The sequence below is a fragment of the Sarcophilus harrisii genome, chromosome 5, assembly GCF_902635505.1.
Source record: "Sarcophilus harrisii chromosome 5, mSarHar1.11, whole genome shotgun sequence".
Classification (NCBI taxonomy): Eukaryota; Metazoa; Chordata; class Mammalia; order Dasyuromorphia; family Dasyuridae; genus Sarcophilus; species Sarcophilus harrisii.
The window spans coordinates 138223215-138758076 of record NC_045430.1 but is presented as its reverse complement, the minus strand read 5'-3'; the positions used below and the strand labels follow the sequence as shown (position 1 = coordinate 138758076).

At 32.5% G+C, this 534862-nt stretch overlaps 1 protein-coding gene across 1 annotated transcript; it reads right to left on the bottom strand.

Moving 5' to 3' along the window:
* Positions 1 to 49255: 49255 nt before the first annotated feature.
* On the bottom strand, positions 49256 to 388930 carry SEMA3E (semaphorin 3E). Its single transcript, XM_031938651.1, has 17 exons — positions 388500 to 388930; positions 194250 to 194410; positions 171278 to 171337; positions 168124 to 168243; positions 125847 to 125940; positions 107629 to 107748; positions 105655 to 105797; positions 100759 to 100873; positions 100212 to 100281; positions 97231 to 97375; positions 94003 to 94225; positions 85771 to 85862; positions 84082 to 84123; positions 83161 to 83327; positions 75342 to 75409; positions 73930 to 74069; positions 49256 to 55477 (listed from the first exon to the last, which is right to left on the bottom strand). Exons 1-17 carry the CDS (start codon positions 388612 to 388614, stop codon positions 55028 to 55030), a joined length of 2325 nt encoding a protein of 774 aa, XP_031794511.1. The 5' UTR covers positions 388615 to 388930; the 3' UTR covers positions 49256 to 55027.
* Positions 388931 to 534862: the final 145932 nt, after the last annotated feature.

Genomic DNA, 534862 nt, shown 5'->3' with positions numbered 1-534862 from the left:
AAGTGAACTTTAATACAAGAGGCAAACTGTTTTAATTAAGGAATCTTTCAAAAAAAAAAACAAAAAACAAAAAAGTTATAAAGATTGGGGCTAAACTAAGCCAAAAAGGAATGACCTATTTCATCCCCTACACTGTCCCGTTCTTTTTCTTTCAACACTTTGTGATACCATACAGGATTGACAGTGACAAATAAAGGAAAGTTTTAGGAACTTCAGTTTGCATCCTATCTCAGGCTGCTTTTGAACTTGGTTCTCATTACTAAGTTGCTTCACCTTCTAAAATCCTATGGGGGATGTCTCCTCCTTAGAGAATAGAAAAGTCTTATGATAAAAATTCTAGAGACCCAGGGAGAACCAATTCCCTTGGTGGGAGAGAAAGGATATTGTATTTGAAATCAATGAATATGTGCAAATACTGCCTCTGATGCCACCTACATGACATTAGGCAACTACTTAAAGTCAGGCTTCAGGAGGATCTGTAATGGACTGGGTGACCTTAAAGGCCATTTCTAATTCTAATGTTAGTGGAATAAAGGCAGAAAAAGGAAAGTATGCTAAAAACAGCAAAGTTGATGTATTGGATTCTACCAACCAATTTAGAGTTTACATTTATACGTGCAGAAGATGGAACCAACAATATAAAGGAAAAGATACATATAAAATGTGCTAAGAAAATAATGCTAGGAGTACCAAAGTTCAGAATAAGCTAAAGTTAGCCAAGGGAAATTAAAATATAAAATAAAATTCCTTCATAAGGAAGGAGGAAGTGGAAAGGGAAAACATTTTAAGTGGTATTAAAAATCAATAAAAAAATAAGTAATTGTTGTGATTGATGATAATGCAGGTACAGAAACAAATATGCTCAACTCTTTTTTTAAGTTCTATATTCTCAACTAAAGAGAATAATCCTCAGAAAAGAAAGTCTATGACAATCATGACTAATAAGGAGCTGATATTCAAAATAATAAAATATAATATTTTAAAAGCATAGGGTGTTGGTAATTTCAAGTCACTGATCTTAAATTACATCTTAAATGAGTTGGTATTGTGCATTTTATTATTGAAATGTCATAGGACTGAAGGTGAGAAAAATGTCCCAAATGTTGAAAACCTTAGATTCAAAAAGGCCAAGATCTCCAGAGCTGTCTCCGGCCATGCTGATCTATATCTGGCCACTGAACATAGATGGCTCTGGAGGAGAAAGTGAGACAGGTGACCTTGCGCAACTTTCCTATACTTGAAACTAATCATTTGCATATCATCCCATTATTTCCCTGATGTCAAGATCTTTTTTGAGAAAGGAGGGCAAAGAACAACAAAATATAAACAGAAAGAGGTATGGAAAACATTGAGAAAAGGAAGCAGGGAACAAGTGCCATTATAGCTTCATATAAAAACAATCAGGATAAATAAATTAGTTTTTTGTTTATTTTTAAGATATGTGACTTCATACATATAAGGGACTCCTAGCTGTTTCAGCTTTCTGTAGACTGGTATTCTATCCATAATTTACAATAATTGAAAGTTGCTGGAGTGCATGGAAATGATAAATGATTTGTCCACAGCCCAATGGTTTGTATATGTCAGTACGAAGACTTGAACCTAGATGTCCTTAAGTTCACAAATAGTCCTCTATCCATTATATCATACAACTTTTAAATAAAAAAAATTACTTTTTAATTTAAAAGTTATTAGGTTGTTTGATCAGGAAAATTTAGTTATCAAGTTCATCTTGATTTTGGTAATGCATTTGGTAATCTTTCAAGCTATTTTTATAGAAAAGAATTGAAGTTATGAGCCAGACAGTTTTAGCCCATCTCCTTTACCAAATAATTTCCTGGAAGATATCATTTAGACCGTCTTTTGTATAAGTAGGCATTGATTACATGCAGCTTCCTGCTTATGTTCACTATAAGTATCTTATTCCCTGAGTCACTAAACTGATTCATTATTTCTTTTTGATTATTGTATCCCATCATTCACAGTTGTATAATGTATAATAATAATAATTGGAAAGTAAAACATTTTTAAAAGGTTAGAATATGTGGGAAAGAAGGGATTTGTCTATGCATTTCCCAATATCTTGTAAAATGCCTAGCATATGATTTTATTTATTTTTTGTGGGGGATATTTTTGTTTTTGTTTATGTGGGTGAAGAAGAGTACAGATTTATGATTCATCACTATAGAAATTAGAGGTATGGAAGCCATTTCCACCATGGAATATTAGCAATGCCTATGTAACTTAGAGCATGAGAATAATTGAAATAAATTCAGTACCTTGTCCATGGTCACACAGTCAGTCTCCATTATACTATGCTTCCTGTCACCTGTCATATAATAGTACATAATAGATATGTATTGATTGTATAGGTAGATTGTATAAATATATAGATATAGTATCATGAGAAGAATATTCCTATTTTTAAAATGGAGTTATTGGTGCTGTATTTTGTTCAGTAAAAATCTCCATTTTTTTTGCTGTTTATGAACTGATAATGCACATAATCTTCCATTTTGCTCCTTTGTAATATTCTGCAAATGTTTGGAAGTCAGAATTATTCTTGATGTCTTAGAGAAAAGACCAAGTCTTTGATGACAGAGACAATTTCTGAGTGCTTTTGTTCTTTTCCTAATAAATGCACATTTGTTGATTGATTCACATATTTTTCTAAGTTGTGGGAATAATTAGTCAATGTCTTTATCTTTGCCTATTTACCATTTTTCATATTCAATTTTCTGAACAGACCTGGTTAGATTTATTATAAATGAAATGTGTTTTTTCATTTTTATTTGATACTGATTTTTTGCTTCTACTTAGTAGTCTGATGCTAATGCTCTGATTTCACAAAGGAATCTCTGTTCAAATGGGATTTTATATATTATCTTAGTTGAGCTTCAAAACAACCTTGTAAGGTAGATTCTCCACATATTATTGCCATTCTACAAGTCAGAAAACTTATTCTCAGAGAAGTCTATTCTCAAAGAGATCAAATGATTTTCTCATGGTCACAAAGTCAGCAAGTTTTGGAAATAAGATATTAGCTGAAATCTTGTTGACCTCAAGTACAGTATTCTGTTTATCATTACAAGAGATCTCAAAACAGTCAACCATAACTCTCCCTTAATATAGCATTCTAGAATTGGTGATAGTATCTTCATGTTATATTGGAATTCTGTTACAACATTTTTTGCAGCATTACTATAGCTATATAATGAAATTTTGGGAAAGATCAAGAGTTAAGTGATTTAAAAATTATGAATGAATATCTACCTATGCACTAACTATCAAATTAACTGTATGATTATTTGTCTTTTTACACATTTTACTGCTAGGAATTCCCTCTTGGCCAGGCTAGACATACAAGAATTATTCAAAGGCTTTATCCCATTACTCATAGGCATGAGAGCTTTAATATGTGGTATTTCTATCTGGGGTTGATTAATAATTCCTTAGTAAACTTGGCAACTTCCCTCCCCCAAAATCAAAGGCTCACTACATTGATACCAAACATAGTATGGACATCTAATCAGCATAATACACTGCAGCTCACAAATCCTAAGCTCAAGAGCTCTGCCAATAGTTGCAATTATAGGCTTGATTCATAAATATCTAGCAAATATAAAATATGTTGATGTCTCTTCAAACAAATTTATATCATATATCATTAAGTATGTTTATTAATCTATTTTAGTTTCATAATCAGTTGGCATGAAAAACAAAACAAAATAGATATTCCTATCTCTCCAAAAGAAATCTTTCTTTATGACAAAGACAAGTAACAAAAAAGCAAATACATCTACTATGATGACATGTAACAATCTACACAGCATTTTGTCCTTTCTCACATAAGGAAGGGAATGTGTTTATCTATTTTCCGGAACTTAGATACTCTTTCAGCCACTTGGACATCTACTTCTTTTTAGTGATCACTCACCTAATTTGTTGTAGTCATTTTGCATATTACTCTTTTGATTTTGTCCTGTGGGCTTTTTCTTTTGAACAGCCTCAGTTCGAACAAAATTTTTCTTGCTTTTCAGAATTCCTTATAAATGAAGTGAATTGACCCAGTAAAATTCTTATATCCTGCCAATAATGTGTGAACAAATTCCTCAGTCTAAATGAAATCATCAGGTCCTGGTGATTGAATGAAGTTTATTGAATGAGAAACAATCACACTTTTTGTGGTCTTTAAAAAGAAAGCTAGTTTATTATGGAGCCAGTTAACCACAAGGGAAAATTTTCTGTGAACCCTAAACTTCTCACCCCTTGAAGAGTGTTGCAATAAGGAGAAGGGATTTTGCTTTCCTCCCTCTCCTTTTCTGTCAAGGGCATCTTCTAGCAGAAGTCTATGACAGCGTCTAGCAGAGCTAAAGTCTGGAATCAGAGACCAAATTAAAGTCAGCAAGAATAGTCAAGTATCCAGCATCCTGGAGATGGAAAACTACATGACAGACTTCTAATCTTCATAAGACTCTAATTCTTTCTGAAAGTGAATCCTTAGACCAGGATTTAATCTGAGTCTGAATCCAGAGAGGTTAAAACCGTGGCCAAACATTAGAAGTACACATCCAAACCCAAGAGCAGTCTCAGGAGGACCCAATGGAAAATATCTCCCAAATGTTATATCCTATAAGGGACATTTTTGAGACATTATGAGAGAACACAAGGTGGAATTATACTTTAATATTTGTAAGTTGTGTTTTGACTGCATGTGATCCTCATGACTGTGCCTCATTGCTTAGAGACTCTATGTAATCACTCTTCTCATTAATACATAATCATGTGAGATGAATTTTTTGCTATGAAAAAAATTTCTTCATTCTTTATTTTCTTCCTTCATTCCCTTTTTCTCATTTCCTTATTTCCTTCTTTCATTCCTTTTTTCTCTTTTTCTTCTTTCCTTTCTTCCTTCCTTCCCTCCTTCTTTCTTTTCTTCCTTCCTTTTTCTCCTTTTGACTTGATCTCTTCATCTTTCCAGAATGAAAGCACAGAAACTATTTATATACCTATTCTAATAACTGATTAGCCTGGCATGGGAGCTTTGACCCACACCATTTCTGATTTGGTTAGATTCAATTTTCTTAACCTGGCCATCTTCCATTACTGGTGATTTCCCATATTGGACCCAGACTTCATTTGGACACCCAAATGGCTTAGCCCACTGCCACTCAGCATTTTGAGATCAAATCTACTATCTTCAATGTCCTTGGCAGCTGCATTTAGAACTTCTCTTGGTTTGCTAATGTTCTAACTATACCATTTCAGTTAACATCTTTGCCATTATATAATAGTGTCATTTGGCTGACTTGAGATCAACAAAAACACAATGGGAGCTTTAAAACCATAATTTTAGGAACCTATACCTTCACAATCCATTAAATTTGAAATAGATTTCCTCTGAGAAACCAAGCTTGAAAATTCAAGTTATAAGAGTAATTCCCAAAAGAAGCACTAAATTAGAATCTGCTGTTTCTCATCCTATATTAATGTTCATTACATCTAATATATTATAAGTTTTTTCAAATATCATTCTTATAATGATCTTGACATATATAGCCAACATGAATGTTTCAAAATAAAAAGAACAGAAAAAAAACTAAATTAAAATTCAGTTTTTTTCAGTCATTCCCCAGTTGATGTATAACCACTTATTATATTTTTCTTTACCTCTCAATATTTCCCTTAATTCTCCCATGCTGGTTTTAAAATTCTACCTCTATATTCTTTAGAGTTTTTCTTCATAAAACAGACAGTTACTAAAATGTGCCATTTTTAGTGGTATTTTGGCTTATTTAACCAGAAATGACAACTTTTCAAAAAGCTAATTTTAAAACAAAAATGTATTTCTAAATGGTGATGACATGAGATTATTCATGACTTGATTTTTCTGCCTATCTTATAAAAGCAAATTAGAGAGACAAAAAAAGTTTTGATTTTTTTTCTTTTTTTTGAGGCTTTGGATATTGGTCCTGGCTAGATTATGGATTGCTGCAAATATTGCTCACTCAGCTTTTGACTTAAATTGAAGTGATGGGGAAATTTCAGAGTCAGCTTTAATGTCAATATTTGAGAATAATGGGACCATATCATGCCACCTGCTATTAGATGTTTTTTCAGTATATCCTTCCTCTGAAAAATAATTGCCATTTGAAAAACTATTTATCATTTGAAAGTAGTGATAGATAAAAAATATAAAAGCTTGAAATAAATTGTCTTTCATTTATCTTGAGAATTAATTTGACTATATTTCATTCATGGCTTATAAGCCTAATTCACAAAATAAAAAATGATTTACAAAAAAAGAAAAAAAAAACTTGTCATTTAAGAGAGGCATTGCTTCCTAAAAGAATAGGGATCTGGCCTCAGAGCCCAGAAGGTTCAGGATTAAGCCTCTAAGTGATACATACTGGCAATATAACCCTCTGCAAATCATTTAACCTCACATTGCTTTGGATGACTCTCCAAAATAAAGTTGTGGAGAAGAAGCCAACTTGCACTGATAGGAGTTTCTGCAATCAGGAGTTCCAACAAAAGCACACATGCAATCCTTAAGCCTTATCCTTATTGCTATTTCACAAAATACCACCTACCCAAAATTCAACTACTCTGAAATGACATCTCCTTGAGAAAGTAAAGCTGTAGAAAGTTAAAGATGCTGTAAATAATCTTAACTGATCATTTCCAAGCACACACATTACTGTAATTAGCTTTAATAGACATGCAAGAGACTAAAAGTCCATGAATTACCTTAAAAGAATAAGTATTTTCCTGTATTTCTTAAGAGACATAGAGAAGAAATTTCACAAGGAAAGCAGAAAGAGAATTAGAGTAAAAGCAAGGCAGAATTGATATTTGAGCTATTGCATCTTGTGTACTTTTGATACAACTGCTATTGGCATTGCACTTTGCCTAGCTCTAGATCACCTCCTACAGTTCTGTGATCTTCATGAAGACATTCTCTTAAATTACAAAATGATAGATCTGAACATACATGTAGCCAGTAGCAGATAAGGAGAGATTAAAAATTAGAGAGAGAGGATGAGTACAAAGTCAATCATGAAAGTAGGAGTAGGGGAGAAAAAGAGAGAGAAGAAATAAGGAAAATGTATACTTTATGTAGCACCTACTCACAGGCCAGCAACTTTTTAAATTTTCATTTTATTTTTATTATCATCTCATTTGATCTGCAGAGCAACTCTGCAAGGCAGGTGCTATTGTTTCTTCATTTTGCAGATTGAGAAACTGAGATAAACAGTATAAGTGATTTGCCCAAGGTCATATAATTGGTAATGTGTCTGAGGGGTATTTGAACCCAGACCTTCTTGATTTTAAACTCGGTGTTTTGTTTTCTGAGTTTTAATAGGGAGGTTGAAAAAGGAAAAGGAAAGAAGGGGAGAGGGAGAAAAGAGAGAGATGCAAAGATAGACACACACAGGAAGTGTGTGTGTGTGTGAGAGAGAGAGAGAGAGAGAGAGAGAGAGAGAGAGAGAGAGAGAGAGAGAGAGAGAGAGAGAGAGAGAGAGAGAGAGAGAGAGAGAGAGACTGATATTATTAATTTCTACTCCACAGACTGGTGGGTCATTTCATTCATATTGCAATTCCTGAAGTGAGTTATTTAGTTTTCCATAATTTTACCTACTAATAACATACCACTAGGACTCAACAGGAAAACAAAAGGAGGTAGGATTGGTACAGAAGAGAATAATTATACAACAAAAGAATCTCCTTTAATTCAGTGCAATATATACCCTCAGATTTTTTTTAATAATAATATATTACTTATACATAATTTAGTATGTTCATCTATACCTACAATTGCTTTCAGGAGAGCCAATTAGTATAAGGATGGATGTTATTTAACTGTTTTCTGAATGTTCTCCAAGTTCCGTAGAAAGTTCTTTCATTTAAGTTGCTTTTTCAGCATATTTTTTGCTGTTAAAAAAAAACAGTGGAAAATGATTTTTTTTCACTGACTTACAGACTATTGGGCACAGCAGCAAGACTAGAATATCAATCAGTATTTCTACAACACTTAAAACAGAACACTTTTAAAACAAGACTACTGGTCTGTTAATGCCACATTAACACTGAACATCCTTTTTGCTAATGTTGCTACTTCATGACCAATTAATGACATGTCATCATGAAATGTAGTTTCCATCTTAGTTACTATATAAGCCATTACTTTGGGTGATGATACCGATATCATGCTATTTACTCTTACCTTCCATAGATTCCTGTATATTGGAGTATAAAGAAAAAGTCTTGCCATGAATGACTTTTTTTTTGTTACAATAGCTGCTGCCCACATTCTTTGTGAATCACAGAATTATGTTTATAGGAGTCACAGGAGAAGTCTGGCAATCATAAGATACATAATGCAAGCAATCTCAACACAAAATCACCTTCCTTCATGTACATTTATGATCATCTATGTAAAAAAGTGAAGTTCTGCTTTATTTTAGGGGGCAGGCCACCAAGAGAATATTTCCTATCCCAGCCCCTTCTTTGAACTCCAGTTTTATACTTATTATTCTTTGTTAGACACCTCAGTATGGAAACTCTTAAAATTTTAGCATGTCTAAAACTGAACCAATGATGCATCCCCCCAAAAAAACTATTTCCCCCAATTTCCTTGTTATTATTGATGGTGATACTGTCTTCCCAATTATCTAGACTTGTCTATGGGTTTTCTTTGCCCTCCACAAATGCCCTCCAAATGTTGTTTTCTCTCTTTCTGAAACATCAGTCATCTCCCTCAGAATCAGAGGATTGTAGACTTGGAACTGGAATTGCCCAAGGATATTAAACACAGGGCCATTATTTGGGGGGAGAAAGAAGGTAATAATATATCACACTTCTACTCCTCTTCATCCACCAAAACCAATTTAACTCAACTCATTAAACTCCTGTTTACAAGGTATTTTTTTAACTTCATTACAAATTATACTTTCAGAACAACGAGGCAATAAGCATTTATTAATCTTGGAGACAGAGTCAAGATGGCAAAGAGTAGACAGAAATTTGTCTTGAGCTCTTCCCCCAAAATCAATACTATAACAAGTCTCTAAACAGATTTTGGAGATATAGAACCCACAAATATTTTGAGTGTAACAAATTTCCAGCATAGGATCTCTTGGAAGGACTTCAGGAAAGTTCTGTCTCAATTGGAGGGAGGAGGGGAATTTGACACAGCACAGGGAGGCCCAGGGCAGAGAGGCCTTGCTCAAGGAAACCAAGGGGGGACTCTTTAGCCAAAATACAGCAGCATTGACTACTCTGCCCTAGTTCATAAGGTTAGCAGATGTGAGACCTCCAACACAACTACAGAAGGAAAATAGTGAGCCCTTGAACCCTAACATAACAAGTGGGACTTGACCAGGCCCTCCACTGCTGTGGGAAAACCTATAGCACCACTGGCCCCAGGCAGTCAGTGAGAAATCCCCCTTATAGAGGAAGCTCTGGACAATCTCACCTGTTCCTAGAAGCAGACCTCAACCTTTAAAATGAGCAAAAACAAAAACAAAAAGAGCTATTATGGAGAAAGGGAAGAACAGAACCCAAACCCTAAGGACACTGAAGGCAAAACAGTTCCAGATGAACCCTCAAAAGGGGATATGAATTGGTCTCTAATTCAAAAGGCAGTCTTTGAAGAATTTTTTAAAAAAAGATTTTTTTAAAAATGGGGAAAAATGAGTTTTACAGGAGAGTTCAGAAAAGGAAATAGAAATTGACTGAAGAAAACAACTTCTTAAAAAATACATTTTGTGAAAATGAAAAAATATATACTAAAGAAAACAACTTTTAAAAAATAGATTTGGAGAAATGTAAAAAGAAAACAGCTCTTTGAAAAATAGAATTGGTGAAATTGAAAAAGAGAATAACTCCTTAAAAATAAAGCTGATGAAATGGGAAAAAAACAACAATGAAGAAAACAACTCCTTTAAAAGTACAATTGACCAAATGCAAAAGAAGGTTTAAAAAGCTAACTGAAGAAAATAATTCATTAAAAATTAGAATTGGACAAACGAAAGTGGATGGCTCAATGAGACATCAAGAATCAGTGAAAGAAAACAAAAAACAAATTGTTTGTTATGATGCAGACAATTTGTTAAGAACTGTGGACCCAAATGTAATTATTTTTTAAAAAATTAAAGTCCGATTCTTCTTGTGCAACAAAATAACTGTATGGATATGTATACATATATTGTATTTAACATATACTTTAACATATTTAACATGTATTGGTATACCTGCCATCTAGGGGAGGGGGGAGGGGAAAGGAGGGGAAAAATTGGAACAAAAGATTTTGCAGGGGTCAATGCTGAAAAATTACTTATGCATATATCTTGTAAATAAAAAGCTATAATACAAAAATAAAGAAAAGAAAGGAAGAAAGAAAGAAAGGAAAGGGAGGAAGGAAGGAAGGAGAGGGAAGAAGGAAGAAAGGAAAGAAGGCAGGCAGGAAGGATGAAATATTTTTTGCCTCTACTGAGCATACACTAAAGGGAAAGACAACATAGAAAAGAAAATTTAAGAAAGAGTTGGTAGAGAGATTACTTCCTGGAAATACAATATCAAAATTCAGTAGATCAGAACACAAGCCAGGAGGTAGATGAAGGATCATCAGCCTGGACCAGGCTTTGGGAGGATATTTTGAAATGAGGAAGTTCCCAGGCACTACTCACATATGATATGGAACATGTAGAGAAACTAATAGAAGGGAATTGATTGAAAACTAAATTGCTTTCAGAAGTGATGAGTTATGATAAATATAATTCTGTAGAATACAAAACACAATGCATGTTTGGATCATTAGTGTATTAAAGATAGCTTACATTACTGACAGAATGTATATTGCTATCCTATGATAAGAGTTATCAAAATAGAAATGAATGTAGTAGAGTTGAAAGAATGCCAGCTTTGTATTTGCATATCTACTTAGTTACCTGTGTGACTTTGGTCTAGACATTTCCTTAGCCTGAATTGAACTAGATGAATTTCATCCGTTCTTGCTGTCAATCTCAAGATCCCCAAAGAGAAATTTAACAAGAAAACAAGGCAATGAGAAAGGCAGAATTGGGTTAGTGTGATTGCATGAGATGTACCTTTGATGCTACTGACAATGAACCTTGTGTGTTACTACCTGACAAGGAGTCACTCAAGTTACATGATTTACATGGGAGAAACCCTCTTATGTAAGAAATGGAGAGATCTGATCATAGTTATAGATAAGGAGAGACTGAAAATTATAGTGAAAGAATGATTGCAAAGGCAATCTCTGGCAAGGAATGGATTAAGGGTACAAGTAAAGGAGCTGATCTTAATGAGAAAGTCTGTCCCTTTGTCAGAAAATGGATTAAAAGAAGAAAGATTAGAGAAAGATGACAAGAGTTTTTGAAATATAGACTAAGAAAAGAAAGGTCAAAGCAAATGGGTCCTAGAAAAAGACCCTCTTCTAGAAAGTGGGAGGAAGGAATGCTGTAGAAAGATTGAGGAAAGAAAGAAATATGAGAAAGCTTCAGTCAGGAATGTGATAGAGTCCACTGGAGGAAGAGTAAAAAGGTTGCCTTGTTTCTGTTTGGCTTAATTAAGATTGTTGCTCAGTCATTTCAGTCATGTGTGATGTTTTATAACACCATTTTGGATTTTCTTGCCAAAGATACTGGAGTGGCTTGCCATTTCCCTTCTCCAACTCGTTTTACAGATGAGGAGACCAAGGCAAAAAGACTTAAGTTACTTGCCTAATTTCATATAGCTAGAAAGTGTTTGAAGTCATATTGGAATTCAGGAAAATGAACTTGTCCGATTCCAGCTCCACACTGCCCTTATTAGTTAATTTAAATTTGTTGTGGCCTAAGGCCACATGTTTCTGTGATTTCTTCCAGGAAGCTGTAGGAGATAGGTTGTACAGTGAATAAAGCCTTGGACTTGGAGTCAGGAAGTCTGCAATCTGGCCTATTTATATTAACTAAATGTGTGACTCAAGGCAAATCAGTTAACCTCTCTAAGCCTCAATTTTTTTATCTATAAAATAGGGGTAAAATAGTACCTACCTTCCAGTGTAGTGGTGAGGATAAAATTAAATACTTATGAAGCACTTTGCAAATATAAGAACATTAGTTATTTCATTAGTAGTATGAGGAAAAGAATAGGAAGTAGATGGTAAAAGAAATTCTAGGGCAGGTTTATCCCTGAATTTATAGCAGAGCATTGGTGGTTAAAAAAAAAAAAGGGACAAGATTTTAGTGCAAAAGACAATAATTGCTAGATGAAATAGGTTCTTAGGCTCTTTAACTTTCCTTGTTATACTGATGCACGTTTTAAACTTCATTGGGAAAGGGTTAAGCAAGAAATAACATTAACCAGCCCCTGAAAAAAACTGAAGTCTTTACATACCAGAAACAGTTGTCCATATTCATTGTTCATAGTTGTCCAATGTTCATAGACAATATAAAACCATATATTCTGAGCATCTTTTTTCCCCATTTTAAAATACCCCACCATTCCTCTGGTACAAGCTAATGTGAGTTATATAGAACTCAGAGCTTCTTTGTAATTTTCTGTTTTATGGGCTGCTACAACTAAAGAATTCATCATCTTTTGTCCAGCCTACAGCTAATGAGCCTCTCTATATTTAGCCAGGCTAATTACTTAGAAAATTGGCCTAATGTGTCACTCAAAAGTGAAAAATTAAATAAACAATTGCATATAGATAGATATATTTACATTAATCCGAGCTTTCAAATTTGGAGTAATAGCTATATTATAAGCTGAATTTTTTTTAGAGGCCTGATATTTAGTATCCAAAGTAATGTTTATAAGATAACTATATAACAAAGTATAGGCAAGCTGATTGTATTTTGAAAATTCAGTTCCTTTATAAGCCAGTTGTTTAGGACTAAACACATTTTCATGTAGAAATAATATTATAAATTTTGAATCAGGTCACCAAGATAACTTACAAATGGCAATTTAACCCACCTTCAACTTAACCATGGTGCTAATAACACTATGCAATCTAAACATCATTATTATGATTGCTTTTATGGAAAAAAATAATTAAAAATTCCACCTTACTTTACAAGAAATACACCTATCTACATTGAAAGGTTATTGTCAAGAAAGTACTTTCTAAGTTTTAAGCATATTATTATTTTCTTTCCCATATATTTCTTTTCCCATACCTCATTAGCCATTAAAGTGAACACTGTTCTTACTTTCCCCTAAATGGATTAACTAGACTTCACCTGATATTAGGAAACTAAGTGGAAGAGTACTCCCCATTAATTGTTTTGATGACCTAGAAAGGATGACATTCCCCAAAAGCACATAAAAGAGAGCATAATAGTGGTGTAATGAGCTGGGTTTTTCAATTCTCTAATTTGAAAATGTGCCACTTTTCTACATTGGCAAATGTCCAGGATGTGAGGGTCACATTTTTTAAGCAAGGCATGTTTATGACAGGATGTCTTCAAGTCAATGACTGCCTGTAGTATCCAGATCATTCTTCTAAACTATTTTATTATCCAATCTGATCTATCCAATAGATCCAATTAATCTATCCAATATTTACTATGTCATGATTTTATCAAAAAAATTAAAAAAATATATTTTTAACATGATATTATTTTTTTCAAGAAATGTTAAAGCTTTACTATAGCCATTTTTCTTTATTTTTAAAATTCTTTTTTATCATACAAAGATCTATGATTCAATCATTTATGATATCTTGGTTTCCCCACCTGAAACATGAAAGAATTACTTAGTTGATTTCTGTCCTTTCTAACTTTGTATTTAAAAATGTAGATTTTATGAATTGTCTGTTAATTAGACCATAGTAGTAAGAATTGTTAAGTGATGCTGTACTAATTCAGTACTGTCATCAAGGTCAAAGATGGAATGGAATAATATAAATATATTTATATTGCCTTGATATTCTCCTACATTGTATCATAACTTTGTAATTAACTGTAAACATTGAATTTTCACCTAGAACTCTAAGTGACATTAAACCTTATTACCTGTGAGACCTGGACAAATCACTTAACACTTATTTTCAGTTTCTTTAATCTAAAAATCAGGAATAATAATGGTGCTTATCTGAAAGATTTGTGAGGATCAAATAAGAAAATATATGTAAAATGGTTTGCAAACATCAAAGAAATATAAAAATATATGCATATTTATGTCAATTATTATTAAAATGTTATCTTAAAACAAGTCAATGAATATTTGTGATATATTTTTCAGTGAATCTGTCATCTCATAAAAAATGAAAACCCTCTAATGATACAAACTCAACCCAACACATTGATCATACTTTTAGGTGTTTAGCCATGTGATTTCACAAGCCAGCTACAAAAATCTTCCCAAAGTTCTAGGGGTCTCCCCCTAGATCTCTTTACTTTATGTGGATGTAAATGGACCATATGTGCTTTTAAATCTGTTGTCTCTCACTCTTGCTACACAATCAGACCATTGCCTTTCATTGTTGACTTCATCTATCTCTATTTTTTTTAATGTTGCTTCTTTTGAGCAATTCTTCCTTGATAATATTTTGTAATCTAAGTGCACCCTCCATTCTTTCTCTGCCTCTTTTTTCCCATGTGACTGACCATAAACTAATCTCTTCATCTCTCTAGGTGTCAATCCCTACAGCTATATAATGAGGAAATTGAAAGAATACCTTCTAAGGTTCTTCCTTTTCTATGATCTTGAATGAATTATTAAGGTTTTTTTGGACAACATTCCTAAAATGATTTGTGGTGGAATAAAAGTTATTTTGCAAAATCTATTGATGAAAGCTATATTATATTTTGGACTCCACCATAGAGCAAAATAAAATATAATTTGATCCATAATCTTAACATGTAACCTTCTATAAGACTGAATGTAATCACTATAACTGCTTAAATTCTACTCTATATTTCACTTAGACCCTTAGTAATTATAATGATATCCTAAATTCCATCTTCCAGGCCTCAAGAACATTTGGGTCTGCAATTTGATGGTCCTTTTAATGATGCTTATTGGGTACAATTTCTTTCTGTTCACTGCTACAATTAGGAAGTAATCTTTTTGAAATGATTTCTGAGCCAGGAGAGCCAATTGGAAAGAAGCACAAAATGCAATACAAATATAGAATAGGAGGCTAACTAGAGAGCAAAGAGCTGCCCTACTTATTAGAACAGTTTGTCAATCTGCAAATTGCTTTCCTCACCAGGAATAGCACTTCTGGCAGGTATCCAGCCTGCTATTTCCTTTTTCAAAAGCTCTTAGAGGAGAACAAATCCATCAATTGAGAGATAGGGATAGAGATATTTAGATTTTGCAAGGGTTAACCCAGAAAATATGTAGTTAATATGACCCCTTTCTACTTATAGCCAGGAGTAACTAAGCATTGATGCCTCTGTGCTTTGAGACAATAAAGTCTTTCACCTCTCACCTATTGAGCAGAAGCACCAAAGATTCACTAGACCTTGAAAATGGAATTACTTACCCTATATTGACCATTACCCTCCTAGCTGAGGAACTCCTAGTCCATTTGCAAGTTAACTACTCCTAAGAGGCAGTTAAACCTAGACAACTAAACTTATCTGGAATACTTGCACTTGGGTCCCTAGATGAGTTTGATTCTTAGTGTTTCCTTTTCTGAACTGTTAAACAAACATTTATTTTAGGATGGGAATCTCCAGGCTTGAAATTCAAGAGAACTAGAGCTCTTGAGTCCATCAGATGGAGTTAACAGGTAGCAGGGGAAATTTATTCATCAGAGAAAATAATCCATTGACAACAAGATGAGCCCCAAGCCTTGGCCTGGATTCAGAGAAAAGAATTTGGGCAGTGTAAGGAGACGATAAAGTGTGAAGTATCTATTCAATAGTCCCACAAACTGCTATGTATTCTGATGGATTCATTTGTTTGTTTTCCTAAATGCAAGTTAAAAGATTCTGGCTTGTGATTCCCAAAGTAATCTAATTACAATTTTTATATAAGAGATGCCAATTTGTTGTCATTTATTTTATTCAAGAATTGTTATCATCCTTTATTAAAAGTAAGTGTAGAATATCATATAGAATATTTTTAAGGATATGTAATATTAAATTTGGAGTCAAGAGCTCCAAGATTTTATTTTTGTTCAAATAATTAACCTAAAACACTAGCTATATGACTTTGAGTAAGTCCCTTCATTTTTTAATTGCATAAAATTCTACCTTCTGCAGGAGGCCTTCTGGTCTCTCTTGCTACTAATATTTTTCCCTTTGACATTATTTCTCTGGCTTTCATCCCAATGATTTTCATGTCTTTTGACATCATGTGTCTCAAATCTTGCTGATCTGCCTGTCACAGTATGAGTAGCAATGAAATTATTTCCCCAGAAAGAACATACTTCCCCATGTTGGTGAGAAACTTAAAGATTTCTTAACAGTTGTCTGGAATCTACCATCCCAAACTATTTAGCCTGATTATAAAACAGGAAGGAGGATAGTTGGTAAATAATATTCACGTTATAATCTGAAAATCCTGACTGCCATCTCTCAAGAATTCCTGCTCTAAAGAATAATTTAAATCAAACATATGAGATGGAAGATGCAAGATAAACAGCCTATTATAATCATGACTATTATAAAGATGTTCAATATTCTAAATTTTCCTCAGATAACTTTTTATGTTTTAAATATCCTAATTTTTTAAATTGTGAGTTTTTTCTATTCTTTCTAAAGATTACTGTATTCTTGGTTCAGGTGAATAAGCCCAGAAAATCTTAAAGGACTGAAAAAAACATGTCTTTTTAGTGACAAGCACTTCCCACTGGGATCCCATGAGCTGTGACAAAATTTGGTCTTTATATTTTTAAGTGTATTTCTCATGATCCCAGGACTTTTTGTGTTGTACACAAAACTTCCAGCAGTGAAGTCCTCTTTCAAATAAAAGTTTTTTTTAGACTTTATGGAAAACTCAGAGAAAATGTCCTACTGTTTAAAACACAGAGCTTGGAACCCATTAAGACTAATGTTGCTTGTGACCAGCTTGCTTTGTCATTCAAAAATCAAATAAATGGCTGAAGAAGTTCAAGTTAAATAAAAGAAATGAACACTTTGTCAATCTTTCCATTTCATTACTCTCATTTTGTGCTTGTATCACCCACACTTAAAGTGGATTTTCAAGACCAAGACTTCTCCTTGTTCAAGATTGAGGAAATGTGTCCTCTCAAAACCACAGCTTACAATTTGGCACTGATGTATTCAGTTTTCTCTTCCTTGATGGAACAGAACTAATTCAAAGCACAGACATTTAATAAAGTTGAATTGTAAGAAAGATGTTGTCCCTCCATTTTATTGGTGGGATGTGTCATCATGGATATTTTCTTTTTCTATTCTGCCAATTATTTTTGCTGTGTGGGCTATAAAATCTGGTTTAACAAATAGCATATCTTGGAGGCAGAGCCAAGATGGGAGAGTAAAGAAAGAAACTCTCCTGAGCAACCCACCCCCCAAGAAAAAATTCTTCACATACCTTTAAATAGTGACTGAATATATTTTAGAGCATCAGGACCCACAAAAAGACAAAATGAAATGGTTTTTAGCCTAAGAAAACTTGGAAAATTGGCAGGAAAAATCTGTCTCTCCAGGATAAGAGTGAATGGCAATCAGGCACAGGCTGTGCCAGTACTGTTACAGGAAACCATGAGCTGGCCTCAGGGTGACTAAATCATTGGTGGCTTACATATATTCCAGGCCACAGATACCAAAGACAACTTAAAAGCTTAACAGGAAAGATTTATTGCACTGGAAAGAGTGGGGCACAATATAGCTCAGTCCAAGCCAAACCAGCCCTGACCCCAAATCAGGAGCAGGCTTTGGGAGCCATTGAAGTAGTAGCACCAATGACTGCTTCCAGAGATCTTATTCCACAGAGTGTGAGAGGCTCAAACAACTGGTGAGAAGGAGATTACAATGGTCTTTTTTTTTGCAAGTGCTGAGGCTCTATTGCTTCACATTTCCCTGATCCAGGTCACAGTCCTGGGTGGCAATCCCAGGGTAAAGAAGAGCATTAGTACACCACAGCATCCAATCACAGTGGAGGCAGGAATGCTTTTCACAGTTCCAGGGCAGCAAAGAGTGCTTGTGATCACTCACAAACCAGAATAGAGACTAGGATAGTAGTAAACAACTTTCCTTAGATCATACCATCTTGGAAGAACTGAAAAATTACATGTCCCTAGAAATATCACTAAAAACAGTTGCACAAAAAACCCTTGAAGCTTAGGGCAGTGCACACTCCACCCTGGAAGTAGAGCCCTACTTTAACACAGAATCAAAAGTCAAATAATTTGTGGTGAAAATGAGCAAACAACAGAAAAAATTTCTGACCACAAGAAATTTGTATGGGACAAGGAAAATCAAAACACCTACTCAAAAAAAGATAACAAAGTCAAAGATCTTATGTCCAAAGCCTCCAAGTAAAATACGAACTGGTATCAGACAATGGAAGAGTCCAAAAAGATTTTGAAAATTAAGTGAGAGGCAAAGGGAAAATTGGGAAGAGAAATGATACAATAAAATAATGAAAAATCATGAAAAACACAATGGTGGAGATATACAAAATAAAACCACTGAAGGAAATAACATCTTTAAAACAACAGACTAGGTCAAATGGTAAAGGAGTCATAAAAAGTCAATAAGGATAAGAATGCCCTAAAAACCAGAAGTGACCAATTGGAAAAGAACATACAAGAGGTCACTGAAGAAAATATTACCTTAAAAGTTAAATTAAGCAAATGGAAATTAATGACTTTATGAGAAATAAAAAAACCAGTCAAACAAAATCAAAATAAAGAAAAAACAATAGAATAACTGACTTAGAAAATAGATCCAGGAGAAATAATTTTAAAATTATTGGATTGCCTGCAAGCCAAGATTTTAAAAAAGAATCTAGACGTTATCTTTCAATAAATCATCAAGGAAAACTGTTCTGATATTCTAGAGCCAGAGGATAACATAGAAATTGAAAGAATCCACTCATCACCTCTTGAAAGAGATCTCAAAATAAAAAAAAATAAAATAAAAATTAAAAAAAATACTTGCTGGAAGATTACAGCCAAATTCAAGAGCTTCCAAATAATATTGCAAGCAGCCAGAAAAAAAAAAAAGCATTTCAATTAAAAGATCAGAGGGCTTGTAATATGCTATTGCAGAAGAAAAAGTCATTAGAATTACAACCAAGAATTATTTATACAGCAAAACTGAATATAATCCTTGGGGGTTAGGGAATGGAAATTCAGTGAAATAGAGGACTTTCAAACATTTTTGATAAAAAGATGAGAGCTGAATAGAAAATTTGACTTTCAAATACAAAACTCAAGAGATGCATAGAAAAGCAAGCTGTAAAGAGAAATTATGAGATTTAATAAAATTAAACTGTTTTCATTCCAACATGGGAAGAAGATACTTGTAATTCACAAGAACTTTCTCATAATTAAGGAAGTTAGAAGGAATATGTATAGACAGAAGGCATAAATGTGAATTGAATGTGAAGGGATGCAATCTTAAAAAAAATAAAATAAAGAAGTGAGAAAGGAATGTACTGAGAGAAAAGGAAAGGAAGAAGTAGAATGGGATAAATGATGTAATTTAGAAGAGGCAAGAAAAAGCTTTTAGAGTGACGGGAAACTGGGGAGGATAGGAGTGAGTGAATCTTATTCTCATCAGAATTGGCTCAATTGGATATAGAAATCTATCTTATCCTATAGGTGATAAGAAGGAAATGGAATAGAAGGGGAAACCAATGATAAAAGAGAGGGCAAATTGTGGAAAGGGTAGTCAAAATGATATCTAAATACAGATTGAAGGATATATATTTTTTGCTTTCTTTATTTTTATTTTTTGAAGGTTTTTTTTTTTTTCTTTTTGGTCTATATCTTCCTTCACAACATGACTACTGTGGAAATGTTTTATATGACTAAAGATGTAACTTGTATCAAATTGAAAGTGGGGGGAGAGCAGAGAAGAAGGAAGGAGAAAATTTGGAATTCACAGTTTTGAAAACAAATGTTAAAAGTTATTTTTGCACGTAATTGGGAGAAAATTTTAAATAAAGAAAAAAAAAACAAATTAAGAAAAAAATCTTTCTTGAACTATTGGATAATATCTTACTATAGTTACATGTTTATGAGAAATTATAGATTCCTCTGCCTCATCAGTTGCTGATTCATTCTTTTATATATTTATTCATCAATGTCAAGATTGTCTACATAATCTGGTGCTTCCATTCTCTTCTTTTATTAATATTTTCCTTGTTGGTTTATCTGGTTGCCTTTGAGGTCTTTAATGGACTTCTTTTCTCTCCTCTATTCCCTTTTCCTTTCCTCCTCCTTCTTCTCTCTCCTGAGAATTTTGGTAAATATAGTCTTTTTTTTCTTATGTGATAAGAGTTTAATGCATACAAAGACTACCTAAAATGGAGCACACAAATGGAAAATACCAGGAATCTGCTTTAATGAAACAAGAACAGGGGCACATAAAGAATTTCTGAATTGGCTTACCACATAGCTGAGATCAATATCTTTTCATTGGCTGCATAGTTAGAACAGTTGACATCTTTAAATTTAATTTATTGTCAAAGTTATGCTTTATTTCATACAAAGTCCAAAGGTGAAAATCTGATTTACTAATAGCAAGAACGTCCTTCAGTAAATTGGGGAGGATCTGAGAACCTGTACATGCAGGCAGTAAAATTTCCAAATCTAGAGCTTGAACCATGTGGATAATAAAACCTATGATTCTAGCCTGGGTGTTGTAATCAGCAGGGAAAACCTTAAGAAACCAGGCTGCAAGCTTAGTAGGGGTTTTGGTCTTGAGATTTAATAAGACTAATGCTACATAGACACCAAGCCCTCCTTTTCCTATAGATTGAGTGGTGCAGAGTGATGTTGGGATGAAAATGTATGTTCTGGTTATACTTTTGAAGAAAAATTACTTCATAAAACTACATATTTAGAAATGTATAAGAAAAAAATTTCTCCCATGAAATTGAGACTCATTTTATCACAAATATAGACTTCATCAACTGGCAAAGTAAATTCTCATAGGTAACAAGTATAAAGTCATTCACATAGTCTGTAAAGTACTATCTTTGCATTCTGGTTGTATAAAATGAGAGACCATATTTAGACTAAATATTTGAAGACTTAGCTACTCTGACCAACATAATGAGCAGTTCCAAAGAAATAATGAAAACTGCTATCCATCACCAAAAAGACAACTGAGTATATATATACTTTTTAAAAGTCTTTTTTCCCCAACATGGCAAGTAAAGACATATATTTTACATGAGTTCACATATAAAGTTGAGATCATATTGCTTGTTTTTCAGTGGATGAAAGGAAGGGAGAAAATTGGACCTCAAAAATTTTAACAAGTTAATGTTAAATATAAATTTTATTTGAAAAGATTCTTAGTGGATTAAAATAAAGAATCCTACAATATGTTGTTTACAAGAAACACATTTGAAAGAGAGAGATACAAAGTAAGGGTAAAAAGCTGGGCAGACTCTGTTAGGCTTCAGCTGAAGCAAAAAAAGGAAGAATGGCAATTCTGATCTCAAAGCAAAAGTAAAAATAGCTCTAATTAAAGGAGTTAAGAAAGGAAACTACATCTTGTTAAAAGATATCATAAACAAGGAAGTACTAACAATTCTAAATGCATATAATGTATATAAATATATGTGTATACATATATATGTATATACATATATATGTATACACATATACATGCAAATATATATATATAAGTATATACTTGTATGTATTTATATATATACAAAAACAATCATTAATTTAATCCAAGAGAATGACAATAATGAGACAACATATCAAAATCTCTGGGATGCAGCCAAAGAAGTTCTTAGAGGAAATTTTAACTATTTAAATATTACCTGACTAAAATAGAGAAAGAAGAGATCAATGAATTGTGCATGCAACTAAAAAAAAGCTTAAAAAATAAATTAAAAAACCCAAATTAAATACCACTTAACAATTCTGAAACTTAAAGGAGAGATTAATAAAATTGAAACTAAGAAAAGTATTCAACTAATTAATAAGTTGTTTGGTTTTATGAAAAATCCAACAAAATAGATAAACCTTTGGTTAATTTGATTAGAGAAAGGAAAGGGAAAAAAAATTACCTGCATAGAAAATGAAAAGAGTGAATTTAGCACCAGTGAGAAAGAAATTAAAGCAAAAAGGAGCTGTTTTGCCCAACTGTATGCCAGCAAGTGTAACAATTTAATTAAAAAAAGGATGAATATTTACAAAATACCAATTACCCAGATAAACAGAAGAGGAAATAAATTACCTAAATAGTCCCATTTTAGAAAAAGAAACTGAACAAGCCATCAATGAATTTCCCAAGAAGAAATCTCCAGGGCCAGATAGAACAAGTGAATTTTATCAAACATTTAAAGAACAATACTATGTAAACTATGTGGAAAAATAGGTAAACAAGGAGTCCTGCCAAATTTCTTCTATGACACAAATGTGGTACTGATACCAAAACTAGGAAGAACCAAAACAGAGAAAGAAAATTACAGACCAATCTCCTTAATGAATATTGATACAAAAATTATAAACAAAATATTAGGAAAATCCTAAATAATTGGTATTATAGCAACTCATCAGCAGAATAATACACTATGAGCAAGTGGAATTTATTCTAGGAATGCAAGGTTTGTTCAATATCAGGAAAAACTATTATCATAATCAACCAAATCAACAAAACTATTTTATAAAGCAGCAGTCATCAAAAGCATTTGGTATTGACTAAGAAAAAGTGGTAGAGCAGTGAAATAGGTTAGATACACATGATACAATAATCAATGACTATTGTAATCTAGTATTTAATAAACCCCAAACTCCAGTTTCTGTGATGAGAAATCACTATTTAACAAAACTTTTTTGGGAACCTGGAAAATAATACATCAGAAATTCAGGATTGACCTACATCTCAAACTAAAATAAGGTTAAAATGGATACATGATTTGGGCATAAAGGATGACATCATTAGAAGAGCAAGGGATTGTTTACCTATAAGATCTTTGGAAAAGAGAGGAATTTGTGACCAAAGAAGAACTAGAGAATATTATGCAATGCAAAATGGATAACCTTCATTACATTTCATTAAAAAGTTTCTGCAAAACAAAACCAATCATGTTTGTACAAGATTAAAAGAGAAGTACAAAGGTGGGAAAATTTGTTAAATTTATTAGAATACAAGTCATTCCCCAATTGATAAATGGTCAAAGGATATAAACAAGCAATTTTCTTTTTTATTATTATAATAGCTTTTTATTGACAAAACATATGCATGGGTAATTTTTCAGCATTGATCCTTGCAAAAACTTCTGTTCCAACTTTCCCCCTCCTTCCCTGCTAGATGGCAGGTAGTCCCATACATGTTAAATATGTTAAAAGTATAGAACAAACAATTTTCAAATGATGACATTAAAGTCATCTCTAGTCATTTGAAAAAATGCTCTAAATTACTCTTGATTAGATAAATGGAAATTAAAACAACTCTGAAGTACCATCTCACAGACTGGCTAAAATAAGAAGAAAAGATAATGATAAATGTTGGAAAGGTTGTGGGAAAACTGGGACACTAATGCATTGTTGGGGGAGTTGTGAAACGATACAATCAATCTAGAGAGCAACTTGGAACTATTCCCAAAGGGCTATAAAACTGTGCATCACTTTGATCCAGTAGTGCTATTACTGGGTCTGTATTCCAAAAAAAAAAAAAAATCATAAATAAAAGGACCCACATGTGCAAAAAATGTTTGTAGCAGCTCTTTTTGTAGTAGCAAAGAATTGAAAAACGAGTAGATGCCTATCAGTTGGGAAATAGCTGAATAAGTTGAGGTATAAAAGTAATGGAATAAATATTATTGTTCTATAAAAGTGGTGAACAAGATGATTTTAGAAAGGCCTGGAAAGATGTACATGAGCTGTTGTTGAGTGAGACAAGCAGAACCAGTAATACGTTGTACACAATAACAGCCAGATTGTGCCATGATCAATTATGAAAGAGTTGGTTCTTCTCAGTGGGTCAATGAACCAAGGTCATCTCCATAAACTTTGGATATTTATATCCATCAATGTAAAGGTAAATCAACACATGCTGCATTCACTTTTTTTTCTTTCATGGTTTTTCCTTTTTGTTCTGATTTTTCTCTCCCAACATGATTCATTAAGAAATGTGTGATTATATATATGTGTGTGTGTGTGTGTGTGTGTATATATATATATATATATATATATATATATATATATGGGGCATATAACCAGAAAAAAATAAAATAATAAAAAATAATAGAAACATAAAAAACAAAAAAGATTTTTGACCCAAATGATAGTAATAAAGTGATTGTACTCTTCCATGTCTACCTATAGATCTTAGTAACTCTGATCCCTGCATGTTTCCCTCTTCCTCCCCAGCACTATCTTCAGTTTCCCATTTGAAGGGCTACCTTCTAATAATAGCTTTCCTGATCATCGTAATTGTTAACATCTTTTCCATCTCCTTTTTTTCCCTTCCCTTTCCCTAAACTTAGACACACACACACATATATTGTAGAAACACAGACACACACACACACATGCGCACGCACACACATACACATGCACACCCCCCACACAGGTAAAATCAAAATCATTCCATAAAGTATTATTTATTGGTTCTTTGGATGCAGAAACTATTTTCCTTCATACTGAACTAATTTGGTTATTTTTAATAATCAAAATGACTCAATTGTTCAGTTATTCTTATACTATACACTTTTCTTTTGCTTCTCTTTTTACTCTTCATTATTTTGTGCATATATATCCCATATTTTTTCCTAAGATTATCAAGCTCATCATTTCTTATAACACAATAGTGTTACATCACAATAATATATTCATACTTATTCAGCCATTACTCAATTGATGAGCATTCCCACAATTTCCAATTCTTTGCCAATACAAAAAGATATTGCCATATATTTTAGAACATCTTGTTTCTTTTCCTTTTTTCTCTAATCATCTTTGGAAATAGACCTAGTAATGCTATTGCTCAGTCAAACAGTATAAATATGTTAATAACTCTTTGGACAAAAATCTATATTTAATGGTTGGATGGTTGGATAAGCTCACAGTTCCACCACTAATAAAGTGTGCCAATTTTTCCACATTCCTTCTGACATTTGTCATTTCCCCCTTCAATCCTTTTACTCAATTCATTAAATGTAAGATGATATCTCAAGGTTGTCTTAATTTGAATTCCTTTAATAAATAATGATTTAAAGCATTTTATATGACTAGATATAGTTTTGATATTTTTATTGGAAAACTCCATATTCATATCTCTAACCACTTATCAATTGAGGAATTATTTGTATTCTTATATTTTTAATAAAGTTTTTTCTGTATTTGAGATGAGACCTTTATTTGATCTCCCTATAAAAAATTTGCCCTACCCCCATTTTTTTGCTTTCCTTTTAATCTTGGATATATATTTGTTCTACTTACACAAAAAATTTTTAATTTACTGCAATTAAAATTATCCACTTTACACATCACTCTGCTATCTTTTGTTTTTTTCTTGAATTGATTGTCCAATTATCTATAAATCTGGTAAATAATGTCTTCTATGTTCTTCAACTTCTTTTGCAGCATCTCTCTTTATATCTAGTTCTGGTAAATGGTGTTAGATATTAGTCTATGCTTATTTCCTGCCATATTATTTTCCAGTTTTCCCAACAAATTTTACCAAATGATGAATTGTTATTCCCAAAGTCCTTATACTTGTCAAATATTTATTTGCTGATATAAATGTTATATCTCTTCATTCCATTGATTTTCCTTTCTATTTCTTAGCCAGTACCAGATAGTTTTGATAATGACTGCCTTCTAATGCAATTTAACATCTAATATTACTAAATTGCCTTCTTTTACACTGTTCCAATATTTCCTTTGGTATTCTTGATATTTTGTTCTATCAAATGAATTTTTATTTTTCTAATTCATTTAAATAATTTTTAGTAATTTAATTAGGATAGCATTAAATTGTGATTTTTATTATAATGGCCCTGCCAACATAACAATCATTAACAATTAACATTTCTCCAATGACCTGAATCTATTTTGGTTTGCATTTTTTTGTTTTTGTTTTTTGGGGTTTTTTATTTATTTTTATAATTTGTTTATATAATTACTGGGTTTCTTTTGGAAGGTATACCCCCACTCTGGTATTTTATGTTGTCTAAAATAATTTTGAATGATATACCTCTTATTATCTCTTCTTGAAGAATTTAGGTTGAAAGGAATGCTGATTCATGTTGATTTAATTTATATCCTACTACTTTGTTCAAACTAATAGTTGCTTCAACCAATTTTTTAGTTTAATCTTTGGTATTTTCCAAATATATTGTCAATTTTCCTTAAAGATAGTCTTCTCCTCACTCGTTTTTTGTGCTTTTTTCTTTACTATTTGGCTTATTTTGTTTTTTAAGATGTTATTTTCTTCAATACTTTTTGTAACTTCTTTACCTAGTTATTGATTCTTTCCCCACAATTTTCTTACCTCACTGTAATTTCCTTCCCAAATTGTAACTCTAACTCTTTTATTTGATATTTAAAATCCCTTTTTTCAGCTCTTCTAGGAATTCTTTTTGAGCTGTTCACCAAATTCACTTTTTTTTCCTTTAGAAGCTTTGAATGGAGCAGCTTTAAATTTGTTGAGTTCAGAATTTGTGTTTTTATTTCTCGTCACCACAGCAACTTTCAATGCCAGGTCCTTTTGATGTTGTTTTCCTACTCATTTTTCTAGCCCACTTTTTGACTTTTAACTTCACTTTAAAATAGGACCCTGACCTTTGGGTACTGTCCCAAGCTTTAAGTTTTTTTTTTGTTTTTTTTTGTACAGCTATTTTCAGAGGTGGTTCTGGGTAAGTTTTCGGTTCTTCTGAAGGAATATTATATAAAGAAAGGTGTGGTCTGTAAGGAACTACAAGCATTCTTTTCTATTTTGGACCTGTGACCAGGATCCACAGTGTGACTACAGGGTGCTAGTGCCCCTTTTTATCCTTAAATTGCAACACAGAGCTGCAATCCAGATCTATATATTGACATTACAATGCCACAGTGCCATCAATTGGACCCTTGTAATCTCCCCCTTACTACAACTTACTTACAACTTACTACAACTTACTACAACTTACTACAACTGAGAGTTGCAGAAAACCTTTTGCCACTGCAGAAAACTTTTTGCCAGTGCTCACTGTTGCTGGTTTTTCTGAGGCAAAGTCTGTGCTGCCTTAGGTTGTGCTGGAGCAGTCTATTCAGAATTGAGCTACACTCTCATTCTGGTACAGTGGACCTTTTCTGTCAACTTCCTAAGTTGTTTTGGGCTGGAAATCACCTTATTTGGGGAGGTTTGTGCCACTCCAGTTTTATTTTGGAGTTTTATTTAGTGTTATTGGAAGGGGGTGAATTTGGGAGAACTCAGAAGAATCCCTCCCTTTTCTCCAACATCTTGGCTCTACAGATTTCTTTCTTTCTTTTATTATTACTTTTACATATATAGTGCTTTCAATAATTTGTTTTAGAGGAGCAAAGAGTACCTTACTCTGACCATGAGGATACTAACCTTAAAAAATACCTACCTTATCTGTTAAGGCCAGACATGAGGTCTAGAATTTAAATTTAAATGATCCTAGTTTCATTAATTGATTAAATGAGTTTTAACTGCTATTTGCCAGTGAGGATTAAATGAACTTCTCATTTCAGCAGAAATGAGCTCCCTCAGAACATTTTCCACTGCTCACAGTTTGTATTATGTAATGATCAGGCAAGCTTTCTGAAGGACCTTGGGATCAGCCCGAGTCCTTGTTCTTAGTGGAGGAGTGAAGGCCTCTTCAATCCTTATATAACTTAATACAATTACATCATTACAGCATACTGAATATGTGTGAAATAGAGAACCATTACAGCACCATGCTAAGTACTAAGTACATATGTGAACTACAGAACCATTATCTCATCAATTCCATTGAGTTAATACCTTGTTTCAAGTATACTTCTCCAGAGTTCCAGCCCTCTACAGTATTACCCAGTTGTCTGAGCTGTATCTAAGGCATACAAAGCAACTATATTCCCTATAATTTGCAAAACTGATGCCAGTCTAAAAGTTCTCTCCTTTTCTAGAATAGTAATCAACATACATCCTTAACTAGTATAAAGGATATAGGGAGAACATTGACATGCTGTCATTTAGGAATGGTATCATTCCACTTCTAGGAATGGATACAGTTAAAAAGAAATAAAAATAAATTTCTTCATCGTGTGTCCTCCCTCCGCATCCATCACCCTTAGTGAAAATGAGGTCCTACTGTTTTTCTCCAGTCTAAATGTTATGATTCAGAAACTACCAATGGAGATAAAAAAGTAGGTCAGGAATTAGTGCCACTAGCAACAGCTGTAACTAGGGAAGGGTATTTCTGCTATTTGCTTGAGTAAAATCTTATATTGTTTTGGCGTTACTCCAGTATTCCAATGTTGGCAGCTGTAAAAGGACTAGAAGTAAACAGAATAACAACTAGTGGAAAAATAAAGTTGTATCTCAAAAATGACATATTTGTCCCTTATAGGAAAAAAATCTAGGAGGCTATTTAGAGAAATAGCACTATTCCTTGAGTTGAGACATGTGTTCCAGTTTTGACTCTGTCACTTTAGACAAGTCATTACCTCTTTGAACATCATTTTCTTGCCTGTTAAATAGACATCATAATGTTTTAGATATCTATTGCAGAGGATTGCTTAAGTAAAAGCACTTGTAGAATATAAAATGATACACAGATATAAAATCTTATGCAGTTGGGAGGACTTCAATAGCTTCCCCTTCCCTCTAAAGGAAGAAGCTGCAAGAAAAATTCAAATCTTTAGTCACCTAACCAAAGTAAAATCTACAGTAAGATGACAGCTGAGTCTGGCGCTGCATCAAACCCTTGTTAATAACATGTGGCAGGGTAAGAAGGAAAATTGCTTGTGTTTCTTCATCTTCTGAGTTACTGCCTGCCTAAGTTAAGAGTATGAGTGGCTGGACCTGTTCATGGGAGGATTTTGGTACCAGCTCAAATCCTGATCATGGGTGAGGTGTGATGAGGCAGAACTCACAAGGGTGATCAAACAGGAGTCTATTTATTCAAAAAATCCTCAGCCTTATATATCCTATGCTTAAGTGATACACTTACATAACTAAAGGATGCTGTGCATGCAGGACCACACAAACAACTTGCTATTGTGTACGGATGTTTCTCTGACACATCAACATAACTCTGCTTCAAGTACAAGGCAGGTTGTCATGCCCCCTGACTTCTCAGGAAGGCCAAGACACCCTTGAGGGGATGGGGAACCAAACCAGACACTGTCAGCAGGGTTCCTTTTACTGGACTAAGGAGTCTTATACCTTGCCCAGGGTTTCCCACTTTCTGTGGCTCTCTACATATAAGGAAGATTTTATTGAGTCCATGAAGGAAATTGAGGCATACAAGTGAGCTGTTTCTGTTAAAAAAGCTTTGAGAGGCCCTGAAAAGTGATCTACCTTTTTGCTACACTTCCAAGCAGTATTGAAAAGGTAAGGGTATTCCCAGAATTCAGGGTCTCTTCATAGTACAGGGACTGACTACTTCCCACTACTTCTTGCCTGAATAACTAAAAGCCCAGGAGACTGATGAGATACAACTGCTAACTTTGGGGAGCTAGAGAGGGAACTGGGTCAGTCTCAACTTTGGGTCTGTAAAGGCAATTTACTTCACAGATAATATTGCTACCATTATAGGTAATGGAATCAAATGGCCTTTGATGAACTTTCTGCCCTATGACAAGTACTGCCTTACTTCTGAGAGGGAAAGCATGGCTCAGGGCATTTTTTGAATTTATAGTTTGACACCTCTGCAATAAGCAGTAAGTGATATGACTTCAGCTCAGAAGAAAAACCAGATATGAGTATACAGATCTGATACCCATTGGCACAGAAACAATGGACAGAACCAAATCAAATCAGCTTACTTAGTATGATGTGTATGATTTTAAAAAATCTTCTCATAAAATAGACTTAGAAGATAATCATGTTACATAAAAATATCACATTGGAAACATACAGTTATCTAGTAGTATACTAGATTCACTACTTACGTCAAAAGGTCAATAATCTTTTGATTTAAACATTCATTAAGAATTTTCTATCTGTCAGGCTCTGTGTTAATATTAAATATTAAATACAATATTATTAAATACAATCAGAAAGCTAATCCTTGACCTCAAGGAACTTATGTTCTAATGGAACAGAGAATTTCTCATTGTGAGAAGTAGTTCAGGGATACTGTGAGTTCCTAGAGTGAGGAGGCTTGGTAGAGAAAGTCTTGTGGAGACTAGTCAGCAGGGCAACCTAGAAAGGGATAAAAACTCTTTTGGCTTGGGCTTCTTCCTTCATTTGGAGATTCTTGGAAGAACCAAAATATTTATTGAAGATTTTCAAAAATTGATATAAGTAGGCAAAAATACTAATGATTGCCATATTCTAAAATAGTATGGTTTCCAAGAGTACTTAATAATGATAATGAGTACTTTTACTAGCTATTTTAACACTTTAAGTTTTGCAAAGAACTTTATATGTGATATTTCCTTTGATAATAATAACAATTCTCTGAGGTTGGTGCTGTTGTTATCCTTATTTTGTATATGAAGAAACTGAGGCTGAAAAAGGTTGTGATTTTTCCAGGATCATACAGTTATGAAATGTCCGAGGCAGGATTCTACGTGAGGTCTTTCTATCTTCAACTCTCATATTTTTTCCCACTGACCCTCCTGCAAGTACAGTCACCTACCATCTAAAAAGTAGCCTAGTTTTCAACAATGAGATGATTGAGGCCATTTCCAATGATCTTGGGAAGAAGAGAGATATCTACACCCAAAGAGAGGACCATGGGAACTGAATGTGGATCACAACATAGTATTTTCACTTTTTTGTGGTTGTTTGCTTGCATTTTGTTTTCTTTCTCATTTTTTTCATCTTTGATCTGATTTTTCTTGTGCAGCAAGACAATAGTATAAATTTATATACATAATATTGGATTTAACATACATTTTTAACATGTTTAACATATATTGAATTACTTGCCATCTATGGAGGAGGTAGGGGGAAGGGGGAGAATTTGGAACACATGTTTTTGCATGGGTCAACGTTGAAAAATTATCCATGCATGTTTTAAAAATGAAAAAGCTTTATTAAAATAAATAAATAAATATAAGTAGCCTAGTAAACAATGAAGAAATTAATTATCAGAAATTTGTCCAGTAAGTCCTAAATTCGTTTTACCCAAGCAACTTGTAAATATCTATCTTATTAGGTATGAAAAGGTTGTAATTACTTTGGTGGATTGCCCAGTTTCAAACCCTATAACTTCATTATGCTTTGCACAGTGAATACACATTATGTCCTGATACACACAGAGAACCCGGATTCAAATCCCATTTCTGATACATACTGCCAATGTGACTGTGGACACATTAGTCTCCCCCAGTCTTGTTTTAACTACTCAACGACAAAATTGACTAGAAGGCCTATGGGGTCCCTTTGTTCTAGGTATATGATCCACTGAGGTAGGTATCCACAATGATAGTTATCACTGATGTTTTGAAGTAATTCAAAGCACAGTATCTTAAAAAGAAGAAAGCAAAGGTACTCATATTTAAAAAGAAATAGACATATTTCAGTGATTCACATTGTCCAAAATAGAAAATAAAGCAGACTTTAACCAAGATAGCATGTCATAATTTTAGAACTACATGTGTTAATCTTAACTGTGGGTGTTAAGAATGCTTTATTTTCTGAACTGTGTAGCCAAGATTCCATGTTAGGAAGAATATGATTATTTTTCTGACTGTGAATGGATAATCCATTCTGCTAGAGTCTATTACCATAGCACTTTGGTATTCCGAAAGACACATCAAAATATTAATAACGTCTAACTAGAATTCTCTATACCCTTAAGCAGTCCCTTTTTTCCAGTTCTGAATGGCTAAATACATTGAATTGAATTTTAAACTATGTCTAATTAATGAGAAGTGTATAGGAGAAGTTAGAAAATACTCTTGTTTGGCAACAGGGAATCTTAAAAAACAAAGTCACTCTTACAATTAGTCTTTGGCTTATTCATGTAGCTTTGGCTTAGAATTCAATGCTAATGTAATTGCAGGTAATTGTCAAGACAACTTATCTGATTTGGCCCCTATTCTTTTGTTTGATTTTCATGCATATTTTCTTTTTTTTTTTCAAACTATAAGCAATAAAATATTTCTTAAATACTTAGTACATGAAACTCAGTACAGATGCAGAGCAGAGACAAAAATACAGCCAACCCTTCTATTGGTAAGATTCTATTCTATAGGAAAAGACAACATGTACAAATATAAATATTTATGAAAAGCATAAAAAAAATATGATTTTTGGTAACAGGCCTCAAGCAGAAGGTGGTATTGAAGATGACTTTTGAAGAAAATTAGTGATTCTAAGCAGTAACTTTAGAAAGGAGTGCATTTCAATCTTGGGGATCAACTTCTGTAAAAGCATAGAGACAGAAGGTCAAGTGGCAAGACCACTAAGAAGGTAAGAGTATGAATGAATGAATGAGTGAGTGAATGAATGTATTAAAAAAATTATTAAGTGCTTCCTATGTGCAAGACACTAGTAAGATGGAGAAGAGCATTGCTATTTCACATGTCTATAAAGATCTTAAGGTAAAGAACAACCAAGTCTTGCTTTATCTTATATTGATAATCCATGACTGTAATGGACTGAGGTTTGAGTTGATGCACTGAGGTTCCAAGTACGAGAGGCTAAATAGTAATTGGGCTATACTCTATTAATATACATGATTGGATAAAGAATGGTCCCTGCCCCCTCTCCATGCAAGTCCTGATGTGTTGTATAGGAAATGACGATTTTGATGGGTGGAAGCAGAGAGAGAGAGAGGAAGAGAAGCTGGGAGAGATTGGGCCTGGGTTCGAGACTCCGACCTGCTGGTTGTGTGGCTGCTGGTCGAGCTAGCTTCTTGACTCAGCTGCACACGATGCTATTGCCAATTCTCTTCCACCTCCTATCCTTCTTCACTGAGAATAAAGACTGACGATTTTCCCCTAACCTGAATTCCTGACTCCTGTCGATTTAAAAATACACGATCTTCACATCTGGCGCCCAACGGTGGGAACCAAGGACTGAAGAAGTCTCCGGTGACCAGGAACTTGGGTGAGTATTGTTAATAGACAAATAAGGAACTTATTTTCTTAAAAACTAAACCAGTAATCTTTTTTTGGCTAAAATGGGACAAATGCTAGCTAAAGACTCTCCATCCCCGCCCCCAACCCCACCCAAGAGAAGTGCTATAGAAAGCATGATTAAGTTGATAGAAATACATGGGTTACTTATAACTTGGGAACAGATAGCGAGATTTGTGGGTATATTAAACTGCATCTCCCCTTGGTTCGTAGAGGAGGAGCAGATCTCTCCAGATAACTGGTCCCGGGTTGGACAAGAAATGTCCATGCATTTCAGAGAATGTGGTCCTCACTCAATTTCCATCGAGTCATTTTATTTATACAATATATTTCAGTTAGCACTAAGAAACCCTATCCCTAGAAGAAAGAAAAAGCCCATTGCTCCAGCTCCCAGTAGCCAAGTAGGGAGGCCTGATATTAAGGAGGAAGACAATGAAGAGATTAATGACCATATCCCCACAGGGCATGGAGACTTAAGTGAGCAAGGGTGTGGTGACCTTCCCCCTCAGGAGGCAGCTTCAGCCCCACCCCAGGAGCAAGTGATTGACTCTCCTCCACCAACTCCATCCTCCGGGATGGAGGGAGGAGGGGCAGTGGGGGGGGCAGTGACAGCACCAGCACCTCCCCCCCAGCATCCAATCATGAGCAGACTGCAAGAGGGCTTAATGAAGGCCAAAGAAAAGAGTGTGGACATCCAGGGAGCTTCAGCCACTTATCTGTCCTGTAATTTCCCAGTCTAATGCCTCAGGTCAACAAAGTCGAAGATATGCCCCTTTTAACATAGAAATCATTAAAGATCTTAAAAAGGCCTGCACTCTCTATGGGGCTACATCAGCTTATGTTAAGATGCTGTTACAGAATTTGGCTTTTGAAATCTTGACTCTGATGACTGGAAATCTATAGCAAGGGTATGTCTGAACCTGGACAAAATTACATGTGGCTTTCTGAATACAGTGAGTTCTGTAGGATACAAGCCCAACAAAATAGTCAAATGTTGTTCATGCTGCGATCACCTATGGCCTACTACAAGGTATAGACGTCACAGCACAGATTAATTATTCAGTAGCAGCATATGAGCAAATTGTTGCTAATGCTATCAAAGCGTGGGCTTCGATTCACAATAAAAATGACAAAGGTGAAGGCCTTCACAAAAATAATGCAAGGGCCAGATGAGCCCTTTGCTGACTTTTGGGACGTTTGCAGACTGCTATCACAAGAACTAATGGAAAATCCATAACAGATGTTTTAAAAGGCAACTTCAGGAAAATGCTAATGAGGTGTGCAGAAGGATTATTCTTGTATCGTGGGATGCTCCTTTAGAGGAGTTCATAAGACCCGGCCACAGTGGGCACAAATGCCTTTTATAGCCAGACTATGATGCAGACTTCCCAAGATCCCAACATGGTAGACAGGGTCCCTTCCGGCAAGGGACTGCTAGAGAGACACGTCAATGCTTTCAGTGTGGTAAAGTAGGGCATCTGAAAGCTCAATGTTGGTATAGAGGCAGAGTGAGAAAACAGGGTGGAGGAACAAGACCCTGTACCCATGTCCAAAATGCAACAGAGGCTTCATGGCCCCTCAGAATGTAGACAGGTTCAGGGAAAGGATGAGGGGCCAGCCCCAGGGCCCAGCAAAACACTTGGGGCATGTTGGCAGCCAATGGTGCACCCAGAGAGTGCCTAGAAGTCCAATACCCAGACATGACCAACAGCCAGGAAGCCATATGATGGCAGAAAGGATTACACAATCGGTCAGCCAAGAAGCAACCTGATGGAAGAAAGGATTACAATTAGGAGAATAGGTTGATGCAGCTGGGACAACTGGAGATACCCCTGGAGAGGTGAAATCTGTTCTTCTCCAGCCTATGGATCCTTGCCTCCAGGCACAGTAGCTTGACCATTTTACCTCCTGAGAGTACGTACAAAACAGTGTCCATCCACATACTGATGTGGGAACTGGGGAATGTGTAGAATTATCCCAGTCACCAATACGGGCAGAACAATGTGTGACTTATCACCCAGGAGAAATAGGTAGCATCAGGTTTACTCATACAGAATCTAATAAGCAGCCTGGTAATAGTTACCCAGATTTTGATTCCAGATCACAAATCCAGCAATTTACTGGACAGCAGTGTAAAACTGACCGACCTATGGCTCACAATCTATATAAATGGCTTTCCATTGAAGGATTGGTGACACTGGTGCAGATCAGACGGTCATTAGAGGGTACCAGCTGGCCCAGTCACTCAAAGATTAAAGCAGACACCTACATGTCTGGTGTAGGAGGATCAATAGCAGCTGAAGTTAGTGCTGCCCCTATGAGATGGACTTTTGAAGGCAAAACAGGAGTTTTTTACTCCTTTTATAGTTGAAAAAACCCCATCAATCTGTGGGGAAGAAGACGTTTTACAGCAATTAGGGTTAAAATGGTACTTTCGGTTTTTTAAGCAGGGTTGCTGTTGAAGGCCTGCCAACACTTTACCTGTTCCTATCCAATGGAAAACTGATACACCAGTGTGGATAGAGCAGTGGCCCTTAAGTAAAGATAAAATTCAGGCCTTATTAGATATAGTCGGGCAGCTTGACCAAGGACACTTAAAACCTTCTCTAAGTCCTTGGAATTCCCCAGTGTTTGTTGTGAAAAAGAAATCTGGAAAATGGAGGATGTTAAAGGATTTAAGAAAAGTGAATGAACAGATGGAAACTATGGGAACTCTTCAGCCTGGACTTCCATCTCCTACTCAGTTGCCTAGAGAATGGCCTCTTTGGGTCATAAGAATTGGATTGTTTCTATTCTATCCCTCTGGATAAGAAGGATATGAAAAGATTTTGTTTTCAGTGCCCAGCTTTAACTTAGCTGAGCCTTATAAAAGATATGAATGGACAGTTTTGCCACAGGGAATGAAAAACAGCCCTACTATGTGTCAAATGTATGTTGCTGCTGCTCTTGCTCCAGTAAGAAAAGCATTCCCAAAAGTTATGCTATTACATTACATGGATGTGTGCACCTGAGGAACAAATGCATTTATGCATACATACATATTTAAAATATAGACAAATATGACTATTTGATAAGTTGATTAACAAGCTTTATAAGGTTATCTATATAACTTAATATTATTCATTATTCAGCCACCTTGTTTCTCCTCTGTGGATGGTTAAACCAAAGACTTCTCAATGCTTATGGTTTTCATATAATACATACTACCAAGTTGTGAATTTGGATAAAACCAACCCCGTATCACCTATAGAAAAAAATACAATAAAACAAAACAATTTGACAACCTCATTATTTATCAATAATCTCACTTTTACTTGGAATCTACTAGAACTCTTCCATGAGAGTCATAAACTCACATTACTTGTAAAATGTTTTTCATTTTATATTTTGGTCACCTCCTTCCCTCTACTTTCCCCCTCTTCAAGATATGTCTTAAATGCCATTTTTTTCCATTAAACTTTTCTTATTTATACCAAGTCAAAGTGATCTTTGAATTCCCTTGAAACATGTATCTTATTGACAAATCACTTAATACATAGATCTTTATATTGTGAATATAATAGCTCACATCTCTATAGCAACTGTGAAGTATTCAAATTATTTTCTTCAAAACACATATGTGACAAAGATAATACAACAAGGTTCAGAGAGTTAAAGGTCACATAAATTGTAAATGTTGCAATGGGATTTGAACCAATGTCTTCTGACCTTACCAATTCACAGGACTCATTTAGCTATTTAGATATGTTTAATCTCAACCAGATTAGAAGTACCTAAAAAATAGGCAATATGTCTTGTTTACCTCTATATCCAAAGGACCTCAGGAAAGTGGCAAGTACATAGTATAAGTTCAATAAAAATGTTTGTGAATGAATAAAATGTTTTTATTGAATGAAAAAAGTTTTATGAATGAATAATATTAGAATAAGATCTATTTAAAAAGTGTGAAAATTTTATCTATGTGTTCATTCTTTATAGTGTTATAATGTGTTTCGAATGAAATTTTTATAAAATACTTTTCAAACATTAAAATACTAAAAATTCCACTTACCATTAGTAGCAATATTGCCATAATCATAGATCAGTTCTCTTCATAGAAAGCAAGGTTTATCTCATGGATTTACTGAGTTACATAGAGGTGAAAAAGTGAATACAACTTTATTATTTCTACATATTAGTATATTAAGGAATTCCTTGAGTGATTATATGTGCATATCTGTAGACAGATATGGAAAACAAAAATAAATAAACTCACCAGTTTTACAGGAATGTCCCTTCTTTAAATATAATTAATTGGAAAAGAAGTAAGGCTTTCACATATTTAAAAACTGTTACACTTTGGTTTACCAGCACATTTTAAGAATTTGGGGACTGACATAAGAAATATGAAGAAGAGGAATATGTCATCATTACATAAAACTTTCAGTGACAGATACTGTAAATGGTGGAAAGGAAGATTTAAGGAAAAGAGAAGCTTAGCTTAGTGGTGATATATTCAATTTGAAATGCTGTAGTCTTAAGGGTTTGAGATGTGAAGAGACAGATTTAAGTGATTTACAAATCTGTCTGTCTCTCTGTCTGTCTCTCTCTCTCTCTCTCTTGTATGTGTGTGTGTGTGTGTTTGTAGTGCGAGAAATAGATCTTGAACTCAGAGACTGGCCTACTATTCACAATGCCATGCCAGTTTACAACAATAAAAGAATAATCTCTGATTAAAGTTTTTCTTCTTATATCTGTCTCATTAGAGGTTACTGAACATGTAAACATTAAAACTAGTTATTTGAAAATTTTAGAACATTATATTAGTAAAAGAGTTTAGATAAGTTTAATGTGACTTCACTTTGTTTTAAAGAAAACTTTGATAAACTTTGACCACATTTGTGAAGTATTGAAGTCCAAGCAAGGAGAACTTTAGATGGAGACATTTAAGGACATCATTTGATGTCTTTAGTTCAAATGATAATTTACCACATACTTTCTAAATCTGCTTTTAACTGCATTTGGAAGAAAAGATTTTCCAATAATGGGGAGGGGAGAACATGTTTGATTTGAAAACTTTCAATTAAGTTGCACAGCTCTGTCATAATGTATCATAAGTAATTAAACCTCAGTAGATATAAGTTAAAATGTAGCTCCAGTTTAATCAACTTTTTTCTATGATAGGTTCTGTACTAATCTTTTTCCTTCACAGAGTGCTTTGCTGGTGAGCTCTAAGATGGTTTTCATCTCTAATTATCATGATCTATCCACACTTGCATTAAAATTGACTATGTTTTGGTAGAGGCATGTTTATTGCATAAACATTTCATTAAAGGGAACTTAAATAATGCACTTGGTTTATTGTATTTATGGATGTTCTGTGATTCTTAGACAGATGTTGTGATCATATTTTCTGCTATAATGATTACTTGATATTTCAAGTTGTAAGATCTGAAAAAAATGTAGCTCATTTAAAATTAAGTAAGGTAGTCAGATGGCATGCAATTTGTTCTACCACATGTGCCTCTTATGTAGAGAAACTGTTGTTTGATCTCATTAGTTTAGCAGCTTTAGTATTGGTTAATAATGGAATGAGAGAATCTGAGGAAATACTTAACATTTGAATCTCTAGTAATTCATAAACCACTTTTATGCTTAGCTTCCTATTGGGAATGAAATGTTGATAAAAAGACACCGTTAATATATTGCAATCTCTCTATATCTTGGCAAGATTGTTTCTATGCATGAACTCTGAACATTTCTTGATCAACTGGATGAGCTCTTCAATGTCTTGGGATTTTGCTCTTTTGTAAGGGGAAAAAAAAACAAAATCATGGAATTATGTATCAATGTGGCCAAAATTAGAAGGAAATCAGAAAATTAAGGGGAAAATATAGATATTTTCTAAGATTAGGGTTTCATATCTTAAGTATATTGAGAACTTTGTCAAAATTCTTAGAGTATGAATCAGCTTTAATTATAACTTCTATACAGTTTCAGAAGTATATATTCAGTCCCAATTTCTCTCTTGAACCCAAATCAGTTTCATCAACTATCTATATGGTATTCAAATTAGATATCTCAGAGGCATCTCAAACTGTACATATACAAAAGAAAACTCATGTTTTTACCCTGAAATCTACCATTATTTCAAATTTCCTCTCTTCTGTTTCACCATTTTCTCATTTTTATGGATTTTCAAAGTCAGGGCCATGCTTTATTCCTGATTCTTATTCACCTTGCATATCCCATTAGTTTCCACATTTTGCCTTTCTATAGTCACATCTATCAAATCTGGACTCTTCTTTCTACTCATATAGTCACCACATTAATTGAAAGTCTGCTTTTCACTTCCTTCAATCATTGTAATGAACTAATTGGTCTCATCTCAAGTCTCTTCCTACTTAAACTCATTTCTCAACTTGGCTATCAACATGATTTTCCTCAAACTAAGACCTGACCATTTACTATCTATTCAATAAATTCTAGTGGCTTCTTATTATTTCTAGGATAAAATATAACATTTTTTGTTTAGTTTTTAAAACCTTTCAGAAAATGCTTACTTCCTATCTTTTCAGCTTCTTTACGCCTTATTCTTCTTTATTCTACTATCGAACCAAACTGATCTCTGTCATCTACTGCACTAGCAATACCCTTTACTTGTGATATACTTGTGAATTCTTTACCTATGCCTCAAAAATAATCCATTTCCTTCAACATAGCAGTTAAATAATGCAACAAGAAGAAACATGAGTTCTTCTTCAAAATCCAATTTTTCCAGTATTGAGGGAAAAAGTTCCATTAAAATGAGAGGGGGGGGGCAGGGGGGAGTGAGGACTAAATATGGAAAGAAAAAAAAAGTCAAAAGTCCTGAAAATGCACAGACATTTTGACATTTTCCAAGATTTTTGAGAGTGAAAAGATTTTAAACAAAGGAGGAAAGATAGAAGAAATGAACACACAGAATTGTTTCATCTGAAAAGACAAAACTGGATGATCTGAGGAAGCAGGTGTTCATTCCTTCACAGATTTATAAAGCAGATCTTGCAGATCTTGTAAAGTGAAAGAGCCACAAGCAAGAGTCAGAGGAAGAAAAGAGTGATGGTCATTGAGGTTTACCAGTTTTGGAATACTAAGAGCATTGTTTGTCAACATGATAGTAAAAAAAAAGAATATTATATTCTTTCCAAGCATAAATTCAAAATATGAAAGAAAACTTGTCAAAGAGTATGAAAATTAATGACTACTACTTGTTTCTAACGATACATTTGGGCCCAAATGATATTGCCAAAAAGAAATTAGAAGGTATTGCCAAAGAGTACAAAGACTTGGGCAAAAAACATTAGGTCATAAAAGCAGAGGTCACAGGGTAATGATTGCTGTCCAGCAAAAGCTAAGGAGGCAGAGGATAAAAGCAGATTTGAGAAGTGATTATTTTCTGAGAATGGGACTTGGATTTCTGGGTCATAGTACTGGAGTATTTCTAAAAAGACTGTTAATAATATGAAAGAGACTTGTAAATATAATAAAAAAAAGACAAAAACATTTTGATGCAAAGATATTTCTTTTCTCATTTGACCACTTTCTTAAGAGTTGTGTTGATTTTGTTTCTGCACAATTTTCAATTTCATGTAATTAAAATTAAAATGAAAATATGTAAAAAATACATGTAATGTAAAATAAAATTAAAATTATGTGATTGCCTTTATCTCTTATTTGGCTAAGCGTTCCCCCCATTCCTATTAGTAATGGTATTTGATCCTATTCTCTTCTAATTTTTAAAAATTGTGTGACATTTAAAATCCACCTTACATGTACATTTTGATCATACTTAACGCCGCACACCAAGATAAGGTCAAAATGGGTTCATGACCTAGGCATAAAGAATGAAATTATTAATAAATTAGAGGAACACAGGATAGTTTACCTCTCAGACCTGTGGAAGGGGAAGGTCTTTATGACCAAAGCAGAACTAGAGATCATTACTGATCACAAAATAGAAAATTTCGATTATACCAAACTGAAAAGTTTTTGTACAAACAAAACTAATGCAGACAAGATTAGAAGGGAAGCAATAAACTGGGAAAATATTTTTACAGTCAAAGGTTCTGATAAAGGCCTCATTTCCAAAATATATAGAGAATTAACTCTAATTTATAAAAAATCAAGCCATTCTCCAATTGAAAAATGGTCAAAGGATATGAAGACAATTCTCAGATGAAGAAATTGAAACTATTTCTAGTCATATGAAAAGATGCTCCAAGTCATTATTAATCAGAGAAATGCAAATTAAGACAACTCTAAGATACCACTACACACCTGTCAGATTGGCTAAGATGACAGGAAAAAATAATGATGATTGTTGGAGGGGATGTGGGAAATCTGGGACATTGATGCATTGTTGGTGGAGTTGTGAACAAATCCAACCATTTTTATGCTCAAAAAATTATCAAACTGTGCATACCCTTTGATCCAGCAGTGTTACTACTGAGATTATATCCCAAAGAGATTATAAAGAAGGGAAAGGGACCTGTATGTGCACGAATGTTTGTGGCAGCCCTTTTTGTAGTGGCTAAAAACTGGAAACTGAATGGATGTCCATCAGTTGGAGAATGGCTGAATAAATTGTGGTATATGAATATTATGGAATATTACTGTTCTGTAAGAAATGACCAACAGTACAATTTGATCTTATTATGGTACATCATAGAAAAGGTTAATCTAGGGGCAGCTAGGTGGCACAGTGGATAGAGTACCAGCTCTGAAGCCAGGAGGACCTAAGTTCAAATCTGATCTTAGACCCTTAACACTTATTGGCTGTATGACCCTGGGCAAGTCACTTAGCCCCAATTGCCTCAGCAAAAAAGAAAAAAGAAAATGTTAATCTAACCTAATTTCTGCCAACCTATTTTCCAGTTTTCCCAATTCAGTCAAATAAGGAGATCTTCACCAAGGAAAATATGTTTAAAATTCATGGATACTTGATTGCTGAATTCAATTATTTATAAATTTTTCCGTATCTAGTATGTTTTACTGAAATACTTTTCCCCCCTATTTTCTAACCTATTTTGATAATTATGATGATTACTATTTTGCAGGTTATTTTGAAAACTAGAAGTGATATTCCACTTTAATTATTACTATTTTTGTTCCACACAGTGTTTGACATGTATTAAGTGCTTAATAAATGTATTATCTATTATTTTCTTTGAGATTCTATATCTTTCCCTTCCCAAATAGATTTTATTATTTTTGTCTAGCTCTAGAAAGTAATTTTCTGATAATTTTATTCATGCAGTACTAAAAATGTAAATTTGCATAAAATAAATTCATCTATATAATGTATACACAAACACACACACACACACCACACACACACACACACACAATATAATTCCAGCCTAGCCATGATCACTGCATGTCCTTCTAATTATTTAATTCCTTTTTTGTTTGTTTTTGTTGTGTTTTGTTTCATTTTGATACTGGGTCTTCCTTTTTTATCCAGAAGAAGTGCAATAATCACTTATAGGAACAGTGCTAATACTAATTTCCATGAAAGTTTCTGATCCAGTCCACCTTTGTCCTGAACCCTGAACCAATTCATTTTTAGGCATAATGTACCCTCAGACCCTCCTCATAGGTATATTATATTGGTGTTAAGGTATTTGATTAGCTTAATTCATTGAAGCTCAGAACTTTTGAACTCAAGTAATATACCAATCTTGACTTCCTTTGAAAATAAGATTACAAATAAGTGTTGCAAGTCTGTCAGAACCATTCATTTTTTAAAGATGAGTTTCATAATTTCATCAATGCTTTATTTGAGTGTACTTTGATTCCTTGACTCCAAGACATTTTACATTTGTATTTTTTTTTTTTTGCCTGTGGTACTCCCCTATTATTTCCTTCTGAATTTGAGTCAGTTAGTTTTGTGATTTTATTTTTTGTCCTGTTATTTTACTAAAAATATAAATTAATGTTTTTCCTGAATAGTAAAGATTTTCTGTGTAATCTCTCATGTGCTTCACAAATAGGGATAATTTTGTCTCTTCTTTACTTATCGTTATGTTGTTCTTTTTTTCCTTTTTTCTAATCGCTATTAGTTTTTTGAGAACTATGTCAAATAACAGCACACAGAGATATCCTAGATTAACACTTGTATTTACTGGGAAATTTTCAAGTGTTTCTCTCCAGCACTTGAGATAAGGGTCTACCTAATGTCTAGTTTAATAACCTGATACACCTCCCCAATGAATATGTTAGGAAATTGCTTTTGGTCTGGGACAATTATCATGACAATTAGAAAAGTATCATAGAAAGATACTGTGTAGAATATGTGGCTTTTCTATAACTGATGCTCCTTGATTACCTGTTTGGTTAAGAGGAATCTTTTTCAAACTGGATACATATCCATAACTATTGAGACTTTCAAAATGGTTTCAGGAAGCTTTGGCTGTCTCAGCTTCAATTTTGCCTAGAAGAACTCTGTGATTCTTATACTTGTGGGCATCTAGTAATACATAATGTGTAAAGGAATCTAGCCTTAGATTCTTTTTCCCACCTTCATGTTTTCTAATGTATTTTATTTAAAAGTAAACAGAATAAGAGAAAAAGAAAACCAGAAAAGGAATATAAAATAAAATAAAACAAAAATGTCATGTGCCCAGCAGAGCATCAGGGAGGATTCAAAATATAACCACAAAATACCAGTTCAAGAAAATGTATATATGTGTGTATGAGTGTATGTGTGAGTGTGTGTGTAATTAGAAAAAAATATATTCATGTGTTCATCTTTTCTTTACTTACTTATACATTGTTATTTTGTTATCTGCTATGTACCTTTTAACTTTATTTTTTTTCCTCCCTTTTATCCCTCCCACCCCAAATAGGCTATAGTTAAGAAAGGATATATTTATGTATGGATATGTAGATATATTCATACAAACATACATATCCTACACACACACCACACACACACACACACACACACACACACACACACACACAGAGACTTTTCTTATCCCTGCTTACTCTGTGTTAATTTTGCTCCTTAACTTATCTTGCTATTACTTAACCTCTCCCTTCTCAGGTATATCTTCCATGTCTTCTTCCTTCACCTTTTTCCTCCTCATCCACTCATTCCTCCCCCCCAATGTCTATAGATTTTGGAGGATGCTATATGCTTCGTGGTATATATGTAGTGTTGCCTATTTAATCCATTCCCAATGTGAGTAGAAGTTCAGAATTATGAGTCCTCCTCCTCCTCCTAATTCCTCTGTCTATTCCTCCTCTGCACTTCATATGTTTAACATAATTATTATTTTTACCTTAATTCTGCCCCAATATTTTTGTGAGCTACCATCTTGGTCATATCAATATTAAACATATGATATACATTTCCTGTATTAAAAAGAACCATAATCAACTTATAGATGTTGAGCTCTTTGAAACTGATTTTTGATATTAATATGTTAAATTTTCTACTAAGTTCATGTTGGGTTGATAGAAATTTTGGGAAATCTGAAAGTTTGTTAAATGTTCATTTTTTCTCATTCAATATTATAATTTTGCTGCATAATATATCTTTTGATTTAGGCCTAGTTCTTTTGATTGTCTATAAATATGATTCCAGAACCTGCAGCCTTTTATTTTAACTGCTGAGAAGTCCTGTACAATTCTAATTGTAGCTCCAGTGTATTTGAATTATTTTTTCCTTCTTTCTTGCAAAATTTTCTCTTTGGTCTGGGGGTTTCAAAATTTGGCAATAATATTCCTATGTGTTATCAATAAAGCATTTTGTTGGAGTGGTAATAAGTAAATTTGTTTTGTTTTGTTTTGTTTTTTGTATTTCTACTTTCCTCTTTTGTTCTATCATCCAGGACAATTTTCTTGGATTATTCCTAGCATTATTGTGTTAAGGTTTCAGCCAGTCCAATTTTTCTTATATTTTCTTTTCTTGATCAGTTTTTTTTTCTTATAAGATATTTCACATTCTGGTTTTTTTTAAATTTTTTATAGTCTGTTTTGTGATTTCTTGATTTCTCATAGCTTCACTGACTTCCCCTGGCCCAATTTGAATTTTCCAAGAGTTGTTTTCATGTCTGAGGCTCTGTATTTTCTTTTTGAGTGGATCATTTTTTTCATAATTTTGTTTTTCTTGGATGTTTTTTAAAGAATTTACTTAATGTCTCTTAGTTGATTTTTAAATTCTTTTTTTGTGTGTTCTCTAAATTCTCTCTGGGCAGGTAGCTATTTCACATTTCTCTTTGGAGAATTTTCTCTTTTTTTTTTATTTCAGGGTCCTCCTCTGAAGATGAACATTGGTCTTCCTTGTTCCCATAGTTAGTTTCTATGGTGTTTCTATTGTCCTGGTTCATTTTTTTTTTTTTAAATAAGAGGCATCTCTATATGCATCTCTACTGGTGGGGGGTGCCTCTAGTTTCACTTCAGGATTCCTCTCTGAACTGGAACCCCAAATCATGAGCTCCACCCTCTAGCAAATGCATCCAGTAGCATTCCTGCCCCACTGCTTCTGCACTCACCAGGTACTGGTTTTTTCTTGCCTAGGGCCATTTCCCTGCAGTACATGTGGGCCTGGTATTCCTAATTAGCTCAGGCAACTTCAGTCTTCCTGGACTCAGACCTTGATTCCATAAACAATTCAGGAAGTGCAAGTTTGTGGAATCCATGTAATCTTTAAGAAACAGGGTTGGATCCTGAAATTATAATTGAGTTTTTCCCCTGTTCTATATTATGATATAGTCTCCCAAGTTCAGAGTATGAAAACCTGAGTGAACTACAGGTTTCTGGGAGTTGGAATCCAGGCAGAGTTTGTAGTCAGCCTGGCACTGCTGCATTGAGGAACAAAGAATGATCTTCACAAGTGACTTTTAGGATCCAATTCAGCAGAAAATCTCATCTGGAAGTCATGCTGCATCTGGACTTGGATTTGCTGAGACTGAGGCTTTGTAGGAACTCAGCAAGCTTTTAATCTACTCTGCCAGGAATTGAAGTCTTGCAAGAGTAAGGGGATTGGATAAACTGCTTAGATATTTGTTCTTTGTATATTTTTGGAGTTATTGTTCCTTTGTAGAAACAACTCAACTAATTAAATGCAAATAAGAGTACTAGTTACTGTTTGTAACAAAGAATAGGGATTCATCTGGTGAGGGCTTGAATCACTAGCAGTAGAAAAGAGACATCACAAACTCCTCTTGGCCAATGGAAATGCTCAAGGAAAATATAGCCTAGCATGGCTATGAGAAAAACAGGGTAGTCACTTAATAAATGCTATTCTGGTATTCATGTGAACTCTGAATTGGAAACTAAGGAGGCCAAATGAATTATTGAGCTATTCCAGTAGTCAAGGTGAATGGTAAAGAAGGTCCATTCCAGAATCGTGGTAATGGCACAAATAAAAGGAAATGAATGCAAGAGAGGTTATGGGATAGTCTCATTCAGTCTTAGTAATATAATGGATAGGAAATGTGAGGGAGAGGAGAGCAAAGATAAGCGTGATATTTTAACATGTGAGATTTTCTAAGTAGTAGTGACACAGACATAAATAGGGAAAGCCACCAGTTTTTTTGTTTGTTTCGTTTTACCTTTGGGTGTAAGAGGGGTTATGCTTGATTCTAACACAGAACCAGTGTTTGAGACTGAATCCGAGTGAATGAAAATGCTATCTTGGTTACCTTCTTCAGTGCTATTTCCTTACTTCTGAGTAAGTATTAGAGGTAAAGGAGTTCCCCTTCTAAATTTCTTGACTTCATCTCCCTTTCTCTTTTCATGTAGACTACAATTTTTCTTCCCCTATCTCCTGCAATGTCACCCTGTATGTTGGATGCATATGTCTGGCTTGGAAGATGGAGTCAAAGATGAGGGTCAACCACCATTTCTTCCCTCGAACTTTTAAAAACTCCATCTGGAAGTAACAGTGGTGAAAATGTCTTATAATCTATAGGGCAAACATTCTATGCCTTTGAGTGTCATTCAAAGATAATTATTTCTAGGGACTTTAGGAAGCCTCCCTCCCTGATAAACTCCAATCCCTTGAGTCACTCTATAAAAATAAGACAACCAGTAATGGCTGAAATTCCCTGTTTAATTGGTAAGGATTTTGAATAACAGTTAGTAGCTAATGTCCCAAAATCATTCTCTCCTCCTCTACCCAACTGACATGAATCAGCCCCAGTCCCCAGATTCAGCTTCTTTGCTCCTTTCCTTTTTGCTCCACACATTTAAGAACAATATTAAAAACAATATTAATTTTTTTTAATTACCGAATTTTACTGAGTTTGAATACCATTTCCTACTGGGGCTACGTCAGACTTGACTTATTTCCAACTTCCCTGAATGTCCTCCTCTACTTCAAATATGTTTCCTCAATAACACTGGCTTGTTGTATTGTCTTATGTACTCCATGTATCTTGATACTGAACTCTGATTTCCAAAACTTATTAACACTATAGTAAGAAGATACTTAAAGAAGTCATTAAATATTCTATTATATTTTATTCCCCAAATTAAATAAGTTTACATTTGACTACAAAACTTTAGCTTAGCGTCATGGATATTATGATCAATTTCATGGATAGTATCATGTAAAATACTCTTAGTTTTGTTAACATAATTGAGGGAGAAAAATCTCCTTACAAATTTGAGTTATTGAGAAAAATTAGCTTTATATTTGCATCATTCATACTTTATACAGCATGGATACATTCATGGATACAACACACTTTTGTTGAACTGTTGATTGTAACTGGGCGGCTGTGTATTTTCTTATGCTTAGCATTTTATTCTGTCATAACTGAAAGGGCTGAATATTTACTTAAATTGTGATGATGAATTCATCAAGTGCCAAGAAGCATTGCCTTCCAAATTCTTGGAAGGAAAAAGCCCAGGTGAATTTGTTGTAAAATAGCAGTGACAAAACCTCTTAACAACCAGAAACCTTTTGACTACACTATCCCACAGAATGCTTCAGCCAATTTTTTAACTCTTTAAAATTATTTAATCTCCACAACAATTCTGAGAGGTAGATGCTACTATTAAAGCTAAAGAAATTGAGGGAAAATGATGTTAAATAACTTCTCTAGAGTCACATAGCTACTAAATATCTGAGATCCAATTCAAATACAAGTCTCCTGATTCCAGGTCCTGCATTCAATCTACTGCACTATCTAGCCAAGTAGCCTTTGATTTGGAATGATTTACATTCAAATTCTGGCATAGCCATGTAACTATGGATAAATTATTATTTAACTCCTATATGTCCCAGTGAACTCTCCAAACCTTTAAGTTAATAGAAAGTTGTTCTTTTTTTTTTTTTAATAGTGGTGAGAGTATTCATTTCAATTCTCTATATTAGGGAAATAACAGAAAGGAACCAAAAATGAAATTTAGTTTGAAAATACTAAAAACTTGTAACAAATGTATATAAACTTTCTCTTTGACCTTTAGAAAAAAATTTTTTTAAAAAAGAAAAGGGCCATTTTAATGACTATAGTTGTATATAAATAAGACTGAGAGGAATTAAAAATGCATGACTAGGTTACCATTTGTTTTAAAGCTCATTTTCATCATTTCTTATCTGGATGATGCAGCTTTTAAAAGCATCTGTAACTACTGGGCCTAGAGTCATGGTGTGGCATAAATAACTCCAACTTCATTTTTTTAAGGTAGAGTGAAGAGATTAATGGATTTTTTTTTTCAAGGAAGTTACCTCACAATTTTTCTTGGAAAGAAAATTGATTTCTCTCCCAACATCTTGACAGAAAATTAACTCCAGTCTAGTGTCACATGTTGTTATTCAGTCCACAGGTTATATTAAAAGTGATTTTGATTGGCAATATGAAGACCTACTTAAATATTAAATTTGCACATGACAAATCAGGGTTCAGCAAACATTTATTTATTTTTTTCATCTACTGTGAGCTAAATTAAAACATGGCACTTCAATGCAATGGACAAAGTATGTAGACTCTAATAATAGATCTATGTCATATTTATTCTATGAAAAGATTTATATCAGTGATCTCTGCAGCTTGTCACCAAATGATAATAAGCCTCATGGCTTTTCCTAATCAGGAAAAATAAATACTAGGTCACATGCTGTTACAGATGCAGCCAAGCAAATAAAAAGATGCTATACAGAATAAAATATATCAATGAAGTAGTCTGTCAAATAACTAGGTCACAAAGCACAAATATAAGAATCCAAGTCATAATGTAATAAAAATATAAAACTATGCACCCAAGAGGGAAAACAAAGCAAAACAAAACATTATAAATAATACTACAACAAAAGTGTCAGTGTGGAAAATATATTATTCATAGCTGACACAAATGAAATAGCTATAGACCTGAAAAATGAGCATTAATTGTTTTTTTTTTTAATATCACATCATGGTACCCCGTTGTAGGAAAGAGGAAAAAACTGAATTCTTATTGCTATTTTAATTATAGCATTTTCCCTAGAAAACAGTAATTGAGAACAATTAAGTACATGTTTTCTGATTTATTTACTGAGCCACATACAGAGTTGGAACAATTAATTCAGTTTTTCTTTTCCCAGACAACAACTGTGTTCCTGTATTTGTTCCATGCCTAACACTGACATTCAAAACAATTTATTGTGTTGTGTTTTTTCTCCTGGTTTCACAAATGTGCATAATCACCATTAAGATTTACAAACCCACACACTGAAACAACAAACACTGAACACTCAGAAATAGAATCTTGGATATTTACTGAAATTAAAAAAAGAAAAATCTCACATAATATGTATATATAAACAGATATAAGTGTGTATATATACATATATATCATGTAATTCTTATTAATAAGCTGTAAAGAAGTTTCTTCATTTCTAAATGAATTTATTAATACTGAGACCTATGTATTGTATAATCCTGTTTCCCAAAGTAGATATCATTTATCAATAAGCCACCAGATATTCAGTTAAAAATAGAAAAAAAAGAGGAATTCTTATAATTGGAAAAGTAGAATGGAAAGAGTTATCTAATTTAATCTCCATGTTTTACAGATGAAGGAACTAAGACCCAGATAAACTACAATATTTGCCTAAAGTTATAAAGGAAGTTAGCGATCTGGCTGAGCCTGTGAGGTCTCAGACTTTCCAAGTGAATGTCTATTCTACAACCCTGAAGAGTTACATAACAAAGCTGATTGTCCTTGGAGATTTTGTTTTTCTTCTTCTTGTTGTCAATGATAAAGGATGGATTCCTTCTCTTGAAATTTTATATAGGCACTCTATCTGCTCTTCCATTCTACCCAGCCATGCTCTTAGAAGATGCATAGCCCAAAGTATAGAAAAGATTCAGAGAGGTGTCTAGCTGGCTTTCTGTCCTTTTAGTAAAGCAATGGTTACGTTGGCTTTGAAATAACTCTTTCTCAGTAACTCTTCTGACTCTCTTATGTCTGTGGACTATAGTCTCCTAATCTTTGTCCAAGGAATAAAAATGTATGAAGGATCATTAACTTCCAACCTTACAAGGTGTTAAGTACTCTCTTGAGTACAAGGAGAGAACTGACTTTTAAGTCATTTCTACTTTTCCTAGCTTGAACATTTCACAGGTGATTTTTCTGAACTATTAATTCAAAGAATGCTGACCAATTCTTATATTTGCAATATTAAAAGATGAATGACAGGAAAAAAGATTTTTTTTTGTTAGCACACAGACTTATTTGTCTCTTGGTGAATCACCATTCAAAGATTCCTTTTATTCTCTTTACTTTTTTCTTTTACTTCATTTAACCATCTGTTCCTACATTCCCCTATACCTACATACTATCCTTTTGCAGATATTAAATATACATGTTACAAGAACCTATTGGCTAAGGAGATTTGTTTGGGTTATTAGCATGGTATTCTTCCATAATGTTTTTGGGTGGTCAATCTATTCCATAATGTTTTTGGATGTACTGTGCCATATTGAGAGAAAAAAAAAGAGTTTTCTATATACATGGATTTATAAATATCCTCCTTTAGAGGGGCACAATGCAGGATGGTGGATTGTGACCTGGTCTTAAATGCAGGTAGATCTGGATGCAAATCTTCCCTCAGACATATCATAGCTTGGGGACATTGAGTAAATCTCCTAACCTCTCTGTACATAACCTATACAATTTTTAAAGATGATAGGAGAAGGTGCTGACCAGACTTGGAGAAGTTTTTCCTTTTGGAGTATCCTACATTAATGAAATCAAAATACAGTCTCTATATACCTAACTCTATCAACCTAAAATTCTGTAGTTGAAGTCTCTAATTTTCTTTCCCAGTTGTTTCCTGTTGGTGTTCTTATCATTAATATATCGACTTTGGATACATTAATTTATTCTGAATATATTTTACAATTTTATATAAAATTATTTTCTGATTCTATATTTTTGTGTACTTGCTAGTTAAAATATTGTTAACATTATCCATCTTCTTTTTTTTTTTCCTCTTGGTTCTTGCAACAAAAATGAAGATGAGACTTGTCATTTATAATGAAATTAATGAATGACGATGTAATAAGTACTTAACACTATATTAGAAAGTGTACTACTCACTAGGGATACAAAAAGAAAAGTTAAATAGGCCCTATCCTCAAGGAGCTTCCATTCTGAAGGGGGCAACACAACAACAAAGGAGCAGTCATCTGGAAAGAAAGTGTATGAAGAGCTATCAGGGACACTGAATTAATGCATTGGGCATTCTACTGAAATACTTTTTCTAACAACAATAATACAAATGATTTGTATTATTTCACCCAGAGATATGGGTGAAAAGGGAGAGGAAGATTAATTGAAAGAATGGAGGACACCTTGTAAGCGAGCTATGGAGAACAGATGGAAGAGATATGAAATATGGCTTGGTCTAAGATATATAAAAGGGCAACTAGCTACTAAACAAGTTAACTCTGCAAAAGGAAGGAGTTCCAAAATGGAATGTATTAATTTTCTCAACTCTTGGAATTTATATGGTAACTTTGATAAATATATTTCATTATTTTAACAAAATCTGCTTTGGAACTCGAGCTATCTAGATAATTAACTAACTTACTGTTACCATCTATATTTGATGTGATTCTTTAAAATTGTTGGCATTCCAACCCTAAATCTGGAAATGTATATTTTTCTCCATGTTCTCCCTATAGTTACATAAAAATGATTATAATTCAAAAATAACATCTTTGAGGTACTTATAAACAGAGGCATCCAGAGTTGATGATACATACTTCTAAAACTCAAATAATGAGAAATTACTTATGTTATTTTCCTTATTAATTTATAGCAATATAAGAGAAATGTTTATGTTCTTTTTTTTTTTTAATAATATTCTTTTGAACTGATTGGATTTTTTCCCTATATTTTACAAATTCATCATATGTGTGCTAAAAATCTTAATCTTTATTGAACTCCTAATACTTTTGAGCACTTACTCTTTTTTTCCCCCCAGACGAGCAGCTTCTCCTCCCTTGTTTCCCTCTCTTTGGTAAAGTTAACTTTTTTATTTTCAAACTATAGAGTGCTTTCAGTTGCATCTTAGTGAACAGCAATGACCCCCAGTGGATTCTTAGGTAAATAACAAGTTTAATTTTGAAAAACATTAATTACATTAGGTCCTTTTTAAAAATTATTTCATTGTTGGGGGAAAAGACACATTAGGATGAATAAAAAGCCTGACCTTATGTTTCATTTTAACCACATATTACAATTTAAACTATGTGAATATTTAACTACTATGGTTAATCTGTAATTAAACTTCTTTAGAATGTTAAACTATGTTTGAGGAATAATACAAGGTTGGAAGGCGGTTTGGAAAGGGAATTGCTTTTGTTTCATATGAGATTTAGAATTTCATTAACTTAGGGAAGCATCTGCTTTGGAATTTCCCTTTACCAATGCAGATCACTATCTCTTATGCAATTTAATCTTAGAAGTTTCTTGGAGTACAGATAGCTTAAATGATTTGCCTATGATCTCATAGCCATGATAAATGTGCAGAAGGATGTGAACCCAGATCTTCTTGTATTTCAGCCCAGCTCTCTATCACCTGTGCTTTTGTGATTCTATGAGATAGGTTTTAGGTGAAGTTAAAATGTTAAAACAAAATGATAATGTTTCTTTTTCAATGTTTACACTTTCTGCTTTATCACTGCAGATTTGTTTTTTTTTGTTTTTTTGCTTTATTTAAAATATTTAAATTAATCACTGCAAATTAAAATATTACATTTTAGAATAGAGGATGCTCCAAGCAAAAATACAGGATTATAAAATGCAAAATGCAGAAGTCAAAGATACAGAAATAAATTGAATATTATCAAAAATCAAAGACTGGCATATTTTATGAGAGAAAAATAAAAATGTTCTAAAAGCAATTTTCTCTCTACCTCTTTATAGCAATCTATTCAGGTGTAGAGTACTATAATGATTTTTTTCATAAAATAGGTTTTTATGTTTCTATAATGACTTTAGTTTTAATTAGAAGCTTTAAAAGAGTGAAAATTTAATAAGTTTTCATTTGTGCATATCTTTGTCTTTTCTTATTCAGAGGACTAATAAACTACTTTTAACAGAATTATCCACAAATTAAACTACAATTTGGGGTCTTTTACAAGTTTTTCTGAATTACTTACTTTTGATGACAAATATAATACACATCAACTGACCAAACTTTCTTTAGGCAGTTACAGACTAAAGGTTTCTGCAGGGAAAATATGCACACATACACACACACACACACACACAAATATACATGCATATACACACAGAAGCATAAACATACATACAAACACATATACAAACATATGCATATATATATATATATACACACATGGACAACCATATGCTGGTATAAGCATATGCTCTTTTGTTTTTGTTTTTTACCTTAAGAAGTCAGCCATAGAAATCTTCCAACTGTTAAAGCAAACATTTGTTCCAACCATAACTTATAGTCTAACTAAACTATTTTGCTTCAGCATCTAAAAGAGAAGTTCTATTAGCCTCTTTCTTTACACACCTGAGTGTAACTGGAAGGGTTAGTGTCAGCTATAATAATAGAAATATGAAGCTGGTCCCATAAATGTTTTATAAAGGGGAGTTCCCCTGGGGCTGAATACATTTCTCTTCTCATTTACAAAAATCACAGTGGTCCTCAGAGCAAACTCATTGGCTTAACTTATCATAACAAAAATTACCAACTGTCCACATGAAAAAAGGAATGACTCTGATCATTTGTCAGTTTTAAAAGCAAAGTTGAAAAAGCAGAGGGATTAACTATATTGCCTTCCCATTTCCTGCCTCCTAATTCTCAATTACTTTGTATTTTCTTAAATATTGTACTAATATGCAAGGAACAAAGAGTAGTTGGCATGAATATTCAGCCAAATAATTACAAAGATTACAACAAGGTAACTTTTTGATAAATATAGTTGAAAACCATGTAAGCAATAAAATGAATTTAGAAACATCTAGTTAGCTTTATGCAACTTCTAACCAGTCAAAAAGAGTTAAGTATAATTTACCATAATACTTTTTTTTTCAGTCACTTATTTCTTATTGTACTTATTTCTACTTCCACAAAGAAATCAGATGTCGGCTTTTAAATCTCAGAAGTCCAAATAAAAATTCTTCAAAAAGTCAGCCGATGGTTTCAGCCCATCAGAAGTCCAGTGCATGCCTAGGTAGGCGATAGTGGTCAGATTTGGCTCGATGCTTCCTTTCCTGTGGGGTAGAATACTTCCATTTAGAAGGGGACATTTTTAGCTTTTTCCTTTTCTTATCAGTACACCATACTTTTTCACAGTACTCTTCCACTCTCTGGAAGTTGCTATAGCCAATCAACTGCAAGAACTCTTTGTACCATGGCTTTGACCCTTGTGGGATGTTGCTCTGGACAGGACAAGGCATTTTATGGGGAACTTCTTCATAGTCTTTATTAAACATCTCTTCGACACGCTCCTCTTCTACTACTTCCAAGGTGATTTTGCGGACTGTATGGACAAAACTGTGCTCCACTGTCTGACAAAAATAGGTTCCTGCATCCATTTTGTGTAGTCTTAGGAAGAGCAAACCGAGGTCCATTTTGACAACTCTGTCATCTGTCTTCACCTAAAATATTGAAGAAGTAAACAGTGTTATCAGGGATAACAAGCTTAAAAATAGTTGCCACTGTAGCTTTATAAATTACCTATCTTAAGGATTCACTTTTCAGATTTCTTTATGTAATACTGCTTAGCATATGCACACATACATATCAACCGCCGAATTATTAAATTAGCTTGAAAATAGAGCTAGATCCTCTAGTGTCCTACGACTTCTCAAAACATCTTCACTATACTGAAAGCTGGAAAGATTATGAGAAGAGGTTAATAATAGACAATATAGATTTGTATTCTTGAAAGCAGCCTAGTTATGACAGAGAAGATGACTATCTCTAGATCTCAAAGATAATTTGTAAAGGCCACAATTCCAGAAAACTAGTAAACTACAAAGGGGTAGTTAGGTGGTGTAGTGGATAGAGTGGTAGGCCTGGAAGCAGAAAGATGAGTCTTTATGAGTTCAACTCTGGTCTTGGCCACTTGCTCAAGGTGTAACCCATGGCAAATCAATTGACTTTGTTTTCTTCAGTGTTCTCATCTATAAAATTACCTGGAGAAGGAAATGGCAAATCACTCCTATTTCTTCACCAAGAAGACCTCAAATAAGGTCATGAATACTCAGATGTGATTGAAATAATGAAAGTATTTGTATTTTTCTTATTTTATGTCTTTCTTCCCTCACTCACAATGCAACCAATACAATATTTGAGCTCTAATACAATATACTTTCTAAAATAGAAGAAGTGACACCACAGTAAACAAAGATGTTAAAAGATAATGGGCTAGGATAAATGCACTGAAAAGAAGTCTGTCACTAAGGTGATATAATTTTTGAGGTATTGAAGAATTAGTTCTCAAGATATCAGAAAAGGGGTATGGCACCAAATGTTTAGGGGAAAAATCATGGCTGTTATCATGACTTACATCAAGAAAGTAACCAAAAATTTATTACTAGCCATGCCCCCATATGCTTACTTTCTCAATTTCACAAAATTTTAAAGAAACTACATGAATAGTAAGGGCTTCTTTGTGAAGGCATAAAAGAGAAATAGGAAAGCTTTTGTATAAAAAAAAAAATCTACCTCAGACCAAATCTTTTTCACAGATACATAAGGATGGTGACTAGACCTAAAATTTCATTGGTATAAGAAATTCTTGGTGAGAAAATTCCTTCTAGCAATGGAAGTCAACACTTTGTCTACCAATTACAATCTATTTAAAAATACATACATATATATATGTATATAATTTTCCCCAGTTACATGTAAAGGCAATTTTAACATTCAATGCAAAAAAACTTAAGTTCCACATTGTCTCCCTGCCATCCTCTTTGTGCCCCTCCCTGGGAGAATAAGCAATTTGATGTAAGTTTTATATATACAATCATGCAAAACATACTTCTATATTAGTTGTTATAAAAGACACTGACCAAGTAAAAGAAGAAAGACAATCACACACATAAAAAAGTGAAAAACAGCATGTTTCAATGTATATTCAAATTACATCGGTACTTTCTTTGGATGTGGATAGCATTTTTTCATTAAAAGTCCTTTGGAAATGTCTTGGATCACTGTATTGCTGAGAGTAGCTAAGTAATTCACAGTTGATCAATGTACAATGTCCTCTTGATTTTGCTTACTTCATTTTTCATAGTTTGTGTAAGTCTTTCTAGTTTTTTTCTGAAATCATTCTCATTTCTTACAGCACAGTAATATTTTATTATAATCATACATTTGTTTATTTATTACAATTATGCATTCACATAGTACAATTTATTTAGCTTTTTCCCTTTTAATGGACATCCCCTCATTATTTCCTAGCAAATGTATTTATTTTTAATACACATTGCTTTATGAATCATTTTAGGAAAGAAAAATCAGTGCAACAGAGAAAAGCCATGGGAGAGAGAAAAAAATCTGAAAAAAGAAGTGGACATGGCATGTATTGATTTACAGTCAGTCTCCTTAGTTCTTTTTCTGTATGCAGATGGAATTTTCTGTCCAAAGTCTGTTGAGAGTGTTTTGGATCACTGAACCACTGAGAAGAATCAAGCCTTTCATAACTGATCATCACACATTCTTACTGTTATTGTGTACAATGTATTCCTGGTTCTACTTGTTTCACTCAGCATCAATTTGTATAAATCTTTCCAGACCTTTCAAAAATCAGCTTATTCAGCATTTTTATATAACTATAATATTCCATTACCTTCATATACCATAACTTGTTTAGCCATTCCACAATTGATGGACATTTACTCATTTTCCAATTCTTTGCTACACAAAAAGAACTGCTGCAAACATTTTTGCACATATAAGTCTGACAGAATTTTCCTCTTCATTTTACAATTGCTTGTTAATATTCTTTGAGCACTTATCAATTTGGGAATGACTTATATTCTTAAAAATTTGACTTGGTTCTCTATATATGTGAAAAATTAGGTCTTCATCAAATACTTGCTATAAAAATTTTCTGAGCTTTCTGCTTTTCTTCTGATTTTGGTGGTATAAATTTTACTTGTATAAAAACTTTTTAAAAAATGTTGCAGCTTATAGCCTTAAAAAGTTACCTAGAGTACTAATAAATTGAGTCATCTGCCCAGGTCTCATCTGTGACACATTAGTGTCAGAAGAAGGACTTGAACCCAGGTCATTGTAATCTCAACACCATTTCTCTATATATTGTGACAATAGAGTTTCCGTAGCCATTCATACAAGAAGAAAATCAAAGAACTTAATAAAGTAAGGGTATCTTTTTTATGAAGACTACAAAGTATTGAGTTCTAGTTTCCCCAGTAGCATTCTAAATGGAAGCTAGCCAGGATACTGAGAGTACTTCAAAATGACAAGAAAATCATTCCTGTTGATGACAGCAATAGTTCCATGCATACTTTGATCTCCATCTACTGAACACTTACTATTATATATGTGTAGGTACATATATGATTATTGGATTCAAGTAAGTATTGTAGCTTATTTTCTAGTATTCCTTCATCCCACTCCCAATCACATTTACCAGTGCAGAAAAGGCAATGATTATAGACATATCTATCGAGTACAGATTTATTTTAATTATGGGCACACTGATCATCAACTGATTTTGCCTTTGGGCTTCCTTTCCCAAAGCAATGTGCCTTTGTGGCTATGACAAACTTCACAGTCTTATTCCTGAAAGGAAAAAGGCTTGGTGATAAGGGTAAAGAAGTTCCAGATAAAATTTGAAAGAAATTGCATATATTCCTAGCTCACATAATCCTTGATTTATTTTTTTTACTTCTTTATCACTGACCTTCTGTTATTGAACTTAATATTCTACATCTGCTAAGTAGCATCATTTAAATAACTGATAGAGAAATAATATACACTTAGTATGATAACAACAGCATAAATTTTTCTGTAACATCTGTATAGAGAGAGGAATCATGGCTTTCTCAATCCTTTGTATCTCTATTGGTTGTTACATATAAGTTGCAAGACTGGGAATTAGAACTCTGTTTTATCTCAGTCTGGAGTAGCATATAGTAGTATATATTAAATGACTTTGAAAATTAAATGTATTTCTTATGAACTATAAATGCCTATAAGAAAATGACAAGGAAATTGGTATTTCAAGTCCACACATGATTTAGTCTTTTTACCTCAGTTAACATGGGTAACTCTAGCAATTCATGATTACATAATTGTTTTCTCATTGTCTGTATTAGAATGGTTTTTCAAAATCTGCATGCCAGATTTCTTTGGGAAGGAATATAATACATAAAAGTTGACTTTTACATTATTTCTACCAATTGTTTCTATATTCATTCTTCATAAGTAGTTTTTTTTTTTTTTTTGTTGGTTTGTTTTTACTGGAAAATGTCTTTAATATTCTTGGATATAAAAAAACCAAACAAACCTCGATTCAGTATGCTTACATTGTCAAAGAAACAAACTTGAACAATTGAACAAAGAATTCTGCACATCTGGTTAGCTTGCTCCTCAGAAGGACAGAGTGATTTCCATATGCTGCAAACAACTGGTCCAGTATTTTTTTTTTTCCCATTGGAAAGAGGCAGACAAAGCCCTTCACTATGACATGGAAAATCAATGAAATTATGTGGAAAGGAAAAAAAGCACTAATTTATATTTAAACATGATGTAGCAGTGTACAAATATATTAATCCCATATATATTTATGGAAAATCAAACAATTTTTTATCAAATATTTAATATGTATCAGGCACTATATCAAAGATTAAAGTTAAAAGAGAAAATAAAAAGCTTAAAAAACTAAAAACAAAAAAACAACAAACAGTTCCTGGCCTCAAGAAGTTAACATTCTAATAGAGGAAACAATATGAACATAAATGTCTACAAACATGTTATGAACAAAGTAGATAGAAAACTTGGAGGGGACATCAGTATTGAGGCAGAGACTAGAATTTGGGAAGCACAGAACCATAAAAAATATTCTACAAAAAATTTCCATTTGAGCTGAAGGAAGTTCTAGATGAGAAGGGAGAACACTCTGTAGTCATGAGAGTGGGAGGTGGGGGCAGTCAGAGAATAGGCATTGAGATATTCAATGTGGTATCATGTATCCTTATTTGTGTGGAAGGGAATAATACATGAGAAGCCTAGAAAGGCCATGTTGTAAAGAGTCCTACAAGCAAAAAGTTTTGTCCCAGATGTAAATGGGTATGATATGAGATATTAAAATGGGACAGTTGGAACTTTTTAAAAATCACATTGGTGATTAGAATGGATTAGAATGGGGAAAGAAAGCAGAGAGACCAATTTGAAGACTATTTCAATAGTAAGATCAAAGGACATGAGGGACTAAAACTAAGGGAGATATGAGAATTGGAAGGGAAAATATCTATATCATCCATTGTTTAAAGATCTGTATAAATCTACACAGATATATCTAAATCTATATTTATGTGTATGTAAGTAGATCCACATGTATACTTTTTGACTATCTTTTGTGATTGTGTTTAATTCTCTGACTCACTTCTTTTTTGCATCAGATCCATCTTCTCTACTTCACTGTAACAATTATATTAACATCTTCACTGACTCCTTGGATCTAGTTTTAGTTAGATATGTCTGTATACACAAACACACAAAGAGGAAGTAGAAACGTCCTTCCACACATGTAGCAGTAGAAACAGGAAAAAAAAAAAAGACAATTGTTTGTCTATATTAAATGAATGAGAGTGAGGGAATTGAAAAATGGCATTAAGATTATGAATCTAAATGAGTGAAATACCTTTAGGAATAATAGGTGATTTTAGAATAGAGGCATATTTAGGGAAAAAGAAGTTCTTGTTAGTGTATGTCAGGGGTCCTCAAACTTTTTAAATAGGGGGCCAGTTCACTGTCCCTCAGACTGTTGGAAGGCCGAACTATAGTAAAAACAAAAACTTTGTTTTGTGGGCCTTTAAATAAAAAACTTCATAGCCGGTGAGGGGGATAATAGTCCTCAGCTGCCGCATCTGGCCCACGGCCGTAGTTTGAGGACCCCTGTAATAGTATGTTGTGTTTGAGATGCTTATGAAATATAAGTGTCTTAGAAGAATTGGAGCTCAGGGGAGAAACTAGGACTGGATATACAGATCTGGATATCAACATTGATGTGACAAACTCCCAGAGGCCAAAATCAAAAAATGAGAGCTACAAAAAAAAAAAAAAAAAAAAAAAAAAAAGATAGAAACTTGTGAGACATCCGCAGTTTTAGAGTTTATGACACTAATAAATATCCGGGGGGGGGGGGGGAAGGATTAAGGAGTTTCAAGAACAATGAGAAAAAATTGACACATGGAGATAAACTTCTAAGATATCATTTATAATCTCATCACCATATTAATTTAAGACTATTATACTCAACATTTTCCCAGCTCCCTCAGCCTCTTCTCCCTTTTGAATGAAGGGTTGGAAGGGAAGAGTAGTTAATTCCTACAAGCTTTCCTTTATAGAAGACAAGAATTGGACTTTCAGTTCACTGGACTCTTCAGTGGAGATCTGCTCAGTTTTAACTCTATGGAATGAGATGTCCCATTCACTGTTCCCTCTATTTTTTCTCTAGCCCTACTTTCTAACCACCTTTTTTTGTGATATATTCCTCCATTAGACTGTGCACACCTTGAAGGCAGGAGCTGTCTTTTTCTTATCTTTTTAGTTGTATGTGGCTTAAGACATGTTTATTGAACTGAAATGAATTGACATTTAAAATGTTTTGTGAAATAAATTTGATAAACAAGGTGATATACTCTATTATCATATGGAGTCTAGACAAAGATGAAAAGAACTGGGTTGTATTTCTATTTTTTATTCCCATTTTTATTCTTGTGAACTCACAATACTCTCTGTTCCTTTTTTTTTACATCTGTAAAATGGGAATGAATTTTTAAGCTAAAGGAAGCTAAATGACTATTGGTGAATAATATTACTTAGTAAAAAGGGCAATTGGGAGCATGAGAACATGCAATGATACTGATCAAAGGTACACATACAAACTCAAGAACATCTATAATTAGAGTTATAAACAGTCATTTCTAGTTTAGTAAAAAAAATGGGTGTTTTTATTCTGGAAAAAGCTTGAAAGGAGTTTAAAAGTTCAAAACTGTGAAGCGGCTGTTTCAAATTATTCTAGCCACTCACATGTTATACTTAATGTTATGAAAACACAACAAAGAAAAAGGAATACAAAAATAAAAGCTTCTGATTTCAATCCATGAATCCAACGATTCAGAAAGCCATGGCTGTCATTTGATCCTTTAAGCACCCTGTGGAGCTTGGTATCAATAGAAGTCTTTGAACAGTAGTCATAGAAAATGAGAGGCTAAGATAAAGACGGGGTTTCCCTTCTCTGAATTAATATGGATCCACATAACTTTTATGTGTTTTATAATATTTAATTTTCCAAGATAATTTTTAAACAAGGAGAACTATCTTAATAAAGTATGATATATGTCAGGAATTATCACTGAAATTATCCCATGTGTACAAATAAGGTATAGTGCATGACACTAATAAGTAGACAGAAATATTAACAAGAATGAGAAAAAATTGACACATGGAGTTAAATTTCCAAGATATCACTTCTTATCTCATCACCATATTAACTTAATACTATGATACTCAACTCTATGTAACTAACACTAAGTTATATGAAAGGAGGCTACTCATATCTCAACTTTTCTTACGAGAAGTAAACTGACATCCATCAGTTAACCTGTCTATTACATGAAGACTATTTCATGTCTGGAAGGAAGAAAAAGTGACAACTTTTCTTGGAGAATAAATAAGAGGATAGAGAAATTTGATGAAGTAACAAAACATATTTGTGATTCATGATATATAACATTATTTTTATCTTTTAAATAATGTTCAAGGAGCAGCTAATTGGTGCAGTAGATAGAGCACCAGCCCTGAAATCAGGAGGACCCAAGTTCAAATCTGACCTCAGACACTTAACACTTCTTAGATGTGTGACCCTGGCTGGGCAAGTCACTTAATCCCAATTGCCTCAGACAAACAATAATAATAATAATGTTAAAGATGCCATCTTAAAAAGTTTCATGATTTTATTTTATACTCGGGATGAGTCCCAAATGGACATATATTGAAACTTCTATAAGCCTGGTAAATGGTTTAATAGAGTGTTGTTGCCCCCAAATCAATAAACTCATGGTAAACCTTCTCTTAATGAGAGGTTTTTCTCTCTTTATTTCCCTAGACTTGTCTTTAACAGACAGAAACATATTTTGTTTCTGAGCCCATCCTGGAAGCCTTTCCATGATGCCAGGAATAGCCTTTGAAAACATAAAGTTACATCTAAATAACGATAAGGATCAGAGGAGGAGTTTGATGACCTATATGCTACTCTAATGGACAGCTAGGTGATACAGTGAATAGAATAGTTAGTTAGTGGGCTTGGAATCAAGAAACCTCATCTTCATGACTTCAAATTCAGCCTCAGATATTACCAGTGTGACCCTGGAAAAGTTGCTTAACCCTGTTTACCTCAGTTTCTCATCTGTAAAATCAGTAGGAGAAGTATCTTTATCAAGAAAGTCTCAAAAAGGTGTCAAGAAGAGACCCAAACATGGCCCAAACAACTCAATAATGTTATCTCTCCCTCTTTCCCTCCTCCCCCTCCACGTGTATATAATTTAAAGAGACATATTTTTAAAAGTTATGCATTAACACATTTTCTCCTAATTACATCCAAATGTAAATAGGATAAAGGGGATCCAGGACTGAGAAACTGCCAATTAAATTTGCTTGCCAAAAAAAACTTATGAAGATTACTAATCATAAGAAAAGAAAGACTATGAAGCCATTGATATGTCCCTGTTCAGTGGAATCTAGGAAAGAAGGGAAAAAGTTGAGAGGGTTGAAGAAAGACCTCACACTGGTTCTGTTTTTTCCAGTGTTTCAATGTTGCTCCAGGAACCTTGAAGAATAGAGAAAATCTCCTCTGATTATACTTACTACACACCTGGGAAATCTGATTACAGGGTAGCATTCCCTCTCAATATACTAGGAGAATAGTTCAATGATGACAAAGGACAATGAAAACAAAGTACAAGTAAGAAATTTTTATTTGCATTACTATAGGAACCATCATTGCATCTTTATCTTCCATGCTCAACAATTAGATTAAATAAATGGACAGATGGATGGAGGAAAGAATGGATTTTTTGTTTGTTTTGGAGGTTGAAGATCAGAGAGTGAAGGCATCCATTTCCAAATCTATACTTGTATCCTTAGAATATATTCCAAACTCTCGCCTTTGATATATCCACTGGCATCTCAAAAATCAACAGATCCAACATAAAATGTATACTTCTCCTGAATTTCTGTGCTTTCCTTTATTATGGCCCCCACCCAGATCTATACTTCCTTTTAACTTTATTATTTCTATTACTGGAACAAACCAAATTGTGATAAGCAAAACCCTGGTATTCTCCTGTAACTGCTTTTAATACTCTGACCCACCTCCTTTTTGCAGCAGTTTCATCTTCTCTACTTCACTGCAACAATTATATTAACATCTTCACTGACTTCTTGGATTTGTGCAATAGTTACCTAGAACTGTTTATCTGAACTCCAATATATCTCAAGCTACCACCAGAAAAGTCAGGGTCTAGTGCATCCCTCTTACAAGTTCTTATTCACATTCTATCATGCGTTATATTAATCAAATATTTTAGGGTCACAGAGCTAGAGTTGCAAGCAATTTCAGAGGCCATCAAGTCCAACTCTTTGATTTTACAGAGGAGAAAACTGAGGTCCAAAGATTGAAATGACTTTACCATAGTTTACCATTTCACCATAATCAAAACAGAGTTGGGATTTGAACTCTGGCTCTGAGTCTCTAGTTTCATCATTCTATTATACAATGCTTCATGATTCATTTTTTTTTTTAACATCTTATACAACTCTCCTACTCCTAATGCTTCACTAGCTCCCTAGTATCATATAACAAAGGGGACACATTTCAATATATGAACTTCAAAATGGCACAGAAAATTCTTTGATTCTGCTATCTTCATTATATTTAAATATTTTTTAGCAGTTGGAGCTTAGAAATGTTTCTATTATATGGAGATTTCCACCATGATAGAACTCATTTAATGAGATTTTTGACTTGACCCTTTAAAATATGGAAGTGTATAGTACTCATTATTCCTAGGACAGGAGTATCAAAATTGATTCACAAATATCTCTCTGTAAAAGTCTCCATACTATCTATACTGTTGCTATAAATATAGTATGTCTATAAAAATTCATTTTATAATTAAGATATCCTTTTTTCAACATGTGAATTATTACCCATTATTTTAAAAGGCTGTCTTACTAAATATATTTTGACTTTATTTTTTATTTGACATGTTAAATGGAAAATACATTGTTTAAAACAATAATGGATGTTTAAACCTGAAGAAAATAAAATGCATATTTTTTTTGCAAATTTCTCCAATTTCACAAAATTTAGTGTTTGGACATTTAAGAGCAATACAACAAGGTTATTATTCATGTACAGCAAAGGAAGAAACAGCCCAATAAGTGTTTAGATAATGTTAACCAATCTGAAAAAAAAAAAAAGTTCTATCTGTGAGTACTTCAGAAGGCAGATAGTGATCAGTAAGATTTAGAAGAACTTCACCTAGAAAGGTAATTCAATAAAAAGTTTGTTTCTTTTTTAAAAAATACACATGGTAAATGGTAAAATAAACATGATAAGGAATGTTACAATGTATTATCAATGAAATTTTTGCAAAGCATTTTACAAAGTCTCTCAAGCTTTGCTTGTGGAAAGACAGATTTATATGGCTATATTATCATATAGTTATATAGGCAGCTCATTATTGCTCAATAGACAACAAAGCTAACTTTAAATTGCTTTGAGAGGCCCAGCACATAAAATGTAGATGGTATATACTTGTCTTCGGTAAGATCACATATGGACTAACACATATGGACTTGATACCACATGATAAAAAGCATCATGAGAAATTAGAGCACAACCAGAGGTAAGCAATGATGAGTTATGAGGGTACTAGAGATTGAAAATCCTCTGTATAGTAAATGATTGTATGTTAGAACTGATCCAGATAATATCTTTACAATAAATCAAATTTCTCATGAAGTCTCATCTATAAAAATTTTTTTCCTATTCTGTTTTCTAATGTATTATGCTTTACCCACAAAATACACATAGAAAGAATATGATGAAGTTAAATGTCTTTGGATAGGTGAATAGTACTAATAGTCTGAATCCCAATCTCTAGCAATAAAAGCAATGATAGGACACATACAGAATCACTTATGTTTATTAAAATAATGAATCTATAGAGATAGTGCATTGTAATAGAAAGAGAGATGATCTCAGAGGTAAAAAATCTCTGCTTCAATTCTCTGATACTCTGGATCCAAACTGGATGTTTCACATTCAGCAACTCACTTAAACTATTTTTGTTGTTGTGACCATGATATTCTGATCCAAACTGGATGTTTCACATTCAGCAACTCACTTAAACTATTTTTGTTGTTGTGACCATGATCTTCTGATCCAAACTGGATGCTTCACATTCAGCAATTCACTGAAACTATTTTTGTTGTTGTGACCATGATCTTCCTTTTCTTCTTCCTCTTCTCTTCCCCCCTTCTTCCTCCTCTATCATCTTCCTTTTCATTCTCTTTCCCTTTTCTCTCCTTCCCCTTCTCCTTTTTCTCCATTTTCCCCTTATCTTTCTTCTCTTCCTTCTCATTATTATTGTTTTTGTCATTAATTAGACTGTAATCTCCTTGAAGGCAAGGGCAGTCTTTTGTCTCTGTATTCTCAGAGTTTACCACAGCATCTTATATTTAGTAGTCACCTAATAAATTTTATTTATTGAATTATAGATACCTTTTCAAGAGATAAATTACAAAAAAAATGATAATGATCTGCATTGTTAGTGAGAGTTTCCTCTTCTAGGCGTTATCTACATTAATTAAACCACAGATTTAGTTCCTAATCCAGGCCCTATTCCAAAGTATCAATTAAATGGCCCCTACACAAAGAACAAAAGATAAAAATAGAAGGCAGGATAGAAGTTTTAATATAGCAATATGAAAGGAGCATCAAATTACAGCAGAAAATGAGAATAAAAGCTGCTGCTGAATGTTGATAGATGCAGTATGTCAGAAAGACTGACAAGGTAAAATTTTTCCACACAAGACAAGATTAGAATGAGATTCTAATCTGAAACAGGCCAGATGAAGTGAAGAAAGCCATTAATAATACAATGATTTCTGTATTGGAGACATTCACCTCAGAATATCAGGCATTTCATGCCTTCTATTGCTAAGTTTATGATGATTAGATAAAAAGGAGTTCTCATTCATTTCTGATGAAATAAAAGTGAGAAAAAATTCAGTGCTATAATGGGTCATGCCTGTTATGTATAAGTCAATTTAGTCTCTCCAATCCAGATCATTTTTATATTCTTATTAAATTGTAATTCTTTGTGAATTTTTTTCTTAACACACACACACACACACACACACACACACACACACACACACACACACTTATCCTAAATAGTTAGGATTTCCAAATCTTGTGTTCTGGGACTCATTCATGAATATAAATTAAATATTTATTCTATGAAAAATATTCTAGGTAGACCAGGAGATATAAGTAATAGTCTACACTTAAATGTAGTTTCTCTACTTAAACACTTCTCTACACTTAAGAAACATAAAATATAGTAGGTGAGATAATACATGCATACATAAGTATATAATAAAAAGGATTGGGATTAGAGCACAAAAAGTAAAAAAGTTTTATGCATGTTACGAAAAGAGAATTATCATTTTTAGCAGTAGAATTTCAGTGAAAACTTCATGGAGATATTACTACTTGAACAGAAAGTCCTATAAATGAATATAGTTTAACCAGGAAGAAGTAGAAATGAAAGGGAGAAAAGGATATTCAAACAATAATGATTAGATAATAAGGAACATGAAAGAGAGGCAGTGAGTTTTGCTTTGCTTTGCTTTTGACCAAATAATATAGGGAAAGAAGTAGAATATGATAATTCAGTAAAGGTGTATCTGAACTAAATTTATTGCCCTTGAACAAAAGAAAATGGGTTAGAATTATATTTAGCAATGAATGGGGTAGGCACAAGAAGTTTTTGTAATGAGTTATATGATCAAATGTATACACATTTGAACTTTAAAAAATGAGTAAATGAACCCTTATTTATTCATCAAATATTTATTAAATGCCATCTGTGTGCAGAAAACAGTAGGCTCTATAATGAATACAAAATTTAGATAAGTCTCAGTCCCCCATTGAACCATCTATGTTATTGATAAGGCACCATCATAGATAACTATAAATTATACTATTGTATGATAAATAATGATAGCAAATAGTGAGTTTTAAAAAGTTAAAACATATATCAATGATAACATTCAAAAAAGTGATATACATCTCATAACTCTTAGATTGTCTAAGATGACAAGAAATGATAATGATAAATGTTGGAAGGGATATAGGAAACTGGGACACTAATGCATTGTTGGTGGAGTTGTGAAATAATCCAACTATTCTGGGGAGCAATCCAAAGAGCTATCAAATTGTGCATACCTTTTGACCCAGAAGTCTCATATCTGGGTCTATATCCCAAGGAAATCTTAAAGGAGGGAAAAGGACTTACATGTGCAAAAATGTCTGCAGCAACTCTTTTTATGGTAGCAAAGAATTGGAAAATGAGTAGATGCCCATCAATTGGGGAATGGCTGAATAAGTTGTGGCATATGAAGGTAATACCAACATTATTGTTCTATAAAAATGATGAGCAAGCTGATTTTAGAAAGGCCTGGAAAGATTTACATGAACTGATGCTAAGTGAAACAAGAAGAAACAGGAATATAGTGTACACAATAACACCAAAAATATATAATAATCAACTATGAAAGACTTAGTTCTTCTCAGTGGTTCAGTGACCCAACAATCCAATAGACTTTGGACAGAAAATGTCAATTTGCATTTAGAAAAAGAATTAAGGAGAATGAATGTAAATCAACACATGCTATGTTCACTTCTTTTTTCTGTTTTTTTTTTATCTGTCCCATGATTTTTCCCTTTTGCTCTAATTTTTCTCTCCCAACATGATTCATAAAGTAATGCATATTAAAAATAAATAAATTTACTAGAAAGAAGTGAAAAATGGTACATTTGAAAATAAACATTAAAAAATAAAAAGTGGTATAAAGAACATAATTTTGGACATTTATGACCAGAAAAGGAGGCCATTTAATGAAAGGGAAGAGTAAGGTATGAACAGCTTGATTTATGCATTAGGATTTTTTTTTTAAAGAACCAAAGAAAGAGCTCCAGCATACTGGGTAGTACCTTAGTGGAGGATTTGTGGAACAACTAGAGAAGAACTGCACAGGAAGAGTAGGCAAAAATGAGTAATCAACTGTGCTGTTAGAGGAAGGATTCACATTGGATAAGGAAAGAAATCCACTTAAGTATATAATAAAGTTGCAAAGCCATATAATATATGAACCCCATGTGAAGAAAATGTTCAGACACTGAGTGTGGACTATTTAAAAAAAATTGTTAGTGCAAGAGATAAGAGTTAAAATAGCTCAAACAAGTTACAGGATTAAAGGAGAAAAAATCTTTCAATTAAATCAGAAAACTGGACATGTTTATAGGCTGAGTGAAAGTAGCAAGTGAAAGAGACTGAAGACTTGGGAGATAGAACTAACTAATAGAAAATGGCTTAAAAGGAGATTGGGAGTAAGGCTTGCTTTTTTCTCTAAGATGAGAAAAGATAGATGAAACTGCAGAAGTTACAAAGGATTAGAGGCAAGCTGCTTCTAGGATAGAGTTTGGAGTTTGGAGCCAAGAACACTCATTTTCCTGAGTTCAAATCTGGCCTCACACCTTTACAAGCTTTACTCTGGACACTTAAACCTATTTACCTCAGTTTACTCATCTGTAAAATGAGCTGGAGAAGGAAATGACAAATTACTCCAGTATCTTTACCAAGAAAGACTCAATTGAGGGAGGAAGAGTTGGGCACAACTATACAACAACAAAGTGAGAGAATTAATATTGAACCAGATTTCAGTACAAAAGGAGGTTAGACCATTTGCAATGAAGGAGGTAGATGTGAAGTCAAAGTTTTAAGAAAGGAAGAAAAGAAATTTGCTTCCTAATTACTTGTTTCCCTTCTAATTTTAACAATATTTTTATTATACAAAAGATTCACAATTTTATGTAATCAAAAAGTTCATCTTTTTGATAGACTAGGATTAATTCTCTCATATGAAGCAGAAAAATTTGTCAATTAATAACAAAATATTCAGATCATATATACACTTAGAGTTATTATGGTATGTTGGTATATACCTAAATTCTTAGTTTAAACCTAATTTATACCAGACTGCCTTCTAGGTTTTTTATTTTATTTTATTTTTAGCAGATCATATAAAATAGGAAGTTCTTATGTTGAGTTAGATTATTTGATTTATTCTACAAATTCTACTAGGTTCAATTATTTATGGGTATTGTTTACCAAATGTTCAACTTTTTAAACCACTTCCAAATGGTTTTGATAAAAATTGCATTTGTGGTATAGTTTGAGGTGTGAGACTGCTAAATTTCCCCCTTCATTTTCATCATTTCCCCCCCATCATTTTTCTTGAGAAATCTGACCTTTTACTTTTCCAGATGAGTTTTATTATAATTTATTCTAGTTTTATAAAGTAACCAAAGTGTTTTATACAGTGCTTTAGATAGTGTGCAATTTTTACTATATTTGCAAAAACCAGTAATGAAGAATTAATATTTTTATTGTTTTTATTTCTGTAAAGACTGTTGAGAAATATAATCCCATAAATCCTATGTCTTAGGAGAGACAGATATTTCAGATATTTTGAACATTCTAAAGATATTCTGACTAGACTTTTTTTTTTCTTTTGAATTAGATTTTGTTAGTGGTACAAAGAAATACTTATACTTTTGTGGATTTATTTAATATCTTGATACTAATTGTTTCAATTAATTTCTAGTTGAATTTCTAGCATTCTCTATCATGTCTTCTGATACATGATGCTAATTAATGGTCTCTTTTCCTGTTTATACTGCTGATTTCTTTTAACTTCATTGCATTTGCTAAAATTTTAAAATTGTAAAAGAATAATAGTGAAAATGGATATACTTACTTTAAAATTAGAAAACAATGATTCTCATTTAAATAGACTTTCTTCTCTCTCATACTAGATTTTGTTAATAGTACAAAGAAATACTTCTACTTTTGTAGCTTTATTTCATATCCTGATACCTTGTTGAAATAATTGTTTCCATTAATTTTTAGTTGAATTTCTAGTATTCTCTATCATGTCTCCTGATGCAGGTCTCTTTTTCCTTGTTATCCTATTGATTTCTTTTAATTTCATTGCAATTGCTAGAAATCCTAAAACTTTGTAACAGAATAATAGTAAAAATGTTTATCCTTACTTTAACATTACTGAAAAGTAATTATTCTCATTTACAGATAACTGTTTTTGTTTTAAATTATTAACAAAAGAGCCACTATTATGGTTTTTAATGTTTTTAATATAAATTGATGTGGTATTTTTAAAGCTTTTTATGTATATGCAAATATAATCATGTGATTTTAGTTGTTTTGCATAGGGATATAGTCTAGTTTGAAAATATTCCTGTTTTGGTAATATATTATGTAATATTTTTATATCAATGTTCCTTCTTTCTCTGATTTCTCTTAGCTATTAATTATTTATAGAACACTATTATCAACCATATGAAAAATACTCTAAGTTGATAATAGAGAAACAAATATTTAAAATATTTTCAGGTTCTTTTTATAATAATCAAATAGGTAAAAAGATCAAAAAGGGAGTTAACAATTATTGGAAGAGTTACAGAAAAAGGTACAATAACTTATTGTTATTGATGAAGATATACATTGTGTCAAATATTCTGAAAACATGATTTGAAACTATACCCTGACACTTAACTATGAATACCCTATCATCTTGCAAAATTACTATTAGATAATTATACAAAACAGTTCAAGGTTAGATGGGAAAGATCCAATGTGCAAGAATATTGATAGCAGAAATTTTTGAAATAGCAAGGAACTAGAAAGAAAGTGCATATTCATTAATTAGGGGAAAGACTAAACAGATAATAAGTACATGTGTACTCTTGTACCATAAAAATGAAGAATATGAATGATTCAGAGAAGCATGAAATATGTGATTAAATTGATGCAAAATGAAATAAGCATAACCAGGAAAAACTGAATTATCACAAACAAAAATAATATGAACAAAGTCTATTTGAAAAGATTGGTACTCTAATGAAAACAGTGACCAATAGAAGCTTCAAAAGACCAGTATTAAAACATCTCAAATGTCTTACTTGAGAGACATACATCCTTAGCCATAATCAATGTATTGAATTATTTTGTGAGACTGTATTAGGTGGCATAGGAAATAAAGTAAAAAAGACAGAAAAAGAATAAAAATAGAAGAATTAAGTAGACTTACAGGACTGCAGAAACCTAAGAAAGTCTGCAGAAAATAAGATAATGGAGAAATTAAAAATTGGAGATGCCTGGGTTTTTTGCTTTCTGATGGAGAAAGAAATTCTCTATCTTCCCAGTTACTTGTCCATTGTTGGTCTTGATCTTTAGAAGGCACTTATCTTTGATCTATATCTATACTTTAAGAATGTATTTTATTTACCAAATTAATTTTTTTCATTTTATCTATGTCTGTAGAAGTGCTATTGTATAACAGAATAGGCCGTGACTTGACATCCGCAGAATGTCCCTTAAGGAGTTTTCTTTCAATGTGACCAAATATGAGTCACTTTATCTCTTGAAGGAGCCATCTCCTCATCAATTAAAAGCACACCTTCCTCACAGGATTGTTGTGAGTTTCACATGACAGCAATAAAATAAAGTGCTCTATAAACGTTGAAGTATTAAATAAATGCCAACTATTAATATTATATTCTATATTCTCTACATGCCCTACATAAATTTACAGCTTGCTAGAGGGCAGAAACTGTGTCATTGTAATGCATCAGTAATGGTCCCTATGGCCAAAACCATTTAATTAGGCATTTAATAAATTCCTTTTGATGATGATGATGTTAATCTTTTACTTAGGAAAGTAATTTACTTCATTGGCAAATCATTTTTACAAGAAAATAATAAATTAAAACTATCTAGTTGAACATAGGAGTTATATTAAAAATATTATTCTTTTACTAGAACTTTTGTTTAACTAGTCACGATCAACAATTTTATTAGCATGATTATTTCTTCTAACCAAGAAACATCACCATCTGTGTTTGGCTCGTGTTAGAATATAAACTTCTTGAGGTCGGAGACTGTTTTATGTTTCTTTTTATATCACTTATTGTTAAGTAAGTGCTTAATGCTGATTGGTTGATTGGTTAGTTTGTAGATTTCAACTGTGGCTGAAAAAAAATCCCTAAATTGATCAACCTTATTTTTTTTAATACTTAACTAGTTATGGCTTTGAATTTCAGAGATTTATGACCCAATACCAGACTTCCGCCTGAGTCTAATTTTTTCTTTTGTTGGAATAGTCTTTGAGAACCTAGTGTAATAGCCAAGCCAGACTGCGATATCAGAGTTATGCATTAGTAGAAATCAGCATTACAATTTTGGAATATCATTATGGCATCCAATGTTCTGTAAAGATCATTCTTCTGGATCAAATTTCTGTTTCTAGAAGCCTTGTTTAATGACCTTGAATATGATAAAGGATCAACAACTATTGAAAAGTTTGATTTAAAAAAATAAAAGTTTTAAGAAAAAATCATTTCAGATCAGTAAATATCTATTATGCCCAATTTTAAAAACACTTTTCTGTAAACATATAGAATCAAATGAGAAATTACCTCTTCCTTTCTTGTTTCACGTGCTTTCTGCACAAACCAGATGACTTTGGCTTGCAGTGATCGTGGAGTACATTCCAGCAAAGTACTGTTATACTCTATGCCATAAGCCAAACGTTCTTCAGTCTTATCTAACACTTCTCCTGTAAAAGAAATTGTGGGGTTAGTACATAGTTTTTCTTTCTTTCTTTCTTTTTCTCTCACTGATTTGTCTCTGTTACAAACTAAGAAGTTTTGTTCCCTTAAGGCCAAATATTGCTTTTTCAAGATCAAAGTTGGTCAGCTTCTCAGGGTTGAATCATTTAGGTTTAGGTCCATTAAAAAAGTTTTTGAAGTTAGTATTATGCAAGACATAAATAGAAAAGTCATAGAAAAGTTTAGAGACAGTCAGGAATAGGAGTTTAGCTGAATAACAGTAGGGATGAATAGCTCAGTGATCATAATCAAGAATTTTAACAAAGGTGGTGGTAAATAAACACACTACATGTCCCTACAGAAAATGAAGCAATTCTAGGCATTTCAACTAAATTAGTTATAAAAAACTCAGATGAGAAAGAACTTAAACTTTAGCCTAATTTAAGTTAAGGCTTAAACTTGAAGCCTTAAACTAGGCTTCGGCAACCTAAGGTGACCCTTCATGTAAAGAGTCTGAGTAATTGTTATGGAGAAGCAGAAAGAAAAAGGCTTACTTCCAAGCCTAGGACTTTATGTAGCAAGGACATTTAAGGTACTACATTCCTAGTGCTGGAATCAGTCTCAGAGTATTGGTAAGCCCATTTCCTGGCATAAAGAAAAGTAGACATACTTAGTTATAGTAGAGGAATGAAGGATCAGGGAATAAAGCACTCTTGAAAGGTAAAAAAAAAAAAAAAAAAAAAGTAGAATGAGGAATTTTCAAAGGGACATTTACCATGTGATATAGTAGAAAAAAATACTCTATTGAGAGTCAAGAAGGTGAGACTTTGAATACTGCTTCTGACACTTCTGCTTGACTCTAGACAAGTCACAGTTTTTATGAGCCTCAGTTTCTTCAACTATAACAATTGAGTTACTAATGTCTATATTGTTACAAGGAATAGTTGACAATGCACATAAAATGTTCTGCAAATGTTAATGTGTTATATAAATGTTAGACATATATGGTTCTGGAGGTATCTATACAAAAAATTTACATTAAGGGAAGAGTGATATATTGATTTGAAATATCTATAGAATTTGGTTGTGAGTTGTTAATGTTTAGTAATATGATTTTTCCCATTTAAAAATAATTTCTATTTAAAGAAACAAGCACTCTTGTGAAGGTCAACTGCAAAGAGAACTATGATCCTTCATATTACATGTTTAATACTTTTCATTTTGGTTATTTGTAAAGTATGTTTAAAGAAACCAATAGCAATTTATTATGTTCAGATTACCAACAAACTGCTGTCCAAAACATTGCTGAGCTGCATTTCCATGCCGAACATCTTGTCTCCGGAAACGTCTAGGAGGAAAAATTGCAGTGCTTAAAAGACATACAGTTTTCAATTTTCCAGAGTTTAAGATACAACCATCTGCATTACCAGCTCATGGAGAATTTTGCTCCTGAAAAATTGATCAGTCATACTAAACAAGGAGAAAATCTGAGTTATGTTGTTTTCTTTACTTCTGTCAAATGCTACTAAAGGGAATAATTATATTCTTCAGGGACTAAGAACCATAGAAAAATATATTCGAAACAGCCCCATACAGTTAAATCTGAATCCCAAAGTAAATTTGTAAAAAAGGACTAACTTACACTTTGTCAAAACAGTCTTATGTAATCAGATATTGAAAAGCTCTTCAGTTTGAAATTAACATAAAGAGTGATAATAGATATATGTGGGTTGCCCAGATGATAGGAGTAGAAGAATTATATTAATTTGAAATAACAACATTCATAAAGTTCCTAAATATAATAAAGTCCATTTCATAAAAATGTATTTGTATCTGAACATTTTGTCTCCATCAGGATAGATTAGCATAAAGTTGTTAAGACAGAGCAATATTAACATAACTTATTTTATCTCATTCAGTAGTTGAGAATTGATTATATATGTTAAGAATTCCTATTTCCAGATTTTATCACAGATATCATAGACTATTCATTAATATTAAAGCTGTATTAGGAAGAAATTTAAAAATTATTAACCAATATTTTCTTTCATATATACTCTCCTGACACAATAGCAGTGTGGTATAGTGGAAGTCAGTAAAATGAGATTAAGATTTGCCTCTGACAAATTAGCTATATGTTTCTGAATCAGAAACTTAAGCTTGAAGTGACACAGGCAGCTTTCTAAGAAAAGCTACAAATTTCTTGCTGTTCTGTATTTGTGGGAAGAATTTTTATTTGGAAAAAAGGGGCACAAAGGTCTAGACCAAGAAGGTCAGAACTTTCTGAAAAACAAACCTCCTTGGCAAATTATCATGTACAGTAAAACTATAAAATACATATACAGTGACATATACTAGGATAAAAATGCAAAAGGGGAGCATATTTTCTATGCAATTTAGAGATCTGTTATCTCATTTACATAGGTTCTCCCTTCATTTTTTCAGGTGATGATATTTGTTGTATTGTCTTCTCTATGCCTTATCACAAATTCTGTACAATGTGCTAGTATAGATATACAGACAAAATATCAATATCAATGGAGCCTGCACAATATGTACTGGTTATTTATTTAACTCTTTCTAAATGACAAGTCCATCCCCTCTATTATTATCCTTTATTGATTACTACACAAATTTTCAGTAATAATTAGTTTATTCACATCCACCTGTTAGTCTACTCACACCTATCTTTCTGTTGCCCCTATGGTAAAACAATTTTAATCATTTAAAAGAGAATAGTCTAACTTTGAAGTATCAAAAGAAGGAGGAGTACACTATTTCACAAACAATAATTACAACAAACTTCACATTTACATATGATGTTAAGTTCTGTGAAAGGTTTAACATCTTATAATTGAATGTTGCCCTTCCAAATAGATTTCAGAGAGAAGATAGAAGAATTTTAAGGGGGCCCAGAATTGATTAGGAGGAAGACAGAATTCTGGGTTGCCTTTTGGGAAATAGTGAAAAATGAATGAATTGTTTTTAATGAACCTAACCATCTCCATTTTTCTGCTAATTTCTAATGGAAATACAGGCACAAAGGTCACATGAGACTGGCAGGCTTGGTGAGTTACAATCTTTATCATTAAAGGGAGTGCTCAAATTGTGTCACTGATCCATTAGAGAATTGGAATTTCAAAGTATTTTCTTGTAGATATTATAAGTTTAAGAGTCACAATATTGTAGTCTACAAAGAATTAAAATTTGCTTCTATAACGTAAATGCAATATTTCAACAAAGAAAAAAATAAAATCATTAAAAGAAACTTTTAAATTGAAGAATACTATAAATGTAAAATTCTAAAATTAAAAATAAAAGTGAGCTACTGTTGATAATTGGTCTGAAAACTGTATTCATTTTGAAATATTAGCAAACAAATTTTATATCTCCTTTTAAATGTAAGTACCCTGAGAGCAAGGACTGAATGCTCATTAATTTAGACATTCCACAGAAAGCATTTTTGCACATAAGTAAATATAATATGTTTCTGAATCAAACAAAAATTATATACCACAGTTGGGAAAACATGAGAATTAAAACCAATGTAACAGAAAAATTATTCCTCAAGGTGTGTTTGTTTCAGTCACTAGATGTATGATTGTGCCTATGTGATTGTGCCTATGTGAAGCTAGACTAGATGGGTATTTATAAGTATGTTTACATAAGATTGTTGAATAGTCTCATATCTCAATTGCTATATCCTTTCACTAAAGTACTGAATAACTCAGTTGGGATCTTGGTACAAGGAAGAATAGAAAAATAATATTTTAGGATCCCCAAGACTAAGGTAAGTATTAAAGTATTAAACCAAGCTAAGTATTCTGGAACTAAGATATAACCAAACAAATATAAAGCACTATGAGGCAGTTTTGGGTATTTTTCCCCTTAATGATTTGTTGTTTAGGTATCAAGAAAGAAATCCTGAGGGCAATAGTAAGAGAAATGAAAAAGTCAAAGAAATTGACATTACAGGAGATGAAAGCGTATAAAACATTACAAGAGATGAGGGCCTCCTCATTTCTTGTCTAACTTTGAAGCTTCCTTAGAAATTAATCAGTCCTCAAAAGTTATCATAATGGAACATAAGTTCTGGCAGGTTCTACCAATAGGAAAATGTTTTGTATATAGGACATTTGATAGACTATATGTCTTTTAAAATTTGGAGAGATTCATCACTAGATGACAAGTAATTGATAACTATTTCAGCCATATTGACTGGAAGGGATCAGCAATTAAGTCATAGAGGATTTGTAAAATTGAAAATATGTATTATGGGAGAGAAGGTCCATAGCAATCAAATTATGGATCACTTTAAAACAAAAACAAAAAGTATAAAGCAAGAATTGGAGAAGGAAAACAAGTTATGGTCAAGAAATTGACAACTCTAAAGACAGATAACAGGAATAAAAATAAATGATAAAGATATTTTGTTTTAATAGTATTGAGAAGACTAAAATAAAGGTATCTCTCACAGACTTGCAATGTATTATGTGATTTCATAAATAATTCATTACAATAATTTTAAATAATGCTTTGGTATTGGGGGCTTAGATAAATTTAAAAAATTTTCCATTTAGAAACATTATCAAAGAGAGCTACAGATAAAAAACAGAAAAGCAAGAGAGTTGGTATATTTTGAAAGAATATAGTGATTTTTTTGCTGTATATTAATTTTTCCTCTTTGGGGTCATTTTCACTCGGAGAACAGAGAACTATTTATTTTAATAGCCAGTTTTCAATTTATGCTTCTAGCCAGGTCTTTAGTAAAAATGATCTGTTATAAAAGCAAACAATTTTCTCTTCATGTATTGGAACTTATCCACAAAGACCCCTCTAGGGGTAGGTGATGGCTCACAAAATCTGAAGCCATTTGACAGATCTCTATTGCTACTTTATGAAACTAAAATTAGTAAAGTTAATGAGTAAAACTTTTGCTCACATCCCTTAACTTCTCACATTTCCTCATATTCCTCATCCTACCCACTTAACTTTCTCTAAGAAAATCTTCACTGACTTCTTTGTTCCTTTTTTCTCAGTCCCTTTCTGTACTTTCTTCCATGATGGACCATGTCCCAAAAACTATTTCCTTGAACTAATCAGTTATTTAACCTAACTATTCCACCAAAGCAGATAATTATCAACAATCCTCATAGGCATACTAGATGAATATATTACAATATACACAGTGTATGTGTTTGTCTAAGTATACACTATATACTACTATACTACAATCAAGCAGTGATTATTAAGACCACTTGGGGGAAGGAGGTAGTGTTGCAGAGTGAATAAAGCAATGTCTGGCCCTTGGTCTATAGGATCTATGTTTACTTTCCTGTTGCTGATGATTACTCCCTCTGTGAGCATGGGCAATTCTTAACCATATTCAGCATCATATTCTAAGGATCAGGTGGCATTTGAGGTCCTTGCTGGCTCTTGAGCTATGATGTTAAAGTCTGTCCGAATTTACAGAGTCAGGGGTACACCATTATGTAATATTACATATGTTGTCAGATATTTTAATGCATTTATTAATTTTGTTTATTTTCTCTTTTTCCTTAAAAAAAAAAAAAAGGCACTTTGTAATATGGGATAGCTTTCTCATAGGAAGTGAGAAGAGGACTACAGAGAAAATGCAGGCAATGTAAAAGTTAAAGATATCTAAATACTTAGTAAAAAAAAAATCAAACAAGTAAAAGTAAACCTACAATCCACTGTTTCTCACTTTATACCTTTGCTTTATCTTGTTTTGGATCGTTTTATTTAGAAAACTAATCATTTTCTATTTTTAAAAAAATGTTCATATAACTTCATAGGAATTAAGAAATACCTTGGCTCCTTGAGAAACCCCAGAGTTCAAAAAGATTCCTGTTGAAGAAACTTAGGGAATCTTCTTCTGTTACCCAAATGGCAAAGACCTATACAGAACTATAGTCACTGGAGTTCAGGTGGGGGCAGGGAAGGGAGATCCCTCTGTCTTTCATGTGAACTGAATTAAGTCACACGTTTCATTAATTACATAGGTCATGCATTTGCCTAGGAGTTAAAATATTCACTTTCAAATGAAACAGATTAGAAGCAGCTGGCATAGAGGACATGGGGCAAATGCAGGATTTATTTTAGTTTTTTTTTTCTTTTAAATCTTTGAATCCCTCATGTGTAGTAGCTTGCCATTTCCCCATTTCATGTTTATCTAAACACTTTTTATGCCTTCCAGGCATGGATTTCTAAGGCAAGCAGCAGTTGATCCAAGGCTGGGTGGAAAAAAGTGGACACATCTGTTTCTGCTGGAATTTCTGTATAGGCCATTTAGGACTATCGATTTCCAGGTAAAGGGTAAATTCCGAAAACTTTCGCAAACACAGCACATTTGATTAAATTGTTTTGCAGCTACTTTCCACACAAGGTTATTCTGTGAGGATTTAAATAATCGATGTCAGACTTCTTTACTCATTCAAAATATCACTCACTCAGCAATGAGGGACACAGTGTGATATAATAGATTTCTGGGTCTGGAATCAGGAAGATTAGTCTTACATCTGCACTTCCAGCACATGGCTTTCTTATGGTTACACTATTAAGTGCTCAAGTTCAAATATGAAAATAAGTTTCTTAACACCATTTTCCTCCAAATACACTCATATGTGTCTCCTTAAATCTAGAATGTTTATAATTTCTAAACTGGCCTGGATAAAATGCCTGTTTGAGGTAATGACTAATATATGAAGTAGGTGATTTCCTACATGTTTTATACCTAGCCATTATTTTTATAGATAACTTATATAACTTTATTATTTTCATAGGTAATGTGTATAATTAAATTAGAATGCAAACTGTTTGCTGCTATCACCATCCATTTCACTGCTTTTGAAAGACATCATCCATAAATTGGTTTCATAAGTTCTCGACACGGTTTATCTTGATTCTCCCTGCCCCCAGTACAAAATGTTCTTTTGGAATCTTGAAGGATTTTCCCCCCTTAAAAAATCATTTATTTTCCTGCTTGTGCATAACATTCACTTCATGTCTTATCTAAACGACTTTTAAATTTTATTCATTTCCTTGCCTCCCCAATGTCATCTCATAAATTAAAGATTTAATTTCTTCTGGATGCAATTAGGACTAAGTTTGAGGCTCTCCAGCTTCACTGCTACAAAAAGATGGGGATAAATAATAAGAAGAAAGGTTGGGGGTAGAGATGGAATGGAGATGAATGCTATCTTATTTAACACAGAGATGTGTACTGGGAGTTCATGAACTTATACATAATTAATCTACATAGATAAGGATGTAATTATCAAGCTATATCTTTATATATATATATGTAACTATATAAAATTACTGATCATTATTGTTTTCCATATGCTTTTTAGAATAAGAAAAACATTTTCTTCCAATAATTTTGTAAACTCATTTTGTAATTTTAATATGTAAATGCAACTTTGGATCATGCAATGAATAGTCAACCTTTCTGTCCTTACTGCAGGACCATATTTTAAGTAACTTGTCACATTTTTTTATTATTTTAGAGAAGTTCTGATTTCATCACCATGGAGTTCTCCTATTATGTATGCATATCCTTATTCTTTCATGATTTCATTAAGTCTAGCAGGTTGCTGGAAGCACTGAGAGGATGTGTTATCCCATGATCATACAGCTATTTAGAATTACTAAGGAACCCTGAAAGAAGACCTAGATTTCTAGGCTTCCAAAAGTTAGTAATGATAGATTGTATAATGTCATTATGGTTCTTGTTCTTAGTCATATTTAACTCTATATAGTTATATAGACTTTGTAATATAGACTGTATAGTTATATGGACTTTACTAAAACTGGGATCATTTACCATTTTCTTTTCTAGCAAGTCACCACTTTACAAATGAGGAACTGAGATAAATAGGGGTTATGTGACTTGCCCAGGGTCACATAGCAAGTAAATGTCCGATGTCTTATTTGAATTCGGAGTTTCCTGACTCCAGGCCCAGAAATCTAAACACTATGCCATCTAGATGCCTCCATATAATGTCATATTGACTCTCTTTTTTAGACTTACAAAATCTTTTGTATTGCATATTCTCTAGTGATACAAATGTCTGTTTTTCTTAATTATCTTTTTTTCTAAGTAAATTTTAAAAATAATTTAATAGATTCCTATAGACGGGAAAATAAGAATATAATTAACGAAGGGGGCAAAATAGTTTATGAAAAGCCAGGGTATAAAACATAAAAAGAATGGTTTTAGAGTCAGGAAGACTTGGTATCAAGTGTTTCATCTAACATATGAAACTTCTCAGAGACTAGGAAGCTCTGTAAGTCTACATCTAAATTAGATTGGCATCTGGAGATAGTTTCTATATCAAGAGTTTATCACATCAAGGAAATTATAGGTTTACACATTACACATACACATTATATAAATATATATGCATATATATATCTTTAATCTTTACACACATTTATTTATATGCATAAACATGTGCTGTATAGGGTTTTTCATGTCCTTTCTGTTTAATATATTAAAAGGCCAATAGAAGTCCATTAGGAATATAAGATTTAGTCCAGCCTCTTAATTTTAACAATTAAGGAAAATGAAACCTATGGGAGAGATTTGACTTACTCCAAATCACATGAGCATTAAGCGACAGAAATGAATTTCAAATCCAGATCTTCTAATTCTAGATCCAGAGCTCCATAAAACTGTCTCTCTTTCTCTCTGTCTCTGTATATATATATATAATATATACATCACACAAAATACATACAGAGATGTAATATTTTATGTATGTTATATAATATTTATGTCTATAACATATTTGTACACATATAAATAGCAATTAATTTCAACATCTCAATGACAATATTTAACTAGATATAAGTTAACACATCCAAGGGTAATTTACAGAAAATAAATCCAATCTTTTTTTTTATCTACATAGTTCTAGATGCTTTCATTGAGCTTCACTTAAATTGGTTGATTTTAATATCTTTTAACTTCAGAAGACAAGCCTTTGGTAACCATTCTCTAGAGAAGGAAAGTTTTATATATCAAATAATTATGGTATATGTCAAAATATGTCATTGAGAAGCCACCATTTTTACCTTTTTGCATGTGTTCCAGTTGGGTAATAGCGGGAACAGGATATACCATCCCATGCACAGTATGGGTCTCTTGCTAAGCAGCAATCAGCACAAGCTGTACCATACATATCACACTGATGGAATCGGATTTGGGCCACTGCAGATTCAGATCCAATGTACAACTGTTGCTATAGAAATCAAAAGGAAGAACCTCCAGTGACAAAAATGAACAGTTTCCATTAACCTATAACACAGAGACCCACATCTGAATATCCTTGACAGCATGGATTTCCACTGGAACAGTTTCCAACCACTAATGATACTGCACTCCCTCTCCCCTCCTAAACCTTTTAATCTGAAATGGATATTGACGTCCTAATTCTAAAGAGAGTAGGAAGAGACAGTAATGCTTACTTCAGCGAAAAATGAAGGATAGCAACATTTCACTTCACAAAGTTATAAAATTGCTCCCTAAACTTAAAAAAAATGGGAATCAAAACACTTAAGAATTAGAGAAATAGATGAAAATGAAATAAATGATCCTTTTACCATCCAATGTCTAGACAGAATTTTGCTATGATCTAAGAAAATTACAAATGTCCTTTTAAAGATCACAAGGAGGAAAAAAAAGCAATATAGACAAATTATGTAGACTGTAGACAGCAAGTTGATTTCCATTGTCCTTTATTCTTTTTCTCATATTGTATCTGTAATTTCATCGATGTAAAAAACTCCCCATGAAGAGATTTCTCTGCTGGACAAAGAGATTTGTCTACCAGACAAAAAATATTCATTAAGAACTAAATTATATGCTATTTAAAAAAATCAAACAGCTATTTTTTCCATTGGAAAGTAGCTGTATTATCACACACATGTACTTTCAATCTCATTAATTATCATACATCAACTTATAGTAACTAGTCCACAGTGAAAAATACTTACTCTTTTTGAAGAAATTTCCATGGAAATAATAGGAACTGGAAGCTGAAAGGGAAAAGTTGATCACAATTTATTTTTTTAATATATAACTTTTAAATAAATGATTTTAAGGAAAGAATAGTGGTAAAAAAAAAATTGTCCCAAGGCAATATATAAATATCAGCTTTGCTAAACAAAGCAGTATATAATTTAACCAGCCTGGCTGGTTATAAATCTAGAGCTGAAAAGAAACTTGAAGTTAACTTAATTCAATCCTCTCAATTCACAATTAAAGAAACTGATATGAAGTTAGATCAAAATAAGTTGCCCAAGATCAAATAAGCAGTACTGTAGACAGAATGTGATCCTATACCCTCTGACTCCAGAGGCTTTATACAGACTATATAGTACAGGCTACCTTCTTGTTTGAGTACAGTACTGCTTGGCCACTTTTCTTATTACTAGTGGAATTCTGGCTGATCTTTTGTGCAATTCTGGGGAAGAAATCTTTGGATAAACTAATTTGATTTCTTAATTATTATTTTCTTATTATTTATTTATATGTCATTTTTAAGGTTTTGTTGATGTAGAAGTGAAGCAACTAAACTCCTTGCCTCAGGCAATCATTCTAGGTGTACACCACCACATTTATATTTTCTGAATGAATAATATGGAAAATATTTCTATATGGTTGACCAAAATCTGCCATTTTATAACTGCCCCCCCCAACTAATATTATCTATGGAAAGAAGTTAGAAAAGGTATTGCCTCATTAGAATTCAAATTTTTGCCCTGAATTATTTTAAGGAAAAGCATTTGAAGCAAGGTTTAAAAAAAAAAAAAGAATAAACCTGATGCTAGGGACTATCCATTTACACTCACATATACAGCTCATTTTCTTATAAAATAGTTTTCTAATATAAGAAAAAAAAAAGATATTTTAGAATTTAGAATTAGAAAGGAAATAAATAGAATTTTATAATAAAAGGAAAAAAAATAGAAGATATATTATTCTATAATCAATGAAATTAGAGGATAATCTAAAAATCTAAGAAAAGTTTTAAGGTTTAATAGTTTTTTAAATCTAGCTTCAAATAAGCATTAAGACTTCTGGTACCCCATATTTTCACGCATTTCTACCATCAAAAGGATCTAGTCATGTATTTTTAAAAATGCAGAAACACTTTGAAAGTACTAAGCAGCCTAGAATGTAGCCTTCAGAAAGAATGTTCTATGAAGCATTCTGGAGTGGAGGAAAAGAAAAAGCAGAGGAATGAGAGAGTAGAATGACCAAATGATAAATATATTTTAAGGGAAATTAATAAATTTTTACTTTTGGTATTTATTAATTTTTTTGAGGTAAGATATTTGTTTCCAAAATGCTCCTTCAAATTTATATTATCTTTATAAAAATTACAACTAGAAAATATTGGGATTAATTTCCATATGTATCAGGAAATAAGTATCATTATTTTATTTTTGTTATAAAATACGTTAAAAATACTGATGTTGGTAAAATGCTACTCTCCTTTTTTGCATAATATATTACAAGAAAAAAAGATCACATATGAATTTTTAACATTTTCTATTTTCAAATTCTTTTGAAATATAATATATAATTTAGGATAAATTGATGTTGTGACTAGATTTCTAGGAAGATATGAGTGTTTAATTATTTGTTGATTTAAAAAAGTTACTGTCATCCATACATACTTTGAATACTTGTAGTTCTTCTAGAATTACTTCTTCCATTGATTCTGTTTCCTGGTTGTAAATTGTGATTACTTTTAAGACAATGCCATTATCTAGAAAAGAAAGAGAAAGCAAGACAATTGTTTTTTCAAATAAAAATGCAAAGTGATTATTAGAGAAAAATATCTCAAGATCAAAAAAAGGAATTTTGCTTATTTCATTTTAGAATCCCTTTACAATCCCTCTTTTGTAGCACATTTCCCCCCAAATCATGCCTAATATTACCCAAAAAAAAGTTAAAACAAAACAAATAAAAAAATCCCCACATACCTACAGAGCTCAGTTGTTATTCTATGTATATATTCACGTAAATATATGTATATATGTATATATACATATAAATGGATACAAATACATTTTAATGTCATTTACTAGGATATAGTCAAATAAATTAATTTGGCATGAATTGTCTGGCTGTATCCCAGTCTATTATCAGTGCATAATAATAAAGATAACAGATTCCAAAGTAGCTTAATTTTCACTTGGACTTTCTCTTTGTATATTATTCATATATTCCATAGGTCACTAATACAATATATGTCAATACATTATCACTTATATATAGTATAAAATTGAACATGAACTAGAGTTTCTGATATGGGCTATTAAATAATAAAAAAGGATGATGATGATAATGGTAATATATTTACTTGATAATCTGCCTTATTTCACTTCTTTGATATAAGTGCATCCCTGGAAATATGCTTTTTTTTGGGGGGGGGGGGTGAACTGAACCAGCCAAATAATTTACATAATAAAAAAACTGTAAAAAAAAAATAGCAATTATGAAAGATTTGAGAATTTTGATCAATGATCAACCATAATGCAACAGACCATTTGAAATATGTTATCCAGCTCCTGACGGGGAAGTCCATAGCGATAGACTCAATATGTAGAATATAATAGCTACTTTTGAACATGATCAAAATGGGACTTTATTTCATATTTTTAAATGTTTTCTTTTTCTCCTTTTTTCTTTTTCATTGGTGGGGAAAGCAAAGAAATAATCATTTTCTTTAAAAAGACAATTTAAATTTTAAAAGGTAATATATTACAGATTATTTGCTTTCACTATATGAGTTTAGTGACAATAAAAGAAGTTTGTTGGTCTATGGTATCACAGATATACTAAAGCAATAATAATGATACAGATAGCAAAAATTTGTTATTTTAAATGATAGCAACATCTTATAGCAATAACCTACACCTATATCATGCTTTATACTTTGCCAAATGTATTGCTTAAAATATCCTTATGAAGTACTAGTTGAAATATTATTTTCTACATTTATAGATGAATAAATTAAGATCTGTATAATTTCCTGCAAATTCACAGGAAGTGATCAGTGGCTATCTCCTCTAACCTATATACAAAAATAATTCATACTGGGAACATTGGAAAAGTGAGATCCAGACTCTTTTGAAAGGTTTCTAATGAGGGGGAAACTTTCCATCTCCAAGGGTAGGTCTTTTAGATGGTTTTAATTATTAGGAAATTTTTTCATGACATCAAAATAAATTAGCCTTACAGATATAACCTCTTTCCTATGAAGACAGATTTCATGACTCTTCTTCCTTCAATCATATCATAGATGACATGGATTCAAGATGTTTATTACCCTACTTCCCTTTCTCTGCATGCTCTCCAGTTTAACAATATCCTTTTTTTTTTCTCTTTTTAAAAATTTAATTAATTAGCTTTTAATATGCATTGCTCTATGAATCATGTTAGGAGAGAAAAATCAGAACAAAAGGGAAAAACCAGGAAGGGAAAATAATAACAGAAAAAAGAAGTGAACATGACATGTGTTTATTTATATTTAATCTCCATAGTTCTTTTTCTGGATGCAGATGATATTTTTTTTAATCCAAAGTCTATTGAAATTGCCTTGGATCACTGAACCATTAAGAAGAACCAAGTCTTTCATAGTTGATCATCATACATTATTGCTGTTATTGTGTACATTGTATTCCTGGTTCTGCTTGTTTTGCTCAACATCAGTTTATGTAATCTTTCTAGCCATTTCTAATCAGCTTGTTCATTACTTTATATAGAACAATAATATTTTATTATCTTTATATACCACAACTTGTTCAACCATTCCCCAATTGATAGGTATTTACTCATTTTTCAATTCTTTGATACCACAGTAAGAACTGCTAAAAACATTTCTACACATGTGGGTCTTTTTCTCTTCTTTATAATTTCCTTGGGATACAAGCCCAGTAGTGGCACTACTGGGTCAAGGGTATGACAGTTTTATAGTCCTTTGGGAATAGTTTCGGAGTGCTCTCCAGAATGGTTGGATCATTTCACAACTCCACCAACAATATATTAGTGCCCCAGTTTTCTCATATTCTCTCCAACATTTATCATTATTTTTCCTTTCTTAGCCAATATGAGAAGTATGAGGTGGTATCTCAGAATTGTTTTAGTTTGTAATTATTTTGTGATAATTCTTTAGTGAATAGTGAATTAGAGTATTTTTTCATATAACTATAGATAGCTTGAATTTCATCATCTGAAAATTTTCTGTTCATTTCCTTTTACCATTTATTAATTGGATTCTTATAAATTTGTTCTTATAAATTTGACACTGTTCTTTATGTATTTTAGAAGTAAGGCCTTTATCAGAAATACTGAATATAAAAAAAAAAAAAAATTCCCAGCTCTGTACTTCCCTTTTAATCTTGTTTATGTTGGGTTTATTTATGTAAAACCTTTTTAATTAAATGTAATTAAAGTTATCCATTTGTCTTTTCTTTATGTTCTCTAATTCTTCTTTGGTCATAAATCCTTCCCTTCTCCAAACATCTGAGAGGTAAATTATCCATTGCTCTCCTAACATCCTTTATTCCCAAATCATGGACCCATTTTGACCTTATTTTAGTATAGGATGTGAGATGTAGGTCTATGCCGAGGTTCTGATATATCATTTTCCAGTTTTTCCAAAATAGCCTTTTTAAATTGTGCCTCAGTTTCCTCATCTGTGTTGTGAGGATCAAATGAAATAATAATTATAAAGTGCTTAGCACAGTGCCTAAAACAAAGTTAAGTGCTACATAAACATTATTATACTGTATAAAATAAATTGATTTGTTGAATGCAAATGTATGCCTTTACATTTATTACCAATGAATATAATCCTGTTAAGTTCAGCATGTCATGATATTTTGAAATTCTATCCTTCTCAGTTTTATGTCTTTTGCAAACTTGGCAAGGATGTCTTCAATGCTTTTATCTAAGTTATTAAGAAAATTTTTAATAAGAGGGCCAAGAACATATTGCTAGTATATTCCACAAAAGAACTCCTGATGGTTGAAGCAACACCAACACTCTTCAAAACTAGTCATTAAATTATATCTTAATCTAACTAAAAGTATTATTTTTTTAATCTAGTTTACATTTCTCCTCAAAATCACTTTAAAAGGCTTCATGAAATTCTTAGCCAAAATTTAGTCAAACTATAACTAAACATTTCTATGACTTATTGGTTTTGTAATTCTATTTTTAAAAAGAACAAAAAGAATGATAGTCTAGCATGATCAATTATTGTTAAAGTCTTTAATTCTTTAAAATTACTATTTCTTTTGCTACATGATCATTAACCATCTTTCTGACAACCCATTAGTATATCCCCAGTAATTGAAACTAAATTCACTTGCCTAAAATTTGTCATCACATCTATTTTTTTTGATCTTCCATAATTCTGAGATAGCTCTCTGATTTTTCATGACCATTAGAAAATCCATGACCATTCAAATAGCACTAATTGACTAAACAACTGTAGGTGCTAGTCCACGTTCTTAAGATGTTAAATCATCTTGGTCAGGTAATTCAAATTTACAAAGGATGTCTTGGTGATCTCATTACTATCTTCTTAGAATATTGGCTCTGAACTCCCTGTTAGACATTTTTGTTCTGTCATTTCCAGTGCAAAAGTCCTTCTCCTTGTTAGAAAAAACAGAAGCAAAACAAGAAATGAGCAGCTCTGTTTTTTCTTGTTTGTCATATCATATTCATCTCTAGAATTGAAGATGATTCGCTTCCTTCCAATCTAATTTAAAACACACACACACACACACACACACACACACACACACACACACTTATCTCTCCTATCCCTTTATTTTATCTGAGCATTAGCATTTTTGATACCATCTTTACTCTAACGTATCACACTCCAATTTTGCCCATTGTTACTTTCTCATGTTTATATCTTTTCAAAAAATCAAGTTGGTCAGTTCATTGTTAATTGGAATCAGTCCCTTCAAACTACTTCGTAGTGAATAAGTATTAGAGTTGGTGTCATAATTCCTGTCCCTTAAAATCCAGCACTCTTTCCATTATACTCAAAAATACAAAAATGATCTCTTGAATTGTAAAGATCTGGGATGCTATCACTCAGAGAGGGTTTCCTTGGTTGTTTTTACATCTCAATGATATCAATGGAGGACACAGATCACTCATAATAATCCTTTACTTGCCTAATAAGACTAGACCATCTCCTTGCTGCAAATGCATTTCTTGGATCACACTTAGCTCTGCTTCTCTTTTATAATTCCTTTTTAAAAATGTATTGTGGGTTTTCCATATCCATCTTGCTCCACTTCATTGCCTTTAAGTTAATTTCCAATCTTAATTCTTTGAACATTATTGTGTTCCATGACTCACAGTCACAATATAAAAGCTAAAATACTTTACTTTTCCAGTTTTTCCTATATACTTTTACTTTGTTGTCATCTAAAGTTTTTTTTTTTTTTCCATTAAAATCCTTCAAAACTGCTATAAAGGTTGGAGGGGGGGAATTCTATGTAGAGTTTTTTAAAGGTAATATCATAAACACAGAGAGGAAATGGGTTGAATATATAATGGCTGAAATGGTTGAAAATATAATCTCAAAATGTTAGAAACCATTTAAGAGTATTTCTAAAAGAGTTACATCGCCCTTTCTGAAGTCTGGGTTCTTATAATGAATTCTCTCTTAGAAATACACTTTCAGAGTGCCTATTCCCAATTTTATTTTTGTTCTTTGAACTTTTTTCTTAACATTCTTCTAAAATTCATATTGAATTTTGATGTACTCAAACTGTAACTTTCCTTTATTTCTAGTTTAGATAGGAATTATACTTCATTGAAATATTGACAAAATTGCTTTGTGTAAAATGTTCATATTTGAAATGTTTTACTATTATGAAAAATTACCTGAAGATTATATAAGAAACAATTATTTTTAAAATTTTCACATATGCCAAAGCCAAATAAATACAAGTTCATTCAAAATATAAGCATTGAATAAAATAATATAAACAATATGACTCAAAAAGAAAGTAAATCACATTTCAATACAAATTATATGATGGATTTTCCAGATAGTAGTTTAAAAACAAAGAATAAACAAGAATTGGAATTCAGACCTAATGCAGCTCTCTAGTTGATAAAAAGGCATTTCTTCTTAACTCATAAGTTAAAACCTATTTTATATCAACTCTTTTCCCTAATAGTTAACTTGAAGAAATTCTCAATATTAAATTTAAGAGGATGAATGAATCTCTTTAAATACTAAAGTAAAATATAAATATTTATTTAATATTAGCTTACTAAATATTTTCTCTACACATGATATTGTGGTAGGTCTGGGGGGCACACAGTATGTATAACCTAATGGGAAGGAAAGGATATGTACTGAGTTCTTTGGTAAAATAATATTATTGGGCTGTTCTATTGCTAATGTACTCAGATTCTATTATTTATCAACATAGTGTCTATTCCACATTTTTTCACTATTATACATTTATTATATAATATTTCCTAGAATTATATACTATGTTACATTATATTATACAATATGTAATATTGTATAATAATTATTATTGTTATATAATACTTTGTCAAATATTTCACTTGTTAGTATACAACATTCATATGTTATTAGAAGCCTAATAAGATGCTACTGGCCAACTACATTTTTGAGTGTTATAGAAATCTAATATATTTCTTTTGGTACTCCATACACAAAACTAAACATATCAACATTTACTGTATACAATGAATAAAAGAGAAAGATACCAACAGAATTGTCAGATGCCAATTTCTAGAAACCCAATGGAGTGTTTTCCCATTTTTTTTTTAAATAAAATATTACTGTGACAGCATGGCCTTCATTTGAAATGATAAACTATATTTTGGTTACATACCAATGTCTTCATACATTCAACTCTCTCTCTGAGTGATTAAAGATATAACAGGGAAGATATTGACTCTAATAAAGAGCATCTGCTATGATAATTTATTTTCCTACAGAGCTTGAGAAGTAACATGTACTAGTGTATTGAGATGTAAAAGTGTTTGTATATATGATCATATTAACTGGATACTTGATGAATTCCTTAATATATGTCATTTTCAATTTAAACATGTCTTTATGTTTTTCCTAAAAATCATAAGATACTTTTTTTAAGTAGACTTTTAATATTTTTGTATTCATATATTTTTATTTACTTTGTAGTTTGCTCTAAATAAGAATCAGTAGCATGGACTATAACTTGTTTTTAAAGTGTAAATAAATATATATATATGTATATATATATATTAAATATACTTTTGCAATTCATTACATTGATTTTTACCATAATTATTATCAATAATCAATTATTATCAGAGCCATAACCACCATGTATGTCACCCTTAACAGTCAACACAAAGACTATTAGTATTAACTAGAGAAATTATTACCTTAATTTATACTAGATACAGATATGAACACCTTTCTTCATTATCATTTTTATAAGAGTATATGAATAAATTCTGGGAGAAACAAATTAATTTTGTACCATATCAAATAAATTTATTTATAACAGAGCAATTTTAAATGCAAGTCATTTTTGTTCTAGACAGGGGAAAAGTTGAGATTTATAAATCTGTCTGTAAGAACTTTAATTCAATTCTACAAAATAATAATATATTCCAAGTATCTTCAAATCACACTCTGGAAGATAAAGGAGGAGCAGCAGACCATGTGCATGGCTCAGCGAGGAAAATGTCTAGGGGCTGTTCTAGAGACAGTGCATTTGCAATATAAGCATTTATACCTCATAAATCACCAGTGCTACAACTTAAGGCATGATTTATTGTTTGCTGATTGTCGAAACTTAAGAAGTTGATGGAAAATGTGAATAATGAAGATTAAATTTAAAAGTGTATCATGCAGATACTTTTTCCCCCTTTTGAAGAGCTAGTTATTAAAGGTTTCTCTGAGTATTTTTAAAATATATTTTAAAACACTTCAGTGTTTTTATTTTCTATAAGATCATCCATTTAATTCAGTAAATACTTGCAAGATACTTGATTAGCAGGGGGGGGACACAAATAAAACCTGTTCATTAACTTCTCTTTCTGGCCTACCCTTCTTTAAAATTATGAACATTGATTTGGAAAGATCCTGAGTAGCACATGACAAAATTGGTTCTAGAGGCTCACTTTCCTTTAACAAGGGTCTTGGTGGTTTTAAATTCAAATCAATCTTTTTCCCTTAATGGAATTTGTTAAAGAATCTGAAAATTCACCAACCAGTCAAAAGCCTCAGCCATCTTGTGGGATCTGACCGAAGATGCCATCTTCCTGATTTATATACCACATTTCAATTTCTCCTGAACTGTTATTTGGAACTGACATTGTTTTCCCATTTTCTTTCTTAAGAATTGTTCATCTAAGGCTGATAGGTACCCCCTTCCTCCTTCCCATTCCCAGTTCTATGCTCTATTGCAGAAAACTTCATCTTCCCCTTGTTTTCCATTCACTGAGGCAGGTAGAGTGGTATGGGGGATAGTCTTGGAGTCAGGAATACCTGTCTTCAAATCAGATCTCAGACACTGGTTAACAGGACTCAAATAACCTCAATCAGCCTCAGCTTTCTCAACAATAAAAATGAGGATAATAATAACAATGGGGTTGTTGTAAGATTCAAATGAAAGTGCTTAAGTAATACAGTGCCTAGCACATATTAAGTACTCTATAAATCATTATTATTATATTACATATAATAATTATAGAATTATATTATTCCAGTATTAGGAAACTGATGAAATGAGTATGCAAAGAGAGTGTCAAGGGATGTTCCCTCATCATTTTAATTATTACATTATCTTTAAAATAACAATTTAAAGACCTCCATTGCATGCATTTTTTTTTACCTGTGCCAATAAATAAGACATCATATTGTCCATCTTCAGCTTCAACTCGATCAACTGCTATTTGTTTCAGGTTATATTTTCCATCTGTTTTTACCAGGATTGGCCTCTTATGAACAGGTTTCACAGGCTGATGCATTAGTGGATGACTTCTTGCAAACCGGATTGCCTCATCAGGATAATCCTTAGTGGTACCATATTTTCCCCCATTCACCTTGCTGGCACACTATGAAGACATAAAGTTTAGAGTTAAATTTTGTTGTTGTTTGTTTGTTTTACCATGGTAACATTCTCCTATGTTTCCATTAAATCTCTATAGGACCAATTTGAGATTATAGGCTGTGCTCAGTCACTTTAACACACATTTTAGAGATGCTTTTAAATAAATAAAGATCCTCTTCAGCAAAAGTGAGACAAGCTTTAGGAGGTGGTGATGATAATCATGTAAAGCTCACAATTAGAGATGTACATAAAACATTATAAGGTTCAAAAAATTAAATGCAGTAATTTCCTGTTTGGATAGAGTTTGCTTTTTAATGGAAGAAACAACACAAAATAAAAATTTCTCATATTAGTTTAAATTGAAAAAAAATTAATATTGTAAATTTACTTGCAAATGCATATATCCCAGTCTTGATTCTAAGACTTCCTCTGCTTCCCCCCTCCCAAAAGAAAGTTTAATATTTTTAGAAATTCCTCCTCAAATAGCAGTCACATCACTATGACAATGATTGTGCTAGAAAGCATGAAAATGTGATTTCATACTCAGAGACACCCCTTTTTAATATAATGACCATCATTGTGATGACCCCAATTATGTTATACAGAATAGCGTTTCAGACATGCAAAAAGCAATGATATCTAAAATCCAGCATTGTTAAGTGTTTTTTTTTCCTTTTAAGAAAGACTCTAATTAATTGCTAGAATTTGCAAGAAATGTCATTTTTGAATGAGCCAAATAAAATGAGAAAACAGGAAACTTTTAGCGCTAAAATTAGTCTTAATTCACTAATTCTAAGATGAAGTAAGAAAATTAAACATATTTTAAAATGAAATGTGCAGCACTACCCATGAATTATTGGATGGAATTTTCAACAGCATTAAATTTCATTGTAATTTCTACCTTATCATTAAAGTGTCCCTATGTTTGCCCATTTCTTTGAAGGACCAGCAACTTGGTAAATTTCTCTTGATGAATTTTTCTAATTCTCATGTAATCAGGAGTCTACTGATTACAAAAGCTTGCAAAAAGTTCTATTTCATAAACCGATTATTTTTCAATTATTTGCTAAGAAATCAGATAATGCTTCTTAATTTAGCATGAATTTTTCACTTTAGCATATTTTTATGATTTATAATTGAAACCATTTATATCCATCTTGGAAGCATTTCAGGAACCAGTCACTTCCTCCAAATCTCTTTTAAGACCATGTGGTTTTAGGAAGCATTTCTAGCAAACCCACAGGAGTAAGTTCCCTTAGTTTAAACTGTAATTTCAATCAATAGAGTGAAACAAAATACACTTTATGTCTTACTGGAAATAATAATTTTAAGCTAGTAGGAGACAGTGATTGAAATAGTAAAGTCTTACACTTGTTAAGAAGAAGTAACGTTTGTTTCCACTTTTGGTTTGGCTCTGCAAAAATGGTTTCTACTTGGACTTCCAAGTAATTGTGTAATCAACAGAGTGATGGAATTTCACCAGGCCCTCATAAAAGAGTGGAGTTTGAATTGTATGACAAGTTAAATGTTTGCTTTCCATGGACCACATAACACATACAATGATCCTGCATTTTTCCAACTTAGTTGTCCTCAAGGCACATAATACAAAACATAACCATTTTGTAGACTCTCGTTCCAACTGAAGCCATAAAAGTTAGAATGGACAGGCAAAAACGTTCTCAGTAGCACCAATTCAAAAACAAATAGTGGAGCTTCCTGTCCTTGTAGATTTGCTTTCCCACTTCTATAAGGACTTATAAGATGCAGAACTCATTTTGAATCACAGGTTTGCCATACAACAAGAATGATCTTATTAGCAAGTCTCTACCTTTCTATGCTACAGTTTCCTCACTGGTGGATGAGGCCTAAGATTTCTTCTACCTATAAATCCTGCAATGCTATTACAAGAGATGATAATTCTCTCAAAGAGACTCAGAGAAAGCTTACTTAAATTGTGCTTGATTCAGCCACAACATGTGTAGGCTGTTGTGTAGAAAGGTATATGAAATTTTTAAAAGTTAATTATTACATTTCAGTCTTTCTTAAAATTTCTCAAACATATTTATTTGAGATGATCTAGTTAGCTAAAATTTAATGGTAAATTCAAAACAGAATCAGGGATTTCATCAGCATGGTTAACTTTTTAACCTTAAAACAAAACCCAAAACATTTCCCTCTATAGTCATTACCAGATTGTATGGCTAAAAAAATTACTTAGTAGTCATTTATCAGATGATGAGAACTATAAATAATATCCATTAAGCCAAAATTCCTCTGTTTTACTATAATTCATTTTCATATAACCAAAATTCTGAAAATAAAATACCCCCTTTCCATAATAGGTATCAACTACTGATCAAAGGAACTTTTTAATATTTTCTTTTATAATTGTCCTCTTTTATAGTGCATCTTTATCACTGAGCACAGATAGCAGGTACTTAACAAATCCTTGTGGACTAATTTCATCCTGGGATGCATTCTGTGAAAGTAGGCACTGTGTTATATATTTTTAAATGTATCTCCAGCACCAAACACATTTCTTGGCAAATAATAAATGTTCAATAAATATGTGCGTATCGATCATTTGCATTTACTAAGTGCCTACTTTGTATCAGGCACTGGGAAAATAAAAGCAAAAATAAAATAAAATAATAACAGTAGTTCCTACCCTGAAGTAGTTAATTAGATGACTCTTCTCAAAAAGGCTTATATATTGTGTCAAAGGTAGAACTTAATTTTGTTTGACTCTGTTCTTTGTTTTGAACAGATATAAAAGCACATAGAGAATAAATAAAAAAAATAAAATATTGTGGAGGGGATAAATTGAGATTATGAAAGATATTTCATACAGAAGAAAGACTTGGCTCTTTATTTTTCAAATATGATTTTTAGCATATGCTGTTTTAAACAATTAAATAAATAATAATACAAAGAAATGTTTACTATAGAAAGAAATATATTTTAAAAACTAAAAAATACTTTTCTCCAAAACTAGATAATTAAACTTACAGAACCAGGTCTTGGGTAGGGGACTTTTCCTTCATAAAGTGACCAGTGGTACTCAGGTCCTTCCTTATGTGCATAGGGTCCATTAAAAGCTGCTCGGATACTTGACATATGATAGACACATATGGCATATCCCCGGAATATGTTACTAGAAAATAAAAAGAAAATGCTAAATAAATAACTCTCTTAGAAAAAAAAAAAACTTCAAGAGACTATATAGTCAACCTTTTTGATTCTAGAAGAATTAAATACAAGGTATTATCAAAATAAATTGAGTATTCATTCAATTTGTAAGGACCTCTTCAAATTCCTTGATTTTTCATGTTTCCTATTTTTTAGGTCTGATGTAAGCTATCAAAGTGAAATTTCAAAGTAAAATAATTTTTCAAGTTCTAAACAAACTTTCCCCCTTAAATGTAGCTATTTTAAGTGTAAATTATTTTAATTGACTTGAATTTGCCAAATGATTTTATTTCTTCACCTTCTGAGATTCTTTATTTTGATTTGTGTGACTTCTAAAACACACACACACAGACACACACAGAGACACACACACAACCCAAACTATTGAATGTCATGAATACACACATATGAAAAAAAAAAAAAACAACACTTTTTTTATTTAAAATGTTTCAAGAATGTTAAAATGTCTCTTGACAGAGACAGAAACATCCAAGCTGCCAAAAAACTGACTGGAAATTAATTTTATTGATTGATATTAAAATTTTGCTCAGACTTCTTTGACTATGTTCAAACTAAGATAACAGCAGAAAAAAATGTACTCCCTTTCAATCAATTTGCTAAACATTTATTAAGCACTTATTATGGACCAAGTACTGTGCTAGAAACTGGAAACATAAAGACAAAACAATAAAAAAGTTCTTTCCCTCAAAAAGCTTATGTTCTATAGAAAAAGTGAAATGATAAAGTCAGCTCTGCTTTTTTGATATATTCACTAATTCACTCAATCTTTTAAGGAAAACAAAAATATTAGACTAACCTCAAATTAATCATAAAGTCAGCCAGAAACTAACCATCTGAAAATAATATGACATGCAAATATTATGCTATTAAACATAATGTATTAAAAATGTTTCAGAAAGAGAACAGAGAAAAAATAGGTTATTAATGTAACAGAACATGTTTATACTGTAAGTTGAATAAAATTTTTGTATACATTACAAATTTTATGAGAGAAGTCAGAGAAATTATTGATTGCTGAAAAGAATCTTTAAAAAATATCTATTTAGACTCATTTTTATGGATAAGAAAACTAAGATAAAAATAAAAAGTAACTTTCCTAAAGTCCCTCAGCTCACAAGAAGATGGAAGCAGGATAAAAATCTAGCTCTCACTTCAAAGTTGGTGTACTTTCCCATGAATATCCACCAAAATCTTCTCTTCTGTACTCAAGAAGTCTTTAAAATGTCCTCAATGATCCCAAGTAAAGGAAAGATGACAAATTATGCTTCACTGATCATGGATTTCTAGTTTTTCTTATTCTCTCCATCACTATTTCTATCTATTGCCATCTCTGAGGGCATGTTGTTTCAACTCTCCTATGGCCACATGTTCCCTTAAGCCAATTATTTGCTGGAAAAGCCGACAGGAATTAAGAGTCAGCATGGCTTCTTTATCTCAATTATACTTCTGGTTCTATCATCTCTAATTGAGCTTTCTCTCCAATTCTCCTTTTAAAAGCCTAGCCCAAGGTTATACTCAAGTATTAATTGCATTAGCAATACAATGGCCCACCAAATCTGACCTTGATCCAAACTAGTGAAATTCATCAAATGATGATTTTTAACTTTGATACCCAGGTCAAAGTACATTTGTATCTTATCAGAGATGCCAAAATAAAGACTTAACATAGTTAACAAAGAGTTATCTTGGAAAAGGAGTAGATACTTAAGAGAATTTCACTTCTGTTAAGGAGACAAAAGTAAATTTTTCGAGATCCTTATCATTATCTTTTGGGCACATCCACTTGCTTCTATTGAATTTATTATTTATTAGGTTTCATCTATACAAGATGGAAGTCAGGAAAATTAAATTAAATTGTTTGTTGTAGTTTTCAACTGGAACATTTCTTTAACTGACTCTGTCCTATCAGTTAAATGTAGTGCCTTTGGGCAATATATGCTATTTGGTAATTTGCAAGAATAGAGAACACAGTCCCAACCCTGAAGGGACTAAATGTTCATAAGCAGATGAAACATGCACTTAAGAAATCTAGGGAAATATCATAAGGGAAATTAGAAAGAACTACAAGGTAAGGAAATACAAGCTTTTATATTTGTAAATGACAAAAGAGAAAAATGGAAAAACAGAATATAAGTATGCTCATAATGGGAAATCAATTTGATAAGTCATTCTAGGGATAGTGATTTTTAAAAGTATTCATGGGTATATAGAAAAATACTTTAGCTTATGCAAAGGATTAAGAGAAAGCAACACCAGGAAAAAGGAACAAAAGATGAAAACTACACACTTAGTAGGAGCAAATAAATGTTGGAAACAATTACGAAATTAATAAAATTAAATTACAGAGAGTATTGGAGCATAAGTAGATATGAGATTGGAATGATGGACATGAAGGGTTTGAATGTAAGAATGGAGAGTATCTGATATGAAAGGTAAAACAGAATCAATCTTAAACAAGATTATGTTCAAGGAGCATTATTCTGAAATTTCTACAAAATTATGAATTTAAGGGTAGAATATGGAAGCTTAAGAAGCAAAGTAGTCATTAATAAGCTTCTTTATTGGGATTGGGATTTTGGAAGCAAAAAGGAATCAGTGTGTGTAATATGCATACATATATACATATTCGTATGTGTGTGTATTTATAACTGTGAAGGAATAAAGACTTAATGTTTGGTAAGATGTAGGGTATAAAACAGAAAAAGTTACAAAGAACTCAAGGTAGAAACCTTGGTGATAAGAGTCATGAAAATTCATATACCTTTTTTTTTATTACTCACCTTGTTGTATTAAAGAGTCCAAATATCACTGGATTCTTATTATCTCTTGTTTGTAGCAAAAAAATATCCTCTACAAAATTAAAACAGAATAAATATATTTCCAAGTACTAATAATCATTCTATTTTAAATAATATTATATTATTCAATGTCATGTGAATTTATTGATGTAAGATAGTTTATAAATTTTATAAACTTTTAAAATGCTTTGCTTTGTCTTAGGAAATTATACAATCATATGCAAATCATATCAAACTAAAAATATACTTAATCTGATGTTTTATAGCTTGTCTATATGGTGGAATCACATGGAAAGAAACCAGAAATATTGGCCCCAGGCTAATTGAATGGACCAGATTTTTGGTTCCATACCAAAAATTACTGATAGTGGATAAATATATCTGGATTACAGCAACTAGAAAATCCTTCTAAAACAAGTATATATTACATTTACACAAAACCAATTGTTTTTAAATGTTGCTTCCAAATGGATGGCACAATTGTAACACATGTCTTAGAGTAACTTTTAATTCCACCTAAGGTACTTACCTAATTCATCAAAGTGAGTATCAATTCCATTCATTCCAGGCACTGAGCAAACCAATCTAGCCTTAAGGAAAGTGCTCCATTTATTTACTAAAATTCTCTGCCCTCCCATGTCATTCTTTAAAAAAAAAAAAAAGAAAGAAAATATTTATTAGTGCTTAACAATGTGTTTAAAATGGGCTATTATAAAGAACATTTTTCCATTATGATTGTAGTTTTTAATGTGCAAGTATGTCATTTATAGAAAAAAAATATACTGAAATTATGCTGGAGATTGACCAACTCTTCTCTAAAAACATGGTTCAGACAATGAAAAGTTCCTCAATGTCAGTATATTTCCAATGAAATCTATAAACAGTTATTTGTAATATATCCAAGCAAATATTGACAATCAACAATTTCCAATAAAATCATTGTAATCTTATTGTAATCTTCTCACCTATGGCATATAATACTATCTACTTCACTATGTTAAGCATGTGTCTGTTTTTATCTTATCTTTAAATGTCATATTATTTTGGATATGATATAAAAAAGAAATATACATATAAAACTAGTTTACTTCAGTGATATAGCGATCAGAGGTCCTTCCTGTCCTCACCCTACATTTCTAGACATGTCACTAGAAAATTCACTTTGTGAACATAATCATTTGCATTGGCCATTTCCTTTAACTAGCTAAAATAAAACAGATAATATATCAGCAGAGATATGGTCTGAATTTATATCTATCCCATCTTATACCCTCTTCTTTTTGCCACTAATTCTCTTTTTAATTCCTATATGCTATCTAATGAAAAATATTACAATATTACAAATATTTTAGTGCAAATTACAATTTAATGTGCACTGAACTGACAGGTCTCAGTGAAATCTGATTTTGTATCATATATATGTATATATGTATATACATATTTATATATAGGTATTTTGTATATATATTTCACACATATGTTGTATATACATATATTTATCAACATATGACTTTATCAATATTACTAACAACCTTTGAGGAACTGTGGTATGGGTCACACATATATAGTAGTGATCGCTCTCATTTGTATAACACTTTTACATTTTTAAAGTAGTTTATATACATTGTCCCATGTGCTCCTCATAATTATCCTCAATGGGCAGTACTACAGATGTTATTATACCCATTACACAAGAGGGAAAATCAAAATTCAAGTGTTCCAGGAACTTGGTCATGGTCATATATATAATAATAATGGCAATTGACCTTATCCAAGGTGTCTTCTCTAAGCCCAGCATATATTCTGTTGTTCATTTATGTCCTACTCTTCTCAACCCTGTGAACCACTGTCCATTGTGGTTTTCTTGGCAAATTTGGTGGAGTGGTCTGCCATTCCCTTCTCCAGTGGACTGTATATTTAATTATTTAGACAGAGGTTAAGTTTCTTGCTCAGAGTCATACAGGAAGTAAGTGTCTGAGGCTAGACTTAAATTCAAGTCTTCATGATGCCAGACCCAGTACTCTATCCATTGAATACCTAACTGACTCCTAGCACATATTCTACTACACTGCATTGCTGCTTTATAAGACAAGTTAAGAGTCTTCTATAATTGGAAAGAATATATATATTTTTTCTGATTCCTTGTTCAAATGATATGCATTGAAATAAAAGAAAGAAATAGACTATGACCTTTGATTTTTTTTTTTAATTTAAAGTGATGGACACTCACCACTACAGTTTGAATTTCTTAAATTAAGGATAACCAAAATCCCCTATTCTAGGTGTTTTTTGGATGCAGCCAAGTAGGCATACAGAAATACAAATATATAATCACTAGAGACTGCTCTTTGAGAGAGATGCTACATAAAGAGAAATTGTTTATGTCTAGATGTAACAATTAATACTGGCAGATGAGGGAGATTTACTCAAGTCACTCACCATTTATGAGGCTTATAAAAATATACTGATGAGCATACAGGAGAATATGACCTTATTTGTCTTGAATTGACTTTACTTAAAGAGTTTGAGGATGATTACAGAAATTCTAAGGAGTTATTTAAGATAAATAGTATAATAATACTAAAAAGCAGAAAAAAATTAGAGCTGTTGAACACAATTTGCTTGTATTTTATATGAAAAAGAATAGTTTTTGGACAAAGAGAACAAAAAAAATGGTTATTAAGGAGTTGAAGCCAAAGTTAAATACAAATATAGTAAGAGAACATGAAGTTCTACTTGTAATTGATGAATATAATTTCAGAATAATAAAATAACTTTTGGAAACAATCATGGATCCACTGCTAGTGACATTATTAGAAAATTGCTCAGTATATATCTAGAAAAAATGGTGATCTCTGAGAATAGGTAATGCCCAAGTTTGATAATTTCCATAAAAAAAAAAAACAGGGTTAGTAATGTTCTCAATCAGAAAAATGCTATACAATAGTAACCTAGATTTTTGCAAAGTATTTGAAAAGTTTTAGTATGTAGAAAAGAGAGAAATATATTGGTTAGATTATATAATATTTAGACTAAAGAAGTGCAAATTAAAATAACTCTGAGGAACCACCTCACACCTCTCAGATTAGCTAAAGTGACAGGAAAAAAACAATGACAAATATTAGAGGGGATATGGTAAAATTGAAACATTAATGCATTGTAGGTGGAGTTGTGAAATGATCCAAACACTCTGTATATACCCTTTGACCCAATAGTGTTACTACTGGGTTTGTGTCCCAAGGAAATTACAAAGGAGGGGAAAGGACCCATAAGTGCAAAAATATTTGTAGCAGCTCTTTATGTGACAGCAAAGAATAGGAAAATGAGGAGATTCCCATTAATTGGGGAATGGCTGAGCAAGTTGTAGTGTATGAAGGTAATAAAATATTATTGTTCTATAAAAAATTATGAACAAGCTGATTTTTGAAAGGCCTGAAAAGATTTACATGAACAGATACTGAGTGAAACAAGCAGAACCAGGAATACATTGTACCCAATAACAGCAAGAATGTGTGATGATCAACTATGAAAGACTTGGTTCTTCTCAGTGGTTCAGTGATCAAGGGCAATTCCCATAAACTTTGGATAGAAAATGTCATCTATATATCTATATCCAGAAAAAGAACTATGTGAATTGAATGTAAATCAGCACATCCTATGTTCACTTTTTTTCTGTCTTTTTCCTCTCTCCCACAGTTTTTCCTTTTGTTCTGATTTTTCTTTAAGTCAACATGATTCATAAAGCAATGTATATTAAAAATTAATTAATTAAAATATAATATTTGGACATATTTAGAACTGGTAAAATGGCTGTACACAAGGAGGAATCACTTTTTAAATCTAATAACCTGTTTTTCTCTCATTTAACTTTTTTATTTTTTACACAGATTTATTTTCTCTCCCTCCCACTCCCTCTGTGAATAATAAAAAGGAAAACTTCCATCATTAATATGCATAGTCCATGAATCAAATTCTGTTAGCCATGTTCAAAAATCTATATGTCATTCTGCTTTTTACATTGGTCATCTACTTAAAGCAGAATATTGATGTTCTGATGTTGAGTTGAAAGGAAGTCTCTAAATGATGTTGTGATTCATTCATTTGGTCATGTCCAACAAAAGTTGGATCACATGTACCATAGCATGCCAGGTTCTTCTATCCTCCACTATCTCCTAAAATCCATCCAAATTTATGTTCATGCTTTTATGACACTGTCTGTACCTTTTTCTTTTGTCTTAAACTTTTTTTTTCAATATTTGAGTCTTTTATAGTGAGTCCTGTCTTCTCAGTACACCGCCAAATATTTAAGTTTGATCATTGCCTTGACGTGGTGGAAGCATTTGCATAATTCAATGAAAGTATGAACTATGTCATTCATGACAATTGACTGAAACCACTTCAGTATCTTTGACAATAAAACTTTGTGGTCTCTAGTTAGGTGTCCAAAAAATCTGTTAGCATTTTTAATTTTGACTTAGATGAAGGAATGATGGAATATTTATTAAATTCTCAAATAACACAACATTAGAAAGATTAGATAAAACACTAAATAACAGAATCAGGATCCCAGGAGATCACTATAGCCAAATAAGATGGAATTCAATGAGAATAAATGAAAAGACTAAGCACCATAGTTTAAGAGATGGAAGGAATTTAAAAAGTTGTTTTTTTTTCATTGATGTTGTTCAAGTAATTTTATGTGTTGAAGAAACTAAGATCCTCATTGATTTTAACTTGACCAGGTCTGGAATAAGTATACACAGAGAACTTCTTTGAATATGCTAATATTGAGAGATCAGTTCTCAATATATTGTGAAGATAGAATTTTTCTTGCTTAGTAAAAATCAAGTTTGTTATTTCCCACAATGACAATTTATAAAAATGAACAGGCATATGACTTTATGCAAACATTACTATCACTATGAAAATGAGGAGAATAATAAAACATTCACTGAGTGCATAAGTATGAGAAGGAAACAGACTTTTTTCAAATGATATTCTTTAACAGTCCACATCTTTACTATGACAAATTTACTAAAAGATTAAGAAAGCACACAATCTCATTGGGTTTATTATTTGTCAACTTAAAAAAAAAAGTTCAATGAGCAAAATATGACAAATATGTATATATACATATATATACATATATATATATATATAAAATGATATATATTCCTTGCATTTTTAAAAATAATGCAAGATTTCTTTGAAAGATAGAACAATAGTGAGAATTTTGAAGACTCACTGATTAAATTATTTAACACTCATAGAATATGTCTAGGAAAAAATATAAATGGACAAAAATACTTTTCAAAAATATTTTTGAAAGTTTTTTTTAAAGATGACAAGAATCCATTTTAGCAAGTATTTTTATATAAATATTGTGGCAATATTAAGCTTAAAATGCAACAAAGGAAAGTCTTACCGCACATACTCTTCCCACTCTTGTATAAATTGTGTGTGCATTGTTTTCTGACTCTAGTGCCTTTTCAGTAAAGAAGAAATATACTTTGTTGTCATCCCGGTCTTCATTGTCAGGAATCATATAAGAACCTACAAACTTAGGTTCTTTAGAAAAGTAAAAAAGAGTGATTTCATTAAATCTTTAAAAATATACTTTGAAATCTCCTTTACCAACAAATAAGCAAAAATGAATGCTAATGATAGACTCATCATTTCATTGAGAAAGAAAGTGTTTGGAGTATGTGGCTTTTTTACAGTCCATTAAAAATATATATGAAGGGAATTCTAACCCTCAGAAGGAAGTCATTCAGAAATATTAAGGAAAGAAAAAAGAGCTAAAGTTAGCAAGTGGAGGCAAGTCAAGAATTTATGATCAAGAATTAGGAATATATACCAGACATGGGAATAATAAGAAATACTGACCATGAAACAACTTGTATTATTCCTCCTATTTAATAAAAATTGACTTTAATGAAGTGAATGCATTTTTATCTATAGTATAACATCACCTTCCATAGATGCTCATAATTTGCCAGGAAATACATGCAGAAATAGTTTTCTTTCAAAGTGAAATGATGTGTACTGTCCTGAAGCGTTTATAATCTAGAAAATTTTTGTGAGGTTTTTTTTCCCCCTTTCGATAAGTGTTTAATTAATCTTATAACTGAACCTTATGATATAGTATTTTTATGGAAACAATCCCCAGAAATTGACTTTTTTCCCTATTAAATATAAAATACAATTTAATTTGATAATACATAAATATATTAATGATTTAAATTTAAATGCCATGTATAAAAATTATTGAAGATATTTCCTATAGTATTACTTCTTTATAAAATGTTACCAGATAAAATTATACAGCCAATTCGGTAGGGGGAAAACACACTGATTATTAAATGTGGACAGCACAAATCATTGAGTACCTGTGTATATGTGTATATTTATATGTGTACATGATAACATGAATGCTTTAGTGAATTGCTTTGGTATCCTTTGAATATAGCTTCAGAGTTTGCATATCTAAGAAAAAAATAATCAGCTATGATATTTATAACTTATTTGAAAGAATCCAGACATACAGATATTAAATATGACATAATATGCAAATGAATATGTGTGTAGATATAACATAGATATATGTCATATTTACTTTAAACTTATTTAATTTATTTTAAAGGCTCAAGATATACACATATATTATTCATGGCATAATGTCTAATATGCTTTAGATTTCTAGAATCTGTGTGTGTGTGTGTGTGTATTATTTAATCATTTCAGTAACATCTGAATCTTTGTGACCCCTTTTTGATAAAGATACTTCTCCAACTCATTTTATATATAAGGAAACTGGCAAAAAGTGACTGGTCCATGGTCACGTTGGAATTGATTTCAGCCCTAGTTCTTTATCTATTGTGACATCAAGCTGTGTGAATGCATGTATGTGTGTATATATCCATACATATACATATTTGTAGATATAGCTACAGTTAAAGATATGGATGACATAGAGATGAATATGTATATAGATTTGGTTATATATGAATATTACATAGAGTAGCTTTAGGCTTGATGTAAACAAAAATTTTCTAATAATTGGCTAAGTAGAATAAGCTGTCATTGTAGGTAATAGAAATCACTGACTATACATTTCAATCACATATTGGATGAATGTCTGACTGAACTTTTATTGAAGGGATTACTTTTCAGATATAAGGATAAACAAGATAACTTCTGGGGGGTCTCTTACTTTGAGATTTTGAGATTCTGGGATATTCAAAAAATACTAAAGAATATGTGACAGTATATGGAGAATTTGAAATGCCATACTCTAATACAAAGAATCACCATATCAAAAAACCTATTTCTGAGCTCTGTAGTTATTAATCGAGGTATCATCCTTTTTACTCCAATAGAGTACTTTCTTTAGCTGTACCTTTTAGCAGACGTTCGTCATCATGTTCAGTCCTAATATGAGTCATACGGCCTAGGCTGCGAAAGACAGCAGCATCTCTTCCCCAGTAGTCACTGTAGAGTGCAGAAAACAGCTCACTACCTATATAATAAGAAAAAGTAAAGACAAATCAATATTTTCCCATTGCTTAGTAGAGAGTGTACTATGAGTTTTGAAAATAATTTTATGATACCATAATTCTTTATTCACATATATAGCTTTGCAAAGAAGATATTAGCTGTGTGTATAATTTATATATATATGCATGCATATATATATATATATATATATATATATATATATATATATAATGTGAGAAAGTCAAGATTGTGCTGTATATGTGTGTCCCTATCAATCTGTGGATTGTGTATAATCAAGTGCTGTGGATACAAAGAAGCAAAAAGATTGTCTCTGACCTCCTAAAGATTACAGCCTAATGGTGAAAACAACAAAGAAACAAACATGATAAACTGTATGTAGGATAAATAGGAAACAATTAAAAGTAGGAAGGTATTTGGATTAAGTGGGTTTGGGAAAGGATTTCTATAAAAGATAAGATTTTAGTTGAGCCTTAAAATGAAGCTAGGGAAGCCAGGAGATAGAGAACCAGAAGAGGAACAGCAAGTAGGCCACTATTGATCATAAAATATGAAGAAATGGATAAAATATAAGACTGGAAAGTTAAGAATAAGATTGTTAAGAGATTTAAATTTTAAGTAGTTGTTATAAAATACTTCATACTTCAAAATTTTGGAACAAGTTTACATTTTTAAAGTCCATGATTAATATTAGTCGATTTAATTTTGAATATCTTACAAAAGTTGTCTTTTAGAAACTTTTACTATGAAAAGTTAGATCTAGTATACTTTTAAAGTATAAAAATACATTTTTATAGACTTCATATCATAGAAAATACAATGGCTTTCATTTGTAAATAACACTTAAAATGTAATTTAGCAATTGATTATATAATCTGTTGATTGAACAAAATACTTAATTCCAAACTATACCATGTAAACTAAAATGCTATTTCTAAACCACTAGATGGCACCGCTAGGATATCAAATATATACAAGTCAATAAAAAAGGGAAAAATTTCCAGACCAACATTCACTTCATTTGTCTTTCCTTTCATACATCAGAAAACCAAAGGATTTATGAACAATTCATATAAACCAGAGTTTGCATTTTACATCAAAGTATCTATACAGGTGTTAAAAACCCATTTGCCATTTAAACTATACCAAATGGGCTTCTTTTAAAAATTTTGCTTTCTTCCAGAAGGGAAAAATTCTCCTTTCACATCATGTTATAAGGAACAAAACATTGATGTAATGTACAATCCAGGTTTAGAAGAGTGTTAGCTAAAATGGGGGTGGAGACAGAGAGAGAGAGAGAGAGAGAGAGAGAGAGAGAGAGAGAGAGAGAGAGAAACATTAGAACAAAAATTAATGAAAATGAGACAAATTAGAAGAGTAGCGTTACTTAATAATTTTTAACTGAAGGTAAATATACTCTGGTTAACTTCTTATACTGATCAAGGTTCATAAATATTTAATTAGGAGACATTAATTACATGAAATAAGCACTTACAAATAATTTTTGTTCCCAAGGTTTTCTTTAGAAAAAATATTTACAGACAGAGAGGACTAGAGGTTTCACTATGAGACAAATTGTGAAGAGTATTGTTGGTACTATACTAAATGCCAAAAATTCTTACATGTGGATGAGGTATGTTCCCAAAGATTGTTTTTTAAGATAAAACAATTAAATGTGGTTCCAACATATTTTTTTTGGTAAACTTACTAAATAAAATATATGCAATTAGCAAATTCAATATTAGTGATGTGAATGACCAACCTAATCTTTGTAGTATATGTTATTTTTGATAATTATAGAGTTGGCTTATTTTTTATCTCAGTTTTAGGTAACCTTTAGGAGTTTTATAATACAATAACTTCAGATAAAAGGAAAATACTATGACACTTTTTTGATGGTCAAATGTCATTTGGGTGATATTTACTGTAATTAAGGAATCAGTGACAATATATATAAATATATTTTTCTGAGGTAATAACTGAAGTGGGAATTGACTCATGCCTGCCATTGTCACCATATTATCTTAAGAAAATCACTAAAACTCTGGATATCAATTTTCAAATAGAAATTAAGTGTTTTGGACTAGATTTTTACTATTATATATATGCATATATATGTATGTATATACGAAATATGATATGAAATTTTAAAAATAAACAAGTGGCTAGAAAATAGATACATCAGCATATTGTTACTAAAGCTGTAAAAATTAATGTAGCCATTCTTATAAGAAATTTTAAACTGTGCTCCCAAATTTTCTGAATAGTACAGATCCGTTCACCAAAAATATATATACCACAAAGAGGTGAAAGAAAGAGGAACAGGAATTGTATGTATAAAAATATTTATAACAGTTTCTTGGTAGTGGCAAAGAACTAGACAGTAAGGGAATGCCTATAAACTGAGGTATGGCCAAACATGAACATAATGGAAAATTATTGGCCACAAGAAATGATAATTTAGAGAAAATTTTGAAGATTTATAAGAACTGATTCAGAGTAAAGTGAGCAGAACCAAGAGAACAATTTATATAATACACAGAACATTGTAGAAACAAATAACTTTGAAAGACATAATACTCATCATTGCAATTGCCATATTTCCAAAGAATTGATGATGAAGCATGAAGCTGGATACCCATGTCCTGATAGAAACCTATTTTTTAAATATAAGTAATGTGTTTGTTTGCATAATTATACATAACTAGTACAAAGATTTTTTTTCTCATAATGTCTGGAGTAGAAAAGGAAAAGAAAGGATAGGAATAGGATTGCCAGTTTTTTAGAAGAAAAATAGGATTTTTGGAACATACTTTTTGAATTAACGAATTAAATTTTTACTAGAGGCTTAATATATGTAAAGCATCATGCTAAGTACAGGGACTACAAATAGAAAGAGAAGATAAGTCTCTTTTCTCGAGGATTCCACATGGTGTAACAACACATATGGAAGATTTCAGCTGCAAATCATATGGATAAATTCCATGGTCCTTAGGGTGCAGAAGCAAAGCATATGTAAATGCTTCTTCTTTAATGTTATTTCCACTGATAAAATCATACATTTTCTGAGGTTGATCCACTTGATAGTGTCAAGGACTTTGATGGGGAGAAATTTTCTTTTTAAGATTTTATACATAGGGTTGTAACACTTGTAGGAACAATTGTCAGTTTGCATTTCCATAAGTGCCAATTCCCATAATGATGGCAAAGGACACTGGATCTAGTCTTCAAGCTCTTACATTCAAGGTCATGAACTATCTTCATCAGGGTGTGAGAGGATATACTGGTCAAGGTAGTAATGGTGGTTAGATTTACCTATCTTTTGTCTCTCTATCATATACCTTGCTGTTGAAGTAGATGGATTTGCCTGTCTTGTGTATGACAGTTGACTGTCAGTCAGGAATGTCTGGTTTCATCAACATACAAGTTGCTTCCCTGGAAATGACTCTAAGGAATAGACTTATGATTTGAGAAGTACTGCTGATTCCTGTACCTGTATACCTTTTGTTGGCAATTGTGATGCTTGTGATGAAGAAGGTGAGTTACTTCTCCATGACGACTTCTATATTAATGTTGGACTTGGTGGTTGGGTAGAAACTAGGGTCATTATTCTTTCTAAGTCTCTTTTGTTTAGGATTTGAAGAGAGGTAATGGTCAAGTTATTGATAGTTTGATTTGCATTACAAATGATTAGTTGTGTATCTCTCTTAAAGGTGCCTAGTTATTTTATTTTAGTGAAACTGGGTTATAATGCACAGAAAAAGAGAGAAGGCCAGAAGGAATCACAAGGCATTTTTTAAAGAAACATGTTGAATATATTAAACACTCAAAAAAAAAAAAAGCCACATATGATAGAATTTCACAGTTTTATATAAAATCCTTTATTCTAGTGTGTTTATGAAAGTGTTCATTTCAGTTAATATTTAAGTTCAGAACTTTTTAAAAGAAGTAGGATAAAAGTCTTTATCCACAAAAATTCAATGCTCACTTTTCCATGTAGAAAGTATATATTAAACTGGCAAAATGGTATTAATTGTACTATATCTTCCAATTAAATTTCTTCATCAGAATGGAATTCTTGAAAGCAAGAAAGCTTTTTTTTAACTTACAAGCACTTATATTCATGTCAATCAATCAATCATCATCATCATCATCATTATAGAGATAGGTCTCTTTTGGAAATATCCAGGCATCTCTGCTGGCACATAATTGGCCTGCATTTTTCTCAATGACAGACAAAGACATTGCTATCATGCTTCTCTCATTTTCTAAAACACAAATTTTGGGGCCCTATAGATAACATCTTTGTTTCTAGTAAATTTATTTATTTATAATACATATTACTTTATGAATCATGTTGGGAGAGGAAAAAAAATTGCATCAGCTGAAAATTGTCAGTTCATAACATTTGACCATTTATCCTTTGGGGAATGATTTGTATTCTTAGAAATTTAACACAGTTCTTTATGTGTTTTAGAAGTTAGACCTTCTACAGCCAATTTACATTGGCTGTAAAAAAATATTTTCCCCCAGGTTTGTACTTCCCTTTTAATTTTGTTTCTGTTGCTTTTGTTTGTAGAAAACCTTTTGCATTTAACATAATCAAAGTTGTCCATTTTGCCTTTCATAATATTCTTTAGTTCTTTGGTCATAAATTCCTCCCTTCTCCAAAGATCTGAAAGGTAAATTAATCCTTGCTCTCCTAATTTGTTTATGGTATCATACTTTATGCCCAAATCATGTACCCATTTGGACTTTATTTTGGTATGGGGTATGAGATGTAGGTCTATGCTATGTTTCTGACATATTATTTTCCAGTTTTCCCAGCAATTTTTTGTCAAAAAGTGAGTTCTTATTCCAGAAGCTGCAGTTTGGGGATTTAGCAAATATTAGATTTTCTATAGGCCTTATATATTGTGTCATGTGTATCTTATTTATTCCACTCATCCAACACTCTATTTCTTAGTCAATACTAAATAGTTTTGTTGACTACTGCTTTATAATATATAGTTTTAGGTTTGGTACTGTTAAGTTACCATTCTTTGTATTTTTTCATTATTTCCCTTGATATTCTTAACCTTTTCTTCTTTCATATGAATTTGGTTATTACTTTTTCTAGTTCTATAAATTAATTTTTTGGCAGTTGATTGGTATGGCACTGAAAAAGCATATCAATTTAGGCAGGATTGTCAGTTTTATTATATTATCTAGGTCTAATGATGAGCAATTGATGTTTTCCCAACTGTTTAGATCTGACTTCATTTGTGTGAGAAGTATTTTGTAATTGTGTTCATACAGTTATTAGATTCTCTTGGCAGGTAGACCCTTAAATATTTTATTTTGTCTACAGTAATTTTATATGAAATTTATCTTTCTATCTCTTACTTATGTGCTTTGTCACTAACATATAGAAATGTTGATGGTTTCTGTGGGTTTATTTTACATCCTGCAATGTTGTTAAAGGTGTGAATTGTTTCGAGTAAGATTTTGGATGATTTTCTCTATGTCTCTCTATGTCATCATGTCATCTGCAAAGAGTAATACTTTTATTTCTGCATTGCCTATTCTAATTCCTTTAATTTCTTCTTCTTTTCTTATTGCTAAAGCTAATATTTTTAGTACAATTGTGAAGATTTTATGGTGATGATGGACATTCTTGTTTCATTATTGGGAAGATAACATTTTAAATAAAAGAATCAGTATGTCAGGTTGGAGTGATGAACAAATTTAATAGGAAAAATAATGATAGAAATTAAAAACCTTAACTTGCAATTTTCAAATATACAAACACAAAATGGGAAAAGAAAACCAGGTAAAAGGGAGTATTTTTTTAAAATCTAAAAAAAAAAAAAAGATCTGTAGCTAAGCAGTCTTCAATCAATTCTCATCTCAAATACTTGCAAATAGGTTTTGTGAATAAATAAAGAAGATAATTATTTAAGTTCATAGAACTGTGAAATTCAGATAACAATATTTGAAATCTTATATAGGATAGGTATTGAATTTCCTTGGCATAAAACTTCAAGATGAATAAATTCTTTCTGCTAATAGAGGTAGGTATCTTCTTTGAAATTTAGTCTTAGAGATGTACCTAAAAAGGCATGGAGAAGTTGTGATTTGTCTAGAATAATATAGTCAGTATATATATTAAAAGAATGACTTCAAATAACTTCTACCTGTCTTAAAGACTTGCTGTCTATCCATCTCTGCTATATAATCTATAACATTATATTTGATTTATGTTTTATAAAATTTACTTTATAAAAAATAAAATGTGTCTGTAGATTAAATTGTGGAATTTTCCAATATGGTTAGGTGAAGGGAAAACAGTAGTTATTTTGGATATTTAATGGATGATAATTATATAGTCATCATTTCAATATAAGATGTTTTCATAATGGTGAGATTTAAGAAAAAAAACAAAATATGTTGTTATATCATTTTGAGGTCTGAAAAAATTTTCTTTGGAGTAAATAAAATATAGAAAATTCAAAAAAAGGTTTTCTAAATAATTGCTTTTAAAATATAAACTGTATCTTAATGCATACATTAAAAATTCCTTGACAGTTGACAGAACCTATCAGCTTATTAATGGAATGTATAACATCTAATCAAACTCGTCTTCTCAGGTTGATTTTGTAGTTTTTAATTGCTGTGGGAGAAAAGTATACTGTAGTTTTTCACTGACATCTTATCTTCCTGAGTTTTACTCAAGTATTTTTTTAGTAATGCTATAAGTGTTTCTATTTTTAACCCTAGCAGTTTTAAAAAACAGCAAATACTTTCATATCTTGGAATAAAAGAAGATGCAGGCTAACTATTGTATAACATTGAGCTTGTGTCCTTTATGGTTAAAACAGTATGACATTTAAATTACTTCTATTTAAATGGACTAGCATGGAGAACATCTCTTATACAAATTATATTATACACACACACACACACACACACACACACATACATACACACACAAAAAAGAAATGAGTTTGAGGGGGTGGAGATGGATAATCAAGTAACAATATTGATTCCAACATCCTTGTTCACACTCTCACTCTATTCATAATTTGTGGCAAAGAATAGTGGGAAAGTTTGTAGTTTTTCTCCTTTGGCAGATGACTAGTGGTTGCTATCAGCATAAGGAGGGTGGTTTCTGAGGTATGAAAGAGAAAGACATATTTGTAAATCTTGCCATCTTGCATTCACTGGCACTGTCCGATCTCATATGGTTTTCTTTGTGGCTCATAACCAACACTCCAACTGTCATGGTCAACACCAGGTTCTTTTGGGAATGAAAATCTATGAGGGATTAAAGACTATAACACTTTTAAAGATCTTTGAGAAACCTGTAAGTCAAAACTTTAAAAAAAACTCTCTGGGGGTCAGGGACCTAGTCCAAAAGCTAAGACAGCCTATAGACTACAAAAATTGTGCAAAGTGCCAAAAAGAAACAGAAGTCAGTAAGCATCAATTTTCTTAGAGACAGGAATTCAGTCTTCTTTAAGTCAAAGATTCCTTTAAAGTTTGCAGTAATATAAATTAAAAAAAATACACTCAGACTAAAATATTTATATTTCTGATGCCATGGAGGTCAACACTGACAATTAGGGGGAAAGTTATATATTAGCTGCAAAGGATATGAAGTGTTTTCAATGGAATAAAAAACATATTTGATTTAGAAGGCTGGAGGCAATGTAGACAGAAAACCACTTCAGCTTCCTGCTATCCTAAGGAGTCTCAGATGATACACACTGGCTTTGTCACTGAGGTAAGCTACTTCAAGTCACTCATCTTATTGTCTAGGTCAGAGCTTTCTAAACTTTTTTTCATTTGAAACCTTTTTTTTTTTTTTTTTGCCCAAGAAATGTTTTCCATGACTCTGTATACATAAGTTTATAAAATAAGTAAAAATCAAACATTTGCTGATAATAAATCATAATAATCCACATTCTGTTATAATAACTTAATGGAATCTTGAGCCACAATTTAAGAAACAGTCTATATGACCCGCTAAATGTCTGACTGTACTTGCATTGGGAGAGGGGATCTGCTCATATTGGAGTTCCCTATACCAGTAAATGCAGAAAAATGATTTTTAAATTATTGACTAACTCCCTTAATTCTAAACATATTCCTCTAAGCACTCCTAATCTGTGATACAATATGTCAAAGAAAGATCTCCTGTGGTCAGTTATTTGAATATGAAAGAGCAGTCAGACATCTAACTAGACTTAAGAGTCAGATTATTTGGATTTAAATCCTGTGGTTTATTCCTTGTATGCCCCTTCTAAACCTTTTTGACTTTGATAAAGAGATATCAACTATCCATAAGGTCCTGTTCAGTTTTAAAATCTATGAATTTACCTCCTTTATAACTGTGCAGTCAATATTATAAAACCTTAGTTAAAAATGAAGACTTTTTTAAAGCTAAGGCTGGAGAAAATCACAGGGAAAAAATAAACCCAAAAAATGTAACATCAAAAAACAGTTGGCAATTTATGTACAAAATGTCAAAATACATGTGAGAACATTTTCACTTCCCCCAAAGGAATGACATAATGCACATTGGCACACTACTTGTACTACTGGAGAACGGTAACAGTTAAGTTACAACTGGAACCAAATCAAACAGAAATGGGGTCCCTGTGAGCAAATGTCTAAAAGAACATTTCCTTTTTGCAAAATACTTGTGACTATTTCCCAATATAAGTCAAAATTTTATTTAGGCAAGAAAATAATTAAAGTAATAGTAAAAGGAAAACAGACAAACAAACATTGTTAATTGACAGAGCAGAGATGGTTTTTCTTACTAACAATAATGTTAACACTTCAAAACTTATAAAATATTAACACTTTAAAGTTTACAAAATACTTTCAGATCGTCTAAGGTCTTTCTCACCTTCTAAGGGAGATAAAACAAAAATTTTTTAAATTATAAAATCCAATATAACCCAAACACTTTTTTTCTTAGACTGTGACTCAGAAAAATAATAAGGTTATTAGCAAAATATTCTTAAACTTATTTAGCTTAGTGTCAGGCCTTATAGCATAGAGCTGAAATTTTTGAAATCTCTATTACATTCATTAATTCATATGACAATTTATCCAATTTCATCCTATGAAATTCTTGTACATTCCATACTACAAATTCTTTATAGTGGAATTATCCAACATGTAAGAAGCCTTTCTCTAGTTGTTTTAGCTTAAGTATGAAGTATAGTTTGCTGTAGGTAACCCTTACTTCTGCTACTTTAAATATTCCATCTTATTTATACATTTCCTCAAAGAATTCTTTCATGTGACTTTTTACATAGAATTCATATTTTGTTGTATGTGCAGGCTCCCTAAAATCATCACGCATCTTTCTTTTTGTACTTCTGATCACTTATGATTCTTTGAAAATCATGATACTCCATGAGTCACAGTCATATGCTGTCCCCAAAAGAATGGTTATTTTAAGTGGATGTCTTTGTGCTATTTATTGAGTGTTTGGGGACATTCAGAGTTCGGTGCCTTCTTTTCTCTTACTGAGATGGTCATTCAGTTTCTAATTCATTCCCAGAATTACCACTTTAAAGGACTGCTGTATGCCTCTACATATATGGACATATGTCTATGGCTTATTTTGATGAACTACACATCCAAAAGGCACTCAATGTAGCCTCTGAGACTGAGATGCAGCTGAGTATGATCAATTTTCTGTTTATGAACTAATTTCAGCTGAAAAATTAATACCAGAAAATCCAGAGATTTTCTACCAGTCAGAGCTGCATATTCTATGTGGAACCATTAGTTATAACAAATGGAGAAATTATGAATTCTGTGGATAAATTCACTTATCATGGTATTATATTTTCCATGGTTTGTACATATAGATGATAAGGTTATTCATGCACTTCCAAAGCTAACTCAGTGCTTGGAAGGCTCTGAAGGAAAATGTGGGAGAGAAGAGTAGTATTAGGGTGCCTAGCCATTTTGCTGACTTCATTGTTGTATGCCTGTGAAACCTGGACAGTATGCTCACATCATGACAGGAAATTGAATTGCTTCCATTTAAATTGCATTAGGAAGATTCTGAATATCACTTGGCAAGATTAGACACAAGTATTAGATACAGATCCTTTCTCAAAATGATCTGCTAAGAATTTAAACCCTACTGCAGAGAATGCAATTCTGATGAGGTGGCCATATTGTTCAAATTCTAAACCTACATTTGTCTAAAAGACTATTTTATGGAGAACTCAAACAAGGCATATGCTCACATGGAGATTAAAATAAGTGACATAAGGAATGATCTCAAAGTATTCATGAAAAACTTCGGAATCAAGTGTGAGACATGAAAGACACTTTCAGAGGATTACTTAGAACGGTCTTCCTGGATCAAAGAACATGTTGTGCTCTTTAAACAAAGTAGAATTGCAGAAGCTCAAAAGAAATAATGTCCAAATTTAGAAACATCTCCATTTCAAATGTTGATATAGACTATTTGTGCCTGAGCTATAGTGGAGCCTTCTGAGCTCATAATGTTTTCAATAATTACATTATACACTGACCCTGATATAATCTATATCTTTAATTCATTCAGATTTTCCTATAGGGTTGATAATGTGGAGTAACATTGGTAGAGCACCAAATGAATCTATTTTCTAAGTGGGTCACCTGTACTAAAGTCTTCCATGTCCCTTCTTATGTTTTCAACAGAGATACTATCAACACATGTAAATTTGCATGTTTATGGGGGGTATATAAGATTTCACAGAGATGAAAAAGTAGGTGTTGCTGACTGTTATCATCTATAAATTACTATTAGCTTTTTCTCATCACTGGATTGTGATTATAAGAATGCAGGCCAAGAGGAAGGTTAAATACAGAGAAGATTACAGATATTGATCATAATAAAACTAGTGATACTACAAAACCACTTAGTAGCTCTTTAAACCTAAAAAAGCACTTTATATAAATTATCACAATTCAATCTCAAAACTATGAGTTAGGACCTCCAGGTATTCTTAGATTTACTTTACAGATAAGAAAACAGTTTCACAAAATTTAAGTGCTTTGCCTATGGCCACTCAGCTTAGTAGGTAGGATTTGAACAAAAGTTGTCCTGACTTCATTTCTATCATTCTACTATGCAGATTCTATTTCCCAATGTCTAGGATACTTTTGGAAATATGGATGCAGCAATTGGGGCAGGAAGGTTAAAGATAGACATATACATTTGGAGATGATGATCTGTTAGACAGATATTACCTAACAGATGATAATCTGTTAGAAGGGCAAAAGTTGTTCAGAAGCAAAAAAATCATGCTTATCATAAACAGCTTCCTCATAAAAGAAAGTGAAAGGGATTCTACTAGTTATCACTCTAAAATAGTAAGATTTTTTGTGTAAGGTAAAAAGATCAGGAATGGATAGGGAATGTGACTTCATTCCAACAGGATGAAATTCTCTCTCTCCAAGCAGGTCAGTTCCTTTTATACTATGAATTTTAGAGTTGCCAAAATGCTTAAGAGGTTAAAGTCATTTGCCTAGAGTTACAGATACATTATATTTAGGAAATTATGAAATTTTTTATGAAAAAAAACAATCTCCTAATTAGAGTTATCCCAAAATGTAATCAGCTGCCTGAAGAGACACTGAATTATGCCTTCACTGCTTTTCAAGGATAGATGGTAAATCTACTGTAGGAGAAGCCAGAAAGAATATTACTATTTTGCTATAGGTTTAACCAAAGTTAATATTTAATTTAAAAAAGGGCTGGGAAGTCATCTATCTATTATGCCACACTGCCTTCCAGACTCAAAAGAACTCATATTGTTTTCAAAATGTATGTGATGTATGCACCTATCATTTAAGTTGTTATTACTAAAATTTAAGAAAAAAATCTATCTTACACTTGTAATGAATATACTTTTGTGTCTTCATAAAAGCACTATTGATATTTATTTATTTTGATACAGAGGTGATTTTTTTTTTTGTTTTAAAAGAATATGCTAGACTTACATGAACTGATGCTAAGTGAAATGAGCAGAACCAGGAGATCATTATACACTTCAACAACAATACTGTGTGAGGATCAATTCTGATGGAAGTGGCTATCTTCGGCAATGAGAAGATCCAATTCAATTCCAATTGATCAGTGATGAACAGAACCAGCTACACCCAGAGAAAGAACACTGGGAAATGATTATGGACTGTTTCCATTTTTGTTTTTCTTCCTGGTTTATTTTTACCTTTCTAAATCGGATTTTTCCTTTGAAACAAGAGAAATGTATAAATATGTAGACATATATTGTATTTAAGATATACTTTAACATGTTTAACATGCATGAGACTGCCTGCCATCTAGGGGCGGGGGTGGAGGAAAAGAAGGGAAAAGTTGGAACAGAAGTGAGTGCAAAGGACAATGATGAAAAATTACCCATGCATATGTTCTGTCAATAAAAAACTATTAAAAAAAAAAGAATATGCTAGAAAGTGTAAGATTTGGCAGGTTCTATAGATTGTAAACGCTTAAGGGGACCTTGAGGCCAACTACATGTATCTTCATTTGAAGAATATTGAAGCTGAACTTGGAAAAATTCCTTACCAAAAATCTATCAACTGAGCAAAGAAAATTTTGGCCACAACTGGCCTCTACTGTCATGGAGACACTGGAATCTGTATTAGTTGGTACCCTAATGAAATCAAAGATATGAAATAGCAAAGAAACATTAAAGTATGCAGCCATAGTACTTGACTTTCATTTAGTACCAAGTCTATGTTTTATCCACTTTTTTGCCGCACTTTCACTTCATATTTTAAAGAAACAATTGAAATAAATTGAAATGAAATTCAAATGAGAAATTATATCATAATTTTATTAAATTACAAGTATAATATTAATTTTATATAATTGACTATTCTGATAGTTATCAAGGAATTTATATTATGAAACTCAATCTTCAATCAATATAGATTGTTCCAAATGTTTTCTGTGTAGTTTTAAGTTTTAAGAACTTTAGGAGTAAAAATGCTCCTAAACAAGTTATAGAAAAATTTTGAAAGGTTAATTGTATAAAATGTAGTATGATAATGTTTATTTAAAATTCCACATAACCACTGTCTTTTGTTATACATTATTCTAGGCAATTTTTGAATTTGGTAAATATATCATCAGCTGTTGCTCAGTGAATGAAAAGATGGCAGCTATAATCCTAGCTTTTAAAAAAGACTTAATTTTTGAAAAAAAAATACTTTTTTTTTCAAAAATTCCAAAAACTAAAAAAAAAATTAAATAAGTTTTCAAATTTTTAAAAAAAATTTGTAGTATTTATATTTCTAAAGGCTTAAAATTACATCAAGACTTTTGAGATACTTTGTAAAACATAAGTCTAAAATCAAAGTCCCTCAAGGTCATAAGGAAGCTAAAATAGTTATATCTAACCCATAATAAAACAGTAATCTTCATTTATCCTCTTCAGTTGCTCTACTATCCTATGCTTGGAAAACAGTGAGGGGTAACCTAGTTTCTCCTCAGGCAGCTACTACCTTTTGGGTTAGCTCTAGTTAGGAAGAGGCTCTTTTTACTAAACTTTAAACATTACACTTTCCTCTCTGCAACTTCCATTAAGTACTGAGTACACCAAGTTTAATCCATATTCCTCATGGCAGCCTTTCAACTATTTGAAAACAGTTACCTTAAGACCTAGACTGGATACATCTAAAATGTAAACTCTATATAGACTTTTCTTTTATTAAGAAGTAAAAAGTCAAAGAGATGATATTGATATCATCTCTATTAATTAAGGTATAGGAATCTATTGTTTCTTCATTTAGAAGATGGAGATCATATTACCTGCTCTTGCTATCTCACAAGGTTGTTGAGATGATCCAATGAGATAATGATAGAAAAACATGTTATAAGTTATATGATTAAATGCATATAAAATATCATCACCATCATTCCATTCCAGTTCAACTTTTACACATCAATTGGGAAAGTATGTCCATAAAACATAATATAGGACATTCTTTCACTGCTGGGGTTAGTTTCACTGTGCTTGCCAAATTCCAACTCAGGTAGCTACATTTTTCCTGCCCACATTCCTGCTGTTTTTTCAATTGGGTGAATTATTCTTCACATCCTCTCTTTGAAAGTGCTGCTGGCTCACACTGGTTACTGTTTCCACTCCAGCCACTGCAGCATTTCAACAGTGAATGAATGATCTCTTGAAAGTGCTTTGGGATAAAAGGGAATGGATAAATGTGAAGAACTATATTTTTATTTCTTTTCTTTGGAGAGATTATTCTACAACTTTGGTGTTTGTCTTGGAGAGCTCTTATAATTTGATTTCTATTCTGAGTAAGAGGAAAAACCACACAGACAGCAACCACTTTACATTTCAATGTAATGTAATTCTTTTTGGAATTACAATGGAAACATTTGAAATTGTCCCTTCTTGTAACATTCCCCCTCTCTTTCAATGGTCACTTTTAAAATTCTATACTACAGGGATGCTATGTAGTGATTGGTAAAGTAGTTTAAGAAAAAAGAAGAAAATTTTTGCTTGTTAAAAAGCCATGTTAAAAAAATCTTCTACCTTCTGGATTATCTTGCTATGGTTTTAGCATGGGGCATAATATAATTTACACCTTTCTTCTGATATTTTTATTTTGAATTCTTATCTTCTGTTTATATTACTTAAATTGTTACTTACTAGTACTTACATTTAAATAGCTATTAAATCAGAATAACTATTAAATTAAACATATATTAAAGTCTTCAAATTTTTATGCTTAGAAAAACTGAAGAGTACATTCACAGTCTTAGAATACTACAGCTATAAAGAAGCTAAGATCATTGAAAAAGAAAAAGGAAATATAAGATATAATGATGACATATTATATATTTACATATTATATGGATATGTAATATATACACATTATATATTTTGTGACATTTGAAAAATGTCACACAGAGACATTTCTCTCTGCTTCTTTACAATGGAAGCTGATAAAAATTGTCTTATTCTGCCTGTGGTTCCTCTATATTTGAATTGTTTCTTTGTGTGACTGCTTGTAGCACTTTCTCCTTGATCTAGGGAGTTCTGAAATTTGGCTATAATATTCCTGGTAGCTTTCTTTTAGTGATCTCTTTCTCTCAGGAGATAATCAGTGGATTCTTTTGATTTCTAGTTTACCCTCTGGATCTAAGATATCAGGGGAGTTTTCCTTGACAATTTCTTGAAATATTATGACTAGTTTTTTAAAAATGATTTTCAGAGAATACAATAATTCTTAAATTATCTCCCCTTGATCTATTTTTGCAGGTGTTTTTATGCTGCTGTTTTCAGAGCTCTTTCTGGGTAATCTGCAAGCTTTGCTACTTCCAAGGTGGTGTGATCCTATGGGAGTCAAGGTCACTATTCTTCGGCTCTGGGTTCTCTGATCATTCCCAAGAAGAGCCTTTGCTCCCTTACAGCCACAAATGTTGCTGCTTCTCTTGGTCCTCCAACTGTGACCACAGCCTCTCCCCCTGGGACTGACCACAAACTTTCCTTTCTGATGGGGAACTGAGACCCCAAACTGCATATGGGAAATTGAGTTGCCAATCAGTACCAGCTATACCCAGTAGTAGCAAAGGGTTGACTATTTTCTTTCTGACCAGTTATCTGACCTCTATCATTTCAAAGTTGACATCTCTCAAAGCTGTACCTCTTGATACCGTTGCTGTTGCTACCATCTCCCAGGACTGTTGCTATTACTGAATGCTTCCATATGGATTTCCACCGAGGTGTTACAGACCTTTCCCTTGGAGTCTTTAAGTTTTTTCAAGCCATAAAAATGTCTCATCCTCACATTTTGTTGGCTCTGCCACTCCAAAATTTGATTGGAGGAATTATTTAAAAGTTGTTTAGAAGGAAATATTGAAAGGGTTCAGTGGGGTTGCTGCCTCTAATTTCTACTCCATAGTCTTTTTACAATATATTTTAATCCTCTAACTCTTCCCTTGACCGAAAAACCCTTTCCATAATTTACATTTGATAACTCATATTTTTATAATACTTAAAGATTTATAATATCTTTTGTTCATAACCCTAAGATAAATGGTATAATTGTCATTATGTATTTTACAGATAAGAAAGCTAAATTTCAGAAAGGTAGAATGTTTTTCTGATATCATAATGCTAATTAGTATAAAAGCAAAATTTAAAACCATTTTCTTTCTTACTTTAAATTTAATGGTATTATAATGGTTCTCCATGGTAAGTGTATGGCTGCTGTATAAGCTACTAATACTATTTATAGCTTTTATTTATGAAATTCCATCCATCAAGTAAAAAAAATTAAATAGAAAATCATGTGGAATTTTACATAATTGTAGTAAGTTGTTAAATCATCTTGGTTTTATATTCTTCTCTTTTTTATAATCACACTCACATATTTCATATACAATAATTCTAAACCCTGCCAATTCAATAATATACTTATATTTACTCAGAACCACATACACAAGGCTATGGGGGGAAAAAATTTAGACTAAAATTGATACTTCTGATAAGTCAGTGAAAACTGCTGCTGCCTTCAATTATCATTGATAATTCATTCATTTCTCCTTATCACACACAAATGTGACATTATAGTCCCAAATAATACTGAAGATAGAGAAAAAAATTATTATATGCTTTAATATGTTTGAAGGAAGAAAGTATGGGTGTTATAGAAGGCCATAACTCTGGAAAGGTATACTTGAATCAAGGACAGCAAAATACTTATAGTTAAGCACCTACTCAGTGTGATTGATGGGCTAACAGTTCTCTAGTTAAACATATACTTAATGTGATGTAATGATGTAATCACTCTAGTTGGCATATACTTAGTGTAATATAGATGTAATGCTCTATAGTTGGCACATGCTCAGTTGCTGTAATGATGTAATTGTACTGAGATATTTAAGATCTGAGAGGACTGGGAACTGGGAGTCTCAGCACAGAGGAGAAACAGAGAGTCACAGACACAGACACAGAGAAGATTCCAGACTCCAGACTCCATCTTTGACCAGCTTTGTAATGGCCTTCCTGCCTTCATCACTTCTCCATCTAAAGACCAAGGCCCATCCAGAAATCCTCCAGAAAGCTAGCCTGGACATCACAGGTAGAACTGTTTCTGAGAACTGTGTAAAGGATTATAACTCAGATACTATTTAGATTCAATGATCTTTGAGGTCCTTAATAAATCAAGGATTCTGTGACTTGGTTATTCCAAGTATGGCCTTAGATTTTCCCTAAGTAGGGAGATAATATTAAAACAGAACTGAAATATCCAGTGAGAAATAGAAAGGTATACTTGATACTGAACTTTCCTGGTTCCTAGGAAGGCCTAGGGTCTATTTCAATTTTCAATATATATTAGGTATGCAATCTATGTCACTTCACCTCTCATTGTCCCCAGACAATTCTCTAATATTATCAGGTGCACAACAGATTATGATCTGCTTTGGGAGAGGGAATCTTCTTGCCAAGAGATCCCTACATTTAGGAAACCACAGGCCTCAAAGGAAAATAACAAAAACCATAGTGACTACATTAAAGCTTTCAGAGTATATATGTAAATCTAGAAATAAAGTAAGAAACTTTAAATATAATACATATGCATATGAATACATACACACACACACACACATATATAGCAAGAAAAATAACATTTGAATGATCTATCACAAAGCACCATAAATATAAAGAACAGGATATAACAAAAGTGAACAATTATTTTCAGAAAATATTTTAGGAAGTATTCAAAATTAAAAGGGTTTCTTTCCCACATGAAAACTGGATTTACTAATAAAGTAAAGAAAAATCATTTTTTGTAGTTAAGAAATTACTATATCATCTATCAGGTGACAAATAATTAAATTTTCAGAATGACACAAACAATGCACCATTGGATCTTGTTTACATTAGCACTGGCTGAAATTGAATGTGAATGCCAGAGATATTCTTGGATGTAAGTGTAACTGTGTAAAAATTATAAAGAAATACTGACAGCATTTTAGGGAATTGGCAAAAGTAGTTTCCAAAGAAAAAATGAAAGCATCCTGCACATTTCGACAGAGATAATTACCAATTAAAGTAGAGGTGAAGGAGGAGTTGGGATCAAAAGGACATCTGCCTCTTCCTCTCTCAAATCTGTGTAATTCCAATTGAAATAGATGATCCTGGAAAGAAAACCACAAAATCCATTACATTCAATTATATAAAAATTAATGATGATTTAGTTTCTCCAATAATTCATCACTTTGTAGCTCAAACAAGAATTCTCTTTCTTATTACACAATGTTTAATTTCTTATGAAGAGATCACAGTTAAAGAGTATAAAATGATTAGGTGTACAGAGGGATTTGTAAATAAGCCCAAGTCTTTTACTGGCCCATACATGCTTTACCACATGTTCAGACATACCACAACTTAGAAAACTAGGCAACTAATTATATAGAACTAAGAACTCAAGTTCTTTTGTTCATTTACCAAATAGAAGAAAAATGCTTGGTGGTAGTTTAGAATGTCAGAAGATATTAAGTCTTTCTGAGATATGTTCGTGCCTATCATCTAAAAAAGGAGTTCCTAACCTAATTGTGTCATGGACCACTGGGCAGTCTATATGCCCCCTTTCAGAATGTTTTTAGACGCATAAAATAAATGGAAGTAAATGCTAAATTTTAATTAGAGATTAGTGAGAAAGAAGATCAATTTTTCCTATTCGACTTGATTGACCCAATAAAATCTCTCCATGGACATGTTAGGGATTCCCAGACTCCAGGTTTAAAACTTCTGGACAAAAAATTGATGAATCAAAGATGCTGAGAATAAGCTTCAGTAAATCAAGTGTAGAATTTTTGTTTTTAAATTATATTGAATAGTTTTAGAAAAGGAAGTTTGCATTTCAGGCATTCTGTTGAAGTTGAGTGGCAACCACAAATTCTGACCCATAAAGGTACTCTATCAAATTCAAATATATTGGTTAATTTACAGTAATGGGTTAGTTGCATAAACATCAAATATTTTTAGTATTTTGTAGAAATAAGTGACTAGGTTTTCATTATTTTGAATAAGAAAAAAAATGAGGTGGAAAGACCACAGAGAATACATAAGAGACTCATTACTGTCTAAAAATAATGTTAATGATTTACCTTGAAATGGAATCTTGCTAGCAAATATTTCAGTATTAATGTCTGGCTTCAGAGCAAATATACGATTAAAAATGAAGACATCCATGAAAATGTTTCACCATGTAAGTTCCTATTTGATGCATGTAACCACAGAAATGTCCCTTCTCTTCATGCCATTCAAAGGTCTTCTTTAATAGTTATTTTTTCAAGGAATTCTCATCAAGGGTGTCAACCACATTATAGATTAAATAAATAATTTAGAGAACCAGTTATGAAAATGAATACTGTTGAAACTAACGGGGGATGTCAATCAATTGAGGAAAAGCTGAACAAATTATGGTATATGAATTACAGGAAAATTACCATGATATAAAAAATTATGAAAAAAATAAATTCAGTGAAACATAGGAAATCTTGTATGAACTGATACAGTGAAATGATGAGAACAGGAACAATTTATACAGTTAAAAAAGAATTGCAAAAAAAAAAGGCACTCTAAAACTCTTAAAAACTCTGATGGATATAATGACAAACCACAATTCCAGAAGACCAATGGTGAAATATCCCACTTCCTCAGAAAAAGGTGATGAACTCAGGGATTCAGATGTGGAGTTTTGGACATGATCAAGATAGGAGTTTCTTTTGCTTGACTACACATACTTGTTACAAGCAATTTGTTTTTTCTTTTAAAAATTATTGAATAGGAGTAGAAATTTTCTCTACTACTATTAATTAGTAACAGTTTTGCAACTTGTAAGCATATAGCATTACTGAAAGGGTACTTCAACAACAAGAAAAATTAAAAAAATAAATGACTTGCCCATAGTCACAAGTCAGTATTGACAGCTCAACAATTTTAAGAAATATAAGTTAAATTATCTTTTGTGTGCAAGGTACTGTTTTAAGTGCTGGGCCTTGGCATGTGATGTTCCCAGTCACATTTAGAATTCAAAGATTTCTATGTGCTACAGTCTTAATTTTCTAAGCTCATTTCCTTAGAATATGGACAAATTATAAAGAATAGGAATAATGAATTCTACCTCATTGCTTATTAAAATGAAAAAGTCTGCAAGTCTACCGGGTCATTTTAACAATTAGACTATGTGAATTAGAAAATATTCAATATTTCAACTTAATAAAGTGTTGTCTGTTCTCAAAAGAGTGACTTAAAAGCCTGAGCATGACAATTAAAGGTAACTTTCACTTTAACTAATTATTTTGCGACTAGTCTAATTTGGTAATAATCAAATGATTATCTAAGGGTAATTGTTGAATAAATGTTGAAAAATCAATAGGAGGCCTCAATTTGCTGTAAAAACATTAAGTCTAGCCCATCAGAGAACTTATTTATTCAACATTTCATGGAAATTTAAAAAAAAATAAGTCAAACACCAATTGGGTATGAAGATAAAACTTTTCTTTGCAATTTCATAGAGACTCAAGAGAACACTGATGTGGATACAGGATGGGTTCTGTTAATTTGAGGTTGGAAATATTATTAAAGTTTTAAAAGCCATGTTTTTTTTTTTTTACCAATTACTTAAATAGATCATGTTTTTCTTGAAGAGAAATAATATTTCTAAAACTTGTCATGGTTATAAGAGATTCAAGTGAGAAGCAGACAAAATAAGTGGGTCATAGTGTTTTATATAAACATGATTTTATTTGAAATTTCAAATATATGGGAAAACAAAGCAATTAAAATGAAAAACAAGCAGCAATAATAATGACATGAAAAACTTTCATATAAATACATTGATGATTCATGCTGTAATGGGTCTGTGAATCACTTGTACATATGGAAATATATCCATGCCTTTATTTTCATGTACTATTCTTGTACTTATATAATAAATTCTCTAAAGGAGACTCACTCAATATAAGGAAAGTCTTTCTTTTCTTTTTTCTTTTAATATCTCAATAGCACAGAAGCTACCATTATGTCACTTTTTGCTTTGCTTATATGCTATGCACCTATTTTTCATAAATTTCTGCATGAAAGTCATCACTGGCAATGTGTTGTAGCCAATTGTAGTCACCATTTTTATTTTCAATTTCCTTTGGGTCAAATATATTTTGGTTGTTGAGATGTATTACATGATCCATAAATATGAGTCATCACCATTAGAATATTAGTGTTAAAGTGTTTTTTTTCCTTTGTTTTTTATAAAGTACTTTACCAAAAATACTTTTACCCTTTTTCTTTCTTCTGTTTCACACATTGAGGCCCAAGTCCTTATCTATTTTCAGCATTTCTATAATACACATATCATAGATGTACATCAATATAAAGGGTGTTCTGTGAAACTACATCAGGACCAGGAGTCAGCAGCTACGGAGCATGGATCAAATCAGACCCACTGGCTATTTGTATAAGACCCCTGATTACAAATAGTGCCAGGGCAATGCCTAAGAATGGTTACCACAGTGGTGTCAGTATCAAAAATAAGTAAGGAAGAAAGAAAGGTGTAGAAGAGGTGTTATCAAGATAAAATGAGAGGATTTGACAACTGATTAGATATGGAGTTGAGAGAAAGTGAAGAGGTAAGGATGATACCTAAGATAAAAATATAAACAAGGACATAACATAAAATCTTAGTTTTAGATTCACAGAACCTGGACTTCAATTTACTTATCTGCACAATAGAAGTTGAACTAATGTCTTTTAAGGTTCCCTTTCCATTTTGAGTCAATTAAAATAGTCTCTTGACTTTAAAGAGTCTATAATCCAATGTAAGGAGGGACAAATAAGTATCGAACACAACGGAATGAAATTTTTAAGAAAAATCAAAAGGGAGTGGGGTTATTTCTACCATAGGAGAAAAACATGAAAGACATTTTTATGAACTACACAGTATTGTTTGAGTGTTACCTGAAAGAAATTATCCTCATATTACTCTCTGTCTTTGTTCAAATTCAAAATGTCTTTAATGTTTAGCTAATTACCAATTCAATAATAAATGTGCATTAAGCTGATTCCCTCGAAATTTTAAACAATATGCCTAATTCCTTGAATGCTCTCATGAAATGATTAATGGGAAATGATATAATTGTCTTCCACACAGAGGGATTTGACAATCAAGCAAACCAAAAAAGTGAACCATTATGGCTTTGTCAGTGACCCCAAAGCAATCGTCTTTTATGGTTCATGTAATAGGTGAGGGTGTGGTTTAACTACATGGAGAACATTGGGTACTATTTATGCTGTCTTTTTATTATCTGTATTTTAACAGCTGGAATTTTGGCCAAAACAATATGGTTTAAATTTACAAGGCATTACTAGCAGTCAAGGTAGACTACAATCTGGGTTTCACTGTTACATGGAGGGGACTTTCAGTGGGCGTTACTGGGTTTGATAGAAAGCAGGGCATCTAACTCATAAATGTTAACAGATGCATATGCTCATAAGAAAAAGATTTGCAAGTTTTAAGTGGTGATTCTTTCTAAAGGAGCTTTTCCATCTTAAGCTTTGAGGGGAACCCCCAGAGCTTAGGGAGATTGCTGTAAGCTATTTCCACTAGGGATGAGTCACTACATATCAGGTGTTAGACATATCATTGTACATGATGCCAACTTAAATGAAATAACAAGTTACACATTAATAAATCAGCTTCACGTACTAACATTATACTAGCCCTTCCTTGTGCTAGTGACACTGGAATTCCTTAAAAAATGTCAGAAGAACACTGAAGCATTACAGACAATTCAACTTGTCATTTGTTTTACTGGCAATTTCCAGTGCTTAGAGTAAAAATCTTGTCCAAAAATACCCTGGGGGGGAGGACATTATTAATATTTCCATCCCTCCTGAAAAATAAGCAATGAGCTCATTTGATTTATGACTCTCTTGAATAAATAATCACAATATGTACTTTAACCCTTACTCTAATAGTTGGTTAATAACACAATCCCAAACTTTTCAGAGCTATCATTTATGATGGTTTTCATTGTTTTGTTTTTTTTTCTCTATATTCCTGAGTAATGAAGAATATGATTAATGTATGTTTGGAAATTTAACAGCAAATAAAATGTAAAGAAAGAGCAGAAAAGAATAAAATTCATTACAAGAAACTAATTTTGAAATCTAAGAAATTTTTTCTCTGTCCAAAATGAGTCACTTGTTTTCTACTACTTCTATCTATAGAAATCAAATGCCATACATTCATAAGATCACGGATTTGTTTAAAATTGGAAGATATCTTAGAGATCAATATCAATCCCCTCATGTTTACATCTGAGGAAGGTGAGGAAAAGAAAGGTTAAATAACTGGCCCAAGATCATATAGTTAATAAGTATCTCAGTCAGGATTTGAATCCAGATTTTCCTGAATCTCAGAACATTCTATTCATTATGTAATTATTCCTCCTCTATTCCTCCATCATTCTTTAAAGAACTTCATTATATACTCTCTAAAAATGAATAACTGAAAAATTTCCTCAATCATATAATACCTTATTTTATTTAATGAGAATTATAAATATTCATTTGACTTCCAAGATCATGCAAAACAATAAAAGCTGTTTAAAAAAAAAAAAACCAAGGAAAAACATCCAATTATCTTTGACTCACTACTGAAAGGGATTTTAATATTTATTTTAAAAATAATGCTGAAGCAAATATAGCTCTACCACCTTATATTAATTTGTATTGTTTTAGTGTATAATAAAGTCCAGTAAATTGTTTACTAAAATTAGTAATGACAAAAATAAAAATTAAAATTCTTTTGGTTCTGTGAGTCTGATTTCTCAGCTATAAGTATAAATGAGTTGGTTACTATAGATGATGCCTAACAGGTTTTACAGTACTAATACTCTTTAGTTCTATGAATTTGTGGTAAATGAAGCAAAATAATATTGAATCAAATAATGAGATTCCTTATTCAGCAAAAAAATCATTCATCTTTTAATAGTCACTACATATTTTTAAATCCTTGCATGGAAGAGATCTGATTTTAGTTGTATCACATGAGACAATATTTGTAATTGTGCAAATTTCTAAGCACTAAATGAGTATCAGATAATAATTATAATATTATTTACATTAAATGTTCATTTGTAATTTTGGCTAAATCAGAAAGTCCCTTTCAAGTTTAAGATTTTATTCCCTGAAAGAGAAATTCAAATAAAATATTATGGAACATGTAATAATAACTTACATTCCTACAATATAGTGTTTTAAGATTTATAAATGAATTCAACAAATGTGTACTAAAACAATAACTATCAAAGCACTGTAAGAGACTCTGGGCACAAAAAAAGAGGGCTAGAGACAACATTTCTTTTAAAAACCCAGTAAGAAAGGTGGCATAAGCACAATTTGCCTCATCTTCCCCTTGAAAAATCTGAGTTACAAAGAAATTAGCTAATTTCAATAGAATCAAATATTTAGTAAGCACTAGAACAAAGATTTGGATGTAGGTTTTTTCCTGATTCTGGGCTTAGTGTTCTTTTCATTATATATTGACAAATATATCTGACAAATACAGTTCTATGCAATAGCAAGAAAAAGTATACTAAAAGGATTCTACTGTACCCTTAGGAGGTAATTACAATTCTAGTTTAATTAATTCAGTTCAACACAAGAAATTTTCATTTAGTGTCTTATTTTGTATCAGTTGGGTAAGTGTTGGTATGTAGTGTACAGAGAGTAGACTTGGAGTTAGGAAGACTTAATGTGATAGGAGAAATATATTAACCTTTCCCTCCCTGTCATATAGAATAGGTTAATTTTTCATTTAAAAATTTTGAGATTAAGTAGGGATTCTGGGAAGATGGCAGAGTAAGTTGGAAAATATCAGACTCTCCAGAATTTTTCCACAAACAAAACAAATTTGTGCCTCAGCATTAATATAAATCAGTGAAAAACAAAGATAGGGCAGAACAGTGGTTCTTTTGGGACTCTCCGAGAAGACCATTCAAAAGGCCCTAGGACCCAGTTTTAACGATGTGAACTATAAACACCTTGAGGATAACTCCACAGAAATACCAGCCAATCTTGGAATTATTTGGGCTAGGAGGGAACCTTAGCCCAAACCACAGAAACTTTCACCTCCCAGACACCTCAGGGAGTTGCAGGCACTGAGGGAACCAATGCTGAATACTAGGCCCAACTGTGCTGCTGAGATGCTGGTCTGAGCAAGAAGGAATCAGTACATCCATTGAGTACAAAAATAGTTTTTGGTTTGGGTTTGGGTCAAAAGGAAGAGCTGAAGTCACAAGCACCATCCCCCATCTCTACCTCCCACCCCATGATTAGAGATGTTTACAGTGATAGTTCTCATTAAAAAAAAAATACACAGGCAAAGAAAAAAGAACTCAGCTTACTATGGGAATAGGGAAGACTGGAATTCATCTTCAGAGGACAGTGAAGTAAAAAGAATAACAACAAAAAATCTTTTCTACTCCAAAGAGTAACATTAAATGGCTACCTACCAAGAAAGAATTTACAGAACTCAAAAAGCACTTTATGATTAAAGCCATCAATTGGGGAATGGCTGAACAAGCTGTAATACATGAAGATAATGGAATATTATTTATTGTTCTATAAAAATGATCAACAAGTTGATTATAGAAAGGTCTGGAAAGATTTAAACAAACTGATGTTGAGTGATACAAGTAGAACCAAGGAAGAAATACATTGTACACAATAACAGCAAGAATGTGTGATTATCAGCTATGAAAGACTTGGTTCTTCAGAGGTTCAGGGATCCAAAACACTCCCAACAGACTTTGGACAAAAACATGTCATCTCCATTTAAGATTTAAGAGAAATTTAAAAGATTTAAGGAGACTGAATATAAATCAACAAATGCTATGTTCACATCTTTTTTCTGTTGTTTTTTTTTTTTTATCTCTCAATGGTTTTTCCCTTCTACTTTGATTTTTCTCTCCCAACATGATTCATAAAGCAATATATGTTAAAAAAAAAAAATTCAAACTGTTAAAAAAAAAAGAGGAGAGACAAGAGTGGTTGTACCTCCCTTAAATAGTGGAAAGGCAGTTAGGTGACACAGTATATAGATTGTTTGGGCCTGAAGTCAGAGACACTTATTTTCCTGTGTTTAAATATGGCCTCGGATGCTTATTAGCTGTGTGATCCTAGACAAGTTATCTAACTCTGTTAGCCTCCGTTTCCTTAGCTATTAAATGAGAGGGAGAAGGAAATGGCAAAGCATGCCAATAGATTCACAATGGGATCACAAATAGTCAAATGCATCGAAGTGACTAAAAAACAACAATCTTATAGAGTGGAAGTTCTAGGAAGAGCTTTCAATGTGCAGCATCTAACCTCTCACAATAGAGGGAAAGAGGGTCCCCAAGGACAGAGGGTGCCACAGAAGTGTTAGAAAAAGTCATTTAATTTAAAAGTTTTATATTTGAAATTTAAAAAAATGAAGTGTTGGAAAAAAAATTTCCTTCATCTCTTCCATTTTAAAGATAAGCAAATGAGGACCAACAAGATTAAATGACTTACAGAAACCAGATAAAATTATAATCACAACCAGAGGTAAGGTTTGAACCTAAGTCCTGACTTTTTTTTTTATTAAAGCTTTTTATTTACAAAACATATGCATGGGTAATTTTTCAACATTGGCCCTTGCAAAACTTTCTGTTCCAAATTTTTTCCTCCTTCCCTTGACCTCCTCCCCTAGATGGTAGGTAGTCTTATACATGTTAAATATTTTAAAATGTATGTTAAATCCAATATATTTATACATATTTATACAGTTATCTTGCTGCATAAGAAAAATCAGATCTAGAAAGAAAAAAACAACCTGAGAAGGAAAACAAAATGCAAACAAATATCAATAGAAAGCATGAAAATGCTATGTTGTTGTCCACATTCAGTTCTCACAGACCTTTCTCTGAGTGTATATGGCTTTCTTCATCACTGAACAATTGGAACTGGTTTGAATCATCTCATTGTTGAAGAGAGCCATGTCCTTCAAAAATGATTATCATAAATTCTTGTTATTACCGTGTATAATCTCCTGGTTCTGCTCATTTCACTTAGCATCAGTTCATGTAAGTCTCTCCAGGCCTTTCTGAAATCATTCTACTAGTCGTTTCTTACAGAACAATAATATTCCATAACATTCGTATACCATAATTTATTCAGCCATTTTCCAATTGATAGGCAACCACTCAGTTTCCAGATTCTAGCCACTACAAGAAGGGTTGACACAAATATTTTTACACATGTGAATCCCTTTCCCTCCTTTAAGATCCTTTTGGGGTAACTTTTTGAGCATAATTAAATTGCTCTCCAGAATGGTTGGATCCATTCACAGTTCCACCAACAATGTATCAGTGTCCCAGTTTTTCTACATCCCCTCCAACATTTGACATTATCTTTTCCTGTCATCTTAGCCAATCAGACAGGTGTGTAGTATCTCAGAATTGTCTTAATTTTCATTTCTCTGATCAATAGTGATTTGAAGCACCTTTTCATTTGACTACAAATAGTTTTAATTTCTTCATCTGAAAATTGTTTGTTCATATCCTTTTACCATTTATCAATTGGAGAATAGCTTGAATTCTTATAAATTTGAATTTATTCTCTATATATTTTATAAATGAGGCCTTTATCAAAAACTTTGAATGTAAAAATGTTTTCCCAGTTTATTGTTTCCCTTCTAATCTTGTCTGCATAAGTTTTGTTTGTACAAAAACTTTTTAATATAATCAAAACTATCTATTTTGTGATCAATAATGATCTCTTGTTCTTTGGTCACAAATTCCTTCCTCCTCCACAAATCTGAGAAGTAAACTATCCTATGTTCCTCTAATTTGTTTATAATATTCTTTATATCTAGATCATGAACCCATTTTGACCTTATCTTGGTATATGGTGTTAGGTGTGGGTCAATGCCTAGTTTCTGCCACACTAGTATCCAATTTTCCCAGCAGTTTTTTGTCAAATAGTGAGTTCTTATACCAAAAGCTGGAGTCTTTGGGTTTGTAAAACACTAGATTGCCATCGTTATTTACTATTTTGTCCTGTGAACCTAAGTTATTCCACTGATAACTGCTCTATTTCTTAGCCAGTACCAAATTTTTTTGATAATTGATGCTTTATAATATAGTTTTAGATCTGGTACAGCAAGGTCACCTTCATTTGCTTTTTTTTTTTCCAATAATTCTCTTGGAATTCTTGACCTTTTGTTCTTCCAGATGAATTTTGTTGTTATTTTTTCTAGGTCAGTAAAATAGTTTCTTGGGAATTTGATTGGTATAGCACTAAATAAATAGATTAGTTTAGGTAATATTGTCATCTTTATTATATTAGCTTGACCTATGCAAGAGCACTTGATATTTTTCAAATTGTTTAGACCTGACTTTATTTGTGTGGAAAGTCTTTTCTAGTTTTGCTTATGTAGTTCTTGACTTTCCCTTGGCAGAGGGATTCCCAAATATTTTATACTATTGACAGTCATTTTAAATGGAATTTCTCTTTGTATGTCTTGCTGTTGGATTTTATTAGTGATTTATAAAACTGCTGATGATTTATTTGAATTTATTTTGTATCCTACAACTTTGCTAAAGTTATGGATTATTTCTAATAGGTAACTCTAGAGAATCAACTAATAAAAACTAAATATACCATCATATCTGCAAAGAGTGATGATTTGGTTTCCTCATTATCTACTCTAATTCCTTTAATCTTTTTTTCTTCTCATATTGCCAAAGCTAGAATTTTTTAATACAATATTAAATAGTAATGGTGATAATGGGCAACCTTGTTTCACCCCTGATCTTATTGGAAATGGTTCCAGTTTATCACCATTACATATGATGCTTGCTGATGGTTTTAAACAGATGCTACTGGTTATTTTAAGAAAAAGTCAATTTGTTCCTATACTCTCTAGTGCATTTAATAGGAATGGATGTTGGATTTTACCAAATGCTTTTTCTGCATCTATTGAGATAATCTTGTTTTTTTTGTTATTCTGGTTATTGATATAATCAATTATGCTAATAGTTTTCCTAATATTGAACCAATCCTGCATTCCTGGTATAAATCCTACTTGGTCACTGATGTATTATGGGGATGATTTTCTGTAATCTCTTTGCTAATATTTTATTTAAGATTTTTGCATCAATATTCCATAGGGAGATTATTCTATAATTTTCTTTCTCTGTTTTCATTCTACCTGGTTTAGGTATCAGTACCATGTCTGTGTCATAAAATGAATTTGGTAGACGTCCTTCATTTTCTATTTTTTCAAATAGTTAATATAATATTGGAGTTAATTGTTCTTTAAATGTTTGGTAGAATTCACATATAAATCAATCTGATCTGGGGATTTTTTCTTTGGGAGTAGATTAATAGCAAATTCTATTTTTTTTTAAAATGTGACTATTTAAGTAATTTATTTCTTCTTCTGTTAATCTGGGCAATCTATATTTTTGTAGGTATTACTCCATTTCACTTAGGTTATCAAATTTAATGGTATAAAGCTGGGCAAAGTAACTCCTACTTATTGCTCTAATTTCCTCTTCATTGGTGGAAAATTCTCAAGTTTCATTTTTGAGATTATTTGCTTTTCCTCTTTCCTTTTTCCAATCAAATTAAGAAAAGGTTTATCTCTTTTGTTGGTTATTTTCATAAAATCAATTTTAGTTTTATTTATTAATTCAATAGTTTTTTATTTCCAATTTTATTAATCTCTCCTTTTATTTTTAGAATTTCAAGTTTGGTATTTGATTGGGAGCTTTTAATTTGCTCTTTTTCTAGCTTTTTAGTTGCAAGCCCAGTTCATTGATTTCTCTCTTTCTCTATTTTTTGCAAGTTAGCATCTAGAGATATAAAATTTCCCCTTCTTATTGCTTTGATTGCATCCCACAAATTTTGGTATGTTGTCTCATTATTGTCATTCTCTTGGATGAAATTTTTAATTGTTCTTATGCTTTGCTGTTTCACCCATTCATTCTTTAGGATGACATTATTTAGTTTCCAATTACTTTTTGGTCTATTTTCTTCTGGCCTAGTATTGCATGTGATTTTCATTGCATCATCTTCTGAAAAAAAAACATACATTTACTATTACTGCCTTTCAGCATCTGATTTTGAAATTTTTATGCCCTAACACAAGTCATTTTGTACAAGTTTCATAAACTGCTGAGAAAAAAGTCAACTCCTTTCTGTCTTCATTTAATTTTCTCCAAAGATCTATCATACTTAACTTTTCTAACATTTTGTTTACTTCCTTAACTTCTTTCTGATTTATTTTGTGGTTCGATTTATCTAGTTCTGGGAGAACACTGTTGAGATCTCCCACTAGTATAGTTTTGCTGTCTATTTCTTCTTGTATCTCTCTTAACTTCTCCTCTAGGAATGTCCATGCTGTATCACTTGGTGCATATATGTTTAGTATTGATATGTTTCATTATCTATGGTACCCTTTAGTAAGATATAGTTTCCTTCCTTATCTCTGTTAAGGAGATCTATCTTTGCTTTTACTTGATCTGAGAACAGCATTGCTAGCCTTGCTTACCTGAAGCATAATATATTCTGCTCCAGCCCTTTACTTTCACTCTGTATCAGTATGCTTTAAATGTGTTTCTTGCAAATAACATATTGTAGGATTCTGGAGAGGCTTTTAATCTAGTCTGCTATCCACTTCTGTTTTATGGGGGAGGGGGTTATCCCATTCACATTCACTAAAAATTCACAAAATAACTAATTCTGTATTTGCTGCCATCTTATTTACCCCTAGGTTATGCTTTTCTCTTTTTATTCCCTCTTCCTTCCTCCTCAGACTTCAAGCCTTTAAAAAATGAACAAAAAACAAAAAAGAACTCTCACCATAGACATCTTTTATAGAGAGAGAAAAAGAACAGACCTCAAATCCTGAGGTTCCTAAATGCAAAGAACTCCAGAAGAAGCCCCAGAGAGGGACATAAGCTGCTCTTCATTTCACAAGGCTTTCCTTGAAGATTGCAGAAGAAAAAATGGTGAAATAAAATGAGATAATTGCAAGAAGGAATGGGAAAATGGAAAAAGAATGCAATGAACAAAAAAAATTAATTGGACAATTGCAAAAAAGGCTAAAAAAGGTAAGTGAAGAAAATAATATATTAAAAATGAGAATCGAACAAATGGAAGTGAATGACTCAATAAGATTTCAAGAATCAGTCAAACAGAAACAACAGAAAAAAGGAAAAATAAAAGAAAATATAAAATATCTCCTAAGAAAAACAACAGAACTGGAAAATAGATCTAGGAGAGACAATCTAAAGATTACTGGGTTTCCTGAAAGCCATGATGAAAAAAAAAAAGAGCTTAGACATTATCTTACAGGAAATTATAAAAGAAAATTGCCCTGATATTTAAGAATGAGAAGGTCAAATAGCCATCAAAGCAATCCACCAATCACCTCCTGAAAGAGACTCTCAAATTAAAACCCTAAGAAGTATTGTGACTAAATTTCAGAACTATGTACCAAGGAAAAGATATTACAAGCAGCCAGAAAAAAACAATTTAAATACTGAGGAGCCACAATTAGGATTACCCAGCTTCCATATTAAAGAATAGAAGGGACTGGTATCTGATATTCCGAAAAGCAAAGGAAATGGGATTGCAACCAAGAACAAGCTATTCAGCTAAAATGAGTGTTATCTTTCAGGAAAGAAAATATGCATTCAATGATATAAGTGACTTTCACCTATTTCTAAAGAAAAGACCAAAACTGAACTAAAAAATTTGATCTCCAAACACAGAACTCAAGGGAAGCATAAAAAGGTAAAATGGAAAGAAATCTTCAATTACATTTCTGCTATGGGTATACTTAGAGAATGCAGGTATAATTTGATTTTATTATAATAATATGAAAAAGAAACTAAAAGGGGAAAGGGGAGAAGAGGAAATGTTATATTATTGGGAGCATGTTGAATTATAAAAAATACAACCACAAATGTGTACATTTGTACTTAATATAGCTGTAATTCTTTTACAATACATTTTCAGCCACATGGAAAATATTTTCATCCTTACTCCATTCTATGTCACATAGCATTTACTTTAGATATAAGAAAATTTAAATTAGTTACTACATATATCATTTGGACCAATCTGTTTTTAGAATAATATTTTCATAGAGAGAGGTAATAAGATGTTTCTTCCATATATCTGGGAAGCACTTTTCTACAAATATATATCTATCAATGTGAAAAGTAAATATATACCCTGGGCAAATCACTTAACCCCAATTGCCTCAGGGGAAAAATATATATATATATATATATATATATATATATATATAGAGAGAGAGAGAGAGAGAGAGAGAGAATGAATGCATGCATGCGATGATTAGGGACCAAGTATGGTCAGGATATACTTTTGGGGATACACAAATCAGAAACATACATGAAACTATGATAATGTAATATATTTAGAGACAAATCACAAATCAAACCCTTCAGAGTCACTAAAATCATAAGAACTCCTCTCCTTGTTAGCCTTCTTCCCTGTTGTTCTTTACCAAGTGATTAGACTCTATCTAGTTTTCACCAGATAAACAGGCTCTGTTTCAAGAGAACACAGTTTTATTGTTCCTATAGTTGCTAAATTTATTGCCAGGAATTGCTCCATTTGGTTTGTGACCTTTTACTCTCCTATCAGGTTATCCCAGGGTCCTCAGTTAGAGTGTTATCTATTCTCATGGTAAGGATAGGCTCTGTTTTGGATAAATTAGTCTTTTCTTCTCCAGTAGGACATCTGGTCCTCAGGTTTAAGCTATTTTGGAGCATATTTAGATGCTTCTCCTAAATGAGTTTTGCAATTCACTGTGATTCATACACAATTCTTTTTTATTTCATTTTAATGGGAACATTTTGAATGAGTTTAATTTTCAAATAAGAAATATAAAAGCAAGCACATTTTAAGGAAGTTGTTTGTGCCTCAGGTAAGAGCTGACTGCCTCAAGTTCCATCTCTATGATTCTTGAGTGTATTTCAGCAATGAAAATAGTTAGAAAAGACACTGAAAACCTAATACATTAAATTTTTGATGCCGTTTTTACTTTTTACTAAATTTTTAATATAATGGAGCTTTTATTCCCCCTCCATGCCATACCTTCTCTACTCAGACCATAAAAGCTATCTTCCTCTCACTGATATTGTGTCCCATATCTCTGACAGATGAGATTTTACTTTATATGCCCTGGACCAAATCCTATCACATCCTATACTCAGTTTTTTAGCATTGGCTTTTGTGTTTAAAACCCTCAGACAATCTTAAAGTAATTATTGTACTATAATACTTCTATTTCAGACAGGAGGCATTTTAAAGAATTTTTACAATTGCAGTTTATAATTAATTCTCTTTTAAAACTTAATTTGGCATTAAAGATATCATTTAGAAACTGAATTTAATGTTGTGGTTTTGCTATATGACTACACAACATAGTGTAATATTCAAAGTATTAGTCACACAGTAGGTCACATAAATGGCAATAGAGAGATGAATAGAGAATATGAAAAAGCTGCCCCACATTAACAGGAAGAACTGATATAAGGTATATTATCAAAGAAATGGATGCAAAATTAGATATATCATTCATGGTATTTTATTGCTACCTACTCAAAGTCAAGAAGGACCCCAGTATGTAGGTTAAAACAGAAGGGTTTTTATGAAGGTTTCATAGTGATTTTATGAGATTTAATTAATCTTTGGAGGATTTATGAATTTATAAGAAAAAGAAACATGGAGTAAAAAAGCATGGGCTTGTTGCCATCTACTCTGTTGGCAGGAATATCCATTCCAATAAGAAAAATCCAGCAAAATATTATAATTCTTCATTATAAAAAAATAGCATTCCACTTGTTACTACTTTACTTTCCATGCTTCAACTCAACTATAAAATACTTCAAAATATGCATGATTCCAACCTGGTACTCCTGCCAGGGATAGAAATTCCAGCCCATTCATGGCTTCTTGTCTTGTGTAATGCTTATGATCTATTAAAGAACCCATGAAAGGTCTATCAAAAAAAAGTTATATTCTTTAGGTTTTGTTTTGTTTTTTAAATTGTACATTAACTGTTGAAGCACTCAATGTCTTCACTACTCTCTTTCAACCATTCCCCCCCCCGCCCCCAATCATGCCTTGTTCATATAATATATTTAATCTTTTTCTTGACCTCTTATTATGATGAACTAATGAGGCATTAGCCATAACCCTCTCATACATCAGACTACTTCATCTCTTTATTCTCCAGAGGGCACTAGCAAAATATGTTCTGGAAATGAAGAGAGATAAATTGCCTTTTTCCTCATCATTGTATATCCTGATGTTGACCCAAGATGATTCCAGACTAAATACTTAAATTACTCAAAGCAATTGGCAGTCTTGTCATTTCTTGAAAAGAAAGAATCCCCCTGGGTGAGGGGAGAAGTCCTCTTTTTCTTTATCTTTACTGTGTGTTTAGGAATATAATTCACATTTTTTTGGCAATGATCTTTGGAAAGATTTCCTCATGAACTGATCTTTCATTATCAATAATATCCAGAATTTTCCCTTTTTCTTCAGAAATGTGTATCCAAACTCATTTTTTAATTCAATGTTAGAAATTATCTCAAAAGAATGAAAATTGCAGATGATCCTAAGAGAAATGAAAACACATAGAGGCATAAATCTGATGCATCAATGATAATGGGAGCAAGAAGGTCTACAAAACACATTTTTGATGAATGAAAAAGGAACTAGGATAGTAAGTAAAATGAAGTGGTAAGATGAAGGGATAGTAGATGATTTGCCCTAATATTCCACTGATATTAATAAAATATTAAAAGGACCAGAACAAGACTATTGACTCAGAAATGGAGTTAGTACTTGAGGACTTATGCAAAGGCAAGATCTAAAATGGCACAGAATGAATTGACATCAATGAACTAAAATCCTATACCAGAGCAGAGCATGTTGATGAGAACGTGAAAGGCAGTTTCATTTAAGAACAGATTCAAAAAGCATCACACTGTTAGTAATACAAAACAAACAAACAAAAGAAAGCATGACAATCTGTATTATTAAGGAACTTGCATTCTAATTAGGAGAGAATAAATTTCAACTGTAACTTGATTAGGAAAAAAATACCCAGACATTTGGGCAACACAGTGGATAGAATGTGGGGCCTGAAGTTAGGAAGGTTTATCTTCCTGAGTTAAAATCTGGCCTCAGAATTTTACTAGTTATATATAGTTATATGGCAAAGTTACTTAACTCCATTTGCCTGAGTTTCTCATCTATAAAATGAGCTGGAAAAGGAAATGTGCAAATCACTTTAGTAACTTTTGCCAAGTAAACCCCCCAAAAAAGATCACAAAGAGTTGGACGCAAATGAATCATAACAGAAGAAAATGCCCAGTCTTTCCTAGCATGGTAAAACATCTTCTTTTTTATGATTTCCATTAAAGAAACCAAAATCAGTTTTGTGAGAGACAGATCCATTACTATTACAATTGTTGTTCTTGCTGTTAGTGAACATAATGCTGGCTTAATAAAGATATCGCATCAGTTCAAATAATGAGATTTGATGAGAGAATTAAAAAGACCTCTACAGTGAACATCAAGCCATTTATGACATTTATTTGTCATTCTTTTAATTGATATAGATATATATATATATGTTAATTAGAAATGTCAATTCATGAAAAATGGCCCCATTATTTATGGGTGTCAAATGATATATGTGGAACAATTGAGACTGGAAGGCAAAAGAATCTATAGAAAAGCATTTTCAGATCATTTTTATTACTGAAAATTCTCTCCTTGTTACTGAAGCATAGAGTATTCAAATATATATCTTTTTTGAAGTCTATTCATATATAGAATTTTTTTAAAATAGAAGCTAAAGAAAGGGCTGAAATAAAAAATTATATTTTTCAATTATAATGATAATTAAATGGCAATTTAAAGTTAAAGAATACAAAAGACTGAAGGTTGTTGACATTTGTTATGAGCTTCCATTACCTTCATATCACAGTCAAAGAGGGAACTTGCCATTTTATTTAGTCCAAGATTCAGCACAGGAAGACTTTCTGCCCTACTATTTCTGATAATGACATTAAAATTCTGAGTTTAGATTCTTACAATCATCTGTGTTTAATTTAGACAAAAGGTAAATCTAATGTGATATGAAATTCATCACATATGGCCATTCAATCCCTGTCTGCATCTAACCAAATTGGCCTTACACATTTAGCAGCTAGATATATGCGACATTCCATAATGGGTTATTAAAGGAATTACTTTAGCTATATGATCTAAAGGAAGTCCAAAAGAAACAAACATTTTTCATAAGTAGTTTCTTATGAAAGATATCATAAAAAGGACCAAGGAAAATAGTTTTATAATAAATTATTATTAAAATTTTAATTTTATAACTTGGCTTTCAACATAAGCCCATAAGCAACAATGGCTATTCAGACAGTTTATGTCCTTGGTATAGATCTTTTCAAGACAAACATTTATCATACCTATTATCAGTTAAGAAATGAGAACCCTTTGGTCAATGAAACCATATGTTCTACTTCTGTATATCCCTGTGTATTCTGAGATTTTATATATAGCATATATATATATAATATATAGTATATAATCATATATGATATGCAATTATTAATTTTAAATTATATAATCATATGCATGTAGCTGCATATATATATATATATATATATATATATATATATATATATACACACACATATATATGTTAAAGAAAATATATAACATCCCAAGAATGGAACAGTTATATGAACTTCTGTTATAACATAGTCATTTGAAGATAAAAATGAAAAATGATGTAATTCCTTTTTGTTTAAAAATTAACAGTATTGCAATAAGATAACTAGTCACCCAGGGAAATTTAACTCATTAAAATGAAATATTCAAATTCTTCAAACAATTATGTAAGTCCTACTGTTCTAGGTATATTAGGAGTATAAAAATTAGAAAAGTCAAACTTTGACTTCATTAATCTTATAATCTTGTAGAGAAATGGGAATAGTTTAAATACAGAATGGTGCCTGACAAATTCAAAGGAGTTGTATAGGCTAAATAGCACCTGAGATCAAAGAAGGGAAATACCAGTTTTGATTTAAAGAGAATATAATATTTGAATTAGGCTTTAAAAGGTTTTAGGCTGGAATTCAATGGAGAGGAGAGTGTTCCAGCCATACATTATAGCATGAGCAAATATTTGGAGATAAAAAGCTTGGAATATATTTGAAAGACAGTTCATAGTACAGTTTAGTTTAGTGAGTCTATAGAATCCATGGAATGGAATAATTTGAGATGAGACTAAAGAGATACCAGATTCAGAGGGTCTTGAAAGTCACAGTAAGGACTGTGAGCATGACTGAGTAGGGAAGAGGAGGCAAAGAATTGATATAATCTATACATGAGGATAATTAAAAATGAAGAGCTACAATGGGCATACTAGAATGAAAGAAGAATGGAAGTGGAAAGCTCTCTTAGGAAGTTACTTTAATAGTCTAGAGAAGTCAAAGTAAAAATATGACTAGGGTAGTGACAATATCAGTAAATAGAAGGGTGATAGAAGATAAAAGAATAATGTAGAGAGGAAGAATCATACAAAGCACCAGGACTTCAAACATGGAAGAATTAATTTTTGCCAGCAATACTGGCAGAAGAAGTAAAGTCAGAAAAGGGAGTAGATTTTAAAGAAATATAATAAGCTTAGCTTTTGAAATAATGATTTTAAAATGTCTGTAGGCAGTAAGAGATATTCCTAAGCAGTGGAAATGCAAAGAAAAATGGAAAAATACAGTCATGCTTAACAATATCAAGTGATGACATGAAAGAAGATGAGGACTGAAAAATGTCTCTGGCTCTAGGGATTGATTAGCAGCCATTTGTGATCTCTGAAAAAAGGAGTTTCAGTAGAATAGTGAAGGCCAGATTCCAAGAGAAAAATGAGGAAAAAAAGTCAGAAAGTAGTGGCTTTGAATCCCATCTAACTGCTTAAGAAATTTAGATATAAATGAAATGAAAAGGGGGATAAGCTGAATGGATCAGGAGGTAAAAGGGAAGCCTTTTAATTTTTTCTTTAGATCTGGAGAATTTAAATAGATTGGTAAATGAATGATAATGAGACAGTAGTAGCAGAAAGACTAATAAGCAATTTAGGAGTAAAGATGTTAAACAAAAGTAAGATACTAAAGGAGGTAGAGTTAGATAGCATCAAAGACACAGGTAGCAGGATTAATATATAAAATAGTTAAGATAACTTTGTCTGAGATTAAAGAGAAGTTACAAAGAATGAGTTATGATTCTGAAAAACTTCCTAGATTGGAGGGGAAAAATTAAAAGAATGCTTGGATTTTCAAGGAAAGAAGTTCCATTATCTTATGTAACTTTTCCTAGTGGAAGCATAATTATGGGCTTCAGGATAGACAAAAAAAAGAAAAAAAATATTTTCTATGGAAAATTTTGTGGAGAGATTTAAATAGAATAGACAAGATGATGATTAGTAACACTGTTACAGCTAAAATAAAATAAGTATACTAACTAGTGAAATCCAGCAGCCAAGTTTAAAGAGAAAAACTGAAAATCACTTTATTGCTGAAGATTAAGAAATAAATAGGTCAGTAATTGCAGATGGTCAGGGTCTATGCTAATAGATTCTATGATAATGAGTTCGTGAATCATTAAACTAGCATATTGTAGGATCAAGGTGACTTATGTTGGCAAATGAAAAGAGAATTAGGGAGTGTGACTGGAGTAAAAATCAAGAAACCTAAGGTAATGATAAGGATGAAGACTAGACTTGATTTGAGCAAGAAGGGGAAAGAAAGGTACCAAAAAAATCAAGATAATTTATATTCCAAAGATTTTTTAAAAATGAGGGTCATCATATTAATTTAAATATGTCAAGAATTAGTCTTCTTTCCATTTTTGTCAAAAACAATTTGATAGAAACTTGAGAATTTGTTCTTCACCTTTTCTGACTGAATTCTGTCACTTGTTTTGATTAAGGAGAACTAGATAAGAGGGAAGCATATTAAAAAAACAAAGATTCTTTTTATTAAACTCATGAATACTACTTTTAACAGAAAATAAGTCAAGCCAGTCACTTCATTAATATGCATGTACCACTGAGAACAACATCCCTGCTAAGAAACTATTTCCTAAAGAAATGGTCATATTTAAAAGGATTAGCAGATATATATGGATTGAGGACTGAATCATATAAGATCAGAAAGGAAAACAGTCCTTAAGGGGAGGGGAAAGAGAAGAAAAGAACTGTTTGAAAAAAGGAGAAAAAAAATCAATGCACCATCTGTATACTAAGAACTGGACAGCTGCATGAGGAAAGAAATTTTATGTAACAGTTGATTTGTCATTATGCTCTGGCTAGATCCATACAACCCTTGTAGTTATAACAGCTTTCTGAAAAAGACAAGATAGATCAGTGTTCATTTGGAAAATAGGTTTATAGCACAAAGGCTCATTCACTTGTCAAAGGAAGAAATGCTGTGTATTAAATGAGGTGCTGTCTAATTTTTTAATGAAAATCATAGGTTCAATGGAGTTTTGGAGAATTAAAGGGGATAGGATGGGGTTCCGGGCAATGTCTATGACAGAATTAGTTTCATATGCTTTCAGTTGAGGTCAGTCTGAATGATTTTCAAATCTTATGAAAATTAGGCAATATTGCTTTGTTCTCTGATTATCTTTCTCCCCTTTCCTACCAAGTCTCTAGTTAGGCCCTAATTAGTGGAAATTCCTCTGTTAAGTGTACATGTGCATAAGATAATAAATTCTCTACCATCTTTCTTAATACCCCATCTTAATTCACTTCATTCTTACCACAACTTTAACAATATATATAAGATGGCATTCTATAAGGACAAAAGGAGGACAATTGAGTGCCTGATGATACTTAAAGGATAGTCTTTCCTTTTAAAAGGAACGTAAAAATATTTTTAAAAACATCTCATTAGCTTATGGGATGTATACATAAATATATGTAAAGTTTCATTTGGAAACATAACTGCTCAACATCTTGAAATTATCAAATCATTTCAGCTTAGCCAGTATTATAATTACATCAGCAAGTTTAACACCAGTTACATCTGTTCTATATCTAATCCCAGAATTAGGAGCTCAGCATATCACTGAATTTGCATATCACTAGATTTGAAAATAAATACATTTGATTTGGCTGCATTAGAGGAAACAAAGTTGGGGGCAAATAGCTAAGGGATTACTAAATTCCCTAATGTTATGTAATTCATTTAATGAAATTCTTGTTAAAAACAAAAGAATGATACAGACTTGGAATTCTTTGTCCTGTTCTTGTAATGCTTTACTGAATTACCAGTGTGTCAATAAAAGTGTATATATTAGTAATATTGCTGGTTGTTTGAAATATTTACCATTGCTAAATTTCTTTAGGTACCTTCTAGTTATTACATACACACTTTTTTTTTTTTTAAATTTTTTTTATTTAATAGCCTTTTATTTACAGGATATATACATAGGTAACTTTACAGCATTAACAATTGCCAAACCTCTTGTTCCAATTTTTCACCTCTTACCCCCCACCCCTCCCTAAATGTCAGGATGACCAGTAGATGTTAAAATATATTAAAATATAACTTAGATACACAATAAGTATACATGACCAAAACATTATTTTGCTGTACAAAAAGAAGTCAGACTCTGAATTATTGTACAATTAGCTTGTGAAGAAATCAAAAAATGCAGGTGTGCATAACTATAGGGATTAGGGAATTCAATGTAATGGTTTTAGTCATCTCCAGAGTTCTTTTTCTGGATATAGCTAGTTCAGTTCATTACTGCTCCATTAGAAATGATTTGGTTGATCTCGTTGCTGAGGATGGCCTGATCCATCAGAACTGGTCATCATCTAGTATTGTTGTAGAGGTATATAATGATCTCCTGGTCCTGCTCATTTCACTCAGCATCAGTTCATGTAAGTCTCTCCAGGCCTTTCTGAAATCATCCTGTTGGTCATTTCTTAAAGAACAGTAATATTCCATAATTTTCATATACCACAATTTATTCAGCCATTCTCCAACTGATGGACATCCATTCAGTTTCAGTTTCTACCACTACAAAAGGGCTGCCACAAACATTCGTGCACATACAGGTCCCTTTCCTTCTTTATAATCTCTTTGGGATATAATCCCAGTAGTAACACTGCTGGATCAAAGGGTATGCACAGTTTGATAACTTTTGAGCATAGATCCAAACTACTCTCCAAAATGGTTGGATTCGTTCACAACTCCACCAACAATGAATCAATGTCCCAGTTTTCCCACATCCCTCAACAATCATCATTATTTTTCCTGTCATCTTAGCCAATCTGACAGGTGTGTAGTAGTGGTATCTTAGAGTTGTCTTAATTTGCATTTCTCTGATTAATAATGACTTGGAGCATCTTTTCATATGACTAGAATAGTTTCATTTCTTCATCTGAGAATTGTCTGTTCATATCCTTTGACCATTTTTCAATTGGAGAATAGCTTGATTTTTTATAAATTAGGTTAATTCTCTATATATTTTGGAAATGAAGGGCCTTTATCAGAACCTTTGACTGTAAAAATATTTTCCCAGTTTATTGCTTCCCTTCTAATCTTGTCTGCATTAGTTTTGTTTGTACAAAAACTTTTCAGTTTAGTATAATCGAAATTTTCTATTTTGTGATCAGTAATGATCTCTAGTTCTGCTTTGGTCATTAAGACCTTCCCCTTCCACAGGTCTGAGAGGTAAACTATCCTATGTTCCTCTAATTTATTAATAATTTCATTCTTTATGCCTAGGTCATGAACCCATTTTGACCTTATCTTGGTGTACGGTGTTAAGTATGGATCAATGCCTAGTTTCTGCCATATTAGTTTCCAATTTTCCCAGCTATTTTATCAAACAGTAAGTTCTTATCCCAAAAGCTGGGATCTTTGGGTTTATCAAAGACTAGGTTGCTATATTTGTTGACTGTTTTATCCCTTGAACCTAATCTATTCCACTGATCAACTAATCTATTCCTTAGCCAATACCAAATAGTTTTGGTAACTGCTGCTCTATAATATAATTTTAGATCTGGTACAGCTAAGCCACCATCATTTGATTTTTTCCATTAATTCATGAAATTCTTGACCTTTTGTTTTCCATATGAACTTTGTTGTTATTTTTCTAGGTCATTAAAATAGTTTTTGGGAGTCTGATTGGTATAGCGCTAAATAAATAGATTAGTTTAGGTAATATTGTCATCTTTATTATATTTGCTCGCCCTATCCAAGAGCATTCAATATTTTCAATTGGTTAGATCAGACTTAATTTGTGTGAAAAGTGGTCTGTAATTTTGCTCATAAAGTTTCTGAATTTCCCTTGGCAGATAGATTCCTAAATATTTTATATTATCAGTAGTTACTTTAAATGGAATTTCTCTTTGTAACTCTGACTGTTGGATTTTGTTAGTGATATATAAGAATGCTGATGACTTATGTGGGTTTATTTATAACCAACAACTTTGCTAAAGTTGTGGATTATTTCTAATAACTTTTTAGCAGAATCTCTGGGGTTCTCTAAGTATACCATCATGTCATCGCAAGAGTGATAATTTGGCTTCCTCATTGCCTATTCTTATTCCTTTAATCTCTTTCTCAGCTCTTATTGCTATAGCTAGCGTTTCTAATACAATATTAAATAGTAACGGTGATAGTGGGCAACCTTGTTTCCTCAGATCTTATTGGGAATGGTTGCAGTTTGTCTCCATTACATATGATGCTTACTGTGGTTTTAAATAGATGCTGCTGATTATTTTAAGGAAAAGTCCATTTATTCCTATACTCTCAAGTGTTTTTAATAGGAATGGATGTTGGATTTTATCAAATGCTTTTCTGCATCTATTGAGATGATCATATGGTTTTGTTAATTTGGTTATTGACATGGCCAATTATATTGATAGTTTTCCTAATATTGAACCAGCCCTGCATTCCTGGTATAAATCCTACTTGATCATAGTGTATTATCTTGGAGATGATTTTCTGTAGTCTTTTTGCTAATATCTTATTTAAGATTTTAGCATCAATATTCGATTAGGGAGATTGGTCTATAATTTTCTTTCTCTGTTTTCAGCCTACCTGGTTTAGGTATCAGTACCATGTCTGTGTCATAGAAGGAATTTGGTAGGACTCCTTCATTCCCTATTTTATCAACATACACACTTGATATACACTCCCATGGACAAGGCATAACAATAATATTCAGAAATGCATATTAATTACAATGGTCAATTAGTGGGGCTAAATTCAATCTAATGTTATAGTACTAAAACTGTAAAAAGTAATAACAAAGGAGAGTTGGAGATCTCTGATATATGCAAAATGAGCAGTTTTCTTCAAATCTAAACCTTTCATAAAATATGAGCAAGTTGGATGACCATTCCTAATTTTGTTTTTGTTAAAAATCTGAAGCTCTATCTAATTTAAAGTGGCAGCCAAATTCCATCTGTTAGAATGACTTTCACTTCCAATAATCTACATAGTGGTGAGGTCCAGGTGCACTGGTCCCAGTATCCATCTAATTTAGTTGTCAACTGAACAATTACCAACTTTTAATGGCTCATTTTTCATTGTATGGAATTTGGTGAAATCTTTTATTCTCAAAAAGCTTTTAACATGTATGCCAGTATCTTCCCATTTGTACTAAAAACAGGTGTTTTCCTCACATTTCTTTGCATTCAGTCCTTTCCACAAAGTTTTATGAAGAATGAGTGTTCAATAAACATTATTGTGGTTTCTTCTTAATATTATACTTGTCTATTGAAAATTAGCATAAGTGTTACTACTGGGCTTATATCCCAAAGAGATACTAAAGAAGGGAAAGGGACCTGTATGTGCACGAATGTTTGTGGCAGCCCTTTTTGTAGTGGCTAGAAACTGGAAACTGAATGGATGCCCATCAGTTGGAGAATGGCTGAATAAATTGTGGTATATGAATATTATGGAATATTATTGTTCTGTAAGAAATGACCAACAGGATGATTTCAGAAAGGCCTGGAGAGACTTACATGAACTGATGCTGAGTGAAATGAGCAGGACCAGGAGATCATTATACTTCAACAACAATACTATATGATAATCAGTTCTGATGGACCTGGCCATCCTCAGCAACGAGATCAACCAAATCATTTCCAATGGAGCAGTAATGAACTGAACCAGCTATGCCCAGAGAAAGAACTCTGGGTGATGACTAAAAACCATTACATTGAACTCCCAATCTCTATATTGATGCCCACCTGCATTTTTTATTTCCTTCACAAGCTAATTGTACAATATTTCAGAGTCTGATTCTTTTTGTACAGCAAAATAACGGTTTGGTCATGTATATTTATTGTGTATCTAATTTATATTTTAATATATTTAACATCTACTGGTCATCCTGCCATCTGGGGGAGGGGGTGGGGGAGGTAAGAGGTGAAAAATTGGAACAAGAGGTTTGGCAATTGTTAATGCTGTAAAGTTACCCATGCATATAATCTGTAAATAAAAGGCTATTAAATAAATAAATTAATTAATTAAAAAATAAAAAAAAAGAAAATTAGCATAGAGCCATGAAAGAAAATAGTATTAGAGCCAGAAGCCAAGAGCTGGGTCCTAGCTTTGTGCCTTCTTCATCATATTCCCACTGGCTGGGAGCTTCTTTGGGTAAGTCACCATTCTATTAACCTCTATTTTCTACACTGTGAAATGAGAATAGCAATATTTGTGTTCCTTATCCCATAGACCTTGTTGTATCAAGTGAGATATTATATGGAAAGTACTATGAGTGCAATATGAACTCAAATTATAATGATTTTAAAGATGCCAAAATTCCCCAATGCAAATTGTTCTCACATGTATTAAAAAATAAAAATGAAGAAATTTATAATTCATTTTTAAACTACTATTTGACTCTGCCAGAAGTTTAATGGACTTAGACCATATCTAAATGCATCTCCAAAAAGACATGAAAAATGGAAAATGTCATTCAACTTGTTCTGTCTGCAAAAGAACAAAAATTAATTAGACTGTTGTTTTTTAACTAAATTGTCTAGCTTTATTTATATTGTATATTTCTAGCCTTTGATGTTTTTATCCCATTTTTAAAAAGTAACATAAATAAGAAATGAAAATTATGTAATCTATAAATAGAAAGATGAGCTATTTTACTAGGTAAAAAGCACCAAATCTTTTTACCTTTGGTACACTGATGGATAATGCATATTAAATTTAGGACCTGGAATCAGAATAGTAAAGAATATTGATTTTGACGCTTTACTTTTTTTTCTGGCTCAAAATAATTTAAAAAATCAGAGAGGATCTTGAGAATGAGATAGCTATGAGCATCTAAACTTGATAGCTGTCTATGACAAAATACTTTGATCTCCAATTTAAAATAAAGATTTCTAAATAAAAGTCCAAATCTAAGGGTAGGTTCACCCTGCCTGGCTTCTTTTAGCAGAGTATAATGACTATGAGTAAAGAATTGTAAGGTGAAGTTTTAGCCACTGTACTATAACAGAGTGAAGTAAAAAGGGATTATACTGAAGAAATAACTATGCCAGCAGACTGTGAGACCAGTGGAGTCCTTTGGAGCAAAGTACCTAGTAAGCAGCAGAACCAGTGACATAGAAAGTGACAGCACCAAAGACATAGAGGGTCCTGATTTATTGGAGATGTAGCATATTCCCCAGATGTGGCCTTTTTATGTATGATTCCTATGCATTCTTACCTTCTCGCTGCTTATATGTCTCATTTGTGGGCCAGATGTCCTAACTGAAGAGAGGAAATAGCTTATTTGAAATTTCTTACTCTGTTATTTCATTGAAAGCTTATACTTTGACTAGAAGGAAAAGTAAGCACATTTGTGGGAACTTTTGAGTAGAGGTGTACTCCTAGAATACCTTGAATTTTGGTAGTTTTCCAGGGGTTCTTACATAAAAAAAAATGTAGCATCACAAATGCCATTGATACTAGTGCTATTTTAAAAGATAATGAATGCTGTTCTAGTAAAAATGTCTTTTTTTGGTCTTGATATAATCTCTCATAGGTTACTTTTTTTTTTAAACATGTCTATTTATTATTCCTAGGACATGATTATTTAAGAAGCAATTTTAAACTTATCCTCTTACTGATATTAAGGTAGTTTATTATTCTTTATAATTATATTGTGGTTTAAAAGTTAGTCATTTCACAACTCCACCAACAATGCATCAATGTCCCAGTTTTCCCGCATCCCCTCCAACAATCATCATTATTTTTTCCTGTCATCTTAGCCAATCTGACAGGTGTGTGGTGGTATCTTAGAGTTGGTTTTTAATTTGATTTCTCTGATTAATAATGACTTGGAGCATCTTTTAAGACTAAAATAGTTTCAATTTCTTATCTAGAATTTCTGTTCAATCCTTTGACCATTTTTCAATTGAGAATGGTTGATTTTTATAAATTAGAGTTAATTTCTATATTTTTGAAATGAGGCCTTTATCAGAACCTTTCCATCCTCAGCAACGATCAACCAAATCATTTCAATGGAGCAGAATGAACTGAACTGGGCTATGCCCAGAAAAAGAACCTGGAGAGACTAAAACCATTACATTGAATTCCCAACCCTATATTTATACACCTGCATTTTTGATTTTTCCAAGAATTGTACAATATTTTGAGTCTGATTTTTTTTACAGAAAATAAGTTTTTAGTATACTATTGTGTACTAATTTATATTTTAATATATTTAATATCTATGGTCATCCCCATCTAGGGAGGGGTGGGGGGATAAAGGGTGAAAAATTAACAAAGGTTTGGCAATTTTAATGCTGTAAAGTTAATGTATATATCCTTAAATAAAATATTAAATAAAAAATAAAAAGTTTAAAAAAAAAGTTATATTTAAACATAATATATGGAAACATGCCAAAATCCCATCTTTAATTCATCTCATTTTTGGTGGAGGATAGGGTTAGAGATGAGAATTTTCAGAAGCAACTAGGTAGATTCTTAAATGAGTTCTTTACTTATGAACCAAATGGGAAGTTTAATTTATATAATTCCAATTCAATTCAACAAATATTTATTAAATATTTAGCAGTAGGAAGAAAAAGAAACTCAAAAGAGTCTCTGAATTTAAGGATTAATATTTTGTTGAATGGATACAAAAAATGATTGGTAATTCAATATAAAGTAATTTCAAGGAGGAGAGAGTCCAATAACCAGAGGAGACAGGGAAAGGCTTTGTATAGGAGGTGAAAATTGAATTGTACATTGAAGAGTGGACATTCTAATTGGAGAGAAGAGAATGTACATACTAGACAGAGACCACTTGTGAAAACTCATGTAGACAGCAAATGAAAGGTCATATACAAGGAGCAAACAGCAACTGAGCCACGTTAACTGGAATGGAAAATTCATGAAAAGGAGTAATATGAAGCTTTGGGTTTGGAATGTCAGGTTAAATATAAAGTTCATGCTAGAATTTTTTAAGGTATGGAATTTCTCTTAGGCATTCAATTCTAATTATCAAAAATACTTTTCAGTGATGAAATTAATCAAATTTTCTTTACTGTAATCCAATTCAGGGAAAAACAACAAATACAATTTTTCTTTTTAATTGTCTTTACTTTTTACTCTGTTTATCTGGTAGAATAATATATAGTTAGTCTAGACATTATAGATCTCAGAGAGTTAGGCCCAAAGAAACACTCAACTGTATCTATCATCTATTCCAAAACACATTTTTGTTGTTGTTCATCTGGGGTGAGGAAGAAAAAAATTCTCTATTTCTTAATCTACTAAATCATTTTTATATGTTATTTGAATTTAAAATGGAATAGAAAATTATTAACTTATATAGAAAATACTATTTGTGTTAAGTATGCAAAATGTTCAAGTAGTTAATTATTTAAACATAAGGTCTGTGTTACTTAAACTGCATAGCAACCTAATTTTAAATAATCTGTAAAGAACTACCTCTTTTATATTCTAATCTAAGCTTTATTTAGTATAGTGATATGCATTTACAATATTGAGGGTACGATTTAGAGGGAAATAGGAAGAAATCTATGTGGCTTAATTCATGTGTTTAGTTACCCTATTAAAATGAACCAACTGCAAGTTTTGTTTGGACAAGTAAAGTCTTTTTTCTTAACAATTTTATCATCAATTTAATAGAATTAAATTTGTAATTAAATAATTATTACATATATACCAATAATTAAATAACACAATGAATAATATATTTTAATATAATTATAGTAATATAATAGAAGGGGATAAGCAGATATAAAGATATCTCTAGTTCTGCCATCAGAACAGAACCTTTCTAGGGGTAGAAAATTGTGCTCAGTCACTAATGGAGATTTAATTCCAGGTTGTGTTGACTTAACTTTTATTACATAGCTATTTCTTTCTTTTTATTTCATGTCAAGGTTCTGGAGAAGTTTATAACCTGGCCCAGTCAATAGTCTCTCAGGCAACACAGACACCGGGAATGAGATATAAGAAAACTGAAAAGCTAGGTTATGAAGGGCTTTTAATGCCAGACAGAGATTTTCTTTTTTTTTTTTTTTTTCTTTTTGTATTTGATTCTAGAAGCTTTGAAAAAACAAAAGAGTACATTAAATAGGGGAATGATGTGATGGGATCTAAACTTTAGAAAAATCACCAGGGACAAATGGAGGAAGAACTGGAATGGGAGGATCTGTACTAGAGAGATGCAGTGTCAGAGGACACAAGGGTCATATTCAAGAAACACTAAACAAGTAAAATCAATAGGCCTTGGCAATAGATTAGAAATGGAAAGGATGAGACATCAAAATCTAGGATGATTTTTTGTGATTCTGAGGGACTGATATTACCCACTATCTCTTCCCAAATATCAAAAGCTATAGTCATATAGAGGAAAGATGAGAATGGAAAAAAAAAAGATGAGATACTCAAAAGTTCCCCATAATCCTATCGATCCAATAGGGAATATCATTAAGGAATAGTTTGTTGGTTAACTATCCATCAGTGCTGAGCTAGTTTAATCATTTAGTGTCAGTGTGCTAACACAGCTGTGTGCTTCCTTCCTTTGGTGAAGGATGCCCAGTAACAATCATCAATGACCTGGAAGGACCTCTGAACTCCTCATTGCATATGTTCGAGTCAGACATAATCTCTTGACTCCAGCAGGGTGATGTCCATTTTGACTCAGCTCACCCACCAAAAAGTCAGCTGCTTTGATCACAATTTGATTTGGGGCCAGCGGTTATCCCACCTTCAGAACTATTCCCATATGCCAAAACAGGCAGTTGACACACCACTGAAACATTTACTAGGACTTCTCATCAAAATGGCTTTATGAATGGAAGCCTACCTCCCCAGGCCTAGTAAAGTAGATAGCTAAATATAGCACCATTTAAAATAATACTGAAGAAATTTAATGAGAAACTTTAAGTGACTTCATCTACCTCAAAACTGTCCAAGAAAGTTAGCCAGATTCCCATGGGAAAGAAAGCTTGCCAGCAAATACAAACAGAGAATGGTTAGAGACACTTGTGCCCCATAAGGCTCAATATTGTATAACCAGAGGGTTTTCATGATAATGTCTTGAGGTAGTCAAAAAATACAATAGGAGCTGGAAAACTCCCAGGAGTAGCAACAACCTCTGGGTGCTTCAATGCTCAGAACTGGACAGTCAAGTCCCAGATCCTTTGCTTAGCATCTTGTCCTGAAATACCAAAGAAAGCCCTGACATTCCAACATTTTGGAACCCAAAAATCCACAGGGTCTGATATCTGGAGGTAGTCAAGACAAGGATACAGGGGGGGAAAAGAAAAAAAAAAGATAAAATGCACTGAAAGTTTTTATTTTTTAAAAACATAGGAGTACAGAAAAATCTCAGAAGGAAACACAGACAAACAGGGTAATCTTGAAAGTAACTGGCTTGATTATTATATACATTTTTAAAAAGAAATTCACAATTTCATATATAATCACATTTTGTTCCAATGTGCATATGTTAGTACTTATAATTTACTTGGTTTTAAAATTTTACAGATAGGAGAGATAAATATGAAATTGTAACCAACTAGCAGTAATATGGAAAAAATAGTCTCAGGTGGCCAGTATATGGGTGTGTGTATACATGCACACACACATGTGAGAATACACACACATATTCACATGTGCACACAAACATGTATATGTACATATATTATTATATGTATATATATATATATATAGTATACATATGTGTATATATATTGTATGTATATGTTGTACAGCACAGCTTCAGATTAACTCATAATTGATACATGTCACTATAAAGGCCCAAGCAAAATTCGGGTATATTCCAAAGTGCCCTCTAAAATTGTGTCATAAACTACACTCATACGCATACATAGTGAAAGGGCAATATGTACTTCCACACCCTAAAATATCCATTCCTCACTCTATACATATTTACATCTCTAAGCATATCTAATATTATCTGTACTAGACAACATCAGTATTTGATTATATTTGTGAAGCACATAAAGTTTTTTTTTCTTTTCTTTTTTTTAAGATATAGTGGACAATCCCTAATATAGGTCAGGCCGTTAAAGGCAATCTTCAGTAATTAGAATGGATTTACTCTTTCAAATGACAACTTCATAATGAAATTTTTCTTTGAAAAAAATAAAAGGCAGTCAACCATAATATAAAAGCACACACTACGTGTTAGGCAATGGGGATGAAAAGACAATAATGAATCCATTTCTCCCCTCAAGGAGTTTATACTTACCATATTTGGCCAGTATGTGTTGAACCGGATAGAGAGCTGGACTTGGAGTCAGGAAGACCTGAGCATGAATTCTATCTTAGATACTTACTATGAAAACTTAGGTAAATCACTTAACTTCAATTTACTCACTTATAAAATGGAAATAATAATAGTACCTATCTTATGAGATTACAGTGAGGGTTAAATAAGAAAAATACTTTATCAGTCTTAAAGTTCTATAAAGTATTAGTTATTAATGACCTCCTTACCATCATCATTCAAATAAACACTATGGGGGATCATAAACCATTGTAGAAATACCCTTTTATGAGGCTCCTCTTGCAGGCAGCTTATTCTTATGCTTTTAGGACTGGTAAATCAATTATTTTGTCTCTTTCTGCTTCAGTGACAGGGCAGTTTGCAGGGTCCTTTTCTTGGAACCACGAGAATATAATTTACCTGTGAAAATACTATAGTTTTCATCATGGCTACCTAAAATTCCAGTGTCAATAATCTTTCTGTTCTTCCCTTCACAGGCTCCTCTAAGTTCATGTTCTCAAATAAAGTTTCTTCAAGATAATATTTGATTCCTAGCTCATGACTTACTCAAAATAAAAGGCCAGAACTATTGAACCATCAGAGAGGTGAACACTACGTCCAATATCCATAACTGCTTTTCCAGTGGTTTATCATATACACTTTCCTCTTCCAAGCAGAATAGGTCAACAAGAGATGGCATCATGATATCTAATGCATCTGTCATGTCCAGAGGCCTGCCGACAGCAATCTTTTCAGCAGACACAGAGGAATTAGTTCAGCTCAATATAATTAGCTATAAGTATCTAACTTGACACTTTGGGGACACATTAGAATAGTTCAACTTCCCTATTTAATATCATCTGTGTTCAGACTTTGTTACTGCACATTTCATGACAGACTAACACATAAGAATCAAAGGAGTCATAGATCCTACAAAAACTTCTGCCTATTACTGTTGTTTAACAGATAAAACCACAAAGAACAAATGCATGAAGACATCAAGGAAGCTAAATTGGTAAAAATGTTGCTGGAGAGTTATCTTTACTATGCACCCCCATGCTCTTATATGCACTGCTCTATGAATCTCTTAAAGCATTAGCTGGCTTGACATCTGCATACCAGTACAAATTATAACTGACCTAAATAGCAATTCCATGTTGTAGAATGGAAGAGTTCTGAACTATGGTGTCAACAGAAAGTTTGAATGCAAATTGTCTTTGGCACTTTCTAGTTGGATGATCACAACTGAAGTATTCAATTTTACTTCTTATCCTCACAGAGTTGTTGCAAAGCTCAAAATGAGATAGTGTATGCAAAATGTATTGTAAACCTTAAAACCCTACAATGATGTGCTGTTATAATTGAAATTAAGCAATCTCTTCTTCTGAAATCTGAACACTCCAATTCTGTGTCATTTTCTCTGAATTTTATACAAATAATTAAGCAGAAGAAGTTAAGGAAAAATTCTAGATTGCAAGATAGAAGACTTTGCTTCTTGAACTCACTAGTGTTGACTGGTTGCTCACCCTGTCTTTTAATCAGTTTCTTCATAAATAAAATGAGCCTAATAATTCCCATCCTACCTTAAAGAATTGTCCTAAAAATCACTTATTATAGCATGTGTTTAGAAACATTTTGGAAATCATAAAGCATGAAATAAATGCAAGTTATTATTATGGAAGAACATAAACTACCAAATAAGACATTGCTTCTAGACTTTGCACTTACTAAATGGGATGTGAGACATCTGGACTGTCTGGATTGTCTGGATAGTTGCGCTAAGGAATCTGCATTAAATGTCACTAATAAATGATCAAAAATTCTAAGGACAATGGGAATCCCTCCCTCACCATATTTTTTGTTATGGATATAAGAATTCACTTTTATACTGTATAAATTCTGGGCACTCTGTTCGTGCATAGAGCATTTTTTCTCTACTAAAACATGTGCACTACTTTACTGTAAACAATTTATGGAATCAGGTCATCAAATCATAAATGATGCATACTTGGAAATTTCATGCTTAGCACACACAAAAAAATATTAGTTGCACAGCTGTGATGGCTGTACTTCATTTAAAGCTCTAACGCAATAGTGTAAAGCAAAAAGTGCTATTGCCAATATTTGGGATGAGTTCCCGTCAGTGAAAGTTTTCAAGTACCATCCAAATGACCACTTGGGTATTGCAGGAATGGGCTTTATTCTTTGGGTTGGGGTTAGACCATATGATCTGGGTTTCCATCTGGCTCTCAAATTCTGAGTTTATAATTTACAAAATTATAACTCATGGATAACCATAAAAATTATAATAAAATTATAAAATTTACAAAACTTTACACAAATTTGAAGCACCTAGTTGGCATGATAGAGTTTTAAACTTGGAAGTCAAGAATACCTTAGTTTATTGCCTGCCTAGTTACTTACTAATAACCATATGACACAATACCTCAGACAAACCTCAAAGAATGTTACAGAATAATTGCAGATCTTCAGTGACAGAACCCATTTCAATAGCTATTTAGAAGTTATAAGTATGCTCTGTACTATGATAATAAGGATAATGGTGATGGTGATAATAATGATGAAAGCTGGCATTTTTATGGTGCCTAATATGTTCCAGGTACTTTAGTAAATGCCTTATAAGTATTTTAATTGATCCTTTGGAGATTGGTGCTACTCCCATTTTACACTTGAGGTTAAACAAAATGACTTGGTATTAAGTATCTGAAGTCATATTTGGATACAGGTTTCCTCAAAGCCCAACTTTAGTCAAAATACAAAAACCTTGTAATAGATGAAATTACTGAATGACCTTAATAACTGTCATGTATACTTTGTACTACCCTTAGTGGGCTAAAGATACACAAAATTGCATGAATTGTCAGATGCACTCACTGTAACACTTTGTTTTCTATAACTGTGCTTCTTTGTTATAATAAAAATATAAAAATATTTTTAAATGTCATAACTAACACGAAACAACTTGTTGCTATTTAATTTTGTGGACAAAAGAAGGGATTTATGTTTGGAATACAGTTTTGAATCAATAATTCAGACTTTATTCAAAGAAAATAACAACAACAAAATTCCACAAAAGAATGTACTAGTTTCATCTAATACCCATAGTATACTATTGCCCCCATATTTCTATAAGACAAGGATTGTTAGGATGCACATTCTGTTTTTTTGTTTGTTTTGTTTTCATTTATTTATTGCTGAGGCAATTGGGGATAAATGACTTTTCCAGGGTCACACAGCTAGAAAATGTTGAATATCCAAGGCTAGATTTGAACTCAGCTCCTCCTGACTTAAAGGCTAGCATTCTATCCTCTGTACCATCTAGCTGCTCTGGAACTGTACATTCTGGAAAAAATAATCTGTTCTTTTAATAGTTTTTAAACCTTCTCTTCTTACTATTTTTCATCTTTTCCTGAGAAGCCTTGGTTATAAATATTTTTCTTTTAGAATTTCTAGTAAGATTTTATTTTGAATATATTTCTCTTTTTCTTGACATTATGTTATTTTCCAATTACATGTAAAAAGTTTTCAACATTCATTTTTCTAAGATTTTTGAGCTCCAAAATTTTCCTTCCCTCTTTTATCACCTTCCCCTTAAAAAACAAGCAATCTGATATAGGTTGTATATATATAATCATTTTAATTACCATATGAATTCCATATTAATATTTCTGTTTTAGTCATGTTGTGAAATAAAATTCAGAACAAAAAGGAAAACCATAAGAAAGAAAAAGGTGAAAGCAGTATACTTCAATCTGTACTTAGTTTATATAGTTTCTCTCTAGATGCAGACAACATTTTCTATTCCAAGTTTTTTGGAATGGTTTTATATCACTGTATTGCTGATAAGAGTTAAGTTGATCATACATGACTATCACATAATCTTGATCTACTGTGTATGATATTCTCTTGGCTCTGATCACTTCACTCAGCATCAGTTCATGAAAGTCTTTTCAAGCTTTTTGGAAATCAGACTGCCCATCATTTCTTATAGAATAATAATATTTTATTACATTCATATAAAATTTATTTAGCCATTCCCCAATTGATGGACATTCACTCAGTTTCCAATTTCTTGCCACCACAAAAAAGCTACTACAAACATTCTTGCACATGTGTATCATTTCCCAACTTTTAAGATCTCTTTGGGATACAGACCTAGTAGTGATACTGGGTCACTATTTTTATACTTCTTTGGCATAGTTCCAAATGACTCTCCAGAAGGGCTGGATCAGTTGAACATATGTTTCTGATGCTTTTCTCTTTTATATTTCATGTTACAGTTATTACTTTATGAGCCATATGTAAGCCCGATGAGGGCAAGGGTAAAGCCTTATGTTAGCCTAACTGTATAGAGAAGATATTTAATTAAAATTTATAATATGGATTTAATTCTGTCTGCTTCTGTTAACATACAATCATAGGTTTAGAGCTGAGAATGACCTAAGACACACAATGTCTAACCATTTCATTTCACAGAGGAAAACAATTAAGATTTTGAGATGTTAAGTAACTTTTTTCCATGTCATACAGATAGTCAGCATCAAAAGCACTTTCTGAATTTATGTTCACCAATTCTGAAATAAGCATTCTTTCTACTTGCATGATGTTGGGCTTATAGTCCTGATGAAAATGGTGGAAGCAAAATTATATTAAAGAGTATTCAGTTCCCAATCCCTATATTTATGCCCACCTGCATTTTTGATTTCCTTCACAAGCTAATTGTATAATATTTCAGAGTCTGATTCTTTTTGTACAGCAAAATAACGTTTTGGTCATGTATACTTATTGTGTATCTAATTTATATTTTAATATATTTAACATCTACTGGTCATCCTGCCATCTAGGGGAGGGGGTAGGGGGGGTAAGAGGTGAAAAATTGGAACAAGAGGTTTGGCAATTGTTAATGCTGTAAAGTTACCCATGCATATATCCTGTAAATAAAAGGCTATTAAATAAAAAAAAAAATAAACTTCAAAAAAAAAAAGAGTATTCAGGGTTTTTTAATTACTTCATCTTAGAAAAATCATTATATTACAGTTCATTGATAATTAGAAATCTTTTTAATTATTAATGCTTTTGTTTCTTTTTTGTTATGATAGAGAAGCAATCATAGGGAATGAATCAGATGTTTCCATGCTATAGAATCCAAAATTGAGCAGTAACAAGTTTCATAATTTTGTCTCATATGACATGACTGACAGTAAAGAATTTACAAGCTTTATTTAGACCCTTTTCCGTAAGGATAGAGAGGATGGAGTCCTTTGTGCTGAAGTTCAAAGGTATGTAACTATTTGTTACATAAACTTTACAGGGCAATATTATTCTATATTTTATGGGAAGTTCTATGACTTGACTAGATAGCTTCTGAGGTCCCTTCTATCTATTAGATTCTGTCAGCCAGTGATAAATAAAACAAAGAATTAGAGTTTGTAAAAGTGAGTTATGCAAATAAAACAATGTAGCAAAGGTATGTTTTTGTAAGTCCATGGAAAGTGGAACCCATATATTTAAGACTGACAAAATTCCAGGTGCAGTTCCAAATTTTGTGAAGAGGATGAGATTTTTGCAAGTTTTCATTTGATGAAAATAAACAAAATCAAACACATTTGAATAATAAATTTGAGAACAAATTTTATGAAACTACATTCATACATCTTTAAAATTACAGACTTCTTTAATAACAATATAAATATGAGGGCTCAAATTTGCATTATTTATTATATGCGCATATACACATATATTTGATTGTTTTTTAAAACAAAAATCTATTTTATCAAATCACCTTATTACTTCTCCACTGGATATAAAAAGAGGAACCTTGAAGACATTGAGAGAGGGAAAGCACATTAATGCACTGTTGGTAGAGTAGTGAAATTAGTCTAGATATTCTGAAAAATGATTTGCAATTACGTTCCTAAAGTTACTGAACTACTCATATCATTTGACCCAGAGAAAAGCAAAATAGAAAAAATACTGCTATATATGAAAACATTTATATATAGCCCTTTAAAGTGTTCAAAGTACATATACTATCTCATGGACCCTTAAAACGCCCTTTAAGATAGATATTATTATTTCCATTTTAGAGATGAGAAAACTGAGATAAGAAAGAATAAATGAATTGTCTGGGATTCACATAACTAATAAACTTTCTGAGGCAGAATTCAAACTTGCAGCTCCTTGACTCCTAGCCACTAGATCATCTACCTTTCTTTGACTCCAGTATCTTCAATAAAGAAGATAATTACAATACTAAAATAAAAACCCAATAATTCACTGTATGTCTGCCAAGCAAGGAACATAATAACTCTGTTGGAAAGGGAGTCTCAAGGGAATATATTCTTTGGTTATAGCAACTCACAAAAACAACTTGCTCACTGTCAGAAAATAACTGCAATCTGAATTAGTGAAAGGAACACTCGAACTGATGAAACAAGAAATCCTAACACTAAGTAATAAAAATTTAGTTGTAATAATTTGCCAACAACTATCTTGTCTACAAGATAACTAGTCATCTGTACAAGATTACAAAATACTATATGTAGTAAAAACTTCAACCCAATTCTTTGGATACTGATTTCCTGCCCAACCCATGCTTTAAAAAATCATAATTTCAGGCATCTTATATTTATCGCCATAAATCTTTAGGAACAAAAGTCCAGAAGTCATTATCTTTATTAACATCTCAAATTACATATCTCACAACTTATAAAGACTATTAAACAGAAAAAATCCTAATTAAAGCTCTTAGACATGATTAAGGAATGTTTCATGCTATTTAATCAAATGTCTCAAACTGATAGCATATATACATATTTGTTTTTAAAAAGAATAGTATAAATCAGACAAAGACATTAGTGTTCTCAGTTGCATGTCATTCTATGACTAAAAATCATATAGTTTTTCTTAGATAATTAAAATTGTTCTAAGTCTTGCAAAAGTCCACAATCAACATCATAAATGTGACGTTTCCTCTTATTACAAATATGTATAAGAAAATTTGTCTCTTTCCTTCCAATTCCATGCAGTCAGCTCTTTTTGTGAGAAAAGTATTGACGCTACTTAGGAAAATCATGCTTTTTAAATAAAATCCTTGAATTTTGCTAATATTTTAGTTCAAAGACTATATTTTGATCAATTTGTAAATGTTTCAAATAAATAGTTTCTGGGGAAAATAATTTAACCTATTATAATCCAACTATCTTATCAAGTTTCATGAAAAAGTGTGATTATTAATCCCTACTTTATTAAAACTTCTGATAAATAATGGGTCTAGTTTTTTTTTTTTTTCCAAATGAAACATCAGATCTTTGGATAAGGGAAGAATTTATGATCACACAAGAAATAAAGATCATCACAGGATATAAAATAGATAATTCTGATTATGTTAAATTTGAATGATTTTTGCACAAACAAATCCAATGTAGAAAGATTAGAAGGAAAGCAGAAAATAGGATTGGGGGGGGAGGTGAGAGAAAATTTTTACAGCAAGTTTCTCTGATAAAGGTCTTATTTCTCAAATATATAGATAATGGAGTCAAATGTATATGACCACAAATCATTCCCCAATTGATAAATAGTCAAAGGATATGAGCAAGCATTTTTCAAATTTGAAATTTGATTTCAAAGAGCCAAAATTATCTATAGTCATATAAAAAACCTCTAAATCACTTCAAAAAAAAAGAAAATAAAACTCTTGGATACTACCTAATCCCCTATCTTATTGACTAATATCTCAGAAAATGAAATTGACAAATATTGGAGGGACTGTGGGAAAACTGAGATACTAATGAACTGTTGGGGAAGTTGTGCACAAATCCAATAATCCTAGTAAACAATCTGGTTCTGTGCAAAATGTTTGATCCAGCAATGTAATTACTAGGTGTGTATCCCAAAGACATAAAAAGGGGAATAGGACCTATATGTTCAAAATTATTTATAGCATCTGTTTTTGCATTGGCAATGTATTGGATATTGAGGGAGGGAGGTAGAGGTGGAAGGGCAGCTCATAAGTTGGGGAATGGATGAACGAGTTGTGGTATGTAATTGTGACGGAATGCCTTTGTTCTATAAAAATTAAGGATGCTTTCAGAAAAAAAAATCTTGGAAAAACTTTGATGAATCAATACAAAGTGAAGTGAACAAAACTAAGAGAATATAGTACATAATAACAGCAATATTATTTGATGATCAACTGTGAATTATTTAACAATTCCAAAAGTATTTTGATCAAAAATGCTATCTACTTCCAGAGAAGAAAGTGGCAGTCTAAGTGCAGCATTTTGTTTTCTTTTTTCTTTTTTTGTTATTGTTGTATTTTCTTTTACTACATGACTAATATGGAAATGTGTTTACCTGACTGCATATGTATAACCTATATTAAACTTCTTGCATTCTCAGTGATGGAAAAGAGTAAGAAATGATGAGAAAATCTGGAACTCAAAAAAATTAAAATGAATGCTTAATTTTTAACTGTAATTAGAAAAATATTTTAAAAAACAGGTCAGAATAAAAGAAAAATAAAAATACAATAAAATACAGATAACATTATATATTTTAAATAAGCAAAGCAACATGCAGCCTGAAGAGCCCTTTATGCACAGATTAGTAGCCCCAACTTCTTTTTGAGTTTGACATTGTTGATTTGTACCATCCAAACATACCCAGGATTCTATCTTTAACTTTTGAATCAATGAAATATTTTTGTTCTCTGTATCCCTGACAGATTAAAAAATCATGGGTGGAAATAACAGAGTAAAGTAAATATTTCATATTTATATATTGTTTTAAAGTTTACATTTCTACTACAATACTGTAAAACATAGTATTATTCCCCATTTTACAGATGAAGAAGCTGATAGTCAAAGATGCTAGGTAATATACTCAGAGATACACAGTCAATCAGCAACAAAGACCAAATTTGAGGTCATCTTCTGATCAAGGCCCAGTATTTTTTCCTTTGATGGAATACCAGGATTATGGCTGACCAAGAAACCTGTAAAACAATTGTTTTTGGAAAACTGCTGCTATCCATTAGGTTTTACTAACATTGATAGCTGAGCTACTCATCAACAAAATGAAAATATGACACTTCTTAGAATAAATATCATTCCTATAGAATCTTTATTTGCCAATGTGAATATTCTTAAAATCCAGGAAAAGTAAAGGAAGGCAATTTGTATTCTCTTTTATAACCTTTTTTATTTGTATCATGCCATTATGATATCAAAAAGCAGTATATGTATAAGAACAAGAAATTTAATATCTCTGCTTCAGAGCCACCTAGTCATTTCCAAACACAAAAGAACATTTCAAATCTTTCAGAAAAAATTCTATTGTTTTTAAGCAAAACATTTTTTAAGTACTACCTTCACTGTAGGCAATATATAAAGATATCTTACCTCCAACTGGTGTCCAACTCTGATGAAGGCACAGAGAGGGTCAAAAGCTCCAGTCCCACAGGCCAGGAGATGTGTTCTGTTATAATGATGCAGCACGCGAACAAAATTTGCACATTCACTCTATGACAAGGAGAAAACACACACAAACACACATACATACACACACACACACACACACACAGAGAGAGAGAGAGAGAGAGAGAGAGAGAGAGAGAGAGAGAGAGAGAGAGAGGAGAAAAGTTAACATGATGCCAAACAAATCCTTGAGCCTTTTTTTTACTTATAACAAAAAAATTATACAATGTTAGAACTGGGAGTTACTTTATGTATCATCTAAGCACATTTGCCTTATTTCAGAGATGAGGAAACTGAGGTCCAATGAGTTCATGTCATTTGCCCAAGTTCACAAGGTAAGTTTGTTCACATAAATTTTCTTTATCTATGTTACCTTTGTTCTCTGACTTGAGGGACAGAGAAATTAATGGGTTGACAATAGAACAAAAAAAAGGGGTTTGGACTAACATAAACATAAATTATTATGACCAAGCGAATGCTTCTATGGAAAAAAACCAAAGAATGTCACAAGTATTAAACTTAAATATGAAGGATGGTAGTATATATATAATTAAAGAATATGTATAGTTCATTCATTTGACAAATATTTGTTGTACAATCAAATAAAATAAATATAGCTAATGTCTCCAAATTATTCAAGTGTAGAGATTCCTTTGCCAAGAGATTATACTAAGTAACCAAACAACTCCTGGAGCTACACTTTAAGTGGCGTATTATTGAACGTAACTATAAACAGTGAGTCAGCATGAAGTCAGAAAAATATAATTCAGAAAGGTTTCTATGACTCATAGGAAACATGTATACAAACTTCTGGGATATGGAACATTATTGTGATTTAGAAAAAAAATCATGCAATATGAAACTCACAAATCTATTTGTGCCACTTGAAAGAAATTTGCTGATGTTCTATGTTTCTGAGTTAGTAGAGACAAATTAATCCACTAAAAAACTTGCTTTAGTATGTCACTGTACATTGTATTTCATCAGATAACTAAGGTGCATTTATTCCTATGAATATAGTTTAATTTGTTTGTAAAGGGGATCTGACTGATTTTGAATATAAAAATGTGGCCAATTAATATTATAAATTGTTTTCAACTACCTAATTCAAGAGAGGCTCTATGGCATAGAGGATAGAAAGCTAGCCTCAGAGGCAAGAAGACTTGGAGATTTGAGTCCTATCCCTGATTGAAAGAATAACTTCTATTAAAGAATATATATTGTCTCTTCATAGCTAATACTATAGTTTGTACATACAGACCAATGGGCAGTGGTAGCCAACGAGTTAATCTTTGGCAAAATTCTGGAGACACAAAGGGAGTACAGGGTTACTCTGTTTAACTCCCTCTTCATTTTATGTCTACTGAATTTAGAGTAAGAGAGCATTCTTGTATTATTTCTCCCAATCATGTGTAGCAGAATGGGAAAGGAGAAAAGGATGACTCATTCCTTGATGGAGCTGAACCTAGAAAAAAATATACAAATATCTGTCTTCTTGATACCTCCTTTGTGTAAGGCTCACAAAATCTGTTCCCCCTGAATTGTAAAAATTTGCTTCTTCAACTCATGATTGTTATTAATACATTAAGAAAAAAGCTATTCAAATATATCAATTACACCATTATTTATAAAGAAAGAAATTGGATACCTGAGTTTTAAGCCTTTGGACATTATCTCATTTGACATACACATTAAGTATATCAAGGAATATTGATATAATTGGTATTTTACAGATGAAGAAATAGAGTATTTAAAGAGATTAATTGATCTGGCTGTGGCTAGATCACAGGCTCAGGTTTAAAACCCAGGTCTTGCCGATTACTTCAAGTCCAGCACCTTTTCAGCTTTATTACAAACATAAATATCCAATGATTGAAAAGGATTGGATGAATTATGGTCTGCTCACTGCAACAGAACACTAAGGTAGGATTAAGATCAAGTATGAATATGACAAGAACTCTAGAAAAGCTTTATGAAATAACTTGGAATGAAAAAAAGTAGAACCAGAGGAAAAATTATTGAATTGATTATTGAATTATAATTATTAAAGGAAAAACATTTACACAAAAATGAGGGATAAATAGGAAAAAAATGGAAGTGAGAATTTTGTGGGGATTTTTTATATAGAAATTCATTTATTCAAAATAATTAATCATAAAGTATATTTAATTTTGTAGATGTTAAAGATAATTTCATAATTCAAATAGTACATTGATATGATAAAATAGTATCATAGTTGACCAAACAGGAAAGCTTTAGTATTCGGAGTTAGGAAAGTTCTGGGTTTGAATCTCACCTCAAACCTTTATTAGCTAAGTGACCTTGGATGAGGCTTAACCTTCTTGAGCCTCAATTTTTTCCGCCATAAAATAGAAATAATAACACAATGACTACTTCCTTGGGTTTTTGTGAGCATCATGTGATACATGTAAAAATAACTTTGTATATTTTAAAAGGTTATATAAAGTTCCACTGCATCTTAGCTAAAACTACATAAAGTGGTGATGTAGGTAGTGCAAGCATTATCTTCTCCATTTTGCAGATGAGAAAACTGAGGTTCAAAAGTTAAGTGATTTGCCTAACTTTATACCATTTATTAATGGCAAAGACTTAGAGCAGACAATGTTTAAGTATAGCATTCTTTCTATAACACAATTTCTTCTTTCTACCTCATCCTATTAGTCTTCAATGCTGTCCCCTTTCTTTGAACTCTCATAAACAATTTAATGCTTCAATTAGTTTTCATTAGTTTATTTCTACTTAATCAACCAAAATGATATCATGCTTGAATACTGTTTAGTTTTTCCTAAAATCAAAAGATTCTTTTTGATTGTCTCCCTCCACTTAACTGAATAAGAAATTGGTTGAGATTTTAACATGGGAAATTATATATATATATATATATAACATGGGATTAGATGGCTTTATAATTTATTTCATTTATTTTTTATTATTTCTTTTTTTTGTAGTTGAATTATGTACATTCTTTTAAAATATGGTTTGCAATTCAGTCCTTTGTGGATTTTAAAATAAATTTTATAATTGATCATTGTTTTGACTTACAATAAAGGATACTTACTTCATCTTTTCCTTTCATCATGCATTCTTCCTTTTGAAGGACTGTGCTAGGCCAGTGTATCTGAAAAAAAAAAAAAACATGGTAATTGGATATTATAGAAACTGCATAAATAGTTGAAGCATATTGAAAATAATTTTAAAATTGTCTTTTCTTCTATTTTCTGTGTTGATGGGAAATAGTTATTTTCCTAATAGTCATCATTTATGTAATAAAAGAATTTTATTTTATTTGTAAATCTTCTCAGAACAAATAAACCAGTTTCCCCCCATCTTTCTATATTCCTAAACTCTCTGGTCTGAAGCCCTTATTCATCAGATCTTCAATATCTAGTTTAATACAAAGGATTCCCAAATATTCTTTTTCAATCTCTTCCCCATAATCTTGTACCACTAGTGCTATCTAGTAGATCTCTACATCTGTATGTCTTGTGATTTCCATTTGCAAGTCATGGATTCTCAGCATGTCGAAAATCAAATTCATTGTTTCCCCCTCCCCCGCAAAAATGTCTCATAGCATGATCTTTTTTTCAAATGATGTCATTCATAACATTTTTTCTTTGCCTCATCACTTTTACCTAGCAGTTGCCCTATCCTATTGGGGGCAGCTAGGTGGTACAGTGAATAGACTACCAAGCCTGGAGTCAGAAAGCTTTCTTTGGTTTGTAAATCAAGCTTCATGTCTTCTACCCTACAATATGGTAATGTTTTCTCTGAGATAGTTGTTGTTGAGTAGTTTTATTCATATCCAACTCTTTGTGACCCCATTTTGTGTATTCTAGGTAAAAATATTAGAGTGGTTTGCCATTCCCTTCTCCAAATCATTTTACGATGAGGAAACCGAGGTAAATGGAGTTAAATGACTTGCCCAGATAACAGGTATCTTTGACCAGTTGTGAATTCAGGAAGATGATTTCTTCTGATTCTAAACTCAGTTTAAGAGGAGATTATATCCCATTATATGTGTGTGTGTACAAATGATTCCCAAACTCCTCCTTCAGTCTCTTCCCCATACCCCTGCTACCACTAGTGCTACCTATTAGATATCTATATCTGCATGTTTTATGGACATTCTCAGCATATTCAAAATCAAATATTCCCCTACCCCTTTCCTTCCCTTTCCTTCTCTTCCCCTTCCTTCCTTCCTTCCTTCCTTCCTTCCTTCCTTCCTTCCTTCCTTCCTTCCTTCCTTCCTTCCTTCCTTCCTTCCTTCCTTCTTTTTCTTTCAGATATTTGCTGGATCTACTAAGGAATTAAGGTAAGATATGGCAAGAAACATGTAAAATAAAATGGTACTACAATAGACACCAGTAGAGGGTGCACCCATACCAATGAAATCACATAGTCTTAAAAATATTCAAATATTCCTGTCTTTCAAATCTTTAAACAATGCGGGTACATATTGAACACGGTGACCTAGTAAAGGCAATATACTAAGCTCCATCTATCTGCAAGTTAGGCTGAATAACTTTAAAAGTTATTGAAACCACCCTAAAAAACATGTGTGCCTCATGAAATTAAAGGCTCAGGCTATGACATCACTTCCTGGTTCTCTGACCATAAAAACAGCTATATGGGGCAGTAGGAACTCTCTCTCATGTCTGACAATGATGGGCAACTCTGGTAAGGTACAGCTGTGAAGGATGCTTCTGCTACAGCTAAGTAAATGTCCTTTATTTAATTGTTGAATGAACTACAAATTTTCATTTTATTCCATTACCAAACATTAACTACCATGAGATTGGCCTGAATCAGACTCAGCCCAAGATGGCATGTTACTGGAATTAACCCAGATATTATAATGGAAATTTAACTATGGCATGACTATAGTGATGTGCAAAGGACATACAAAACTGAAAAACTATACTTTAATCACTTAATTTTCTCACAGCTCTTTTAAACAATACCACTGGCCTAGAAAATTATTAAAAAGTATAGGATCTTTTCAATAAGGAATTATTTACATTAAATTTTGCTTGATATATTGAACCTGAGCAGGCAATGGAGTCCTTTCTTTGTTGATATTCTTTTCCCATATTCTTTTGATGTTTTTACCCAATGGGTGAACTTTCATATTTATATATATATAGATTACACATACATATTTAACATATACCAATTCAATTTCATAATTTTATATATAGAGATACATAGATATATATATATACACACTAGAGGGAACAAAAAACCTGGATGATTTGAAAGAAGAAAAGGAAATTAACTGATCAGATTGGCAAACTATTATTCAAAAAGGAAAAGCTATAAATGTTTAAGTTGAAGAATAAAGCACAAATTTCAAAATTATTTATTTTCCTGATAGGAATATGCCATACTGATAAAGCCATCATATATTAGCAAATTTTTTTTTGCATTACTGTGGACCAAAAAAAATCATTACTCAGTGGTCAGCCTTTTGTTCATAGTAGTTTCTCTTAATTTAGATAGATGTATTCTTAGACAATACCTATTGTCCTTGATCTAGATTGAGTCTATTTTATTTAAAATAATTCACTATATTTATGACTCATATATACATTACACTTAAAGTCTACATTTTTTTGATGTAAAAATCCTTACTCATTCTCTCATTCTTTTAATTGTCCACATTTTTGGCTCTCTAGGCTGCCTCTTCATGAAGCCAAAAGCAAATACATTCAACAACTCTGAAAATATCAGTCAAGATGACTGAGGGTTTCATTTTTCAATTGGTTGTTCTGATGTCATTTAAACAACTTTAGTGCATCTTAAACTTCAAGCAAATCACTACTTCATAATGATTATTCCAGGGCAGAAATTTAAAATGTAGACAAGTTATTTTCATATGAAACCTAATATGATTTGGATATTATTAGAACTGACAAACCTAAGATCTTAAGAATCCACATTCAGCACTTAGCCAAACCACCACCTATGGCTGCCTTTAAGAAGAATCTGTCAATCAATCAACAAAAATTTACTGAGCACTTACTATTTGATGTAAGGGCTATCCCCTTTAATGAGTTTATAATTTATTTGAATTATTCATGCACACATTAAAGATAGCAAGTAATACAAGGCAAAAAAAAATTAAGTAGTTTGCTAAAGAGGAAAGAATGTTGAATTAAAAGTCAGAGGATCTTGGGTTCACATGATACCTACATTAGATGTGTGACTTTGCTCCCTAGAATTCAGCTCTCTATTCTATAAAGTAATGTAGTTAGCTAGCTGAATGATTTCTAAGATTCCTTTCAATTCAAAATCTTATGCTCCTATGATTCTATTATAAGCTCCATTTTTTAAAAAAAAGAAATAATGGTGTTGAACTAAATGTCTCCCCTAAGCTTTCTTCCAATCTGAAACTATGTGTTCATGATCCTATATGCTAAATGCTCCTATTTTCTAGATAAGTATTCTCTGAGCTCAGAGAAGAAAAAGGAATACTTCAACCTTTTAGGTTCTAGAGAACATATCATGAAAAGAATCCTGAAGAGAAAGAAGAAAGTGAAAGAATGATGTGATCAAAAGTAAGAAACCCATCCACAGAGACTCCTAGCACTTATGGAATAACCAAAGAAAGAAAAGCCACAATGAAGTTCAATACAAGTCTTGGGCTTTATTATGAATGAAAAGTAGATCAGGTTTGGCTAAGGGAATTTTAAAAATGTCGAGAAGGCTAAAGATTGCACCCTTCATTTCATCACCCATGTGAAAAAAAAAAAAAAGACATTAAAACAAGACCACAATGGAAACAGAGGGGTATATTTTTCAGCCAAAATGTGTACATGTTCTGCCAAGTTAGTAAGGAAGATGATTTTTCTCATTTCTTTTGGCAGTCAGAATAAGCCTTTTTTGGTTCTGCTCCACAGTTTAATAACAATAAAACCTCATAAAATGAAATTGTTTGTTCCACATAAAACATTGTTAAAATCTAACAAAAGGGTATAGTGGTACTTCAAAACTCTCTACTCAACAAAGGAATAAAAAGTAAAAGATCAAATGCATTCAATTACATCTTCAATATTTCTGTAATCATCCTTGTACTGATTAACAGACCATGCCTTAGCCTTCTATAACCTATATCTAGGACTAAAGAATAAAAACAAAATAAAAAAAAAAAAAACAGCCATTTCATCTAGGCACCCTATTGGGTCTCATAATAATAACAAAATTAAGATTATTACAGCTTATTATTATGTTATTATGACACCTAACAGAAGTGTAAGCAGGCAGGAACAAAATGACAACAATGAACAGATTTTATTGCCTGAATGAAAAAGATCATCTTAATAATTTCTCTCATAAAGTGGCATATTTAATTTCAACCAAGATTAATGCAATATATTTAAGTGAGCCATTCCACAGTATAATTCTAGCCAAGATACATCTCTTCATTTTACTATTTAATTCTACTTTTTTATTTCATTTTGTTTATATGTTTCTCTGTATGGAAGGATGACACACATGTGTCAAGTACTGCCTCCCACAATGTGTATTTTACTCGCCTGCCTCGTGGGCAAGTATTGTTTAAAAGCAATAAAATGGACTCTGTTTGCAAAACATTAAAAGTCAGGTACTAATTGGCTATAAATAGTAGCCTTTAACCTGCCACATGGTGTTTAGGCTTTTAAACTTATTTATAATGATTATAGTCATAATGTTTCAAACTGGTCATGTGCCAGAACTACAGTCTTTTGGCACTTTGGCAAGACTTATAGTTTGATGAGTAATTCTCCAGAGCATTTGTACTAGAACAACATTATAACTACACAAACTGTATCAGCCCATATGTATGACCTTCCATATAAACAATTACTGTTGTCATTAATGTAATTTGCCATCTGATATTTATATGCAAATTATATCCTTAATGCTTTTTCCTCTATTCAACATAAAACTAATCTCACTTCTAAAATATGTGGGGTTGTATTACCTTTATGAGATCATTAAGCTGAATAATTAAGGAAATTATAAAATAAAATTATCAACAAAAGATTTCTACAATGTATGCCCTGATCTGAATGTGAACTTTATAGACATGACAGATAAGTTTTTTAAATGGAACTGGATTACTTTTATAGAATCAGAATTTCAGAGAGCAAATAGAGATAAAGTTTGAGGATATTAAATAGAAACATTGTTATGAAAATATATACAAATGAGAATAAATAAATATATGTGTCCTCTTTCTACTTGATCCAATAAAATATAATTTTACAACCTTTATCCAATGTGAATATTCAGAAAAAGCAAAGATTTCATAGATTTGGGGCTGTATAGAACATTAAAAATATTATTCTATGAGATCTAAAGTATTATTAATTATGAGTTATCATTATACTGTGGGTACCAATCAGGGCCAGTTTATCAGTGGGACACTTGAAATACTCTCCATAAATCAATACATATGACTTCGGGCAAAATTTGTCTATGACTATCAATTTCACTAATACCCAATATCACTGTGCATTTCCCTCTCCTTTATGATAGAAGAAAGTGAGATTCTCAATAGTGAGCAAGTGCCATGGGCAGCTAATAATTCAAGTTACATTACTGAGGACTTGCTTAGTATCAAATGGGGACCCAATAGTGACATGGCAATTCAATTCAACTTAACAAATGATCAAGCAGCTTACTAGGTACTGCATGGTATTTGTTGCTGGCTTTAAGTATGCAGCTAGCAATGTAAGAGAAATCACACTTCTCAATGAAAGGAAGATTCAACATTTTATGGTGCCTTTGACAGGAAAAGAGAGCAATGTGATACCTGGCACCAAGGCTGTACAAGCTTTTGGCGGGGATATATGAATATACCCAAACATTTGGGAAGCATGTTCCTGAAGCTCAGGGTCTGTCTTTTTATATCGTCTTGAATGAAGTAATCAAAATGGGCATCTACATCTAGAGTCAGAAGGGAGTCAAGAAGTCAAATAGGCCAATGGATCCCAGCTTAAGAAGAGAGGTTCTAAATATTCCAATAGATCTGCAAGTGTGAGGACATTTTCTGAAGTACCTTTCATCACAATGTTCCAGTTAGTTTAACTTAAAAATAGAAATTTTCCTAAAGTACTGTGGAATGCTGTTGGGATTCCACCTCTGATCTATTATACCAACAAATGTAAAGTAGGGGAAAGGAAATAAAAGGGGGAAGGGGACAAATTGAACATCACAATATAATTCCCTTGCATTTTAAATGTATGACAAATGAGAATAAGGTCAGCACGTAGTTGTTCTTTTTTCTAGTTCTCCAGTCCTCCTTTGTTATTCCTGATAGCAGGAAAATTAAGAGGCTGGTTGCATGTTGTCAATTTTTTTTGGTAAGAATTACATAAAGGTCACACATGAAATTAAATTTATTAGGGGAAAAATATGTGTAGTAGTTTCCCCTCCCCACCTCCTTATCTAAGGTTTCATTTTCCAGTGATTAGAGAAAACCACAAACCACTGGTTTTCTCTATCACTGGGGAGTGAGGGAAGTAGGAAGGTAGCCAAGCACCCAAGAATAGAGAATGCTGGCACAGGTTGAAGGATACATGGGGCAAAAGGGACAGATAGGAGATCTCCAAAAGGGACAGGGACATTCACAGGGTAGTGTAGGCAGAGAAAAAGAAAGGTTTCCTCTCTTTGTGCAAGAGATCACAAATCAAGCTAAGATGATAACAGTGCATTCATTCTTTTGTTTTCACATCAAGGGTTTTTTTTTTTGGGGGGGGAGGAGGAGAGGGCATGTTAGGGGAGGCAGATTGAGAAGTGAGAGAGGAGGGGCAGGAGCTGAGAGAGAAAGAAAAGTACTATACAGTAAAGTTAACATCTTTTGTTTTTTGAAATGATGATTTCTTTCAGAATTTTGCAGAATATGACTTTACATGAAACAAGAATTAACTGCATAGGGTTCCATACTATCTTTAGTTTCAGACCTCCACTTGTTACTCTTGAAACATATCCCTGCAGATAAGGGAGAACTATTAGAATAAGACCAATTATGCACAATATTTAAATCATATTAAAAAACCTAGAACATTGTCAAAAGGGATTATAAATCTCTCCCTGATGTGTGGCCCTTCAGTCACAACAACACAAACTGGCAACAAAGAGATAAGTAAAGAAATAAAATAGAAGCAATTACTTGTGCTTATGCATTCTCTATTGTTATTTACTACACATTTTTTGAGGCTTCCCCTCTCCTAAAGAACTTCAAAGTATTGTGCATTTGATCTTTTCTTCTTCCTCCTCCTCCTCTTTTTTCTTTTCCTCCTCCTCCTCTTCCTCCTCCTTCTCTTCTTGTTCTTCCTTCTTTTTCTTTTTCCTTGTTCCTTCTTTTTCTTCTTCCTCTTCTTTGCTCTGTCTCTGTCTCTCTCTGTGTCTGTTTCTCTGTGTGTCTCTCTGTCTTTGTCCCTGTCTCTCTCTCTCCCCCTTCCCTCCCTCCATTCTTCTCTCCCCTTCCCTCCCTCCTTTCCTTCTCTCCATCTCTTGGAGGTTCTTTTCAGCTGGATTCAAAGATGTCTAGGTCTTCCAACTTCTTAAGCAAATCTTACCTGATCATGCTGTTCTCTTAGGCTACTAACATATTTTCTTTCTATTTCATAGTCAAACCACTCAGGAAAAACAATTGTAAAATCCTCATTGCCACCCATTTGTGCCCATTTCAGATTTCTGGCTCCTTTGCTAATCAGCTTCCTATACTGTCACTCAACTGAAATAGATATTTCTATTTCAAATTTAGCAATGTTGTTTCTTGATTCAATTTCTGTACCCTAAAAATATTTTTGCTTCTTGTCCTATTTTTGTAGTGTTTGTATGTATACAAATATGTACTTATATGTATATACATATGGGCCTTGTATACATATATGTGTGTATGCATACACACACACTCTATATGTACCTATTATCAATAGTCTTACTGATTCTAATTAGCAAGTCATAAAAGCAATAGTGAATCTACCAAATCTTCAAAGATTTTATAAACATACATTAATATTGGTGTGTGCAAAGCAAAAAAAATAAATAAATAAACATCATAGGCTATGGTATAGATATTTGTATCTAAAATACTATGACAAAGTTGATCCTCTTCCCCAAAATGGTTTTTTTAATTGAGAGGATTTTTTATATATTAAAATGCAAGCCCATCATATTCCAGTAATCAAAACATGAATCATAATCTGTCAGTCACCATATGAATACAATCCCTAATTTAACAATAAAAGGAAAACAATTTTGAAGATTCTATTTACATCCTGAAAAGTGGCAGCAAAGAGTGGTAAAATTTATGAGTTGTCTCAGTTATTCTGATAAAGAGTTTAAAATTAATCTAGAGAAGTGTCTAACTTCTTTGTCATCCTAACTTGTTTGTAATCAATCAAGTTATTTACTCATTTGCAAACAGATATTCTTCAAATGAATAGTTCTAGTGTTCCCTTTGAGGAGATGTCTAAAGAATATGATGTAATGAAATGAGAACTGATTCAAAAATTTAAAAAAACATTCTGAACTTAACTACAAATAATGACTATTCTTAACTGTGCAATTGGAGAAGTCTTTTAAGCTCTCAGAACCTCAGTTTCCTTATCTATATACTTATAGGCAGGTAGATGGTGAAGTCATGAAGACTCATTTCGTTGAGTTAAAACCCATCTTTAGAAACTTACCTAATGTGTGATCCTGAGCAAGTCACTTAACCCTATTTATCTCAGTTTCATGTAAAATGAGCTGGATGAGGAAATGGCAAACCACTCTGGTAATCTTCGTCAAGAAAACACTAAATGAGGTCACAAAGAAACAGACACAACTGAAAATGACTGAACAATTGTAACAACAAATTAATACTTATAATGCCTTTATAATAGGTTGTTGTGAATATCAAAGGAGTTTTGTAGCTATAACCAATTATTATTAAACTATTAAGATGTGTCTCATTTTTAAATAGTTGCCATTAATGCCATATGGTTAAGATCTGCCCTCATATTATAGCTTCAATGAATTTTTAGATACACAATGAATTTTAGATATATGTTAGATGAACATTTTACAAATCTATTTTTATAGTCCACACACTAGTATTAAAAAGGAATTCCAGAGTGGATAAAATTTAAGTGGGACTATTCTGTTTCCAAGAAATAAAATCTGGGTGCTGAAACCAGGCAGCTCCTGAAAACAGGTGTGACAAAAAAAAAGTTTATAGTCAGAAACTATGAAAAAGAAGATGAAACTGGCTATTTTCCATCTTTAAAATATATACCTGCTATGCCCATTAACTTCATTCTGGAATTAGATTGTAATATAGAAGATATAAGCACCAGTCTTGGTTCATAGAGAAAGTACATTATGGAGGCCTTAAAAGTTGCTTGTTTGTTTGTTGTTACTGATTTTTTCATCACATTCTATATAATATTTTTATGAGGTAAATAATGCTAACACTCATTATTCCCATTTTATAGATGAGGAAATTTAGGTTTAGTGGATGAACTGCTCAAGATCCCAAACTAGAAAAAAGATAGTTAGATTGGAAATGCAGATCCTTGATTTTACATCTAGTGTTAATTGTATTACATCACATTATAAACATATTTCTAGCTTTAGTTTAGATTGGGAGGAAATGAGGTGAGTCATGAATGAAATTACTTTTTTCAGATTAAAAAAAGGGCACATTGCAGGCATTAAGAAGTAGTAATTTCTCTGCCTATACTTCATTCCCTTCCATCTGGAAAGGTAACTAGTATGGCTATTTCCATGGTATCAGGATCCACTGAGTGTGAGAGGCCCTGAGTATACAGGGCTGGGACCTATAGGTCTGTCCTGAAGCCTGTGCCACCAAGACTGAAACCACTCAGGTTATGTGGAGGAGGAAAACAGAAAAACTGTGTCCACACAACACTGTGCCTATGCATATCACATGATCTTTTGTATTTGTATTTCAATTCTTTAATAGATATTAATGATCCCCTCAATATGTTTACTCCATATCAAAACTTATTCATGTCTTCTTCTATGTGATTTTTAATCACATCCTTAAAATTCCTCCATTAAGGGAAGTGTATATCTTCCCTTAGAAGGTCTAATTCAGATCCAATTGATCAATGATGGACAGAATCAGCTACACCCAGAGAAGGAACACTGGGAAATGAATGTGAACTGTTTGCATTTTTGTTTTTCTTCCTGGGTTATTTATACCTTCTGAATCCAATTCTTCCTGTGCAACAAGAGAACTGTTCGGTTCTGCACACATATATTGTATCTAGGATATACTATAATACATTTAACATGTATAAGACTGCCTGCCATCTAGGGGAGGGGGTGGAGGGAGGGAAGGGAAAAGTCGGAAGAGAAGTGAATGCAAGGGATAATGTAAAAAATTTCCTATGCATATGTACTGTCAATAAAAAGTTATAATAATAAAAAAAATCCCTCCATTAAGTAAGGACATACCTACTTGGAGGATTTTCTCCAGGTATTTTCTTATACCATGGTTGTAAATGTTTTACTTTTTACCTCTGATTTGGAAGGATATATTAAAATAATATCTTTCCTAACAAAACAACCAAAACTACACATTCATTGCCTTTCACGGTAAAACTGAACAAGGCATGAATGTCACAAGGCAGCTTTAAAAGAGAAGATGATAAAAACAATCCAAAAAAGAATGGGATCAAAAATTTCAGGAAAACTTTTCAAATGGATCTGATAGTTCACTGTGATTCTTATTCAATTCAATTCAACTAAAAAAATAATTTACTAAGTGCCTTCCATGTGTGTTATTTTACTAGGTCTTAGAAATACAAAGACAATAATTAAACATTATCTGCCCTCAAGAAGCTTACATTTTTTGAACTAATTAACTAATTAAAAATTATATGCAGAGTCATATCTGTAGTAAGCACTATTAGCAATTGGGAGAAGCAGAATAAATTTCCAGTAGGAAATTGTATGAATCAAGCTCTGAAGGAAGAGAAGATATTCTGAGGCAGAGCTAGGGAAGGAATGCAATCCATGAATGGGTGAGGATGTCAGAGGGCACAGAAACAGGAAGAATAGCACCATGTAATCTGATCACCTTTAAAAAATTATTTTATTTTTAATTTTTTTTTTTTGCTTTTTTGAAAGAGTGCCTCTGATAACATCCTAGAAGTATTACTGTCATGAGCAAGACACTTAATGTCTTAATGCCACACGCTATGCTTTATGGATATGAGCCCATGTCTTTATTAATGGAAGGGTTTCCACAATAGGAGTTTCATAACCTGATGAAATCACAGGTTCATGTATCATATATAGATAGATAGATATAAATAAATAGATACAATATATATATATATATATATACATACATTTACTATTTAAAATACATCAATTCATCCTCCCATTGTCCATCTCATTTATTAATTATAATCCTTCTTAGTAAATGACCTTTGAAAAGGTCATCTATGCAGTTATTTTAAGAAAAAAAGTTAAACTTTCAATTTAGTAGGCAGTCATGTCCCATTATTTAAATTTATTGAAAGCCAAGATCAGTCCTCTATTTAAATTTTGTTTTGTTTTAAGTATTACTTGAAAAAAATACATTTCTTACAAAAAAGGTTCATAATAAAAACCCTTCCAAACAATTATTAGGTGAATTAGGCATACTTCCTTTTCAATCATATATAACCTTTGAAATCTAAATATATTTTAAAGTAATTCAAGCTCTTTTACTATGTTTCTCAAGAGTTTGCTTGCCATGCTCAATTTACTTACATTTTCTATAAATCACTCAATTTACCATATAAACACATTTATGATTAATTTTATGCATGTACACAGGTTAACTTCATGTTGTTCAGATTTAATGCCAAAACAAATTCTTCCAGTTATGAAATAGAAAGGAATTTGCTTAAACAGTATAAAGAAAACTGCTTCCCAAATTGGGAACTTGCTGACCTTTTAGGAAATCTGATCTTGCTCCAATAACTTAATGCAATTTCACAGCCCTTTGTGAAAACCTTTTGAAATAATGAAAAGTATAAAAACAGTTACAATAAAAGAAGCATATGGAAAAATGTTTTCTGCTCACAATCATTTTTAAGCATCATTTTGTTTGTTACTTGAAAGTTATGATTCATCATTAAAAGGGGTTTGCATAATGACAGATATAGAACATGTTAAAAAATGAAAGTGAAGGTAGCTCAAGAGCTATTCTGATATTCAAGACAACAGGAAAATATCTAGAGATGGGATTTTAACACACTGCTAGTACATTCTCAGGAAGCTCTATGAAAAAACATGAAGGGAAATCATGCAGGATGAGGAACCAATGGAATGCTATTTGCACAAATTATATAAAAATTATTTCTACTTATGAAATCACAGGTCCATTTCAGCAATGAAACTGAAGTATCATTTTCGTGTATATTCTGCTGATGAAATTGTATCTATAATCAGATTAAAACCAAGATAGGGAAGAAAGTAAAAGGAAGGATTAACAAGAGTTCTCCCTCAAATTCCTCTGCTTCGGAACCCACAAAAAATGGAGTCAAATAATTTTCCAGCCAAAGACAACTTAAAAGATTAGCACAAAACAGTTCTGATAATAGATCCAGGAGAGATAATTTTAAATTTTTTGTTCTACCTAAAAACCATGATTAAAAAAAGAGCACTATCAAAAATTTTTCAAGAAATTATCAAGGAAAACTGTCCTGATATTCTGGACCTAGAGGTTAAAGTAGAAATTGAAAGAATTAATCAATCATCTCCTACAAGAAATCCCAAAATGAAGACTTACGATTATAGCTAAATTCTGGACCTCCCAGATCAAGGAGAAAATATTGTAAGCATCCAGAAAGAAACAATTCAAGTGCAGTGGAGCACAGTCAAGACAGCACAAGGTTTAGCAGCTTCTCTATATTAAAGGTTCAGAGGGCTTGGAATAAGACCAATGGATCTAGTATCATAACCAAAAGTCACCTATCCAGTCAATCTGAATTTAATCCTTCAGGGGGAAATGTAGACATTCAATGAAATAGAGGATTATCAAGCATTTGTGATGCAAAGACCAGAGTGGAATAGAAAATTTGACTTTCAAATATAGGACACAGCAGAAGCATAAGGAAATAATAGAAAAGGGAAATAACAAAGTACTTAATAAGGTTAATTTCTTTACTATTGCTACATGGGAGGATATAACTTGTAACTCATAAGAATATTCTCATTATTAGGGCAATTACAAGGAGTATATATAGACAGAGAGCACAGGTGTGATATGATGAGATTAAATATGAAGGGATGATATCTAAAAAAAACTAAATAAAGATATGAGAGAGGAATGTGCAGGAAAAAGTGAAAGGAAGAGATGGAATGACATAAATTAGAAAGCTCTAGAAGTAGAGTCAAAATGACTAGAGTAAAGCCAGGAAACTTCATGAGCTTTCCCAGTTTCCCTAGAAAAAACCACATAAAACCAAGCCTCTGAACAGAGTCTAGAAATAGAGAGCCTACAAAGTGATGGAATGAAACAATTTTCATCTGCCATGAAAAAGCTTTTATAGTGGAGGGGAAGAAGGTGAAGGAAGGGGGAGTAATTAAACCTTACTCTCATCAGAACTGGCTCAAAGAGCAAATAACACTCACACTGAACAGGATATAGAAATCTATCTTACACTTCAGCAAAGTAGGAGACAAGGGTGATAGAAAAGAGGGCACATTTGAAGGGAGGGATGGGTCAGAGCAAAAGAATTTTGAAGAAGGACAGGTTGAAAGGTAGAGAAAACAAAATAAAAGGGGAAAATACAGTTAAGATTTGGGAATAAGTACAGTAATTGGGAAAAGAATTGCAAATCAAGTTTCTCTGATTAAAGCCTCATTTCTCTTTTTTATGTCAATATATATCTTAAATCCAACATATATATGTATACATACATATATATATATATAATATATATATATATATATAAACACATATTATATAGTTATCTTGCTGCATTAAAAAAAATTAGATCAAGAAGGAAAAAAACTGAGAAAGAAAACAAAATGCAAGCAAACAACAGAAGGAGTGAAAATGCTATATTGTAGTACACACTCAGTTCCCACACTCCTCTCTCTGGGTGTAGATGGCTCTCTTTATCACAAATTTTTTGGAACTGATCTGAAACATCTTTTTGTTGGAAAGAGCCATGTCCATCAAAATTGATTGTTGTATAATGTTGTGGCTGTGCATAATGATCTCCTAGTTCTACAAATTTCACTTAGCATCAGTTCATGTAAGTCTCCAAGGCCTCTCTAAAATCATCCTGATGATTATTTCTTACAGAACAATAATATTCCATAATATTCCATAACTTATTCAGCCATTCTCCAACTGATGGGAATCCACTCAGTTTCTACTTTCTTGCCACTACAAAAATGGCTGCCACAGACATTTTTGCACATGTGGATCCCTTTCCTGTGAAGTCCAGGTTAGCTCCCTGGAGGCCTCAGAATCAGCCAGAGTCAGAATAAGCAAAAGTCCTTGGTCTTTAGAGGGAAATGTGAAGGGGATTAACAAAACTGCCACATGCTTTCCCCAGATCAACCTCCATTCTCCTTGTCCTTCTCCAAAGTGACTCTGGCTTGTCTTACTCCACCCCCTAATCCCTCCTACGATTATATGTATACACCAAAAGATCTAGCCAGCACAGAATAGTGGGAAGGGCCATTTTTCCAAGCACATGCTAATAGAGTATTGTCCAATAGGTAATTAGCTTTAAGTGCTCGGTTGTCTGATTCCAGTGCACCTATTCAGAGTTTCAGCCCTTTACATTTTCCCACCTTTAAGATCTCTTTGGGATATAAGCCCAGTAGTAACATTGTTGAATCAAAGCATATGTACAGTTTGATAACTTTTTGAACATAGTTGCAAATTGCTCTCCAGAATGGCAGGATCCATTCACAGTTCCACCACCAATGTATTAATGTCCCAGTTTTCCCACATCCCCTCCAACATGCATCAATATCTTTCCCTGTCATTCTGGCTAATCTGAGAGTTGTGTAATGGTATCTCAGAGTTGTCCTAACTTGCATTTCTCTGATCAATAATGATTTAGAGCATCTTTTCATGTGACCAGAAATGGTTTTAATTTCAACTGAAAATTATCTGTTTGTATCCTTTAACCATTTATCAATTGGAGAATGGTTTGAATTCTTAGAAATTTGAGTCAGTGTTCTATATACTTTAGAAATGAATTCTCATTTCTCAAATGTATAAGTAATTAAGTCAAATTTCTAAGAGCCATTACTCAAATTGATACACGATCAAAAGATATGGTTTTCAGATGAACAAATCGAGCTTTTATAGCCATTTTAAAAAGAATACTGGGGCAGCTAGGTGGTGCATTGGATAAAGCACCAGCCCTGAAGTCAGGAGGACCTGAGTTCAAATCTGACCTCAGACACTTAACACTTCCTGGCTGTGTGTCCCTGGGCAAATCACTTAACTCCAATTGCCTCAGAAAAAAAAAAAATAATGTAATTTACTATTGATTGGAATGAGACAATTTGGAGAATACTACCTCATTTCTACTAGATTGGCTGATGAGTCAGAAGATGATAAATGATAAATGTTGGAGAAAATGTGGAAAAAAAATGAGTGTTGGTGGAATTGTAAACTGATTCAGCCATTATATAGGGCAGTTTGAAATTATGTCTAAAGGTCCATAAAATTACACATGTCCACTGCTAGGCATATATCCCAAAAGAGATTTTTTTTTAAAGAAAAAGGAAAAGGAATAGTGTACAAAATAGCAACTCTTAGGACAAAGAGATGGAAATTGAGGGGATACCCATCTGTTGGGAAATGGATGAATAAGCTACAATATGCTATTGAGATGGAAGACTATTATTGTATGGGAAATAATGAGCAGGATATTCTCAGAAAAATATCAAATGTTCTCCATGAGTTCATACAAAGTGAAATATATTGTGTACAAAATAATATCAGTGTGTGGGATGATCCGTTATTAATGACTTTCCTATTCCCAGTAATATAATGATCCAGGACTACTATGAAGGACTTATGATGAAAAATGCTATTTATACACAGTGAAAGAACTGCTGGTGTTTGAATACAGATGAAGGTATCCTTTTTTTTATTATTATAGCTTTTTATTGACAAAACATATGCATGGATAATTTTTCAACACTGATCCTTGCAAAAACTTCTATTCTAACTTTTCCCCTCCTTCCCTTCACCCCTCCCCCCCCTTCCCTAGATGGCAGGTTAAAAATAACAAGGAGAAAACAAAAATGTAAGCAAACAACAAAAGAAAGAGTGCAAATGCTATGTTGTGGTCCACACTCATTTTGCAGTGTTCTTTCACTGGGTGTAGCTGGTTCTCTTCATTACTGAACAATTGGAACTGATTTGGATCATCTCGTTGAAGAGAGTCACTTCCATCAGAATTGATACTCATACAGTATTGTTGTTGAAGTGTATAATGATCTCCTGGTTCTGCTCATTTTGTTCAGCATCAGTTCATGTAAGTCTCTCCAAGCCTATCATAGTTTTGCTGTCTATTTCTTCTTGCAGATCTTTTAACTTTTCCTTTAGGAATTTAGATGCTATAGCAGCTGGTGCATATATGTTTAGTATTGATATTGCTTCCTTATCTATGCTACCCTTTAGCAAGGTATAGGGCCCTGCTTATCTCTTTTAATTAGATCAATTTTTGCTTTTGCTTGATCTGAGAACAAGATAACTACCCCTGCTTTTCTGAGTTCACCTGAGGGATAGTATATTCTATTCCAGCCTTTTTCCTTTATTCTGTATGTATCACCTTAGTTCAAGTGTGTTTCTTGTAAACAACATATTGTAGGATCCTGGCTTTTAATCCAGTCTCCTATCCACCTCTGCTTTATGGGGGAATTTACCCCATTCACATTTATGGTTAAAATTACTAATTCTGTATTTCCTGCCATCTTATTAACCCCAGATTATGCTTTTCTCTTTCCTTTCCCTCTTATCCCTTCCCCTGTATTAAACTTATGACCACCACTTGCCTGATGCAGCCCTTCCTCTTTAGGATCCCTCTTCTCCCCTTACAGTCTCTCCCCTCTTCTTAAACTTTTCCCTTAAAATTTCTGTATTCCCTTCTATTTAGCCTACTCCTTCCCTTTTTGCTTTTTCTCTCCCACTTTTCAATGAGGTGGGAGAAGTTTCTCTGTAAACCGAATATGTCTAATATTTTTCTTTGAACCAGTTCTGATGAGAGTATGATTCACACTGTGTTCATCCCCCTCTCTTCTTTCCCTCAGATATAATAGGTTTCCTTTGCCTCTTCGTGAGAAATAGTACTTCCACTTTTCCCTTTTTCTGGTACAATTTTTTTTCCACCTCTAGATTCTTTTTTTATATTATAACAATAACACCAAATTACACATGTACTTTTTATGTATACTCATAACAGAAATATAGTTCTCAAGAGTTCGTTTTACCTTTTTATGCTTCTCTTGAGTCCTATATTTGGAGGTCAAACTTTTTGTTTAATTCTAGTTTTTTTGTCAGAAATAAATGGAATTCACCTATTTCATTGAATGAATGTCCATCTTCTTCCCTGGAAGAAAAATGCTCAGTTTGGCTAGGTAAATTATTCTTGGCTGCATACCATGTTCCTTTGTCTTTTGGAATATCAAATTTCAGGCCCTTTGATCCTTTAATGTGGATGCTGCTAGATCCTGAGTAATCCTTATTGTGGCTCTTCTCTATTTGAATTGTTTTGGTTTTTTTTTTTCCTGGCTGCTTGTAGTATTTTTTCCTTGGTCTGATAGTTCTGGAATTTAGTCACAATATTTCTTGGAATTTTAATTTTGAGATCTCTTTCAGTAGGTGAATGATGAATTCTTTCAATGGCTATTTTGTATTCTGTTTCTGACATCTGGGCAGTTCTCTTTGACGATTTACTGAAAAACAGTGTCTATTTTTATCATAATTTTCAGGGAGTTCAATAATTCTTAGATTATCTCTCCTAGATCTATTTTCAAGTTCTGTTGTTTTCCCAAATAGGTATTTAACATTTTTTCTGTTTTTTCTTTTTTTTTTGGTTTTGCTTGACTGATTCTTGGTGTCTCTTTGAGTCATTCATTCCCATTTGTTCATTTCTGATTTTTAATGGATTATTCTCTTCATTTACTTTTTAAATTTCTTTTTTGTAATTGTCCAAATGAGTTTTTAAATGAGTTGTTTTGTTCTATGGAATTTTTTTCCATTTCGCCAATTTTATTTTTTTAAGGAATTATTTTCTTTTTTCAACTCACTAATTCTGTTTTTCAGAAAGCTGATTTCTTTATCCACTCTATCTTTTAATGGGTTACATGTCTTATCTAGACTCTCTTGCAAAGATTCCCTTTTCCTTTCCACAATTTTCTTCTAGCTCTTTTTAAAGAGCCTTTTAAATTTCTTCTATGAGAGCCTTATGTGGTGGCTCTCCCTTTGGATCTGGAGACAAACTGTTTTTAGTCTCTTCAAGTTTGAAATCAGCTCTTTTCCAGTAGAGAAGCTCTCTATAATTATTGCCTGCTTTGCCTTTTTACTCATTTTAACAACAACAACAAAAAATGTTTCAGTATGCTTTTGGTGCAATGTGGGGTTACAGAGCTTCAACAGACAACAGGAAGTAGCAGTGAGCAGCAGTGGGACAGCAATGGTTATACTGGGATAAGTGTTTGTGCTGGGTTCAGCAGTTGCACACTGCAATCATGCTGAATCGGTGGGTATGGTCAGGTCCTTAAAGACTCTAGGATTTGGAGGTTATAGTCTTTACCCTTTGTGCAGGGCAGAGTAATCAACACTGTGGTAGAATTCGCCTCACAGATTTTCTGCAGGTGAAGAATATACCCTGCTCCCCTCCAGTTTGCTCAGTGTGAGCTGTTTTCCATGCTCTCTCTGCCTATCTGCCTGAGTTTGCTTGGCCTAGCCCTGTTTTGTCTCCACTCGACCAAAAACAGACCTTTTCTGGTGAATTCTGAGATTATCTTCTGTTGGTAATGTGTTGTATTCCCAATATTCGTGGGTTTTGACAGTCCAGCACTAATTCCAAAGTTGAGTTTTGTAAAAATAGATTGAGGATAAAGGAGAGCTCAGAAAGACACATGTGTCCTCTTCACCATCTTGGGTCTACCCCCTCAAGATATCCTTTTAAATTTTTTATTTTTTCTTGAGGGTTTTTTGGGGGGAAGACTAGGGATGATTTATATTTCCTTTAACAATACAATTTTTATGGAGATGTTTTGCATAATTTCACATATGCCTTCTTAATGGGAGTGTAAGGAAGGCTGATGGGATAGAAATTTGAACTCCATATTTTAAAAACAAATGTTAAACATTGTTTTATGTGTTTTGCATGAATAAAATAAAATATTAAATAGCACTGAATAAAAGAAATTATATTCATAATTCAAAGAATTCTCACATAATACTCTGGGAACTTAGGCAATTTTGCCTCAAAGCTACTTACAGAAGTCATGTTTAATGTTGTCTAAGTAAAGAGAAGTGCAAGTTATTGTGACATTCCTAATTTACAAATGAAGAAAAGAATCCATCAGCTAGAAATTCTAGAAATGAGTCAACTTACCAAGAAGTCAAAAATTTGACAAATGTCAACATTTTCTTATTTAAGCAAACAAATTAAATTCTCTTAACAGCATCTAATGCTTTGCAATTCTATTCAACATCTGTCTTATATGGGAGATGCAAATGTTAAAAAATTATACAATCTGTGTCCCCCCCCAAAAAGTTTACATTCTATTAGGTGAAGGGTGGAAGTAAGAAGTTCTGACATGAGGTAATGTTTTCTGATTAGTAGTATCTATGGAAATTATTGATGACTATCATATATGTTGCAAAGAGAATTTCTCAACAGTATTCAATACCTCAGAGATATCAAAGAAAAAAAGGATGGTGGAAAAGCAATTGAATTAGTTTCCATGAGGGTTTATGAATATGCTTTAAAATCAGTTTAATTTGAGAAGTGGAAGTGTGGAAATGGAAGTACATTTCAAGAAATGAAAAAAAAAAAAAAAAGAATAGGTAGAAAGAAATGGAAACCACAAAAATCCATAGAACATTGAAGCAGCTTGGTGGGAAAAAAAATGAAGAGCCTATGTTTTACATACAATAAATAGTGAGTTTCTTTCCTTCCTTCCTTCCTTCCTTCCTTCCTTCCTCTTTTCTTCCTTCTTTCTTTCTTTCTTTCTTTCTTTCTTTCTTTCTTTCTTTCTTTCTTTCTTTCTTTCTTTCTTTCTTTCTTTCCTTTCTTCCTTCCTTCCTTCCTTCCTTCCTTCCTTCCTTCCTTCCTTCCTTCCTTCCTTCCTTCCTTCCTTCCTTCTTTTTTTCTTTCTTAACAACAGAAGAGAACTGGGCATGTTTGAGGGAAGAAGTAATGTTTTAAATTTAAAAAGTAATAATAAATACTAACTTTACATTAGGCATTATGCTAGGCATATAAAAGTATAGAAAGTATAAAAATAAAGCAGCCCCACACCATTCAAGAAGTTTGCATTCTAATAGGAAGATACAACACACATAAAGGAGTAGGGCCAAGAAAGTGGGGCCAAGTTAGTCACAGGAAGTATAAATGGAGTCATAGAGCTAATTATTTGTAATATCTTTTTTTTTTAATTCCCCCAATGGTATCATTAAAATGGTTACTCTTTCTAGAGCAAGAGAGAAAAAATAGTTGGGGAAGAAGAAGAGATAGTAGGAAAGATAGTAACATGGCTACAGTGGATAGATAAAAGTTTCCTGGAAAATGACTGACTGGGATATGAAGTTTAATCTATAGCCAAATAGATATGCTAGGTTAGATGAATTTTTACTCATCTCAGAAATCAATATAGCTAGTGAGAGAAGCTACTGTGAAGGAGCAACTGGAGATGCTTTTAAAATAGGAATGGGATAATTATATGATGACACAACATATAACAAGGGAAAAAAAATCCGTCTCAATTTATCTCCATATTGTATAAGAAAGTGAATCCGTGGAATAAAATTTCAAGATTGTCAGTTTAATTCTACACACTGTAAATGTACATATAATCTATTAGTTATGATATATGATTGTGATGGAATACTACTGTGCTATAAGAAATGATGAGCTCAACAATCTTACAAAAATATGGATAGGCTTGCATGAAATAATGAAAAGTGAAGTGAGCAAAACTAAGAAAATAATACCAATATTATTTCAAGAATGAATGTGAGAAAATAATTCATTTTTGACTATTATAGATACCCAAATTAACTTTAATGGACATATGAAGGAAGATACTATCTACATCCAGAAGAAGAATTGATAAATAGAAGTATATATAAAATAATTTTACATTTATATTTGTGTCTAATGGTAGGACAGGGAAGGGGTGAGAAGAAAAAAATGGAAAAAAAAGAAATTTACATAACTATATTACACATTTAAGAGAAATAATTTGTACACAAAAGATTTGCAATTTTAAATGTCAAAGATTTGCAATTTTAAATGTCAATCATTTTTTCATATACTATTACAGAAATATTTAGTTTATTCCATATAAATTAAAATTAAATTAAATTTTAAAAATTAACATTTCTCTTAACGTTAAAGAGTTTTTCTCATAAAACTTGCAATTTGTTATGTCAGTTTCTTGAGTCTTTCACCAATTTTGATTTAGCATTCAAATCTTCCAGGTCCATCAAAAGCTATCTAATATCAGTCAGGCATTTTTTACAAGATTAGTATTAAGTTCATATGTTCATATTTATTTAGATGTCATTAATCCACTATTGAAATTGAAAACATCCAGTGAGATTGCTAATAACTCAATGTATTCTACACATAGGTCTCAGGACAGAGGGTGTGGTAATCCGGAGGGATGTCATACAAGGAGAATGCCAAATGCATGAATTAGAAGTTTCTGGGGATACAGATGGGACAAGGATTTGCTGAAAATGCATTTGAGATGCTTTCCAAAATCATCTTAGATACAATTGTTGGCTAACAACATTTCATTAAATAATTATTTCCCAAATTGCTAAAAGATGACAAAAGAATAATAAGTTAGCATAATAAAATGAATGGAATGTTTTAAGGTTTGCTTTAGAAATAAATCATTTGGATCATAAAAAAGGGAGAAAAGCTCTCATATGTACAAAAAAAAATTATTGCAGCTTTTTGTAGTGGCAAAGAATTGGAAATTGAGGGAATGCCCATCAATTGGGGAGTAGTAAGTTGTATTATATGAATATAATAGGATAATGTAGTGCTCTAAGAAATGATGAGCAGGTAGATTTCAGAAAAAAGCCTGGAAATTAATACATGAACTGATACTGAGTGAAATGAGAAGAACCAGGAAAACTCTGTACATCATAACAGCAACATTGTGTGATCATCAATTATGATAAACTTAGCTCTTCTCAGCAATATAGTGATCCAAAACAATTCCAAAAGACTCATGATAGAAAATGGTATCCATATCCAGAGAAAGAACTGATAGAGTTTGAACATAGATCAAAGTATAATATTTTCACTTTTTTCTTGTTCTTTTTTTCTTTCTTGTTTTTCCCTTAAGTTTTGATTTCTCTTTCACAATATACATGTGGAAATATGTTTAATATGACTGTATGTTTAACCTGTATCAGATTGTATGCTGTTTTGGGGAGGGAAGGAGAAAAATCCAAAACAATATAAAAACGAACATTGAAAACTATCGTACATGGAATTGGAAAAAAATAAAATATTACTTATCTATTTTTAAAAAAAGAGAATCATTGCATTTGATTCTTACAACAATACTGGAAGGTAGGTGTTATTATGTTTATTATCAGATGAGGAAACTGAGGCATACTGGGTTGTGACTTACTCATGGCCATATAGCTAATAAGAGTCTGAGGCTGGATCTGAACTCAGTTCTTCCTGGCTCCAAATCCAACATTCCATACCCTGTACCCCCTGACTACCTGAATAGAACACAATAAAGATTTATACATTTTTTTTCTCTAAAAACAGATCTTGATATTGCCATACCTCTCTATAGCCTTCACTGACTCGATCCAGGTTGAGGGAATACACCAGATCCCTGCCTCCCACAAACAGTCGTTCTTGATATTCATCCAGCAACATCACACGGAGGTCGAGAAATCCAAAAGGACTATGAAAGATTGATGTTCTATTTAAATCCCAGAGTTCTGAAATACAACCAGGATGTTTATGATAAATACAAAAGAAAAAAAAGCAAGTCTCATGTTTATTCATTTCTTTTAAAACTTTTGGCTTCTTTTTTTTGGCATTTAAGGAACTTGATAGGTAAAAGTTGCTTTTTTTTTATTATAGCTTTTTATTGACAAAACATATGCATGAGTAATTTTTTAACATTGACCCTTGCAAAAACTTCTGTTCCAACTTTTCCCCTCCTTCCTTCCACCCCCTCTCCTGGATGGCAGGATGTTAAATATGTTAAAGCATATGTTAAATACAATATATGTATATATATATTTATACAGTTATCTTGCTGCACAAGAAAAATCAGATTTAGAAAGAAGGTAAAAATAACCTGGGAAGAAAAACAAAAATGCAAGCAAACAAAAGAGTGTAAATGCTATGTTGTTTGGGGAGGGAAGGAGAAAAATCCAAAGCAATATAAAAGCTCATTTTCAGGTGTTCTTTCACTGGGTATAGCTGGTTCTGTTCATTACAGAGCAATTGAAACTGATTTGGATCCTCTTATTGCGCAAGAGAGCCATGTCCATCAGAATTGATCCTCATACAATATTCTGCTCATTTCACTTAGCATCAGTTCATGTAAGTCTCTCTTAGTCTCTCTGTATTCATCCCGCTGGTCATTTCTTACAGAACAATAATATTCCATAACATTCATATATCACAATTTACTCAGCCATTCTCCAATTGATGGTCATCCATTCGATTTCCAGTTTCTACCCACTACGAAAAGGGCTGCCACAAACATTTTTGCACTATAAGTTGCTTTTGACAAAGAGATATAGATATAGGTGAAGATATCTATCCTTTAAATTATAAACTAAAAATATTTATCCATCCATCAATCGACATACAAATTATTTATTTAAGTACATGGTACATCCAGGAATACTTTTCAAACATATACAATAAAAAAAAAGAAGAGAACAAAATTTATACATTTAAATTTTAAGGTAAGAAAAATGGTCTCTGTTTACAAACAGAGAAAGGTAGGGGAGTCATTTGTTACAGTAAAGAGAAAGGAGAACATGAATCAATAGAAAAATCATTTGGTAGCTCTCCATTTGCCAGCCAGAAACTCTAGCTCATGGCAAACCTCTCCAAAGAGGTACCCATAGTTCCAGATGAAAAAAAAAAAATTGTGAAAAGCCCTGTGAATTGTGGTTCTGAAAGCCAAATTTATATTCGGATTGTACTATGTCTGGAAACTATCAGAATTGCTAATACAATGAGGTAAAGTTCAGCATGTTAATCACCAGTGAAAAAGGAGATGGATATCTATTTTCTACCCCCTTAGTGACTGTGTTCAATTCTGGTTAGTGTTAGTAATGGATTGGGTACCTGGAACAGTGCCTACAAAACAATTATGAATATAACACATATTAACATAGGGTGACTCTAGACACCTGGGTAAAGGGACCTTTAACCATTTTTGAAATGTTATCAAAAAGCAATTCATTTCTAAAGCCAAAGCCTTTTGTTGTTTTTGTCACAGCTACTTTTTTTTTTTTTTTTAAGTTTCTTGTTTCTATTGTACTACCTCAGCATTTAAAAAGGCTGAGGAATGAGACCTAAGAGCTTATGCACTTTTTGAGAAAGGATACAAAAGATTTTTTTTTCATCCCCAGAACAAAGAAGCCTTAACACATTAGTGGTTTTTCCAAGCTATCAAATAGGAAGGTGATGATTACTTATGCTGACAAACTGTATAAGTCATTTTTGTTTAACATTTTTCCTGAGATTCATCAGATTAAGTGGAGATTTAGTTTTCATCTTGCCCAGTTTCTTTATTTTATAGAAAATTAAACTGAGGCACAGGGAAATTCATGAATTGCTCAAGATCACCCACATATTCAGTAGAAGCAGCAAAATTTGAACACAGGTCTGTTGACTCCAAATTAAGTAATTTTTACAATATATCATATCCCTTATGAAGTACTTATTGAGACAATAGAATTAAGCTAAAATAACCAATTAAAACATTTGTTCTTAGCATGATATAAAATAAATGCTTTTATAGTTTCAGGTCACAGCTAAGAATGTAAAAGTGCATACTCTGAGAGGTATGGAATGAGAAAGATCTGCCTGAATTCAAATTCTGTTTCACAGGCTTACTTAGTTAGCTATGTGACCCTGGATATGTCATTTAATTGCCCTGGGCCCTGGTTTCTTTATCTGTAAAATAGGTATAATAAAAGAACTTCTTTCCCACGATTGTTATGAAGATCAAATGGGGTAACTGATGTAAAATATTCTATGGATTTTAAAACATTATATAAGTGCTGACTGTAATGATAATTATTAAAAGATGACACTTTTTGCTTTTTCCTTTATCCTTAAAATTTAGTTTTCCCTTAATTTTATGCTTTTTCCTCCTGATTTCCCTCTCTATTTATACTTCTGTATAGTCTTCTAAAAGAATATGTAGTCTGAATATGTCTGCATATTCTCCTAAAATTAACCAAAAGTAAATATATTAAAACAAAAGGAATCTAAGATAAATGAAGAAAATAAATTAAGAAGAGAAAATAAAATTGATTCACTGATGAGAAGGAAACTGAGATACCAAAACTAAAAAAAAAAAAAAAAAAAAAAATAGAGCGACTTCCCAGACTCTTTCTCTTGATTTCGTTTTTCCCTTCTATCTTGATTTGTCAATGACTTCAGATTTTGGAACAACAACAACAGTAATAATCAATAATCAATAAACATCTATTAAGCAACTACTATGTGCTAGGCATTCTTCTAAGCTCTGGAAATAAAAATAAAAAGACAAAAGATAGTTCCTGTCCACAATCTAATGTGGTTTACAATCTAATAAGGAAAGTTTATACAATTAAAACCAAGCAATGTAGCTGGTAGAAAATGAAGAATTTCTGGAATTCTGAATTCTATAGAGAAGGCAAGCTTAGGGAGGAATTTATTATTTTTTTTTGATCAGCCCTTCAATTATGCATCATAGGGGAGAGGCAACAGAGGGCACAGAACAGGATTGAATTAACAAAGAAGAAACAATAGCCATGACAATAAGAATTCTGGTGAGGAGCTTATTCTGGGAAAAATATGATGTTCCAGGAGTCAGATTAAGCAAAACAGCTAGCAGGAAGCAGTAAAGGTAATAACAAGTGGTTCAGTGGATAAAGCACTAGGCATAGAATAATAAGGACCTGAATTCAATCCCCATCTGGATAGTTACTGGCTATGTGGTCCTTGGCAAATCAATAGCTTGCTCAGTTTCTTCATCACTAAAATGAGAATAATAGCATCTGTCTTACAGGATTGTTTTAAGGATAAAATTAGATAATATTTGTAAAGTGTTTTTTAAAACATAAAGATACATATATATGTACTAGGTATTTTCATCACTTTATATATCAATTCAGATTATTCTCACAAAAACCTTGGAAGATGTTTTTATGATCATTTTAAAGATGAAGAAACTGAGACTTAGAAAAGTCTAAGGGATGTTTCTAGAATTACACAGGTAACAAATGTCTGCAAAGAAATTTGAACTCAGATTTTTCAGTCAACAAATCTATCCTCAATATATTACCAGATTCTTCTCAAGAATGTCAATCTTCTTGGCCAAGATGACAAGAAAAAATAATGATGAATGTTGGAGGGGATGCGGGAAAACTGGGACATTGATGCATTGTTGGTAGAGTTGTGAACAAATCGAACCATTCTGGAGAGCAATCTGGAATTATGCCCTAAAAGTTATCAAACTGTTCATACCCTTTGATCCAGCAGTGTTACTCCTGGGCTCATATCCCAAAGAGACACTAAGAAGGGAAAGGGACCTGCATGTGCCAAAATGTTTGTGGCAGCCCTCTTTGTAGTGGCCAGAAACTGGAAAATGAATGGATGCCCATCAATTGGAGAATGGTTGGGTAAATTGTGGTATATGAATGTTATGGAATATTATTGTTCTGTAAGAAATTACCAGCAGGATGAATACAGAGAGGCTTGGAGATTCTTACATGAACTGATGCTGAGTGAAATGAGCAGAACCAGGAGATCATTATACACTTCAACAACAATACTGTTTGAAGATGTATTCTGATGGAAGTGGATTTCTTTGACAAAGAGATCTAATTCAGTTCCAATTGATCAATGATAGACAGAATCAGCTACACCCCAAGAAGGAACACTGCGAAATGAATGTGGACTATTTGGATTTTTGTTTTTCTTCCCAGGTTACTTTTACCTTTTGAATCCAATTCTTCCTGTGCAGAAAGAGAACTGGACAGTTCTGTATACATATATTGTATCTAGGATATACTATAACATATTTAACATGCCTGCCATCTAGGGGAGGGGGTGGAGGGAGGGAAGGGAAAAGTGGGAACAGAAGTGAGTGCAAGGGATAATGTTGTAAAAAAATTACCCATGCATATGTTCTGTCAATAAAAAAAGTTATAATAAAAAAAGAATGTCAATCTTCAACCTAATAGTAAGGCAATTTTGTAAATATAGTTATCCTTCTCCTATAATTTCTCTAACCTTCTAAATGATATCTAAAACTCCGCTGCTATAAGGCTTCAATCAATATCTAATGAGATAAATATAACACTAAATTATCAACCATTTAATACATTAGTATGAATGAAAACTTTGAGAATACATTTTGATGAGGAGAAGGAAGGCAAGAAGCCACTGAATGTCATATTGAGGAAAAAAAATAGAAGAATATTGCAAAGAACAGGACTAAGAATGAGGAAACTCAGCTTCTAGTTATAGTTTTGCCATTTCTTAGCTATGTGAATTTAAGAAAATCATTAAACTTCTTTGAGCCTCTCTGAAAGTAGGGCAACTTTTATTTATTAATGTGATACTTTGTTTACCTATATGTTAATCTGCTCATTCATTATTTTTTTCATTTATTTCTTTATCATTTGTTGGTTTATTCATTTATTTGTGGAGAAAGAACATTAATAATTTAGGGCAATAATAAATGTTTCATGTAGGGAAGAGACTTTGGTTGAATCTTAAAGTAAGCTAATGATGCCAAGAGGTCAAGGTGAGGAGAAATACAGACCATTCCAGCAAGGGGATATAGCAGTAGCCAAAAGTAAAATGTTCACAAAAAAGCAGACTAGAAAGGTAGGTTGAAAACAGATTGTAAAGGGCTTTAAAGACTAACTAAAGAAGCAATGATGTGGTGGGAATTATGAACAATTTGGGCTCATAAGACATTGGTTCATATCCCAGTTCTTATCATTTTGGCCACACTGTTTCACCCTTCTGGATATCTGTTTCTATATTTGTAAAATGAGGTGATTGGATTAAGATGACCTTTGATATTCTTTACAACTACAATTTTGTGATCCTTTTTAAAAAAATCATATTGCTGGTAGAGAACCTCTCAAGCCTCTTGAATAGTCAAGTAACATGGTCAGAGGTATGCTTTAGAAATATCAATATGTCAGCTTTGTGAAGAATGATTTCCAAATTCCCTCCCATTTCAATGTTCCAAGATTTAATGAATAAGAACTTAAAAAGAAAACAAAGTTAAAAAAAAAAAAATGTGCTATACAATTTTGCCTGGGACTGGCCCAGACTTTTGCCAGATAAATAATTAAATTATAGGTTTCCAGTAACACCTACAATTAAGGAAAAGTTTTCTTCATTCAACATCACACATACATATATAAATGATATGTACTCACTACCTCTTCTTATCTCTACATAACATTTTCCATAAGCATCTTTGGTTTGATAGAAGTGTCAGGATTCCCTATACCATCTCAAGAGGTTGGTTAAGATGTTTAATAGGAATAGGGATTAAGAAGCAAACTTCCTTAATGCTTAACTTAAAAGAAGATAGTTGGTTTTTCATAATTGCTTTTAAATGTTGTTTTAAATGAATTATGTTAAGAAAATCCAGCCTCACACAAATATGCAGTTGGAGAAGGAGATATTTTGAAAGGGAAATGACATATTAATGTTATTATGAAAATAGTTTTGACTGCAAAGACCTTCCCCCAAAGGATCCTTGGGGACAATTATCTGTGTGCTACATTTTGAGAACATTTACTCTATTGAGAAGTTATGTGAATTGTACAAAGTATTTGAGGTAGAACCTGAATACAATCTTACTAAATTTTTTTTTGGGGGGGCAGCTCTCTATTACACTACTCTGATTTGCTAACATAAACAGTTCTGTACAGTCAGCTCTAATGCAGGCCAGGCCTTTACAATAAATGCTTGTGGGAATGAATCTTGCAAATTCTCTGAATTAAAATTTTTTCATATATAAAAAAATTAGTAAAAATAAATGATCTGTAAGGTGCTATACAATGGTAAAACTTGTTTGATTAATTTATTATAATGTAGACATATGGTATACTGTACATAATAAATTCTATGAGATATTTAAACCCAATTGAAATACAGAATACACATATACATGTATGTGACGTGGGTACTTATATTTCTTTCTCTATCTACAAATATATATCTGAATTTCCAAGGTGTCAGAAAAATCTTAGGAAATATTTAATCTATTAAAATGTGAAATTCACCAAAATTTGGGGGAAACCGCTTTTAAGTGTCAAACACAGATAACTGAAGCTAATCTTTTCCCCATTCTCAGACCCATGAATTGCCTGAGGCTGACCATATATTATCACTCCCAGACTATGACAATTTTTTAAATGTCCTAAACTCTCCCCTCCCTAATCCTAAACTGTTCACTGTGAACTTTCAGTACTTATACAAAATAATTTACCATTGAAAACCATAGAAGGTCCCAACCCCCCAATACCTTCTGTCCCTTTTCCTCAGCTCAAATGCTTTATAACAACTCCATGTCCAGGCCCCTCTGCTAGCTCCTCAGTATTTGCTTATCTATGGAATCCCATTTGCAACTCCTTAGCTATACTAATGATTGTAATTTTTCTCTGCTGCTATAAAAGAAATGCAGGATGGGATTAAGAACTAAATGACAGTACTACAAGACAGGTGATAGCATTAGTTATGAAGAAATTCCAGGTATAAGAATTTGTTCTACCAAAGTAGAACACAAGCTTAGATCACAAGATTAGATTTAGAAGTTAGTTCAAATATTGCCTGAAGGCCATAGAGAGTATATAATTCTCCCAAAGTTATAAAACTAATAATTTGAAAACAGGTTTTTTAAGTTTATAATTAAATTATCTCTAAGATCACTTGTAAAGTTTCACTTTAAATGAGATGAACATACTTCTGCTTCCTGGTCCAATATTCTTTCTGCTATTAAAAAAACAAATCATTTTCTCTCCTACCATAGCTATTTAAACACATACATACATTCACATGTCTATTGTATATCTATATCTATATATGTAGATTTATGCACATGATCACTATGTAAAGAGGATTTAAACATATCTTCAAAAAATATTTTATTGCAAAAACATGAAAAAATACTGAGAATTTTATATTGCCAAAAAAGAGATATAAAAAGAGACAAAATTTACTCAGTTCTGTGAACATTTTTAAGCAATGAAATAGTGATTTTAGTTTCATATTTGATTCATTACTTCTGAGAAGTTCCCAAAATCTTTTATATTAACTTTATACTAAAAATTCAAATATTAGATTATGGGTTGCTTTTAAATTTTACTATGAGGAAGAAGTTAAGCATTGTTGATAATTCATTAATTCTATGTCATGTTGTTCAACAGCAACTGCTAAGATGAATTGTCAATGTATAGTCATGTTATTAGTCAAATATCCTCACTAATTTTTCAGTTTTTTTTCCTGTGCGTTCTTAATCTTCAAATGAATTCAATAAATATTTATTAAATGGTGGCCTTGTGTCCAGTATTGTGGAAAGAAAAAATAATATTACTCACTTCAAAGAATTTACAATTAAATATTCAGGAACCATGGCATGAAAATAATTAAAATTAAAGAATAGGCCAAGGCAGCTATAATTAAGTGCCTAAATGAATATACAGACATTAATTGAATTTAGAAAAGGAAAAAAAAAAAAAACAGTGTGCTCAAAAAACCTTGACTAAAGAGTTGACTTAAATTTGCTTTGAAGGATGACTAATGTTGAGTGGAAGTTGAAAAGTAACTAGTTTAAAAAAATAGAATAATATAAAAAATAAGTGCCTTGTGGGAAAAAAAGGTTTTTTTACCTCTGCACAATTCAGGTAGGCTGCCCACCATTCATGGAAGGAAACACCTTTTTTCACATTTCTATATGTTAAAAACTCCCTCTTCTTGCAAGGTATGTTCATTCTTGCTCGTAGGCCTCCTTTACCTTGAAGCTTTCTTTGTTTCCTCTAAACTAAGAAAGTGATCTCTACCTTAAAATTTCTCTTAATACTGGCCAGACCTTGAACAAGATGAGGTGAGATCTATCAAAATAGTTGTGAAAACCAGTAAGTCTTCATCTACTTCAGAGTTGGAGTAGGCCTGAAGGTCCTTGAGCATTCACTCAAGAGCATACCTAAATCCCCTTCCTGTTATTCTCCCATGACATCATTTCTCCCTACTTCAATCAAATATGGGCAACTATGTACTTATTGGTCAAGTTCAATTTCATGGGTAGTTTCTGCATTTAGAATGTAAGATCCTCAGACAATGAGGATTGATGGTCAATGGTAGGAAGAATATTTGTGTTAGGGACTATTTAAAGTGTAAAATCTGTCCCAAAAGGTGCCTCTTCTTTTCAATTGCTTGCTGGACAGGGGGACACATGATTCTCGTGAGAAGAAAGTACAATACACTTTTGCTTTGCTCCCAGAGATTTCTCCAGCTTTTTTATTAAATGGTGACCACTCACCCTTCTGAGCAAGACAACCTTATATGCATTTATTGATAGGGGGACCCCTGAAGCTATCCTCTGACTTTGGGGGTAACACTTGATAAACTGTCCTTGAAAATCTCCTGGGAAAGGCCTGAGGGAAATCCCTGAGGGAGAAATCTTCCCTGAGATTATCTTCCCCAAGATAAAGTGGTTTCATTCTGCTATCTTGGTGGGACTAGTTGAGTTCAGGACCACTCCCTACTTAGTTTAAGTAATCTCATTTAGCTGGAGATCTAGATTTCTATTGACCCCTATTGAGCTGAAGATTGGTTCAGGAACACTCACAGTAAATGATCCCATTGTACTGGAAATCTAGGCCCGGGCAGTAATCTCATTCAATTGAAACTTCAATCTCAAATCTCTTTTAAAAGGGAGATTTGGGGGCTCATTTCTTTTGCAGAGGCCAAAGCAGGAATCATGCTAGAGCAAGGAACCTTTCCTTGGCATAGCTGCCTGTGAGGATTCCTTGCTCACTGAGAAGATAGATACTCTCTTTTCAGCATTAACCCATCTTTATCCTTCTCACCTATTTCCCCTAACAGTAATACACTTCTCTTTATCTTTCTGCCAGGATTTCTCTTCTAAGAACTTTATTTCTCTCTCTGTTGGGATTTCTCTGCTAGGAACTTTCTCTCTCTGTGTGTCGGGACCCTGCCACTGAGGAAGTCAGTCTTCCTCCTTTTAACAAAGGCTGACTTCTCAACAATAAACAATAAACTTCTTTTTTCCAATCTAACTTTTCCGGTTTGTAAATTCCTTTAGGAAGGACATGCACTGACCAGAAGGGGTTCCCACAACTCTCTCTACAATGCCGAACCTCATCATTTGGTTCCCTGACTGGCAATCAAGGGATCTGAATCTCATCATTATCACTTTCAATCTCACAAAATACTTCTTTGTGTCTGATGTTTTCTTTTAGAGTATAGGTTTCTTAAAGGCCAGGACTCTGTGTAGTCTGTTATGGTATTTTCAGTATATAGAACCTACATACATATATGCAGTTGGCATTATATAAATGTTTGCAGAATTGAATTTACTTTTTTCTTTTTCAAAATCAGTGGCAATAGCAGTTTCAAGAAAAGACAGGAGAATTGTATTTTAAGCAATCAAAATATAAAATTGAAAATGTAGGTTTTCTATCCTGACCTGATCTAAAGAGTTAAAGAAATTTAATCAGTTAAATGTTTGCTCAACAAAACAGAATGTTTCAGATTGAAATGGATTTTTTAAAATAAAAAGATCAAAATAGACTTTCTAGATTGATTCAAGTAATTGGAGAACTTTTTATTTTGCTTAGGCTTGGAAAGCAGTTTTTTTCTGTTTTTTTAAATAATCTTCTTATATAATTTATGTATTAAACTATATAGAAATTTAAGAAGTTTTCATTTCACTAGATGCAAAATAACTACCTAATTCTTATCCAAAAGACAAAGAAAGAGAATTTTCTTTTTCATAGCCTATGCAGCTACCTTCATTCATCCTCACACCATTCAGTCTCAGAATAGCAATTTAAATCACCCCTAATGCTTTTAACTCCAAATCACAAGTCTCAGAATCTCTTGGAGCCTGGTGTCTGCTGCAATACATTCTGAGCAAAGTCACTTACTTCCTTTTTCCTTTTCAGGGCTTCAGGCTGACTGGATGAAAGGGACCAGGAAATAGACAGGAACAATAAAACAAAAGAAAATCTAATCCCAGGTAATCTCCAGAAAATACAATTTTAATAATGAACCTTGCTGACTCTATTTAAAACAAGCTTGCTCATCACTTCTTCCTTGGTTGGAAGGGGTGGAGGGGAAGTGGGGGGGGGGGGGGGAAGATATTTAGGAAGAATAGGTAAGGAAAGGAAAGTTGGTAAGAATAAATTAATTACATTAACAAAAAGTTGGTCCACAATTTTCCTAAAGAAGGAATTTGTTATTATTATTATAATGCAAACTAATTATTTGCAGCCAATGAAAAAATATATTTACTCTTGTAGTCACTTTTTTCCTAACTTGTAAGGGAAATACTTGTTCAAATTACCTTCATCAATATATTAAAGAAGTACCATCTTCCCTCAATTTAATATTTTATATTTTAATTTCAATCCTTTTTCAAATAAAAAACAAAAATGTAAGAAGCACACTTAATCCTTTGCTAAAGGCAACATTAATGGATCACTAAAGGAAAGGATAACCATTCCCCTACTTCCTCACTAAACTCCCCAACCATCATTCCATTGTAAAGTAGGAGATTTCTAAAGTTGATGCCTCAAATCTGTGTTTTTCTTTCATTTCTAAACCCAATTCTATTTTAGTATTAAATAAAAGTTTTTTAAAAGTAAATCTATCAGTAAAAGTTTTATTTTTAAAAAGTACTGAAATCAACATTAACAGTTCAGTACTAATCCCTTATAGAATTATGTTATTTAAAACAATCTTTATCTAGGATGTGTTTTAATGAGTTTGACAAAACTGATTGATGGTCTCTAATGGATTGTAATCCAGGCAAAAGAAAATGGGTTTAGAAACAAGCAATTAACTTGTTTGTTTGGAATGTAAACAAAGAATAACTCCTGAATTTGCTATTTGTTCTTTCTTGTTATGGACAATTGTGACATTCCTGCATTCTTGGGCATCTACTTTTTTTTTTTTTTGCCTTTCTCAAAGCACAAAAAATAGGCTAGTTGTTTTGAATACTTTGGTGCTCAAAACTTTTTCAATTGCAAAATGTTTATGTGGATACTAAAACACATCAAAGATGTCAATCGACAATTTGAAAAAAAAGTTTTGATTTGATTAGCTGACAAGACTAAAATAGCATCATTGAAAATTTTCCCTCCTCCCTCTGTGATTAGCCACACTAAGGGTAACAGGAGAGCATCTTTTTTTTTTTTTACCCACTAGTAATTTTTTATTTCATCCTCTCATTGTGAGTAAATTGAAATATTGTCTGACAATAATAAATATACCCATGAAAAAATTTAGCAGATTGAACTTCAATAATAAATAGCACACAAATCAAGTCCTTACATTTTATTCTAATTATTCCATTGGTGATAATCTATATTCTTTCCGTTCTAATACTGAATGCATCTGAGTCATAATTATAGAAAATGTTTAATGTAATATCAAAATTCTTAATATCTTGAATAAGTCACTTACCACATTTTGGCTTTGGTTTCCTTAGCTGTATAATAGATAGATGAGCTTTAAGGTACATTCAAATTCTGAATCTTTGATTGTATTCTTTACAAATGTTCAGATACTGCATTTTTAATATAATTACTTTTTACAGATTTTCTGTTACTAAAGAAGGATTTCTTAAAACAGGGATTCTTGAATTGAAAGAAACTTGAATGATACATGTATATTCTCTTTCCTATGGGAAGATCCACTGATATAGTGTGATGTAATACAGTTGATTAGGAAGGTAAGGAAAGCTTTCCTTCCTTTTATTTTTCCCTTTCATTTCATCTCTTTGTTATAAGTGAAGAAAATTAAGAAGAGGAAATGCAAATAGGAGGAGTAGCTACAAAAATATCAAAAGCTAAATAGGCTACATTTCCCAGAGTGCCATTGGCTACAAATACATGCATGGCACAGGGACACCAAAGCAAAGCACTGGTAGGAGGAAATAAGAAGACCAAGATCACAGAAGTAAACAGAAAATCGAGGAAACTTCTTTACTGGTAAGAAATCAAGAATAGTTTGGCTACTTATTGAGCAGAGATGCTGATAATGCCTTTGATAACATTTCCACTTTGGTTACAAAGAAACTTTGTCTCTTACATTTGTGAGTGATTGTGAAGAGGTAAAAAAGGCACCACAAGTAGTACTTCTGGGGACCTTTTAACTATTTGGAGCAGATTAATACAAAAATAAGCACAAGAAGAAGAAGAATGAAACTGAACTGACAGGGAACATGGATTGTGATTTGTTGTTGCTGTTGTATAGTTCAATTCTGCTGTGAATAAATGTATTATATTTTAGTGAATACAGAAGAAATGAGCAACTACTCAAAGCTCTTAAATATGGAAAAACATGCTGAAAGAGAAAATATGTGGTAATAATTCAGTTTAGCTATCAGAAGACAAGGTCTGACACTTGGTTTATACATAAATACCTCAGTTACTTCATAAAGATGATAAATTATATGTTCTACATATCTAAATATTATTTACATCTAGGCAACATGAGATGATACATACATTCTCGAACTACTCAGGAGACAGGGATTCTCATCCCAATTCTGCCACTTACCAGACAATTCAATCTTGGGCAAGTCATCAACTTTTTTGAACCCCAATTACCTAATATTTAAATAGGGGATAATAGTTGTCCAGTCTACCTATCTAAGCTACTAAAGTTTTAAATGAGAAAGGAAACTTACGTAAAAGTATTTTGCAAACTATAATGATTTTTCTAAAAAATTGTTTCAACCATACCTATTGGAAGTATTTAGAAAATGTATTAGGCAATTCCATATTTTATTGATCATAATATACCAGAAAACGTTTCTTCTGAATAACTGAAAATCACAATTATGAACATTATTACTTGGCCATATATTATATGTAGATGGGATAAATTTATATGGTCCACAACACTGTGAAGTCAGTCAGTCCCAAAACCATCTGCTACATACATGTTAAGCAATGAATTATGTACTAAGAAATATCCCTGATTTATCAGTTTACTCTCTTATCATGGGTCATCTTTATATATAACAGCATGCCCTCTACCTTGGCATGTTAAGAATGACTTTCTGTTAAAAGTTCCTAACTCTTTTTTCCTTAGGTTGTCCTTTAATATAATTATCTTTCCTATGTCTGTTTGTATTATGGCTTTGACATCATTCCAAATGCCCAATTTTATTTCAACATCAGTATCCCCTTCAATTTCCTTATCAGTTTTATCTTTCTTTCCATGCTAACTGATTTTTTTTTTTTTTTTTTTTTTTGGTTAGCTGTAAAAAAAGAAACGCTTTTTATCAATTAAAAACTTTTCACTAGCAGAATTTTGCACATTCTTTTACCCTCCCTGACCCCTTTCTGGAGCCAGAACTTTAGTGTGTCTTAGTTTGGTTCCAATGGTGCGCATTTTTTTTTTCATTCTTGAAAAAACTGTTTTTGTACTCTGCAACTTAATTGCTGAGCCTTTGCTGTTGCTTTTGGTTTCTATGACAGAAGGTTGTAGAAGTGAAGACTGAGCTGAGTAAGTTGCTTAAGTATATTGCGTACGCCCAGATATTGGTTCATATTCAATTTCTGGATTGAATGGGGAGTAGTATGAGGATCAAAAAGAATGTAAAAGAATTTAAGAAGATGGAAAAATTGGGGCCTATATGGGGAAAATTCAAAAGACCTGAGTCTTTTGCCATAGGCAATTGAAAAGAAGATTAAAAAAAAGATAGGAAAAATTGAAAGTTAAAGCAAATTGACAAAATGATTTGTGGCAAATTCAGGAAACGAGAGATAATATGAATGTATTACAATGTGAAGGAAAGCAGAATGATGAGAATAAGATAATGGAGTTAAATAGAATAATCAAATTATTGAAAGCTCATAATTGCTATAAAGAATTAATAAAGTGCTTAGCTGTGTTATATCACAAACAGTAAGACTTACCACATGAGATAGAATATGATATTATAACACATAATGGGGCAGTAAGAGGAAAATGAAAAAAAGTATAAACACTGAAAACATTTTTTTCTTATTTTTCTTTTCTCTTTTTAAACAAAATTGAAGTTTTAAACCAGTATGGAAGACAGGTACATTGGCATTGTATTAGATATGCAATGCTTATATTTCAACCATAGTCCAGTAATTGCTATTTGTGTAGGCTGAGTTCCTTATAGGAAAAGAAGGTAGAGGAGCTCAAAGACTACTGTTCTACATTCCATGTTGTTAGGGACAATGACATACTTTTAAATAAAACAGAAGTGAAGAATCATCTATGTGGAAACAATGGATCTAGAATGGTCAAAGGAAGAATTGATCTTGGTTAGGATGCTGGAGAGTTGCAAAATGTTACACAGAGAAAGAAAAATAAATCAAATTGTGAACTTAAAATAGGATTTTAGAGGGTTTTTTTTTTTTAAGAGGAGGGAATGAGATGCTCCTATAGAAAAGTTAAATAACAGCTAGCTATGAGCAGAATTCTGTACTTTCAGTTTCTTGTTCATGACTTTGTCATTGTTTGCAATACTTGATAAATTCTTTTTCATAGTGTTATTTGTGCCCACATGAATCACTGAAAGTGAGTAATTGTTTTCTGTTTTATTTGTTAAGTTTTAGGAGGTTCTTTTGGGAGATTATGTCATGATACATTCCTCATGGGAAAACAATAGATCTTTCTTTTGTGGTATCAAGTCTACAAATAGCTAGCTCTCGAGATATCTTAAAGGAGGAAACCAACAAGTAGTACATTTCTTCAATTATTTGTCTTGAGAAAGAAACATAAATACATATTGTATTTTCCTCAATCTTGTCCATTATAAGCAAAGAATGAAAAAAAAACAAAAAACAACTGACTAATCAGTAGTAACAGCCAGATAAGAAGGATAGTAGATTGGGCTTTCTGTATCATAGATTAAAATGTAAGGGAAATATATTTTAAAATTCACAAAATTAAAAACAATATGGCATGTTAATTTCACAGATGCCAAACCTTTGTACTTAAGGAATGTTAATGGTAGATATTGTTTCACAGAAAGACCTACTGATCATATGTATGGTCCTAGAGTTATGCAAGAAGATATAAGAACCTTTCCTATCTATTTCTTTCTCCACTCTTTGTCTTTTCAAAAGGTACAGAAAAGCCCAAAGATTGAATAGACAAAATAAAGGCTGATTTTAAAAAGGTAAATTAAAGATACTATCCCTACATATCCCTCATTTTGGCAAAGATGAAATAAAGGAAAAGGAATATTGTTAAGATGGGCAGATAAATACACTGATGCATTGTTACTGGAGCTGTAAAGAGAAACAATCATTTTGGAAAGCAATTAAGAATTATAATTCCAAATTTGCTAAGATATGCAAAGCCTAAATCCAGCAATAATACTATTAGGCTTTCTTATCCCTGCTCCTGAAAGATAGAAGACAGATGAAGAAAGTGCATCTGCACAAAAACATTTGTAAAAGAACTTTCTTTTATAAAAAAGAATTGGAAACACCATGAACATCCATCAAATTATGGTATTTAAATGTAATGGAAAATTATTGAAGTATAAGAAATAATGAAAGGGATCTATTCAGAGAAATCCAGAGAAACTTGGATAAACTGATGCAAAGAGAAGAGTAAGCTAGAAGAACAATTTCCAATTTGACCATCACACTGTAAGTAACAATTTAAAAAAGGTTGCTGACTCTGCAGTGCTAACCATAATTCCAGAAAAGTGAGGATAAAGCATGTTTCTCACCTGTATATGGAGAAACAGACTACAGGTTTTGACTGAGAAACATATCTTCAGAAACAAATCAACAGAGCACAATTCTTGTTGTAAAAAAAAAAAAAAATTCTTGCATAACTCTAGGACTATACATATGATCAGTAGGTCTTTCTGTGAAACAATATCTATCTTTAACATTCCTTATGAATTGTACACTAACCAAAATTCTGTATGTGTCAGCCAACAAAAGTAAAATATTGCATTATTCTGCAGGAAAACACACACACACACACACACACACTTTAGATATTTGGCAAAAAGTGACCTTTTTCTCCAGTAGCATTTGACGGTGTTACCTTCTTTTTACTACTTCAGGATATGATAAGGATATGGTTTTTTTCACTATAAGTTATTGGTTCAAATATTCTATGACTTTCTCTTCATAACCCTATTTGTCTCTTTTTCATTTTGTATCTGGAATCTTACAACTACAATGTCATGGCAAGACAATTTAAGTATATTTCACTATTAATTTTTAACCTTGAATCATTTTCACTTTTGTGCTATTTCTTCTGGATATTGGTTGAAGATTTTTTCTTCTTTCTTTCCTGTTTTTTTTTTTTTGTTTTTTTTTTTTTCCATTTATCGAGTGACAAAGCTGTTAATTTCCAGACAGGTGTAGGTCATAATGTGACATTATAAAGTCATGACTGAACAGCCTTTGCATTGCCCTTTGGTGACCTCTCATAAAAATGTTCAGTGCCATCTTTAAGTTCTACAGAAATACAGCCTTTTCTCAACCCATATAATTTAATCTTGGAGAACATTCTTTCTAAGAAGATGGATTCCAGATGTACCCATTAAAAACTGTAGCTCCAAATCTGACATACTAAATACACTAAAAATACAAGGTAGACCTTAAAAAGTCTACTTCAGTTTAGCATTATATCCCCAAATTGCATTATTATTATTATTCCCCGCCCAATAGTTATATAAATGATATCATAATAATAACGTTAATATTGGACAACCTGAATGACACTTGTAAACTATTTTAAAATTCCATTAACAGTCAGGCTCTGATCTTTTCACCACAAATTTAAAAGCTCTATTACCGATTGTGTCCTTGAATATAAAATACAGATTACATAGCCTTTGCTTACACTAAGAGGCTTGACAGTGGAAGACTAGACAGCCCCACAGGAGCAGATTCTCCCCTAGAATTTATATATTAATATAAATGCATTAATAGTAACCTAGATAAATCAGTGGCAGTTCCTCAATGAGTGAATGAGGCCAACTCAGAGATTTCTCTTAGGTGTGGATAACTGAGAAAATAGGGAATGGTATAACAATCCACGTAACTGCTCTTCTTTTTATAAAAATATAAGGCTCTTAAAAAAAAATAGTCTAAACTATCACTGATTGATCTGATTACTATTTTTTCTTTACACATTTGTTGAGTTGGTAAAAAACATAATTTTATAGTGCTAAATTATAGATGGATCTAATCATAGTCCTCTTAAGGGGTAGAAACAAGAACCAAAGAACTTTCTTGAGAGACCCAAGGTTAGGGGCAGAGCTGGGAAAATTCCTGATTCTTGATTTAGTGCCCTTTGGTTGCTAAATATAATTTTGACACTACCTTTAATTTCTGGAAAGTTTTTAGTTTTTCTAAAGGAAATAAAGGTGTGAGAGCAGGGGGATGGGGAAAAGAAAGGGAACAAGCACTTAATAATCACTGTGTTAAGCATGCTCCAAAGTCTTATTTGATTCTCTCAACAAAAGAGTGAGATAGTTGCTAACATTCATTTTACAGGAAGAAGAAACTGAGACAAACAGAGGTTAAAGTTCACACCTTAGTTTCTAAAGCTGGATCAGATGTGGAAAAATTGCCTGTTTATCCACAGCCTTCTGAAGGGCTCTTTAAATATACTTTAAATGAATTTAAATATTTTTTGAATGAATTTAATAAGATAATGTAAATATATAATATTAATTTATACTTAGAATTAGATTATAAATACCTGAAGGCAGAGACTGTGTTTAATTTCATCTGTATATGCTTAAGTACCAGTATTATTAGGCAGCTAGTTGATGCTTTCAATAGCACTGGGTCTGGAGTCAGAGAAATCTGAGTTCCTATCTGCCTTCAGATCCTTACTAGCTATGTGATCCTGAGCAAGTCACTTAACTTTGATTGTCTTATTTCTTCTTCTATAAAATAGCTGGAGTAGGATGATTTCAGAGAGACCTGGAGAGACTTACATGGACTGATACTAAGTGAAATGAGTAGAACCAGGAGATCATTATATATGATAACAGCAAACTTATATGAGGATCAATTCTGATGGCCATGCCTCTTGTCAATCACCAATGAGGTGATTCATTCAGACCAATCCCAATGGTCTTTATGATGAAGAAAGCCATCTACACCCAGAGAGAGGACAGTGGGAACTCAATGTGGACCACAACTTAGTATTTTCACTCTTTTTATTGTTGTTTGCTTGCATTTTGCTTTCTTTCTCATTTTTTTCCTCTTTGGATCTGATTTTTTGTGCAGCATGATATTTGTGGAAATATGTATAGAGGAATTGCACATGTTTAGCATGGATTACTTACCATCTAGAGGGGGAAGGGAAGAAAAAAATTGGAACACGAGGTTTTGTAGGAGTGAATGTCAAAAAGTATTCATGTATGTAATTATAAAAAAACTATAATTAAAAATTTAGCTGGAGAAAAAAAGGCAAATAATTCTAATATCTTTACATACACACACAGGTACTATGAATTTCAAACAGTATGTGTTTAATGAAATATAAACATTTTTTAATTTAATCAAAATGGATTAATTAGCTTGATTTCCTTTTAGCAGTCATCATTCCTCACTAATTAGTTAGCTTAGAAAATTAGTTTACAAATTTCAAATAATGCATTAAACTGCCAATCCTTAAATTTCTCTATTCTTTTACATTTCCTTAGGTTAGCAACAACAACAATAATAAAAGCAAATTAAAAGATCCTGTTTCCATCACTCTGTCCCCACGTCAAACATAAGCTTCTTTCCTAAACAGAAAACATTGCCTTAATAAGAAAATTACTAATGCTGCCATATCTCCCTTCTTCCTTGATCAATAATTAGGGTGAATTCCCTCTTTAATTAAGCCATATATATATATATATATATATATATATATATATATGTAAAATTGTTAAGAGATGAATTTTGAGAAGATGGCAGTGTTATAACCTAGATCAGCCCAAATCTCCTACTAAAACCACAGTAAATCTCTGAAAATTTATCAAAAAGAATAGTTGCAAATAAAACCAAACAAGGATTGTACAAAAAAAAGCTGCCAGAATCCTGCAGAAGCTCTGTGCAGAGACAAGACAGTATAAGTAGATGAAGTGTGAAGCAGTCTGGTCCCACAGCAGGAGAGAGAGCCAGAGCAACATCCAGGCAGCCAGCTTCTAACCTAGCATACAGAAAACTTAGAGCAGGGGATGAGACAAGGCTGGACGATTCAGGTTAAAAAAAAAAAAAATGGGCCTAATGAGCCACAAAACCTAGACTCAAGGAGATCCCGTGCTAGCAATTAGGAATAAGAGAAAAGAATTTATACCAAGTGTATATACATCCTATCAAGAAAATGAAAGTAGAGATACAAAAAAAAAAAAACAACAAAAAAAAACCCTTCATCTATAAAGAAGTGCTTTGGACTGAGAGAAGCCCAATATTTGCCCTTAAATGGCCCAGAAAAAGGTAGTAATTACATGTCCAAATTGAACCTCATATATATGAACAATAAAAGTATCCAAAAGAAGAAAAGATATAAAATGGAATATCTACCAAAAAAAGAATGAATACCTGAGAACAGATGGTGGTAAAAGTTACCCAAGAAAATTATCATGTGCCAAATAGAAAATAGCAATTTCATGACGCAAAAAATGTCAAAACAAAATTAAAAGAGTTTTCTTTTATTGTTGTTAATATTCATTGTAATATACAGATGAAATTAAACACAGTCTCTGCCTTCAGGTATTTATAATCTAATTCTAAGTACAAATTAATATTATATTGAGTATTTTTAATTTTAAAAATGACCTGGAAAACATAAAAGGAAAGATAATCTAAGAATAACCAGCCTACATGAAAAACATGGCCAAAAATGGTTTCTGAAATTTTGAAATACAATAATGTATTTCAAGAAAATAAATTAAAATTTTCTGGATCACTAAGAACCTGACAAATTCTAAATATACATAATATAATAATAATCTTCTAAAAGAAACCCCCAAATGAAAAAAAAAAACACTATAATCAAAATTAAGAACTTCTTTCTCAAAAGAGACAGGCAGAGAGAGATAGAAAGTTGGACAAAAACAGAAACAGAGACAAAGAGAGAGAGAGAGAAAAAAGAAGGAGACCATTTGTTATAGTACTAAGGAACTCTGATCAGAATTACACTAGGTTTGTCAGTTGTTATTGTAATGAAAAGATTCAAAAGGCAAATGGAAGGGGAAAGGGGTGGAGGAAGAATGTTGGTGAAACAGAAGACTTCCAAATATTACTACTGGAAATGACAAAACCAAGTTAGATATAATTTCCACATCTATGGACCACAATTTTGAAAGGGAAGAATGTAAAGAAGTTAAGACCTATAATTTATAACCTGTTTAAGTTAATTTATGTTTTCAAATTGCTAACAAGTCCACTTGGTTTTTTCTTAACATTTTAAAAGTAACAGACTATAATAAAATATATTTTAAGTAACTGATGTAATCATTTCTTCATAAGATCTGATTATATAATGTCTTTTTTACAGTAACAAATTCACATCTTGCCCTTCTAAAATATCATCCCACTTCACTTCATTAACATAGATCCCATCTCTCATATATATATCTTTTAAAATCTATTCTTCAAATCACAATTAAAATCCTTCTAGAAATTTTAGTTACCAGTTTAAATTGCCTCATTTTTAATACCTCTGCCAAATCACACACAACTGACCTATTTCTACTACATTTGAATAATTTTTCTTTCTTACCTCACAGAAAACCCGAATTTTAGAATCACAGAAATCATGATTCCATTTATATTCATGTAGTATTATGGTATTACTATGGTGAATATTATATAGGGTAATGTAATATCAACACATATATTCTTAATTTTGTTCATAATTTTGTATAAATTGTATACATTTGTATAAATCCATATTTTTGTATAAATTTGTATATATAGATAGAGATAGATAGATATGCTTCCTTCATGTACATTTTGATCCTGTCATTTTATTCAGCCTAATTTGTTTTTGTTTTTGTTTGGGTAGAGGGGGAGATAGTAATACAAGCATTCTTTATAAAAAAAAAAAAAAGTCCATCTATTATTTGTTTAATTTTAGCATTCTTTTCTTTTTAGATTTTGAGCTCCATATTGTCATGCTCACTGACTCCACCTCACAAACCCACTGAGAAAGCAACCAATGCATCCTTTATACAACATATGGAATTAGAGGAAACATTTCCATATTAGTCTTTTTGTTTTTAAAGGCAAGAAAAGTGAAATGAGAAAATTATACTTCAAGTACTATGTAGAATTCATCAGTTTTCTCTCTGGATGTGGATAGCATTTTTTCATTATGACTCCTTTGGAATTATCTTGGATCATCGTATTGATCAGAGTAACTAAGTCTTTCACAGTTGATTATCATTATAACACTGCTTGCTATTACTGTATACAATGATCTCCTGGTTCTTCTCACTTCATTTTGCATAAATTCATAAAGATCTTGTATTGCTTTTCTAAAACTATTCCCCCTTACTATTTTTCAAAGCACAATGTACTCCATTACAATCATATGCTATACCTGTTCCCCAATTGATGAGCATCTCTTTGATTTCTAATTGTTTGCCACCATAAAAAGAGCTGCTACAATTTTTTTGTTTGTTCTCATTGGTCCTTTTGCTTTTTCTTTGATTTTATTTTGTGTGTGTGTGTGTGTGGGGGGGTGAGGATAGATCTAGTAATGGCACTGTTAGGTCAAAAAGTAAGCTTAAGAGAGGATTTTGGAAAGATGGTGGAGTAGGTCAGAAAACTGTTAGCTCTCCAAATTCCCTCCAGAGACAAAGAAAAAGGAAAAAAAGGAAAAAGAAAAAACATTGCCTCAGAGGGAATGCAGAGCAGTGGAAATAAACTAAAGTCAGGCTAAAGCAGTTTTTCTCCTTAGATAACCTAAGAAGAACCCAGCAAAAACCCAGCAGTTTGGTCTGAAGGAAATGCAAATACTACTAGGCCAATTCTTCCTCATCAACAAACAACAAGCCCTGGGGGCAGTTTGTTCAGGGTGAAGGCTTCAGTGTAAGAGACTTTTATTGTAAGGATAGTGTGTGGGGTCTGACAGCTGAGTAGAAGATTGAAGGACCTTCTACTTTCAAGGGATGACAACTCCAGCTGTGCTGGTCTGACAGGTCCTGGGCTGTTGCTGCAGGGAAAAAAGAGCTAATACATCAGGCAGAGGGGCTGGGACCCTGCTGACTGTGGACACCTGCATAAGAGCAGAGTCCCTGGTTCCAGAACCTGGACTGGAACCATATTTTACGCATTTCATTCTGACTGCTTTAAACATTTGTACTTTGACCTGGGAGTTTTGGAATTTGACTATAACATTTCTGAATGTTTTCATTTTGAATCTCTCAATTTCTGTTTTATCCTCTGGATCTAAAATAATAGAATTTTCCCTTGATAATTAAAAAAAAATATGATGTTTAGTATGTTTCTTTGATTGTGGCTTTGAGGGAGTTCAAAAATTCTTAAATTACCTCTCCTGGATCTATTTTCCAGGTGAGTTATTTTTCCAATGAAATATTTCCCATTTTCTTCTATTTTTTTCACCTTTTGACTTCTTGTTTTCTCATCAAGAAATTAGTTTCCCATTTAAGGAATTATTTTCTTCAGTAAAATTTTGTACTTCATTTTCTATTCCATGAATTCTGTTTTTAAGGTGTTAGTTCAACATTTTACACTTTTTTTGGCCATGTTGTAAATTCTCTTTTCATAATTTTCTTGCATTATTCTCATTTTTTTCTTTCTGCAATTTTTCCTCTACTACTCTTAGTGTTTTCTTCCATTCATCTAGGAATATTTGTTGGGCTTTGATCTAATTAGCACATTTCTTTGAGGTTTCATTTGGAGTTGTTTTTATGCTGTTTGTCTTCTTCTTAGTTTATGTTTTAGTGTTTCCTGCCATCTTTTCTTTAGTCATTATTGTTTGTTCATTGTTCTATCTTATTTCTTGACTTTGAACTTGATGTTAAAATTAAGCTCAGTTCACTTAGGGGTGGAGAAATAATGTGCTAAGTTTCAGATTTTTTCGTGCTCCTGTTTTCAAAGCTAGTTCTTGGGAATTGGTTGGGGAGGGGAAGGGTCTACAAGTTTTTGATGCTTCTAATGTGTTGATTCTGGAAAAGGTATGGTCACAGCTCGCCTGGTCTACACTATGGTGTTTTATTCAGGAAGGGATGCCAGTCTCTCCAGTCACAATTACAAGTGCTTTCTGCCTGAAAACAGCAAGGGTCTTTGCTCCCTATTGATTGATCTTCTCTACTCTAGAAATGTGTCCTAAAACTGCATTTGGGCAAAAGAGTTGCCAATCAGTGCCAGCTGTACTGTCAGCAAAGGGTCCCCTTTAAAATTTTTTTGACCAGTTGTATGGTCCACTTGCTATCTCTTGCCTGAAAGCTCCTAAAATTGTTGCTTCTGTTCCTTCTTATGTGAGTTCTGTCCAATATCTACCCTGATATCACACACTTCTCCTGCCACCTCCTAAATTGTCTTAGGCCAAAAAAAAAAATTAGCTCGCGATCAATTTTTTTTTTTTGGCTGGCTACTCTAAAATTTGTTTGAAGACTAATTTTGATGTTGTTTGGAGAGAAAGGTTGAACGAGTTCAGGTGAGTTGCCTGTAATCTGCCACCTTGTATACCCTTTTTTACACAACACACTCTTCAAAACTATATAAAAAAGAAGATACTATATGCCTTCTGGGAGATGAGGAGGAGTGGAAATATGAAGGAGAGGGAAGTAAATAAAAGGAGAAAAAAAAAACTATTTTACCCCTTCCTTCTTGACCACCATATGCCTTCAGTAGACTTCCATACATACTTGCTATTTCACTTCAGTACTTTAACATACCATTGATTAGACATTATATCTAATGCTTCAAGCAGTGGAACTGCCCATGGAAGGGTGCTAGTTTTCCCCTGTGGCTATGATTACAATTCTCTAGTTGGTTGACTTTTTTCTCCTGGCAGGTGGGTGGTGGTCTGAACTTCTTATTTGATCCAAATTGGGTACAAACTATGGGGAAACACTTCATCTGCACAATACAGACTTGGAGAGTTGCCTGTAAAACATCTTGTTTATGCCAAAAGTGGAACTTAAACCCAGGTCTACTGACCCAAAGACAGCTTTTATCCACTATAACATATTGCTTCTCAAGATACTGGAGAAAAAAAAAAAGTTTTATTGTTTCAAAATACTTTCAGATGAAGCACTTTTCTTCCATAATAGTGACAAGCTTCATAGCAAGGGGAAGCAATAGACTAAATATAAATTTAACTTTAGTGACTGCACAAGGTATACATCAAAGAAGTGGAAAATATGCTTGGAAAATACAACAGGCTGGAAAACTGACAAGTTTGCCAGTAACTTTGAAAAAAATCATAAAGCATTTAGCTAACCCATAACTCCAGTCTGTTTGAGACAAAAGGGATGGGTGATGGACTTTTGATTTCATTGGGGTAGGGAGCTCCCAGTAAGGAACTTCTAGCAATTCAGGCCAATACTTTCTCAGTAAATTAATGTCTTAGAAAGCTGTCTAGAGCATCAAAGTTTCAGTGATTTGCCCATAATCACAAAGCCAGTATGTGTCAGAGGAAGAAAGACATTAAAGTCAAGTTTTCTTGGCTCCAAGGCTAGCTCCCTGGCCTCTATTATACCTCCTGTGAATGTTCCTCTCTATACAATGAGGAAGATCACAAATTCAGGTTCAGAGCTGGAAGAAAACTCAGAAGTCATCTAATTTACCCCTTTAATTTTACAGAGCAAGAAAATGAAGTTAAGGGAGTTTAAATAATGTGACCAATATTTCCCAAAAGAGGCAGCAAATAAATCCAGATTTTCCAACTCTTTATGTTCAATTCTCTTTCTCCTGTATTATGCTATCTCCTTTCATGGAGTTCTTTACAAATTATTAGACTCAGAAAAATATTAAGTTCATTAAAATAAGATAATTTAGTCAAAAAATGTAGCAATATTTGCCAATATTCTGTACCTTTTCTTTTAATTCTAACCTACATACAATAGCAGAAAAAAAAAAGAGAGAAGTCCTAGAATTCTTGAATTTAGTGTTTGTAATGAAAGTGAATGTATGTTGTCAAACTCATCATCTAGCCTTTAAATAACAAAACAACTCTGGACAATTACTACCCTAATAGGACATGTTTAAAGGCTGAAATCTAAGTATTGTCATGAAATTCAAGAAGAGGTCTATCATTCCTGAATTATAATGTTACAGTTCTGCCTATCATCAGTCCAAAAGTCAACTCTGAGCCCAGATAGGATCATTCTGGCCAGCCAAATGGCAAGGGTAAAATGGACTAGTATGTATGTCCATTCTTCTGAGCCCCCACATGTTTTTTTTTTTTTTTTCAGAGCAGATGATTATACACAGGTAACTAACCATTCATCATCAAGTCAAAATATAACCTTACAAATGCTTGGATCTTTCTGACAAGGTTAATGCCCTTAACTGGAAAAATTCCATATAAAATTGGGAACAGGAGGTTGATTTTCTTCTTCCACAACCAGAAACAGGGGCACCTCTGCCACTGCAAGTGAATTAATGCATTAGCAATTCCATTTAGCCTCCCTGACCTGCACCTAATCATCAAAGTAATGATATATTTAAGAACAGCAGCTTACAATTCAAAGCTGTTTCTTTAGGACACTTGTGTTTAGTCACTTCTAGGATTTACTGCCTAAAACAGACAAGTTGAGGGAAAATACCAGCTTTTAAACTCTTGCACATTTTACCTAAATGAAAAGGATGTTGATAATTAAAAGTGGTATCATGCAATGATCACTGAGTTACAATCTGTGTGGGAAAATATAATATGGATTAATAGACATAACACTGGGGGAGTTAAAGTTGTCAGTTCTCAGCTTGCTTTTACAAAGCATAATGGTTTCCAGTCACTTGAAAGCAGGAGATTCTTTTGGATTTCATATGTAAGAATAATAAACACTATTGCCATACTTATAACCTTTAAATACTACAGAGCAGGTACAATGAACAGAACAAAGGACATTCACAAATTAATGGAACTTAAAGCATCTGATTTATTATAAAATCATCCCTCCCTTCCATTAACTGGGAGCATATTAAAATGAATTTCACAGCAAAGGCTATAATTGGCTGCGATGTCAATTCCAATAAAGAGAATTCTACAGTTGCATAATTCATTAGTTTAATATTTACAGAGCAACAATGGAATATATAGCATAGTATTTTGCATTGTATGGAAACAATTTTTCTTGCTTAAATCTTTTGACAGTGACCCCTGTACTGGATATCTTTGTATTTATTAACTTTACTTATATCTATGTATTTGTATATAATCTGTGTATCTATTTGTCTTTTCCTTTCCTTCCTTCCTTCCTTCCTCCTTCTTTCTTTCTTTCTTTCTTTCTTTCTTTCTTTCTTTCTTTCTTTCTTTCTTTCTTTCTTTCTTTCTTTCTTTCTTTCTTTCTTTCTTTCTTTCTTCCTTTCTTCCTTTCTTCCTTTCTTCCTTTCTTCCTTTCTTCCTTTCTTCCTTTCTTCCTTTCTTCCTTTCTTCCTTTCTTCCTTCCTTCCTTCCTTCCTTCCTTCCTTCCTATCTAGAATATATATTCTCTCCAAGGATATTAGTGACAAAGAAAGATATCACCTATAAAATCAATCAGTCAATTAATATCTGGTAGATCTAGTAGATATATGATATATATATATGATAAAAATAAAGAAAATAAATACAAAATGAAAATAGTCAAACAGTCAAATAATGAAGGTTTGGGGGATAGAAGGGCACTAGCAATTGAAGGAATCATGAAAGGTTTCAGTTAGATAGTGATATTTAAGATATGTTTCAAAACAAGGTAAGGATACAATTCATATTCATAGCACAGCTTTTACAGCTAAGAATGAAAACAAAGTAGGTAGTCATCAATGAAAGAATAGATGAACAAACTGCTATAACTTTAATGAAATTTTATTGAACAATGGAAGTGATAAATTTAAGAATTCAAGGGAATCTGAGGAGATTAGATTAATTGATAAAGTTCAAAGGAAGTAGAATCAAGCAAACATTCATAATGACTATAATACCATAAAGGACTAAATTAACACTCAAATATATCAGACCTTAGATGAATGTAATGAGCAATTTTGACTTCAGAGAAATAGTGGAACAAAACTCCCTGCTCTTAAGAGAAGGTAAATAAGTATATATATGATGGATGAATGGAACCTTTATTAATGGCTTATTTGGTGCAAAGTAGTGAGGTGCTGGCCAATAGATGTGGAATGATGCATATATTATCAGTAATATATTTTGTTTTGCATAATTTGTTTTACATAATTTTGTTTTACATAATTATACTTAAGATTTTTTTTACAAAGGAAAATATTGTTAATACAAGGGTATGAAGGATTAACAGCAATGAAAAAAGAAGTTTCAATGAAATATTTTTAAAAGAAAATAAATTATCTTCTGTAAATTAAGCCTTAAAGAGTATAACTTATCAGTGTATCATTTCCAAACCATAGCTGTTTCCTTTAATATAGTACTAGCAATCCTGCCTAGATTTTATAACGTTAGTCACTCAATTGAATTTTAAAATGTTAATCAATCAATGAAGATGTCAAAATTATCTTTGGAAGTCACAACTATTATTTGTGTCTAATATACTTGACATTAGACATTGCAACAAAATATTTAACTGGCAATCAGTTTGTTTAGGGACATTTCAACATTAAATATGAATTGGCAAACTAATATTTATAAGAAAAGTCAGTCATGTTCAGACTTAGTAGACTTCTTATCCCCAAATATCAACCTTCTCCTCCACAGCCTGACATACGAAACACTCCAATTTCACTGCCTTTGACTTTGTAAAGTGGCCTGTATTCTCCTTAATAAAATGCAGTATTCTGGAGAAGAGTAATAAACTCTTTATCTTCTGCTATGTTGGATGATAAACTGAAATTATAACAGAATTAGCAGAACTAAGAACAGCATAGATCTTTAGCAGAAAAATACCAAGTAGGAGAAATGGGTTGACAAATTTCACTAACTTCATACTTTTGCTTTAAATTTTCTCTATTTTCATGTTATGATTCAATATCTTGTTATAAAAGACTAAAAATGGCAGAATTTTTTCATCCTTGTCTAAAATTACACTTTGGCATAGACATATACCAAAATAAATGAGACATATATTTATCCGTGCCATAAAATCAAACATTTTTTTCAAATTTTTTTTTTGGGGGGGATACATTCAACTGCACAGGGAAAAAAAACCCAGAAGCTGGTAAATAGGTCAGGTAAAGCATCCTTCTTACTTATTATGGTCAACGGAATATACTATGTAACTTAGAGAAGCAGCAAAGGAGGACATAAAATTAAGTGTAATTTAAAGTTCAAGACTATATCATTTGCTTGAAGTATCCCTTCCTCTGAGAAAGCAACTTAGAAAAGTAGCCTAAACTTAATAAGGATGTATTCATTTCCCTATGTTGTTGCTCAGTCATTTTCAATCTTGTCTGACTCTTCATGACCCCATTTGGGGCTTTCTTGGCAAAGCTATGAAGTGGTTTGTCATTTCTCCAGATCATTTTACAGATGAGTAAACTGAGGCAAACACAGTTAAGTGACTTGCTCAGTGTCACACAGCTAGGAAGTGTCTGTGGCCAGATTTGAACTGAGGAAGATAAGTTGTTCTGACTCCAGGCCTGGTATTCTACCTACTCTTCTACCTAGCTACCCTCTATTGTTGTGTTATTGATGTTTGTTGTTTGTTCTTCATCAGCATGTCCTTTGAAGAGGTTGATGGTATGAAAGAAGTGATGTTATGACAGACAAGTGAATCAAATTTAAGTGAGCTAGGATTGTACAAAATCATTAGCCTCACTTTCTCCTCCAGAAGTATATTCTCATGGATTAACAATATTTAACTTTTCTCTTAGAGAACAGCTGGAGAACAGTGGGCAATGTTCCAGAGGTATTTTACTCATGCTTCTCCACTTCTGAATTTAGACAATTCATGCAGATACTCATAATTTTACATTAGTAACATTCTCACTCCAAGGGAATATGTTTAGCACGAGTACTCCATTTACATTTATTATCAAAGAAGCAAGAACACTGAGCTAAGAGGTCAGTAAACCTGAGTTCTAATCCCTGCTCTGCTATTTACTTGCTGTGTGACTTTAGGCAAGTTATTTAACCACTTTTTATTCAGAAATAAAAGCAAAATTATGGGCTAATATCCAAATAATTCATCATTTTAAAAAGTGTTACTAAATTTAACATAAAATAAAGTTTAGATTAACTTATATTTAACATTAATTATAAGGCTCTATTTCTATCTTTTACATAAAAATAGAAGATTGGATGGTTTTTATTGACTTGTAAATTATTTGAGCCAGAAAATAGTGGGCAGTTTGTTCTTAGAAATGTAGAGAGAGAAAGAACTTTATCAATTACATGAAAAGTCTCTTTATATTTCCAAGTGCATATTTAATGAACTGGTATTCACATAAGACTGGCCAGCCAATTTTGCCTCTTTGTTTTTTACAATTCTTAATCAAGCTTCATGCTGTGATTCTACACTTATTTCCAATTAGTTAGATTTTTCCTGTCTAGTGATGGGAGGCTTCCTCATCATAGTTTTCTAGTTTTCTCTATTCAAAAATTGATAGCCAGTCCTAGCTTCAAATCAAACCTGTGACCTCCACATCACCATCTACCTTATTCAACAAAGGTTCCGAGGATTTCAATCTCAGAGGATTTCCTTAGGCAGTATAACTTTCCTCTTCCCATAAAACTTTTAAATGCTCATTGCCTGGCTTCCCTGGGAATATGTCTCAGTGATCTAATAAATGTTTTAAGTTGGAAATGAAATGATTGAGCATTTTATGAGAGATAGAATATTAATAAACACAACTGATACTCCCCTATTTAAGGCTAAGTGATTTCTACAAACAGAAATTAGAGTTCTTTTATATTTAATTGCTCCACTTTGGCCAAGGTGACCTACACCAACCTGAAAATCCTCTGACAATATTTCCAAGTTGTACTTTTCAGTAAATTGCAAAAACCAATGCTGGATCCTCTTTATGATAGATCTATACGTATAAAGGAAGAATACTATTTTTGTTAGCTAACTATATATTTTTAGAAAACTGTCTATTTTGTCTAATGTTTTAGTAGATAGAACAGTGAGATTACAAATGTCTGATGCAGTATACATGTTTTAAATAAATTCAACATTCTTTTGATCAAATTCCCAAAAAACTGTTCTCTAACAAGATTTAATTGCTAATGCATACCTTTAATTGTATGCTCTACAAAACCAGGAACATTTCACAGAATAAAAATCTTTCTCTAAATTTATTTTTTTTTAAACAAGGGGGAAAGCATTTTGATTTTGCTTTTAAAGAAGAGAAAAAAGGAGCTAAGAACCTCAAAGCAAAAAGTGATTTTATTCTCATCTAAATTATTGCACATATTTTTCCAGATAAAGAAATAATGACAAGAAATATAATTTCAAGGTGAATCAAATGATCTTAAATTAGATCATAGATTTCAAGACAGAAGAGACATTTCATTTGCCCAAGGACATATAAGTGTCCAGGCAGAGGAAGAATTTGTATTCTAGTCTTTACTGAATGCAAAGAGCCAATTCTTAGCACCTAGAGATAGCTAAGTAACAGAGCAGAAAAACCTCTGAGCCTAAAGCCAGAAATACCTGTATTCAAATCCAACTTAAGACACTTTGTAACTATGTGACCCTATGTAATTCACTTAACTTCTTTCTGCCTCAGTTTCCTCATGGGTAAAATGGAGCTAATAATATCATCTAATTCCCATAGTTAGGTTGTAATAAGATTTAATAGAATAATATTTCCAAGTCTTGGGATCTAGTAGGAGATTAACAAAAGCTTGTTCCCTGCCGTTCTTTCAAAATCCAAAGCTTTTTCTATTACCACACCTAGATGGCCATTTAGACAGAACCAGGACATGAACCTTGTTCTCCCAACTTCTCTTTCTATTCCACCATAATAAAGAAGCCATTATTTTGAATGACCAAAAAGATTATATTCCACTTCAAAGATTTGAAGTCAGAAGAGGGTAATAGGTCAGTAAATCCTATGAAAAGGTTTTCCCATCTGTAACAATGAATGAAAATGAATGAAGTCATTAAATTTTTGAAGTATTAAAACTGAAAAGTGAGAAAAGAGATAATTCAATCCCACTTTTACTCACATACTCTCCCTACCATCTTTCCCCATGTATTTTTTTTTTCCACATATTGTGAGAATCAAAAGGTTAGGCTTAGGGATTGTCAACATACTTTGCTCCCTTATCCTGGTTTCTTTTCCTCCCCTTCTTTGAGGCATCAACTATGCTACCAGTAGAAGCTTGTATAATTGGAGTATCCTTTGTCCTTGCCAGGGCAAACAGAAGATTAAATTAATGTAGAAGCCTCATTGTTTGCCACTGGCTGGGACAGGAGCAGGAACATTTTAGTCATTTTGAACTTATTAAGTTCTCCCTTATCTTTCTTCTCCTGTCTTATTTCTTCATTCCCTGGCATAGACCTATACTTTCCACAGATTCCCAGGCAACCTTCCCAATTTTTAATTATTTTTTCTATGTTACACATACTGGGAATTATTGAAGAAATATTTGATATCCTATGTGATTTTGTTAACATTTTTGTATTGTGCTAGGGGGAAAAAATAAAAAGTTACTAGGAATGGCAGAAAATCAGCATCTAGATTTTTTTTCTCCCAGTAATGTTCTCTTGTCTCTAGTTTTGAACTGGAAATATAAAAAGAGACTACAAAAAAAAATCTGAAACTTAATCAGCATAATAAGCTTGCAGCTACATCATGGATTGAGTACTAGACATGGAGACAAGAACAAATGAGTTCAATTCTGCCTCATCCTTGCTAAGTGATCCTTAATAAGTCATTTAACCTGTTTCAGGTTCAGTTTCCTTATCTATAAAATGAGGATAATAATAGAAACTACTTCCCACATTTGTTGTGAGAATAAAATAAGACTATTTCTAAAGAGCTTTGCAAACTTTAAAGAGCTATATAATGTTATTTAACATTTTTGTTTTTGTTGTTGCTGTTATCTCCAATACAGAGAGCTACCCTCTTATGATTTATAGAAAAGTCCTGGGGAAAGTAGTATATGATATGATCCAGGATCACAAAGCTACTAATTACTAAAGATACAATTTGAATTCAGGTCTTTCTGAATCAGCTTAGAGTCTCTCTCCACAATTCCATGATGATTTTGGTTTAAATAAATAATTCTGAAAAAAATTAGCAACAACATTATTTTGATATAGGTCGCCACAACCTATAACTTCAGGATAGACATATACTTATATGCCACAGAACTGAAAAACAAGAAGCTACCTGTTGCCATGGAACCCCAATTAATTCAGTGCTCACATGTATACAACTGACTTTTGCACAGTTACAGCTACATAATCTGTGAATAATCGCTTTCACTTCACACAAAGGGCATACCAATCACCTGTAAGCAGCAGAGTAGCAATTAAAAGAATAAGCAAAAGTTCTCTGAAATCAGAGGATCTTGGCTTAAATCTTACTTCTGGTGGTTTTCATAAACATGACTTAGGCAAATACTTAACCCCATGACTCAGTTTCCTCTTCTGTGAAGTAGAGAGGTCAAACTGGAGGGACTGTGAAGTTCATCTTTTTCTATGATATTGAACATAAGATGTCATTCTTTTTAAAATTTTAACAACATGGATCCTCTTCAGCCTTAAGTTCTTTTATTTTCAAATCTCATGCTAATTCATAGTTCTGCCTGTGAAGTATTCAATGGTCAGGACAGTCTGCATTCATGATTCTAAGAGAAAATCAGAGGTTCTGCCCCAAGATATGTAAGTTTTATCTTTCATGGCCTTGGCAAAAAAATGAAGTTATTTCACTGGCCCCTGCTCATTTGTGTATGTGTTTATATTTACAAACACACAATATGTACACATGCATACATATCTTGTATATGTATATGTGTTGATGTATATGTTGCATACATATATGCAAATATTTATATGTGCACATGTGTGTTTTATTTGTGTATGGGAGAGAGAAGGAAAGAAAGAGACAGAGAGAGAGACAAAGACATACACAGAGAGAGAGAGAGTATGTTCAATGGCAGGTTCTAATTTGTCTATGATACTACAGGTTAGGTACTCCTGATGAAATATGACCTCACTTTAGAATCTATAGAGATAGATACAGAATATGAGAACATGATTCTGAAGTTCCTCTATGTCTATTAGTAGAAAGAATCAATATGGAAGATCTAGTACTGTCACACCTAGATGTTAAAACCTAGGAGTTCTTGTCATTGCTCTTTTACAAATAAGAAAGTAGCAATGGAGTTAAGGTACAAAATGAACTAATTTTTCATCAATAGGATTCTAATGAAGGAAAGAAGTCATTACTTACATCAAGACTCTAGAAGGACATGTGTCCCTAATGTCTGAATTGGAACTTTGAAAGCTAAAAAAACCAATAGTTAAATTAAAGTTTAAGTGAAATTTTATTAAGTTAAATGGTTTGAAATAGTAGCATTGAAATTATATTGCAGTTGAATTTTTTAAAATTTTAGTAGTTTATTTTTCAAATACATGCAAAGATAATTTTCAACAGTCACCTTTGCAAAATCTTGTATTCCAAAATTTGCCCTTCTTTCCCCTCTCCTCTCCTCCTCAAGATAGACAAGCAATAAGATATGGGTTAAATATATGCAAGTCTCCTAAACATATTTCCATATTTGTTGTGCATGTAGTTGAATTTATAGCGAAATGTGCTTTTTTGATCTAGGCTAAAACCTAACTACCACATATAAATACTACTATTACAATTACCAGAGGATAATGAAGCCCAAGTTAGAATAAACTAATTTTCAATGCAATTTGAAGACAAAACATATCTATACATTGGGGGAATATCTATAACTTACTATTCCATATTTATTGTTTTTAAAAGAAACTATTAAGAAGCATAATCATGTAAACTTATTTACAATTAAATTATTCAAATAAATACATTTAAAAATCTAATATAAAATGCAAATAAGAAAGTAATGAATTTTAGACCCTTAAAAATTATATATGCTATTAGGACAAAATGAAAGGATTTATTCTTTGATATTATCATATTTTGAAATTTATATAAATAAATGAGTAATACTTATTGTGTAACTAAGATTTTGCTTTAGCCATTTCAATGCAGATTACTCCAATATTAATGTATTCAGTCTTAGTTTCATTCCTTAGCTCCAGGCCTCCATCACTACACTTGTTATAATGAATATTGTAGGTATCTCAAATTAAGTGTGTTCACATAGAACTCATTAACTCCCACTCCCCCCAAAAAAGCACTCTTCTAACAAACTTTCTTATTATTATCAAGGCTACTATTACCACCCTTCTAATCATCTAACTTTGTATCTTCGATTCTGGGATGTTATGTTCTTCTTGAGATGGACTAAGATTACATGAGCTTTTCTGGCTCTTCTGAATTCTATTTTGAACATATCAAGCTATCCAAAGTTGAAGGTTATGCTTCATCACAAATATTCTGGATTCGTGATTGGCATTGATCAGAATTTTAAGTCTTGGAAAGTTGTGTTTCTTTACAATACTGTTGTTATTGTATAAATTGGACTCCTGATCTTGTTCATTCTATTCTGCATTAGTTTCTCTGAAACCATGCCTTTTTTCGTCTCATATGACAAAACAGTATTCATTTACATTCATACATCATACATAATGTATTCTGTCATTCACCAATTTCTAGGTACCCTTTTAAATTCTAATTCTTTACTACAACAAAAATTGCTGCTATAAATACTTTTGTGTGTGAACCAGTTTTCAAATATACTCTACTTCTGTCTACACGTACCTCTTCATTGGGTCCAAAAGAACATGAATCTGCCAAATGTAGCACCAGGTAAACTATATCTATAGCATTCCTCTGATTTACTAGGTTGTTAATCCTGTCCAAAAAAGGATGTTTTTCTGACATATGTTCTTGATGAAGTCACACTATTTATTTCTGACTAGCACATTATAGTAGATAGACAACTGGCTTTGGAGGTAGAAAATGTTGGTTCAAATCCCAACTTTCACATGGACAATCTGAACTTAATATCTCTGTTCCTCTCTTTTTCACTTTCTATAAAGGGAGACTATGTTAATGCAGTCCTTGAGATCCCTTGAATTCTAACTATAGAATCACATTCTTTTTTTAGATGCTCATTAAGCATCCTTTTAATACTTAATTTAGAAGGTTTCCAAGGTCAAAGTTGTGTTCACTAACATAACATTTAGCAGATTTTATACTCTTCCTTTTTGAATTTGGAAAGTGAGAATAGATTTGCTTTTCTTTAGTCCTGACACAATTCTGTCATTCTCTTCGAGTTTTAATATGTAATCAACAATTGCTCAGCAATCACTTTAGTGATTTTTTTGATAGTCAACTTTTAATAGTGCAAAAAAGCATTTAACTCAGAAGTTTGTAGGAGGGAATAAGTGATATAATACATATAAAGCATGTTGTAAACCTTAACACCTGATACAAATGTTAATTATTACTTTAGAAGAATCTCTTCTAATTACATAAAAAGAAAGATGTTTCTTCTACAGTAATATAATGAAATTGTCCTAAAACATCAGGGAAGATATTTCTACTAATATTTCCCATAGCATATCATGAAGATACCTTTATGTATTCAAGATCTGTTTGGAAAATTAGTAAATAATAGTGTTAGATATATAAGAAATATTCTGGATTAATGGCTTTTGAAAATTCAATCAATCTATATAATGTTATGTCTTGTGAAAATTTTGAAGTTTTAAGTATGAGAACGTTTGCATACATCTCCCAGTGTATTTCACTATTGTCAAGTATCTTTAGAATCCAGGGTAACAAAGGATCGGTAACAAAGGATCTGATAAAGGCCTCATTTTAAAAATATATAGAGAAGTGACTGAAATTTATAATAGTTCAAGCCATTTTCCAATTGATAAATGGTCAAAGGATATGAACAGACAATTTTCAGATGAAAAAATTGAAACTATTTGTAGCGGCATGAAAAGGTGCTCCAAATCACTAATTGATCAGAGAAATGCAAATTAAGACAACTCTGAGATATCACTATACACCTGTCAGATTGGCTAAGATGACAGAAAAAGATAATTGTGAATGTTGAAGGGGATCTAGGAAAACTGGGACACTGATACATTGTTGGTGGAACTGTGAATGGATCCAACCATTCTGGAGAGCAGTTTGGAACTATGCTCAAAAAGTTATCAAAATGTGTATACCCTTTGATCCAGCAGTGTTTCTACTGGGATTTTATCCCAAAGAGATCTTAAAGGAGGGAAAGGGATCTACATGTGCAAAAATAGTTGTGGCAGCCCTTTTTGTAGGGGCAAGAAACTGGAAACTGAGTGGGTGTCCATAAGTGGGAGAATGACTGAACAAGTTATGATATATGAATGCTATGGAATACTATTGTTCTGTAAGAAACGACCAGCAGGATGATTTGAGAGAGACTTGGAAAGAACTACAAGAACTGATGCTAAGTGAAATGAGCAGAATCAAGAGATCATTATACACGGTAACAAGAAGACTATACGACGATCAATTCTGATGGACATGGCTCTCTTCAACATTGAGATGATTCAAACCAGTTCCACTTGTGCAGTGATGAAGAGAGCCATCTACATCGAGAGAGAGAGAATCACAGGAACAGAATGTGGAACACAACATAGCATTTTCATTCTTTCTGTTGTTATTTGCTTGCATTTTGTTTTTGTTTTTGTTCCCCCTCAGTTTTTCTTTTTCTTTCTTCTTGATCTGATTTTTCTCGTGCGACAAGATAACTGTATAAATATGTATACACATATTGGATCTAACATGTATTTAACACATATTGGACTACCTGCCAACTGGGAGGGTGGAGGGAAGAAGGGGAAAATTTGCAACAAAAAGTTATATAAGGGTCAATGTTGGAAAAATTATCCATGCAGATGCTTTGTAAACAAAAAGATTTAATAAAAACAATTTAAAAAAAGAATCCAGGTAACCCAAAAGTCTTAGTGTATTTTAAAGCTTAATAAACATCATTAAAACATTTGGGACATGCTTTATGTTCATTGAGATTGGGAAATCAATAAGTACCAAATATTTACACTTACCATGTACCAAGCTCTTGGCTAAGGGCTAGAGAAAGGCAAAAATTGATCTTTTCTTCAGGAAACTCACAATATAACATGCAAGCAATTATGTATAAAGAGGCTACATATAGGATAAAATGGAAATAAATTTATATGTACAAAATACAGGGTTAAATAATGTTTTATTCTATTACATTTTTATATTATAAGCTAGTTCTTACATGAGATGTTAAAGTATTCATTTTAATGATTTCAATCATTGTTGCATAAATGTCACATTGACATCAAATTTTGTGCATTTTACACATGTCTTACTGGCTAGCATTTCTGGGATTTTTAAAAACACAACTAGGAGCTCCAAGGAAGTATCAGCTTTACCTTTTTGGCCAAATTACTGTTATCTTTATAAAAAGTCATAGTTAGGTTAAATAACATGGGTCAAAGAAAGTATACCTGCTATTTGAATAACTAGACTTGAAAATTTAAAAATCTTTCATAATGTCAACACCACTTTGCAAATATTAGCACTAAGAGAATTGGAAAATTGAAAACATTTCAGTCATTTGACTTTGACATTGCTAATGTTGACAGAAGTAATGTTAGCTAAAGTAATTGGAGAAGGTATGTCAACATTAGGTAGTTACATATGTTAGTCTCATAATGATTACATATTATTTGAAAAAAGACTAGGATAAGCTTTCTAAGTATTATGAACTACGATTTTTAAAAAGCACAGTATTTTATTCTGGTGTGTCCTGATATTTATTGCCAAAGTGCACACGTATTTTAAGCTGCTCATTGATACACCAGTGACAAAACTGACTTCCTAGGATTGCCAGATTTATAGTTAAAAGGGACTACAAAAGTCAGACACATAATTTAGTCAATCCAGGCTTTGCCACTAACCATAAGGGAGACTATACTCATAAATTTCACCAATAAAAAGAAGTATCCAATTTCTATAGAAACCCAGGTCTACAGCATGCATGGAGAAAGAGAATGAGTTACTACTATAAATTAATTTGCCTCCATTTCAGGTATCCATTTGTCACAACTAACACAATTTAATACTCAGGATGTACTAATGAGTAACCACTGCGACAAAAGGAAACAAGTAATATGTCCCTTGATGTTCCTTTAGGAGAGAGCATTTTTCTTTCAATATCTACAAAGAAATGCATTCAAGTTTGTGAAGCTTTGCAATTGTAAAAGAAGAGCAGCAGTGATGGCCTTGCTTCCCCTAGTCTTGTGTTTTCACAGCTGCCTTATGCTAGACAGAGCATGAAAGGTTTTGCTTGGTGGCCTTTAAACGGCTAATTCTCTAAAGAACAAGTTGGTTTTGCCAAGCAGAGGATCAGCATTTCATCCTCTCTTCAAAAACCTGACACTGTGAAGACTCTATTATCAAAGCTCATAACTTTTTAAATGTCATTTTAAGTTTGCAGGTGAAAAGGAGAGAAGCAGAAAAAAAAAAAAAAAAAACAGTTAACACCTGTAGCTTTTCAGTTAGATTTAGTGCATTTCTACATCAATTTCATTAAATAAATTAATAATAATAATAATAAAGAAAAACTTTTAGTTGTTTCTATTCAGTAAAAACACTTAACAAAGAATTTTGGAACATGTAATTTAAATTCAAGAGTCCTTTATGTTTTATTTTTCCTGAGTCAATTAGGGTTAGGTGACTTGCCCAGAGTCATACATACAGTTAGGAAGTGTTAAGTGTCTGAGATCAGATTTGAACTCTAGTCTTCCAGACTTCAGAGCTGGTGCTCTATCCACTACACTACCTAGCTGCCCCGAGTCCTTTATGATTTTAATCTACACAATACATGGACTATACCTAATAAAATGAGATACATGCACATGGATACTCCATATGTTTATCAATTAAATATCTTCAAGTACATTGTTTAGAATATAATTTGTAATTCACTTAAATAATGCATAAATGTATGTGTTTTAGAATAAAAAAAAAAAAGAACAGATGGCTAATTCCTTTGATAAGCAAAAATAGTAAAAATAATTTTCTTTAGACATAATAGTGTCTTGAACAAGAATAACTAGTGGAAAATATATATATATTTCTAGGGAAATTATAAATTATGGAAGAAATGGAACAAAAAGATTTTAGAGGTTTAAATTTTTAATAAAATTTGATCCAGAAGATTGCTTCAATAAGTTAGTAAGAGGAGAATTCAAAGAGAGCAATTTAAATGTTAGAAAAAAAAAATTGTACAAAATACCCTAATTATAAGAGTTTGTAATTAGAGTATACGACATAGAAATTTATACATTAAAAGAAATACTAACATAAGGAACTATCTTCTTTTTTTGTGAGCAGTTTGGTTGCTAAAAGAGGTATAAAAAGGACAATTATATAAGAAAAATATTTTTAAAAATACATTTGTCTCTCAAATAAATTTGATGAGAGACAAACTGTTTTGAGGTTCAGATAGAGAACTATCTTTAATATGACTAAGCTGGGTAGGACCTATTTGAGCAAAACAATGACTGAACTAACAATAACAGTAGGCCTTTGTAATTCATCAGCTCATATGTGACTATTTTATAGAGTTTTTAAATTATAAATCAAGTATAAATTGACTGATTGGAGACTTTGGGAAGATTATATAAAGGCTATTAAGTTCATACTTGATCAAAAATTGTTTTTTCTTAATTTTTATCCCCCAAAATGTCAGTTATTAATTTGAGAAATTTGAAGGCATTACAAAGCCAACATAAAGAAAGTTAAAAAGTCATGACAAGAAGAAACTTTGAGAATGAGATAAAGAAAAGCATGAGAGTGAATTAAATATAGATTTTTATATGCTCACTCTCTGCCTTGGAGACTCTATTTATTGGGGGAGAATATGCCCTAGATTATAGTTAGATCATGATATTTTGATTACTTCTGATTTTGTCTTCTGATGAAGAAATGTTACTCCCATTTTTGCTTTCTCATTACCTATATATAAATATTTTATGTTTAAATGTAAGTGGTGTGAGAATGCCTAACTTGTAACCAAAGATGAGGGTTTGTAATCTATTACACAGAAGTATATCCCCTAAGCACTAGGTTACACTTAGGATCCTGAGAGAGTATCTGTGAGTTACATCTCTGTGGTAGTAACTCTTCTCTAGGAACCCCAGATCTACTAACATGAATGCAGGCAGAGTGATAGAACAAGCTCAAGGAAGGAGTGTATGGACTACACCCAAAATAAACCAGACTCTAACTTATATGTAATGAAAACTTAATATTTTCTATTTCATGTTGTTGATTTTGAGGGGACTGAAAAAGGAATGGGTAAATAACAGAAAAGATCAAGAAATTAGGAATTTGTGATACCTAATTCTACAAATCCTTACTATGTTAGTAACCTTTGGTAGCCAATTTCCCTAGCTTATAGTATCTAGGCAATAGAAGTTCAGAATTATCTAGTCTAAAGAGTTGTTGAGCAGAAATTCCAGGTATAACATACAGACTCTCATTTAAGAGGAAAATACAGACACTCCTTTATGTCCTGGGGTTGCCTATTCTACTTTTGGAGAGTTCTGAAAATTTTCCTTATATGTGAGATACAACTGTCTTTCTCTGTCTTTTGCCTGAGGAATATGACAACTGCTTCTAGTTATGGCAAAAGGATCCAAACAAGTTGTAAACTTTCTGTATAAAATAGTTAGAAACAATTTCTTGATTCACCCCCCCCCTTTTTTTCATTTACAAATCCAATTACTCCTTCAGCCAATATTTGTACAATATATTTTCGAGTGCTCCCATCTTCCTGGATCCTCTCCCCAGCCGTTCCTAAAACATGACATTTAGAACACAAAATTCAAAATGTGATCTGGTTAGGGATTAGTATAGAACTCCAACCTTTTACATTCTGGACACTATAACTATTATTGAAGCTTGAGATTATACTATTTTTTCCCAATAATATATTGCACAGATTTGGTAGCCTACTAAAATATATAGGTCTTTATCCATACAAACACTGTTTAACCATACTTCTTCTAAACCTATTACATACTTGATATTTTTAACTCACATGTGGGACTTTTTCATATATCCCCATTGAGTTTCATTTTATTGAATTAATCTTATTTTTCTTGTCGGTGAAAAACGTATCCAATGTATTAGCTTCATGTTTTCAAAAAAAAAACAAAACAAAACTGAGGAATATGACAACTATGCCTTAACACAGACATTGATAACAATGTAAAATAGTACAGGATCAATGACATAGTCTAGTATCCCTTCCCCAAATACCCCTCCCCCTTGGCCACAATCCATGAATCAGCATTGTTTCCATTTAATCAGCCAATATGAAACCAATTAATTGTGAATTCCAACCCACATCTCTATCATCTTGTCCACAAGGACACTGTAAGGATATGAAAAAAAAAAACAAGTAAACTTACTAGATAGTAGATAAATAAATAGTCAAAATAAAATCTAGATATATCTTGACTACAATATTCTCTGAATAGCTGTTTTCAAAAAAAAAAAAAAAAGAAAGAAAGAAACAAAGAAACTAAGGAGGGAAATGAAGTTTGTTTGGTATGATATAATAAAACCACTCAAGTTCACAGAGACTACTTTCTTTATGCTCTTATCTTTAAAAAAAATTAAATTTTGATAGACATCAAAGTAAAACTCCTTAGCTTATTGCTTGAGGAATCCACTTATAATCTTTTGAACTCTGGACAGCACTTTCCTTTCTCTAGTACTGTTGCAACTTTCCTGGTCTTTACTATTTTCTCAATGCCATTAACAGTTGTTCAAGTATTAATTAACCTTAACCAAGTTTTTCAGTATTTTGAGATATACCTTGCCATTTTTTTGTAGACTTGATCTGAATGAGGACAATAATTACATGCTCTTATTTTATTGTCTTCTTACAAATCCTAAGTTTCTTGGGATCAGAAAACAGATTTAGAACTATAAGTGACTTAGGAAGCATGGTAAAGTGGAAAAGATGCGAGTTTTAGAATCACAGGCCTTGAGTTAGAAACCTGTATCTGCCACTTATTCTCTCTATGACCTTTGGCATGCCTTTTTCATTTATCTGGGTTTTGGTTTCCTGATCTATAACATGAGGGGACTAGATAGTCTTTGAGATCCAGCCAGGAATATACTAGAGTCAGCTTGAACTGACATTGTGAGTATTTATACCTTAGAAATCAGCAAACCTACACATCAGGGCTTGGGTTATTGAGATTGTTATTGTCTAAACGTAAGAAAATGATAGCTATACAGATTAAACTTAAGAGTGTGTTGTCTATACCTTCCTAGCTTCCTCCTAGAAAGTTGGTTGTTAAACATTTTCACACATATCTTTCCTTCAAGCTCTAATTAGATAATGCTGTCTCTCTCAAACACACATACACACATTAAAGCAAACAAAGGTTAAGTGATGTATCTAACAACTGTCTGAGGCCAGTTTTGAGTTCATTTCTAATGAATCTAGGCCCAGCACTCTATCTGCCAAGCTACCTGGTTGCCTCTCTTTCTCCTGTACAAATCCCCTATTAAACTACTTTACTATATAGTCTGAATTAGGTAGTATGGCATATTGAAATGAGCCGTTAGGGACAAGGCCCAAGTGAGTTCCAGTTCTTCCTTGGATATGGATGAGCTGTGTAGAAATGGACAAATTCTACTCTCAGTGATTCAGGCACTGTTATCAATTAGCTTCTGGTCTATATCAGTGGAGACAGTTTTATCATGACTTACATAGGTAAAATTACAGGTCACATCCAAAAATCAATCAAACTGTTCTAAAGAAGTTTGCCTTAATAAAGGAAACAGGCAAAAGAGTAATTCTACTATTTATAATCCTACAAGATCTGGATATCAGAGGTTAAACGCTGAGGTGTACATTCAAAGCAATGATCCTCTTCTTTCTTTGATCTTTCTCATCCTATTCCCATCTGTCTCCCTCTCCAAAAGATTTTTAAAAGTCCTTTTTTTCTGTCCTTAGCATTTGTTATCAGAATCAGCTAATTTCAGAGACTCAGTGTTTCTGACAGAATATTTTATTGCAGTGAGACAATTATTTTCTATTCTCCTTTAGCTATCTATCCTCACTTCTGTGCATATCTTTTACAAATCTAAATTTGTCCGTGACTGTATAAATTATTCCATAAAGGAAAATTAGTGGAGATTAAATTTTTTCAGTCATTTAGATACTAGCAGATACATTGCAACAACAATTTCCTAAAAGACCATGCAGTGGTTTGGCAGAGTTAACACAACTGAAAAGGTGCTCAGTGAATAATCTGCACCTGGGGCATTCACTCTACAGAAGGACAAGGAAAATAGAAAATCGCAAAACAGTGGAATAAGAGTTAGACACAGGGTCAATCATTGGCCGTTTTAATTCAGTTGATTTAAAGCCAAACTTTGTTGTACCTTGTTGACCACAGAGAATTGGCATGACTCATTTTCCCTTTTGCTAGCCAGCTCTGGGTACCTCTAGGGAACTGGGTTGGAGGCTTGCCAGACTCTGACTGGCTGGAGGTTGATAGGAGTTTGTCTGCCTACATTTCTGAGGCACCAGGCATGGGGTATTAGGTTGTGGAGTGAAATGGATGTTGGCCACATGGCTAACTCCCTCTCCTGCAGAATGCCTGTAAATACGGTGTTTTCATTTCAGTTAACAGATACTTTAGTCTAAGTTCCAAGTTCTGGGCAGCACCTGGAACCCATAAGATTTATTTAAGATTCTATGTCTAAGTGCCTGAAATGTCTATAGAAGTTTTAAAAAGACCTCTGTGGCACTTTTTGCCAATATATATTTCTACACTGCCTCCCTCCCTTCCTGTGCTATCTTAGAGTCTGCTTCATGACAGAATGTATCATAGTTTTAAGCAAATGAAAACATTTCACAAAGCACCGATGAAATGCTGAGGTTTAATGTGATATACTTAGAAAGAATATAACTAAATCAACATTGATTAGATTCCATTCACACATCCAAATTCATTTATATAATACAGAAAATCTCTATTCATTTTAGGCTAAGAACCTGTGTGATCATATATTATCATGTAAACTAAGCTAAGAAGAAGATGGACTGAAGAAAAGGATCCTCTGTGAAGTAAAAGCACTATTTAGAAAACTATCAATTCCATACACAAACTAAAATCATTCCTTTTGCTTAAATTGGGTAAAAAGGAGTAATTTAATAACCACAAAGATGTCTCATAACATACACAAGGGGAAAAAACACATTTCATGTGAGAAAAATCTATTAAAATGATAGGTCTGTTACAATATGTATGTGATATCTTATATAAATATCTATATCGAATGATGGTTCAATAGATAAAAAATCTCATCAATGTGAATATTATCTCCAGTGATACTTGTTATACCCATGCCTGCATATCTGTGCAACTTTTAACTATGTCCTGCAAAAAGTTCACAACAATGGTCTTTCCACCATGCTAGGGCTTTGCTCATGTTCCCTTAACATCACAAGAACATTGATGGTCATCTCATAATTTCACCATCTGATGACCTATCTTTTTTTTTTTTACAGTCATACAATTATTTTTAAAATCTTTTCATAAATAAATAAATTCCACAAATTCTTTTCTTTACCAGAATAAACATTTGCATTACTAATGTGCTGAAACATCCATGAAAAGATTAAGGTATTTCAGCATCTTGGTTGACTTCTTCTGGATGCTCTCCAACATAAGATCATCAATAGAACATGAGATTAAAATCTAAGAACAGAGGATAGAACTGACTACCTAAGGACTAAGCCTGGGAAGGAAGGAAGCTGCAGGAAGAGCAAGAGTTCTAGAATGGAATTATATTAAGAGATAGCTTGGGGGTGAAATATAGATCATGGTGAGGACCACAAAGATTTAGGAGCAAGGTATGAAGAGAGATATAAAAATAAAAGATCACAATATGATCTTTTAAGAAGAGTAATAATAATAGCAACTGGAGAAATTCAACACATCAAAGGGTAACAGGAAATCAAAGCAAATAACTCTCCATTATATCACAGTAGCCACTAATAATCCTCCATCTTTAACTATCATGATATCCTAATTTTTGAATAATCCCCTTTCAGGTTGTTGGTTCTTCTAATGTATGTAGAAATCAATAAGTCCATTTCAACAGTTATAATAGCAAATGAATTATTGTTTTCTTTTGCTATTGATGTGGTGAGTATTTAGAAAGGGTAGCTGAAAAATCACCATCACATGATACAAGATGGGGTATCTCTAATGGTTCTACTGGGGGATGGGTTTGATGTTCTTATAGTTAATCAACATGACATAGCATTGATCTTCTAGAATTCTAGAAGATCAATTCTAAGCATCGTACACACATGTACATATGCATATACATATATGTAACACACTTGTGTGCATGTGTGGCAATACATGTATACATAGGTATGCATTATGTACTGCATGATTCTTAACAGTAATGCGCAGGAGAGTCCAACACTACATTTGATTTTGATCAAATTGGTTTAAGTTAGATGGCTCTGAGTTGCATTTAGACTTGTGAGTAAGACTGTATGCATTTGAAAGCACTAAAAATTGCTGCATTTACAGTTGGATGATCTGGTTTCAGTTACCCTAATGTAGCAACTGACTACAGATTGGACCAGGAGAACTATAGTCATAATACTCTACACACAATAATTACAACAATGTAAATGAAAACACATGAAAGAGTGAAATGATGAGTAATTGAAATGCCCAGGCTTGACCGTAGGGAAGAGAAAAGGAAATGTGTCTTCCTCTTTACTAAAAAAGATGGGAGACCACACACAAGCAGAAAATACTGCACATATTATTCACATGTAATGTTAGAAGAGTTCATTGTCAGTTTTGCTTAAAGATTTTTGACACGTGAAAGGATTAATTAAATGTATATGGGGGAGGGAGTATATCTGGAAATGATTGTCATGTAAAAACAAAGTTCATCAATACAACTTAATGTAAAAAGAAAACAACAAAATAAATTGACTGTGGGTGTTTATTAAATAATAGCTAGTATTTATATAATCTTTTATTACTTACAAAGCACTTTACAAAAATTATCTCATTTTATACTTAAAACAAGCCTAGGAAGTAAATGCTCTAAAACTCCTTTACAAATAAGGAAATCAAGGCCAAGAGAAGTTATTTGACTTTCCTAGTGTCACACACAGATTGTTATTTTCTGACCTTGGATTTTAACTTAGGTCTTCCTGAATTGCAGATCTAAAGTTCCATCTACTAAGACATCTAGTTACATCTACAATTTGTTGTTAGCCTTATTAACAGTGTTTGTACAATCTCCCTATAGTTTTGCCTTATCATTTGAGGTTTAATATTACCATCGACATAGATTATGGTGTGTGCAAGTGTTTAGTTACACTTTGAAAATATACTAAATTTCCTCAAGTGTTTTCCCTTTACAAAAAGAGATACATCCCTTACTATCATGCTACTTAGGACAAGGGGTAGATTCAGATGAAATGACAATGGATCAAATACAGTTCTCTGAGACAATCTACAGAAGAATTCCTTTCCTTTTTATAAAATGGCATCGAGCTATTACTGGCAACTTCTCAGATGCTGCCATTAACTAGTACCAAACTTATCTAACTGTACTACCCTATCACTGATTTTTTTTTTATCTTTCCCCTCAATAATGACAAAAGACTGTTAACTACTTTTCTGATCTTCAGCCACATTTTATCTACAGCATTCCCTTCATCTAGTTATCTAATAACTTTGTCAAACGAGGAAGAAAATTGCTTTGGAATGACCCATCTTGATGATACCACGCTAGATCTTTGAATTTGTTGCTTCATTGTCTAGGTAAATATTAACCAGGTTCTATCTTGTTGGTCTGTCACATGCAGACCAAATTTTTTAGTTTTTTTGAAAATAGAAACATTTGCCCTTCTCCACTATTTTTTTTTGCTATCTCCATTATTCTACATATTTTTAACAGTCATAAAATTAATAACTGACTCAGTAATCACGGTTCTATCTTGTTGGTCTGTCACATGCAGACCAAATTTTTTAGTTTTTTTGAAAATAGAAACATTTGCCCTTCTCCACTATTTTTTTTTTGCTATCTCCATTATTCTACATATTTTTAACAGTCATAAAATTAATAACTGACTCAGTAATCAATTTCCCATTTCCCTGGGATATAATTCATCTGAGTGTAGTGGGCTTCAACTCATCAATGGCAGTTAGATATTTCTCTTGCTATTTCTCTTATCTGAACTATTAACCCTCATTAGTAATTTCTTCTTTCTTTTTTCAATCCCATCTCCATTTTCTCTTACAGAAAATGGAAACAAAGTAGAATTACTATTTCTAAGTTACTCATTATCACAGTCTTATCCATCACAAAAAGCACATTTATCCATATTGTTTTCCTAATATTAACTTAATAAAACATGATTTTTGTTGTTGTTAAGTTCAGTTAAAAGGTGGTTTTAAAGGTTTTCCTTACAAATATTACACATAAAAACTATTACAAATTGTTATCTAAACCCTTCAATTCATAGTATTAAGAGAATTGGTACAACTTTATAATACAAGTAATATAATAAAATTTATCAGATAAGAAGTGTGAATTAAATAATCCCATTAAATACATTAGTCTTAAATGAGTCTTATGGATATTAGAGTTATAATATACTTCCATTAAGGATTAGCTCTTACTTAATTTCTATAAATGGACACAACCATTCTGGAAGGCAATATGAAATTGTATACATAAAAAATTATTACACAGTGAATGTCCCCCGACTAAACTACTCAGTTGTGACACTAATATCCAAAATATTTCAAAGAAAGAGGAAAAAGCCCTGTAGAGCAACTTACTTTGTAGTAAAAACAAAAGGAAAGTAAAGGGATACCCAAATGAAAAATTGTTAAATAAATTGTAATACATGGGAAGAACTGAAATTAGGTTGCTCCGGTCTGACTTCATAATAAATCCATATTAGATCTTAATAACCACATGATGTTTTTGATCTGCTAAAAACCCTTTCCTTTGGCTAAAGAACTAGAGAATATCATGAAATGCAAAATGCACAGTTTTTATAGCATTAAACTAAAAAGGGTTTGCACAAACAAAACCAAAGCAGCCATAATTAGAAGGGAAGCACAAAACCAGGAAAAATAAATTTATAGCTAGTGTTTCTAATAAAGACTTCATTTCTAAACTATATAAAGAATTGAGTCAACTTTATCAGAATACGAGTCATTCCCCAATTGATAAATGGTCAAAGGATATGAACAATTTTCAGATAAAAAATTTAAAGCCATTTAGAGTCATATAAAAATACTCTAAATCAATATTGATAAGAGTAATGCAAATTAAAACAACTCTGATGTATCATCTCACACTTCTGAAATTGGCTAAAATGACAAGAACAGCATAATGACAAATACTGGAGAGGATATGGGAAACTGGGACACTAATACAATGTTGGTAGAGTTGTGAAATGATCCAGCCATTCTGTAGAATAATTTGGAACTATGCCCAAAAGGATTAAAATTGTGAATACCCACTGATCCAGCTATGCTGCTACTAAGCATCTGCATCCCAAACAAATCAAAAAAGAGGAAAAAGGACCTATATGTACAAAAAATGTTTGTAGCAGCTCTTTTTGTGGTGGCAAAGAATTGGAAAATGATTAGATGCCCATCAATTGGAGAATGGATGAATAAGTTATGATATATGAAAGTAATGAAATATTACTGTTCAATAAAAAATGATGAACAAGCTGATTATAGAATGATCTGTAAAGATTTACATAAATTAATAAAGTAAAATAAGCAGAATCCTGAAAACATTGTAAACAGCAATAGCAAGATTATGGGATGATCATTTATAACAGACTTACTTCCTCCTAGTAGTTCAGTGATCTAAGGCAAACCCAATAAAATTTGGATGGAAAATACCATCCAAATACAGAGATAAAACTGTGGAGACTAAAGGTAACACAGCACATGCTATGTTCACTTTCTTAAAATAATTAAAAAATTATTCCCTTCAGTAATATGTTCTAGGATTTTTCCAGAAATCAGTCATGTTCATCCTGCTCTTGAAGAATCAGCTCTGAAGGCCAGAATAGAGAATATATCACATATTTACCTTAATGTTAAGGAATTATACAGCAAAAAAGACATTAGAGATTTCTCTGGTCAATAGTCTTGCCTCTCTAAATTCTCTACTATTAAATAAATTAATGTAAAACATTTTTTTTTGCAAAAATGTGATTTTTATTTAATTTCATATCAATTTGCCTCTAAAATTTACATCACTGTATCAGCTTATTCAATTTCATAATTTATTTCCTATAATCACAATTTCACTTCAATCATTTTTTTTCTTGTTTCAGAAGTTTGCTTTTAGTCAAATTGACCTAGACCCTTTTAAATAAAGTAAATTTAAATTAATTTTGCCCTACAGATGAGGTAAATGAAAACATGACTAGAGTGTTTTTAGATCAGGTCTAAATAACCAAAAAAGTTATTTTTATTTTACTTATTTTTAATTCTGTATTTCTTATTTTACTGGACCTACAATTTTTCTGACAAAGGGAAATTACTGGTATGGACATACTTTCTACTAATGAGTATCAGCAACTATTGTGCAACTTTTTAATTATCTTAGTCTCTCAAAAATTTAATTTTAAAAATACAAAAAGATTTTAGATAATATAAACTGAGATCCAGATAAATAAAATAACATGTCCAAAGCCCGTGTTTCTTAATGATGGAACTGAAATGGTAGATAGTGAATACCTTATATATTTAAATATTTTAAATATCTCAGAGGATCATATTATTTTAAATTTGAAAATGACCTTGTCATTGTGCAGTTGTATTTGACTATTTGTGACCCTGTGAGCCATATCAAGTCAACAATGTCTATGGGTGTTCTCAGTAAAGATACTAGAGTGCTTTGCCATTTCCTTCTCCAATAGAGTTTGTCTTGTCCACAGTCACATAGCTAGTAAATGTCTAAGGTGGCATTTGCACTCAGGCCTTCCTGATGTCAGGCTCATCATTCTAACTATTAAGTGACCTAGCAGTCTGAACATTCCTCAAGTCAACACATTCCATTTTGTAACTGAGAAAATTAAAGTTAAGTGATTAATCAATGGTCACATAAGTAATAAGCATCAGTATTTAAATTCTGGTCTTTTGATCCTAAATTCTTTGTTCTTTCCTACAACTTCATAGTGCTGGTATATGAAAGTCATTTAAAATTCTTAAAATTTGTTAATTTACATGAAACTATATTCAAATATTTCATCTCCCTGAGGGTTAAGAATTTCCCTTCAAGTCAAGCAAAAACTATTCAGTTTTAAATTCAAAGAACTTTTCTGTGGTTTATAAAGCCCAGAATATAATTCTTGGTCAGTATCTTATTCTGTGAGTAGCTAGATGGCACAATAGATAAAGTTTCAAGTTTGGAGTGAAGAATACTCATCTTCCTGAGTTTAAATCATGTTAAGTGTTTGCCTCCATCCCTTAATTTGTAAAATGAACTGGAGAAAGAAATAGCAAACCACTCCCATATCTTTGCCAAGAAAAGCCCAAAAGGGGTCATAAAGAGTCAGACACAGTGGAAACAACTCAACAACATGAGGAAAAAATTAAATTAATTCAATATTTCTTGAGGATTCTCTATGGATTAAATACTGCCTGCTTTGTCCTCTCTTGCTACCATCCACCTACCCAATGCTCTTTAAATAAGCTGAATTGACCACAATTTTGATTGGGAACCACATTTACAGAATGCCTTAATCTTCTAAAGAGTTTTTTAAAAGTAAGGAAAGAGAAAGGATATAAAAGAAATAATGTTTGACTCATGGAGAAGGACAGAATTATGAGAGTAAATGTGACTGAATCACCCATGGCTTTGTGCTATTTCTGATCTTTTGGTCAATAGATTCAGATTCACTGTTCTTATCTAATTTATGCCACAGACTAAACTCTGTTGTCTTCAACTAAAAATGTATATGAACTTAATGTTTCTTGATAAGACTATTTTCAAATTTCTAACAAGTTTTGCTACCTAAATAATTATGTAATGTAATTTAAGCCATGGAGAGTTAATCTATCCAAAAGTACAAGAGAAAATAATCTAAAAAACAATTAAGCCTCCATCCCTAAGAAAACAACATTAAAGCTAATTTATCAAATATTCTTAAATATTTTTGGACCAATAACAAGGCATTTTGCTATATGTTTTAGATAATTAAGAACACATGATTTTTTGACATCTGCATGAGCTTAATTTTCTTGCTTTGGTGTTTACTATATGAACCTGATTCTTCATGAGATCATTTTCAGAATATTTTTCAATGTACTAAATGGAATAACCAAAATAATATCCTACATTTTGTTTCCCCAGTAAATTTATACTGCAGTCAACATAAAAATAAAGGCACTGATTGAAGATCGTCCTGGCAAAGAAGGCAATGCTACTTCTCCTCCCCCATCCTATCCCTCACATGTCAATAATATAAACTGGAAAAAAGAGTCCTTTTAAAAATTTAATAACATAGTGAGTATAGCTACAACAATAGGTAAATAAGTTTAAAAATAAATCAGCCAATTATGCAGGTGTTTGTGCACTTGACGGCAAAAATGTGTAGAAAGATCCAAATGATAAGATGAAATTTTCCCCTTTTCATCATGATGTAGGGCTTCAAAAATAGAGTGAACAAGTCACAGGTCATAGCTTGGCAATTTTATAATATGTTTAAAGCTGTTAGGCCCTACCATCTTCATCAGATAATCATAAATTTGCACTCACTAATTTTTTTTTCATGGAATCCTTTGTCTACACTACAAAATAAAAAGGAAAGAAGATGAATCATTCAGTTCTAAGCTGAATACCTCTATCTAATGAGATACAGGCTTTGTATTAAAGAGAGCTCATTAGTATTTTGCTTTACATTAAAAAGAATAAAACTAAATATCCTTTCCCTCATTTGTTTTCCTATTATCTGTATTGATTTCCACTATTCTTGAGGGGTATTTATATTTTCCAAGGGACAACAAATTCCTTGATTCCTAATTACTAAACATGTTATATATAGGTATGCCAACTTTAAAATTCAATCTCAAAATGTGACTAAGGACATAAGGCCTACAGCTTTTTTAAGATCTTGATCAATATCTTTAATTTACAAAACTCTTGTACTTTATAATGACTTTTTAAAAAGAATATATTGACATCTCACAACTGTCTAACATGGGGTTAAGTAATTAGATAACTTTAATGGCATTAATTATTTTGCCTTAATTCTTTAATAGATTTTCATTTAACTGTTTCAAAGAGATTTAGCTACCACCATTCTAGTGGTACTTACAAAGGTAAGAAAATTTGAGATACCAAACACCATAGCTATCTTCTTTAGGCATCAGTAATTCTTATAAGTACAATTATCTTCCAATTAAATCTAATAGGCATTTATAAAGTCTTCTATTCAATATATTGATTGCCTAAGGAGATGAGAATAGAAAGATAAAAAGATAGAAAAAAACAGCCTTTTCCACCAAAGAGCTTATATGTTCTGGGTGGGGGAATGAGGGTAAGAAGATATTTACATGAAAATAAGTAAACATATACATACATAATTTGAGAAAAAGAAAGCACTAAAAACTCAGGGGATGAAAAAGGCTTTTCATAATTGATGATATATGAGTTCAACCGTGCAAGAAGCTAGAAATATTTATAGGTAAAGGTGATAAAGAGGTATATTCCAAGCATGGGGGCAGTCTATGCAACAGTATGATATTTGAGTACCAAGTACAGCAAACAGTGTAGCTGAAACATAAAGTACATGAAGGGAACTAAAGTGAAGTAATCCTGGAAAGGTCATATCAAATCAGTTCATTAAAGACTTTCAATTCTAACCTGAGTAGCTTAAATTTTATCCTACATGCAATTTAGAGTTATTGTAGTTCCCTGAGCAGGAGGATGACAACACATACATGTTACTACTTGTGACAGAATGCCAAGTAAGTAAAAACAGACCAGTCATTTTATTTTGATTATACATTTCAACTTGGACCAATTTTACTATCATAGAAAACATTATTTCAGTTAATGGACAGCAGAGAATCCTTTCCCAAATTATTTGACTGCTTTTATTTTAGACTACTGCTGTGTTAATATGCCCTGATAAAACTGGATGAAAATAAAAGCTCTGGTTGCTTGTCTCGGCAAACCTTTAAGTCCCCATAACGCTCAAGTTGAAATACCTAAATTTTTCTAAAAGACTGATTCCCATGTAACTGTTAGAATCATCTACTCCTTTGTTGTACTCATGTAGTCAGAAGTCAACTTGCATTTTTTTGCCCTTACCTTAAATTACAGCAATAGAGTCCCAAAAAGTCTGCTCACTTCAACTCCAATGACTATTCCACACAACCACTCAAGTGACATCTCAAAAAACTTAAATTCTAACCATCTAGAGCCACTAGACCTAGGGTCTGCTACTAAGTCCTCAGTTTGTCATTTGAAATTCTTCAAAATTCTGGATCTAGTCATTTTTTTTTTCTTTCTGTGAGGCTTGCCAAGGTTGTCACATAATTGTCAAGTGTTAAGTGTCTAAGGCCAGACTCAAACTTGTCCTTCTAATTCCAGGAATGGTACTCTATCCACTGCACCATCTAGCTTCTTCTATCTTTTAAAAAATGCATTTATTTAAAACATAACTATAATGTAAAAAAGAAAAATAAACACTGTCATATGCACAGGAGAGCATAAGAGAGGATTCAAAATATGTAACAACAAATTTCCATTTCAAGAAAGCATAGTCCACCTTTCTAGACAATGTATTTTGTTCCTTTTCATCTTGAACCCTCAGACTTGCAATTTAGCCAGCCTGATATTTTCACTTTCCATCACCTTCCCACACTATTGCCAAGGCCCAGCAATTTCACCTTTGAAATATCTCTCATATATGGCCTTTTCTCGATGATTTGAGAGTTTTATATAAAATAAAGAAGTCCTGATTAGCTTATTCTTCATTCAGTCATTAGTGATTTTCTCAAATACAAATCTGACCATGTCTCATACTTACACTCAGTAAGCTCCAATGCCTTCCTATTGCCTCCAGGATCAAATACAAAATGTTCTGGATGGTATTTAAAGCCTACCTCTTCAGAGTTCTTATACCTTAATACCCATCATGTACTCTTCAATTTAGTGACACTGGCCTCCTGGCTATATATCTATCTCTCAGAATACAAATTTTTTTCTGTTTATCCTCTATGTCTAAAATGTTCCTCCTCCTCAACTTTGCCTACTGCCCTTCCTTAAGTTCAAACTAAAATATTATATTTTATTGGAAACCTTTTTCACCCCTTCAATTCTAGTATCTTCCTTCTGCTAATTGTTTGCCTTGAATATATTTTCATGTTGTCTTTTTAATTAAAAGCTCCTTGATGGCAGAGTCTGTCTTTTGCCTGGCACATAATACCTGCTCAGCAAATGTCTACTGATCGATTGACTCTATTGTGTTCTCAAATTCTACCTCTTAGAATTCTAACTTCCTTCAGAGTACACCATAGACAACACTTCAGACTTGAAACCTTTTCTGCCAGTTTGCAGTGTCTCTCCCAACAAAACTCTTAATTTATTTTGCATATGCTTACATGCATAGAGATAATCTCTAAATTAAAATGTAGATTCCTTGAAGGCAGGAACTGTTTAATTTCATATCCCCAGAGCCTAGCATAATGTTTGATAACATATTAGATAATAAATGCTTCTTGATTAATTAATATAAAGACTTAGGAAAGGCTTAAAATGTTTTGTGGATTCTTTTCAACTCAAGTAACAAGAATTATTTAAGAAAATTTCACACATGCCATAAATCTTCAAATGAAATGTTTTAAATGGGCATACATAATATTTACAAACTAAAAGCAAGATACTATGTTAAGATTACTTAACAAGAAATCACACTAGCAAAGAAACAAAAGTTCAGGAAATTTCCCAAATGACATTCTTTATTTTTACTTTTGTTTTTACAGAAATTATTTTTAACCTAACTATGATATATTTTATATTTTGGAACCTTATATAATCTAAAGTCAAAATACTCAGGATTCCTTTTCTCTCAAGTTCTTGACAATTCATCCCCTAACTTTACCAATGAGTATAGACCTATTCGAAAGCCAAGCTTGAGCCCTGGGATACACTTGGTAAAAATTTTAGTTTGTTTTATATGTACTAATATATTTAAGTGTATCTGTGATCTCACTGATTTGATTTCCTCCAGTCACTATGTAATTCTTGCTCATGTCCTACTGTAAGATCACTTGCAGGAAGTATGAGCATAGTGTTCAAGGCTTCAACTTTCTTCAGACATCTCCAGAATGCCAACAGAACATGCTTTTAAAAATCAATAATATATTTCCTTGATATCTTGAACACTGACAAGTTCTACCATGCTACATAGGCTCCAAATGTATTCCAGGCAACAGGCAATCCGTATTTCAATGAAGAAAAGCATGAAGAAACTGTCTATGACCTAAAAGTTGGCCAGTTATTGATGGATCTGGCAGCATATACATAAACATATACATAACAATAATAACAAATATAAAATGTCCCTAAACTCGGTGTGGAACACTTCCACTTATGATGGTGGGTATACAATAGTGATGATAGGAAAACCGTCAACAAAGGATTTGGGTTTGGGGAATCCCTTTTCATTTGTCAAAAATTATACAGTTTATGTCATTAATAAGAAAAAATACAAGTGTTGAATATATAGCATTTGTCAAGTCTCAAAATATTTTACTGAAAAAAAGACATTTCTAATTGTTTGCTTAGTTTGGAAACTTCTAGTCACTTAACTTTAAGGTCCATTACAGTTCTTAATCAATGATCTTGTTTTCATTTTACTAAATACATGTAAAAGGTCTGCTCTTTCTCTCTCTGATTAATTTGAACCATCTTATTGCACCTAGGGATGCATTTTCAATGTAAATATTTTCATTCCTATGTTACATATCAGGCTCCTCAGGAGATGGGCCACTTGGCTTTTGGCCCTCATTTTCTCCATACCACAAATGAATAGACGTGACTTTTTTCAAAGCAACTGCATATCCTGCTGAGCATTATTTCTCTGAGTAAAAGTACATATTGGAAATAATGATAGAACTACAGTATACAAACCATAAATAATTACGTATCCCTTTTGTTCATGAAATGAAAAACAAGCAGGTATAATGAAGATAAAAGCTGATGCAATATAAATAAAACTGACCTAGATATAACTAGATCTTTCTTTGAGTCCTATCTCTGCCCTTAATCTCCTATGTGACTTTGGGCAAATTAATTAATTTCTCTGAGATATAATAACTACAAAAGAAGGAGGATTAATTAGATTTCTAAGTATTCTTCCAACTTGAAATATCTAATATTTGATTGTTCTGAGTTAAAGGCACTTCACATAGTATTGGGTCTGGAATGAAAAAGGACTGAATTCAAATTTGACTCAGATACTTATTTAGTTGTATGATCTTGGACAAGTCACTAAATTTTTTCTTCCTCAGTTTCCTCAGCTGTAAAATAGGGATAATTTATAGTATCTTACTTACAGGGTTATTGTAAAGTTTTCGTAAAGTATTTTCACAGTGTACATGTTCACTTCTTTCTTATACCTTTTTCAAAGTCCTGTTTAACTGTCACTACCATCCCAGTCCCACCCAACACATAGTCACAAAATAAGAAGCAGATTTAACTTCTTGTTGTGCTAAGTAGAATGAAAAAGAGATCTCTAATAACAGGTCATCATCTACATTTGTTTTTTATGATCCAGATCCCCACCCCAATTTTCATCATTAAGGGGACAATGGTGAGGCCTTGAAATGCCACAAAATAATTATATAGCTTTGTCTTACTTCCTTGTCCTTATCACTTCTTTTCTTAAAAAAGAATGTTACAGGTTCTCAAGTGAATGAATTTATAATGGCTTCTTCTTACACCTTTGGCCTTTAAAAGATTTCTCCACTCCTAGGAGGCTTATTTTGTCAAAGAATTGCAAGCATAATAGAGGGACTTATTGTTTTTCATTTTAATTCATTTTGTACTTAGAGATAAGAAAAAGGAAAGTCAGAAAGAGAAGAAAGAAAAATGGAATTAATTTAGAATGTATATACTATTGAATATAATACATCATTAGGGCAACTGAAAGCGGTAGGAAAGAACAGAGGAAAGAGAATTGTGTCTTTTAATAAGGAAGACTTGGGTCCAAGTTCTACATTTGACATATTACCCATATGACCCCAAGCCACTTAGCCTCTTATGGTTCCAGGAAGCTGTCTAGGACTATCAGTTGCATTGATAACAGGAGTCTCCACCAACAAAAGTCACAGGATTTGATGTGTATATGTGTATATCTCATAACATATACAATTTATATAGTTGTATCTAGTATATATTTAACAGATATTTATATATGCAGATGCATGCATATATGCACATGATTTTATATTCAAATGCATTCATCTATAAACATGTGTATATAATAAATATGCACATTTATATATACATATATGTATGCATATACATACAATAATATCAGCAACTTTAGGAACTAATTATTTTTTGAATTGTAATGATTATTCTTTTTTATTATAGTTTTTATTGACAAAACATATGCATGGGTAATTTTTCAACAATGAGCCTTGCAAAAACTTCTGTTCCAACTTTTCCCCTCCTTCCCTGCATCCCCTCCCCTACATGGCAGGTAGTCCCATACATGTTAAACATGTTAAAGTATATGTTAAATGCAAAATATGTATACATATTTATACAGTTATCTTGCTGCACAAGAAAAAATGGATTTAGAAAGAAGGTAAAAATAACCTGAGAAGAAAAATAAAAATGCAAGCAAACAATAACAGAAAAGTGGAAATATTATGTTGTGGTCCATACTCATTTCCCAGTGTTCTTTCACTGAGTGTAGCTGATTCTGTTCATTACTGATCAATTGGAACTGGACTGGATCCTCTCATTGTTGAAGAGAGCCACTTCCATCAAAATTGATCCTCCTATAGTATTGTTGTTGAAATGTATAATGATCTCCTGGTTCTGCTCATTTCACTCATTATCAGTTCATGTAAGTCTCTCCAAACCTCTCTGTAGTAATCCTGCTGGTCATTTCTTATACAACAATAATATTCCATAACATTCATATACCACAATTTACTCAGCCTTTCTCCAATTGATGGGTATCCATTCAATTTCCAGTTTCTAGCCACTACAAAGAGACCTGCCACAAACATTTTTGAAGGTATAGGTCCCTTTCCCTTCTTTAAAATCTCTTTGAGATATAAGCCCAGTAGTAACACTGCTGGACCAAAGGGTAAGGCACTAATTCTTTTATTGAAATTTACAGTAGCTATTCTAAAAAGTTGCTTATAACAAGAAATAAATAATAATGAAGTCTCTCATGTCATCATATGCCATGAGATTACTACAAAATGTTGCTCAGTTCTGCTAAATCAAGGCTGCTGGGATTCACCATATCTGAATATTAAAAGCACAGCAATAGTAAAAAGAATGTAATAATTATTTCACCAAAAACTACTACTGAATAGTATTAAAAAAAAAAAAAAAAAAGTACATGAGTATGTAGAATACGTTATGGTAGAAAAAGCCCCAGCTCTGTGATCAGAGATCCTAGGATCAAACCCAGTTTCTAATGTTCTTGAACTAGTATAGACAAGTAATTTAGCCTCTTTAGGCTTCAGTTTCCTCATCTTTAAAATAAAAACAGATGGATTCTGAGAGCTGTAAAAACTATGAGATTATTCTCAAAGTATTTGTTACACTTAAAAAGAAAGGACCAGCTGAAATGATGAGCAGGATGCTGCTCCTGGGGAAAAAATAACCTGGAACGTACTCCATAAAACAAGTAAAATGTGCTATACACAAATTAATAGCAATGCTCTGGGATGACCAGCTATAAATGACTTTGTTATTCTCAGTAGTACAATCATCTATGATTACTCTGAAGGACTTATGATGAAAAATCTTATCCATACCCAGAAAAAGAACTCATTTTATCATGTCAAGGCATTCTCTATTTCTCTATAAGTTTCTCTTTAACTTAATTTTTCTTGAGACTTTTTATTTTTGTTAGGGTGAGAGATCTATGTTTTCTTTCAGAACTTGACATTTATGGAGATGTTTTGCATAACTTCACATGTGGTTTCTTAATTGTGGGTGGGGATAAGGGAGAAAACTTAGAACTCCAAAACATTAAAAAAACAAATGTAAAAAAAAAGTTGTGTATTTAACTGGGGAAAATATTATATGAAAATAAATTTAAAGTGAGGAGTGGGGAGGAAAGAAAGGACCAGCCATCCTTAGTCAAAGATGGCTAATGATCAAGAAGAGCCAAAAATTCACTTTTATGAGCAAAGGATAAGAAAACAAAACTTCTTTCCCCCTTTAAATACTTAACACAATTTTTTAACAACTTGAAAATTGTTTATATTATTGATTTGCATTTTTTCTTTTAATTATATAAGTAATGAAATTCACAATTGCATTTTTGTTTTCTCCACATTCTCTTCTAGGGTGGTACCTAGAACTTGAGTGAATCATTCTTAAAACTAAAAGGCTTTAGACTTTCAAAACAATGACTAATGTCCTTAATATTCTGCTTTTTCAGTATGAAGTTACCTGTCTGTGTATGGGGAATAAAAACACATCCTGATAACAAGGCAGAAAGCTGTGCCCAACAGGGCAGGATCTTGATGAGTCACAAAGAAGTTAAAACTATCCACTGTTCATTTTCATAAGCAACAATGTCTGAATTAATTATTTTGATGTTTGATTTTATTGACTTTTTTAAATTAGAAGAACATTAAAATTCAATTTAATTCAGGATTTATTAAGGCTCTACTATATGCCCACTGCACAATTATAAGGAATAAATAAATATATATGTGTATGTATGTGTGTGTGTGTGTGTGTGTATACACACACATACATATGATGAAATAGTCCTTGGAATCAAGGGGTTTACATTGTACTGGGGTAAAATCAATAGATAAATAAAAATCTAAAAAAATAAAAACAAAATTAGGAGAAGATTACTAAGCACTAGGAGTATCAGAAGAGAATGAGAGGGAGGAGAGGGGAAAAGAGACAGAGAAGGGAGAGAGAAGGAGGAGGGGAGAGAGAGAGAGAGAGAGAGAGAGAGAGAGAGAGAGAGAGAGAGAGAGAGAAAGAAAGAGAGGGAGAGGAGGAAGAAGAAGGAGGAGGAGGAAGAGGAGAGGCAGGAAGAAGAGGCAGGAAGGAAGGAAGGAAGGAAGGAAGGAAGGAAGGAAGGAAGGAAGGAAGGAAGGAAGAAAGGAAGGAAGGAAGGAGTAAGGCAAAAATGTTGCAATTTGTTTTATTGAATCTATATTATAAATGAAGAAATGAAAGATTTTCATAAAAGAACTTAGCACATGTCAAAAAATGAATTTGAAAGATTTAAGAAAGATTAATTTGTTTCATTAATCAAATACTTCCAATTGCCATGAAGAATTTGGATAGAATTCACCTTTTTATGTCAATGATGAAATCTCTATTTGTGTGTGTGAGGAATCCAAAGTGGCAGCTTAATAAATGGGCTTTTCTGTTCAAAAATACTGCCTCTTTTGATTCTTTTGTATATTGATTAATGTTTCTAGTCAACATAAAATTAATCACAGGACTAAAAATCCAAATAAAGCTTTGATAATTAAATCTTAGATTTTGAGCAATAAGGGACAGGGAAAACTACTAGTCCAAACCTCTCTCTCTCTCTCTCTTTTTTTTTTTTTTTTTTTTTTACAAATAAAAAAGAATTGAAGTCCAAGGAAGTCAAACAGACATTAAAACATGAAAAGTGGGATTTGAACTCAAATCTTTTGACTCTAGTTAGTGATGCCAGTAGTTACTCCATTGCACTTCAATGATGAATTTGAGCCCCAAATGTGTGATTTATGTCAAAATAATCTGACAAAACAGAAACTTTAAGCTTTATCAATTTCAAAGGCTGTTTACTGCAGACCCTTTGTAGCCACTGAAGTGAAAGTTTTGGTTTATTTCAAGACATCAAAGTTCTAATCAAATATCCTCCACCAATATGTTATAGAGCTTTTGTAAAGAAGAAAAAAACATACTAGTAGATTCTTTTATAAACCATAAATTTTAAGACTGAATATTCTTGGCTTGCACACGAGTTATTTCTCAATTAAATGCCACCCTATTCCAAAACATTCAAAAAACACGATAAGGCCACATCAGCAGAGAGACATGTCAAGGCTGCTCATTGTGGAAACTCTACTGATAGCAACTTGTAAACAGTGCCCAGCTGGAGTTTCTTAATGATAGGGTTTACTGAAGCAGTCAAGGTTAACCATGCCCAGTATAATCTTTATAATGACCATGTGGGGGGACAAGCTACCTATACATTGTAAATGTCTGAACTGACAGGAGCCAGTGCTTACTTTGGAATTACTCACATCCCCAGTAAAAGCCCAAATCATCTGCTTAAATGAGTAAGTAGGCAGTACCTTGTCTGAGATCTATTTTTTGTGGCTGAATATTTACAGTTGTTATAATACTCCAAATATAGCTACTTATGTTTCATATTCGAGTAATTGATTAATACTATATTAAAAGCAAAATACAAGAGCCAGTTTGAATTAACAGAATAGATCATGGAGTAAGGAAAACATAGGTTTATGTCCGCTCTCAGCCATATTGATTATGTGACCTGGGGTTAGTCAAGCCATCTTTCTAAGTCTCTAAGTCATAGGAAAATTTTTAATCTGCATCTGCATTGGTGTAGGGAATATCTAAAACAATGCACACATTGATTCCTCACACTGATGAAATTGCAAATGGGCTGTTGTTTCTCCCTTGAGTTTAAAAAAAAGTTTTATCTGTTTATTTGTTTGTTTTTTAACATATTACCTAGTGGTGTAGCCTTCTGTTTTCAAAATCCTATTAGAATGAGATATCATTCAGCTACTCTCTCAGCAGGACAATTAGTATGCCCATCCTGGAGTCAGGAAGGCCTAAGTTCAACTGGCCTGAGATACTTATTAGTTGTGTGACTTCTCAAGTCACTTAAGCCTGTTTGCCTTAGTTTCCTCATCCGTTAAATGAGATAGAGAAGGAAATAGCAAACCATTCCAATGTCTTTGCTGAGAAAAATCCCCAAAGAAGTCAAATAATTATGAAACATTTCTGTCAAATGCTCGTGATTTTTAGTGAGAGTTACCCCATTGATAATTATTGGATTGTAGAAGTGTTAAGACCTATAAATGAGTTTAAGAGATGTTATAAAAGGGCAGCTAGGTGGTACAGTAGATAGAGCACCAGCCCTGAAGTCAGGAGGACCTGCATTCAAATCTGACTTCAGACACTTAACACTTCCTGGCTGTGTGACCCTGGGCAAGTCACTTAGCCCCAATTGCCTCAGCAAAAGAGAAAGAGAGAAAGAGAGAGAGAAAGAGAGAAAGAGAGAAAGAGAGAGAGTGAGAGAGAGAGAGAAAGAGAGAGAGAGAATCTTATTAAGCAAAATTTATAATTTGAGGATAATTTAGGCATTTCTAGTCCATCTCACATTTTAGAGATTAATAATCTCAGGACCTATAACATTTGTAATGAAAAACAAGTCATATGTCACAACAATTTATGATGGAATTAATTTAATTTATAAGATTTAACATAATTATTTAAATTTACAAAGTCTTAAACAATGGAAATATCTTAGGGATAGATATTGGATTTGTGATTTAATAGCTAAAGAGAACCCTAAGATAATAAAATTCCTACTACCAATGTAATTTGAATGCTGATTTGCTATTGAATTTCTAAGAATTTCAGTGATTTGCCCATGGTCACAAAGCTGTCATTTTTCTGAGGCAGGAATTTTTTTTTCAGCCTTTTCTATCTACTACTTCTTTCATTTGAATTTTGATTCTATGGGAAATTTATTGTCAGCTAGTGTGACAGTGCATAGAAGGCTGTACTTGGAATGAAAAGTTCAAATCATTTACCTTCTAAGCCTCAGTTTCCTTACCTGTAACATGGGATTAATAATAGCACTTACCTCCAAAATTACTGTTATGATAAAATGAAGCAATATTTGCAAAAAACAGTGCAGTATAAGTGCTAGCTGCTATTATTGTTATTAAAGTACATATAAAGAGCAATAGCAATTATGCTTAGCAGAAGAGATTCTTAAGCAAAATTTCAAATAAGATAAAGCTAAGGACTGCTGAAAAATTTTGAAAAAATAGAACTCAAATGTAGATAGAGGCTGGTTTTCCATGATAAAACTTAGAAGTGATAAAATACATGCAAATTAATTTTTATAATTTTATATGACATTATAAGTCAAATGGAAAACTAGCCTTTTTTGAAATAAATAATTTTCCCCAAAAAAGTCATGAAAAAATATATTAGGGGTGAAAGGATGTTATTGCTAAATGATCAAGTGTACTTGATTGTACTTTTTAGCTCTCTGACTCCTGCCTTTTGTAAAAGAAAAAAGAAAAATCCATAAAGGAAAAACTTAAAAGCAGAGAGGGGCTTAAAAACAGGGAATGAGTGGACCCCATGATACTTAATCATGGAAAAGGGAAGTAAGCATCTTGGATATCCACACTTATTTATTACTCCTCAGATCAAGACTACTGCTGGCTTCAGGAACAGAGCCAAGATGGCAGAGAGTAGACAGTTCTTTGCTTGAGTTCTTCCTGTGTTCCCTCAGAATCAATACCAGACCAAGGCCCTGAATGAGTTTTGGAGTGACAGAACTCAAAAATATTTGGAGTGTTACAGTTTCCATCAGAATTATTTTGGAAGAACTTCAGGAAAGGTCTGTCTCAATTGGGCAGTGGGGAAAGCAGTATAATGCAGGGAGGCTCAGTACAGAAAGGCTCCATGCTAGGATTCTAGTGGGAGGTTCTTACCCGAAATACAGTAGAGTTGACTACTCTGTCCTGATTCAAAAGCAAATAGATCAGCTGACTAGCTGTGAGACCTCCAATGAAATTGTAGAAGGCAAATAGTGAGCCCCTAATATCCAATATAAAAAGTGGGATCTGACCATGCTCACCCATCATGGGAAGGAAGCCAAGAGCATGGTTTCAGGGCCATGTAAAGCCATCAGAAGAAACTTGGACACACACTCACATACACACACACATCCAGCCCAGGAGGGAATCCAGCTACACTGGCCCCAGGGCAATATAAAGCTGTTGTTGCCTGTAGAGGAAACTTGGGACAATCTCCTCTTTGTCCTAAGAGCAGACCTCAACCTTTCAAAATGAGCAAAAAGGCAGAAAGAGCTCTGACTATATAAAGCTTTTATGGAGACAGGGAAGAATAGACCTCAAACTCTGAGAACACTAAATGTAAAACATCTCCAAGATGAAGTCTCAAAGGTAGTGTGAGTTGCTCTTCAACTCAAAAGGCTTTTTTTTTTGAAAGAATTCAAAAAAGGATCTTAAATAGGAATTTGAGGGAAAATGGGGAAAGGAACTGAGAGCTTTAGAAAAGGAAACACAGAAATCACTTCTTAAATAATAGTTATGATGAAATGGAAAAAGAAAACAGTTCCTTGAAGAAACAGAATTGTTGAAATGGAGACTAACTCCCCAAAAAAGAATTTGTGAAATGGAAAAAAATCCAATGAACAAAATAACTCACTTGAAAGTTCAATATGTCAAATGCAAAAAAGAGGTAAGAAAGGTAATTAAAGAAAATACAAATAAATTAGAACTGAAGAAATGCAAGTGAATAACTCAATAAGATATCAAGAATTAGTCAACCAAAACCAAAAAAAAAAAAAAAAAAAAAAAGAAGAAAATATAAAATATGTCATCAGAAAAACAACAGACCTGAAAAATTGATCCAAGAGAGACAATCTAAGAATTATTAGGCTACCTGGAAACTATGACAACAAAAAAGAAGCTAGATCACATTTTTCAAGAAATCATCAAGAAAAATTGCCCTGATGTTCTAGAACCAGAAGGTAAAATAATCATTGAAAGAATCCACCAATCACCTCCTAAAAGGGATCCCAAAATGAAAACTCCAAGGAATATCAAAACTAAATTCCAGAATTATCAGATCAAGGAGAAAATACTTTATGCAGCCAGAAAAAAAATCAAATGTTGAGCAGCTACAATCAGGATTATCCAGACTTAGCAGCTTTAAAGGATTCAAAAGACTGAAGAGACTGGAATATGATATTCCAGAAGGCAAAAGAGCTTGGCTTGCATCCCAGAATCAACTCTCTAGGAGAATTAAGCATTGTCTCTCAGGGAAAAGATGGAAATTCAATAAAATAGGGGATTTTCATTTATTTTTGATGAAAAGATCAGACTTAAACCAAAAATTTAATCTTCAAATACAGAACTCAAGAGAACATTAAAAAAGTAAAAAGAGAAGGACAAATGGTTTTTAAAGGATAAAATGTTTACATCCCTGTTAAGGGGCAGATCAATTCTCCAATGGCTTCCACAATTGTGGATAATAACATCTAAAGGAGTTACAAGGCAGCCTTTGCTGACACAGGTGTTGTGGACTAGAAATGAGATAAATTGGAGGCAGACGGAAGAGGAGAGAGGTCAGACAACACAATGATCTCCCAGTTGGAGAGGTCAGAGAACAGCAACTGCCTCTCAGTCTCCTTGTATCATCCTCTCACAAGAAGAGATCCATTCTGGGTAAGATCTCCAACAGCCACTGTCAGGTGGCTCCTATGTATTCCAACAGCAATCCTGTGTATTCCAACACATCCCTATGTGGAAAGATGATATCTTTAACTCTTGAAAACTATGCCTTTGTTAGAGGTGCACGTAGAGGGTGTAATTTTAATTTGGCTTTACTGTGATATAAAAAGAAAGTAAGAGTTGAAAAATATTATACTTGAAGAAGAGCAAAGGGTAGGTAAAATGAAGTAAATTATATCACATGAAAAGGCAAAAAAGACTTATTAGAATTGATGAAAAGAAGGGAGGAAGGTGAGCACTGTGGGAACCTCAATCTTATCAGACTGGGCTCAAAGAAAGAATATCAGATATAATTTAGTTTAATATAGAAGCATATACCATCCTATAGGAAAGTAGGAGAAGAAAGTGGAAAAAAAAGGGGGAAGTAATAGAAAGGATAATGAAAGTAGAAGGAGAAAAGGATAAGAAACTGAGTGGGTGTGTAAAAGGAGAGGAAAGATTGGGGGAGGTGGTGGCCAAAAGAAAGCACTAGGGAGGAGGGGAAAAATAAAAGTATAATTTGGAGAAAATAAAATGGCAAAAATAAAAAGTTAGTCATTTTGACTACAAATGGGGGGGGATGAGCTCCCTCATGAAACAGAAGCAGATAGCAGACTGAATTAAAAGCCAGGATCCTACAATATATTATTTACAATATATTTATAGGAAAGCAATACATACAGAGTAAAGGAAAAAGGTTGGAGTGGAATATATTATGCTTTATATGAAGTACAAAAAAAAAAAAAAAAAAAAAAACAAGGTTAGTGATCCTGATCTTAGATCAAGGAAAAGCAAAAACAGATCTAATTAAAAGATGTAAGGAAGGAAACTACATTTTGCTAAACGGTACTACAGATAATGAAGTAATAACTATAAATGCACCAAGTGATACAGCATCCTAATTCCTGCAGGACAAGTTAAGAGAGCTGCAAGAAGAAACAGCAAAATTATACTTGTGGGAAATCTCAACCTTGCTCTATCAGAACTAGACAAATGAAACCATCAAATAAATAAGAAGTTAGGGAAGTAAAGAGAATTTTAGAAAAGTTAGGTATGATAGACTTTTGGAGAAAACTGAATGGAGACAGAAAGGCATATTTTTTTTCTTCAACAATACATGGAACCTAAACTAAAACTGACCATGTATTAGGGCATAAAAGCCTCAAAATAGAATGCAGAAAGTCAGAAATAGTAAATGCATCTTTTTTCAAATCATGATGCAATAAAAATTACATATCATAAAGGGCCAGGAAAAATGGATCAAAATTGTTAATTAAATAATTTAATTCTAAAGAATGAGCGGGTAAAGCAACAAATCATAATTTCATCCAAGAAAATGATAGTAATGGGAGAACATACCAAAATTTGTAGGATGCAGCCAAAGCAGTTCTTAGGGGGAAATTTTATATCTCTAGATGCTTATTTGAATATAATAAAGAGAAGATCAATAAATTGGGCGTCATCAGTTGGAGAATGGTTGAATAAATTGTGGTATATGAATATTATGGAATATTATTGTTCTGTAAGAAATGACCAACAGGATGATTTCAGAAAGGCCTGGAGAGACTTACACGAACTGATGCTGAGTGAAACGAGCAGGACCAGGAGATCATTATAACTTCAACAACAATACTATATGATGACCAATTCTGATGGTCCTGGCCATCCTCAGCAAGGAGATCAACCAAATCATTTCCAATGGAGCAGTAATGAACTGAACCATCTACGCCCAGAGAAAGAATTCTGGGAGATGACTAAAAACCATTACATTGAATTCCCAATCCCTATATTTTTGCCCACCTGCATTTTTGATTTCCTTCACAAGCTAATTGTACAATATTTCAGAGTCTGATTCTTTTTGTACAGCAAAATAACGGTTTGGTCATGTATACTTATTGTGTATCTAATTTATATTTTAATATATTTAACATCTACTGATCATCCTGCCATCTGGGGGAGAGGGTGGGGGGGTGAGAGGTGAAAAATTGGAACAAGAGGTTTGGCAATTGTTAATGCTGTAAAGTTACCCATATATAACCTGTAAATAAAAGGCCATTAAATAAAAAATAATAAAAAATAAAATAAAATAAATTGGGTGTGGAAATAAAAAAGCAAGAAAAAGAATAAATTAAAAAACACCAACTAAATATCAAATTTGAAATTCTGAAAATAAAAGGGGATTAATAAAATTTAAAATAAGAAAACTATTGAATTAATAAATAAAACTAAGAGTTGGTTTTATGAAAAAAAAATCCACAAAATTCATAAACACTTGGTTAATTTGATTAGAAAAAGTAAAGGAAAAAAGAAAATTGCTAATATCAAAAATGAAAAGGATGAACTTTCCACTAATGAAGAAATTAAAGCAATACATATGTGAAAATCTGGGTAGACCATTTCCATGAATGAAAATGTTCATACTGTTTTGATACAATGTGTAGTTAAAGTTTATTTATTTATATTTTTGCTATAGGGAAGCTGAAGCATATAAATGTAAAGTTCTACAGACAAAACCATGCTCCCAAATATTAATCCTCTTGAAGCTTAAACAACTGTTAAATAAGAATCCAATGTAAACTATAAACTTTTCCATATAATCTTTGCAACTGAAAGACACAGATAATTGAATTTTGTCTTTATCTCTTAGGCAAAATTAAAAGCAATATTTGGCTAGCATTCCACATACCACAATTGTTATTCAAGAAAGAATGATTTGTTTCCAAATTCATATAAATTCAAATAAATTGTTTTGGTTACCTAATACTACTAAGTTCCAACTTGTCTGATATCCTTTAAAACAAGTCTCATTGTAATAGGAAATTTGGGGCTTAATGGCTTTAGAGATTTTAAGTCATATGTTTATAAAACGTAGTAGCTAGCCAACAAACTAGGACAGTTTTATTATAAGTCAAACAAAAAGGTAGATTCTTTTTGGCAGAACAATGACAAAAAGAGAGGGAGAGGTAGGGAAAATTCATCATATATATCTTTTTCCTAAGAGTATGAGTAACATTTACTTGGCTTAGGCCTGCATACAATAAATAAATAAATAAATAAATGTACTAAATAATGACCATCTCCAAATTTACTGCTCTTCCCATTTTGATTTACAAAAGCTACTTGGAATATATGCCAACTACAAACTATTAACTAGACATTATAATGAGGTATTTATACAAAAATGCTAGTTAACTTTTTCCCCTAACAAATATGCTTTCATTTTATGGATTTTGGTAAATTGTATTTCATTCTTTTTTTTTTTTCGCCATCTCCTCTTCAAATTGTGTTCTTGTATATTACATTCTTCTCATCTTATATTGCAGGGTTGTTTTTTTTAATCTTATAAAACACTGAGAAAATTACTGTTTGAAAATTTTGACTCAGTCTTGGAACTAGCCCTTTACTCAACTGCCTAATTAGAAGGAAGCATAGCTTTTATATTTCATATTAGCATCTCTTCAGGGGGTATACAGAGTCATGATTAAAATGAAAAGTTTAGTTATTATATTCTTTATTTTATTTATCCTATATGCTTTTCTATTTAAAACTTTGATTACAGAAAAAAATTAGATTCAATTTCATTCAGATTTATAGTATATGTACTTTAAACTGAATTTCAAACAATAAGCTGTTTAGAAATGATGCTGACTTTTTAAAAAAAAAATCTTAAATTGCAATACACCCTTGGCATAATGAAAGTCTATTAACAGTGTGTTGACACACTGTGATTTGAGGAGCATACAACATAAAACTTTTTGTTCTGGAGAAAATTATTTTTTTATTTCTCATGTCCCCATAAGACTGAGGTGTTTTTAGTGATAAGCAAAGTGAATTCCACAAACCTAGAAAGTAATTCTCTACTAGTTCTTGTTTAAGGAGCAACAAAAAATCTCCTACTTCTCCACTGTATCTCCTCTACTGACTTTGTACATAAGGTGAAATTCTCGCTATTAGAGTTAATTTTTGACTCAAGATTAAAGAGTTATAAAGCAATTCTATGACACAGAAAGGATGAACCTCCCTGCATTTGAAAGTAACTGTTCTTTATGTTTGACCAAAAAATGTTGCTTCCATGTCAATGTCTATGCAAAGTTTGAAACTAAACTATAATTTTAGAGGCAACATCATAAAATAAATATAAGTAACTCATAGAAAACAGAATATTGTCTTCAGAAGATTCTTATTTGAATGCACATATTGCATATGCTGCAGAAGAATTTAGAATTTGTTTTGGTAGGAGTTTCTTTCTTTCCTGATATAAAATTATAGTATTACAGGTCCTTTCTGTTTTTCATGATTTTGTTATTACATTTCTAATATATGCATATAAGCATAATTGAATATATATAATGTATTTATAGATGCATATACATACATATATAATCTAAATATGCACATACACAATAACAGATTAAAGTCCTTGGTTCCTAGAATGCTGATCCTTCCCTGTAGATTGTTTTCTATCTAAAATGAAAGCTCCTTCTCCTGATTTTATTCCCCATTTTCTTTGAAAGCAATGATAACACCTTTTCTATTATAGCTTTTTATTTTCAAGATATATGCATGGGTAATTTTTCAGCATTGACAATTGCAAACCTTTTGTTACAACTTTTCTCCTCCTTCCCCTCACTCCTTCCCCCAGACGGCAGGTTGACCAATACATGTTAAATATAATAACACCTGTTTTTAGGTAATCTTGAGTACATTTGGATATACTTTATTAATTACTAAAACCTCAACTCTTTTTTTAATAGCTTTTTATTTACAAGTTATATGCATAGGTAATTTTACAGCATTGACAATTGTCAAACCTTTTGTCCAATTTTTCCCCTCCTTCCCCCCACCTCCTCCCCCAGATGACAGGTTGACTGATACATGTTAAACATGTTAAAATATAAATTAAATACAATATAAGTTTACATGTCCATTTTGCTGTACAAAAAAGAATCAGACTTTGAAATAGTGTACAATTAGCCTGTGAAGGAAATCAAAAATGCAGGTAGACAAAAATAGAGGGATTGGGAATTCTATTTAGTGGTTCATAGTCATCTCCCAGAGTTCTTTCACTGGGTGTAGCTGGTTCAATTCATTATTGCTCTATTGGAACTGATTTGGTTCATCTCATTGTTGAAGAATGGCCAGGTCCATCAGAATTGATCATCGTATAGTATTGTTGTTGAAGTATATATTGATCTCCTTGTCCTGCTCATTTCACTCAGCATCAGTTCACATTAGTCTCTCCAGGCCTTTCTGAAATCATCCTGCTGGTCATTTCTCCCCAAACAATAATATTCCATAATATTTATATTCTACAATTTATTCAGCCATTTTCCAATTGATGGGCATCCACTCAGTTTCCAGTTTCTAGCCACTACAAACAGGGTTGCCACAAACATTCGTGCACATACAGATCCCTTACCCTTCTTTATGATCTCTTTGGGATATAAGCCCAGTAATAACACTGCTGGGTCAAAGGGTATGCACAGTTTGATAGCTTTTTGAACATAGTTCCAAATTGCCCTCCAGAATGGCTGGATGTATTCACAATTCCACCAACAATGTATCAGTGTCCCTGTTTTCCCACATCCCCTCCAACATTCCGCATTATCTTTCCTTGTCATTCTAGCCAATCTGTCAGGTGTGTAGTTGTATCTCAGAGTTTTCTTAATTTACATTTCTCTGATTAATAATGACTTGGAGCACCTTTTCATATGGCTAGAAATAGTTTCAATTTCTTCGTCTGAGAATTGTCTGTTCATATCCTTTGACTATCAATTGGAGAATGGCTTGATTTCTTATAAATTAGAGTCAATTCTCTATATATTTTGGAAATGAGGCTTCATCAGAACTTTTGACTGTAAAACCTCAACTCTTATTCATAAATCTGTAAACTGGGTCTTTACCTCTAGTTAATTAATTTTGTTCATATATTTCATTTTATGAATTGGAGAAACTTCTTTTTCTCCCATAAGCTTTTTTTGCTTATATTTCTATATATATATATCAATATCTACTAATTTTAAATAAATATTAGTTAGCGGCTTTACAATTTATTAATAGGATAACAATTACAGAAAGACATAAATATTTCTTAACTATTTTTTGCTGTGGAAAATATCATAGCTATAGTCCCCTCTAACTATTACTTTGATTCCTGACTTCTCCCATTACTCAGATTCTGCATATAATAGTCAAAGTTACTTAAGAATCTTTTGCTTATTTATTTACAATATAAGGATAAAGTAGGCTTCTCCGGGATAAGTTCTTTCTTTCTTTCAGTCTTTCTCCAGTCAAAGCAGAAAAATTTTCTCTTTTCAAATTACAGTTAAAACCTCCCATACTCCCAGACTCCTAGTATATCAAAGTTAAAATTCACACTTTGTCCACTCCTTTCATCACCAAGAATCTTGGAGTCTTCATGATTCTGTAGTAAAAGTTCTATTTGGCCTCTCTTTACCTCATCCCATGTCTCTTCTTAGATTATAAATATTTTCCAATTTTGGTCTTTAAATTTTCTGATCATTGCTAACAATTCTATCCCTATTTGTTCTCTTTTTACCCAGTGTTCCTGCTTTTCCTCAAACACTTCTAGTAGATCTTTTTAAACCTCTTTTGATGGGATAAATTAATATCACTTCCCAAGATTTATTCCTTCATAAATAGTCCTTGAATAGTTTATCAACTTATATCTCTGGTTTTCCTCAATATTCAGCTAAAATTCCATCTTCTGCAAGAAATAGTTCCTGAACCTCCTTAATATTAATGACTTCTTCCTAAGATTGACTTTCATTTTCTTGTGTTATCTTCTTTGTGTATACTTATTTATATGTTGTCTCTCATTCTCCTCACCGTTCTAATGTCAAATGGATTATAAACTTTCTTTTTAAAAATATTTTTATGTACTTTCTTTTATAGAAATCATTTTTATTTAAAATTCTAGCCTTCACCTCTCCCCTAATCTTTACTTCCAAAGTTATCAGCATATAAGATATCTTTGCTTATATGAAGTTTTATCATCAGAAACTAATCATTTAAAAATACTGGGTTTAAATTTTTTCTTTGCATACATACCCCTTCCAAATCTATCCCCTCTAATAAAGCTTTCACACATCCTTCCTTCCTTATCAGTACTAATGACTCTACTGTTTTCTGAGTTCCAGTACATAACCAAACTGAAAATATATTAAATATCTCTTCCCCCATAAATCCTAACTGTTTTTATCAAATTCTTCCTAAGTTCTCTCAGTTAGGTTTCTCCAAATTAAAACATTCTTCCAGATCCATCTTCATAATTAAATTTCACATATCAGGGTCATCTTTTTACTGTTTCATGTTTATTTTGATCCATCATTATTGCAAAGAAAAGACCACTGGTTTATTTGACATATATGAGGTCATACCTATCAATCCACAGAAACTTTGTTAATGTACATTAAAAGTCTAAATTTACTATATACAGATCCCCATCCCTCCAAAAAATTCCCTTCATTTCATCCCCTCTCAGTTAACCTATGTATGGTACTGAATAGGATAAGTTTCTAATCACTTAGAGATGTTATAATACCTGTAATCACAATTGTATAAGACAGATGATAGGATTTTAATTTTGTACTGATTCCAAATTCCTTCTTTGAAGAATGGATCAAATTATTACTATCTTAAAATCATTTTTCAATTTAATTCCTTTAAGCTCACTTGTATTTCTTTGCACATATGTAGCTCCCATTAATTCCTATGGAATGTATACATACAGAAAAGCATAATCAAATCTAACTGAATGTTAATGTATCAATGTTACATTCCACATGTAACTGAACTGAAGTTTTCATGATGATATCTTTCAGTACTTTATTTTATTTTTATAAACACTGAATTGATATGCAAAGTTTTACTTTGATACATATTAAAAATTACAGGCAAGGAGAATGAGATTTTTAATTAGGGGAAGTAGAGAAAGGAAAAAAAGAAGGAATAATCAATTAAATTAATTGCATAAATTTCAAAAATAAGCAAAGAGTAGGCAAAGTAGAATGGGGAGAAGAGAAGAAGAAGCCTTGAAATTAGAGTTGTGGTGTATATATATATATATATATATATATATATATATATATACATACACTAAATACATTTAAATCTGAACCAAATAGTTCAATAAAATTAAATGGTAACAATGGCTAAGAAGACAAAATACTAAAAAGTACATCTGAAAAGCAAAAACATAGATAGAACCTAAAAAAAATGAAACAAAACTTATTCTACATCAGACTACTACTTGCAATCATTATATCAAACAATGCCAAAATAAAAACTTACACTATATATAAGAATTAAAAAATAAAATTATACCATGCTTAAAAAAACCTCATATAATGCTTCAATATCAATAATAAAAAAATATGGTCACCAAATAGCATAGCATTTAAATCATAAATAAAAATTTAGCTGAATTGAAAAAAATGTATAGATAGTAATATAGTAATTATAAGAAACTTTAATATTCCTCTCTCAGATATGGATAAATTTAATGCAAAGATAAAGAAAAGAAGAAAAATAGAACACTGAGCAAACTGTTGGATAACTTAAGGCTAAACAATTTATTAAAAAAAATAAACAACTCTGGGCATGGGATCACTTAAGAATATATGCACCTACATATATATAATTTATTTTTTTAGTACAACATTGCTCTTAGCAAATAGAAAATTACAAATAATTAGCAGAAACATTAAATGTACCTTATAGCTTACCATGTAGAAATAGTGATCAGTTTGGAAAACATAAGCAAAAGACAGAACTAAGTAGACACTATTATCATGTTCTAAAGAATGTATGGATTAAAGAAAAATATAACAGAAAAAACTATATAAAGAACAACAATAATGATGAGTAGCAAATCAAAATTTCTGAGATGCAGGTAAAGCAATCTTTAGAGGGAATACACACACACACACAAATATATATGTTTAGAGAGAGAAATATTCTTAAGAGCATTCATTAATAAAATAGAGAATGAAAAGACTAATGAACTTAATAAAATATTTTAAAATTATAAAGCAAGTTAATAAACAAATCTAAAATAAGAAAAAAAGAAAATTTGAAAAACCTGATAAACAGATACAATATAAAAGAAAAATACTATAAAACTAAAAAATTATTTTTGCAAAGACTAATAAAATTGATAATGAACCATGTCCTAACCTTTTTATCAGAAATTAAGTGTCCTCTGCTTCCTTTAACTCCTCTTACATAATGAACAAAATGAAACTATGGCAAAGAGGGACACATTTAGAAATGAAAGCTATGATCAAAGGATATGAACAGACAATTTTCAGATGATGAAATTAAAGCCATTTATATTTATATGAAAAATGCTATAAATCAATATTGATTAAAGAAATATAAATTAAAACAACTCTGAGGTACCACCTCACACCTCTCAGATTGGCTAAGATAATAGGAAAAGATAATGATAAATGTGAAATGATCCATTTCTGTAGAGCAATTTGGAACTATGGACAAAGGGCTATAAAACTGCACATACACTTTGACCCAGCAGTGCCATTACTGTGTCTGTATCCCAAGGAAATCATAAAGGAGGGAAAAGGACCCACATATGCAAAAATATTTATAGCAAACCTTTTTGTGATAGCAAAGAATTGGAAAAGGAGTGGATGTCCATCTATTGAAGAATGGCTGAACGCACTGTGGTACAGGAAGGTAATGGGATATTATTGTTCTATAAAAAATGATGAACAAGATGATTATAGAAAAGCTTGGAAAGATTTACATGAACTGATGCTGAGTGAAACAAGCAGAACCAGGAATACATTATACACAATAATAGTAAGAATATGCAATGATCAATTATGAAAGGCTTGGTTCTTCTCAGTAATTCAGTGATGCAAAGCAATCCCAATAAACGTTGGACAGAAAATGTCATCTGCATCCAGAAAAAGAATTAAGGAAACTAAATATAAATCAACACATGTTCTGTTCACTTCTTTTTTCTGTTTTTTTTTTTATGTCTCCCATGGTTTTCCCTATTGCTCTTATTTTTCTTTCCCAACATGATTCATAAAGCAATGTGTATTAAAGATAAATAAACTTATTTAAAAACATTAAAGTTATTAAAAAGATATCAATAACAAATTGATATACTTCACAAAATTATGCTAAAAAGATTAAGGTTAATAGATGATGCTTAATGTATTTTAATAAAATTTTTCAGTGTAAGAGTTCTGATTTTTCTTCTTTAATGTATATTTTATACACTCACATACATATCAGACTATTGATCAATTCTATTTTCAATTCTATCTTAATAAGTTAACTTTTTAAGATAAAAAAAAATAGATCAGACACATGGAAGCCTTAAGTGACTTCTATTATTTTAAATACATCTTTGTATCTTTCACCTGTTCTTAGCAAACATTTCCATATAGGATTAAGCATCCAGAAACTAGTATAATAACTGGCTAATGTTTTTATTATTTACTGTCATCCATCTCCTATCCATGGGTTGATCTGTTGTTTTAACATTGTGCAAACTCAGCAGTATATTTCACATCATTTTAAAAACAATACTTCATCCATATGAGAGCCCTTTTAGTCATATTAGAGAACTGGTTTCACTTAAAAATTTGTATCAGGACATTAATACCTTTATCTAATCAAAGATGGTAATGATAGACCACAGTTTCCAAGGACATCATTTTTCACCCTGATTGTGTCTACATCTAAATTATATTTCTTGCTTTGGGAAGCATGCTGGCATTAATTAATTTAATGTGGGGATTTTTATATCTACAAAAGAATGCTTCCTTGGCTGTTCTAGTACCTTGCATATGAAAAGTGGTATCCATATAATAAAGCAAAATCAAGGAGTATTTGCTGCCTGTCATGAATATTAATAGCTAAAATAAGTGGTTCAAAATTTGGTCAGCATATTTTCTAAAAGTATAGATTCTGCTGGCATAAATATCAATGAAAGCAAAATTAAGGGAATCCCTAATTACTCATAGCAATTCTTGAGTTTACCAATAATCTTTAGATTTATCTATTTTATTACAAAAGATAGTACAATAGGCAATTCTAAAGACTTCTTTTTAATTTGCTAAAGGTGTTTTCCTCAGGTCATTTGAAAAACTAGACAAGGTCTTTCAATATTTTAAAATAAAATTTATTCTAATTCAGCTATAAAAATCTTTTTTTAAAAAAATTCTGACCTACTTTCAAACTCCTGAAAGCAACCATTTTCCCTTAATAATAATAATAAATAATAATAATAATAATATTTTACAGTAAAATTTTAAAAAAGATGTATAACTTTAAAAGATCTTGACTGAGAACATAGTTCCCTCATCATTTTGTCAGTGGGAGATTACCTTTAAATCCAACATGACCACCTTCTATTAGCCTTATCAGCAGCAAAATTTCAGTCTTTCAGGGTAGCCCTCTGTTTAACATTGTCAGCACCTTTGAAGCTTCATCTTCATTATACAGTTGCTGTCAACGGCTTCCAAAAATGAAGTCTAGTAGTCTTTCTTAGCTATTAAATAAGTTGTCTTTTCTGTAACTTTATATATATCTGGAAATTAACACTAGGCAAATCTATGTTTTCCCAGAAATGCTAACATCTACTTAAGATATTAGAAGATACTTTATAAATAAAATAAACCAAAATAAAATTTAATTTTAAACAATCTAATATTAATCAAAACTCCAATAAAAAAGTCAACATTTTAAATTAGATCAGACTAGATTCAGTACTAAATATCTAAAAATGTTGGCTTTTTATTGGGTTTTTCCTCTATTAAAATTGTACTGCTAATTTATAACAAAATTGCATTAAAATTAACAATACAAATTTTAATTATTAAGAGATTTGCCTTCATTTCAAGAGAAAAGGCAAATTTTCTGTTCATTTATAAATCAAATCTTGAGATTGCTGGGATAGTTACAAAGATTTTGAAGGATTTTAGACATTTAACAATAAAATTCAGGAAAGTCAGTTTCTTCCTTAAAGATTTTTTCTTAAATTTAAGCTCTCTAATGACAGAGATAATATCTTGCTATCTTTCCTAACACCCAGAATAGTATATTTGTAATTAATAAATGTATGTCATCACTTGAAAATCTCCAGAATTCTTTTGCTATTCTTGAAAAGCTGATGAATAGTGATGCAATTAATCAACAAACTCTTAATAAGTGACTACTATATGCCAGGCACTATGCTAAGCAATGGTGATACAAAGATGAAAAAAAAAAAGTCTCAATTGTAAGAAGCTTACATTTCATTGGTGGAAGTAATGGGTACACTTTATGTAAGTTAGAAATATATGTATTTCCCCTCATATACAATGTAATTTGGGAGTTGGCGGAACATAAGCAGTTAGGAACATCAGAAATATCTTCCTATAAGAACTGCCACTTGAACAACAATCTGAAATAAGCTAAGGATTCTGAGATGAGCATTCCAGGCATAGGGACTAGTTTAGACAAAAGCACAGAGAAAGGAAAAAGAAGTCTTATTTGCTGTTCTGGCGCAAATAAGCCAGTTAGACTGGTAATATTGTAACCTTTACCATCAGGTGCTTGCTGATGCTTGCCAACTCTTCCATCCTTTGCTTATTGACCCCCTCTCTCATTCCCCACAGTAAGTGTTCCAAACCATTCTTATCTCTGAAACAGCTATGTTTAAGTACATGACCTGATCTCTTTAGCAGAAACTAAATTCCCTGTTTCCCTTAAATCCCCTTAGTATAATTATCATGCCCTTATTTTCCAAGTATGAAAGAAAAAATCAGTATCAGGTAGAAAAGAAATCATTGTTATGGTTATTCAGTAGTTTCTGCTTTTCATGATCCCATTTGGATTTATTAATTTATTTTATTTTCAATTTACAAAACAAAACAAGCATTTTCCATAAATCTGTGCAATAAAAAAAGATTGCACACAAAAGTACAAATTTACCATATACAATTTGCTATTACCTCCAAATATATTCTTTTGCCTTTGGCTATCATTAGATGCAAATAGGTGTATATTGTATATACATACATATATATATCTATATATAATATAAAATTATTCTAAAATACTTATTTATATCAATTCTTTCACTGGATGCAGATAATATCCTTCTTCATATCTCCTTTATTTTTAAAGTGTATGTATATAGTATTCAAAATGACTTCATTGCTTAAAGTTGTTCTTAAAATAATATTTTTATTGTATACAATGTTCTCTTGGTTCTACTCACTTTATTCGTTATCATTTTAGTGTTTTCTTGGCAAAGACTCATTTTGCAGATGAGGAAACTGAGGCAAACAATTAAGTGACTTGCCAAGGATCACACAGCTTAGTGTCTTCAGTGAGATTTGAACTCGGGAAGATGAGTCTTCCTTATTTCATACCCAGTTTTCTACTTATTGAACCATCTAGCTTTTCAACTTTATGCTTTATTATGCTTTAGAACAAGTAAGAAACAATAAAAAAGGAGGTTCCAATATGTTGATGCATACCTACAATCCCTGCTACTAGAAAGGCTGACTATACTGGATTCCTTGTGCTCAGGAGTTAACTCCAAGCTAGATAATCAAGCCATTGTGCCACCTTCCTAAACCTAAGAAATTATTACATCTTACCAAAGACCAGTCCTTGCTCAAAGCTATGTCAGGGTGCACATGTACTTCCAGAGAATCAGCATAGCTATGTACAGAGATTATCACCAAAAAGTTCATTATGAAATGATGCAAAGTTTTTGGCTATAAACATTCATGAATCACTTCTATTATTATATAAAAGGGCTATAATAAGTATCCATAGGTATATACTCATATTAATGAAATCCCAGGTCATTAACACATTCAGTAATAACAAAATTCATTTTCATATATTGTTTTGTGATTTATAAAGTGCTTTCTTATAACCTAAACATACCTAAAACTTATATAAACTAAAAGTACACATCACTTCTTAAAATATCAGAGAATAAAACTGGAAAGAAAAATAAACAATCGAAACAATACTCACTCTACTCCCAAGTCATTTCATTATATAGTCATAAAAACCTGATTTCATCAGTAAACTTGAAAACCATTGGCATCCTCATTTGGTGACCAAATCTTAAAATATTCTGGAGCTTTCAAACTGCCTACAGGCTACTACTTTTTTCCTAGTTGCCAAAAGCCCCGGGCATAGCTTTGGAAGGAGATTTCAGGACCCTGAGTCATCTCTGTACATGTCTGATAACTAATTTACTTTTAATACATTGGCTTGAGTTTCTCCATGTGAATTAAACTTCCACTTGTTTGACTATCTTTCTGTTGTAAGTAAAGAAGAAATTAAGGGTGTTCCTGCCTATTAATTTAATTTATAAGCCAATTACAGCCATTACTTGATTATAAACTATGGGCAAAATATTTTAGATAAAAAAGATGTAAATAGTCTGACGCATAATTAAAACCTGTGTACACTGTCCTACTAGAAGTTTTTGGTGCAATAAGCAGATTCCAATAATTCCCTTGTCCCTAAATTTTTCTATCATTTGAAATACTATGACATACAAATAAGGATAACTAACATAACATATTTAAGTTTGCAAAATGCTTTGATCTTCACAATGGTCCCATAAGGAAGGTGGAATTATTATTTTATTTTGCACTTCTGGTTCAGACAAGTTAAAGGATTTATCCAGAGTCACAATGCTAACAAAAATGTGAGCTATGGTTTGATTTGAGGGTTTTCTGACTCCTAGTGTAGAAATCATGTTGTCTCTATTTCCTCCTCTTCAGTGCAACCACCACCCAAAATGCAAAACAATTTTCCAATATAGTTAATAGCACAGAGCAAGCACCCATATAAATGAAAGCTAAAATTATTTTTAGAGAAAAATGTGGTTATATCACATTCTTGTTCATGAAATTTCAGTGATTCTTCATCGACTTTAGGATAAAATATAAAGTTCCAAGGTTGCCATTTAAAGCCCCCAACAATGTCTCCACTCTACTCTTTCAGACTAATTGGGATTTCATATATACTAAGCAATTGCCAAAATGAAATGTTTGAATTTAGCATTCTTGTCTCTACTTTGATGCCTTTGGAAAGACTAGAATATTTTCTCCTTATCTTCTCTTAGAATCAATTCCTAGCTTCTTTCATATTCACTCCAAATGAAAAGTCATTCTTGATATCCCCAATTAATTGTCTCTTAAAATTATTTTTATCATACTGCTAAGTACATTTTTAGTTTATATGTACTTACCTGTGTAGATATTACATCCCTACCAGAAAACTTCTTGAGAACAAAAAAAAGTTTAATTGCTTTTGTATCTATGTAGTAAATTACACACCTTATGCACTTAATAAATGCCTGTTACATTGAAGATAGAACACATTGTTATTAAGCAAGATGTCAAGTGTGTCAGATCATTTTCCAGGTCAACAAGACCAACAGCAATAAGAAATGAAGAAGTGAAAATGAAAAGAATATAGTGGAGAAAGAAGGGAGGCAGCAAAAGTAAACCTCTCTGTCTCACAATTGTGCATAACGGTTTAGTGAACAAAAAAAGGTTGTGGCCAAAATTAGAGAACCACAGTGAAAATTCTAGGTGCTAAGAGTTTATACAGTAAATTTGAGACTTCATGTATTTTTGTGTTTTTAATCCCTTACATGTACAACACTTACTAAAATAGTTTAGGGGAAAATAAAGCACAGACATTTGAAGAATCAAAATAAAAAATCTAGACAAAATTTTCACATGAAATAACAGAAGCTTAAATACCTACAGAAATATATGTTTGTGACTTATTTGTGGTCATGGATGCTACTGCCTTTTAATTTCAAAAGCAAGATGTTATAAAGCCATTCAAATAACAATTCTTTATTCATTAGCCTCCAACAGAACATCTTATGCAGTGTGCTGTCAAGAAATAATTGTAAAATTATATATTATATATAATCTACATATGTATGTAGATTATCTACACAAATTATATATATATATATATATATATACATATGTATATATATTATATGTACATATATATCCTCTTTTAGAAAGAAAATTTTATTCCTATTAGAAATCTTCTAATATGTCAAATTATGGAGTAAAAAAAAAACAATTCTTCTAATTAAAAAAGTAATTCCAAATGGATTTCCATTATGGCTATATTTTAGTCCATAACTGAATATTTTAACATATTTTATTAAAATACAACTATAACTCTCAACATTATAATCAAAAGCCACATTAAAGCAGGAAAGAAATCCCTCCAAACTTGGTATCAGTTGTCACCGAGAACATTTGTCATCATCAATATATACATACATGGATACATACATACACATATAAAAATGTGTGTAGTATATGTATGTATGTGAGTAAAAAAAAAATTAAATTTCAGTAACCTTCACCAAATCTACTTCTGAATAAAAATAGACACCATGTCAATTGAACACACTGAACGGTGTCCTTGGATGTCCATTCCTTATCAACAAATAATAGTAACTGATTGAGACACTCTACATATATGACAGGTTTAAAAAGAAGTATAATTTTAGTTGGGGACATTTAACCTGCTGCTCCAGACCTTAATAATAAACTAACTGTTCCTAAATCTTAGGAAACGTAACTCTCCCACTCTAAAAGGGGTTTTGATTCTTTAAGTTAATCTCAAATTTTTGACTTTCTAAGTGCTCCTACTTTCTATTTCTTCTTCTCAATCATTCATTTTATAAAAGATTTTAGGATTGTTATTTAACAGTATAATCTATTTCTACTGAGAAACCAAGCAAATGAGTTACTTATTTCATTTTTAGCTATTCTGGAACTTTGCATTCATCTCCCGACCCCAAACCCTATTTTTGATTTGGATCATCAGTTTTTGTCAGTAGTTCTGGTCATCATTTGTTCATGACGGACAGATTAATCTGCCAGACCACTTTGTTTCTTTCATTGTCAAGTACATTAGGCTGGGAATCAGGACTTAATACCCTTGAGAAATCCTCCCTTTGCAAAAGTTCAACTTTACTTGTCTGTCTAGACTGTCAGATTGCTTTTTCTTTCTCTACCCCTGACAAGCCCTTTTTATCATCCTTCTCCCTGGGGAACTGGTCAATGAGATTTGTTAGATCAGCCTTTAAAATCTGTCCAAGTAAGAGTCACAATACTAGCACTACTTATGTTACCCAAATTAAAACACTTCTAAAACTGCAGTGGAAATTTTGTGACAAAATTATGTATATCTATGAGAAAAGAATTTATTTGATAAATTAATCTGTTAGATCTGTTAGTCCATCATTTAAAGTAGCTGCTAAACTTAAATTTCAGCCCCTGGTATAGAAAGGACAGCCTGATATACTAAGTAGCAAAACCAATATTAGCAGCACTGACCTTAACTGCATTAACCAGTCATAATGCTAATGTTGCCCTAAAAATTGAAGGACACTTTAACTTATGAAAAAAAGATGACTGTAGAAGTTTAATAATTCATATCTGGTGATTGCAAATTGATTTTTTTAAACATCTGGCAGTCTAGCATACTCTAAAGGATAATATTACAGAATTATGCATCAATTTAAATTTCTGGCATCTTGCCATTGAAAGTTAATATTAGATTAAAACCATCAAAGAAGACTTTTTTTTTTAATAACACTACATTTAACAGGGATCATTTCTTTTCTGCTGAGTCATGAATTAAGCTTGAACCATTATTTAAAGTCTGGGATCATGTATTAGGGCAATTATATAGTATATAAATGGATGATCTTTGTTTTCAAATATAAATGATTTAAGCCAAGATGGCAGAGTAGAAAAATATAACAACAATCTCCCAATATTTCCTACTAAACTACTGTAGAACAATGTCTCAAATCTAATTCTGGAGCGACAGAGATAAAAAAAAAAACATTAGATGAGACATTCTTCCAGTCTAAGAAACATAAAAGGTTAAAAAGAGATATCTGTAACATGGGGAAGATAGATGACCTAGAGCCCATGTATATGAAACATCAGTGGTAGGACAAGGAAATTACGATACAAGGAGCAGCAGCTTTGGGAGTTTCCAAGACAGACTTGACAAGGGGATATACTACTGATCAGAAAGAGAGTGCTTAGTTTACTTGTACTAACACTGGAAGCAGGATCAGACATTGTTCAGCAATTCCATTACCTATATCTAATTCTTCATAGTTCACAGATAGAGAGGAACACTATCAGTCAAATGGAAACTCTGAGGGGAGTAATACTTCTGGCCCAAGGGATTAAAGATCCTTAGGAAAGTATCATTTTCAGTCCCAAAGGAGGCAGAATTCTGGGGAGGAGTAGTAATTTTATTCCCATGGGCTTGGGGGGGCCATGATGTTTAAAGACTCAATGTACCAATCAAGATATCAGGAAGCATATCACAGCCAAAATCACAGTTCTGAAAAGAGCAATGCAGAAAAGTATGAAGCTTGTGACAGTGTCCTCCTACTCCTTAACCCTGAGAAGAGAACCCAACATTAATATAAAGTTCAAAATCAAGAAATAGGTTTGAATGTGATCAAAAAACAATATAAAATAACCATAAAAAGTTACTTTGGTGCCCAGGAAAAGCAAAACACAAACTCAGAAGAATACAAAGAAATCAAAACAAGTATAAGCAAAGTCTCCAAGGACAAAAAGATGAATTAGACACAAGCCCAGTAAGAATTCTTGGAAGAACAAAAAAGTCATTTTAAAAATTGAATTCCTAGAAGAAAAAAATTAGCTTAAGAAATGAAAGCAAAGCAAGAAAATTGTGAAAAGATTAACTTGTTGATAAAAGATCACAAAATATTGAACAATATCCAAAAAACAGAACTGATCTAATATCAAAAGAGATAATGAAAATCCAATGACTAAAATAATTCCATAAAAATTAGAATTCAGCAAGTAGAAGCTAATAACTCCATGAAAAACCAAGAAACAATAAAATAAGTGACAAGAATAAGAAAAAAAAAGATGTGAACTATCTCACTGAAAAAACTGTTACCTGTAAAATAGATCAAGAGGAAATACTGTAAGAATTATTGTACTATCTGAAACTGCAATAAAAAATGAGACTAGATATAACATTTCAAGAAATTATCAAGAAAACCACCGGATATTCTAGAACCAGAGAATAAAATAGAAACTCAAAGAAGCCACTGATCACCATATTAAAAGAGATCCTAAAATAAAACTTCCTAAGAATATTTAGCCAAACTCCAGAGTTCCTGAGCAAAAATACTTAAAGCTATAAAGAAACCATACAAATATTGTAGAGGTATAGTCAGAATCACATGAGATTTAACAACTACCTCACTGAAGGATCATAAAGCTTAAGATATGATATTCCACAAGGCAAAAAGCTGGGATTACAAACAAGAATAACCTACTCAGCAAAACTGAATATTATTTCCTTCAAGGAAAAAAAATGGATATCTAAATAAAACACTTTCAAGCTTTCCTGATGAAACGACCAGAGCTGAATAGAAAATTTGACGTTTAAATGAAAGATCAAAGAGAAGCATAAAAAGATGAACATAAAAGATAAATCACAAGGAACACAATAAAAGTCATTTATCTTTCTATATGGAAGATAATATTTATGTTTTTTAAGAACTTTATCATTTATTAAGGCAGTTAGAAGGATTGAATATAGAAAAATGTTTAGTAATCAGATTATTATGTTGGGAATATGTGGGGGGAAATGGATAGGTGAGAGAGAAATGCCCTCATAAAGAGGGGAAGGAAAAGGAAGAATGGGGAAAAATCATCTCACATACTGATACATATTTATAAAAATAAGAACCAATTCCCCAATTGATAAATAGTAAAAGGATATGAACATGCAATTTTTAAAAAGAAAAATCAAAACTATTAATATTAATATTTTTAAAAATGCTCTATGGATACTTTCACCTGACAACACTACTATGGGTCTGTATTCCAAAGAGACAACAGAAAAAAAATAAAATAAAAGGACCCATTTGTACAAAATATTTATAGTAGCACTTTTTGTGATGCAAAGTACTAGGAATTGGAGGATGTCCATAAATTGGGGAATGACTGAAAAAGTTGTATTCCTTATTGTTTTGGAATACTATTGTTCTGTAAGAAATGACAAATATTATGGTTTCAGAAAAATCTGGGGAATCTTATATATACTCATGTAGAATGAAATTAGAAGAACCAGAAGAACACCAAACACAGTAACAACAATATTAGGATGATTAAATAGGAAAGGCTTAGGTACTATGATCAAGACAATGATGAAAGATAATTCTAAAGGATCCCCAGTGAAAAATGCTGTCCTCCAGAAAGAAAACTGATGAATTCTGAATACACTGTGAAGCATATATTTTTTTGTCTTGTTCATTTCTACTATTTTATTTTACTTGTTTTTGTGACATGGCTAATATGAAAATACATTTTATTTGATATCACATGCATAATCAAAATCAAATTGCCTCCTAAAGTACAATGAAGTGGCCTGCGGGGAAGAAAAAAATTTAAAAATAATAAAAAAATTGTTTTTTTTAATTGACTTAAATTTCTTAACATACCATAGGGAAATTCTGTAAAATAAATATTTAAAAAAAAAAAACATGAAGTGTTATGATACCAGAAATATTTCTTCTAGATAACCAAAGCTTTTAATCAAATACTACATCTCAGTCATAATGGATTTCACTGACCAGAAAACAACCAGAGCCTCAGGGACTAGCTAGAATCCTTTCCCACACAGTTTGAAGGTAGTAAATGATCTTTGTATCTGAGCCCACTGGGGATTTTTTTGTGTGTTTCAAGATATGGACCACAATTTAAACCCAAAAAAACATGAAGTACCTCCCATGAGGCAGGGGACAAAGAACAGAATCCACAGGAAAATAGCAAAAATTTACTACTGAGAAGACCGAAATACACAGAGCAAGCAGATTGAATCAGAGAAGACTTTACTTGAAAGTTGCCTATTTTAATTAATTGTTTTTGTTGACTAGGTTTTGGTCTGTGTTATGTTTTTCACAGCATGAAGTAACACAAATGCTAGTTTGACTTCTAAAATTAGCATCAAGGGACAAAGCCTCAAGGTACTGACAACTCTACTTAGTATTGCCATGAAATGTTATCAGTAAAAGATCTTAGATGTGGTTCTCTAACAGTTATATTAATAGCATCCATACAATAACAAAGTTTAATCTTGTAAGAGTAAAGGTAAAACTGAAGAAGTTTATAAAGAAAAGGAACATTTTTTCCTGAACCCACTCCCCTGGGCTCAACAGACATCAGCAATAGTACTTTTCGGTGCTGGGGAACACAAGGACCTTGAGCTACTATATAATCGCCAGGAATAACTTGGTAAATGTATAGGGACAGAATAGTGTGTTCTCAATGCCAACAATGGCATTTGAAAATTGTGAAAATGATTACTCACTAGAGATGCCAGGGGGAGAGCTTAGATTTTTTTATTTCCTTCTCATATTTCTCGGTTATATAAAATGACTACTGACATCAAGAGATCTTTGTAAGCCAGAGGGATGGTTTTTTCCAGGCAATCAGACACAAGTCTTTATAGTGAAAACATTTCAGTGCATAATAAGCTAGTCTTGGATAGTACTGTGAAGTTAATGAAATTTGTCTTCCCCTATCATAATCTATCATCTATTAATCAAACTTTCTCACTCATTTCTCCTATCAAGTTTTAGAAAGGTGAAAGTGAAAGATAATAGGAACTTGAATCAGAAAACATTTAAGTTCCCACTCTGGTACTTTCCAACTACATGCATTTAAGAAAATCCTATCAACTCTCTGGGCCTCTTTTACCTCATCCATAAAATGAGGGATTTGGCTTAGATGTTCTCAAAATTCCATTCCAGTTGTAAATTCTATTAACTGCTCATATAGTTCATTCATGTTAAGGTGTAAATGGTTGGTGCCTTTAATTGCTATTCCTCTCAGGGATATTTACACTTAAAAGACATAAAAACTTTGAGAGAAAAAGCTAAAGTTCTAATTGTGGAATAAGAGAGATCAGTTTATATGTTGGAAAAAATATTTTGAGTTTAGTAGCTTTCTCTGAATGCTCCAGATCAAATCTATTCTTACTGGTACTAAAGTGAGTATATAGGTCTTGTCACTGGTTGTTTATTGCCTTAAGTTGATGAAGTAATGTCATCAAACAAAAATTATAGTTTTAGAGCTAGAAAGGAACTTCAAGGACACTGAATTCACTGTCTTCATTTTACACATAAGGAAACTGATGTCTAGGGAGGATTAAATGAATTATAAAGGGTCAAATAGCCAGTATTTGAGGTAGGATTGGAACTCAGGGTTCTTCTTGACTTCAAGTTCAACACTATTTGCTACTCAAATAACTTCCCTAACCTCAAAGTATTGACAGTATAAGAATTCCCATCATGACCCTAATATAATAATAATATAATTATTAATGCAGTATGATAAATATTAATATGACAATAAATTCAAAATTGGTTGAATTCCTGTTGCTCAGTTACACTGACTTTAGAAGCCAATATTCTGTACTAAAATTTAGCTTGTTAAATAATGAGAAAAATTACTCAATGTAGGTGTGGCCATTATTTGGAGCACAATTGAACTAGTTCAGCTTTTATTTCTTCTTTTACTTCATCCCAGTCATTGCCAGGTAGATGGAGCTTTCTTGTTGGTAAAGAATATAAATTAGTCATGAGTCTCTTATGGAATAGAATTATTTGAATATTTGGTATTAGCAAGAAATCCAGGGAGAAAAGGTACTAAACCGTTGTCTGAAATTTCCTTTTTATCAAAAGCAGCTGGGCCCATATCCCAATATTATGTGTACAGACAGAGCTAAATAACAGCTGTCAAACTCCTTAGCATTGTACATAGAAAGAAATATAGTAATTGTAACATAATATTGAATTAAAATATTACATCTCAGTAGGCACTGTCCTTTTCTCTTAAAGACATTGTACTATAAAAGCCTTTTATCAGACTTCTAATGTGTGCTACAAAAATCAACTGGTAAAGAAAGCATCATCTGGAAGAACTTTTAAGCAAATGATTTTTCTTGAATTTTCAAGTGCTACAGAAATCTTTTACATCTCTAGAACTGCCTACTTTAGATACATCGAGACCAGTTTCTCCAAAATGACATCAATACAGAATTTTAAAAAATTATACTTTATATTTTTTGCTGTAGCATTTGAATATCTATTAAAGGTTTTTTTAAAAAAATCTTTTCAATAGTTGTGGCTAGAAATAAAAAAAATAGAAGCATTTAATAACAAAATTCCAATGGCCATTACAAAATATGAACTATAAATGTTTTCTGAAAATAGATAAAAATTAATATGACAAATGATATAAAGCATACATCTATGTGTATAAAAACAGAAAGAGATTACTATGTTTAAGCAATACAAATCTAAATGAATTTTCATCTCTTCTAAGCAATTCATTTGTGTTTTTTAAATATTACTAAGACATTTACATTTTTTAATCAATGCAATATTCAGATACATATACATTATAGATTAATTATTAGGAGTTACGTATATAATGGATAGAACTCCAGGCTGGGAGTCAAGATCCGAATTCAAATTGGTCATTAGACATTAGGTGTATAAGTAAGTGACTAATCCTCTATTAACATCACTTTCCTCCTCTATAAGATGACAATAGCACTAACCTTTAACGTTCAAGATTCTTGAAATGAGATTACAACTGTAAAGCAGTGAACACAGCACCTGGCACATAATAAGCATTATATAAATGTTAGGTGTTATCATAATTAAATTAAGAATGAATGAATCATAAAGTGAAGAAAAAAACTTTCAATAGAAATAATATATTGCACATTTAAAGAATTTCATCATTTACAAAAGGTTTTGCTCTGTAGATGGATAGGTTAGTGTAAATATTACTATCCTAATTTTACAGATAAGAAAAAATGGCTCAAAGAGCTTGAAATAACCATATTTCTAGTAACATGAGAGTTTTCTAAGAAGTTCCTAAGCTAAGATATTGAAGACAAGCCTCCTCACTCCAAGTTATATTATCTCTTACAAAATTCAAAAGATGTTCTGAAATCAGGTGAATATCTGAACTTCTCCAGGACAAATAATTCTCCTCTTGAAGAGTTTTGCATCGTTCAGATTCTATGACTTCCTCATCAAGGACACTGAGATGTTTTATCATCCCTCCTGGGAAGACATTCTTCCTAATGTCCAAACTATGACTCTTATTTTAGATATTTTGTATTTCTTCTTGCCTGTTTCTCCAAGAAAATAAATAACTGATCATCTCCCTCTTTTAAAAGATAAAAAAAATAAAATTGTGTACTTTTATGTGCTTTAGTTCTACTTTATCTTTCCTCTTGGCTAGCAGTCAGAAGTCAAGGGGGGGGGGCAGCTAGGTGACATAGTGGATAGAATACTGAACATGAAATCAGAAAGACTCACATTCCTAAGTTGAAACCAACCTTAGACACATTAATTATGTGATTCTGGGAAAGTTATTTATCTCTATTTTTCTCAATTTCTTCATTTGTAAAATGAGCTAGAAAAGGAAATGGCAAACTACTTAAGTATCTTTGTCAAAAAAAAACTACCAAAAAGGATCATGAAGAGTCAGACACAATAAAGCAGTGGTCACCAAAACCATTTGGTATTGGCTAAGAAACAGACTAATTGATCCGTGGAATATGTTAGGTTCACAGGACAAAATAGTCAATAACTATAACAATCTAGTGTTTGAGAAAACCAAAGACCCCAGCTTTTGCAATAAGAATTCACTGTTTAACAAAAACTGCTGGGGAGATTAAAAATTAGTATGGCAGAAAGTAGACATTGACCCACACTTAACACTGTACACCAAGATAAGGTCAAAATGGGTTCATGATCTAGGCATAAAGAATAAGATTATAAATAAATTAGAAGAACATAGGATAGTTAACCTCTCAGATCTGTGAAGGAGGAAGGAATTTGTGACCAAAGAAGAACTAGAGATCATTATTGATCACAATATAGAAAATTTTGATTATATCAGGTTAAAATGTTTTTGTACAAACAAAACTAATGCCGACAAGATTAGAAGGGAAGCAAAAAGGTTCTGATAAAGGCCTCCTTTCCAAAATATATAGAGAATTGACTCTAGTTTATAAGAAATCAAGCCATTCTCCAATTAATAAATGGTCAAAGGATATGAACAGACAATTTTCAGATGAAGAAATTGAAACTATTTCTAATCATATGAAAAGATGCTCCAAATCATTATTGATTAGAGAAATGAAAATAAGACAACTCTGAGATACCACCACATCACTCTCAGATTGGCTAAGATGACAGGAAAAGATAATGATGAATGTTGGAGGGAATGTGGGAAAACTGGGACACTGATACGTTGTTGGTGGAATTGTGAACGAATTCAACCATTCTGGAGAGTCATTTGGAGTTATGCTCAAAAAGTTATGAAACTGTGCATAACCTTTGATTTAGCAGTGTTACTACTGGGTTTATATCCCAAAGAGATCTTAAAAAATGAAAGGGACCTGTATGTGCAAGAATATTTTTGGCAGCCTTCTTTGTAGTAGCCAGAAACTGGAAATTGAGTGGATGCCCACCAATTGGAGAATGGTTGAATAAATTGCTGTATATGAATGTTATGGAATATTATTGTTCTGTAAGAAATGACCAGCAGGGTTATAAAATAAACCCACATAAGTCATCATTATTCTTATATTCTTATATATCACTAACAAAATCCAACAGTCAGAGTTACAAAGAGAAATTCCATTTAAAGTAACTACTGATAATATAAAATATTTAGGAATCTATCTGCCAAGGGAAAATCAGAAACTTTATGAGCAAAATTACAGACCACTTTTCACACAAATTAAGTCTGATCTAACCAATTGGAAAAATATTAAATGCTCTTGGATAGGGCGAGCAAATATAATAAAGATGACAATAATACCTAAACAAATCTATTTATTTAGCGCTATACCAATTAGACTCCCAAAAAACTATTTTAATGACCTAGAAAAAATAACAGCAAAATTCATATGGAAAAACAAAAGGTCAAGAATTTCAAGGGAAATAATGAAAACAAAATCAAATGAAGGTGGCTTACCTGTACCAGATCTAAAATTATATTATAGAGCAGCAGTTACCAAAACCATTTGGTATTGGCTAAGGAATAGATTAGTTGATCAGTGGAATAGGTTAGGTTCAAGGGACAAAACAGTCAACAATTGTAGCAACCTAATCTTTGACAAACCCAAAGACCCCAGCTTTTGGGATAAGAACTTACTGTTTGACAAAAATTGCTGGGAAAATTGGAAATCAATATGGCAGAAACTAGGCATTGATCCATATTTAACACCGTACACCAAGATAAGGTCAAAATGGGTTCATGACCTAGGCATAAAGAATGAAATTATTAATAAATTAGAGGAACATAGGATAGTTTACCTCTCAGACCTGTGGAAGGGGAAGGTCTTTATGACCAAAGCAGAACTAGAGATCATTACTGATCACAAAATAGAAAATTTCGATTATACCAAACTGAAAAGTTTTTGTACAAACAAAACTAATGCAGACAAGATTAGAAGGGAAGCAATAAACTGGGAAAATATTTTTACAGTCAAAGGTTCTGATAAAGGCCTCATTTCCAAAATATATAGAGAATTAACTCTAATTTATAAAAAATCAAGCCATTCTCCAATTGAAAAATGGTCAAAGGATATGAACAGACAATTCTCAGATGAAGAAATTGAAACTATTTCTAGTCATATGAAAAGATGCTCCAAGTCATTATTAATCAGAGAAATGCAAATTAAGACAACTCTAAGATACCACTACACACCTGTCAGATTGGCTAAGATGACAGGAAAAAATAATGATGATTGTTGGAGGGGATGTGGGAAAACTGGGACATTGATTCATTGTTGGTGGAGTTGTGAACGAATCCAACCATTTTGGAGAGTAGTTTGGAACTATGCTCAAAAAGTTATCAAACTGTGCATACCCTTTGATCCAGCAGTGTTACTACTGGGATTATATCCCAAAGAGATTATAAAGAAGGGAAAGGGACCTGTATGTGCACGAATGTTTGTGGCAGCCCTTTTTGTAGTGGCTAGAAACTGGAAACTGAATGGATGTCCATCAGTTGGAGAATGGCTGAATAAATTGTGGTATATGAATATTATGGAATATTACTGTTCTGTAAGAAATGACCAACAGGATGATTTCAGAAAGGCCTGGAGAGACTTACACGAACTGATGCTGAGTGAAATGAGCAGGACCAGGAGATCATTATATACTTCAACAACAATACTATATGATGACCAGTTCTGATGGACCAGGCCATCCTCAGCAACGAGATCAACCAAATCATTTCTAATGGAGCAGTAATGAACTGAACTAGCTATGCCCAGAAAAAGAACTCTGGGAGATGACTAAAAACCATTACATTGAATTCCCAATCCCTATATTTATGCACACCTGCATTTTTGATTTCCTTCACAAGCTAATTGTACAATATTTCAGAGTCTGATTCTTTTTGTACAGCAAAATAACGTTTTGGTCATGTATACTTATTGTGTATCTAATTTATATTTTAATATATTTAACATCTACTGGTCATCCTGCCATCTGGGGGAGGGGTGGGGGGGTAAGAGGTGAAAAATTGGAACGAGAGGTTTGGCAATTGATAATGCTGTAAAGTTACCCATACATATAACCTGTAAATAAAAAGCTATTAAATTAAAAAAAAAGAGAGAGAAAAAAAAAAAAAAGAAATGACCAGCAGGATGATTTCAGAAAGGCCTGCAGAGACTTACATGAACTGATGCCAAGTGAAATAAGCAGAACCAAGAGATCATTATGCACTTCAACAACAATACTGTATGATGATCAATTCTACTGGGCATAGCTCTCTTCAACAATGAAATGATCCAAATCAGTTCCAATTGTTCAGTAATGAAAAAAACCAGTGAAAGAACTATGGGGAATGAGTCTGGACCACAACATAGCATTTCTACTCCTGTTATTGTCTGCTTGCATTTTTGTTTTCCTTCTCAAGTTATTTTTACCTTTTTTCTAAATCCAATTTTTTTCTAGTGCAGCAAGATAACTGTATAAATATGTATACATATATTGCATTTAACATATACTTTAACATATTTAACATGTATTGGACTACCTGCCATCTAGGGAAGGGGGTGGGGGGGAAGGATAGGAAAAGTTGAAACAGAAGGTTTTGCAAGGGTCAATGTTGAAAAATTTACCATGCCTTGTTTTGTAAATAAAAAGCTATAACAAAAAAACAAAAAGAAAATTAAAAAGAATCATACATGAATGAACAATAAATGTAGACACTTGAGAGTTCCCAAGACTTTTTTAAGTGTTAGACAATATCAAAATTACTTTTATAATCATAATATATTTACTATAAATATTTTAAGTATCCATAGCTATACTCTACATAAATAAAAGCTCTTTGAGGGGTGTGCAATAATTTTTTTGACCAGTAGATGTTAAATATATTAAAATATAAATTAGATACACAATAAGTATACATGACCAAACTGTTATTTTGTTGTACAAAAAGAATCAGACTCTGAAATATTGTACAATTAGCTTGTGAAGGAAATAAAAAATGCAGGTGGGCAAAAATATAGGGATTGGGAATTCAATGTAATGGTTTTTAGTCATCTCCCAGAGTTCTTTCTCTGGGCGTAGCTGGTTCAGTTCATTACTGCTCCATTGGAAATGATTTGGTTGCTCTCCTTGCTGAGGATGGCCAGGTCCATCAGAACTGGTCATCATATAGTATTGTTGTTGAAGTTATAATGATCTCCTGGTCCTGCTCGTTTCACTCAGCATCAGTTCGTGTAAGTCTCTCCAGGCCTTTCTGAAATCATCCTGTTGGTCATTTCTTACAGAACAATAATATTCCATAATATTCATATACCACAATTTATTCAGCCATTCTCCAATTGATGGGCATCCACTCAAGTTTCCAGTTTTTAGCCACTACAAAGAGGGCTTGTGCAATAATTAAAAAAAAACTTTAAATTTAAAAATTACTTCTGAGTCCCAAAAGCTTATAAACTGGTATTCTGGATTACCAATTTATTTTGCTTCACTTCATATTACCAGACATCCTTTTTTTTTTAATTTCTGAATTCTTTGTAATTTCCCCCGATGTTTTACAAACACAATAAACTAGGATAGGATAAAAAAAATTACTTTCTAGGTTTGGCTTGTCACCTACTTCAGAATGTATTATGTATTACATTAACTATGACACTGGCTTTCTCATATACTTCCTTCATTTCTGACTTTTATTTTTCACATAGCTGACCATTAGCCTCAGGCTATCTCTTTTATATTTATACCCAAACTTTATGCATTTTATATTTGTAATTTTCATCTGTGGGTTGCTAAATACATGATCATAAATTTACCACTAGTGAAATCCATCTTGTTACAGTGGAAGCACTTTTCTAATTTGTCTAAGTTATTTTAAATTATATTCTTAGTTTTCTGAATGCTTGCAACCATATGTAATTTGTTATCTGAAAGTCTGATTGTTATGTTCTAGTTCATTTATCTGAGACATGAATAAGTATGTGGTAAAGAATAAGACAAAATTCGACCCAATGGGATTCCTTCAGGTCTAAAGTAAAGATACTGATAATTAACTACATTTTGGGGTTACTCTTCAAGCCAAATAATGCATGTGGCAGGGGTCAATATTATACATCTGTAGTTCGTCCAATATATATGTCCATTTCTTCTTATCTCTTTGCCTGATATTCTATCACAGAAGAAAAATAAATTTGTCTGGCTTATGTTCTTCTGAACAGAGTCCAAAAATCCAATTGGGTTTTATTCTGCTAGTCTTCTAAAACTCTGTGTGATCATCCTGAACTTAAGCTGAATAGAACAAATATATTTTGAGAACAAATGAAATGTGGTTGAACATATTTTTATAATCCTCTTTGTTCCAATGCATACACATAATTATCAAAACAAAAAAGTCAAGGTAACTGAAATTTGATATAAGATAAAACAAACATCACAAATTCAGACTTTGAAATTCATGCAGTAAAAATTGTTTGTCTATAGCATCCTCATCAATTCTGTTTGTGATAGTAAAAAATAAATTATTTTTGATTAAGGTAATCATCCAAAAATTTTTTTCAAGAATTTGTATATGACTGAAATTTATCTAAAACAAACACACAGACAAATTTAAATGAAAGCATCATTTCTTTAGCTAATTTTTGGCCTAAAGATTTGATGATGTTTATATTTCTTGAATTTTAATACTTCCCCATTACTAAATTACACTAAATGAAGATAACATTCTTTTAGATGGTTTGTGAACTAAGCAAGAAATGTAGAATAACCAAAACTACTTAGGAATTTAATTTGGAGTTTTTTAGTTTGGAGTTGCCACCCTGTAGAAGACTGGACATTATACCACCCCTTAAACCAATGTGACATAATGGAACGTGCACTGGATTTGGAATCAAATTTCCTGCATTTGAAAACTAATTAGCCTTGCTATTTGATTACCATGTGCAAATGATATATTGAATTGGAGTAACTATTGTCCAAAAAGATGTTCTATAAAGCAAGAGTTGGACTGTTACATCATAGCACAAGATATTATAAATACACTTGACTTCTTTATCATTAACAGCTATGAGAGTAAGCCAAAGGAAAGGAAAAAATGAAAAGGAAGAAGAAAAGAGAAAGAGGAGTGTAGAAGATACAGTGAATGCCAGAAGGAAAAACACACAGGAAAATAAAGAGTCAGAGAGTAACAGAAGGAATTGGGAAGGCTAAAGGGGGGAAAAAGTGGATTTGGGTTTGGATTGTATGTTTCATAGTAAGTTACTACTGTTCTTACTCATATTTGCTTTTCATTGACCTTTTTAGAAATACCAGATTTATTAGATTAGCACACTTGAAGCTTTACAGTTATTCTTGTCCTTCAATGTTTAGAGTTTCTCTTGGGAATGAAGGTATCCATGAAAGTAAGAAGATACAAATTATTTTCTAGGTAGGATCTGGAAGTAATCAAATCACAAGATTCATAGCCTAATGAAATCTAATGGTTAGATAAGGCAAGGGTTAAAGTTCTTCCATCTCTGGGTATAATTATATATATATATATTTTTTTTTTTGGGGGGGGAAACATTTGGAGTGATATTTATATTACTAGAATATCTCCCATATTACACCCAGTTATCTACCAAATAGCCATCCCATATAACAAATAACATTTTAAGGGGAAAAATAAAGAGGAAAACATCAGCAAAATCAATCAATATATTAAAAAAGTATAAAATACATGCAATCTCTCACCAGTGTACCTCCCATATTTTCTAAGATGTTCCTTACTAGAAGCAATGAAAAAACAGATTTTTTGCCATGTCACATTTTTCTTACTTTTTTCAACTGATCCAAGAAAATCTTATTCTAACTGATACAAATGTAATTTGATAATTGTATTCCTAATTCTCAGCAGTTCTTGAATATTTAAAAGTTCAAGAAAAGTTCAACTTTTGGAAAAACTCAAGCAAAATTATTTTGTTTTCATTTTCTTTCAGTCCTTGGGTTCATAATTATTTGGTGTAGCAACAACGAAGTCTAGTGTCACTGATAATTAAATGGGTTTAGAAAACTATGGGCCATTTTTACTCAAATAAGCTTTTGCTTTAATTCTCTGCTTGCTGAATCATAGGGAAAAGACTATAATTTTAATATTTTCTTATTTTTAAGTAGAAAACATAAATGTATCGCCCCTCCATGGAGTATCAGTCATATATACCATGACCTTTGTAGAATGACTTCATTAAGCATATAAATAATCAGTTAAACTGAGCTCTTTACAATTGAATAAAAAAAAAAGATTATTTTGTTTCAAGTAGGCAAGTTGTTGGAGTTGTAATAACAATTTAACTACATAGCCCCAAAGTATGTATTGGCTAAATTACTCCCCAGTGCAGTTTGAGATATATGTTAATGTTATTTTAATATTTGAGAAGGGCATTGGAGAATTAATCGTGGGGCTGGCTGAAAACTATATTTATGTGAGTTCTATTTGAAGTTATTATATGCTTTCTTTCAATGAAACAAAGGTGTATTTGTTTTTATCTTCATATAAATGACAATGAACTAATATTTTTTCTAATACTGTACTTTCCTAAAGGAGAGACTTGTTCAAGTATTCCTGATTTTGTGGCTATCTACAATATGTATGGAGCATCTCCATACTCAATTAGGCTATTCCTAGGAGGTTAATACACCGAGGAGTATCAAGATTATATATGAAAACCTTCTGACTTGATATGACCTTCAAAAACTTACCAGCCTGTGACATGATTTCTGAAACCTCAATCAAATCCAAACTATATATACCATGAAGGACTTTAAGTGAACCATTGTTTCAGAAACTGCACATTGATCCAGTGCAATCATTTCAAGCTAATAAACGCTTAATCAGCAGTCACTGAATCCCCAAATAATCTGTGCATAGATTTCAGGGTGTCTGTGAATTTGGATTGGAAAAAAATATTTTTACTCATCTCTCAGCTATAAAATATAAGGAACAAAGCATTCTGAGAAGATCCATGTGCTTTATTAGACTGTCAAAGAGATTCAATGACACAAATCTTAGTCAGTCAGCGGAGGAGATTGAGTCGGAGCTGAGCTAGAGGCAGAAGCTGGAAGAGCAAAAAGATAAGCTACAAGAGCTCTTGGAACCAAGGAGGGAGAGAGGTCTCTAAGAAAGCTAACCGGGCCCAAGGAAAGAGACAAGACTTGGAAGGAGAAAATAAACATTTGGATTTTATCAGCTGGCTGAATTTTGAAGTGATTATTATTCTGAACTGAAACTAAGGCTGCCTCCAGAGAACCTCACCAAAAAACCTTCTCCCAGAGAGAACGATTATATTATACAGAAAAAGAACACCACACTTTGGTGGTGTAAACACTTAGGTGTGTCTTTCTATCTTTGAACATTCTTTTGCAATATTTGTTAGATGGTTTTCTATTAATATGAAACATCATAGGTCAGAGGATCATAATGTAAAGTTGAAAGAGGTCATTTAATATAACCCTCTCATTTTAAAAATGAGGAAGCTGAGGTCCAGAAAGGTTAAATGACTTACTAGTGAAGCCCAGGTTATCTGATTGAAAATTAGCCATAATTTAGTTTCTTTATTTTCCCCACTATATCACAATGTTACAGAATCTGGCTATGTAAGTAAGCTATATGTAAACTTAATTACTGTAATGAAAAAAAGTGGAAGGAAAGCTTTACATATTTTCAAATATCTTGTATTGTTCAAGTTTAAAATACTTCTAGCTGTTTTGATCTGCCTTTAGTGACCAAATTTCAAGAGGCAGTTTTAGTGATTTAAAAAGAATGAAAGCTACAAGAGCAATTCTCCTGAACTCAACAGACAAGACTTCAAATGTAAAAAGAGAGATTCATTCAGCAGGAAGGTATAGTCCAAAAAAAAATGTTCTAACTAGGCAGTTGATTTGTATGTTTATGCAATTTTCCAGTCAGTTTCTCACAGTTTGGGCTTTGTGAAAAAAGTGAATATTAGAACAAATTATTTGGAGCATTTTAAATAATATATATTTTTAAAACCCTTTTAAAAACCTTATGAAAATCTGAATGCAAAAATAAAGTAATTTTGCTATGGAAATTCAGGGAAAAAATACAAATTGAAACACAGATCAGATAAATTAGAGTATAACTGTTCACCTCACTAGAAGATTCCTTTTAGAAAAAAAAATTAAGAATGAACCTTTAAGAGGGAGTCTCTACACCACAATCATTAAAAAACCTTATTAATGAAGTAATGATGAGGAGCCATGAAAGCTAAGGAATAAATGTCATTATCTCAAAAATATTCCATGTAAAAAATATGTTCCAACTTAAGGCAACCATTTGTGACTAAAGGAAACCACCGGGGAAAGGCACAAGTAAGCCCAAGATTGGCACACAAATGTGTAGAACAACCATTTATATAGAGATTATTTTTGAGAACTTTAAATAAAGAACAGGTTTACCTCAGCAGGGAAAGTATTTTCTTGATTACAGAACAAAAATTTTACAGTGGAAATGGGAAGAAGAAAATTTATTAGTTTAACTTCCTCTGTTAAAACACATGTAGAGCACTGCCATTTCCTTAGAGTTGGCAACCCTCGAGGTCTTTACATAAAAACATTTTTGGAATCAGCTATCCAGGAAATGAAATGTCTTTTTTTCCTTAGGCTTTCATTCTTTAGTTCTAATTACATGATTCCAAAGAAACAGAGGCTAAATAATATCAAATATTAAAAGAGTAACTGCAATAAGATAGATATTCTTGGGACAGCTAGGTGGCTGAAGTCAACAAGACCTGAGTTCAAATCTAGTCTCAAACACTTAACACTTCCTAGCTTTGTGACCCTGGGCAAGTTACTTAATCCCAATTGCCTCAGTAAAAAAAAAAAAAAAAAAAAAAAAAAAAAAAAAAAAAAAAAAAAAAAAAAAAGATGTTCTTGTAAAGTTTTACCATTTCTACCTGCTAATTTCTTGGGGGAAAAAAGTTGTCTGTTTTTTGTAAAGTTTGAGAGTACCAAGAAGATAGAGGAAGGTCAAGTAGCTCCAATAAACCATAAAATTATCCATAAAATCCATAAAATTTATAGAGGCCTATACTGAGCCTCCATAAAAATGAGAATAGATTATCCTTAAAACTCTTTTTCAACATGTTTGCTATCCAAAAACTATTTTAGATCAACATATAAATTACATTATGGTTAAAGACCACTACAATTAATCAATTAGTAAGAGACTTTATCATTAAACATCTTTATAAACACTAAAATTTGCAGTATTTTTTTTTTATAGTTTTTTATTTACAAGTTATATGTATGGGCAATTTTACAGCATTGACAATTGCCAAACCTTATGTTCCAATTTTTCTCCTCTTCCCATCCCCTCCCCTAGATGGCAGGTTGACCAATACAGTATGTTATTTCTTAATATAAAATACTTTTGTCTCAATAATGTTCACTTCCAATAACTTAAAGAATTGAAAAAAGATACTGGGAATATTTTTCTGCATTTTTATTTGCAAACAAGGTAAAATTTTCATTTTCACATCCCATCCTAGACATTATCTACATCAATTTGTTTGATTATTTTATTATCGCACTCTCCACAAATGATAAATGCTATAAAGAATGAAGGGAAAATAGGTACACTAATGAATTGTTGGTATTGTTAGCTGGTCCAACCATTTTAGAGAACAATTTGAAACTATGTTAAAAGAACTACAAAACTATGCAAACTTTTTGACCCACTAATATCACTACTATGTCTATTTTCCAGCAATCAAAGAAAAAGGAAAAGGACTCTTGTGCACAAAAAATATTTATAGTACTTTTTTTTTCTGATGGCAAAGAATTGGAAATTGAAGTAATACTTATCAATTAGGGAATGAATGAACTAGTTGAACAAGGTAAACAAATATGGAAAAAGAATACCATTGTGCTATCAGAAATGATGAGGGGGTTGTTTTCAGAAAAAACCTGTAAAAACTGGTGCAAATTAAATTGAGTAATTCAGGGAATCACTGTATATATTAATAGTAATCTTGTAATGGTGATCAACTCTGAAAGATATAGCAACTCCAGGAATGCAAGACTAGTTCAATATTAGGAAAACTATTAGCATAATTGACTAAATCAATAACCAAATTAACAAAAAAACATGATTATCTCAATAGATTCAGAACAAGCATTTGATAAAATCCAACATCTATTCCTATTAAAAACACTAAGAGAAAATAGGAATAAATGGACTTTTCCTTAAAATAGTCAGTAGCATCTATTTAAAACTATCAGCAAGCATCATATATAATGGGGATAAACTGGAACCATTCCCAAGTAAGATTAATGGTGAAACAAGGTTGCCCACTATCACCATTACTATTCAAAATTGTATTAGATATGCTAGCTTTGGCAATAAGAAAAAGAGAGATGATATGATGATATACTTAGAGAACCCCAGAGAATCAACTAAAACCTATTAGAAATAATTCACAACTTAGCAAAGTTGCAGGATAGAATATAAATCCACATCAATTATCAGCATTTTTATACATCATTAACAAAATCCAACAGCAAGAGATAGAAAGAGAAATTCCATTTAAAATAACTGTTGATAGTATAAAATGTTTGGGAATCTATTTGCCAAGGGAAAGTCAGGGACTATATAAGCAAAACTACAAAACACTTTCCACACAAATCAAGTCAGATTTAAACAAGTGGAAAAGTATTAAGTGCTCTTGGATAGGTTGAGTGAATATAATAAAGATGACAATATTACCTAAACGAATGTATTTATTTAGTGCTATACCAATCAGACTCCCAAGAAACTATTTTACTGAACTAGAAAAAATAACAACAAAATTCAGCTGGAAGAACAAAAGGTCAAGAATTTCAAGGGAATTAATGAAAAAAAAAAAAAAAAGAAGATGGCCTACCTGTATCAAATCTAAAATTATATTATAAAGCAGCAGTCATCAAAACCATTTGTTACTGGCTAAGAAATAGAGTAGTTGATCAATGGAATAGTTAGATTCACAGGACAAAATAGTCAATGACTATAGTAATCTAGTGTTTGAGAAAACCAAAGACCCCAGTTTTTGGAATAAGAATTCACTATTTGACAAAAACAGCTGGAAAAATTGGAAACTAGTATGCCACAAACTAGGCATTGACCCACACTTAACACCATATACCAACATAAGGTCAAAATGGATTCATGATCTAGACATAAAGAATGATATTATAAACAAATTAGAAGAACATATGATAGTTTACCTCTCAGATCTGTGGAGGAAGAAGGAATTTGTGACCAAAAAAGAACTAGAGATCATTACTGATCACAAAATAGATTATTTTGATTATATTAAGTTAAAAAGTTTTTGAACAAACAAAAATAATACAGGTAAGATTAGAAGGTAGGCAATAAACTGGGAAAACATTTTTACATTCAAAGGTTCTGATAAAGGCCTCCTTTCCAAAATATATAGAGAATTGACTCTAATTTATAAGAAATCAAGCCATTCTCTAATTAATGGTCAAAGGATATGAACAGACAATTCTCAGATGAAGAAATTGAAACTATTTCTAGTCATATGAAAAGGTGCTCCAAATCACTGGTGATCAGAGAAATTCAAATTAAGACAACTCTGAGATACCACTACACATCTCTCAGATTGGCTAAGATGACAGAAAAAGATAATGATGAATGTTGGAGGGGATGTGGGAAAACAGGGACACTAATACATTGTTGGTAAAACTGTGAATAGATCCAATCATTCTGCACAGGCATGTGGAACTATACTCAAAAAGTTATCACACTGGGGCATAACCTTTGATCCAGCTGTGTTTCTACTGGGCATATATCCCAAAGAAATCTTAAAGGAGGGAAAGGGACCCATATGTGCAAAAAATGTTTGTGGCAGCCCTTTGCGTAGTGGCAAGAAATTGGAAACTGAATGGATGTCCATCAATTGGAGATTGGCTGAATAAATTATGGTATATGAATGTTATGGAATATTATTTTTTCTGTGAGAAACAACCAATAGGATGATTTCAGAGAGGCCTAGAGAGACTTACATGAACTGATGCTAAGTGAAATAGGCAGAACCAGGAGATCATTCTACATGGCAACAAGAAGATTATATAATTATCAATTCTGATGGACCTGGTTCTCTTCAACAATGAGATGATTCAAACAAGTTCCAGTTGTTCACTGATGAAGAAAGCCATATACATCCAGAGAGAGGACCATGGGAACTGAGTGTGGACTACAACATAGCATTTTCACTCTTTCTGTTGATGGTTGCCTGCATTTTATTTTCTTTCTCAGGTTTTTTTTTTTCCTTCTTCATCTGATTTTTCTTGTACAGCAAGATAACTGTATAAATATATATGCATATATTGCATTTAACATATATTTTAACATATTTAACATCTATTGGACTACCTGCCATCTAGGGGACAGGATGGGGGGAAGGAGAGAAAAATTTGAAACAGAAAGTTTTGCAAGGGTCAATGTTGAAAAATGCATGTTTTGTAAATAAAAAGCTTTAATAAAATCTAAAAAAAGAAAGATGTAGCTACTCTGAGACAAAGACTAAAGACAATTTCAAGGATTCATGGTTACAAATACTATCCATCTCTAGAGAAAGAATTGATAAACTATGAGTACAAACTGAACTATAGTTTTCACATTTTATTTTTTTCTTTTTAAAAGGGCTAAAATGGAAATATGTTTTGCATGATTTCACATGTAACATATCATACTGTTTGCCTTCCCAGTGAATACAGGAAGAGAAGAAGAGAATTTGGAATGCAGTTTAAAAGAAAGAATCCTAATAAGAAAGAAAAAAATTAGAAAACAAAAAAGATATAAGAACTTGCACTGTTTACTCTCTTTTATATTTATCATAAAACAGAAGACAAATCAACTGAATTCACTCTTTTAGGTTTGGTCACAGAGAATTAAATCAGATGAACATTTTTGTTTACTCTAGAATAGATCACCTACAGCCTATCAGTCCTGTGGGGAAATGTACAATTTATATTTCTGCCATTAAGTAATGAACGGTTAAATGTTATTGTACAATATTACTATATACAAAATCCCACATAATGATCTGTGCTTCCTCTGTTAAATTTCAAGTAATACTGCTTACATTGAAAATATACTGGTTATGAATAATACCATTTCTTAAATATAGATAAGGTAGATGGCCCAGTGGATAGAGCACCAGCCCTGGACTGAGAAGGACTTGAATTCAAATCCAGCTTCAGACATTTAACACTTCCAAGCTGTGTGATTCTGCTGTGTGATCCTGGGAAAGTCACCAAATCCCAACTGCCTGACCAAAAATAATAAGATATTCAAACACCTCAAAAGTTTTCCTTTCTTTTTAGATACACAATTTACTTTCACTAGCTAACTTAATCATTCTCTTTAAGCATCTTATTCTTAACTATTAATATTAAATTGTATAATTAATATCATAAATAGATTGAGGAACTACTCAATAAATAGTTTCCTAAAGTCTGTTCGACCCGTAATTCATAAATTGAAGGGAAGTTTTTTTTTTAATTCTACTCTTTTTTCCAAAGAAATTATCCTTTGCTACTGTGCTGTATATGCCACTATGAAGAGGTGTAGCTATGAGCATAATAAAAAGCAGATGATGTCAGAAAAAAGTATATTATATCCAGATTTCGTTAAAAGTAGACATAACAAAAGAGAGCTTATAAAAATATTTTTCTTTTGGACTTCCAGTTTTCTAGGTATTAAAATGACAACCCCACAAAAAAGTTACACTGAATGTATATAGGTGATTGGTGCCAATAATTGAATTGGTGAGGAAAATACATAAGCCCAGTTTAATTCTCAGCATTTATAAATGCAAAGCCATTTAAGTATGGCACCTGGTCTATTAAAAGAGGGTTTCATGCTACTTGGAAAATGTCATTTTCATGAAATCTCCATGTCAGAAAACTGAATTGAACAAATAGACTATATGTTTTGGTTACTTAGTTTTGTGTACAGATGGATTATAAACTGTTCTTCAACAGAATTAATATTGATGAATCTTGAGATAAAATAGATTGGAATAAATTTTGCATTGAAAAGTAAATAATTAATATTTCCTTACAATTATGAGTATTATAGACTATGTATGAAAGTTTATGGTGAATACAAAATTACCTTTTCAGCCTTCCCATAAAATGCCTTGACTTTTATGGATAGCATAAGGTAGCTAAATAGTACAGCAAATAGGGGGCCAGGCCTGGTTTATAGAAAGACTCATTTTCATGAATTCAAATCCTGCCCAGACACTTACTAGTTGTGTGACACTGGACAAGTCACTTAATCCCATTTGCCTCTCTTTCCTCCTCAGCAAAATGAGAAAGAAATAGCAAATAGCTCCATTATTTTTACCAAGAAAACCCCAAATGAGGTCAGAAAATGATGAATATGACTGAAAACAACTGGACTGCAACAGCAAAGAGTATAATGGGCTATTGTCCACCTTTATCATTTTTCTGAATTAGAGGAAACAAAAAGCTGATCCATATCCCTACAGAACATTAAGTCGCTAAGTGGGAGGGTATCCTATCTATCTGTGTAAAACAGATTGACAGAAATAATAGACATGAGCTATAGTGAAGCTTTGTTTTAGATTTTTTCCCTGCAGAAATGTAGGTAGGGGCATTAACAAGCAAAAGAGAAACTGATTCTCATATACAAATCAGACACCCTCTATGGATTTAAGTGTTCAGTTGCATTGGGGCCTTACTGGAGGACATTCCTGACTTATAAAGTATAGTACTCTTATTCCATAACGTTTTATAACAATACCATTGTAAACTTTTTTACTAAGGAAATTATATAAGTAGTCTCTTAAAAACCATATATAAGTATTTTGCATATGAACATAAACAAAACTAGTAGATTTTTTTGTCTATATCCTTATTTGTTTTTCATTCAGAAATATACTTTGAAACAAAATTTTCCTTTGCATCCACTATTCAGCAAATTGCATGATAATTATTCAAATTCATTGGATATAAAAATACTCTGGTATAAAAATAGCATGACTTTACAAATGAGCTTATTAGCAAAGGCTATTCAGATGGCTGACAAGAGTTAAATATATAATGAATTCCATATCAGACAACTGAAAGATCAGCAAACTCTTGTAGCTTCTTTTGTGGGAGGAGGAGAAAGATTCTTTTTGTTTTTCACTTCCAATCATTTAGTTTACTAGTTGCCTTCAGATACAGATATGCTTATTTATTAGCAAAGTCAAATTATACTTTTTGTAGTTTCAAATTTTGTAGTTCATGATACATAATATATTGCTACAAGAGTGGTCTATTTCTTTTCCTTCATCCTTTGACTTAAAATAATTGAAATGAATATATTAAAGCCAATTTTATATGAAAGATTGCAGGAAACTGAAATTTGAAAAAAAATCACTATCTTTCTAGATGAAATTAATTTGACTCATATCAATTTGATAAAAAAAATAAGCATGCACATTATTGGAAAGATATAGTGGTAAATGCTAGGAATACAGATGCAAAAAACTGAACAGTCCTTGCCCTCAAGAAGTTTTTGGCCTAATGGGAAAATACAATACATGCTGACATAAGTATGATGCAACATAAAGTATGATAAGGCAAGATGGAAGGAAAGAGTGAGGAAAAAAAGCAGGGAGAGAGATCAAGTCAATGTGCATGGAGGAAATTTGACTAGAAATTAATTGGAGGGATCATATATGAGTAGACACCTCAATAAATGGAAGGAAAAGAGTTCAACAGGGGAAGATTAAGAAACATGGATTATAGCCAATCTAGATATAATTATAATAATATATAATATATAAATAAAAATGAAATCACATATTTGTTTACCTGCTGGTAATAGAATTGTAAAGTTGAATTCTGCTACTAATTTCATCTTTTATGCTTTCTTGAGTTCATCAAGACTTTTGACGATGTGCATCACAACATAATGTGGCAAGACATTAAGAGATAGGAATTCCAGATCATCTTATTTGGCTCTTAAGGACTTGAATGCGGGCCAAGAGGCAACAGTGAGAATGAATATAGAACAACTGATTTAAGATTGAGGAATATGATAAGGCTATATATTGGACCTTATTTATTTGGTTTTTTATACAGAGTACATCATGAGAAATGCCAGGTCACAAGAAACAAAAACTGGAATTAAAGTTCCGGGTGGGGGGGGGGGGGATATCAACAATGTTGATATTATGTTTATTATACAACTCTGATGGCAGAAAGTGAAGAAACACTAAAAAGCTTCTTGATAAAGGTAAAAGAGGAAAAGAAAAAGGAAAAGTATGTTTGAAGCGTTAAACACACACACAAAACAAACAAACAAACAAACCTAAGATCTTGGAAACTAGTTCCATCACTTCCTGGAAAATAGAGGGAAAATAAATAGAAGCAGTCAGATTTTATATTCTTGAGCTCAAAGATCACTGCAGATGGTAACTGCTGCCATGAAATTAAAAGTTGCTTGCTTCTTGGAAGAAAGGCTATGACAAATGGGGACAGCATGTTAAAAAGAAGAGGCATTTTCTTGCTGACAAAGGTCTGTACTATCAGAGGTATGGCGTTTTCCAGGAGCAATGGATGACTCAAAGGTGAACTATAAGAAAAATTGAATGCTGCAGAATCGATGCTTTCAAATTGTGATGCCAGAGAATATTTTTGAGGGTCCTTTGGATACAAGGAGATCAAATCAGTTACCACTTAAAGAAATTAATTCAGGCTATTTACTGGAAGGTCAAATATTAAAGCTGAAGTTTTGGCCACATAATGAAAAGATAGGACTCACTAGAAAAGACTTTGATGTTGGGAAGACAAAGACTAAAGAGACAGTAAAGGATGAGATGAATTGATAGTATCATGGAAACAATAAATATAAACTTGGACAATCTTTGAGAGTGAATGGAGAATAGAAGGACTTGCATGCTGTTGTCCATTGCAAAGAATTGGACACAACTGAACAACTGAACAACAGCAAAACTATTTTCAAACTATTTTCTGATTTATCATTCACCTTCATTTTTTCCTTGACTTCTGATTCAGTAGCTCTCTCTGTAGCAATAACTTTTTTTTTCACCATTAAATATGCAAATTTTTGTATATTTGAAATGTTTTTGCTTCTTAAAGCTTAAACCCTTTATCTTGTAACAAGAAAAACAAATAACCTCAAGTTGAATGTCAATTTTCTTTTAAAGGTTATATTACAGTTACTATTTTAAAAGATTTGGGAGTTTCTATTCTTAAATTACCAATTCAAATGAATTGTGAAACATCTTTTTTTTTTTTTTTAATTAATATCACATTGAAAGCATCCACTGTGTGTGAGGAACTATGCCAGGAAGTATAAATATAAAGATTAATTAAAGATAGTCTTATAGGAAGAGACCATATGGACACATTTAAGTATATGCAAAGTAAATATAACATAGTTTTGGTTGAGGGGACTACTGATAAAGTAGATCAAGAAAGACCTCATGTAGAAGGTAATGTTTGAACTGGGCTTAAGAGATATTAGAATTTTACGGAGACAGAGGTAAGGAGGGAATCTGTTCCAGGAATAAGAACAGACTTTGTAAGTTAATAGAAATGGTAGATGGAATGTCATGTATGAGAAGTTCAGTTTGTGCTGAAATATAGAATATATTAAGGGAATAATTAGGAAAATGAAACTTGGAAAAGATATATTGGGGAGCAATTTCAAAACAAATACTAGTATTTTGTTGTGATGGAATTAAAGAGCACAGATAAATTTAGACAACTCTAGATAGTTAGGGCCTGGGTAAAAGAAGTTACACTGCTTTTAAGGTACTTGGTTTTTAAATTTTTTCTAAATTTTTATTTATATTTTCAAAAATACATAAAATATATTTATAAATATACATGATAGAAAAAGATTAAATTATTAATTTAGAAGTTAATAACATGTATTTGGGAGTAAATTTTAAAATACTAGTTGATGGCTTATTCTTAAGAAAATCCATCATTTCCTCATTTTACAAAATTCATAAGCTAATTCAAAATAAAGGATAAAGATAACAACAAAATCCATGACTTCAGATTCTGATCACTTGAACAATTATATAACTGTAATTTCAATGAAACTTACTTAACAAATTAGTCATTAATTATTATTAAAAATCAATGTGCTAAGATAATGATTTTAAAAGTTGAATGTGTGTGTGTGTATGTGTGTGTTTTTTAAAATCAGGGAGATAGAAACGTATGCAAAATGCATAAAAAATGTTTTCATTTGAACTCCAATTCAGAATTATGTCTGGACTGTCAATCAAATCATAATAGGGGATTTTTCTTAGCAGCAAGAAATCCTATCAACAATTTCACAAGTGGAAAGTAATTGAATTAACTGCAAAATGTTAACATTATCCTTTTTTCATGTGTAGTGAAAATAAATAGCATGACATCTTACAAACCCTAAAATGTTTAAGTTGGAGCCAATTAGAGGTCATAAGTCCAGGCTGACACTTTAGTTTCTAAGACATGAAAGACAAAATATTACTTTTACCTACATTTTAAAAGACCCCCTCATGAATAAAATTCACATTTTAAATTTAAAAGTATATAATTTTATTTGTATACTATGCTGATTATGAATTGTATGAACAATACATAATGAAAATACATGAATCATTTACTTAGGTTCAACTTAGAATAATGGTTAGAAATACAGATTCTTTGAAACATATCACAAAATCCACACATATTCAATTAGAACAGGCCTGCTGACAGTACTGATATCTGGACATTTGGGTAATTTACAGAAAGGTAGCAGTTTTCTTCTACTGAAGGCAAGAGTAGTAAGACTAAACAAAGGATCATAAATTCAGAGCTGAAAAAAAACTTCAGAGGTCATTTTCTCTATCTCATTTTAGAGATGAGGAAATTGAATTCCAAGAAGGTTAATGACTTGTCCATTAGCACACAGGTAGTTAGCATAAGGGGCATGAGCTCAATTCTAATGGATTCTCTGAATGCATAGGCAGGTTTTTCCACTGCATCACTCTAATTCACTGTAGAACTTCTTCAGTATAAATAAAATTGCACAGTGATGAATATTTTGTTATGATGGAAGAAACATAGTACAGACAAATTTAGACAACTTTAGACAATTAGGGCCTGGGTAAAAGAAGTTACACTGCTTTTAGGGTCCTTGGTTTTTTAAAATTTTCTAAATTTTTATTTAAAAATTTTTATTTATATTTTCAAAAATACATAAAATATATTTATAAACAAACACCTGATAGAAAAAAGAATTTACCTGATGTAATTTTTAATGTTTAGTATCAATGAAGATAATAATCAAATTATACCCTATACAATAAATGGGCAACCAAAGCAATTTTTAAAAGTATTATCATAGACATGAACATATTTTGGCAGTTATTTTTATTAAAAAGTATTTGCTATGCCATTAATCAAAAATTGAAATAATGATATTACACAGAACTGGAAGTTATGATACTAAAGGGGTTCTCTATACGTACCTCTGGATACACATGAACACACACACATACATACACTCCATATTCCATGATTAGCTGTGCTTGGTTTGACCATGCTTCCTTCAGTAAAAGCAAATCCCTTGAAATCTCATCTCTCTGAAGATTCACTTAACTTTTGCTCCTCAATACCTTAACTTCCTCAGCTATCTTTCCCCTCTAATTAAAGGTATAGAAGAAAGAACAATACATTTTCATCCCCAAGTTTTCTCTTATAGAGGGTTCAGAACTTCCTCGTAACTTTCCATTTTCCATCAATCATTCTTCTTGGTTTTAACTTCAAAGAACATCATACCCTTTCACTTGGTAACCCTCACATGATCCACCTTCCCTATTTTTCAGCTTCCTTTGTGTACTGTTTTCCCTCATAAGATTGTAGAAAGGTCCTTGATAGATGGGACAATCTTTCTTTTTCTTATTTGTATTCCACCACTCAGCACAGTACCTTGCATGCAGAGGTACTTAATAAATATTTATTGAATTAATTTACTTAATTGACACATGCATGTGTGTATTCATAATATACTATGTGTATTATCCATAATATACATATATGTGTATCATTTACTATAAACAAATATAATCTATTGGATTTATTTTGTGAACAAAATAAATTGATATTCTTTGGAAGAGCTAGGAATGTTAGTCCCAGAGAAGAATTATTGTGGAAAATGATCATGTCCTTGAAACATCTGAAATGTTGACTTTCTAAATGTAGACTTAACTGTACCAGAAGGCAGAAGAAAAATTATTGGTTAGAAGTGATAAGAAGGAACATGTTGGATCAATATAAAAAAGGATTTTCAAAGATGTTATGCAGTCATTTATTCCAGAATTATTTGATTGGTGTTGAAAACTCCCTGAGAGAAAACCCCTTCTATCATTATCAGCATTTGTTCCATAACTTTTATGAGAGAGCAGCAGTATCAAACTCAAATGAAAATTGTCCTTAATTTGTACCAAAAGTTCCCTATAGGACATATATTGACTTAGTTTTAAAATATATTTTTATTTTATAAAATCTTTTCTAATTACATTTTAATCTGGCTGGAGTGTTATGGACTGGTCCTTAACATCTGTGGCCTAGAACACTGTGAAAGGTTAATAACTTACCCAAGATGAGGCAGCCAGTATAGATTAGAGATAGGCCCCAAATCCATGTCTTTCTCACTCTAAGGCCTACCCCTCTATTCACTGCACCAGGATGCCTCTCCTTTAAAGTATCTGAAGCCTCCAAAAATGATATGTATTTCCTTTGGGGAGCAATGAATTCTCAAACACTCAAGTGTTCCTAAAGATCCTGAATGGTCTCCTTGCCCAGAATAGTTTAGAAAAGATTCAACTTTTATATAGAGTTTGGGCTAGAAGGCCTCAGTTCTCTTACTACTGCAAGTTCCTATGATTTTATTTAAAAAGAACACTATTTAATGTTATTTGAAATCATTTATCAAATACAGTTGGTAATCTTCATAAAAAGAAGACATGCTCTAAATTGTATAATTTGAGCCATTCATTTTATTGACATTTACAATCTTTCAAAAGATATATTATACACACACACACACACACACACACATATATATATATACACATATGGATGATATAGATTACTATATAACATTTGTACATATGTATGTGTATACACACACACACACACACACACACACATATATATATATATATAAAACTTGAGTTTTGTAGCATGTAACAAAGAGACTTGATTTTAAGCTGCATTTTTTTTTTTTTTTAACAAAAAGCAAACAGAAAAGAAGGAGTTATAATAGAAACTGTTAGGTAACTTTAACTATAGAATCCTTTACAAAACATTATAATAAAACCTACAGGTTTCTACTTCCTCATGTGTGCAGGACCTATCATTTTAGCTCTTTGTCATCAACTTAAGTGGCCCAACTTCTACCAGCAAAGGAAATAACCCTTTTAGTAAACAACATAAATACAGGCTCTACCTTTCTTGAGTTCAGAAACTGCTGTAGTCAGGTTAAAGGGTCATAGACTAAGTGGGAATGGGGTAAAGAAAGTAAATGTCAAGTACATAATTCTTCCTTTCCTTCTTCTTCTGGTTTTGTTGACTGCAAGCATAGCTCCCCAAAGCAAAGGATCAATCTATGATTATATAACTCCTTATGCTATCATTTCCTATTTGAAGGGCTTTCACCTCCATTTCAGAGTCTTATATGAAGAATTCAGACAAATTTGGGAAGAGCTGTATAAAATGATGCAGTGAAATAAAGAGAACAATTTACAAGATGATCACAATAATGTAAAAACAAATTCAAAAAAACTTCAGGATTCTGACTGATCATGACTTCAAAAGAGAACCATATCTCTTCTGTCTTGGTAGAGAGGCAGTGGACTATTAGCGTGAGAGGAGAGAGAAATTTTGATGTGAGCTATGGCTTAATTTTTATTGCTTGACTATAACAAGGGAATTTAGGGAATGGAAGAAGTAAATGGGAAGTAAAATTAATATTTACAAAATCATTAAATGTTTTAAAGTACATATTTGAAATTTTCTCTCATCCTAGCTCTATGATTCTATGATTTCTGATGCTAACTTTATTCAAATTTGGCTTACTACATGGAAGAACTAAAGACTACAGTACTGTAAAACTGCAGTAGTTACTGGATTTTTGAAAATGTTCAAGTAGAAGTTTGGAGTCCTTTCCAAGGATATTACACAGGAATGTTCACTAGGACAATTAACTAAATTACGTGACCTTTATAGTTCATACTTTAGGTTTCTGTGAAATCCCAGTATACTGTAAGCTCTTAGAAGACAAGGGTACTTTTAATTTTGTCTTTTTCTTCCCTAGGAATTTATCCCCAGTAAAGAAGGCATGATACAATAGATAGAGAGTTGGCCTTGAATCCAGGAATCAAGTACTGCCTCCAGCTGTAAGATCCTAGGTAAATCATTAGTGTGGGTCTGTCTGACACAATGATACACTGACACAGTCACACACACACACACACACACACACACACACACATATAATTATACATACACATAGACTGAGAATTTTATACAAATCTATTTATTTTTGGATCTTATATACTTGAAAAATGTGATTATTAATATATGTGGGGGATATGCTTCCTTTAAAAATGTTCCCCTTGGGGACTGTTCTAAGTTTATTTGTCCTATTCTCCTACTTCATTGATATTTGTAAAAAAAAAAAATTACAAATAATTTAGTATCTATTAGTATGATCTTTCAATTACCTGCTAACAATTCTTTATCTCACCAGATTCCTTACCTCCCAATTTCAACTTTCAGTTTATCTGCTGATAAATTATAGTAATGTGTCACATCACTGCTGAAAAAATTTCAACACCTGAAGTAAACAAAAATCCTAAATTCACTATCGAGGCATTGAAGGTCTTCAACAAACTAGCCTCATTGTAACTTTCTGGCCTGATCTCCTGCTGTTGAACAATATGAATCTTTGTTTAAGATAAATTGATGTATTCACGTTTTCTCTAAAGGGATTTTGGATTATTTAATCGCTTATGTTTTTTTCTGCACAAGCTGCACAATTATTAAACTTCTTCCTCATATTCTCTAATTACCTAAACTGGTAATTACCAATTAGGCATTTAATCAACAAATATATATTCACCACCTATTCGCTCAGAAACTACATATACAAATAAAACTTCCTGAAAGTTTAAATATACATTCTGAAAAGTTTTCCTATCTATCCCCAAAGAAATTTTTTCTACCCTTGAATTCCTATTGCCTTCAATAATTATATTGCATATGAAATACAGCAGATTGCTAATTGTATTCATCCAACTAGACATGTAAGTTCCTTGAAGTCCAAGGCTGTATCTTTTGTCACATATTGTTTTCCTTAAGATATCCTTTATATGTAGTAAGTCTTCAATAATGCATATTCATTGATTGGGTGAGTGATGCTCTGAGCTTTTTCACCACTATGGAATATAGATAGGGATTAAACTGTGATTTCACATTTTGGTGCTTCCTCAATCCATATTATAGGTTAGCATTTTATGGTATTAAAGAGATGTCTAGAACTTACAGAGGTTAAGTGATATGTCCAGGATCAGACAGCTACTTTTTGTCAAAACAGAGACTTGAAACCTAGGCCTTAAAAAAAATCTCTTTCAAATCACTGCAATAATTCTACATAAAAACTTCATAATTACAATACTGTGGAACCTTAATTTCATTCTGATTTAATTAATTAAAACTGATTTTAGGAGTAAATACTATATCACTTATGTAGTCTAGATAGACAGGTTTTCATGTTCATTCAGCAAGTTTAAACCATGACAAACAACAATACTCTTCAAAGTAGATTTTATAGTTATATAATAAGAAATTTCTTCAATGATTTTACCTTATTTAAATGGGAATAATCATATGTCTCAGCTAAAAATATTTAGGATTAACAGTATACATTTGGAATTAGGAGACATGAATTCTAATACCAAACTGTGGCTTTAGGCAGATAACTGATTTTAACAAGATATAGTACAGCTTACTTTTCCCTCTATATTTGGATAAATATTTTAACATCACATTGTATTAATGAAGTCTTTTTGTAGAAATTAGTTTCCAGTCTAACTTTTTTATAAATGGTTTTTATAATGGGTGAAAAGAAAAACATATTAGTTAACAATTTAGGAATATGAAAAACCTAAATTGAGATATACATTTGTAATGTGTATATAAATATATATGAAATGTACATATATATATATATATGACGATAATCAAAAGTTATGAAAATCTGAAAAGCTCTGAAGTACTTTGTTTACTATTTTTGGAGATTAATTATTACTATTAGAATAATAAGCTTTCTTCATCCTTCTATTCTTTCCTTCTACTAGTAAAGGCTCAAGATCTGTTTGACTGACTTCCCTTATTGATTATCCCGAGTCTGAGATTCTGGCAGTCAGTTCAGGTTGCAATTTTTCCCTCTTCTTTAATGTTCTCACTAAAAATAGCACACAACCCCATGTATGATAAAATTAAAGGAGTCTTAAATATAAAGATCTTTTATGCAAAGTCATCAGGAATTAACTTTTTTCTTTAGTTACTCACTTACTGAATCTGTCCTTCCTAATTTTGGTCTCAGAATCAGGTTAGTTATTTTGAGATTGTAGAAATATACAGATTTATTTTAAGCCATAGTGTAGAACAGAAATATCAAAAACATGAGAAATGCTTTAACCAAATTTAAAAGAAATTGGGAAATATTTAACAAAATAAGTAAAAAATATTATAAAAATTTATAATATTAATATGTGCTTGTCTAAGTCAATATTGTATCCCATAAGAATCTTTATGCATGTGGTATTAGTGGGCAACATTTCTATGAGTTTTATTCCACTATTATAGATTGTTAGGCAGAATTTGACAGTTTACCTTTAAGCTGCTTTGATACTTATAGTTTTAATGCTGGTGGTACTAAACTTACCATATTGACCCTTACTCTAGACTGTGGTCATTACCTAAAGTATTGTTTTCCTTGTCCCTGGTTGTCTGGTTTTACAAGATGTTTCTTTTTAATCTGACAAGTGAAAATTCTTTTACTCATCACCCTTAGAATAGATGTTTCTTCATTATCTATGTTTTTCTAGAGATTTCAACTTTGACATCATAAAATTTGTAAAATTGGGTGATTTCTAAGAATTCTTTCAGCACTAAATTTGATGAGCAGTTAATCAAGTTCCATAACCTATGAGCTCTCATCTCTTCCATCCAAGTTTGTCAGTTGAAATAGATTCATTGGCCAGATATATGGTGATCCTTCCCTTAAGGGTATAGCTGAGTTCTGATGAATAGTTCCTAGATTACCATCTTTTTCTCCCACCAGAGATCAATTGGCCCCAGGAACACAGTTTCGTCTGCCATTGTTTCCTTTGCTGTGCTATAGGATCTCAAATTTCTCTGTCTTGATATAGTTTGAGTAAGATTTTTGTCCCCAAGGTATAGTACAAAGAAAAGAACACAACAAGGAAGAGTGAGAAATGGGAAGTACTGCCAGTCAGTTTTATTTTTGGGAAAATACAATAAGAAGGATCATGGAACCAGGAACTCTGAGAGGAATTGGTTCAGTAAATCCAATGGGTTGTTATATGGTTTTTATCTGAGTCAAGTAGGATCAAGCAATAGAGGAAGAGAAAAGGGGTCTGGAAATGAAGATTCATGCCAGGTGGTGAAGAATTCCTGAAGAATTAGTAGCTAGATATTCAAATTATCCAGAAAGAAAAGGGATTTTAGGTAGTTATTACAAGTGTTATTTTGACAGGATGATTAAGGAGATTACAGTTATCTCAGTATCTCCTTTCTTTAGCTGGGCAGGGAGAACACTTAAGGTTTTATATCTTTCTAAAAGGGATCCCCCTTCCAGTCTGAGTTTATTTTTCCAATCTAAATCTTATTCCCTTGATTGACTTTTGACAAAATTCTTGGGTCCCAACTCACTAGAAAAGTTGAGAAAACAGACATAATCTAGCACCAATAAGGAATATATATATTCCAGATTCAATTGCTCATTCTAACTGCTGATAAATGTATCTCTGATTACACACCTTTCATAAAATCTTCACTCCTCTGAGAAATAAATTGAGAACCCAAAGTTTCCTAATAATGAAAAAAACAATACTAGATATAGGCATATCTTGAAGATATTGTAGATTTGGATTCAGATGAACACAATAAAGCAAAAATCACGAAGTCACATTTTTTTTATTTTGTAGTACATATAAAAATTGTGTTTACACTATACTGTAACCAGTTGTATAAAATAGTGTTATGAATTTTAAAATGTACACATTTTAATTAATAATACTTAATTGCTAAAAACATATTGTTAACCATCATATGAGCCTTCAGTTAGTTGTGATCTTTTTCAGGAGAGAGTTTTGCCTCAATATTGATGACTGCTAACTGATCAATGTAGTGCTTTCAGAAGGTTGTTGTAGTTGTGTCAATTTCTTAAAATAAGACAATGAAGTTAGCCACATCAATTGACTTTTCATTTCCTTTCTCTAAAGGCCATTAAAGGATTATTATCAATATTATTGTTTCTCAGGGAATAGAAAAGCCCCAGAACATAAAGAGAGAGTAGAACAGAACATACACATCATTTGTCAATTAACTTTGCATTCTTAAATGGGCATGGTTCATGGAACTTCAAACAATAGTAACATCAAAAATTATTGACCACTGATCGTCATTATGGCTATAATAACGAAAAAAACACTGAAATATTGTGAAAATTACCAAAATGTAACTGAAAGATATGATGTGAGGACAGGATGTTTGAAGCTATAAGATTGCTCAACAAAAGACCGCCACAAACCTACAATTTTTAAAAACAAACCAAAAAAACCCCCCACAATAACTGCAAGGCACAAAAAAAAAAAAAAAAAAAAAAAAAAAAAAAAAGAGGTAATCCTTCACTAAGGCTAAATAGCCAATACACCAGCAACACAGCTAGTAAAGATTCTAAAATAAGGTAATACAATCTTGTTGGGGGAAAATTTTTTTAGCTCTGACATCTATCCAAAATTAGAATGGACTGGCTCTGAAACTAGTAGGATTCTCCCTCTTGAAGCCAGTAGGGGAAAGGTAGAAGATCACTTATAAGGCTACATCATAGTTTCCCGTGAGTTGGACCACAGGACTTATAAGGTTCTCTCCAGATTTCCGATTATATGATTCTTTGATAAACCTAAATTTTGGTTTGATCTCAAAAAGTACATTTTTATGTTTTATATAAAAAGAAATACATATGCATGCCCATATACAGATGTGTATATATGCCTAGGATCACAAAAGTGTGATATAGTTGAAAGTACTCTGAATTTGTAATAAAAATAAATGGATCCAAATCCCACATGACTGGCTGTTATAGTCCAATCATTTAATATGTCTAGATCTCATTTTACACAAAGATTTCAATATTTCTCCCAATTAAAAATACTGTGATCTTGTGAATAAAAAATAGTAGAAAGCATGTTCATGATGACACAATTATCACTGTATTAACCATGCTAAATTATCTATAGTTGCTGACCAACAAGAACATCTGATTATGATTTGTAAGCAAATCTAGATGTCACAACCTTTTCTTGCTCAGTTTTCTACATTGCAATAAAAAAAAAACCCAAAAAATCATAACTCTATAGAATATATAATGTTATCACTGAGAGCTAAATAAGTAAATTTTGTGATGTTAAATGTAGTGTGACTTCAAAATGTGACTTTAGATGGTGAAGATGAAGAATTGAAGTAGTCTCTACTACTGGAAACGGCACCTTTAGATTTGATTATGCATATTCATGTATTTTTATTAATCTCAAATTCTACTTTATCTATTTATAGATTTTCAACTAACTTAATTTTGACTATTTTGATTTCTTTTTTGTGCTAATTTAACTATTTTTTAATTTATAAAGTTTTTATTCAGTTGGTATGAAATAGCAAAAATAAATAACAGTCACTTTATGAGTATTGAGGATGATTTTTTTTTCAAATGTTACCAACAAAATGTCAAATAGCTTATATATTTTCATGAAAACATTTTTGTCAGAAAGCTTTACTTCACTGCATTTGTTATATAGGTTATGTATTACTTGAAAAATGGGAAAATACTTCATAGTTTAGTTTTCCTATTAGAAGTTTTTATAATATTCAAATAGCTGAAGACCTTGGTTTTCACACAGAGATATGAAACATTTAGTTTTTAAAAGTTAAAATGTCATTATGACTACCATATTGCTCACATCCATTCATTTATTAAGGACTAAGATTCAGGTACTTTGCTAGTTCCTGCCATTGAGGCACTTCTACTGAGAAGAAATAATACATATGAAGATAAATACAAACTATATTTAAGTTTCTTGAAGTGAGAGGGAAATACTAACCAGAGGATTCAGAAAGATTTTATGTAGGAAGTAGCACTTAAAAGTCTTGAGGGGACTCTGGGATTCCAGGAAGAATGGAAGAGAGAACATCCCAGAAATGAGGCACAGACTAAGCAAAAGGAAGACAATGGGTTTAACAAATAAAAAGTTTAACTGAGTCAAGAAATGCTGTTTTTAAGTCCTACTTCCCGCATAAATTGGCTTTGCATTCCTGAGAAAATAACTCAACCTTTCAAAGCCAGAGTAGTTCTCTTAGAATGATGGAAAAGATTCTGTGCAATGCTGACATTAGATTCCTCTTCTAAAAATTCCTGATGCCAATGAAATCACAGGTCTGAGCCTTGTTATGGTTGAATCCTTTTCGCTCTCCCAATATGCCATAACATATTTTTATTTTCTTTCTCTATTCTGATAAATCATGACATATTTATTAATTTACCCAAAGATTTAGTTTCATACCTCAATCATTTCTTCAGACTTCTTACATAGGAGCTTTTCACCTAACATTATATATTTTTCTTCAAGAAAGCAAAAAATAAACATGCACACACAAAACATAAATTCATTCAAAGTTAATGACTTTTCCTAAATATGTTTTTATTCTGAAATAAAATATATAACTACCCAAAGCACTATATTCAATATAAGTTTTTTCTCTTTTTTCTTCTATTTACTGTTTTTGTTTTAATTTGGGGTTTGGATTTTTGGGGGTTTTGCCATGTTAAAATTAATAAGAGTGATAACATCTATATTTTAATCATATTTTTTGAATTAAATTAAATTTAATCTTCTTTCTTGTCATATTGTTCCATCACAAATTAGAATGATTAAAATGTCTCTAACAAAACATATTTCACAATCCAAACTGTTGCAGACTAGTTGCTCCAGTCAAAATTCAAATGAAGTAATTTGAACAGAGACTAGTACTGATGAAGAAGTTATTCATATATCTCTTAGTTCATTCACCTGGGTCATTCATTTGACATAATTTTAACTTAAGATTGTTTGCCAAACTAGTTAACTCTCAAAGGTAAAACTGGAAAAGAAATGTTTACTTTTGCTGTCAGTAGGAGAAAAAATTAACATCATTTAGATAAGCAAAAGGTAAACTCACCAGAGTTGTTTATTTTTAAATTTTCCTTTGTCTGAATCTCTATTATCTTATAATATACCATGGGACCTGCTGCCAGTAGGAAGTTATACTAGTTTATTTATCTAAACTGGTAATTTTCTTCTTGTAAAACCTCTGTATGCAGCTTAGGGACCACAGCTCCTTATAGTGTTTACAAAATGTAAAGAAAGGAAAAATGATTAGAAGTGACTTCATCCATATACATTTTGCATAGGAAAAATACATATACATATATTATTTATATACATATATACATACATACATACATATATAAATGTGTCAGAATCTGAAATATGGAACATGTATATGTATTTTTCCATATGTATATAGAACAAATATGTATTTTTTCATAAAGGCAAACCTTGAGTTTGATTTATTGTGTGAAATCAAATCAATTATATTCAATGCCTTTTAAAGTTGCTTCTTCAAATAAATAAAATGTTAGTAAAATACCATTAAGTAATTGACCTAAAGTTGCAAGACCTATCTAGGTTTGTTGCAAAACAAGTGTATTGACGCATGAACTGAAGGATTTTTTTTTCTGCCTTCCTTAAATATGATGAAACAGCAAACACTTCCTGCCAAAGGTGAGATATAACTTGAATTGAAGAAAACCAACGAAAGGAGTAGAAAAAGAGGGAGAGTGAAAACATTTAAAACCATGGGAAACAGTCAGTGACGAGGCATAAAGAAAGGGTCTTTTCTGAGGAACAGCATGAAGTCTATTGTTACTAGAGGCAGATGAGTTGATTTTTAACATGGATGGATAACTGTAAGCTTAAAAAAAAAAAAAAAAGCCCAGTAAAACTAGATGACTTCGCAAAACTGCATGCCTATATACATATGTATGTAATGTGGGTAGGCAGGTACATCTGTTCATGTTATTCCATGTGTTTCGTTGACAGTATTCACTGGTATCTAGAGCTGCTTCTCCACATGTGGATGACTTTATGCATAGTAAACTGAACTCACATCACAGAGATCTGCCAGCTTATCCCAGTTAAAGCCTTTCTGTTACTAGAGAATATAAAGTAAAAGACATCCTTTAGCTTTGCTCCTCAGATGACATGCTGTGTGAAGGGAGGTAAGGAACCCATGTGATAACAATTTAAAATGGTTCAGCCAGTAAGAGGCTTATGTAATTTGGCTTTTTAATGAGGGCTCCTTAATTTCCAAATCAAATTACCATAGTTTCCAGCTGCAGGTGATCAAATTAGGGAGGGGAAATATGCCAAATATATATAAACAAATGAATTGTTTCCAAAGGTGCTGATTGAAATAATTAGAAGTGGAAAACATTAAACAGTGATGGAATTAAGTAGAAGTATCAAGAAGCAAGCCTATTGCATTTCACCTACTTGCTAAAGTATATGCAACATTCAGCACGAAAATTTGGAAAGTGAGAAATCAGTGTAAGTGGCATAAAGTGCATTGCAAGTAAATGCAGCAGAAAATTACAATTTTATCACTTATTCAATTGCCAAAGTATTGGTTTGTGGTGATGATGTAATCTGTAGATAGAATAGTCACTATTATTTCATCTTTAGTATACACTAGAATTCTATGACTCTTAAAAAGGAAGACATGAAAACTTTAGAATTAGATGAAAAAGTCATATTTCTACTATATACAAGAAGCAATCGAAAATTTTTATGCATATGAAAGAAAAAAAAACAGGATAAAAGGATAATTTTAGCAAGAGAATGATATAAAGCAGGAAAAGACTCAATTTTATATTCTTTCACAGACCTTTTTGAAAATCCTGAAGTATACAGGCTATTTATCAGAATAATATCTTAAATACATAAAATTAAAAACACAGAAATGCAAAGGGAACAAAATATACTGAAACACAATCACCTATATAGACACACATGCACAATAAAGGCATATAGATGTGCGTGTGTATGTGTGTGTGTGTGTGTGTGTGTGTGTGTGTGTTTGTGATGATTCCCAGGATAAGAACTCTTGATCTAAGGGTTTGGTTATGGCAAGCTTGGGTTAACAACACATAATGTTAGGTTGTATTGAGAGACATGATACACATTGCTGAGGAAGTGATAACCTTGTTCTGATCTGCTCCTGCCTATTTGTGAATTTTCAGAGTAGGGTGACCAAGACAAGGAAGGATTTCTACATGCTGCCACATGAAGGTCAGAGGAAGAATCTGAAGAGTTTAACCTGGATGAGAAAGACTGATGGAAATCATGCTGGCTGGTTTCTGTGGAAGAAGGGTCAGACTTATTTTTCCTGGTCTCAGCAGAACTAGGCATCATGAAAGTGTAAAAAGACAATGCTATGCCATAATTCTCTAACACTTAAAATTGTCCAAAAATGATATTCTTTAGAGATTATCACTCAGGCTGAATGACTACCTAAGTAGGAATGAGGAAGAGGGCTAATGTCAAAATTTAAAAAATTAAAAAAAAAAAAAAGAGGCCACTAATTCGTGCATAAAGATCTCTGTGGATCCATGGCAATTTAGATATAAAATATAACATTTTAATGTATTTTTATATATTTTCTTAAATATTTCTGTTATATTTTAATCTTCTTTGGGCTATATTCAGCAGGATTGTAGACTGCCTGCCAGTTCTGTTTGACACATCTGGGTGTGGAGAAGATCCCTATCCAGACACATGTTGCACTAGTTCAATTAAAATTTTGTGAATTAATAAAGAGAGGTGAAGGCAAAGGCAGGATTCATAATTTGGGGACTGTGAACTTTTAAAAGAATGTTCATAATAGCATTTCAAGATGATTGGCTTCCTTTAGAAGTCTATGGATTTTATTTTATGCATTTAAAAACATGATTCTGAGTGTCAAAAAAGTCAGTGACACAGCAAAGATGAACAACCCCAGGTGTAACGAGCTGGTATGAAAGGAAAGTACTGAGTATTGTGAAAATAAAGGAAAGGCTGAGAAGGGAGATCAGAGGGAGAGGGAACTACAGAGAGAAGATCAATGAGATGCTATGGGAACATAGATAACAATGGCATTCTATGTTGCCATAGGTCTACAATAGACTCATGCTCTGTAAAGAGCATGTCACTGTCACTATGCCTACATAACAACAAAAAATTAATTAGAAAATGTACCTAAATAGCTGCGTTTCTATTTCTCACATAAGGACGAAAGGTTGATAGCTGACATTTAAACCTTTGGACTGGCTTGTTTGATTAAATTACTGGTAGATTATATACCAATTTTTTCATGACTAAAATTAGATAATAAATTATACAGATCAATTTCATTAATTCAGCATCATAGGAAGAAAAAAATCAGCCAATTAATAAATATTTAATTGCTTTCTAATATGCCAAACACGGTGCTAGATTCTGAGGATGCAAGAAAAAAGAAGGAAAGGATAATACATAAATTCAAATTCACAATCCATTGAAGGGAGACAATAGGCAAACAACCATCTACAAACAAAATAAATAAAGGAAACACTGGACATTAAAAAAAATAAAAGGAAAGACACCAGCCAGTGTGATTTAATGAAAAATAATTCTATAGGATTGTATTAAGCAAAATTTAATGTACAAACACACAAATATATGATCATTTCCTTGAGGTTAGCCTTGACCCATACAAATTCTCTTTATTGAAGTCATGAATTTAGAGGAAAAGGAAAGGATGTTTATTATGAAATAATTTAATATTTCAAATTGATTTAGTTGTTTATTTGATTCTATTCATACATGAACCAACACGGCCCCTTCAAATTCCTAAAAATAATTGTCCTTTGCTTTGCTTCAAGACCTCTAATAACAAGGAACCCATTACTTCATACAAAATTTGAAAAGAAGAAAGGAATCATTGACTAGAGTTATTGATGTCTTCCTGATTCTTTTTTTTCAGCAGCATCATAGAATATCACTTTTAAGAGATTCCTATACTCTGTATGATTCTTTAAAAAATGAATTTTCTCAACATTTATGTACTATTTTCCCAAATGACCAAGTAATATAATAATCATACCTATATTTAATTCAATTTAATTAAACATTCATTTAGTGGTCTACTGCATGCCAGAAACTGCACTAGCACTATAATGAGAGCTATCATTAGCATAACACTTCAAGAATAACAAAGCATTTTACAAATATTATATAATTTATCCTCACAACCTGGGAGATGGGTATTATTATTATGCAATTTTTCCCAATGAGAAAACTGAAGCAAAGAATAAGTGACTTTAGTGAGGTCATAAAGGTATAAATTTCTAAGATGAGATTTAGACTAAGGACTTCCTAACTCAAGTTCCAGTAACATACCATCCACTACAATACCTATCTACCTTCTATGACATACAAAGCAATGACAGCCTTCAAGGAATTTACATTCTCAGAGGTAAACAATATATATAATGCATAAAAAATACAAACTATTTACAAAGTAAGTAACAAACAATTTTGTAGAGAGAGAGGGTACTAATAATTTAGGTCAACAGAATAAATCTCATATAAGAAGTGACTTTCAAATGTAGCAATTATTAACATCAGAAAAGCATCATTTCAGTTGTGAATAACTCTGCTATTATCAGCAATACAATAATATAAGATTGCTCTGATGGATCTACAATGAAAAAATGTTGATTGTGTCTGAATACAAATTGAAGCATACCTTCTGTTTAAAAAAAAGTTTTTTCTTGAATTTTTTTTTTGGGGGGGGATGTTTTCTTTCATAATACTACTTTTATGTAAAGGTTTTGTGTAACTTCACATATGCTTTCTTAAAAGGGGGTGGATATGGGAAGGACAGAGAGAATCTGTAAAACAAATGTAAAAAATATTTTACATATAACTTGGGGGAAATAAAACATTAAATATCATAAAAGGAAAAAAGCATCATTGTAAAAATAATGTTGAAAGACGTAAAAACTCTGAGCTGTACAACAAATACCCATGATTCCCAAAGGAATCATCATAAAAGATATCTACCTCTTGACTAAAAAAGATAATAAACTAAGTATTTGAAATGAGGCACATTTTTTGATATGAACAATATGAGAATTAGTTTCCTTGACCGACTCCCCCTCCTCCCCCCCCCCCACACACTTGTTATAAGGGTTTTGTTTTCCCTAATGGGACTGGGGGAATGGTAAGTGGAAATATTCTTGATGATTGAAATTAAATGAAGCAGTAGGTAGATATTCCAAGAGGTAGAGATGAAGAGGAAGTGCATTCCAGGCATAAGTAAAAAGCCTGTGCAAGAAACAGTAACGGGAGATGAAACATTGTATACACTGACTGACAAAGAGGTAAGATTGGCAGGAATAAGTATCATACAAAGAACAGTGTGCAATAAGCCTGGAAAGGCAACTGGAAACAAATGTTAAGGGTTTTTAAAATCACAGAGAGGAATTCTTATTTTGTCCTTGTTGTTTTGTCCTTCCTTTCTGAAGAAGACCTTGATATCAGGGAGTTGATATCATGACATGCAAGTGAGTTGGAATTAAGTTAGGGAGAGCTATGCCTCATTTTAACTTTCAGAGACATCTGGGTTCAAAGGCAAGAAATATATAGAGCAGGATGACTGAGGATGGACCTGAATATTGTGGGAGACATACGATCTTCAGTAGGTCTCATTTTTAGCCTAAAGGCTATAGGAAGCTTCCAGAGCTTCTTGAGTAGAAAAATGACATATGAAAATCATTTTGACAGCTGTGTGGAGGATAGGAAAAACTTCACAAAGAATAATAGATTATAAGTTTTAGTCCTCTTGAATGTCATGTAGTCATTGAATCTCAGAATCACAGAATATGAGATTTGGAAGGAAGGCCATCAAGTAGATCTATATCATATACAAAAGAAATTCTAATTCTAAGAAATCTTATAGATTTTTTACAACTAAATGGTTATAAAGTCATCAAAATAAGGGGAATCCACTACTTCTTTAGGCAAGACTTTCCACTTTGGATAGCTCTAAAAGTGAGGAAGTTTTCCTGACATTAAACCTATAGTATTTCTTTGTAGCTTCCAGCCATAGTTCCTGGTTCAACTCTCTGAGGACAAACAACATGATCAATACTTGCTCTTCATTTTAACCCTTCAACATATGCCTATCAAATCAAACTACTTGCTTGAAGACAACAACATTTCAACTTCTACAATGATTTGTGTAACATTTGGGCTCTATAGTACCGCATTCCAATATATCATGTGCCTAAATGAACTTCTATGACTTGTCATTATATATGGATGTGTGTGTATGTGCATGTGTGTATATCTATATCTATATCTATATCTATATCTATATCTATATATATATATACCTACATTTTCTTCTTTTTAATCTCTAAAATCAGGTGGAAAAGCCTCTTCTTCTCTTTGCCTAATAATAACAACTTCATAGATAAAGTGTCTTCATGGACAAAAATAACCTCATAGCACCTGCCATCATATTTAAAACCTTCCATGCCTCCCCTGTTAGCCAACTTTAACTTTCAGTAAACCAGGAAATATTTTACTTCAGCATAGTTATCTCAAGCAATTACTGCACTCAAGATCTCAAAGCACAGGTCTGGAATAAAGGTTAACACCTCTCTCCCCATTGAGCCCCACTCTGGAAATCAACCCCTCAAAAAGGTGGGGGGGGGTGAGAAGCCTTTTCATAAAACACAGATTTAAAATTGGAAAGTACCATAAAGACCACTGAGCCTAAATTTATTTTATAGATGAGGATCCTAAGGCTGAGAAAAATTAAAGGATTTCCTCAGGGTCACACAATTAGTAAGTATTGTTAATTCAATCTTTCCCAAATTTTCATAATCCCTTTTGGGGGGTTTTCTTGTGGCAAACATACTTGCATCACTTGTTATTTCCTTCTTTGGTTCATTTTACAGATAAGGAAAATGAAGCAAACAATGTTAAGTGACTTACCTGGAGTCACACAGCTGATAAATGTTTGAAACCAGATTTCAACTCAAAGTCTTCCTGACTTTGAACCTGACACTCTATCCATTGCACCACCTACCTGTCCTTGTGGTTAATATCTGAGACAATATTTGACCCATGTCTTTCTTTCTCTAAGACAAGTAGTCTAACCTATGTACCTATATGAAAAAGGAAAGCTGCAAAACCATCTTTAATAATGTCCTCATCTTATGATAGCAATCACAATGGCTGCTCAGTAATACAGTAATCCAGGACAATTCCAATAGACAATTCCAGTATGATGGCAATGGAAAATGCTATCTGCATCTGGAGAAAGAATTATGGAGATTGAATTAATATGGAAGTACACTATTTTAAATATTTTTATTTTTGGTTTGCTCTTTTTCTTTCTCGTGTTTTTTTCTTTTCTTCTGATTTTTCTTTCCCAACATTTCTAATATGGAAATATGTTTAAAATAATTGTACATGTAAAATCTCTATCAGATTGCTTGCTGTCTTGCAGAGGGGGAAGGGAAGGAAAGGAATGAGAAAAAATCTCAACTCAAAATCTTTTTTTTAATTGAAAAGATCTTTATTATTATTATTATTATAACTTTTTATTGACAGAACCCATGCCAGGGTAATTTTTTTGCAACATTATCCCTTGCACTCACTTCTGTTTCGATTTTTCCCCTCTCTCCCTCCACCCCCTCCCCTAGATGGCAAGTAGTCCTATATATGTTGAATATGTCGCAGTATATCCTAGATACAATATATGTGTGCAGAACCAAACAGTTCTCTTATTGCACAGGGAGAATTGGATTCAGAAGGTAAAAATAACCTGGGAAGAAAAACAAAAATGCAAACAGTTTACATTCATTTCCCAGTGTTCTTTCTTTGGATGTAGCTGTTTCTGTCTATCATTGATCAATTGAAACTGAATTAGGTCTCTTTGTCAAAGAAATCCACTTCCATCAGAATACATCTTCATACAGTATCGTTGTTGAAGTATATAATGATCTCCTGGTTCTGCTCATTTCACTTAGCATCAGTTCATGTAAGTCTCTCCAAGCCTCTCTGTATTCATCCTGCTGGTCATTTCTTACAGAACAATAATATTCCATAACATTCATATACCACAATTTACCCAACCATTCTCCAATTGATGGTCATCCATTCATTTTCCATCAACTCAAAATCTTAACAAAAATGAATGCTATTTTTATGTGTAATTGAGAAAAATAAAACTCTCTTTAAAAAGTTATCTAATAGAAATTGCTATAACATTGCCCTCATTTTTAAGACCAGTGATTTTCCCTGACATATATAGAGAGAAAAGAATGGGGTGGAGGAGGCTTTAATAAATTTCCTTTAACATAAAGTAATATGTATGGTTTACCTGTTTTACTGAACTAGCAAGGAAATTCATCAGGGGAAGCATTTGCTACCAAATAAAAGAAGTGAAATGGGTAGCAGATACTGAGCAAGACTCCTCATTTTCAAATTCCTTGAACTAGAAGAACCTTAATTCCAATTGCTACAGTGAATGAAGATCTTATTGTAATTTAGTCTCTAATGTCACAGATGAGAAAATTGAGACTAAGAAATTTTAAATAATTTGCATAACATCATACAAGTAATAAATGTCAACGCTGATGCAGGAAGATAGTTTGGGAAGCTACTTAATAGAACATGAGGGCCTGAAATAGGGTGATGGTCATATGACAGGAAAGAAGGGGATGAAGGGAAGAGATATTGTGTAGATAAAATACCAATTATGACATAATGAAAATAGGGAGGGAATTTGGAGATAAAAAAATAGATACACAGAAAGTTCATCATGAAATATGGCAGGATGAACATTTTCAATTATATTAATATACTCTTCACTGAAGCATTTATCAATCATATATCAAAGCACTTGGACAATGATGCCATATGAGTTCTGCATTTGGAATCAGAGGACCTGGGTTGAGATTCCTAATTTATTATTCTATTGGCATTGGATAAGTCACTTAAACTTTCTAGTTCTGAGTTTCTTTATCTGAAATATTAGGGAGTTGAATTTTATGACCTCGTAGGATACTTTCCAGATACAAACCAACATCCTGTGACTTTTGCTTGGAAAAAATTAAATATATATTATTACAAATGTGTCAATAGATATTTCCATATAGCTTAATTTGCCAACATTTCCACTTCATTTTATAAGAAGACTTGTTCTATATTCAAATGAATGATATTTATACATAAATATCATAAATATTTCCTTTTTAACTTATAGACTAGATTCTTCTGTTGATTAATTAAAAGAATAAATCATTGTAATTCACTATTAAGGAGTGTTATTGTATAGTCTTTGGTTTGTTTCCTAATATTTTCATATTGGTTATTTCATTGATTTTTATAAATTTCTTATCTCTAAAAAATATGTTAATAAAAGTTTTCTTTATGAAATAATGGTAATTTTAATGTATTAATTGTTAAGTGAATGGTACTCTGAACAGATAGACATTACTATATATAAATCAATTCCAATACTTTCTGGAAGATTTACATAATTAATGGAGACAGTGTGATGATGTTTATCTGTCAGGTCCATTTCAAATAAACTCAATTTCTTTTATAAGATTGTTTTATGTAAAGGTTTAACTTGAAATTTTAAAATATCCTCATTGTTATAAATGCAAAACAATCAATTTGAAATATGTATCTTTAAAAGCTCTATTCAAAAATTTTCCACAAATGTAGAATTAAGAACAGACTCTAATGAAATACAGAATGATGTAATTTTAGTCAATAATGCTTAATATTTTCCACTTCCAACCCTTTCTAAAATTGTGGAGTTGACTAAAGTCAGAGGAAACATTAAGTTACACATAACACAGGATCCCTTTCACTGAGCAGTGGAATTACTTTTTTCCCTCCTAGAGGGTAAATCAAACTGTGGTTAAGCAAATGCATAAAACTTCCTATGTGAATTCATGAACCAAGAGAGATGCAATTTTAACCTAAATGTTCCCGATATATGTATAATGCAGGCATAAATTCAAGAAATCTTCTTTTACATAAGAAATATTTCATAACTGAGGTAATTTCAAAATTTATATTTAATGACAGTAGAAGACAATTTTACTGTTATAAAGATTTAATATTTTATTGAGTAGAAATGTAATCTTAAATAAATTTATCTATCATCAATAAGCATTAGTTCATCTCTAGATAGGCTCAAATTCCAAGAAAACTTTAAAAGCTTACAAAAGAATAAAGACACCATTAACTTATAACTTGAGTTAGGCAATAAAAACAAAGTCCCATCCAAATGGGAATGCTGGCTGCCTTTCCATAGCTTTCAAAGGACTGATTACCTTCATTTATGTTCTTATTTTGTTATTTTAAGTTTTACTTAGCATAGGGCAGAGGGAATTGGATACCACATTACGAAAGCACTCAGAGTGTCAAAAAGTTAGAAAATGCCTGAATTTGATGCTCTTTCAAAGCTATTGATATTTTACTAGAGTTTGAATGGATTTAAATTGTTTTAACAGTTATGTGTATATATGTATACACTCACACACGCAAACACACATACAGATATTTTAGAGTCATAAAGAAAAACAGGAGCTATTATGAACATTTCAATATTTGTCCTGCTGGATCATGAAAAAGCTTTTTAAGCTACTTTCAAACTGTTATTTGAAACATCCGTGAACTTAGCATTATTGTACTTATTTTTAAGTATAAAGGAAAGAATTAATATATAAAGGTTCTATATAAAGGCACACTTATTCCATCTTTCAATTTCTTCACTGCCAATAGTACATTTTTTTGGTACCACTAGAGTAATTTGTTTGTGTTTTTTTTTCTGGGGGGAGGTGGGGGAGGTGATCTCCTAGACAGTTTTTTTTTAATGTGTTTGTGTGTATGCAGTCTTGTGAAGTGTAAAAGACCATTTCTGATCATGAGATTTCTAAATCCATAAATTGAAACACATAGGATTACAAAGTTTGCAAAATGTCTTAAAAAAACAAAAAAAATTTAATGGACCCCAGGTTAACAACTGCTGTGATTTCTAAGGAACTTAACAAAAACCCTTCCAGTTGATCTGTGTTGTCTCTATTTCTATCCAACTAAAACAAGTACTACATTCACATAGATTTCTTTGACTTTTTCTGCCTACACAGGTTAATCTAAAACTACCATCAACAAAATTTCAAGGTATCAACAAACAGTAGTAACAGAAGCATTAATTTACCTTCTGAAGCTGCTAGGTGACAGCAGTAAAGAAGACCTGAGTTCAAAGCTAACCTCAAACACTTACCAGTTGTTTACCCCTTGCTTATTAATCTGTTTGTCTTGTTTTCAGGCATCTGTGAAGTGGATCTTAGCTTCTCCCTCTCAAAGTTGTCATGAAGATAAAATGAGATAATATTTGTAAAGCACTCTGCAAACCTTTAATTATTACATAAATGGTAGTTATTAATATGCAGAAACATATTCTGTAAAAATAATTTTAATATATTCTATTTAAAAATAAATTTCTTTGATAGCATGGTTCCCCCAGTGTTGTGAATTTTGGTAAAAATTTTCTAACAGTTAAAAAGGTTTTGACAACTTACAAGTATTAATATAGTTCCACTATGTTTTAAGACATAGGGACTGAAACTACTAATTCCAGGGAGAAGGAAGGGAGTAAGAAGGTGCATAGGACTTTCTGCTTCCCTACTATAAGAAAATTAACAAGTAATACATAGAGGAAGTGGGACTACCCATTATTAAATACCTTCCATTTGGATGTTGTTTTCCAATTCCGATTCCATCTATACAATTTTGAGAAAAAGTATTATATTATTTGGCACAAACCCACTTTGAAGTAACAATGATGCAATTTATTTGGTTTGATATAAAAACCTAACAGGTTTACTGTTACCCTATTCAGGGATGCAAGTAAATCTTATGCATTCACAATTTTTAAAGGATGAGATTTTCTTGATTAATGCACATTAAAATAACTAACAAAAAAAAGCACCAAAGGGTGCGGGTGAACATTTTAATTTAATGAACATGCTAAGAATTGAGGATGTACTGCTTCCCATTAAACAAAAACAAAACAAAAAAAAGACCTCCAAGGTTCCCAGTTACCCCATAGTGAACAGCAATTGTAACTTGATGTTATGTGGCTTCAGAAAACAGCAATCAGTTCACACTTGAAGTCATGATGAGAAAATTGAAAACATGCAGCTTGCTGCTTGGGATGCAGTATAAAAAGTTAAAGGCTTTGAAAATCTGGAGTTACAGAACCAAGGGGACAAAGTGGTTAATGGTTCTTTCTGTCAAGAAGAACTACAAAGGCCATTGAAATGAAGATTTGTTAGCTCCAATATAAAGCATTTACTCACTCACTGGGCAAACTCAGGATATTCAAGAGCATGATTATGGAAACTCTAGGCACTGTTTTCAACAATAAGAATGTCCTCTTTCTTCCCCACCCCTCTCAGGTCACAGATTACAGTTTTACTGGCAATAGCATGTGATATCTCTACTCCTCAAATAGGACTGCCAACAGAGCTAATCCAATTTAGAAGTTTAAAAGCTATACATTTGTATATATATATATATATATATATATATATATATATATATATGATATAAAGTTCTAACATACCATGTAGATATATCCATTACCTTCCACTATTCCTTATAAGCTTTTTAATAATAACTTATTTGAAATAAGGTTGTTTCTATATGAAGTAGTTAAATTAGAAAGGGTAAAAAAAAAAAAAAAAAAAACCCACCTGGCTGAATAAATAGTAGCTGGTTCATCTATTAGACTAAGGAGCCCCAGTAGCACCCCACCCACCATTTATGTGGCAACAAGACAACCCAAACATAGAAAATTAGTTTTTCCTGTTTGAAGCCCCCAGGGTGAACTGACCTAAGGTAATACTTAAAGAATTCCAAAACAAGTAACAAAATTCAATCTGTCAACTGTTCTATCCCCACCTTATGCTACAGAACTAATTTACCTGTGTTTTTCCACTGAATTGGTTGTTTTCTCCTCAGAATTTGTTGAATTGACCCAATGTTTTCCAGTTATGTTGACACAGTTCAATGATCACAAAATAAAATGGAAATTTCATTGACTCAGAATTTTATTTCTGGAAAGAAGCTAGAGAAGAGAATCCAATCCAACAAGAGGCTCTCCTGCCTCCCTCAGCCCCACCATTCCCCACTCCACCTTCCACTACCTCTCCAGATATTAAGTGACTTACCAATAGTCCCAAAGAAATTTAGTGACAGAGCTCTGACTATAACTAAGTCTCATAACACTAGGGTCATTACTATTTAATTTGAACAAAGAGAATAATACAGGCCAAAGTACTTACATTTGGGCTTGAATTATTTTGTTGGGAGGCATATACAATCATTATCCAAGTTAGAAAAAGGTTGTAAGACAATTTGTAAGTCAGCTGTTTAGTACTTGAAATGTATTTTACAGCTATTAGTTTCCCAAGGCAGCTGACAATAGTCTATTAAATTCAAAGTATAGTTAAAAGGCAAATTAGAACCTAATCACTATTAAAACACTTTTCAATAAGATCATTCATGATAATTTGTAGATAAAAGTGAAAGGAACACATCTCCCAAATCCCATGAAGCAAGAGTATAAGAGGCAGGGGCTTCGAGAATTAGCAATAACAAATGAATGAGTTCAATTGCCAAAGTTCCTGAAGAAAATGAAATTAAGGGTTGAGAGGAGTAACTTCCTTCAGGGCTAATCTTTAATTGAGAATCCACAAATCCCTTTTACCCAAAATGGCAGGCTTTCTGAAAAGGAGATGAGAGTGACAATGTCCATTTATCGTGTGCTCATAAGTGGGAAGTGCTTTATGATAAAATTAATAATATAACTACCACATCTCCACTTAATTTTAAGCAATATAATATCTTTATTGCCTTAAATGCTCCCTATTGACTAATAATTATAGGACAAGTTGCAGGATAATATGCAAGCCAGAACAAAATGAAAATTAAATTAATTGTCAATATAAAGCTATTCCTAGAATGCTGAAAAATCAGTGCTTATTAAATATAACTTTTTGGTTACTGAGTAAATATTCAAAATTGAGGTATATGGAACAGATATCCTCAGAATTAGGAGAGCCATCATTGCAGCTATCTTTAGGATTCAATTTATGTTGAAATCTTTACAAAGTGTTAAGCCATTAGAGTTGATAGAAACAATAATTATCTAATTTAGCGTGGTTCAATATGATTGATTTGATCTTAGAAGAAGATATTTTGGGCCAGAACTTGAAACTAGGTACTAAGTACAACTGATGAAAACATTGGTTGTGTTCATACCTTTAGAGAGCTCATAAGTATCTAAGTACTCAATGGAGTTCACATGTTTGGGAGATTTCAGAGAGCATGCTGGGAGATATCCCACAATCCCACTCTCAGAGAAGTAGCATAAATACAGTTCCAGTGAGCCACTCCAGGGAGTTTTGGGGGGAACATCGACTGGGGTTGGAGACAGAGCACTCTGGAAGAAAGCCTACAAGCCCTATCTTCGAGACAAGAGAGATTCATCGTATCTTCTACCTTGGTGCTGGCTGGAAGCTGAAGAAAACAGAGGCAGAAGCCAAGGATAAAGCTGCAAGATCTCTTGGAGCCAGGCAGAGAGATAGGCCTGAGCTAACCGGCCGGGCTATGTTTTAGGACACAATAAAAGTTCAGATCTTTTATCAGCTGGCTGTGATTTTGGAGTAATTATTTATTTCAACTGAGACTAAGGCTGCCCCCAGAAAACCTTCACAAATTTAGATTTTTTTTTAAAATTACAATTGATGTTAGTTCTATCTTTGTCATTGATAAGTCTCAAAGATTTTTACAGTTTAAAACTTTAGAATGCAGTAGTTCAATTTAATATCTAAGGAGAATTTCTTTTGCACCTGTTTTGTGAAAAGCATATATGCCAGGTGCTAGGGATCATAAAGATAAAATAAAACAGTTTAAGAGGCAAATCATTAAAAGTTCAAAGTATTAAGCAATTCAGTCATGCATTTTGATATAATGTTCCCTTTTATACTTACACATTTATTTTTTCATAGCTCCATAATTCAAAGCACCAGGCACAGAGCAAAAGTATGTCTAAAAATGGTGTTGTCATGTCTTGTGGCCTACTTCTAAGTATATATAAATGTAGATAAAATGTAAATATAAGGTCCTTTTTTTCCCCTATGTGTGACCATCAGCAACAGCCCATTATATTTTAGTTTTAGAGAGAAGCTCACATGAGTTTCAGTGACTTTTACAGATACTAACTCTGTTGAGTATTTAATAAATGCTTTTTAGATGACAATAATGACATTTAGCAAAATAATTTGTCCATCTCATTTACTTTCACTAAAATAGGATTCTTACAAAAATATTTGAGGCACATCTTTGAAGGCCACAGTAGAGAGAGTTCTGGGCCTAGAATCAGGAAGATTTGAATCCATAAACAGACTCATTTACTAACTGTGTGTCCTTAGGCAAATCAACAACAATAAAGTGTTTGAACCTTTAAGACTAAAACAACATGACTATATATACATATATTTTCAGTTTTTCGTTGTATGTGAATCATTGTGAAACAGTACTAAAAAACAAACTGAAAGAAAATATTTTATTTTTGCTTAAAAAACAAAATATATGTCCTAAGATCACAGAGGAATATTAGTTTTTCTACTGAACACTTTCCTTGAAAATTAGATAAACAGCTTTAGCCTAATAAAAGAGATGAGGAAATGCCCTTTTGTTTTCTTGGAGATATGGAGTACAAAACGTTGCAAACCAGATGCAATCATTTTGTTGGTTACTTCTGCTTATATGACTTTCTTTACTATAAGGAAAGGTTCCTTGGGATAAGAAATGAATATAGTTATATAAAACTATGACGTAAAAATAAAAGATATCAACAAACAGAAAGAAATGACAATAAGAAGACAAGAATATGCTTGCATTTTTAGTTTACTCATGTATTATGAGTTCAAAAGAAATCCTTCAATGACCATAACCAGATACTGTTTTTTATGACACCTTGCACTTTTCTCATTACTAGATGAAATAAATAGGCTGCTATCTAGCACTCTGCTAATTACCAATCAAAGGCATCTGAGCAAGCTAGCATTCTGTTGTAAACAGACATAGCGAAGCTTAGCATTAAGAGTGCTGTGCTGGCTACATGTATAAAAGTAAAAACAATATAAATATTAAATCAAAATATTTCACCGGAGCACAAAATAAACAGCATCCCCTTTCTGATGTTATAAGCAAGTTTCAAGAAAATCATGACTGAGTCTTACATACACCTGTGGAAAAGTGTGTATGTGTGTGTATATATACATACATACACTACACTTTGTTTTAGGTTGAGGTTTAAAAGGACTCTAATGTCAAAAAATGCAATGGGAAATATGACACTGAGGCACATAAGCAATAAGATTGGATGAATTGTATGAAGACATAAAAGGAAAGAATGAAAGAATGAAGGTGTGAGAAGGAATTGGTGTTTGTATGTATACTTGAGGCCTTCTGGTAGACAAAAGTTAAAGGACCCTCTGGTTTGCAGGCCTCTGACTTCTAAAACTCTAGTTTGCATTACAGCTTTGGAAGAAACCTGCTAATTACCAATGGAAGGCAGCTGAGCAAGCTAGCATCCTATTGTAAGGACTGAAGTAGAGAAGCTTGTTATAAAAAGGTCAAACTTAACTCAGTCATCCTTAGTGGCTGAGTCCTTAAATGTATGGCTAACACATGTGGCTAACAAGTGATTTTCTAAAAAGTGTAAATCAAAACATCATTTGTTCATATTCATGAAATAAAACTTTTAGTTACTTTTCAGTTTCAGATGCCCAGTTCTTCAGACAAAGGAATGGAACAGTTCTAGTACAGGCTCTTAGATGATGTGAAGCAGGCACATAAAAAAATAGCTCTCTTATCAGCCACAACAGGCTTATTGGTATTAGTATTTAGATACATCAGAATTAGAGCTCACCAAAATATTTAGAACACACAACTTGAACCACCAATAAAAAAGCCATCATGAGTAATAAGTGAAATGGTTACAAATAATTATCAAATTAAGAGCTTAATTTAACCTACATTAATTTGATCCAGGACTTAAAAGTTCAGTTGGATACAGTTCTTAGCACAGTGCCTAGTATAATTTGTTGTTGTTATTGTTGTTCAGTTACGTCCTGTGTGTAAATCTTTATGACTCCTTTTGGCAATGATACTGGAGTCATCTGTCATTTCCTTCTGAAGTTCATCTGACAGATGAGGGAACTAAAGTAAACTGGGTTCCAGTGACTTGCCCAGAGTCAAACAATTAGAAAGTCTCTGAAGCCAAAGTTGAACTTATGAAAATTACTCTTCTTGACTCCAGGTTCTGCACACTACCTACTATGTTAACTAGCTGTCCAAGTGATCATTAGACTAGAGTCCACCTTACAGGATCATATAAAACATACACACACTCCCTTCTTCTTTCAATGATTAAGAGGATTTTGAAAATGGAAGGGAATAAAGAAAATTCTCCATGTATATCTGCAAATCCATAGTAGGAAAAATACACTAAATACAAATTTGGAAAATAATTCAAGAGATATGTTAATAATTCACTGATATCCAAGAATAGAGAGCAATAGAATCCATGAACTCAAATGGCAACACCATATGGAATGAAGCAATTCTTATTGAAATATGGCTATTCAAAGGTATATATTCAAAAAAACAAAATAAAAGGAGTTGTGGAATCATATTTTGTATGCATAGATCTATATGCATAGATATAAATAATTTTATGTGTATATTTAATTATATACATGTCTGTATGTAATTACATACACATATACATATCTGCATACACACAGCCATGAATACAGTCATATGAGAACATTAGCAAATCAAATTGTGGAAATGCAAAAGTTTTTCTTTGGGGTTCAAAAATTCAACCTAAAAGTCCATCATGAGGACAGGTATTCATGTGAAAAAAATCCAAGCATGTTGTTGTTCTTTCCTCTTTTTTCCCCTTATCCCCTTAGTAGAACTTATCTACCTCCACTAAAACCTAAATTTTTTTTAGGCAGGAAATATTGTTGGTTGTGGTGGTTGGTTTGTTTTATTTGTATCCACAGAGACTAATAGAGATCCCTACATATAACAGAGCCTTAATAAATTTTTATTGAATTGAACCGAAAGTTCACTGTGAGACAATATATGACATATTATCTCAACTATTCACTATGCAACTTTTCTACACTGTGCAATTTTAAGTACAATGAAACTATCATCTTTCTATTTTCAGGCAATATGTTTAGTTTTTGATCATACACCCTTATATGAATCTTTTGTATAGCATTAATCTTCTACATATAGCATTTTAAAAGGAGAGTAGCAATAGTCCTGTTTTTTTGTTTGTTTTTTTTAATTCTTCCCTGGTCAGAAAACTCCTAAAGCATTCTATTAAGTACCGAGTGCCATATTTTAGAAGGAACACTGACAATGTAAAGTACATCCAAGGGTGATCAGGAAAGTGAGGAAGTCTAAAATTTGAGGATCAGTTAAAGATACTGGAGAGGTTTTGGATAGAGAAAATAGTGGAAAACATTACAGCCATATTCAAATATTTGGAGAACTGTCATATGGAAGAAGAAATAAAAGCTTTTACTTGACTCCAGAAGGCAGAACTGAGAACAATGATTGGAAGTTGTAGAAAAGATTTTAAATGGAGGTAAGGAAAAACTTCTTAATGATTAGAGCTATTAGGTTTACCAGTGGTGTTCAGGCTGAGTCTGAATACAAAGTTATCTATGTTGTAGAGGGAATTCATGTTTGGGAATAGATTGCAGTAAATTACTTCTAAAACATCGTTCAATTCTAAAATGCTGTGGGTAACATAACTAGGGAGCTTCACTTTACGATCTCCTGTTACCTGTGAAAGTTCTATTTTTGCTTCATTTCTGAAAGCTGAAGTTCCAAGGAACTTACTGATGTACAGTATAGTTTTGGACTAGATGTTGTTCAACATTATTTTAAACCATTAGTGAGAGTCAGTGTTGGGTCTTAGATTGAAGTGAGAATTCAGGTATACTCCAGTTAGTCATGAATCACCAGAAGTTCTTGATGACCCTGTGAATCATGCTCAGGCTTAGTAATATTAAAACATGAATGGGTCTTGTAAAGAGAATTGACAGTGTGCCCATTCACATTTCTTATATGGCAAATATTGACCAAATAAAATTGTGTTTCAACTGCTTCATGGACAAAGTCCTTGACAGCAACTTATGAAAAAGTAAAAGAACAGGGGTAAGAAAAGGTAATTAGATTTGATGCATTAAGGATGAGACAGATTTCTTTTTGGAAATTATAGTTTAAGGCCATTGCTAACAAAGTAACAGAATGAAAGAGCTAAAAGGAATTTTAGAAAACATCTAGAACAAACTGGACTTCATTAAGATCCATTCTTCATCATAACCAACATGTCCTGAACAATCCAACCACTGTTAAAGACTTTCAATTAGAAAGAATTCATTACCACTTGAGGCAGCACATTTCATTTTAATAGTTTGCAATTGTTATTGTTTTTGTGGTATTTGTGTGTGTGAGGGTGACATTAAGTCTAAATTTTTTTTTTTGTAATTTCCACTCATCACTCCCTCTGAGACAAACCAGAGCCAATCTTACTCCACTTCCATACAATATTTTTTTTTAGTATTTGAAGATACATATCAAGTCTCCCCTATGTCTTTTCTTCAAAGGACTTAATGTCCCTGTTCCCTCAAGTAATCCACATATAGCATGAGCTTTAAGTCCTTAATTCTCTTGGTTGCCTTATTCTTCTAGCATATTAATATTCTTCCTACAATGTTATATCCATGACTTATAATATTAATACTACAAATCTTTCTGTTATAATGATATTGCCAGATATAAACACTTAATGATTCTATGTTTACATAAAGTATAATTTTATCCTCAACCATGAATATGAGCTACACAAGAAGGCAAGCAGGACCTTAGATAGAAGTCATGGTCTGAACTGTATGGTTGCTGAGGTCACTTCAAATTCTGTTATTCTTTTGTTTTTTTAATGCCAGGATCTAAAATATAAGGTTAGCTTAGCCTTGGTGAGGAATGAATATTTGCTTATTCTAAAGGTACAATACTTTACATAGAGAAAAGGAAAAGTAATTAGAGAGAGGTCAATGAGAAGTTCATTCTTTAATCCTAAAAAAGAAAGAGCATTAATTTCTACTGGTTAGACATGTGATATCTTTCAAAAAATAAGCATGCAATCTCTTACCAAGCCTCTAATTCCAGCAAAGGACAAATTGAACGGACAAACACCATGTCAAACTGTCTTTTTTGTTTATCCCACATCCTTCAGTCAGGCTGAAAAGTTCACATGTGGTTATGCATTTATAAAATGACTGAGTATTCCACATACTTGAATAAGAATCCTTTTTTATAACATGCTTGACAAGTGGACACCTAGCTGCAGTTTATAACCAACTCCCAAGGCAGTCCATTCTACTTTGGCCATTTCTCAAGAAGTTCCTCTCATTTCCTTTACACATAGACCTGATTTGCCTCCTTATAACTTCCACATATCACTCTAGGTTCTATCTTTTGGAAACTCATGGGGCCAATCTAGTCTCTTCTACCTGACAGTCTTAATTTTTTTTTTTAAAGTAACTATCAACCCTCCTTAAATCTTATCTCAAGTACTATATCCTTCAACCAATCTCTGTATGGCATAGATTTAAGAGTCTTCAATTCAATAATATGCTTTTTACGTTATTGATGTCCTTCATATGATACTCAAAATTGAATACAATATTTTAGGTGTAGTCTGATGAGTACAACCTATAGAGGGACTATCTCCTTCCTAGTCCTAGATACTACAGATTTCAACTAAACAATTGTATTTGCTTTTTTTTTTTTTTTTTTTGGCTCTATGACATCATATTCATCACTCATTTTGAGCTAAAACCCTCAGATCATTTTTTTTTTCAGATAAACTACTTTCAAATCCAAATTTTACTTGTGATGTTGTTTTTTTTTAAATAAGATTTTATATTGATTTCTATTGAAACAAACTTATAAAATTTGCTCCATCATTCTAGATTGTCAATCTTTTAAAATTCTGATCTTGTAATCTAACATATTATTTCTCCCTCTTAACTTTGTGTTATCCACAAATATGATCCATAAACCATCTTATAAAAATCATTGACAAAAGTTTCACAACATTACTGGCCAATCCAGACATTGTCAGAATATTGCACTAGAGAGTATCTTAGTTAATGGTGGTTTCATCCAAAGAAAAGTCATTGTTACACCATCCATGCAGTTCTCAGACTGGTGTTCCCTCTGATCTACTAGCCTAACAATGCTGTCAAAAGAAAAAAAAATGAAATTTGAGTGTGATGACTTGTTCTTCATAGTCACTCTGATACTTTCTGATTAGCATTTCCTTTTCTGATGGTCACTAAACATTCCTATAATGATTTGTTACAGAATCTCAACATAAACTAAATTCAATCTCATTGATCTATTAATATAGATTTAAAACTATTATTTTTTTCTCTTTAAAAATTGGGATACTATTTGTTCTCATTCAGTTCAACTCTGAAACTCTAAGCCTCCATAAACTTTTAAATACTTCTGACAGTGATTCAGCAATTACACCTGGCCTTTTATTAAGGTCTCAGAACAGAGCTCATTTGAACCTATTGACAAAAACCAATCAATGTAACTAGGTGCTTTTTAATCATACTATCAATGCCTTTTAAGATATTTTTATTTTTTTTTCCAATCCAAAGATCATTATCCTTGTCAAAAAAGGAGAGAAATATAAGTGTAGGATTCAGACTACCTACTCACTGAAAGACACACATATTAACCAGGTGAGAATACCTTTACTGAATCAGTATGTCAGTTAGCAGCATCAGACTTGAAAGTCATTGTAGGAAACATAGTGTTACTCCAAAGGAAATGTGCTGGTTTTGGCTGAGAAAACTATGTTATTTTATTTGATGACATTCTGTCAGTCTATAGAAGAGATTTTGTTTACCCAACTGCGTAGTGAAAGATTACTTGGATGAAAAATTCAAGACTCATCTCCCCTGCAAGTTGAGCATAGGACAATATGACCTTTGGAAAGTTATAGAATATGCATTTTATTGAGATATTATAAGTATACCTTTACGACGCTATCAGTACTTAGAGCCAAGGTCAAAGTAGGCACTCAGAAAAACATCAAGAAGGAAGGAGCCAAGCAGGTATCTACACTATACATAAAGGCAGTATGTTGAGTATTCCAGTAAATGGACTTCGAAGAATTGTAACACAGTCACCATGTGTGTACCCACTTTTCCTATGACTATAAATTTGTGGAAGAGTGTCACAAATATTTTTAGGGGGGGTTGAAGGAAGATGTTTTGAACTCACTGTTTTTAACTAGTAAATAGCCCTGTTGAAAGGCTAATTAAGTGTGTCAACTGGTCATCATGAAAGGAAGCACACCAGTGAAATCCAGCCTTTGGGGACCCAATTTACCTGAACAAATAGAAGTTGGGAGAGTAATTCTACCACATGAACTACAAATGTCAGAATTAAAACTAATTTTTCTTTTTGTCTTTGATTTTCTTTATCACAACCTATCCAATCACTTTCCCCCAAAATATTAAGAAAATACTTTCTGATTTCTTAAATCCCTTGCCAGTCTCACATCATTACTCCATTACTTCCTGGGCCATGCTACTCATTAGTGTTCATTCTGCATGGCCTGGAAGAAACAACACTTACTGACAATAAAAATTCCTTACTGTGTAGACTAGTTTTTTCATAAAAAGACAATGAAGCTACCTTAAAATTTATTGTTTCAGGGGACTAATGCTAAAATTGTTATAATTGTGATATAAAAAGTTAGGTATCAAGTACTCAGTGGTTCTCAGACCTTCTTGATATTTTTTGAATAAATACACCTTACCAGATATTTGTCCCAATGAAGAAGAGTGAAGTTATATCCAGCTAATCCTGGGATAGCTATTGCTGGCTATCTTCTTATACCAAATGTTTGGTAAAATATTTGGTGGAATCCAACTATCTGATCTGCTCTAATTCTGAACAACAACAATCAGGAAGACTTGCATCAGACCTGGCCAAAAACACTGCTTTTGCTTTCTCTTATCTGAATGTCTTTTGAAACAAATAAAAGTGTACTTCCAGGTGATATGACTACGATTATGGAGTATCACACATTTTTTTTTTTCCAATTTCACTAATTCTGAAAAACTCTTAACAAGCTAGCAGTCTTGTGAGTTATTAGTGAAGAAGCTAATCCCTAATGTGCTCATTCCATACCCACCTGTCTATCCAGGGAAAAGTGTACTAACTGGATGTGGGAGCTTGTGCTCTGGAACCCACTCATTACTTTTCCTACTGCCACTGCAGTCATTGCCAATAAAACTCATTCAATACTCAATACTCAATACTCAATACTCAACTCTGCCTACCCAGAAGAACATGCCAATATAATTTTCTTTGGGTAATAGCACTCAATCAGAGACCTGTAAGACATACTTGTCTTTTTAAAGCCCATTTTGTAATTTGCAGCAAATAATGAAAAGGTCCTAAAAAATGAATAAACAAAGATATTTATATTCATTATCAAATTATGATGCTTTATAGATAAACATTTTGATAACAAGAGTTTAAAAAGATAAAGTTTCTATACTATAAACTGCTTATATATGTATATGTATACACACACACACACACACACACACACAGAAATGCAGCTTTCAAATAGATTTTCGACAGCTTTGAGAGAAAATAAACTATGGAAATACTAGAGCAGATTCTTGCATTAATACATTCCTGGGTGCATAGTTGGTCATGATAAATATTGATTGATAAAAGATGTATAAATACATATACTGAAATAAATGTCAATCTGTTTGAAGAGAAGATAAAAGTAACAATGAAGGGTATATGATCACTATATAGGCAAAACATAGATCTTGAAGACAGGATGCATAGAAACAACTTAGGGGTTATAGACTAAAGAATATGACAAGTCAAAAATGCTGAACATAATACAAGAAATAACAATACCAAGAAAATCTAAGTTAATCAATGAGTGTTCTCTCCATCATGTCCTATCATGTCAGTTCCTTTAGGCAATTTCTGTTTCTCCCCTCCTCTGGAATTATTTTGCTCTGTATCTTCAGCAATTGGATACTTGAGAATTTTCTATTCAGGGCCTTACCAGGGAAAAAAATTTTTATTTTGAGGTCTTGCCTATTCTTTCAGGGAATGCAATGCAAGATACATCTTGAACTATAATGCTATTTTCTTTTTCTTTTTGATTACAAATTCTAATGTGAAGTAATTACTTTTCCAAAGAATTCCATCAATTATAGCTATGCAAGCAAAGAGGTCATTTAAAAATAAGTATATTTCATCTAAGGCTTGTACTTCTGATAAAAATACCTCATGTTTGCAAGAAGATCAACTTGTATGAGAACTAAGTTAATCTTGTTAACATTAATGCTAAATCTCCCTGGTCAGTTGCAATCCATATCTTTATGAAGAGTAAGAATTAACTTCACTGTTCAGAGAACCTAACTATGCCCTGTGGATATTATATGAGAAAAGACTGGATACAACCTTAATCCTTATTTCTGAATAAATATTTGCATATATCTAAGATTATGCTACTTGGACACTATGTGCCAATTCTCCAGAAAGATTGCCATTTGGATGTTATTCTTGGCAAACATACAAAGTATATAGAGAGGACTATATCTCTTAATTTTTTTTATTCAGAGGAGGTATTAATAGCCATACATTACATACAATTACATTATGGATTTTCACAGAACATACACAGATGTTATATAATTACTTCCAAATGATCATGTGGGACTTTTGGGACACTGATTTCACTTCATGTATTACTAGTCATTGAAATGCCTAATTAGCTACTGAACCAGAAAAACTGGTAACTTGGGACATGTTAAAACAAGACAGTTTCCCCCTAGTATTTTGAGATTATCTCTCTAGGGAATAAGACTTGACACCAAAATAGGAAAGGAAAGATAAGCCCTTTGCTCTGTCTCAGTATAACAATAATGTAAAGGATCAAATGGCCAATGAGCAGTCCTTATGAACATGTGTAGCATGCTTGCCTGATGTAATTTCCACATGAACTTTGAAGCATGTGAAGAAATATTGTAATTGATGCAGTTTATGGGTGAGAAGGATTCTTTTTGATTGATTATGGAATTACAACTGAATGTGGGCCTAACCAGTCAAAATTATTCTCTTTATTGGGCTCTTTCTGGCCTCGTTGGTTATCAAGAACATGACCTATTGGTAGAAGAAGGATCCCTCTACACTTCTCACCCAGAGTGGTCAAAAGACAGCATATATATAACTCTCCTATTTTAATTGTCTTTTGGTCCATTCTTTTTCATATTTAGGCAAAGAAGTATTGGACATGACTAACACTGTGTTTGCTTCAACATAGTAGGAAAGTGAACCATCTTATTATAGTAACTGGAATTCTTGCCACGTTTTTCTAGAAATCAAAAAAAACAAGAAGCAAAATCTGAAGCAATTTACTTAATCCAGGCTAACAGTAGGAAGAGATAAGGACTTCACCTATCATTGGATTTGGAAGTGAACTTTGATCTGTACTATGTAGAAACTGATTTAACATTATTCTTAGAGATTAAGGCTATATGGCCAAAAGGATGCAACATGGCAAAAGGATAGAAAGATCTGTATTTATGCTTTTTCTCTATTTTTTGCTTTATCTTCACAATAAATATGTTTGTTGGCTAAATGAAACTGGGATACTAATCATTGTGGTTACTGGAAGGGGAAAGGTTTAGAAGAAAGGCAATGGTATATACCAGAATGGGGGCTTATACTGATTTTCATTAGAGTAGAGAGATTTCCTGTACCTCAAGGTAACTCAGAATCCTAGAAGAAGAGGTAACCAATCCCATTTTGGGAAAATGAGTACAGAATATCTCTAGAGACACTGAAGTGTGTCTAGAGATACTGAAGGGAGGCTGCTGCATCTACCTGAAGAAAGTATATAAAAACTGAATAAGCTCTATGCAAATTCCCCTTGCTAAAAGAAAAATAAATTTAGATCTAGATAGAGAATATCTTTTGAAAAAATCATGCCTGTGGCTGATGGTGGAAAGAGAAATTTGTTAAGTCTTCTCTAAGAACATGGAAAATGTTGGCTTTATTTCTTCCTCTGCCTCTTCCTCAAATTAACTCTCTTAAATTTTGGAAGAGATTACTGTTTCCTTTATAAAGAAGGCTGAGTGCCACAATTAAAATAAGGTCTATTAAAACTCTAAGAATTCCATTTTTCAATGGGCCATTCTGTCAACCACATAACAATCTGAAATGATACAGATTTCAGAAAATGCATGAAAAAATGTCCTTTCCACACATACTAAAATTGTACTGACAAAAAACCCATTTATACAAAGTTCCTGGCAGTCAAACAAGGATGAACCATTTTAGACTAATGTACAATTGGTTACTTACTAAATCCTGGCCTAGTCTCTAACCTCAAGCATTTAAAAAAATACCATATCAGAGTGTGGGGGCCAAGAAATTCTCTTAATTGCAACAGCTATATTTAAATATGATTTTGATATAAATGAAAACAGCTAAAATTGGCAATTGAAAAAAGAGCCTTAAGTTTGAATGCCACTTTTGTATTTTATAATACAGACAAATTTACCAGCTATCCCAATCAAAACAAGATCCTTTTAATGAAGTCTTTAGCTTTAAATGAGTCTATTTGATATACTTGGAAATACTTATCATATTGATTATTATTTAATTTTTATGTTCATATAATTTTAAAACCATTAATCTTTTTTAAAAGGAACATTCTAAAACAAATCTTTCATCTAGTATATACCATCATGTAAATTAGCGACAATTAATTGTAAAATTTAGCCCAAACTAGTGCATTATTTGATTCTAATGATTATGAAGCAACAGTTATTAACTTTTGGTCTCTTTTTTTGATTGTAGGTTTTACTACACAAACTACTGGCAAATAAAATTTCAACTATCACAGTAAAAAGATATATAATGATAGTTCTTTCCTATTTTAATTAAGGTAAAATATTTTAATTTATGTAATATAATTCTCACATTGTATAGCATAGCTTGAATTCATTTTATAATTTTTTTCATCTAGTACATTAATTTGGATGAATCTAAAATGAATAATAATGATAATATATAAAGTATAAAAGAGCTTTAGACCTGAGATTAAAAGAAAATTGGGTATTAATATCAGGTGCAATTGTTATTATCAATGGTTTTGAATATCAAATTTCTGCACATGAGTTTCCTCATCTGAAAAAAAACTGGTAATAATCATCAATCTGCTTCATAGGTATATTGTATGGAATACACTCTGAAAATCTAAAAGAATTATTTAAACGTGAGTTATTATATTGCAATTAGCATTTGTGAAGTCAAAAGATCTGAGCTTATTTTCCTGATTTAATAATTGATGTAGATTATCACGTATGCTTGTTATTGATCATGCAGATAAACCAAACAGCTACTGTTAACTCTTGTTTTCTATCTATATAGAAATACATCACAAGTCTTATTTACTATGGTTTCAGTGTTCGAGACAAAGCTACAACACTAAAAAGCTTGGTCAATGAAAATATCACCGGAACATTAGCTGACAGGTGTTTTGTTTTGTTTTGCTACAAGTACTTAATATATAAGAAAAATATTCAAACCTCCAAAATCATGGATATTTTATAATTGAAATATAAGTGAGTAAGCCTTTGCATTTACCACCAAGCATTTCTTTTACATTCTCCATCTCTTATTTTTCTATCTAGCACTCAACTATTTAGTCTAAGGCTGAGAACTGGAAAATGCTATAGCTAACCCCTTTTGAATGCTGTGGCAACATTGATACAGGCATTTTAATTCTTTATATTCCTTGAAGTTTCTACTAGCTTTCTATAGCATTCGGCTTTGGTCCGTTGGTATCTAAAATTTGGCTATAAAACTGAAAAATGACACATCAAACTGTTTTGACTTGAATCAAAATTGGAGATGGAATCATCTGACACAATTTTTGATATAATATATGATAAAATTTTATCTGAGAATGTATCAGACCTTTTAAAGCACATTTAGAGCAAGATCAATAATGTTATTACAAATTATTCATTTTAAAAGTAAGAATCAAAATGAAGAATATCAGAAAATATTGATTGTCATATGAAACAGTATAACAAAATGTAAGGATGACAGAATTAGCAATGTCTACCTCATTGGAAGAATTATCATTTATGGCCTTAGAGAAGTTAACTTCTCTGTTTATAAAATGAAGGCATTGGGCTAGATTATGCCTAAGGCACTTTTGCATTCTAAATTTCCATGACTTTATGATTATTCCTCAGGGTATCTTATTAACAGAGAGTAAAGAATTTTGCTTATCTCTGAACACTTCAAAGTCTCCTGCCTATTCCTTTATCTTTTGGAAAATCATTCTATGTTAAAAATTACAATGCTTTAAGATTTGAAAAATAATTTAAATATAATATATTATCCTTAGAATGGCCAAATAAGCTAAGCACTCACAGGTATCACTATCCCCATTTTATAGGTGAGGAAACTAGAACTAAAAAAACATAATTTTTCCAAGTTAACAAAGGAGTGACTTTCAGAGAAGAAATTTGAACTCATTTTTTTCTGGACTCCATGTCTAACCTTTTTTTACTATAATATAGTTTCTTTCTTGATTAAGACTTCAATAATGCTTTCTTCTAAATCCAGCTTTGTTAGACAGTAGAAAATAAAAAAAGAAAATATAAAAGACTTCCCACTAATTCAATTCAAACAGCTTTTAATAAGTATCTGCTTTATGTAAGACATCATGCTAGGGACTGAGGTAGACACATGAAAGTCAATGACTGGGGTCTTGTCCTTACATATTTTCATGTGAATCATGTTGGGAGAGAAAAATCAGAACAAAAGGGAAAAACAACAAGAAAAAAAAAAAGTGAAGATAGAATGTGTTGATTTACATTCAGTCTCCATAATTTTCTCTCTGGATGAGGATGGCATTTTCTCTCCATAGTTTATTAGGATTGCTTTGGATCACTGAACTACTGAGAACCCAGTCTTTCATAGCTATATATACAATGTATGCTTGTTTTGCTGAACATCAGTTCATGTAAATCTTTCCAGGCCTTTCTAAAATCAGTTTGTTCATCATTTTTTTATAGAACAAGAATATCATATTACCTTCAAATATCACAATTTATTCAGCCATTCCTCACTTGATGGGCATCTACTCATTTTTTAATTCTTTGCTACCACAAAAAGGGCTGCTATAAACAGTTTTGAACATGTGGATCCTTTTCCCTCTTTTATGATTTTCTTGAGATACAGATCCAGTAGTAGCACTGCGGGGTCAAAGGGAATGCGCACAGTTTTATATTCTTTTGGACATAGTTCCAAATTGCTTTCCAGAATGTTTGAATTATTTCACAACTCCACCAAAAATGCATTAGTGTCTCAGTTTTCCCATATCTCCTACAAAGCAATATTGTTTTAAGAACAACTTTAAATGACTAAGTAACTTTGACTATTACAAATACCCAAATTAACTACAGATGACATATGAAGGAAGAAACTATGTGCATCCAAAGAAAGAACTGATAAGCATAAGGATATATAGGATGCTTTTACACATACATGTCTATTTTTGTCTAATAGCCATCTCTAAATAGGGGAAGGAAAGAAAAACAAGAAGATAAAAAATTAAATTTACAAGATAAATTTATTATATATCTAAAAGGAAAACCAAGTTGTGTATTCATAATAGATTTGTGGTTTCATGTGCAATTATAATTTTGTTATTCTACTATGTTATAGAAATGCTTATTTTTATTTCATAAATTAAAAAATTAAAAATCCAACATAATTGCTTATTCTCCTATTCCAGATTTTCCTTTACTTCTATGTATTTGCATTCCCAAACAATTGTTCTCTCATGTTTCTGTGATAAAGTTTGCTACCATGAATTCAAATTTTTCTATTCTGTTGTGAAAACCATAAATTCTACTTTTACACTATTTCTTCCCTCTTTAATCATTCAGTAATATCATTCTGTGGTTTCATCCTATCTTGAAAATACAAAGAATCCTATTTTTCCCAAAGAGAATATTCATTTTCTTTTATCTTTTAATATGTATCTACAGATATCTAGACTGATTTGTTAGATCTGGAGGACCTTTCTTTTTTTTTTTTTTTATTAATAATGTCTTCTTTGTTATTTTATCTGTTTATGTTCAAGGTCTTTAAATGAGTTATTTGTACATTGTACAGCAATATTGTGTGACGATCACCAAAGAATGACTTACCTCTTCTCAGTAATACAGTGATCCAACACAATTACAAAGGACTCATATGGAAAATGCTACATCTAGATTAAAAAACTGATGGATTTTAAATGCAGATCAAAACATGCAGTTTTTACTTACTTTGTTTTTTCATGTTTTTTTTTTCTTTTGGCCTCTTTTGTTCTTGCTTTCTTTATATCTCTCCTTTTTTTCTCTATCTCTCTCTGTCTATTTCTATCTGTCTCTGTCTCTATCTCTGTCTCTCTCTCTTTTTCTCCCCCCTCACATTAATATATTTACTTTAAAAAATTACAAATGTATTACCAACATAAGGGAGGCATAATCCCTCCCCACATTTTATACCATCTAAGTCTATGGGGAGAGGAAAGGGATTAGGCACATTTAGCTGGGTTCGTTGATAGAGATTGCAATTCCAGTTCCAACTCCAAAACCCCCTTGGGCAGCATTCCCAAGCACCCTAGTTTCTCTAAGAAAGGAAGGCCCTGTGAGATAGTATTAAAAATTATTAGTATTACCATTTCAGAGATAAATAAAATTAGGTTCAGAAAATTAAGTGATTCTTCACTGTTCCAGGACTAATAATGATAGAATTTTAAAGTAATGCCCCCTGTTGTACAAAACAAAAAAACACCCCTTTACTTAGCAAATTGATCTTAAATAGGAATATGAAAAATTTAGGTTAATAGCACTAACAAATATTTTGACAGTGGGTTGCTGTTATACTAGAATAGTTCACTAAGAATTGCTATGCAATCTCATTCTCCACAAGTTGTTTTGTTTTAGGGGCAGCTAGGTGGCCCAGTGGATAGAGCACAGCTCTGAAGTCAGGAGGACCCGAGTTTAAATGCAGCCTCAGACAATACTTCCTAGCTCTGTGACCCTGGTTAAGTCACTTAACCTCAATTGCCTCAGCAAAAAATAAGTTCTTTTGTTTTTTAGGGCAAGGCAATTGGGATTAAGTGACTTGCCCAGCAATATACAGTTAGGAAATGTTAAGTGTCTGAGGGGCTGTGTTGGAATTCAGGTACTCCACTCCAGGGTCAGTGTTCTACACCACCTAGCTGTCCCTCCAGAAGTCATTAAACACACAATTGATTCTCCTTCCCTGGGGTGATTTAGGAACAGGCATATCATAAATTTTAAAAGTAGATTAACTCAGTTGATGAAACAGAAAGCATTTAAAAAGTACCTGTGTGGGTGGTACTCTGAGCACCATAGAACTTCTGCTTGAGACATTTGGGTTATAAAATGAAAACTGGTTAGGTCTTCCAAATATGTATCTACTTGCAACAGTTAACTTCAATAAAGGGGAAATAAGCCTCAGTGAGTATGTATTGCCTTATTCTAGTGTTCTGGTAAATACAGTAGAAATATTTTCAAATATTAGAATTATACTGACTGTTTTGATTCCTCATGAAGATATATTTTTGATTCTTTAAAAACTGAAATTCTATGTATGCTCTGGCTTATTTCATTTTGTCGTGGTAATTTGCCTGTTCTATTCGCGCTTATATGAATAAGCCAAATAATCCTGTCTAGAATATTTTGTCATCCCTACTTCTGAGAGGACAAATTCTAGCACAACTGGAGAAAGAATTATATGTAATACATATGTATATATGTATTGATATAACAATTATAATGATAGCTTACATTTACATAAGTACTTTTAAAGGTCACAAAATATTTGAGATATATTTTTTATTTGATTTTTACAACAGTTTTGTGAAATAGGTAACAAGGCTTATCTGTACTTCACAGTTGAGGATACTTTAAGGTTCAGAGTAACTTCTCCACAGTTGGCAAAGCAAGTAAACTCAGTTCATCTGACTTAAAATTTAATACAATCTTGGTAATAGTTCATTTAAACAATTCAACAAAGTTTTGTTATTTTACACTATTCAAAGACACTGGACAAGGGACAGGAGGGTATATGCACTGTATTGTAGTGTATTCTGCAGCACATAATGAACACTTGATTATTGCCATATACACCAAAATCTTTGTCACATGCTAGTTTCTCCTCATCTACATTTTAAAGGCAGGAAAAATATTAGATTTTAACTCTTCAAGGATAAATCTCGACAATGCTTATCATAATGCTTGGCATACAGTAAGTCTCTATCACATTTTTCTCTTTCAGATCATTCAAAGAGTATTTATTAAGCTCCTATTCTGTACAAGATCCTATACTAGATATATGTGGAAATGAGGGGGAGGGAACAAAGACACATACACGCAAAAAGGTCCTGCCCTCAAATAAGTTATTAAATCTAATCAGTTGTCAAATCTCTCTCATCTCTGTCCCCTTCCTTCACTTACATACTGACTAACCTCTACCACCACCTCTTGCCCAAACTGCTGCAGTAGTCTACTAATTGATTCCTCTTCCCATTCATGAACATGTTATATTTTCCCAGTAGAATGAAAGCTCTTTGAGTGCAAAGAACTTTCTTAATCTTTGCATTCTCAGCATCTAGCGTAATGCCTTGTATATCACGAGCATTAAATAATGTTTTAAGTGTTCTACAAATGCTTGTTGACAAATAGAAATTATACTAAGAATTTAGCATTATTTCTGTTTTTCTTTATACTTCAGGGATCAGTGATTTCATTCCTGTTGGCACTGTTTCCCTAGACACAAATAGCAACTTCCTCCACACCTCAAGCAGACAGTTTTCCTGAGTTTCTGTTGTCAAAACAAATCATCACCTGGAGGCCAACTCCATGTGGATAAGGCTCTTTGAACTTATTTGGAAGGTCCTAGACAATAGTATCATAGTTCTGTAGCCAGGCCTGCACATTTCCTGGGTGGTGGGAGGAACTGATTAGAGTTTATACTCCTATTCTTAGAGGCTACTCCCATGTCTTGACATAGCACTATAATTGGAGTTTAGTGAAGTTTCTCTTTATTCTTTCTCTATACACACACAGACACACACACACAAATGGAATCTACAATTTAGACATAATACATAAAATTTTCAAGATATTGCATTTGTTCCAAACCTTAAATTATTTTAAATGGATGAAACACTATGTGAAATATACAAATTAATAATTTAGCCTACTTCTCCAGGTTAGGCTCCTAGGAGAATTAAAAATTTTTATTAGTTGACTGTGAATAATTAGCTCATTTGTAAAAATATACTTAATTTTGAAAAGAAATTTTGAAGATAAAATAATTAGATAATGGGGATTTTTTTCTTAAGAAAGGAAAATTTAGCTGTTCTAACTATCAGAAAAGCCTCAACAACAACATGGGAGGGGTGTGGAAGTTTTAGAGTGAAACTAAACAGTTTAGACAAAGTGTTACTGTATTAGCTCCTGCACTGTATCAAAATGTATAAAAGGTTTGTCTCACACACATCCAAATGCTGAATTGAAACAGCAAATGAAATAATAACATACTATTCTGAAAGTATATTAGTACTTAAGAAAGACATTTATGTATGGCATATATTTCTATATTGAATTTCTAGTCAAACATCACTGAAGAGACATTCATCAAATTATAAAAATTTTTAAATGATCTGCAGAAGATCTAAAAGAAATGAACCTATGGTTCCATTAGGGATGGTACTCCAAGTTGAGGAAACTTCTACCAATTCAGGTTAGAATCTTTTCTGATATTTGTCTCTGAAAGTTGTGTCATCCAAGAAATTAAGTGATTTATCAGGGTTACAAAATATGTGTCCAGAGCAAGGCTTAAATTCAGGTTTTCCTGAATTCGTCAAGATTAGTTCTGCTTCTATTATATATAAATTATATAGGAAAACTTGTGTTCTCTTTTTTCAATGCCAGAAACCTTTTGGACTATATTAAAGAAATGAAGGTCATATAGCACCCTGAACAATAAAGTATTTTCCCTCAAATTTAAGATGCACATAATAAATCAAAAGAAACAATATATAATACTCTTTCCTCTGATTATGATTGATATATTTCAAAATAAACTACTGTAATGCCGGAGAAGCTGAGCAAGATAGAGATTAGAGAGTATTTAATAATTTATTAAATGGAGAGATATACTGGGACCAAATGGATCGATCCATGGTCTGGTCCCAGGGCTGAATGAGACTATGGTCTCCAAGAATCTAGCAAACAATCAGAGAACTCACAATTACATGTGAAAAATTTTAACTATATATATGTGTGTGTGTGTGTGTAAATATTTAAAATTTTGAATTCTAATTTCTTTTCTTCCCTTCTTGAAAGGCAAGCAACTTAATTTTGATTATACAAGTAGCCATGCAAAACATGTTTCCATATTAGCTATGTTGTGAAAAGAAAACAAAACATAAACAAAATAAAATAATAAAAATACAGAAAGTTATTTTTTTAAGTAATTTGCATTTAGAATTTATCAATTCTCTCTGTGGAAATGACTAGCTAAGATAAGTAGATGCTATTTTCCTTTGAGTTCCATTTTCTTAAATGGCTAAGGCATTAGTTGTAGGGCTAAAGAATGAAATCTAAAGAGATCTGAAATAAAGTATCTGAACCTGAAAAAATGAATCAGTATTGGAATCATTCATCAATTCATCCTTTGCATTTGAAAATTATTTTTGGATAAAATTCCTAGAGATCTGATACATTGTGATTTGTAATATGAAAGCACAGAATTGCATTTGTATTCCTGTCATGGTCCTGAACACACACACACACACACACACACACACACACACACATTTTCTTTTTTTATCTCTTTCACTTGATGAATTGCTTTTATTTTTCCCTTCAAAGCATTCATTTTGGAAATGCATTTCTTCACAGATGCTCCTCTGAGAGCTAACAATTACTGTAAAGGCAGTTAATATATAGGGGCAAACACGTGCTTCAGGAAGTTAATTGTAAACTCTGCATGAGACTAAGGACACCAAATGTTATTCCTCAACTAGGTCACAGAACACAAAGAACTTCAACATCCTTTATCTGAAGTTGTAATTAGGACACCTTGGTAGCTAAGCAATTTATAGGAGAAGGAAATGGCAAAGAATGGGTTTGTTTGAATTTGTGTGGGGGTGGGGAGGGATATTTGCAATTATATTAGATATCATCCAGGTCAAAGGGCTTTATCTAGTATTCACATAAAATAGAGCATTGATGTTAAATTCTTTAATAGATAAATCACATTAATAGATAATTATGTGTAATTCAGTATATAATAGATTTTTTTTAATGAGTGAGTTGCTTGCGAATAACCTAATTATGGGTACCACAAAGAGACTTATTTTTGTCCTTATAGAGAAAAAACAAAACTAAGGAAACCAGATCAAGTGATGATATGGAATAACTTTATAATGCCAATTAACAATTAAAAAAAAAAGATATTTTGTTGTATATCTCACATTTAAATAGTTTGGTGAATGAATGCATGCCAAACTTTTGAAATACATTCTAAAACTACATACAAAATATAATCATGTTAATTTTTGAGTATGAAAATAGGCTTAATTTAGTACTTTAATAATTTTATTTATTTATTAAGTATTATTTAATACTTAAATTAATACTTTAATTCTCTAGTACATCTTTATCTCAGAGGTATTATATACTCCATCTCCCCAAGAGTTCCACTGATATATTTTAAACCATGAAGTATTAGAATGATTAAATTATAGTGAAAGAACCCCAGCTGTAAAAAATCTTTATTACAGAATTTATATAGAATGAGAACTTAAAAATGACTTGTCACTTTAAGCTGGATAGAAGACAGGATTGTTAAAACCTTAGATCATAATATTGTTAGTATACTGAGTGCAGACACTTAAATACACAAGTGAACAAGTTTGTTTATTTTCAGTCTTTCACCTCTGTGACATACCAGTCATTCATTCAGCTTTCTTGTAAATAATAGTTGTTACAGCTCTTTGCATGATACAAAGCATTGCTAATCTTTAAGGTATGGAGGGATCTTAGAGAAACCTTATTTTCCCAAATAATAGGTGTTGCTGGATAATTTTGATTTTTGGATTAAGTTCTAATTATTATCAATAATGGAAATTTGTTTAGGGAGACTAGATTCTACAGGATACTTTTATGCAAGGTGTCATGAATGGGATCATCAGCATTCTATGTTCTTTGTGATTATTAGTAAGGAGAATGAACATCTTTGTTACAGATATAATGTGTTTATAAACAGTCTATTCCATCTACAAGAAAGTTTGTGAGACAATGAATAGTTGTCTTTTATAATGAAAGCAACAAGATATTCTTAAGGAGAGATAAAAGGCAATATAGTATGTGCCTGGCAAGTCAAACCATCACTACCACTTTAACCATCATCTCCACTCAAAGACACTAATAGGGACACCCCAGGGTTCTGAATCCAAGAGCCTTGGCATTAACAATGCTTCCAGCCCAGTGCCCTCAGTCATCATCTGGCTAATATAGCCTGGAAACAGACACAGCCATGGGATACAGAAAGGAAAGATGATGCCATCAAAGCCCTATGCACTAAGAAATAATTTAACCTTAAAAACTAATATGATTTTATCATTGGAAATAACATTAAAGAACAAAATTAACTCTTTTATTTTTATTAACAATAAAAGAACCAGCATTTAATAAATGGTTATTAATTGGTTGGTTGATTGATTGATCACAGGACTTTCCCATTTGCATCTGATTTGAAGCTGAACCTTTTGTATGTGTTGTGTCTGATTGGAAGCTCCTCAAGAAAAGGGAATAACTTTTCTTTTTTATCCTCAGCATTTAGCATAAGGATTTACAAATAATAAAAACTTAATAAATGTTTCATTCATTTACTCATTCAGTGGTAGCTATTAATTTTTTTAAAAGAGTAATTTTTAAAAAATTGCAAAACAAAGCAAGATGGCATAATAAAATGATTCGGTTTTATTATTCTCCATAGGGGAGAAAATCATAATAAAATTATTTAATGGACTGAACAGGATCATAGATCCTGTTAGATGGCAGTTCATGGTCCTCCATCTTTTAAAACATTATGAATATTAAGATTCTCATTTTTAGGTTTAAATTAGTGGCACAAGTATTATTTAGCACCTTTTGTGTTTCAAGACCTAACTTTATTAAGCACTGATAGTCAAAAAGAAATGCAATCTTCACTGATTAAAGTCTGATACACTGACACAGAAAGACAGGGAGTTCCAAAAGTGCTATTTTTAATAATTAAAGCTTAATATTGTAGTCAGATTTGTGTGATATCTCCTATTATATGTAATACAGCTCATCAACCTAAAAAAATCACATCAACCCTAAAACTCCAACTTCCTCAGTAGTCCTGGGGCCCCTCCCTGACTGACTACAGAGGATGGAGGGTAGACATGCTTGTAGATCTTCCGTTTACAGAAAGAGCACAAAGTAGTCCTTTCTTCATTTCCTGTTCAACTGCATGCCTCTAGATTCCATCAAGCTCCACCCTGGGTAGACTCCCTACCTGACCCTTTCAGCTTTTCAGCTGTGTATGTGTGGGGGAAAAGGGAGAGAAGGGGAGATCTTTCCCTGTGAAACTGTAAGTTCCTTAAGTGTGGAAACTGTCTTTTGCCTTTCTTTGTATCACCATAATTAGCACAGTGACTGACACACAGTAGATACTTAAAATATGCTTGCTAACTGACTGACTTCATTAAAGAGTTATAAAACGAAGTGCATTAAAAGAAAACAAAACAAAACAAACAAACAAAAAAAATTACTTGTCATACCTGTGTTCCTGAGAAACCATTCATGACTTCAGGAAGAAGCTGGATAGACTCAATGAGTCTATTGCCACTGAGCAAAGGGGCAAAGTCAAAGATGTCCTAGATGATTTTGACATGGAAGGTGACTTGAATAAATGAGGGTGCCTTGGACAGAAAAAATAAAGCTAGCCTCTGGCCTCTCCCTTCTCTGAAACACCCTCCACAAAGTCATCAAAAGCATATTCCTAAAGTGCTCATTGCTCATATGACTTTCAGTAGCTACTTCTTGCCTCTATGATAAAATAAAACATCTTTTGTTATTTTCTAAAAAGTATTCAAACTTTGTTTTTAAAACATGTTACAATATGCCCCCAGTTTACCAGTCCAAGGATATCATATATCCTTTTCTTTAATTCCAGCCCAGTTGATTTGATTAATCTAACCATTAAGCTCTTATTTCCTCTCTCTCCCTGCCTTTGTACAGGGTGTCCTGTTTCCTGGCTTGGCATATTGTCCCTTCTCACCTCTGTCTAGTAACTCCCTAGATCTCTCTTCAAATAAAACATCCTACACAAGGCTATTTTAATCCCTAAGTTCCTACTACCCCATTCTCTAGAAATTATTCCTGATTTGTTTTATACATAGTATGTTTCTATTTATTGTATAAGCTACTTGAAAGGGGAGAGGGGAATGTTTTGTTTTGTCTGCATCCTTAATGCTTAGCATTCAATAAATGTTGGTTGAATGAATGAATGAAGTGAAGTTTTAGACATGTTGAGTTTGAGGTACTAATGAGACATTCTGGTAAACATGAACAGAAAGCCATTGGAAATACAAATTTCTGGATTTCTAAAAGGTGGTTAAAAGTTGTAGAGCAGAAGGATGGAATGACTGCTAAAGAAATGATGGCATATGTAAGTTTTCTCCTTCAAGTGCACTGTGATTCTTTAATCCAGTGCATGTGAATGGATATTTTTGTATTTTTCTGTCATAACTGTTTTGTGAGCAGTACTGTTTGCTTTAATTCCCAGAAATTATTTGAGAAAATACAATATAAAATCAAAAGAACAAATAAGTAAGATTTATAAAAATACAGGCCACCCCAGAATTTTGCCCTTAAATTTAGTACAACTTGGTTGTAAAAATTGAAATGAAAATACTTAAAATATTTTTTCTAGAACTGAAAAATCACACATTATTCTGTAAAAAAGATACAAAATATATACATGTCAACTCAAATCTCTCTTTATTGAAAATGATAACTTTTGGCTTTATTTTTGGTAGTGTCATGAGGATTGTCTCCCATATGAAGAATAACAATGTCACTGTATGATTCAAAGGGAAGCAAATAGACATCTTGAACCTGTTTTTTTTTCCCCCCACCCTTTTCCAAGGGAGGCTTTAATACCTGACAAGTGGGGAAAGAGGAGACTCAGGCTGCTAACCTCTGATTCAGAAAATATTGGACTAGGCTTATATCTATCTGTTCCCTTAAATGTTATTAGTCTAAGACATATATATATATATATATATATATATATATATATATATATATAATTTATGGCAATTGGGCAGGGCAAGTGATCTGCTCTGGAAAGTGATCAGCTAGGAAGTGTTAAATGTCTGAGGTCAGATTGGAACTCAGGTACTCCTGACTTCAGGGCTGGTGCTCTATCCACAGCACACCCTAGCTGCCCCAGGATATAATTTCCAAGTTCAAGGTAAATTTCTTATCTTTCTTTAATGGGGAAATCAGGACGAACATACAGATTCAAGACGATTTCTTTTCTATCGCATGTCACTTTCACAATGAACACAAACATAGTAGTAGCAAAAGAAACTCATTTATCCAAATCCATAGTAAAACAGAAATCAGAAAGTTTACATTTACCTGGCGATATAGAGTGAGGAGTTCTTCTAGGGAGAGGGAGGCAACAACTCAATCAAAAAAAAAAAAAAAGTTCTGCCTCTTACTGAGGAGAAAATTCCCTGAAGTGTAGTATGGAATAGGAACATAATAGAAACTGCCAGTTCCTCTTCTATCAGCTTCTTCCCAGTCTCTTCCTTCTGAAACCCACAACTGAAGTGGGTTGTGATCATCCATCTTCTTTCTGAAAGCTGGAAGCCAGAAGTACCCAGAGCAAGAGCCTTAAGACACCTGAAGAGATCCAAAGCAGGTCTAAAAAGAGATCAGCGTTTTCCTTTTGCCAATTATACCCCCCCTTCACCCTGGCACAGGCACTAACTTCCACCAATGTTTGAAGGTCAGATACTAATGGACTTTAAGATTCAGGTTATATTAGAAAATTCAAAAAAAAAGTTAAAATGATTCATATGGTAAAATGAGAAAAAATGTAGTGTTTTGTGTTCAGATTGCTGCCCTACTGGGAAGTAAGCCCTTGAGAGCACAGAAATAATAAATGTTTCTGTATTTTTTCCTACAAGTATTAAAATAACATTAAAAGTCTGTGACAATTCTAACCATAAAATATAGCTGAAGGTTAAGAAGACATTTATATAGCTTCTAATTACCTGAAATAATTGCCACAAAGTCTAAATACTAAAGATGGACATCAGCTCTTGAAAGCCCACTTGAGACCTGCTTACTCTAACTTACAATTCTTAGGAAGATTCTGACTCTAGAATACTAGAGGTGGCACCACTAAGGATAGCAGAGTAGATACCAACTGGAGTTATCAACAGTAAGCACAGTGATGGGACTAAAAAGTCACAATCAATTGCTAAGATAAGGATTAAACTACCCAATCAGAAGAATATTGGGAATTGTTTATTATACCCAGTAAAATAATGGATTTTCTTGATAGTCTTGAATTGTCAGAATAATTCTAGATTAGGTATCCTTAAAGTGGGGGTCTGTGAATTTGGTTTTAAGAAAGGGACTGAGACAGACACATAATTTTATTTCAATATAACACATTTCCTTGTAATTTTATGTATTTTATTTTATGGATTTAAATTACTATTCTTATAAAAAGTCCATAGGCTTAACAGAATTGCCAAAAGACATTCTATAACTTGAAAAAGAAATTTATTGTTGTATTATTATTATAAATTATGAAGTCTTATTTTTAAAAAAAAGCAAAGGAGTCTCTGATTCCATTTATACTTTATAAGATTATATTATATAAAAGAAAGTACATTGGAGTTGATGTCACTTCAGCTTCTGGTTCTAACCCTGCTACTCAATTAGCGGTGTAATCGTAGGTTAAGTTTCCTAGCATTTCTGGTCCTGAATTTCATGAATAAAATAGAGAAAATAATGACATATTAGTATTGTTGTGAGCTTCCAATGATACCACATATATAATTGATTTGTGAATTGTAACAAGTTAAATCATTGTAACTATATTATTACTATTATTATTATGGAAAGATTTCCATCAAAAATGGTTAAAATAAACAAAATTAAATCAATTGAAAGGACATTTCAGCTATCTGGAAGGTCATTATGTTGCACACACTAATTCTTTAAAAAATGATGTGTTTTCTTTATGAGTTTAACATTCAGGTTCTATTTATACAATGACACAAAAACCAATTTGTTTGTTGTTGGTTTTTTTTGGGGAAGATGGTGGATCAATGAAAACACAAGTCAAAGTAGTATTTGAGCACAGCAGAGCAAGTGCTTTGGTCTCCATCAGCATATACTCTAGGCATTCCTCAATGCTCGGTTTTAACATCATCTGCTATAAGAAAAGAAAGTTCTATTCCTTGACATCACCCAACTCTTTTCCCTTAATTATTCTACATTCTTCCTCACTTACAGATTCATTTTATATACCATTAGATCTAATGTCTAATATCATTTTATAAATGAGAAAACTGAGGTCAGAGACAATAAATATTAAAATCTGAATTTGAACTAAGGTTCTCTCACTCCATATTAAATGTTCTTTCTATAATTCCTATTATATTATATTTATATATAATATTCCATTTATAATTCCTGCTTATATTTTGTTCATTGCTTAAGTATATTTAATTTCCTCCAATTAAAATACAAATTCCCAAAATGTTAAGATTTTTAACACTCTCAATCTAGCCTATCAAGAAGAACGTATTAGAGCTGGCACACACATAATACAAAGATGCAATACATCTTTGATCAATAATTTTATTTTTGCTACTGATTTTCTTGGAAATAAAGGTAAGAATTAGGCTTGTGCTTTCATTCCTGTGGGGAATCCCAAGATGAAGAAAATCCCTCTACCATTACAGGCCAATACCTTCTCTGTATCTAGTCATACAGAATTACTTAAAGCAGCAAAAGGATAAATGCCTTGTCCACAGGTCTTATATCCATTATGTGTTAGATGTAGGACTCTAATTTTGTTAAACAAGGAATCCCATTATAATTCCAGATTCATCATTAATCATTTTTTAGGTTCAGGATGAACAAAATAATTCAACAAGTCTCAAGGTCTGTAAAACAATTAATTTGCTTAAAAATTAGGTGCAATTGTTGTAAAATAAAACACTGCCTACCATTTACCAGTATATCACAACCAGCAATATCCCCTTTAAAGAAAATTTATAGTTCATTGCAACAATCACATACTAGCTAATGCCTACCATGACTGATAATTAAATTTGTGAATTGTTTCTCTTTTAAATTAACTAAATATTTAAATAAAGGTTTTTCTCTTGATCAGAACTGTTAGCATACTGAAAGCATATTTACTGAAATCAGCTTGTGAAATTCAAATATGCATGTGAAATCCAAACACATTTTCAAGTGTTGTGTTGAGACTTCAATATTTATTATGACAACCACTCTTAACACCCTGCCCCCACAATTCCTTAGCTTCCTCAAATCCCACAGAAAATCTCTTTTTCTGCCCCCTTTAGTGAAATGCCAGCATTGTTATACCTTACATCTAACCATTCTCAGAGCTTCAGCACCTACAAGATACTGAATTTAGAAAACTCCCTCTATAATTAGAGCCTCCTATCCTTTAACCTAATCTTAGAACCAAGCTTATTCTGAGTCCATCGCCCACACTCAATGTCCCTTAGTTCCAAGTTCAGCCTTGATTCTATTATCTACTACTTTAAAATTTCACTATCCACCATAATAAAATCCCCTTTCTACTGATCTTTCAATAGTTCTAATCTACAGATCCTCAACTTTTTGATAACTTCAATCATCTGAATGTCTCTGCTCCTTTTCATAAAGTGCTATGAGTATGCCAGGAGAAAATTTCAAACACTGCAAATTTATGGTGTATAAGCTCAGTTGGGTCCTTTCTTTTGTTCAACAATCCTTTCATAAGACTTTTTTCTGACTACCTAGTTCATTATCTAGGGCAGCTATTCCAGTTACCTGTCTTTCTTTAAGTCCCCAAAATATAAACCACTCACACACTTTATCCACCTAGACAGAAAGATCAGGTAATAAATAGGGTCATAGAGTTGGAACTAGGAAACGTTGAGGCATTCCTCATACTATTTAGTAGCTGGATGACTGAATAGATGACAAAATCTATCAATCCCTTTGCAAATGGCTCATCTGTAACATAGGATTAATGATATCACCTACCAAACTATTTATCAGGATTCAAATGGAATGACATAGACAAGTGCTTTGAATATTTAGAGTAATAATGTAAAAACAATAGCTATCTTATTATTATTGGTAGTCCCTGACTTCACTAAGATTAAGGCCATACAACTGGAGATATCTCATTTCTCCTCATCTAGTCTTTAAGACTTCTCACCATCTTTACACACATTCTTCCTTCACTATTATCACAAAAGATATCAAAGACTTGGAAATTACATTGGATTAGAGTCAGGGGACCTGATTTCAAATATCACCTGAGTTGCTTACTACTAATAGGATCCTAAGCAATTCAATTTCCATGCGTTTCTGCTTCTTCACTGGCAAAATGGGGATTGAAATAGATGGCTCCTTCTACTTCTACATTCATGATCCTATGATGTCTAATGTTAAATAAAGCTAATTCCTTTTCCTGTATCTCAATCTCACACTCTCATTCCTCCTCCAGTATAACATAGGAAATCTTTACAAAATTGATCACGTTTGCAGAGAAATGGGAAGGAGCCACTGGACAGTGAAGCATTTGATAGTGATGATTATTAAAAAGGAAATTCATAGTACTTGACCGTAGTAATTGTTGGATTTAAAGTCAGGATATATGGATTAAAATCTTCATTGACTTGATCATCCAGCCACTGGTAAAGAGTTTTTCATACAATTTGCCACTCACTGCCATTACATTCTCTCTCCAACATTATTTTCACAGAGAACATATTTTCCTGTCTGACTTCCTACCTCCCTAATGTTCACCTTGGGTAGTTTTTCCTGATTTATTAAATCAGGAAATATGCTAAACAAATGTTCCCTTTCACTCACAAAGATCAGTCATTGACTCTCAGGTTTCAACTATCAGTTTTGTGTATATTATTCCAAAATCTGTATTTCCATACTAATCTCTCCTCTAAACTTCAAAACTGTCTCTAAATATGTCTCAGGACATCATCATGTGGATATCCTAATAACCTATTATTTTTTCTGTTAAATATCTTCCTTTGTCTAGCTTTATATTTACAGCATTGTCAATCAACCAGTGGTTAATACTGAAAATTTTGCAGTTTTCTTTTACCTTTCTTTGCCCTTATCAGTCACAGCCAAATAAATTTTCAAGTCTTATTAATTTTACATTTAAATTATCTTTCACATACATTTCACTCCTTTATGATTAATGTGGCACAGTGGGTAAAAAGCCAGCTTTTCAAGCCAGAAAGACCTGAATTCTCTTCTAAAACATATTGTTTTTTCCTGGATAAGTCATATAAACTTTCAGTACCTTTGGCAAGCATCTAAGCTTATAACATTCAGAAAAAGTATCAATTTGTATTCAAATTGTTTTCACAATTGTTTCCTCACCTGGAAATTCCCAATACCAATAAAGTTACAGATCTAATTCCTATTCCTAACCAGTTCCCTATATTGTCATTGTCATTACCTTAGCATTACTCCATATCAGCAACAGTTTTTTTTTAAATATTGTAATAGCCTCCAAGAGATCTTCCACATCAACTCCCTTCTCCAAGCCACACTTCACACTACTGCTAAAATATATTCTTGAGGAATCAATATGAAAATGTCATGTTTTTATTCAAAAATTTTCAGGGGTTCCCTATTTGTATCCATTCAAATTCAAACTTGATTCCCTGATCACTCTACCATCTGGATTAGGCACACCTTTCCAGATTAATATTATTCCTTTCCATACACTTTATGATCTGTTCAAAAAAAGACTAGTAACATTTCCTTTAATAAGCCATCTGTTTCCCTAATTTCCTTCACCTATACTTGTGTTTCTTCCCTCTGTACTCCTCTGTTCAGTAAACCTGCCTCCATATCTTTGAATCTCTACCCATTCTTTAAAATCCAATTAAAATAGTAGTTGTTCCATGAAACCTTTTCTGTTCCCTCAAACCCAATTCATGTTAATAACAATCTTCTCCTAGGGTTGGGTATAGCACTTTGTTTCACTTTGCATTAGTGTGCTTATCATGAATCATTTTATATTATAATTATCTATAATATCTTGACAAAGGCAGATATCTGAGAGGATATAATCAAATTTTTGGTACTTAATTTGACTGAAGAAAATTTGAAGTGTCAGTAATAATACTAGACAGCTGAATTTAAATTAGAGATTATTAAGGGAGATAAACAAGGGAAGTAAGGCACACTTACATTTTCATTGAAAATGAAAGTATTATATTAAACATCTGTATACCTAAAGACATAACTAAACATATAAAGCTGAAGTTGATAGCTGCCACCCAAAAAATCTCTAGTATTATTTTAAAATATATTAAATTAAATAAACAAAACCATCTACTTTTTAAAAATCAACACACAATAGACAGTTGGGTCTTGTATCTCTTTCAGCCAAATATGAAGAATAATTTTTAAAATAGCTTTTCAATTTCTTTATATTACTATCAAAGATATCTTGGATATTTTTGAAAATTACTATCATACAAACGTTAATAAGATTAAAATGTAGACAAATGGGTTTTGATGTCCTCTTAATCACTTTTCTTGAAAATATCGACATCTGCATTTCCCCCCAAATTATTTTACATCTCACTGTCTTTTGGGCATTTTAAGAATTGATTTTTTAACACCTTTAAAATTGTGTTACCACTACAGCCCTACAATATTACCTTTAGAACCCTAAAAATCAATAGTTAAACTCTCTAAGGACCATAAACTGTGGTTACACATGAGTTTGAAATCCCCATGATTTATTTTGGTAAATGTCTATAGGAAAAGATGATGACTGTATTGAGCTCTTTTTTTTCTTTCTCCATTCCCAATTTTTCAACACCAACATATTTTATTAATGGATGCAAAAAACTATTTGATTAAATACAAAAATTATTTATCTTTAAAGATCTAAAAAGCCTAGGAACTAGAAAATTTTCTTCCAACTTATTTTTAAAAAAATTTGCTTCTAATATCTAAGTATAATAATCAGATTGTTTTAAGCCTTGGGACAAATCAAAATTGCCTCAAAAGTTTCCTGGATTCCATCTTTTTAAGTTTTAGGGAGTTTGTTTTAGATGAAACATTCTGAGGTCAGTTACTATTGTTCAGAGTCACCAGTCAGGAAAATTCCTAAAACCTAGACAAAGAATACTTGGTATAACCTTCCATTAATACACCCACACATGCTTATGCATATATATATATATATATATATATATATATACAGGTACACATATACATGCATGCACATATATCCACACATATAAAAGCCCTGACTTCTTTGTGGCTGAGACAAAAACAGAAAGTTATGTTATAGAATTTATGGATAGAAAAGCATTTGATGGGAGGGAGAGCTGGAGAAAGAGTTGACCTTTTCTTTGGACTCCCTGAGTTCTCTACCCTGAGATCCCCGTAAAGCTAATTGCTCTGCTAGATAATCAACCCCCCTCACCCCATCTTTTTCACAGCTCAGTCTTTTCTTTTTTCTATGTTTGTTCCAACCTGGAATTCAAAGACTCAGGATCTCTTTTCTACTAATTCTGAGACTGCTTCTCTCTTTTACATAGTTTTAAGACAATCTTGCCAAACAAATATATGCCATATTTCACTCTGGTCATATACTTGTTGAAACAAGGAGGGGACTGAAAAAAATAATAAGAAATTCTGCTAGCAACTAGCCAAATAAATAAATTTTGCCATATTGATGAATAAAAGAAGATGAAGATGAAATTGCCTGCTTGGTGTTCGCATGCCTCCCTTATTTAAATTTTTCTTCTTTAATTACTAAATGACTGACCATGTCTTTAGAAAACATTTCATAAATATACTTTTCTCTGATCTTTACAATATTTTTGTGAAATTGATGGTCTCAGTAAAATAATCTTACCCAGAAATATTAAAAAGAGAGCCTGGAGAAACACTGAGCAACCATGATTAAGACCTAATGCAAGAAATTTCCACTTGATTTCATCAATTTCAATCTTAAAAGCTGTGGCTATAAAATAATGACAAAGCTGAGCATAAAAATCAATCTGGGTGCTTTAATATTGGCCTATTACTTTAACATGCTTAAATATGGAGAGGAACTCTGAAATAATCTACCACAATTCTTTCATCTTACACTTAAGGAAACTGGGGCCCAAGGGAGCAAAAGATTTACTCAAGTTGATATATGCCATACATGGCACAACCAAAACCTGAACATAGGTCTTCTGTATTTCAATCCAACACTCTATTTCACTGTACCAGTTTAGACTTTAAAATAAAAATCTAGCTGTTATTATTAATGGAAGGACATAGAGATGTAGATAATCTGAAAAAAAATAATATTTATTTTTATTTTGAAAGGTAATTCTCTGCTTATTTTGGAAATATGGCATCTCTGTTCAGTAAATTCATTAGATAATTAACCTGAAGTGTTTATTCAGAGTCCAAATATAATTTTTGCTACATATTTAATAGTTTTGAATTATTAGTTTGCTAAATATATATTTTTATACTATACCTAGTTAAAAAAATTGAGGCTGACATCTTTTGTAAGCATTATAAATAGAAATATCTAAAATTTTCAGAGATCTCTAAGATTATTAATAAATTTTACGCTAGAAATTAGAAAAATATAAAGTGATTATTGTTAGGTAAGATAAGAAGAAACTATGCAATAAATATTGTGTGGATTTCTAGGATCAGTTACTCATTCAAAATTTTTTGATATAGTTATTATCCAAGTCTCTATGAGGGAGGCTTTTGAAGCTGGTTTTATAGTTCATTGCAATGCTTTTCAGTCTCCTTACTGATTCTTTTTCTTTAGATTTCATATTCCAACATTAAATACAATCTTAAACATATGGGCCAAATAAAGCAAAATCCAGTGGAACCATTAACAGCTTTGTTATAGACACATTCTTTTCCCACTACCATCCATGATTTTTATTAGCCTTTTTGATATTTATAATACATATGACTTATATACATTAAGCTTGCAGTACACTGAAAGCCTGAGATCTTCAGATTCTGCTGATCAGCCTCATTTGACCCATTTTTTCAAACATAAATACAGGATTTTATATTTATTTATTAAATTTATTTTTTTGTCATCATTATAGCTTCATAAAATCCCTTCTAATTCTGTTACCAGTGAATTAACATACTTCACTTTTGTGGTGAACTATAAATATATTTTTCATTTATTTTTTTATTCTGAATTTAATAAACAAACAATGCTCAATTAAGATGAGTACTAGAACAGAACATAAACATGAAATCTATGACTTCATCAGAATCATTGGGGAAAAAAAGTCCAACACCATGAAATAGAGTCCTCCAGTGGTATCAAGAAGATAAAGTTAATCAGTCAAAGAAATCAGTTCCTTTCATATGGAATATAATTATTCATATGAGTTTTATGTTTTTAAACTTTTTAAGAAGTACAGATGAAATCATTGGGTAGACTTAAGAGGGTGGAGAAACTGACATAAGTAATATAAAGCCTGGTTACTCAAAGTCATAAAAGGATGGTTCTTTATAATAATAATTACAGATATATGACATTTTAAGGTTTACTAAGCACTTTCCACACAAAACCCTGAGAGGCTGGTAACATAAATATTATCACCAGTTTCCCATTTTAGAGACAAAGAGAATGGAGGCTCAGAAATACTAACTAACTTTTTCTATACATACATGTGTCAGAGTTAAGACTGAAATCTAAATCATTTGATTCCTAGTAAAATAATCTTTTCATTACATAACACTATATATATATTTTTAAGGTAAAATGTCTTCAAAGTTCCTGCATAGGAAAATTACATACTTCTGTATCTCCAAGGTGACATTTCACTATGCCAACTCATGACTGTGCTGCCTTTTTTAACTAATTCTGTTACTGAATCAGAAATAATATGATTGTTAGTCACTATCTGACCATGTGGAAAGTGAACAGAAATGAATAGTTTTCAAGGTCTGGCACAGAGCTGAGCTCAGAAGCTAACTTTCTACCTTGTAGCACAGCATAGATAATAATAAAAATAGCAATGGCCAAAGAAAATGAAGGTCATAAGAAGAGCAGAAAGACATTTGTTGTGCAAGTAGTATCAGAAAGAGGAAAGGTAAGAGACAAGTGAAAAAGTCATTGTTTTGGGCATTGTATTTCCGGTGCTTAGCACAGTGTAAGGCACACAGTAGCCACCTGTGTGTATTAAGATAGTTTCAAAGGGAAGGGAATTTCTTGTTCTGAAGTTCTGATATGTGCTTGCTTGAGAGAGATGAACAGAATTTAAATCATTCCATGACACTATGAGTTCAGGAAGGATTATAGAGTACTAGTTGAGAAAAAGAGATTTACCAGAAAAAGGTAGTCAATTGATAAGAAGTTCCATTTTCTATCAAAGGAAACTACTGGAATAATTGAATGTTTCCTATGTTCATGTACATTTTTGAGTTCCTCTGAATCCTCTGTATCTGCTATATGTGTTATATGAGGTAAAATAAAGTCTAGTCATAGGATGGTTTGGGCTACATTAATTGCCTGTACAGGAGTTAAGAGTCTATTATCCATTTGGAGAAAACTAGATGTGCATCAAGTAAAACCTATATGTAAGCTTTATATAAAGTAATGGCAAGTGAGGCAGTGAGCCAAAGAGAAAAGAATATGCACTTGTGTCCAGCCATGAGAATTCACATAAATCAGAATCTGGGATTCTGATGAGGAATGGAGGGGTATTTGGGTTACTCAGCATCACAACTAATATAGATATGGATTGGTTCTAAGCCTGTGATTTTGGTGATTTTGTTGGTATGACAAACTCCAAATAAAAGAAACTCATGCCATAAATAATATTCATCCTAAAATGAACCTTAACTTGTTATGAATCACTGACTAGTACATCTCTACTCAAATTAGAAAGATAAAATAGGAGACTAAATATGAAGGTATAAAAATTCAAGTTTATCTCTCTCCACTGAAGTTCTTATGTCTTCATGGCTAAACAAGCTTCTAAGAAGTAGGAAGGAGTGAGAAAAATTAATTATAATTCTAAACATGGAAAATGAGTCACAGTCTAGAAGTATATTTATCTAATACTGACTGTGGAACTTATAAAAATGAAACAAACCTTTAAAATCTGGACAGTGACCTTCCGTAACTAAGAATTAAAATGAACAAATATCTATTTAGGCTTATAAAATGTCCAGCTTTCTAGTATGTCATCTGGATGACATAATGAGTCTCTATTACCTCATGATATCAAGAAGATAATAATTTAGTTAGGAATACCAGATGTAGCTTATGAAGTGATTAAATGACAATAATAAAGGATTAAATATCTGTTATAAATAATAAGAATGATGGGAGCTCAGATGAAGTACATCATAATTACTTTGACAAATTTATTTCACTTAAGAATAAAGGAAGCAAAATAAAGAAGATTGCATAATTTAGTGCAAACATGACAATAACATTTTTTTATCCTACTTTTTTTTCAGTCATCTTATACTTAACACATGCTACCCTACGTGATTCAATTTACCCACTGTGAGGAAATCAGGCCTGGCTACATCTATTCTGGTTTCTCAGTTTTTCTGCCTCATCCCCAGCTCTTCCTATACTCTAGACTGTTTTTTCTGTGTGCTAATAGAGGTGTTAAAGTTGTTGTCCCCAATTCAATAATGACAATTTTGAACTTTTTCAGATGGAAATATTCCTTTAAAAACAAGAGGAGAACAAAACTCTGAAAACTATTGGCAAAGACAAGTTTTTAGAATTCCAAATTTAAATCTAGCTGGAGATAATACTGGCAGGCAAAAACTTCCAGGTAAATCAAATCATTAGACTTTTTCTGTCTTTGCAATAACCTAGCATTTTCTAAGAAGTCTTCCCATACCTCTCAAACAAACCAAACAGAAAAACAAAACAAAACAAAAAACAAAATCCTAACCCTCTTTATTAGTTTACTTTTGAAAGGGAAGGAGCTCTGGCATAATAAGCCATTAATAAGCTAAATGCACCACAATGGATTGTCCTATGTCTCTACTTGCCTTCTTTGTGGCCATAAAACTCCCTTTCTGGACTGCAACTTTCCTCTAATATGCCATCTTCTGCTATTAGAATGTAATCTCTTAGAAGTCTAAGACTGTCTCATTTTTGTCTATGTACTCTTAGCATCTAGTGCAATACCTGGCATATAATAGATGCTAAATAACTGATTTTACTTTCATTAATCTCTTTATTCGTGAATCCTCTCTAGTGTTACATGATACTCTAAAACATGTAAAATCAAGTGTGTCTGTAGCTAAATCTTTGCTCAGATTACTTCATAATTATAATATATGTATATATATATATACAATATCTATGCAATAAATGTCCATATTTTTTCTTTCTTCCAACTTTCACATAGTCCTGAACTTGTTCATGTGGCATAGCAGACCTCACAGCAAACCCTGATATGCTTGAAGAGCTCCCAAATGACAAACTTCCCAGAAGTATCACCCAGAAGAGAAAGGAAACACACGTCATTACCATCACCATTACCACCATCATTAACACTGCTTCCACCACAACTAAACCACTGAAAATTTCTGGGAGCCTTATCTGTCTACTCTATTTACTTTCCTATTCTCTCTTAATATCAATTGAAACTCTAGCAAAGCATGGTCTATTCTGAACAGGATTTATCAACACTGGAAGTATTGGAAGGCTGGGTTAACTATTTACTGAATCAAAGTCGAGTTCTTTATGTTCTTCTACCCTAATAACTTTTTGCCTTTAAAAAATGATTAAATATAAAACTATAAGTTAAATATTATATCTCAAGGATATGAAGAGACAACTGTCAGATAAAATTAAAACCATTTCTAGTAATATGAGAAAATTCTCTAAATCACTATGATCAGAGGAATGGAAATTAAGACAATTCTTTGGAACCACCTACACACCTCTCAGACAGGCTAAGATGATAGGAAAACATAATGATGAATGTTGAAGGGGATGTGGGAAAACTGGAACACTAATACATTATTGGTGGAATTGTGAATGATCCAACCATTCTGGAGAGCAATTTGGAAATATGCCTAAAGGGCTATCATACTGTGCATACTCTTTGATGCAGCAGTCTCTCTACTGAACCTGTATTCCAAAGAGATCATAAAAAGGAGAACAGGACCCACACTGCAAAAATGTTTTATAGCACCTCTCTTTGTAGTGGCAAGGAAATGGAAACTAAGTGGATATCCATCAGTTAGAAAATGAATGAATAAGTTATGAATGCATATGAATGTTATACAATATTGTTGTTCCATGAGAAAAGATCAGCAAGATGATTTCAGAAAGGCCTGAAGAGACCTATAAGAACTGATACTGATTGAAGTGAGTAAAACCAAGAGACCTTTGTGCACAGCAACAACAAGACTATACAATTATCAATTCTAACGGATTTGGATCTTTTCAATAATGGGGTGATTCAATCCAGTTCCAATGGTCTTGTGATGCAGAGAACCATCTGAATCCAGAAAAAGGATTGTAGAACTGAGTGTGAATCACAATATGGTATTTTCACCTTTTTGTTGTTTGCTTGCATTTTGTTTTCTTTCTCACTTTTTTTCCCTTTTTGATCTCATTTTTCTTCTGCTGAATGATAATTGTGGAAATATGTATAGAACTACATATGCTTAACATATATTGTATTGCTTGCTGACTGAGGGATGGGGGAAGGGAGAAAGAAAAAATTTGGAACACAAGATTTTGCAAGGGTAAATGTTGAAAGCAATACATATATTTTGAAAACAAAAAGCTAAACATATTATATCTTCCTTTTATTTGGAATTTATAAATTAGAAACATGTAAGTGGTAAGATACATCATTATAATTTCATCCAAAATAAATCTGCTCCTTTTTTTGTTTTCCTTTTTTCTGTTTTGATTGTTATTCTTTCACTTCAGGCCTCAGGCAGGGCCCAGAACAGCTCAGACAGAGAAAAAGGAAAAGAAGAGAAGGGGTGGCAACACTTAGGAGCTGGCAAGGAAAGAGGTGATAATAAGAAGGGAGGGAAAGCAATGAGGTGATAACCCAGAAAGGACAGGTGGCTCAAAAACTAGCCAGAAACAGAAAACAATGATTATAGTGTGAGACAATCTAGTTGATGAGTTATAGGGGAGGAAGCCTGGAGGCTCAGCTGCTTATTTAAAGAGCATCACATCTAAAAGTTGGAGAAAGAAGGATGATAGGAGGAAGTGAAATTCTTCCTTTCTGCTTGCCTTTATACTTAACCCTCTATTGCTTTTGGGTAACAGACAGGCACAATTCCACTTTCTTTGGTACTATACTACACATTCCACTTTGGGAAACACTCTTCCAAAAGCATGAACTTTATACATATTTTTTTACCTACTGCATTAATCTTTTGATTAGCCTGTTGCTAAATTTTTTAGTTTCAGAAAAAAAAACTCTAGGGTTCAATTTGCAGACAGAACATTGTTTAAACATTGCATTCAGTTTATCTGTAGTTTATGTGCATGTATATCTCTTCAGCTATGAGCAAGCTTAAAGAGGGCATAAAGAAGTGCCGGCTTTACAACTAAGAAAGCCTCAGCACGTCTCATCCCTCACATATATATTATATTGGTTGGATGATGCTGAGCAAATCATTTAACCCCTCAATCTTTGAGGCAGCTCTCTAAAAGCATAATATACAAAAGTACCAATCTACACCAGTAGAGAAGGTTTCTTCCTGCTGGAATTAACTATGTAAATGTATATAAAAATAAAATAGGTACAATCCATTTCCATTTCTTCATCCATCTATTTAAAGCATTATCAAAAGCAGCATTTCCACAAATAATTAAGGAAGTCATGTTAATTTGTTTCCTAATCTACAAACATGAGAAATAATATTTTTGATCACTACAAGAATGACTAAATATTGTTTGCAAAGACAAGTATTTAATCATCAGAAAATTTTGCTTATAGATATCAACATTTAAGATTCTTCCCAGAGCGAAAATTCAAAAAGACAGGTTAAGATAAGCATCCTTTCAAAGACAAGTGTTCTACAGGAGATGGCACTTTTAAAATCCTATAAATGACCAAAAGGTATATTGAGATCATAAAATATTGCTGGGTCAAGGAATCACAGCAAAAACAAAACAGGATATATCATGTCTACAATAATGTCATGAGAGAATCATAGAATAATTAAAAATTAACATTACAAAATTACAAAGAACAAAGATGGCTCCTAAAAAGAGTTAAGCCAAAACACTTCCTGTCCCCGTAATTTCCCATCCCTTTGCAAAGTTGAAGGGTTTCTTAGTGTGGAACACTGAATATGCTGTCTGACTTTCTCAATGTATTGAGTTTTATGGATTTATTTTTCTCACATCCTACTTTTTCTTACTTTAAAAATTCTTATAATATGGAATGTCCCTCTGAGAGGGTGGAAGTAGAGAAATGGAGAGATACAGGGAAAATTTAGTTGATATAAAAACAAAAGATATCAATAAAATTTATTATACAAATTATTTCATTGTAAGCATTTCTGAATTAAAAAATAATTCTGTAGGAAAACAAAATAGTTTTGAAAGCTGTTCTCATACAAGGTGTCTCCCACGCATCCATTAAAATTACATGTTATTCAATAACAGATGCAAATATGAAAGTAATTTGGTTGAACAATCCATCGAGTCTGAACATCAAATGAGGTACAAAAATGGGAGACATATGCTCACCATTGTTCTTCTCCATTATTATGAAAGAAATCATATGAAGAGGGCAAACAAAGGAAAGATTCATTATTGATGGTAAGGCTCTCCAAATGATCTGATTCAAAGATAACATTGTACTAATTGCAACAATTCCCAGAACACAACAAAGCCTAAAGGAAATCCACCTTAATTCAAAATTGATCTAACCATTCACTGTAGGGGGATAAAAAGGATTAAAATAAAATCCCACAGAACTGGGAAGGCAGACCTTTGTGCTAGTTCATCAATATGTTAATCCAATATTTTATACACTAATGTTGAAGGACAAAGAGCTGGACATAGAACTGAAAGGAAAGAGAGACTCAAGCTTCATCACATTTGGAACATAGCTCAGTTTATTCAGTGATAACAAATATTAACTGCTGCAAAAAGCCTGTCTCCTTAAACCCATATTCTCCCAATTGCTCGATATGCCTGAAAATCATGAAAAATTATGACCTCAAAAGAATCAAAATTATAGGTAACACAAAAGTAAATGGAGAAATTCATGGCAGGCATAAAACCAATGACAACATATTGGACACAATGACTTCCATGAGAAGTAAAAGTCAAGATAATACTGAATATATTTTTGAAAGAAATAGGAGGAATGCTAGTCATGCCCTGAGATAACTTTCTTAGTCTCCTTTACTCATTCATCACTATCCCCTAACTAAGGATCTTTGTCGGACCTACTTTTCTCTACGTTTTGTAAGTGATCTCATCAGATGCACTGGATTAAATGATCATCTCTTTGTAGATACTTTAAAAATCTATGTGACTTGTGCTAAACTCTAGTTTAGCATTTCTAAGTACTGGCTACATGACTCCACTTGGATGTTCCACCAGCATCTCAAATTTATCATGTCCAAAATGAACATATACTTTTCCCCTTGCCTCCCTTCATCTAAACTTCTCTATTTCTATTAAGGACACCATAATCCATTCAATCACACCTTCCTAACCTAAACTCTTCCCTTTCCTTCACCCTTCAAGAACAATCAATTACCAAATCTGGTTATTTTTACCTCCATAGTATTGCTGTCATCTCTTACCTCTTCACTCATATTGCTAGCACCATATTTTCAGGCTTCCATTACCTCTTCCCAGGATTATTCAAATGAACTATTAAATTATTGCTTGCAGTTTCTCCACTCTCTGAGAGGGCAGAACTTTGGAGAAATATACTTGAAAGAAGCATACTTAAAATAAGGTGTTAACTCAATGGAATTGATGAGATAATAGTTCTCCAGTTCACAAATATAAAGTATGGTATAATGATATAATCACTCTAATTTGATATAATGATATAATCACTCTAGATTGGCTTATACTCAGTATACTGTAATGATGTAATTGTAAAAGGATATTTAAGGAGAACTGGGGACAAAGTCAGACTTAGAGGGAGACTGGTTGAGACTGTCAGACTATGACAGACACAGACTATGTAAGAGACAATAGACTTTGGACTCTATTCTTGTCCATTCTCCTGGTGTCTCTCCTGCTGAGACCAAGGCCTTTTGGAGGACCTCCAGAAAGCTAGCCTGAACATTACAACTCTCCAATTATAGAATAATATAACTTTTAAGTTTAACCAGATCTAAAGGGTCATCTAATTTAAAGTTAAGTGGATTATAATATACCTGAGAAATAATCATTAAGGCTGTCCTTATTAGGACTCCCAAAAGTATCCATTACACTTTTGGATAACTGTTATGAACTTTTGTCTTATATCAGGCATAAACCTGCTTTCCTGCAACTTCTACCCATTGATTTTCATTCTCCCTTCCAGGGTTCAACAGAACAAGTCTAATGTTTTATATATGACACCTGTTATATTCCCACTTTTTTGCTTCTCCAGACAAGAATTTTCTGGTCCTTCAACCAATTCTCATTTGGCAAAGCTGAAGGCCCTTCATTATCCTTATTACCTTCCTCTCAGGGTGGGCCATTTTTCCATCTTTTCCTAAGATGTAGTATTCATAATTACATATCTTAGCACTATCACCACTTTGATGCAAAATACTAAGATTCACTTAATTCCACTGAAAGCTACAATAGCATTGTGGTGACCATATTATACCATTGTCTTATCCCTCAGATCTTTTTTTTTTTTCAGATAAATAATTTATCTTAGTCCACTTTTTTTGCCAGAAGTAGAACACTTTATATTTATCCTATTGTAAATTACTAAATTAACCAAACATTCTGGCATGGTGAGATATGTTTTACAGCACTGGGTCATACCTTTATAACTATGAAAGACCTCAAAGAACATTATACCTAAACCCCTCAATTGGGGGATAAGGAAACTGAGGCCTACAGTGGTATATTGAATTAATTTGTCTAAAGTCACAGAATTAAGAAGTAACAGGGATAGAGCATTTGAAAACAAGTCTTCTGACTCTACAAGTAGAATATTTTCATATTTTCATATTATACTTTCTCATGTTCTCTATCGTTACCTCCTAGAAACATGTCTCAAGAAACCAACAGATATCTTTCCTGCTAATATACTAATATAATATCAACATGTAGATGTTTCAATACTCAGTCTTGCAAGGAATCACCAACTACAATTACTCATATTTTTTGATTCTTAACAGGATATGTACAGACTGACTTAATAACTTAATCAATATTCACAAACACTCCCCCAATACTTTTTCATAGATTTATGTTAATACTTTGATGAAAAATATTCATTAGTTCCTTTATTGGCTCTGACAAGAAATTCAAACTCTTTGGATTTGTAGGAAACACTTAAGACTCTCTGAAATCTAACTACAAACTACCTTTCTCATATTACTCCCATTCATGCATTCTACCTTCTAACCAAAACCTGGTCCTTGAACTTCAAATACAGTCTTCTACTTCCCTCTTCCAGGAATGTGGTCTTTCCCTGTTTAAGAATACTTTTTTTCTTTCAAGATTTAACTGAAGTGCTACCTCCTGTGTGAAACCTCTGATCATCTACTTTAAAGTATTCAGTTTCATCTTAAATTTTTCAAGAAACTTTTGCCTGGATCTCTTTTTCTTTCTTATCCAATTGAATTCAAGAAGCATTCTAAATATTTTTAAAAGTTTTATTGTTAATACCTTTTGTTTTTACATCACATTAAATTTTTAACATATTCCTCCCCTAACTAATGAGACATTCTTTATAACAAAGTTTTTTAATAATATTTTATTTTATCCAATTATACATAAAATGAAATTTTTTTAACATTTAAAAAAAAGTTTGGAGTTCCCATTTCTATCCCTCCCTTCCTCCCTTCTGCCCTCCTAAGACCATAAGCAATCTAATATAAGTTGTACATGTGCAGTCATGTAAAACATTTCCATATTAGTCAGTCATTCTTTGGAATAAAACTTGAACATAAAAAAAGAAAAGAAAACTTTAAATAATATGGAATTTTGCTGGATGATTTTATTAGTGAGAATAGTTGTCATTCACAACTGTTTATTTTATAATTTTGCTGTAGACAATGTTCTCCTGGTTCTGTTCCTTCATTTTTCAACAATACATATTTGTATTTTTAAGTTTTCTGAAATTATTCTGCTTAATCATTTCCCATAACACAGCAATATTCCATTACAATGTTACAAAGGATTAAAAAGGGGCCAAAGTAGGTCAGCAAAACTATTGATTTTTATTGATGTTTGATTTGATTGATAATCAATCGATAAATATTTACAGAGCACCTAATATGTACTATTTTTGGAAAGAAAATATGCTAGTGCTAAGGATATAAAAAATTAAAAATTAGTCTCAGTCCCATCCTCAATACCCAAAAAGCTTAAATTCTCTCATCTTAATTAATGTATATGAATAAATAAGTGTATACATGATAAAGTGAAGAGAAGAGAGAAGTCAGCTGGGGGATCAGGAAGAATGCATACTGAGAGGCAGTACAAGAAGAAAAAAAGGATAGAATTTTTAAGAAGACGAAATGCATTTTAGGAATGATATACAACCTATACACCACTGTTGAATTAGGCACATAAAGTCCATAGCACATCAAGTAGGTCATTCTTTCCAGGACAGAATGTGTATGAATGAGGAGCTACTGTTCAGTAAACTTGAAAAGGGATGCCATCAGACTACAAAAGACTTTAAATATCATGGTGACAAGTTTGTTTTTTCTCTCAGATGCATCAGAGAGAATATATTAATCTTATCTAGTAGTATGTTTTGTCCTGCTCTAGAAGCTTTCAATTTCTTTAAAAATCTGAAATTTTGACACTTTTTTTAAAAATTGAAAAAACAGCACCTAGAAATTTGTTGTATTTTACTTCTATTTGTTGTATTTTACTTTCTCCTACTACAAAACATAGTTCACCCACAGATGATAAAACTTCTCTTAGACTTTCAGGAATTTTGATAAATTTAACATTATAGTTTGTTTTATAGTTAATAATTTATTACCTATTACAGCTATTAGTTTGTTCACAAACAAATTTTACTGAATGAAAAGAATGCCATTGCATATAATATCTGCCTTTTTCTGATGTTAATTGCAATCATTTTTTTTCTTCCTCTTTAAAAATAATTATAACAGACAATTCTCTAGGAGAGGATAGGGGAGGGATTCAATGGAAAATATAGCTGATGTAAAAACTAAAGATATCTGTAAAATTATTCTTAAAAGTAACAAAACATCTGAAATGCCAATAAATGACTAATTGTTCTTATATTTGAAATGGCATTGAAACCCCAGTGAAGATTCATTTTTCTTATATCTCAAGAAATTTTGAAGGTATTTGCTAAAGGACCCATGCTTACTAAGATTTTCCCCTACATTATCCATTTAGCCCTCTTTATTGAAGCAAAGATGTTTTATTTGCATGCTTATTACCCGTTTGGGAGATAAACTCATTCCATATATTATCTCTTCAGTTTTGTTACTCATCTTTGAGATAGTCTTTATGGCACCACTCCAGCACATTAGTATGAGTCTGGACAGAAAGGTATACATGCATACTAAGTGCTACTACTAGAATGTTGGGACTACAAAATTCTATACAACCAGATGGACAAATGTAGAAGCATTTCTTCCCAACTGTTTTCAATAAGAAGCTTCAACTCTTATTCATCAGATGAGATGAAGGGTACAATACTTTATTTAAATGGTTTTGATATTGCCTATCTTAATTTTCACTAACTTTGGGAAGTTTGTGGTTTGGTCATTTATTCAATATTCATAAGACTAAGACCACCAAAAGATTTTATTTAGTACTAAAAGGGTATAGTTCAGATGTTATCATTATATTAATCATTATATAACTTAGGTATATATCAAAGTAATATTCTATTGCTAAGGGAATATATTTTAATTACTATTTTAATTACTACTATAGGCTAAAATATATTTTCTTAAAAACTATTACTCTATAGCACAGCTTGTTAAGTGGTATATAGATTACATACTCATCATTTAGGATCAAAGAGCTGGAGAGGAAGAAATGTTAATGTTGAGGTCTTCAAAATTACATTGGGTTAGTAGAGGAATAGAAAAAAATAATCCAGTTTAGTTTCGTGGTCTCACCTTCTGGAAAAATCCTCCAGTATGAAATCCAAGTTATGTCAAACACCTGAGACCCACCCTCTGTAGAGGTATCCAGCTTGCTATGGCCTGTAAAAATTCTTAGTCATGTCCCTAAAGTTAATTTTCCCTACAAATTCTACTTATGGGCCATCCCATGGATGTCACCTTCCTTTGGATTATTTGCCACTGTAATCTGCCTAGCAATATCTTTCCCCTTTCTCTTTTCCTAGGTAACTCTCCTAACTCCACTATGCTTCCCAAACACAATTCTCCCCCCTACAACTACCTAACTCTTTTAGGGTGCTAAATCCCTTTCAGCTTTGTGCCACAACCTCATAGGATGTTTCCTTTCTCCTGGGAAACAACAAGTTCCATTAGGAAACTTGCCCTTTCCAACATTAATATTTAAAAGACCTCATATGTTCTTCCACTCTATTTCATATGTACCTTTCCTGGGGTCTATTTTATTCTTTCATTTTACCTGTAATCTATTACCCTAAATAAATCTATCTTTTGCCAAAGAGAATGGCCATTGTAAATTCTTCATATGAGTGAACCCCAACTTTTGGTGCCTGCCATCATCTGATGTCTAACTCTCCCACATCATTTTGGTGCTCAAACTACATCATTAGAGATATGATAACATTTCTCCTTTTATAGAAAAAGAACCTGAATAAGAATCTTTATTCTTAGCAGAGATCTAGAAGAAGCTAAGGAAAGGTGAGTACCTTGCTTCCATTATCAGGTAAGTAGGCAGCACAAAAAGCAACTGAACTCAGATTTTTTTCCCCCAAATCTTCAACTCCAAACAAGTCCATTCCCTTGTACTATACTACCTCGTTTTGTAGAATTCTTAAAAATACCTTTAAAAACTAATCCAAGGTGTGGGGGGGGGGGAGAATTAGGCCCATTAAAATGAAATAACTTTAAAAGTTTCCCAAAATATTTTGTCTGAAATGATTTAGCAATACCATTTATTGTTCTCCTTTATCTAAGGTAGCCCTGATCCTTCTATGGCTAAGAAGTGTTTACTCTTCATTGCTAACCATCCAAAAGAAAACTGAAAAATTGAAACTTTACACTAGCCAGATGGTATTCTGCAAACACAGTATTTGTCAATGACAAATACGCAGAAAATTCCACATGGATGCCAGGTACTATAAGAAAAAGAATATAACATTGGATCTCCTTTAATCTATTGAGTGAGGTTCTATAGGTTACATGTATTTCATTAGAAGCTCTGCCTAATTGTTGGTGGAGTTGTGAACGAATCCAACCATTTTGGAGAGTAGTTTGGAACTATGCTCAAAAAGTTATCAAACTGTGCATACCCTTTGATCCAGCAGTGTTACTACTGGGATTATATCCCAAAGAGATTATAAAGAAGGGAAAGGGACCTGTATGTGCACGAATGTTTGTGGCAGCCCTTTTTGTAGTGGCTAGAAACTGGAAACTGAATGGATGTCCATCAATTGGAGAATGGCTGAATAAATTGTGGCATATGAATATTATGGAATATTACTGTTCTATAAGAAATGACCAACAGGATGATTTCAGAAAGGCCTGGAGAGACTTACACGAACTGATGCTGAGTGAAATGAGCAGGATCATTATATACTTCAACAACAATACTATATGATGACCAGTTCTGATGGACCTGGCCATCTTCAGCAACGAGATCAACCAAATCATTTCCAATGGAGCAGTAATGAACTGAACCAGCTATGCCCAGAGAAAGAACTCTGGGAGATGACTAAAAACCATTACATTGAATTCCCAATCCCTATATTTATGCCCATATGCATTTTTGATTTCCTTCACAAGCTAATTGTACAATATTTCAGAGTCTGATTCTTTTTGTACAGCAAAATAACGTTTTGGTCATGTATACTTATTGTGTATCTAATTTATATTTTAATGTACTTAACATCTACTGGTCATCCTGCCATCTGGGGGAGGGGGTGGGAGGTAAGAGGTGAAAAATTGGAACAAGAGGTTTGGCAATTGTTAATGCTGTAAAGTTACCCATGCATATATCCTGTAAATAAAAGGCTATTAAATTAAAAAAAAAAAAGAAGCTCTGCCTAAATTTTTGTTGGGTTCTTTATATAATAAATTGATGTTTACTTCTGTGATTATTTACATGTAGATCTTATGAATATTGGCTTTCTAGTACTATATAGTAAGTTGCCGGTAAAAACAATTGCCTTAGGAAACTTTCTCAGTGAAAGAGCCTTTCAATAAATGTAATACAACATGACAAAATCTGAATTAAAATACTTCAATTCCAGCTGAAAGTTATTTAGCAAAAATAATAATACCCATAATGTATATAGTGCTTTAAAGCTTGTTAAATACTTTACAATATTGTTGTTTATTTTTTCCTTCTTGCCTGACTCTTCAATCCATTGAGAGTTTTTTTTGGCAAAGATATTAGAGTGGTTTGCCATTTTCTTCTCCAGCTCTTTTTACAGGTGAGGAAACTGGGGCAAACAAGCTTAAGTGACTTACCTAGTATCATAAAATTAATAAGTGTCTGAATTCTGGCTTGAACTTAGATCTTTCTAAATGTTTGGCTGACATTCTATCAGCTGTGTCAATTAGCTGCCACATAACAAATACCTCATTTTAATTTCACACCAGCTCTGGGAGGTAGGTACTATTATTGTCCCTTTTATAGGATGAGGTAGCAGAGCTAGAGGAAGGTTAAGTCCTTTGCCCTAGGTGACAAGTTAGGATCTGAGACAAGATTCTAACTCAAATCATCCTAATAAGATCCATCACTCACTCAAACCATTGAACTACTAAGCAGCCACTGATGGAGCTGGCCAATCAAAAACTAGTTGTCATATTAATGTTGTTTCCTCAATTAAAATATGAAGTCCTTGAGAGCAGAAACTATTGTTTTTACTACTACTTATTCCCAGTACTTGGCACAGTCAGATCTTAATAAATACTTAATGGAATGATTATATTTCAAACTTAGAACTTTCTCTTCCCTTAGACTGAAGAGGCCACAGTACTCTAAGATCCTGTGGGAAAGTGAGATCTTATAAAGCTTGAAGGCTGAATTAGGTAAGGACCAAAAAGCGTTAATAATGGTAATGCCGATATTTGGGAATCACACATAGCCCCAACTGCCTGAAACTCCTAGGGGCCAGATAGAAGCCTCTATGGGGGGGGGGGCAGTGACTCCTTATCTTATCTACCTATTAAGTTTGTTCTCTGGGGTACAAGAAGGAGAAATCTTTAGGGAAGAGTTTGAAGAAAGTGAGAGCATGTCAAAATTTATTTCATTAAGTTTATATTGTCACTTCTGTTTTAGACAGAAATGTTCATATTAATAACCCATTAAAGAAATGTGACCTAATCAGCATCATTATCATTGTTATTAAACAATAAGCCTTAATTAAGTACCTATTATGTGCCAGGCACTGGGCTAGAAGCTGAGGTTTCAAAGACAAACAAGCAATCCTGCCACTCACTCTCTCTCTCTCTCTCTCTCTCTCTCTCTCTCTCTCTCTCTCTCTCTCTCTCTCTCTCTTTCTGTGTGTGTGTGTGTGTGTGTGTGTGTGTGTGTGTGTGTGTTAGAGAGAGAGAGAGAGAGAGGTGTCACCCAATTAAAGGTAGAATGGTAAAAGAAATAGAGGATTTAAATTTAAAAATCTCTATCTGAATGCTGCACTTACTGCTAACTTCATGAGGCTATGTACATTTCATAATTATTAAAAATACAACTATTTCCATTTATAAATCTCTTATTCTCTAAACTCTCTTCCCAAATTCCCTCTCTTCCCAAAATTCTAGGCTCCTGGGATTTGGGAGGAAACCAATTATAGAAAGTAAATAAGGTATGTCCATAGGACTAATCCCTATTAGGGTACCTCAGTCTTTAAACTAACAGAAAAGTCCTTTCTTCAGCATTGTTATTCTAGACTATGAGGAAAAAAATCTTTTAATTTCTTTTTTCTTACAAATCTCAATATATATAGTGATTTACTGAGAATACATAAAGTTTTTTTTTGTTGTTGTTAGTCATTTTTCTGATATGTCCACCTTTTTATAACCCCTTTTGGTGGGTTATCTTAGCAAAGATAACTAGAGTAGTTTGCCATTTCCTTCTCCAACCCATTTTACCGATGAGGAACTGAGGCAGACAGGTTTAAGTGATTTGCCTAATTACAGCTAGTAAGTATCTTTCTGACTCCAAACCTGGCATTCCATCTGCTATAGTAGATCCCATAGATTACATAAAACAGAGAAACAAAAAGTATATATTTATGACATGAATAAGTCTTAGCAATAAACTTAAAAATTTTTATGAGTTACTTAACTCCTGCATTATTAGTAAATGAAAATCAATCATAAACAATAAGAACTGGAGCAAAAATAAATTACAATCTATATATAGCACTCAGGGTGGTCTACGAGATCTTATGCTCTTAAAGATCAACATTCTCTGCCTCCTACATTGGCATCATTTTGGCTGATTTCCAACAATTTATCTGTGCCATTACCTAAGGGTATTTCTTTCTCCACTAGTGGAATTATTGAGTTTTATAGCTAGATGAGACTTTAGAGCAGGATACACTCTTCCAAAAGACTTCATGAAAAAAAGGAGAAAAGACATTCAGAAGTGCTGATGAAAAGTGACTGAGTTCACTAGCTCTCATACTTAATTTTTATTTCCAGCTATTTTAACCAGTATCTTGATTCATCACAGGCAGATTATCTGCCACTCTTCATTATATTGCCTCACTAATATTTCCCACTTTATATTTTAACAGTCAAAGTTGGTAATTAATTGTAACAGTTTTGCATATATTTCAATATATTGTGTGCAGGTTGACATCCTTTTTGGAATAAAATGGAAATTCAAGGACATACAATAAAATTTTTTTTATATCTCTTAATTTATTGTTAAATTAGAACAAGCAATTGTGTATATATAAGACGCCAAATTTTATATATATATAATATATACAAATGTGTATATAAACATAAACAAAATGTATGTCATGTATGTATCTATATGTGTGTCAATTTCCATAAAGAAGATTAATTTCTAACTTTTTATACCTTTTATGTAGTGGGTTTATACTAAGCCATCACAATTATATACATCTTCAGATGGAGTAATGTTGTGATACAGGAGCCACCTGCCAGTGGCTCTGGAGATCTAACTCAGACCTGTAGAATGGATATCTTCATGTGAGAGGATGATGGTGCTACAAGGAGAATGAGAGGCAGTTGCATTTTCTGATCTAGAGGTCAGACAATGCAACTGCCTCTCAGTGGAGAGCCACTGGCAGGTGGCTCCCATATCACAACACATGGTGTCCTCCGTTGTTCGCCAAAATGTAGAGTCTGGAATAGCTCTCGAGAAGATGTTGGGACCAGCCTTGGTCTTAGTGGAGGAGTGAAGGAGACAGGAGAGCCACCAGGATAGTCAAAGTTGGAATGTCTTTCTTTCCAGTCTTTTCAGCCCTTAAATACATCAGTATGATTACATCATTACAGCACATTAAGCATGTGCCTACTAGAGAACCATTATATCATCACATCACACTGAGCAAGTGCTACTACAAGCACCCTGCTGTGTAAATGCCTCTTACCATAAGCATCCCTTGCTTCAAGCAGAATACAGGTGATCACGCCCTCCTTGACTTCTCAAAAAGAGTGAGAACACCAAAGGGAGGTAGGGAACCAAACCAGACATTGTGGCATAGTCAGGCAACCAACATTTTTTAAGCACCAACTATCTACCAAAAACTGTTTTAAGCTCTATAAATATAAAATATAAAAAAATCATAAAAATAAAAATAGAATAGATATATAAAGAACAGAGGGGAAGGTACTGATATTTAGGGGAATCAGGAAAGTTGTCTTTAAGAAGATAGGATATAAAACAAAAAAAATAACAAAAAAAGAAGGTAGGATTTTTAAAGAAACCAGAAGAGAATCAGGATGTGAAAATTAAAAAGAAAATCTTAGTCTCTCTCCCTTAGTCAGAAGATGGAACGTCATGTGTGAAGAACATCATGGAGGCCAGTGTCAATGAAGGAGTGGTCAACTGGAAGAAATCCTGGATTAGAAGTCAGACAATCCAGATTACACCTTCACTTTCTCACATATTATTTGTTTGACCATGGACAAATCAATGAACTTCTCTGTACTTCCAACTTATTATCTGTAAAAGTATTGGGCTAAATTGCCTTTAATGTTCCTTCTAGCACTAAATCTATAATTCTTTCTTTTTACTCCCATCTCAAATCCTCTTACTTTTACATCTCCTGTTGACATTCCTGTGATGACCGCATATTTTAAAATCAGCCGGAGTCAGAATTCAGGTTAGGGGAAAACCGTCAATCTTTATTCTTAGCAGAGATCTAGAAAGATCGAAGGTAGAAGGGAATCGGCAATAGCAATGTCAGCAGCTGAGTCAAGAAGCTAGCTAGACCAGAAGCCAGGAGACCAGCAGCCACCAGAATCAAACCCAGCCAGCAATCTCTCTCCGCTTCTCTTCCTGCCCCTCTGCCTCCACCCACCAAAATCGTCATTCCCTATACAACACATCAGGACTTGCACAGAGAGTGGGCGGGGCCATTCTTTATCCAAGCATGTATATTAATAGAGTATAGTCCAATTACTATTTAGCCTCACCTGCTTGGGACCTCAGTGCATCAACTCAAGCCTTAGCCCATTACACATTCCTATAATTACAAGGACTCTAAACTTGTAATCTCGAACGCATTTTAATTAACAGATAAGTAATAAACACTTAAAGATGTGTTTTCCTTTTATAGCACAGTGACCTGATATGACAAGGAATACTTGTATTATTTCTCCCCTTTTAGGAATCTCACTGGGTCTCTTATCCTAAGAACTAAGAGTTTTGGATTTCTTCAACAACTCAAAACGGGGAGAAATACAGTACAGGTTCACCAATTCTGTATACTCTACCGATTCTAGAAAGCTCCATAGCGGTTAAATTCCCTCTAGCTAATCTGTCTTCAAAGAGGAATCAAGAACTCTGTGTAATAAATATTTCCCTCACTTTGGAATTCCTATGCATTATTAGTTCAATGAACAGATGATATACAATTCAAATGCCCAGGAAACTGCTTTATTAATAGTGCAGGCAAGAACTATTCATTAAATAGTTAAATAAACTATCCACTAATTGGGATAGAAGGGCAAAGTACATAACAGGCGAGAGTTGAAGCAATAGAATTATTCGGAAATCCACATATACAAATGCAGAGCTTTTCAGAAATTTAAAGAGAAGAAAAGGGTAAGGAGAAAAAAATTTTAGGACCACCTTCTGAGAAATGTCCAAGCCTTAGGTCACAAATTGAGGTTACAAAAGCAAAGATTTGGGTTTCAGTGAGATCCACCTGGGCTCATTACCAGAAGACCTTTCCATACACTTCCTGTAGTCAGTGGTTTAGTTTTTGGTTTGTTTCTTTCTTTTGCCTACTGAAACTAAGTAACTTAGTACAATAAAGTGACGAACTGAAGTGGGGGAGTGAAAGACTCAGAAGACTTGAGTTCAAATCCTAGTTCAGCCACTTACATTTACAACCAATCAATTTGATTGATTTTTTGTTTTCATTGCTTTTCTGGGTCTCAATTTTCCTTATCTATAGCTGAAGGTTAACCTAATGATCTCTCAAACCACAAATCTCTAAAAATTTCTAAATCTATGATATTTTAATCCATGTCTTAACCCAGCAACTTCCTTGCTGCTGAAGCTACCCCTGTACTTTTCTATCACACCTGCTGAAACTCCTAAAATATTCCTCTACTGCCATCATAGCACTTTTATCTGCAGCTTCTCTCTCCATCTTTGTAGCCACCACCTGCTACTCTACTGAAAACAGCTCTCTTTGGCTGCCATCTACTGTTTCTTCTTCAGGAAAGTGACATTGTTCTTTTCCCAGGACCTACATGCCTTAGGACTAGTCACTACATTCTAAAAACTCTACTATTGACAGCTTTATACTCCTGCCCAGCTTGCTTACAAAAGAGCAGCAGTGGCAACTAGGATACTTGGAAATTTCCCCCTTTTCCACAAATGGATATATTCATTTTTTTTCCATATAAAATTATGACAACTAAATTCCATTCACCTATTCACTGATTGTTGGCAACCTCCTGAGAAGTCTTATTGATGTTATGGACAAACCCTTGCTTACCCTTTCCATTTGCCTTTCCATCTTCCACCATTTCCCTTCTTCGCCACTCACAATTACTACTAGACCATATAAATTTCACTGAAGTGATAAGACTCAAGTCTAGAAATACTTAGACAGAAATGGCAAATATATATCTCTATCTGTCAAATGAGGAGGTTGGACTATAGAACTTCTGAGATCCTTCTCTGCTTCAAATATCTAATCCCATTTATGTATACATGTAAGAGATGTGTCTTAATTATTTCTTTAATATATTTTCATTCATTATTAATTAGGTATGCTAAAACTGTACCATTAGTGAAATCACCATTTTGTCAACTTCATTACATTTTCAATAATTCTTAGATGACTTACAGTTTATTACCTTATAGTTGTATATATTCACACATCCACATATACATACACATAATACATGTATGTATATATAATGTGTATATCTATATCTATATGTATATAGGTATACAGACCTCTTTCTCTTTCTAAATACCTCTAAAATCTCTTTGGACTGCTAGGTGGCACTGTGGACAGTGTTGATTCTGGAGTCAGGAAGACTAGTCTTTGGACTTCAAAGGGCCTCAGATACTTTTTATGTATAACCCTGGCCAAGTCATTTAACCTTTTTGCCCCCCCAGTTTATTCATCTATAAAATTAAGTAGAGAAGAACATGGAAAACATACTCTATCATCTCTGCCAATAAAATCCTAAATGGTTTTTTTAAAGAGTTGTTCGTGACCGAAAAACAACTGAACAAATATATCTATATGTATATGAATGTATATGTGTGTGCATATACATCTATCTATCTAATTATCTGTGTGTGTGTGTGTGTGTGTGTGTGTGTGTGTGTAGAGATAAATACATCTCTATCTTTGGGGATCTGGAATTTATATGTAGATATTACATTGGTTTGATGGGACTGGACTATATATTCTCATTGTGACAGAGGTCTATATTATAGAAACATCCTGTGCTATATAATAATATAGCACAGTATGAATATTCTGTGTTAGAATTTTACATGTAAAGTAGAAAACTAAAGTACTCAACTAAATAGCTTCAGATATATGGCTTTTATGCATATGTTTAATTATGTCTATACTGCCACTGTACAAATACATACACATACAAACATACATGCACAAATACATACACTCTTTTATTTTCCAGCTGACACTATTGAATTAAAATGTTATCAAGGGAAATCATATATCTTTTGTAATTAAGTATATATACTGGTACACCACAGTATCTCTCTCAATAAATACAACTCTATTTTTATGATGGAAAGAGTATATTGGTAAAGTGACCCTGATATCAAAATTAAGACCTAATAAATTAAGGTTGAAACCACATGTGGTTATATCAAGAAATTATTATTCCCTATAAACAAATTTTAGGCTCCCTACTGAAAAATAAGTGTACCATTTAGAGAAATGGATATGGATTCTGAGCTGTGGAAAAGCAATTCTTCCCACAATGACATACACAAAGTTAATAAAAGAATTGCCATCATGGTGGACTGCTAAAACTGGCAGCTAATCCAGTTGTCTACATAAGAATAACAATCATTCTATTCATCTCATTCATTCTACCATTCTTCTCTTCATTTTCCAATGCTTCTATCCTCGCGTAATTGTATCTGATCATGATTAACTCAGAATGAGTATTAGATAATTCCTAAGAAAATAATAAATACTTTATTTTTCAATTCTCTGTACTCTGTTTTAAACATCCCACAAAGTTAATATTCATTCTTTCTATTATGTTAACTATTAACCCTGTATTAGTAAAATTATGGTTAGAAGGGACTTCAATCATCAATAATTTCAGGCATCTCCTAAAAATGGCTAGCATCCTAGAAAGTCAAATAACTAGTTTAATAAATAGTCCAGATAGGAGCAAAAGAACAATTTTCAATCATATTCTGAAGCTTTCCTTTTTATTCTCTTCTCTAGCAAAGAAGCCACTGTATTGTTGTTTTTTTTAATACAATTAAACCTATTTTATCTCATGTTTCTTTTTTCTCTCTACACTCATGGTACTTAGTTGAAAATTTTACACAATTTTAAATGGCTGTTAAATAATCTTCATCATTGCATCTGCTATCTGACTTAGAGCATAGTGTGAACAAATACTTCCATTCTAATAATTTATTTTAGTTTTCTGCTTAGTCAGCAAAGTCACTTTCTAAGTGTTTTTTAAAATAGGTAACACTAAAAACACCTAGTTACAAAGAAAACGTTTGGGCATTATAAAGCTGGTTTGTAACTGATCCTCACATAAGACCTAACCTTCTGGTAACATAATATTTAGGATTCTGCTATTTATTGCCCAAAGGGATTCCTTTGCTGAAGATTTGCTTAGGTATTCTTATCAAGAAAGGGCCCCAGTAGAGCAACATTTTAAAAAATAGACAATAATAAGCAATGACCTATGTTTTTATTCAATATTAATTATCAAAAAGGTTACATATGCTGTACATTTTTTTCTGTCATACACGGGTATATTCTTCAATAGCCAATTGACTTCTATTGGCAATCAGTCATTTTAATTACAGTGTGATGGCTTTGCTATCTTGGAATATAAATCATTCTTCTACACTGGAATTCTACTTATTCTAGTCTTCCCTTTCCCCACCTCCCATTATGTACAAAAGCGAAATTACACCTCTCTCTCTTCAGCTGTGCTCTGTGGGTCCCATCCCCCTTTTCCCCTCCCCCTTACCATAAATTGCCATTTAAATGTTTAGTGCCCACTGGATCGATTTAGCATCACAAGGCTATTCACTACCTGCTCCAGCACTTAGATATACTAGCTTTTCTAGTAATTTTCTCATTCATAAAATCCAATATTTACCAGGCACCCCATTATAAGATACAAACAACATTAAGCTGCTGAGCTTTTTGACACTCTTTTCAGGTGTGATGAGCATGACATCAATTAGTGATACTATTAAGGAAAACAGAGGTGTTATGTAGAGAGAAAGAATATGTTTTTGCATTTATTTCAGGGTGTGGTTTTTTTTTGGGGGGGGGAAATGACATTTACATGTCCTATCAAATGACTTTAGAATATTTCATTCCAAAAGTTTTTTTTTTTTTTTTTTTAATATTATAACCTGTAATAGTGGCTTACCTTTGTGCGACAGACGTAACCGTGGGTGGGTGGTATCTGTTGCATGACCTCCAATTCCAAACTCGAGGAGCAAGCCTCCCAGGACCAAAATGATGATGTGCCCAGCAGATGCCATGCTTCTCCCCGGGCAAGTGCCTCCCTTTCCTCTGATCTTCACTTTGGCCCCCGGGGTCCGAGTTGGACGGACTACTTTTCCTCCAGGGGCAGCTCGAGCAGCTCTGTCACACAACGCGACCGAGTCCGTTGTCACCAGAAAACGCGATCCCCAAGTGTCATTTGTCAAGCTGTGTTTGGAGATGTCACTGAAAGCCTCCCTCTCGCTTAGGACAGTTGTTTTCAAGCTGGGAGTACAGGGACATTCCAAGGGAGGAGTTCGGCTTGGGCGCTCGATCCCCGGGAACTGTCTGCAGATTCCCCAGAACTGCTTTTGCAGTCACTTTCTGTGAGGCTGTTCATTCAGAAAAAGACATAAATACACACATACACATACACACACACAGTCTCACGCGCGCACACTCGCGCACACACACGCACACTCCCGCGCACTCCCTCCCTAACCCCCCCACCTCCTCCTTGGGGGCTCCTCTCACAACCCCTCTGAAGTCAGCCCCTTGCTCCGGCTTGCCAAGCAGCCAGTTTTAATTCACCTTTTCACCTTGGCTAATTAAAAACAAGAAGTGCCATTCCCCCCTCGGAGTTGCGGGATCCACCCAGCGGGGATGCAGGACTGTCAGCTGCTGTGTTTACAGGGAAAGTTCAGGGAGGGTTGAGGCAGCTTTCATACTTGGCTGTTTCTAGGAAGTGTTTCTGGTCCACGTGCCGCGCAAGCAGAGGCTCACAACCCTCCCTGGTTTGCGGCTAGGTTGCCCTAGGTTTTTTTAAGCATCAGGATCCCTAGATGTAAGAATTTTTTTTTTTTTTTAATTTTCTTCCTCTCCCACCCTTGCCCTCATTCACCTTTTTAGAGGGGAGGGTGTGAATATGAAAAGGGTGGGGATGAGATTCTTGGAAAAGAAATTTTAGAAAAAAATGTATTTTTTTTTAAGTTGTGAAGTGGGGGAAAGGGATGCTAAAAAACAAAACAAAACAAAAAAACAAGACAAAACCTCAAACAAGTATTTTTAAAAGGCAAAACCTAAAGACAACCCTTAAAGTAAATTGATATCCATTTTCACTTCTCAGCAAGCATAATTTTTGACATTTCATCTTTGCGTATGGATCTTTGTAAATTAGGGTTAAATTTGTCCTAATGAAATTTAGCAAACTAAATTCTTGTAGAGGGAAAATAGAGTTAAAATCTATTAGGTCAATGATTACCTCACATAATGTTATGACTAAGAAAAAAAGTTTGACTGATAGAATTCATTATAACTTAAGCAGAAACAAATCATTTGTTTAATCCTATATTATACATTACACTTTACATTAAGGCAGGAACACACACATTCTGGTTAAGTATTTTCTTCCTATTAATTGTCCCTGTGTTAAAGATCTTGCCTCTCTTTAACACATATATTCAAACATAAAGAAACTGAGTTTAATACCTTTGATTTTAACTGTTCTATCCTTCAATAGTTTATTTTTCAAGATACTATGTTTGTGTAAATAAACTTAACACAGTAGGTCAACTTTCAATCAATTTCAAAAACCAAACCAAACAATGTAAAGCTGTTGGCATGGAAATGAATGATCTTACTGTGGAGCTGAAAGAGGGAGAGAATATCCCATAAAGTGTTTGAAAAGGGTCTTTTAGAATATAAGATCCAAAAGATAAGAAGTAGTTGGAAAGAAGAAATAGCCACGATTTTTTTTTGAGAATTACATTTTTCTACATGTATCCAATTTAACAATAAAATGGCAACATATAACATGTTATTGAACATAATACTATGTTCAAATAAGACACTGAACTAAAACATTTTCTATCCACTCTTCTAAAATTATACGGGTGAGTATAAGTGCAATGTGTTTCAGTAAAAAGGAAATGTCTCTAAGTGGTATAAATAATTAGATTTCAAAGGTCTAGGAAAAGATAACATTCTAAACATTATTAAACAGTAAAAGAACATTAAATGTTGGCAGATTTTTAAACATGGGGTGGTCCTTGTAGGAATTTGCACATTTTAAAAGCTAGACTAATGAGCTATAGACATGAATATTGTAATGAAGAAGTGTAATATATCATACCTTGAAATTCCTTATTTAAGCAAATTGAAAGCAAATAGTTCTGTTCTTTTTTAAAATTATGTTATCAAGTAGGATGCTGGAAACAAATGTGGTTTCTATACCTTTTATCATAATTGTATGAGCACTTTGTACAAGTTAAATTAGACCTTTATTTTCCACTACTTTCATTTAACTTACTAAATTTGTTCATCATTTACATTAAAACAATAAAGTAGATTCAAGCTGTTTCAGCAAGACAAAAAAAAATAAGCCTTTGAAATGCTAATGTGGATACATTATTTACAGGACTAGGTAGTTACTCAGGTCCCTTTCCACTTTAATAAACTACTTGTAAATTAATTTAGGTTAGCTTCGTGAAATTACCCTTAAAAAAAGAAATTCACAAAACTCTTTTCAGTTCCTTCAAACTCTATTTTATCTCTGCCTGTGTTTATCAGTTCTGTTATTTGCTCACATCTGTCTTCTACTTCCTTCTGCCATTCACCACCTCACTATGCTAAGACAGCACAAGCATCTGTCAGCAGGAAAACTACCTGAGTTGTGACTACACAAAGCAGTTATACAGTTGGAAGGAAATTAAGTCTAATCTCTCACCAAGTACAAAAATCCTTTTTAGAACCTTCCTACAGGTACAAAGATAAAAGAAAAAAAGCTATGTAATATCCTACAAAATCCCCGGCATCCAGCATCACATAGAACCTCAGGTATGCACAAATGAGGTTGCTTCCCCTATATATCTTGGGTGAGTTCTTCTGGGGACTCTATCTTTCAATTCATGAACCCAGGAGAGAAGCAGACAGCTAGACAGCCAATAAACATTTATTAAGTACCCACTACATACCACATACTGTATAAATACTAGGTATACAAAGAAAGCCAAAAGACAGTCACTACTCTCAAGTTCACTGTCTAATAAGGGAGACAAACATGCAAACAATTATGTACAAATAAACTATTGACTGGATAAAATGGAAGTATCAATGGAGGGAAGGCCAGAGAACTAAGGAGGGTATAGAATAGACACTATAGAAAGTGGAGTTTTAGTTGGAACTTGAAGGAAGTCAGGGATTCAGATATGGAAATCTTCAATTTTCTACTGTTCTTTTCTTTTCCTTCTCCCCTTTCCAGATTTGGAACAAAAATCAAATGAATACTTCCATTGCTACCTGAAAAGAAGGTCTCAAATTGCTCCCATCCCACTAACTTTCTAACCCAAAATATCCTCTCCCTGGGAACCATTCTTTATGTAAACATAAGAATGTGAAATCATATTAGAATGGGAATTGCTTAGCATCATGGGCTTTTATTATTTTCTCTTTGTATCCTTAGGGTTTGGAACATAGTGCTCCTTCTTTCTTCCTTCTTTCTTTTCTTCCTTCATCTCTTCCTCCCTCCCTTCTTTCCTCCCTTCCTTTCTTCTTGCCTTGTATCCTTCCCTTTTTTGGATTTGAAAAAAAATGTACTTGCATTCATTAAAGGTATGAGTCACTTAAAAATGACAGAGCAGCTGCCTGAGGTACAGTGGACTGAAAGGGTGTAGTATTAAGTAGCAGAACATCAGTGACAGGTACTCTTGTGAAAACCACTTAACCTTTCTAGGCCCCAATGTCTTCATCTTTAAATGGCAGGGGGAGGGATCCTTGCCTAAACTCCTGGCCTATGTTCCATTCAGTGAAGAGAGGGAGGGGAAGGGAAACACACACACACACACACACACGAGAGAGAGAGAGAGAGAGAGAGAGAGAGAGAGAGAGAGAGAGATTGAGAGAGAATCAGGAGTTCTTGACCTATATAATCCTGAGGCAAAGTGAAGACAGACAGACACAGACACCATAGACACAGAGACAGGCAGAAACAGAGAGATGGAGACAGAGAGAGACAGAGATACAGGCACAAAGACAGAGCCAGAGACATAGAGAGAGACACAGAGAGAGAGTCAGTGAGAGAGGGAGAGAGAGAGAGAGAGAGAGAGAGAGAGAGAGAGAGAGAGACAGAGAGAAGGGGGAATCAGCATTCTTTAAGTAACTAGGTGACACTTTAAGCTTCTGGTTACAACTTCACAATCAAGACAGGTAGTTCTTGACCTATATAATCCTGAGGCAAAGTGGAGGGTAAATTTCCACATAGGAATCCCCTCATAAACTACTCCAATTCAGAAGGCTACTCTTATGCAAATAAAGAACTATCAGGTTACTGGTGTCACTGGATGAAAGTTTAAGAGGACAGCTGTTTCCTTCCAATCTGATCCAAGGCAAGAAGGAATGAGAAAATTCTGCTGGGGTGGGGAAAAAATATGAGATCACTGTCTTGTTCCAAAGCAGCTTGATAGCACAGAAACAGTGCTGAATATGTAGTTATAATGGACATGGGTTCAAAATGATGCTCCCTGACCCTTAGTATTTGTGGGACTGTGAGTAAGCCACTTAAATCAGTCATCCTATCAGATGGAAAGAAGAGGTACAATTATTCTTAGAAAACTTGGCTGATGAGTTTTTAAAGAGAAAATAGTACAAATTATTTTTCAAACTCAATACACTACAGAAATGACAATTTTTTGTTATTTCAAATGAAAATTCAAAATTTATTTTCTTATAGAAAAAATGGACAGAAGATATAAAGGTGGAAGAGACTTTGGAGATCATTTAGTCCAATCTCTTCATTTTACAGATGAGAAAACTGAGAGTGAGAGAAATTTGATGATTTGTCCAAGGGTTCATGGGTGGTATTCATCAGGAATGGTCACTAGACTTCTATTTTCTAACTGTAGATGCAATGCATTTTTTGCTATGCTACATAAATGCTTTTGTCTATACTATATATTATATACTTCAAGGAACTTACATTCTACTAGTAACTCTTAAGTAACAATAGGAATATAATTTCATGCTTCAGATGGATTTTTGTGGGCTTGCTTACAGACCCAAATATCATTTATTATATCATTTATGATATAATTTCTAAAACATTTCTCTAAGATCTAGATATCTGATTTATAAATGACTATTTGTAAATACTATCAATTGACAAATTTTAAACTGCCTTTATTGCTAGAGTTGTAAATACATTGCATTTAAAGACAAAAGACCTGGTTTTAAACCTCGTCCCTATGTGACTTTGGTCAATGCATTCGTTTCTCTGAGCCTCAGTTTCCCCATTTGTAAAATCAAAGGGTTGGACTAGATAGACTCAGGCCTTCAGTTTCCAGTCTCCCTTAAAGTGATCAATTTATCTAGGAAATCAATTAATTGAGAACAAGCTAGCCCACTTACCATAACAGCCATCCTCTGACTTTAGACACCAGATCATATTTTTATATATACCTGCCATTCAGTGGTTTACTCTGAGCAATGAAGTTTAGCAGTATAATCTCATTTTTACATCAAAGAAATATCCTCACAAGTGGTGACTTGCCCAAAGTAACACATATTTTACATAGTAGAATAAAGTGTTCTAATCCAAGTCCTTTAACTTCAAAAACTATTGCACCTATAACATACTACCTCACCTGAAGATAAAATATCCAAATGTGGCTAGAGTTTGCCATTTCTATATTTTTTTTGCTATTGCTATGTTAGACTTGCTGTTTTTGCGACTTTGGGAGCTGGAGCCTCTGATATGTCCCAGTAAGGTATGATCCCAGGTTGGAAGATTGCTCTGCTGTTAATACTGTAGTTCTCAAATCATATGACTTCCATTACACAGTTTCCCTAAGATCATGATGTGTCTCATATCTACTCACATTTGATCCATAAAGAATGAACAAAAGTTTTCCCTCAAATGAAAATATTCTGTTCATATTTTTCGTAACCCATTGCCAAGTGTTCTCCTGTTCTTTCATATATTACAAAAAGTATTTCCTACCCTTTATTTCTCTTATAAAGTACTTGAAAGCAGCTTCTGTTTTGTTCCCAGTATCTAACAAAGTACTTTGTTCACAAATCAACAAACATTTATTAAGCACTTACTATATACTAGGTGTTGTGTCAAGCAATGAAGGTATAAAAAGAAGCAAAAGACATAGTCCTTGAAGAATTCAGGTAAGCTAATAGGCATAAACTTGCTATATATTGAACAAATAGAAAGTAATTACAAGAGAGACAGAATTAGAATTAGCAGGTATTAGGAAAAGCTTTCTGTGGAAGTTGGGATTTGAATGAAACCAGAAAAGTCAGTTGGTAGACTTGAGGAGAGAGAGCATCTCAGGCCTGGAAAACAGCCAGAGAAAATATCTGGGATATAGAGATGGAGTGTCTTGTTCAAGTAACAGCAAGGAAACCGGTGTCACTATGTATGCAGTGAGGAATAAGTCTCTTTACTGGACTAGAAAGTGGACAGGTGTGGGCTGGACAGAAGAGAGGATAGATTATGAATGGTTTTGAATGCCAAACAGAGGATTTTACATTTGATTTTGGAGGAAGCTAATAGAGATTACTGATCAGGGACAGACCTGTGCTTTAGAAAAATCTCTCTTGAGACTGAATTGAGGAGGGATGAAAGTGTGGAAAAACATGAAGCAGGCAGACCCACTAGGAGGCTACTGTAATAGCACAAGCATGAGGTGATGAGGGGCTGCACCATGGTTGTGGTGGTGTCAGAGGAGAATCAGGGGAATATTTGAGAGATATTGCCAAGTGAGATTGGCAACAGTTTGGATATGTTGGGGGAATGATATCTTGATTGTGAGCCTGTGGTACTCTCTACAATAATAGGAAAATTAGGAGGATTAGAGTTAGGGTTTAGGGAGGAATATAATAAGTTCTATTAAGTTTAAGATTTCTATGGGACATCTAATTTATTATATATGAAAGGCCATTGCAGTGGCAAGATTAAAAGTCAGTGGAGTCAGGGCAAGATAGATATATTTAGAATTATCAGCATTGAGAGAGTAATTACATCCATGGGAGCTGATGAGATTATCAAGTGAAGCACTATATAGAGAGAAGAGAAGAGATTTATAACAGAATATGGTAGATCTCCTAAAGTTAGAGGACACCCTGGATGAGGATCCAGCAAAGGACACTGGAGTAACACTGATTGCTATGAGGAAAACCAGATGAGTAGTATTAAAAAAAAAAAAAAAAAAAAAGAATGAATTGGTGATCAACAGTGTTAAAGACTGGAGAGGGGTCAGAACTGAATATCGAGAAGAGCTATTGGATCAGGGAATTGAGCGACTATCAATCAATTACTTTGCATATGTGAGTTTTGGTAAAATTATGAAGTAAAAACCAGACAGATGAGTAAGAGGCAAGAAAATGGAGTCACTTCATATAGATGATTTTTTCAAGGAGTTTAGGCATAGAGGAAAGAAGAGATTGCTATATGATTATAGTTATCAGAGATGGAAGGATCAAGAGAAACTTTTTTGAGGATAAAGGAGACAGGGCCATTCCAAAAGGCAGGATGGAAGAAACCATTAAACAGAGAGGGACTTCAGATAAGTAACAGAGTGAGCATGACAATAAGAGTATTTGTTAGAAGAGAAAAATTGGAATGGATTGCTTATGCTAGTAGAATGTTTGGTCTGGGGTAAAAAATAAGGTTATATCTCTTCTTATGAGTCTAGGATAAAGGAAAAATAGGGACAAAAGGTATCTGAGCCATGAGATGAGAAATGGAGGAAAGAGGGAGCTCCAGCACAATAGTTTCAATCTTTTCTACAAAATATGAGACAAAGTTCTTAGATAAGAGGGTTGGGAGAAGGGAAATGTATATTAATACTTGCTGTTTTTTATTAAATCAAAAAAAAAGGTAAAAATTAGAATACTAGAAAGTTCTTGACAAAGATGTGGAAGAGCTGTATCACTACTATCAAATTTTTTTCAGCAAAGTCCTAATTTAACTTCACATGCAGAAATATGACCAACTAGAAACTCATATAAATGGGTCAATTTAATGTGGTCATTTTGGTGTTTTGACCAATTGAATAAATTAAAACTTTTTAATTTTTAATTTCATTTTTTCAGCTGATAAATTGCCATTATAGAATCTATTTCATAGAACTTTTGTCTTTAAGAAGTGATTCCAATGGAAATCAAGCTAAAAACAATGTATTCCAGCATTTTATTTTATTCCTTATCTCTTGATTCAATTATCTTCAACAAAGATCACTAAGTATGTATTATATGCAAAGCACTATTCAACATATCAAATATACAAAGGCAGTCTCTCCCTTTTGAAAAACTTATATTTACTTGTATGTGTATATAGTGTCTTAGATATGAAAAAACAATGATTTTTATTGCTGCTAATTTTACATGAATAAGAATAAGAAAAGACTTCAGAGGTCATCTAGTCCAGTCCCTAACTGAAATATAAATGTCCTCTATATATTCAGTAAATATTTTATTTAATATACATTTCAATAAACATATTTAATCTCTGCTTTAAACTCATGCTTTATCCTTATAAATCTCTCAGTGCAGTACATTTATTAAAGTTGTCCAAAAAGTATCCATGACCATTTGAAAGCTATATAGAATCCTAAGGAAAGTGGGGCACCAAGTGGTAGCTTAAAGATGTGGATATTATAAAGATGCTTGCAAATTATCAGTGTTAAGATGTTATGTTCAGTAAGTTAACACAGATATATGATGAAAAAACAAGATACAAAATATGGAAATATTTCATTTAAAAAGTTTTCTTCTTTGACTTAGCAGTGCCACTACTGGATCTGTGTCCCAAGGAAATCATAAAAGAAGAAAAAGGACCCATATGTGCAAAACTATTTGTCACTGCTCTTTTTGTGCTGGCAAAGAATTGGAAAATGAGTAGGTGCCCATCAATTGGGGAATGGTTGTGGTATTTAAAAGTAATGGAACATTATTGTTTTATAAAAATAATGAACAAGTTGATTTTAGAAAGGCCTGGAAAGATTTACATGAATCGATGCTGAGTAAAACAAGTAGAATAAGGGATACTTTGTACACACTAATAGCAAGAATGTATGATAATCAGGTATAAAAGTCTTGGTTTTTCTCAGTGGTTCATTGATCCAAGGCAATCCCATAAGGCTTTGGATAGAAAATGCTATCTGCAGCCAGAAAAAGAACTAAGGAGACTGAATGTAAAATCAACACATGGTATGTTCAATTCTTTTTTTCTGGGTTTTTTTTTCCTCTTCCATGATTTTTCCTTTTTGTTCTGATATCTCCCAACATGATTCTTAAAGGAATGTGTATTAAAAATTAATTAATTAAAAAAAAAGATTTTTTTTTCAGTGACCTCTTTGTATTCTGTGATTCAAATTTACCATAGCAAGCCTTAAATGCCAAGTAGTTCGGAATGTGGAATTGCACTCTGGGTTTATGACCATTTCAGGGTATGGAGTATCTGGCTTAACAATTCAGTGACTGTATTAGATGATTAAATATAGGAATTCATAGACTCTTATTTGGACTACAGTTGTCTTTGCTGTGTAACCAGGAATAATGAAATAGTTGCAAAGTACTATAGACCAAAATAACCAAGAATCATGTCCTACTGAAAATGTGAAAATGGAAAAAAAGAAATAAATTATTTAATGATGTTCATTCCTATAATGATGATAATGATCTTAGCTGGGTTATGTTTCCCTTAATATTGGGGTTTAGAGTGAGGAAACTTTGTTCAAACATATAGAACCTATTCTATTTATGGTTACAAGGGAACAAAGCATAAGGTTCCAAGAAAGGATTTATGGATAATAAATCACTCACAAATAATTACTTCTGTTTATAGTGTTTTATCCAAAGGATTCCAAAGTTTTCAAACAAACTTTAAACACTAATGTACATGTACTGTAAGCAACTTTTATACTAAGCCTACCCAAGGATTTAAATTGCTATAAGGCTAATAGTAAAATGTGACAATTTGTAGTATAGGAGTTCATCACTAGTTCTTGTAATATCATTTCAGTATTCAAGACCACCCACCACTTGGCTCCCTGAAGAAGTACTGAATTTCTTGGTAGTGGCTTTTTTTGTTTGTTTGTTTCTAGTTATGTATATATCTATATCTATATATGTTTGTAAATACATGCATATAATATTCATGTATGTGTACATACACATATTAACATATATTTCAAATTATGATTCATATAATTTTACCTTAGTTGTCTTAATTCATCTTAAACAAAGTTTTTTTTTAATTTTCACCATTTTCTTTCCCCCCAAAATGACAAAAATTTCCCAAAATTTAGCTTTGTGTTATGATACATCTAAGGATTGCAATGATAAGTAAGAATAGTTTCTTATACTTAATGATTTGGGTAATTATTTAAATTCTCTCATTTATCTTAGCTATTTTTTATTACTTGGGTAGTGAGATATCAATGTGTTCAGGTTTGGGTAAACATATAGAAGCAATAAAAAAATACTGAAAAGTGTGAAGAGTAAAGAAAATGATCACCACCAGCTATGAAAGAATGTAAGGAAGGATTTTTGATATGGATGTGATTTCCCATTAATCACTTGAAAAATGATCAAGGCCAAATCTTTGGTAATGTCCCACAGCATCTTCACTTGTAGCACATATAGTTGGCGATGTCTCTAAAAGTTTTGCATAACATGTCAAACTGCCATAGAACCACTGTTTGTATCTGTTTCACATTAAAGTAAATGGAAACAAACACTAAAATCTAAAACTGTGAAAAATATAGCAAAAAATCAAGATACAGCATTAAAAAAACTACTTTGGCTCTGCCTGTTGATTTTAAAGTTCAAAAGAAACTGGACAAGTAGAGAAAGAACCTGGCAAAGGCACTGTGAAGCTTCTTTTCCCCAAGGACTTCTTGTTCCTAATACCTTAAGAATTGGAAAAGACAAAACAATAGGTGAGGAGAAGAAAAAAAAAAAAAAAACTGAACAGAAACTTCCCTGGAGGAGTATTAATGAGGCATAAAGTACACACACACACACACACACACACACACACACACAGTAGTATTATTCTTCAACATCTTGAAATTTTTCTTTCTTTCTTTTTTCTTCCTTTCCTCCCTACTTCTTTCTCTTTCTCTTTCTTTCTTTCTTTCTTTCTTTCTTTCTTTCTTTCTTTCTTTCTTTCTTTCTTTCTTTCTTTCTTTCTTTCTTTCTCTTTCTTCTTTCTTTTATTAGCTGTAAGATAATTTCCATTAATTAGTTTTGTTTTTTAAAAAAAGGTGTGCTATATATAAGCCAAATGTTATATGACAGTCTCATGTATAGTATCTTTTAAAATTTTGAATCTGATTTTTTCCCCTTATTCCTTCCACTTTTTGGAATATTTATAAGAAAACACTGATTTCTCCCTACCCCTCTCCTCTCTCGGCACATAGCACCAGTTGTATTGAAAGAAACCTAGAACTTTTATTATTTCTTTCATAGGAATTTACTTATATAAAGAAAAATGTTAGTATCCCATTTGATCATTTTCTCTAGAACCATGTTCTTTATTTCTAGTCTACTTCTATATTTTTTTTCACCTATATATTTTTTAAAAGGCTACCAGAAGAAAACTAGAAGGGATTTAAAGGGTTTTAAAGACTGAAAAACCAGAGTTTGAGGCACTTAATTAGTGGGATGACCCTGAGCAAGTCATTTTACTTTTATCTTCACTGTTTTACTTCATCTGTAAAAAGAGGAATAATAACCCCAGGATGCTATGAAATGAAATAAAATGTTAGTAAAGCATTTTGCAAAATTTAAGGTGCCACATAAATACTAGCTATTAATAGATATAATTACTGAGCATATATTTTATATGCTACCATGAATATGAACATTTTTTATTTAGAAATACTTGAAGAGAAATGCAAATCCCCTTAAAGGCAAGCTCCTTTGGCATCCAACACATTATCATTTCATTGTACTACTTCTTACATAATATACTATTATATAATATAAAATATAATATACTATTATATAATATAAAATATATAACATAAAAATCCATATGCTTCTTCATTAAAAGCTAGAGCCTGCACTTATGATTTCATTAGTATAGGGAACTCCTTGGATTGAAATTAATAACTCTAACTCTGCTTGTTATCACCATTTCTTCAATTTGTAATTTTAGATAATTAACTAATACTTTAGGTAAAAATTAAGCTACTTGCCAAGGGGCATAGAACCAATTTATGTCAGAGGTGGGATTTAAATGGATGACTGACTGGCCCTGAAGCCAGCACTCTTACCTCCAGCCTCAAAATGGTTCTTACTTCTTCATTACTTCTCAAATGTTTCATGGAAGCATGGAGGTGCATCTAGTTAACTCAGCTATCCTGTAAAAATGGCTGATAAATTGTTGTCTGAATATTAGCATCACCAAGGCTCTTCAGAAGGTTGTGTACCAGGTAATAAATGATTTTGTCCAAAATGACCAATAAAACCATTGTGTTAAAGAATTGGAGGTTTTGATTGTTGTTTATTGAAAAATTACCTATCCTGATGAGATCATGAATCTTTGTGAAGTTTTGAGTCTTCATTGAATAACAAATCTTCATCTTCTTCCTTTTGAATGTGGTTTATATTAAAGGCTTACCCAATGGCCCTTGTAAATTAAATGGTAAGGTACAATTATTTTTGAAGAGTTTCAAAATCTTTAAAAAGGAGTAGTTTTGATCTAGCATTTTGATGAATTGACCTTAAGGAAACAGAACACATTACTTTATATCTCAATACTTTGATGAAGCTAAAAAGTCATTAATATGTGTATTCTTTCCACCAATTAAAGACCATTATTCTTATCCTGTATGACTCTTGCCTAATCCTTCCATTAATCCTTCCTAGATATTATATCCAAAGCAAAGTAGCCATTTATGCAAAGTAAAGCCGCACTCTAGCTCTAGCTACATGATCTCATTTCCCAGTTGTGCATGACCTCACTGATGACCTTTTCTGTCTCTTCTTTCTTTCAGTTTTTAAAGTTTTATTGATGTGTTGTTTTTTACATTACAAACATTTATAGATTATTCCTACTTCATGTTAGAGCTTTTATAGTTAAGAAAACTCATTCAGTAAAACTGATATAATGACTTCATTGGTAGTATCCTCCCATTTCTCTATTTTTAAAAAACAAAATCTACTTTTTTTCCCCTCTCACCCCACTAGGAAAAAAAAATCTAACAAATTTCTTGTAACAAAATATACACACATATATAATATATATATATATATATATATATATATACACACATACATATGTAAACATGTATATATATATATATATGTGCATAGTGTATTTTTTAAAAGTAAATTACTTTTGTGGATATATGTGTATGTGTGTGTAAATATATGTTTCCCCTTGAATCCATAATCTATCACTTAATTGTCATAGATAATTTTTTAGTATTGGTCATCTGAAATAATGAATGGACATTTTATTTATCATTATTCTTATAACTTTTAAACTTTTTAAAAATTAAGTGCTGTTATTAAATTGTTCTCCTAGTTCTAATTATTTCATTCTTCATCACTTTATGAAAGTCCTAGAAATGCTACTTTTGTGATGTTGATATCAGTATAAATTCTTCTAGTTGAGCTTTCTTTTTTTGGTCTGGAACAGTCTGCATAAGTCTTTCCACAGCTTTTAGAAATTGTGTAATTCCTCTTTTCTTATGGCACAGTACTTCTTTATATTCATATACCATAACTTATTTAACCATTCCACAGAAGTTGGGACTTCTGCTTAGTTTTCAATTTTTGATACCATAACAAAGATCTGCTATAAATATTTTCATGAATAAAAGACCTTTCCCTCTTTTAGAAGAATTTCCAAATTTTGATTATGTATAGTTAAAAAGGTTTTATACAAAATCCAATGAAATTAAGATTAAAAGGGAAACAACTGAGAAAACATTTTTACTGAACATCTCTGATAAAAGTCTCATTTCTCACTTCATATAGAAATAGATAAATCCATATATGTATAGAGATATATATGACTGATTCAAGTTTATAGCCATTTCCCAAATGATATCTTGTTTACATATATATGAATAGATATGTCAAAGCATGAAAAACTAGGTATCAGTAGTCATAAAATATTCCCAAACATTTTAAATTAGATAAATAATGCAAAATTAAAGCAAATAAACTGGAGGGGCTATAGGGGAATGGGCATATTAATGAACTATTCTTGGACTTGAGAATGTACACATCCATTCTGGAAAAAATATTTGACTTATAAACTAAAAGTTATTAGAGTTGTATCAAATCAGTTGTATCATTGCTGGAGTGAGGCAGGGAGAGAGGAAGAGGTAGAGCCAAAGGGAAAGGAAAAGGAAGAGGAAGAAGGAGAGGGAGAGAATCAAGAAAGAGTGAAAAATATTTTATAGTAGTTCTTCCACACAAGTCATCAGTGATAGTATACTACAACTTATATATATCTATGACAGATTCCTTGATATTGCCTTTTAGGTAACAAGAAATGTTTTATTTTATTTTATTTTGATAATCAAAAAGGAGAACTGATTTCACTTAAAAATGGAGAATGATTTGCTTTAATCTGAAATCATCTAAATGTAAGATAAATTAGAGAAAAAAGAGGAAATATTTACTCAGCATTAGTTATTAGAATGTCATTTTCATATTTAAGATATTTGAAGTGTTAATCATGGTCCATATACTATGTTCCTTCTATATTAAGATCATATGTGAACAATAGGCAACAAACTAATAAAAAAATCATAATTTTATTATAATCCTCTTTTTATGGTCTTTACAAAAATGAGTTTTTAGAAGCTAATCAGATTCATATCATTTAAAAAGATTTTAATAGGCATTGAATGAAATGGTCATAAATTCAAATCATCATGACAACCTTCATGTTATAGGATCAAGAGTCCCATATTTCCCACAATAGGTATTAGCTTTCTATAAAAATTAAGAAAACTGTCCCTGGGACTTAATTGGCTGCAACCTTCCTTAATACATCTCTATGGTCATCTGAGGGATTAAACTGTATTAATCTGTGTCAGTGCCCTCTAGTTTGCTAGACAGAAGAATGATCACCACATAAAACCCTACTGACTATGACTACTTTTGACTACCTTTTTTTAGATTTCCAAAAAGAAACAATATAATAGCTGTCCAGAGAAACTAAGTGCTATGATGTATTTATTGCATAATCTTGCTGTGTTAGGGGAAAATAAATGTCCTATTGTTTTAATCAAGTAATATAAAAAGTATTTTATTTTCTCCCAACATCAAACCTGAACTAACGATGTCTTAGCATTAGACTTTCCCCTAATATTGTCCTGACACATACAGACATCACTATCCTTAAAACCCCCAACTAGATATAAAATCTTTACTGAGATCCAAAGAGAAAGAAAAAAAAAATCAACTGGATAGTTTGTTAGGTAATTTAGTTTGACAGACAGGAATAAGAAACGAGTATGTTGCCAAAAAAAATTTTGTAAATGCAAGGAATACTGTGCCTGCTGTTCTTACATTCATTTAACTTAGCTAATGAATTTCAACAAATCAGGTAAAGTTCTAGTGATCAAATATTTGTTTTTAAAGGAAAAGTGTCACAAATGAATGTTGATCAAAATACTGATTTAGAGAAATATTTTAATAGTTAACAAAGGAAAAACTAATCAGAATATCTTATTTCTACAATCAACTTGATATGCTTTAACCATGACTAAAGTGCAAGTCACAACAATCAGTGTGGTAAGTGAAGGATGAAAATCAAATTACAGATTTCCCAGGAGCAGTATGAGGATCCCTGCAGAGATGTGAGGGAATTAGTTTTAGATTTTCATTGCTACTGATTTTTTCATTTAACCAAAACAGAAAATCCTTATCTATCAATCATTTCTGGAAAAGAACAACAAAAGCATGCTACAGATTCCTTTTGTGTCATAAAACAAGTATATGGCAGTATGATTATAAATTAAAAAGTATTATTTTTCCTATGAAAACATCATGAGTAAATATAAAATTGGTGATTTAAAAGTTATATTTTTTTTCTAGCAGAAAATTAGTCAAGTTAAAAAGATTTCTTTTGCTATGATCCATCCTCTAAATATTGGTTCATCATTGCTAATAATTTACATTTATATATCATTTTATATAAAATCTTTTCCTTATAGTAAGTAACTTTATAAGGTAGATAAAGTAAATATTATCAATTCTTTTTAGCTCAGAAAGAAAAAGCCACTTGCCACACACAGTTCACTCAGCTCATATTATTAGCTAATAGTATTAGAACTGGGGCCCAAGGTCAGTTATTCAGACTTCAGATGCACTTGTTTTAGCACAACAACATGGATACTTTGCTTCCCATGAGAAACAAAATAGTAACATTTCTAACTATATACTAGTCACTTCTAGATGACATTGACAGAGTAGAGAATATCAAAGTTGAGATGTTTTTCCTTAAGGAATTTGCTATGCTAAAAAAAAAAAAAGTGAGGAAGACTTCACAACAACTTATATACAGTTTAAATATCACTTCTCCAGCAGCCATAAAAGTTTATGTTAAAAGATATTTTCTTTTTATTTAGTGTCATGTCATTAGTCAGAGTAATACAGCACTGAAGTGCAAAACTTAATGACACCTTAGCATCTAAATAATGGAAGGAACTTCAGAATAGGGCAAAGTACATTGAACTGGAGGAGTTAGAAGGCCAGAATCCTGGTAATGGCTTTCCCATTAGCTAACAGTGTGACTTTGGAAAAATCATTTAATTCTCCTATTTTTTCTAAACACATATTTCTAATCTGATCCTCAAGAATACCTCTATGACTCATCCCAAATCCATCCATCCTGACTCACATCTCTTTAAACTCTAATTATTGCTTTGATTTCCAAGTCCCTTTCTTGGACTGTATCTTACACACTAACCAGTTTAGTCACCATCTCCTCCCAAGGTCATTTCACTCCTCCACTAACCCCCTGCATGGTGCTTCTTGAAACCATCGTTCTATTATGGGCAATATTCCCCTCAACATTCATCTTGACTGAAGCATCTCTTCTGCCTCTCTGTCAACTAAAAGATGATTTTTCCATAATAATATCTCTTTTCTTGATCAATTCCTCATCTTGCCAATTGTGCTTTTCCTCAAAACTACCTTGTATTTCATACCATTATATTTATTTGATTTTATTCTCATAATATTTATTTTGTGTATAGTTACATAAGTATTTATTTTCTTCCCCATGAAAAAAACAAATCCTTGAAAATAGAGATTGTTTTATTATTTGTAACCAGAGCATCTAGAATTTCGTCTTGAAATGAACAAGAGATGGATGGCTGTTCAGGGAAGATTAGCATCTCTGGTGTGAGGACTTACTGAGTTCTTTTCAGGGCTGCTCATCCATTTTTGGTGTCCATCAGCATCCATCTTTCACCTGTGGCTCCAAAAAGCTGTAGCATGTCCACAGTGACTTCACACTCTAGCACACAGTTATTCCTAATAGATACTTGTTTGCTAAATAAATTCAATGTGAAAAATAGAAAAAATAGCTTTCTAATCTTTATATGTAAGCAATTTGGTTTCAAAGAGAAATTTCATAGGAAAGAATAGTAATGCTTTTGCTTATTTGCAAAAGGGAAGAAAAAGGAAACTAAAGACAAAGAAGATTTTGAAAAAAATAAAGTTAAAATGATAGAAAGAGACAGTATTTTAAAATGAAATTTAGTTAGCTATTGACTATTCAAATAAAAAGTTTTTATGAAATTGGATAACTTTGAGCAAGTATTTTAAATAATATAAATTATATTTAATTTAAAAGTATTTTAAAATTTCATTTAAAAGTATTTTATCTAAATGTAATGAATTTATCCAAAGTTATCATTTATCTATTTTCTTAAAGAGTTGTTTAAAATTGAAATATATTTCACAGAATCAGTACAAAGGCATACTTTATAATTAATTAGTCATTATGTTTGAATGGGATAATAAAAACACAGTAGACATTTCTGTATAATTATGTGTGACTTGAGCAAGCTTGTAAAAAGAAAATGGAACACTGTTAATGCATAACAATTTTTACAAAGAAAAAAATTACTTCATTTAAAATTAAGCTTATACATGAAGAGATTGAAAACCACTAGGATAATCCTTTAAATTATGACCTTGTCAAGGATGTATTAGAAGTGCCATTCTTAACCTGAATGCAAGATATTGGATCTCTCTTTTATCTAGAGAGGATTGATTCCTTCCCTGCAGAGATTTTTCATTCATTAGTAGGAATGAGCAGGTGTTTTGTTACCTGGTACCTGAGTCTTATCAATGATTATTTATGAAACATCTATCATCATTTCTGCAGCATTGTCTCTGAATATATGTAACAAAAGGAAATAGCATGCATTCTAAAATATTCAAACACTAAATCTGGGTGACATTGGTCAAAGCAATTAATAAAGTAAGTAAGCTTGTAAGTAAGCTGGGGAAGAGAAGAGAGAGAGAATAAGGGAGAAAGACAGAAAAAGATGGAGAAAGGGGGAGAGAGAGGCAGAGAGAGAGACAGACAGACAGAGACAGAGAGACAGACAGAGAAAGACAGAAAAAGAGAAAAGAGGAGAGACAGACAGCGATACAAAGGGTCAGAAAGACAGAGGGGGCTCAGAGGCAGGGGCAGAGACAGGGACAGAGAAGGGAAGAGAGAGAGACAGAGAAACAGAGGCAGAGAGACAGAGGGTAAATGAATAAATTGATGCACATGTAGATATAGCACAGAAAACAAGGAATAACAACTATAGCAGATTTCATGGATGGATTCACCCCACCATTTTAAGTAATACTGATCAAAGTATCCTAAGGTTGGAATTTGAAGGAATATTAGTGGTTATCTGGTCTAAGCCCTCAGTCTTCAGATGATAAAATTGTTATCCAGAATGAGAAATAATTTGAGTAAAGTCACCTAGGTACTTAGAGAGAGGATTTTTAACCCAGGTCTTCTGTTCTTAAATCCAACACTCTCTTCACTGAACCTAGCTGCTTATTTAGCAAGGGATATAAACATCAAATTGTTGTTTCAAAGTTTTATTACTCCTAAAAAATTAAATATTTTGAGTACCTACATATAATACCTACTTTCCAAGATTTCTGTGAAGAAAGTGTTTGGAATCTAAAACACTACAAATGAGATTGCTATAATTTTCAATGTGTGTGGTATTTAGATACTTTAAATCCCAACATAGCTAAAATAAATGAATAAATGCAGCTGATATATTGCCCCCTTTTCTAAAGTTAGAATCCAGATTTGCTATAGACTTGTAGAACTGTGGAATCACCCCTTGATATACAACCCAAAAAAGAAAATTCTTTAATCTGAAGACCTCAAAGCACTTCAGTTAACTTGTTTCTTAAGCAATGCTGTTGCTTAAGAATAGGTCTTTATTAATAAGTTATATGCATATTTTAAAAGAGTAAATCATATTCAATTTATTTTAATTGCAAGTAAATTCTTACTACAAGTGTACCCTGGGGAAAAAAAAATCTAGTGTTTTTGTTAGTTAATTGGTTTGTTTGTTGTTGTTGTTATTGTTGTTTTTACCATACTCCCATCCCTAATAATCTTTTTTCCACCAGTTATTCAAATCTAGCTTAATTTATTTAAATCTTATCCTTTTTGTTTTCCTGGCTTCCAGGTGTGTACCTTACTCTTTTCCCCAAACACACACACCTCCTTGGTACTTGTTTCTACCACTCCCTACAAAATATTCTTATACTCAGTGTCATGATATTGATGGAAATCTGAATGGTATTAAATGTCTTATCAAAGTTTATTTGTTAAAAACTTTTCCAGGTTTGAACTAATAGATTATTTAAATAGACTGATCCAAATAGAATTTTCTATTCCTAAAATGACATTTATTCAAAAGAAATATATAAAGATGTATCTAATGAAAATTACATTGATTATAGATTACACTGAAATTTTATACAAGGCAAATGTGGATAGAAAGAATTTGAGTGGGCAATTTAATTAATAGTATTTAGACCACAGAAAAAATATTATAGAATGTACACATATATGCATCTTGCTTTTATACATACCCACACAATATGCATGTGTATAAGTACATATATGTGTATTTGTATGTACACATATTGGATAGATGGATGGTTAGATAAACAGATAAATAGATATATAGTAGCTAGGTAGAGCTCCAGATCTGAAGTCAAAAAACCTCTTCTTCCTGAGTTCAAATCTAGCCTCTGACACTTAGTGGCTGTGTGACCTTGGGGAAGTAACTGAACCCTGTTTGTCTCAAGTATCTATCTATAAAGTGATCTAGAGAAGGAAATGGCAAACCAATTTAGTATCTTTGCTGAAAAAATACAAAATGGAGTTATTCAGAGTTAGATATGACAGAAAAATGCGTCAACAACAACAAATATGTGTGTGTACCAAGTTATATATTCCATATATGTATTTATAAAGAATATACAATCTGTATTAAAAATCATCTGTGAAGTCTGCACAAATAATATGGCTTTCTTTGGGATTTTGTCATGGAGTATATGCATGTTCACTTACATCAATAACCTTAATTAAAATACCTGTTTTCTGGTGCTTAAGTCTCAGTTCAGGAATGTCACCACTCCTCTGGGAAAATTTGTTTCCAGAACTCCCATTCAATGAGTGAATATACCATTCCTTCTTCAGAACTTCTGTTTTTGAATTAAGAGACTTGATTAGTGTTACACTGTCTTATGTCTCTGAGGTTGATGGGAATGATACTTCATAAAGGACTCTGCTAAAGGCAAGTTTTACTTTCAATAAGGTATCTAGACCTACTCTGAGATCCTTAGTCTGTGTTCAGCTCTTTCTAAATCTCTCCTGAGTCTCTTTGATCCTCCATGGATAATAGTGGGCTCAGGAAAAATATTCATGCATATGTACAAGAGTAGGAGATGAGGGGGATTTTCCATGTTATTTACCTTGCTATTCTGTTCATTTAAATGTCATTCCTTTAAGTAAGGTATCTTCAGGTTTGATAATGATATATGTTTTTGATCTGAATATATTTTCCTGGGTCTCACATTTGGGGGAGGGTGATTTACAACTGTAACTGTTCTCTTTATTCATTTTTAGAACAAGACTTGATGAGGCTGATGGAATATACTTTGTAAATGTACTTGTTCTGTAATGATTTAGTTCATAAGAGGTTAATTAGGAAGGTTATGTAAAAGACAGCAAGCAATAATCTTTTAATATTCCTCAGGCATGGCAAAATACACAATAATTCCTTTTTATTATTTAAATAGAAGGATTCTAAATTTAAGTTTTGCTTTTTCTGAATGTTTTGTCTTTTTTAACACCTAGAAAAATAGTGTCCAATGAAGAAATTTTGGTCACCAACAGACTCAGTAGAGTTTGGTCTGTGGCAATGGCTTAGCTCTGATATAACGTACAAGCTAATAAAATTTTTCCAGTAAAATAGGGATGTTTGAAGGAATGTTCTGTATTTATGTGACAAGTCCTATGGGTTTGTTTGTTCATCAGTAAAAGTGCTTATATTCAATTCTTCCTGAAACGAAACTTGATGATACCTAAAGAAATGTCACTTTCAATGAAGGAAGCTTAAAATTAATAATTTAAGATGTGAATGGCTTAATAGTCCCAAATACATGTTTATCTGTTGAGTGCCACTTTACCTTTTAAAAGTTTTTCTAACCAGTAATTAACAAAACATAAAATTAGCATAATAAATTAAATTAACTAGGTTGTAGTTTCCCTTAAAGTATCACAGTCACAATTAGCTTCTTTAATAGCTTGAAGATGGTTTGATTTAGCTTTTTAAGGATTAGTAGCAAGGATGCTTGAAATGAATAAAAGGGGATGGTCTTTGGTGTTTAAAAAAAAGTCTGGTTATGAAGTGGTTAACTGATTCAGCACTTTTTTCCCTCTGTTCTTAAAAATACATTGGAATCACACTATAGCACTATTTGCTCTGTAATGGAATTGGATTTAATGTAGGTTCATCTTGGAAATCATCCAGAGATGTTTAGTTATGGGACAAGGGGATCTTGTTAAAATATAAGACTTACCTATGTGGCAATTCTATGGCATGGGCTCCAAGAATAACCTTATAATTGGGCTCTAGTCTACACTATATAGAAGTCAATGCACAGGACTATAAGTATGTTTTGAATGAAACATAATTAATAGTGAGGAGTTAGGGCTAAGAAATGTACAAGTAAAATAAATATAGTATTTCTCTAAAGATACAGAATTCAAAATTAAGGTTAAAATTAATAACTATTAGCTCAGGATCATAAATTTTATACTACCAGATACCTTTTAGATTAGCCCAACCTCTTCATTTTTATAAATGAGGAAAATGAAGTCCATAGAAGAGAGGTGGCTTGCCTGAGAATACAAAAGTACTTGATAGCAGTGAGGATTTGAATACTAATTTTTCCTACAGAAAAATATTTTCATTGGATCTTTTCCTTAGGAACCTACTATTTCTACTAAGAATGTTTAAGTTTATGATACAGGACACTGGTATGTTGAGAGCTCAGTAAAAATTACACTAAGAATGATGGAAAGTTAAAAGGATGAGTAATCTATTAGTCAGTTTAACGAGTTAAACCTTGAAAAAGAATGGCTTCAGGGGTGTTTAATTATAGAGTTAAAAAGATGAAAAAGGATACTGCTTAAAGTAGGATAACCTCCAGGAAGGGAGGATACTTGAACAACTTCTTGTTCATCCTAGAGGTAATTGGTGTATGAATATCTACCTGAAGTAAAATCTTGGGAAGTTACTACACACACACACACACACACACACACACACACCATACACACATATTCCATACATAAACATATATATTTAAGAATAGTTAACTGAAATTTGGAAAAGGCCTAGCTCTTCTGCTTTTACTCCCCAAATGTAAAATAGAAGCTCTGCCTACATAGGCAAAAATAAAATGAAATGTGAGGCAAATCTCTTGAAAACAATACATCACCAGACACATTGCAAAGTTATTCTTATTGAGTGAAAGAAAATACATTTTAGTAGACTAAAAATCTCAGACGTTGGGAACAAAATTATCCTGACAAATTATTTAAATTAGTTACATTCAATCTTTAATTGCTCATATCTCCATTTGATGCTGCTATATGAATCTAGACAGACATAAATAATATTAGTAAGAGTTAGATGAAACAGGAATATTTGAAGCTCGCTCATTCTTAAAGAGTAAAGGAAGATGAAACACACATGTATACAAAAAGTTGGTGTAGAAATACATTTGACAATGGGAGGGAACTGGCAAAAGGAAAAGGAGGAATTAGAGGGAGGGTAGATTCAGTGAGGGATTAGTCATAAGTACAACAGACTCCAACCTTGGAGGATGGATCAAGGGATTTTAGAAAGTAAGAAAGAAGGGTCTGGGTGAGGAAAAGGACAAGGGAGTGGCAACCAAATTCCATCAAATATAGATGGTTACAGCTGAGCATGTTCCTCATTACCATCTTCTTTGTGAAAAAGGTAGGGATAAAGAGATGAAAGGGAATAATAGAATACTAGGAGGGAAATAAATGATTAACAATTCTAACCATGAATATGTTCAGGGTGCTCATATTCTAAGACCCTACAAAGATAGAAGTTGTGTTAGGAAGTAGAATCATAGACACACTACACATAAAATACAAAGATTTACATAAAGTTAAAATAAGAAGCTGGAGCAAATTTTCAAGTGAGCTTATAAAAGACGGAGGTAACAATTATGATCTCAAACAAGAAAGCAACAAAAATAGATTTGATTAATAGAGATGAACCACATTGTTCTTAAAGATAGTCAAGCAAAACACATGGCCTATGGACTCACAACACTCTCTAAAGGCAGAAGGTTAAAATGTAAGTGGTAAATATTTAACAAAATAAAATAAACATATAATAGGATATTGATAGTTACTATGTGCTTTTCTAAATCAATACACAGCCCTGAGGAATTCTTATGTATAGTTTAGTGGCTGCCCTTACTATTTTAGTTCAATATTACTGTTTAAAGATAACATAAAAATGAATTAATATCAATTGTTAAACATGTGCTGACTAATATAAGTTTTAAGCACTTAAAGGAAAAGATACGTTAGCTACATTGAGAATAGAGAGGAAAACTATTATAGTTGGGGAAATCAATTTACCCTAGTCAGATCTAAACAAAGATGAAAAAAAAAAAGTAAGAAAGAACTTTTTCCAATAATTGGTATATTCAGGTTCTTTTGTTGTTGATATCCTCCCCTCCCTCTCCCCCCAGGTAATTGGGATTAAGTGACTTGCCCAGGGTCACACAGGTAGGAAGTATCAAGTGTCTGAGGCTGGATTTGAAGTCAGGTTTTTCTGACTCCAGGGCCAGTGCTCTATTCACTGTGACACCTAATTGCTCCTATTGCTGGTATTATTATATATCTTTGTTATCTGTCCATACTAGACTCTATATTAGAGAATGCCACCTATCATTTTAGCTCTTCTCAAAATTCTTTTAATTTATATTTCTCTAATCAATAATGATTTTTCACGTGACTATAGTTTTTATTTTTTCATTGAAAAACTGCCTATTTATATTCTTTGACCATTTATCAATTGGGGAATGACTCATATTCTCATTCATTTGATAAAGTTCTTTTATTTTGGAAATATGAAACTTTTATCCAAAAAATTGTTGATAATTTCCCTTGTGGTTTTCTGTTTTTCTTTGAATCTTGGCTATATTGTTTTTATTTTTACAAAACTTTTTAATTAATGTGATCAAAATTATGCATTTTATAACTCACAATGCCATATCTTGTTATTCATAAATTATTTTCTTATTCATAAGTTTAGTAGGCAATGTATTCCATGTTCTTCTGGGTTTCTTAGGATATCTCTCTTTATATCTATGTCACATATCCATTTTGACCTTATCTTGGTAAATGGCTTAAAATATTGGTCTATACTGCCTGGTTGCTTTCTAGGTGCATATATATACATAAATGTATAAAGTTTTAATTGTATAATTAGGTAATAAAGTAAAATATCATATAATATGTACCTTTCTAGAGTAGAACTTCTTAATGATTTTTTTGTATCATGAATCTTTTTTTGGAAGTTTGTTGAAACCCATGGACTTATTCTCAGAATATTATTTCAAATGCATAAAATAAAAATATAGAATTGCTAAGAAAACCAATCATACTGACATCATTACCAAAATACTTGAATAAACCAATTCACAAACACTAGTTTAAGAATTCCTGCTGTGGTGGTAAGAAGGAAACTTTAAATATTATTTAGTACTTAGGAATTAATTCCAATACCTTTAAAGATAATATCTACATCTATATCTGTCTATCTATATTAAAAAATAACAAACTTTCTTTGCATCTATGGGAGTTGTTATTTTTAAAGATAAAACTATCTCTTTTTGAGCATTTAAATGTTTTTCATTTGCAATCAGTAATATAATGGTCTTAATTTGTCCTCATCTCTTCAACTTAATTTTAGGAATTCTGTCTTTATGTTCTCTCACCTGATTTCCCTAACCCCAAGTTGTAGAACTTCTTCAATATCAGATGTCAATTTCCATAACTTGATTTTCCTTAACTACTACTTATGTCACTAAAATATAATTCTAAACATCATTAATTAGTTTATTTTCCCAACAAATGTCTCCTGAAGGTGTAAGCCTATCCATATTATCATGAAGTTTATGCCCCACCTGTCTCTATGCAGCCCTGTAAATTTCTTGGCTCCAAAATTATTATATTGCCAGCAATAATTTCATCAACCATTTGGATATGATCTTATTACTCTCATTCTCAACAGACTTTTTTCAGAAGAATCTGGTTTAAATTTTCCTATGAATAAAACAAACCTGAATGGTCAGTGTAGGAGACTGAAGTGTAATCCATTCCTTTATAAATCGTTAGTATTTTCTGGGAATTGAGCCAGACTTCCATCCAGTTCATCTCCTGAATTTCTCAGAAGGAACACCAGCTGTCATAAAGGATGTTCGGAGAACAGCACGTAACTTGTATGAGGGAGGATAGTTGAAGACAGTTGGGAAGGAAGATTGGACCAAACCATGGAAGACTTTGAATCATAAAGTCATAATGGACTTCATAGTCATCTAGTCATACTCCACACTAAAGTAAAAGGTGTTTTTTTTTTCTGTCACATATTTCAAATCAGTGGTTTTCCAGTTTTGTTTAAATACCTTCCTTGACAGATAATTCATTTAGTTCATTCTGTTTGTGGATAGCTATAATTGTTAGATTTTTCTCATATTGAGCCATGATCTTGCTATTTGTACCAATCAATCTTAGTTCTACCCTTTGTAACACAAAGGTTTTTGTTTTTTTTTTTTCATATGAAGTTGAATCCCTCTAGATTTTGATAAACCGTCTTTGACCTTATCTTGCTCATTCTAGATCTCCGCTGTCCTTATGGGACATTTCTATACAGGCCACCCCATCCACTTCCAGTACATCTTTATGTGCTGTCTGCCACTACTGGAATGTAAATGACTTGAAGGAAAGTACTGTCATATTTGTTTTTTTATTTATATCCACATTTTTATTATATATCCATATATCCAAATAAATCCAAATCTTTATTTATATCCAAAATGCTTAGCATAGTGCCCAATATATAGTAAGTAAACAATTAATAAAAACCACCCTATTACCAAATATTTATCTATTTATCTGTGTATTTTTCTATTTCTTTCTTTTTATCTATTCTTTTTTTCTTTCTGTTTATCCATCCATCCATTCATCCATATATATCTATCTAATTCTCCATCTATCTATCTATCCACCCATCTATCTGTTTACTCACATCTCTCCCATTCTGTTTATTTTAGTACATTAGGGAAAATGTGCTAGATTTGGAATCAGAGGACCCAAGTTAAAATCTTAACTGTATTACTATCTTTGTGACATTGGGTAAGTCACTCAGTCTCTCTTGCTTTCAGTTTCCACAATCAAAAAATGAAGAGATTAGACTAAATGACAACAGGGACTCCAAGAATCAATGACTTTCTAATAATTTTGTAGGATGCTTGAAATATCACTTTTGGTACCTTGGGCTATCATTCTGATATGTCAAGATTTTTCATGGTCTCCATATCATTCTTCCTAGTTCTGTGCCACCTGCAGTCTTGATAGTAGGTCCATCAATGTCTTCATCCAATGAAAATTACATACTACAAAAGTTCTAAGCACAGGGAGTCTGCTACGTAACACTGAAGATCTCCTTATAGGTTGCCATGGATCGTAATATAAGGCTCTTTCAATACAGTTATTCAACCAATTCTAAATACATCTAACCATGCTATCATCCAGCCTACAGTCAATCCCTACACCCTACTCAATAAAATTTCTAATGACTTCTTGTTGCCTCCAAGAGCAAATACAGAATGCTCTATTTAGAATTCAAAAGTCTTCATACCTACCTCTACCCCTGCAAATCTTTTATATTTTATTCCAGAATAAGCCCACACTCTTTGCTCCATGGACTTTCTAACTGTTCCATGAATGAGACACTCTGTCTCTCAGCTCTGTCTGTTTCTGATGCCTGTACTGCTCTTCCTCTGCTCCAGCTATTGATTTCCTTGGCTTTCTTTAAGTCCAAATTAAAAACTTATCTTGTATAGGAAGCTAGCCTTCCCCAAACTCTCTTAATTCCAGTGCCTTTCCTCTTGTTCATCATATCCTTTTTATTATATATAAAACTTGCTTTGTATATGTTTATTTGTGTATTGTCTCACTCTTTGCTTATAAGTTTCTTCAGGATAGAAATTGTCTTTTTTTCCTCTTTTGTATTATTAGCCTCTAGCACAATGCTAGGCACATAGTAGATACTTAATAAATGTTTATTTATTGATTGTTGAACATGGATATCAGGAGAAAGTTTGTTAAATATGATGAAATCCAATGTTCTGAAAATTTACTATACTCTTTATATAACGTTAGTAAATTTTATCAGAAAGGAAATTGAGACTAATAATCTGGGATGGCTTTAATTTAGTGAACACATGCTAGCTTCTGAATCAACAGCCAGGGATGATGGGCTAAATTTAAAAAGATAACTAAAAGGAATAAATGAAAAGTTCTGAAGTTCCATTTGTTTTTAATCCATTTTATCTGAATGCCCAAAGTTTTTGTTGTTGGTATTTGTAGGTGAGTATTAAAATTATGTTTCAAGCAGATTATTCTCCCTGTGTCTGTGTGAATGGGTATCTGTGTCTTTTTGCCTCTTTCAGGGAAGGAGATTGAAAAATGATTATGACAGTTTAAAAATAAATAATGCATTAAAATTTGGCAATAAGATGCAATACAGACTTTATGGAAAAGGAAAGGAAACTTTCTGTCCATTTGAGGATTTATTCAACTCTTTTATTAAGAGCTTGCTGCATGCAAGGGAGAAGCAACATGTAATAATGGCCTTAGAGACTGAAAGACTTGTGTTCAAGTCCTGTTTCTGATTAAAACTGGTTCTGTGGCCTCTGGAGAAATTTCTTAATTTTTCAGGTTTTAGTTTTCATAATTTCCACAAAAATGCCAAGCTATAATGTTAGGGCTTCCTCTTCCAATTTAATAGCAGCCCTAGTATACAGACATGTCATATGTTACATATCTCTTACAAATGAAATATTATATATTTTATGCACAGAGCTACAAAAATAAAATAAAATCTCATCCTTACCTTCAAGGTTTTTATAATCCTAGTCCTGAACCTCATTCTAATAGGGAGAGATAATAATAATGAGCATCTTAGAAAAGCAGTCATCTCTTCACCAAACATTATTACTATCCATTTTTGGATATAACTGAAAGTGACTTACCTTCCAATGAAGCCTATGAGAAGGCTCAGATTCAAGAATAGAGTCAGAAGGATCTCCACTGGTGTCATCCTCATGAACTCAGTCAACAATATGTCCACAGAGAAGTATTAAAAACAAACAAAAATAATTGCTGAGTAATACAGATGAAGTATTTTCTGATAGCAATTAAGAACTAGGTCTTTGTCTTAAGAATTCTAAACACATTCTAGACACTGGGCTTATATCCCAAAGAGATCTTAAAGGAGGGAAAGGGACCTGTATGTGCACGAATGTTTGTGGCAGGTCTCTTTCTAGTGGCAGAAACTGGAAACTGAGTGGATGCCCATGAATTGGAAAGTGGCTGAATAAATTGTGGTATATCAATGTTATGGAATATTATTGTTTTGTAAGAAATGACCAGCAGGATGATTTCAGAAAGGCCTGGAGAGACCTACATGAATTGATGCTAAGTGAAGTGAACAGAACCAGGATATCATTGTACACAACAATAAGAAGATTATATGATGATCAATTCTGATCTCTTCAACAATAGGATGATGGACCTTATGGATTGTGCCATCAACATGCAGAGAGAGGACTGTGGGAACTGAATGTGGTTCACAACACAGCATTTTCACTCTTTTTGTTATTGTTTGCTTACATTTTATTTTGCTTCTCTCTCTCTTTTTTTTTTTTTTTTACTGGTTTGAGTTAATTTTTCTTGTAGGGCATGATAATTGTATAAATATGTATGCATATAATGGATTTAACATATTTATATCATATTTAACATGTATTGGACTACTTGCCATCTAGGGGAGGGTATGGGGTGGGGGGTTGAACACAAGGTTTTTGCAAGAGCTAATGTTGAAGTTTTGCATATGTTTTGAAAAATAAAAAGCTTTAGTAAAGAAAAAAAAAAAGAATTTCAAACACAGTTTATCCATAGATCACAGATTTAAAGTTGTGAATGTTAAAAAATTTGCACCTCAGACAGGATCAATTCCAAGCTAATTAAAATCATAGCATGTTACCCATTATATCACAGTCCCTCTCCTTGAATTTTATGAACAGTATGTATTATGAAAGGGCATGGTAGAATCAAGTACAACACATCATCATAAATTGCAAAAAATTAATAAAACATAATCAGGAAGTTCAAATGTGTGATGACTGAGTTAGCACCCTGGATACTTTAGAATCAGCTGTAGTCAGGATCAGCAAAAGTCCTTGATTTTTATTCTTTATGGATGTGAACGGAATGGCAATACAAAGTGAGAGAGATGGTGACACGAATCTGGCCAGGACTCACTCTCCCTTTCTCACTCCACCTTCTTTTCCCTTCCCCAAATCTCTCTATAGGCCAACAGATCCAACCAGCACCGAATGGTGGGGTGGGCCATTTTCCAAGCAAATGCTAATAGAGTATTGTCCAATTGGTAATTAGCCTTAAGTGCTTGGACCTCAGTGCATCTGCTCAGTTTCAGCCCATTACACAGATGATGTCAGAAGCTTATTATCATAGACAGATTGGTGAAAAATCTTTCTTCTTTAAAATAAGCATCTCAAATTTACCAAAGAATGAGAGGATCAGAATAGAATAACTATTAGACCCATATCCATATCATATATTGAACTGCCACCATAAACTCTAAAATATGATGTTGACTCCTAAGAACTGAAAAACATTTTTAATAAAGGTTGCCATTCTAAATAATCAATTTCTAAGCTATATGGAAATATTCAAAATTCAGAAAACTGAAAAAAAAGCAAGCTGGATATAGAACAATATAGCAGATTCAAATGCAATTCTATTTATTTTTTGCTCTGTGTATGGAAAACCAGGATATTATATACTTCACAAATTAAGTGATTTCCATTTGGGGAATATGAATATTTCTATGAAATCATACTATATTACAGGAATTGTTAATCTGAGATCCTCAAATGTCCATGAATTGGGATGAGAAATAATGCATCTTTATTTTAACTCATTTCTAGCTGAAATTTGTTATTTCCTTCAATTAGGAAAAAAAAAAACATTCTGAGAAGAGGTTTATAGGATTCAAAATACTACTAAAAGTTTACATGACAAAGCAAAAACAAAAACAATATTGAGAACTCGGGCTATAGAAAGTTAGGTTGTACCACCATGATTATAAGATAAAATAATTCAACTTTGAAAAGAAATTTTAAAAGATAAAAATAAGAGATAAAACAATAATTTTTTTTTTTACCCATTCCTTTATTTTCACTTCTTAACTTGTAACCAAAGCTTGTTTAGAAACCACAGCTTTTCTTATATATAATTACTTTACTCTTCTGTTTTGTGGTAAAATGCAGCTGCTAAACAAAGACAGCCACAGCATGAGGGCGGTTTCTAAATGAAGAGTTAAAGTAATTCATTTTTTTTCCACTTATGTGTAAAGGTTCCAAAATTATGATGGGGAAATCCAGGTTGTTTTTAAAAAAGGAAAAGATTCATATTACCTTTTTTTATTTGCTAGGAATTCCTCACCACATTTTAAGAGAATTTTAAATTATTACTTGGACAATTTGATGCTATTGGAGATCCTCAAATACCACATCATACTCTGGACCTCCAAATTCAGCTCATGTGCCCTTCAAACCCAATTGCTCTTGTCATTACTCATTTCCCTGCTAAAGATATTTTGATGGTTCTTCCATATCCAAAGAATAAAGCACAAACTTCTTGCACTAGTATGCTAAGCCACTGAGAATATAGTACCAGATTACTATACTGTGTTATATGTGTACCTAACCTTTGTATTAGCCAAATTGGGTTATTCACTATTGCCCTACAACATTGTACATTTTCCCATGCCTGTGCCTCACTTCATCAAGCTCCAATTATGGAGAATGTCCTCTCTTCTTCATCTCTCATTTGCAAAATCCAAACAAGAGTTCATAAGTTACTTCCTACATGAGATATTCCCTGATTCACTCATCACTGATTTATTCATTCACTAATAATAATTTCTCCCTATTACAGTCTTGGAACATTCTGATCACACATTTCATGGTGCAGAGTTCTATATTGTGCTATAACAATATGCACACTTATTTTATATCCACAAACATATACATCTGCCTTCTAAATTTTAAATTCACTTAGATATTATAATATTCTTATTCTTTTTATTCATCACATCTAAAATAATATCTAAAATTTAAGTGCTCAATCAATATTTATCAAATTATATTTAATTGTTTTTGAATCAGAGTCAAATTGTAGTTAATTTCTAGCCTCAAAACTCAAATTGTAGATGTTTAGAATCTTAGAATAGAAAATGCATAAAATCAAGCTTAGGGGACTTGTATCAGCTTATAGTAGCCCTAAGAGATCTGTATAAATTTTGAAGAACAGTTCCAACCTTTTACCCTAAATTTATGTTTTCTTCAGAATTCCCATTAGCTTTGAAAATTCTCAAGAGATATAGAGCAATAGTAATGGTCCCATGATATTTTTGAACTGATTAGAATTCTTCAAACCTTTCCATTATTTTTATAACCTAGATCTGTGCCAAGAATCTTAAGACTTTGGGAGTCCCTATGGATGGCAAGACCCTATGCATAATGTCTTGGTGTATTTAACTGATAAAAATGCCACTCAGAATAAAAAACTCTTCTTTTTCTCTTGCCTTAAAATTCTGGTTTCTATTAACAAATATCTGGCACTGGAAGGGAATTTAGAGGACTTTTAACTCAACTTCTTCATATTTCTAATCATGTTTCTATTGCATTTTTTTGTTGTTGTTATTCAGTAAGTAACATAAGTCCTGAGATGGTTTCAAATGTAGAAGACAAAATTCCAACTATAGTCTTATGATGAAAGAGACAAGGGATTGCTAAATTAACAACAATAACAACAACAACAACAAAATCATCTGATGTTTATAGAATAATTTTTGTCAAGCTTAATCAATATAAACAAAGACTTTCAAGTGTCCCTGGCTTCCAAAGATGTCCTTGAGTTATTTCTGTCTTTAATTGAAGTCAAACTAATGATTTTAAGCATTTTGATGCTTGCAGTTTATTTTGAAATTTAATCTGAATCCCCTTGACTTCATTGTAATATTTAATAGCCAACATTCATACAGATCCTCACAATAACTTGGGGATGGAGGTAATAAATACTACTGTTATTCCTATTTTGCCATTTTACAAATGATGAACCTGAGCCTGAGGAATTAAATGAAATGCCTAGAGTCACACGGCTAATAAATGAGTGAAGCTGAATTTGAAGTTGGGTCTAATTGATTGTCAGTCCAGTATTCTCTCTCTCCACCTACCTACCTAAACATTATTCATCATAAATAGTTGTCTGAAGGCTTAAAAATTAGAATCTTTCAAACTTCCTATCATACAACTTAAGTGTCAGAGGAATCATGGGTCAAAGGAATTTCAATATTATTTAAATCATTGTATATCATGTATATTGCAATATAACTTTAGTAAGGATATATCTTTTCAAACTTTGGGTAAGTATTAGATAAAGCAAATAAAATGGACAAGTAAAGAGATAAGTAATTAATCTTTCTATTACTTTTTGAAAGATATTAGTACCTAGCCAGTTGCTCTAATATTATAATATATAATATAATATATAATATTATATAATGATATAATAAATATTATATCATTGTCAAAAGGACTTATACTTTTATAAAAGAATTTGAGCAGCAGCATGTCTTCTGTACAGTTATGACATCACTTTTTCTTGCTGATCTCAGTTGTTCCTATGTATTTAATTATCATTTCTATGCAAGATGACTTTTAAAGGTATATATCCAACGCAAATATCTCTTCTAAATTCTAATTCTATATTTATCTGCTGGACACCCCTGAATATCCAACTAAAATTATGATATGAATGATAATGTGAAAGTAACATTGAATTTAGAATGGAATATTTCATCTTTCTTGAGAAGACCTCAGTAGCCGATGACAATGTTGAATTATTTTATACACAGGCATCAGAGGTAATATGTATAGATTCTGAAAGGCCAGGCCACTCTCTGCAGTCTGGAATTTGGTTTCTAGAAAAATAAAACAAAGAAAAATAGTCTCCTCGGAAGGGAATTCACCTAACTTTGTTGGGCGCCAATACGTTTCATGTGCAAAAGACTTCCTCCCTTGATCCATGCTTCACATATGAATAAAAGACAAAAACTGCTAGAAAACAATATTAAACAGATTGCTTGTGGTTGCAACTTTTCTCCTCCTAAAAGAAAAAATGCAAAACAATGCAGAAACTAGGATATCAGGAAGAAGGCCAAAGATTTTCATACAAAATTATAATGATTTAATGGCCAATATTCTCATTGTTGTGGATATATTATTTTGTTGATATGTAGTTTAGAGTGAGACTATCTTAACACCAACAGGAATGGCCATCCTGGACTATGGTTGATAAAGAGGGAAATATGCCCTGGGAAAACTAGAAAGGAAAAAGAAAAAAAGAAAATTAAGAAAGGAAGGAAGAAAGAAAGAAAGGAAGAAAAGAAGGGAGAAAAGGAAGGAAGGAAGGAAGGAAGGAAGGAAGGAAGGAAGGAAGGAAGGAAGGAAGGAAAAAAGGAAAGAAGAAAGGAATAAAGGAAGGAATGAAGGAAGGAAAAAAGAAAGGAAGGAAAAGAAAGGAAAGAAAAAAAAAGAAAAGAAAAAGTAAATAAAAAACACCAAAGAAAGTACTTATTGGGAAGATTTTCTCCATATTGCTTAATTCTCCCACTTTATCCAGAATATGAAATAGTGAGAAAGAAGGTAAAATATATGGGAAATGTGGCCAAGGAGGAGGATGACAAGGAAATCTGAAGTTGATGACCAAACATAAATTAGGATTTCTGTTGATCCCATCATATTTCCTTATGGGGTCACTACTTAGGAATGTATCATTTTGCCTAATTGGATTTCAGATGAGGACTATGAACAGGAAATAAAAGAGAAAAATGTTAATGAAAAGCAGAGCAATAACAATCAAAGACCCTCCTCTCATTTATTCAAACCACTGATCTAAGACTGTGGCTCAAAGATGATATTATTTTAACCCCCTACCCCATGAATTTCACTATCATGTATTTATTCTTTTAAAAATACATTGACATGCTGATGTGACTATTGATATCAATATTATTTCATTGATTTAGAATTCTAAGAGACTTTAGAAATTATTTGGTCCTACACTTCCTTTCCTTGCTTTAATTCCAAAGAGGTAATTTGACCAAAATCACACAAGAAATGATAGAAAGAGAATTTGAAATTAAGATCCCTGATAATAAAGTCATGCTATTTTCTCTCCTCTCTTATTTTAAAAATAAAACCTTCATTAGTGAGGTGAGTCTGCTATGGCAATGGATAAAGGACTCGAGCCCCCTCATATATGGACTTCCTCCCGGGAATCTGAGGAGTCAGAAATAGGGAATGAACAATATGCCACTCCATTTAGGCAATTTAATAGTCCCCATAGATCTGTAACCCTTATTCTAGAGATAAAATCTAACTTTATCTATGACCTGGGAAGCCATAGGATATTTTACTCCACTCATCTACCATATCTATAGCAGGTAAGCCATTTTATAAAAGGTAAGGAAATTTTTCTTGTCAAAATATTTTGCTGTGTTAGATTTGATATTACAAAGCTTTTCCTGTTTGAAACAGTCTCTGAAATCTAAGTCATTTACTGGATCCCAGAAATAATTGCTTATCCTTGAACTCTTTGCAGCCCCTAAGTTAGAGGACTCTAGTGACAAAACCCCTGGGTAAATTCAGCAATCTCTTGCCTGCTATTGGACATACCTCATCTTCCAAACGCATTGCTATATTGCCATATTCATTATTAATCTTGCCACTTTAATTAGGTTACTCATTTACTGAATTCAGTGCTGCCCGTGATAAAAATATATCTCAGAATGAATAATGGAGACTTGCTTTTCTGGCAAACAAATGTTCTTGAGTTGTGCTGAAAACAAAAATAGTAAGAATTTGAGAGTGAAGAGGGTCTTGGATACTTTTTCAACCTCCTCAGAAACATGAGATAATGCTTCAGTTAGAGGGGAAAAAAAACAAATCATTCTTCTTTGAGAATTTTATAATATGTTAACTTTGATGTCTCCTCTTTTCTATGCTGTTAGTAGTATTGAAAAATATAACTAGCATATGCTGGGAAAATACAATCAGCACAATATCTTATCCTTGTCCAATTAAAAGCCAGGTTCATTTGATTCTCTATTCAGTTTTATAAAAGTGCAACCTTCTTGATGTAGGTACAAATAGGGATGTCATATCACTTTGTTTCTAAATCAGGTGCTCTGGCAATGGATTGCATTTAATTAATAGAGTGAGTTTGCTAGAACCTAATCAAATTCCAGAGTGAAGTCTTGTTTCTTCCATAAAGTAATATATTCATAGCAACACTTTTTTTGTGATAACAAAGATTTGGAAGCAATTCAGATGTCCATAGCCTGAGGAATGTTTAAACAAATTTTGCTATATAAGTATATTGGAATATTGCTGCTCTACAAGGAATAGTGAATAGAAAGAGTTCAGGGAAGAATGGGAAGAAAAATTGATGCAGAATGAAGTAAGTAGAAATAAGGAAAAGAAAAATACATAGTAGTTGTAACAATGCAAAAGGAAAGACTAAAAGATATTACCCAGGAGGAGTTGAGAAAATATCCCTTCTTCCTTAACTGCAGAAATGAAGGATGATGGTTGTAAAATTATACACATATACACAAATTTTACCTGTGTATATATAAATTATATACACATGGAGTCTGACAGTAAATATTGGTTATTTTTTGTCTAATTAAATGAGATAATATATATAAAGAAGAACTTAGTATAGTATCTGACACATAATAGAAATGAATATACATGTGTTTATATATTAATATATTTTACTTGCCCCAATTCTTTTTTTCTCTTTTAAATATATGCGATACATATTACATATAATTTGTTTAATAACTACTTATATAAAGACAAAGTTACTAGATAAGAGAAGGAAGAAGAATATCTCCTGAAATGAATGAGATGAAAAATAGGAAAGGCATGAATTACAATTATGTGTGTATGTAAAATCTTTTCAGACTTAGTCTGTTTTTGTAGTTTACCAAGGATTTTTTTTTTTTGCATATTGTATGCTATTCATTTTATTCTTCCTACTTTAGGACCCTGTAATCATGCAAAAAAAATTAAAAACTACCTTCATACATTCAGATCATAGAGATTTATAGAACTTCAAGGGATCTCTGAGATCATCTTTTTTAAATTCTACTTTTACAATAGGGAAACTGAAACATAAATAGGTGACAAATGACTTTTCAAAGTCATTTCATCAAATGCTTAATATGTAATACAAATGTTAGCTATAGAGTGAGTGTTCATGACATTAATAATTGGTGGAGCCATAATTCAAAACCAGGTCACCATTTCTTATTCACTGCAATATCAGTGAACTTTTTACTCTATCTGCTGCCCCTGAAATGAGTAATGATTCATCTGAAATAAGATGATCTCTCAGGTTTCTGTCAACTCTATCAAGAGAAGATCAAATCTTGCCTCAGTAATTATTAGATGTGTGGGTCTGAACAAATTTAAATTCCCTCAGCTTCAATTTCTTTAGTTTTAACTTGTCTTTAATGCTATTTAACACGATCTCATAGGTTTGTTGTAAGGAAAGGATTTTGTGAGTATGAAAGCATTGTATAATTGTGATACACACACACACACACACACACAATCTGACACAGTAAATACATTGGTTATTTTTGTCTAACTAAATGAGATAATGTGTAAAAAAAAGAACTTAGCATAGTGTCTGATACATAGACTATTTAACTATTTATTTTAACTATTCCTAAAGCCTTTTTTGTCCATTTTCTGCAAGACTCACAGAGTACTATGAGGTCTTTTTCTCTATTCTTGTCCCTCTTTCCTAAATCCAGGAAAGCCACAATTTAGATTGGCTCTTTTCCTGCTGTGCGTGAAGTAATGTCAGCTCGCTGCCAATTGTCTTGACTCCCCCCACACTATTAAAACCACATATAACTCCTTTAGCCTGACTTTCCACATTATGTCACCATCTCAGCTCACGTTGATCTTTCCTTTTTCTCAACCACCTCAGCATTTAGAGTCTGTGCCACACAATTTAGCACCTAATTATAGTCTACCCTGTATTGTTCACTAATGGCCTCATTGTGTCCTGTCTTCACAAATAGATTACAAGTTCCTGAAAGGCAAAGACCAAGTGTTACACTTATATATTCCCAAAAGCATGGAATACAGTGATGGGAATGTCCTTTTCATTTATACATTTATAGAAAAGCTCTGTGAAAACTATAAAGGCTGTACAAATATAAAATGCTATTACTTTATTAGCCCTAAAATAGACTATATTTCCCCCTAGGTCCCCTTGTATAAAATCTGAATTCAGCTTACAATGATTGGTATTATTTTATGTGTGTGTGTTATTATACCCACATAGGTGTGTATATGCATATACAGAAATGTGTATGTTTGTATATATGTATATATATGTATGTGCATATATATATAAAACAATATATTGTTGTTGTTTTTCTCCTTTGTTTTCAAAAAGAACTATGACATAAGGGAGGTAATGCCATGACATGTAAGTGAATTGGATTAAAGTGAGGGAGGAATATGCAAGGTCATCAGTCTTTCTGTTTAATTGGTATTAATTTTATGGCATATATATATATATACATATATATATATATATTTATATACACATACACACAATCAGTATTATTTTGAGTATTGCCACAAACATATATATGTATATGTATGTACACACACACACATTTCAATACATTTTTCAGTGAAGTTGCCTCACATCCAGAGCCAAACAATGTTGTTATAGTTGTTGCTGTTCTTTTTAGTTATAGAATAGTTATGTAGAAGAATATGGAAGAAGAAAAATATAGAACACTTATGATTTCACAAGCATAAGGAATATTCTCTATTCCAAGGGTTCTCAACTTTTTCTTTGTCATGGTCCCCTCTGACAGTATAATGTCTATGGAATGCTTCTCAGATTTTTTTTTAAATTAGAAAAAATATATTGTAGAAAATTCTAAATTTCAACAAGATTTTAGTGAAAACAAATGAGAAAAAATCCTTTATTTTCACTAATTTTTTTAAAATTTAAAATTTCCTACAATATATTCTTTTTCTAATTAAAAAAAATCTTTTTTCTCATTCATGGTCTCCCTGAAATTTATGCATGTATCCCAGAGTCTGTGGACCAATCTGTTAAGAACCCCTACTCTACTCATGCAGGTTGAAATCTTTTCTGTAATTTTTATTCTCAGAGAATTACCTAGCAAAGTTAAGTGACTTGCCCATGATCACACAACCAGTTATCAGTCATGACTTGAACACAGGTGTTGGCTTCTAGGCCCCTCTCTATCCACTAGGCCACATGGCTTCTACTTTTTCAAATAGACATTCAATTTTTTTGTTGTTTGATCATACATTCAAGAAAAATCTCCTGTAAATTGATAAAGGAATTGAACATAGACCTGGAAATATGAATATGGGTACACATCTGCTTGTGCATTGACTGAATGTGTGTATGTGTTTCCCCCTCTCCCTAAAATGTGGTTGGCAACTCATAATTGAAAGAGTTTTAGATCTGTTTCTAGATGAGAAAAGATTACACATTTACTTGTGGGAAACCTAGGAAATTTTTCTAGATAGAATAAATTACCACCAGATTGGTTGCAGAGTTTTTTCCCCAGACACAGCTCTCCTTGAATATATTCTATTAAATCAGAGTTAAAAATCTGTGTCCTTAATAAAGAAGATATGAAGGATTGAGACTACAATCAATTTAAAAATGTTTACTAAGTACTCACCATGAGCTAGACTTTGTCATAGGTTTTAGGCACACAAAGTTAAAAATCAAGAAAGTCTTGACCTCAAGGAACTTATATTCTAATGGAGAAAAATATATATATATATGTAAAGGTCTACATAAAACACATTCAAATCAAAGAGGATGGTAAAGAATTAGCAGTTGGGGATTTTATGCTTCCCCAAAATATTATTTTTCAGAGAACTTATACAGGGCAAGTGCTTACATGGTGGTCAGAAAAAACAATACAAGGACACTCTCAGATCACTCCTAAGAACTTTGGAATTGATTGTATGACATGGGAGACACTTGTCACAGGACCACCCAGTATGGTGTGTCCTCTTCAGAGAAGGTGCTGGGCTCCATGAGCAAGGCCGAATGGAAGTAGTTCAAAAGAAACATGAGATGAAGAAATTTAGAGAATCTACTTCAAATGTTCACATGGACTCTTTGTGCTCAATCTGTGGTAGAGCATTCCAAGCTCATATTGGTCTCATCAGTCACAGTTGGACACATTGTAAGTAGACTCTTACATATTGATGTCATTTTGGTCCTTTTTGAGAACCAGGGACAACTACAATCAAGAAGTTAGTACAATGGCTCTTGGAAGAATAAGGCCAGAGGGGGTTCCACAAATGTGAGCTCTTTAAAGGGAAGGACTTTCTTGCTTTTACACTTGCATGTCTTCCATTTTAGAACAGTAGTTAGCACTTCATTAAGGCTTCAGAAATGCTTTTATCATTTATTCACTCAATCACACAAAGAAGTTAATAATTGATTCTAGAGCTTCTAGGGAGCCACTGAAGTTTAATGAATAGGGGACTGACATGGTGAGACTTGCACTTTAGGAATATTACTTTGATAATTAAATACTGACACAAAATAGTAATGCTTTATGATGACTGGGAAATTATATCTGAGAAACAGCCAGTCACTAAAAAAACAAATTGCTACAAACTGGCTAATAGATTTATTTTTCATGTGGTAGAGATTACATACTTTTAAAATCAGAGACCTTGTTCCTATGGTCAAAACCTATTAATTTTTTCCTTCATAAAATAATATCATTACGTATTTAAATTTTCCCTTTTTTCTCATCCTGTTTATATATATATATATGTGTGTGTGTGTGTATACACATACATAATTAGAACATGCATGTGCAAACTATTTTCTTGCTTCAAGTTTATAACTAAAGGTGAATATGACAAATAAATCATATTCAAATAAAATGAATAAAGCAAAAAATAAATTGGTGTTTTCACAATCAATGAGTTCAAATATAACATAGAAAAGAAATGTATCTGGCTGGAGCAATGTGGTTTATTTCCTATCAATTGGTCAAAAATTTCTATATCCCTAACTCTACTTAGCATTTAATGGGAATCACCTGTGAAAATGTTCCCTCCATCAAGGATAAATAATGTGGGATTTGGAGGTATGAGGTCAGTCCCATCTTAGTCCCCTTACTTGTGTAAACTTGGATACATCACATCAACCTTTGTCTTCAGTTTTTTCAACTGTAAGATGAAGAAATTGGTCTAGATTATTTCTGAGGTTCCTTCAGTTCTAGATGTACATTTATAGAACAAGAATCAGGATAACTGTCACATCATATGAATGAATTCTCCTTTGTTGGTTTAGTAAAGATTATTATTATTAAAGATTATTAAAGATAAAGTTTGACATCTTCAAAAAAGTAAGGTTTTCTACTAATTTTCTGATAAAGGGATGCATGCTATAATTTTCTTTTTGCTAACTATTCATATTATTTGCACTTATTAAAAATGAAAAAGAAAAAAATGCCTTAATATTTAGAGCAATGTCCTCATTATTGCTTCCTGCCACAATTACTTCACTTAAATATATGATTCGATGAGCTTAAAAACTGAGGCAAACATTTAAATCTCTTTGCAAAGTGGGGGGATCATGGGAGCATCATATATAGTCAGAAATAAGTGATATGTTCATTAGTTTTTCTTAACTGCTTTTTTCCCTTTATATATTATTTTTCTTACAAGAGACAGTTCTTTGGGTAGGGAAGGGACATGGGACTTACTCTGAAATGATGGTGAAATAAAAATATATCAAAAGAAATATATGTATGTACACAAATATATTTGGAAGTGCTTATTTTTAATAGAGGTAGAGTCTATTTAGAATTATAGACAAAACATTTTGAATAAAACAAAAACATTTTTGCGTGTGTACACAGAGGTGGGTAGCAATAAAAATCTCATCATGAACATGAACAAATGGGTGTTTTGTGGCCCACGAGGTTATATATGCTGAACACTGAAAATTCCAATTCAATGTCACTGGACTCCTGAGAACATTATGCAGACTTCAGGAGAGAGCCTGGGGCTATTTAAGCGTTAGAACATGGTACTCAGTATGAACTTCTTATTTATACAGCCATCAATCCCCAGGCTTTATAAAGTGTTGCCCCTGTGGTGTGTGCCACACTTGACAATTATTCCCAACCACTAGCAAATTCAGTAGCAAGCAAGGGAGCCTGGAAAAAAAGGTCACATCACCTGAGCTATTTCAGTCTAGTTCTATCTATCACTTTTAAGGGAAAATATTTTCAATCGCCTCCAGATTAAAATCCCAGTCCCAATTCTTTCTTAGTTGTTATGTAGGCATAACTGGTTGAAGACACTAACTAAAAAGGATGAGAAGTTAGCAATCCTAGCAAAAATAACTTTTGTTCAAAATTTTAATATCATGAGAAGTTGAACCAAAATTCCCCAAATTGCAACAAAATGCAAGAAAGAGCACATTTTGAGTAACAAAATATTAGCCTTTTTTGCCTCCTAATTAAGCACAATAATTTAGTGTGCTTAAATTAAAAATAATATATTAATAAAAGCTTACGCTTATATAGTATTTTTTAATTGGAAAGAATTTTGCATATTTTTTTTCTTATTTTGGTTCCCACATAGCCATGCTAGAGTGCAAAGAGAACTGAATGGAATTAGAAGAACTGGGTTCAGATGCCTTGGACAGTGACCAAGGGGTCATAATTCTAAGAAGAGACCCCTTTCTGCTAATCATACAGTGACCATCTTAGATCAACCTGGTATCATCTCTAGTCTAGTTCATTGCCACAGCCTTCTAATTAGCCTCAGGGTTTCAAGACTTTTCTCACTCTAGTCCAATAAACATTGATGCCAAAGTAATTTTCCTTAAACTCTAGTAAACTCCTCTATTTAACTAACTCCAGTGATGTCTTATTACTCTAGGATAAAACATGATCTTTTCTTTTTTGGTTTTATAACCCTCCATAATCAGGTCATATTGGCCTTCGATCTTTACTACATACTATTCCTCCTCCCACATTCTGTGATCCAATCAAACTGGCCTCTCTGTTCTGCACACAATACTCTCTTGCCTTCTCTAGCACATTGGGATTAAGCCCCTTCCTTAGTTCTACTTAATGAAACCTTCTTCTTCCTTTACACTATAACTCAAGAAGTGTTTTCTTTTCTTCTTATTATTTCTAATACTGGATCTCCCTATTTCACTCAGACTGGAAGCTCAGGGGTTACTTAAATCTCTATGGCACTGCTGATCAATATGAGAGTTTATTTCAATATCCTCCAGATTAAAGTCCCAGTCCCAATTCTTTCTTAGTTGTCATGTAGGCATAACTGATTGAGGATACCAACTAAAAAGCATGAGAAAGTAGCAATTCTAGCAAAACTAGTTGAGGTGTTTAAAAATTTTCATAGCGTGAGAAGTTATACCAAATTTCCCAAATTGCTACAAAATGCAAGAAAGAACACATTTTGAGTTAGCCTTTTTTGCCTCCTAATTAAGCTGAATTAGAACTAGAAAACTCTTTCTTAAGCAACGTGGATCCCCCTCTACCTGTCCTGTGTTGATCCTATTGTTTTTGAATTTAGTGCAGACCCCTGATTGATTTAGCTCCCAACTTTGGCAACCTTAGCCTCCCCAGTAGTTTACAAAATAAGCATGTACCACCATTTCTAATGTTCTAACACCATCTTCTACATGAAGTTCCTGCCCTCTGTATGCTAGGGTTTTCCCTCCTAAAGTATATTACATTTTACTACTCTATATATGTTTGTTAATTTATTTTATATTATATCAAATATTGTTTGTATTCCTTTTTTAGAATGGAATCTTTGTAAATAGCATTTGTTTCATTATTTTTATTTCTATTTCCAATACCTAACATAGTGCCTAGTTTATAGTATGTGCTTAATAATTACTTGACTGATGGTCCCTGCTGTCTGATTCATCCTAGAAAACTGGAAACTTTATTCTACAAGTACCTCAACTGAGCTCACCCTCCATATGACTTCCACACCCCTCAGCTGCACTAGAGATTACTGTTTGCTGACTATAGAGGCCAGTCAAGTTTCTGGGAATGACAGGAATGTGAAATCTCCACTTTTCTCATTTGACTTTGAAGTAACAGGAAGTCTGCTCCCATTCTTTGACTTCTGCAGGAGAATATAGGAAGGCTTTATATGTAAGGAGATGCCTATTAGAGGGAAGTCAGGATTCCCTCAAAACAAAGTATGAGCATTATATCACCAGGTACTAAAACTATTCTCTGCAGCAATTACAAATTCTAGATCCATGATTACTAAACATCTTATGGAACAATTACAGAAAGTTTTCAGAAAAGGTAAGGAATGACATTTTAAAAGTACTTTACTTAAAGGCACATGCACAAGTTAGTCTGCATGAATCCTTGGCTCAGTTGATTGATATGCAACAAAATCACCCTGTAATTGGCATTATCTAAAATATTTGTCATCTATATGCAGCCTGCCAATTCTTTGCTAAAATGTTTATTTGATAGGAAGAATGTTGAATTAAAAGCACTACAACATAAAAAAGATCTGTGCTTTAACAAACAGAGGTTGCTAACTAAACCTGGACAAATCATTAATCCCCTCAGGCCCTCAGTAAGGTGAGAGGTAGCATGAAATAGATAAAGGAATAGTCTTGGAATCAGACAAGCCCGTTGGGTGCCTAGAAATCAGCCACTGATATTTTTAGTGTTCTAGGCAAATGTCTAAAACTGTACATTATTGAGGAATTGCTAATATATGTTGTTGAAAGGAAATTCTACTCTATCATCCATTTATTCATGAAATCGCAGCACCAAGTTTCTTCCCTTTACCACCTTACCACCCACAAAAAATAGAGGGCAAGAGTAGATGATCTGTAACATCCCTCTATGTCATATATAAAATTTTATGACTGTAATTCTAAATACAGATCTTACTTTTGGATAAATATTTGAGACAGTAGCAATATGATACAATGAATATGCAATCTTGTTTCAGATACAAACTCTGATACCTTCAATTATACAACCTGTAGAAATAACATTTATCCTGTTTTAATTTCTGTTTCCCCATCTGTAAAATGAAGGGTTAAACTAAGTGGCCTCTGGGGTTCCTTACCTGTCTTATGTATGACCCTATGACTTATACACTACAGTTATTTTGAAGGCCTCTTCTCACTAATATTAGTCTTCAAGACTTACCCATTTACATTAAGTCTATAAATTACTATAATTGGCCAATAGAAGACATTTTAAAAGAGATTTGTTTTAGTCATTGAATAACATTATTCATTACTAAAACAGCTTTGCACTCTTAGCACTTTTATATTTATTAAATGTGAATTTTAATAATTTCATAGAGCCTCTAAATCCCCTGTGAGGTATGTGGATTATTTTCCCTACTTAATAGGTGAGGGAAATAGAGTCAGAGAAGGATTAAATGACCTCCCCTATGTTACTTAGCAAATCAGTGGCAGTTTTGGAATTAAAGTTAAAAGGACACCTTCTCCTTTGAAGTTACTTCTGTTTTGAAATAATCAGCACTGTTTTCACTTAAGCAACCTAATAAATGCTCTTGGTGGGACAAGAGTCATTTTATTTTCACCAAGAAAAGATATCCCAGAAAACAAGTAACTGACCCTGAAAGACTATCATCTTCAATTGTGGAGTGTCCCCAGGTAAGTCAAATGAAAACCAGATGAAACATTCAGTCCTTTTAATCCTTGCTTAAGATCATATAGCAAGTGGAATAGGGAAAGGCTGAACTGTGTTGATCTCCAAACATTTATGCTGTATGTTAGCAATTAAATTTAGTACACCATTTGTTCTCTTTAGCATGTCTTTCCATGTTTTCTATCTTCCAGCACTATAGTTATAATATATGATATGTTAAAAAATTGAAAACGACAAAATTTGACCTATCCATTGTATTTGTTTGGAGGGCAATTCAGTATCTATAATGCATTCATTTCCTAGTGAGTTATGCATGCATGCTACCTATTTGATGAGGGTCGTTCCAGAAATATTTAAGAAGCTCTTTCTCTACTTAAAATAAACATGATGAGAAGTAGTGAAGGAGTGGGAGAGATGATGAGTGGTATGTTTTGTGTTAAATATAACTATGCCTCAAAAAGTGAAAAGTCTCTGCTGCATTTTAAAAATACTCTCACTCTTTCTTTATTAAAACAAATAATTTTGTTGCCTGAAAGTCTGAATTACTTACATTCCTCAAATAGAGTTTCAGGTGCCAAGATACCTATGGTGTGTATATTTCTACCACTTCCCAAGAATGATGTGCTCGAGCTGGTAATACTAGCAGGTAAATAGGGAAACTCTACATACCTGAAATCTGAGACAAAAACAAAAGTACAGGTCTTGAATTGAGGTATTTACTATCTGATTCTAACACTACAGTAAACAAAACCACATACTCCCCCACACATACATGCATGCACAAATCATCCCTAAGATTTTTATTTCAGGATGGAAAACAAGCTATAAACTTTTGAAGGCAGTTATAAGATCATGGGATCATAAGTCTAATAATAGGAAAGAACTCTGGGGCATGTTGTCCAATTTCATCATTTTATAAATGAGGAAACTGAGGCATAAAGAGATTACACTTCATGCCATAGTGGAAAGAATGTTGGAGTTAGGGTCAGAGGGTTTCTGTTAAAATCCCAGCTCCACTGTTTGCCATCTCCATTAAGTCTTTTGGCCTTTTTTCTTCAGTTCCTTCAAGAAGAGGGTTAATTACATGATCTTTGAGGTCCTTCCTATATCTAAATACATGCTCCTATAATCCTAACTTGTCCAAAATCATACTGCTGCTAAATAGCAGAAATGAGATTTGAATCCTGCTCTTGGCTCCAGAGTATATTTATTTTATCTTACCACTGATCCCTTTAATATCTTTATATTATTTAATGGAAAATAATAATAATAACATTTAGAGAATGCTTACTATGTGTTGGGCATTGTGCTCCAATTAAATAATAACATAATTATGATTTCATTTGATCCTCACAATAACCTTGCAAGGTGGATGCCACTATAATCTTCATATTGCAGATGAGTAAACTGAGGTAGACAGAGGTTATGTGACTGCCCAGAGAGAGTTACACAACTAGCATCTGAGGATATATTTTATCTTTGTTTCAACTCCATGGTGTGATTGATTAATGCTAAAATAAGAAATGAACTCAGAAGACTCTTTTGAATGGAAATTAACCTAAAGATAAATTTTAACCTAGTTATATAGTAGTCATTCACTCAATTAAAAGCAAATTTAATTAGTATTGTGATAGGAGAAATATTTACTAGCATCCCCCAGTCTATAAACAAAATAGATCAAAATTAGATCAATACCTATTAAAATTCTCCTCAAAAACAGGAAAGTTATAAAATACTGAGTCAATATTGGAATCTAAGCTGATGATACTTTGACTGCTCTGAATGTCTTTTCACTGAATGAATAAGTGAATTTCCTTTTATTATCTATTAAATGTACTACAAGTATCACATTTCCTTCTAAGCTAGAATCTGAGGGATTATCCTGATCTGGTCAGCACCAGCCTGCTTGTGACTACTATTTGTAAATATTAAGAAGAGCTAACTGTTATATGAGACTAAGATTTTTAAATATGCTAAGCAAATTTTATTTGATCCTCATAACAACCCTTAAGAAGTAGGGGTTACTTTATCCCTATTTTATTAGTGAGGAAACTGAAGCTTAGAAAGTTAAACTAATTAGCCCAGGTTCCCATAGTAGTTCATCAGTAAGTTATTATTATTATTATGACTTACTATCTGACAGACACTATGCTAAGTGCTAAGGATATAAAGAAAGGCAAAAAAATATTGCCTTTAAGGAGCTCACATTCTAAATGGGGAGATAATAGACAAATAATTATGTGGATACAAGCCATATAGCTACCAAGCATAAATGAGAGTTGATCTCAGAAAGAAAGCACTAGCAATATATGAGCAAAGATTTGATTCTATGCTTTCCTTAGGCTTAGTAATGCTCTTTATCAATATCCCCATCAACTATGCCCTACTAAAAACTACAATAGGGGTGAAGAAATAATACCAGTGACAGTACATGTCAAGAAGAATTTCACATTATATTTTGTTTCACATTTTGCTAGGGAATGTCCATCAAAAACAAAAATAAGCATATGCAAGGTATTTCAGGTGTTAGAGAACATTAACAACTGAAGGAACCTGGAAAGTCAGAGTAAGAAGGGACCGCTTATCCTTGAGAGAAATTAGGAATTTTAAAAAGTGGAGATGAGCAGGGAAGACAGCCTGAAGGACAAAGAGGGTGGAGATAGAAAACTGAGTTCTCATAACAGCTAATGAGATTTTATGGCTGGAATGTAGAGTCCTTGAATGGAGAGTAATATCTAAATTAGTGTGTAAGTGAAACCATATTATAAAGAGTTTTAAATTCCAGACTTAGATTTTTATATTTCATCCTAGAAGGAGTAAAATACCTGACAAACTTTCATGCTTAAGAATATTAATTTGGCATCGGTATGGGATGTAGATTAAAGATACATACATCATACATTTACATATATACATCATACATTTAATGTGCATTTACATCATACATTTACATACATACATACATTTACATACATACATCATACATCATACATTCTTTTTTAGCTCATTATCAAACTTTCCATTGTCCTTTGTGTGATCTATATTTTGATTCTTCAGCAATTGAAATATCCCATGTGTTTTATACATATAGCAAAATGGAAAGAAAAGAAAGATGAGCTTTTATTTCTGAGAATCTTAGGGATAATTTTAAGTATCATACAACATCCTAAATGTAATTAAACTTCTTATATAGCTCCTATTCTATTCTATTCCTTGGTCATTCTTCATCCACAATATCTGTCCAAAATAGAAATATTGATATATTAGCTATTATAATTCATCTCCAATTTCAGTTATTTTTAATTGTTACAAAATAATAACAAAAATGGATAAAGGAGCAGACATTGACAACTTTTATTACTTATTCCTATGAAAATTTAACCAACCCAAACAATTGCCAAAGTGTGAGCCTAAAACAGGCCAGAAATCATATCAGCCAGGAAACACTTTAACTTGCTAAGGAGAGATATGGGAGCTAAAGGCAATTTTGCTTTGGAATACAGATTAATCCTAGACCATAGCAGTACAGTATTGTCTGAAAACAGCAAGAAAAAAAAATAAGAATTTAATGAAAGCTTGATGCAAGACCCAATTAAATTAGATCATCTTGGAAGCATTTAAATATATGATGACATACATTTGCACAATGGTGCCAAATTTAAATAAAAAGAGGGGCCACTAAATCACACACATGTATCCCCATTGTGATACATGAGTATCACAAATTGATTTAGAAAACCATACATGTTCATATATATACATATATAAATATGTATATATATTTATTTATTAAAACATCAATGTATTGATATATAGGAACTACATTTTAGTCTGGTTTAGGTGGCCTTTGGAGAGTGTAGCTGGTCTCATGTGATATGTTTTACACTTATGCTTTAGAAAACAAGAAGAAGGGTTTGATCACCCTGAGAAATTAGTGTTGGAAAAGATTAAATGACATGATAAGTCCACTGATAAAGTAATTCAAGTTAAAAAAAAAATAGGACTACAGGAGGGCAAGAAAGAATATTTTTTTTAAAAAAGCAACAATGTAAAAAAAGAGACAAAGGGAGATCAAAACAAGCTTTGAAGGACCAGTTTAATTTACATGAATATCAATGAGGAAGAACTTCAAGTAGGAAATTCTCCCTGATCAATAAGGGAAGATAGTTATCAAGCTATGAGTTTTCTTTAACACTCAATTTGTATGTTCAAAAAATAAGGAAAATTTATGTAAAGTAGTTGAAAAGATGAACATAGTTAAGAATCACAAAGGGGAAAGCATCAAATTTTTGAATATTCAAAACAAATTAAAGAAGAAAAGTGACACTTTTATGACTTTTCATGTTTATAAGAATAGAAGTGATAAACAGATAACTGGAAGGGTAGAGAATCTAATAACATCTTGGGGTGGGGAAAGGGCAGGTCTCAAAGAAATTATAAGTAACCTCTAATACAGATATTTGAATAATTTGTATAGCTAGACTACATTATTCTAGTATTTTTCTAGAAACATCTCCTTTCTCACCTCTGAAACATAAGCATGCACACGCACGCACACACGAATTGGATAGAAAGCTAGTCTCAGGATCAAAATATATATGGATTAAAACTCTGGCTCTGACTGGCTCTGACCCCTGAACAAATTCTCTAGGCAACTCTGTGAATAAAAGTTATATTGTGGTTAAAAAATATAAATATGCAGTTTTTAGAAGAAGCGATCAAAACTATCTATAGATATATAAAAAGACTTTAAATCACTATTGATCACAAAAATACAAATTAAAACAACTATGATATATCACATCACACCTATCAGAAATGACAAATGCTGAAGGAGTTGAAGGAAAAATAGGTACACTTATAAATTTCTGATGGAGAAATGAACTGATCCAACCATTCTGAAAAAACAATTTGGAATCATGTCGAAAGGGCTATAAAACTGTATTTGTTCTTTGACCTAGAAATGCTAATACTAGACCAGTACACAGAGAGATCAAAGAAAAAAGAAAGGGACTTCTACATACAAAAATATTCATAGCAGCTTTTTGTGATGGCAAAGAATTGAAAATTTTTGGGATTATCATCAATTGAAGAATGGTTGAGCAAATTGTGGCATATAATTGTGATGAGGTACTACTATAAGAAAGGATGAGTGGATGATTCCCTCCCCCCCAAAAAAAATCCATGGCAAGAATTATATAACCTGCTAAAAAGTGAAGTGAGAAGAACCAGGAGACCATTGTATTTAGTAACAGCACTGTTATAATGATAGTCAACTGTGAGAGACTTGGTTGCTCTGATCAAAACAATAATCCAAGATCATTATAAGGTATTCATATTGAAAACTGCTAATTGTAGAAAGAGAATTAATGAACTCTGAGTGCAAATTGAAATACAATTTTCTCACTTTACTCTTCTTGCATATGTGTATATATATATATATATATATATGTTATGTATGAAATATGCTATCACATGTAAAACTTTTTTTGGAGGCAATTGAGATTGAGTGACTTGCCCACAGCTAGTAAATATTTGAGGTCAGATTTGAACTGAGGTACTCCTATCTTCAGAGCTGGTGTTCTATCCAGTTCTGTGCCACCTAACTAATCCTGTATAATAGTATATAATGCTTGCCTTCTCAGTAGTAGTGTAAGAGAAAGAATTTGAAACTCAAACAAAAAAAAGTTATAAAGAAATAATAAAGAAAATGTTAAAAGAAAAATTACTAAATCAATATGCAAAAAATGTTGTAGAGGGCATTAAAGGGAAAGCTTACTCAACTGGGCATTCTCTATAGGAATGAAATCACTTATTGGATCACTATCCTGACCATATTATTTTCTTCTAACATGTCTCTTTCCCTAAACAGGAGCTATCTTCTTTGATTTATTTTCTTTTTTACCTCTGGTTAAACTCAAACCACCTTATCTGTTTTCTTTTGCCTCCCTCTTTCCTCACCACTGGAAATTCATCTTATTTTCTCATCATTTTTTCCTGACCACTACCTCCCAGCTACTTCCTTACCACCTGATTTACATTTAATAGTTGATGCTCACCATACCTCTATCCAAATTGAGGGGTGAAATGCAGGTCTCTGCATATCAAAAGCCCCTCTGCTCACCATTATTTTTGCTGATTATGCAGCTCTATTTTTTGCTTCACCAGGATGTACGTGGGGTTTTAACTATCCACTGCCTCATACACTTCCTGAATTGAGTTACTGTGTCAGCTGCCAACTTTGTAGCATGTATCATTCACTCACAATAGTGAAAAATCGTTTTTTTTTTTTTCAGGTTTGTAAACATATTTCTGACAAAGAGAAGGCACAACCATTATTATGACATTTAAAGACATTTAAAAGGCATTTAAAGTCTTTTAAAAGCTACCTCCCCCCATTTTTCCAATCTTCTTATACTTTAATCTTGCCCAACATCTACCAACCAATGAAATTGCTTTGGACAAAGCACTCTCTCTCCTCCTCTTGTTAAATTTCACTGATTGTCCCTCATACCTTTAAGTCTCCCCCTCCATATTGATCAGCACAAATCAATAAGTATTATTTAAGTATCTACTTGGCATTTTGCTATGTGCTGTAGACACAAAGAAAGGATCAAGATAGTCCCTGATTTCAAGCTTCTTATAATCTAATGGGGGAGAAAACAAAGAACCACACACAACTTAAATATATAAAGCTTAAATTCAAGATATTTGATAGATAGGAAACAGTGGGAGATTAAGAAAGACTTTTTTTGCAGAAGGTTGAATTTTAGATATAATTTGAAGGAAGTTAGGAAAGCTAGGAAGTATATGAAAAAGAAGGATACGAGTGTCACACATGAGGGACAATGAGTGCAAGGAAAAGGAGCCCAATTATATTGGATTACAGAGGACTTGGGAGAGGGAAAATGGAAGGCATAGGGAGTAACAAAACTCGAAAGGTAGAAAGGGCTGGAGGTAATATAGGGCTTTAAAAGTCAAACAAAGGATTTTATATGTGATCTTGGAAGGTAATAGAGAATTACTTAAGTTGACTGAATAAGGATGTGACATGTTCAGATAAGTTTGACAGCCTGGAAGAGAATTGACTGTAATGGGGAAAGACTTGAATCAGGGACACCTACTAACAGGCTATTGAAATAGTCAGGGTGTAAAGTGATGTGTCTGAAGCAGAGTTGTGGAGAGAAGGAGTCATATATGAGAGAGCTATTACAAAGATATAATTGGAAAATGATTAGATATGTGGGATGAGAAAGTGTGAGGAGTTGAGGATGTCACCTAAGTTATGAGCCTGGCAACTGGGATTATAGTAATACCCTCTATAGTAATAGAAAAGTTAAGAAGGGGGTGAAATATAATGAGTTTACTTTTGGATATATTGAGTTTAAAACATCTAGACGACATTCAGTTTGAGAAGTCAAATAGGAAGTTGGAAATATGACACTGGAGGTCAGCAGAGAAATTAGGTCTCAATAAGTAGATCTGAGAATTATATATATAGAAGTGATAATTGAAATCATGGCACCTGATGAGAATACTAAGTGAAATAATATAGAGGGAGAAGAGAAGAGGGCTCAGGATAAAGTCTTGCAGTATATCTAAGGCTAGTGAGTATGACCTAGATGAAAATCTAGTAAAGGAGACTGAGAAAAAGCAGTTAAGGAAAAGAATAAGGCAAAAGTAGCATAATGAAAACCCAGAGGGAAGAGACTATCAAGGGGATGAGGACAATGTCAAAGACTGCAGAGGAGACAAGAAAGATGTGAACTGACAGAAAACCATTAGATTTGGCAATTAAGGGGTTATTTATAACTTTAGAGAAAACAGTTTCGATTGAATGATGAAATTAGAGGCCAAGATAAAGAGTTAGGAAGGAAGTTAACAGAAAGGATGTGGAGGCATCAGTTATAGATAGCTTGCTCCAGAAAAGATAAAGGAAGATAGCTAGCAAGGAGGGATGGATCCAGTTAGGGTTTTCTGAAGATGGGAGTGATAAATATATTTAGAGGTAGGAGAGAAGCAGCCAATAGAGAGAGTAAGGATAATAATAAGATACAACTACCAGCAATCTGTTGGAGAAGATGGGATAGATGAGATCATGTAATATGAAGCTTGAAAGGTTACCTCTTCATGTGAGTCAGGGTTGAAGAGGAGAATATGGAGTAAGATGAGTGACTTCAATCTTTCAGTGAAGTGTGAGGAAAGGTTATCAGTTAAGGTGATAAAATAAAGTAGTGAGATAGTCATGAGAGTTTGAGGAGATATGAAAAGGTTTGGAAAAACTACTGTAGAATGTGGGATTGGAAAGTGTAAATTATTTTGTTGCAGGGAGGGTACACTTGAAATTATGCAAAGATGCTGTTGACTTAGCATGACTTTATGGTTTTCTCCAGCTCTATTCAATAGTACATTTGTAATATGAGTGAAGACAGTGAACTGGAGCATCCCTGGAGGACTGATGTTTGGCAGGGCAAGATCTTCAAAAAGATAAAGAAGTTAGGGACTTATAGAAGGAAACAGAGAAGAGCTGAACTAGTTTGCCAGAGGGATCAAGATGGGGAAGAAAGGAGAGTGTATTCAATGTAGGGTTTAAGGCATAGAAAGAAATTTTGGGGGTAGAGAGATTGAAGATAATAGTTAAGAAGTTTAATTGATAGTTAAGGGTTTCAAAGAAGAGGTAGAGATAGGATGACATAAATTATAATTAAATCTCATGAATATGGGAGTGATACATTTGTGTTTGATGATAAGATGAAAGGTATCACCATATTTATGTGTAACTGAAGTGAAGTGGAAGAAAAGGCTATATAAAAAGAGTAATCTAAGAAATTTGAAGGTTAAGATTTTTGAAAGAGTATCAATATGTATGTTGAAATCTCCAAATATGAGTGTAGAAATTGAAGGGGAGAGAAAGACTATGATTCCAGAATTAAACTCATTGAGGAAGAATGGTGAATGTCTTGAAGATAGGAAGAGAACCATCACTAAAATTTGATTGGGTTATAATAACACACACACACACACATATATATATATATATATATAATATATAAATATTTCAGATTATCTCTAATGTGTCTTGTGAATATCTTTTTTATACTTCCTTATTTGCTTGCTTTCTCTCATATTAATTAGATTAGTGAACTCCTAAAGAGCAAGAATTATTTTTATTTTCTTTATATCACCTTTAACACAGTGTTTAGCTCATAAGAAATACTTAAATGCTTCTTTATTGACAGAGCAAGACATGAAGATACAGAAAAGGTAAGGGTAAGTAATTTTCCAAAGTAACTCACAAATAAATATTAGAATTGAAATTTGAACTCACATATTCTCTCTCCATATCTACTTCACCATTTCTTCAACACTGAGATTACAAAAGTGAGATAAAACCATAATATGTAATTTTTTTTTTCTAAATGTGGTCATTTTGAACCAATAGTCATACATATGGGTTTATAAATTTTAAAGATAGGGAAGTTTCTTTTTTTTTTTCCTACAGTAGTTTTTAGATGGTATTTGTTTAGTGTTTCAATATGGTATTTATCATAATTTATCTTCTAGTAGCAAGCATTGTACAAGAAAAAGTTTCAATTTCTTGATTAGGAAACCATATTAATTATTAAAGCTAAAATATTCTATGTTATTTATTGTGGTACAGTAACAACAAGATTATGTGTTGATCAATTGTAATGGACTTGGTTATTTTTAACAATGAGGTGTTTAAAGGCAATTCCCATAGACTTGTGATGGAAAGTCATCGGTGTCCAGTAGGAGAATTATGGAGACTGAATGTGGATTGTTGATTTTCTCATTTTCTTTTTTACATCTTATGTTTTCCCCTTTTGATCTGATTTTTCTTGATCAGTATGACAGCTATAGAAATATGTTTAGAAGAATTGCACATGTTTAACCTACATCAGATTGTTTGCTGCTTTGGGAAGCAGGATGGAGATATAGGGAGAACAATTTGGAACACAAGGTTTTGCAAAGGTGAATGAATGTTGAAAACTCTCCTTGCATATAGGCAGAAAAATAAAATACAAATTTTATTATAGCTTTTTTATTTTCAAAACATATACATGGATACTTTTTGACATTCACCCCTACAAAACCCTATGTTGTAATTTTTTGCCTCCCTTTTCTCCACCTTCCCCCCCAGTAGGCAAGTGATCCAATATATGTTAAACATGTGCAATCCCTCTATATATATTTCCACAAATGTCATGCTACACAAGAAAAATCAGATCCAAAAAGAAAAAAAAATAAGAAAACAAAATGTAAGCAAACAACAAAAAGAATAAAAATAATATGTTGTCATCGACATTCAGTTCCCACTGTCCTCTTTCTGTATACACATGGCTTTCTTCATCACAAAACCATTGGAACTGGCCCGAACCACCTCATTGTTGAGAAGAGCCATACCCATCAGAATTGATCATTTTATAATCTTGCCATTGCCTTGTACAATGATCTCCTGATTCTGCTTACTTCATTCAGCATAAGTTCATGTAGGCCTTCCGAAATCATCCTGCTGATCTTTTCTTATAGAATAATAATATTCCATAACATTCATATATCATAACTTGTTTGGCCATTCTCCAATTGATGGGCATCCATTCAGTTTCCAGTTTCTTGCCACTACAAAAAGGGTTGCCACAAACATTTTTGCACATGTGGGTCCCTTTCCCTCCTTTATGATTTCCTTAAAATACAAGCCCAATAGAAATACTGCTGTATCAAAAGGTATGCACAGTTTGATAGCTCTTTGGGTATCGTTCCAAATTGCTCTCCAGAAAAGTTGAATCAATTATCAAGTTGCAGTTTTCCCACAATCCATCCAACAATTGTCGTTATCTTTTCCTGTCATTTTAGCCAATCTAACAGGTGTGTAGTGGTACCAGAGAGCTGTCTTACTTTGTATTTCTCTGATTAATAAGGATTGAGAGCACCTTTTCATATGACTAGAAATGGTTTTAATTTCTTCATTTGAAAATTGCCTGTTCCTATCCTTTGACCATTTATCATTTGGAGAATGGTTTGAATTTTTATAAATTTGAGTCAATTATCTACATATTTTGGAAATGAGGCCTTTATTAGAATCCTTGAATGTAAATTTTTTTCCCAACTTATTGCCTATCTTCTAATTTTGTCTGCATTGATTTTGTTTGTACAAAGCTTTTTAAAATCAATATAATCAAAATTATTCATTTTGGATAAAATATTATTTTTTAAAAATAAATTGAGTGTGGTAGATGAAACACTGGATTTGGAATCAGAAAAACTGGGTTGAAATCATAGCTCTAGGATCCTAGAAACATAGATCTGGATGTAGAAGGGACTAGATCATTACCTACCTATGCCTGTAGCTTTATAAATGGTGAAACAACTCTAAAGAGATTGGCTTGCCTGAAGTTATGCAGGGAGCAAGTTGCAGATTCTATTTTCAGACTCATGCCCCAAAATTGCAAGGTCAGAACCTTTCCCTCTAAATTGCAACAATTTCTTCAGACAAATCACTTTTCCTTTTGGTGATTGAATTTGCTGATCTGTAAATTAAGAATTCTAAGTCATAGTTATCTATTTTTAAATATTTACGAAAGGCATTTTGCAAAGCATAAATTCAATATAACTGTTACATATAATCATGATAATAATATTGATGAGTATTGAATAATAGAAGTTACCAGTCTGCTAAATGCTCTGTATTTGTGATGAAACCTTTGGAAAATATTAGTACTTCACCATTACAACTCTTAACCACAAATTATATCTATTCTTTCCTTTTAAAAATGTTTAACAAATCTGACAGACATCAACAAACATGGACATTTCTTTATGTTATAAAGGGTGGACCTTATGGAATATGGGTATATCTGCATTCTCCAGGCAATTTCCAGGGACACATGTGTTTCAGTGCTGAAGGACACAGAGGTTTTGTGAGATTCAGCAAATCCCGGGTGGTCTGTTGGTCCTTCCCAAAGGGAGAAACAGTGCTAATTCACTCTTCCTTAGATTTATCCATGTGGCTAGCAGCTTTCCTTTAACAGGCTTCTCATTAGGGTTTGTGGGAAAGTTAGCAAGGTTTCTTTTCTCCCACCTTTGCCCTACAATGGCTGTGGTCCATTGATTGGACCACAATCTCCATATAGCTATGTGTATCCTTAGAAAAAGGGCTGAAAGTTCCAAAGATTTCAGGTCATTTGGTCAAAGTTGCTGGTATAATGGGAAGAGTTTGCATTTCAGAGATGACACCAATTGGAAGAAGCTCAACATTTGTTCCAGTTTGTCAGAAAACAAGGACCAATAAGGAATTTTGAGAGAGTACAGAATTGAAGTGAAATATAAAATACATATTTAGAAGTTGCTCAAACTGCTTTATAGCCTGATGGTTTTATTTCTCAAGGTGCTGGGGAGTCTATCCAGTCTTAAATGTCTATCTGTCAATGCATGCTTATGAGTCTGTATTTAACATTTCATTTGTGTGGAAGAAATAATTGTAGATTTTTAGTCGTTTTCAGTCATGCTCGACTCCTAATGACACCATTTGGAGTTTTCTTAGTAAAGATACAGGAGTGATTTGCAATTTCCTTCTCCAGTTCATTTTACAGATGAAGAAATTGAGATAAGTCCAACTGACTTGTCCAGGGTCACACAGCTAGGAAGTATCTGAGGTCAGAGTTGAACTCAGAAAAATGAGTTTGTCTAACTCCAAGTCCAGCTCTTTATCCATTGTGCCACCTAGCTTGCTGGAAAAAATAATTAGCTATCCCATATTTGATTCTTTTTTTTCTTTTTTATTTATTTATTTTCTCCTATTGAAAGATCCTATACCAGAGTAAAACCTAAACCTTAAGCAATTTCCTCCAAAGTGGAGTGTGTAAAGAACCAAATTAAAAATGAGATGAAAGAGTCGATTTCTCTTTTGGGAGACCAGGCTTTGTTAGTGCTGCAGTTTGAGAATGGATCCAGAGTGGAGGGTTCCTTTTAGTAGACAAGGAGAGGACACAGGTCTGTAGAACTTTGGGCCCTAAATCAGGTATTTACTGTTATACTTATACAAATAAAAATGGAAAAGAAAATTAGGTATGATAGCATGAATCTCAGATAAAACAGATATAGACAGATAGATACAGACATGTATAGATATCTCTCATTCTCTTTTTCTCTCTGTGTGTGTCTCTCTCTGTATCTCTGTCTCTGTCTCTGTCAATGTCTGTCTCTGTCTATATATACACACATATACACACATACACAAGCACACATACACATGTATAGAGCTGCCCAGATGTTTGGTTTTGTGAGTGTGTGTGTGTGTGTGTGTGTGTGTGTATGTAAATGCTACAGTAGATTGCGTATCAAGTCTGGAATCAGGTAGAACTGAGTTCAAATCTGACCTCAGACACTTACTAATTGTGGAACTTTTTGCAACCCTATTTGCCTCAGTTTCCTCCTTTATAAAATGAACTGAAAAAGAAAATGGCAAAGTACTCCACTATTTTTGCTAAGAAAACTTCAAATGCTCTCATAAACAGTGGAACATGACTGACATGACTAAACAATAATTATATACACAGACACATGTACACATGTACAGACACACAATCTCTGAGATTCTTTGGTTCTGTAAATCTTAGAATACTGTTTTTTTTAACAAGGAATCTAATTATTCTATTTTAATAAATCAAGCATATAACTATGAAGATATAATTATCAAGCACAGCTTCATTGAGCTGTTCTAAAAAAATAACTTATCTAAACATATTGGGAAGAAATACTGACACAGTAGAAAGAACAATGGATACTATAGCAGAATACCTGGGTTTGCTACTTTGGGAAACCTTAATCTCTGTGCCTCAGTTTCTTTACTCTGCATAGTGGGGATAATACTTATACTACCTACAAGAAAGGCTTACTCTAAGGATCAAATGCTCAATATACCAATTAATAAATAAATCAGTCAGTGAAGTCTTTTGACTCCCAATCCAGTATTCTTTCTTTTGCCTCCCTAAAATAGAGAAGATTTTCACTAAAGTTTCCCATTAAATAGTAAGTGTTTTTGTTTTGTAGAGAAAGGGTCATAGTTAGAGAAAGGGGAATTGGGATCAAATTGGTGATTTCATCAATATAAGAAATTGCTGGTGAGTTTTTTCTACTCCCTATCTATTACATCATACTGCTTCTCATGAGAAATAAAGGTAATAAAAAACTTTATCAACTTATCATTGCTATCTTATAATATAAAAATACCAGGAAGAAGTCTTCTCACATATTGAAAAGATTCCTCTGCATGGACACAAACAAGAATTAGTCAGAATGGGAAGGCATGGATGATACATTATAATATGTACCGTTGGGAGGAAATATCTACACTGGCATACCATAGAACCATTGAAGATTCCCCACAAGAATGAGGGGGCCAAATAGAGCATCATCCTTTGCAGATGAGTAAACTGCTGGTCTGGAAGATGAGATTTGCCCAGACTTACATGGCTAAAAACATAAGATCCAGGATGTGAATCTGTCTTTAGAAGTTATGTTCATTATTCCACACTATTGCAAAATAAGCTCTAAATATTACAGTTAAAATTACATTTTACTCATTATTTATACTTTTGAAGCATATAGTATAATTCAAAAAGAAATGAATAGAAAAGTTGGACTATTCTGGAAATATTAAAAATATCAGAGGAATACAAGTCTGTGTTCCTAACTTTACTTAAATTTCCAAGTTCTTGACTACAAATTAAGTTGCATATGGCAAAAAAAAATCACATAGCCAGCAATAACTTTGCATAATTTTCCAGCAAAAGCATAAAAATACTAGTTTCCATGTGGCTGTAAATTTCCACACCATCATGTGTTATGCATTTTCCCCCCTTTCCCCCTACTGAATATTATAAGTTGAATATTTCTAACCACACTTCTGATCTCAGAATGGTTAAATGCAAGGGTTCATTCATAGACCACAGATGTTTTGCTTACTGACATAAATGTGAAAGTCAAGTTTTTTTTTTTGTAGTATTACTATATCAAACTTATTAAAATGATAGATAATATAGTACAGTGGGAAACACGAGGGCTCTGAAGTCAGAGGGGCTGGATTCAAATTCTGCCTCTGCTACTTTCTACCTATCATTTAATGATATTAGCGATATTTAATTTCTGTTGGTCATAGTTTCTAATTTGTAAAATGAGTATGTTATACCACATTGGAATCTATAATGCTATAGTATTTATCTTCATAATATTATATTTGGAATATTGACATCAAAACTCATAATGAAATTCTCCATTTATGCCAAACGCTGTGGGAATATAACTAATACAAAAATTAATAAAACACAGCCTTTGTCCTCAAAGCAGACTAGGAGAGCATAAGAGAAGCACAAACAAAATGATATAAAAGCTCTCCAGAGGGAAGAAGTGTAAATTTTTTTGGGGTAAGAGTGAAGAAACCTTAAGGAAGGTTACATGGAGATGTAGTATTTAAGTTGGATCTTAACAGGATAATATTTGTATAGACAGAGAGGAGGAGAAGGCATCCTTTAAAAGAGAATATCATGTATAAAAGTATGGAACTAGGCAAGCACAGGGATGTTTGGAAAACACAATTGTCTAGTTTGGGCAATTACTACATTTTTCTACAGCATGACATTGAAAAGGAAGTTTGGGATTATATCATTAAAAACTTTGAGAGATAAGCTAAAGTATTTGTATTTTATTTGATTAGGAATAAGATATTACTGAAAGATATAGGGAGCAATTCTTTGATCAAAGTTAGGTTTTAGGAAGATTGGTCTGGCTAGAGATATAAGATAGATTGGAAGTGATGAGATATTTGAATATGGAGAACTCAATTAGGAAGTTATTATTCTTAGATTGAGATATAAAGAAGATTTGAATTTTTTTTTTCAAATTGAGGAACAACAATTTTTAGCAACATGTTTCAAAAAAAAAAGAAGTGCTTGGAGCACTTTAAAATGCATTGAAGAAACAAAAGGGAGATCAGAAAGAGACAAAGACAAGAAGGACAAGTTACAAGTTATTATACACTTAAAAATAAAAAAAGTATCTCTCTGTTAGGGATTCAGTTTTATGTACAATCCTTTTTTTGTTGTATTTTGTAAATTGAAATGCTCATATCAGGTTCTTGTCAAGTTTAGAAAAAAAATAAACTAAAAAAATTATATCCTATTAATCTTGGTACTCATGATAAGAACTAGTGACTGCACTCATTTATTTATAAGAGCCCTTATAATCAATGTCTGATGCTGAAACACAGACTAAGTGGGTGATATCCATAAAACTACTTCTAGAAAAGACTCTTAGTGCTTTGAGTTACCTTCATTAAGATGAGTTCAAATTAAGTGTTACAGTGAAATCAAGCAGCTGCTTGATGTAGAAATTAAAAAAAAAAACCAAACCCAACAACCAAGCCTTCAGCATCTTGCAGCCCTCTTCAGAGCCACGAAACACTTGGATTTGTTAAGATTTTTGATGGTACAGGCAAGCTCTGAAAATCAAGACACCTGATTACACAATAAGCTCTGGAACACAGAAAAGTACGCAATAATAACAACTAACATTCATATACTGCTTATTATATGCCAAGTTCCGAGCTAAGCACTTTACAACTATTATTTCAATTAATCCTCACACAGGATTAGGTTGCTGGGAGTTAGGTGCTATTATTACCCCCATTTTACAGTTGAGGAAGTGGAAACAGATAGGGTCTAAGTGACTAGTGCAGAGCCACATAGTGAGTAAGCATCTGAAACCATATTTGAACTCAGATCTTCTGAATCCAGGCCCTCTGCTCTGTGCACTATGCCATCTAAATGGTGTGACCTATTTAAAAAATAAATTTATTGAATTAAAAAGGAAGTTTTTACAACCTTACAATAAAAAGATGATTGTATATGAATTTACAAATCTACTGTACACAACTTGCTATTCCTTTAAAAATTATCATGTATTTTTTTCTTATTTATTCCCATTTATCCCCACAATATTTTTAAAAAATATTATCATTAATGTCTTGGAATATGCTTTATATTCCATTGTACAAAATAAATTAAAATAAAATCATGTTCTAAGTAAAATGGTGAAATTCATACAATTAACAAAACAATGAATCCAAGAGAATTGTATCTTATATCAAACATTACTCTTTAGAAGATAGTGTTATAGCCAGATTTCATACTTAATTAGATGTTTCTTAAGTACAGTAGGATACATAGATAGAATATATATATATTTATACACAAACACTTAAATAGATATATAGATAGATAAGAAGGCAGGTAACTGTCAGACATTTTAATACATAAAGCTGAAGATTAACCTCTTTGGATAAAAAAAATCAATGAGGAACAGTAGAATGGTAGAAAAATCATAAGAAAATGAGCATGTGTCTATGTATGTGTGTATGTGTGCATATACCTCACTCTAATTGCTATCCTTTCTGGATGAGTAAATTTCCATAATCTTAACCTACTTCCATGTAGAAAGGGATCATTTTCAGTTCTTTTTCATATCAAAGTTTGTAATATGATTGGTACAGTGACAAGTTTAATCTTCCTTCTGTGGTCACTGGATGATTGGCAATTTCTCAATAAAAGTTTTCCTTTCATATTGGAAGAAATAACTTGTTCCCTTTGCCAGATTCCCAACACTTTTTAGTTCTGAGGTCTTGCTTTTGCTGGAGTGCTTTGAAGGGATGTGTTTTTCTGTTAGTTTTGTTTGTTTTTGTCAAAAAAGCATGCAGATATATATATAAAAAAATAAAACTTAAGTGAAGCTTCATTGTGTTGAGAAGAGTCCAGACAATGTCTCTTTCAATAACTGCTCTTTCAGAAAAGTCAGTGTATTTATATTTCCACATTGAGGCACTGGCAAAAAATATAATTTGACCTCTTTTCAGGAACCTCACCCAGCTCCAGAGTTCATGAATCTTTCCACTGCAGATACAGGCACATATTTGTGAATGAGAACCAATGGGCTTTCTCCATTTAACATATCAATCAATTTATCAATCAATTTCTCTCTCTCTCTCTCTCTCTCTCTCTCTCTCTATATATATATATATATATATATATATATATACATATATCTTTGCTGTACTTATTTCTCTTTTTTCTTTTACATGTATCTTTTAGATGATTATTGTCAATTTGAAAAAAAAACATATTTGTAATCATTTTGAGTTTCCAAAAAGATGTTTTCAGTATAATTAAATGATCTCTCATTAATCTTTAAGATGAATTATATTTGATAAGGGTACAATTTTATTTTGAAGTATTTTGTCCTATACACACATATACACTCATAAATACAGCAAGCCTCTTCATGTGTGTAAACATACATACACATATGTGTATGTGTATATAATATGGTTAACAGTAAGGTCCTACCAAGGAACCCTATTTGTGTACATTTCTCTCAGCTATGCAGCAACTCTGCAATTAGTAATCTCAAGTTAGTGAATTCTTAATACTTTTTAGGATCATAGACCCTTTGGCAGTTTATCTATGAATCTCTTCTCAAAACAATATTTTATGTGTAATAAAATATATATGATTATGAAAGAACTTATTGAGATGTGGTTATCAAAAAATAAAAAAAAAAAACTAACTTTATGAGACCTGGATTAAGAATACCATCTTATGTAGCTGTCTATAAACACTGTGAGGATAAGAAATTTCCTCATCATCATACTGTTGCTATTTGCCATAGACAATATCTGAACTTTTGGCTTTCTTATTCCAAGGCCACTCATTCCTCTAACTGAAAATGATAAACAAGTTATATGACCTCTCAGATCACTTAATCATATTAAACACAAATTTCACGTAATTATTTGTGCTTCTTCAGTTTTCTATTAAACTTAAAATATTCACAAACTATCTTATCTGCCTCTAATTGTGCTAGCTCAGCACTCGGGCACTTCAGGAGTGATAAGGTCTCCGGCTATTTCTGGCTGGACATGTATCATTCAGTGCTAAGAGATTCAGGTGCTTGGGGAAATGACAAAGCAATTTCCTTATTAGCTGTTGAGCAGGAAGAAGAGCTGCTGATACAGTAGATTTTTAAAAGGTAGTTGCCCATTCAATCTTTTTCTTCTCTTTCTGGCTGCAGATCAGGGCAAATTTATTCAAGACTTTCTATTCAAGGAAACCTAGTGAAGATGGGTCATGGAACAGCTAGTCTTGGCCTCCAGTGTCCTCTTCTGCTCTGTGTTCCTCCTCTGAATTTGTGACCAAATGTTGATTTCAAGATGTACATGTCTATCTTGGGGGAAATCAATCCTCTAAATTCATGTGGTCCAGAGATCCTGGGTCCATTGTCCAAAGTTGGCCGAAGTCATAGATTTTTTTTTTAATTATTATTATAAGGGGTAATACAAATAGAGGAAACAGTACAGCCTTAATCCCTCCCTGCTAAAAGTCATGGAACTGGAAAGTTTGTGTGGGCAGTACAGAGATGGGGTGCGGGGGGGAGTTAAAATGCCTATTTAGTAATTTCACAAATTCCATGTTTTTAAGTATTAATCTGTAAGGAGAGGGTAACTTGTCTTGTGTTATTAAATCACCCTTGCTAAGTTTTCTGTCAAGGCATGCTTCATGTGTAGGAAATAATTACTTGTCCTATATCTGATTTATATCATTTATTGATCAGTCCTTCTTTTGGATCAGATCAAATCAGATCAAGTAGTTTTCAGTTATGTCAGGCTCTTCATAATCTCATTTAGAGTTTTCTTGACAAAGATACCGGAAGGGTTTCCCATTTCCTTCTTCAGTTTATTTTACATATGAGGAAACTGGGACAAACATGGTTAAATGACTTGCTTGGGGTCACACAACTAGTAAGTGTCTGAGGCAAGATTTGAATTCAAGAAAATGAGTATTCCTTGATTTCAGGCCTAGCAATCTAATTACTGCACCATTTTGGAAGAGATCCAAAAATAAGTTATAAGAAAGTCTTCCAAAAGATAGCTGATTAGTGGTTTAACAAACCAAACCATGTGAGAAAAAGAGAGTGTCCCAATTTGTAAGGTGTTCTGGATCCCTCAAGGCTGAACCTGGTATTAAATTTGGAGTTCTTTGTGTAGAGAACAAAAGACTCCACTGCCCAAGTCCCTTATCCTAGCAGTTGTTGTCTAGTCTATTAACCAATCAGAGTGTTGAAATTCCCTCAAAGGTATTGAGAATTTGGTAGTATATATAATTACAGAAGTTACAAAAGAGTTCCCTCTTCTATATCTGATTTTCTCCCAAAAATAATTCTAATAAATTAATAATAACATGATTTATATTAATGTATACTTATATATTTTATATAAATAATATAATATAATATATAATAAATTTAATAAATTAAAATTAATTAAATTCTAATAAATTTAATCTTATGGCATCTATTAATCAAAAGATTAACTCCTCTCTCATTGACTAAATAGATTTCACTGGCGTTGATAGGAATAGCATTGTACTAAGCATATTACGTACACAGAGAAAGCATGAAGACAGTCGCAGATATGAGGTGCTAGGAAGTCAGTATTAGCTAAGTATGTGATATTTTAGAATATTTATTTACATTTCATTGGCTTTTAAAAATCTTATCTCATGGAACTTCACATTTGCTAATATCCTCTAGTTTTCCAAGGAATTTTTTATGAAATTTTAAAAAAAACATTAAGTATTCTCAAATAGATCTATAACACAGCAGTAATTTTTCTCTTTAACAAAGCAGATTGTAACACAATCATCTTATATGACTTTTATCTATGTCCTTATATGCCCTCTTTGCCACAAAGAGGTATATTAAAAATTCTGGAGCACTATTTCTCTTGAAACTGTGAAGAAAACAGCATAGCATACAGACTATTTAGTGGCTATTCATTACTCTCACCATGACTAGGACATACTCTTTTTGCTTATACTGTTGCAATCTATCTTGATTTGTTTTCAAAGTTTCTTACTTGTTACGTACTGCAGTCATTTTATATCCACTATGTACCTTTCCATTGCTATATGAGTGACACTAATTTTTAATTCTTCAGATCCTTTGGCATTTTTTCCCATTTTTTCAGTGACATACAACAATATTGGTAGAATCTCGATATTAAAGATATAGATCTTTGTTTCTGGGAGAAATTTGGGATCATTAAAGGAACTTTGTAAATTTTCAAAAATTATCTCTCTCTCTCTCTCTCTCTCTCTCTCTCTCTCTCTCTCTCTCTCTTTCTCCTTTTCTCTTTCTCCCCTTAAATTTGAATCCAATCTGTGATTAGTTTGTCCAGGATATACAGCCCATTTGACAAATTCTTTAAGTTGTCCATCTAACTACATAATGTGGACAATAGACTTCTTATGTCCACTTATTTTTTCTTCTATAGAGAGTTAGGTCCAAATTTTTTTTTGAAATAATGGTGCTTTCTGCCAGTAGACAGCTCTTTCAGGACTCAGTGCAGCTAATGTCAGTATCATTTGATGACTTCATCATTCATATAGAATTCCTCTTCAACTTGGACTCACTATTGGATTACCTTCATGATTGTGGTGAATGTTTTTTGGCAAGCATACAACTTTGTTTTATGCTATAATGTTTGTAATCAAGGGGTCACTTGTTTCATCTTTTAAGGGATCTTGATTCATTTGGATGTATTGATGAGAGATACCTCATTGGAATAAAATGTTTTCAAAATCAAAAGCTTTTTTGGAGTTAAAAAAATATAAGTGCCATGCCATATTTTCAACATCTTTCACTAGTTATAAGATGATAATATTGTAGCCTACTGTGGAGTATCACTTACAAAAAATTTGTCTATTCCTAAACTGTAACCCCACAAAAGATGACTTTAATTCATGTGTAGATGATTCTTAAGATAATTATATGGATGGGAAAGTAAATGTATTGATAGATTGTTATTTATGCTTGGTATGAATAAGATCTTTTTATATCTTTCCATACATTTCCATATGTCTTTGTGAATCAACCCCTCAGTGCTCTCACAATAGTGTTGCTTTTAGAGCAATGCAAGTCTAATATTTTTGCTTTTTTTCCTTTTTTTTCTCTTTAAAAACACTTTTTCTTCCCCTATAAGTACACCTTGGGCTTTAGTAGGAAATATTGTGATATTCCTTTCCTTAATACAAACAACCACCAAAAATGTTTTTTTTAAATATTTATATTATCCATTTTTTCTTTTTTCTCTTATCAATATACAATTTTCATCCCTCAAATGGCCTTGGTATGATTTTTTTTCCCTCTAAGGTGGGATTCTCACCAAGATTTTCTGAAATTGATTTTATCTTCCACTGCTTCTTTGTTTTATGAAGCAATACTGCTTAAACTTTCTACCATCCTTCATTATAAGATTTTACAAATGAGTTTATATTCAAAAACCATTTTGTCTTTGGCTGAAGAGTCTATTTTTCAATTGGCAAATAAGTCATATTTGCTGAATGTGATACTTTCCTACAGTATTTTGGTATACTTGTTATGACATTTGAATTTCATTGCTTATACTTCTGCATGAAATTATTGTAGTCATTATTTATATTTTTTTTCTCTTTTCACTTTCTATTTTTCATCTAGTTATAAGAAGCATGAATTTCCCAGGTACAAAGACTGTACATAGAAAGGGAATAAATTAGGGCAAGCAAAGGCCACATTTAATATTACTGCTGTGGTCTGATGTTCTAATGGAGGAAGGAGGAATAACATATTCACAGACAGAAAACTCAAGGCAGCAAGAATCCCCCTAAAATGATCATTAATAGTGGGAGGATTGCATAGTGAGTTAACTCTCTGATACATGTAGACCCATAGTCCTTATTTCTCAAAAGATAAGTACACGACCCTGGAAAACAAGGCATATGATTTATTTTAGGGACTGGTGTTTCTCTATCTGTCTGTTTGTCTTTCTCAAAAAATGATGAAATTAAGAGATGAGAGAAGAAAGGAAAAGGAAGAGTGGAATGGTGTAAAATTTCTGCTATATAAAAGAGGCAAGAAAAAGTTTTTACAGTGGAGGAAAAGAGGGAGAGGAAAGGGTAAGAAAGTGTATCTTACTCTCATCAGAACTGGCCCAAAGCTCCATTACTCTCCAGAAGGTCATATTCCAAGACCTTCTGTCTTTTAAGGTAGAGGTTGCTAAATCTTCTGTTATCCTGACTGTTTATCCACTATACTGTTACTGTTTCTTTCTGTATGCTTGCAATATTTTCTGTTTGACTTGGGAGTTCTGGAATTTGGCTATAATATTCCTGAGAGTTTTCATTTTGGGATCTCTTCCAGCAGGTAAACATTGGATTCTTTTAATTTCTATTTTATCCTCTGGTTCTAGAATATCAAGACAGTTTTCCTTGATAATTTCCTAAAATATCATGTCCAGGATTTATTATTTTTTTATTGTAACTTTCAGGTAGATCAATAAATTTTAAATTGTTTCACCTGAATCCTTTTTTCCAGGTCAGTTGTTTTCTAATGAGATGGTTCATGTTTTTTTCTTTTTTTCTTCATTATTTTGGGTTTTGCTTTATGGTATCTTAATTTCTCATACTCATTTGCTTCCATTTGCTCAATTGTTTACCTTTTTTTCCCCCTCTCTCTTTTACTTGATTTTCAAAATACCTTTTGAGTTCTTCTATGACCTGAGCCCAATTCTTTTTTTTTTTTTCCCCTTGTAGGCTTTGCATGTAGGAGCTTTGACTTTGTTATCATCTTCTGGGTGTGTGTGATCTTCCTTCTCACCATAGTAACTTTCTATGGTCAGACATTTTTTTCCTATTTTCTACTCATTTTCCTAGCCTATTACTCTTATTTTAACTTTATGTTACAATAGGGCTCTGTTTCTAGGGTGAAGGGTGCATTGTCCCAAGCTTCTGAAGTTTTATGCAGCTGTTTTCAGAGATCCTTTCAGGGACGTCATCAGAAGCATTCTTTTCTGCTTTGGAATTGTTAGGAGTGTTCTCACCCTTCTGTATCTGTAAGATACTAAAGCAAGAGCATCCTGCTTTGCTGATTCTGGGACTGGGCTGCACTGGAATGGCTTATGTTGAAATTTTGAGCTGGACTCATCCCACCCACTTTTCTATTGTCTTTCCCATTCATCTTTGTTGTTTCTGGGCTGAGAAGTCTGGAAGCCACCAACAGTACCACTGATTTAGAGATCCTGTTTTACTGATGCTGGAGCCTAAGCTGGGCCTAGGGCTACTCTGGTATGATCTTGCAGTGAAATTAAAAGCTTGAGTCATGCCACAGACCTTTTGTACTAACTTCCTTACTTGCCTTCAGTTGGAAAATGTTTTTCATTTTTTCTGGTGTTTTGATGATGTAAAATTTGTTTAGCGCCATTATTTAAAGGAATTTGGAGCAATTTTGGGGAGAGTTTGTGCAAATTCCTGCCTTTACTCCTCCATCTAGGCTCTGCATCCTCCTCACACCAATATGTATGAAGATGACAAAGAATGATTAGTACCCAGATACTAACCAAATCCTCTGTGAAAGTGAAGAAGCCCTCCCATTAAAGAGGGAAAATCACTTAAGCCCTTTCAGCTCTCTAATCTATAAAATGAGGGTATTAGGCTTGATTTTGTAGATCATTTTCCCTTCAGGACTAAATCTATAATCCTATGACAGAGAGATAATCAAAACTGGAAGAGCCCAAAGGAATTTCTTCACTGCTATTGGGAGTGCCTGGGAGTGGAAGTTAAGTTTTCCAAAACTCATCTCTAGACATCTAGAAGAATGCTTAATCTCTTCTCTATTCCAAACCCCTGGAGAGGCCCTGATTCCCCCAACACTGACAAGCTAGTGATATGTTTGTAGGTATGTCAAGATTACTTAAGCAAGAATCAGATGGCTTGTTCTGAAAATTCTACCTGTGACCTTTGCAAAATTCTTTAACTTCTGTGATGGACAAGTATCAAGCAGCATGGATTAATTTAATCATTGCCTTTAAATACTGTGTTTGCTTGACCAGGGGATTTCAAGTTACCTCAGATGACCATCAGATATTAGTTGTTCACACAGAGTAGGAGCATCCCAGTTTTGCTGTCTTCTTTGGTTAGTGTCTTGAATAATAGGGCAGTAAAGTTTTATCAATTCAATATTTTAATTCAAATAATAGTAATAGAATGACTTAAGTAATAGAAGAGATAGAAATGTAAAGACAAAAATAATAAAAATCCCTACCCTCAAAAAGATAAAAATTTAGCAGTGAAAGGAGGCTTCTATTATTAGCTTCCACCAGAAGGTTATATTTTGTAGATGGTTTGAATAGGCTTATAGATTTTTAGGTAAAAGTAACTTTTGATGACACTTAGTTTAATTCTTCATATTACAAATGAGGAAATTGACATTATGCATAGTTATGATTTTCTGAAGGTCACCTAGGTAGTTGGTGGCACAGTCCATGCCATCGGAACACATAAAATAGAGCTGAGAGAGGGATGGGAATGAGAGAGAATGGAGACATGATGGCAAAGACTGCAAAATGAAGAATGATTAATCTGAGCCTTCCTCAAAATAGTTTCTCGGAGGGATTCACTAATGGGACAAAGGAGGCCCAAGATTGGAGAGAGAAAGCAGATGAAGTATAGCAAAGAAATCCAGAGTTACCCATGCCTGCTGTAGAAGTTTTGGGAGGAACTCACTAATGGAGACTTAAGAAGTAATAGGATATTGTATATTATTAAGTACTTTTTATGTACCAGGAATTGTGCTAAGTACTGAGGATACAAAGATGGGCAAAAACTTGGTTCTTTCCATTGAGAAACTCTAGAGAGGAAGACAATATGTAAACAGTTGTGTATATAGAAGACAAATACCGTGCAATTAAGAGATACTCTTTATCTAACATTTTCAAGTTTATAAAATCACTTTTTTTACATTTTACATTATATTATCTCATTTGATCTCGTTGGAATGAAGTGGGGGGAGAGAGTGAGGAGGTGGGAAGTAGGGACAACTCTTCTTTGAAATGTCCTAACAGAGGTTTTTTATTTCTTTTTTCTTTTTATTTCTTACTTTGTAGTTGTTTTTGGACTTTTGTATTTGAATGATTAGACTAATTATTTTGTTTGCTCAGCACACAACCTCTGGCTCTGAAGAGGAAACCATACCCAGTGATCCTATTAACACTGAGTAGAATTTAAGGCCTGTACTTCCAGTGTCCAGTTTGATGTCTTGAACATAGAAAGTGTTGAATTAACCAACTTAAAAAATACTTATTAAGTTTCTGTTACATGGAGAGTGCTAGCCAATTTGATTACAATTAGAACGAATGAAAAAATCCTTGTCCGAAGGCACTTACAATACATTTTTTGCTGATGTGAATTAAATATATACGGAAATTCAGTGATCCAAGTCCATATTTTATTCCATCAAGGCTTTTATTTCTGAAAAACTTCATTCTAAAAAAATTTCCTCCTTAAGGTAACCCTTATTATAGTTCTTGGCATAGTAGTATTGCTCAAGTTCTTAAGTGTCAAGTGCATTGTCTTAAGTATCAATTACAAGGTTCTCCTATATATATCTTGAAATAGATTGAAATATAATTTCCAAATATTTAACAAAATAAATAAAAATACAATAAAACATAAATAATATTTCATTTTAAAATTAATTCAATGTGGATTAGTGGCCCCTATTTATATTTGAGTTTGATACTATTTATCTAGGATATTACAATCAGAACATATAACTTTAGTTTTGCCATTTTATTCCTTCAAAAATATGAAGTGATTGCTTTATTTTCCCATTCTCCACCTATAAACTACATATAATCATTCTTATTACCTTACAAGAGTGTAAATCACAATGATTTTTCTAATGTTTTGCAAAACCAAAATAACATTCAAAATTTCCAGATGCATTTATTTTACATAGAATTTCACACTGGTAAACCCAGCATTGAGGTGTATCTGTTATATATCTAAGGCTGGTAAAACATTAATTTTATTCATTCTATTAAAATAGGTATGGCTTAGTGAAAAAATGTGGTTCTAAAATACTCCGAATACCCGATAATAGAGAATGTAATTAAGAGAAGAAATACTTAAACTTATTGATAAAAAATATGCAATTTTCATGTCACATAGTGTGATAATTCAGGGCTTTAATTTGTTCTAATCAAGTTTTCAGAAAATTCACTTTCCATTCTCCGTATTTATGACATCATAGAATTAGCAATGAAATTAGAGCCTTATAATTCTACACAGGGTTTATATTATTCACTCTACAATTGATAAATAATATCATACCTATGTCATATGGCAATTCTTTGGGGCAGTAAATGTATGGACTCTAAGCTTTAACTACTCAAAATATTGAACTGTTTAAATTTTTTGAAAGTAATAAAACTTACCCATGAAGTTAAGCTGGTGTATTTTGCCGTATAAAATTACAAATAATTATGTTTAAATCTCGTACAAAACTAAGTATTTGTTACACTGAAAACCCCATTTGTTGAATAGCTAATAAAGTTCAAAGAACTTTGTTTTTGCAGTCTGAACACTGGGGGCTATACTGAGCGAAGTGTTTATTGCAGACTCCCTTCTCTTATACCAATTAGCACCTGCTAGTGAACACAGACACAGATGGCTTCTGCCAATGAAAGGTTTGTTTTTTTTTTCCCTGAGAATTTCTTTATATGGAGCAAATGAATAAAAGAAAGATCATATAAGTCATGTATTGTATTTTTATTGAAAATGATTCATTGAGGCAATTATTTTATTTTAATAATAATAATTATTTTGGAACCTGTTAAAGTATTATATGTTTCTCAATTTTTTTACATACCTCAACTAGTAGTCCAGACAAATACTTTACAAAAGGTTAACATTAAAAATATGATTTTTTCTACATGACATATGGTTTTCTTACTTATTCTTTTATCAGCATAAAAGGCTAGATCTTTTTGAAATATTCTCTAGCCATGGAACAGAGGTGAGAGAGCCAGTGAATGCAGTTAATCTTTTTTTTTTTTAAATTTGGGCCTTGTGGCTTTGTAAATGAAAGAGACATGATTCTTATCTTTTACTACACAAAGTTATATTTGATTCGTATTATGACATTATTACAAACTTAAATTTTCCATCATGATAGTAAGTTCATACAATGGATTTTAAAAAATGATCTGATATTGAAGAATAGTACCAATGTAGCACTTACAGTTGGATTATTACATAACTTTATCACATATAGCTATAAGTTTTTTGAAATATTTGTCTCATGATATAAGAGAACCTGTAATAAGAAGTCATTCTATAATAGGATTCTACTATATTACTACCACTATGTGCTGGTTATAAGTTTCATTTCTCCATTTCTGGCTAAAGTTCAGCTTTGAGAGTAAGTCTGGCATTTAGGTGAAATCTGTGCATTGCAAATTTTGTATGAGGCCCATAAATCTGCCAGATGGCAAAAGCAATTTATGGAATTTATGCATTTGTGTAGCCTAAAGAGGTGGTGATGAAAAATCTTTCCCTTTTGAAATTAACTATGTATGTTTTCTATGGAACTTAGAAGTTTTCTACATTACACTTACATATTGGAATGGTATACTTTTAAATAGTACAAATCATGCTTAATAACTTATTAAATATTCCAAATTGTATATTGCTTTTACTCATCAGTGCATTCTACAAATATAGAAAAAAATCACTTAGTATTTCTTAAAGACAAGATTAGCTATTTGCTTTTTCCACTAATTTTTTTCTAAGTATAATGACTAATTGTGTCATGACTCACAATGCTGGTCATTTACCAAATCCTAGAGGCAACTCTACATGGTCTAAGTACAGAAAGGCGTTTTTTTTCTGAGAATTTCTGAGGAAATGATGAAAGACAGTACCTGCAATCCTTGAATTATATTGGATACATTTTAAGTATAACAGGGTTATCATTAATAGCTTGGTCATTTGGTGATAGATTCTTTGGCTTTGGAATCCTTAAAACAAAGCCTTCAGCCTTGAGTGTCTCCTTCTGTTTTGACAATGAAGAGAATAGGATGGAAGTCTCCTAAGACTTATAAAACTTTTATATAATTGATAAGTATTCAATTAAATATTGGTATTCTAATTGTGAGATACTTATACAATGATCAAGATGATATACTAATGGAGGCACTGGATGATATTAATATTAATATTCTGATGGTAAATTAAACAACATGATTTTATTAATAGTTCATGCTTATCTAAGGAAGTTACTGTTAAGTGATGGATTAGCTTGTAGGTTTTCACTGGAGAGGCAAATAAGAGAGTTTCCAAGCTTATTTCTGTTAGGCACTCAAAAGCAACAAATAACATGTAATATTTGAGATATATGAGATAACAATAAAGATATAAAGATGAGGTAAAATAAAAAGTCCTAAACTAAAAGACAGGAAGACACTATAGTCAATTATGAGTTCTTATTCAAATCAGCTTTTGATATTAATAAATGGTAAATGATTGAAGTGGGAGGAAATGATCCTAATCATTTCCTACAGGTTTAAATAATATAAAGCAATCAATACAATGAAGTTCCTCCCTCCCCCCAAAAAAAAGCAACTTGAAGTCTTCAGTCCTAGAAAATACTTAATTCAAGTGCATGTAGGTTAAGTAAAATACAAGTTTAAAATGTAACCTCATTTGCAAAATGCTATCAAGGAGATGATGATAGAAGATTATGACAGTATCACAGCAGAATAGGGAACAGAGCAATGAGTTCATTTGGAACCAACTAAGTCAAAATATCCCAAGAGAATTTACATATTTAAATTAATGCAGTACAATACAATAAGCATGTATTAAGCATCTGATACTTTGTGCTGTGGTCAATTATACAAAGACCAAAGTAAAAATAATCCTTATTTTCAGAGTTTACATTCACTTGGAGTGGATGAAAGTATAAAAATGATTCCACAGAAAGGAAGTTCAATGCATATAAAAGTTGAATATAACCTTTTTGGTGGAGGCAACAAGTTAATAACTGTAGAAATCAATAAAAGTCTGATCTAAACCCTTAAAGAAACTGGGGATTACAAGAACAGAGGTAAGAATGGAAAGTTTCTCTTGTATCAGGGCAGGCACTGCAAATGGATATTATGTACAGTAAATAGTAAGAAATCCCATCTCATTGGAATATAGAGGATGAGCCAGACAAAGTTAATGTGCTGTTAGTGTGGTAATACAGACTGAAGCCAGATTATGAAGAATTTTATCTGTCAAGTTGAGTAATTGGCTTCTTATCTATAGGCAACAGAGAGTCACAGAAGCTTCTTGACCAGCAGAGTGGTGGTATCATGTGTACTTTACAAAAATCAATCTGGCAGCTGTATAAAGGAAAACATACAGGTAGAATAAGAATTTGAATAGTATGTTAGTCAGAGACAAGTAGACCAGTCTTGTCCTGGACAGAAGAGAGGTTGGAGGTAAGAAGATAAATTAGAATACTATTGCAATAGTCCAGGTTAGATATGACAAAAGTTAGGTTATGCTGTAGTAGATGACAGAGATCTTTGGAAGGAAAAAAATTAATATGCAAATGATTGCATATTGTGGCAGAGACACAGGGCAAAGCTGACATCTAAGATAAAAATGGAAGGAAAAAAAAGAAAACAAAAAAAGGGACAAATCTGGCATTTTTTTTAAACAAGCCCATTTTTAATCTTCTTTGTTAGCAACACAACTACACTTCTACTCAAATAATACATTTATTCTTTGTCTAAAGTATGTGGAAAAGGCAATTTTTAAAAGTGTGGGAACATAGCTACGGTAGATCAAATATACACAGAAGAGAGATCCATGTTTGAGTCTACAGAATTTTCAATTCATTTAGGGATCAGTTTGAAAGATATTTGAGAGAGAGGAAAAGGACTTAATAATTGCAAAACTAAATAAAACATAGATTGTGTAACTATCCAAAAATGACATTCCAGAGAACATCAAAATCTCCCGATTCATATGCTGATTTTTTTCATTTCCATAAAATCTTGATTGGAACTAATTGATCTATATCTATCTATCTATTTATAAATATAGATATAGATAGATAGATATATAGATAGATATCAAAAGAATTTTTTATAAAATTATGATACAAGAAGAAGGAGCAATCCCCAATTTTCTACTGTAGGTTACAACTAAGCAGTTATGCAAGTGACTGAAGAGTGGGGGGGTGGGAGCTTTCTTGAACTTACAGTCTCACATTGCCAATTGCCTACTGGTCAGCTTGATTTGGATGTTCCACTGACATTTTAAATTCAACAAGTGTAAAGTAGAACTGATCAGTTTTCTCCCAAATCCTACAACTTCTTCAATGTTCTCTATTTTTATTGAAAGCACCACTCTCTTTACAATCATCTAGTTTTACAATCTAAGTCATCCTTGATTCTTCTTTCTCACCCCACATCTAAGAAGTTGCCATACCGTACAAACTCTGCTTATATAAATGTCTTCCATTCGTTATTTTTTTTTCCTCTACAGATTACCCACAATCCTAGCTAAACCTTTTTATATCCTTTATCTAGATTTTGTATTTAAGAGCTTCTTTATTGGTCCTCCTCCTTCTAGTCTCACTAATTCAACTACATTGCTGTTATAAATATTATTTTTTGGATACAATTCATCTCACTCCCAAGGACAAAATGTTTTAGTAATTCCTTATTACTTCCTTGGTATGACATTTTTTCCACAAATTAGTTCTAAGTCCTCTTTCCAGCTTTATTTCATATTACTCTCTCAAATATTTTGTGTTCTAGAGAGATTGTCCTAAAATTCATACAAAAAATAAAGTATTGAATATAATAGGCATACAAAATAATTATCCAGAAAAAAATGTATGATTGGAAAAAAAACAGGCTTTCTAGTCATGTGGAAGCAAGTTTTAATGATAGATAAGCCAGGGTTTTCATGACTCTACAGGAATTGTCAAAAAAGACTCTAGTATTTTGGGTAATTCTTAATGGAATAATTATTGAAGAGCATGGGCAAGAATAATTCAACATGCTAAGTCATGGATATATTGTATTGTGTATTGTGATAGCATCAAATACCACTGAAGTAAGAAAATATATTGCAATATGGCTATTTAATTCAACATGCTAAGTCATGGATATATTGTGTTGTGTATTGTGATAGCATCAAATACCACTGAAGTAAGAAAATATATTGCAATATGGCTATTAAGGTAAAAATTATGACTTATTGAAAATAACTGTCCTTGGTTGAGCATGTAACACATTCAAACTGCAAGTTAGTGAGAGGAAACCATATAGCCAGCATCATCAAGTATATGGAAAATTGGGAAAAAGTGGACCCCAACAATATTTTACAAAGTTATTCAACTTAAAAAGACATTCTGGCATGAAATATCATAAAGAAGTTAATTAAAATGTAATTTTGCCCATTAATTGAGAGAGGTACTACATGGGATAAAGTTTATTCCTGAAATTAAGGGATGAAGGAGGATTTTGGAAGAGATAGTGAAATAAAAAAACAGATGTGGAGGTCATCAAAAAACATTAACATCTTTATAAGTCTGACCAGGATCCTTACAAATATTAGTCTTAGATGATGATAGAATAAGCCAGATCACAGAGAATATGAAAGTAAACATAACCGCTAGTATGGTGCAATTGAACTAGGAATTAATTGAGAATGAAGGAGAAACATACAGGCAGAATAAGAATTTGAATAGTATGTTAGACAGAGACAAGTAGTCCAAAGAGAGACAGCTAATGCATATTGGTGAATATTATGGCAAGTTGTCAAGGAAGAACTAATAGCAGGTCAGACTAGCTGTCCCCAAAAAAAGAGAATCAACTTCAAAGATGTCTAGCCCCAGATAGAAGTCTCAGAAGTAGGTGGAAGCACAAGATCTGAAGAGAGGCAACTGGTTGAGGCAATAATAAATTGGCCATTATTAGAGGATGTATGGAACCAGGCAGGGTTCTAGACACAGAGGACACATCTTTAGTTCCTGAGAGGAGTAATAAGGACAAAATAGTACCTTAGTATTAGAAAGATACAAAGGCAAGAGTTTAGGCAAAGTTAGCAAGACTGGAATAGGTTTACTAGAACATGGGTTAGTTCTATCTATCTGCCATCTATCTATCTATTTATCTATCTATCTTTCTATCTATCATCCTATCTCAGTGGTTCATAGCCTTTTGTTCTAAGCATTTTTTATTATACCTTTTTATTTACAAAACATATGCATGGGTAATTTTTCAACATTGGCCCTTGCAAAGCCTTCTGTCCCAAATTTTCCCCTCTTCCCCATCCCCTCCCCTAGATGGGAGGTAATTCAATACATGTTAATATGTTAAAATATAGTTAAATCCAATATATGCATACATATTTATACAGTTATCTTGCTGCACAAGAAAAATCAGATTTAGAAAGAAAAAGAAAAAAAATCTGAAAAGGAAAACATAAAAGCAAGCAAACAATAACAGAAAGAGGGAAAATACTATGTTGTGGTCCACACTCAGTTCCCATAGTCCTCTCTCTGGGTGGAGATGGCTCTCTTCATTACTGAACAATTGAAACTTGTTTGAAGCATTTCATTGTTGAAGAGAACCAGGTCCATCAGAATTCATCATTATATAATCTTCTTGTTGCCATGTTAGAATGATCTCCTGGTTCTGCCCATTTCACTTAGCATCAGTTCATGTAAGTCTCTCCAGGCCTCTCTGAAATCATCTTATTGATTGTTTCTTACAGAAAAAAAATATTCCATAAGATTAATATACAATTATTTATTCAGCCAATCTCCAGTTGATGGGCATCCTCTCAGTTTCCAGTTTCTTGCCACTACAAAAAGGGCTGCTACAAACATTTTTGCACATGTTGGTCTTTTTCCTTCCTTTAAGATGTATTTGGGATATAAGTCTAGTAGTAACACTGTTGGGTCAAAGGGTATACACAGTTTGATAAATTTTTGAGCATAGTTCCAAATTGCTCTCCAAAATGGTTAGATTTGTTCACAGTTCCACCAACAGTGTATCAATGTCCCAGTTTTCCCCATATCCCTTCCATTATATTTTCCTGTCATCTTATTCAATCTGAGAGGTGTGTAGTGGTATCTCAGAATGTCTTAATTTGCATTTCTCTGATCACTAGTGATTTTGGAGCATCTTTTCATATGACTAGAAATAGTTTCAATTTCTTCATCTGAAAATTGTCTGTTCATAGCCTTTGACCATTTGTCAACTGGAGAATGGCTTTATTTCTTATAAATTTGAATCAATTCTCTATATATTTTAGAAATGAGGCCTTTATCAGAACCTTTGAATGTAAAAATGTTTTTCCAGTTTATTGCTTCCCTTCTAATCTTGTCTGCATTAGTTTTGTTTGTACAAAAACTTTTTAACTTAATATAATAAAAATTTATTTATTTTGTGATCAATAATGATCTCTAGTTCTTCTTTCATCATAAATTCCTTCCTATTCCACAGGTCTGAGATGTAAACTATCATATGTTTTTCTAATTTATTTTTAATATCATTCTTTATGTCTAGATCATGAACCCATTTTGACTTTATCTTGGTATGTAGTGTTAAGTATGGGTCAATACCTAGTTTCTGCCATGCTAGTTTCCAATTTTCCCAGGAGGTTTTTCAAATAGTGAATTCTTATCTCAAAAGCAGGGGTCTTTGGATTTGTCAAACAATAGATTGCTATAGTTATTGACTATTTTGTCCTGTTATCCTAACTCATTGCACTGATCATCTACTTGATTTCTTAGCCAGTACCAAATGGTTTTGATGACCACTGCTTTATAATATGGTTTTAAATCTAATACATAGAGGCCACCTTAATCTGATTTTTTTTCATTAGTTCCCTTGAAATTCTTGATCTTTTGTTCTTCCAATTGAATTTTGTTGTTATTTTTTCTAGGTCAGTAAAATAGTTTCTTGGGAGTTTCATTGGTATAGCACTAAACAAATAGATTAGTTTAGGTAGTATTTTCATTTTTGTTATATTAGTTTTAATTTATCTAAGAGCACTTAACATTTTTCCAGTTGTTTAAATCTGACTTTATTTGTGTGGAAAGTGTTTGGTAGTTTTGCTGATATAGTTCCTGACTTTCCCTTAGCATATAGATTACCAAATATTTTTTACTATCAACAATTATTTTAAATGGAATTTCTATTTATATCTCTTGCTGTTGGATTTTGTTAGTGATGTATAAAATGCTGATTATGTGAATTTATTTTGTATCCTGCAACTTTGCTAAAGTTGTGGTTTATTTCTAATAGCTTTTTAGTTGATTCTCTGGGGTTCTCTAAGTATACCATCATATCATCTGCAAAAAGTGATAATTTGGTTTCCTAATTACCTTCTCTAAATCCTTTAATCTCTTTTTCATCTCTTATTGCCAAAACTAGTATTTTTAATACAATACTGAATAGTAATGGTGATAGTGGGAAACTTTGTTTCATCCCTGACCTTATTAAGAATGGTTCCAGTTTATCCCCATTATATATGATGCTTACTGATGGTTTTAAATAGATGCTACTAACTATTTTAAGGAAAAGTCCATTTATTGCTATACTCTCTAGTGTTTTTAATAGGAATATGTGTTGGATTCTATAAAATGCTCTTTCTGCATCTATTGAGATGATCATTTGGTTTTTGTTAATTTGGTTACTGATATAGTTAATTATGCTAAGAGTTTTCCTAATATTGAACCAGCCCTGCATTTCTGGTATAAATCCTAGTTGGTCATGATGTATTATCCTGGGATGATTTTCTGTAATCTCTTTGTTAATATTTTATTTAACATTTTTGCATCAAAATTCATTAGGGAGATTGTTCTATAATTTTCTAATTTTCTTTCTCTGTTTTCATCTACCTGGTTTAGGTATCAGCATCATGTCTGTGTCATAAAAGGAATTTGGTAGGAGTTCTTCACTCCCTATTTTTTCAAATATTTTATATACTATTTGAGTTAATTGTTCTTTAAATGTTTGTTAGAATTCATATGTGAATCTATCTAGTCCTGGGGATTTTTTCTTAGGAAGTTGATTAATAGTTTGTTCTATTTCTTTTTCTAAAATAGGACTATTTAAGCAATTTTCTTCCTCCTCTTAATCTGGGCAATGTATATTTTTGTAGATATTCCTCCATTTCACTTAGGTTATCAAATTATTTGGCAAAAATTAATTATTGATCTAATTTCCTCTTCATTAGTGGAAAATTCTCCCTTTTAATTTTTAAGACTAACAATTTGATTTTCCTCTTTCCCTTTTCTAATCAAATTTACTAAAGGTTTACTATTTTGTTGTTTTTTCATAAAACCAACTCAGTTTTATTTATTAACTAAATAGTTTTTACTTTAAATTTTATTAATCTCTCCTTTTATTTTTAGAATTTCAAATTTGGTATTTGATTGGGAGTTTTTAATTTGCTTGTTTTCTAGCTTTTTAATTGCAAGCCCAATTCATTGATATTTTCTTTTTCTATTTTACACAAGTAAGTATCTAGAGATATAAAATTTCTCCTTATTACTGCTTTGGCTGCATTCCACAAATTTTGGTATGTTGTCTCATTATTGTTATTCTTTTGGATGAAATTATTAATTGTGTCTAAGATTTGCTGTTTCACCCATTTATTCTTTAGGATGAACTTATTTAGTTTCCAATTACGTTTTGGTCTATTTTCCCCTGGTCTTTTATTGAATGTCATTTTTATTTCATTGTTATATGAAAAAAAAATGCATTTACTATTTCTGCCTTTCTGCATTTGATTTTGAGGTCTATAAGTCCTAATATATGATCAGTTTTTGTATAGGTTCCATGAACTGCTGGGAAAAAAGTATACTCCTTTCTGTCTCCATTTAGTTTTTTATAAAGATCTATCATACCTAACTTTTCTAATATTCTATTTACCTCTTTAACTTATTTCTTATTTATTTTGTGATTTGATTTATCTGATTCTGAGAGAACAAGGTTGAGATCTCCCACTATTATAGTTTTGCTGACTATTTCTTCTCACAGTTTTCTTAACTTCTCCTTTAGGAATATCCATGCTATACCACTTGGTGCATATTTATTTAGTATTGATATTGCTTCATTATCTATAGTACCTTTTAGCAAGATATAATTTACTTTCTTATCTCTTTTAATTAGATTGTTTTTGCTGTTATTGGTTTTTGCTTAATCTGAGATCAGGATGGCTACCTTTGCTTTTTTTTTTTTTTTTTTTTTTTAAACTTCACCTGAAGCATAATAGATCCTGCTCAAGCCTTTTAACTTTACTCTTTATTTATCATTCTGCTTTAAATGTGTTTCTTCTAAACAACATATTGTAGCATTCTGGTTTATAATCCAGCCTGCTATCTGCTTACACTTTATGGGAGAGTTTACCCCATTCACATTTACAGTTAAAACTACTAATTCTTTATTTCCTGCCTTCTTATTATTCCTAGATTATACTTTTTTCTTTCTTTTTCCCCTTTCCCTCCTCCCCAGCCATTAACTTATGAGCACCATTTGCCTCAAGCGGCCTTCCTCACTTAGAATTCTTTCTCCTTTAGATTTCCTCCCCCTTTCGTATACCTTTCCCCTACTATTTCTGTTTTCCCTTATATTTAGCTTACCCCTTCCCTTTTTGTCTTTCCCCTCCCACTTTTCAATAAGGTAAGAGAAGTTTCTCTGTAAACTAAATATGTCCAATATTTTCTCTTTGAGCCAAATCTGATGACAGTAAGTAAGATTCACCCAAAGTTTATTTCCCTCCCTTTTTTCCCTTAGATATACTAGGTTTCTTTTGCTTCTTCTTCAGATGTAATTTCTCTCATTTTGCCTCTACTTTTCCCTTTTTCTGATATTATCCCCTTTCCACCTCTAGTTCCTTTTTTTATATTATAACAGTAAAATTAAATTATATGTGCACTATGTATGCCCATAACAGAAATATAGTTCTCGAGTTCTTTTTACCTTTTTATGCTTTGCTTGAATCAAATTTTTCGTTTAGCTCTGGTGTTTTAATTGGAAATAAATGGAATTCACCTGTTTCATTCCCTGGAAGAAAATGCTCAGTTTAGTGGTGTGGTTTATTCTTGGCTGCATTCCAAGTTCCTTTGCCTCTCAGAATATCAGATTCCAGACCCTTCAATCCTTTAAGGTGGAATCTGCTAGATCCTGGATAATCCTTATTGTGGCTCCTCAGTATTTGAATTTTTTTAATCTGGCTGCTTGTAATAATTTTTCCTTGGTCTGAAAGTTCTGAAATTTAGCCACAATATTCCTTGGAGTTTTAATTCTGGGTTCTCTTTCAGGAGGTGTTCAGTGAATTCTTTCAATGGTTATTTTACCTTCTGATTCTATGACATCAGGGCAGTTCTTTCTGATGATTTCTTGGAAAATATTTTCTAGGCTCTTTTTTTCATCATGGTTTTCAGGGAGTCCAATAATTCTTAAATTGAGTGGCCAACACTGGTGTAGATTCCTCCTCATAGATTCTCCACAGCATGGAGTCTTCACCACCCTACTTGGCACCACACTCTGTCCTGGGTCTGCAGAGTGGGTGCTGGCATCTGAGCTCTGCCTACCTGTGCCTGGCTACCTCCCTCTGCCTCCCCACCGAAACAGACCTTTTCTGGTGATCTTTGAAATTATCTTCTGCTGGTAATTTGCTGCACTCCCAATATTCATGGATTCTGCTAGTCCAGAGCTAATTCAGAGACTGATTTGCTAATTAGTTGAGGCTCATTGGAAAAGGTCAGAAAGAAATTGTGTCCTCTCCGCCATCTTGTCTCTGCCCCACCTCTAAGTATGTTTATACTAATAAAAATTATTGATATGTCCAAAGAGTTTTATGAAGGTTATAGTTATAGATATTTAAGTTCTGAAAGGGGTTTCAGAGATCCCCAGGGATTCTCTAAGTCACTTTGAGAACCACTGATTTTAATCATCTGTCTGTCTGTCCTTCTGTTTTTCTGTCTCCTGTTCATCTATTTGCCTTTAGGTAACAGATGAAAGAGGTTCCCACCAATATAGACAGCTACATTGGGGTATAGATTGTGGATCTCTTTAGCACACTGTTACATAACTAAGATGCTCTATAAACACCCAATTAGACCCATATAATTGGAAAGCCTGCCTGTATTACAATCCAGAAAGAATGACTATTTATTTAATGTTGCATGTTGTTATTATTAAGTTTCTCTTTATAAAACTTTCAGAGGAGAATTGAATTTCTTTTCTTGAAGCTTCTGACCCATAGTCAAGTATATAATATAATCAATTATAGTGGTAATTATGAAAGCACTTTTGAAAAACTATTGCTGCATATATACAGAATCTTTTTGTATTTGTTTTTTTCAAATCAGAAGTAGATGCAAATTTAAGTTTGACTACACAGTGGCTCTGCAATGCTGAGATAAATCCACATGTGTGAAATAGTCCAAAAAATGCCAGTTCTGGAGTCAGAAAAACTCAGTAACTACTATGTCTGATGTTTATTACTTTTGACCTCTGTTAAATCACATAATCTCCCAGGTTCTTACTTTCTTTGTTTGGAAAATAAAGGTGTTAGCCTGGATGGCCTCTGTACTGCCTTTTTTAACTTAAGCTATATAGGTTTTTTTAATTCAGGCTGACAAGATAAGAACATAAATCCAGAAGGGGCCTCAGAAGGCAACTAATCAGACTCCTTCATTTTATATTTAAGGAAACTGAGGCTCAGGCAGATTAAATGGCTTCTCTGAGGTTATTTCTGAAGGAAGAATTGAAACGAGTTCTCTTACTACAGAGTCAGATTGCTTTACAAGTAGCTACCAACACTGCCGGGGAATTCCCTGGAGAGAGACAGACAGACAAAGCGAGAGAGAGAAAGAGACAGACAGAGATACACAAACATAGAGACAGAGTGAGACAGAGATAGAGATGAAGACAGAAACAAAGACAGAGCAACAGAGACAGAAAGACAGAGACACACACAGGGTCAGAGAGACAGAGACAGAAACAAAGAGAAACAGAGAAATTCATTGATATACATAAAAATGGAAGATTGATAGATGGCAGATAGATAGATGGATAGATAGATAGATTGACAGACAGATAAATAGATACATAAGGAAGATCCCCATCAATATAGATAACAGTGATGAGAAAATTTGGAGGAGGGACACACACTCTAAAATCCTGGAGGGGAGAAGTAGGTATATAGGAGAAATGTGCAGAGCTGACAGTACCCCAAATGTTGCATGTGGTAGAATGTAGTGAAGTTTTTGTTTTTCCTTTTCTTCCTTTTCTTCTTCCTCTTTCTCCTTTCTTCTTCTTCTTCTTTTTCTTCTTCATCTTTTCCTTTTGCTTCTCCTTCTTTCTTCTTTTCTTGTCTCAGGCGGGCATGCAAAGTTTATTTTTCATTGTTTAGGGTCCTTTGATTCACTTCAGATTATTAATCTTGCTCTGTTCACCACATCTCCTGCTTATAAACTTGCAAAGCTAACATTAAACATGCTACAAGGATTAACTGCTACTATTTTCTTTATATCACAGGGGATAAACAATAATAAGGAGAACAGAGAGCAAAGGAGAAGAGGGATAATTTGTGGTTATACTTGGTCAATGCTGATAGCTTTTAGCTTCAGTAGGGTGCCAATGGATTTAAACTCCTCTCTTTCATGGGAAATAGTAAAGACAAACCTCCTGAAGATAGGGACAATTAAGAGAAGCTGCTTCCTTCCCTTGACTCAGAGGAAACTATGTCTGAGGAGTGACACCTGGTTCATGTCATCGCCATGATCCCACTGACAACAGCATAGAGTCCACTAATCTCAAGCTCACTCCTGATTGAGAAGTTGGAAAACAAATAGCTAGGATTCTATGTGCTTAATCACATGGTTCCAAGATGCAGGACAAACTGTCATCTCTGCACTCTTGATCTGGCTTCCTTCAGTGTCTTTCCCCCCCAAATTTCCATAAGCAGTCCCAGATGCCTCTAGTTGGTTGATTCTAGGGTAGTATTTCTCATCTCTCAAGCAAAAGTCATCCTACTGTACCATGCTGCTTTTTAAGATAGTATTTTTTTAAATACCCAAAAAGTCACCATCTGTAAACTTTCAGAATAATTCACAGAATTTTTCAATCATTGTGGCTTTAAGTGGACCCTTAAAAAAAGATTATAAATTCCAATAAGTTCACATTGCTGTGTTTATACATAGAAAAAAAGATAGATATATATACTGGATATTCACTCCAAACTGTATAGTACTCTTTACTGAACTTTTCAGAGTTATTAGTAAACTAAACAAAACATTTTATATATCTCAGAACACTATTATGCTTGTCTTGAGATGTCATTTATGGAATGAGAGTTACCTTCTGAGTGTTTCTTAGTAAAGCATCTGTCATTTCAAATATTGCTAGTTCAAAATTTAAATGAATCATCTGTAATCTTCCAATTCATAGCATATCAAATCACAAAATGAAATCATTTCTTCTAGTTTCCAGCCTTCCACATATTATGACCTTTACATTCTATGTGCAAACACACTTTGTATACATGCATGTATGATTTGTTGTTTTTCCCTGACCAACTCTACCCACATAGTTCCATACAATTTGGGAAAATGAGAGGGCAAAATTATATTACCTTCTTATCCTTGGTTATATCACACATAACAGTGTAACCTTGGTATGACCCTTTGTGGGACTAGAATTGTGGGATTGGCACTAACAGTAAGAGAGCAGCATATCACGTCACAGTGAAAAGAAGGACATAAGCAGTATTTGAATATGAAATCAAAAACTTTTTAAAGCTGAAAAAAGGAGAATGTGCAAAATTGCCACCCTAGATTGAAGTTTAATTTGCTTTATCTACCATAGCCTTAAAGAAAATGCATGATGGCCTATAATTGAGCAATGGGATCATTTTAGGGTTGATATACAAATGATATTGAACATTTAATACTTGTTTTGTTGACTATGTGAGGTTATTTGGAAAAGCTCCAGTAAAAGAACTTCCCTGAGACATGTGATCATAAAGAAATTTGAAAAAATATTGCTATATTAAAGTAGTTTTGAATGATGCATATCTTAGTGTATATATATATATATATATATGTATATATATATATATGTATATATATATATACTATCTGATGTTACCTCTTAAATTTTATTTTCCTATTTTTAAAAATTCTGAACTTAACAGAACAAACATAAGTATTTCCTTGTACAGAACAGAAAAGGGGGGAATGTACATGAATTATGAATCTCTAGAGCAAAATTGTTATGAATACTTAAGGCTTAAGACTTCCATACACAGGAATTGTGTCCTTGAGGATCAGTCTTTTCCTTTTGTGACAGGGGAAGGCTAATTCTCAAGGAATGAATTCTAGAAGCTACTATGTATTTCCATGACTACTTTTTGCATTTTACCTGGAAGGAATTCTCAAGAGGAATCATTATCAGATTGTCCACAGCTTAAGGTCTACATTCATGAATCTGGTTACAATTTCATTATTTGCATAACTGGCAACTGACAAGTGACATATTTAACAGTTTCTCATCAAAAATGGAATGTTTAGACCTTGAAGTACTTACCATTTGTCTTGTCAGCAGGAATTGAAGCTCTAAAATAAATATATCTGTATTGTGCTTAGAATTTATGATGAGATACACTTTTTTCACCTAATTTCAGAATGAAACTAAGATATATATTCTCAAATTTAACTATAGGATTGAAAAATTTAATTCTGTATACATTTTATGATACTTAAACCCCTACGTTTAGCAAAATGTAAAATCTTTTTAAATATTAAAATCATATTGATAAGAATTTTACAAAATCTCATATTGAATACAAAAGTCTCCCCTCTCTTGCCTTTTCCCCATATAATTTCTTAATGGATAAACATAGAGAAATTATTAGATGTTGGTTTTTTCATCATCCTCTGCAAAAATTTTGAAATTAGAGCTATATTTTCCTTCATTCAATAAACATATAGAGCTTTGTATTAATATAATGTATTCATATACTTTATGGTTTTAATATATTCACAAATACAATCAATCAGCATTCACTTTTACAACTTCAACTATATGAGTTATTTTATTAGTGATCTAATTATTTTCTTTCATATTGCTATGTGCAGGAGAGGAAAAAAAAGGGGAGGGGGAGGCAGGAAGTGCACACGTTTATAGAGTGGCTGGTAGTAAATGCTTCATTGGTCCTGTGTACTCTGTTGTAAAGAACTCCCCATGTATTCCCATTCTAGGAAGTGATGTCAAGACCTTACCAGTCTCAGCATCTTTTGATAGCAGCAACTAAAGTACTATTAACCTCTCCCTTTGTTTTCAGAGAGTGAACAAAGTAGAGAGGTTTATAGGAGTATAGTATTGCTTGAATCAGTGGATTTTTTGTTGTTTTATTTTGTTTTAATTATATTAGCCCCAAATGTCATAGAATTTTGGAAATTACTATCAAGAAAAAATGTTTAACATATTACCAATTTTATTTTGTGTACTGTATATTATTGGTTATATCATGATTTTTATGTTAAAAAATGCATATGTTCTCAGAATTGATATAAGAATTGCATACAAAAATGTGTATTTTTAGCAGAATGTAATGAAAGATTACACTTTTTAGTTGTTGCAGGATTCTAACTACCTATATCCCATAGATTCAATTTATCAACATTCATATTTTTTACTTTTGTGTACTTTTCTACACTAATTCTCATATGATGAGAACTGACTGAAAAAAATAATCATAGCTAACATTTATAGAGCACTTCAAATTGTGTGCGAGGTTTTACTATATCTATCTATAAAATCTATCTATATATGTTCACTATAATTCTTTATTATCATTATCTCCATTTTACAGATAAATGATTTTCACAATGACCTTATGCAAATATCTTCATTAAATGAGGAACTCATTGTATGATATTTAATTTCAATTACTTAGGAGATATTTATTAAGCATCTACCATTTACAATAATAGATTATTATATTTTGATTTTACAATAGACTAGTAAGAGTACTGATTTAGCAGTTGAGACTTTGGTTTTTGTTCTGACGCCACAACTAACTAAGCTTGTTACCTTGGGCAAGTCTAGCCACAGCATTTTGCACAAGTGCCAGCAGCAGCCAGCTTCTAATGTGGACCAGATGTTTTGAGTTTACACTTTGCATAAACCCAATAGAAGAAGGTAAATTCCTTCAGGGCAGGGTCTATTTTTATTTTGTTTTGTTTGTGTTTGCCCATCACCTAGCACAAGGGCTAGCTTAGAGCAGGTGATAAATATATGTCTGACTAAATGCAACGGAGTTATAACTATGTACTAGGGCCTATCCTAGTTAGTTAGATTCACCAAAAGTAAAAGATTGTTAGCTGTGACAGTGTGTGCAGATTCTAGGTATCAACTCCTAATTCAGATCTTTCCCCTATCTATATAAATAAAGGAATAGATAGATGATAGACAGATAGATAGACAGACAGATAAACAAAGAGATAGATGGCAGATTTTTTTTCTAGGGTAGATGGAGGTGGAAAAGGAGGTTTCTGGTTATAAATAAGTTGATCTAGACCAGTCAATTTGATCTTTAATGGAAAATGATGTCCCCAAAATTTCTTTCATCATCAGTGCAGTTCATGCTTATTTTTCACTGCAGATTGTGTGAGACTAGTAGATAGGCTTGTTATACTGTTTCTTCACTTCACACTGCCATGGTGGAAGGACTTCACTCAAACACCATTCGAAGGTCACTGAAGGGCACATCCACCTTGGTGGGGGTGTTCAACAGCCAGGTGGCCCTGAAAGGATCCTTCTCCAAAGAATAAATAAATTCACAGCCTGGTGTTAAAGCAAACACTTTTAACACAGGACAAAGCTGGACTAATGAAGTATTCTCACTCCTAATCTCAGGAGAATCCAACTCTGTGTGACTTGAATTGTTAGGAACTCCCAGAGAGGAAGGCATTCCATGAAAAATGTCAAGAGGACCAGGTATAACAATCTCAAACTGAAGCAACTTATCCTCTGTGGAATTCATTCATTTGAGCTCTCTTCAATGATGGCCCATTTTCAAATGCTTCCTTTTAAAGCCTGTTTTTTATCAAAGCTAGGAAGGAAGAAGTAGATAATAAAGGCCCACAGAGTCCATAGGTGAATATTAACTTAAGTACTCTATTAGTAATCAAAGTCCTTGGACAGACTATTTCAGTTTTATAGAGTTCTATCCTTCACTTCACTTTGTGTAGCTGTATCTCTTATTTCTGAGGAGACATAGGAATTTAAGAACATAAATTCAAGATAATTTTAGATGAATAAATGCTTAATTTTACTGAAAGGCATGTGTGTGCTTAATGTGAGGCAAGGAATCCTTTGGATAAATAATAAGGAAAATGTGATTATTAGTCCATAGAGCTATTAAAGTAAATAGTAAAGCCTACCACTCTGAAGTGGTATTCTCAACATTATGTTTATAATAAGCAATGAACTTTAAAAAAAATCAACTCATTTAAAAAATAATAGAATTTCTTTAAGAAAAACAAAAAGCAGAAAGGAGGAAAAATAAAAGTCAGGATTTGCTAATTTACCAATCCTTTAATAGAAGCAACATTTTAAAACAATTTGAAAGAATCTAATTAACATTTCTCAAAGCTAATGACTTTAATAGATGAGAGAACTTTCTATTCAAATAGCAAGTTAGCTTTTAAGGGAACTCTTTAAGGTTCTAACTGATTTTCATACTATATATCCTAATAACCTAATACTTATGAAAAAGATGAGGAGAATTAGGCATAAACATCTGCCAGTAAATGAAGATCAGAGAAGAGTACTCCTGTTTTCAGACCAATTAGGTAAAAGGAGGCAAACAGGCCTGCAAGTTGTGGGGCAAAATATCCTTAGAAGAAAGAACAGCAAACAATAATCAATAGACTTTTATAATAGGAAATAGTAAGATAAAAGGAAAAAATTAGCTTTGTTTAAAAAGGCCAAGTTTTGAAATAATTAGAAGATATATACTTTAAAGTGAATTAAGATTGAAAAGAATGAACTTAATCTGAACTCTTTAGACTTTGGAACTTCCCATATATAATAAAATAAGTATCCACTGTCTTTAAAAAGTTTTAGTATGTGATTGTGATGGAATACTATTGTACTATAAAAATGATGAGATCAATGATCTTAGAAAGGCATGAAAAAACTTGCAGGAAATAATATAGAGCAAAATAAGCAAAACCAAGAGATCATTATAATCAGTAAACAATATATAATTTTTAGGAATTATTTTAAAAGAACTAAGTAATTTTAAGTATTGTACATACACAAATTAAAAATAAAATATATATAAAGAAAGACTTATTTGCATCCAGAGAAAGAACTGATAAATAGAAGTATGTATAAAACAATTTTAATTTATTTATATATAATGTGTATATACAGCAATTTGTTTCTAATGATAGATAATTGACCCTCCCAAATTTTATAGAAGAAGTTTAATCACATCATGTACCTTTACATTTATTCCTATTAAATTTCATTTTATAAGTTGCAAGTCAATTTTCCGTCAAGACCTTTTTACAATCCTTACTAGAATCCTAAAGCTAGCATATTAGCTGATCCTTCCAGTTTTGTGCCATCTGAAAATCTGATGAGTATGCTCTATTGTCTTGTCAAATAAATAATAAAAATCTTAAATAGCACAGATCAATAATACCCTTAGCAGAAGACTGAAGCATGATTTAAAATAATAATGAACTGAATATCCTTTAGAATTTTTTTTTTCTAATTCTAATTTCTAATTCAGGAATAAGCTAACAGAAATTATGAAAGAAAAAGAAAAAAAGAAATCATGGAAGGAAACACACTCAAATGTATTTGAATAGTGCATTTAGGAGAGTAAAAAGCAAAGAAACATTTCCATGATAGAACTATAGAATCAATGAACTTGTCTCTTTCTGTAGAGTATTTCTCTAACTCTCTTCTTAGACATTATTATGAATAGAGAAATTCCTGAAACCATAGCCAACACATAACAAAAATAAAAATTACTATTCCCTTACTGAAAGTAAATTAGATCATATAAACACCACCCTGTTGATCGCCATTATTACTAATAATAGCAATCTACAGGATGGTGTTTATATATACAATGAAACTGCCTTTTCTTATTATAGTTATACAACATATACACTAAATATTACACTTATACAACATATATAGTAAATACTGATACTTAAATACTGGTATTTAGTATATATGTATTATAAGTGTAATAAGAAAAGGCAATTTCATTATATATAATAATTGTTTGACAATTGACCTAATTGTAATGTAATAATGATATATTATTATGTGATATAATAATATATAGTTCTCTATGATCACAAATTTCATTCCTAGAATCTCTTGAATTTCATAAAGTGTTCAAATGCTGCAAGGTATATACCACAGGGATATAGCAGAGAATTTCCAAAGAGCCGACTATAAGAATGAGCCTTGGCTGGCCTGAGTTCCCTCTTTAGAAGGAGGTTCTGGGAGGAACCAATCATCCAATCAGGAAGAGAAACTGCAGAGGCAGAGGGTACTTCCAAGGCCTGAATTCTGATGCTGGAACAAGGTTTCAGGATAAAAAGATGGATTATGTGAGAGGAAACCTAAAGGGCAGCATGAACAAGAAGTGGTAATTTAACATGAGAGGTAAGAGGAAGAAGGGTCAAAAGACCTCACCATTTTAAATGTGGAGAATTAGAGCATTGGAGATAGTATGAAAAATACACTGTAATATAATACGATGAATTCAATTCAACAAATATTTATTAAGTGTTTCCTCTGTTCAAAGAACTAGTGTTAGTCATTTGGGATACAAAGATAAAAATAAAACATTCTCTGTTCTCAGGAATTTATCTTCCATTAGCAAAAAACTTGTATACAGATAAGTAAATACTCTCTCAAGTACATACAAAGTAATTTCTAGTGGTTTAGGGGAGGGCACCTGCAACTGAGGAGAAAGAAGAGTCTGGAGTCAGAATAGGTTTCCTGTAAGAGTCAGTAATTAATCTGTGCTTTGAAATTAGAAAGTTTAAGGGTATGGGAGAAGGAAGTATATCTCAGCTATGATGGACAGCATGTTGTCTCCTCTGATGGACTCAATGTCAAGAGTACTATAGTTAAATACTAATCTTCTATAAGTGGTTCTGTAAGTGCCTTAATGGTTTACATAACTGGCCAGCAGTTATGTGGTACAGACTTTTGGTGAAAATACAGTTAAATTTTTTTTCTCTACACTCTCCAAAAATACAGGACTTCATTTCAGAAAAAGGAACCATACACGGTTCTCATGTTCATGCTATCCTAATATCCTGCTTCTGTTGCTGTTTATTCTTATAATAAGATCACAGACCTTTGTTAAGAAAGGCCTACAAATGTCCAGTTCAAAATTGGGGAGCAGATTTTTAGCTATCCTGGTAACAACCTTACTGTGCTTGTAATTTTAAGGTTTCAGTTCACCATGGGATAGGCCTGGTCTGAGACCTCATAGTTTTGCATCCCTGAGGCTTTCTGGCATCTTCTGTTAATATCTTGTAATTCTTGTCACATTGATTCTTTTTGTTTAGTCTTTTCCTCTCTTTATAGATATAAAATGCTTGGGGAAAACTACCAAGAACATGTCTTCCTGAACAATAAACTGATACCTGAAAGGTTTTTTTTCTAAATATGAAGAGCGCTATATGCTTCTCACCACCCTGTTCATCAAGAAATCAAACAGCAAAGAAGCATCTATTAAACATCTTCTAAGTTCCAAGCACCATGTTTATGAGAAGAAAAAAACAAAAATAATATGATTACTGTCTTTAGGGAAGTTGTATTCAATTGGACAAGATGAAATATGCATTTATAAGTAGCTACAAAATGTTAAAAAAAAATCAGATAATATGGAAGAAATACATTATCACTTACAGGATGAGAAAAGGCTTCATGTAGAATATAGAGTCTGAGTGATGTAGAGAAAGGAATTTAAGAATTCTGAGAGGCCTGGGAGACAGTTGGTACAAAGGCAAAAATATAAAAGATGGAAATTCATATGTGAGAGACAGCAAGAAAAACTTAAATCTTTTTCCCCCTTGCAAAATTTAAACCCTCTACTTTGATAATATTGCATTAATTTACATTAAGTACAGTAAAAGGATATACAAGTGAAATAAATCTATGTGATCTATAAAACCCCAGTCAGTTCTTGACTATTCATCCATGCTATATTTTCCTTATGTTATATTTTTTTTAGTATTTTAATTTCCCTAATTACATGTAAAAACAATTTTTAGCAAGTGTTTTTAAAACTTTTAGTTAAAATTTTTCTCCCTTCCTTCTTCTCTATCCCCCTTATTGAGAAGGTAAGCAATTTGATATAGGTTATACATGTGTAGTCATGTAAAACATATTTTCATATTAGTCATTTTGTGGAAGAAAACAGACAATTTTTTTTAAATAGACAAAAAATTTCAAGAAAAATAAAATAAGAAAAGTATGTGCTTGTGATAGAATATTATTGTGCCCTAAGAAATTTTGGGCAGAATGCTCTCAGAAAATCCTGGAAAGACTTACAGAAGCTGATACAAAGTACCATGTACTTTTAGAGAGCAAAATAACATTCTCACAGTTACATTTGGATGGGCATCCCTTCATTTTCCAATTCTTCACCCCCAGAAAAGTACTGCTAGTAATATTTTTTTTAATGTAGAGATCTTTTTCCTTTTTTTTTTTAATCTCTTTTAGGATATAGGACTAATAGTAATATTACTAGGTCAAAGGATATGCATAGTTTTATAGCCCTTTGGCCATAGTTTCAAATTGCTCTGTGGAAAGGTTGAATCAGGTGACAACTCCACAAAAAATTCATTAATGTCACATAATACCCCTCCCCCAACATTGCCGCCAACATTTGTCTTCTATTATTTTTGTTCTTTTTTATTTCTTCAGTATTTTTAATCTCCTTTATCAAGTTAATCCTTTTTTCATGACTTTCTTTCAATACTCCCATTTCTCTTCCCAATTTTTCATCTACCTTTCTTACTTGATTTTCATTTCTTCAATGGTTTTATTTTTTCTCATTATTCATGTATTTTAACTTTTATATCTTTATATCATGTTGAGAGAGAAAAATCAGAACAAAAGGGAAAAACCTTTGGAAAAAAAAAAGAAAACAGAAAAAATAAGTGAACATAGTTCTTTTTCTGGATGCAGATGGTGTTTTCTATCCAGTTTATAGAGATTGCCTTGTATCACTGAAGCACTGAGAAAAAACAGACCTTTCATAGTTGATCATTGCACAATCTTGTTGTTACTGTGTACATTGTATTCATGGTTCTGTTTGTTTTAGTCAGAATCAGTTCATATAAATCTTCCCAGGCCTTTCCTAAAATCAGCTTGTTCCTCATTTTTTATAGAATAACAATAATTAATTACCTTCAAACACCATACTTATTCAGCCATTCCCATTATTAATTATATCTATTATACTTTTGCTTTATCTGAGAATAGAATTGCTAAGCCTGATTTTTTTTTTTTTGCTTCAGCTGAAGCATAATAAATTCTGCTCTAGCCTTTTACCTTGACTCTGTATGTATCTGTGTCAAGTGTGTTTCTTGTAAACAACATATTATAGAATTCTGTTTTTTTTAAATCTGTTCTGCTATTTGCTTCTGTTTTATGAGAGAGTTGATTCCATCCACATTCATAGCTGTGTATTTCCCTCCATTCTATTTTCTTCTCTGTGTATAGTTTTGTTCTCTCTTTCCACCTTGTCCTTTAGTAATGTTTTGTTTTTAGCCTATCCTATCACTCCTCCACTATTTTCTTTCCCCTTTCTACTCTGATATTTTATAGGCTAAGATAAATTTCTATACTCAACTGAATGATTAAGTTATTCCCTTTTCGAGCCAAAACTGATAAGATTAAGCTTCACAAAAGGCTCATCCCTTCCACCCTTTCCCTCTATTCTATAGGTCTTTTGTGCTTCTTCATGTGATCTAATTTGTCCCATAATACCTCCCCTTTCCTCTTCTTTTCCTTTCTATTCCTTCCTTTTCCTTTTTTTCCCTCCTTTTCACACTCCTTACAGTCTTTGTCTTTGATATTATCACATCAGAATTTATTCACAACCACACCCTCCGTCCATGTGATGCTCCATTCTGACTGCCAGAAACAACAAATACAGTTCTCAAGAATTACAGATATCATTCTCCCATCTAGTGATATAAACAATTTAATTTTTTTAATATATATTTTCCCCTTTTACCTTTCTATATTTCTTTTGAATTCTATATTTGAAGATTACATTTTCTGTTTAGTTCTGTTTTTTTTTTCAATACAAATGATTGAAAATCTTACTTCTTTGACGATCCATCTCCTCCTCTGAAAGATGATACTCAGTAGTTAATTCTTGGTTTTAACTCCAGGTTCTTTGTCTTCTGAAATATGGTATTCAGGCCTTCCCATCCTTTATTATAAATGCTGTGGGACACTGGGAAATCCACTATTGTTCCTTGATACTTGAATTGCTTTTGTCTCGCATTTGCTGTATTTTTTTCCTTGAGATTAGACTTCTGGAATTTTGCAATAATGTTCCTTGGTATTTTCCTTGTGGCATCTCTTTCTGAAGGTGAGATTCTTTAATGACTATTTCCCCCTTTATTTCAAGTACATCAGAGTAGTTTTCCTTGATGATCTCTTGAAGAATGCTATCCAGGATTTATTTATTTATTTATTTTTTTGGTCATGATCTTCAAATAGACCAATAATTTTAAAATTGTTTCTTTTAGATCTATTTTCCAAGTCAGTTGTTTTTTCCAATGAGGTATTTTACATTATTTTCCATATTTTCATTCTTTTTAGTTTGTTTCACTGATTCTTGATATCTCATAGAGTCATTAGCTTCCATTGTAGTTTTCAATGTGTAATTTTCTTCAATGAACATTTATATCTTTTTTTCCCATTTGATTAATTCTACTTTTCAAGGTGTTTTCTTCAGTGAATTTTTTTTTTTTGCATTTGGCCAGTTGTATTTTTTAAGAAATGGCCTTCCTTTTCCAAGCTGTTGTATACCTTTTATATACCCCTTATAAACCTCGTTCATACCCCTCATTTCTTGTCTCATTTTTTTCTTCTACCTCTCTTATTTGCCCTTTAAAATCTTCTAAGAGCACTTCCAAGAAGCCTATTGGGCTTGAGACCAATTCATATTGGTCTATATGAATTCATATCACTCTTTGAGATTTCTCTGTCAAAGTTAGTGTTTTGGTCTTCCCTGTCACTATAGTAGCTTTCTATGGTTAAGGTTCTTTTCTGTTTCTTGTTCATTTTCTTTCTTTTTCTTTTTGTATTTCCTCTTTTTTCACATTTATGGTTGAGCTGGGCTCTTATAATAAAAGGGGAGCTCTATCCCATGCTTTCTGTTAAGTTCAGATCCTTGGCTCTATATATTTGGAGTTTTGCTTCTCTCAAAGGGTTGCTTTACTTGCTTTTTCCAGGAAATACCTAGGAGAGCTCCAGCAGCTTTCTGGCTTCATCACCTTATTGTCTATGGTTTAAGAACATTTTCCCCCCTGCTAAGGCAATTGGGGTTAAGTGACTTGCCCAGGGTCACACAGCCAGGAAGTGTTAAGTGTCTGGGACCAGATTTGAACTCAGGTCTTCTTGACTTCAGGGCTGATGCTCTATACACTGCACCACCCAGCTGCCCCTGGTCTAAAAACTTCTAAATCAGCTGCTTTACCAGATTCAATGACTTCCAAGGCATGACTTTGGCTGGGGCCTGGTCTGTGCTGATGTTATCTGTGCTAGATCTTGGCCTTTATCTCCTGGATGGGAGTTGTCTCAGACAAACTGAGAACTGGTAAAGACCTTAACTTAAAAAGGCCAAGGTCTCCCACTGCATCTGGGGCTATTTCCATTGTCCTGATCTGAATCTTGGCACTGAGCCTTAATGACTCTGGAGAAGAAAGTGAAATTGGTGACTCTGTACAATCCCTTCTCATTTAAAACTAATTTATTTATATATCATGATATCACCTCCTTGATGTCATGGTCCTCTTTGAGAACAAAGAACAAACAACAGTATTGTTTGGAAAGCAGTATAAATTTGTAGGACTAACTATATATACACTACATACTATAGTATATGTTGACTCTCTTCAAGATCTCTTGAAGGCAGTGGGGCTCATTAAAGCATGAAGGAATAATTACTTATTTGATCTTAAATATATTTCCTTTTAGCCAAGATTGGAATAAGTTTCAGGGAGATATCAAGAATTACCAGAGAAAAAAGGAGGATTGTCTTGATAATAGTCAACTCCTTTAAGTCTTTTATTCGTTGCATTTTTTTTTTTGGTGATTTATATGTAATATTTTCATATATTAAAAGCTTGACCAAAAAATAGGGACTCTCTTACACCAATATAAACAAATTCTAATGTTCCTCATGGATAAAAAAGCCAAATTAAGAGATTTCCACAGAAAATGAGCCTGGGTAAACGTAAGAGAAAAGGACAAATACAGTTCATGTGAACCCATAATTGGACTTTTGAAATACAGATTATATGTAAAATACTGTTGAAGAACATGACAGAAGTTTATAAAGAGCATCAACTAATTGGGTCAAGGAAAATAGAACCCCAGAGTAGACAAAATATGAGGTGAAACCCTGCTTTTGACATTTACTAGGTAGATGGCAAAGTAGATAGGGCACCAGGCCTAGAATCAGTAAAACCTGAATTCAAATCTAGCCTCAGTTACCTATTAGCTGTGTGATCTTGGGAAAGCCATTTAACTCTGTTTTTCTCAGTTACCTCATCTGAAAAATAAGCTAGAAAAGAAAACTGTCTTTCCCAAGAAAATCTCAAATGGGGTCACAAAGAGTAGGAATGATTGAATAACAATAAGAACAAACTGTGATCAAATAATTTAATTTTTTAACTTCCCTTAGCCTCAGTTTTCTTGTTTGTAAAATGATAGGGTTGGGTCTGATGACTGATGATATCCCTTGCATATCTTAATCTCTGTCCTATGATCCCCTAAAATAATCATGAAAATAATTGAAGTGAAAACTCTTATTCAGAGAGTTGGCAGATGATCCAAATGATCTATAATATAAAAAGAACATATTTACACAGAAGTGGCAGGAAGAAAATAGATACAAAATAAAACAGATGTTTCCATATTCCTATAACTATTTTTTATATCATCAGTGACAGAAGAAACACTTTATTTGGACCTTAACATCTCAATCCTTAACATCTCAATAACTGATATGCTATACAAGTAATTTTGAGACACTTAAGATGACAAATTTAGGAAGAAATTCAAATGAATGCATGATTTCATTGATGTACATGTTCCCTGCAGTGATAGTGATCTCAACCTATCTATGCCTGTTTTTCTTGTGTGACTCCTGTCTATTTTCTTACATAAATTCATAACAAGGGTCCACCCAACAGATTAAAATGCTTCTTGACTTTTTTCTCATCCTGACAAATGGAGATAATAATCACACCTAACTTGCAGTACCAAAAATGTTCTGTGTATTTTTTAATTGTACAGAAAAGAACTCAAAACAACTCAAAAGGGCTAGTTTGTGGCAAGAATATAGGAAGACAAATGTCTCACTGATTCTCACAAAATATGGGATTCCTAAAGAAATACTATGAGCACTTTTTATAGATCCTTTCTGGGAAACTTATGGAAAAACACAGGCAAGAATCACCTAGAATCAGGAAACATGGATAGGTTTTGATTTGTACTGAAGGACTACATATTTCATCTGGGATTGCTCATCTCTCTCTATATCAATTAGTTAAAATTAAATTGGGTCTGTTCATCTTTACATAAGGATCCCTAGGGGATAAATTTTGACTTAGTTTTAAAAGCTAATGCTATTTATCATTGTTGTTTCTAACTCTTCATGACTCTATTTGGAATTTTCTTAGCAAAGACATTGGAGCGGTTTACCATTTCCTTCTCAAGCTCATTTTACAGAGGAGGAAATTTAGGAAAATCAGGTTAAGTTTTTTGCTCAGTCACTCAATAAGGAGGTTTCTGAGGCCAGATTGGAAATCAGAAGTGGCTTCCTGATTTCAGGTCAAGTACTCTATCCAGTATGCCACCTACCTGGCCCAAATGTTTTATAAATTTTATTGTTTTTTTTTATTTATTGTCTTAAATATTTCCTAATTATATTTTAATCTTGTTTCATCATAAGTGGTTCAATGGATGAAATGTCAGGAAGATGAGAATGTCAGAAAGAGTCAGGAAGATGAGTTCAAACCTGATCTCAGATACTTATGAGCTGTGTGACCCTAAAAAGTCAAAACCTCTGTTTGCCTTAATTTCCTCATCTATAAAATGAGAGTAATAATAGCACTCATCTCCTAGGGTTGTTGTGAAGATCAAATGATATTATGATTATAAGGTGTTTAGCACAGTGCCTGGCACATAATGAGTGCTGTGTAAATGTTAGCTATTATTACTATTATTATTCAGTACTCAAGGGGTTGTGGGCTGCTTCAGAATAATACAAACCTTAAAGTTAGGGCTGACGTCTGCCCCCAAATGTCTACAGTTTCTTTCTATGCCCACTTTTTTGGCAGAAACATTTTAGACCTGAGTGGAAGAGTGTGGGTCAGAGCTAAAATAGCAATGACTCAAACATACCACAAAACTATGACTCAGTCAATCATCCTCAAAGGGCCTGACACTCAAATAGTAAATCTGTTTTAATTTCTCACTCCATAACAGAGTCTGCCTTAAACACTGGAAAGACAGAGAACAAGCCCCTGACCTTAAGGTGCTTATATCCTAATGGAGGAAGTAATATATGTTCTTGTTTTTCCTAATTCTCACTACTTTGCTTTCCAATAATAAAGGTCATGATCATGTTTGATTTAATTTATGCCATTTCTTGAAGAAATTCATTCCTATTATGTATCTTTTTATTACCTTTTGAGTTTTTGTAAGTAGATTATTCAAGATCATGGTATTCCATACTCCTCAAGTTATATAAAATTACTTGGAAAATACTAGTGTTTAAAAGATGGTCTTTGGTGGCACTAAGAAGTTTGACAATCTTTATAAGAAGTGTGAATGGCACAGGAGATAGAATGTCAGTCATGCAGCCAGGAAGACTCGTCTTCCTGAGTTCAAATGTAGCCTCAGCGAATAGCTGTGTGACCCTGGGCAAATCACTTAACTTTATTTCCTCAGTTTCCTCATCTGTAAAATGAGCTAGAGAAGAAAATAACAAACCATTCCAGTGTCTTTGCCAAGAAAAGACCAAATCAGGTCACAAAGAATCAGATATGACTGAAAAGAATTAAACAATAATAACAATAAGAACTTGCATATTTTCCTAAGAAGACAGCATGTCATCATGAATAGAGAGCTATGTGAACAGAGAGAAGGGAGTGGATTCGAGAGATGTCATGGAAGTAAAAATAACAAGGTTTAGCAAGTAGATGGAAATTTTAAGTGAGTAGAGGATCCTCCCTTGCATAGTTGCTTCTCCGTAGTAATCACTTAATAAATATTTGTTGATTGATTGATTGTTTTCTTGAGAATAAATGAATGAGTCACATTATTTGATTGAGTCAAATACTAAAGATATTGAACCACACCTTTGGATTTGGGCTTTTAAAAGGAAGTAAATAGATCTGTCAAAGAGAGGTGAGCATTAGAGAAACAAAGTAGAGCAGATTTTAGCCCCAGATTTGGAAAATACACAGAGAGAGAAAAATCAAGAAGCAATCAGAGTGGAATAATTGTTCAAAATCAATTAAATAATTGTCATTATTCATCTGAATATGATACTCATGGATATATTCACACCTTGCAAATGACATTATCTTTAAGAAGTAGAAGAAATAATTTTACATTTTAATCTTATCAGATTTACCAGCCTATTCATATTCCATCAAGGAAGTGGCCTTTAGTTGAAAAATAAAGATCACCATACTGTTTTTTAGAACATTTCACTACCAAAATTTTTAACTTTTTGAGATTGATTAATTTACTTCTAGTCATATTCTTTGAAAAACAAAAAAAAGTGTACCTTGGATGTGTATTGTACTACATACCACAGAGCACACAGGCACACATAACTGTTTACCTATACCTAGGTGGGAAGGAGGTCCATGGGTTCGAAACATTTCATATATTTTCAGATTTTTTGATGTATTTATTAGCTTTCCTCTCCCTTTTAAAAAAATATATATATATCATGGGGAATATCAGGAGCAAGGGATTCAGGTGCACTGTTAAGAGACATAAGAAAAAATAGCAATAAGAATGTATTAAAAAAAAAAAACTGAATGGGAGTTTCTGCTGTATAATATTAGAGATTTATTTTTAGCCCAACTTGTGTTTCCATTTATGTAGGGAGTTCCACCAAAAATGTAGAGACACCCTCTACCAAATCAGATTTACATGTTTTTTGCAATTTCATTTAAAAAGTATTTTGCCAATTTTATGCAAAGACAATTTTTTAACATTCCTTTTTTAAAAATGTTAGTATTATAATATTTTTTTTAAAAAAATAATGGTGTAAGCTAATAGAAACAGCAAAAAAAAAAAAAAAAAAAACCCACACAAAGAATTAAAATGCAAGCTATGTAAAATCCTCAACTAAAACCCAAATGACAACACTCTCAATATAATAAAGTACTTCAAAAACAATCAGCAATTTTCAGTTACCAAAATTGTGGCTTTTATATTTGGTATATCTTTTTTTCAATCAGGAAAATGTTTTCAAATGTTATATAATATTACATAGAGAACACTATTGAAAATATATATATAATAATCTCTTGATTATGACTGTAAATACATTATTCTATATGTTTCTCATAAACAATAGGTTGGTTATGGAATATACATAATATGAAACTATTCTTTATAAAGAATAGGCAAAATACATATCGGCTATAAGTAGCAAAAGACACTTCTATCTACCCACTCAATAAAAACAATATAATACTGCCAGAAAAGTTAGAACAAAAAGTCTTTTAATAAGAAAAACATAATCAAAAACTTGTATCAGTAGAAACTGAGGAAGCAAAAATGAGAGACAACAAATGGATAGTGTGAATGTCCTATTACTATTTTAGACATAGTAAATCAAATAAAGAAATGTCTCCAATGTGCTCATTAGGACCTCTGTGGAGGACTGATGCAAAACCTGCACAAGTACCACATAGAATGAGATGATGGGAGGGAGGGTTATAATTATTATTATGGAAAATACACTGTTGAAATAATTTTCATTTAAAGTGTTTGCTTGCAGAATTGAGCTTCTGATTTAAAATATGGCATTTTGTATTGGTATAAAGGTCATGGCATGAAATAACTTCAAATGTTAAAGGGTAAAACTAAAAAAAGAAAAAAGGAAAAAAAAAAAGAAAAGAATCCATGATATATGATGTTAAATAAATGAATGGTTACATGATAGCCAAAATGTAAATGCATCACTTAAATGGTCTCAATAGATGGGTATTGCAAGGGCACATCAGTTTCAAATACCAAAAAGAATTTAAGGATTATATTCTCTGAACTAAATACCTTTCTGGGCTATCTGTCTCCATTGGGAATTAAATATGAATCAAAGTTACTATGGGGCCTTTTATCAAAATCCATTAAAAGAAACTTGGCCCGAAGAGAGTCTCTTTTATCTGACACGAGTATTATTATCAGCTATCAAATGGATACTGTGCAATTAAGTATTAATTTGTCATTAAAAAGGTTACTTATGTGGGTTTTTCTTTCATCTAAGATATTTTCACTTTATAAAAGTCTTTCAACAGAGTTTCTATGTTGAATGGTGTCTATTCTGCTTTTGAATCAATGGAAACCTGTAGTGGTTATAGTAAGGAAGATATAATCAAGTATTGATACCAGTTTGACTTTTCTTACCATATTTTTTTTTGATCTCTAAAGATGATAGATCTCTTTGCTAATTTTATCTTAGAATTTAGTCATGCTTTAGTCAGAGAAATTTAGGTAACATTGGAGAGAACACTGGACCTAGAGTCAGGAAGTTGTTGGTGGTGTTCAGCTGTTTCAATCATATCTGATTTTTCATGACCTCATTTTGGGGTTTTGTGGCAAAGATACTGTAGTGGGTTTGCCATTCCCTTCTCTAGCTCATTTTATAGGTGAAAAAACTGGGGTAAAACAGGGTCATAGAATCAGTAAATTTCTGAGAATGGATTTGAACTCATGAAGATGAGTTTCCCATTTCCAAGCCCTGTAATCTATTCATTTCACCATTTACCTGTCCCAAAGTCAGGAAATGAGTGCAAATCCAGCCTCAGACACTTACTAGCTATGCATTCCTGGGCAAATCACTTTCCTTTAGTCTACCTTAATTTCCTAAAATGTATCAAATGAAAAAGCATATGGGAAGCACTTAGCACTGTCTGGCATATAGTAGGTAAATATTTATTTCCTTTCCTGCTTTTGGCAGGCTTGAGATTTACGTCTATGACAACAGAATAGGATACAATCAGTTTCTGAAAGATACTTAGTAGCTATTTTCAGAAAGCATGGGTATTTGAAGTTTCTATTTTCCATGCATACTTTCTTATTACTAGTACTAGATTTAAGGTCCTTCCCTGAAGGAAGAGAAAGGGAAGACTGCCATCATCCTGCATTATTACTGGTTCTTTTCTTTCCTAAAGCCTCAGGTAAGAAGCCCAGCCCGGATCTAGGCCTGTTCTAGAGAGAGGATAGCAAATTAGACTTTAGAGCAGGCATTAGCAATAATCTGACAAGTCTTCAAAGCATATTCAGAAAGAGACCTGGTACCATATCTTCAAATATATCTTTCACTTAAGAATGTGTCTGAGGTTACTCCATGCCCATGTCCAATACACCTCCATGTACTTTGATTACACAAATTTTTGTTCCAATCTCCTCCACTTTCTCCTCTAAATATGAGAGTCTAGCACATGGATAAATTTTTTCAGCCTGCTCACATAGAATCTGTCCACATAGAGTTCTGGGAAAATGACTTCTGGGAGAATAATGATGCAGTGTAATGGAGAGAGACAGACAGACTGACAGAAAAAGAGAGACAGAGGGAGATAGAGAGAAGGGAAGGAAAAATGGGAAAGGAGGAGAGGGCAGAGGAGAGATGAAGAAAAGTCTCAGAGTCTTCTCTCATTATCTGCTCGCTGTTACTACCAATGAAGGATGTTTCTTATCCAGCAATGTTTCTCTTCTAATAAGTTGGAGGTGGGGCAGGACCTTTCCTCTAGTGATATTTGACAGAATAATAATGCCAGAGTTGCCAAGGTAAAAATTGGTCTGGTGACCAGCCTCTGATGAAAAATGTTTGAGCCCTAGGCAAGACACAAGTGTTTCTAACAGATATGAAAACCAGAACAATCCTTTGGAATAAAACTATTTGAGGAATCTGGCTGTAACCTAAGAGCCTATGGCTACCCCTTTTCAATAAATTGGAAATTATTCTGGTCACTTTTCAAAAGTGGAATGGTCTAACTTAGCTCTAGCTAATATCCTGCTGTGTAGAGAGAATTTACTGCCAGGGTTTCTACTTTCTGTTGTATAACAGCTGTGCTTGGGTAAACACATGGGTGAAAGGCAGAATGTCACTGAAGAAAACTGCCTTTTAGAAATTTGGCTTGTGAACAATGATTTGCTATATTTCAGATTCATTTGTGTGCATATTTGTCCTGCCTCTACAGATATGAAATTCAATTAGGTTGCTATTGTTTTTCTGATCTTATTAATATTTTCAAGTAAGTTTAAGTCATTTTAATTATCTGTATATTTTGAAATCTTATTAGTGAGCCCCAATGGCTTTTGTACAAAGACTTATTTTTTGGAAATAAATAAATAAATGAAATGTTTCCCCAATTACTACACTGAAAAGATATCTCCTTCGGGAGCTACATGTTGTTTTATTCTTGAAGTGTTTTTATTCATCAAAGCTTAACTTAACACACATAAAAAATTCTCTAAAGCTTTCAGAAATGTCTTTTTAACATATAAAATTACAATAAAAATGCTAGAAATATTCTCAAACAGTAACACTTCCAAAATCAATAATAGAGAAATAGAAAATCAAGTTTTAAGAGAGCTTTTTTTTTCCCTTTTTAATCTATTTACTTAGGAAACATTTCTTTGGTCCTACTATATTTTTGGCAATTACTTATCTGCAAAACATGTCTTTTCTTTCCATGTCCACTGATTCTTTGTACTACTTACTAAGTTAACAGCAGAAGTGCTTACCAAATAAATAAATAAATCATTACACCCATTATATTCTAAGCTGCTCAGAACTTTCTCAGAATCACAGAATTGAAGGGACTTCACTGACATTCTTGCCCAATCCATATCCGAAGAATTCCTTTTACAACATTACTAACAAGTGGTTCTCTAGTTATAGCTTGAGGACTTATAAAGAGTTTTGCTACTCACTAAGTCTTGAGGCAGCCTATTCTATTTTGGGATACCTCTTTTCCTAATAAAAAACCTAAATTCATCAAATTCTGCTTATTATTCTTAGTTTTGGGACAAAAAAAAGATGTCATCCTTTTTTTTATAGTATTTTTCCCCAAATACTTGCAAAGATAGTTTACAGTATTCACCTCTACAAAACTTTGTGTTCCAAATTGTTCTTTCTTCCTCTCTCCTTCCCTTTTCCCCAAGACAAGAAGCAATTTGATATGTTAAATATATGCATTCTTTTAAACATATTTCCATATTCGTTATGCTGCATAAGAAAAATCAAATTAAAGGGGAAAAAACAAAAAAATCTTATTTACTTTCACATGACAGACTTGCTTGAATTTTAAGATTACTATAATTTATCTATTAAGCCTCCCCCCCTCCCCCTTGCCTAATCATCTCATTTCCTTCAGCTTCTTTAAATAGTATGAATATGAGATGTATTACCATTCAGATTGTCCTCCTTTGGAAGTTCTCCAATTTATCAATATCCTTCCTAAAATGTGACACTCAGAACTAAACAAAATGCCCCAGATATGTTCTGATCAGGTCTATTTCTAGACGTTTATTAACTCTCCCCAAAACTGCATTAGCTTCCTTGGTTACTATATAAAGCATAGTATCATGGAAAGAGTATGAAATACACATTTACTAGATTCTTGTGCTGTTCACTGAACTTGTTTTTGGTGCTTAGTTTTCTTTGCCTAAAAGAGTCATTCTTATAGTTCAATTATTTGAACTCTTTAAGGCCCAGTTTAGGTAGGATTTCCTATATGAAAGTCTCCCTTAATTCCTTAAAATGGAAATAATTCCTCTTTCCTTTGTGTTGCTCTTTAATGTTTCACTGTATTTATTATGTGTATGTCTTATTTGTGGATATGTCTTATTTGCACCTAAACTTTAAATTGTTTGAGTGTATATGTCTTATTTGCCTCTAAACTTTAAGTTTTATAAAAATAGGGACTTTTTCCTTTTTCCTTTTTATATTTTTCTACATATCTTGCAAAGCATCTAGTACAGTGCTTTGCATATAGTAAATATTCAATAAATGTTTAATGTAACAGTGAGTGAATAACCAGGTTTTATACTCTGGCTCTAACATGTGCTTGTTTTGTAGCTTTATACAAATAATATCATCTATATATGATCCCTATGTGGAACTTAAATTTTTAAAATTCTGATTCTGGATTATTGAATTTAATTGGGAACTTCAAGAGAGATATATTAATAATTTACACATACTTTTCACATGTGAAATACTAGATTGCAACAAATTTTTCAAATAGCTTTTTCTCATTTGATTTTCATAACAATGTTGTATCTTCATTTTATAGATGAGAAAAATAAGGTTCAAAAAGAATCCTAATCTCCCCCCCCCAATTTTTTTATTCTAAAGTTGACAAACATAAAATAAAATCTGCATTTTCATATATATTATGAAAAAGAAGAGGATTATTTATGAAACTATATTGCTCTGATATGTACAACTTGCTTTCTTTTAAAGTATGTAATAAATTCAACATGTAAATTTTAAATTTATCTTACTTATCTGTGAATTACTTCAGTTCTCTCTGCATCATTTAGGAGGAGTGGAAACATATCCCTAGCTTTCCTTTCCCTATTACTCACCTATTTAAAAAAGGAAGTCAAAACCCTTGTACTAAATATGAATAATCAAGCAAAGCAAATCAACATTGACTGTGTCCATTAATGTTTTGGTTTGTATTGTGAATTAATCATCTCTATCAGGAGTTGGATTGTCTGCTTTATCACTGGTCTCCCAGAATCATGGTAGCACTTCAAATTAATTAAAGTTCTTGAGTCTTTGTCTTTTCAATGTTATTAGTATATAAATTGTTCTCTTGTTTTTTATGACTTCACTTGCATCAATGCAAATACATGTTCTCAAGTTTGTTTTAAATTTTCCCTTTCATCATATCTAATGACACAATAACATTCCATTATATTTACCTGCCATAATTGTTCAGACATTCTCCAGTTGATGGGCACCACATTTGTTTCCAAATCTTTGGTATAGCAGTTGCTAACCCTGTTTCCTTGCGTAACTTCGACTCTTCTCTTAGAATATCTCTTGTGTTATAGGTAAGAATATAACTATTGCCATATGGGCTAATTAATGTTGCTAGTAGTATTAGTCAATTTCTTTTTTGATTAAAAAAATTGGAATTTTTTTTGTCATATACCAATGGATCACTTTGTGTTCCACTTTGGAGAGTGTTGGAACAGATGGCATTTTAACAAAAACTACTTGATTTAAAAAATCAAATTTTGGGAAGATGAGATATAAAATCTTCTCTTCCCACTTCAAAAGAGAAGCTACTTTTGTAAGCAATATATGTAATTGTGTTAATATTTACATAATCTCATAACTCAGAGAAGCATAAAATTGAATTGTTAATATATCAAACATAGGTAAGTTAAGATTATCTTAAAGTTGGGGAATGGTGTCAAAAGTTACCCTCTAAGGTATGAATATTGTTATCATTTTCTTATGACATTAAATATAGCCTTTGAATTTGCTAACCATTTTTTCATTTGTAGTTTTTCCAGGGGAAAAACAAAAGAGAAAAATGCCTGACAAATTTTGCCAAGTAAAAATGACTATTTGGTGCCTGATTGTCTGAGCATACTTGAAAAGAAGAGTTTTAGGAATCCTATTCTCTCTGATCTTGTGTGAAGAAAATGCTTGCTGCTATACAATTAATAGTTTCTTCTCCCTGGAAATTCTTGCTTAAAACAAATAAGTTGTTAACTCAACTTCAGATAATGATATCTTGTCTACAGAGTATTCTATTTTTGCATATTCTTAAGCAGAGTTCAATCTCTGCCTTTATAATTATAGAGTAAAGTTTGAGAAAACTTTTTTCCCTCTTAGTTATAGAGGAGCATAATTGATTTGGGAAAGAAAGAAAGAGTGAAGTGAGGAAACAAGTAAGGAAAGAAATTTTGAGTTTTTCGATTTACATAAAACTTGGGTTATTTTTATATTCTTATGTTTTCAATAGTTTTAATAATTTAGTAAAAAAAATTTAGTAGAATTTTCACACATAAAACCACTAATTTCATAAATGCTCTAAATTCAGATGCTGGATTCTGGTTCATCAGGCACTCAAATCTTCACAGTTCTACCAACATTTCCATATTTTGGACTCTTTAAAAAAAACCTAAAGGTTCAATTAACCCATAGTCATTTTTGGTCCTACTTGGAAAAAGCTGTAAGATGGATCATTTCCCTATACTTCAAGGGAACCTTGTACAATTGAAGCCCAAACAATGGAACATTGGAGCAGTAACCAAAAGAAAGGCTAATCAAGGATGATCAGGATGCTTAAGAGTGAGTCTGGATTTTGCTCATCCTCTGGGTTTTAGTTCTGGTAGGATTGCAATTCACATGAATTGAGTAAGACTGGTCTTCCAAGAGCAAGGGGTTTCTCTTTAGAAATTCTTACATTATTTTTCCATTTGGGGGGGAACTCCAGAGTAGCACTCTATATTGTGAGAGTTGGGAAAGATGAAGAGCTGGATCAGACCTCAATGACTATGAAATTTAATCTTCTTCTTTTGTAGTTGAGAATTTGGAGGTTCCAAAAGTTTAAGTGTCTGAGGCAGTGGACAGAGCACCAGCCCTATAGTTGGAAGGATCTGAGTTGAAATCTAGCGCCAGACACAACATTTACTAGCTATGTGACCATTGGCAAGTTGCTCAAGCCCAATTGCCTTGAAAAACAATAACAACCAAAAAAAGTTTAATTGTCTTGATTACTCACTTAAATGATTAGTCAGAAGTGGGATTTGAAATCTAGATATTTTAATTCTAGAGCCAGTGATTTAGTTTAGCTTTCTTTCTTTCTTTTTTTCCCCCTTATTTTCACTGTACTATACAAGTAGCTCAGGAGAGGAATTTTATGCTTAGATATGTTCTCTTTCTGTCTTTTATTGTGTACAAAACCTATTCAGTGTTTAATTCTTTGGGATCTTAAGTACCTATATTTGGGAAGATGATGGCCACATTTTTGAAAAGTCATATACTAGTGATCTCAGTTTTTAGCTGGATGGGGATAGGATCAGTCAGAGAAACAAAAGCAAAACAATAACTTTGCAATGAGAACAGCTAGATGGTGCAATAGATAGGATACCAGAGTAGCAATCAGGAAGACCCATCTTCTTGAGTTCAAATACAGCCTTAGATACTTATTAACTGGGTAACCATGGGAAAACCATTTAAGCCTGTTTACCTCAATTGCTTCATCTTTAAAACATGTTGAAGAAAGAAATAGCAACTACTATTAGCTGCAAGAAAACCTCAAAATGTAATATGAAGAACATGACTAAAACAACTCAACATCAAACTTTGCCATAAGAAAAGGGACAAATGTATATTACTAAATCTGTATTCTAATTAGAGATATAGAGATAGAACATTCCTTGCTTAGATAGATAAAGATATAGACACATACACACATGCATCTATCTATATATCTATATAATCTATATCTATCTCCTCATAAATTCTTTATATTGAAGTAAAAATGCATTTTCCATGTTATATAAAAGGGAGAAGAAACCTTGGATGATATTTGAGATTTCTCCCTAATATCACTGATAAGGAAACTGACACCCAGAAAGAACATATATTCAAGATCACACCCCCTTTCTGAATCTACCTTTCCTGATTCCCAATCCCAAACTCTTTCCACTATTTTTTTTCTTTTTAAGAAACTAAAAACAAAACAAAAACAAAAACAAATTTGAGTTGTGACAAAGGTCTCATACATGGTTAGAAATATTTGTTTCAAGTCATGTCCATGATATCTCAGAAGAGAACAATATTTGAGTTTGCCTAATTTTCTGAGTTGTATTAATTACTAGGATTGAGCAGCATTTGTAACAATATGTAACAATATGGGCCTCAGTGGAAAGTGGGAGAGATGCTGGGACATCCCATTGTGTTTCAACAAAATTAGCAATGAATTCTTCCTTAAGGAAAGAAAAATTCTATGACACACTAAGTATGCCATTTTTAGCGTCTTTACTCTTTTTATGTTTGGACTATTTATACTGCACTATGTAGCCAAACATCTAAAGCAAACTTTTGTTTGCTTTAGTGGGCCATCCTGAGTGAGTATTACAAAGAGCAGTATCAACACAGAAGAATCAAATATTTTTACTACTTTTAGACTGGAATATGAGTAATACTGATTTAAGTAAGGGAGCCTTGCTGTTTTTGGAGAATGACACACATTATCCTGCCTGTGAGGAAACCCATACAATTTATAATCCAGACATCTATTCTGGTTTCTTCTGCCAACTGGGAAGATCACAGAAGACTGACATGGATTTCTTCATTGTCATTTACAGGGAATGCCCAATTCAGAGTGGGATAATAAGTGGTAAGTCTTAGTCATGAAATGAACAAGAGAAACTTTTCTTCTGTGAATTTTTTTTTGCCTTGACATTTAAAGAAAGAAATTACTTAAAAAAGGAAAAAAAAAACAGTTTAGGGGAAAAAATAACAAGAAAAGGATGAATCAGATGAATCTTAAAATGTTTCCTTGGGTGGAACATACTATAAACAGAACTGAGTGTATATTTTCTTTAAGAAGAAATTTATCAATCCATCTCTATATATTTACACATGTATTTGTGTGCTTGTGCACACATACATAATATATATGTATATATATATATACATACACACATATATGTATGTATATATGTATATCATCTAATAATCCTTAAGTCATTGATTATCCAAGCTTCATAAAGATTCTTTATACATATATGGCACATGTCATTGGAACCAGGAGTTCTTGACTACAAACTCAAAGAGTTAAGATGGTTCCTCAATAATAGACAAATATCTAAATTATATTCACTCCTCTTAGGAGACAAAAATTATTATTAAAAATATTGATTTTAGCACATGTTTTAATCTGAGTTAAATAAAAATCTACTTTGTGTAAAAGGCAGTTTTTTTTCATTTATGTGTATCTTAATTAATACAAGATAAGTACATTTTGATTTATCTATTTTCCTCTTTCCACCTCCTTATTTGATAGTAGAAGCTAATATTAGTCTACTTCCTCTCCCACTTTCTTCAATTTTTACTTTACTTCAAAGATATCATTTCTTTAAAAATAAATTCAAAAAACGATTTGGCTATTTAAGTAAGAAAAACCAACTGGTTATTAACATAGGTCAAAATCTGAAGATTATTCTATGGTAAAATATATTAAATGTCAAATATATGAAGTTTTAAATGTGTAAATTTTCAAGGGCAGGGGCTTTTTTTTTTTTGAGAAAAACATGTTTCTGAAGAAGTGACTGAAGTCTTCATAACAAAATGGCTGCCAGGAAGGAATACTGACCAACTGGATCTCACACTCAAACAAAAACCTGACATTTGAACTAGACCAAATAGTAATCAGGAAAGTTAATGAGAAATTACAGTAACTGACTTATTCCACCCATATCTGCTCACAGGATAAGCCACAAGTCTGAAGGAAGTTGGAAATCAGCAAAACATAGGAAAACAAGCCGGTATAAGAAGAGTCTGACTAGAGCTAAATGACACTACAAGACTGTGTAGCTGGAGATAGCAGAGTGTTAGACTCCATGAGAAAGCCCCAAGGAGATCAAAAACCTCAAAGATGGTCAGAAAAATCAAAGGGGGACCACAGAAGTCCCAGATTTTCTTAGTGACCTGAATAGAACAGCAGCATACAGATCTGAACAGTCAAATCCAGAAGTTTGATAATCCCTGGAGATCTTTCCTGGGAGGCCATAGGATTTAAACACTTTGAATGTTAAATATCCAGGAGGGTAGAGCTGAGAATGAGTAGGGTTTACATATTCAAGGTGGTGGCCACACAACTATAATCCCTCATATTGGAGGAGACTGATAGCCTGGATGAGTTCTGGAGTTCTGATTTGTAGAAAGATTAAAGCTGATTATGTATCTACACCATGTCAAACACCAAATTGTTAACTCCCAGGAGCATGGGATCACTGCCTAAAGGACAAAGTGACACATATCAGAAAAACAAGTCAGAAACAGATCCCCACTGATTAGTGGTGAGATTGGTCCCATCAGTGGCTACTGTATTTTCAGCCTAGGGGAGAGACAGACAGACAGACACGGACAGAGAGAGACAGAGAGACAGACACAGAAAGAGACAGAGAAAGAGAGACAGAGACAGACAGAGAGAGAGAGAGAGAGAGAGAGAGAGAGAGAGAGAGAGAGAGAGAGAAATTGAGAGATAGGCAGAGAGAAAGAGACAGAGACAGAGAAAGAAAAAAAAAAAGAAACAAAGGAAAAATATGTATAAAGGAAATAAACAGTTTCATTGACAACCGTTTCGTATTCTGCTGTACATATGGAAATGCTCTTTTTTTTTTATTTAAATGCAGAGTAATTTTTAGTGGATGATACCTAATAAAATACTTGTTTATATATAGGTAATAGATTACCTTTCTCTCTCTCCCCAACAGTAGTATATATAGTCAGCAATCAAAAACAAGGGCAATTGGTGGAAAGGGGAAGGGCAAGATTATGGCCATGTATATGACTATCTGCTAAGAGTTTTCTAATTGATGACTTGTACTGAAGTGGACTATATTGTATTAAGAAGCTACTATTCCCCTTGACCGTGAATGAACTTAAGGGGCCACCTTCCAGCTATTTAAGACTCATATTTTGAAATTCCATTGAAGAGCTGATTATCCTGAGTGCCACATCTACTACAGGAGAAAGCTTCAAGATGGACATCTCTTAGATTAAGCCTTTGAAAGACAAGCTACATTTTTGTTAAGGAGTAGAAAAGGAGAGCTCTTCCATACTCTGTCATAAAGGCCTACTGAGGAGAAGAGGGGTATTATATATACTCCATAGACCAAGTGTTAACACAATCAGTCCAGATGGTACCTGAATACCTTTAAATTACCCTTCAGGATACCTGAATGCCTTTACTTCTCTTGTATATTTCCTTATTTTTCCTTACTTACTTCCGAGTGCTGAAAAGCAAAGTGGTAGCAGTAGTATCCTCCAGAGTAGGAGTATCTGGTGGCAGAAAATAGCATTAGTATTGGACATTGCAATCACTACCAGAAGAGGATCTCAAGAAAGAAGATCATAGTTGACATTCTGAATAGAATATATATTCTATTCAGACATTATCTTATAAAACAGCTAAGTAGCAGAACTACTAAATTATATTTTCCTTGAAGAAAGTTATCTCTATCAGGTTGCAACAGTGGTTATAAGTAATCTAAGCTGATTCTTTGATTCTTATCATTACCTTTTCTGTGTGGGTATAAGCTACTTTTTCTATGGTTGAAATATGTTTGTACATTAGACACCAATATGTATTTTCTCTTTCCCTTGTCTGAGACTCTTAGATTTCAAGCCCTATTAGCTATTGTCCCCAGGATAATAGTCCTAGAATGACCAATAAATGTGAGATTGGGCAGTCAACTTCATCTCTTTAGAAGTCAGATGATCCTAGATCAGATCCCAAGCAAACCAAAATGGCCAGATAAAACTAGTATATTTTCCCATTCCTAGGATTTTCGTCTAATAGTTGCTTTTGGCCTCTTCTAGAGACACACACATAAGTGTGTTAAAGTCAGTGAGTACTGACTCCCTAGAGCTAAGTTTTTCCTATGAGCATTTACACTTAGGAAACATTAAGCTAGAAATCAAGGTTTGGTTAATTTTTTTGTCAATTTTTTAACAATGAGAAAATGATAGAGAAATTTTAATAATGCAAATTAAACTTTAAAGTACAACATTATATCCCATTACTTTAACGATTTACCAGCATACTATAGCAACATGTCACACATATATCAAATATATTTGCATTAAGTCTTTTACTGTTTTAGCATCATAGATTCAATATAAGTTTAATTTTTAAACTGTTAATACATAAATCTAGGAAGTAAAATATATTCTAAAGAATAACAGATCTGAAACTTGAATTGTGAACTGGTAAAAATAAAATTGAGTAATACAGATGTGATTGCAGTTAAAGTTGTCATACTAAGCAAGGTTAGATCACTTAAACATTGGGAATAAACAAAGACTAATCAGGGCATTTTCCTTTCACCTGCACATACACACACACACACACACACACACACACACACACACACAGTTTTAAATATCATAAAGTAAGATTTTCTAAATCATTGAAAAAGAAGAATAACTCAGTGTGATTTCATAATGTCTCAGATGTAGTGCCTTTTGACAGATTTATCCTTTATATGGAAGTAAAAGAGAGGAAAAGTAGTGTTAAACTATGCTCAAAGTGGAAAAGGAGTAGAGAAAAACAATAATTTTTAAACTTTAGAAACTAACAAGGAATATATACAACTATTTTTGCCTTCAAAGGAAATTTGACAAATTTTGGAAAAAATACAGCTGCATATATAATGTGAGTAATTAAATTGGAAATTTACAAAAGTATAATAGCTGGGAAATGAAAGATCCAATCAGATTGGAAAGATGTCATATTTTGTAGGGACGAAGTTAGAGTAGGTTGATGATAATAGGAATTAATGTAAGTTCAATTAACTGTGACCCTCAAATAGCTTAGTAAACCCCAGATATAATACAATAATTAGGGACCTTTCTAAGTGAGTCTGAGAGGAAATCCACAGAGAATTTGAGCCATGCCCACTGTTTCCCAGAATTAGGGAGGATTCTGGGAATTCTTTTCTTGAAGCTCCCACAGCATTGAAATTTTGTGAAGATAAAGGCAACTCCAGATTCTGCTCTTGAATTCTGAAGTCTCAGTTGGCATTAATAAGGCCCATGAGGCATTTTGTCTAGCTTCCTAAATTGACTTGTTCTTTAGAAAGACTATAAATCATCTAAATATTAAAACGATTCTTTTGACAATGTTATTTTTGTGATTGCCACCACAAATGAGGGGAAAAAATTGACAAATTAAGTCTAAAAGACAAAAAAAAGATGATTCTTGTAGAAAAGAAGATAGTTTTTATCTTAGTTTTTAACATTAGAGATTATTCAACAGGGAACATGGTGATTCCCTATTTATATGATTAATATATATGTATACAGTTAATGTGTTGTTTTAATTTATATCTCTATGCATGTATTAGTTTGTATACTCACACACACACATATACATATATACATTTGATAAAATTGTGTGGTTACAAATCATATCTATTTTATTAATATACTGATGTTATCTTCATCTCAAAGTGAAAAAGCATCTCAGTTCAGTTTTCACAGAAAACCATACCCTATGAATTATTTAGAATGGTATTGTGCAAATACCCTGTAGCATACATTCATGTTAATTTTCACATTCTACATTACCGACTCTAATAATTTGTCAAAATATATACTACTGAGCACAAAACTTAAATACTTGTTGAAATCCTCATGGAATCTCCATAGCAAAGTTTGATTTCTGATTAAGTTTCCTTGCAAAATGGTGTGTTCTCCCAAAAGTATATTCTTGACTATGTGAGATGGCAGCATGATACCTTGTTCTGGATGCAGAAGATCTAAATATTAAAACAAACACTAGTTAAATTAAGTCCCAATTAGAATATAATTCATTTGTCAATTCAGCTCTATTTTTGGATTATGCTAGTCTCAGTGAGTACATGAACAGTTTTTCAGTTTTACCAGGAATGTTTTTATAAATTCACTATTTATAAATAAATAACAAATAAATTGCCTCAGGCTATCAGGCCAACATATCTTCAAAAAAATGCTCCATTAAAAAGACAAAAAAGTTTCTGAGTCCTTGTTCTAGTATGGTATGTATAATTATTGTTTAGGAATGACTTTCTTACAATACAATTAAAAAAAAAGCTTGGTGATAAGTATAATTATTTTACTATTTCACTTGAATTTTGCCAATAAACTATGTGTTTTAAAATATTCTGACACTTTACCAAATTTCATAATTCTTAAACACAGATCTAGCTTGGATGTTCCAATAAAGGGGGAAAGAGTTGGGCATGATAGAAATTTAGTCCTCATATCAGTTTGCCAGCCAACATTTATTTATTTATTTTTGCTGAAGTAATTGGGATTAAATGACTTGTTCAGAGTCACACAGCTAGGAAGTGTTAAGTGTCTGAGGTCACATTTGAACTCAGGTCCACCTGACTTCAGGGCTGGTACTCTATCCACTGCCCTACCTAGCTGCCCCTAGTTGATATTTATTAAACTCCTACATGCTAAGCATTGTTGGTACAATATAAGCCAAAAGATAGTTCCTGATCTCAAGGAACTCATAGATTAATAAGAAAGGAATCCTGCAAACAACTACATACAAATAACCTATATAGAGGATAAATTAGAAATAATCAACAGGGGAAAAGCATTTATAATTAAAGGAATTGAGAAAAACTTCCTTTAGAATATGACATTTTAGCTAAGACTTCATGAAAGCTAGGATAGCCAAGCTGAAATGATGAGGTAGAAAATTCTAGGCATGGGAAATCACCAACAAAAATGCCTCAAGTCAAGAGTTCCATCTCTATTCCATGTATTTTTTATTTATATTGCTTTCCCAGAGATTTGGACTCCCTCAAAAAAGAAATGAACCACATGTTATTAAAATCAATCTTTCACAATTAGAATGAGCCTCTGTAATTAAAAACAAAAATAGATATATAACTAAGTGTGGAAAGGTGGCAAATTAGTGAGAATACTAACAAGATCCAAGAGGAGCCCAAATACTTAGGGCTCAAATACTTAGTATTATATTCCTGGAGGTTCCTGAAAGTAGCACTCAATGAAAAATAGCAAACTGATTCTATAGAAATCGAAAATTTATTTATCTTTTGGGAAATCCAAACTATAGTTCAGTGCTATGAATTTAAAGGTGCTATATATAAGTTTAAGAATTGCTTTTGCATTTTGTGTCTGGTGAAATAAAACATATATCTAATATTGTTTGATTTTTCCAAGATGGGGGGTTGGTATTCTTTTGTTCACATCTCTGGAGATCTAGAGATGGACTAAATTATGAGGTTCCCAAGGTTCAAGTTTCCTTGAAGGAGCCAAAAATCAATCAAAGAGACCTCTTTTAAGATTTTAAAGTGACCATTATAATTTTTTTAAATAACTTTTTATTGACAGAAGCCATGCCAGGGTAATTTTTTACAACATTATCCCTTGCACTCACTTCTGTTCCGATTTTTCCCCTGCCTCCCTCCACCCCCTCCCCCAGATGACAAGCAGTCCTATACATGTTAAATATGTTATAGGATATCCTAGATACACTATATCTGTGCAGAACCAAACAGTTCTCTTATTGCACAGGAAGAATTGGATTCAGAAGGTAGAAATAACCTGGGAAGAAAAAAACAAACATGCAAACAGTTTACATTCATTTCCCAGTGTTCTTTTTTTGGGTGTAGCTGCTTCCGTCCATCATTGATCAATTGAAACTCAGTTAGATCTCTTTGTCAAAGAAATCAATTTCCATCAGAATACATCTTCATACAGTATCGTTGTTGATGTATATAATTATATATATATATATATATATGTGTGTGTGTGTGTGTGTGTGTGTGTGTATAATGAAGTATATAATGGTTCTGCTCATTTCACTTAGCATCAGTTCATGTAAGTCTCTCCAACCCTCTCTGTATTCATCCTGCTGGTCTTTTCTTACAGAACAATAATATTTCATAACATTCATATACCACAATTTACCCAACCATTCTCCAATTGATGGGCATCCATTCATTTTCCAGTTTCTAGCCACTACAAACAGGGCTGCCACAAACATTTTGGCACATACAGTGACCATTATAATTTTGAATATAGCTCATGTTAACCAAAAGCTTAGGGTAATAGGGCATGAGTTGCAAATGATATGTGATGTGTGTGTGTATGTGTGTATGTGTGTGTGTGTGTGTGTGTGTGTGTATACACACATTAACATATAGGGGCAGCTATGTGATGCAGCAGATTGACTCCTGGGACTGGAGTCAAGAAGACTTATCTTCCTAAGTTTAAGTCTGGTCTCAGACACTTACTAGCTGTATGACTTTGAACAAATAACTTAACCCTCTTTGCCTCAGTTTCCTCATCTATAAAATGACCTGAAGAAAGAAATGGCAAACTACTCCAGTATCTTTGCTTAAAAAAAAAGCACAAAACAAAACCCCAAACCCCCCCAAAAAACAAAATGAGGTCACAGATACAACTTTAAAATGACTGAATAACAACAGACATAAATATAGATGCACACACACATATATGTATGTATGTATATTTAAATATTGAAGATCACTTCAAGAACTTGTGATTTCATTAGTTGTGAGTATTCTATGATTCTATGAATCACAGAAATTTGATGGCCTTTGAGGGACACTGGGCTAAAATCAAAGTAAAACAAAAATCATTCTATTGTAGCAAAAATTACTTAGTTTAGCGATCTCTCAGATGACAGACATATGATCCCTTTGTAGACCATACTTATAGAAGTCAGCATTTTTGCAGATTGTTAGGAACTGTTACATTTTGCATATTGTTGGGACTTCAGTAAATATTTGAGTAAAATGAATAAAAAAGCCCCCATGAAACCGTGGTTAACAAACAGCATGCTGCAGTTCATCTGCTGGTTTTAAGTTTGCAGAGGAAAACCATATCCAAAACATTATAAACCTTCAGAGCTCTGTCATTTAAAGCTTATTGTGTTTTTTTTTTTCTCTCCTTGAAAGTTAAATGCTGAATATGTTTTCTTTATTTACTAGAGGGAATATTTCAAAGGTAGATTTTCAGCTATGTAAATACATATTTAGGCTAAAGTTAGTTGAATGAATGTTTTCTAAAATTCTTGAAAATGCCTTTCTCATATTAATTCAAGAATCTTGGATAAGCTAATTAATTACTGCTGCCAAGGGCAAAATTCCATGTCTATTAGAAATTGCTACTGTAGTTAGAATTGAATATGTGAATTTTTGTTCAGAGAGCATGTTCTTAGTTGTATTAGCAATTGCAGAAAAAAATTATGTCAAACCTAGATTAAGAACAGACTCCAGTCCCTACAGACTCCATCAGTTTGGATTCACAATCTTTATATATTACGATTTCATTCTAATTAGTGTTTTGGAATTATAGTTTTCCCCTTGACAGATAGAGTACAATAGTTCTTTTACAAAGCCTGCTCATTATGTCTTACTAGAATCTGCCAAGACAACATAAAACTTATTCCTCAGGAGGTTTAAGAGACCCATTGGGTTATTTTACTTTTATAAATGATCTTTATTAATTGAAGCATCTACATTATAATGAATCACATGTTACTATAGTTAAAGGAATACATCATAAAATAAAATAAAAAGGAATACATTATAAAAAATTTAAATTTTTTTAAAAAAAATCTCATTTTAGGATGTATATGACTTCTATTTGGGGGTATATATATGTGTATATATATATATATATATATATATATATATATATATGAATAAGTTTGTGCATATATCTATGTGTGTATTGAATATATACATACACACATATCATACGTTTTGCAGATATATGTATATGTTACAGATATGGCTGAGGTAGAAAATCAAGAAATTTGGGTTCTTAATGCCAAATATTGCACTCCTGAACAAATCATCTTTTGGGGCTTCATTTAATTTATATATAAAAACAGGGAGTTCAACTAGTGTTTTCTAAGATAATCGATTTCCATCTCTAACATTTTATAATGCTTCATTTCATTATCAGAACCAGATGCTGTGCTAGGTATTAAGGATATATCAACAAAACTATGAATATAATTTGGACAAATTACTTAGTCTCTATGCTTTGGCTGGCCAAATGATAAAATGAGGGGACTGCACAGCTGATGTCCAAGTTCCTTCCTTTTCTAAATCTACAATCTCATAATTCCATGGTCACAGCCTATCCAATATATTTTTATGTGTTTTTACTTTTTATTTATTATTTTTAGTATTGTCTTTAAAGAATACAGTAGAAATTTAAACCATTATGATGACTGATCAATTGTTTTTCTGCTGTGTGATCAAATGCATTCCTTGGAAAGTTTTAATTGTTTTTTATTTGCTTGTGTGTGTGTGTGTGTGTGTGTGTGTGTGTGTGATTTTTTTTTTCCTTTGGTAAGTTGTCTGAACATTAAATTAAAAAAAAAAAAAAAGATTCACTGTCTCTGAAAATAAATACAATCTCCTCTCCCTAAAGATACAAATTACAAATGCCACCCTGAATATTTGGAAATTCCTTCTCTGGCCCCAAGCTACATAACAATTGGGATGACTATAATCCATTTCAACATGCTATCATTCCATAACACTAATTTGCAACTTAATGTAAGAACTTCTCAGAAATCTAGCCAATTGCATAAGTATTATCTTGGGATTTAGTGCTGGAAAGCACCTTAGATATTATCTTGTCTAACCCCCTCATTTTGTAGATGAGGAAATGAAGACCAGAGAATAAACTTAAATGATAGCAATATTAAAAAAAAAAAAAAAGGTGATACACTGACATATTTATCCTAAATTGTGTGAAGCAGCTTTTAATTATAATTCCTTAAAACACATAATAATAATAATGTTTCTAGTTTAGACCTTTTTGGATGCCTCATCATGGTAAGGAATTGACCATATCTGAGTTCTCAAAGACCAGTTCTACTTCATGCAAGTTATGGCAAGTCTTAGGAAAATGCAACATCTTTGAGTGTAATCTTGGTCGAGGATAATTTGAAAATATGAATCTGTATTCTAAGAACTAGTTTTGATAAGCTTGGAGATGTTTATAATGAGAAAGTTATTTTACCAGATGAAGAACACACACACACCCATATATGTGCATACATACGCATGTGTATGTGTATAAATGTATACACATGCATATGTATGCATGTACATGTGCATTGTATAGAAATCTATGCATATGTTTATATATGTATTTATGTATGTGCATTTATATGTGTGTATGTATGTATATGTAAGTATAAATATAATTATATCACTAAAGAGTGATGATCTGAGTTAGTGGAGTTAGAATAGTGATGATACTATTGATCTTTTAAAATACTTTTACCAAGTTTCTTGGTCTTTCTTTTTTTCTTTGGAGAAAATGAAATGTTTGGTGCCTTGATCAGGAAACTCTGCAATTAGATAATAAAAATCATGTTGGATTGCTACTTAATCTTTCATATTTGTAAAATTTGTCTGTATTGCAAAAACTTTCTTGTTGGTGTCCTTGCCTCAAATTTCACCCATCTGCTGTTCATCTTCTACTCATGTACCAAAGTGATATTAAAGTTCAAATATTACTACATTATTCCACCATTTCAGTAAAATGCAATAGTTCCCTATTACCTCTAGGATCAAAAATACAATTACTCATTTGATTTTTAAGGCCCTTTATACCTATCCTCTTCCACTTTTAGTTTATACTATATTTAGATAACTCATATTTTATGAAATCCAGTAATATTTGCCTCCTGTTTCTTGAACAAATTGCTTGATTTATTGACTCTAAATTTTCATGCCTGCTTTCCATTCCTGGAATACTCTCCCTCCATGTCTCTGCCTCCTGACTTTCCTGATATCTTTCAGAGTTCAGGTAAATTCCAATGTGTGCAAGATGCCTCTTGTTGTCTCCCCTAATGCTACTGCCTTTCCTCTATAGTTGTCTCAAATTAATTCTCTATATATTGCCTTAGTACATAGTTGTTTACATTTTGTCACTTTCATTAGATTGTTAGCTCTGCAAAAGCAGGGGCTTTTTTGGACCTTTTTATAGGCACATCTCTAAAATCAGGACCCTCAGTTCAAGTTTGATGTTGAATTGAAATCAAGTGTTTACAAATAATTTAACAAAGGAGGAGGCGGCTTACTTTTTCCTAATATGCAAGAATATGAAAAAAAAGTTACAGTGATACCTAGCTTCCCTGCACTTAACCTCATGCTGAAAAGCATCTGGTCAATAAGTCAACAGAATAAGGACATTCATGTGATCTCAGGAACCCATTAAGTCTTAAGTACTTCAAAGACATGTGGCTTTAATACCCCCAGGATTGGAAGCTGAATCACAGAAGCTAGAACTCTCAGGGAAGGTATGTTAGAAAATCACTGGTCCCATTACAGCCTTTCTTTGTATCACTAGTGCTTACTAAGCTACCTGATGTACATCTGGAGCTAAATAAATTATTATTTATTTGACTTATGAAATATTAGTAATCAGTTAAATTTTAATGAAAGAAAAAAACTTTAATTGATCTCATTGGTATATTGAATTTAATAATGAGGTGAACAACTCCATTAAAATGATTCTATGATTATTACTTTCCCATTTTCTATCATGCAATGTAACAAACTGTATAGAATTGTGGAAAAGAAAAAAAAAACTCTTTACTTGAAATAATTAAGAACCTTAGCAAAGTTGCAGAATATAAAATACACCCACATAAATTACTGACATTTCTATAAGCAACAAAGACCAGCAACAAGAGATAGAGAAATCTCATTTAAAATGACTGTAGACAATATAAAATATTTGGAAGATTACTTGCCAAGAGAAATCCAGGAACTTTACAATTACACAAAGTACATTGTGCAAATTCATAATTACAAAACACTTTTCATACAAATAATGTCAGATTGAAGCAAATGGAAAATATCAATTGCTCATCGGTAGACCAAGCTAATACAATAAAAATGACAATTATATGTAAATTAATTTAATTATTCAATGCCTTTACAATCAAATTGCCCCCCAAATCCTGTCTGTTTTGTAGATGTAGAAAAAAAAGAAAACAACAACAAAAAATTAATCTGGCAGACCAAAAGGTCTAGAATATGAAGATAACCAACCATACACACACACACACACACACATACACATACACTAGTGCTTAATAGCACTAGACCTAAAAGTATATTGTAAAATGGCACTGACTAAGAAATAGAGTGATAGATCAGTGGAATAGGTTAGGTACCCAACACAAAAGAATCAATGACTATAATAACATCCCATTTAATAAACTCATAGGCTCCAGTTTCTGGGAATAAGAACTCACTATCTGACAAAAAAAATCTGGGAAAACTGGAAAATAGTATGGCAGAAATTAAACATAGGCTGACATCTTACATTTTATGCTGACAAGGTTGAAATGGGGTTTATGATTTAGACATAAAGAATGATACTATAAGCACATGTGGAGACCAAGGGATAGTTTACCTCACAGATCTTTGGAGAAAAGAGGAATTTATGACCAAACAAAAATAGAGAACCTTATGAAATACAAAATGGATAATTTTCATCACAATAAATTAAAAAGGTTTGGCACAAACAAAATCAATGTAGCCAAGATTAGAAGAGAAGCAAAAAGCTGGGAAATCATTTTTATAACAAGCGTTTATGTTCAAGGCCTAATTTCTAAACTATATAGAGAATTGAGTCAAATTTTTAAGAATATAAGTCTTTCCCTAATTGATAAATGATCAAAGAATGAGAACAATTTTTAGATGAAGAAATTAAATTTATCTATAGTCATTTGAAAAAATGCTCTAAATCACTATTGAGTAGAGAAATACAAATTAAAACCACTCTGAAATACCACGTCACATCTCTCAGATTGGCTAAGATGACAGGAAAGGATATGGATAAATATTGGAAGGGAGGTAGGAAAACTGAAACACTAATATATTGTTGGTGGTGAACCATGCCCAAAGGACTGTTAAATTATGCATAATCTTTGAACCAGCAGATTCATTACTGTCACAAAGAGATCTTAAAAGAGGGAAAAGGGCCCATATGTGCAAAAATGTTTATAGCAGCTCCTTTTGTAGGAATTAAAAATTGAGTGGATGCCCATCAATTGGGGAATGATTGAATAAGTTGTGAAAATTATGAAAGGGTGTCCGAAAAAAAAAAAAAAAAAAAAAAAAAAACCTTTCCTTATAGCCAATAAAGAAGAGGCAGGTTTAAGCCAAAATGTCAGGAGAGGCCAATTAGGTCAGGATAAGATGATGTCCAGGGGCTTAGTTCCTTGAGAGACCTACCAGGGAAGTGTATCCTAGTTACCATCACTAGCCATTGGTTTTATACAAGTAGGAAAGGGAAGGGGGACAGAAAAATGCCAACACATGATTGAATCAGGGCCTTTGTGGTTGGACATAAAACAAAAAAGAAGAGGAAAGAAAAAAATAAAACAAAACAAAAGTAGGGTAATATATTTAGTCCTTGTCTGGAATCTTGAGGTAGCTATCACATGTGGGTATAAGCTGCTGCTTCTGGGTCTGTAACTAGATAAACATTGATGTCTCTGGAGGGCTGTGAAACCCACTCATGATCAGAAGGTTTCTTCACATAATCTAGTAGTATACACCTAAAAATATGGCAGCTCTGGGAATAGTCAGAAGGATCTAGTAGGAACTTTTAGAGAAAACTCTTCCATCAAGCTTTGAATCTGAGTTTCTGGTAGGCATAAGTCCTTAGTTAATAGTCCCTAAACAATAGAAATGATCCAAATTTCCTAGATACATAGGGCTAGGTTCAAACAATGAAATAAAGTTTTGTTTTTTAATCACAATTCACATCATTCCATAATTCAACTAAGTCAGGTACATATCAAACTTTTTAGAGGTCTCACAATATACTAATTCTGAGAAGGGAGATTTATAGTCACCAAGATAATCAAGAAAACAGGCATAAATATTTTAGAACAAAATACCAAAGCAATATGACATTCATCCCGAATATTAACTGATATCATCTCCTTGTATCCTAATAACCCATTTTCAGTATCCATTTAGTTAGCACATTTTGATTTTCAGATGTCTCATGTAATTATCTGGTTCCTAGATATCTTTTCTTAGACGATAGACTATTCTAAGGGTATCTCTAAAGGAGGGGGGAGTCAGCATCTCTTGTTTTAAATCTAGAAGTTCCTAGATAATTCTGCTAGTCATGTCATTGAAACCTGGTTCTACAATTTTGAAACTTCAGAGAATTTCCATTCATATACCATTTATTGTTTCTTCCTTACCTGTACCTGATATAAGAATCTTTAAAAAATGTATGTGTCAAATTGCAAAATGAACTTCTGCATTTTAAAATTATCAAGCAGACACCTTAAATTATTTTCACTTTACCATTATCAATACAATTCATATATAAAATCCTTAATCTCATTTTGAGAACTCATTAGTAAAACATATTCAAAGCTTGAAATTCCATGATAGGTATTTTTTCCGTTTTTTTTTTTAAATTAAAGCTTTTTATTTTTCAAAACATATGCATGGACAATTGTTCAACATTAGCCCTTGCAAAATCTTGTGTTCCAATTTTCCTCCCCTTTCCCCATGCCATCCCCTAAATGGCAAATAGTCTAATACATGTTAAACATGGTAGAAATATATTTTAAATCCAATATATGCATACATATTTATACAATTTTCATGCTGCACAAGAAAAATCAAATCAAACCAGTAAAAAAAAAAAAGAGAAGCAAAATAAAATGCAAGCAAACAACAAGAAAAAAAAGTGAAAATGCTACGTTGTGAACTATACTCAGTTCCCACAGTCCTCCCTATAAGTGTAGATGGTTCTTTTCATAACTGAACGATTGGAACTGGTTTGAATCATCTCATTGTTGAAGAGAGCCACATCCACATGATGGATAAATTTGAAAGCCGGTAGTGTGTGTGTGTGTGTGTGCGTGTGTGCATTTTTTTCCCCTCCTACTTATCTGAGCAACCCTCCCCATCTCTTTTTTCTTAATTTTGATCCAGATCATGCTTTCTAACTATATATATTCTTCAAAGTTCTGTTCCAGGCCCTCTTCTCTTGTTCATCCCATATTTTACTTGGTGATCCTGTCAACCCCCATGGATTTAATTGCCATCTCTTTGCTGATGATTCTCAAGTCTATTCATCCTACCCCAAATTCTCTGCTGACCTCAAATCTCACATCTCTAATTAACTTTAAGACATCTTGAATTGGATTAGCAATAGATATCTTAATCTCCATATATCAAAACAATTCATAATATCTCCCCTTAATCCCAACCCACAAGTACTTTTTTCTTTTTTCTTAAAGACTGTACCTTAACTACCTTCCACCTAGGAAAGGGGATAAGGGGAAGGAGGGGAAAATTTGGAACAGAAGGTTTTACAAGGATCAATATTGAAAAATTACCCATGCATATGTTTTGTAAATAAAAAGCTTAAAAAAAAAAAAAAAAAGACTGTGTCTTAAATCCAAATCACTTTGGCTCTCATTGACTGGCCAATAATAGGTCCCAGTCCAAGCCCAACTTGTCATTGTATGTGTCCTGATTAGGTCAGAATGAATACAAATCTTTATTTGCTTCTGTTTGAGCCAGAAATCTTGAGGGTCTAATACGCCAAGATTGATAGGTATGAGTGGATGTGCATATATGTGTGTAAGTACACACATGTATACACACACTATATACAAACACACATATATGAGATATATGCATATTTGTACATATATACATATATGTATGTATGCATATAAATTTTTTAACTAGGTAATAGCAACTCTGCTTCATTTTTTACCTAACCTTAATCACTGAATGGAGTTGCCTCAGAGAAACTGATATTTGAGAAAGACTTTAGCTTAAAAAGACCAAAATCTTCCACAGCATCCAGAGCCATCTCCAATCATCTTGATCTGTATCTTGCGCTGGATCCAGTTGGGTCTGGAGAAGATAGAGAAAGAAGCTGAGGGCTTTGCACAGCCCTCCTTCACTTAAATACAATTTATTTGCAAGTCATGACTTCACCTTCCTAATATCATGGTCCTTTTAAAGAAGGAAGAACAACTAACCAGAGAACAATAAAAGAGGAGGGTAATCCCTCAATCCCTCAGGTTCACATTTTGGACTCATACTGAACTTCACATAGTCAGTCTCTCATACCTCATATCCAAGATACTGTCAAAGTCCATTGAATTCATTTTTGAAACATCTCTCAAATATACCCTCTTTCCTCTGACACTGTCACTATTCTAGTACCCTTTCATCTGATGACTGAATTATTGCAATAGTTTGCTAGTGGGCCTGCCTGATTCAAGTCTCTCCCCATTCCAATTTATCTTTCATTCAGCCACTAAAGAGTTTCCTAAAGCACAGGTCTGATTGTGTCACTTATCTACTCAATAAACTCCACTGGCTCCCCATTGACTTCTAGAATGAATATGAAATGCTCTCTTTGTCATTCAAAATCTTTCATTAGCCATCTCTTTCCTACCTTTGCATTCTTCTTACATCTTATTCCCCATCACAGTCTCTTATATTCAGGGACACTGACCTCCTGAATATTCTACAAATAAGACATTCTATCTCTTGTTTCTGGACTTCTTTTGGCTGTCTCTCTCTATATGTCTGGAACGCTCTCCCTGCTCTTCTCTGACTATCCATCTCTTTAGTTTTCTTTTAGTTTCAATCCCAACTTTTATAGGAAATCTTTTCCACCCACTCTTAATTCTAGGATTTACTATCTATTAATTATTATTTTTAATGTATATATAGCTTGCTTTGCATACATTTGTTTGCATATTCTCTCTCCTAGTACATTATAAATTCCTTAAGGGCAGAGATGGTTATTTGCTTCTTTTTGTCTTCCCAGTATTAAAAACAATGTCTGACATATAATAGGTATTTAACATATATTTAGTGATCCAAATATGGACATAATTTATAGATTAATAATGAATTTTAAACAGAGTTGACCATGAAGAGAAAAAGCTGGATTGTCTCTGGAATATCAAAATCACCTATTTATAACCAAATTATCCTTAGGCACAAATAATACCAATATAAAAATGAAAATTAATGCCAACATTCAATTGATAGTAATAATATAATATAATCAATTCTGAAGAATTAAAAATGAACATAACACAGGATCTAATGGAGAAGAAAGAGCATAAGCACATAAGTAGATTATAATATACAATCAATAAGGATCAACAGAGAAAAATACAAGTAAAATACATCATTAAGGAAATGTAAAATAGGAAGAAGAAATAGCTGGTTTTGTTGCAAGAGTAAGGGATGAGGGGTCAAGAATCAGAATATTCCATTGGTATCTTTACTATGTCAGGAGAAAATGAAAAAGACCTTCAGCATTTTGAGTGTCTATTTCATATCTCCCCCTCCAGTGCCAAATTTCCAGGAAGCTATGGACAGGCCTGGGGCTACAATTGGCTTCACTGGAATTCCTAAATTAGTAATCACAGATCCATTTGAGAATTGGAAAGAGGCTATAGTTGACAGAATAAGACTTCTTGGGATTTTAACTTTACTGATTGCTCTGTATTAATTTTTCATAGTCCTTTATCATGCAGTGACTTTTACTTCCTTTTATATAAGGCAATTGAGGCAAGAAGTAGCAATGCAAGGCAAAAAAAAAAAAAATCTCTCTGGATGAGACATAACACAGTTCGCCCCTACATATCTCATCCTAGCTATGGAACAGAGCATCTGTATCCACTTCAATCTTCAGATTAAAATAAAAAAATACTTTAAATTATAATCTTTTAGCTCCTGTAATATACAGTCACTGTACTACAATTTTTGAATTTTCTATAGAGTAAATTAAAGCCACTGTTTCTCTACAAAAGAAATTGCCCAGCGGTAGAGTTTAGTTATCTGAAGCCATTATTAGGACAAATTGTCCAGGAATTTTGACTACTCTTGCAACACAATCAGGCTATTTCTTCTTCTCATTTTACATTTCCTTAATAATGTATTGTACTTCCATTTTTCTCTGTTGTTCTTTATTGATTGTATATTAGAGCCTGCTTATGCCCTTATGCTCTTTCTTCTCCATTAGGCTCTGTGTCATTTTCATTTTTAATTCTTCAGAGGTGGTGATTCTCTCAAGCCTAAGCAAGAAATTTAAAGATGAATTTCATATTTTTGATCATAAAATCTTTCATCAATTTCTATGGGAAGAAAATTTATATATGATTTTTATGAAAACAGGTCTTAATGTATAACATAGTTTAAAATTTTATTTTTCAGTTAATTAGATGACTCTTCTATATGTTCTTGCAGATGAAAAGAACATTGAAAATAATGAGGATAGGGGAGGATTCTGGGAAGATAGGAGAGTAGATTGTTAAATCTCTAGTTCTCCAGATTTTTCTCACAAATAGAACAAATTTGCTCCTCAGGGTAAATATAGACTGCTGGAAAATCAAGAAGACTTGGGCAGAACAGGGGTCTTCCTAGTACAACCCAAAATGATAGGAAGAAAGCCCCCTGGTTGGAGATTAATCCCTGTGAAGTGCAAACATCTCCTGGTGAGCTCTTTAGAAATTAAGTGGACAGCCAGGAGATAGCTGGGTGTGACTGGAGACTCAGGTGGAACCACAGAAACTTTTACCTTTTGGACTGTTTGTGGAGTGCGGGGGTCTGAGTTCCAGAAGATTAAACTGGATTGAGAATGCCAGGCCCAGCTGTGTTGCAGAGCCATGGCCCTGGGGGAGAAGGAACCAGCACTTGGTAAGTGCAGAAGCAGGGTGGTAGAGATCCTGCTGGCTGAGAGCACTTGCAGGGGATAGATCTTTTGGTTTGAGGGTCCAGGTCAGAGGGCAGAACTGAAGTGAAGCTAAAGAAACCATCTCTCCACCTCTGAAAGAGAAGAGCTTACAGCAATACCTCTTAAAAAAAAATAAAAAGAACCAGCAAATAAGAAAGAACCCCACAAAGGAGACTTGGATTCATCTTCAACTGAACTGAAAAAAAGTTTCTTCTACTCCAAAGAGTAATGTGAAATGGCTCACTGCCCAGAGAGAATTTATAGAACCAAAAAAAGAATTTAAAAATCAAATGAGAGACATTGAAGAAAAACAAACCAAAAAAAAACAACAAAAAATTCAAAAAGTTAAGATTATGAAAAATAAGTTAACCAACTAGAAAAGGAGATATAGAATATCAAAGATGAAAATACTTCTTTGAAAATTAGAATTAAGCAAAGGGAAGCTCATGAAGTTATGAAAGACCAAGAAATTACATAACAGATTATAAAAAGCAACCAAAAAAAAAAAATAGAACACAATGTGAAACATAAGAACAACAACATATCTGGATCACAAATCAAAAAAAGAAAATATTAGAATAATTGGACTATCTGAAAATTGGGGACCAAAAAAAAAAAAAAAAGAACCTTGACACAGTAATGGAAGAAATAATCCAAAAAAATTGTCCTGTAGTGTTAGAACATGAGGGGAAAGTAGAAAGAGGAAAAAAAATCCACTGATCACCACCTCAAAGAGATCCTTTCTGGAAAACGCATAGGAATATTATTGCCAAATATCAAAACCCCCAGATCAAAGACAAAATTTTGCAACAAATAAGAAAAAACAATTTAAATACACTAGAGCTACAATGAAAAATGTATAGGATTTATCAGCAGTTACAGAAAAGACTGCAGGTCCTAGAATCACATATACTGACAATGAAAAGAACTAGGCCTGTGGGGAAAAATATCATATTTTGCAAAAATATCCATAATATTGAATGAGAAAACATGGATATTCAACATAATTGCAGATTTTCAGGACTTTTTAATCAACCAAACCCAAACTCAATAGAAACTTTAACATAAAAGAGCCAATATCAAAAATCAATTTCAGGGAACTTAACATAGAAAAATTGTTTATTTTTTTTTACATGGGAAATATATAACATATGTTTAAGATTAATATCAATAATAGAGTAGCTCAAAAGAAAGATTGGGGCAGAGTTAAGGTAAAAATAGTAATTATGTTATACAAATGAGTCATAGAGGAAGAGAATAGACAGAAGTTTGAGGGGGGAGGACAGTTAGTAGTTCTGAAAAGTTACTCACATCAGAAATGGGTTAAATAGGTAACATTAGGTACAGCACCTTCCAAAATCTGTTAAGAAATTGGGGGGGGGGGGGGGAGATTTGTAGATGAGAGAGCAGAGGGTAAAGGAAAAAAGAGAAGGGAAGGATCCATGGATAAGGGGAGGTTAAATAACTGTAAGGCAAGTTAAGGAGCAGAATTAAAGAAAAGAGTCAGCAGGCATAGGAAAGGTGTGTTTCTCTGTGTGTGTGTGTGTGTGTGTGTGTATACATAAGTATATCTTTTCTTAATTATACCCTGCTAGGGGAAGGTAGAAGATATAAAAGGAGGAAGAAAAAAGAATAAAATAAAAAAGGTGCTTAGTAGAGAACAAAAGAAAAATTTACAAGGAAGAAAAGAAAAGGTGAACACACATGAATATAATTTCTCCTAATAAATTCATTGTTATATATTTGGAATCCTCTCTGATGTTCTGTTGAACATATAACAATGTTCTCTTTTGTTTTGTTTTGCATTCCTTTTCTTATTTTTTTCTATTTTTCTTATTCTGTTTTTTAAAACAAAAGATTTAAAAAAATAATATGAGGATATTTAGATGTCATGGATAAATAAATAATAATAATTAGCATTTACATGTATCATAAGGGTTTTATATCCTCAAAAAATAATGGTGCCATTATTATCCCTATTTTAAAGGTTTATCAAGTTGGGGAGCCTGATCAGATATATGATTCAGGGAAATTTCTTTAATGGCTAAATGAAGGATGGATTAGAATGAGGAGAAAATTGAGGCAGATAAAGTTAAGTGATTTTATTCAGGGACACAAAGCTAACTAGTAACTTTGGGAGGCCAAATTTGAATTCAGGTTTTTCTAACTATGGGACTAGTAGTATATAGTTAATACAGGGCCATATACTGTATCATTTAGCTGCCTCTTAGATAATGTTAGTCATATAAGCAACTCCACTGAAATATATTATTAGAAATGAATAAAGTTTGGATTACTGTATGAGAAATATGGATTTGCAAAGAAGGATCTTATTAGTAGTTTGAGTTTTTTTTTTAAACTTTTGTCTATTTTCATGGTGAAATGCAGAAAAGATGCCATTCCATTTCTTTTTAAGATCTCTTGTCAAATCTGCTACCTTTTGCAAAACACCCACTAGATATTTGCAAGAAATTAGAAATTCCTGGAAATTTGTTGCAAATTGTGAAAATTTATTTTAAAGTATAATTCAATGGGTATAGAAGAGAAGTGTTAATTTTAGAAAATAAAAAATTATGATGATTCAAATAAAATTTTGCACTGTCCCTAACCTAAAATATTAATTTTAGTTTTCATATGCCAAAAATTACCACAGGGCATGAGAAACATGATTTATGAATAAGCAGCTTTTTCAGTAGAATATGAGAGTAAATGTCTTCTTTTTATCTGTTCAGAAAGTAAGTATTTTATGCCAAATTCTGGTTTCAATCTTAAAACTGGAAGCATGATGCTCTAGGATGTGTCCAGATTGACTGTTTTGGAGACCAAATGGAAATCATGGAAACTGACAAACTGACCTTTTTATAATGAAGCCTTCCTCAGGGAACATTTACAAATTAAATATATTCAGTCATGTTTTCTATTTTACCTCCTTCTACCTCATAATACATTCAGTGAGCCTTACCATTCATCTATGTGCCAATTTTGTGCCTTGCCATAAATTTTTATAACCAACTGGCTAGTGCCATAGTACAAATTAGCATTTCTTGTGAATACTCAACATCATAAACTTTTCCCCCTGTAGTTTATACAGAAAGGTTTATTAATAGAATCAATCCACTTAAAAAGAAAAACAAAAGTCATTAAGTTTGGTTGGAAGGTAGTTCACAGATTGCATCACTCATTTAAAAAAAAGATCTTTGATACAATACATATGGAAGGGAAAAAATAAATGGGATAGTGGCTCTCTCTAGACACAAATATAATATGAGTAGCTTTAAATGGTAGCAAGATCATTTCAGGCTTAACAAGAAATAGAAAGGCATAAACTTCCCACTGCCAGAATGGTTTAAAATTAATTTTTTAAAGTCCTGGTCCTGGATAACTTGCTGTCACACACACTATTATGCTTCTAGTGATTTGATGTGATTGAACTATGGAACACTATAGCCTCAGAAAAATGACTACTACATGGACATATAGGGCAAGGAAAATATGTAAGTTGGAAAAAACAGGTTTTCTGAAACATACTGTCAGTAATAGCTTGTGCACAAGTAGTTGAAAAGACATCAACAATTAACTAGAGAATATCTAATTATGTAATAAGAATGAGAGACAAACAACAGAGAGCTTGAACATTGATACTTGAAGATATCAAAAGAACAAAAGAAATGCATCCAGAACTCTTGAGTGTTATATATGCATCTGGTCTTCTCACATTAGAAGATAAATAATTTGTGAATAGAGATTATTTTTCCTCATATTTATAACCTGTAACTTCCCCAAAGTTACAAAAATAGTAAACATCGGTGGTACAAAGTCAGTCTTCTTTTGATTCACTGGGAATGTTTACAATTAAAATATCTTTAGTTACCACTGCTCACAGTCCCAAAATTTACAACTGGAAGAGATGTCAGCAGATACCATCTAGTCTAACCTCTTCTTTTACATATGAAAACAACAAACTAAGTAAGAATTAGGGAAATTAGGAGAGTTTTCTAAGGTCACAAAATAGTGATGGATAAATAATATCCTTTAAGATTTTTTAAAGCTCAAGTTGCTGTAATTAATTATAGAAAGTGAAAAGCAGCTATAAATAGATTACAAGACTTTGACCTCTGATATTTAGACACTTTCTTTGACTAAGTGAAAGGAGAAATTTTCCTTTTTTCACGATCAATATAGAACAGAGACCTTAAAATGCATTGCTGCCAATTCTCAGTGATTCTCCCTTTCTCACACCATCAAATAAAAACAAAACAAAACAAATGAAAAACAACAAAACAACAAAACTCTTTCATTGAGGATTCAAGTCAAACTATGCTTCATCCCCCTCCTGATGTGTTAGGGATTCTCCTGGATTTTGATATAATGATTCTTCTTACTCTGACCCTGGAACATTCCTCTGCCTTGCCAAGATAGGGGCATTCTGGAGCCAACTGGAGCTGACTCTTTGGAAAATGATTGTTAAAATTTCAGCTCAAGCATTAACATCCTATAAATGCTACAAATAAGATCTTGATGCATTGTTTTCTGGCTGTTTAGAGTTTTAGATTCAAGAATATGATGGAGAAAAATGTCAATAATGCAAATTAAATTTAATAGTAAGTATTGCATTTCTTTTTCCTTCAGAGTACCATTTGTTAAACATTTACCAACATAGCACTACTCCAAGCACTTCCATTTTAGAGAGAAACTCAGACTGGCTATTTCTGTTCTGTGTATGATTCTGATACTCTAGTGGGTGCTCCCCCATTCCCCTGGTCAGTTTTCAGTTCCCTTTTATATATCATCTTCTGATGTTATAAAATAAGCTACCTGAAGATAGGGTCTCTCTTTTATTATTATTATTATTGCTTATATATGTGTATCTGGCATGTAGTAAGCCTTAATAAATGTTGCATGCTTGCAAAAATGCATAATTTAGAGAAATAAATAATACCTATTTAGTTCATGGATAAAAAATGTCTAACTTGTGTGAATCTCTCTGGCAAAGAGTGGGAACCTTGTGTTCCTCTGAAATCATGATTAGTGACTTCTGATCAAAATTCTTCATTTTTCAATGTTGTTTTCATAATGTTTTGTTCATTTTAATTGCTTTTTTATTTTGATTGCTTTTTTCTGCATCAGTTAACCTTCCTTAGGATTTCTATAAAAATACCATTAACTGTTTCTTATAGCCCAATAATATTCAAATGTATTAATCTATTGTAATTTCTCAGTCATTTTTGAATAAAATGTCAGTTTCCTTTCTTTTCATTTCTTTACTACTACACAAAGTGTTGCATTAAAATTTTTTTTGTTTATTTTGGGACTACTTCCCTCTCTTTGACATTCAGATATATATCTAGCAGTAACTACATTTAAGTGTATGAATAGGTTAGTGATTTTTCCAATATAATTCTAATTTATTTTCCAGAATAGTTGACATTGAATCCTAATTATATACTAAGCACAAATGTGGCTTCAGGCACTTACTAGCTATGTTATCTTGGATAAGTAATTTGTCTTCCTCAGTTTCCTCCATTGTAATGTGGAAATTATATTAGCACCTATGTCCCAGGATAGTTGTAAGGATCAAATGGAATAATAATTTTAAAGCATTCAGCACATATCCTGTCACATATTGGATGGATGTTATATAACTTTTAGTGATAATGATGAAGTCACTCAATGAAACATTTATTAAGCACTGTGCTAACTGGAGATACAAAGGTAAAAGGTAATGTCTCCTCTCAAGAAGCTTTCATTTTAAAGCAAGGAGACAACATGCAAATAACTATGTACAAGCAAAATATGATGAGGATAAATTGTAAATTATCAACAAAGAGAAGTCACTAGTGTTTTCATAACACTTTGTACATTAAAATTTTTCATCTTTTGTAATTTTCTTGAATATGATTGCATAAAGTGCATTGTTTTTATTTCTATTTTTGTTTTTATTTTTATTTCTCTTATTACTAGTTCATTGGAATAATTTTTCACGTGATTGTTGATTGATTACATCCTTTCTTTTGAAAAATGCTTCTTCATATGATCTAAATATGATGGCTCTAAAACTGTGCATACCTTTTGATCGAGCTGTGTTACTACTGGGTCTGAATACCAAAGAAATCAAAAAGAGGGAAAATGACCCACAGGTGCAAAAATAACTGTAACAGTTCTATTTGTGATGGCATAGAATTGGAAAATGAATGCATGCCCATTCATTGGGAATGACTGAATAAGTTATGGTATATGATGGTAATGAATATTATTATTTTATAAGAAATGATAAACAGATTGGTTTCAGAAAAATCTGGAAAGATTTACATGAACTGATGCTGAACTGATGCTGAATGAAGCAAATAGAACCACACAAACACTGTACATAATAAGGGCAAGATTGTGTTATATTAGAATTAGCTCTTAACAATTCAGTAATATAATGCAATTCTAATAAATTTTGGATAGAAACTGCCATCCTTGTCCAGACACAGAACTGCGGAGACTGGATTCAGATCAAAATACACTGTTTTTATCATTTTTTCCTTCTGTTATTTTTTTTTATTTCTTGTAGTTTTTTTTTTCTTTTTGTTCTTATTTTTCTCTCCAAACATGTTGCATATGGAATTGTGTCAAACATGAATGTACATGTATAACCTAAATAAACAAACAAATAAATAAACATAAAGAAAAATTCATACAATTGTAATTTATTAGTTATTATGTATAATACCTTTATACTATCTAGATTGAGACTTACAATTATTTCCAATTGTGTGATAAATGTTTTATTTTAATTAAAATAAATAAAGTACTTACTTGAAAAGTTCATTTTTTGTCTTTCTCTTGGTAGCACTGTCCTGATTACAATCTTCCCTATATTCAATTTGTTCTCCACTTATTAAAATATACACATTTTTCCAGATTCATTTCTTGACATATTTCTATCTTATTTGGGGGCAAAAAATCAATCTCCTCCAAACTCAGAGAAGCATGGTATAATAAAAAGAGCAATAACTTACAAGTCATTGTTAGTATGAATCTCATCTATGGTGATAAATACATGTGTGACCTTAAACAGGATCCTTTACCTCTTTGGGCCTCAGTTTTCTCATCTGTAAAATGAAGATGGTGAGTTAGATGGTGTTTCAAGTCCCTTATAGTTTTAGATCTATGAATTTTAAGTCATTTTTTGTTGCCACTCATGTGATATATATATATTTCCTTTTCTTGTGTCATTCACAGCACAGAGGACAATGCTGAGCAAATATTTTTGATTGATTAATTTATTTGTTAATTACTGTCCCCCAAAGAAACATGGGGTGCATAGGGAGTGGGTTTGATATACAGCTGCACTCTGTGGGAGGATAACTGAACCAGGGTGTGTCAGCATACCTAACCCACATCTATGACAGGAAAAGAATATATTATTCTTGCAACCTTTGGTAGGATGTAGCTTTGAAGTTGTTGCCATTGCTTTTTCCTTCATTAATCATAGCTTTTGCCTCAGCTCTCCTACAACTAATAGATGAATATTTGGTTACTTTGCTCATAGTAGGATATTAAGTAACCTTGAAACTAATCTGTTTTGTGTAAAATTGATTGAATTTTGTAAATATAAAAGTTGTGACCAATAGAGTACCAATTTCAATCCCAGTGCCTTTATACTAATCCAATCCATATTAATTAGTTTAGCCAAAAGTGCTTTTAGAATAGCCTCTTTATTTCTGTAAGTTCTGGGAAAGATTTTTAAGTCTGTTTGGATCTTAATTGTATCTGGGGTTTGTGACCCCTAATGATTCTTTGAACTCACATATTTTTCTTTATATTTTAGGCTGATTATCTGCTAATCACAAAATGATGAAAGGAGGCTCAGACTCTTTAATGATTAATAGCTTTAATTTAAAATAAAGTCTTATATTGTGTTAAATGAATCATTTTCAGCCAGAAAATAAGGGACTTTGACAAAGGATATTGAATAGCATATCAGAAAAAACTGACAGATGATGAATAAATGAATTTATTTCTATTGAAGTGTGGTCATTATTATCTGGGAAGTCTGCTAAAGTCAGAAAATAGTTGTTGGGATTTTTAATGCATGTGTGGTGGACTAATATGCAGAATGAGAAACATTTTATTGGAAGTGATCAATGTTAGAATTTGTTTTTCTTAATATTCTTATCAGTGTATATATTAAGTGCTTAATAAATATTGATTGCTTCATTATGCTTATATAACACAAGGGTTTTGTTTTTCTTTCTCTCCTTTAAATTATGTTTTATGTTTTAATTAGCAAAAAATATGCCTTATTACTTCCCTATCATAACATCTACTCCTCAGTTCAGAATAAAAGAAAAAACAAAATTCATTACAAATACATATGGCCAATCAAAACAAATTTTTACAAAAAACAAACAATTGTCACATTCTGTATTCTAAGACTTTTTACTTCTAGTCAGAGGATAAACAGCATATTTCATCATTAGTCCTTTATAATTGTAGTCTGTCATTATGCTGATAAAAGTCCCTAATTCTTTCATAATTGTTCATCATTATCATATTGACATCATTGTATAAATTGTTTTTCTAACTCCTTAGATCCTCCTCTCTCTCTCTGACCTATATCTGTGACCCAGAATATTGCTGTAAACAAAAGAGCAAGTTGTCTGTCCCTGTTCAGGTATTCTACCCAATTGCTCTACCTGCTAAGTGCTTTCTACTCTATCTAACCCCATTGTCTGCAGATCTCTCTGATTGTACCTATTTTCTTTTGCTAAGCTATGCTTCACAAATGATTTATTGTGTGGTGTATGTGTGTGTGTATGTGTGTGTGTGAATTTCCTCATAAAGATTCAGTCTGATGCATTTATTAGATAGGTTGGGAGGAGTTAAGGGTGCTCAACTGTACTGTTTCCTTGAATGACACCATTTTCATTTTTTTTTCCTTTTTTTCTTTCTTTTTTCAAAGAGTGGAGGGAAGCCAGAAAGAAGGTGGGGGTAAAGTTTGGAAATTAAAAATATTAAAGTGTGTTTATTTTATTTTAATAATTATTTGTGATATTTGTGTTATTATATTGCAATATTTTATTGGGAAAAGCAAGTGTCTTCATTTTAAAATAGCTATAAATAAATTATTAAGAACCTGATATCTGGATTTAAAGTAATTCTAGGAAGTAGTTATAATAAAGAATATGAGTGTCTATATCTGCCTTCATAATCTTGAAGGACTCTGCAATGTATTTTTGGTCTGATACTTTTATATTACTTTTTAATGTCCCTTTCATTGCTATAATTTTATGAAAGATCTAGCCTCATGTCTAAGTCCCATCTCAGAAACATACTAACTGTATGATCATGAGAAAGATATTAAAAAATGCAATCTTTTGATCAAAGAGTAAAAAATAAAGATTATATGTACAAAAATAATTATAGGAGCACTTTTGAGGTGGCAAAGATCAAGAAACCTAGTGGATGCCCGTTAATTGAGCGTAGCAAAATAAATTATGATATAGGACTTTTATAGAACTTTTATTATGCTATGAGAAATAACAAAGTTTTAGAAAGACCTGGGAAAAATATTCTGCATAGTAGAACCAGAAGAACATTTTATATAATAAAAACAGCAATGTAAAGACAATTTTGAAAAGATTTAAGAACATTGATCAGTATATTACCAACTGATTCCAGAGGACTCATGATGAAACAAGATAGTGATCATCTCCTCAAGGAGTCACAATACACACAAACATGTATGTTTATGTGTATGCATATATGTATATATTTACAAATATATTTGTAATGCATGTATATATACAAAATTAGTATGGAAATTAATTTTGCATGATTATGTATATTTGTTAGAAAGGTTTTATCTTTTTTTCCTTTTTTCGTATGTGATGAGTGAGAGATAGAAAACAAAATTTTAATGGAAAAATTAATTATGCCAGTCAAAGAAAATTACTTCATTATTTTAAAGATGTATTATTGTACATTTCATCAAGATAAGTATTCTCTCTGCTAAGGAAAAAAAAATGTAAAATTTAGATTCAACATGTATTCCATAAGTGCCTATTATAAACGTACTATTTCCCTTAGTTCATTTAGAATTGAGTTACTGGTTTGTCTTCTCCTTTATTATGATCAACCCCTATTTTTTGGAAATTAACTACCAGGTATGAGCTATTCATAAGAAACTTTGCATAAAAACTGATTTTTCAGCCAGAGAATTAGCTTTAGCAGAAAGTCTTCATGAATTATTTTAGCTGAAAATAATCATAATCTGGTCATCAAATGATATGAATTTTTGTGACTGTCATCTATTATTCTTCACTGCATAAAATATTTAAGGCTTTTTAAAAAGGACTCAAAGATATGCATGAATCAAGGCAGAAAACATAAAATTTCCAAAATAGCCATTATGATCATTATGTTCTCCCCTAAAGTTAAAGTTCCCTAAAGGATTGATGAATGTATGTTTGTATGTGTGTTTTCCATGTAATATACATATATGTATACAATATACATACATACATTTATAATTTTAAAAAATTTATCTTACATCTACCTTGTATAACAACTCTTAGAACTTGAGCTCTTTGATTGCTAAGCCATTCTTTGGCAGATCAGTTTCTTCTGGTCATCTGGCATACACCTTCAGAATTCCTTAATTTCAGAATCACTAGTTCACTACCTAACTTGAAAAAATCTGCATCCAAATTTTTAATTTCTGATTTATGCTCAGGGATGAAAATAACAAAGCAGAAGAATGCTTTTAGGGACTCAGGAACACATATGTAAGCACATGTTCTCCCTGACATGTGTCTGCAGATGCCATTGCTGCTGTAGTAGAGGGAGTGGCAAGGGTGGGGAGAGAAATTCCTTCCTCTACTCTTCTAGAAGTCCAAAGAAATAAAGAACTGAGAGTCCCAAATAAGAAAATCAGGAAAAGAGAGGAGAGAGCCATTTCCACATCTCTATAATATGCTACTATTCTTGATTCCCTTGATTTTCAGTACTCAACCATCTTTACAACAACTTCCCAAGCAGGGAGAATCTCAGGGAATATTTAGGAGCTGTGTCATCCCACAAAGGCATTATCACTCAGCAAAGAGACAGCATGAAGTATGATTCATGTCTAAGGTCTGCTCAAAAGTGGGTCACAAGAGTCTCAGATAGAAATGATGCTCTATATTTAAGATAAATATTAGCTATTAATTTTTCTTCACTATATAAGACAAAAGATGTAGGGGAGAGAAATATTCTAATAAAGGTTCACTCTCTGGATTTCATCAGTGACTCAACTAATCAGGAATCCACTGATTAATACCTCACTAGATTAGATATATAATTATGTAATTACTTTTTAGTAGTTTCGGTCTTGTCCAACTCATGACCCCATTTGTGGTTTTCTTAGCAAAGACACTGGAGTAGTTTACCATTTCTTTTCCAGTTCATTTACAGATGAATAAATTGAGGCAGGGTTAAGTAATTTGCTAGTAAGTGTTAGAGGCTGGATCTGAACTGTAGTCTTCCTGATTTTTGGCCCAGGGCTCTATCCATTGAGGTACCTAGCTGCCCTATATAGAGATGTGTATATATAACCTAAATCACAATTTCCCCCCAAATATTTTGGTGATACATCCTTTTGGTGACATAATAGAACTCATTGAAAGAACTCTCCTCATGAGAACAAATTTTTTAAAAGCATAAAATCAAAGACATAGGATTACAAAGAAAAATAATAATATTGAAATATATAGTGATCAACTTATTAAAAACACATACACATGAGTTTAAATATGCCAGGATAAAAATAAATAAAATTTGGATAAAATAGAAAAAGAGAGAAAGTAGTGGTATGGTAGTTTTTACTGAATAGATAATTGGATTTTAAACCAGGAACACTTGAGTTTAGGCCTCTCTCTAATACATATTGGCTATATGATCTCAGCCAAGTTGCTGAACTTCTCAGTGCATTAGGCAATCTCTGACTGTAAACTGAAGAGAATGTGCTGACCCACATTGGATAATTAACAATTTTCTCACCTGGTCATCCCTTATATTAATGAAAACAAAGGTTCTCTCTCTTTTTATCTCTTATTTATCTATCTGTCCCTCTCTCTTTCTCTTTCTCCTCTAGTTGAAGAATCATTTTTTGATATTGTATAGTCACCAACCTGTAACAATAGTAGCAGTGGATGATGCATATTCTTGGCTTTCTATGATTTTTCCATAGGGAAAGCTATTGTGAAATCAAATCTATCTTCAGACTGTCTTCTAGACTTTTAAATTCTGTGTTTTAAAAAGGAGATTATATAGCAAAGGCTTTATTTAAAGAAAATAATTTTTGTCATCAAAACCCAATTATATGAAAAAGTATAGCTCAGCCTCCAAACAGCCACATGTTGTCTTATTAACCATATCATTAAAGAAGGTGGTTTCAGAATGCCTGATTTGTTTTCATAATGACTTCCCTAAAGGAAGCTATATGAATAATTTCTTTGGGGGAGAAGAGGAAATGATCCCTAAAAAAGATAATGAAATAAGGAGAGGTTGTGTGATTGATTGAAGAAAAGTCCTAGATAAGGAAATTCCCTCTGTCAAGTATAGAGTGGAAGTTATTTTGCAACTGATAGAATTAAGGAAATTCTCAGAATTGAGAGGTTCAGTAGTTCCCTATTGCCTTTAGTATAAAATAGAAATTCTTTAGTTTGAATTTTTGTTTGTCATTTAAGACCTTTCATTCATATCTAGCTTTCTAGCTTTGTGTTGCATGACTCACCTATATAAACTTGACTTTTTAGTCATATTGGACTATTAGGCGTTCCCCAAACTCTGAAGCCCTAAGTGTCTTTCCCTTTCAGAATGATTTGTTTTTAACTACGTGAAATATGGCATTCTCTGCTTCATTTCTTATCTGTCCTTAATCGCTGATTGGAAATCGCCTTAGTCAAACTGAGACCTATTAAGGACCTTATCTTAAGTTCTTAAGTGGGGCATTCTGGGAAGAAGATAGAATAGATCAGTAAATTCCAAGTTCTCTAGATTTCTCCCACAAACAAAACAGAATTGTGCCTTAGGGTAAATGTAGATGGATGGAAAGCAAATAATACTAAAGATTGATCTCTGGTTCTTCCAGGACAACTTGAGAAGCCTGGAAGGAAAAAAAAAAAAAAAGACCCCAAGATGGAGGATTAACCAGTGTGAAATATAAACACTTCCAGGATACTTTCCCTAAACCTACAACCTGGAGCTCTGGGGCTAGCTGGATTTAGAGGGAGCCTCAGCTAGAGCCACAGGAACTTTCACTTCCCTGATAATGTGGTGAATCAGCTCTGAAACCTAGAAGCAGTGGGGCAGGAATACTGCTGACTATAAACACTGACAGGAGGATGGAGTTCTTGGTTTGGGGCTCCAGGTCAGAGGGGAGAACTGAAGTGAAACCAAAGGCACTGTTCCCCTTACTCTCCCCCATCCCAAGACTAGAAATGATTATGCTATTAAGTCCTTATTAAAAAAAAAAACAAAAACAAAGGGGAAAGAACCCAATTATAGAAGGTTTTTATAGGAATAGGAAAGACTGGGTTCATCTTCAGAAGAGGAAAGTGAAGTTTAAAAAAAAAAAAAAGCTTCCACCCTAAAGAGAAATATTAAGTGACTACTTGCCCAGAAAGAATTCATAGAAGTACTAAAAAAACAAAACAAAACAAAACAAAACAAAAACAACAAAAAAACTAACGCAAAAAATTGATCTTATACAAAGTCAAGCTTAAAAAAGATTCAATCAAAAGAGATTTATATTATTTCAGCCACATAGATGAATGTCTACCTATGTGTATATCCATATGTATATGAGAGTATATGTGTATCTATATATGTAGATATATATTTGTATATGTGTGGGTAAGCATGTGTGTGTGTTTGTGTGGATACACACATAAATATATCTCTGCTTAATGCAGCCTGCTTGGGGGAGGTGGAGAGGAAGAAAGGGATAGAAAAGAATAAAGTAAAAAGTTCACAACAAAACAAAAGAAAACCTACAAGGAAGCAAAGATGAACAGTAATAAATACAATGTATTTTATTAATATATATGCTTTCTTGAAATGAAAATTTATTGTTACATATTTTGAATCCTCCCTGATGTTCTGCTGGGCATATGAAAATGTTTTTTTTTTCTTTCTCTTTTTTTTTTCTTATTTTTCATTTAAGTTGTAAATAAATACATTTTTAAAAAGATCTTAGCTTAAAAAGGCTAAGGTCTCTCATTGCATCCAAGGCCATCTCCAGTTGTCCTGATCTTTATCTTGCCACTGTACCCAGGTAGCTCTGGAGGAGAAAGTGAAGTTGATGACTTTGCATAGCACTTCCTCACTTCAATCCAATTTGCTTACATATTATGATGTCATTTCCCTGATGCCATGGTCCTCTTCAAGAATGAAGGACAGTGCACTGGTAAAAGTCTCTCCCCATGCTT

Bases quoted from the DNA above. Each gene is read 5' to 3' on its own strand.
- SEMA3E (XM_031938651.1), bottom strand. From the start codon at position 388,614: ATGGCATCTGCTGGGCACATCATCATTTTGGTCCTGGGAGGCTTGCTC. The intron at 100,282-100,758 runs GTAAGTACCTTA...TTAATTTTGTAG, and splicing joins TACTCACTTTGATGAATTAG to AGGATATTTTTTTGCTACAA. The intron at 75,410-83,160 runs GTAAAAATGGTG...TTTTCCTCCTAG, and splicing joins ACTGGAACACATGCAAAAAG to ACGTTTCCGGAGACAAGATG.